At 41.7% G+C, this 466,680-nt stretch overlaps 1 protein-coding gene, 3 non-coding genes and 1 pseudogene across 5 annotated transcripts; 4 read left to right on the forward strand and 1 right to left on the reverse strand.

Moving 5' to 3' along the window:
• LOC108636603 overlaps window positions 1-383 on the reverse strand; it is a 2,392-nt pseudogene extending 2,009 nt beyond the window's left edge.
• Window positions 38,983-459,741, forward strand: C8H9orf3 (chromosome 8 C9orf3 homolog). 2 transcript variants are annotated; one of them, XM_018052467.1, is made up of 17 exons: window positions 38,983-39,083; window positions 111,462-112,368; window positions 126,214-126,380; window positions 153,595-153,748; window positions 161,004-161,249; window positions 295,970-296,159; window positions 300,205-300,311; window positions 326,351-326,453; window positions 327,096-327,203; window positions 343,066-343,109; window positions 351,048-351,108; window positions 382,019-382,081; window positions 382,497-382,571; window positions 435,003-435,119; window positions 453,462-453,548; window positions 455,244-455,388; window positions 458,588-459,741. In XM_018052467.1, the coding sequence occupies exons 2-16, from the start codon at window positions 111,593-111,595 to the stop codon at window positions 455,382-455,384; spliced, it is 2,439 nt and encodes an 812-aa protein (XP_017907956.1). In that variant the 5' UTR covers window positions 38,983-39,083; window positions 111,462-111,592; the 3' UTR covers window positions 455,385-455,388; window positions 458,588-459,741. The 2 variants fall into 2 exon arrangements, with proteins under 2 accessions (XP_017907956.1, XP_017907957.1); XM_018052468.1 differs by lacking the exons at window positions 300,205-300,311; window positions 326,351-326,453; window positions 327,096-327,203.
• Window positions 457,186-457,272, forward strand: MIR23B (microRNA 23b). Its single transcript, NR_129672.1, has one exon. It is a non-coding gene; the product is annotated as a microRNA 23b (primary transcript).
• Window positions 457,403-457,506, forward strand: MIR27B (microRNA 27b). Its single transcript, NR_129683.1, has one exon. It is a non-coding gene; the product is annotated as a microRNA 27b (primary transcript).
• On the forward strand, window positions 457,956-458,035 carry MIR24 (microRNA 24). Its single transcript, NR_129673.1, has one exon. It is a non-coding gene; the product is annotated as a microRNA 24 (primary transcript).

Here is a 466,680-nt window from a genome sequence, read left to right on the forward strand (position 1 = left end):
TCCCACCATCCCTTTTCAGTCTTGATGGCCCTTCCACTTTGGCTAACCTGACAGCCATTGTCCTTGTTTTATCAGGCTAGTGCCATCAGTATATAGGACCCAACTAGGGTCTGGACCCCTGTGTCCTTCTTTAAAACAAACCCCAGCTACCTTACCTCCTCCTTGCAGATCTGTGCCTTCTTCTTCGACCCCCAGTAACCTGCTTTCATCAGCAGCTGGAGCAGTGCTTCTGTCCCTTCCCAGCATTTTTCCTTGGTCTCGGCGGCCAGCAGCAGGTCATCCCCATATTGTAGGAGCCAACATCCATACTCTTCCGGATGGAACGAGTTCAGGTCAGAAGCCAAGGCTTCCCCAAAGATGGCTGGGGGGTTCTTAAATCTCATGGGGGAGTCCAGATGAGCTGTTGCTTGGTGCCCCCGACCGGATCTTCCCATTCAAGGGCAAAGGTGGGCTGTGACGCTGGGGCGAGGCATACTCAGAAGGCATCCTTGAGATCTAGGTGAGTATGAACTTTGGTCCTTGGCGGGAGGAGGCTAAGTAAGGTATAGGGGTTTGGAACAGTGGGGTGTAAAGTCACAGTAGCCTGGTTGACCAGCCTGCCTGTACAGGCCTATAGCCCTGTCTTCCTTCCTTTTTGACTGGCAGGATCAGCGTATTCCAAGCCGACTGGCAATCTACTAGAATGCCCACTTGTTTCAGTCTATTGATATGGGGCAGTATGCCGGCCCAGGCCTCTATCGGTAGTGGGTACTGGCGCTTTCTAACCGGGATGGTGCCTAGTATAAGTTCTATTATCACTGGGGCTTGATGTCTAGCCAGCCTGGGGGGGAGGGGGGTTTGTCTTTCACCCAGACCTCAGGGAATAACTGAGTTAGCTCTCCCTCATGCTCTTCTGGCCCACCTGGTTCTTCCTGCAGAGGCTCATGCAACCTCCACTCATCTTGGGGTGGTACTGAAAGAGAGAGCAAATAAGTTATAGTGTCCATCCAGAAGGTGGGCCTCTCCTCAGGGGAGAAAGTCACTTGTGCTCCTAGTTTGGAAAGCAAGTCTATTCCCAACAGGGGTACTGGGCACTCAGAAATGTAGAGGAATTCATAAATCACTTGGTGCCCCCCCATCTGACATTTTCTGGGCTGGCAAAACGATTTAATCATGTCTTCTCCCCATATCCCAGTTACAGCGGTAGTCTTTCCGGACAGTGGTGTCACAGGTTTTGTTACTACCAACAGTTCTGCTCCTGTATCCACCATGAAGTCAGTGTTTTGGTCCCCCACTTTTAAGGTTACCATGAGCTCTTGGGGACTTGATATCTCTGAGCCCCGGAAGCCCTATTTATTTTCCAAGTCAGCAAGCCCCACAACTGTGGGAGCTTCCTCTTCCTTCCTTGCCTTAGGGCATTCATTCTTCCAGGGGCCAAAAGCTTGGCACCAGCCACACTGGTTTGGCTGTAATGGGGCCCGAGGCCTCCGTTGGGACCGGTTAAAGGACTGTCCTGTCCCTGGGGCAGAGGAGGTTTTCCAGAAGGCCCGAGATAGACTTTCCCAGAGCAGCAGCTAGTATTGCAAATCTCGTGTCTATTCTCTTGCATTCCCTCCGGCTCTCTGGCAGAGCGCAGTCTCTGCTTAATTCCAATGTCTCCCTCGCCTTCTTGTCAGTACTCACCCGGAGAGGCGGGTATAGCTTGAGCGGTTCGGCTGGAGCCGGATCCTGGAAGTGGTGGCCAAAGGCTTCTGTCACCGGGATCGGAGCCTGCCGAGGTGGCGGCTCTACGACCTCAGGAAGAGCTGGCGGAGGAGCAGCAGCTGCTGCAGGACTTCACCTGGCCCTGGATCGGGCATCAAGGCAGCCTCCAGTCCTGGTGGAGCACTGAGGCAGGAGCGTCACTATCCAGTATGGGGGAGGGGTCAGGTCAACCCATCCAAATCCTATAGAATTTCCTTTTCTATCATCAGTCAATTTTTGTGCCATTAATGTTTTTCCCTTTCCCTTCTGGATACAGAACCTTGTCCAAGTAGGAGGGTCTTGAGCTCACCCGAGCCATGAGTCAATATATGGATATTGATCCAGGTGTCCCGGCTCTCCTACTGTATAGACTGCTTCCACTATTTTTAAGTTCATGGTGTTCTCTGGTGGCCATCCTAATCCCACAGAGGGCCATTTGACCTCACAGAGTATGTGGAGGCGGTTAGGCTTCATCTTCACCCCATAGTCTCCTCCTAATCCCTTCTTAAAATTTTTAATCATGCACTCCAATACAGCTGCCTTAGATTCACTTCCCCCCATCTTGCTTACCTTCTCGGACCTTCTTCTACTTTTCCTTTTCATTCTGTCTATGAGGTTCTCAGTACCCTATGTACTTCTGATATTTCCACTCAATGACACTTAAATTGCCATTCTGCATCCTTCTTAACTGGGGTGAGAAGAGCCTTACCTGCCAGATCCCAGAGGGAGAAGGCGGATCGGCGTGCCTTCACCTGCCAGTCAGCACAGCACGTGGTCCAAGACTGTTTCTCCCTTAAAGTCCATTCTCCCTTGGTGGGCTTGATCAGGTGCGGATGAAAACACAGATGGGTTAAATATACCGTGTCCCAGGCCATCTCTGGGGAAGCCAATTCATACTCACTTATGTATCCCCTTCCTTCTAGCCTAACAATTCCGAGGTGGTCAAGAATTTTACAGCAAATGGGACACCTCCTGGGGGAGTGCAGAATACGAGCCTACAAGGACCAGTTTCCTATCCTAAAAATCCCCTGGTGATCGCTGGCAATAATTTTCCCTGAGACGGTGTGGACACACCTCCTAAATGACCTTCACAAATTTCCTTCACACTCGTCGACCTGTGTACCAAGCAATCGCTGCTGCCTGCCTATTCCAGGCCCCTGTGGGTCCGTGCCCCTTCTAGTCCCTCCCAGGGGGGTGATCAGGCCCCCTCTTCCACCCTGCCTGGTGGGTTCCTCCTCACCTGAGCGCTCAGTTCCCTTGCTGCCTTTCACTATCTGCCAAAGCGAAGAAACCGGGCATTGAAAGGCTGAATTCTTCCAGAGGGGCGAGGCGCCTTCCCCCCTCTAGGAGATTCAAACCACAAAGCCTTGGGGTGGCCTCAAATGAGACCTGTCTCCTCAAAGTGAGGAGTTTCCCAGCCCATGCACCAAATGTTGTAGCCATGCATTCTGGGAAACAAACTCACTCAGAAGGACAATGCAGATAGTGGAGCGCAGGTTATTACAATGGCAGTCCCAAGGCAGAGTCTCCTCTCAGCCAAGGACCCCGACCAGCAGTTATGAAAACCTTTTATACCCCATGTGTACATGTCTGAACCCACCACTCCAAATTCCTTGAGACTTACATAAACTAAGGAAAATACAATCCCAATAACCCCATCATTCACGTGTTATGCGCTCATGTGCTCAAAGAGTCAAACAATTAGCCAATAATCAATAAACCCAAGGTTACACTCCAATTGATACAGAAGAATTTATGGCCTGTCTAGAGGAAGGGGTGATTAGGGTATGTTTTCTCTTAGACGATGAGTAACCTAGATACGATCTTCAAGGTTCCCCTGTCTGGAGGGGGGTCTTATCCTTCTGTTGTTGTTTTCACAGGCACTAAACACAGAGTTCAGAGTCCATTGGAAAGGTGGCTGAGCATGATCAGCATGAACAGGCCTAAGATGGAGTCCAGGCCCTGTGAATTCCTTCTTCAGTACCATGTCCACAAGGTGACACTGGCCTCAGGCAAGGCTTGCTTGGTCTAGCAGTTCCAATACGGACACCAGGGGCTGATTCTCTTCCATGTCAGTTTCATCCTCAGACACCATATTGACGGTCTTTCCCATCCCCTCCTTAAAGGCAGCTCTAGGCTCTCCACTTATGGCAGCAGAAATTCTGTGGCCCCTCCAGACCTCAGATCTCCGCCCATACCTTCCAGAGGAAGAATGAACATCTTTTCTGGTAGCATCTGTGGAAGAAAGAGGGCACTTGCTTTTCTCAGAGGTCTCAAATGTCTCTTCGTGTCTCGATAGACCTGATTATTAGCTTATCTGGGAACCAGTGGAGAAGTTGAGTAAGTAAATGGGAAATGTTGACTGGTTTAAGCCAAGCAGAGTTTAGGCCTAGAGTGCAAAATGGGGGTCAATGCCTCCCAAGACACAGCGCTGAGAAGGAAAAGAGATTTCCTGAAGGAATCACCAAGTAATGCTAAGAAGGGAGAATGGCCACTGGGTGGCCAAACAGTGACAAATGTCCACCAGAAGGAAAAACGCGATAAAAGAAAGGTTATATGATAGTCAAGACCAGTGAAATTGAAGAGGCATGAGCTAACTATCCAGGTATCTGCCTCACCTCCACCTGGCCCTATGTGCGCATACCTTGCTCCTTTTACTTCACTAAGTCTTAGAAAGGTGCCAGTCTTGCTCCACAGAGACCCAAGGGTGATTTCTCAAATGCAAATAATTCTTAAATTTTTATTTGGAAATAAAGGGATTCTGTTTTTAGAGATGCCAGCATTTTTCAGAAATCTCATCTGTAAGCACAATGACCAGCCAAGAGAAGGGCAGTAGGCATTCAGAATTCATGAGGAAAGTGTGGTCAGCCTTGAAAACTGCCTTTGTGTGTGTGTGTGTGTGTGTGTGCGTGTGTGTGTGTTGCTTTTTTAAAACTGTTGGGCTCAACCCTTTGGCCTTCACAAAAGCACATTCTGACATTGACTTCAATGGGGAGGAGGAAGCCACATTTTCAATAGAAGGGCCCTTTTTTGTCTGGCTCCAGTCACTGAGGGCCAGAACCCATTGTGAACTACAACAAAACTATCTGTGCACAAATGAGAAGCACACCCACCAGGCCTCACCAGCTGTTTTGCTTTCTTCAATGAAGTCACAACTGTCATTGCCACCACAGTTCAATGCCGCAGCGACAATAGTGAGGGCTTGGTGGTGTCTGTACTGCTCAAAGTTTCTGGAGCCTGAAGAAAGACACAGGCGTCCCCCACCTAGCTTCCTTCATCGAAGGCGCGTATTCTCCCCCGACTCCCACCCTTACTTCTCTGTCCCTGGGCCAGAGCCTTTACAAATGAATATAGCCTGGGATGGTGTGAAACCAGGCAAAGATGGGAGGAAACCCTTGAATAAGAACGGCTGGGTGGAAGAAGGACAGAGAATTCAAAAGGAGACATTTGACAGTGATTGGAAATGTGACCCTTGTAAAGTGCATCTGAGCTTGACATGATTCTCTAACCCTAAGAAGGATTCCTTTATGCTTGGAAGGCTTTTAATTCACACAAGTGGGTTGGGCCATAAGAACCCTTGATTGGGGAAGAAAATGCAAGTTCAAGTCAGAAATGAAAACAAAGAGCAAAGCAGAAGCCTTCCACTCCCAGTTTGTGTTTATTTGTGGTCCACGAAGAGCTGGATTGACAGGGATTAACTCTTATCCTCTCTGGCGGCAAACTGCTTGAAATGAGTAATGTTGATTTGCTGCTAACACTGAAGGTCTGGGTTTGAAAAAAAAATCACCTGCCTCACGCAAATGGCACACCCTTTGTAAATACAGCAGCCAACAAATAAAGATAACACTACAGGTCTGAAAAAATTTTAAACAAGTGGAGAGTGAAGAGAAACGGCAACCCACTCCATTACTCTTGCCTGGAAAATCCCGTGGACAGAGGAGCCTGGTAGGCTGCAGTCCCTGGCGTCGCTGGGAGTCGGACACAATGGACTGGCTTCGCTTTCACTTTTCACTTTCATGCATTGTAGAAGGAAATGGCAACCCACTCCAGTGTTCTTGCCTGCAGAATCCCAAGGACGGGGAAGCCTGGTGGGCTGCTGTCTATTGGGTCTCACAGAGTTGGACATGACTGAAGCGACTTAGCAGTAGCAACAGTGTCAAAGGTAGAGAGAGGCAGAGAACCGGAGGAAGCCAAGGGGACAGGGATGGGTGTGAGAGGTGATGGGATATTTTTCTCCATATGTAACTAGTACTTAGGGCAGAACAGAGCACTGACCATCTGTGCAGCTGAAATTTGCGTATCATTTATATTCAATCCTCCTTATACTGTACACACAGTTCCTTGGTAGTATTCACATTCCACACCCCAAGACTGAACCAACCTTGAATTGAATAATACTGTAAATAATAATAATAATAATCTGCATGTAAGTGAATCTATGCAATTCAAACCTGTGTTTTCCAAGTTTCAACAGTTTTACGGTTCTTCACATTCAAAGCCGGTGAGTGCTATGTCTGTTACTGATGGCATAAAGGAAGTGATCTTGGACTTCTTTTCTTTTCTTCTCACTCTTCCTCTCATTCCCTCTTCTAAAATGTTTCTTTGGCAAGTAGTTTTGTTAGGGGAAGCACACTGAAACTGCCCACCCTGGTCAGACACCATAGTAACCATTTACACGAGTTGTTTTACAACAGGAAGTTCCGGTAAGGAACACAGAACTAATAAGCCTCCACCAACAGGAAGAGTTCAGGAAAGGTCAAAAGGAGATAGCACTTGTCCAACTACCTCCCAGAATCCTTCTCTCTGGCATCCATCTTGGCTGAACAAGGCATCCACCACCAGGAAGGACTCTGAGTCAGAATGATTGGCTAAAGACAACCCAGAAACTAACCCCATCACCATAAAACCCGAGACTGCAAGCCATGTGACAGGGTTGTTCTCCTGGGTTCCCTTAACCTGCTGTTCTCCACCCGGGTGCACTTTCCCAATAAAATATCTTGCTTTGTCAGCACATGTGTCTCCTCAGACAATTCATTTCCAAGTGTTAGACAAGAGCCCAGTTTCGGGCCCTGGAAGGGGTCCCCCTTCCTGCAACAGTTTCTAAGGCCCCTGAAACACTAAATGTAAACAACTCTAACTCAATTGTTTGAAAGCTCATCAGACAAACAATACTGAGAATCCTGCATACTTTTGCCAAAAGAGGACAGTATGAACATACCTTTGCACCACAATAGTACCATCTTATATTGATTTTTTTTTTAATCAAGGTGCTCTGTGCATGTGATAGTAAGTCAAGCAGGCAGCTCCCAATGAAATCAGTTGTCTTCAGCTGTCTTCATCTCTCCTGACTTGCTCTATCATTTAAAACAATAAAATTTCTCTGTGGTTTCTATCTCATTGCTATCTTTTATGCCTGTTTCTCAATTTATTGACTTAACTCTGGTCTATTTACTAAATCTGGCAGGAAAGATGATGTCTTAGCTGGCTTTTGTTTATCCCATCTCTTCCACTTCTTCTAGTGCTCGAGAGTTAGATGATAATTATTAGCTCTTCTATGAGTAATCTTTGTTGTTATAAATAATATACTCAAATATTATTATAAAATGAATCATATACTTGAATCTCTAGTTTCTCTTCCAGCAACTCCCTCCATTATAAGATGAGGATGTTGCTTATTTGGGGCTTGTCTCTTCCTTTCTCCCCTTCTTCCTGCTCCCCACCTTCTGTTGATAAAACCCTTACCACTACATCATTGAGGTAATGTCTAATTCTTCAGTTCAGTTGCTGTCTTGTCCAGCTCTTTACAACCCCATTGACTGCAGCATGCCAGCCTTCCTTGTTCATCACCAACTCCCAGAGCCTGCTCAAACTGATGTCCATTGAGTCAGTGTGATGCCATCCAACCATCTCATCCTCTGTCATCCCCTTCTCCTCCTGCCTTCAATCCTTCCCAGCATCAGAGTCTTTTCCAATGAGTCAATTTTTTCACATCAGATGGCCAAGGTATTGAAGCTTCAGCTTCAGCATCAGTCCATTTGCTTTAGGATTGACTGGTTTGATCTCCTTGCAGTCCAAAGGACTGTCAAGAGTCTTCTCCAACACCACAGTTCAAAAGCATTAATTCTTAGGTGCTCAACTTTCATATGGTCCAACTCTCACATCCATACATGACTAAGGGAAAAATCATACCTTTGACTAGACAAACCTTTGTTGGCAAATTGATGTCCCTGCATTTTAATATGCTGCCTAGGTTGGTTAAGAAAAGCTGTCTAGCTTTTCTTCCAAGGAGCATCTTTTAACTTCATGGACACAGACATCATTTGCAGTGATTTTGGAGGCCCCGTCCCCACCTCAAAAAAAGTCTGTCACTGTTTTCATTATTTCTCCATCTATTTGCCATGAAGTGATGGGACCAGATTCCATAATCCTAATTTTTCGACTTTGAGTTTTAAGCCAGCTTTTTTTCACTCTCCTCTTTCACTTTCATTAAGAGGCTCTTTAGTTTCTCTTCTCTTTATGCTGTAAGGATGGTGTCATCTGCATATCTGAGGTTATTGATATTTCTCCCAGCAATCTTGATTCCAGCTTGTCCTTCATCCATTCTGGCATTTCGCAATATGTACTTTGCATATAAGTTAAGTAAACAGGGTAGCAATATACAGCTTTGACGTACTCCTTTCCCAGTTTTGAACCAGTTCTAACTATTGCTTCTTGACCTGCATACACATTTCTCAGGAGGCAGGTCAGGTGGTCTGGTATTCTCATCTCTGAAATGGCAACCCACTCCAGTATTCTTGCCTAGAGAATCCCATGGACGGAGAGGCTTAGTGGGCTCCAGTCCACGGGTTGCAAACAGACACGACTGAGTGACTTCACTTTCACTTTCACTTCAGAATTTTCCACAGTTTGTTGTGATCCACACAGTCAAAGGCTTTGGCATAGTCAATAATGCAGAAGTAGATGTTTTTCTGGAACTCTCTTGCCTTTTCTATGATCCAGCAGATGCTGGCAATTTGATCTCTGTTTTCTCTGCCTTTTCTAAATCCAACTTCCGAGAACCTGGAAGTTCTCGGTTCACGTACTATTGAAGCCTTTCTTGGAGGATTTCGAACACAACTTTGCTAGTGTGAGATGAGTGCAATTGTGCAAGAGTTTGAGCATTCTTTGGCATTGCCTTTCTTTGGGATTGGAATGAAAACTGACCTTTTCCAGTCCTGTGGCCACTGCTGAGTTTTCCAAATTTTCTGGCATATTGAATGCAGCACTTTAGCAGCAGCATCTTTTAGGATTTGAAATAGCTCAACTGGAATTCCATCACCATCCACTAGCTTTGTTCATAGTGATGCTTTCTAAGGCCCACTTGACTTGGCATTCCAGGATGTCTGGCTCTAGGTGAGTGATCACACAATCATGGTTATCTGGGTCATTGAGATCTTTTTTGTATAGTTCTTCTGTGTATTCTTGCCACCTCTTCTTAATGTCTTCTGCTTCTGTTAGGTCCATGCTGTTTCTGTCCTTTATTGTGTCCATCTTTGCATGAAATGTTCCCTTGGTATCTCTAATTTTCTTGAAGAGATCTCTAGTCTCTCCCATTCTATTGTTCTCCTTTATTTCTTTGCATTGATCACTGAGGAAGGCTTTCTTATCTCTCCTTGCTATTTTTTGGGAATCTGAATTCAGATGGGTATATCTTTCCTTTTCTCCTTTGCCTTTAGCCTCTTTTCTTTTCACAGCTATTTGTAAGGCCTCCTGAGACAATTATTTTGCCTTTTTTGCATTTCTTTTTCTTGGAGATGTCTAATCCTTAACCAAGTCTTTTGTGCTTTGTCTAATAAAACTAACTTTAAAAGAGGAAATTCAATATATACTGTTACTCGTGGTCACTGTCAAGGGGAGGCATTCCTCTCCTAATTCAACTGTATTATCAAGTAACAGCTCACAGAAAGCACCTATTTGAGAGACTTAACCATTGCAGAGGGGTTTTCGTGGTGGTGCTGTTTAGTTACTAAGTCATGTCCAACTCTTTGAGACCCCAAGGATTATAGCTTGTCCATGAGATTTCCCAGGCAAGAATACTGGAGTGGGCTGCCTTTTCCTTCTCCAGGGTGTCTCCCCGACCCAGGGACCAAAGCCACATCTCTTGCATTGGCAGGTGGGTTCTTTACCACTGAGCCACCTGGGAAGCCCACAGAGAGTTTTAGATAGCATCCTAGTCACTTCCCTTGCCTTAGAGGTTTAAGATATAACCTCTTTGAATTTTGCTGCTCCCATCATTGTATTGAACGTTTGCATAAATTAGCACCATCTCATCTGTGAAACAAGTTGTTTCTTAACAGCCTTTTTTGATGCAGAGTACAAAAGACTGAACTATAAATGTACAGAACTGTTTGGCAGTCAAACTTCCCATTTTGATTGTTAAGGTTTTAAAAGTGTATTAATCAATCTTTAACAGTGCCACTTAAGTGGTTTTCTAAATACATACAACTCAAACACACCTCTTTCCAGTAATGGAGATCTAAATGTGTCTAACATAAAAGAACAAATTTGCTTTTTGAAATAGAACCTTAAAATTTTTCCATTGCAACCAGACCTTTTTTGTTAATGGATAGAAAGTAATCCTCATGTATTACTTAAAGCTTAAAGTAAGTGCACTAATATAACTGTACTAAATTTTTTCTAAGTAGCTACCAAGATGACCAACTTTTCTGCTTTGCTTGGAAATTTTCCAGTTTTATCACTGAGAGTCCTATAACTGAGGAAAGCCCTCAGCCCTGGATAAATCTCAGATAGTTGATGACTTTACATATGCTAACAATGATGACAGTAATATCATTTGTGATCATAGTAGGCCAGGTGCTAAACTGAGTGATTTAGATAGCTCTAAATTTTAATCTTCAAATAATCACATAAAATAAATATTATTATCACCATTTTAGATATGGAAAAACTAGAGCTTGACAAATTTAAATAACCTCTCCAAATTCACATAGTGCTTCCCAGGTGGCTCAGTAGTAAAAAAATTCACCTGCCAACACAGGAGCCACAGGAGATGTGGGTTCAATCTCTGGGTTGGGAAGATGCCCTGGAGGAGGAAATGGCAACCCGCTCCAGTATTCTTGCCAGGGAAAATCCCATGGACAGAGGAGCCTGGCAGGCTACAATCCACAGGGTTGCAAAGAGTCTGACCCGACTGAAGCGACTGAGCAACAACACAGGTTCACATGCTCAATAAGTGGCTGAGCTCCGATTCAAAACCAGGTCATCTGACTTCACACTTGCTCCTGTATTAACACAAATTCCACTGCAGTTTGGATTTAGGTTGTCAGATAAAATACAAGACGGGCTTCCCTGGTAGCTCAGATGGTAAAGAATCTGCTACAGGTTGCAGAGTCAGACACAACTGAGTAACTAGCACTTTCACTTTCATAAGCGATGGGGCACCCAATCAGATTAAAATTTCTGATAAGCAAAAGAGTAATTTTGTAGTGTATGACCCAATTGCATGGGACATACTGATACTAAAAAAATTTTTTGTTGTTTATCTGAAATTCAAATTTAACTTGACAGCTTATATTTTAGTTGCTAAATCAGACAGTCCTAACTTGGAGCAATCACCTTTTCCAATAAAAATAAATCTTATTGATGTTTTATGTGATCCAATATTTTCTGAGCTGGTGAGAAACTCAGGTTTCAAATTAAAGGAAGTCAAATAAAAGAGACCAAAAATGCATATATGTGTTGCTTTGTTTGAGAAACCTGCGTGATCTCAATAGGTTTTTTCTGTGATAGCTTCATAATTGTGATAGATTTGACAATGAGAGTAAAATGAAAGTAAGGGATATTTATTTATTCATTTATTCATTCACTGTATATTGAGTGCATATTATGTTGCAGGCACTATTCCAGAAATCGGATTATATTCAAACCAAACAAAATCCCACCCCTCATATTTTGTTTTCTAGGAGAAAATGGGCACTGGATAAATAAACTAGCAAGTAATTTGGTTTCTGGTAGTGGCAAAAGCTATAAAAGAGAATATAGCAGGGTAAGGAGACAAAATGAAGCAAGATGTTATTTGAGATACGTATAGTAAAAGAAAGGTATTTCACAAGGAATAAAATCCTGAATGAAGGGAGCAGAGCCATGTGTATATCTGGGAGGAAGGATGCTAGACAGAGGGAGCAGCAAGGGCACAGGCCCAGGGGTGAGACCCAGCTGGGCATGTCAGAGACAGTACGAGGCTGGGAAGTAAAGCCTACAGTGGGAGACAGGGAGGCTGCGGAGGAAGAGGCAGGCTAGTCACTTAGGGCTGACTGGCCATAGCCAGGGCCTTGGATTTTATTCTAAGCATTAAGGATTTCCAGCAGGATGATAAATGACCAAATTTAAGCTCCAGAAGCTCACTCTAGGTGCCATGGAAACAGAGATATTGTTGCAAAAGTAGAAGGTAGAGATGCTAGTGGCATGAATTAAGATAGAAGCAGTAGAGAAGAAGAGAGTCACATTTAGGGTATATTTAGATTATGTAACCTAGGCAAATGTGAGACTTAAAATCACCACAGGTGACTCAAGTGCATCTCCAAGATAAAGAAGCACCATCACTTTAGATTATGATTAGCCATTTGGAATATTAGTTCAGTGCCTCTCTGTGTGGGTGCACCCAGGGGACTTAAAAAATACTGATGTGTCTGTTCCACCCTCAGAGATCCTAGGAGTGCAAGCCTGGAGAGCAAGATTCTAAACAATCTCTTTAGATGATTCTTATGGGCTTCCTGGGTGGCTTAGATGATAAAGAATTCTCCTGCAATGCAGGGGACCCAGGTTCTATCCCTGGATTGGGAAGATCCCCTGGAAAAGGAAATGTCTACCCACTCCAGTGTTCTTGCCTGGAGAATTCCATGAACAGAGGAGGCTGATGGGCTACAGTCCATGCAGTCACAAAGAGCCAGACACAACTGAGCAACTAACACTTTCTTTTCACTTTCATGTGCAGCTGAGTTGAACATTTCTGATCTAGAGAATAGTGGGAACCCTGAGTTGTGAGACAAACAACGTTTCAGGACAGACAGGAAAGGAACAAGGATAGATACAATGAGGTAGAAAAAGTCACTGACAATGCTTTGCTTTTAAAGCAAGTTCTATTAAAAACCCCCAAAGATACCAAACATCAACCATAAACATGTATGATTCCAAACACCTCTGATATTAGAGCGGTTGGAATAAGTGTCCTACGTGACTACCTACTCTGGGGTTGGCATGGTCTTCCCCTCTTTATGCCTCCCTCTCCATTGCCCTTAGAGAAGGTAGGCCCCTCCACTACCCCAACAGATGAAAGGTTATAAATCTAAGCCTGTTGTGGAATCCCATTCCTTTCTACCCCTCATTCATGGGAGGCAGAAAGGACTGGAAGGGTAGACATATTGCCAAGTCTGGCCAGTGAAATGGATGTGAAAGTTGCTCAGTCATTGCCAACTCTTTGCAACCCCATGGACTATATAGTCCATGGAGTTCTCCAGGCCAGAATACTGGAGTGGGTAGCCTTTCCCTTCTCCAGGGGATCTTCCCAACCCAGGGATTGAACCCAGGTCTCCCGCATTGCAGGCAGATTCTTTACCAGCTGAGCCACCAAGTAAGTGGGTAGCTGCTTATTGCTCCTGGGACAGATTTTGCCTCCTTATAAAAAGATAGAGCTTCCCAGGTGGTGCAGTGGTAAAAAATCTGCCCACCAACGCAGAAGATGCAAGAGACACAGGTTCAATCCCTGGGTTGGGAATATGCCCTAGAGGAGGGCATGCAATCCCCTCCAGTATTCTTGTGTGGAGAATCCCAAGGTCAGAGGATCCTGGTGGGTTATAGTCCATAGGGTCACAAAGAGTTGGACACGACTGAAGTGACTTAGCATGCACACACTGCTGCCTATCTCCAAAGCCTGCCATGGCCATGGAAATGACCTAACTTGAGAATGTCACCTCTTTCACCAATTTTTGCTTAGGCTGACTTACTTTCCAGGGGGACATAGAACTCCTGGAGATGGATATTAGGAGGTGACCAGACAGCAATTCTCCAGGGAAGTCATATGGCAAACATTCTCCTATGCTCTCAGGAGCAGCCCTGAAATCCCTTTGCCATTGTTGGGAAAACTCAAACAAAAATCAAAGTAGTAATCAATGTCACTTAGTGAATTAGTGATGGAGACAGGAACAGAATCCAGACTTTCTAACTTGGGGATCCCCTGCTTTTAAGTCTAAATGGTGCTTTTTATTTTAATCCAGCTGTGCTGAGTTAATAAGACTTTGACGAGATCCAGCCCTGTGTTTTGTAGAGTTAACATATTTGATATTTACCTCGACTATTTGTTGTCTGTTTAATAAGTTTTGTTTGTCTTCCCAGACGCACATTATTTGGCAGTGTATAATCAAATACAATTGTTTACACCATTTACAGTTTGCTTTCAAGTCTTGCCAAGAAAGGCTTGGTGTAAGCTAGCTGTCTGCAGCAGCCACACTAAGTTAAGCCTTTGAAAGGGTCTAATCGAGTCTATATAAATAAACAAAATGATATGGAAAATAACTCAGTATAAATTTACTGCACTGCTGGCCAGCTGGTAAATATGCAGACCTTCTCCCCTATGGAACAGATAGCATTAAATTTTATTCAGGACACTACAGTCCTTGTAATGATTACAGAGAGCTCTTTAAGTTTTAATTTAGAGCCCAATCCAAACCCCCTCCTCCCCGCCTACACACAATCCTTTCAGTGGCAATAAATTTCAATCATGTGGTTAGCAAAGCTTCACTCTGGCTTTTATTTTCAGAGAAAATGGTCAGTAAAGCAAATTTCATATCTGCTCATTAGAAGGCTAATGGGCAGGTCACAATAACAGGGTGGGGGGAGGGGAGACCCACAGATGGTTCAATCATCTTTTAAACTAATAAAGGAGATCAGCAAGAATTCACCCATGATATGCCTGGGCACATGAAAGAAACTAGCACATAAAGGGAGGCAGCATCTTTCTGAAAACATTCAGGGCAATTAAACATTTGCCCTCATAAAATAATGTAAAGCTTACCTCTTCCTCGTGGGGATGGAAGGGGTTCTGTGGCATGGTCTTCATGTATAATGCAGTATAACACAGGCATTTTAGGAATGACTGAGAATTAATATTGTTAATCACTCGGGTAAAAAGTGAATTTTACGTTCATCTCTTCAAGAAATGTCCATGCGAGTCAGGCACTGTGCTAGGTGTCACAGGCCAGGGCAGGAGATTTGTAAAGATGTGTAAAGACCCAGTCTTTGTTCTTAAAGAATGAATAATTTAGGAGATTTTGTCTTCTTTATGCCTTTCTTCCTGCTGATTCTTCCAGTGAAAAGCCAGCCTCTGCCACTTTGGAATAAGCACACACATCCTTTAGAACCCTTTTCAACAGCTAGTTCTGCCTTGTACCTTTATTTATCGCTAATTCCTTCTGCTTTGTATCACACGTGCTTGTATATAAACTTGCATGTTCCACAATGCCTCAAGGCAAACGTGTTGATCTTTGTGTCCTGTGCTTAGGGTAATAGGTATTCAATGGGTATCTGTTGGATCAAGGAGTGATTGAACAATAGTATATTTCTTTGAATATTAAAAAGACAATCTACTTTAATACCTGATCGGAGTGTTTGAATTTACCTCCTCTGAAGTGGTACCTGAATGGCATTTAAACGTGTCCACATTGTTTAATTAATACCAGAAAGGAGTGTGTTGGCTAAAATCCTATGAGATCATTTCTGTTTCATCTAGCAAATATTATTTAAAATGTCTTTTTCAGAATTTTTGTTGATTTAGGAGTGTGTTTGAGATGAGGGTATTGTGGTTATGTTTATAAGGGAGAGTCCTTGTATGTCAGAAATACGTATTGAAATATTTAGAGATGGAATTAGATGATGTCTGGAATTTGCTTCACAATAACTGATGCTGCTGCTGCTGCTGCTGCTAAGTCGCTTAAGTCGCTTCAGTCGTGTCCAACTCTGTGCAACCCCATAGACGGCAGCCCACCAGGCTCCCCCGTCCCTGGGATTCTCCAGGCAAGAACACTGGAGTGGGTTGCCATTTCCTTCTCCAATGCATGAAAGTGAAAAGTGAAAGCAAAGTCGCTCAGTCGTGTCCAACTCTTCGCGACCCCATGGACTGCAGCCCACCAGGCTACTCCGTCCATGGGATTTTCCAGGCAAGAGGACTGGAGTGGGTTGCCATTGCCTTCTCCGTCACGATAACTAGAGAGGGATAAAGAATAGGAATTGAAACAAACGGAGATCAGCCATGAGTGATCATTGCTGGGGTGAGGGATGCGTGGAGATTCCTTTTCTTTACTTCTGTATATATTTAAAATTTCTCATAGTAACTTCTGATTTTTTTTTTTACATTCACAGAAGAGGAGAATCCAGCACAACGTCACGACTAGATGTTAAATGTAAAACCATGGACCAAAGTTTCTCCTGCTTCGAATGCCCATAACACTGCACATTTCAGATGAAGTAAAGAGTAAGAGAAATGTACATTTCCTTCATTTCTAACCACTTTCTTTCTTAGCCCTCAGAAACCGTTATCCTTCCAGGGGCCAACATTCACTTTTAAGGACTGTGACTCAACCATTTCCTGTGACAAGTGCATGTGCTGTGTAAGTTTTGCAGTTGCATAGGGCTTCCCAGGTGGCTCAGGAGGAAAGAATCTACCTGCCAATGCAGGAGACACAGGTTTGATCCCTGAGTTGGGAAGATCCCCTGGAGGAGGAAATGGCAACTCACTCCAGTACTGTTGCCTGGAAAATCCCATGGACAGAGGAGCCTGGTGGGCTGCAGTCCATGAGGTCGTAAGAGTCGGACACGAGTGAACAGCTTCACTTTCAGTTTTCACTTCCATGCATTGGAGAAGGAAATGGCAACCCACTCCAGTGTTCTCCCTGGAGAATCCCAAGGACGGGGTCACCTGGCGGGTGGCCATCTATGGGGTCACACAGAGTCAGACACGACTGAAGTGACTTAGCAGCAGCACCAGCACCCCCAGAAATACGATGGAATCAACACTGGGCTGCCACAATGCAGGGTGAGCAAATGAAAAATATCCCACCTCCCACCCCCAGTGTGGTCCATTCTAGCAATTTTTATGAATCATGTGTCTCTTGGATAGAGTTGTTAGATAAAATGTAAGAAGCCAAGTGAAATTTGAATTTCAGATAAACAAGTAATACTTGAGGATAAGCATGTCTCAAACACTGCATGGGACATTTATTGATGTTCAGTTGCTCAGCTGTGTCTGAGTCTTTGCAACCCCAGGCTTTCCTTGTCCTCCACCATCTTTGAGCTTGCTCAAACTCATGTCCATTGAGTCAGTGACGCCATCCAACCATCTCATCCTCTGTTATCCCCTTCTCCTGCCTTCAATATTTCCCAGCATCAGAGTCTTTTCTAACGAGTCGACTCTTTGCATCAGGTGACCTAAGTATTGGAGCTTCAGCTTCAGCATCAGTCCTTCCAATGAATATTCAGGATTGATTTCCTTTATAATTGACTGGTTTGATCTCCTTGCAGTCCAAGGGCCTCTCACTAGTTTTCTCCACACAACAATTCAAAAGCATCAGTTATCATTTTATTTGCTAAACCTGGCAGCCTTATTCCTGGGTCTATGTGGTGCTTATAATTCCAATAGTTAGATTAGTTAATAATTAATTAAAGGCCTATTTTCCATGTTTAGTTGGTTTAAGTATCCTGAAAAGCCTTATTCAGCTCTGCCCTTCACTAGAACATTAAACTAAAAAAGGTCTAAGTTTATTCAAAAACATCAAACTCTGTAAAGAATACTTGTATTTTCAAATCTAATTTTCACTTTAAGCAAAGCAACACATATTTTATTTTATTTTATTTTAAAATAAAACAATACTAAAAGGCTGATGATGAAAAATGGCTGGCTTCTGCCACACCCTCTCCTGAACCATAGATCTATTCACTCTTTAAAACCAACAGTAGTTAGAGGCCACCAGCCCTGTAGCTAAGCTTCATATCATTAAAATAGCCTTATACGGTTATTTTTTGAGTTATCAATTTTTGGCATTATGTATTGAGCTTCTGTTGATACATACTTATTTTTTATCCACTATTCTCATTCTCTCTTTCTAGTTTTATTAGTACTTTTAGAGAAATCAATAATCAAATGCTTCCATCACTATGACCCATTGCCAAGGACTGAATGGCATCTCCCTCCTACCTGACAAATTGATATGTTAAAATCTTAATCCTCAGAGATATTATCACTGAGGGAAATGGGACTTTGGGGGAAGTAATTAGTTTTAGCTGAAGCCATGAGGGTGAGGTTCCCATCATGAGATTAATGCCCTTATAAGAGGAGAAAGAGAAACCACAGTTCTTCTTTCTATCTTCCCTGGTTCTTGGATTTGTCAGCCTTCAGAACTGTTGCTTAAAACCACCCAGTAACACCTGAGTGGATTAATATTAATACAATTATGGGTATACTCACTGCAGAGCCAAGTAATATATTATGATTGGAATTTCTTCTTTTAACTTTTTTTTTTTTTAAGAATCAAGAATTTTAGGACTTCCCTTGGTGGTGTAGTGGCCAAGACTCTGAGCTCCCGATGCAAGCCATCTAGGTTCAAACTCTGGTTGGGGAACTAGATACCACATGCTGCAGCTACCTCTTCACATGCTGCAACTAAAAATCCCACGTGCAGCTACTAAGACCTGGAGGAGCCAGATAAATAAATAACTATTTTAAAAAGAATTTCCTCTTTTTTTCACTTGCATATTCAAAGTGCAATTCAAAGCATGGCCCCACAGATCAACAGAATCAAGATCACTCAGGAATTTATTTAAAATGCTAGAACAATTGAATATCCACATGAGAAAAAAAAAAGAATTTCAATTCAGATCTCATACTCTTTACAAAAATTAACTTCCCAGGTATCATAGACCTAAATGTAAAACCTGAAATTATAAAGCTCCCAGAAGAAGACATATTGGAAAAAATCTTTGTAACCATGGGCCAAACAATGATTTCTTAGATACAACCTCAAAAGAATGATCCATAAAAGAAAACTTTGACAAATTAGGCTTTACTACAACTAAGAACTTACGCTGTAAGAAAAATACTTTAAAATAAAGAAAAGACAAGTCATATACTAGAGAAATATTTTTAATGCATATATATGATAAAGACTTACACACAGAATTTATGAAGGATTCTGAAAACTCAGTGATAAGAAAACAACCAAATAGAAAATGGGCAAAAGATTTGAACAGATACTTCACCAGTGAACATACACAGAGAGGAAATAAGCACACAAAAAGTGTGCAATGTCATTAGGGAAATGTAAATTAAAATCACAACATGATACCACTACCAATTTACTGAAATGGCTAAAATTAGAAAGACTGGCCATACCAAGTGTTGCCAAGGGTGTGGGGGAACTAGAGCTCTTATACATATGCACTTTTGGTGGCATTTAATATGGTATAAACCACTTTAGAAAACAGTTGAGCAATTCCTTAAAAAGTTAAACATATGATCCTGGCATTCCATTCCTAGGTATTTACCCAAGAGAAATAAAAAGCTTATGTCCACACAAAGACTTCCACAAAAATATTTGTAACAACTTTATCTTTAGTAACCAAAACTAGAAACAATCCAAATGTCTATCAACAGGTGAATAGATAAGCAGATTGTGGTATATCCATGCAGTGGGATTTTACTGAGCAGTGAAAACGGAATGAACTACTGATACACACTACAACATGGATGAATCTCAAAATAATTATGTGGTCAAAGAAGCCAGGCCAAGTGCATATGGCAGGATCCCACTTAGATGACATTGTAGAAAATGTACACTAAAACCTATAGTGACAGAAAAAGATCAGTGGTTGCCTAGGGAGAGTGAGGAGTGTGACCAAAAGATTACAAAGGATAAGAAAAAAATTTTCAGGGAAATATTATGATGTCACAAGTGGACGCAAGGTCAAAAATGTCGAATTTTCCACTTCAAATATGTGCAGTTTATTATATACCAATTATCCCTTGATGAAGCTGTTAAAAAATAGCAAGTGATAATTGTGATGTCATGTAGGTAGAGAGGAAAGGTGGAGGGGGGGTTGTTGCTTCTCAGGCAGCTTCACAAAGGAGGGGAGATTATTTTTGTGACTATTGGAAGTTTGAGGATATCGTCAAGAAAATACCAAAAGAAGTTCACGGTAAGGGTAAGGTAAGTTGAGGTATGTTACTTGCTAATCTTGGGGGTCTGCAACAATGTAAATATTGTGTTTTTCATCAAGATAGAGCTATCTGTGTTTTCAGTTAGAGGTGACAGTCCTACTGCCTATCCAAGCCCTGTTCCACTCCTCCTTTTCCTCTCTCTCTCTCTTTTTTTGGCCCCACCCTGCGGCATGTGGGATCTTAGCTCCCCACCCAGGGATTGAACACATACCCTCTGCCTTAGGAGGGCAAAGTCTGAACGACTGGACTCAGGGGAGGCCCCACTCCTCCTTTCATACTGATTTGCTGGGGCATATTGTCACCTACTTGGTTTTTCATCACCCAGGACAGCTTTATATTCTTCTTCAGTTGTTTCGAAATTTGAGCCATGATCAGTTTTAGTTTCTTTCTTGGAAATGTCAATCAGTTGAATATGATATCAATAGATAGTCTTTCCTTTCAATCCATCTATAGCTCAAGCATCCTCATGAATTGTCTCTGTCCCTACTTCTTGCCTCAAATGTTTAGGCATATTTAGGAGAGGTTAGATAGACTGATTTTCCAGGTGGCTGAGTGGTATGAATCTGCCCGCCAGTGCAGGAGACCCAGGTTTGATCCCTGGGTCAGGAAGATCCCCTGGAGAGGGAAATGGCAACCCACTTCAGTATTCTTGCCTGGAGAATACCCATGGACAGAAGAGTCTGGTGAGCTACAGTCCCTGGGATCACAAAGAGTTGGATACAACTGAACACACACGCTCAGCACACAGACTTGATTCCCAACCACTGAACCTGTGATTTTGTGTCTTTGTCTTACCCCTCCTTTTACTCAATGACTTTGTCATGACTTCAAGCCAGCTAGAGTATAATATGATCACAGAAGTCTCCCCATTATGATTGCAAGTAATCCAAGTGTGCACAGAACACTACATATTTCAGAGACTCTCTTACCATTGCTATTTGGGAGCAGTTTGAGTTGACAACCATTTTCCTCCACTTCCAGTTGCCTCCAAAAACCTGCCCCCATGTCCAGAGAATTCTAGTGAGTTGAACTCCTTGGCTTGCATGAGAACCCCTCAGAACCCTAGGACCTCAGCACATGAAGAATGGTGGCAATATGCTAGGACATTCTAGAGTTTTGTGTGTTCATCACAGAATTACACAAATTCTATTCTAATTAAAGCCATGGGCCTTGTTTCAACAAAGCTCAGAAACCAGTGGAAATCCAGGACTGGAATAGGCAGTGTCTTCAATCAACTGTGAAGTAAACTCTACTCCTTTCTGAAAACTGGCATGGCTAATGCCAAGCCATCTGGCATTTCCTCTTAGGATGGTTAGAAAAGAAAAATAGATTTGCAAATCTTATGAAAGTTTCATGTAGGATTCTATATTATGTCATTGGACTTATACTTTTAGAAAAGTCATGAAATGTATGCCACTTTTAAAGATTAGAGTTTGTGCCCTAAATAGAATTTGAGTCCTAAACTCCGTCCATGACTAGCTTGCCAATATACGGCCTTTTAAACAGAAAATGTGAACTAAAAGATGGTGCAATTATTTATGACTATAGCTAGAGATTTGGCAAGCTTTACTTCATATCTTGATAAATCATCCAAACACTGAACAGCATTTGTGTTCAACTGAGATAGAATCAGAATTAATAGGGTAATGTCACCCAAGAGTGTATATTATTAATTCTTAATGGCATGACATTACTTTCCCTGATGGAGACATTTAATATCCTGGAACCAGAGTGTAGAGCAATATATTAGAAAGTGAGTGCTATTGCTCTATCACACTCCCGTATAGAACCACCTACACACAAAACTGTCATCTTTCTCTTTGCATCATTTATTCATTCCCTCTTTAGAGTTGTCACCTTCTGCCCAAAGTAATGAACAAAATAGATGTCATAATGGTTCCTTTGTACCCTTTGGCACAGGGCCATGTACCCATTAAATGCTCATTAAATTGATCTCATAACAAGGGAATTGGGGCGAAATTCTCCAAACAAGATTGAGAGATGCAGTAGCCTGCATTGGTTAAAAGCTGTCTTAGTTTGGGTTCCCTGCAAAGCAGACCCTGGGACAAGGAGTTAATGTAAGTAACTTGTATAGAAGTTGATTCCAGGGAGCACTGAGGGAGAGTTAGGGAAAGGAGGGACACCAACAAAGGGTAAATTAAAGATCCAGTTACCTCTGTGAGCTGCTGGGGACTCTCTGTGATACTTGTGAAGCAGACCTCAGAAGGATTTGAGGGAGGACAAGGAAGCTCGGCATTTTTCCCCCAGCTCTTGTCCTCACTGACAGCCACTTCTAGGAGGTTAAATTTCTGTGCACAGGTCAACTGAATTTCCTGGCCAGAGAAGGCCCTCGTGCAGAGATATGCAAGAGGTCTGTGAGCATCTGAGGAAACTGTCTGCAGGGGACCATTGAAGTGGGCATGTGGGGGGCTATCTGCAGGTGTTCTCCCAGGTGGGCCGAGGGGATACATGGGGAGTGTGAACCACAACTGCTGCAAGAACTCTGGTCAGATTTGATTGCCATCCTCACTCTGAAATTGGCTAGCTGTTTGGTCTTGGACAAGGTAGCTAATCTCTCTTATCTTTGATCTCTTTGTCTTGGAGAATGATAATAATAGCACACATGTAGTGGCAGTTCCAGGTCTAGGGGTGCTAGGAAGGAGTGCTTAAGGACTGTCTAGAAGTTGCATTTCCACAGTAAGCATGCTGTTTTGTTTCGTTTTGTTTTTGTCTAGTAAGAATGCATGTTTATGTGGGGTGGTTGCTGGAGAATACAGGGTTGCTAAACTTCCCTCAAGCTAGCTCCATGAGGCGAGTGTTGTGCTTACCTTATAGCACAGGTGTAAGCATAAAATGCCTGTAAGGCAAATGTGATCACATTCAGTTCAGTGCAGTCACTCGGTGGTGTCCGACTCTTTGCGACCCTATGGACTGCAGCACGCCAGGCTTCCCTGTCCATCACCAACTCCTGGAGCCTATTCAAATTCATGTCCTTCGCATTGGTGATGCCATCTAACCATCTCATCCTCTGTCGTCCCCTTCTCCTCCTGCTTTCAATCTTTCCCAGCATCAGGGTCTTTTCCAGTGAGTTGGTTTTTCACATCAGGTAACCAAAGTATTGGAATTTCAGATTCAGCATCAGTCCTTCCAATGCATATTCAGGACTGATTTCCTTTAGGATTGACAGGTTGGATTTCCTTGCAGTCCAAGGGACTCTTAAGAGTCTTCTCCAACACCACAGTTCAAAAGCATCAATTCTTTGGCCCTCAGCTTTCTTTATACTCCAATTCTCACATTAATACATGACTACTAGATAAATAGCTTTGACTAGATGGATATTTGTTGGTAAAGTAATGTCTCTGCTTTTTAATGTGCTATCTAGGTTGGTCATACTACCAAGATGATTGCATTATTCCTCTGCTTAAAATTCTTCAATGGTTTTCCATTGCTCTCAGGAAAAAGACCAAAATCTCTTAATACAAGGTACAAGACCCCAGTCCTTCCCTGTCACTCAGAGCTGCCTTCCTACTTTGTTCCTCCACTCTTCTCTAGGTTCCTTGGATGTACTATATGTCTGTCTGCCACAGGATCTTTGCATATGCTGTTCCTTCTGGAATATTCCTCAGCCCTCACATCCACAGGCTAACCTGACCTTCTGTCCTTGAGATTCCCCCCCTTTAGGGTAAGACTCCCATGGTCTTATTGCTTGGGCCAGCTCTGCTTCCACGTCACTACTAAACCTATTCTCCCATCACCCATTATCCTCCCTAGCTGTCAGGGAGCTGATTTCCAATTGCCTTAAACTTATTTTCCAACACAAAAGCCATTCTTAGGCCAGGGAGGTAAAAGGCAGAACACAAAGACTTCTTGAGATGGGAAAAGACAACTCTTCCTTACTCACTCCTATAGCACCAGGAAAAAACCACAAATTAATATTTTGCGTAATTAATACATCAAAAGCCAGTTTTGAAAGGGCACTAAAAGCTGGTGCACTGGGACAGCCCTGAGGGATAGGATGGGGAGGGACATGGAAGGGGGGTTCAGGATGGGGGCATATGTACACCCACGGCTGATTCATGTCAATGTATGGCCAAAACCTCTACAAAGTAATTAGCCTCCAATTATAATAAATAAATTAATTGAAATGTTAAAGAAGCCAGTTTCATTTCTTATTCATTCATTATTAATGTAGTGTAGTGCTTGGAATTCCTCCTATATATGTTCTATCTTTGCAAAATATTCCTATACTTACCTTCAATGAAAAATTCCACAGTTCATTGATCATGAGCTTTTTCTGAGTACATTTCAATCAGTAAAACTATTTGCTAATAGCTATCAGTTTCTCTGCATAATGGAAACAAATACTGATGGGAAACAGGAGACATATTATGGCTGACATGTTAACTTTTTTCCTGTGGTCAAAAGAATCTCCCAAGAGCCTCTGCAGTGTGACTTCACTGTCAGCTTTCTGCTGAAACTCAGTGGGCAATAAGGAACTACATGATTTTAAAAAATATATACATAGGACTTCCCTGATGGTTCAGTGGTTAAGAATCCACCTGCCAATGCAGGGAACACAGGTTTGATCCCTGGTCTGGAAAGATCCCACATGCCGCAGAGAAACTGAGCCCCTGTACCGCAACTACTGAGCCAGTGCTCTAGAGCCCACAAGCCGTAACTACTGGAGCCCACATGCCCTGGAGCTCATGTTTTGCATCAAGAGAAGCCACCTCAGTGAGAAGACTACACACCACGAGAAGACTACACACCTCAATGAGAAGACCACACACCACAACGAGAAGTAGCCCCCGTTCACCACATCTAGAGAAATCCCATGCAGCAACAAAGACCCAGCACAGTCAAATAAATTAATTTAAAAGATATATATAAACACAGGTGATAAAAAATGTTGAGAAATGTTTGTGCTGTCCCACATGCGACGTTTTCATAGGGCTCCTTCTTCAGAAAAGGCTAAAGGTAGATTTAGAAAAAGAAAGAATTGCTATGATTCTTTTAACTGTTTCTATCTTTTCAGTTCTTAAGGATGGAAAAAAAAATGCTCTCTCTCAAATTGTGTCTTACTAGCTTAAAGGAGATTGAAGTTCATGAGAAAGAACATCAAAATAGCCCTGGCTGTATAATCTCCATGGATCTTCATGATGTAATTAATCACATCGGTTTTCTGGCAACAGTAGTAAAATAGTGCTCAGTGCAAGAAACTTTACTAAAACATTTTTGCTGTAGTCATTCTTCTTTACAACAAACATCACATCCAAGGAGTGTGCAGGCATTTAACTTTAGGATCTCATCCAGTAATCTGCAGATTTTAATTTTTTCCAAGGATGTAGAGGAAGGTAGGATGCAGCAATATCATTAAGCTGCCAAGATTTATCTTTATCCTCTCTGTAAGCCAGCATTCTCCTATTACCATACGATAGGACAACAATTACCCAGAGCCAGGTGTCTAGAAATTTTTGCATGATTAGCATAGGAATTTGCTTCATTTGCTGGGTCTGGCAATAAAATATCAGACTTGGGAATCATGCTTTCCCTACCCGCTTCCACAGGAGTATATTCAACATCCATGTTTATGTCATGTAACTTGCCCCCTGGCTGGAGGTGACTGGATTAGAGGAGGACAGTTCATGTAAAATGGTTTTAATCACATTCCTTCTCTCAGTAATTTGAAATTGGAATGAACAGATCAGGTATCTCTTAGGAAGAGGAGATATAAACTAAGATGTTGTGGGATAACCATCTTTGCCCTTGGTCTGGCTAGAGATTCAGAGGAAGTAGATCTAGGAAGAGAGAAAAAGTGAAGACGTGTTTGAGAACAAAAGAGAGAAGGAAGAAGAAAGAGTTCTGCAAGCTTCTCATGCTTCCTCTGACCCAGTTGCACTGCTGTCCTTAAGTTCTGTGAGTCACTACCATATTTTTATAATATATTTCCTTACATGATACTTAAAACCAGAGACCCAAGCATTGGGTTGATCCAACCAGAATACAAGCATTCAGCCAGTGGCAACATTTTGTTAGGAGATAAGAGATAAGTGTTTATCAATCCTTTTAAGGAAGTGTTTGTGTTTTAAGTGGGTTCTAAAATCAGAATCTTTAAGACATTGTTATTACTGGCAGGGATGAAATGAGAGACATACAGTGACTTTTGAAAAACCTCCAGTTAAGTTGAATCCCACAGATTTTTAGGAGTCTATCTCTCCAGGTTGGGAAAAATAGCAATTTTTGCTACTGTTTTTAAAATCATTGTTTTTTTTTTTTTTTTTTTTTTGTAGGCAAATGGACTGCCATTCTGGTTATTTCCAACACTGCCATTGGTGATCAGAGCAACTTGCTTCCATCTGCCTAAACAGGACTGGTGGGAGGAGCCCTCCTATGTGGTGACTGCCTGAGTTGCCAGGACCCAGTCCCTGTTAGGGGCTCACCAGAGAGAGCTTTGCTGGCGTCTTTCCAAAGTTATGCCATTGAGTTTTGTGTAGGTGAAGTATTACTTGCACTGTGTTGGCTCAGTGTCTGGCTGTAGGCAGAATATGCTTACCTCCAATCCCATTCATAAAGAATGTTTATCTTTTTATGCGTCTGTTTTCCGACCTCCCAAACACAAGGGCACAAAAATCACAGAAGAGTATTATCTTTCATTCAGCTATTCTTTCAATAAATAAATAGTGCTGAGTACCTTCCTGAGGCCAGTACTGCTAGGTGTTGAGACCTGCTGCCCATATTAGCCTGGGGTTGACAATCCACTTAGCATTCCCTCATTCTGTCAACTAGATGACCATCCTAGGGATACCCCAGACCAGCTCTTTTTGACCTCTTCTGTTCTACTTTGTCTTCAGCTTTCTTTGTTTTTCAGTATCCCACTCCCCTACCCAATTCCATACCCATTTCTTGATCTGTCTTTTCTTGCCTTACTGGCTTTGCTATTTGGAATCCATCTAGGACACGTGTCCAGGGCTCTGGTCTCTAACATAATAAACCATTCTTTTTTTCTTCTCCAGAGTAGCATGGGCTTGACGGCAGGGATATAATTTTTTCCTCTTTGTGTCCTCAGAGCTGAAAACTGTACATGACAGCACTCAGGATATATTACTGAAAGGAAAAAATGAATGTGGCTGTGACACAATCAATTAGCAGGAATATATCAATGCCAAGTCTCACATACTGCTTTTCCCTTGAATATGCTCCAAATTAGAGGAGAAAAGAAACCAGAGATGGGCTAGAGGGACTTAGAAGTCAGAGGCTCTGTGTCACCCATGCTGAACCACTTTAGTGTTTACTTTCACTGGAATTCTTTGTAAACTGTTGTCTCCTTCTCCAGGAAAAATGAAATTGCATCATGAATGCCACTCTCTCTCTTTCTAGGAGTCACCATATTTCATCCTTTTCAGCAACACTACCTTGATTCCCCCTGAGCCTCTTATTATTATTACTATTTTTTTTTTTTTTTTTTTTAGTAAAAAGAGTTTTATTTTCAGACTCAGTGTCTTGGAAGTGAGCTTGTCCCTTCAAGTCACAGACTCTTCTCTTTGTTTACTTCTGGCATCAGCCACTAATGCTCTTTGTAGGTGTATGGCCCAAACTTCTCTATATATAAAACCTACAGTAATCTCTTTGACTCATATTGACCAAGTTACTGAGATGACTTGCAGCTATGGCTGCCAGACCACTCATTATATTCAACTTTCATTTACCAACCATCCCACTCTAATATGATTTTTCTCCTGGAAACTTATAAATATTCCAAATCCTGCATTTATATTTTGACACATTCATTCCACCTGTCTCTCATCAACCCACAGTGAGTGTTAGAATTATTTTTTCTCACAGTTCCTGCCTTAGGAGATGATGACATGCAAATCCAAACTGAGTCTATCATGCACATTCCCTTTGGTGTAATGTGTGGGTGGACTATGGTGACAATAAATGGGCCAGAGGCATGGCAGACAGGCTTTATGCCAATTTTTTTATTCTTTTTTTTTTTTTTACTGCTTTCTTAAATTTATTCTTTTATTGAAGGATAATTGCTTTACAGAATTTTTTTGTTTTCTGTCAAACCTCAACATGAATCAGCCATAAGTATACATATATACCCTCCCTTTTGAAACTCCCTGCCATCTCCCTCCCCATCTCACCCCTCTAGGTTGATACAGAGCCCATGTTTGAGTTTCCTGAGCCATACAGCAAATTCCCACTGGCTATCTATTTTACATATGGTAATGTAAGTTTCCATGTTATTCTTTCCATACATGTCACCCTCACCTCCCCTCTCCCCATGTCCATAAGTCTGTTCTTGATGTCTGTTTCTCCACTGGTGCCCTGTAAATAAGTTCTTCAGTACCATTCTTCTAGATTCCATATATATGTGTTGCTGCTAAGTTGTTTCAGTCATGTCCAACTCTGTGCCGACCCCATGGACTGCAGCCTACCAGGTTCCTCCGTCCATAGGATTTTCCAGGCAAGTGTACTGGAGTGGGTTGCCATTGCCTTCTCCATTTATCTTTCTCTCTCTGACTCACTTCACTCTGTATAATATGCTCTAGGTTCATCCGCCTCAAGAGAACTGACTCAAATGTGTTTCTTTTTGTGGCTGAGTAATATTCCATTGTGTATAGGTACCACAAGTTCTTTATCCATTCGTCTGTCAATGGACATCCCCGTTGCTTCCATGCTCTAGCTATTGTAAATAGTGCTGCAATGAACAATGGGATATATGTATCGTTTTCCATTTTGCTTTCCTCAGTGTACATGCCTAGGAGTGGGATTGCTGGGTCATATGGTGGTGTATATTGTCACCCTGCTTATTTAACTTATATGCAGAGTACATCATGAGAAACGCTGGGCTGGAAGAAGCACAAGCTGGAATCAAGATTGCCGGAAGAAATATCAATAACCTCAGATATGCAGATGACACCACCCTTATGGAAGAAAGAGAAGAAGAACTCAAAAGCTTCTTGATGAAAGTGAAAGCGGAGAGTGAAAAAGTTGGCTTAAAGCTCAACATTCAGAAAACGAAGATCATGGCATCCGATCCCATCACTTCATGGAAAATAGATGGGGAAACTGTAGAAACAGTGTCAGACTTTATTTTTTTGGGCTCCAAAGTCACTGCAGATGGTGACTGCAGCCATGAAATTAAAAGACGCTTACTCCTTGGAAGAAAAGTTATGACCAACCTAGACAGCATATTAAAAAGCAGTGACATTACTTTGCCAACAAAAGTCCGTCTAGTCAAGGCTATGGTTTCTCCTGTGGTCATGTATAGATGGGAGAGTTGGACTATAAAGAAAGCTGAGCATCAAAGAATTGATGCTTTTGAACTGTGGTGTTGGAGAAGACTCTTGAGAGTCCCTTGGACTGCAAGGAGATCCAACCAGTCCACCCTAAAGGAGATCAGTCCTGAGTGTTCATTGGAAGGACTGATGTTGAAGCTGAAACTCCAATACTTTGGCCACCTGATGCAAAGAGCTGACTCATTTGAAAAGACCCTGATGTTGGGAAAGATTGAAGGCAGGAGGAGAAGGAGATGACAGAGGATGAGATGGTTTGATGGCATCACCCACTTAATGGACATGAGATTGGGTAAACTCTGGGAGTTGGTGATGGACAGGGAGGCCTGGCGTGCTGCAGTTCATGGGGTTACAAAGAGTCGGACACGACTGAGTGACTGAACTGAACTGAATGGTGGTTTTATTCCTAGTTTTTTAAAGAATTTCCATACCATCTTCCATAGTGGCTGTATCAATTTACATTCCCACCAATAGTGCAAGAGCATTCCCTTTTCTCCACACCATCCTGCATTTACTGTTTATGGACGTTTTGATGAGGACCATTCAGACTGGTGTGAGGTGATATCTCATTGTAGTTTTGATTTGCATTTCTCTAATAATGAGCGATGTTGAGCATCGTTTCATGTGTTTGTTAGCTACCTGTAAATCTTCTTTGGAGAAATGTCTGTTTAGGTCTTTTTCCCACTTTTAGATTGGGTTGTTTGTTTTTCTGGTGTTGAGTTGTATGAACTGCTTGTATATTTTCAAAATTAATCCTGTGTTGGTTGTTTCATTTGCTATTATTTTCTCCTACTCTGAGGGTTGTCTTTTCACCTTGCTTATAGTTTCCTCTGCTGTGCAAAAACTTGTAAGTTTGATCAGGTGCCACTTGTTTACTTTTATTTTTATTTCCATTACTCTAGAGGTGGGTCATAGAGGATCTTCCTTTGATTTATGTCATCAAGTGTTCTGCCTATGTTTTCCTCTAAGAGTTTTATAGTTTCTGGTCTTACATTTAGGTGTTTAATCTATTTTGAGTTTATCTTTGTGTATGGTATTAGGAAGTGTTCTAATTTCATCCTTTTACATGTAGCTGTTCAGTTTTCCCAGCACCATTTATTGAAGAGGCTGTCTTTGCCCCATTGTATAGTCTTGTCTCCTTTGTCAAAAATAAGGTACTCATAGGTGCATGGGTTTATCTCTGGGCTTTCTATCTTATTCCATTGGGCTATATTTCTGTTTCTGTGCCAGTACCATACTGTCTTGATGACTGTAGCTTTGTAGTATAATCTGAAGTCAGGAAGGTTGATTCCTCAGCTCCATTCTTCTTTCTTAAGACTCCTTTGGCTCTTTGGAGTCTTTTGTGTTTCCATATGAATTGTGAAATTTTTTGTTCTAGTTCTGTGAAAAACGCCATTGTTAATTTGATAGGGATCACATTGAATCTGTAGATTGCATTTGATAATATAATCATTTTCACAATATTGATTCTTCCTGCCCAGGAACGTGGAATATCTCTCCATCTGTTAATGTCATCTTTGATTTCTTTCATTAGTGTCATGATTTTCTGTGTCCAGTTCTTTTGTCTCCTTAGGTAAGTTTATTCCTAGATATTTAATTCTTTTCATTGTAATGGTGAATGGGATTGATTCCTTAATTTCTCTTTCTGATTTTTCATTGTTACTATATAGAAATGCAACTGATCTCTGTGCACTGATTTTGTATCCTGCAACTTTAATTAGCTCTAGTAATTTTCTGATACTATCTTCAGGGTTTCGTATGTACAGTATCATGTCATCTGCAAACACTGAGAGCTTTACTTCTTTTCCAATCTGGATTCCTTTTTATTTCTTTTTCTTCTCTGATTGCTGTAGCTAGGACTTCCAGAACTATGTTGAATAACAGTGGTTAAAGTGAACACTCTTGTGTTGTTCCTGATCTTAGGGGGAATGCTTTCAGTTTTTCACCATTGAAAATAATGTTTGCTGTAGGCTTATCATATATGGCCTTTACTATGTTGAGCTAGGTTCCTTCTATGCCCATTTTTTTGAAGAGTTTTAATCATAAATGGATGCTGAATTCAATTTCCTTATTCTTAAGGAAATCCTATTAAGAACTTGCAGGCTATATAACTATATTTTGTATCTAGGTGAAGTTGGAAAAGAAGACATTTGCAATAAAAAAAGCAAAATTATTTAGTGACATTCTCTAATATACAGATGAGAACAAAGCAAGCTCAGAAAAGCTGAATGAGTAGACAGTGACAGAATCAGGAATAATTATGGATTCTCCTTTAGTGAGTGGGGATTTAGTGGACTGCTAATGCCCAGAAATCCTGGGGTCTCTTGCAAAAAGGCACAACTTTTATCTGCTATTGAACACAAGGACCTATTTCCTTTCTGAACCCTTTACAGTTCAACCTGAAACAGTGAGAACTGAACACCAAACATTGGTGTTCAATTGGTATTAGAGCTATGCAAAAAGATAGTTTAAATCCCGTGTACAGTGGAACAAATCTTGTAGAAGGGTTTCTTTAGCACATTCAAAAGGGAAAGGTGATAGCAGCAAAAGAAGCAAGAACAACAGGAGTAACAGCGGAAGCATCAGCACTGAGTGCTACATTAGCACAAACACAAGGCTTTATGGAAAGAGTCATGAGAGAAACCTGTAACACACAAAAATGCTGATATTTTTTCTTTTAAGAGTTGTAAACAATAAAAATTAATTGCAAGCAGTAACAATAACAAAAACAACAAAACTCATACTAAAGACTAAAACCAGACGCAGAATTGTTTCCTAAGACACCAGAGGAAGTTATCGAGGGCTGGTCAGCAGCTCAGCAGTGTCAGCAATGACTCAAGCTCTCACACACTTTCTCCCTCTCCTTCCTCAATATGTCGACAGTCCATCCTTATGCTTACCACCTATGGTCAAGATGACTGCTGGGAACACTAAACATTTCTTCCCTTACGTGGGCATCACTAGTAACGAAGACAATTTTAAAAAATGCAGCTAGCTTTCCTTTTATGGCTATCTTTCTGTGTGTGTGTGCATGTGCAAGCATGCACACACATGTATGTGTTCTCTATCATGTCTGACTCTTTATGACTCCATGGACTGTAGCCCACCAGGCTCCTCTGTCCATGGAATTTTCCAGGCAGAGATACTGGAGTGGATTGCCATTTCCTACTCCAAGGGATCTTCCTGACTCAGGGATTGAACCTGTGTCCCTTGCATTTCCTGCACTGGTGGGCAGATTCTTTACCACTGCACCACCTGGGAAGACCTGTCTTTTTATAAGGAGGTAAAATCTGTCTCAGGAGCTCTTAGCAGCTACCTGTTCATCTCACAGGCCAGACTCAGCAAATACGCCCACTCTTAGCTGTAAGGGGGCTTCCCTGGTGGCTCAGAGGTTAAAGCGTCTGCCTGCAGTGCGGAAGACCCGGGTTCGATCCCGGGGTCAGAAAGATCCCCTGGAGAAGGAAATGGCAACCCACCTCAGTATTCTTGCCTGGAGAATCCCATGGACAGAGGAGCCTGGTAGGCTACAGTTCACGGGGTTGCAAAGAGTCGGACACGACTGAGCTACTTTACTTTAGCTGTAAGGAAAGTTGGGCCCATGAATGAGGGGCAGAAAGGAATGGGATTCCACGTTAGATTTATAATGTGGCTTAGATTTATAACTTTTCATCTGTTGGGGTGGTGGAGGGGCTTATCTTCTCTGAGGTTAATGGATTTTGTTCCACAAAATTAGGGTTCTGATAGTAAGGGAAAGGTGGGATATTATGTAGAATACAAGTAAAGCTATAAACATGAAGTACTTGCTTTAAGGAGGAACTGAATTTAGGAGTGCTGTCTTTAGACAGTGTCTCTTACAGGCCTTTTTTTCCTGATCTCCATGGTTTGGAGTTACTAAAGCAAGACTGCACTTCCTCTCAGAGACTTTCTGTTTTTGCTATTCGAGTCTGCATGAAGTTTGAAAATGCCTTAACTGTGTATTTTTCTTTTGAATCCTAGTCCTTACATCAGTTAGGTATGATGGGAGAAATAGACCCAAAATAAAGTGACTTTATAAAGAGAGTGGGGACTTCCCTGGCTGTCCAGTGGTTAAGAATCTGTGCTTCCACTGCAGGGGACATGGGTTTGAGCCTTGGTTGGGGAACTAAGATCTTGCACATTATATGTTGGGGCCAAAAACAAACAAATGATCCAACAATCCCATTCCTGGGCATATACCCAAACAAAATTGTAATATGAAAAGATATGTACTTGCACTCCTATATACATAGCTGTGCTACTTGCAACAGCCAAGACATAGAAGCAAACTAAATGTGCATTGACAGATGAATAGATAAAGAAGACGTGGTATATTATGGAGTATTACTCAGCCATAAAAAAGAATGAAATAATGCCGTTTGAGAAAACATGGATGGACCCAGAGATTATCATACTAAGTGAAGTCAAAAAGAGAAAGACAAATACCATGTGATATCACTTATATGTGAAATATAAAATATGACAAAATGAACATATCTGTGAAACAGAAACAGACTCACAAACATAGAGAACATGGGGGAATGGGTGGGTGGTGAATGTGGGTTGTGGGAGGGAAGGATTAGGAGTTTGGAATTAGCAGATGCAAACTAGTATATATAGGATGGATAAACCATATGGTCTGACTGTATGGCACAGGGAACTATATTCAATACTGCATAATAAACCATAATGGACAAAATATGAAAAATACTATATATAGAATATACATATTCTACATATAGAAGATATATATATATATATATACACACATATATATACGTCAATGCATGCGTGCACGCTCAGTCGCTTTGGTCGTGTCTGACTCTTTGTGACCCTATGGACTGTAGCCCATAAGGCTCTTTTTGTCCTGGATTCTCCAGGCAAGAATATCGAGTGGGTTGCCATGGCCTCTTCCAGGGGATCTTTCAGACCCGGGGATTGAACCAGTGTCTCCTGTGTGTTCTACATTGCAGGCAGATTATTTACCACTGAGCCGCTGGGGAAGCCATATATATGTCAATATATATTTTAATCGCTTTGTACAGCAGAAATTAACACAACATTGTAAATCAACTATACTTAATAAAACTTAAAAGAGAGATAGTGGGTTATTTCTCTTGCTACAAGTGCAGTGATAGGTAGTTCAGAGCTGGTACAATAGTTGTGGCCACAAGCCCTCAGGGATACAGACTCTTTCTGTCTTCTTGCTTCCCCACAAGGCTCTGAAGGTTAAATTTATAGCCCAAGATGGCTACTCTAGGAGTTGCAAACACCTCTGTATTCCAGTCAACAGAAAGGAGGATAGGAAGACAAACTTCTATTCTCTCTGTTTCATAAGGGAGTGCTATATACTTACTCTTACTGTCAGTTAACTAGCCTTTATTCACAAGGCCAGTCTAGCTGTAAGGGAGGCTGGACAATACTGTCTTTATTCAGAATGGTCATGCGTCCAGCTAAGATAGAATATTCTCTTATCTAAAATGTAAGAAATTCTATTTCTGTGAGGAATAGAGACTGGATATTAAGGAACAGTCAGCAGTCTCTGTCTTCCCTTCCTCTATTGTATTTAGTTCATGTGAGGCAAGCCAGAAATTCTTTTAAAATTAAATCCAATTCACTCAATCGCAGTGGGAATATGAGCTGATAGCATAAGAGGGAAAAATAGTCATGGTAAAATCACTCAGTCGTGTCCGACTCTTTGCGACCCCATGGACAGTAGTCTGCACCAGGCTCCTCCATCCAGGGATTTTCCAGGCAAGAGTACTGGAGTGGGTTGCCATTTCCTTCTCCAGGGAATCTTCCCAACCCCGGGACTGAAGCCAGGTCTCCCGCATTGATACACAGACGCTTTACCATCTGAGCTACCAGGGAAGTCCATAATGACAAACATACCTGAAACTAGGCTATATGCACTCCAATTATGCAGACCTTACAAAAATATAACTGTTTCTGGCATGAATGAATACTCATAAATATGAGTTTTAGAACTGAAAGACTAAAGATTATTAGTAGCCATTGGATGAATACAAGATGTTAACTCTGTCACCTTAATTCTGTGAAGCATTGATGTTCATCAAAAATATTTTCTGGAAAACTATTTTTTAAATGAATCATGGCAGCATTATAAATAAAAGTTCCTGAACACCCTTGGATCCAATCAAAATACTTTTGTGAGAAATTCATGAGAAAATTTTTGATAGACTTTTGAGTTTTAGCTTTAAGAAGTAATATGAAAGTAAGGTAAGCCAAAGTGGGGCTGAGGTAGACTTTCCCTTCAGTTTGCTGGGCTGAATATTTTACATTTACTATTTGATGGGGTCTTTTCTATCTAAATATAAATACTAAAGAAATCAACCCTGAGTATTCAATGGAAGGACTGTTGCTGAGGCTGAAGTTCAAATACTTTGGCCACCTCTTGGGAACAGCCAACACACTGGAAAAGACCCTGATGCTGAGAAAGATTGAAGGCAAAAGAATAAGGGGGCAGCATAGGATGAGATGTTTAGAAATCATCACTGACTCAATGGACATGAATTTGAGCAAACTCTGGGAGATAGCAAAGGACAGGGAAACCTGGTGTGCTGCAGTCCACGGGGTCACAAAGAGTCAGACATGACTTAGTACAACAACGTTAGAAATTCTTAGCTGTATTTTTCAACTATCTGAACAAGTCAAAAATATGAGTCATTTTTTACCTTTCTTTTCCATATAGCCTTATATAATCAATCTTCAAGTTATCAAATCTACCTCCAAATTATTCCATAAATTAGTCTATTTCTTTCCATCATTTCTCATCTGATTATTTCAAAATCAACTGTTCTCTCTGCATCCTTTCTTGCCTCCAAACCGTTTATTGTTACACACAGGCAGGATAATCTTATAAAACCAGACCCTGTCACTTGCATGTTTAAAACTCTTCACTGACTTCCCACTATATTTAAAATAAAATCCACATCTCCTGAAAAACAAGGCTCCACAAGATCAGCACTCTCCTTGCCTTGATAATCTCATCTTCTATTCTTTCCCTGGGCTTCCCGGGTGGCTCAGATGGTAACAAATCGCCAGCAATGCGGGATCAGTTTAGTTCAGTTCAGTTCCTTCGCTCAGTCATGTCCGACTCTTTGCGACCCCATGAATCGCAGCACGCCAGGCCTCCCTGTCCATCACCAACTCCCAGAGTTCATTCAGACTCACGTCCATTGAGTCTGTGATGCCATCCAGCCATCTCATCCTCTGTCGTCCCCTTCTCCTCCTGCCCTCAATCCCTCCCAGCATCAGAGTCTTTTCCAATGAGTCAACTCTTCGCATCAGGTGGCCAAAGTCCTGGAGTTTCAGCTTTAGCATCATTCCTTCCAAAGGACACCCAGGGCTGATCGTCTTTAGAATGGACTGGTTGGATCTCCTTGCAGTCCAAGGGACTCTCAAGAGTCTTCTCCAACACCACAGTTCAAAAGCATCAATTCTTCTGTGCTCAGCTTTCTTCACAGTCCAACTCTCACATCCATACATGACCACTGGAAAAACCATAGCCTTGACTAGACGGACCTTAGTCGGCAAAGTATGTCTCTGCTTTTGAATATGCTATCTAGGTTGGTCATAACTTTTCTTCCAAGGAGTAAGCGTCTTTTAATTTCATGGCTGTAATCATCATCTGCAGTGAGTTTGGAGCCCAGAAAAATAAAGTCTAACACTGTTTCCACTGTTTCCCCATCTATTTCCCACCAAGTGATGGGACCGGATGCCATGATCTTCGTTTTCTGAATGTTGAGCTTTAAGCCAACTTTTTCACTCTCCTCTTTCACTTTCATCAAGAGGCTTTTTAGTTCCTCTTCACTTTCTGCCATAAGGGTGGTGTCATCTGCATATCTGAGGTTATTGAGATTTCTCCTGGCAATCTTGATTCCAGCTTGTGCTTCTTCCAGACCAGCGTTTCTCATGGTGTACGCTGCATAGAAGTTAAATAAGCAGGGTGACAATATACAGCCTTGATGTACTCCTTTCCCTATTTGGAAGCAGTCTGTTGTTCCATGTCCAGTTCTAACTGTTGCTTCGAGACCTGCATATAGGTTTCTCAAGAGGCCAGTCAGGTGGTCTGGTATTCCCATCTCTTTCAGAATTTTCCACAGTGTATTGTGATCCACACAGTCAAAGGCTTTGGCATAGTCAATAAAGCAGAAATAGATGTTTTTCTGGAACTCTCTTGCTTTTTCGATGATCCAGCAGATGTTGGCAATTTGATCTCTGGTTCCTCTGCCTTTTCTAAAACCAGCTTGAACATCTTGAAGTTCACGGTTCACGTATTGCTGGAGCCTGGCTTGGAGAATTTTGAGCATTACTTTACTAGAGTGTGAGATGAGTGCAATGGATACCTGGGTTCAGTCCCTGGGTTAGGATGATCCCCTGGAGAAGGGCATGGCAATCCATTCCAATACCGTTGCCTGTAGAATCCCCATGGACTGTAGCCTGCCAGGTTCCTCTGCCCATGGGCGTTGCAAAGGGTCGGACACGACTGAGCAACTAAGCACAGCACAGCACAGCATACTCGTCCCCTGTCCTATTTTCTCACTTAAGGACAGCACTACATTCTGTCCTCTACCCATAGTTTTCCATCCTTTTCTTGTTTGTTCTTACTCCAGATCTTCACTGAGCTGGCCTTTTCCCTTCTCGGTTTAAGGAGCCTCTTTATCCGGCCCTTCTTTACATTTCTCCTATAGTTTTTGGGTATTTCACATAAATTGTTTGGTTTTTCAGTCAAAATAAAAGTTACATTTACACTATGTTGCTGCTGCTAACCCAAAAACTATAGGAGGGATGTAAAGAAGGGCCGGATAAAGAGGCTCCTTAAATGGAGAAGGGAAAAAGCCAGCTCCGTGAAGATCTGTCAAAATAAAAGTTACACTTACACTATGCTGCTGCTGCTAAGTCGCTTCAGTCGTGCCCGACTCTGTGCGACCCCACAGACGGCAGCCCACCAGGCTCCCCCGTCCCTGGGATTCTCCAGGCAAGAACACTGGAGTGGGTTGCCATTTCCTTCTCCATGGGATCTTCCCGACCCAGGGATCGAACCCAAGTCTCCCACATTGCAGCCAGACACTTTAACCTCTGAGCCACCTATAGTCTATTAATGTGCAATAGTATTATGTCAAAAATATATATCTTAATCAAAATAATTAATGCTAAAAAATGCTAACCATTATCTGACTATGGTAGAGTTGCCCAGTGACCTAAAGCAAAGTGCAATAAAATGAGGTATGCCTAAAATATCTTTGCGGCGTTATTCAATGTTCACTTTCTTAATTAGAAAGTAATCTCCATGAGGCTAGGCATTCTGTCTGTTTTGTCACTGCCGTATCCCCGATTCTGTAACAGTGCTTGGCTGGAACACAGGCGGACTTTAATTAATTGCGGTGAGTGAGTATACAAACAAAGGTTATACACAGAAGAGGAAGAGCAAAATAAGGAATAAAAAGTCCATGCCTGTATTTCAATAACATTTTTTTTTTTTTTTGAAGTGCCTATAAGATTTTGCAAGAGTAGTTGGGTGAGAGCAACCGCACACAACCCAAACGAAGCCTTTCTCGCCTTTTTCTCGCCTTTCAATGCCCTAGGCAGCATCGCGCCTGCGCAGACTCTACTGCCCCACCCCTCTAATCAAGGGGGACGGGGCTAGATGGACTTCTGCTTGGGCGCGCGAAGATGACATCACTCGGCGCGTGCCCGGGTAGCCCGTGGTAGCACCCAGTGTGAGGAAGTGGAGACCCGCGGGCAGGCGGCTGAGACAGGTAACCTGTTCGCTCCCTGTTGGGTCCCTGCCTTCATCTCCAACGGCACCGGGATGGCGGCGGGGCCGGCAGCGTCTCGTTTTGAAGGCGGCTGAGAGCCCGCCTCTGCCCTCATCTTTCTTAATCAGTGGGGTGCCCATTCCGTCTGTCCTCCCAGAATCCGGAGGCTGAACCCGTTTTGGGGACTGGCCTGAGCTTGCCACTTCTCTCCGCCTCCGCTCTCGGCGTGGCGATGGGCTCCGACGACCCTCTCTCCGGTGGCACAGACGCTTCCTCAGGCTGCAGCTGCCACCGCCTTCCTCAGTTGTCTCCAGGCCCACCTCATCCGCTTCTCTCCACTCCTGCCCTCTATATAGGGCTTATCTCCAATCTTATTTACGGAGACAGAACGGCTTCCGATTCTGTTCATTTCCTCTTGCAGCGACACCCAGCCATCTCCCCTCGGATCCTTACAGAGAGCACCAAGTTTTGAGTTTTTGTATTCCTTTAGAGCATTCGTTAACTGTCAGTAAGGAGTTTTATTCATTAAAGCATGTATAATATTTGTTGGGTAAGGGGGTGGTGCAGTACTGTGAAAATTTAGTGCAGCAATAAATGATCTACATGGCATCCAATCAACTGTCGAGATAGATGAAACAGCATTTCATTAAAATGCTCCTGTCCCTGTTTTTTGTTTGTTTGTTTGTTTGTTTGTTTTCAAGCAAAGATGACAATTAGCCTCACAAAGGTAGCTGTCAAAATAAATAAGCAACAGTACCTAACTGGAAATGTTTAGACTGCCCCAAAATAATAGAATTTCGTATTTTTGATACTGGAATACAGGCTATTACAAAACCAACCAGAGTTCACGTGGGAGGAGAAACAGGAGTCCGACTTTTTTTTTTTTTTTTTGTCTCATCGATGGTTTGTTTTTGTATTTTCTTGTACTTTTAGTATGTCTAAATTTTTTGAATAGGGCATATGGTACTTACTGTCTTTCTGAGATGCCTATGATGACTTGGTAATTGGTAAGATTAGTTTCATATTATTTGGGGAACAGGTAGAAAAAGGTTAGAGAATAATAGTAGTAGCTCATTATTGATCATCTGCTATGCATGTGTTTTTTCCTGAGCCTCACACAAGAACCTTGTGAGTTAGGAATTAGTATCCTCAACTTATAGAAATGGAAGCTTTGGTCCAGTTATGTGAAAATAACTTGCCAAAAATTAACAGTAACTATACTGGTGGAGACAAGCTTGAAGTTCAGGTCTATGTATGACTTGAAAGCCTGTACTTGAAAAAATTATAATTGTACTAAGATAAAATTCTAGGCTTTTTACAATAATAATGCATAATTCTGTGAGTTTATTCACTCATCTATCCAAATGATTTGACATTTTCTAATATCTTTGGTATTAAGTTCTCATATACCTAGAATCAAAACCCCTGAAAAGTTTATTTATGATCCCCTTACACACACACACACACACACACACACACACACACACACACACTTTTCTTTAAGAATGAGGTAATTGGCAGATAAGATTGCTGAGGACCTTTCTGTTTGGAACTCTTGCAGAATAAGTAATTTTGGACAGTTGAAATGTTTACCCCTTAGAAATGAAAATCGTATTGACTGTTTTGGATGGAAAATTTTTTAATGCACTAAATAATTCTTTGCCTTCTTAAACAGTAAGTATGCTGAACATATTTTAACTTTGCCTGATGTCTCAGAGCAGTCATTATGAATTTCATTTATTGTTATGTTGTGATTTGGTGATTTTTGTTATATTTGACCCCTCAAACTGCTTTGCATTGTGAGTTTTCCTGTACTTTTTGTAGTCCATTCCTTAGGATCAGCAAGAAATTGTAAATCATAGCAGTTAAAGATAAGGCCGCAGAAACTATACTCCCAGGATTCCAGTCCTCGCCGTGTCTCTTACTAGTGGACAGTGAGCCCAGACAAGATAGTTGACCTCTTCATTTGTAAAATAGAAATAGTAAGAATACTTGTCTGAGATTGTTGTTAGGGTAATATGAGTTAGTAGTACATATAAAGCGGAGAAGGCAATGGCAACCCACTCCAGTACTCTTGCCTGGAAAATCCCATGGATGGAGGAGCCTAGTGGGCTTCAGTCCATGGGGTCGCTAAGAGTTGGATACAACTGAGCGACTTCACTTTCACTTTTCACTTTTATGCATTGGAGAAGGAAATGGCAACCCACTCCAGTGTTCTTGCCTGGAGAGTCCCAGGGACGGGGGAGCCTGGTGGGCTGCTGTCCATGGGGTCACACAGAGTCGGACACAACTGAAGTGACTTAGCAGTAGCAGCAGTAGCATTACATATAAAGAGGTTATAGGACACCAGGCATACTGTAAGAGCCATAAAAATGTTTGCTAATATTATTATTAGTCTGATTTTGGCCTTTGATTCTTTGAATATTATAGTTCTCTGAAAAACTTTTTTTTTTTAATTGCCTGCCTTTTTTTTAAAATTTTTACTTTACTTTTCTTTACAATACTGTATTGGTTTTGCCATACATTGACATGAATCCACCACGGGTGTATACAAGCTCCCAATCCTGAATCCGCCTCCCACCTCCACCCCATATCATCTCTCTGGATCATCCCCATGCACCAGCCCCAAGCATCCTGTATCCTGTACCGAACATAGACTGGCACTTGGTTTCTTACATGATAGTATACATGTTTCAATGCTATTCTCCCAAATCATCCCACCCTCTCCCTCTCCCTCAGAGTCCAAAAGTCCATCTATACATCTGTGTCTCTTTTGCTGTCTCGCATACAGGGTCATCATTACCATCTTTCTAAATTCTGTATATATGTGTCAGTATGCTGTATTGGTGTTTTCCTTTCTGGCTTACTTCACTCTGTATAATTGGCTCCAGTTTCATCCATCTCATTAGAACTCATTCAAATGTATTCTTTTTAATGGCTGAGTAATACTCCATTGTGTATATGTACCACAGCTTTCTTATCCATTCATCTGCTGATGGACATCCAGGTTGTTTCCATGTCCTGGCTATTATAAACAGTGCTGCAATGAACATTGGGATACATGTGTCTCTTTCAATTCTGGTTTCCTCTGTGTGTATGCCCAGCAGTGGGATTGCTGGGTCATAAGGCAGCTCTATTTGCAATTTTTTAAGGAATCTCCACACTGTTTTCCATAGTGGCTGTACTAGTTTGCATTCCCACGATTTATAGTGTTGTGTTAGTTTTAAGTGTACAGCGAAGGGATTCAGTTATTACATATATATATATATATGTATATATATATATATATTCTGTTTCAGATTATTTTCCATTATAGATTATTACAAAACATTGAATATAGTTCCCTGTCCTTGTTTATTTGTTTTATAGGTAGTACTGTGTGTTTGTTAATCTCAAACTCCTAACTTATCCATCCCCTCATTTTCCTCTTTGGTAACCATAAATTTGTTTTCTGTGTCTGTGAGTCTGTTTCTGTTTTGTGAATAAGTTTATTTGTATTGTATTTTTAGTTTCCACAAATGATTTTATATGGCATAGTTTTTCTCTGTCTGACCTATTTCATTTAGTATGATAATCCCTAGGACCATCCATATTGCTGCAAATGGCATGATTTCATTCTTTTGTATGACTGAGGAATATTCCATTGTGTGATTATATGTATATATATGCATGTACACACATACCATATCTTCTTTATCCATTCATCTGTTGATGAACCATTAGGTTGCTTTCGTATCTTGGATATTGTAAGTGATGCTGCTGTGAGCATCGGGGTTCTGTGTGTATCTTTTTAAATTAGAGTTTTTGCCCAGGAGTGGGATTGCAGGATCATATGGTAATTCTATTTTAAGTTTTTAAGGAACCTCCATACTGTTCTCCATAGTGGCTGCACCAATTTATATTCCCACAACAATGGAGGAGGGTTCCTTTTTCTCTATACCCTTTCCAGCATTTATTATTTGTAGATATTTTAAAGATGGCTATTTTGACTGGCGTGAGGTGGTACCTTATTATAGTTTTGATTTGCATTTCTCTATGAAACTTGTTATTCTTTTGTTGTTGTTCAGTTGCTCAATCGTGTCCAACTCTTTGTGACCCCGTGGACCATAGCATGTAGTCCTTCACTATCTGCCTGAATTTGCTCAAACTCATGTCCATTGAGTCAATGATGCCATCCAACCATTTCATCCTGTCTCCACCTTCTCCTTTTGCCCTCCATCTTTCCCAGCATCAGGGTCTTTTCCAATGAGAAATACTATTCTTTGAATAGTATTTATTTTTTATTTTTCCAAACTTTAAGCTTTTTCTTTTAGATTGGGGTATAGCCAGTTATAGAGAAGGCATTGGCGACCCACTCCAGTTCTCTTGCCTGGAAAATCCCATAGACAGAGGAATCTGGTAGGCTGCAGTCCATGTGGTCAGGAAGAGTCAGACACGACTGAGCGACTTCACTTTCTCTTTTCCCTTTCATGCATTGGAGAAGGAAATGGCAGCCCACTCCAGTGTTCTTGCCTGGAGAATCCCAGGGACAGGGGAGTCTGGTGGGCTGCCATCTATGGGGTCGCACAGAGTCGGACATGACTGCAGCGACTTAGCAGCAGCAGCAGCAGCAGCAGCAGCAGCACAGCCAGTTAACAATGTTGTAGTTTCAGGTGAACAGTGAAGGGACTCAACCATACATATACATGTATCCATTCTCCCCCAAACCTCCTTCCCATCCAGTCCAGGCTGGTACATAACATTCCATGTGCTATATAATATGTCCTTGTTGATTATCCATTTTGAATATAGTGGTGTGAATATGACTTACCCAAACTCCCTATCTCTTCCCCATAACAACCATAAGTTCGTTTTCTAAGTCTGTGAGTCTTTTTCTGTTTTGTAAGTTCATTTGTATCATTTCTATTTAAATTCGATATATAAGGGATGCCATACCATATTTCTCCTTCTCTGACTTCCTTCACTCAGTCTGACACTCCCTAGGTCCACCAATGTTGCTGCAGATAGCATTATTTCATTCTTTCTAATGGCTGAGTAATATTCCATTGTACATAGGTACCATGCCTTCTTTATCTGTTCTGTCAATGGGCATTTAGTCTGCTTTCATCTCTTGGCTGTTGTAAACAGTGCTGCAATGAAGATTGGGGTGCATGTATCCTTTAAAATAACGGAGCTTTAATTTCTGTTTGAAATTAAAATATTTGGGAAATATTTCATGGCCGGAGGAACCTCGTAGTCTGTAGTCCATGGGGTCACAAAGAGTCAGACACAACTGAGCGACTTCACTTTCACTTTGAGTGTTTTAAATTATAGTTTAATTTAAATAGTTTCTACTCTTGATCAGTTGATTTACACTTCCATTTATGGTGTTCTGCACAGGTATACTATTGCATTCATGTTATCATGCTTCTTTTTGAATGAGTGCATCCTTATAAAACCACCATTATGTATTGGTCTCATATAAGGTATCTCCTCAGTATAAGGTATCTCTTTCCTTCTTGTACCTTTCAAGGAGCTATAAAAAAAACTGATTGTATCAACAAGGTGAAATAATGTTCCTTAAAAAATTTGCAAGGTATGTACCCGTTATCAGATGTGTGCCTTCAACCAAGACCAGCTAAGAGTTGATATTGCCTCCTTTGATGTCCATAGTTAGGAACTTGAACATAAATTATCCATCCTTTATTTTAATACTTTAAGGCTGCTAATCATCTTAAAACTTCTTGTTGAAAATATAGGCTATATTAACATGAAATTTTTTAGTATACAGTTCATTGGCATTAAGCACATACAGAGTGTTGTTTAATTATCGTCACTATCTATTTTCAGAAATTTTTATCTTCCCAAACAAAAATTCTGTACCCGTTAAACAACAGCTCCTCATCCCCCTCACTTCCTACACCACCCTGCCCAGCTCCTGTTATTCTACTTTCTGTCTCTATGAATTTGCCTATTCTAGGTTCCTTGCACAGGTGGAACCATACACCATTTTTCCTTTTGTGTCTGGATCGGTTCATTTGGCATGTTTGTAAGGTTTATCCAAGTTATAGCATATATCAGAATTTCATTCCATTTATAGTGGAATAATATTCCGTTGTATTACCTACCACATGCTGTACTTTTGATGCATATTGAATTTTGCTTCTTTAAAAATTTTTAAATTTTTCAATCTTTTATTTTATTTTTAACTTATTTAAACTGGAAAAAAAAAAGTTCACCAGTTTCTCTCATCTCCCACCTTGGTTACTGATTGATTCCACATGTAAGAGATCAGACAGTATTTTTTTCTGTCTGACTTATTTCACCTAGCATAATGCCCTCATGGGTCATCCACACTGTCACAAAGGGCAGGATTTTGTTCTTTCTTATGACTGAATTATATTCCATTGTGTGTATATACCACAGTTTCTTTATCTGTTTACCCACTGATGGAAATTTAGGGTGTTTCCTTATCTTGGTTATTGTAAATAATGCTGCAGTGAACATGAGGGTACATACTCCCAGGTGGCATTAGTGGTAAAGAACCCACCTCCCAATACAGGAGACATAAGAGACTTGGGTTCAGTCCCTGGGTTGGGAAGATCCTCTGCAGGAGGGCTTGGCAACTCACTTCAATATTCCTGCCTGGAAAATCCCATGGACAGAGGAGCCTGACGAGCTACAGTCCATAGAGTCACAAAGAGTTGGACATGGCTGAAGCAACTTAGCATGTATCTTTTTGAGTTAGTGTTTTTGTTTGTTTGGATAAATACCCAGAAGTGGAATAGCTGGATCTTATTGTAGTTTTATTATTTTTAATTTTTTGAGTAATCTCTATTCTGTTTCCCATAGTGGCTGGACCAGTTCTCACTAATAGTGCACAGGGGTTCCCTTTTCTGTACATCCTTGTCCATACTTGCTATTTTCATCCTTTTTGAAAATAGGCATTCTGATAGGTATGAGATGATATCTCAATGTGGTTTTGATTGGCATTTCCCTGATAATTAGTGATATCAGTTCAGTTCAGTTGCTCAGTCGTGTCCAACTCTTTGCAACCCCATGAATCACAGCACGACAGGCCTCCCTATCCATCACCAACTCCCGGAGTTCACTCAAACTCACGTCCATCGAGTCTTTGATGCCATCCAGCCATCTCATCCTCTGTCGTCCCCTTTTCCTCCTGCCCCCAATCCCTCCCAGCATCAGAGTCTTTTCCAGTGAGTCAACTCTTCGCATCAGGTGGCCAAAGTCCTGGAATTTCAGCTTTAGCATCAGTCCTTCCAAAGAAACCAGGGCTGATCTCCTTTAGAATGGACTGGTTGGATCTCCTTGCAGTCCAAGGGACTCTCAAGAGTCTTCTCCAACATCACAGTTCAAAAGCATCAATTCTTCGGTGCTCAGCTTTCATCACAGTCCAACTCTCACATCCATACATGACCACTGGAAAAACCATAGCCTTGACTAGACGGACCTTTGTTGACAAAGTAATGTCTCTGCTTTTGAATATGCTGTCTAGGTTGGTCATAACTTTCCTTCTAAGGAGTAAGCGTCTTTTAATTTCATGGCTACAGTCACCATCTGCAGTGATTTTGGAGCCCCCAAAATAAAGTCTGACACTGTTTCCACTGTTATCCCATCTATTTCCCATGAAGTGATGGGACCAGATGCCATGATCTTTGTTTTCTGAATGTTGAGCTTCAAGCTAACTTTTTCACTCTCCTCTTTCACTTTCATCAAGAGGCTTTTTAGTTCCTCTTCACTTTCTGCCATAAGGATGGTGTCATCTGCATATCTGAGGTTATTGATATTTCTCCCGGCAATCTTGATTCTAGCTTGTGCTTCTTCCAGACCAGCATTTCTCATGATGTACTCTGCATATAAATTAAATAAACAGGGTGGCAGTATACAGCCTTGATGTATTCCTTTTCCTATTTTCAAGCACCTGATAATTAGTGATATCAAGTACCAGTTGGCTCTTTGTACATCTTCTTTAGACAAATGGCTATTCAGATGCTCATCCATTTTTCACCTGGATTTTGTTGTTACTGAGTTGTATAAATCCTTTATTTATTTTGGATATCAGCCCTTTATCAGATATGTGATTTGCAATTATCTTCTCCCATTCAGAAGGTTGCCTTTTCATTTTGTTGATGGTTTCCTCACTTTGCAGAAACTTAGTTTCATGTGCTCCAGATTGTTTGCTTTTGCTTCTGTTGCTTTTGCTTTTGATGTCAGATGCAAAAACTCATGACGAAGACTGATGTCAAGGAGCTTTGTTCGTTCATTCATTTATTCATGTTAGTTGCTCAGTTGTGTCTGACTCTTTGTGACCCCATAGACTGTAGCCCGCCAGGCTCCTCTATCCATGGGATTCTCTAAGCAAGAATACTGGAATGGGTTGCCATGCCCTTCTTCAGGGGATCTTCCCGACCCAGGAATTGAACCTGTGTCTCCCACACTGCATGCAGTTTCTTTACCTTCTGAGCCTCTAGGGAGCCCCTGTCAAGGAGCTTATCACCTATATATTCTTTAGGAGTTTTATGACTTCAGATCTTACATTCAAATCTCTAATCTGTCTTGAGTTGATTTTGTATGTGATGTAAAATAGTGGTCCAGTTTCATTCTTTTGTATGTGGTTGTCCAATTTTCCCAACACCATTTGTTGAAGAAATTTTCTTTGCCTCATTGTATATTCTTGGCTCCTCTGTCTTCCATCCAAGTCCTGACCAGGCCTGACCCTACTTAGCTTCTGAGATCAGATGCGATCTGGAGTATTCAGGCTGGTATGGCCACAGAAGCCTTTGTCATAAACTAATTAACCATACATGCATGGGTTTATTTTTAGGTTCTCTGTTGTGTTCAGTTGATTATGTGTCTGTTTTGTGTGTGTGTGTGTGTGTGTGTGTGTGTGTGTGTGTGAATTATGCCTCTTTATACCTCTCATTTCCTGTGGTATGAACTTAACACTTGATGATTTGATTTGATTGTGAGTTCCTCATAGATCAAGGTTGGAGATATCAACTGAAATAACATGGTTATTGAACTTTGAACAAAATACTTGGTGACGGTGTTAAACTGGAGCTTGAGTGTACATTATGTTGTTGTTGTTCAGTCGGTTCAGTCACCAAGTCGTGTCCTACTTTCTGTGACCCCGTGAACTGCAGCACTCCAGGCTTCCCTGTCCTTCTCTTTCTCCTACAGTTTGCTCAAACTCATGAGTAGGTGATGCCATCCAACCATCTCACCCTCTGTCTTCCCTTTCTCCTCCTGCCTTCAGTCTTTCCCAGCATCAGGGTCTTTTCCAGTGAGTTGGTTCTTTGCATCAGGTGGCCAGAGTATCAGAGTTTCAGCTTCAGCATCAGTCTTTCCAATGAATATTCAGGGTTGATTTCCTTTAGGATTGACTGGTTTGATCTTGCAGTCCAAGGGACTCTCAAGAGCCTTCTATAAGAATATACATTGTAGTGTTGTTTTTCTTCTCACCCAATATTTAGTCAAAAATAGTAAGGAAAATAATAATGATAACTTGCTTAGTATTTCTATAGTGTTTATAGTATGCCAGGCATTGTGTCAAGCACTTTACCTATGAAGTAGGTACTATCATTGTTCTGTTTTGCCAAAGAAGAAACTGAGGCACAGAGAAATTAAATGAATTGTTAAAATTGCAAGGCTGTTAGGTGGTGAAGTTTGCTGTAAAGTTGATCTGTCCTAAATTTTGAGCTGACCAACCATTAAGTCTTTATCAACTTTGCAGTGTAAATTGTTTTGCCTCCCACACTGTTTCTCTATCCTCATCTTTTATATAATCTTTAAAATGGAACATTACTTTTGAGCTTAGTAGGAAACGGAAGAGCAACTGAACCCAAACTGTCAACTGTCAAAAGGATAACAGGTGCTTCTCATTTGAATGGGGTGATAGCATTTTAATGAAATTTAGACTGGATTTTCACAGCTTAGTTCGTAGTATCTTTTTCTAAGAGCCTTGTCTTTGAAAAGCAGATCCTAAAACTTTTTATGATCTCATATTGCATATATGTTGTGTTGGTGTTTGACTTTAGATATTGTACAATTCCCACGCTGCTGTGCTCTGGGTAAAGAGAGCTTTTTATTCATAATGTTGTTATTGACTGTCACAATGGTTTATAGTGCATTCATTTTATTGCTAACTCATTACTCTATGTTGCTTGATTCCTGAAGAAATTATTTTGAGATAGTGTTTTTCTGTATATAGTCAGTTCCATTATACTTTTTTTCTTGGCTTTTGCTTACATTCTATTTCTTTGACCCTTGGAATTGAAGGTTTTGGGGTTTTTTTAACCTTTAATTTAATCAGGATATGCTCGACATATTTTGGCATCAAAGAGGACAATCAGCCTGTTTCTTTTGGCACCAGTAATATCTTGCGTATGTAGCAAGTATGGTGCATATTTGGAGGTAGGAACTGTCTGAGTACTGTCTGGTAGAAACAGAATTGTAGAATGAATTCTCAGGGCACAGAGGTCCTTAGATATATCTTTTTTACCTCTTTATTCAGCAGTTGGGAATCTGAAGCCTGAGATGATTGAATGATTTGCCTATATTTATACAGTAATAGAGCTTTCCCAGTGGCTCGGTGATAAAGAACCTATCTGCAATGCAGGAGACGCAGTTTTGATCCTTGGGTTGGGAAGATCCCCTGGAGGAGGGCATGGCAACCCACTCTAATATTCTTGCCTAGAGAATTTGCATGGACAGAGGAATCTGGTGGCTACAGTCCATAGGGATGCAAAGAATCAGACATGACTGAAGCTACTTAGCGCACACACATGCATACAGTGTTAGATTCCATTTTTTAAACTTTTTTTTCCCTAATGTATCAGTGTTCTGTGTTCTTTTGAGTCATACCGCATTGTATTTGTGTAATATTCTTACTTGTAAAAGAAAGAAAAGTGAAAGAAAGTGGAAGTTGCTCAGTCGTGTGCGACTGTTTGCAACCTCATTGACTGTACAGTCCATGGAATTCTGCAGGCCAGATTACTGGAGTAGATAGCCATTCCCTTCTCCAGGGGATTTTCCCAACCCAGAGATCGAACCCAGGTCTCCCACATTGCAGGTGGATTCCTTACCAGCTGAGCCAAGGCACTCCCCAGCATTTTACTCGTATACCCTTAATTATGATTTTTCTTTTAATGTCTGGGTGAGAGATAATGACCTGAATTGGACCAGCTGCAGAGAATGAACTAACATGGTGGAACCAAGAGATACTTAGATTAAATTGATAGAACTTTGCAAGTGTGTAGGTGAGAATAAGAAATCTAGGGTGATCTCTAGGATTCTAGTGTGGGTAACCGAGTAGATGGTGATGTCATTCACTAAGGAAACTGAGAAGAAATCAGGGCTGGCTATATGATTTGAAGTTACTAGAGCGTGCATTGCACAAATAAGAAAGATGGAAGCTAGAACTACAGGACACACCAACATCTAGGAGGTGGGAAAAGGAAAGACCACAGAGGAGAGAATGGTATTGCAAACACCAAAACGGGAGAACATTTTAAGGAGGGTGTGGTAATTTGTGTTAATGCTCCAAAATTAAGGGCTGAAAGAACCCGCTGAAATTGATACGGGAAGTCATTTGTCTCCACTGTGGAGTTTGGTGGCATAGTAGGAATGTGAGCAGGGAGCAGTGGGCTGAAAGGGAGATAGAATAATAGGGACAGGACTGAAGCCAGTTCTTTTAAGGAATTCGGCTGTGAGAAGAGAGAGATATGGAAGAAAAAGTGTTTGTTTATTTGTACTTTCCCCCCCCTAAGAAAGGATAGAAACAATCCCTTATTTCTCAAGTGAAAGGGCTGGGAAAGAGGATGGAGTTGAAGTAGATGATTTAGGGAGTTAGGTAATTGTAGTAGAGTCAAGGAGGAGGCCAGCATGATATGGCATCCAGTGTTTGCTGGAACAGAATGGATACTTCTTCAATTTTCCTAAGAGAATGAGGAGAAGGATGGGGACAGATGTAAATAATTCCCTCATAGGATGGGGAAGAAATATGTGGAAGTTCTTGTCTGTTGTTGTTCAGTTGCTCAGTCATGTCCAACTGTTTGTGACCCAGTGGACTGCAGCATGCCAGGTTTCCCCCTCCTTCACTGTCTCCCAGAGCTCCCTTAGACTAGTGTCTGTTGAGTTGGTGATGCCATCCAACTATCCCATCCTCTGTCACCCCCTTCTTTTCCTGCCCTCAATCTTTCCCAGCAGCAGGGTCTTTTCCAGTGAGTCGGCTCTTCACATCAGGTGGCCAAAGTATTGGAGCTTCAGCATCAGTCCTTCCAATGAATATTCAGGGTTGATCTCCTTTAGGATTGAGTGGTTTGTTCGAGAGTCTCAGGAGTCTTGAGGGTTTCTCAAGAGTCTTCTCTAGCACCACAGTTCGAAAGGCTCTGTTCTTCAGCACTCAGCCTTCTTTAGTGTCCAGCTGTCACATCCGTACATGCCTACTGGAAAAACAATAGCTTTGACTATATGGAACTTTGTTGACAAAGTGACGCCTCCATTTTTTAGTACTCTGTCTAGGTTTGTCGTAGCTTTTCTTCCAAGGAGCAAGCATCTTTTTATTTTGTGGCCGTAGTCACCATCTGCAGTGATTTTGGAGCCCAAGAAAATAAAGTCTGTCACTATTTCCATTTTTTCCCCATCTATTTGCCATGAAGTGATGGGACCAGATGCCATGATCTTAGTTTTTTGAATGTTGAGTTTTAAGCCAGCGTTTTCATTCTCCTCTTTCACTTTCAGTGAGAGTCTCTTTAGTTCCTCTTCACTTTTCTGCTGTAAGGGTGGTATCATCTGCTTATCTGAGGTTATTAATATTTCTCGTGGCAATCTTAATTCCAGCTTGAGCTTCATCTAGCCCGACATTTCGCATGATGTACTCTGCACAGAAGTTAAATAAGCAGGGTGACAGTATACAGCCTTGACATACTTCTTTCCCAATTTGGAACCAGTCCATTGTTCTATGTCCAGTTCCAACTGGTGCTTCTTGACCAGCATACAGGTTCTTTAGGAAGCAGGTAAGGTGATCTGGTATTCCTATCTCTTTAAGAATATTCTGCAGGTTGGTGATCCATACAGAGGCTTTAGTGTAGTCAACGAAGGAGAAGTAGATGTTTTTTCTGAAATTCCCTTGCTTTTTCTATGATTCAGTGGATGTTGGCAGTTTGATCTCTGGTTCCTCTGCCCTTTCTAAATCCAGTTTGTACATCTGGAAGTTCTTGGTTCAGGTACTGTTGAAGCCTAGCTTTTGAGCATTACCTTGCTACTATGTGAAATGAGTGCAGTTGTGTGGTAGTTTGACCATTCTTTGGCACTTCCTTCTTTGGGATTGGAATGAAAACTGACTTTTTGTAGTCCTGTGGCCACTGCTGAGTTTTCCAAATTCGCTGACATATCTAGTGCAGCACTTTAACAGCAGCATCTTTTAGGATTTGTAATAGCTCAGCTGGAATTCTATCACCTCCACTAACTTTGTTTGTAGGAATGCTTCCTAAGGCCCGCTTGACTTCACACTGTAGGATGTCTGGCTCTAGGTGAGTGATCACACCATTTTGATTATCTGGGTCATTAAGATATTTTTTGTATAGTTTTTCTGTGTGTTCTTGCCACCTCTTCTTAATATCTTCTGCTTCTGTTAGGTCCATACTGTTTCTGTCCTTTATTGTGCCCATCTTTGCATGAAATGTTCCCTTGGTATCTCTAATTTTCTTGCAAAGATCTCTTGTCTTCCTCATTCTATTGTTTTTCTCTATTTCTTTGCACTAATCACTGAGGAAGGCGTAAGTATCTCTCCTTGCTATTCTTTGGAACTCTGCATTCAGATGGGTGTATCTTTCCTTTCCTCCTTTGTTTTTCGTTTTTCTTAGTGATACAACTGAAGTTGCTGATATTGAGTGTTTGATTTGGAGGAGAATGAGAGATTAATGGGACAGAGTTTAAAATAGTCATAGAAGGAAAAAAGTGACTGAAGAGGTAACTAGGGAGAGATAAGAAGGACTGCCTGCCTGCTAATGCTGAGCATTTTGCTGAGGTTTAATCTCAATACATAGTGTCAGCTACTTTTATGATTATGTAACATGTTTGTTTGTTTTGCTTTTGTTGAGCTCAGTGCACCAAGTTTAGAAGTAGAAAATTTTGAGGATTTAATTGGTTGAAGATTATGTTTTTATAAAACAAGTGTGTCAGAAGGATGAAAGGGCAAGAGAATTGAGGTTAACATGTTCTTAGAGTGATTGAGGAATGGGCCAGTTATCTAAAGAGGACCATAGAGCAGAGATTCTCAACTTTAGAAACATAATTTTCTGTTGTAGGGGCTGTCTTGTGCATTGTGGGATGGTCAGCATCCCTGACATCTACTTACTAGATGCCAGTAACAGCCTCCTCCAGTTGTGACAACTAAAAGTGTCTCCAAACATTGTCAATTGCCCTCTGAGGGGCAAAATCACTTCCAATTGGAACCACTACCTTACAGTCAGAGGAGCAGATGGATTGGAAATAATCAGAAGGCTGAGGGACTGACTTTGCCGACAAAGGTCTGTCTAGTCAAAGCTCTGTTTTTTTCCAGTAGTCATGTATGGATGTGAGAGTTGGACCATAAAAAAAGCTGCCCACTGAAGAATTGATGCTTTTGAACTGTGGTGTTGAAGACTCTGGAGAGTCCCTTGGATTGCAAGGAGATCAAACCAGCCCATCCTAAAGGAAATCAGTCCTGAACATTCATTGGAAGGACTGATGCTGAAGCTGAAGCTCTGGCCTCCTGATGCAAAGAACTGACTCACTGGAAAAGACCTTGATGCTGGGAAAGATTGAAAGCAGGAAGAAAAGGGGATGACAGAGGTTGGATGGCATCACTGACTTGATGGACATGAGTTTGAGCAGGCTTCGAGAGTTGGTGACGGACAGGGAGGCCTGGTGTGCTGCAGTCCATGGTGTCGCAGAGAGTTGGGCACGACTGAGTGACTGAACTGAACTTAACTGAGGGACTGAGGTCTCAATGCAATAAGTAAAAGAATTGGCAAGTAAGCTAGATAAAGAGTAGGGAGATAGGAGGTCGTGTTTTGAGATAAAATTATGGAAATTACATATTTCAGAGATAGAGCTATTCCAAATAATAAAAATTTCAAGAATGGACTATTGGTTTGCTGAGCGCAGTGAAGGTGAAGATTGTTGGCACTGAGTAGGTAATTTTGGGAGAGAGAACGTAGTCAGAGCAGGTTGAAAAAGCAGCTGTAAGACAGCCTGAGAGTTTCTGAAGTAAGATCAGAATTAAGATTTTCTAGATGTTTGTTTTACTCTATCCAATAAGTGTTACTCAAGTCTTTTTCTAACATTGTCAGTTTTCTGACCTTGTACCTCCATGCTGCAGTGCTTTAAAAAGTCATTGAGGGGGACATTTCCTTGGTGGTCCAGTGGTTTAGAATCCACCTGCCAACGTGGGGGACACGGATTCTATCCCTTGTCTGAGAACTAAGATCCCACATGCCAAGGGGCAACTAAGCCCCTGTGCCACAGCTACTGAAGCTCACCGTGCCCTAGAGCCTGCACTCTGAAACAAGAAGCCACTGCAATGAGAGGCCTGCATACCACAAACTAGAGAGTAGCTCCCACTCCCCACGAGTAGAAAAAGCTCATAGGCAGCATTGAAGACCCTGTGTGATGCAACCAAGATCCAGCACAGCCATAATAAATAAATAAATAAGTCATGGCCGCCTGATGCAAAGAGCTGACTCGTTTGAAAAGACCCTGATGCTGGGAAAGATTGGGGGCAGGAGGAGAAGGGAATGATGGAGGATGAGATGGTTGGATGGCATCACCGACACAATGGACATGGGTTTGGGTGGACTCCAGGAGTTGATGATGGACAGGGAGGCCTGGCATGCTGCGGTTGGTTTATGGGATCGCAAAGGGTCAGACACTGCTGAGTGACTGAACTGAACTGAACTAAACTGATGGTGTACTTCCCTGACAGTCCAGTGGTTAAGACATCACTTTCCAATGCAAAGGGTGTGGGTTTAATTCCTGGCCAGGGAGCTAAGATCCCCACATGGCTCGTGGTAAAAAAAAAAATAAAACGGAAACAGTATTGTAACAAATTCAATAAAGACTTTAAAAATGATCCATATAAAAATAATATTTAAAAATAAATAAAATAAAAACTCATGGAATTCATCCAGCTTATTTACTTTTGCAGTGTTTTCCTGATCTGATTTTGTGATCAGTTACCTATAAGTATACCACTTTTCAAAAAGCCCTTGGTTCTGTGCTATGTGACTGAATTTCAGGACATTTCTTTTGTGTTTGAACATCTCAGTCTTTGTCTGAAGTAACGTCAACTTATTCTTAAATCTTGCAACCTCTGAGGTGTTCCCTTTCTTCTCCCACTTGCTCTTTGTTGTTTCCTGCTTATTTAGAACATATAATTATGTATGTACAATGTTGATTGAGAGGTAATTACAGTGGTCTCAGTAAGCAAAATAGTAATTATTAGTAATTTTCTAATAGAATATGCCTTCAAATATGCTTTTTTTCTGTTTGATAAATCCAGACTTCAGTGGAATTTGTATTTTTGCCTCATCTTAATGAGCTTATCCTACATTACTCATCAAGAATGAGTACTAACACCTGTTTGGTTACAAAGCATTAAAAATATACATATTATCAGTGGATATAAGTAGACAGGCTTTCTTATTGTAAGTGTTGTCACTGCAGAATAAGAAGTAAGTAGGTGATATTAAAAGCCTTGACCTTTTGATTGGAATATTTAGTCCATTTACATTTCAAGTATTTTTTTTTTAGTAAAGTATAGTTAATTTGCAATGCTGTGTTCATTTCAAGTATACAGCAAAGTGATTCTTTTTATGACTAGTATTATATATATATATATATATATACACACACACACACACACACCTGCATATATACCACACTTTCTTTATCTATTTATCTATCAATGGACATTTATGCTACTTCCACGTCTTGACTGTTGTAAATAGTGCTACTATGAGCCTTGGGGTCCACATATCTTTTCAGATTAGAGTTTTCTTGGAATATATGCCCAGGAATGGGATTGCTGGATCAAATGGTAGGTCTATTTTTAATTTTTAAGGAACCTCCATACTCTCCATAGTGGCTGTACATTTTACATTTCCTCCAGCAGTGTAAGAGAGTTCTCTTTTCTCCACACTCTGTAGCTTTTATTATTTTTAGACTTGTTAAAATGATGGCCATTCTGACTAATGTGAGATGATACCTCATTGTAGTTTTATTAATTTGCATTATTTTCTAAATACATCCAAAGCCATTCCATCTTTTCATGCTGGCGCTGCCCTCGACTGTGGCATCATCTGGTAATGGTCTTTCGTATTTTCTGGCAGATAAATGGCCCTATTTACAGGTCTTTCTGCCTCATTATTTTTTGTATTGGGTGTTTTGATCATTTACAACTGTCATATAGGCTGTTCCAGTATATATTTTTGGAACATTAATCCCTTGTTTGGGCATTACCTGGTGTGGCCTCAGATGTGGTAAAGAATCTGCCGTGTGATAATGGCGCGGAAAGGACCGGCCAGGGTTCCAGTCCCCTGGGTTGGGAAGATCCCCTGGAAAACGAAATAGCAACCCACTCCAGTATTCTTGCCTGGAAAATCTCATGGATGGAGGAGCCTGGTGGGCTACAGTCCACAGGGTTACAAAGAGTCAGACACGATTTCACTTCAATCCCTTTTTGGTAGCATTATTTGCAAATATTTCTCCCCAATTTGTAAGTTATCTTTTTGGTATGTTTATAGTTTCCTTTGCAATGTAAAAGCTTTTTAGTTTTATTAGGGCCCATTTGTTTATTTTGTTTTTATTTCCATTATGCTAGGAGATGGACCCAAAAATTATTGCTGGAATTTGTCAAAGAATGCTCTACCTGTGTTTTCCTCTAAGATTTTATAGTATCTGGTTTTATATTCAGGTCTTTAATCCATTTTGAGTATGGTGCTGAAGAATGTTCTGATTTCATTCTTTTTCATGAACCTGCCCTGTCTCCTTAGCATCACTTATTGAAGAGACTATCTTTTCTCAAATTATATTCTTGTGTCTTTTGTTGTAGATTAATTGACCATGTGTGTGAGTTTATTTCTGGGATTTCTATCCTGTTCCATTGGCCTATGTGTCTGTTTCTGTGCTGATATCATTCTGATTTGATTACTGTAGCTTTGTAGTATAATCTGAAGTGTGATTCCTCCAGCTCTGTTCTCTTTTCTCAAGATTGTTTTGGCTATTCAGGGTCTTTTGTGTTTGTTCTTGTTCTGTGAAAAATGCCTTCGTAATTTAACAAGGATTGCATTAAACCTGTAAATTGCCTTGGATAGTATGGTCATTTTAACAGTATTGATTATTCCAATCCAAGAACATGGTATATCTTTCCATGTTTGTGTCATCTTCAGTTTCTTTCCTCACCATCTATAGTTTTCAGAGTACAAGTTTTTTGCCTCCTAGGGTAGATTTATTTCTAGGTATCTTATTCTTTTTGATGCAGTAGTAAATAGGATTATTTACTTAGTTTCTCTTTCTGATAGTTGTTAGTATATAGAAATATAACAGATTTCTGTACGTTAATTTTATATCCTGCAACTTTACCAAATTCATAGATGATCTCTAGTAGTTTTCTGGTGGTATCTTTAGGATTTTCTTTTTTTTAATTTATTTTTAATTTTTTTAATGTAAATTTATTTAATTGAAGGCTAATTACTTTAAACATTGTATTGGTTTTGCCATACATAACATGAATCTGCCACGGGTGTACATGTGTTCCCCATCCTGAACCCCCTGCCCACCTCCCTCCCCATGGATTTTCTGTGAATGGTATCATGTCATCTGCAAGCAGTGACAATTTTACTTCTTCTTTTTCAATTTGAATTCCTTTTATTTCTTTTTCTTTTCCAATTGCTGTGGCTAGGACTTTTAATACTATGTTGAATAAAAGTGGGGAGAGTGGGCATCCTGTCTTGTTCCTGATCTTAGATGAAATGCTTTCAGCTTTTCACTGTTGAATATCATGTTATCTGTGGGCTTATCATATATGGCATTTATTATGTTGAAATATATTCTCTCTGTGCCCAACTTTCTGAAGAGTTTTTATTATAAATGATATTTGATCTTATCAAAAGCTTTTTCTGCATCTATTGAGATGATTATATGGTTTTTTACTTTTCAATTTGTTAAAATGGTATTATGTTGATTAATTTTCAAATATTAAAAAAATCCTTGCATCTGAGATCCCACTTGATTCCACTTGGTCATAGTGTATGATCTTTTTAATGTATTTATTGTTGGAGTCAGTTTGCTAGTATTTTGTTGAGGGGTTTTGATAATTGAACAGTTACTGACAGATATGTACTTATTGGTATTTTGTTAATTATTTTCTTTTTGCTTTTGTAGTTTTGTTCTTATTGTTCCTTTCTTCTGTTTCTGTCTTCTTTTGTGATTTTATGACTGTTATTAGTGTTTCGTTTGGATTCCTGTTCCTTTTTTGTGTATATATTCATTAGAGGTTTTTGGTGTGTGATTATGAGGTTCATATATAACAACACATATATCTATGTCTATGTCTTTATCTTTATCTATATATATATATATATTTGTTGATGATCTCTTAAATTTAAATGCATTTTAACCATCCTACATTTTTGCTCATTCCCCCGACCAAGTTTAATGTTTTTGATGTTACATTTTTATGTTTTTTTGTTCCTTATATTACTTAACTACTTACTGTGGATATAGGTGATTTTACTACTTTTGTCTTTTAACCTTCCTACTAGCTTTATATGTAGTCTATTTACTACTTTTGCTGTATGTTTCCCTTTACTCATGAGATTTTCCCTTTTATAATTTATGATCATATCTCTAGTTGTGGCCTTTTCTTTTCCACTTGGAAAAGACCCTGTAACGTTTCTTGTAAATCTACTTTAGTGGTACTGAACTCTTCCAGCTTTTTTGTATCTGTAAAACTCTCTCTCCTTCAAATCTGAATGATTACCTTGCTGGGTAGAGTATTCTTGGTTTTAGTTTTTTCCCTTTCATCACTTTGAATGTACCTTGCCACTCCCTTCTGGTCTATAAAAGTTTCTTCTGAAAAGTCAGCTGATAGTCGTATAGGAACTTCCTTGTACATAAGTAGTTGCTTTTTTTATTGCTGCTTTTAAAATTCTCTTTAATTTTTGCCGTTGTATGTATAATGGACTTCTTTGGGTTTATCTGGTTTAAGATGCTCATCTGTTTCCTTCCATAGGTTAGGGAAGTTTTCAGCTATTACTTCTTCAAATAAGTTCTCTGCTGATTTCTCTCTTTTTCTTCTGGAACCCTTACAATATGAATGTTAGTATGCTTGCCATTTTCCCAGTGGTCTGTTAAACTGTCCTCATTTGTAAAATTCTTTTTTCTGTTCAGCATGGTTGATTTTCACTGCTCTGTCTTCTAGTTTGCTAATCCATTTCTCTGTATCATCTAATCTGTTGTTGATTCCCAATGTATTCTTTATTTCAGTTGTTGTATTCTTCAGCTTTGTTTGGTTCTTCCTTATATTTTCTAACTCTGTTGAAATTCTCACAGTGTTCACCCATTCTTCTCCTGACTTCACTGAGCACCTTTATGATCATTACCTTGAACTCATTTTGGGTAGATTGCTTATCTCCACTTTTTTTCCTCAGGTTCTGTCTTATTTCTTTACTTGGAACACATATTACTTTGTCACCTTATTTTGCCCAATTCTGTTGTTTATGTCTATGTATTAGATAGTTCAGTTATGTCTCCTGATCTTGGGGAAGTGGCCTTAGTGTAGGAGACATCCTGTGGGATCCAGCAATGCGCTCCCCTCTGGTCACCAGAGCTGTGTGCTCTAGGGGTGCCCCTATGTGAGCTGTGCATGCCCTTCTCTTGCGGTGAGGCAGACTGCTATGGGCAGGGTGGTAGGCACATCTACCGCCTGTGGTGGCTGCAGGTCTACTGGAGGCTGAGTAGGCTTCTGGTGTGGTTGGCTGCTCAGAGGTTGCGGGGGTGGTGTGAGTCTGTTGCTGACCTTCTAGAGAGCAGGACCCGGTCACTATGTGGCTATCCACATGGCAGGGGGATGTGATATAAATTATTTTTCATGGAAGCTGATCTATTTGATATATTGGGTTGCCCAAAAAGTCCATTCAAGTTTACCTGTAAGCACTCATGGAAAACCCTGAATGAACTTTTTGGTCAACCCAAAGTATAAAAATCACTTTCTAGCAAGGCTATTCCTCTTAAATCCTCTGCTGATCATTAACAATATTTTATGACCTTATTTCTATACTTAAGTATGGGAATTTCTAAGATTAATTACCTCAGTAATAATCATTGACTTTCTTAGTGGTCCAATGATTAAGAATCTGCCTGCCAATGCATGGGACATGGGTTCAATCTCTGCTCTGGAAAGATCCTGCATGCCCATTTGCCACAGCTACTGAAGCCTACATGTGCTAGGGCCCTTTGAGCCACAGCTACTGAGCCTGTACGTCACAGCTACTGAGGCTGTGTGCCACAACTACTGAGGCCCATGTGCCTAGAGCCTGTGCTCCGCAACAGGAGAAGCCCGTGTACCACAATGCAGAGTCGCCCCTGCTCACTGCAGCGAGAGAAAAGCCTGCACGCAGCAACAAGACCCAGCAAAAAAACAGAAAAAGAATGGGAACCAGTTGTTCTTCCTATCATATGGGTCTCATTTGTTTTGGTGCTTAGGATCTAGTACCTCAAAGGAAAAATGGGTTGTTTTCTCCAAACCATGACAATGGATGTTATGCTAAATACGACAGCATGCCAGAAGACAACAGTTTGTCAAAGAAGGTGGTGGTAAAAAGCAGCAGCATTACATCCATCATTGCTCTCTAGTGGCAGATTACATTAAACCATTTGTGTGCTCAGTTTGCACCCATATTCAGTACTTGGAAAAATCTAAGACACTTCATTGGTTAAACTGGAGCAACTAGATCCCCGAGGACTTAGACTCGTATTTATAGGAAATCTCTGATTCAGAGCATTGCCTTAACCTCTTTTCTTAGTAAAGCAAGTGTTTTGGGTTTTGGAAATGCCATGGTTATAATATATGTTGTATTTAGTCATTTTCTTACAGGGATTAAGGAAATCATATACTTTTTTGTCATACATAGTTAATTATTAATGTTGTGCAGTATTTGCAATATTTAACTAGCTTAGGGCCAACACTTTAAAAGTATCTTTCCCTATTGGTGTATTTGTTCTCCAGGTTTACTTTTTTCTTAAGCATGTATCATCAGCATCTCAAAGAAAAATAAACTATTTAGCCTTACATGTAAAACTTCCTAATTAATTTTAAGATGATCCCTAAGCTGTTAAAATTGAAAAAATAAATAGGCTCCTGAAGACCTTCTAAAGATATTTAAGCTATATCAGTGCTTACCTTGCTCCCAAATGCTTTTCATTTTCTAGGAGGTTACCAAAATATCTTTTCTTGGGAAAGATATACATATGTAACTCACCACTTAGACCTAATGCTGGGAATACATTTTAAATCTTGATGAGATGAATTTGAAAGCCTTAGAGAGAATGAGGCACCCCACCCACTTGTACTATATAAGAAAGACCAGCATTCTTAAGAAAGACCAGCATGTAAATACTGAGATCTGAATGTTCAGATTTCTAGACAATTTTTTGAGTTTATACTTGATTGATTGTGCCTCCAGATGCTGTACTTTTTCCTGAGTTTGTCTGTACAGTTATAGTCCTGTGACAGTCATCAGATAAATCACTAAATGGAGGGAGCCTGTCTTGATTTCCAGCTAAAGGAAGTGTAGTTCCCCTAAGACAGGAACAGATGCACCTCTTGTCCTTTCTACAGCTTTTCCTAAAAGTGCAGTTTTGGGGTAGGAAATAGGGTCAGACAGGCCAGGGATTGGGGGAGGAATGGGAAGGGTGTTTTATCGCTGGAGCTGCCAAGAAAGGACAAGCTTATTGCTCATACTACAAATTTTGAATGATGGGAACTTCCTGAAGATACTGAGCAGCAAGAGTCCCACACAAGAAGGCCTGTGACTGGTGTTTAGAGCATTTGCCAGATGGAGTGGTTTTTAAAAAAAATTTTTTTTTTTTTTTTAGTATCATTGAACTCAATGAAGGAGACCAGAGTTAGGTTAAGCCAGTGATTCTCCAGTCTGGTCTTTGGACCAGCAGTATCAGTGTTACCTGGAACTTGTAAATATAAATGGTAGTCTGTGTTTTAACAAGATCTTCAGATGCTTTTAAATGTATGTCAAGTTTGAAAACCACTGGCCCAGGAAATTCAAAGTGGTTGAGAACCATTTTGCCTAATTGTGGTGGCCAAGTCACAATGTTGAGAAAGAATGAGTGAAGATGTAACTAAGTGTTGGAGCATCCTTTAATCTTTATGTAAGTATGACATTTATTTCAGACTGAGAGACAGATATCTTCACTATAGATAATGGAATAACAAATAACACTTGTATTATAGGTAGAGAATACTTCCTGTTCATGGCTGCAATTCACACTAAATCTAAATTCTGCTGACTGTAATAGAAGAAAACTGTTCACTTTGCCTTATTTTCCATTTCAATATTTTTTTCTGAGTCCTTTTAAATATATACTTTATATATGCAGTGACTTGTGAGAATCCTGTTTTTGTGGTTTCATGATGGCAAGAGTTGGTTCAAATAGCTTAAGTATTTCAGAAGTATTAGGGTACATAAGAATTACCTGGCCGTCTTGTTTAAAATGTGGATTACTGGCCGCTATCCCTGGAGATTTTTATTTAATAAGTCTGACATAGTGTCTAGGAATCTGGTTTTTTTTAGATTGAAGTAGTAGTTGATTTACAGTGTTGTGTTAGTTTCTGGTATATAGCAAAGTGACTCTGTTCAAATATATATATATATAAATTTTCATATTCTTTTCCATTATGGTTTATTACAGGATATTGAATATAGTTCCCTGTTCTATACAGTAGTACCTTGTTGTTTATCTGCTTTATATATAGTAGTTTGTAACTGCTAATGCCAAACTCCTAATTTATCCTTCCCTCCCTTCCTTTCCCCTTTGGTAACCATAAGTTTGTGTTCTGTGTCTGTGAGTCTTTTTCTGTTTCGTAAACAAGTTCCTTTGTGTCATATTTCAGAAGAACGTGTATTTTTAACAAGCACTACTCGCACCAGCCTGTACCTCCCCATTTGATTCTGGTGCATGTGATCCTCAGATCACACTCTGAGAAACACTGTGACAGATCTCTGAGAAGAACTGCAGTTTATCTGGCTATAAAACAAGTGTTCTCGTGAGTTTCTGAGGATATTTACAGACGTGAGTCAGAATTGCTAGTAATGAAGGTACCTGAATGTGTAATGCTCACTGGAATTTGATGCTTGGGATGAAATTCTTTGAGAAATCATAAGTAATCTTCCTCGGTCAAAATGCTCCCAAAGACCACTTTGACAGTGTAATATTATAACACAAAATCAATCAGACTTTCTATATTCTCTGAATGATCTTTAGGAAGCCTATCTTTACAGGTATGGGGCTACATATCAAAGCTTCACACAGTCAAAGAATATATTAGCTTGAGAAAATATGAGGCAAGTATATCTTTCCAGTCTCCAGGCCATGTGCTCAAAGTCTAAATGGCATCAAGGGTGTTAAAAAATAATATGTCAGTGAGTCTACTGGCCTGAACTCTCAGGTCACTGTCAGGGTCAGGAGTAAATAGATTTATATTTTTCTTGCATTGAATTATTTTTAAAAGTTGTTATATCTAGGTTTCAGGAAAATGATCAATGAGTAAAAAATGGAGCAGGAAGCTTTTTTTTTTTTTCCTGTTCTCTTTGGAGAGAGCCTTCAGTTACTGTCTTTCTGTATACCTCACTATTCCAGGGGCTTCCCCTGTGATTCAGCTGGTAACAAATCCACCTGCAATGCAGGAGACATGGGTTTGATCCCTTAGTTGGGAAGATCCCCTGGAGAAGGGAAAGGCTACCCACTCCAGTATTCTGGCCTGGAGAATTCCATGGACTCTATAGTCCATGTAGTTGCAAAGAATTGGACACGACTGAGCAACTTTCACTTCACTTCACTATTCCAGAATTCAGTTAGGGCTTCTTGAATGAATGAGAGTGAAGACAGTGGCATGTTCTTGATTCACCTATTTAGGATGGATAACTGTCAACAGAGTTCCTCCCTCTGCAATGGGAAAAGGGAATAAAAAGAAAATGATAAATACTTCTAGTGTCTTCAGTGTGAGTGTTTTTGAGGAGAGGTGACATCCCTCTGTCAGAAATGGGAATAAGCTCCTCTTTGGAATCTGTTTCAAGCCACCAATGGTACTAATATTTCAAAATGAAATGTAACTTATTTTCTTTAGTCAAGAGGAACAAGTGTACCAGAGCCCAGCCTCCTCTCTGCCCTAGAGTCACTACTTTAATTGTGGGCCCCTTAGTAACCTCTTGAGGGGAGAAGAAAATGGCAACCCACTCCAGTATTCTTGCCTGGAGAATCCCAGGGACAGAGGAGCCTGGTGGGCTGCCATCTGTGGGGTCGCACAGAGTCGGACACCGCTGAAGCAACTTAGAAGCAGCAGCAGCTGTAACCTCTAGGACTGCTGTCGACAGGAAAGAAGCAGGTTCAGGAAAAAGCCCCATCTGATTATCAGACAGTCGTCCTTCTGCCCAATTCAGCTCTGTTTGGCAAGCTGAATGTGGCAGCAGTGCTAATATCACAGTGCGCCCAAGAACTCGTAGAGAAGGCCTGGCATCCCTGTTCTTTCAGCTGCTTCCCTCATGGGGGCCTACTGCCCACCATTTCCTGTACATTCTGCCCCCCATCCCTGCCACACCCCAGCACTCTTCTCAGTGCTAGCCCTGTTGCTCCCACTGACCGTGTGCCTTACTTAATAAAAAAGAAACATCCTATAAGTGGTTTTCTGAACATCTAATTTCCCTGTCACTTTTTAAAGTATAGGTATGTTACCAGGCAAAGCTGTTAGTTTTTTTTTTTTTTTCCAACCAGTGTTTTCTTGAATTGTATGCAAGATGATTTAAAATGGTACAAGAATAGGCATAGTTGGAATTTTAGTATATGGTGGAAAGCCTATGATTTCATGGTTATTAGAGAAGGTGAATCAATGGTGAAATGGATTGAAGGAACATATTTAATAAATACAGTTGGAGTATTGTTGATGTTCAGTCACTCAGTCATGTCTGACTCTTTGCGACCCCATGGACCACAGCGTGCCAGGCTTCCCTGTCCTTTGCTGTCTCCTGGAGCTTGCTCAAACTCATGTCCATTGAGTCAGTGATGCCATCGAACCATCTTGTCCTCTGTCATCCCCTTCTCCTCCTGCCTTCGATCTTTCCCAGCATCAGGGTCTGTGTGGGTTGGTATGAGGATGGCAAAAATACTCAAGATGACTAGGTGACTAAAGCTTGGGAATTACTGTTTTAAGCAAATACTCAGGGCTAATATTTTTTGAAATTGTCTTCAAAATAAGTTCCGAGATTGAAATACTATGCCATGTTGAAAGGAGACATGTACTTAGCATGGCATAATTCTTTAATTGTAAATTCCTGTTGAAATCAATGTGTATCTTTTAAAAATAGTCCCTTTAGGGCTTCGCTTGTGGCTCAGTTGTAAAGAATTAGCCTGCCAATTGTGAGAAATGGAGAAACGGGTTCGATCCCTGATCCAGGAAGATCCCACATGCAGCAGAACAACTAAGCCTGTGTACCACAGCTACTGAGCCTGTGGTCTAGAGCCCAGGTGCTAAAACTAATGAAGCCCAGGTGCCCTGGAGCCCTTGCTCCACAACAGGAGAAGCCGCTGCAATGAGAAGCCTGCACGCCACAACTAGAGAGTAGCCCCTGCTTGCCACAACTGGAGAAAAGCCTGCACAGCAATGAGGACCCAGCACAGCCAAAAATAGATAGAATTATTAAAATAAATAAAAACAGTCCCTTTAAAATATCAAGCTTATAATAATCCTTGCTATTATCATTTATGTTTTTATTGAGCCTTTTAATCTAGATTATATAAGATTTTTTATCTTCTGTAGGACACTTAACCCATTCCAGTGTTCTTGCCTGGAGAATCCCAGGGACAGGGGAGCCTGGTGGGCTACCATCTATGGGGTCGCACAGAGTAGGACATGACTGAAATGACTTAGCAGTAGCAGCAGCAGGACACTTAAGAGAAAACCACCATAAAACTTTGTTTAAATAGTTTGCCCCCCTCTTTTTAAATAATAGCTTTATTTATAAGTCACATACCATAAAATTTACCCTTTAAAAGTATATAATTCAGTGGTTTTTAGTATATTCACAGAGTTCTGTAGCCCTCACCACTGTTTAGCAAACTAAAAGATCCTAAAAAGGATTTTGCCATTACTCCAAAAAGATCCTCTTTATCCATTAGTAATCGGTCCCCGTTTTGCCTTTACCCAGCCCCTGGCAACCACTATTCTACTTTCTGTCTCAGTGGTTATGCCTGTTCCTGACAGTTTGTATAAATGGAATCATATAATATATGGGATACATGGCCTTTTGTGTCTGCCTTTCACTTAGCATAGGTTTTTCAAGCTTCATCTCTTTTTGGTATGTATCAGTGTGTTATTCCTTTTTATGGCTGAAGTATTCCACTGTATGGCTATACCACATTTTGTTTTCCATTCATCACTTAATTGGCATTTGGATTGTTTTGCTGCTTTTCTTTCAACAGTATTAAAAATACCTGGGGTTTTTGAGATAGTCACTGGATGACTCTACAGGTGTGTTCTAGAGGGGATTCATGCCATGAGTGGGAACTGGATATCTTGCTCCTGTGACCATGAATTCAAGGCGTCTGTATCTGTAATCTCTTTATGGTAATAAATATATTCTTCCATGAGCTTGAGCAGTGAATTTCCCTCCATAGCAGAACATTCGTTATTAAAAAACTACTTTCACATTATTTAGGGCTTCCCTGGCAGCTCAGATGGTAAAGCGTCTGCCTGCAATGCAGGAGGCCTGGGTTTGATCCCTGGGTTGGGAAGATCCCCTGGAGAAGGAAATGGCAACCCACTCCAGTATCCTTGCCTGGAAAATCCAATGGACAGAGGAGCCCTGTGGGCTACAGCCCATGGGGTCGCAGACAGTTGAACATGACTGAGTGACTTCAAAAAAAAAATTCGCATTATTTCTTTAAGGCCAAAATTTCAAAAATAGCTTCTGTTAAAAACAGTGCTTTTCAACATTTCTGGAAGAGGAAATCTTGCTTTAAAAACTGATATTTTTCCTCTGTATTTTCTTATCCAATTTCTTTAGTTTTACCCTACTGAACCCTGTAACCCAGTTCTATTAATCTAGGTCCTATTTCCAGTACATGAATATTTATGGACGTAATAAATTATATTACTTCTCCTAATAGAGTTTTGAAAGTTTTGTTAATTTTTATCATGGCGTAACAAAAATTCCTGGGTGGTCTGATATTGCTTTCATCATTAAATGTTAGACATTAAGCCAATTCTTTTTATTTTTAAAGGGTATATTGTTGAATTATATCCACAAAAGTGTTCAATAGTTATTTATCTTGGGCCTGTGGTATGCAAAGCTCTTGGTAGAATAATACCCCTTACTTTTGCATCTGGTTTAGTTATATGTTGGGGCTTCCCTGATGGTAAAAATCTGCCTGCAAGGCAGGAGACACAGGCGATAAGGGTTCAGTCCCGGGGTTGGGAACATCCCCTGGAGGAGGAAAATGACAACCTACTCCAATATTCTTGCCTGAAAAATACCAAGGACAGAGAAATGTGGTGGGCTACAGTCCAAAGGGTTGCTAAATCAGACACAACTGAGTAGTAAGGATGCATTCTTGCATAGTCATACCTTATTTCAACTGTTGTCCTCAATACTCAGTGCATTGAAGACAGTGAGAGACCTCCAGTGTGACCCGAGATGATTATGAGGGTTTTAGAAACTGTCCTGCGAGAATCAGGTGAAAGAGCTGATGTCCCATTTTTGAAGAGAATATTCAGGCAGTGATGTGACCATCCTCCAGTCATTCGGAGCTTGTCTGTAGAAGTCTTGTTCTTTTGGAGAGTGACGGGGAGAAATTTGATTGAAAGAAGCATATGTCAGTAAGGCTGGAACTCCTCACAGCCTAAAAGTAGACCTAAATCATGAGTTTATGTTCTAATTTTCCATCCTTATTTACATTTCTGCTGTCTCCTAATCCCTAGATTATCTAGTCCGGTGTCTCATGGTAAGAATGGTTTTTGGATGAAGAAGTGAAGTGAAGTCACTCAGTCGTGTCCAACTCTTTGCAACCCCATGGACTGTAGCCTACTGGCTCCTCCATCCATGGGATTTTCCAGGCAAGAATACTGGAGTGGGTTGCCATTTCCTTCTCCAGGGGAACTTCCCAACCCAGGGATCGAACCTGGGTCTCCCGCATTGTAGGCAGACGCTTTACCATCTGAGCCACAAGGTATATAGAATGTTATATTATTGAATCATCATTAATACATTATTTTAGCTTTAATAAATAAAATATAAGTATGTAAAGTATTATTTGGTATTATGCAATTTTATATAGTTAACTTTTTTTAGGTCAGGACTAAAATATACCTTTCAGTCAGTGTGTATGTTTAAGATTTTATCACTCCGTAAAATATGGAGCCTATAACATAATATAAATTGCAGGACCTGCAACACAGTATAAATTGCCTTACCAATAAGCGATAGAGAATAGAGTGTGGTGATGTTTGTAAGTGGTAGGAAGAAGGTTAATGGTGAACAGCCATAGGAATATAAGAATAACTTTTGACCTGTTACAGTGTTGCCTTTCTCTTTAGTCTTAAGGGTTTAGGCTCTGATTCACTTCCTGTACTTTAAATGGGCATTTTTGATCCAGAGTTGGACTGTGCTTCAGGCAAAGTGTAGTTTTAAGAGTCTGTGATCTGAAGTCAGACCATATAAATCTAAATTTCAGCTCTGCCATCTAATAACTGTGAACTTAGGGAAGTATCTTTAGCTATTTGAGCCTTAATTACTCATCTTTAGAATGGAGATGAAAAACTTACTTCATCACATAGGGAGGAATAAATGTGATCATGTACTTACTGTGCCTAGACTTCTCATAGCAAGCAGTTAGATGCAGTTGCTAGTTGTTGTTAATACTACTTTGCAGAGGTCAGGTGCCTTCTCAAAGATTTCTGAGAGGCAGCAGTCCAGAGGAGTTCTAACTGACTCACTTCCTAAAGGTGAAAGACTCTGGTCTGCCTGATTTCTGTAAGTCGCTCTAGATTCATTTTGCTAGCTTGGGACCAATACATTCTAGGGAAGTTTTTTGGTGAATGGGATTCTCCTGGCCTGCAGTAGTCTAGATCTATTCCTGCCTTGTAGGAGAAAAAAGTGCCTTTGTCTCAGGGGAGATATAGAAAAGAGCAAGAAATTTTTAAAAAATTAAAAAGATTTTTAATTGATGGGGGTAGGGGGCAAAGTGGACTACATCTAAATCTTCATGGGTGCTTAGCATGCCAAGTCTCTTCAGTCATGTCTGACTCTTTGCAACCCTGTGGACCATAGCCTGCAAGGCTCCTCTGTCCATGGGATTCTCCAGGCATGAATACTGGAGTAGGTTACCATGTCCTCCTCCAGGGAATCTTCCCGTCCCAGGGAATCTTCCCGACCCAGGGAATCTTCCCGTCCCAGGGAATCTTCCTGACCCAGGGATCGAACCCTGTTTCTCCTACATTGGCAGGTGAGTTCTTACCACTAGTGCCACCTCGAAAGCCCTCATGAGTATCATAAAACTATTCAAAGTTGTATGATTGAGATATCCATTCGACAAGTGTCTATTAAGCATTTATGCATACCACTTAGTTTTGTCTAGGAGAGATTATGTTAGAAAATGTTGGGTTTCATTACTAAGACTGCTTTTCAAATCCATATTGGAATTTCTTTGTTATGCTGTTTTCCTGGTGGCGGGTTGCAGGGGCTCATCCTGGTTTTCTCTCTTCTCTGAACTGCCTGCACCCACTCTTCAACCTTTCTTTGTTGTCCCTATGGTTGTCTTCAGACTCTTTTAACATTAGGGATTTTCTTGCTAGTCCTTATGGAAAAAATAGAAAAAGACTAACATGTATAGGACTGTTTAAAGATTTGGAGGTTTTTACAATTGAAATTACCAATTTGGTTCTAAGATAGTAACTGCTAAAATTGAAATTGGAAGATAAGATGGGCTTCTTTCCTCTTGCTAAGCAGGAAGCCCCCCAAACCAATTCTGTTCCATGTACCACACCTCTCTCTCCTCTGTGCCCACTGAAAAGCCATCTTTCCAGCACCAGAGGAGATAGAATTCCCCCTGGTCTCAAGTGTACAGTTTGTATTTCCAAGGAACTCTAGATATGATGATACTCCATTTTAAAAAATACCTGGGATTTTGTTTTAATCAAGTATTATAAGATGACAGACATGTAGACACACTGCCTTTGAAACAAGAGTTTATTATTTTCAGTTCCAAGAGAAGGGAGTCGGCCATGCAAGGCCCCAGCTGGAGGCACAGAGGCTGATCAGGAGGCAGGAGGAGTGAGAGGAAAGCAGGAGCATGAGCCTTTATTGTGGTTTCTGGGGGAAAGGCAAGTGGGGCAGGGTCCTCAGACTTAGGATCGGCTAGTTTGAATTATTTCAGAGGGTTCTGAGCTGCAAGGCTTGTTTCTAGTTGTCTGGTATCTTACCTTAACTGAGTTAGACTGGGAGGAATATTGACTTGATGTGTGAGTTAGATAAAAGAGGTGGTTGAGGGTGTGGACTCTGGATTGGTTGGTTTGCATATTAGCTAGCCCTGGAAGGGGTTGTCTCTCTAGGATCAGTGAGCCCTCAAGACCTCAAAGTATTACAAAATACAGGGGAAAAAAAAAAAAAAGACTAGCACATACTCTTTCCAGTAGAACTGTGCTTATCATAGAGTGATTCTTTTGGGGACATTTTCTTATTGAATGATAACAAAGAATGGTAAAGTGGCTCCCTGTATCGCCAGGGTTTACAGTCTAGCTTAGTGGATAAAGCCTGCACACATGAACTGTGACTAGTCACGCAAGGCATAACTTTCTGTGCTAGAAAGATCTGCGCAGTGTAATGGAAGTTCAGTGAAAGGGGCGATCAGAATGTCCTAAAACACTATAGGGCAGTGGTTAAGAGAACAGTCTTGGAGTCAGAATGCTGGGTTCATCTGGCTTCATCATTTATCAGTCATATAACCTTGAAAGTGAAAGTGAAGTGGCTCAGTTGTGTCCGACTCTTTGCAACCTCATGGACTGTAGCCTACCAGGCTCTTCCGTCTGTGCGATTTTCCTTAAACACGTTGTTTCAGTTCAGTTCAGTTGCTCCGCAGTGTCCGACTCTTCGTGACCCAATAAATCGCAGCACGCCAGGCCTCCCTGTCCATCACAACTCCCAGAGTTCACTCAGACTCACGTCCATCGAGTCAGTGATGCCATCCAGCCATCTCTTCCTCTGTCGTCCCCTTCTCCTCCTGCCCCCCATCCCTCCCAGCATCAGAGTCTTTTCCAATGAGTCAACTCTTCACATGAGGGGGCCAAAGTCCTGGAATTTCAGCTTTAGCATCATTCCTTCCAAAGAAATCCCAGGGCTGATCTCCTTCAGAATGGACTGGTTGGATCTCCTTGCAGTCCAAGGGACACTCAAAAGTCTTCTCCAACACCACAGTTCAAAAGCATCAATTCTTCGGCGCTCAGCCTTCTTCACAGTCCAACTCTCACATCCATACATGACCACAGGAAAAACCATAGCCTTGACTAGATGGACCTTTGTTGGCAAAGTAATGTCTCTGCTTTTGAATATGCTATAACTTTTCTTCCAAGGAGTAAGCGTCTTTTAATTTCATGGCTGCAGCCACCATCTGCAGTGATTTTGGAGCCCCAAAAAAGAAAGTCTGACACTGTTTCCCCATCTAATTCCCACGAAGTGATGGGACTGGATGCCATGATCTTCTCCCTGTGTTTTAGTTTCCTCATCTATAAAATGAGTTTAATGATGCCCGCTTCATAGTCTTTGTAAGACATTGAAAGTACTAACTTTAGAACAAAACCTATCACTTGGTAAGTATTCAGTTAATGTTGGCTGATATTAGGGCTGTGGAGGAAGTTTAGTGGAGTAGATAGAATTGATCTTTAAGTAGAAGAGAGAGGAATTATTCCTTTGTTTGGGTAGGAGAAGGTATGGGGTGGTGGCTGGAACTGAGTCTGGCAGATTCAGGTAAAAGAGGTTGGTTTGGTTGGATAAGTTTGAAAAAATAGGTTGATGAAAGCTTTGATCCTAAGGAGTCTGTGTTTTTGTTTCGTTTCCTTTACACCATAGAAATTCATTTGAGGCATGCTGTTTTACTTATTTTTTTAAAAGCAGGGGCATGACATTAAATGAGTGCTTCAGGGACCTTCATCTTGGTGGTGTGGTTTTGGAGAGTTAGCAAGAGAAACTGTGAGTTAGCAATAGAAACAAACAACTTTAAAATCTTTGTGCTTTTTTGTTTCTTGCTCCTGCTGATGTCCATCACAGCTCAACTCAAGGCTCGTAGCACAGTCATTCAGAGATAGAACAGCTAATATCTCATATTTTGTTTGCCTTAAAAGAGGGAAAAGAACACTCTGGAGGGTCGCATCCCAGCAATTAAATACTAGGCCTGGAAACAACACTCACACTTCCATTTACAACCACTGGGTACAACTAGTCATATGGTAGTAACCAGCCACAAGGGTTCCAGAAATTGTAGTATTCTCTATTTGAGAGGAGGGCCCAAGGAGGTAAAACTGGAAATATTTGTATATAGCAGTAATGACTCTTCGCCATACATGACTCCTCATTTAGAAGGCTGTCATATGATAGTTCAAGTAAGTGGTCTTAGCTTTTAAATTAGGATTGTTGCAGTCAATGTGGAGAAGTCAGATTGGAGAAAGAATTAAAATTTAAAAATTGGTAATTGATTTTATAGAATTACAAAGGAAAGAGGAGTCAGGAAGAGGAAAAACTTTTAGATGCAGTAGAAGGTGATGCTGCTGTAACAGAAACATGGAAGGTGGTATATGTTAAGTAAGCTGCAGGATGATCAGTGGTTGTCCTGCAGGCCTCTGGAGCTGTATACTTGAAGTATACTCCACCAACCAGTCCCTACCCACAAGCTAATTGGTCTGCAAGCAGATAAGTACAGAAACACAGAGTAATCATTGTAGTAATTGTTGGACTTTGTCAGTGGCTCAGCGATGAAGAATCTGCCTGCAATGCAGGAGATGTAGGAGACTTGGGTTCAACTCCTGGATTGGGAAGATCCCCTGTAAGAGGGCTTGGCAACCCACTCCAGTATTCTTGCCTGGAGAATCCCATGGACAGAGGAGCCTTACAGTCCGTAAGTTCACAGAGTCAGATACAACTGAAGCAACTGAGCACGCATACATAGTAATTCTTGTAGTGCTATGGTTTGTTCTGATTATGTTAATCCAATAATTTTAAAGCAAGGGCTTGTATTTTGTATATCTTTTTAATTTTGTTGTGATTTGATTTTATTATGTTTACTGAGGTATTGACCTGTAACAGGGAAATAATGCATAGCCCTACACTCCAGATAGTTTGGGAAACATTGCTTTGGAGTTCAGTTTCAGTTTCAGTTCAGTAGCTCAGTCATGTCCGACTCATTGCGAACCCATGAATCACAGCACACCAGGCCTCCCTGTCCATCACCAACTCCCGGAGTTCACCCAACTCACGTCCATCGAGTCAGTGATGCCATCCAGCCATCTCATCCTCTGTCATCCCCTTTTCCTCCTGCCCCCAATCCCTCCCAGGATCAGAGTCTTTTCCAGTGAGTCAACTCTGCATGAGGTGGCCAAAGTACTGGAGTTTCAGCTTTAGCATCATCTCCTCCAAAGAAATCCCAGGGCTGGTCTCCTTCAGAATGGACTGGTTGGATCTCCTTGCAGTCCAAGAGACTCTCAAGAGTCTTCTCCAACACCACAGTTCAAAAGCATCAATTCTTCAGCACTCAGCCTTCTTCATAGTCCAACTCTCACATCCATACATGACCACAGGAAAAACCATAGCCTTAACTAGATGGACCTTTGTTGGCAAAGTAATGTCTCTGCTTTTGAATATGCTGTCTAGGTTGGTCATAACTTTTCTTCCAAGGAGTAAGCGTCTTTTAATTTCATGGCTGCAGTCATCATCTGCAGTGATTTTGGAGCCCCCAAAAATAAAGTCTGACACTGTTTCCACTGTTTCTCCCATCTATTTGCCATGAAGTGATGGGACCAGATGCCATGATCTTCTTTTTCTGAATGTTGAGCTTTAAGCCAACTTTTCACTCTCCTCTTTCACTTTCATCAAGAGGCTTTTGAGTTCCTCTTCACTTTCTGCCATAAGGGTGGTGTCATCTGCATATCTGAGGTTATTGATATTTCTCCCGGCAATCTTGATTCCAGCTTGTGCTTCTTCCAGCCCAGCGTTTCTCATGATGTACACTGCATATAGGTTAAATAAGCAAGATGACAATATACAGCCTTGACGTACTCCTTTTCCTATTTGGAACCAGTCTGTTGTTCCATGTTCAGTTCTAACTGTTGCTTCCTGACCTGCATACGGGTTTCTCAAGAGGCAGATCAGGTGGTCTGGTGTTCCCATCTCTTTCAGAATTTTCCACAGTTTCTTGTGATCCACACAGTCAAAGGCTTTGGCATAGTCAATAAAGCAGAAATAGATGTTTTGTGGAACTCTCTTGCTTTTTGATTATCCAGTGGGTGTTGGCAATTTGATATCTGGTTCCTCTGCCTTTTCTAAAACCAGCTTGAACATCTGGAAGTTCATGGTTCACGTATTGCTGAAGCCTGGCTTGGAGAATTTTGAGCATTACTTTACTAGCATGTGAGATGAGTGCAATTGTGCGGTAGTTTGAGCATTCTTTGACATTGCCTTTCTTTGGGACTGGAATGAGAACTGACCTTTTCCAGGTGATCGGAATTCGAAGGCTGTTGATAAGGTACTGAGTCCTTTCCATAGAATGATTAGTTGAGTATCTGAGATGTGAGCAAAAGGAAGACTCCAGAATGGAAGAAGGCCCAGGACTGAGCCTTGGGGAACACCCAGTGTTTTGTGGGCGGAGTTATAAGAGGAAATGTAGACAGTACAAAGTCTTAGGAATCATTGGAGAGTGGTAGTATCAAATGCCACGGAGAGTCAAGGAAAATCAGAACTGAGGTCAAGCTAGATTTGTTAAGATGTAAGTCATTGGAGGGCTTCCCTGGTGGCTCAGAGAAAGAATCTGCCTACAATGCAGTAGCCACAGGTGACATGGATTCAGTCCCTGAGTCAGGAAGATCTCCTGGAGGAGGGCACAGCAACCCACTCCAGTATGCTTACCTGGAGAATCCCATGGACAGAGGAGCCTGGCAGGCTACAGTCCATAGGGTTGCAAAGAGTCAGACACGACTGAAGCAACTTAACCTGGCACAGCACAAGTCATTGTGAGTGTTTAAAACTAAACTTAGTGAAGTGGTTTGGTCAAATGCCAGATTTCAACAGTAATAAGAAATGTGTGATCATACAATTGATGAGGTATAAACTATCAGTTGAAAAAGTTTGATGGCAAAGCAGAAGCAAAGACGAGAATGGTAGTTACTGGGCCAAGAAAGGGAAAGCACATTTTTGTTATTCTTGTTTTGTTTTGTTTTCAGCAGGAAAACCTGAGCAACTGTAGAGGCTCCTGTCAGCCAGAGGTGTGAAAGTTGATGTGGGAAGGAGGAAGGAGGTGGCAGTGGTCTGTGGCCAGGAGTAGGAGTGGAGAGCAGAGGCCGTGGGGGTGGACCTGGGAGTAGCGATGAGGGCGGGCTGAAGAGGAGCGGTGCAGAGGCTAGACAGCTGCTGGCAGGCAGCACACTGAGGGTGGCCACGGAGCAAGCATGGGAATGGAATTTGCAAGTCTCAGCAGACTGGAACAGAGGAAAATACACGGTGGGGCATTACTGTGGTCAAGCAGTGACGTAGTGGAGGTGGTCACAGTTAAGAAAGCAGGGACTCATGAAATGGCTCAAAATTGTGACTCTGGGTTCAGCCTAGGAAATTCAACTTCTTACTGTAATCAATTCCTATTGACTCAGTAAATAGGAGTATTAAGTGATAATGTAATGGGAGGAAGAATAAAGTTGGGCTACTTAATCCCCAGTAATGATTAAAAGCAGAATAAAAAAATGCTACAAAATGGGTTTAGGATAAAATCATTTAATTATAGCTAATATTTAGAAACAGTCATTATTCATCTGAAATATGAAAAAATGTTAAGTATACTAAACATTGCAAAATTTGAAAAATGCCTAAAAATTTCTGCCTGTCAGACTAATCTGTTACTGATGTCTCGTTTTCATTGAATTCTCTCTTCTTTTAAGTGTTAGAGTGGGACAGAAGCTGGGCAGAGATGCAATGTCTGTTGTTTGTACCCACTTCTCCCTTCCCTGACCAGATCATTCTCCCTTCACAGTCTTGAATGCAGCCCTCAGGAAGCCCCCCACCTTGGCTGTTTTCTGTGATGGGCCTCTGTCTTGTTTTCCAAATGGCCTGGTTAGTCTGGAGGATTGCTCAGCAGTAGAGGCCATGTACACAGTGATGAAGGACACTCTGGCGTCCAGCTGCATGAGTTCACATGTTGGTAATCTTGGACACTTAACCTGTCTGAGGATAATTTCCTCGTCTTCAAAAGCAGATATTAAGAGTAAAAAGAGAGTAGGAGAGTGGCAGATACATGGTAAGAATTCAGTAAATATCCATCATTTCTTCTAAACAGACACTCTCTCTAATAGACGTTTTCACTCCTTTCACTAGTTTCCAGTTTTTCATAAGTGCACTGTAAAAAAACCGACAAATCCAGATTATTTGCCCCTGGATAGTGGAAAGTTGCCTGGATATCTAGAGTTTTGTTCCCTGAACAAGATGACAAAGGCCAAGGGAAGATGAAAGAATAATGGATTATAGGAGGACATGGACAAACTTGATAAGAGAGGTGTACCTACAACAGGCTGCCCTGACTGATTGATTCTTTGTTGTGTTCCATTGACATATCTTTAATACTTTTGACACAGAAAGGTTGTTTTCTAATTTTAAGATTTAGGTGTTTCATTTTAAATCTTTAATTGTTGGTAGTCCCAAAACAGTTGTCAGTGTTGGTGAAGACATATCTCCTTAGGAAGAATCAGATAGGAAGTTCAGAAGTTAAGTAACATTTCTACCATACTCACTGGCCAGCCTCCATGGGCAAGTGTGACTCTTTTGTAAAAGGAGTAGAAGAGTGAAGTCTTCCTTTCTCTATAACTGTAATGAGTTCTCCCAGGAATCTTTTTCCAATCATTCTGCTATAATTTAGTCTAAGTGGCACTTTTTTAGAAAACTGAAACAAGCTGTACTTTGCAAGCAAGTAGCATTCAAAGGGATAATTCTTTCCTCTTTGAAAATGGAGTGAAATCACTTCCAAATATGATCTTTGCAACCCAATGCCTGCTGATAATGTGAGCATAAACACATTAAGCACCAAAGAGGAATGGCATCTGGATGCTAAGATGTGATCAGAACAGCCAGAATAAACACAAGCTGCCATGAGGGAAGCTGAATTCCATCATACCACATCATATTGAAGCATAATTCAATGTAGTCATATACTGATGTGAGTAAAGTCAGTTTTTGTTTTCAGGGTTCACATTTTAGACCTCTCTCTTCCTCACCCCTTGGCTGGTTTGTTATATAAATCAAGCCACTGCTGACAGTGATTTGCTTTCTTTATCCAGGAAAGGGTCTTTGCCTCTGATTCTGACTTGGCTTCACTGCATTGATCTTCATCACAAACACTTCTTATAATTCCCGCAACAACCTTAACTCTAGTTTTTGAGGTTGTTTCTTTGTGTGTGTGTGTGTGTGTGTGTGTGTATGCTTATCACAATAGGGTCTTTCATTACATGATCACAGATTATATGCAGTCACTCTTGTATGCTTCATAAAAGCATTAAGTTTAAAGAAAAGATACTATTAAAACTTAAGACCAGAGAGCACAGTTTATCTTATTTATAGTTTGGCTTAAAGATTGGTATTTCAGTTAATATCATACCACATGTGGTAATCCTGCAAAGTGCTGCATATTTTTATTTATAGTTAAGGGAATAAAGCAAAATCCCCTTTTCATTATGTTATCTTTCATTATTTACTCAGTGATAAATGACGTTGCCTCGTGTTTTGCAATGAAATGAGTTTTGCAGTGAAAGACCCCATTGTAGCATGTATTCATATGGGGCAGTGGGGTAGGCAGGTTGTTAAGAGTTATGGTTTCAGAGGGAATTTAAACTCTGAATATCCTGGTACTTGTTCAGTTAAAACATATAGGTTAATGTTTTTTCTAACACTGCATTTTTACTTTAAAAGAAAAAAAGTAATGAACAAAGGGGCAAAATTTAAAATTTAAATGCTGGAAACCAGGTAAAATGACTGAAGGCACGTCAGCATATCCCAAACACAAAGATTAAAATTGTACCAGGGAGAACAAGATGGCGGAGGAGTAGGTGGACATGGAGTACATCTCTCTCCATGGATAGATCAAGAATACACCTTCAGACACAGAAGTGCATGCAGAACACCAGCTGAGAGTGGACAGGAATACCTGACCAGTGGAAAAGAATACATAGAACCATGCAAAACTCAGTAGGATGGAGGAACTAGGGGGAAAAAACAAAGAGTGTTATAGGACTGGACCTGCCTTTGGAGGGTGGGGGAACTGAAGCAGGGGTCTGATCCGCACATCAGGGTAATTGAGTCAGAGGAGAAACATTTAAGGCTGAGAGTGAAACAGCTGACCCGTGGCAGCCTAAATGGCATGAGAATCAGACAGTCCATGCCAAAGCCACACATATGCGGGCAGAAATGTGGGTCTCCTGGAAGGGGCGGTGGCTGGGAGCTGGAGTTTAGGGATTGTGGAGCAATCCCAGTGCGAGGGCTGCTGTTGACTGCGAGAGACGGATGGAGGGAATGTGAGGGAGGAGATCGTGGTGGGAAATGCCTGTGGAGGAAAGCCCGGCAGCCATGAAAGCAAGGTGATACTGCTGAGTCACGGGTAGGGGTGAAGCCATCACCATAGCCTCTTTCTCCACACGCAAGCTGAGCAATAGAGAGGCTGGCCCATCCAACGCCTGACGCACTGAACTACAGAATAGGACCCCACCGAGGGTGCTCCTTCAGTGACTGATGCATGAACTACAGAGTAGGACTCCACCAGGGTGCCCCTTTAAGTGCCTGATGTGCCATCGACCAAGTAAGACCCCAGGCAAGGGATCCCTCCAAGTGTGTGAACAGGTAGAGCTACAGAGAAAGACTAGCCAAAGAGGCCTTCTGATCACCAGCTGCAAGAGGCTCAAAAAAAGACTGATAGGGCCATAACTCCTTTTGGTAGAGGCAGTTTGTGCCTCTGCACACTTGGCGTCGCCAGGGTCCCTGCAACCCAAGCAGCTGTGCCATGTTCACGCTCAACCCTCACTGGGCCAGAACTGCTGTAGGCAAAGAACAGTCTTACATCTACGCACGCAGGGGTCGCTTCAGTCATGTCCAACTCTTTGTGACCCTGTGGACTGTGGCCTGCCAGGCTTCTCTGTCAGATGGGCTTCTCCAGGCAAGAATATTGGAGTGTATTTGCCAATACTGGTTGCCATACCCTTCTAGAGCATTATATTTTCTGCTCCTCTAGCCACCAACTCCCCTGAGTACCTGGTGCTGCCAGAACCCCTGAGACCCAAGCAGCTGCACTATCTCCACACCTGGCCCTCACTGGGGCAGACCCAAGTCCTCCAGGGCAGCCTCAGGAGCAAACCCCAGTGGATGACCCACATGCAGAGATGGAAATAAAACCACAATTGAAACCCAGGGGCAGTGTGGCTAAGGAAGAAGACCCAAAACCTTCCCACCATCTATATAAGCTGCAGATTAAATCCACACAATCCACTAGGCAGACTCTGTGTATGGAATATATAAAAGGACCTTGAGAGCTCCCACAAAACAAAATGCACTAGTTGTGATAGCTGTAGGCATTGGAGGCAAGAACACACAGGAGTAGGGCCAGATTAGAATCTGAGATGCCCCCATAGCAGGTGCAGAGACCAAGCACAGTGTCGAAGGGCACCCTAGAGAGGTGAGGTGGACTGTGACTCCCAGTGAGGAAAAGGACTCTGACAGCAGTAACTCAAGAAAAACATTTATCATTCTTATGTTTTGACTTGTTCTGTACATTCTTTTGGATTTTTTTCTTTTTTTTAATTCTTTTTTTTCTCCTTCTGTTGTAGTTGTCAATTTTATTGGCACTATGAAATCTAATTAAGCTTTTGAGCTTTTTTTTTTCATTCACACTTTTCATTGTTGTTATAAACTTCTGCCTCTATGTTGGGCTTTTGCAGTACTGTGGAGTTCTTTTTTTTTTTTCCTCTCTCGTTTTTTAATTTTAATTTTTTGAAATTTATTATTTTTTCTACATTTATTCCTTTGTTTACTTTTCCCACTGTTCTTTTCCCTTTACAGTTAATCTTTAATGTATATAAATCTTCCTTATTTACCTCTATTTAACTTTGCATATGTATTTTTCCTTTCTTTTCCTCTCAACATATTTGTTAGTTTTGGTTTCATTGCTTTCTTCCCCACTTGGCACCTTGCTTTACTTTTGTTTTCCAGTTTGTGCTTTTGTTAGTTTTGTTCTTAACTGGTAGATATAATTTTTGGTTTCCTTTGTTTGCTGAGTCAATCTATTGTACTTACTTTTTGTTGGACTGTTTTGATTTTGCTTATGAGTATATATGTATATGTGTATATTCCACTATTTTAATTATTATTTGCTTGATTTTATAACTTCCATTTCTGTGGGGTTCATTTTTGGTTTCTCGTTTTGGGGTATTTGTTTTAATCTCACTTAATGCCATAAGAGGAGAAGGCAATGGCAACCCACTCCAATACTCTTGCCTGGAAAATCCCATGGATGGAGGAGCCTGGTAGGCTGCAGTTCATGGGGTCACGCAGTCGGACACCACTGAGCGACTTCATTTTCACTTTTCACTTTCATGCATTGGAGAAGGAAATGGCAACCCACTCCAGTGTTCTTGCCTGGAGAATCCCAGGGACGGGGGAGCCTAGTGGGCTGCCGTCTATGGGGTCGCACAGAGTCAGACACGACTGAAGCGACTTAGCAGTAGCAGCAGCAATGCCATAAGAAACCACTTACGGAATCTTCGTTCCTGATCAGGGATTAAACTCTGAGCCTTTGGAGTGGGAGCACTGACTCCAAGACCCTAGACTACAAGAGAACTAAGCCTAGGGAGTATCAAATAGCGAGAACTCACACAATGGAAACCACTTGAATACAAAACCTGGCATCACCCAACCACCAGTAGCGCCCTGTGCAGGATGCCTCATCTAAACAACAAACAAAACAAAAATACAAACCCAATCATCAGCAGACAAGATTACCACCTCACTCAGCCTTGCCCATCAGAGGAAAAACAACAAAAAAACTCAGTACAAATCTCACTGTATATGAAGCTTACACAAACCAAGGGACCAACCATAGGGCAGAAACCAAAAGGAAGAAAGAATTCAACATTGAAGCCTGGGAAAAGGAGACCTCAAACAATTAAAAAAATAATAATGAAAAGCAGAGAAATACTACACAAATGAAGGAACAAGCTAGAAACACAGACGTCCAAATAAATGAAGAGGAAATAGGCAAACTACCTGAAAAAGAGTTCAGAATAATGATAGTAAAAATGATCAAAAACCTTGAAAACAGAATGGAGAAAATGCAAGAATCAATTAACTAAGACCTAGAAGAATTAAAGAATAAATTTAGAGACAAACAACCCAATTACTGAAATTAAAAATACTCTGGAAGGAATCAATACCAGAATATTTGAAGCAGAAGAACGAATCAGTGAGCTGGAAGATAAAATGGTGGAAATAACTTCTGAAGAGCAGAATAACATAAAAAGAATGAAAAGAACTGAGGATAGTCTCACAGACCTCTGGGACAATATCAAATGCACCAACATTTGAATTATAAGGGTCCCAGAAGAAGAAGACAAAAGGAAAGGGTATGAGAAAATTTTTAAAGAGAGTATAGTTGAAAATTTCCCCAACATGGAAAACAAAATAGTCAATCAAGTTCAAGAGGCACAGAGTCCCATACAGGATAAAGCCAAGGAGAAACACGCCAAGACACATACTAATCAAATAACAAAGACTAAGCACAAATTAAAAAAATATTAAAAGCAGCAAGAGAGAAGCAACAAGTAACATATAAGGGAAACCTCATACAATTAACAGCAGAAACTGCAGGCCAGAAGGGAATGGCACGATATATTTAAAGTACTGAAAGGGAAAACTCTACACCAAGGTTACTGTACCCAGCAAGGATCTCATTCAAAACTGGTGGAGAAATAAAAAGCTTTTCAGACAAGCAAAAGTTTAAAAACTGTACCAGAGATGATGGTGATCTTTTGATTGGCTGGTTCAGCTGTTTAAAAATTGCTTCAACTCTAAAAGTTTATTAACTTTAAGAACTAGTGATTTCTATTAAATTGAGGAGACACAAAAATAAAGAGCTGAAAGACAAGTTCTGAGGGAGTGGATAGTTTAATAGCTGCTCAAACCTTTGCGTGGAAAACCAGTTCCATGTGATGCCCATTTATCCAATATTCATAAGAATTTATATTTGATTAAGGAAAGAGCTAGATATTTTGGAGAAAAGGTTACTCTTTTAGAATATATTTGTTTTGAAATAAAATTTTTGAAAAGACAAATGAGGGGAATTTTGAATAAAATAGAAATTAATTCAAGCTCCACTCATTCAGAATTCTAGATAATTTAACCAGAAATGGGCTGCCATTTTGCAAAGTATAAAAATAAGGACTTCCTAACAAATTACAAGATTTTAGAACTAATGTGGTTGAGGCAAATGTGCTTTGCCTCCAATTCATTGAGCACTTGAAAGCTATAACTGTTGTTTTCTGGGCCTCCATTGTTTCTGATAAGTCAAGTGACATTCTGATGGGAGGCCAGCTATCATTTGTGTTATTGTCCCCCTGAATGTCATATTAGTTTGGTCTGGCCTCTTTGAATTTTTTTATTTTTTTGTTCTCAGCAGTTCAACTATAATATGCTTAGGTGTGGTTTTCTTTGCATTTATCCTGTTTTAGATATATATCTCACGTCTTCTTTATCTGTTTATTCATCAGTGGACACTTAGATTGTTTCTTTATCTTGGCTAACATATATAAGGGTGCAGTGAATGGGGGGGCATTGCATATATATTTTCAAATTAGTGTTTTTGTTTTCCTTGCATAAGTACCCAGAATTGGAATACCTGGATCATATGGTAGTTCTAAATTTTTTTAGAAACTCCATACTGTTTTTCATAGTGCTAGTACTGATTTACATTCCCACTAACAGTGTAGGAAAGATCCTACTTCTCCACAACCTCTTCAGAAACGCTTGTTATTCCTTGTTATTTTGATAATAGTTATTCTGACAGGTGTAAGACCATACTTCACTGTGGTTTTGATTTGGATTTGCTTGAACTGGTGATGTTGAACATGTTTCCATCTCCTTTTTGGCCATCTACCTATCTTTTTTTGAAAAACATCTACAGATGCCCTGTCCAATTTTTAATCACCATTTTGGTTGTTATTGAGTTAGATGAGTTCTTTATATATTTGGAATGTTAGCCCTTTGTTGGGTATATGATTTACAAACAAGTTCTACCATACAGTAGGTTGCCTTTTTGTTTTACTGGTGGTTTCCTTTCCTCCGCAGGAATTTTTAGTGTGTTGTAGTCCCATTTGTTTATTTTTGCTTTGGATTCAAATTTTTAAAAAAATTTCAAAGAGTGATGCCAGGGAGCTTACCACCTATGTTTTCTTTTAAGAGTTCTGTGCTTTCTCAACTTACATTCAAGTCTTTAATCTGTTTTAATTTTTTGTATATGGTGTAAGGTAGTGGTCGTTTCTTTCTTTGGCATGTGACTGTCCAGTTTTCCTATACCATTTATGGAAAATATTTTCAGGGCTTTTGTGTTATATGTATGTTGTATATTTCTAGCTCCTTTGTCATAAATTAGCATACGTGTGGGTTTTTTTCTGGACTATTTATTCTCTTCCATTGATCTATGTTTCTGTTTTTCTGCCTGTATTATACTGTTTTGATTGCTATACCTTTGTAGTATTGTTTGAAATCAGGAAGTATGGTACTTCCAGCTTTGTTATTTTTTTCTCAAGATCACTTTAGCTCTTCATGGTCTTTTGTAATTCCATAAATTTTAGAATTGTATGTTCTCAGTTTAGTTCAGTCGCTCAGTCATGTCCAACTCTTTGCGACCCCATGAACTGCAGCACACCAGGCCTCCCTGTCCATCACCAACTCCTGGAGCTTACTCAAACTCATGTCCATTGAGTCAGTGATGCCATCCAACTATCTCATCCTCTGTTGTCCCCTTCTCCTCCTGCCTTCAAACTTTCCCAGCATCAGGGTCTTTTCAAATGAGTCAGCTCTTCACATCAGGTGGCCAAAGAATTGGAGTTTCAGCTTCATCATCAGTCCTTCCAATGAACATTCAGGACTGATCTCCTTTAGAATGGACTGGTTGGATCTCCTTGCAGTCCAAGGGACTCTCAAGAGTCTTCTCCAACACCACAGTTCAAAAGCATCAATTCTTTGGCGCTCAGCTTTCTTTATAGTCCAACTCTCACATCCATACATGACTACTGGAAAAACCATAGCCTTGCTGGCAAAATAATATCTCTGTTTTTTAACATGCTGTCTAAGTTGGTCATAACTTTTCTTCCAAGGAGTAAGCATCTTTTAATTTTAGGGCTGCAGTCACCATCGGCAGTGATTTTAGAGCCCCCCAAAATAAAGTCTGACACTGTTTCCACTGTTTTCCCATCTATTTGCCATGAAGTGATGGGACTGGATGCCATGATCTTCGTTTTCTGAATGTTGAACTTTAAGGCAACTTTTTCACTCTCCTCTTTCACTTTCATCAAGAGGCTCTTTAGTTCCTCTTCACTTTCTGCCATAAGGGTGGTGTCATCTGCATATCTGAGGTTATTGATATTTCTCCCGGCAATCTTGATTCCAGCTTGTGCTTCTTCCAGCCCAGCGTTTCTCATGATGTACTCTGCATAGAAGTTAAATAATCAGGGTGACAATATACAGCCTTGACGTCCTCCTTTTCCTATTTGGAACCAGTCTGTTGTTCCATGTCCAGTTCTAACTGTTGCTTCCTGCCCTGCATACAGATTTCTCAACAGGCAGGTCAGGGGTCTGGTCTTTCCATCTCTTTCAGAATTTTCCACAGTTTCTTGTGATCCACACAGTCAAAGGCTTTGGCATAGTCAATAAAGCAGAAATAGGTGATTTTCTGGAACTCTCTTGCTTTTTTGATGATCCAGTGGATATTAGCAATTTGATCTCTGGTTCCTCTGCCTTTTCTAAAACCAAAAAGTGCAATTTTGATAGGGGTTGCATTGAATTCTTAGATTGTTTTGGGAGGTATGGGTACTTTAGCAAAAGTATTTCAATTCTTGAGTATGGAATATCTTTCCATTTTTTTATGACTTCTGTTTCTTTAATCAGAGTCTTATAGTTCATAATGTTTAGGTTTTTCATCTCCTTGGTCAAATTTATTCCATTTTTTTCTTTTTGATGCAGTTATAAGTGGAATTGTATTCTTCTCTTTCTGATAGTTTGTTTTTACTGTATAGAAAGGCCACACATTTCTGTATATTAATTTTGTATCCTGCAACTTTATTGAGTTCATTTGTACTTCCGAAAATTTTTTGGTGGAGTCTTTTGAGTTTTTTCTATATGGAGTATGTCATCTGCAAATAGTGACAGTTTTACATCTTATGTGGATGTCTTTTTTTTTTTCCCTTGCCTAATTGCTAGGGCTAATACTAAGTTGAATAAAAGTTGCAAAAGTAGGCATCTGTATGTTGTTGCCAATCTTAGAGAAACAGCTTTCAGGTTTTCATTGTTAAGTATGATGTTAACTGTGGGTTTGTCCTGTTGCTGGTGCTAAGTCACTTCAGTCGTGTCCGACTCTGTGTGACCCCATAGATGGAAGCCCACCAGGCTCCCCCATCCCTGGGATTTTCCAGGCAAGAACACTGGAGTGGGTTGCCATTTCCTTCTCCAATGCATGAAAGTGAAAAGTGAAAGGGAAGTCGCTCAGTCGTGTCTGACTCTTAGCGATCCCGTGGACTGCAGCCTACCAGGCTCCTCCATCCATAAGATTTTCCAGGCAAGAGTACTGGAGTGGGGTGCCATTGCCTTCTCCGGTGGGTTTGTCCTATATGACCTTTATTATGTTGAAGTATGTATCTTCTATCCCCATTTTGTTGAGAGTTTTTAATCCTAAGTGAATGCTCAATTTTGTCATGATTTTCTGCGTTTATTAGGATGAGTGTATGATTTTTATCTTTAATTTTGTTAATTGATATATCCCTTTGATTTGCTATGTTGAATCATCCTTGAATCTCTGGAATAAATCCCACTTGATGATAGTGTAATGTCTTTTTAAGGTATTGTTGGAGTTAGGTTGTTAATATTTTTTGAGGATTTTTGCATCTATGTTTATTGGGGATATTAGCCTGTAATTTTCTTTTCTTTTCCTTGTGTCCTTGTCTGGCTGTGGTATCAGGGTAATGCTGGCCTCATAAAATGAATTTGGAAGTGTTCCCTCCTCTTCAGTTTTCTGGAACAACTTTGAGAAAGATATGATTAAATCTTCTTTGAATGTTTGGTAGAATTCACCATTGAAGCCATCTGGTTCTGGACTGTGTGTTGGGAGATTTTTGTTTACTGCTTCAGTTGCCTTAACAGTAATTGGTCTATTCAGGTTTTTAATTTCTTCATGATTCAGTGTTGGAAGACTGTATGTTTCTAAGAATTTATATATATATTTTATGTTGTCCAGTTTGTTGGTATATAATTGTTTATATCAAGTCTCTTATGATCCTATGTATTTCTGTGGTATCAGTTGTAACTTCTCCTCTTTCATTTCTGATTTTATTTATATGAACTTTCTTTTTTTCTTGGTGAATCTAGCTAAAGTTTGTAAATTTTATCTTTGCTGAGTTTTCCTTTTAGTTTAGTTATTACAATATTTATGTTCTAATTATAATTCTAATAGCTGCTTTCAGGTCCTTGTCTGCTAATTTTAATATTTTGGTCCACTCAAGTCAGTGTTCCTTGATTGCTTTTTCTTTGAATTTGGGTCATATTTTCTGGTTTCTTTGTCTTTGTATGCCTGATAATTTTGAATTTCAACTTGGACATTGTGGTGATATTTCCTAGAAACTCTGGATTTCTTAAATATATTAAATGTTTTATTTTAGCACAGTTAACCTGGCTGAACTTAGACTTCTGACTTTATTTTCCCTGCAATAGGCAGCAGTAGAAATCTGTTTAGTTCAGTTCATTTAGCATAAGGGGAATGTTTGGTTTGCCCCAAACATAGGGTCATTTAGAAAATTGAGCAGTTTATATGTAGAATATGAGGCTCTCATCTTTCCTGAAGTTTTCTTTCTTTATTTTCAAGCTGCTGAGTCATTTCTGAACTCTGTCCTCTGATCTTAAACCAGTGAGACTGTGGAGTTCAGTTTGAATTTTAGTTGCTCTGCCTAGCACCAAGTAGGGCCTACTGCCTGATGGAAAACTGTGAAACAGGAAACTCAGTGCCATTCTCTCCTCCCAGGTGTCAGTTCCCTACAGTTCCTGTCAGCTTTTTGCTTATTCCCGTGGTGTTGTGTTGTTCAGTTGCTCAGTCATGTACAACTGTTTGCAACACACACCAGGCTTCCCTGCCCTTTACTGTCTCCCGGAGCTTACTCAAACTCATCTTCATTGAGTTGGTGCTGCCATCCAACCATCTCATCCTCTCCTGTCCCCTTCTCTTCCTGCCTTCAATCTTTCCCAGCATCAAGGTCTTTTCCAATGAGTCGGCTCTTCACGTCAGGTGGCCAAAGTATTGGAGCTTCAGCTTCAGCATCAGTCCTTCCAATGAATATTCAGGGTTGATTTCCTTTAGGATTGGCTGGTTTGATCTCCTTACTGTCCAAGGAACTCTCAAGAGTCTTCTCCAGCACCATCAATTTTTCAGCACTTTACCTTCTTTATTGTTGAACACACACATCCATACATGAATACTGGAAAAACCATAGGTCTGACTGTATGGACCTTTGTCCATAAAGTGATGTCTTTACTTTTTAGTACTCTTTCTACATTTGTCATAGCTTTCCTTCCAAGGAGCAAGCGTCTTTTGATTTCATGACTGCAGTCTCCATCCGCAGTGATTTTAGAGCCCAAGAAAGCAAAGTCTGTCACTATTTCCATTTTTTCCCCCATCTATTTGCCATAAAGTGATGGAACTAGATGCCATGATCTTAGTTTTTTGAATGTTGAGTTTTAAGCCAGCCTTTTCACTCTCCTCTTTCACCCTCATCAAAAGGCTCTTTATTTCCTCTTTGCTTTCTGCCATTAGGGTGGTGTCATCTGCATATGTGAGGTTGTTGTTATTTCTCCTGGCAATCTTAATTCCAGCTTGTGCTTTATCCAGTCCAGCATTTCTCATGATGGACTCTGCATATAAGTTAAATAAGCAGGATGACCATATACAGCCTTTACCATATACTCCTTTCCCAATTTTGAACCAGTCCATTGTTTCATGTCCAGTTCTAACTGTTGCTTCTTGTCCTGCATACAGGTTTCTCAGGAGGCAGGTAAGGTGGTCTGGTATTCCTATCTCTTTAAGAATTTTCCACAGTTCATTGTGATCCACATAGTCTAAGGCTTTAGCATAGTCAATGAAACAGAAGTAGATGTTTTTTTCGAATTACGTTGCATTTTCTGTGATTCTATGGATGTTGGCAATTTGATCTCTGGTTCCTCTGCCTTTTCTAAATCCAGCTTGTACATCTGGACGTTCTCAGTTCACGTGCTATTGAAGCCTACCTTGAAGGATTTTGAGCATTACTCTGCTAGCATGTGAAATGAATGTAATTGTTCGGTAGTTTGAACATGCTTTGGCATTGTCGTTCTTTGGGATTGGAATGAAAACTGACGTTTTTCGGTCCTGTGGCCAGTGCTGAGTTTTCCAAATTTGCTGACATATTGAATGCAACACTTTAACAGCATCATTATTTAGGATTGTAAATAGCTCAGCTGAAATTCCATCATTTCTACTACCTTTGTTTGTAAGAATGCTTCCTAAGGCCTGCTTGACTTCCCACTCCAGAATGTCTGGCTCTAGGTGAGTGACCACACCATCGTGGTTATTACAGCCTTTTCTTGTATAGTTCTTCTGTGTATTCTTGCCACCTCTTCTTAATGTCTTCTGCTTCTGTTAGGTCCATGCTGTTTCTGTCCTTTATTGTGTCCATCTTTGCAAGAAATGTTCCCTTGGTATCTCTAATTTTCTTGAAGAGATCTCTGGTCTTTCCCATTCTATTGTCTTCCTCTGTTTCTTTGCATTCATCAATTAAGAAGGCTTTCTTATCTCTCCTTGCTGCTATGCTTTGAAACTCTGCATTCAGATGGATATATCTTTCCTTTTCTCCTTTGCCTTTCACTTCTCTTCTTTGCTTAGCTATTTGTAATGCTTCCTCAGGCAACGATTTTACCTTGTTGCATTTCTTTTTCTTGGGAATGGTTTTGGTCACTACTTCCTGCACAGTGTTACAAACTTCTATCCATATTTCTTCAGTCACTCTCTATCAGATCTAATCCCTTGAATCTGTTTGTTACGTCCACTGTATAATCATATGGGATTTGATTTAGGTCATACCTGAATGGCCTAGTGGTTTTCTTTACTTCAATTTAATTCTGAATTTTGTAATAAGGAACTCCTGGTCTGAGCTACAGTCAGCTCCCAGTCTTGTTTTTGCTGACTGTGTAGAGCTTCGCCATCTCTGGCTGCAAAGAATATACTCAGTCTGATTTTGGTATTGACCATCTGGTGTAGAGTCATCTCTTGTGATGTTGGAAGAGGGTGTTTGGTATGACCAGTACATTCTCTTGGCAAACTCTGTTAGCCTTTGCCCTGCTTCATTTTGTACTCCAAGGCCAAACTTACCTGTTATTCCAGGTATCTCTTGACTTCCTGCTTTTGCATTCCAGTCCTCTATGATGAAAAGGACATCTTTTCTTGGTGTTACTTCTAGAAGGTCTTATATGTCTTCACAGAACCATTCAACTTCATCTTCTCCGGTGTTAGTGGTTGGGACAGAAACTTGGATTACTGTGATGCTGAATGGTTTACCTTGGAAATGAACCAAAATTGTTCTGTCGTTTTTGAGATCACACCCAAGTACTGCATTTTGGACTGTTTTGTTGACTATGAGGGCTACTCCATTTCTTCAAAGAGATTCTTGCCCACTGTAGTAGATATAATGGTCCTCGGAATTAAATTCACCCATTCTGGTCCATTTTAGTTCACTGATTCCAAAAATGTCAATGTTCATATTGCCATCTCCTGTTTGAACACTTCCAATTTACCTTGATTCATTCCAGGTTCCTATGCAACATTGTTCTTTACAGCATTAGACTTTACTTTCACCTCCATACGCATTCAGAACTGGGTGTTGTTTCCACTTTGACTCAGCCTTTTCATTTTTTCTGGAGCTATTTCTCCAGTCTTCTCCAGTAGCATATTGGACATCTACTGACCTGGGAGGTTCATCTTTCAGTGTCATTTCTTTTTACCTTTTCATACTGTTCATGGGGTTCTCAATGCAAGAACACAAGTGGTTTGCCATTGCCTTCTCCAGGGGACCACCTGTTGTCAGAACTCTCCCTCATGACCCATCCATCTTGGGTGGCCCCTGTGGCATGGCTCATTGTTTCACTGAGTTACACAAGTCTATGATCCTATAATCAGTTTGGTTAGCTTTCTGTGATTGTGGTTTCCAAACTGTCTGCCCTCTGATGGATGTGGATAAGAGGCTTGTGCAAGTTTCCTAATGGGAGGGACTGGCTGTGTGGAAAGCTGGGCCTTGCTCTGGTGGGCAGGGCCATGCTGAGTAAATCTTTTATCCAGTTACCTGCCGATGGGTGGGCCTGTGCTCCCTCCATGTAGTTTGGCCTGAGACGGCCCATCCTGGAGTCTGCAGTCTCTTTGTTTGGCCTAATGGTGACCTCCTCCAGGAGGACTTATGACAACATGTTGCACCTCCTAGGAATGCTACTGCCAATGCCCTGACCCCGTGGCAGGCCGCTGTCGACCCATGCCTCCACCAGAGACTCCCAAACACTCTGAGCCAAAGTCTGGCTCAGTCTCTTATGGGGTCACTGCTCCTTTCTCCTGGGTCCTGGTGCACACAAGATTTTGTTTGTGCCCTCCAAGAGTCTCTGTTTCCCCAGTCCTGTGGAAATTCGGTAATCAAATCCCACTGACCTTCAAAGTCAGATTCCCTGGGGATTCCCAGTCACATGTGCCTTTAGATTTTTGTTGTTGTTGTCTAGAGCTTCTAAGTGCTTTGAATGGGAGGACTGGTCTGATATAAGCTACTCCACTATTATCAAAAGTGGCATTCCCCTTCATTTGGGAGGAAGAATAATTAAATAATCACACAAACAGATATAAAGCTAAAATTTCTTTGTGCTGTGAAGAAGTGCACAGTGCCATCAGATTTAATAATAGGGGAATTTGACTTAATCAGTGAGATAAGGAAAGATGTAGGAAAAATGAGAGAATTACTTAGACAAAGAAAATATTGAAGATGATTCCACATATTTGTTGAATGAATACATTTATAATCCAGATTTCTCTGTATCTTGGCTACTTCTTTGCACATATTCTTTTAAAAAAATTTATTGGAATATAGTCGATTTACAATGTTGTGTTATTTTCATATGTACAGCAAAGGAAATCAGTTATGTTTATATATATATATCTACTTTTCTTTAATTTTTAAAAAATTTATTTTATTTCTTAAAGTCTTTATTGAATTTGTTACAATATTGCTTCTGTTTTGTGTTTTGGTTTTTGACCCCAAGGCTTGTGGGATCTTAACTCCCTGATCAGGGATCCAACTCATCCTTTGCATTGAAAAGTGAAGTCTTAACTGCTAGATCACCAGGAAAGTGCCTATGCACTGTTTTTTAAGATTTTTTTCTTTTCCCCATATAGACCATTACAGAGTATTGAGTAGAGTTCCCTGTCTTTGTACATATTTTTATCCTTTCAATCTTTAATCATCTCTCCAGGCTTCTGTGATGATTAATGGGTATCTGTAATTTGGTGGTTTTAGTATTATTCAGTGAACCATGTCCTTCATGAAAACTTCTTGAGACAAAGGACTTGTGGGTATGGCTTATTTAAGTGGTATAGCTGGGTCCATGGCCTTCTGGTTCATATGATTCACTGAGTTAAAAGGAAGTCTTCCTCTCAATACCAGGTGTTTAGATATTCTAGGTAAAAATAATAACATACACAGGTATACACAGACACATACAAATGAAAATTCAAAACCAAGAAAGTTATCTTCAGTTCAGTTCAGTTCAGTTCAGTCGCTCAGTCATGTCCAACTCTTTGCGACCCCATGAATCGCAGCACGTCAGGCCTCCCTGTCCATCACCAACTCCCGGAGTTCACTCAAACTCACGTCCATCGAGTCAGTGATGCCATCCAGCTATCTCATCCTCTGTCGTCCCCTTCTCCTCCTGCCTCCAATCCCTTCCAGCATCAGAGCCTTTTCCAGTGAGTCAGCTCTTTGCATGAGATGGCCAAAGTACTGGAGTTTCAGCTTCAGCATCATTCCTTCCAAAGAAATCCCAGGGCTGATCTCCTTCAGAATGGACTGGTTGGATCTCCTTGTAGTCCAAGGGACTCTCAAGAGTCTTCTCCAACACTGCAGTTCAAAAGCATCAATTCTTCAGCGCTCAGCCTTCTTCACAGTCCAACTCTCACATCCAGACATGACCACTGGAAAAACCATAGCCTTGACTAGACGGACCTTAGTCGGCAAAGTAATGTCTCTGCTTTTGAATATGCTGTCTAGATTGGTCATAACTTTTCTTCCAAGGAGTAAGCATCTTTTAATTTCATGGCTACAGTCACCATCTGCAGTGATTTTGGAGCCCAAAAAAGTAAAGTCTGACACTGTTTCTACTGTTTCCCCATCTATTTCCCATGAAGTGATGGGACCAGATGCCGTGATCTTCGTTTTCTGAATGTTGAGCTTTAAGCCAACTTTTTCACTCTCCTCTTTCACTTTCATCAAGAGGCTTTTGAGTTCCTCTTCATTTTCTGCCATAAGGGTGGTGTCATCTGCATATCTGAGGTTATTGATATTTTTCCCGGCAATCTTGATTCCAGCTTATGCTTCTTTCAGCCCAGCATTTCTCATGATGTACTCTGCATAGAAGTTAAATAAGCAGGGTGACAATATATAGCCTTGACGTACTCCTTTTCCTATTGGGAACCAGTCTGTTGTTCCATGTCCAGTTCTAACTGTTGCTTCTTGACCTGCATACAGATTTCTCAAGAGGCAGGTCAGGTGGTCTGGTATTCCCATCTCTTGAAGAATTTTCCACAGTTTATTGTGATCCACACAATCAAAGGCTTTGGCATAGTCAATAAAGCAGAAATAGATGTTTTTCTGGAACTCTCTTGCTTTTTTGTTATCTTAGTTGACCAAAATGGAGAGAAAATGTAAAGTCAGTATGATGAATAGATGAATAGGAGCCTAACCTAAGAGACTCTTCCAGGAGAATAGATATAGGCCTTAATAGCTAGCTGGGTGTGTGTGGGGGGGATGTCCACCAAGGAAGGGATACCCAGCCATGGACTCAGTATATGTGGAGAACTAAAACTGAATTATTTGCCTAAAGCCAGAAGCCACGATAGGGAGATCCTTATATTTGGTGGAGAAAGAAAGTTCGGTTACACTATTCCAAAAGAAAGGCAAAGAAATCTGCTGTCTACTTCCCATATATGGGAAGAATTCCTGAGTCCTCCAACTAAAGGAGCACACTGTATCTATCTTGTGCAAGCCAAGTAAAAATAAATCCAAATTTAGATATATTGAAGGAAACTGTAGAGACCCAAAGATAATTAAAGGATATAAAAGCTTCTAGGGAGGAAAAACAGACACATATCAAGAAATGGAGATTAATTACAAACTTCTTATCAGAAAAAAGATGTCAGAATATAGTAGAGTAATATAGTTAAAGTGCTAAGTGAAAATAACTGTCAACCTGAAATTCTACACTTAAATGATCATATAATAGTGAGGATATGTTGAAGACATTTTCCAACACACAAGTGTTGAAAGAGTTTACTACTCCCAGACTTGTCCTGAAAGAATTACTAAAGGTATACTTAAGTAAAAAGGAAATTGTGGCAAATTTTATTTTCTAAAAGGGGTCATAATAGGATCTACCATTTTACTTGCTCTTCTCCAGTGTGACCGAACCACTCCCCACATCAAGAGATGGAGCTGAATTCCCACTTCTTGACTGTGGACTGGCCATATGACACTTTTTCAAAACAGATAGCATGTGGTGGAATAATACCACATTGACTTTTGAGGCTAGATGAGAAAATTCATTCACCTTTCAACTGGTTCTTTGGGACATTTGCTCTGGAGGCTGCCAGCTGCCATGTAAGTTTTCTGACTATTCTGAGATTTTCATATTCAAGAGATATTTTGTAACCACTCTGATCATCAGACCTCCCAGACAAGCCTATTCTCCACTGAGTGCCATAGTCAAATTCATAAGATTCATAAAAATGGCCTGAGTAATATATATGGTGTATAGTAAATATATTTTATATTTATAAAGAATATAATAAAATGGTTGCTATTTGAAGCATAAAACTTTGGGTTAGTTTGTCATGTAGCAGTAGTAACTGGAGTAAAATTGAACCCTGAAAGAGTAGTGAAATGTAGGAATCCATCATGGCAAGGAAACTTGTGAACAAAGAAGTATTGACTTTTTCCTAAGTTGGATGAGGCTTAAAAACAATGTCATAGTAAGATATTAGGAACTATAATATGGAAGCTGAAATAGAGTAGGGAAAATGAAGGACTCAGGATAAGACTTTCTAGCGTCCTTTTATTTTTCAGAGATTGACTTCACGTAGTCATATTCAACAAGAGAAACTGTTAGTCAATCAGTCGTGTCTGACTATTTGCCACCCTATGGACTGTAGCCCGCCAGGATCCTCTGTCCATGGGATTCTCCAGGCAAGAATACTGGAGTGGGCTGCCATTCCCTTCTCCAGGGGATCTTCCCAACCCAGGGATCAAACCTGGGTCTCCTGCATTGCATGCAGATTCTTTACATATTCAAGAAGAGAAATAGATTGTATAAGCTATGAAACAGTAGAGGGAAAAAGAGAATTCGGAAAAATTCAACAAGTAGAAAAGTAAAAGCTAAGAAATAAAGTCATGCTAAATAGAAAACACAAAATAAGTTGGTTGAGATTACTGCTGTTATATCATGATAAATGTAAACTTAATTTCAGTTGTCAAAAATGACTGTGTATTTTATTTTATTTTTTTTTTTTTAATTTTTTTTTTTTAAATTTTAAAATCTTAAATTCTTACATGCGTTCCCAAACATGACTGTGTATTTTAAAAAATACAGCCCAACGTTGCTTAAAAAAGATACTCATGGCAAAACAACTCAGAGTAGTAAAAAATAAAAGTATATAGAAGATATATCAGTGTGTCAGGAAAAAAGAATTTTTTAATGCAGGTGCGGCAGTATTGATATTAGGTAAAATAAAATTTTAGGTGCTTTGCCCAGGAAACACGCATGTGTGTACCAGGAGTCATGTCCAAGGATGTTCACTGCAACACTGTAATAATAAAAAATTTAAAAGAACTTAACCATCTATCAGTATGGAAATGTATGGATACATTGTGGAATATTCATAATAGGAACGGCAAACAGCAATTAACTAAGCCAGATTTATTTCCATTTGCATGGCTATAGTTCACAACTATTGAGTGAAAAAAGTAAGTTGTGAAATAATATGTTAGCATGACATTTCTAACATAATACATTTGCACTTCTAGTTCAGTTCAGTTGCTCAGTTGTGTCTGACTCTTTGCAACTCCTTTCCCTATTTGGAAATAGTCTGTTCCATGTACAGTTCTAACTGTTGCTTCTTGACCTGCATACAGATTTCTTAGGAGGTTGGTCAGGTAGTCTGGTATTCCCATCTCTTGAATTTTCCATGGTTTGTTGCGATCCACAGAGTCAAAGGCTTTGGCATAGTCAACAAAGCAGAAGTAGGTGTTTTTCTGGAACTCTTGCTTTTTCGATGATCCAGCGGATACTGGCAATTTGATCTCTGGTTCCTCTGCCTTTTCTAAATCCAGCTTGAACATCTAGAAGTTCACGGTTCATGTACTGCTGAAGCCTGGCTTGGAGAATTTTGAGTATTACTTTGCTAGCCTGTGAAATGAATGCAATTGTGTGGTAGTTTGAGCATTCTTTGGCATTACCTTTCTTTGGGAGTGGAATGAAAACTGAACTTTTCAAGTCCTGTGGCCTGCTGAGTTTTCCAAATTTGCTGGCATATTGGGTACAGGACTTTCACAGCATCATCTTTTAGGATTTGAAATAGCTCCACTGGAATTCCATCACTTTCACTAGCTTTGTTCATAGTGAAACTTCCTAAGGCCACCTTGGCTTTGCATTCCAGGATGTCTGGCTCTAGGTGAGTGATCACACCACCATGATTATCTGGGTTGTGAAGATCTTTTTTGTTTAATTCTTCTTTGTATCCTTGTCACCTCTTCTTAATATCTTCTGCTTCTGTTAGGTCCATACCATTTGCCCTTTATTTTGCCCATCTTTGCATGAAATGTTCCCTTGGTATCTCTAGTTTTCTTGAAGAGATCTCTAGTCTTTTCCATTCTATTGTTTTCCTCTATTTCTTTGCATTGATTGCTGAGAAAGGCTTTCTTATCGCTCCTTGCTATTCTTTGGAACTCTGCATTCAAATGGGTATATCTTTCCTTTTCTCCTTTGCCTTTTGCTTCTCTTCTTTTCATAGCTATTTGTAAGCCCTCCTCAGACAACCATTTTGCCTTTTTGCATTTCTTTTTCTTGAGGATGGTCTTGATCACTGCCTCCTGTATAATGTCACGAACCTCCATCAATAATACTTCACTCTATCAGATCTAATCCCTTGAATCTATTTGTCACTTCCACTGTATAATCATAAGGGATTTGATGTAGGTCATACCTGAATGGTCTAGTGGTTTTCCCTACTTTCTTCAATCTAAGTCTGAATTTGGCAATAAGGAATTCATGATCTGAGCCACAGTCAGTTCCTGGTCTTTTTTTGCTGACTGTATAGAGCTTCTCCATCTTTGGCTGCAAAGAGTATAATCAATCTGATTTGAGTATTGACCATTTGGTGATGTCTGTGTGTAGAGTCTTCTGTTGTGTTGTTGGAAGACAGTGTTTGCTATGACCAGTGCATTCTCTTGGCAAAACTCTGTTAGCCTTTGACCTGCTTCATTTTGTATGCCAAGGCCAAATTTGCCTGTTATTCCAGGTATCTCTTGACTTCCTACTTTTGCATTCCAGTCCCCTATAATGTACTTCCGTACTTCATAAGTAATGAATTATACTTCATATAATATATTTCATAAATAATGAATCTTGTACTTCTCAGATTCCTTCTATTTCTAAAATTAGCAAATTTCACATCAATAAGCCGTGTTCCTATGACTATATGCATTTGACTGTCTGAGGAACCATCCCCAGAAATAGTATAGGTCAGTAACTTAATTCCTGACTGTCATTAAGAATAGTCACTGTATCCTAAAGAAAGAACACACTTGCAGTAGAAGAAAACTGACTTCCTCTGAACAAGTAATCTGTAGAATTAAGTATTTTGTAACCATTCCCAGTATGCCCAATGCTAGATAGTAAGCACATATGTAAAAATCTCTCCTTTTCCCCTGAGTTGCCTACAAGAAAAGAAGTATGGCAGAAAGAAGTACAGATATATCCTGAGGAGAGATGAGAGCTATCTGGAAGATGATGTTTGAGCAATAACTTTCTTCTAGAATGTATGCAAACCAGAATTCATTTTCTGTAAATAACTAGACCTTGAATGCCCTCAGATGTCAAATTCCACAGATATTTGTTGAGAACCTACTATATCCATGGTATTTTACTTAGCATGGTCATGAACTCAGAGATCAGGAGTCCCAAATTCTTTATAGACCTTTGGAGGATGGCTGGAGGATGGAGGTCACTATAAAACGAGGCAGGGAAGTCAAGGGCCATCAGAGTGATACAGAGGGCTTTGCAGCTTGAGAAGAGAATGAGGATTTGGAGCGTTCCAGAATGGAGTCTGTTTCACACATCTGTAAATGTGCTCATTTCTGTTTTGGTGATTAAGGGTGATAAGACAGTTTCTTTGTTGTGCCATAGCTCTATTTATTAGTATTTAATCCTCTCTCATTTACTCCCCACCACCCCACCTTTCTTAAGAAAAATATTGCTGTACAGTAAATCTTTCAAAGCCTCTAATGGTGTTGCTGAGACAATCATTTAAGCATTTAAAACACACACCACATAGTACATTTATTTTAGAAGCAGCAGTGGTTAGCCACTGGAAACTAACCACTGGGTTTGATAAAGGGGGGAATTTTATATGTTATGGCTTATGACAGAGAGTGGAAAAATGCTTTAGTGAGATGGACTGGCATTTAAAATTGAAACACAATAATAGCAAAAAGTGCTGAAGTCAAAGAACTGCTTAGAAATATGGTTACTATTTGCTGAGAGAGGCCTTTTGAGGTGGCCAGATACATGCGTTTGCAACCACAGTCAGTTCAGTTCTTCCCTAAATGTGGAACTGTGACCCTGATTGATGCCAGTGAGAGTTATTTACTTGCAGAGAAATATTTAGATGATTCATAAATCCAAGGCAAGTAAGAAATAAGTGTAATAGCAACAGGGTTTTAGTAGACTTATACATTATATGTAACTTAGGCTGGGAACCATGCAAAGGTAATGGTGATCTTTTGAGTCTTTGGGGTTTGCTTAAAAATTCTCCTTTTTTCCCCCAAAGCTATTATATTTTGTATTGATTCTAGTCCACAAAACTGAGAGAAAATAAGTTTTTTAAAAAGGTAGAGTGGGGGTATGGAAGAGAATCTTAGCATTTGATTTATGACTTGTACAATGTAAAGGAAATGGTCATGAGAGCTGGAGGATGAGAATTTCAAGAAAAAGTATCAGCAAGTGAAAAAGAATCAGAAATTGACCTTGGGCAAATTGCTTTACTCTCTGGACGTCATTGTCTTCATTTGTAAAACTAGAGTGTTAGAAGAGAACCTTAAGGAATTTTTCAGCTTGAGAATTCCATGAAGTAGACTAGTTAAAATGGACAGCAGGACCAGATGTGGTTTTTGCTTGCTTATTTTCTTTCCAGTTTCATTGAGATTTAATTGACACATAACATTATACTACTTTAAGGTGTATAACATAATGCTTTGATATATGTGTATGTTGCATTGCTTTGTTTTAAAAAATGGTGGCCTTGGAGGTGTTTGAAAAATTGGTAATAGGATGGAGGCATCAGTTCAGTCACTCAATAGTGTCCAACTCTTTGCAACCCCAAGAATTGCAGCACGCCAGGCCTCCCTGTATATCACCAACTCCCAGAGTTTACCCAAACTGATGTCCATCCAGTTGCTGATGCCATCCAGCCATCTCATCCTCTGTCATCCCCTTCTCCTCCTGCCCCCAATCCCTCCCAGCATCAGGGTCTTTTCCAATGAGTCAACTCTTCGCATGAGGTGGCCAAAGTATTGGAGTTTCAGCTTCAGCATCAGTCCTTCCAATGAACACCCAGGACTGATCTCTTTTAGGATGGACTGGTTGGATCTCCTTGCAGTCCAAGGGACTCTCAAGTGTTTTCTCCAACACTGCAGTTCAAATGCCTCAATTCTTTGGCACTCAGCTTTCTTCACAGTCCAACTCTCACATCCATACATGACCACTGGAAAAACCATAGCCTTGACTAAACAGACCTTTGTTGGAAAAGTAATCTCTCTGCTTTTGAATATGCTATCTAGATTGGTCATAACTTTCCTTCCAAGGAGTAACCATCTTTTAATTTCATGGCTACAATCACCATCTGCAGTGATTTTGGAGCCCAAAAAATAAAGTCTGACACTGTTTCCACTGTTTCCCCATCTATTTCCCATGAAGTGATGGGACCAGATGCCATGATCTTCGTTTTCTGAATGTTGAACTTTAAGCCAACTTTTTCACTCTCCTCTTTCACTTTTATCAAGAGGCTTTTGAGTTCCTCTTCATTTTCTGCCATAAGGATGGTGTCATCTGCATATCTGAGGTTATTGATATTTCTCCCAGGAATCTTGATTCCAGCTTGTGCTTCTTCCAGCCCAGCGTTTCTCATGATGTACTCTGCATAGAAGTTAAATAAGCAGGGTGACAATATACAGCCTTGACGCACTCCTTTTCCTATTTGGAACCAGTCTGTTGTTCCATGTCCAGTTCTAACTGTTGCTTCCTGACCTGCATATAGGTTTCTCAAGAGGCCAGTCAGGTGGTCTGGTATTCCCATCTCTTGAAGAATTTTCCACAGTTTATTGTGATCCACACAGTCAAAGGCTTTGGCATAGTCAATAAAGCAGAAATAGATGTTTTTTTGGAACTCTCTTGCTTTTTCAGTAATCCAGCGGATATTGGCAATTTGATCTCTGGTTCCTCTCCCTTTTCTAAGATCAGCTTAAACATCTGGAAGTTCACGGTTCACATATTGCTGAGGCCTGGCTTGGAGAATTTTGAGCATTACTTTACTAGCGTGTGAGATGAGTGCAATTGTGCGATACTTTGAGCATTCTTTGGCATTGCCTTTCTTTGGGATTGGAATGAAAACTGACCTTTTCCAGTCCTGTGGCCACTGGTGAGTTTTCCAAATTTGCTGGCATATTGAGTGCAGCACTTTCACAGCATCATCTTTCAGGATTTGAAATAGCTCCACTGGAATTCCATCACCTCCACTAGCTTTGTTCGTAGTGATGCTTTCTAAGGCCCACTTGACTTCACATTCCATGATGTCTGGCTCTAGGTGAGTGATCACACCATCGTGATTATCATGATGGAGGCATGGAGAGGGACAAATATCGGCAAGAGAAAAATGTCAAATGAAACAACATTCCAAATTAGTGAAACAGGATAGTGTTGGGAAAAATACTTCTTTTCTATTTCTGAGGTTTCCTTTCTTGTGGAGGGAGCTTAATCACTGTAACATTCCTGGTCATTTTACTTCTCCTTTAAGGTAGGTGGAGTCACTTATTCTGGTAAATTTTGAAAGAAGAAACTAGGTATGCTCTGCTCAGTCCAGTTCCTCTTTTTTGCTTTTGGGCAGCAGCCCTGACTACAGAGGACTGTTTTTCTTAAGTCTCCAGGCCCTGAGTCTTACCTGTTGAGGATACCTGCTCTCTTGGGAGCTTTGACCTGATCCTTCATTGCCTGTGACCAATCTAACTTGAGGATTTGGTTTTTAGGTACCTTTGACTTCCACACCAAGTCGTATCATTCAGTTTAGTTTTCATCAATAATGTGATATTTTGGTCTCCCTTTGCCATACCCTATCTTATTTCTCAGTATGTTCAGAATTTGGATTGGCAAGAAGAGTTCTGTTTATTTCTCTCTCTCAGGCTCCAAAAACTAGAATGCAGGGGCAAAGAACTGGCTTTAGTGAAAAGGGATTATTATGTTTTCTCTGAATTTAGAGAAGGCAATATATTTCCTCTGAATGAGGAAGAGGGCACTAATTATAGAGAACTGGAAATCCTTGAGGTATAATGGAGTTTCAGGGATTCAAAATCATCACAGTTAGGTAGGGGAACAAATTAATCAACCGAGAATGAGTCATCAGGCATGGATTTGGAAACTTAAAAGAAGAAAAGGTTCAGAATTGCCTGTCTATGGAGTATACTTAAGAATCCACTGAAAGATGTTTACAGATGGGGGCCAAGATGATGGAGTAGAAAGACCCTGAGCTCACTTCCTCTCATGACCACATCAAGATTACAGTCATCACTGGAAAAGATCAGACCCTATCAGAGAAGATCTTCTATAACTTAAGATATAAAGAAGGACCCACAATGAGATGGGTAGGAGGAGCAGAGTCATAATATAATCAACTCCTATAACCACAAACTGGAGAATGAATTGAGTGCAGAGGATCTTCCACAGGAGTGAGTATTCTGAGACCCACATTGGGCTCTCCAGTTTGGGGTTCCTGCACCAGGAAGGCAAGCCTCCAGAGCATTTGGCATTGAGGACCAGTGGGACTTAATTTCAGGAGTCCCAAAGGACTAGTGGGAAACAGACTTCACTCTTAAAGTATTTACTGCACAAAATCTCATATGCTGTCAGACCCAATGGAAAAGCAGTAATTTGATAGAAGCCTGGACCAGATGTACCCATGTCTTTGGAGGTCTCTTGGAGAGGCAAGGGTAGCTGCAGCTGACCCTGGGGACATAGACATTGGTGGCACTCATACTGGGGAGCTGCTACTGTGTGGATACTGGTGCTGGTAGGCAACATTGTGGAACCCTCACTCTAGCTCATTAGCTGCAAGGCCTGGCTCCACCCAACAGTTTGTAGGCACCTATGCTGGAACATCTCAGGTGAAGCAATGAACTGGTTTGGAATACAGGCCCACATCTCAGCAGATGGACTTCCTGAAGACTTCCTGAGCCCACAGCCACCTCTGGATGTGCCTCTAGGCATTGTCCTGCCCACCAGAGGCCAGGACCCAGCTCCACCCACCAGATACAAATCACCAGATACAAGAAAACTATGATCTCACAGCCTATGGACCCAGCCTGCCTAGAGCAGGCCAGACTCTGCCCTGAAACCAGCTGGGTCCTGTCCCTGCTTATTGGCACATGAACACAAGCTTTGGAACATCTCAGACACCATACCCACTGTGTCAAGAACTAGCCATTCCTCACCAGTGATCTGACACCAGCTCTGGAATCCCTGGGCCATGTAGGCAGACTTCAGGACCCAGCTCTATGAGCCAATAGTCCAACACTAATCCTAGGACCTGGCTTCATCCATCAGTAGGGAATCAACAGCCCTGGAATCTTCTGAATCCTGACTCTGCACTATCTCCACAGTCCCCTGGGGTTCTGCAGTCAGTCATTTTGTGACCATGCCCAGCCAACCATGTGCCAGAAGCCTCCACACAAGCACAGGACCTGGCAACCAAGTGGATTAGGGCCAACAAAGACTACCAGACCGCCTACATAGCCTACCACAACAGAAGGACCCACACAGCCCTCATGGGGCAACCCCTAGAACATACAGCTTGGATGATGAGAGGAGGATGCACTACTGGGACACAGGACTGCTCCTACAGAAGGCCACTTGTTTTGGGGTCAAGAAACATAATTAACCTTATAAGTAAAAATATAGACAGCAACTTAGGTAAAATGAGGCATTAGAGAAACATATTCCAGACAAAGGAATAAGATAAAACTCAAGAAAAACTTAGTGAAGTCTCCAGATTGGTAATCTAACCAAGAAAGAGTTCAAAGTAATCATCACAAGTATGATCAAAGAATTTGAAAGAAGAATGGATTTACAAAGTGAGAAGTTAGAAGTGTTTAACAAAGAGAAAAATAAAGAACAACCAAACAGGGAAAAAGAATACAATAAGTGAAATGAAAAATATGCTAGAAGGAGTCAACAGTAGACTAAATGATACACAGGCTGGGATCAGCAAGATGGAAGACAGAGTAGAGGAAATCTCTGATATTGAGCAGATAAAAGAAAAAGAAGAAATGAAGATAGTTAAAGAGACCTCTGAGATCAAGTGTGCTAATATTTGTATTATAGGGGTTTCAGAAGGAAAAAGGCTGAGAACATATTTGAATACGTAACAGCTGAAGGGGAACAGCCATCAGGAAGCTGAGAGAGTTCTGTATAGGAGTAACCCAAAGGGAAACACACTAAGACACATTGTAACTAAACTGACAAAATTTAAGCATAGAGAATATTAAAAGTAGCAAGTGAAAAGCAACAAATAATACACAAGGGAACTTCCATAAGGCTGTCAGCTGTAGAAATGCTGCAGGCCAGAAGAGAATGACAGGATATATTTAAAGTGATGAAAGGGAAAAACCTACAACCAAGAATACTCTGCCCAGAAAGACTCTCATTCAGATTTTATGGAGAAATCAAAACGTTAACAGGCAAGCATCCTTTAAAAGGATTCAGCACCACCAAATCAGCTTTACAACAAATGTTAAAGGAACTTCTCCAGATGAGAAAAAAAAGGCCACAACTAGAAACAAGTAAAATTACAAAATGAAAAACTCATCAATAAAGGCAAACATACAATAAAGGTAGGAAATCATCCACACACAAAGCTACTAGGAAAGTTAAAAGACAAAACTAGTAAAATCATCTATATCTACAATAAGCAGTTAAGGAAGCACAAAACAATTAGATTTAAAATATGATATTAAAAAATGGGCTTTCCTGATGGCTTAAATGGTAAAGAATCTAGCTGCAATGCAGGTGACCTGGATTTGATCCCTGGATTGGGAAGATCCACTGGAGAAGGGAATGGCTATTCATTCTAGTGTTCTTGTCTTGAGAATCCTCTCGACAGAGGAGCCTGGTGGGCTACTGTTCATGTGGTCATAAAGAGTCAGACACGACTGAGCAACTAAGCACAATGATAATCAAAAGTAGTGATCATGAGGGGAGAAGAATACAAATGTTGGATTATTAAAATGCATTTGAACTTAAGAGATCAGCAACTTGAAACAATTATATATATATATGTTGCTGAACAACCAGTGGCTCATTGAAGAAATAAAAGAAAATTTAAAAAAGAATAACCTAGAGACAAATGAGAATGAAGACATGAGTATCCAAAACCTATAGGACATAACAAAAGCAGTTCTCAGGCGGCATTGTACAATGATACAAGCTTACCTCAGGAAATAGTAAAATCTCAAATAAACAACCTATCCTTATAACAGATGTAAACTTTAGTATATAGAATGGATGAACAACAAAGACCTACTGTATAGCACTATATTCAATATCGTTCAGAAGAAATATGTTCAATATCCTATGGTAAACCATAAAGAAAAGAATATAAAAGTGTGTGTGTTGAATCACTCTGCTGTGTTGTACAAGGTAACACAACATTGTAGATCAGTTATACTTCAGGAAAGAAAACAGAAAGGAAAAAATAAAATGTAGATGAATGATATCTCAATGAACCTGGGAAAAATTATATCATAACTTATAGAGAAAACAAAGCAAAATAAAACCCTAACCGTACACCTAAAGGAACTAGGGAAAGAAGAACAAATAAAACCCAAAGGTAGTGAAGGAAAGAAATGAAGATGAGAGCAGAAATAAATGAAATAGAAGCTAAAACAATTGAAAAGATCAATGAAACTAGAAGCTAGTTCTTTGAAAAGACAAACAAAATTGATAAACTAGACCCATCAAGAAAAAGAGAGGGCCCAAATTAATAAAACCAGAAATGAAAAAGAAGTTACAACTGACACCAGAGAAATATAAAAGATCATGAGACTACTGTGACCTTCTCTTTGCCAATAACCTGAATAAACTGGAAGAAATGGACAAATTCTTAGAAATATACAGTCTCCGCAGACTGAACCAGAAGAAACAGAAAATTTGAATCAACTAATTCCAGGTAATGAAATTGAATAAGAAATTTTAAAACTTCTGACAAAGAAAGGTCTAGGACCAAATGGCTTCACAGGTGAATTCTACCAAATATTTAGAGAGGAGTTAACACCTATCCTTCTCAAAATATTGTGGAGGAAAGAACACTTCCAAATTCATCCTGTGAAACCAGCATTGCCTTGATACCAGATAAAGATATCACACACCCAAATACTTAGCAGGTAAGGAAAGGTGAAAGTGAAAGTCTCTCAGTCATGTCTGACTCTTGTGACTCCATTGACTATAGCCTACCAGGCTCCTCTGTCCAAGGAATTCTCCAGGCTAGAATAGTGGAGTGGGTAGCCATTCCCTTCTCCAGGGTATCTTCTCAACCCAGGGATTGAACCTAGGTCCTCTGCATTGCAGGTGGATTCTTTACCATCTGAGCCACCAGGGAAGCCCAAGAATACTGGAGTGGGTAGCCTATCCCTTCTCCAGCAGATCTTCCCAACCCAGGAATCGAATTGGAGTCTCCTGCATTGCAGGCAGATTCTTTACCAGCTGAATTACCAGGTAAGGAATCCACCTGCAATGCAGGAGTCACAGAAGACGTGCTTTCGATCCCTGGGTCAGGAAGATCCCGTTCTAGCATTCTCTTGCCTAAGAAATCCCGTGGAGAGAGGAGCCTGGCAGACTATAGTCCATGGGATCTCAAAAGAGTCATATAGGACTGAGTGACTAAGCATGCACACACACAAAAAGATAATTACAATCCCATGGACAGAGGAGCCTGGAAGGCTGCAGTCCATGGGGTCGCTAGGAGTCGGACAGGACTGAGCGGCTTCACTTTCACTTTTCACTTTCATGCATTGGAGAAGGAAATGGCAACCCACTCCAGTGTTCTTGCCTGGAGAATCCCAGGGATGGGGGAGCCTGGTGGGCTGCCGTCTGTGGGGTCGCACAGAGTCAGACATGACTGAAGCAACTTAGCAACAGACTGATATCACTGAGGAACATAGATGCAGAGATCCTCAGCAAAATATTTGCAAACCAAATACAGCAATACTTTAAAAGGATCATACACCCTGATCAAATGGGATTTACCCCAAGGATGCAAGGATTTTTCAATATCCACAAATCAATCAGTGTAATACACCACATCAACAAATTGAAAAAATGTAAACTGTCACTGTTTGCAGGTTACATGATACTATTCCTAGAAAATCCTATGCTGAAAGAAATTGAAGATGACACAAGCAGATGTTTGTGGATTGGAAGAATCAATATTGTTAAAATGACATACTATCCAAGGCAATCTACAGGTTTAATGCAATCCTCATCAAAATACCAATGGTATTTTTCACAGAACAAAAAATTTTTACATTTGTATGGTAACACAAAAGATCCCAAAAAGCCAAAGCAATCTTGAGAAAGAAGAACAGAGATGGAGGAACCATACTCTCTGACTTCAGACTATACTACAAAGCTGCAGTAATCAAAACAGTGGTATTGGCCCAAAAGCAAAATATAGACCAATGAAACAGGATAGAAGGCCCAGAACTAAAGCAATGCACTTATATTCAATTAGTCAATGACAAAAGAGGCAAGAATATGCAAGGGAGAAAAGACAGTCTCTTCAATAAATTGTGCTGGGAAAACTGGACATTTACATGTTAAAGAATGAAATTAGAACCTTCTCTAACACTATTCAAAAAAATAAAATGGATTAAAGACCTAAATGTAAGACCTAAAATCATAAAACTGCTAGAAGAAATAACATGGCAGAACACCCTTTGACATAAATCATGGCAATATTTTTTTGGCTCTATCTCCCAAACAAAGGAAATAAAAGCAAAAATAAATATATGGGACCTAATTTAACTTAAAATCTTTTAAATAGCAAAGTAAGCCATCAACAAAATGAAAAGACAACCTACTGAATGGGAGAAAACTTTTGCAAATGATGTGACCAATAAAGCATTAATATTCAAAATATATAAACAGTTCATATGGTTCAACATAAAAAGCAAGCAACATGATTATAAGAGAAGATGCTTAACATCCTTCATCATCATCAGGGAAATGCAAATCAAAACCACAATGAAAGACCACCTCACACCTAACAGAATGGCTGTCATCAAAAAGAACACAAATAGCATTGGCTGGAATGTGAAGAAAAGGAAACTCTTGCCCAGTGTTGGTGGGAGTATAAATTGTAGCCACTGTGGAAAACTATATGTAAGTTTCTCAAAATTCTGAAAATAGAACCATAGCAATTCCACTTCTGGGTATATATCCAAAAAGACAACTTATTTGAAAAGATACACGCACCTCAGTGTTCTTATTAACATTGCTTACACTTGCCAAGATATGGAAGCCACGTAAATGTCCATCAACAGACGAATAGATGTGGTGTGTGTGTATGTATATACCTATATCTATCTATCTATATGAAAAGACAGTCTACTGAATGGGAGAAAATGTGGTGTGTATATGTGTACACAATGGAGTACTATGAAGCAATAGAAAAGAATAAAAATTTTGCCATCTGTAGCAACATGGATGAACTTTGAGGGTATAATTCTAGGTGAAATGTCAGACAGAGAAAGACAAATACTGTGAGAGATCACTTTTATGTAGAATCTGGAAAAATCAACAAGCTAGTAAATATAACAACAAAAAAAGCAGACTCATTGATATAGAGAACAAATTGGTGCTTGAGGGTGGGGAGAGGGAAATGGAAGGGGCACATAAGGGTAAAGGAGTAAGAGGTACAAACTATTTTGTATAAAATAATCTGCAAGGATATATTGTACAATGTAAGGAATATAGCCAATATTTTATAATAACTATAAATGGAGTATAACCTCTAGAAATTGTGTCACTGTGTTATACACCTATAGCTTATATATAATATTTTTAATCAAATACACTTCAATTAAAAAAAAATCTCATAAAGAGGACCGAAAGATTTCCAGTTAGGTTGACAGATAAAGTGACGTTAACAGTCCTGGATGGGCAAGGCTCTAAGGTAGCCTAGGGATAGCCACCAGGGACAAAAGTGGTGAAAACCACTCTACACAACATATTTTATTGTTAAATTATATTAACTTTCACATTAGGAACCTATTAAGGTTAGATAATAAATGGTTTTATCTATATTATTACAAATGCTAATGTATTTTTCAAATTTCATAGTTTAGACAGCCACCAAGTTAACCCTTTTCTTAGTTGATTCAGAGTTTTCCTTATGTGTGTATTTTTTAATTAAACAAAAAACAATGTTTTAATAGCCCAATCAACAAAATAGTACATTATAGCAACTCCAAAATCCAGCAGGGTCAAGTTTTAACAATCTATTGTTTCTAATTACATAAATATAGCCAGTAGCTTTACTGAAGTTTGTTATAAATAATATGACAATTTCAGTTCTCACACCGAAAGGGAAATACCCTAGCTTATTTCCTTTGCCCATTGACTATTCTAGGACTAAAGTGTGTGCCGTGTGTGTGTGCTAAGTCACTTCAGTTGTGTCTGACTCTTTGTGACCCTATGGACTGTAGCCTGCCAGGCTCCTCTGTCCATGGGATTCTCCAGGCAAGAATACTGGAGTGGGTTGCCATGCCCTCTCCAGGGGATCTTCCAAACCCTCCTCCAGGGATCAAACTGTTTCTTCTCCAGCTCCTGCATTGCAGATGGGTTCTTTACCACTAGCAGCACCTACAGGTTCTTTACCACTAGCAGCACCTGGGAAGCCCAAAGTGCATGCCAGCTTCTCCATAAAGTGATTTCAGACTATTCTTTTACATCCCTGATTACTCTCAGTTCTTATCATTCTAAAAGTCAAAATATATATTAACACTCACAGTTTGGTGCGGGGGAAGGAGGAAGAGAAGGGAGCAGGAAGGGTTTCAGGAGGCAATTGCACTTTAACTATATGGAGGGAGAATCGAATTTGGCAGGTGGATATGGAAGGTGGGAGCCAGGAGCACTCCAGGTATGACATAGTAGTCCAAAAAGCATGGAGGTAAGGTGTCAGGTCATCTTTAGGGAGCAGTGGATTGAGCAGGCCTTTTTTTTTTTTTTTTTTGCCACACCGTTGAGTCCTGTGGAATCTTAGTTACCTGACCAAGGACCGAACTGGAGGCCCCTGCAGTGGAAGCTTGGAATCTTAACCACTGGGCCACCAGAGAAGTCCTGAGTGTGCCCTTTGACTAGAGGACAAGGATTTGAAGGGAGTGTGGTCTCCGTGACAAGGAAAACCAGACTGTACAAGTCTGCTGGAAGCCAGATCCTTTTAAGGCTAGGTGAGATTTTGATGAGGAACTAGCCTGTAGGGAGGTAGAAAATGAAAATTCAATAGGTTTAATTGTTGGAATAAGATTCTAGAAGGAAAGGAAATAAGAATCTAGGAGATTGCCAGATAAAGTTAGAAGGAAAGTGAGGAGGACTTAAACGATAAAAAGGGAGGGCTCAATTTTGCTTGAAAAGTCAAACAAGTAATGTTGTTTTGTAGTTGATGAAAGAATACCTCTTGGTATTTAGAAATACAAAAGTGATTTTAAATAAATCTGCTTTGTCAGAGTTTTCATTTCCTTTCCTCTACCTTTTTTTTTTTTTCATTTCTTGGTTAAAAAAATATGTTGAAAGAAATTAGGTACACAACAGGGACTGAAATAATTTCAAATAATTTTTCTTTTAGTTGGATTGCTGTTATAAAATAAGACTACATTTTGATTCAGAACTTTTACGAAGAACTTGGGTATTTTATTACAACATCTGTTTCTACATTTTAATTTCTCTCCTTCCTTTTATGGGTATTTGCATGCTTTTTTTTTCCCAATGAGAAGACCTTTTTGTTTGCCACAAGAAGGCTATTATCCAGAATGTTAATGGGTTTTCAGCTATTAAGATGTAATGATATACCTTGAGTATTTAACTATAAATTTGAAAAATCTCTGTGAACAATCTCAAAGGAATACTTCGAATGCACTCCTGGTAAATTGGCTCATTTTCCTGTAATTTACTGGAAGTGCTGATATGAGAATAGTCCTAATGTGAAAAGTACATTAATCCCTGGAGTTACATTGTATGTATTAAATTATTATTCTCAAAGAATAAAACGTATGAGGCCATTTAGCCTTCATTCACATCTGTTACTTAGAATCACAGTAAAAAAACAATCACTTTTCTTCTGATGCACAAAATTAAAAATACATTTAATACATGTAATATCTTTTAAAACAAGAGGTACAGTGATGCTCAGTTATATTTTTGCCCAACAATCGTTCTTTTCCAAGACAAGGACTTCTACAATAGTTAGGAACACAATTCTTCTCGTTTTGTGGAGGCCTCTTTTATTCCACTGATAACTGAAATATTTTTAGAAATCCATAATGTAGTTTGATGTCAGTCAAAAAGATTAGTCTGCCTTGTAGCCATGAGCTTCTACTACACTGTGGAAGTATTTAAGGAGGTAATCAACTTGCAGAAGCAGCAGTTGCAGGAGCAAAGGATCTTACTTGGGATTTTGTCTAATTGTGTTTTCCTTCTTTACCAGGGACTGAAAGCTGTGGAAGCCCAATTTGTGACATCAGGTGTCTTTTGGAAAGCAGCCATTTATGACTCGAAGACTGGGACTGATAGGAAGCCCCTTCTGAGATTTTCCCGAAGTTCTGGAACAGTACTACCATGGACGTAAAGCTGGATCCCTCTCGAGATGACCTGCCTCTCATGGCCAACACCAGCCACATACTTGTGAAACACTATGTACTGGATTTAGATGTGGATTTTGAAAGTCAAATCATTGAAGGCACCATAGTGCTTTTCTTCGAGTCTGGAAACAGATTCAAGAAACGGAGTAGTTCCACCGAGGTAGCCTGCCTATCAGAGTCAAACAAAGCCTGCAAATTTAGGATGCCTGAACCCTGCCAGATTCCTGTGACAAATACAAAGACCTTCTCATCTAAAATAGGATATAATGATTTTGTAATCTGTGGTAAAGGTGAAAAAGATACTTCTGGTAAAGATGGTAACCATGACAACCAGGAACAGGCTTCTGGGATTTCTAGCTCAAAGTACTGCTGTGACACAGGGAATCATGGGAGTGAGGAGTTTTTGCTAGTGTTGGACTGCTGTGATTTATCTGTGTTAAAGGTTGAGGAGGTGGATGTTGCTGCTGTGCCAGGTATTGAAAAATTTACAAGGTCTCCCAAGCTCAGGAATCAGATTGTACATGAACTCGTGGCTCTGCCTGCAGATCGTTGGAGGGAGCAGTTAGACTATTATGCTCTCTGCAGCCAGGCTCCTGGCTGTGGGGAACTCCTATTTGACACTGACACTTGGAGCTTACAGATCAGGAAGACAGGGGCTCAGACAGCTACTGACTTTCCTCATGCCATAAGGATACGATACAGAACCAAACCCCAGGGGCGATCAGTTACATGGACCTCAGACCAGAGTGGCAGGTAGGTTATCTGGGTACTCCGCAGTTCCCTGGTCTTTAATCTTACACACTGGGAGATGAACCTTTGCAAAGATGCTCCTCTTTATTCTGTGGCATTACCCATCTAACCTTCAATCCTTCGACCCTCAGGGAAACAGGTAAACTCCCAGGCATGCTGAACTCTTAATAGGATTACTTCCCTGAAGATGAAAAAGATTACTTTATTAAGCCCCTGTATTTCTGAGTTAGGAGACTGAAAGCCAGATTTAATGGTTAAATCTCAAGCCTAGCTCTCTATTGAGATCTCTGCTAGCAACTTCCAGTACTGTAGATGGAAGCAATATGTGTTTTTGAGCAAATACTTTCCAAAGTTCCTTCATATTCCCCCAAGGGAATAAATAGCTGCTGTGTTGGGTTGGTGTGAATCCTGGCAAAGTGCTTCCAAATAAAGCCAACTCTGCTTTGTGACTTTCTTACTGTATCCATCTCTTGGCAGCTATGCCTCCGTGGACTTTGTCAGTGATTATATAATGTGAACCCTCAAAGCACTGGGAAGATCTGTTTCTGAGGAGTGTGACAGTCAGTCCTGCTGAGTTGACACTTGTTTCTTTGGCTGTGATTCTGGGTATTTGACACCAAGGGGACTCCTGATTTTTTGTGTGGAGAGGAAGAATTGATGAAACATCAGTGTTTGGGGGAGTGTATAGGCATTTCTTCTCTTCCTCCAGCAGTTTAGGGTTTTTAGAATTTGAGAATTTTCAAGTCAAACTTTAATGATTCCTCATTATTTTATCTATTTATTTGTGCTAAGGTACTGTGAATCAATACAGTAATTATTGCAGGGATTAGTTGAAAGAACGTTCCTCTCTGTGAGCTTGTCTTTAGTGCCTTCTTTTATAGCAGAGGACTCCCTTAATGAAGGCAGTAGTCTAGATAAATTGCTTACATCTCTCCCCTAACTCACCCCCCTCAAAAAAACCTTTCAGATTATATATTTTAAAGCATCACCTTGAGTTTGAGCTCTCATTATCCTGCTCCTTGCCTCCAGTCTTACCTCCTGCTCTGGTCTCCCTCCCTGCTCAAAATGAGTTCACTTCCTGTCTTATTTCTGCTAGAGTCTGAGGCAGCCTTTGGGATAGTGCAGGGTAGTGCAAATTTATATCAGTAGAAAAGCATAGTGATTTGTTTATAGAATAACTTACTGAATATTCTTGGAAGTCTGTGAAGAAAAGAAATAGATGTTCTTATTATATCTTTAAATTTTTTGGAAATTATTAAAGATGAGCTTTTAATAAGATTTAACAATATACTGTCTCTGAATATTTAACTAGGAAATTCTAGTTTTCATACTGCCAGATATTTCATTTTTGAATTAGAGTAACAGGGAAGAAGAAACTATTAACAGTATTTGGAAGAAATACTCATTCATGGTCTCAAACATAACTTTCTTCTCAGTGTTTGCTACAGAGACTAGTGAGTTACATTACATATGAAGTGTTGAGTAGGAATGAGTTGTTGATAAATGCTGGTTTCCTTAAAGAAACTCTCAAAAGGTCCTTGGGCACATTTTGCTCCTGAAAGGTTGACTTGAATTTACTCTTGATGCCTCCTTTTCTGAATATTCAATAAATACATGATCCAGCAGAAGTTTAAACTGTATCCTTGGAAGTCTGTGATTATATGTTAGTAAATAAATTACATTTATGGAGTCTTACAGAGATAATAAATTTGTTTTTTAAACCTTAAAAGATTTTTCCTCCCTTCTTTTTTCTTTTTTGGGGGGAATTTTATTACAGTCACAATGAATCTTCCATGAACAGTCACTAAATTCTCCCACATGTTTAAGAATAAATCTAGGTATATACTCGTAACTGTTTGGATACTGTAAGGACTTAAAATACCCAAGGATTCCAGGTTGCTAGACAGAAATAATTTCTTGTTAGTAATCACCAGGGTTTCAAATTAAAGTAGTGGTTAAATTTTTACCATTGAGTAGCAGAATACTATCAGCATGCCTACTATAAATTTTTAGTCTGGATGAGAAACTTTTTATTCCCATTTTACAAGTAGGAATATTCCATAAAGTTACTGAAAGATCCTAGAAAAGTCCATGTCTTAATTGTGTAAAGGAGGTGTGTTTCTTACTTTTAATTTTTACCATGTCCCTTATTGTAAGCAAAGATTTCAATACATTTTTAAAAAATGAATTATATTAGCTTTCAAAAATTTTCCATTTTTAAGCAGATACTAGACAGAAATTTAAGAAAAACTCTAACCTTGTACCTGTCCTTTCAAGTTCCAGCAGTGGCTTTTCCCCTTCCCACTCTCATTCCACACCTTGTTGAGAACTTTCAATGGCTTAGTCATTTTGGACTCTATGACCCCATGGACTGCAGCATGCCAGGCTTCCCTGTCCTTCACTATCTTCTGGAGTTTGTTCAAACTCATGTCCATTGAATTGGTAATGCCATCTAACCACTTCATCCTCTATTGTGCCGTTTTCCTCCTGCCTTCAATCTTTCAGAGTATCAGAGTCTTTTCCAAGGAGGCAGCTCCTCACATCAGGCGGCCAAAGTATTGGAGCTTCAGCATCAGTTCTTCCATGCATATTCAGGGTTGATTTCCTTTAGGATTGACTGGTTTGTTGAGAATAAAATTTGTTATTTTGTTTGATAATATGTAAATAAATAATCACTTAGGAGGTCAGAGGATCCCAGGAGGAAATTATAAAATGTGACGGAACAATCTAGCTATATTAAAAATGTATGAAACAATCTCATTGAAGAGAGTAGAGGGGAAAATGTGCTGACCTAAGTAACTTTAGAAATGAGTTGAATCTGTAAGTCTGAAAGCAAAAGGAACTGTACATAATTACTGCACTATAGTTGATAGAGTTGTTTCCCCTGGGAATACAGGTTAACAATTCTGGTACCACTCTACATGTATACTGGAATTGAGTAATTTAGTAAATGGATGCAGATGATGGGAGCCAGGTTTCTCACTGTTGAAGTGGGAGATTACAGATGAGCAAGGGGAAGAGGATAGAATGATTCATGTGGAAATGGATTAGAATGGGAGACATCACTATGAACTCACATTTAGCATAATACAGATACAGATGGTTGCATATAGAAATAATTATAGATATGAGGTGTTTGCAAGTGTTAGCATACACACATGTATTTCCTTGTTTCTCAGCTGAGTGGGTTTAGAAGCAGTGAGTACTCCCTAGTGCCCAGATCTTGGTTTCTAATATCATGCTCCAGTGAAGGAACCAGAGTTCTTGGAGAAATGGCTGGGGCTAGAGCAGGAAACATACAAGATGAAGCTTTTGCATCTATTGTGCCAGAAAATAAGGAAATGCTCTAACAACAGCAATAAGAATCTGGAATTGCATGAGTGTATTAAAGTCCAAGGACTCATCTGAAAGAACTCCTAGTGACCAAAACTGAGCAACAAAGTAAAATAGTTTTAGATGATAACCCAAAGTTTAAAATAAATATTCATGAGTCCATACTAATATAAAAAAGTGATTAACTTAAATAAGCAAATGGGGAGAATGGCCAAATCCATGGTACAGAAGTCCAAGTTATATAGAAACTCTGCCCTCAAGAAGGTAGAGCATAATTCCTCCCTCCTTAAGTAAGGACTATTCATAATGACTTCCTTCCAGTATGGAAAGGAGGAGAAAGTAAATTTTCATTAGTGAAACCTGACAAACATGACCTCAGCAAGGAGATCAAAGCTGACATCAACACTGATGAGTCGCGTTGATAGTATGTGACGAAAATACCATCTTTGATCTTCCTCCTCAAAACCCATAGCCCCTATCTAACCAAGAGAAAATATCAGATAAATCAGACTTTTAACAAAATACCTGACCAGTACTCCTCAAAACTCTCAAAGCCAACATAAATAAAGTCTTCAGAAACTGTCACAATCAATAGAAGCCTAAAGAGACATGATAATTTAAATTAATGTAGTATTCTAGAATAGAAAAGGTGTATAAAGGATTTTTTTTAAGAGAAAACTAAGGAAATCTGAGTAAAATCTGAACTTTAGTTAATAATAATGTGTCAACTGTGACAAATGTACTAATGTAAGTTGTAGGGAAAACTGAGTATGGAATGTATGGGAAGCCTATGTTTTATCTTTGTACTTTTAAAAACAAATCTAGGGACTTCCTGATGCTCCAGTAGTTTAGAGTCTGCCTTCCAATGCAGGGGATGCTCAGGGAACTAAGATCCCACATGCCATGGGACAACTAAGCCAGCACACCCCCAACAAAACATCTCAGAAGCTGCAACTAAGATCTGAAGCAGCCAAAAATAAATAAATATTTAAAAATAAATCTAAAACTGATTTAAAAACATCATCAAAAATAAATTTGAAATTTGAAAAAATAATCCTCTTTCCACCCTGAAATTCCCCTTTCCTAAGAGCTGTCACCCCATTTTTTATCAAGTAACAATGTTTTCTAGATGGGAACTGAAAATATATTTGCCGCTGTAAAAGAGTATTTCTTTTCAATCATTGTCAATAACTTACTCTCCCTCATTGTTATTCTAATTCTAAGATGAAATAGCTGGAAATATAAAAACTACATTTTCCTACTTTCTTTCAACCATTGTGGAGTTCTGGCTTCTCTTGAATCTACTTGCTCTTTCTTGCCTCTATCATTCAGATACTAGATTTTAAATGACCTTTAAAAATGACTGATAAAACAGACATCTACATAACAATATGATACATGCTTCTTGGAAAAAGTACTTACTTTTGTATAGCGTATGAGTATGTGTGCCCTTTAAAAATATTTAGATGCGAACTGGAGCCATTATTCTTGCTAAGCTAGATAAGAAGAAGACAATATCTTTTTGATTCTAGAGCCTCAGCATACTTTAGAAAAAAAATCTTAAAAAATGGAAACCTTTATTCAAAGTTTATGTGTTTCCTGCATTTTTTTCATATCAGTGAATAAAATGTTATTTAAAATCAAAGCATTCTTTCTGGTAACTCATTCCTTTTCCCCTTTGGATCACTGTGATAGTTGTGGAACCAGCCAAGTGGTCTAGGAGGTCTTGCTTAAGCTGATGACATCACTGAATGAGTTGAATGGAGGGGAAATCCAGTTAAGTATAGAAAATTTATTTTAGAAGCAACAATTATTTGGTCATTGTTAAAAATATCTGACTAGGAAAATTCACTTTCAGTTTTCACTTTCATGCATTGGAGAAGGAAATGGCAACCCACTCCAGTGTTCTTGCCTAGAGAATCCCAGGGACGGGGAGCCTGGTGGGCTGCCGTCTATGGGGTCACACAGAGTCAGACATGACTGAAGCGACTTAGCAGCAGCAGCAGGAAAATACATTATAACTTAAAGTGATATTAAAATTAAAAATTTTCTAAATCACTATGATGTTGCTTTGTTTTAGATAAAGCCAGAATGATATTGGCAAAATACTAAGGAGAGAATGATTTTTTAAAATTATATTTATTGTTCAGGTATTGGACCAAAGAAGATGTAGACCTTTGGAATATTTTTAGTTTAACATCAAAATCAGGTGTTAACACATGCCCCTCTCACACACACATACAATAAAATAGTTTCATTTTTTGTATCTCACTATAAAGTTTTAAAATGAAAAGAATGAACAGAAGATATTTTAGAAGCAATTTCAGGTCTAAAGAGAACATTTCTGTAATTAATACCTTTTTTTCTCCCCTATTTGCTTCAAGAAACCAATATAAAAGGCATGAAAACTGAAGGGAAAATACACATTAATTCAATAATATCATTGTATAACTACAACAACAACCAAACAACAACAACAAGACATGAATAACCAAACATCAACAGAAAATAACAAATAAAAATGACCTATAACCAAAAGTGTGGAGAATTGAAAAGAATCTAGAAGGTGAGATCCAAGAGACCTGAGTACTCAAAAGGTGGGCTGCCAACTAGCTGTGTGACTTCAGAGAAGTCATTTTACATCTCTGGAGCTTAATTTCCTCATGTGTAATATGAGAAAATTCCATGAGAGGATCTCCAAATGTTTTCCATACATAAAATCCTGTACTCAAGGGGCTTCCAGATGAGAAGCACTGTCTTTGCCTTTACAAACAGCTTGCTAGTTTTGCACCCAAAACATCTCTGTTGAAGAAGAGGTGAGTTTCTGACTCAAAGCCACTTTTAGTCCAGTCCATTTTGACTATACCAGAATCTATCCAAGTCAAAGCAGTATTCTCGTTGGACTCGTCATATATGTTCATTATGATTGGTGAGTCCTGGTTTTGGTGATCACACCGTGAAGAAGAATGATAATAGAGAAGGGATGTGTGTGTGTGTGTGTGTGTGTGTGTGTGTGTGTGTGAGAGAGAGAGAGAGAGAGAGAGTGTGTGTGTGTGTGTGTGTGTGTGTAGAGATGAGAGAGAGGTGAGGGGGCAGTTCTGGGTGACACTTGATGTTTTAGTAGTCTGGCTCTTGGTTTTTATGTCACAGAAAGCAAGAGGGTTGCTTACCTACAACAGAAACTGTAACTTAGGTTTAACAAGAACATGGAGGCATAAAAAAAGGTCAGGTGCAGGAAGGAGAACAGAAGAAAAGGAATCAGAGGAGTCCTGAAGACTTTGTAACTGGGAAGTTACAAAGAATCTGAAATATTCTGAAATATGAAATATTTGAAAATCTGAAATATGACAGAATCTAAACCACCAACCTGTCATATCTGTGGCCTCCTGGCCTCCAGTGACCAGATCAGTACCTCAGTGCAGAAAAACATCATATCAAGCCACACCCACAGCGATAGCGGGCTCATCACCTCCTACTGTCTGTTGAAGCCACCCTCTCCCCAATTGTTCATCTGTGATAACCAAGTCTCTGAAAATGGGTGATTTTTATGGAAAGTAGTATTTTTAAACTAAAAATAACCCCCTTTCACTCCAACTGCAAAAAGAAAAAATGAAGAAAATATATGGGTTGAGCCTATTCCCTACAAGTAAAGATGGCTTCCCCTCAAAAGAGATAAGCAAATATATTTCGTTGACATCAGAGTCTATTTCCATTTGGGCTGCTATAATAAAATACTGCAGAGAGAATGGTTTATAAATAACAGAACTTAATTTATCACAGTTCTGCAGGCTAAAAGTCTGAGATTAGGGTGCCAGCGTGGTCAGGTCCCGGTGAAGGCCCTCTTTTGTGTTGCAGACTGACAACTTCTGGCTGTGGCCTTACCTGGTAGAAGGGGCCAGGAAGCTCTGTCTAGCCTCTTTTTTTTTTTTAATTTTATTTATTTTTTTATTTTTTAAATTTTAAAATCTTTAATTCTTACATGCATTCCCAAACATGAACCCCCCTCCCACCTCCCTCCCCATAACATCTCTCTGGGTCATCCCCATGCACCAGCTCCAAGCATGCTGTATCCTGCATCAGACATAGACTGGCGATTCAATTCTTACATGATAGTATACATGTTAGAATGTCATTCTCCCAAATCATCCCACTCTCTCCCTCCCTCTGAGTCCAAAAGTCCATTATACACATCTGTGTCTCTTTCCCTGTCTTGCATACAGGGTCGTCATTGCCATCTTCCTAAATTCCATATATATGTGTTAGTATACTGTATTGGTGTTTTTCTTTCTGGCTTACTTCACTCTGTATAATCGGCTCCAGTTTCATCCATCTCATCAGAACTGATTCAAATGAATTCTTTTTTACGGCTGAGTAATACTCCATTGTGTATATGTACCACAGCTTTCTTATCCATTCATCTGCTGATGGACATCTAGGTTGTTTCCATGTCCTAGCTATTATAAACAGTGCTGCGATGAACATTGGGGTACATGTGTCTCTTTCAATTCTGGTTTCCTCGGTGTGTATGCCCAGAAGTGGGATTGCTGGGTCATAAGGTAGTTCTATTTGCAATTTTTTAAGGAATCTCCACACTGTTCTCCATAGTGGCTGTACTAGTTTGCATTCCCACCAACAGTGTAGGAGGGTTCCCTTTTCTCCACACCCTCTCCAGCATTTATTGCTTGCAGATTTTTGGATCGCAGCCATTCTGACTGGTGTGAAGTGGTACCTCATTGTGGTTTTGATTTGCATTTCTCTAATAATGAGTGATGTTGAGCATCTTTTCATGTGTTTGTTAGCCATCCATATGTCTTCTTTGGAGAAATGTCTATTTAGTTCTTTGGCCCATTTTTTGATTGGGTCGTTTATTTTTCTGGAATTGAGCTGCAGAAGTTGTTTGTATATTTTTGAGATTAGTTGTTTGTCAGTTGTTTCATTTGCTATTATTTTCTCCCATTCAGAAGGCTGTCTTTTCACCTTGCTTACATTTTCCTCTGTTGTGCAGAAGCTTTTAATTTTAATTAGATCCCATTTGTTTATTTTTGCTTTCATTTCCAGAATTCTGGGAGGTGGATCTTTTATAAAGACATCAATCTCATTCATGAGGGCTCCACCCTCATGACCTGAGCACCTCCCAACGACCCCACCTCCTAATACCAACACTTTGGACATTAAGATTTCAACATATGTGTTTGGACAGACACATTCAGACCAGCAGCATAGTGTATCTCATCTTCATTTGACTGCTCTGAGAATACACAAACATGTAACTGAAATAATTGTTATTCTGACAGGTTCTTACTTTAGTTCTCTAATGGCAACAAGCCAATGCCTAGCTGTCACCCTCTATCTTACCCTGTTTTCTTTCTCATTTTCAGTTGCTTTCTCCCATTCTCGCAACTCCTGTGCAGTTAATCTGAGCTCCCCAAGGGGTCTTCCATGTGGATGGGTATCCCAGGGCATGTGGGATGAGCCCTGGTAGGAGAGTTTTCCTTTTCATGTTGGAAGGAATTGTTCAGTTGGGAAATAACGATGTTTATAAATGTCAGAGAATTGCAGGCCTGTGCCTAAACATCTATCCCATAAGCATTTTAGCAACATGGCCAAGGTGCAAGGCTGTGCGTGTTGAATAAACACAGCTGCATATATTTCAGTGATCACACATCCAGATAACTGCAGAGCATGTTTATAAATGCACATAGATTTTCATCCCCTCCTGGGACACAATGGGTAGGGAAGAGGGAGGGTGGGGAGTATGTGTGTGTGACAAGAGTCATTACAGAGTATGATTTCCAGACTCCATGAAGACCTCCTGTCCACCCATTCTCTACTTCCTGTCAGATGCCCAAAATTCCACCGCTAGACTTTTATGCGGGGGTTAAAGCTTCATCCCTCTTAAAATGTAGTTACTTGACTTTAGATTGCTTTGGACATCTGCACCTTGATGTGCGACATGCATAGGCATACCAGCTTGTGAACGCTCAAAAAGCCATCTGTTATAAAGTCACTGGCACTTGGTGTGGATGTGTTGGGGAGGGAAGAGTGAGCTGAGAAAAAGAAGAAAAGACCAAGAAGGAAGTAGACTAGGAGCGTGGAGAGAATGTACATTTTCAAGAAATCTTGCCTAGGATTGTTTTCCTGTTTATTTTTTAAATTTATTTCTGTTTCTTTTTGCCGCACTAGGTCTTCGTTGTTGCATGCTGGTTTTTTCTAGTTGGGGTGTGCGGGCTTTTCATTGTAGTGGCTTGGGTCACACCGGCCACCCCGATACAGTGTGGGAGGGGCCTCCACAGGGGTGTGAATACCTGGGGCAGGAGTCACTGGGGTCCATCTTGAGAGCTGGCTGCCTCAGGGAGGCCCTCCCTTTCTTCTTCTTCTGCAGTGAATTGCAGAGTCTTTCTGATCCGTCCTCTGCACTGTTTCCTCACATGTGCACGTGTGCACGCTAAGCCGCTTCAGTCATGTCCGACTCTTTGTGACTGTAGCCCCCAGGCTCCTCTGTCCGTGGGATTCTTCAGGCAAGAATACTGGAGTGAGTTGCCATGCCCTCCTCCACGGGATCTTCCCAACCTAGGGATCGAACCTGCGTCTCTTATGTCTCCTGCATTGGCAGGCATATTCTTTACCACTGGCGCCACCTGGGAAGCCCCTTCGCATGTGACCTCATCTCAAATCTGATAGTTTCTTCTGGAAAGTGGTTTGGAGGCTGTGGAGGAAGGCTTAGGGACCGCATACCTAAGGGCACAGGTGGAATTCATAACAATATGCCAGCAGAGCCTCCAGCCCAAACTTACAGGGAGAAGAAAAGCACACATCCTGGCAAGTCAGTCTTTTGGGGAGAATTTGCTCCACGTGCAGACAAGGGAAGAGCTGTAGCACCAGAGTCACCCAGGGAAGTGAGGTGCTGAGTGTAAGAACAAGAGAGCACAGCTGAAGCACAGATCCTTTCCCGAAGTACCCTAAGTCTTGAAACCACAATATGGGGTCAGTTCCCCCTTCCTCTCCCCAGATAAAGTCTTAGGCGATTTCTAGACAAGGGTCTCCACTTCCCTGTGAGCATCACAAATAGCTTATCTCCACAAGTCTGCTTAGATTGGAAGTGGATTCCAAGAGCTCATGAGCTGACAGACATCGTGGGGTCCGTTCTGCTTTAGTAAGAAAGGAAGCCTTGATTCTCAGTGTCTGTCACTGTCAGAGGGAGAGTTATGCCTGCCATTCGGCCAGGGGCAACATACTCTGTTTCCACTGAGGATGCTTTTCTTCTTGGGATCCTTCTCTATGATGGACTTTTTTGGGGAAAAAAACAGGTGGAATTTTCAGAACTAGGCATGACTTGACCCCACCTACCTGAGCTATTTGAGCTGCTACAGCGTCCCCCACCAGGCACCCACAGCCAGCAGCCCCAGCTAGGAGGAGGTAGTTTTAAGGGGACTTCATCATTAGGTCCTCAACTGCCTGAAGTTAACTCAGGCTCAGTCAATTAACCAGGGATCCAAGAGCAGCAGGGTGGGAGCTCAGTACTCCATGAAATCGATGGGAGACCCTGGGCCTTCCATGAAAATTTGCCTTTGTTCTTGGATGTGTGATTCTGGGACACAACCATGGGTTTTTGGTCCAGAACAGACAACTGAAGTCACATACCTGCTCCCTATCCCCATTTTGCATGTGACTCAGAGAGGTCAGGGATTTTTCCATAGCCATTTAATGAGCTGGTAACCCAGCCAGCAAAGAGTTGGACACGACTGAGTGACTGAAATGAACTGAACTGAACTGAACCCAGCCAGGACTAGTCTTCTGAATGTTTAGTCTTCTTTCTCTGCCTCATATTGAATCTGTGAGTAATCATGGCTTAAAGCTCAACATTCAGAAAATGAAGATCATAGCATCTGATCCCATCACTTCATGGGAAATAGATGGGGAAACAGTGGAAACAGTGTCAGACTTTATTTTGGGGGGCTCCAAAATCACTGCAGATGGTGACTGCAGCCATGAAATTAAAAGACGCTTACTCCTTGGAAGAAAAGTTATGACCAACCTAGATAGCATATTCAAAAGCAGAGACATTACTTTGCCGACTAAGGTCCATCTAGTCAAGGCTATGGTTTTTCCAGTAGTCATGTATGGATGTGAGAGTCGGACTGTGAAGAAAGCTGAGCACTGAAGAATTGATGCTTTTGAACTGTGGTGTTGGAGAAGACTCTTGAGAGTCCCTTGGACTGCAAGGAGATCCAACCAGTCCATTCTGAAGGAGACCAGCCCTGGGATTTCTTTGGAGGGAATGATGCTGAAGCTGAAACTCCAGTACTTTGGCTACCTCATGCGAAAAGTTGACTCCTTGGAAAAGACTCTGATGCTGGGAGGGACTGGGGGCAGGAGGAGAAGGGGACGACAGAGAATGAGATGGCTGGATGGCATCACTGACTCAGTGGACGTGAGTCTGAGTGATGGATGTGAGTTGGTGATGGACAGGGAGGCCTGGTGTGCTGCAATTCATGGGGTCGCAAAGAGTCAGACATGACTGAGCGACTGAACTGAACTGAATCATGGCATATACACTTCTAGAAGATAGACTACCTGTTTGCTCTAAGGTCCATTTTCTGCTCTTATTATCTTCTCCCAATGACAAGGAACCTCATTTCCCAGGCTCCCTTGTTTTCTGACTTCCTGTCAGGTTTGGCCAATGCAGGGCATTGATGGAACACTTGAGAGCAGGAGTTAGCAAGCAATAAACAATGTCCTGGGCTCCTCTGATGGCTTGGATGGTAAAGAATCTGCCTGCAAAGCAGGAGACCTAGGTTTGATCCCTGGGTTGGGAATCTATCCACTTTAGTATTCTTGCCTGGAGACTGAAAGATTCACACACACACACACACACACACACACACACACACACACACACACACACTATTTCCTCTCCTCTTTCTGCTTATTTTGGTGTCTCTAGCAATGACTGGGAGAAGGCAATGGCAGCCCAATCCCATGGATGGAGGAGCCTGGAAGGCTACAGTCCATGGGGTCACTAAGAGTTGGACACAACTGAGTGTCTTCACTTTCACTTTCATGCATTGGAGAAGGAAATGGCAACCCACTCCAGTGTCCTTGCCCAGAGAATCCCAGGGACGGGGGAGCCTGGTGGGCTGCTGTCTATGGGGTCGCACAGAGTCGGACATGACTGAAGCGACTTAGCAGCAGAAGCAGCAATGCCTGAGTCTCCCTGGTCCCTGCACCCATTGGACATTCTCTGCTGCGAATCTGGCTTCTGTCAAATGACTCCTATTGCTGTGAGCCCAGAGCACTCAGTAAGAGCAGCTCCTCCAACCCATGGAGTCACAGCTCCTTACCACTGTGGCTAATCTCTGGGTTGCATCACTGTCTGCTGTTTGGCTTCTCGGTACTTCTATTACTTCTAGGACCAATCCCCTAAATTAAATTACCTCTGTTTATTAAGACCTACACTGGTTTGTGTTTTCCTTTCTGGACCCTGACTGATGGAGTAGGATCATCATCCTGTGTGTTCTTGCTCACTGTAAGAATACAATAAATCTTCAGTCATAATAGTGTTAACTATTCTAAAAAGGAAAACCAGTTTATGCAAGAGAGGTAGCACTCCACTTTTTCCATTTACTCCATAAATAAAGCTGATTAAAACTATATCATATTTGCCATAACTCTTGAAAAACAAAAAGTGGAAACATTTTGCTAAGACATCTTGCCAAGGGTCAGTCCGTGCCTTCTAATCAGTGATGTTAAAAGAATATATTTCTTTGATCTCAGAGATTTTTTTCCATTTCTCTTTGTGACTTATCACGGAAGGGATTATTCTTGGTGTGTGTAGGTTTGTATTTTTTAATTGTAGCAGAATGGGCCCCAATGTCATGCCATTGGTTTCTTATACTGGCTTTGGTAACAACTCTGCCCTTGGCCTTCCCATCACAAGCCTGCTTGTTGTGACCTACAGTCCTGTTTATATGCCAACCCCTGTTCTTGGCCTCCGCACAAGGATTCCCACAAGGGTTCCATTTGAGATGGTGGTTTCCAAGATTGGGGGTATCTGCCCGCCAGCACTGCATTTGAGACCACCAGCTTGTTTTTCCAAGTATTAATATCTCAGTATCACTAAACATATTTTCTTTTCCAGAATATTTTCCAAAAGTTTTGTAAGAATGTCTCTAAAACTTTTTTGTTTTGAAGGCCTAAGGGCTTAAGGAGAAGGGCAAGGTAATGTAAATTTTAACTTGGCAGACTAGTATTTAAAACTTTATCCAAAAAATATTTTTCCGCTTAGAAAAATAAAAACGTCTTTACATATTTAAGTAATTCATTTGGGAGAAATAACCACTCAGCTATTCACATAGTCCTTGGCAGATGTCAGTTCAAGATGCTTTGAAACCAATCAACTACAAGTCTCAGATAGTTTCTCTTTGAAAGCTCAACTTAACATTTGCGACCATGGTGGTAAGGAAAGTCACAACTCATTTTAAAGATTCTCCGCCTTTGTTTCTTTTTCTTCTGCAGGCCATGTGTTTATACTGTGGGATCTCCCATAAACAACAGGGCCCTTTTTCCATGCCAGGAGCCACCCGTTGCCATGTCAACATGGCAGGCTACAGTTCGAGCAGCTGCATCCTTGGTTGTTTTAATGAGCGGGGAGAATTCTGCGAAGCCAACACAGCTTCGGGAAGGTACTGTACATGTGTTCCGTGCTTCTTTATGTATTGCACACATGTTGGACCCAGGAACCCAATACACAGGGTTTTTCTCAGCTTTAAAAGAGCTCCTTTATTAGCTGGGTTGGACTGAACATGATATAAAACATCCTGTCAGAGAAAACACCAGGGGATGGGGAAGGGCACTTGGGAGCCTGTGCATGCCACATGGGGCTCTTCATGCCAGAGTTATCAATTCTTAGATTATTAAAGGCAGTTCCCTTCCCTGGTGGCTCAGACGGTAAAGCATCTGCCTACAGTGCGGGAGACCTGGGTTCAATATCTGGGTCGGGAAGATCTCCTAGAGAAGGAAATGGTAACCCACTCCAGTATTCTTGCCTGGAAAATCCCATGGATGGAGGAAGCTGGTTAGGCTACAGCCCATGGGGTCACAAAGAGTTAGACATTACTGGGATGCTGAGGAGGATCGTTCACCTGATGGTTTGTAGACCATAAGTGGGTGGTCTTGGTTGAAGACTTTCTGGACATGCAAGTGTGTCATGGGAACACCATTACAGTTGAGTTGTTTGTGTTTTGGTCATGGAGCCTGTGCAGGGTTATTCATAATGCTGAGCAATAGTTCCCCTGTTGGCTGCCCGCTGGAGTTGTCCTGGTATTGCTCTACTCTTATTCTATTGGGCCATGAAGTTTTGAGTCAAAGGTGTGTAAGAAAGATGGAAGGCAGGTACTAATGCATCATCAAGGTTTTCTCTGTGAATTTCCTACTTGTTGTAGTAATTGACACTTTCAGTTGAGATCTGGAGCTTGTTGATGCCAGGTGAAGTTTTTGTGATTGTAATATTTCTTCATCTAAATATGGTGTCTTCTTCCACCATTTATTATAGAAACTTCAAAATTTACAAAAAGTAAAAGTAATAAAGTGAAAGAGGAGGGAGAAAAAGTTGTCTTAAGGCTCAACATTCAGAAAACAAAGATCATGGCATCTGGTCCCATCACTTCATGGGAAACAGATGGGGAAACAGTGGAAACAGTGTCAGACTTAATTTTTTGGGCTCCAAAATCACTGTAGATGGTGATTGAAGCCATGAAATTAAGAGACGCTTACTCCTTAGAAGGAAAGTTATGACCAACCTAGATAGCATATTGAAAAGCAGAGACGTTACTTTGCTAACAAAGGTCCGTCTAGTCAAGGCTATGGTTTTTCCGGTAGTCATGTATGGATGTGGGAGTTGGACTGTGAAGAAAGCTGAGCGCCAAAGAATTGTTGGTTTTGAACTGTGGTGTTGGAGAAGACTCTTGAGAGTCCCTTGGACTGCAAGGAGATCCAACCAGTCCGTTCTAAAGGCGATCAGTCCTGGGTGTTCATTGGAAGGAATGATGCTAAAGCTGAAACTTCAATACTTTGGCCACCTGATGCGAAGAGTTGACTCATTGGAAAAGACTCTGATGCTGGGAAGGATTGGGGGCAGGAGGAGAAGAGGATGACAGAGGATGAGATGGCTGGATGGCATCACTGACTCAATGGTTGTGGGTTTGGGTGAACTCAGGGTGTTGGTGATGGACAGGGAGGCCTGGCGTGCTGCAATTCATGGGGTCGCAAAGAGTTGGACACAACTGAGGGGCTGAACTGAACTAAACTGAACTGAAAAGTAATAAAATTAATTTTAAAGAAAATGATCGCTAATATTTTATAGCATTTCCCTCTGGTATTTAAAATCTATGTATATATTATATATTGTCATTTAAAAATTGCCAGCAGAGCATATAGCAGTTTTCACTTACAGTGTATCTTGTATGTCTTTCCAGACATTAAGTATTTTTGAAATTAATGATTTTAATGTCTGCATAATATTTTATGAGCCTATCAGATTTTATTACATTTCCATATTACAGACAATTGTATTGTTTCCAAGGTTTTTTCTTATTATAAATAAAGTCACATTTAATTTCTGAGGAGATAGTTTGTATAAACTTAGGATTATCGAGTCAAAAGTTTTGAACCTGTTGAAGGCTGTTGGTACTTATCTCAAGTTGTTTTTCAGAAAGGTTGTGACACTTTACATATCCATCAGCAGTTATGAAGTCCCCCTCATCCTTGGAGTTTCACGCATCTTATAGGCAAGAGGTTTCTTTTTAATTTGGATTACTTTGATTATCAGTGAGCTTTCATATGTCCTTAGCTGTTTCCATTTCCTATCTGTTAATTTCCTTTGCCCATTTGTATATTGAGATGTTAGTGAGGTTTCCAAAAGTTTGTTTGATTTGATCTTTAAAAAATAAAGTTACTGGGGCTTCCTGGTTAGTGACCACATGGAGACATGAGGAGAATGGTAGCCCTGGAGAGGGCATGGAAGTTCCACTCTCTTTCTCACATACCTTGCCCTGTGCAGTTTTCCACCTGGCTGTTCCTGAGTTGACTGTCCACTGGTCATCAAACCCAGCAGACAAGTGCACAGGTCTGTTTTTCTTCAGGTCTTCATTTCATTATGGAGGCTCTCATGTTACATAAAACTTCTGTTACGTAAATCTGTAATCTGTTCTCCCATTCAAAAAAAAATAAAACGAAATAGAGGGATAATCTCTTGTATTTGTGTATTTTTCTCAATTTTTGGATGCTTTTTAATTTTATAGAATATTTCTGACCTATACGATATTTTAATTCTCACATAGTCAGATATGTCAGGCTTCTCTTGGCAAGGCTTTCTTGGCTCTAAGATTCACCTGTTTTATTCTAATATTTTTATCTAACTTTAATTTATTTTTTAGTAACTTCACTCTGGAATCTGTTTGTAGTTTAATCTGGTCACTGTTGTGAAATAAGGACTGCTGTTTAGTCACTAACTTATGTCTGACTCGTTGTGATCCCAGGGACTGTAGCCCTTTCTGTCCTTTATTATGCCCACCTTTGCATGAAATGTTCCCTTGGTATCTCTAATTTTCCTGAAGAGATCTCTAGTCTTTCCCATTCTATTGTTTTCCTCTATTTCTTTGCATTGATCACTGAGAAAGGCTTATCTCTCCTTGCTGTTCTTTGGAACTCTGCATTCAAATGGATATGGCTTTCCTTTTCTCCTTTGTCTTTCACTTCTCTTCTTTTCACAGCTATTTGTAAGACTTCCTCAGACAACCATTTTGCCTTTTTGCATTTCTTTCTCTTGGGGATGGTCTTGATCACTGCCTCCTGTACAGTGTCATGAACCTCCCTCTACAGTTCTTCAGGCTTTTTCTATCAGATCTAATTCCTTGAATCTATTTGTCACTTCCCACTGTATAATCCTAAGGGATTTGATTTAGGTCATATCTGAATGGTCTCAACAGATAACAATTTTCAACAAAATGTGGAGAATTCTTAAAGAGATGAGAATAACAGACCACCTGATCTGCTTCTTGAGAAATCTGTATGCAGGTCAGGAAGCAACAGTTAGAACTGGACAAGGAACAACAGACTGGTTCCAAAGAGGGAAAGGAGTATGTCAAGGCTGTATGTTGTCACCCTGCTTATTGAACTTGTATGTAGAATACATCATGAGAAACACTGGACTGGGTGACACACAAGCTGGAATCAAGATTGCCAGGATAAATATCAATAACCTCAGATATGCAAATGACACCACCCTTATGGCAATAAGCGAAGAAGAACTAAAGAGCGCCTTGATGAAAGTGAAAGAGGAGAGTGAAAAAGTTGGCTTAAAGCTCAACATTCAGAAAACGAAGATCATGGCATCCGGTCCCATCACTTCATGGCAAATAGATGGGGAAACAATGGAAACAGTGTCAGACTTTATTTTGGGGGGCTCCAAAATCACTGCAGATGGTGACTGTAGCCATGAAATTAAAAGACGCTTTCTCCTTGCAAGAAAAGCTATGACCAACCTAGACAGCATATTAAAAAGCAGAGACATTATTTTGCCAACAAAGATCCGTCTAGTCAAGGCTATGGTTTTTCCAGTGGTCATGTATGGATGTGAGAGTTGGACTATAAAGAAAGCTGAGAACTGAAGAATTGATGCTTTTGAACTGTGGTGTTGGAGAAGACTCTTGAGAATCCCTTGGACAGCAAGGAGATCCAACCAGTCCATCCTAAAGGAGATCAGCCCTGAGTGTTCATTGGAAGGACTGATGTTGAAGCTGAAACTCCAATACTTTGGCTACCTGATGCGAAGAGCTGATGCATTGGAAAGGACCCTGATGCTGGGAAAGATTGAGGGCAGGAGGAGAAGGGGACGACAGAGGATGAGATGGTTGGATGGCATCACTGACTCAATGGACGTGAGTTTGAGCAAACTCCAGGCATTGGTGAGGGACAGGGAGGCCTGGCGTGCTGCAGTCCATGGCGTCACAATGAGTCAGACATGACTGAGCGACTGAACTGAACTGAACTGAACTGAATAGTCTAGTGGTTTTCCCTACTTTCTTCAATTTAAGTCTGAATTTGGCAATAAGGAGTTCATGATCTGAGCCACAGTCAGCTCCTGGTCTTATTTCTGCTGACTGTATAGAGCTTTTCCATCTTTGGCTGTGAAGAATGTAACCAATCTGATTTCAGTGTTGACCATCTGGTAACGTCCATGTGTAGAGTCTTCCCTGTGCTGTTGGAAGAGGGTGTTTGCTATGACCAGTGCATTCTCTTGGCAAAACTCTATTCACCTTTGCCCTGCTTCATTCTGTACTCCAAGGCCAAATTTGCCTGTTACTCTAGGTATTTCTTGACTTCCTACTTTTGCATTCCAGTCCATTATAATGAGAAGGACATCTTTTTGGGGTGTTAGTTCTAAAAGGTCTTGTAGGTCTTCATAGACCGTTCAACTTCAGCTTTTTCAGCATTACTGGTCAGTGCATAGACTTGGATTACTGTGATATTGAATGGTTTGCCCTGGAAATTAACAGAGATCATTCTGTCATTTTTGAGACTGCATCCAAATACTGGATTTCAAACCCTTTTGTTGACTATGATGACTACTTCATTTCTTCTAAGGGATTATTGCCACAGTAGTAGATATAATGGTCATCTGAGTTGAATTCACCTATTCCAGTCCATTTTAGTTTGCTGATTCCTAAAATGTCAATGTTCACTCTTGCCATCCCCCATTTGGCTACTTCCAATTTGCCTTAATTCATGGACCTAACATTCCAGGTTTCTATGCAATATTGCTCTTTACAGCATTGGACTTTACTTCCATCACCAGTTACATCCACAAATATGCGTTGTTTTGCTTTGGCTCCGTCTCTTCATTCTTTCTGGAGTTATTTCTCCACTGATCTCCAGTAGCATATTGGGCACCTACCGACCTGGGGAGTTCATCTTTCAGGGTCCTGTCTCTTTTTGCCTTTTCATACTGTTCATGGGGTTCTCAAGGCAAGAATACTGAAGTGGTTTGCCATTCCCTTCTCCAGTGGACCATGTTTTGTCAGAACTCTCCACCATGACCCATTTGTCTTGGATGGCCCTAGACAGAATGGCTCATAGTTTCACTGAGTTAGACAAGGCTGTGGTCCATTTGATCAGATAAAGGACAGAAATGGTATGGACCTAACAGAAGCAGAAGTTATTAAGAAAAGGTGGCAAGAATACACAGAAGAACTGTACAAAAAAGATCTTCATGACCCAGGTAATCACAAAGGTGTGATCACTCACCTAGAGCCAGACATCCTGGAATGTGAAGTCAAGTGGGCCTTAGGAAACATCACTATGAACAAAGCTAGTGGAGATGATGGAATTCCAGTTGAGCCATTTCAAATCCTGAAAGATGCTGCTGCTAAAGTGCTGCACTCAATATGCCAGCAAATTTGGAAAACTCAGCAGTGGCCACAGGACTGGAAAAAGTCAGTTTTCATTCCAATCCCAAAGAAAGGTAATGCCAAAGAATGCTCATACTACTGTACAATTACACTCATCTCACATGCTAGTAAAGTAATGCTCAAAATTCTCCAAGCCAGGCTTCAACAGTACATGAACTGTGAACTTCCAGATGTTCAAGGTGGTTTTAGAAAAGGCAAAGGAACCAGAGATCAAATTGCCAACATTCCTTGGCTCGTAGAGACAGTGAGTGAATTCCAGAAAAACATCTACTTCTGCTTTATTGACTATGCCAAGACAGTGTGGATCAGAACAAACTGTGGAAAATTTTGAAAGAGATGGGAATACCAGACCACCTGACCTGCCTCCTGAGAAATCTATATGCAGGTCAGGAAGCAACAGTTAGAACTGGACATGAAACAACAGACTAGTTCCAAATAGGGAAAGGAGTATGTCAAAGCTGTATATTGTCACCCTGCTTATTTAACTTATATGCAGAGTATATACATCTTGAGAAATGCTGGACTGGATGAAGCACAAGCTGGAATCAAGATTGCTGGGAGAAATATCAATAACCTCAGATATGCAAGTGACACCAGCCTTATGGCAGAAAGAGAAAATGAACTAAAGAGCTTCGTGATAAAAGTGAAAGAGTAGAGTGAAAAAGTTGGCTTAAAACTCAACATTCAGAAAACTAAGATCATGGCATCTATTCCCATCACTTCATGGCAAATAGATGGGGAAACAATGGAAACAGTGACAGACTTTATTTTGGGGGGCTGCAAAATCACTGCAGATGGTGACTGTAGCCATGAAATTAAAAGACGCTTTCTCCTTGCAAGAAAAGCTATGACCAACCTAGACAGCATATTAAAAAGCAGAGACATTACTTTGCCAACAAAGGTCTGTCTAGTCAAAGCTATGGTTTTTCCAGTAGTCATGTATGGATGTGAGAGTTGGACTATAAAGAAAGCTGAGTGCTGAAGAATTGATGCTTTTGAACTGTGGTGTTGGAGAAGACTCTTAAGAATCCCTTGGACAGCAAGGAGATCCAACCAGTCCATCCTAAAGGAAATCAGTCCTGAATATTCAATGGAAGGACTGATGCTGAAGCGGAAACTCTAATACTTTGGCCATGTGATATGAAGAACTGACTCATTTGAAAAGACCCTGATGCTGGATAAGATTGACGCAGAAGGGGATGACAGAGAGTGAGATAGTTGGATGGTATCACCGACTCAATGGACAGGAGTTTGAGTAAATTCTTGGAGTTGGTGATGGACAGGGAAACCTGGGGTGCTGCAGTCCATGGGATCACAAAGAGCTGTACATGAATGAATGACTGAACTGAACTGAGCTGAAGTGGACTGTAGCCCACCTGGCTCCTCTGTCCATGGAATTCTCCAGGCAAGAATCCTGGAGTGGGTTGCTATTTCCTTCTCCAGAAATAAGGACTAAACATTTTTATTTTCAAATATAAAACCAGCATCAAGATCATTTAATGAATCTTTTCTGATTTGTGATGTCTTCTTCATCATAAATTAGATTTACACATGTAACAAAGTATTCAATGAATGTTTACTTTATTCTCAAAGTCAAAATTAAACAAATTATACATCTAAAAATTTAATTAAAAAAAATAAGTCATATTTACATGGGTCATTTACAAATAAACAAAGGATAAAAAAAAATTTTATGATGTCTTCTTTTTACTCCTAATTCCCAACTATCCAGTAACCCTTCCTCAAGGCAACCAAGGTCACCAGCTTCCTTTATACAATATATTTTTTCCTCTTTTGTTGCACAAAACATAACATGCTGTACACATTTTTGTGTAATGATCCCTCTTTTAGAATAACCTGTTCTTATAGACAGTTTCATATCTGACCATAAAGAGCTTCCTCATTAATTTTAATACTATAGAGTGTTCCATAAGTGGATGTTCACAATTTAGTTAAGCAAAATCTCTTGACTTTATTCTATATTATATAAGGAATTTAATGATCATCTCTGGGTTGGGAAGATCCCCTGTAGAAGGAATTGGCTACCCACTCTGTTATTTTTACCTGGAGACGTCCATGGACAGAGGAGCCAGGTAGGCTACAGTCCATGGGTTCGCAGAGGTGGACATGACTGAGTGACTAACACTTTTCACTTACTTCTATCAATTTCCCTTGCCCACAGTCTCCAGTTTTAATTAATATAATTTGGAATTGAGACTCATATTATCTATATATTTTGTTTTTATTTTAAATCTTCTCAAGGAGTTATAATCACTGTTGTACATTTTTATCCAGTTTCAAATTATATTTGCAGTAAGTATTCAGACTTTCTTTACTCTTGATCTAAGTTTGACTCATCTCTAAGTCAACTGGGAAATGGCTATAGTATTTTTTTCCCCCAGAATGATGGCTATTGGTATGTTTTCTGATCCAGACAGTTGTACTCATTTTGCACGCTAGTAAGGTTATGCTCAAAATCCTTCAAGTTCGGCTTCAACAGTACATGAACTGAGAACTTCCAGATGTAGAAGCTAGATTTAGAAAATGCAGAGAAACTAGAGATCAAATTGCCAACATCTATTGGCTCATAGAGATAGCAAGTGAATTCCAGAAAAACATCTACTTCTGTTTCATTTACTATACTAAAGCCTTTGACTGTGTGGGTCACAACAAACTGTGGAAAATTCTTAAAGAGATGGTAATGCCAGACCACATTACCTGTCCAAGAAACCTGTATGCAGGTCAAGAAGCAATAGTTAGAACCAGACATGGAGCAATGGACTGGTTCCAATTGGGAAAGGAGTACGTCAAGACTATATATTGTCACCTTGCTTATCTAATTTATATGCAGAGTACATCATGAGAAATGCCAGCGTGGATGAATCACAAGCTGGAATCAAGATTGCAGGGAGAAATATCAAGAACCTCAGATATGCAGGTGATACCACTTAATAGCAGAAAGTGAAAAGAAACTAAAGAGCCTCGTGATGAGGGTACAAGAAGAGAGTGGAAGAGCTGGCTTAAAACTCAACATTCAAAAACTAAGATCATGACATCTGTCCCATCACTTCATGGCAAATAGAAGGGGGAAAAGTGGAGGCAGTAACAGATTTTTTTATCTTGGGTTCCAAGAACACAAAATCAGTCACTGTGGATGGTGAATGAAACCATGAAGTTAAAGCTATTTGCTCTTTGGAAGGAAAGCTATGACAAACCTAGATAGTGTATTAAAAAACAAAGACATCACTTTACTGGCAAAGGTCCATATAGTCAAAGCTATGGTTTTTAGAGTAGTCATGTATAGACATGAGAATTGGACCATAAAGAAGGCTGAGCCCTGAAGAATTCATGCTTTTGAACTGTGCTGGAGAAGACTTTTGAGATTCCCCTGGACAGCAAGAAGATCAAACCAGTCAATCCTAAAGGAAATCAACCTAGAGTATTCATTGGAAGAACTGATGCTGAAGCGGCCACCTGATGCAAAGAGCCAACTCATCAGAAAAGACCCTCATGCTGGAAAAGACTGAAGGCAAAGGGAGAAGAGGGTGGCAAAGGATGAGGTAGTTAGATAGTATCACCAGCTCAATGGACATGAATTTGAGCAAACTCCATGAGATAGTGAAGGACAGGGAAGACTGGCATGCTGCAGTCCATGGGGTCACAAAGAGTTGGATACAACTTAGAGACTGACCAACAACAAATGTATTTAATCAGCACCCCTATGAAGATACGGAACATTTCCATTTCCTAGAAATCCCCTTGTGCCTTTGCCATCCCTACTTGAGTGATTCCTCCCTAACCCCACTCTAGTCAACCACTGATCTTATCTCCATGCCTATAAATTAGTTTTACCTCTCCTAAAATCTGTATGCAGGTCAGGAATCAACAGTTAGAACCGGACATGGAAAAACAGACTGGTTCCAAATAGGAAAAGGAGTGCGTCAAGGCTGTATATTGTCACCCTGCTTATTTAACTTCTATGCAGAGTACATCACGAGAAACGCTGGGCTGGAAGAAACACAAGCTGGAATCAAGATTGCCGGGAGAAATATCAATAACCTCAGATATGCAGATGACACCACCTTTATGGCAGAAAGTGAAGAGGAGCTAAAGAGCCTCTTGATGAAAGTGAAAGAGGAGAATGAAAAAGTTGGCTTAAAGCTCAACATTCAGAAAACGAAGATCATGGCATCTGATCCCATCACTTCATGAGAAATAGATGGGAGAAACAGTGTCAGACTTTATTTTTGGGGGCTTCAAAATCACTGTAGATGGTGACTGCAGCCATGAAATTAAAAGACGCTTACTCCTTGGAAGAAAAGTTATGACCAACCTAGATAGCGTATTCAAAAGCAGAGACATTACTTTGCCAACTAAGGTCCGTCTAGTCAAGGCTATGGTTTTTCCAGTGGTCATGTATGGATGTGAGAGTTGAACTGTGAAGAAGGCTGAGCGCCGAAGAATTGTTGCTTTTGAACTGTGGTGTTGGAGAAGACTCTTGAGAGTCCCTTGGACTACAAGGAGATCCAACCAGTCCATTCTGAAGGAGATCAGCCCTGGGATTTCTTTGCAAGGAATGATGCTAAAGCTGAAACTCCAGTACTTTGGCCACCTCATGTGAAGAGTTGACTCTGGAAAAGACTCTGATGCTGGGAGGGATTGGGGGCAGGAGGAGAAGGGGACGACAGAGGATGAGATGGCTGAATGGCATCACTGACTCGATGGACGTTGAGTTTGAGTGAACTCCGGGAGTTGGTGATGGACAGGAAGGCCTGGCGTGCTGCGATTCATGGGGTCGCAAAGAGTCGGACATGACTGAGCAACTGAATTGAGCTGAAACATTCTTGTAAATTGAGTCATTCATGTGTACTCTTTTGTGTCTGGCTTCTTTCACTTGACATGAGTGTGAGACAGACCCACATTGTTGTGAGTATCAATAGTTATTCTTTTTTAAAAATTGATGAGTAATAATCCATTGTATGAGTAAACTAGTTTGTTTATCCACTCACCTGTTAATGGACATTTGAATTTGTCGTGTACATTATGAAAAGTATTCTGTGAATATTTCTGTGTAAGTCTTTTTGTGGACAAAGGTTTTAATTTCTCATGGGTAAATACCTAAGAGTGGAATTGCTGGATCATATAAGTGTATTTTAACTTTGTATCTGACAAACTATTTCCAAGTAATTCAGTTATTTTTTATTCCACCAGCAGTTTATGAGAGTCCAATAGCTGTGTATCTTTGCATACACTGCATATTGTCAGTCCCTTTAATTTTAGCTCTAAACTGGGGTGAAATACTATCTTGTGGTTTTAGTTTGCATTACTCTGATAACTAATAATGGTGAGCAACTTTCATGCAATTCTTGTATATGCCTTTAAAAAGTGTCTCTTCCAAGTCATTTTGTTTTTTTGTTAGATTATGAGAATTTATAACTTTACATATTTGATATTCTTTATATATTTGATATTCTAGCCTCTAGATATGTGTCACAAGTATATTCTCCTAGACCGTATGGTTTGCCTTTTCATTTTTTATTTACACTTTATACCACTGATTTTCCATAGAGACATTTTATTCTTTAGTAATTCCATTATAGATTATTACTGTAATAATCTTTGCAGTTCTTCCTTAAGCTTTTTTTGGTTACTTTGTTGTCTTTTGATCTCAGTCTGTTGTACTGTTTGAGCTAGTTGTCTTCTCACAGCTTTTTTTTTTTTTTTTTTTTTTCAGTTTTATCAGTTTGTTGCTACCAGCCCATCTCCTTCCACCCTCATGCACACGTGCTCAATCATGTAACCCCATGGACTGCAGCCCGCCAGGCTCCTCTGTCCATGGACTTTTCCAGGCAAGAATACTGGAGTGGATAGCCAGTTCCTTCTCCAGGTTTCTCATGGCTTTTTATCTTTTTTCGTAAAAGTTATATCTTCATGTATCTAAATGGGATGCCAGTATTCCAAACTTGTTTCCCTTCCAGTAGTAAATTCATTTCTGAGGCATGTTCTTCTTCTGAGTCCTTAGAACAATATTTACTTTTACCTTTATTCTGCAATATTTTTGCCCCATCATGCTCTTGGTTTTCCTCTCTAGGGTGTTTCAACAGACAGGATAAAGTCTGTGGATTTCCCTTAGCTCCATTCACTGTCCACTTCTGTGCTACCTGAAATCGCCTCGCTGTTTAACAGATGACAGATTAGTTATGCACACAGCCCCTCTTGTGAATTGTCTAGTGAGGTTCTTTGGGACTTACACAGCATCTTTTTTTTTAACCCTCCCTGCTTGTTTCCCTGACTTGCTAAATTGCTTGAGTAAATTCACCATTGTACACAGGTCTCCAGCGGGCATCGATACCTGGGCTCCTCCAGCCTCCATTTCTGGCTTACTTGTGATGATGACTAACTGCACTTCCTAAGATGCGATGTTGGGAGTTGCATCTTCCAACTCCCACCTCAACAAGCCTACATACTTTCTCCTTCATGATTGGGCCCTTGGAGTTCAGATGTAAAAGCTGTGTTTGGCAGTTTTTCTCAAATTTGAGCATTATTTTACTTTTCAGAGGGGAAAAATTCTCCTGATTCACCAGAGTTGACTTAAGTTATTTGTATTAGAATAATATTTTTAAAACTATAAATGTAAGCTTGTAACTCTTATATATCTGTCATGTCAAAATAAAATATAAATTAAATGCAGACCAAACTATTAAATCAATAAAATTCAAATGAACAACTTCAATTTAAGGTAAAGATTTTTATTTTGCTGAAATGAAAATGCTCCTTACGATATGTATGTGGTGCTGACAGCTCCGGGAAGGTCCTTTTGAGGTTGTTGTTCCTGTTCTGCCCTAAGCCATGTGATGATCTTCTCCACCACTTTTCTTCCACATGCTGTAAAGCTTTTGCTTACACAGCATGCTCTGATGTCATTTACCTTTACCCACCAAAAGCATCATTCTTACATTCTTTTCTCATTATCACTCAGTAATTAAAGCAGTGCTACATGTCTGTGTGAAATCATATACACTACTGCAGATGTGAACTTTGAAATTGTTTGGCAGGACCCCTTTGTATCTGGATAATCCAGCCCACTGTCCAGATCCCGCCTACTGCCTGTTTTTGTAAATAAAGTTTTATTGGAATACAGCCATTGTCTATGGCTGCTTTGGTGCTGTAATCAGTATCGGTATCAGTTCAGTCGCTCAGTCGTGTCTGACTCTTGGTGACTCCCTGAACCGTGGCACGCCAGGCCTCCCTGTTGATCACCAACTCCCAGAGTTTACCCAAACTCATGTTCATTGAGTCGGTGATGTCATCTAACCATCTGATCCTCTGCCGTCCCCTTCTCCTCCTGCCTTCAATCTTTCCCAACATCAGGGTCTTTTCAAATTAGTCAGTTCCTCGCATCAGGTGGCCAAAATATTGGAGTTTCAGCTTCAACATCAGTCTTTCCAATGAACACCCAGGACTGATTTCCTTTAGGATGGACTGGTTGGATCTCCTTGCACTCCAAGGGACTCTCAAGAGTCTTCTCCAACACCACAGTTCAAAAGCATCAATTCTTTGGTGCTCAGCTTTCTTTACAGTCCAACTCTCACATCTGTACATGACTACTGGTAAAACCATAGCCTTGACTAGACGGACCTTTCTTTACAAAGTAATATCTCTGCTTTTTAATATGCTGTCTCAGTTCAGTTCAGTTCAGTCACTCAGTCGTGTCCGACTCTGCAACCCCATGAATCGCAGCACGCCAGGCCTCCCTGTCCATCACCAACTTCTGGAGTTTACTCAAACTCATGTCCATCGAGTCGGTGATGCTGTCCAACCATCTCATCCTCTGTCATCCCCTTCTCCTGCCCCCAATCCCTCCCAGCATCAGAGTCTTTTCCAAGGAGTCAACTCTTCGCATGAGGTGGCCAAAGTATTGGAGTTTCAGCTTTAGCATCAGTCCTTCCAATGAACACCCAGGACTGATCGCCTTTAGAATGGACTGGTTGGATCTCCTTGCAGTCCAAGGGACTCTCAAGAGTCTTCTCCAACACCACAGTTCAAAAGCATCAATTCTTCGGCGCTCAGCCTTCTTCACAGTCCAACTCTCACATCCATACATGACCACAGGAAAAACCATAGCCCTGACTAGATGGACCTTTGTTGGCAAAGTAATGTCTCTGCTTTTTAACATGCTATCTAGGTTGGTCATAACTTTCCTTCCAAGGAGTAAGTGTCTTTTAATTTCATGGCTGTAGTCATCATCTGCAGTGATTTTGGAGCCCCCCCAAAATAAAGTCTGACACTGCTTCCCCTGTTTCCCCATCTATTTTCCCTGAAGTGATAGGACCAGATGCCATGATCTTCGTTGTCTGAATGTTGAGCTTTAAGTCAACTTTTTCGCTCTCCTCTTTCACTTTTATCAAGAGGCTCTTTAGCTACTCTTCACTTTCTGCCATAAGGATGGTGTCATCTGCATATCTGAGGTTATTGATATTTCTCCCAGCAATCTTGATTCCAGCTTGTGCTTCTTCCAGCCCACCATTTCTCATGATGTACTCTGCATATAAGTTAAATAAGCAGGGTGAAAATATACAGCCTTGACATACTCCTTTTCCTATTTGGAACCAGTCTGTTTTTCCATGTCCGGTTCTAACTGTTGCTTCCTGACCTGCATACAGGTTTCTCAAGGGGCAGGTCAGGTGGTCTGGTATTCCCATCTCTTTCAGAATCTTCCACAGTTTATTGTGATCCACACAGTCAAAGGCTTTGGCATAGTCAATAAAGCATAAATAGATATTTTTCTGGAACTCTCTTGCTTTTTCGATGATCCAGCAGATGTTGGCAATTTGATCTGTGGTTCCTGTGCCTTTTTAAAACGAGGTTGAACATCTGGAAGTTCATGGTTCACATATTGCTGAAGCCTGGCTTGGAGAATTTTGAGCATTACAGGGCCTACACAGCCTAAAATATTTACTAACTAGCCCTTTACAGAAAAAAAGTCTTCTGACCCTTTCAATATCTATTTGAAGGTTATCATCAAAAATTAAAACAAGAGTTGACTTTTAACATTTTCTATGAAAATGTTAAATACCACCAAGAATATATCTGTGGATATCTTTTTTTTTTTTTCAGAATTACTAATCAGGGCATGGTTATAATAAAGTAGATGCTAATTGGGTTTTGCTTATATACAACTTACACCTTATGTGATACCTCAGAGTAGACTTTCCCAGTTCACACTGAGGGAGGATTTAAGAAAGAACTTTCTGCATCATACTGTGTGCCTCGCGCAGCCCAGCAGCTGGGGTTTATCAGAGGACAGCCAGGCAAGTGCAGTCACAACACCCTCTGCCCCAAATGGCTGTTCTGAGGATGGAATAATATCTCCAAATGTGTCTGTACTCCTTGGAGAAAAAGGGTGTGTGGACACAAGATGCTGTTACTTCCTTTCCAAGTCATGTTTTCTAGATTGGTGCATTGGTCTCCTAGGACCTCCACTCTGTTGTGCACAATGCCCTTTAAAACAATGAGCTATCCTTGAAAACATGAGCAGCAAAACTCAACCCGCAAGTCACAGTTTCCATCACAGCAACACATCAACCTGATTAGTACATTTGCCAGGCGTCAGCTGATTTCCCGAAAGAAGCAAAGCACCTGGGAGCAGCACAGTGTAATGAGGCTGATAACAGCGCCCGAACTGATAACAACGCTAGGCAGGGGACGGAAATCAGATGAGGGACCTCTGTGTTCTTACTGCGTGGGGGAAATCATTCCTCCTGGCTATTTTAAAGAAGAAGACTAATGGTTTAGATGGTAGCGTGATGACTGTTATAAGAATTTTAGTAGCTGAGAAGTCACTATCCTTTTTCTCAACAAGGCTAAGTCAAAACCATAGATTTAGTTTGACTCGTTTGGCTCCTTTATTATATAACTTGCTCAGCATAATGTCATTTGGGCAGACAGAAATGTTTACCTGTGTATTATTGTCAGCCTGCATTCCCTGCCAAAATGTAGCTAAACAACTAAGCTCAGAGACCCCCCCCAATGCCCAGTACAGTGTTTTGTATATAACAGGTACTCAGTACCTATTTGTTGAATAAATGTGTTCTCTGTAATCAGACAGGTTCATGGAAGAAGCATTCAAAATCACTATTGATAGTAACAAAAATTATTTCAGGGTCATTCCTTTAGTTTTGCCTCTGATTGAAGTTTATACCTTTTCCCCAGGTTCAGTATTTAAAAGGAAAAAAAAAAATGGTAGTAGTACATTCTAATTTCCTCCTGCTTGGTAATTTTGTTGTTGTTAATTTAATTTTGTTTAACTTTTGCAGGGTCTGCTTCCTAGGAAATTAAAAAAAAAAAAACTCCAGTTATATTTTTCATGGGAAGCCACAAATAAATGAATAAGACTGACTAACTGAAACTTCTTCCAATTGTAGGAGAAAAAGCATATGAACAAGTGAAAGATGTTTTTTTAAAAAAAAAAAACTATATGTACCCTCGCTTAAGATCTGATTTCATTTTTCTGTGCAAAAGTAGGAGACTGTAGACATTACTTCATCCTGGGCAAAATGCTGCTCTCTGGCGTGCCCGATAGACCAGCTCCCTGACATTCTCTCTTGATTTTGTGTGGGAAATTCCAGGGGAAAGCCAAGACTTCAGGGTCCGGACCCGCCCCGCCATGTGCCATTGAAAACCAACTTTTCTTTCCTTTTGATGGCTCAAAATGAGCAATACTGCTATTTAGGCTGCTCCCACAGTATGAGACCAAGAATTACATATGAGGAAATGGTGAACTAAAAGACATTTAGAAATGGTTATGATTAAGTGTTTTCACAAAGAGAGAATGCGAAGTAGAGAGAGCTGCTTGTTTCTCGAACTGAGGAAACTTTATTCTGGGCCAGCATGCATCCGTGTGTTTCAAGGGGTCGGAGTACAGAGTGAACACATCTCTCCCCTTTAGAAAGCTGCTGCTGACTGAGGACTGTGTTCTGCGGTCACATCCCCCATGAGGTCCCACATAACACCCTGCACTTCCTAAACGTCAAGCTCATTCTTTTGTTTGTGACTTGCTTTTTGACTAGTTCTTGCTTGCCCTGCTAGTATTGCACTTACCGTATTTGACAGACAGGGAAGTCATCGTGATTTCTTTTGGATAATCATCATTCCAACAGGCCTGTGTCTTGTTGCTGTGAATTTTTGTCTTAGGCTTGCCATTCATGAATTTTCTCATGTAAGTACTAAAGCACACTCGTGACCCTCTGGCACAGAATGATTTTGTGACCAGTTTGCCCATCCACCTTGTATTTAAGTTTAAGGAGAACTAGGTTATCCACACAGGTCAGCGTGCGGGTGAGACCTAGCATAACAAGCCTCTGAAACGTATTCCTTTAGGTAGTCCATTAGCCACGAGGGAAAACCTCAGAACCAGTGGCGGTGCTTGCGTTCTGGGTTCAGTAGGTGTCGCTCTTCTACCTGGTTCACGGGAATGATCTTGAAGGTCATTCTCTCCTGGATCTCCTGTGCCACAGGCGGTACCATGTTGCCAGGAAAGGAAACCTGAAGCCTTGCCGGGTGGCATCAGTGCCTGAGAAGCGGGTGGCATGATCTGGCGTGTGGCCTTGGTCAGGCAGTGCTGGTTGCATACCAGCCCAGGGCGTCTTACTGTCTCCTTTGTTCTGGTGCCAGTTCCCGCCCTTGAGCAAGAGCGGAAAAGGACTAACGAAAGACAGTCACGCCATGGGTATTCAGGAGGGTGGCACTAGCTCATAAAACCAGAACGGGTAGACTCAGCATCTCAAGAGTAGTGAGAGGAAAACAAGCTGGGGTTTGCCGAAAGCCTCCAGAGAAAGAAGCCAAAAGAGGAAGCACAACCAAAACTGGGAGCTTTACCTACTCTGTTATGTATCCATTGTATTTATTATAGTAAATATATAAAAATATGTAATAGAAACTTTAAATATAGTGTATCTATGTATACTTATAAGTTCACACTCGTATATTATGTGTTCCTATACATACCATCAAGCGTTTTAAATTTGTAATACAAAGGAGTGACACATAGAGTCGTTCCAGCAGGAAGTTCTGAAATTAAGAATAGTGGGTAAAGAAACAGGCTGGAGGTAGGAAAGAAGCACGCGCTACAGAAGAATTGAGTAAAGAAATATGGCATGTAAATAAAAGCATGTATCAATTTGATGTTTCCAAATGCTTCATGCTGTTTGTCTAACTTAAAGTGGAAAAGTTTAAAACATAAAGGAAAAGCTTTTAATAGGGAGAATTTAAGTGCCTGTTTTAATTTTCAGTGAAACGATAGCTCTTTAAGAACAAGTAATTTGGTGAATGCATAACTCTGCAAACATAAATCATCAGCCTTTGCCTCTGTGGAAGCAGAGTGTTTGTGTGTGGTGTGGCTGTGGCTTTAGTGTTTGTTGAGTGAGTATATCCAGGACTCCTAAGAATAGTACACTGATGTTCCATAGATTTTGTATTTTATTTACTATTAGTAGGCATGATTGATGTGTAGAAATAACTACAGTATCTTGATTTTTTTTCCTGAATTTTTTTTCTTTTTGTAAGGACAGTTTCTTCAAATAATTAGCAAAGTATTTTACAGGTTTAGCGTAAAAAAGTTCTCTCTCCTCCTGTGAACGAAATACTCCAGCATGTTCTTCCTTTTTTCCTCCCCACTTTTCTTACCCTAAAAGAATCTTCAAAACCATTCATAGGACAGGTTTTTAGAATAGTATATGAAGGAAATAATTGAGGTAATTTCCAGTTATAATTTTCAAAGCTTACAATTTGAAAAATTACCCATCTCAAATTCTTATCATAAGAAAGTCGTCTTTAAGGAAAATTTCAGTCCTGAATTGAAGATGAAAATGTTTACTTGTATCTTGTGGCTGCTGCTAGCACAATTCTAAGAACAGTATCTGATATATCTGGCTTACTAGTGAGACAGTTAAAGGATAAGGATTTTAGATGGCATAGCGGCTTGCAAGAACTTTTCGAGGAGGCCCAGGAGGGAGGTGTGCCGGGTGGCTGCTCAAGCCTGCACAGTTAGCGTGCACCACTTCCTCTGGGCTCCTTCCTATGGGCCCCCTCCCTGGGCGTCTTACTAATGAATCCCGTCCTGGCCGTGAAATCATCCAGTGGTGTGATGGGCTTCTGGCCTCTGCAGAGGAAAAACTCTGGGTGAATTCAAGTACAGCATGTTCTCTTTGTTTTGCAGCTGGTGTAGTGAGAGAGTCTAGGGCAAGTGGATTGAATCAAAAAGGAAAATGAAGGCATTCACTGTCTATTTCATCGAGGATGGCTCATTTCAAGTAAACACCATTTAAATAGTCTCCAAATGGCCCATTCTATATGAAGTCATACAGGATGCCCCCTTTGGGCTGTCATTCTCCTTTAAATGGATCGCTTTGTGTGCAGTGTTTTAATGCCATTCAACCTTAAACCCCGTCTGTGGGCCTCATCAGGCCACAGGCTTCAGTGCACATGTGGCAGCCATACCTTCGACATTCGTGGTCTCTGCCGCCAGAAAGTCAGCCCAAGCAACAGGGGGAGGCAGCTGTAAAGACGACAGCAGTTAACATTTTTTCAGCACTTACTATGCACCAGTTACTATGCCTAGAGATTTCTCTGTGTGTTACCTAACTTAATCCTCACGTAATGCTGTGAGGTACAGACTATGATTATTCCTTTGTTACAGATGAGGAAACTGATGCATGGAGAGATTAAGCAACGTGCCCAAACTGGTGTGGATCAGAGAATTGAAACTTTGCAATCAGATTCCAGAGCTAGAACTCAGTCTGTGGACATTTTTAAGAGAAATAAACTCTTGTCAATTCTCTTTCCAAGGCAGGCTTATCCCAAACAATAGATAATCCAGAAATTATTTCTCTTTGTCTTTGGAATGCATGCTCTGCTTTCTGGAGCAGTATTCCCCTTGTTATTTGCATTTTTTTTTTCTTTGCAGTATGGTTTGAAAGTGAGGTCAGGTATTTCCCCAGCAGCTACCTCCCCGTGGCAGTGGGTGGTCGTCATGCAAGACTGGACTCAGTGGAATAATCCATGAGCAGACAACCCAGGAGACAGTTTTCTACCAAATGAGGCTCCAAGACCTGCCCTCATAGTAATGAGCTAGTGAGAGCCTCCCCCTGAACCCTACTGAAGCATTCTGTTGTCACAGCACCAGCTCCAGATTTCCTCAGGGTTGTGCAAGAAGCCCATGATTGGACCTTTGGGAAGATTCTGAGAAGAGTCCAACTAGGATCTTTTTGAGAAGTGGGTTCCTGGCCAGTTCTTATGTGGCCCAGACTAGTTATCTGCCCCTGTTTGATGGTATCTTGGTAGCCTAGAAAACTTTTTTGCTTTAAAAGCCTGAAATGTAAAACAGTTTCTTCCATATGAACTCCACTAAGTAGAGGAATCTAAAAATAATAATAATAACAAGTTTTGAGGTCTGTATAGGAGACAGTCATCTTGAACATTTAAAATATGGGTTTGGGAGATGTTTCCAACACATTTCCCCCTCGAGTCCTTTTCTTTCTGTTACTTAACTTCCCAGAAGACTGTGGAGAGACCATGCTAGACCGAAAACACTTTCACTGGACTTGACTTAGGTCCTGTTATCAATTTCACTACCTCGCTCCCAAACCCTAGCTCATCTTAAGGTTTCTGACTTTTTTAAACTGCTAATCTCATTCCAGCCGTCTGCCACCCCCCTTTGTGGCCTCCTGTGCCCTCCCGACATCACCGAGAGGGTACAGACATCCTCCTGAAGATGCTGGGACGTGATGCAACTGGGCAGTCTGTATGGATTCTCCATGGCCCTTTGCAGGCGTCTCACAGATACGCTCCCTCCGTTAGCAGTGTTCTCTCTGAAAGCAGCTTCAGTTTCTGCTGTTTCCACGTCTCATCTTGTCCATGTACTAAATGGACGGTACAGGAACCAGAAGGACAGCAAAAAAGCAGTTGAAAAGTTCCATGCGGAACATAGGGAGAAAGCCTATTGTGTATAGTATTTCATTCTTGCCCCTCGAGGCTTCATTGAGATATAATTGACATGTAACATTATGTAAGTTTAAGATGATCCATGTGATGGTTTGATATATGTATATATTGCAAAATGATGATTATATAAGGTCGTATGGTTATATAGTGTGTGTACGTGTGGTGAGGACTTTTAAGATTTACTCTCTGAAGCAATTTTCAGATGTACAATATTGTTAACGATGGTCACCATGCTGTACCTTACATCCTCAGAGCTTACTTATAACTAGAGGCTTGCACCCTTTGAGCACCTTCACCCTTTCTCCCTCCTACCTGTCCTCTGCCCACTACCACTAGCAGCCTTCTATTTCTACTTCTATTAATTTTTTTTTCTGTTAGATTCCACATGTAAGAGAGATCATACAGTATTTCTCTTTTCCTGTCTGACTTATTTCACTTAGCATAATGCCGTCAAGGTATATCCATGTTGTTGCAAATGGCAGGATTTTTTTTTTTTAATGAATGAATAATATTCTGTATGTGTGTGTGTGTATCACATTTTCTCTATCCATGTATCTACCATTTGGGGCTTAGGTTGTTTCCCTATCTTGGCTATTGGCTATTCTGAATAATTCTGTAATGAACATGGGGTGCAGATATCTTTGAGACAGTGATTTCATTTCCTCCAGGTATATACCCAGAGGTAACATTGCTGGATCATGAGGAATTCTATTTTTTTAAAAAGTTTTTAGGAACCTCCATAATGTTTTCGATAGTGGCCACACCATTTTATATTCGCCTCAACATTGCACAAGGGTTCCTTTTTCTCCCCATCTTCGCCAGCACTTATCTCTTGGCTTTGTGGAAACAGTTATTCTAATAGGGGAGGTGATGCCTCACTGTGGTTTTGATTTGCATTTACCTGATGATTGCTGATGCTGAGCACCTTTCTGTCTACTTCTTGGCCGTTTGAGTTACTTCTTTGGAAAAATGTCTATTTAGGTCTTTTACCCATTTTAAAAGTAGGGGTTAGATGCCTTCTTGCTATTGTGTCGCATGAGTTCCTTGCGTAGTTTAGATATTAACTCCTTATCAGATGTGTGGTTTACAAATACTTTCTCTCATTCAGTAGATTTCCCTTTCATTCCACTGCTGATTTCTTTTGCTATGTAGAATATTTTTAGCTTGATGTAGTTCCCCCTATTTCTTTTTGCTTTTGGTCTTATATCAAAAAATCATTACCAATGTTTTTTTCTTAAAGGATTTCTTAGTAGAATAATGCCTACTCCTTATTGTGAAATTGCCTCTTCTGAGTTATATTTTTTCATTTTAATAGTATCTCAGAACCAAAAATGTTGTTCTTTTTCTGATAAGATTCTCTTTTAATTGACCAATTGTGTTATTAAAAGAAATTTTTTTAATACACGTATTTAAAGAGTCAAATAGTTCAGTTGGGCTTATTATACTCCCTTTCCAAAATAGCAGTCCTCAGTACTTCCAGCATATTTTTCTGACTTCAAAAAGTATCTTCTTTTTTATTTGATTATTTGATACATATGTTCATAATATTCAGTAAGATGCTGACTGTTCAGCGTTGGTTTTCACACTGTGGCAGATAAGGATTTGGTACTCTCCTGCAGGCTCTACCCTCTCCATCACACACATGCCTCCTTCCCAAAACTTTATCTTCACAATATAATTAATATCATAACTTTGATTAGATCAATGTTCATCACATATTGTTATATCTATGTTTGTTAGTGCAACTTTGATTATTTTATTATTTCTGTATTACATGCTAGTTTTTCATGAATTAATAATAGCCTTATTATCTGTTCTCTTTTGCTTAGTTTTCTACATTATTTGCCAACCCCAAGATTCTTTAAAAAGTTGTTTAAATCTTTACAGATGCTCAGATACATCAGATTTTCTCTCAGTTCCGTCTTCCTGAAGCAGTCTCTCCTGGGGCCATATACTCTGCCCTGCAGGGCACGTTATACTCTCTACTGGGTGCACAGCTGGTTCCTGGGAATGCCTTTCTCCATTATTCTACAGGTTCCCTTTGTGTCTCTCGTATGTTGGATCATCTATGCTCCTCTTACTGGTTTACTACCTCCTTCTGAAGCATAATTTACGTGCTCTTGTAGATTCCAGAAAACAGAATGTGTGGGAGGCAATTTTTTAAAAAAAAACTTTACGTGTCTGAAAATGTCCCTATTGTAAGTGATTTTTGTTTTCTCTCTCTTTGGGGAAGCTTGTAAGATCTTGCCTTTATCCTCAGGGTTCTAAATTTCATAATGATGTATCATAATGTAGGTGGACTTGTACCAGGTGTTCTGGATATTGTGTGCCCTTTCAGTCTGAAAACTCATGGTCCCTGAAATTAGGGGAAATTTTCTCAAAGTTTTTAACTGACAGTTTTCTTCCTTCTATTTTCTCTGATGTCTTTTTCTGGAGCTTCTGTTACTTGGATATTAGATTGTCTCTTTTATTTCTGAGGAGATTTCAGCTTTACATTCCATCTCACTCCTATTATTGGGTTTTTCTTTCCTTCTCTCATGTTTTTTCAATTCTCTACTGCAATAAATTCTCTGAACTTTCATTATGTATCTGTTTGGTGTGTTTTGAAGTTCTTTCTTAGCATGTTCACTGTCCTCCAAGTTGCTTGCTTCTTTTTGGTTTTATCTCTCTGTTTTGCATTAGGGGCTTTCTAAAGATGCTTGAAGGTCCTTGATTTGTCTGTAGGCATTTGGGGGTAGGGGACTAAAATGTGATTGGAGCACTGAGTGAGTGCATAGGCCTTGTCATCTGTAAGTTTCATCATAGACAAATCATAGGAAACCTCCAATTTCAGTATCCTTGGTTGTCTCTCTTGGGCTTGTCAGGTTTCTTCATTTTCCTGCCTGGAGGTAAAAACTTGGTTGTCAAATAAGGGGAAATGACTGGTGGTAATGGTCAAGAATCTGCCTGCCAAAGCAGGAAATGCAAGAGACACAGGTTCGATCCCTGAGTCAGCAAGATCCTCTGGAGTAGGAAATTGCAACCCACTCCAGTATTCTTGCCTGGAAAATTCCATGGACAGAGGAGCTTGGTGGGCTACAGTCCATGGGGCTGCAGAGAGTAAGACGCGACTGAGTTACTAAGCACAGCACACACCTAAGGCTGGTGGTCTCAGCATCTGATATACATTTGTTCATTTAATCCCATTCATTTGCTTCAACTATGCCATTCTACCTTCAGAGACCCTCTCTTTTATTCTCTGGAAAGTAAACCTCCAGTTATTTGCTAGTATGTATTGGCGGGGGGTGGGGGGTGGGGAGACAGGTGGCCCAGGTGTGAGGAGCAAGGGTGGCCACCCAGGGATCTGAGCCCTTCTGAGTCATCAGACCCATCCTGCTTAGTTTAGCATCTCTACTCACAGCCTTTTGGGAGGATCTGGGGGATAAAATGAGGTGAATCTTGTCTTTCTCCCAGCTGACTTAGGATTCAGAGCTGCCATGTCATTTTCCTCTTTTACCACCTGCATTCTGCCTTCCAGTATTTTGTGGGTAATTGTCTCCTATTTTATTCTCCTTATTCTTTTTGGTTTATGCCTTAAAAAAAAAAATCCTTTTACTGTCCTTTAATTGGATTTTAGGAGAAAGCAACCTAGTTCCACTACCCATTTTTTAAATAAGGATTATATGTTTTTATGCTATCGAGTTGTGTGAGTTCCTTATATATTTTGGATATTAACTCTTTATCAGATATGTATTCAATCTTCCATTTTTACTTGCAAGCCTCACTGTTGCTGTTTATTTACTGAACCTCTCCGCCGACCAAGGAGCTGAAGTTTTTGAAAGAAAGGTTCAACAGCCCATGTTCAACAACACTCCAAAATAGGTTTCAGAGATAGAATGACCAGACCACAGCCCTGTGATCCAGAGAGGATTGTTATTCGAAATTTCTCTTTTAAACCTAGGATATTCAAAATCTAGGATATTTCACTCTTTTCCCATACCTTCTTTCCTCTTCTCATATCTCCTCCTCCCCACCCGCCAACTTATGCCAGCTCTCATTGTGTTGTCCAGTCCAAATTGAAGTTCTTCAGTGGAGCAACTGTGGGGGAGGCGTCAGGTTGCAGAGAATGAGGCAGGTATGGGAAAGCAGGAGAATTAGGGATGAAGACTCAGAGCAGCATGTCATGTCGGATCCATGTCAGGCTTTGGTCACGCCTGCTGGGACTGTCTCTACCTTCCTCTTAGTGGCCTGGGATCACGGCAGCCATTCTTTTTTACAGCTGTGGTTTTTCTTCAAGCCCAGGAGAAGCTATGCATATCATCAGATTGTCTCCAGCATCACTGGATTTGGTTCTCTTTAAAGAGGAGCCTGCCTGCAGCTTCTTAGTCAGCTGTGGAGAAAGTGATCTCAAGAGTAGCCACTCTTTGCAGAACCAGTATCAAACTTACAAGCAAGTTTGAGACAATGGCTGCCTCTGTAAAGGGTTTCCAGCAGCATGCCCTTCTGTATTCCTTCTTAAGGTATCTCCTCTATTGATTTCCAAACTTGATAGCATATCTTGTTTATTCAAACTTGAGATATGTTCATTTTGTCCTAAGTTGAAGTTTTTGTTTCCTATTTAAAATTTTGATTTTTATCAGAAATGTACTTCTTTCTATCTAAACTGTCAGTTTCAGAGGGTAATAAATAATGACCCCTCCAATCTTCCAAAGTTCAGATTCAGTTCAGTTCAATTCAGTCGCTCAGTTGTGTCCGACTCTTTGTGACCCCATAAAGCTCAGCACACCAGGCCTCCCTGTCCATCACCAACTCTCAGAGTTCACCCAAACTCTTGTGCATCGAGTCGGTGATGCCATCCAGCCATCTCATCCTCTGTCGTCCCCTTCTCCTCTTGCCCCCAATCCCTCCCAGCATCAGGGTCTTTTCCAGTGAGTCAGTTCTTCGCATGAGGTGGCCAAAGTATTGGAGTTTCAGCCTCAGCATCAGCCCTTCTAATGAGCACCCAGAACTGGTCTCCCTTAGGATGGACTGGTTGGATCTCCTTGCAGTCCAAGAGTCTTCTCCAACACCACAGTTAAAAAACATCAATTCTTTGGCGCTCAGCTTTCTTCACAGTCCAACTCTCACATCCATACATGACCACTGGAAAAACCATAGCCTTGACTAGACAGACCTTTGTTGGCAAAGTAATATCAGATTAGTTGAGATTTTAAAAATCCAAGTACATGGAGAGCAAAATCCAACTTTTATTACTGATTTTTACTGATAAAGCACTTTGAAAAATGTCATTAAAAGTCTGCTGGTCAATGTAGGCCTGTTAATATTTCGACTCTGAATTTGACTTTATCCACCAATTGACCAAACTGGATGACAACAGGCCATTCTATGAGTGTTTAACCCTCAGCAACTTAAAATAAGAAAGAGAAGATTAGCTCCTCAGAAGGAGTTAGCAAGGGGCCGAAAGAGAGGTTGGGAGTGTTACTATAGCGGTGGCTCCCACTATGGAAACATGAAGAGTGAAGCGCTGTGTTCCATAATGTGAGATTCCCTAAAGATAACCCCACTAATTTATAACACATGCTCAGGAAAAAAACACTACGTTAAGTCAGGTTGAATGAGATTTTTTGAGATTTCAGTAACATTAAAATCATTTCCTCATCTTACAAGAAAAAAAGAAGCATAATGTTATAAGTTATCAATCATTGTTCCTTTGGTAAGAACCTTCTCTATGGTTTGGACTAAGTGGAGGGGGTACACTTTTGGCTGTGGTAGGGATCTCCAGCTACAAATTCCAACCCTGTTACAAACTAGCTGGGAGTCCTTGGCTCGCCTGAACCTCCCAAGCTCTGTTTTTCTTGTGCTTCATGAGGAAAGGGGACTACCCCAATATATTAACAGATAAAAAGGATGAGAGACAAGACCTGAACTTCCATAAATAAGTAGTTTCAGGGTTGGTGCTAAAACCGATATACTTTCCTGCCTAGTCTTTCTTTTTCTTTTTTGCTATATCCATTTTAGAGTGACCTGAATTGAATTTAGACAAAGTAGTTTGGAAGCACAGAAATGGTCATTTATTCATTCATTCAACATAGCATCTTCTTTTTTATGCCAAGTACTGTGCTGGCAATATGGATAAGATATGTTCTTAACTCCTTAGTAGCATACAACCTCTGTCCTTATGTGTTTGTAGCTATTAGTGACCGCCTCAACCCTTTATTTATAGCCTCACTAGAAGGGCTTCAAACTGATCCATGGAAGAGATCCAAATCTTCTTGGCTATGCTGAATCTATCATCTCTCTATTGCTGAGACCTAGAATAATGCCCCACCTCCAAGAATTAGCTCATCTCAACTTAGCACACAAGCTCTTCAAGTGCCTAAAGAGAAAAAATACAGAGTAAAGTCCAGGACCATGCATTGGCCTCATTATGTTTTTCTCTTTCTCTTTGTAGGCTACTCAAGTTGGCATTACTATGTCACCATGCCAATGCCAGCTTCCACCTTCACGATTGCAGTGGGATCCTGGACAGAAATGAAGCCGGAGATCTGCTCATCAAATGATCTGGCAACAGAGAGATCCTTCTCACCTTCTGAAGCTGACTTCAGGTTTGTACTTGGGAACTTGCTGAAAAACAAACACTTGAGGGACCAGTATGATGCATTTATTCCAAGCACTGGGAATGTGAGTCATTCCTGCTGAGAAACTAAACCAAAATATGATTAATCAAAGCAGGAAAAACCCTACTGGGAGCAAAAGAGAGTTGAGAGGCAGAAATGTGGGCATAGTGTTTATGCAGAAAGAAAGAGATATATATATGAGATCCTCTGGATAGTCAGGTGAAATATTTTTATGTGTTTCATTAAGTCAACAGAATCGTCAGATTCAATACTTTATCTCCTTCTACGTCTAACTTTGGTTTTCGGTACTTATTTTTTCAAAAGCACAACTGAATGGAAAGAAATCTGATGGATTACTTTGTGGGCCACTTCTCTGTTTTGATTCCTTGCCTGTTATCAGCCATGCGCTTGTGGGGGCTGCCCTCCCTCAGTGGGGAGAGTCAGCCTCCTTGGAGCTCAGGACACAAGGAAGCTGTCAGAAGGCTATGAGAGGTTATGAGAATCTTGCTAGGTCAGGGCTCTGTTAATTTCAGTAGCAATTTCTTCTTTTTCAGGATGGATCAGAGAAAATCAAAGCTTTTAAAAATTAGTGTGGGCCTTTGGATATTCACTTGTAGCCTCCTCCCTGGGCTTTCAGCTATATCTAGTTTTCAGAGCCAAAAGGAAGGAGAATGCACATAAGAGGCACAGAAGTGTGCTTGCTCGTTGTACATTGTTGCATCATGCTTTGTTCCAGGGTGACCTTGACACCCACCTCAGTTTAATCTTTTTTTCCTATTGACACGAATTCACTAAGTCAGTACCTTTCAGCAAAGAGCAATGATACAGATGCTCATTTCATCCTTGAAAACCAACTAAGATATGCTCTTAGTGAAATTCCTCTTGTTTGGGTTTTATTTTGCTATGTTACTTTCATTCTTACCACAGGGACAGTAGTAGTTGGTACCCTTAGGAGATAAAGCCACTGAGGCCTCTATTAACATAGGCATGTCTTATTGTCCACATTTGCTTTTTTGGAGGAAGGGAAGAAATTTCTACTTCCTGCTCAGTAACTTGTCTGTCAGGACTGTCTGTCCTGAGGATCCTAGATTGTTTATTGGGTTTTATGTATGTACTCTTGAGGGAAGAACATTGTGAATGGAAATGACATGTCTTATTCTCACATGGGAACATTTAATCGCCTGTGCTGCCCTCTGGTCCTCTCTTCCTCTGTTACTGAGATCACAGAGTAGGCCTTACTCTGCAGTTTCATGAAGCCCAGATTTCTGAGCGAGGAGGACAGGTGCCCTGGAGAATTACTTGGATTTACAGCACACTTGGTATGACTGACAAATAACCTTTTTTTCCATTAAGCACTGAAACATCGGGGTTATTTGTTACTGCAGCATATCTTAGCCTATCCTGAACTGATACAGAAGCTACTGGGTGTTGCAGTCAGAGAAGGTCTTGATCTAAATGTCATCTCAGTTAGTCCTGAGGATAAGCCTGTTAGATTGATAGGCTTTATTATCTCCTTTCTTCACATAAAGATACAGAAGCTTCAGACAGCAACTTCATGTCCATATCCCTATTGAGTTACAACACATGGATTCACATCTCAGCTTGACCCCCTAGAGAGGTGATTCAGAGCCTTGCCTGGGGACTTTTAAAGGCTACATGTAACATCCACACCTCACCTGGAGTCTGATCTACCTTCCCACTGTTATTGATTGGAATCTGTCATGTTAGAACAGAAAACAGAAGTTGAAAGCATTGCCTTTGAAGCTGAAGGAGCCATTTCTATTGGTTATGTCTCTTTGGGCAGGCCATACGTCCCTTCTCTGTAGAAGAAAGTCTTTGTTCAGGGTTCTCAGATTCTTTGTGGTGAAGAAGCGCTGTGCTCTTCATCTACACCCTCAGGGCTCATTGACTCTTAGGGGAGGTGTGCATCAGGAAATGTGTGCCTTAGGAAACAAGGAGAAAGCAAAGATAGAACTTTGTTACTTTGTCCTTCTAGCCATATTCCCAGAGACACACAGGAGGAGAGTGGGCAGCGGTCATTGCAGAAGTAGCTGCAATGGCTTTTCACTCTTCTTGCATCTATAGTTGTGATGGGAGCAGGATATGGACAGACCAAGTGGAGATTCTGGAAAGAGGTGATATCTGAAATTCCTCCTGGGGTTTAGGGGAAGGGGTAATTTTGATTCCTCTTTTGTCGTCCTGTGTTTAGAACCAATTGAGAAACAGACAGAAGGAAAGCAAAATAAAGCTTTTATTGTTGACAGAAGCTGGACTGAGGGGGTGCTCGGGTGCATAGTCTCAGTGGACATTCTAATACTTCATTTCCAAATTGGACAAATTTACGCACCCACCCAGTTACCCACCCAGGTGGACCTCTGCCAGCCTCCACAAGACAGATGCACACAGATTGCCTAACAGCCAAAAAGTAACCACTCTGTGGGCAAGCAGATGGAAAAAGAGAAAGCCCAAAGAGGCACGCCAACCCCATCAGCTGTGGAGAGAGGTCAGGGTTGCCACTCTGGGGAAGCACGTCCTTGTATGGAAACACAGGCCCGTGGAATGGAGTCCCTCCCACACTCCCTCTGTGTCCGACATGCTATGACTAAGTTTTCCCTCCATTTATCACTGTGCCTGTCCATCAGAAATGTACTGCTGATAAAATAATAGCTTTCATTTGCTTAATCCTTCCCTGGCTGTGTGCTCCATGTGTGCTGTCTTTAGTCATCAAAGGGTGGCTTTGTGTTTTTATCCATTAAATCTTTGGCTCCATGCTAAGTTTGCCAGCAAAGGTGCTCTAAAGTGCCAACTACAGTGGTGTTTTTGGTTATATTCACATCTGGTCCCCTTGCCTCCCTCAGCATCTCTGCCCCGCCCCCCGCCCCACCCTACCCTTTCTATTTCAAACCTTCCCAAGACCACCAGTTCAACTCATGTAAATGTAACTTTTACAGGGGCTTTATACACCATAGGCTTGCATTTGCCTGAAGTTTCATCTGTGTCTCAGAAACTTAGCCAAAGTATTGGTCACTGAACTTTTGATCACTGTTCATGTGGCCTAAATTATGTGAGGAATGTTCCCTCTTCCAGCTCCAGCTCCATGCATGCTCTAGCCCATTCTAGGTGAGCAAATGCGTTAGTTAAAAGGCACTTAGGTAAACTTCTGAAAATTTATCAATTTTATTTGGCTGAAGTATAACCTTCTCCAGCCCAGGGGAATTTTTGTTATGTTTAACCTCTCAAGGCCTTTGTTAAAATATTGTCTTCACTTGGGGGCCATTCAGTTTAAGCACAACATGGAAACTTGAATAAAGTCCAGAGGACTCAACAAAAATGATTAAACGCAAGGAAGGCAGGCAACACGAAGAAGAAAAGGCATTGAGGTTGTTCATCCTAGAGAAGGGACAACTTGGTACAGGAAGAGGTCTTCTTTAGAGCTGCAAAGGTGATGAAAATTCCCTTGTGGATGTTAGAGGATAAACCCTGTTTCTATCTCTCTGAGAGTCTAGAAAAGAAGGAATTACATATATATATATAGGGTTTTCCTAGTAGCTCAGACGGTAAAGAATCTGCCTGCAATGCAGGAGATCTGGGTTCGATTCCTGGGTCAGGAAGATCTCCTGGAGAAGGAAATGGCAACCTCTCCAGTATCCTTGCCTGAAAAATTCCATGGACAGAGGAGCCTGGCGGGCTACACTTCATGGGGTCACAAAAGAGTCAGACACGACTGAGCAGCTCACACACACACACACACATATAATATGTATAATATATAATATATTTATAATATGTACATTATAAACATATATAAGTCATAGGAAAAATGCCAGTTTCCATTACATCCTTCACTGTGAGCAAAACTTTTCATATCTTCCTGGCTTGGTTTGATTTCTCCAGCCCTTGCTCTCTCAAGATATTCCGGCTTTCTGTCTCTTACTGTACACATCTCAGTTTTCTCTGCAGTGCACTAAATACCCTGAGAAAAAGCATCCAGCTTCCAAACACTCCTACATCGCAGTTTACATTAACATCACTGTCGACAATTCACTGGGGGCTGGTGGTGGCATTTTGAACACTTGTGATTTTTATGGTAAGCGAGCATCTAAGCTGTTTGCTAAAATATGTTAATAAATTGTGTAACCTATGTCACTGTAACTTTCAGAATTAAAAATTTTTTTTTCTCCCAAGAAAACTGTAAGCTCCTCAAAGGTAGGGTTGGAAATTTATTCATGTGTGTACATAGCAGCATCCTTTGAGGTGCCTTGAATAGAGCAAAGATACTGGAAATATTTACTAAGTTGTCAGGTTGAACTGAGAAAGGGGCTTGTGAGCAGTAAAGGATATGCTTTCCAGGGGAGACTTTTCTAGCAATCCCTTTGAACCTGTGGCAGGAAAACATTTGTGTCAAGTGGTTCTAGTACAGCACCTTCTTGAAATAAGAGATTGGGCTAAAGAAGAGCTTCCTGACAGTTTTCGCCTTTGTGATTATGAGTAAAACATGGTCATTCTTACTCTTTGGAAAGACCTCTTATAAAATAACTTTAGCCTAGCAATTGTGTGAGAGGGAACCAGTGATTAGCTTCCCATCATTTACCAGTCTAACATATATTTCACCAGTTCTTCCCGCTCCTGGCAACATTAATGGGCACTAGTACTATCAATACAAGGAAGAGTAGGAAGCCCGAGAACCACAGACCAACTGAACTCAGCTTTGAGAAAAATCCAGGATCCTAATTTACTCAAGAAGAATCATGAAGTATGTGAAGCAGGAGGGTCAGCAGAGAGGAGCTTATGATGACTCAGTGTGATGAAAAGAGTAGTTCTTACCCTTCAGGATGTTGTGTGCATTAGTTGGGATAATGCATATAAACTGTTCAGAACAGTGCTTGGCACCTAGTGAATGTTCAGTAGCAGCTGCAGTAGGACTTATTATTGCTTATTATTCTTACTTAGTATTATAGATTATTTATTAACTAACCATCAGGCATTATTAATAATATGTACTATTAAAATATTTACTCTGATACAAGTCTGGACACAATGAACTGGTATTTGCAAATGCTTGATTTGTTGGTGATATTGAGAATGTATTGGAGCAGGCACATACACAGAGACTAATAACTGAAGGTTAGTGTGAAAGGAAGATATGGCATCTTGGGTTAATATTGCTTCTGTGGGAGACTATTCATGACCTTATAAAAGTACAATATTACTTCACCATTTCAGGAACGTGGCTGATGCGTGAAAGGGGCTCCTTTGGTGGGTTGTCATGGAATTGCAGTGCCAGAAGAAATCTTAGAAACTGTTTTCGATATTCTGTTTGCTTTTAATTAAAGCATAATTAACATACAACAAAGTGCACAGATTCTACGTGTTTGGCCTGATGAGCTTTTGACGATTGTATGTGCCCTAAACCAGACAGAGAACTTCTATCAACCCCGAGTTCCCTCACATCCCCTTCCAATCAACTCCTCCCCTCCCCCAGCAGCCACTTGTGTGAGAGAGTGTTAGAGATTAGGAAAAAGAGGCCCCAGACACTGAGCTGCCTGACTCAGGTCAGTTAGCCAGCCTGAGACCAGCCTCTGAAGCCTCGGTCTCCTGAGCCGCCCCCGCCCCTCAGCAGGAACACATGTGTGGCTCCCCTGATGCCGTTTCCATTTTTATTGGGAGTCTTATGGTCTCACTTAGTTTGATTATAGCTAGATTGCCTTAAAGTCCTGCACATTCTCTCAGGCTTTGATTATGAAAAACAGTGGTAATTCACACAACTGGAATGACCTTCATTACCTTGGCTAGTGTCATTCCTGTCCAGAGAAAATTTAACTCACCCCTTTTATCTTTTTAACAAAGTAGCTTTTTGGGGTGTACCTTTGGCTACCCCAGACTATTCTCTAACTGTTGATTGAATTGATGTACCGACACTGTATTTGTTATTAGGTGGACAATTGCAGCCTTTTCAGTTAGATGTTTGCCAGAAGGCATTTCTACTCACTCTCTCTGTAACGCAAGGTTATTAATCCAGAGACTTTGACTAATGTTCAATGACAGTAATGAAGTTCTTCCTGTCACTTTATCCTCTCAGAAGTTTTTATGGGTCTCCACCCACTTCTCTTACCCTAACCTGTGGTAAAATGTCATTGGTGCAGGAAGCTGTGTTCTGTGTCCCAGGCTGGCGGAAGGTGAGGCTTATCTCCACGGCGATGTGGATCTTCTTGGGTAATGCTAGCCTCGGATTGGTGAACGGCACTTTAAGCACGTGGAAAGGCGTTATTGGTGTAGTCTTCATATTGGGATGTGCCAGCATTTTAAGGTGTTTCAATATTCATTGTGAAGAAGTACCTATAGTTAGAATTATAATTTGCAGTTTCAAATTAGAGGGACTTCCCATTCTGTTTGAAGAAAGGCTGTGTTAGCAGGTGAAAAGATAGTTTCCTTTGATGTTGGGTCTTTGGGTAGATATGTTCTCTTGAGGCCTCTGAGTCAGGTTCTAGGAATTCTTTTCCGGCTCCACCTTTGCTGCAGTGGTCAGATGGTGTGGGCTGGGCTCTGATCTGTTTCCTTAAAAGGTTGATTCAGTTAAATTTGTATTGAAAGTGGATTGGGGAAATTGTTGTATCAAAGTGCTCCTGTATTCCTTAACAGCAAAACTTGTGAGGGCCTTCATAAAGAACAGTTATTGTAGGTTACTTTTCAGTGAAATGGATTATATTCTTTTGAAAAGCTTGAAACGGCGTTGTGATTTGTTTCACAGGGTCCATCACCGAGTCTACATCTTTTATTCTAGGACTTTTCAGAGTATGTGGGATCTTTAACCTGGTTGCACTGTTCCCTCCTTTCTAAGCTGCAAATTATTCTGAACGGGAGAAGATTTTTCCCATAGTGACATTTGACAAGCATGTTTCTAAGGATAGGAATTGCTTTTTTATTTTACTAGGGGATTGTTTTGTTGTTTTGAATCTTAGAGATTCTCCCTGTTTATTCTAAAACAAGATTTTACTACTTCCACTTAGCTTAGATTGCAGATAATCAATTCAGCACTTTGATAAGTGTTTTGATCTGTAATTTTTTCACCACTCTGTAGAAATAAACAAGACAAGAACTCAAATGAACTGTTTTGCTTAAGAGTCCATTAGAACCACTGTCTCCTGGAAGTTGTCTATGTCTGTGTAAGTACCTCATCTCCATGGAAAGAGGAATAAACCTAATTTACCATAAAATGTATCTATTTATCTCGTGTTGCTCCCAGGTATGTTGGTGTTTGTGGTCACATGGAATACCCCTGCCGCTTCCAGAATGCTTCTGCCACCACCCAGAAGATCATTCCTCATCGGGTCTTTGCTCCAGCGTGCCTGAAGAGGGTCTGCCAGGAGACCCTTCTGCCGCTAATCCCTCCTTGCCTCTCTGCAGCACACTCTGTCCTGGGAACACACCCATTCTCCAGGCTGGATATTCTCATTGTCCCTGCCAACTTTTCAAGTCTAGGGATGGCCAGGTATGTTATTCTGTTGTGGTGCCTGGAGAACATGCTTCGGAATTTTTTTTTTTTCTTCTAAATTTTGGCCCGAGTGGCATGCAGGATCTTAGTTCTCAGACCAGGGATTGAACCCACACCCCCCGCAGTGGAAGCACAGTCTTAACTGCTGGACCACCAGGGAGATTCCTGGAAATTCTTTGACTATTTCTTGCTTTCTCTGAGCTGTCAGAGCAGTCATTTGATAGATTGGAAGGGCCATCTCATTGCTGCCTTGAGGGACAGTGTGTGTACACTCCACCATGCATGAGCCTTTGCATGTCATGGGCTCAATTCCGTTGCCTTGAAAATAACAACTCACATTGTTGCTGTGATTGAGAACACATTGTGCTCCCAGAGTGGCGTATGTTGGATCGTGGCTAATCAGTGGCTAGTTAGCTTAGGCGGTAAGAGCGTAATGCTAATGAGCCCAAGGTCATAGCTCTAGGCAGAGTCAACACAACTTGGTTCTAGGGCACAGGCTGCCGCATAATCCTGTCCAGCTGTCTCATCCATTCTCACCACTGGTCACAAGGGCAACGACTTGAGAGCCCCTGTGTCAGAGAGACTGTGGATGGATCAGTGTAAATCTATCACCACTGCTAGAAAAACAGCTCAGAGCAGATGGCTTACTAGGGGAGGTTCAGGGGGGTCACTTGTCTTGCTACTATTTTTTAATATAATAAATATACTGTATTATCCTTATTGTCATCCCAATTTAGTTCATATGGAAAATCAAGACCTGCAAGTTGAACCTTTCCCTGTGTGTAATTTATGCCTAAAATCCATTCATTAATGCTGTTGTTCATTCAGTCATAGGGAGCTGTGTTTCACTCAGCATTTTACTTGGTTATGTACTCAGGCTTTTCTTGGTTATATTTCTGTTTGAAAATCTTAATCATTAACAAGCGAATATGCTTGACTAAGGATGGGAAAAATAAGCTCATCAAAACATGTGACTTTAAGTTTTTCCCTATTAGTCAAGGAAATTCCTGCTGCCAATTAATTTCCATGCTTTTGAACAGCTGTCATTTGTGGTGTTTTCCCTGAAAGCTGCACACATTCTTAGTAAAACCCATGAGTAGAGAAGTACTGACCAGAGCATTTGCCTTTGATCTGTGCTACACACGTACACTTTTAAAAAGCTAGCTGGCTAGTCTTAATCCTTGAGGAGGTCTGAGAAGGTCATTTAGACTGATTTTTATCCTGTATTCATGAAGATAATGGGAATGTAAAAACTAGGATAATTATGTATATTTGGTTATGTGCCTCATGTAATTGTCTCAGCTGTCTATATATAGAATTTGTCTTAACAAGGGGGCTTCCTTGGTCCCTTTGAAGAGTCTGCTGGACTTAATTTGAGTGGAATTATTGGCAAAGGAAGGGTTGTTCATTAAATGTTTCTTATTTGTACACAGTTTTGAGGGACTGCATTTATTTGGAAGTTTTTAGCACTTTATGAGAGTTGCAGTTTTTCAGGGCATGTTTGCTAACAGTTCCAAGTTCTGACCTGAGGGAACTAGAGGCCAAGTAGTTTTCATACAGAGAAACTTATTTTCTACAACCCCTTCCTGACATCAGTCTGCCAAAACCAGAATTTGTTGACCTGTAGGCCAATCTATAAAGCTTTTCTTTTTAAGTTTGCCTGCCCAGGCAGGTAGGCTGTGTGTTTGCTGCTTTTTGCAGTATTAAATTGATTTAAACATGCTTAAATCTGTTTCTGTAAAGTAATAAGCCTAAGTATCCTATGGCCAAATGGTACTGGGTACAAATGTCAAAAGCTGTGATGGTGATAATAACTGAGTAGGAACAAGACTGCTTTTATGCTCAAAAACAGGAGAACCGTACATTTAAAAACTTGTGGTTGGTTGTCAAATATCATTTTTTTCCTTCTTTTTAGACTGTGGAAATAGTCTGCCCTGGTCTAGATGTTTTCCTGGGCTTAGTTACCACTCCCTGTATTTGAACAGTGGAGGGGGGATTGTGGTGTCTTACACTGCCGGTTGGGGGTGGGGAGACACTGTTTTTCCTAACTCTGACCTAAATTGATTCCACTTGCTTGGCTTGACTCTCTTGGGATCCCAACACCTTGAGCCACATGTGACTGAGTAGGGTTTATGACTCAGCTGGCTCCTGGGGCCCCATTGCCTTATTTATGGTCAAGGCTTTGCTTGGGGCTGTGTAAAACAAACTGGAACAAAAATGACAGTCTTGCAGGTCAATTCTGTACCCTAAATAGGAGTAGAGAAATCTCAAGTCTAGTAGGAGCCATTCAAAAAGACATCTCCACTGAAATTTGCCATTGTTCTATTAGTTGTAATACACTGGAGATAAAAGGAATTTCTTGGTAAATTAAATGGTTCTTTCCTGAGTCCACATTTTATAAACATGTATGCAAGATCATAAATTCCATACCTCTGGACTTCTTTAGTGACTTGGTCTTAATCTTAATGAATAACATTTTATACTAATTTCGTATTCTTTTTTGCTGGATGACTTTAAACAGTCCCATATGAACTAAAATGAATAAATTATTAATAGCCATTTTAAAGACTGTTTAAAACTTTTGGATGATACCCATAATGATTTCACTGTATTTTATATATTACATATCATAAATTGCATGAATAAATTTTCCTCTCTGAGTCTGTTTTTGAGCCTGATTTTGGTATTTCAGTATGGATAAAAAAACACATTTGTATAATTTAAATGTACAACAATGACAAGTCAGTTTATAAGGAAGTAAATAATACACAACATTTGAGAATTTGGAGTGCTTTTCAAACATAGCAGTAAAACTAGAACATTTATCAGTACTGCACTTCGTGATTTTTATTACTGTTTAATATAATAGGACCTGTAACATAGTAACTCCTCCCCCTTTTCTGAATCACTGTTCCAGAGGAGATACTCCGGTTTTGAGAAAAATGACTAGTTTGCCTTTAAGACACTATTGACAGTCTTATTCCCATTCTTTGCTCGTTTAGGCAGTGTGGGCTTGCTGTTTTTGTTTCATTTTACTTTTGCTTTCCTATGAAGGCTGAATCTGCCATATAAGGAGCCCTGGAGTGCACCTTTCTTGGGTTGAGTAATATGGTGTCTACGTGAAGATAAGAATGCATTGTAAATGAGTCTCTAATGTACAGAACAACTCTCTTCTTGTTGGTATAATTAGCATTCTGCCATTTTCATTGTGCCTTGTGTTTTTTCAAATGTCTCAGCTGGGTATTGACTCGTAAGCCTAATTTCCTAGGAATTGAGAAACACATGAAAGGAACTCGTCATCCTGCTTACACTCTTTGCTATAATAATAATAATGTTAATGGAATAATATCCTGGAATCAGATTTATGACAGTTGCCTCAAAATTAACACCTCTGTCTTACCTCTGTGTATGTTTGTAATAAATGCTTAGCTTCACCGTTTGTCTTTCAGCAGTTCACAATTACATGTCACAGGTTGTAATTAGGTTGGCAGAACTACCTTGCTGACATCCAAATACGTTCTTTTTTTTTCCCCTCCTCTGTTTGGTTTTGAAGGATCTTCTGCTTATCATTTCAGAGTGGTTTTGTGTTTAGAGCATCACATGAAAGAGCCATCTCCTAGAGGCTGTACTTCCCCACTCCACCACTCACATGCAGACCATTCACCCCCGGTTTCTCTTGAAATATTGAAGAAAAAAAAAGGAAGCAGAGTGATTGATGATAGGTGACAAATTCTGCTTTGACCTTTTCCCCACTGGTTCTGTACCAGATAGTCTTGTTCATGACTTTATTTGCTTGTTTATTCATTTATTCATTCTTAAAGTTCTATGAAGCACATACTGTGTGCCAGGGAGGATTTAAGATGCTGAGTCTACCGGCATGAAAAAGGTTGATGAGATCTCCATCATCATGGGAGTTGCATTCTAGTCAGGGGAGAAAATAGTATGCATAAAAACAAATAATTAAGATGTGTACTGTGCAAGAGGAAGGGGACATATGTATACCTCTGGCTGATTCGTGTTGATGTTTGGCAGAAACAAACACAATTCTGTAAAGTGATTATCCTTCAATTAAAAAACAAATACATTAAAAAGATTTTTTTTAAGTTGAAAGAAATTGAAGACAATACAAATAAATGAAAACACATTTTTTTTAAGTTGTGTATTATGAAGAAAATAAATCCAAGTACGTGATAGAATAACTGGGAACCAGAAGCATTGTTAGAGTGAGGAGGCAGAAGCTTCTTTAAAGAGGAAAACTGAAGAATGCTAAGGAGCCAGCCGTGTGATAATCTGGTGGAAAAGCAACTCAGACTGAGGAAGGTTCAAGTCCGAAGGCCCCATGCTGGGACGTTGTAGTGGGCTGGAGGAGCAGAAAGAAGGCCAGTGTGGCTAGCATGGCTTCCCTTAGACATACTTTGGGCCCCAGGAAATGCCAGAGTCCGGAAGGGCTTCGGTCACCTGAGCCACCTGCAACCCACGTGAGGAAAGTGAGGAAGAGCCACTAAGAAAGGGCAGAGCTTGAGCAGAGATCGCTGGTTCCAGGCAGTCCTGTATACAGGGAGAGAGTTACCAGGGAGGCCACATCTTTTCTGGGGACCAGTGGTGCTATGGTGGCTCATGACCAACCGCTTGGAACCAGACTTGGTTTAGTACCTGCTGTTCTTGAGCAGAATTCTCTGCAGAGAAGGCATCAGAGCACTCGGAGCCCAGACTGGCAACTCGCCCCAGCGGCTGCTTGCTGATTCCTTGCAAGCTCTATTTTGATGAAACAGGTTACAGGGAGGGAGGCACTATTTATATGTTTTCTCAGCCTAATTTTTAAGGTTTTCAAAGACTGGACAAAAATAGGACTGATAAGTAAAGAGCACAGAGAAATAATGATCAATTACTGAAATATCCTCAGTGCACTTCACAGTAGAGAAAAATGATAAAGCCCCCTATTACACGTGGCTTATTCTTAAAAGATTTGATTGCGCAATAAAAGGCTTCTGAATGCTTGTACTAGTTCCTGACTGTTGCATACCCAATTTTCTTAAGTACCTCAATTTGCGAATAAACGGTGTGCACATACATGCCCAAGAATGAATGTAACCAGCTCTCCCTCCACCCCCTCCTCCTGGGGTTAGACAGGGTGTTGTCCTGTTTATTCTTATCTCCCAGCCAATGTGTAATAGAAGAAGCAAAACATAACGTGCTGGTACAAAGGGCCTGTTGTTTTCAGCCTTCTAATTGTGGTCCTTTCTATTGGGGAAGGAAGCAGTCATAAATTTTTGTCATTATCTTAAGTAGCAAGGTTTCACAGTTTGGGGAATTTTTCTTTACTTGTTCTTTGTTAGCTTCCAGTTGAATTTTTGAATCCCCTAAACTAAAAACTGCCATACTTTTAAACGACTCTCTGATAAATTTCAGGGACTTGTGACCCTTGATTTCAAGGCCAGGATGCAACTGAAGTGATTCTTTCCATGGGGAACCAGATTTCAAGCCCTAAATTAGCGTACCTTTTGGCTCACCAAGGTTTCCAGCTCATCTGCTCTCTCTGATATGCTGTGGATTTCGGGGTCTATGTGTGGGTTTTAATTCTTTGTTATTGTCATCATTTGTTTCCCAGACTTTAATAAATTCTTAAACTTCTTTCTACATGGATTGTTTTAAAAAATATTTTGAAGGAGCACTTCTTTCCCCCATTTCCCTGTATAACTCTTCTGCTTTTATAAACAAGTGGGTGTGAATGATAGAAAGCAGCTCATACCTTCCTTTCTTCCTATAAAGTTTTAATCCTTTGTTTACTGGCACCCCTGCCGTTCACTGGAGCAATGAACAGAGTGTATCGTGGGTAGCAAGGTCCACAGGTCTACACAAGGGGGGCTCAGTCCCCCTCAAATGCTTTCCCTTCGTCGCTTTCTTTATTTCTCCACTTTGTTTTCTATTTCTACTTTTCTTCTTCCTTTTTTCTGTTTTTAATTAATTTATTTTTAAGTGGAGGATAATTGCTTTACAGTGTTGTGTTGGTTTCTGCTGTACAACACGAAGCAGCCATACACGTGTATACACATGTCCCCTGGGAGGTGGGATGAGATTCTATTTTTCCTCTTGAGAAAATTGTTTGACTTTATTTCACTCCTACCTTACGGAGAAGGGCTTTCCCCTTCTAATGCGTTCTGTTTCTTTCATTTTTCTTTCTTGAAATAGAAATGGGTATTCATAAGACATTGTTCTTCTGGGACTCTGGAAGCCCTTGACTGTGATTATCTGGTTAGTTTTGACGTAATCAGTTTGTAGTGAAAGAGGCAGGAGGGAGAAGGTGTACGTACGCTCCATTCTTTACAGCGCAGGTACAGGACCGTATATGATGTCCTCTAGTCACTTAGAGCTGGAAAATCAGAGACAGAGGTAACAGGGCCTTACCCTGGGATGGCTCTCAGAGCCTGGGGCTCAGACTGAGGCAAGACTCATCAGTAACCCCCTCTCTCTCTCTCTCTCTCTCTCTCTATATATATATATATATATATGTATATATATATATATATACTTATAAATATAGATATTTGCTTCAAGGTCCCCCTATAGAATCACAGTGTCTTGGAGTCTACTTGAAAATCAGCATTCACTATGGGCTTGTTTTGAGGCAGCCTTAGAATCTGGGTACAAGGCAAATTCCTGGATCACGTGCGTGTGTTGGGGCCAGATTCTCTCTAGAGAGAAACAATAGGCAGAGCGAGCTCACAGCTTTTGGCTTAGCCAGAATCTTCTTCTTGCCATCAAACAGCTGTGCTGCTTGTCAGATCCAGAAGCAGCATTTTATCATCATTATGCCACGATTCCTCACCCTCTGAAAGATTATGCTTAAGTGTTTTGTTTTCTTTGAACTGTCCTCCACACGCATAGACTGACAGTCTTACCTCTGAGAGCACCGCGGGGGTCATCCTTCAAGAGAAGTTGTCAGGCCTTTGAAAGGCCTTCCTGAAGCAATCACCCCTCTACCTACATTTGTAATCTTTTCTCTCTATTGATGTCATCATAGGCCCCTAATCTCTTCCAGCCCTTGAGCCTGAAATGGCCAGTCAAGCCCAGCTTTTCCATTTTTCCATTGCAAAGAAAAGGCTCGTACTTTTTTTTTCCCCTCCCTTTGGTTATTTCTCTACAGAAGCATCATTACTGAATAGAACATACACTCCTTGGGTGAAAAAGAAGCATGGGATTGAATGTGCAAAGTTGTCTGAGTTGGAATATTCCCAGTCTTGTGTGTTCTCGCTCCTGAAGCCACTCCATGGGGTGGGCACACGCTCCCAGTCTCTGGACTGTGTTGGGCATGTGCTTTGGCATGGAGTGGTGTATGTGTTTCTCTTAAGGCTACACTCCTTTGGAGGAAAGCACCAACTTGGGAAACAGTTCTCAAGCAAAGCGCAGTATATGAAGAGTCCTGCTCAAAGGAACATTGCCTATGTCATACTACAGCCATTGTGCAGCTGGAACCCACCATGTCCAAGCCCTGTAGGCCTGTTTGCATAAAGCAGGTGAGAGATTTCCTTGTCACTTTACTCCCCATTAAAATGTAATTGGAAGAATATCCCAGCTACTTTTTCTTCAAAAGAAGCAGTAACTTTAAAAGGCCAAAGATGTGAGGAAGCTCACCTTTAAAAATGCATTACTTTAAAAAAAAAAAAACTGATTACTTTGTGGGATTTGTGAGTACATTGCAAAAATCCACCCTGATTTAACCCCAGAGTGGAGCTCGAAGTAGCTTGAAGTAGAAATGTTTTATTTCTTGGTTAACTAACTGTGCTATTTATAGAGGTGACTCCTCAGAAAGTCTAGACATTGTTCCGGAAAGACGGAATACCAAATCTGCCCTTCATGTTCCCAGTCAGTGTGCTGAAAATGACCACTTTCCCTCTTTACCATCAAATGGAAACGTTGGAATTCCATTTCAAGATAGTGTGAGTGATACTTGGGCTCCCCGGCCAAAACTTAGGTTGGCCAAGGAGCTGGGGGTGCTCTTGTGAGCCTGGAGACCCACTACCAGGCCTTTGTTTCTTAGAGGCCAGCCTGCTGAGATATGGGGACTGTGGTTGGCAGACCCTCGTGTTCGAGTTGGGCTTCCCTGGTAGCTCAGCTGGTAAAGAATCCGCCTGCAATGCAGGAGACCCCGCTTCAATTCCTGGGTCAGGAAGATCCCCTGGAGAAGGGATAGGCTACCCACTCCAGTATTCCTGGGCTTCCCTGGTGGCTCAGACGGTAAAGAATTGGTCTGCAGTGTGGGAAACAAGGGTTCCATTACTGGGTTGAGAAGATCCCCTGGAGGAGGGCATGGCAAACTGTTCCAGTATTGTTGCCTGGAGAATCCCCATGGACAGAGGGCTATAGTCCATGGGGTCGCAAAGAGTCAGACACCACTGAGCAACTAAGCGTGGCACAGCACAGTTTTCAAGTTAGTCTCTTCTGAGAGCCCAAGCACCTACTCCCAGAGTGAGTCAGCTGCAGTTTCTGGCTTTTATCAGCCATGTGCGATTTCTGAACATCTTACTGAAAGCTGGCAGTTGGAAAGGGATGGATGGGCAAAGCCAAGGATTCATTCAGCAGACTCATGTCAATGGACAGGTGTGATGAATGCTGATGATTCTCTGGCTCCAGTAAATATGAAATCTTTAGCCTAAATCAGGATTTTCTACCTAGGTTCCAAGAAGACTAGTTTTGTGGAATGTTAATAATGTGGGAAAAGGAACTGTGGGTTAATTAGTTTAGGAAATGAGTGGATTAAACAAAGTAAAAAGGGAGTCTTTACTGGAGGGCTTCTGAGAAAGCCTTTAATATCTTTATTATCCTGATTTAATATCCTGGCATGTATATGCCTCTCAAAGACCAGGCCAGAATATACAATATTCCTCCAACACCTTGCTAAGGGATCCCCCTTTACAGTGCACATTTCATCGGGCTGTTTCAGGTCTCAGGGAAACCACCTTCTCAAAACACACTTTAGAAAGTGATTCCTGCAGAAGAAATATCTTGGAGCCCATGACACGACTGGCTGTGGAGTCCAACCTTCATGTGGCCAGTGGCAGCTGAGGCCTTGCTTTAGGGCAGTGAAGAAGACGGGCTCAACATTTAATGCTGGGAGTCCCACACCTTTCTGATCATGCATTGATTTTTGAACAATAACCCCTTTCATATATTTATATTTATTTATAAGTCATATACATTTAGTACAGTGTTACTATATTAGGTTGGAGAAGGAAATGGCAACCCACTCCAGTATTCTTGCCTGGAAAATCCCATGGACAGAGGAACCTGGTAGGCTGCAGTCCATGGGGTTGCAAAGAGTCAGATACAACTGAGCAACTTCACACATACACACACTATATTAAGTATACTGTAAAATATATATATTATATATATGTATATTGGATATACTATAAAACATGACTTAGTGACAGGACAACAACTATAAAATACATTCAAAAATGGAAGCTTAAGAGGATGAGGATAAAACATTGATGAAAGGAGGTTCTGACATTTCTTCCTGCACACCACGGGGTTGGCTAGTGTCCTAGGATCTCTGCAGCTGCCTGGGCCCCATCACAGAAACTCTGAGTCAGTGGGTTTGGGGTACTATCTTGGTATCTGGAATGTTAACATGTCTGCCCAGGTGATTCGACTGCAGGTGTTATTTTTGGGGAGCTCTGGACAGGTAAGTATCTCTTGGGAATCTTTCACAGACTCTCCACCCTGCTGTCGTCTCTCACGTGAGCATGTTAGACTGAAGAAAGAGGATGGTGGGGACATTCCTTGGTGGTGCCCCCTGCTTGTTCGTTACTCATAAGGAAGGTGTGTTCCCCAGGAGTTGAGCCCAGTGTCAGGCCAGAATCCCCAGCAAGTGACTGGGCCTCCCTAGCCTAGTTCTCTTCTCTGGAAAAGTAAGGGGCTGATTTAGAATTGCCTGCAGAGGGGCTTAGAGCCTTAACCTTCTTTGATTTGATTAGGTTTGAGTTTTATTTTGAACAGGAGTGGGGGTGACTCAATTTCATTCAGTAATTTACATACATGTATATTTTCTTTTTGATATAAGAGCTAGTTAGATCATAATCCTGCAATTTTCTTGTACTTGGCCACCTGGGCAGCTGTAGGCGTTTAAATGTTAGGCCTGCAAGCAGGAGGTTCAGAAGGGGCCTCTCTTACCTCTAGTTAATTGCAAAATAAACAGATCTCAAGGGCAGGGGCCCCTTCCTTTCATAATAGCCACCTCTGCTCTGTGCACTGTCAATGCAAAACAGCATTTCCAAACATTGCATCAGGAGTGTGCTCCGTAGAAGAAGGCCTGCTGCCTTCAGCCTGGCAATTTACCGCTCAGGCCCCTCAAAGTTAGCAGCTAACTTGTCCCCTCCCACCCACCCAGCCTTGTTTTTAGCCTCCAGATATCTCCATTTGCAAGCTAATAAGTTGCACATACATATGTTTGAACAGTTGTCAGGCTTGTCTGCTGCTCAAACTGTGCTTTGGTTTAAAACAAACAACAACAGAGAACCCAGAGGTGGGGGATGGATGAAGACATTTCAGTTTAACCTGCAGGTGGTGTTGTTTTGACCTTGACAGTCAGCTTTAAACGACCTGTCAAGCACCTTTGTGTGCTTCTGGGCACACCCACCTGGAAGATATTATATCCCTTCAGCTTTATGCGCCCCAGCAGGCAGGCACCAGGTCCCTGGATTTTGTTTTCATCGGTGGAAGGTTAATGCATGCATGGCAGGACTTTACTGAGAGGGGCCCAGCTACAAATGCTGTTTTCATTTAATTCTGATTTCTCTTCTTCCCTGGCCTAACCCTCCCCGCCCCAGGCTCTCCCCCCAAACCCCTCCAGATTCCCTCCACCCCCAGTCTGTCTTCCCTGTTCTTTCAACCTCCCTGCTTGGCTTCAAACCATTTCTTCTTGGCTTTGATATCTCCTTGCAGAGCTGCAAGCAATCAGGAGATTATGGACCCCAGAGCTCAGCAAGGCACATTGCCTGGTAGGGGGGCTCAGGCCCCGGTCCCCAGGCCACCACAGGAAATGGGACCCAGAAAACCTGCCAGTCTCCAGACCCTGTGCCCCTGTGCCTGCTCTGGTAACCAGATCCCCAGGGTTGGGGTGGGGGCAGGCAAAGTACTTTCTCAGATCAAGTGGTATCTGGGGAGACAGACCTCTTTGGGAACAATTCTGACCTTTCCTGTGTGGTCAAGGGTCATCTCTGCGGCATCTATTTGAATTTTGTCTTTTTTAAACTTTGAGTTTTTCCTGGGCCTTCTGAGGCCCTACATAATGGTGTCTGGAAGTTGGGATGAGGAGAGTGAATGGACAGATGAAGGAATCCAGTTGGATTCAGCCTCATGCCTACCAGTGCTTAATAGTTTCAGGCAATTGGAGGATACAGATGCTGGCTCTTTTTGCAGGGAATCCCTCTTCCTTGGCTTCCATGTCGAAGGCCCAGTGTTGTTGAAGGTAACCATTACTATATTTCTAAAGGTAGAGATGAGAGGGAGGGTGTTTGTTCTCAAGAACAAATGTACATATTACTATCCTGTAATACTTTCTCCAGTGTCTGGAAGGAAATAGGCCCACATCTAGATATTTACCTTTCCAAGGCTGCCTGCACCAGCCATGTGGTCTGCCGTTCGGTGAGCTCCCAGAGGTGCCTCTGCTGGTCCTCTAGACACCCCCCTTAGATGAGACTCAGAATCTGAGAGGAAGATCAGTGCTAATCACCCATTCTCCTCCGACCTCGGGAACGCTTCTAGGCCAAGGCAGTACCACCCTCCAGGGATGCACACCCTGTACCCCTCACAGTCCCTGCCCTAGGGGCCCCTCTGTGTTGGGATCTTGTTATTTAACTTTTGGCACAAGCCATTCCCTGGGATTTCCCAGTTGGAATGTAGAGTCGGGTGAGAAGCATCTGATGTGAGGGCAATTGGACTAAGCTTCCAATCACCAGGGAAACTGGGTCTCAGAGAAAGTAAGAGAAGCAGAAATACAAGAGAGAACTGGTGTTCACTTGTGTGACCTGCCCTTCCCATGGGTCTATGATCGTTTCTTGGCCTAAGGTTGTTGAGCTGTGTTTCTGACATTTACAGCCCAGAACCCAGACTAATTTACAAGGGCTACTTCTTTTTTGCCTCTACAAACAAAAGCCTTTTTAGACCTTAGGATTAGAAGGAGTCAGTGGATTTGAGCAGCTCTGGATCCTGTCCCCTCAAGCCTTCATTCTTTAATGAGTCACCTGACTCTAGAAGTTGTAGAGTGTCTCCATATATGCGTGTCTGTGAGGATCAAATGAGAGGCTATATATACAGGTATGGGCTTCCCAGGTGGCACTAGTGGTAAAGAACCCACCTGCTAAGGCAGGCAATATCAGAAACGTGGGTTCAGTCCTTGTGTTGGGAAGATCCACTGGAGGAGGGCATGGCAACCCACTCCAGAATTCTTGCCTGGAGAATCCCATGGACAGAGGAGCTTGGTGGGCTACAGTCCATAGGGTCACAAAGAGCTGCGACTGAAGCCACTTAGCACGCACACACACATATACATACAACATCTATTAACATATATATATATATATATATACACATTCTCTCATTTGATCCTCCAAAACAAGCTCTCAGTCTCCTTCCACGGCCCAGCTGTCACAAGTTCCCCACAGCTTACTTTTGTGGCAGCTCTGCCCAGCCTGTCTAAGACCTGGGAGCCCTGTTACTGACGAGGCCTCTTTGCCCAGCCCCTCCCATGATTCGCCCACTTTCTGCTCAGCTGAGTAGTTTATCCTGTGGGGTGATAAGTCCCAGCAGGTGCTGACAGCCAGGATCAGGACCTGGACTTCTGTGTCTCTCTGAGGCGTAGGGCAAGTGGAGCCTAATGATGGGTTGTATGCTTGAGCTGAGTGACAAAAAACCGCTGGCCCACGCAGGGGTTGTAAGCTAAGCCAAGGCAAGTCCTGGGTGACTAAGCGCATCTACTGCTGTGCTGCTGTTACTGCATGCTTCTTCAGAGTCCATGTTTGTCCTTCCAACCCTTGGGACGCCGTTTGAGATGATGGAAAGAGAGCTCTGACTTTGCAGTCAGAAGACCAGGTGCCAGCGCAACTGTGCTGTTGACTGCTGTGAAACCCAGCCCAGCACTTTGTTTGTGAAATCTCTGCTCACCTCCAGGACTCTTGGGCACATTAGATAAGATCATGTGTCAAATGCCCTCGGCCCTTGTTTCAGTCGGCTTGGAGAAATGTGGTAGTTTTCTAGGTCAAAAAACATCTAAGATTTAGTGCTTATTAGTGTGAAGCACAAGCTTTAAGGTCCCTACCAACTCAGAATGTCCAAGATTCTCTGAAATAATAGCTGCAGGGAGAAGAAAAAATAGGTGTGATAAGTTGCCATGGTAGTATGAAAACATGAAAAGTTTGTTTCAAAGAGTTCCTGAGTCCAGATTACTCAGACTGTACTACAAGTGGAATTTCTCATTTCACCGAAGGAGAATTTTAGAGTAGCTCCTTGTTAGGTCTTCCTTCAAGGATGTAGCTTGGACTTTAGTAGTTTATGTATTAACTTTCCTTCCCCTCAAAAGGAAATTGAAAAAGGCAGCAGAACACCTGGTCATTCTGGTTTAGGTCAAATGCATTTCTTAGATCCATTTCCATATCTAATAATAAACTGAAAGAAATCCTGATATTTTGGAGGTTTGGGATCCCACCTGGGCTCAACTGTCTAAGCTCCTCTGGGGCTTTGGTCCACTGATTGGACTCAACCAGTGTTTTGACCTTGACAGTCAAAGACTGAACATAAGGACTGAACCCAAGTTTCTTATATCTCCTGCCTTATAGCAGGTGGGTTCTTTACCCCTAGTGCCAGCTGGGAACTAATGAAAGGACCTAATCCATCACATTTGGATCATAGGTGGAGTCCAGTCCACTCCTGAAGCAGTTTCTCTGGTCTGTTCTCAGTATCAGAGGCATTATCTGACCTGTGCTTGAAAGGACCATGTGATGGAAACTTCAAAAAGAATGCTGTGTTGCCATATCTGCTGCTTCTGAATGGAGCCAGAGGCCCAGAGTCAGAAATAAGGCCAGGATGGAGGCGCAAGCAGCAGCAGGTAGGGGGTGACCTGCACTGCTCTCCTTTGAATACCAGCCCCGCCCTACAGCCTTCCAAGGTCCCTGTCCCAGAAGCACACACAGCATTCTGTAAATAGTACTGCCTGGTTGATTGAGATAATCCTGTAGACCAGAATGAGAATGGCTCACAACACTTCTCCAAAAGAATCAACCCAAGAAAGCCTTTAAATAATAAATTTCCCTAGTAAAATTGTTTTCTATTTTTGTTCCCCTCCTCTCTTCCCATCTGCCCATCCCCCTCATTAATTGTTGTTATTTAGTCACTAAATTGTATCCAACTCTTTTGCCACCTGACTGTAGCCCACCAGGCTCCTCTGCTCATGGAATTCTCCAGGCAAGAATACTGGAGTGGGTAGCCACTTCCTTCTCCAGGGGATCGTCCAGACCTAGGGATCGAACCTGTGTCTCCTGCTTGGCAGATGGATTTTTTACCACTAAGCCACCTGGGAAGCCTAATATCACTTATATGATAAGCAGAATCTAAAAAATGATACAAATGAACTTATTTATGTATATACCGGCATTGGCTTTTTGTATAAGCCCCCATGTCTTGTTAAAAAATAAAATTCAAAAAAGTAATTGAAGATCTAATTGGCTTCATTCAGTGATTCATGAATCGGACAGCAAGCAGAAAGGTACTCTGGGAAGCTTTACAAAATGGAAGGTTTTTAAAGGCAGAAAGTGGGTGAACAGGGAAATCAAAAATAAGAGAAAGGGTTGTTTCAGGTGAAGTCGCCTTCCTTTGGAGGAAAGGCATCTCTGTCATGAAGATGACCTCACTGATGTTGATTAGGAAACTCCAGCCTTGGTTGAAAATTCTCCCCGTGGAAGAGGCTGAAACTGCAATTGTGCTACTTAGGTTCTGATTTGCTGCTGTAGGATTTAAGCACAAGTGACAACATTTTGGGTCAGTTGTTTCTTTTTAGGGAGGTCTCTTCATGCAGATACAGTAATAAATAGCCAATAAAACTCTACAGATTATTATCCCTCCTTCTTCTTTTATACAAAGGAAGGCAGAGCACACACCGTGCTTATACTGTGCTTTTATTACTTCACATGATAGCCTGGATTTCTGTCTATTATTAGGCTTTAGAGGGTTTTCTCATTCTTTTTTTATTTAACTGCATGGTATTCTACTCTATGGAGGCTCTCCGTTTATTTTTCCAGACTAGGGGTCTTTGAGCTTCTCCCAGTATTTTGCTGTTGTAAACAATGCTGCATGGAGCATTCGGTGCATTTTGAAGTCAGTAAATTGCACAGATTCTGCTATTCTGCTGCTATTCCTGCCATCTTGTGGGAAGTAGAGATGGGCCTGCATCTTATTTATCCCCCACTAATGCTGTAAGGACATGGCAACCCACTCCAGTGTTCTTGCCTGGAGAATCCCAGGGATGGGGGAGCCTGGTGGGCTGCCGTCTATGGGGTCGCACAGGGTTGGACACGACTGAAGCGACTTAGCAGCAGCAGCAGCAGCAGTGCTATAACTGTAGGTTAAAACATGTAACATTTTTGTGAGATTTCACAAAAAGGAATATCAGCACTTTTGTGTGGCTCACTAAAGCAGGGATGGAAATAAGACTAATAAACCAAATGTATCATTATGAAGCTGTTGCTTATTTAGACCCAAGTCTTCATCTAATAATGGAGAAGGAAATGGCAACCCACTCCAGTATTCTTGTCCAGGAAACCCTATGGACAGAGGAGCCTGGTAGTGTACAGGCCCTGGGGTTGCAAAAGAGTGGGACACGGCTTAGCAATAAACAACAACAACCTCATCTAATAAACCAAGTGGAAACACTGATGATCCCTTTTTCAGTAGTTTTGTAATGGTCTTATTCCTCAGATTTCATTAATTTTAATGACTGTAAAGTTGTGTCCATCCTATTCTCAGTAACTTTGGAAGTTTCAGGAACTTTTTTTAAGAAACTGAATCCACATATTTAGGAAACTTTTTTTTTTTTTAAGAAAGTAAACCCACATATTTTATATTTCTAAATAGCATTAAGAAGTGCCATTTATTTTTCTAGGTTAGAGAACTGGACATTATTTATATAATTTGAGCCCTTGGTGCTTTTTATTTGGGTTGCACCCTGGCGTTGAGTGAGCCATGCTAGCTGGTGTGGGGACCTGCCGCTGGGCTTCTAAGAGCAGAGCCTTTACTCCAGAGGTAGGCCAGTGAGAGGCTGCACTAAGCTCAGACCAGCAACCAGCCTAATGAAATAATGCCTTTGTGTAGGTTTCAAGTCAGAAAATTTGAAGGAGGAAAAGGGAAAATATTCTTTAACCACATAGAAAAAAATGAAGGGGAAGGCGGATGCTATCTCTTTTTTAAATAGGAGGATGTCGAGGAGACAGAGATTTTTAATGGGTTTAATCTTCAGACTTAGGCAGAAGGCCAAGCATGATCTGAATACAGAAAACACAGAATGAAATGCCAGGAAGGGAAGTGGAAAGTAGTGGGTTATGGAAACAACCAAATGTGTCCGAATTTCCAGGCTCTTCAAGGAATTGGTTGAATAGTGGCAGCGTTGCTGAAACAGTTTTTAAGCTCATTTGAACATCCATACACCACCCCCACATAATTCTAGAGCATATCACTCAAAACTCAATTTGAAATAGTAGGCAGGGCTTAGCCTGCTACTCTATTATGGTTTGATGTTGGCCAGAATAATCTGATTTCTTCGGTAACATCAATGGGAGGCAAGCAATGGACATGATTTATCTCAGCCTTAATAAGGCATGACACTAAAGAACAAATTTGGAAAATGTTTACCAGCACGGCAGTATTTTTTTTTAAATCTCTAAAGGGCAACCACTTTAGCAGATACCAAATTAATATAAGCTGTAGGCCACTGCACTATGTGTGTGCAAACACACACCACACGCATTCAGCCTGTTGACCTCTCTGGTGGTTATTTCCTATAGACACACACACAGAATATAGTGATCACCACACTGGTTTGGCAGGACAGTCATCACTTAGTGGGAATAGACAAAGAGAACCGTTAACAGAAGGGCTCCAAGGTTCAGAAAGTGTACAGATCGGAGATGCTGGTCATCTGTGTCACTTCCTCCACCCGGCAGGACCCTGAACCCCTTTAGAGATTTGGTCATCTTGTTAGAAGCTAAAAAGCAGCAACTGGAGGGTCATTCTTCTTATATTTTGAAATGGATGCCTCATCTGATGAGTAGATTTGTGCTTGTCTGGTCTCTAAGGCCAAAGGAAATGACTCCTCATAAAAAGAAAATTGTGGAGGAAGTTCTTTTTTATAGCTAACCCTTGCTCCGCTTGCTGCAATAGCACATCTTCTCTCACAGGTTAAATCCAGCAGTGGAAGAGCTGGTCACCCCCTCCTGAATCAGGGGATGCTTTATTGCTTGTTTTGCTTTGTTCCTAATCCTTCCAGCTTTTGCTTTTCTGAGCTAGATAATCCCAACAGTTTTGAGTTCCTTTTTATGTTTCTATTTTCCTTTTCTTTAAGCATCTCAGTTGCTTTCTTCTGGATCACTTTCTAGTTCTCTTTATTACTCAGAAGTTGAAGAGTCCAAAACCAGACACAGGAAGCTGCAACAGTGTCTCCACGGTGAACACAGGGTCCATTTATGGAGCTCTTAACCCTAGGTCCAGCATTGTCCTAAGGACATTTCATGTGTTGTCCTGTTGAAGCCTTTACAGCCTCTACAGGGTAGAGGTTATTATTACTGGCATTTTGTAGATGAAGAAACGGAGAAACGAGTAGTTCTCTGTCTTTCCCATCACCCAAGTGACAGTCAAAATTCAACCCCAGCCTCTGCCTGGAGAGCCTATAGCCTGAACCGCTTTTCCCTGGTGCCATGATTTCACTCACCCGCCCCAGAATCTTATATTTAACTCTGAAAACTGTGCTGACTCTCTTTCCATTTATATCGTTATAGCTCCCTTTACTACTTTATTAACACATGGTTAGTCATTCCTTACTTCAGGCTGGTCAGCATGTGTTCCTGGAAATTCATTTTCTTTAACCACGTTTCCAAGTTCTTTGATTCTCTTTGGATTCCAATTCAGTCCTTCAAGAGGCTGTTAACTCCTCTAAGCTTGATTTCCTGAAAGACCTAATGAGGTCTCTTAACTGGCATGCCTTTTAGCAAGTCTTGAGTGTCCTGTGCCCTTCCTGATGTCATTCCCCACGCTACGCTGGCCATCCTCTGGGGTTTCCATGGCAAACTGAATGAAATGATGTGTAGAGTGAGCGGCAATGTTGGCTACCTATTCAAAGTTGTAGGATCCACCAGAATTTCACATTAACTTCAGAACTAGGGAAATCTAACTTGGATTTTGTTTCAAGGACAGGGTTATCAAATACTCATTGCTCTTACTGAGAATCTGGGGCACTGCCAACAGGCCAGTTTGTGGAAGCCATGCCTTCATAATGAAAAAACACTGTCTATGAAAAATATTCACCCAATGCTGAATTTTATCACAACCAGCAATACCAGGCATGTAGATTCCATTCAGCTACTATTTATAAAGTAGGGGAAAGAATGCATATTATAGGGGTAGCAGTGATGATGAAATCAACTTTACTTTTTGCCAAAGATGTCTGGTGTGATTTTCCCAGTGTATGGACATCAGCTTAAACAGGGGAGAGTAAGACAGGAATCACCATTAGAGTAATACCCAAAATGAAAATTAAAATGAAAAATATTCTCTCATAACACAGTTTTTAGGAATAACAACAACCACCACCATCAGTGTTTCAGAATCTCCTCAAGCCCCTTAAAAGAGGATCTCAAGAGTCTTTGGTCTTTAGCATTTCTTCTGTCCTTTTCTGGTTTCTTGCCCAAAGATGTTAAAATCAGCCAAGGATGGTCTTCTGTGAATCCCTTGCAGTCATACCCATCATCACAAATGTAGCTTGCTCTCTGCTGTATTTACGAGCTCAGAGGTACTTGGAAACACTGTTGGGAATAGTTCCTAAATTTCAGGTAGAACCAGAAAATAAACAATGTCATTTCTACCTCTGTGATTTTGCTCTTTCAATCAATGGTCAAATTCAGCTCAAAACAGGATCTTGAGTACAGAAGTTTTTGTTTTTTTCTTTTCTGATGACTGCGTAGCGCACGCAATTAGTCTGTAAACCATGGGAATGTATTCCTGAGTGAATTTGCAAAAGGGTGTGGAACCAAGAGCTGAAGGTCCAGCAAGAAAATGGTTCCTTATTTACAACACAAGGGAGTGAAACTCCTGAGGCTCAAATTCCATGTCTCCTCCAGGGAATTATGGATGTATTCATTTACCTTGATGGAGGAAAAGGATGACTGAAAATTAAATAGAGAAAACAACTCTTCTTTTCATTTCTTTTTCCTCTTTCAGTTTTGCTCTCTAGTTTTTGTAATACTGTTCTCAAGTCTTGAAAATACAACTGCTTCCCATTTGGTAAGCAATTTTTTTTCCCTTTCCATTTGGCAACAGCATTTTCCTGTGTTTTCAATGGCACCAAAATTAACATGGCTGTTTTTATTTAACAGGAACAACTTCAAGTTTTATGTTACACGCCCAGCCAAAGAATCTTAGATTTTGCCCTGGTGTTTCCCAATATGTTAGCATGGCTTTGAAAACAGGGCTCTTTAACTGCTGTTACAAAGACAGACGGGAGAGCATGGCAGATTGGGGAGAGAGGAGTGAGCGAATGGAGGAGATGAGGGAAACTGGCCTCCCCCAAGTTACTATTTTTAAAGTGTGCTTGCCTACTGAATAGCTCAATTTACAAATCCTACTGGATATCATTTTGACCTTCCCTACTTTTCTTTCCTGTTGAAAGCGTGATGGATGCGTTGGTGGGAGACAAACCATTTGTTCTATAGTTTTTTCCATGTGCTTGCTCCCTTATGAACACCAGATCCTCCACTCCCCTCAGTAGGGGATACCCACACTGTCAAAGGCGTCCTGCGGGAGATATCCAAGCCCAGATTTCTTACGAGGTGGGATCTGGATCCCAATTAGAACACTCCAGGAAACACACATCTTGATTTGTTAAACAAATAGTCTTAGGTGAGCCTTGGCTGGGACACTCACTTATTTTAAATAAGTGAAGTAAACATAACGTGCAGGGGAGCACTTTCTTATGTAGCCTGTAACTCTGAAGCCCAGTTTTAAGGTTTTAAGTTAGAACATGCAGAGCTCTTTTTTCCCTTGGCTTGGGTTCTAGAGAATGTTGTTTCCTCATTTAGTAATTGGAGAGTTAATGGGGTTCTTTGTGATGCTACTGTAGGAGAGAGACTGTGTTTTATTCAATTCTGGGACTGTAATTAAAGTGGCGCCCATCGGCATAGTTAGAGTTAAGATCGCTTCAGTTTTTCCAATATAAACTCATATTCAGGAGTTTAATAACCAGCTATAAAAATTTGCTTCTAGCTACAGACCTGGCATATTCAGTGTCAGCCTAGGAATAACCTTTACTTTTAAAAAAAATCTTTTAAAAAGTATAATTAAAAAAATCAGTTTAGTTGTTTATAATATTAAGTTATAAGGATGCAAGGAAATAAAAATAGCTTCTTTTTTAAGCAAAAACTTGTGACCTATTTTTAAAATGTGGACAGAGTTGTAATGTATTTTTTATATCTTCAAAGGAAAATACAGCAAAATCTCTGTAAAATTTGTTTTAAAAGGAGATTGTTTCAGTTTTCCTTATGATGACAGGCAAGGCATTTTTATTCCCCCAAGACATGAGCCTCCCATAGGACTACTGGCAAAGCTGTTTTGTCAGTGGGCTTCAAGTTCAATATTCCTGTTGAGCTCTTCCTGACAAATGGAAATATGGCCAGCCCTTCCAGTTAGAAGGCCATGGCTACTCACTTACTCCACTCCCCCCTAACCTTCTGGGCTCTGCGTGTTGGAACACAGTGAGTAGCCCAGGCACAGAGCCAAGTTAGAGACCCCCTTGGGGGCCTGGGGAGCCTTCCCCCAGTCCTTGCTCTGTGTCACACAAGGGTGGGGAAGGGGAGGAAGGAGTGTGCCTCTGCAGGAGTCTCTCCAATTCAGTGGCATTTGTTGTAGCAAGTGACTTTAGGTGGGGCCGTTTGTGTACATGCTGAGAGTTGGATGTAGCACAGTTTGTCCAGGTGATTCGAAGTTTCTCTAAAAAGAACCACCTTTAAAGCATCCTGCTTGACAGGTTCACCTTTACCCAGTCTTTTTCTGGTCGCCAGGGCCTTGATTGGTGGCATGTGATGATAGTGATGGTAGTAGTAGTTGTGGTGGGGGGAAGAAGGAAAGGTCGTATTGGTCATGATGATGGTGCTGATAATGTTACTAGTGGACATGAGATAGCCATGATAGTAGTCAGTGGCAATACCAGCAGTGGAAATGCAGAAGTAACAGTGGTGATAGGATACAGATGGTGGTAGCGTCAGCACCGGGGGCCGCAGACTTCTGCCTGCAGAAGCCATTCTTCACCTTACAGATGCAGAGGCTTAGGGGGTCTGCTTGTCGTCCCTTCTCCACACACAGTGTGCCCAGCGGAGCTCACAGCTAGCCTTTGGTAGATCTTGCCTTCCACTGAACAGTGAGGTTGGTTTGTGGGAGAGATGAGTACATGCCCATTTTCAGAGGCAGGTCTCCATTTTCCAGTCAGAGAACAGTCCATCTTCTTTGTATGGTTTCCAGGTTAGGCTCGAGGAACGCAGTGACCTGAAGCCCAGGAACCAGAGTCATCAGAAGAGAATGGGACATATCTAGTAATTCTACCAAAATTGAACTGCTGCTGTGTCCTAGGAACCCTGCTCTGTGTTTATATTCATAATTATCTATAAATTCTTTCAACTGCTCTGTGGAGTAGGTTTTTATTATTTTGGTTTTACATATTTAGGAAAGTGAGGCTTGACTCGCAGGTAGCAAAATTAAGATTTGAAAACCACGATCTATGTGACTCCTACTTCTTCCTTCTTTGCAGCCACCAGAGAGCTATTTCAGCCCTCATAAGGCTTTCTAGAATGTTTCTTGTCTTTGCTTAGGTAAGAGTATGAGGAGAAATTCATAAGAGAATATTCTATATTTGGTTTTCTTCTCTAACTTAGCATGAGGGCAAAGAATGCTTTTTCTCCCTACATATTTCATTACACTCATCGTGTACTCAGATGACCCTTTTACAATTCATATGGGAACTGTTTGGAAGCTCTTCCCACATGTTTTCAAGACTGGAACTGTGGTGTGATCTTTTCCTGACCTGGCTGGTCTTTGGCCAAATAGGACATTGAGCAAGCCAGAAACCAGGCCCCAACAGAAAAAAGCAAATAGAGATAAATATTTATCCTCGTCCCAGTGGGATCCCTAGGTTTTCAGGATCAAAGGCCTACTTTGTGTGTGTCTGTTCGTGAGCCTTGGATAAGTATACAGAAGTAGGCAACTGGCAGGGTAGTAAAGACTCTGTGGTACCCAGGCTCTTTAACCCTCAAATAAATTCCCTGGGGACATTAGAGGGGGAAAAGCAAAACAAAACAAAACAAAAAGCCAGAATCTCATTTATAAAAAGAAAAATTTAAATTGGATTCCCTAGGCACAGAATAAGAAATAGATGGAGAAACACAGTGGGAACAAAAAGAAAAGAAAAAAGATGAGAAGTGAAAAAGAAAAGACCAGAGAGAGATGGCAAAAAAAGAGAGAGGGATGCAGAGCAAAAGTTCTAGAGTTGGTACAGGGGAATATTTCTATAGGAAGCATGGAGGCAGATGCTATAATAGATGTGTTTTCTTCCAATTCTGTGAGTTGTCATCTCAATTTCTTGATAGTGTTCTTTGAAGCACGAAAGCTTTTCTTTTTGATAAAAATTCAGTTTATCTTTTTCTTTGCTTGCTTGTTATTTTGGTGTCATATCCAAGAATCCATGAAGATTTATACCTATATTTTCTTAGAAGAGTTTTATAATTTTAGCTCTTTCCTTTAAGTCTTTGATCTATTTTGAGTGGTATGATCTGAAAATTTCATCCTTTTGCATGTGAATATCTACTTGTCCCATATTTTTATTCCTTAATTCAGCAAATATGTATGATGTACACATTGTGTGCTAGGCGTTGTGTTGGATGCCAGGGATAGAAATGTGAGCAAAACAGTGGTATCAGAATGTCTCAGAACCTGGGGATTAAAAAAAGCAATTCAAGAAACTTGGGAAGTAAGGTAGACTTTTAGAGGATTTAGAGGATTTTGACTCTTGAGCAGAGATTTTTACAGTATAATACAAAGAAACCTGCATTAAAATTACCTGGACTTTTTGTTAGGAAAGCAAACAGATTGACTATATATATATATATATATATATATATATATGTGTGTGTGTGTGTGTGTATATATATATATATATAAATCATTCTTACATAACTCAAGTGTAAGAATCACTGCTTTATAAATTGAAAGCTAGCTAGGCCTGGTTATTATTTCCTATTAGATTATTATAAAAATCTGAATATCATTGATTTATATTTTTCAACATGAAAGAAGTCAGGCTTTTCTGACTTATTTTAAGATCCAAAGTAGTGAGGCCATTGTCCAACCCACATACCAGACTGCAGTTGTGGAAGTCATTCTTCCAAGAGCCTATTGATGAAGAAATATTTTAGATGGGAAATATGATATATCTCTGGAAAAAGAAGTAAAAAATGATTCCCCATTCCTGAATTGGATGCACTTCACGAAACAAGCTATATCCACAATGCCAGGGCATTTGGCAGAGTATTCCTGAGCAGCTGGCTGCAGCTGCTCTTTCTACCAAATTCTTCTCTCTTCCATAAGCACACACACAAAACATCTGTGTGAATACCCCTTACTCACCCTGGCTGCTTGGCAAGTGCTGGCTGGCCCCAAGAAGAATCTTCTCTCACACCTAGATTTCCTTTGCTGTTCATTCCCTGAATGGAGAAAGAACAAAATGCCTTGATGCTAACTCTCTCTTGGTGTTTGGGGCATTTGGTGGTTTGGATACTAGCTGACTTCATGACTGCAGGTGGCACAAGGGAGCTCTGTAAAGGAGAAACACAATGACACGTTCACAGGTGTTTCTTTACTTGGTCTGCACAATCTTAAGGGTTCATGTGTGTGAAAGAGCAGTGTCAGGAAAATGACGGCATGAGCCACATCAAGTGTTTGACTTTTAAAATGGGAAGTGAACTACTCCCAGCATATGAACAGACTGACTATAAGACTGCTTTTGTACATTCTCTAAGGAACTGAAAGGGGAAAGATGATGATCCTTTGAAATGTTACACTGAGTCCCAGAAGAAAATATGAATGAATTTCTTTTTTAACCTGAAAGTTAAAAAAAAAATCCTGGCTTCAAAATCCAGAACCAATAAAATGAAAGATTAATAAATTAGACATGAAAACAAAATATATTTGCATGTAAAGAAAAAAATAAAAGCCAATAATTCATTGGAAAAAAAAAACCTGCAGTTTAAGCCGCAAATAAATAATGAGCTTCTAAAAACAGAATAGAAAAACACCCCACAACCATATAGAAAAATGAGCTAGAGATATAAGCAAAGAGTTCTCAGAAAAGAAATGTAAATATCTCTGAAACCTAGAAAAAGATGCCCAACTTTGCTCATCATAGGAGAAATGAAAACTAAAACTTCTGAGTTATCTTACCTATCAGACTAGCAAAGCTCCAAGAATTTGACAACATACTCTGTTGGTGGAACACAGGGAAACAGGCCATCTAGTTTGCTGGTAGAAATACAAAACAGTTTAACTTCCATAGAGGGGAATTTACAGTTATCTAGCAAAATTAGATAGGTGTTTGATTTAGCAGTCCAGTTTCCAGGAAATTATATTAAAGAGACACTGGCAAAAAAATATGAAAATACCTATGTATATGGTTATTTATTGGCACAGCAAAAGACTGAAAACAACCCAAATGCCAGTCAATTTGGGCCTATTTAAAGAAACTATGATACATACACACAGTGGAGCATTATACAGGTGTATAAAGAAATGAAGATTACTTCTAAAGCCATCTTTAGGTATACATTAGGTGGAAAGAACAAGATGTAGAAAATGTATATGCGTGGTATGTTAAATATCAATTGCATTGCATGCTGCATGCTCAGTTGCTTCAGTTGTGTCTGACTCTCTGCAACTCCATGAACTGTAGCCTGCCAGGCTCCTCTGTCCATGGCAAGAATACTGGAGTGGGTTGCCATGTGCTCCTCCAGGGGATCTTCCTGACGAGGGCTTGAACCCGCATCTTTTATGTCTCCTGCATTGGCAGGCAGGTTCTTTACCACTAGTGCTACCTGGGAAGCCCAATCAATTCCACTGGTATTTAACAAAAACAAGGAAAATATAAATGATTCTTCAGTGGCTCAATTGGTAAAGAATCCGCCTGCAACAGAGATCACCTGCAATGCAGGAGATGTGGGTTCAGTCCCTGAGTCAGGAAGATTCCCTGGAAAGAAAATGGCAACCTACTCCAGTATTGCCTGAAAAAATCCCACGGACAAAGGAGCCTGGCAAGCAACAGTCCATGGTGTCGCAAGAGTTGGACATAATCTAGCAACTAAACCACCACCAAGATAGAAGGAAGGTAACAAGGTGGCAAAGACAAGTATAGATAGACTTCTGCTGACTATACTTGCTTTGTGCATTTGACTTTGAAACTAAGTAAATATTATATGTAATTATAAAACTAGTTATTTCAAGCCATCTCTAAAGATTAAAAGCAAATGAAACGAACTTGTCTGTATTTTGGAGCTGGTAGCATAGCTGCACAGAATAACTATTCCAAGTGACTTTAAAGTATGGTGATTTGATCTGTACCAGTAATACTCCTGGTGGGATGACTCTGGTCTATCTAGCATGATTTTTAGCGATGATATTGTTATTTTGAAACTGTTGCCTATTGTAGGGTAAAGCAAATGAATAATTATGTTGGTATCTTTGACAACTGAGATTTAAGGCATGGGAGAAAGAATTCCAGATGTAAAATTGATGAGGTGAGGTGAAAACTTAATAGTCGTGAATGTGAATTGAAAGTGTGTGTCTGAACTCATCATGAGAAAAAATAATTTCTCATCTCTGTCTTCTGAAAGGCTGAGGAATAGTATCTAGCTCAGTAGCAGTGAACATCCCAAGAACATAGTGTGTGGAGTCTAAGACCCTTTCCTTGCTAAAAGGAACTAAGACTCTTTATAGACATGGTTATTTCCAAATTTGGGGCAGACAGTGTATAACTTCCGGCAGCAATGTATAACTGGAGTTTCTTGTCTTACCACAAAGCAAAGAAACTTGAGAGACAACTAGAGCCATTGCCGAAAGACTTAGGAACCAAATTGAAGAAGTTCTTACTGGGACAGTTTGAGCATCAGTAGGGTAATAAACGACGGAGAAGGCAGTGGCACCCCACTCCAGTACTCTTGCCTGGAAAAATCCCATGGATGGAGGAACCTGGAAGGTTCATGGGGTCGCTGAGGGTTGGACACGACGTCACTTTCACTTTCACTTTTCACTTTCATGTGTTGGAGAAGGAAATGGCAACCCACTCCAGTGTTCTTGCCTGGAGAATCCCAGGGACGGGGGAGCCTGGTGGGCTGCCGTCTATGGGGTCGCACAGAGTCGGACACGGCTGAAGTGACTTAGTAGTAGTAGTAGTAGGGTAATAAACTGCAGTGGTTTAAAACACAGCAAACACGTTTAAACCCCTGAGTTCACAATAATAAAAATAAATTCACATAATTGGTTGCCTTTTAAGGATGCTGGAGAATTAACTCACTATTTTTAAAAGAAATAAATAAAGGAAAAGAATCAGGCATTTATCCTGTCTTTCTTGCAAACACTGCATCTCAGCATAATCAAATTGTTGAGAAAGTGAGTTTCTCTTTATAAAAGAATTTCAGCTAATAAATTAAGAAGTAATGGTTTCCTTTGCTCTGCAAAAGCTTTTAAGTTTAATTAGGTCCCATTTGTTTATTTTTACTTTTATTGCTTTTGCCTCAGGAAACAGATCCAAAAAAAATATTGCTATAATTTATGTCAAAGAGTGTTCTATGTTCTCTTCTAGGAGTTTTATGGTTTCAGGTCTTACATTTAGGTCTTTAATCTATTTTCAGTTTATTTTTGTATATGGTGTGAGGAAATGTTCTAATCTCATTGTCTACGTCAACAAAACAACAAAGCAACTGACAGAATGGGAGATAATATCTCTAAATGATATCACTGACAAGGGGTTAATATCCAAAATATATAAACAGCTCATACAGCTCAATATAAAAAAAATCAAACAACTCAGTCAAAAAATAGGCAGAAGACCTGAACAGACATTTTTCCAAAGAGTATATATAGATGACTAAAAGACACATGAAGAGCTGTTCAACATCGCTAATCATTAGAAAAATGCAAATCAAAACCACAATGAGATATCGCTTCACACCTGTCAGAGTGACTACCATCAAAAAGTCAACAAATAACAAATGTTGGCAAGGTTTTGGAGAAAAGGGAACTCCTGTGTATACTGTTGGTGGGAATGTAAGCTGGCGCAGCCACTGTGGAAACCAGTGTGGAGGTTCCTCAGAAAACTAAGCATAGAACTACTATGTGATCCAGCAGTTCTGCTGCTGGATATGTATCTGGGAAAAGTGAAAATACTAATTCAAAAAGATACACTTGCTATTCTAAGCAACATTATTTACATTGTTTACAATACAATCTATTCATCAATAGATGAATGGATAAAGAACATGCAATGTGGCCTAATGTGGATGGATTTGGAGAATATTATGCTTAGTGAAATAGGTCAGACAGAGAAAGACAAATACTGTACATATCACCTATATGTAGAGTCTGAAGAAGTTGAAGTGAAGTGAAGTCGCTCAGTCGTGTCCGACTCTTTGTTACCCCGTGGAGTATAGCCCACCAGGCTCCTCTGTCCATGGGATTTTCCAGGCAAGAGTACTGGAGTGGGTTGCCATTTCCTTCTCCAGGGGATCTTCCCAACCCACAGATCGAACCCAGGTCTCCCACATTGCAGGCAGATGCTTTAACCTCTGAGCCACCTGTATATAGCAAAACAAACTATGAAATGGTTACCAGTGGGGAGAGGGAAGGGGGAAGAGGCACATTAAAGGTACGGGATTAAGAGATACAAGCTGCCATATACAAAATAGGAAAGCATCAAAGATGTATTGTGTAGCACAAGGAATTATAGCCATTATCTTGTAATAACTTTTAATGGAGTATACTGAATCACTATGCTGAATACCTGAAACTCTATGATATTGTAAATCAACTATACTTCAATAAAAAACTAAGATTTTTAAAATATTATAATAATAAACTAAAATAATAAAAACAGTAAACACATACACAAAAAATAGATCAAGCCAGAGGTGTTATGACAGTATTTGGTAAGCTTTAAAATGTTTGTCACCTGATTTATGCAAAAGCAGGCTTCCCTGGTGGCTCAGACAGTAAAGACTCTGCCTGCAATGTAGGAGACCTGGGCCTGATTCCTGGGTCAGGAAGATCCGTAGAGAAGGGAATGAGTGCCCACTCTAGTATTCTTGCCTGGAGAATCTCACAGACAGAGGAGCCTGGTGGGCTACAGTCCAAGGAGTTGCAAAGAGTCGGACATGACTGAGCAACTAACACTTTTATGCAAAAGCATAAAATATACCCTTCAGTATTTTAGTCAACAAACAATAATAATAGAATGTGACATTACTGTTTTTGCAGTGCCTAGTTAATTATGGATCTAGGTACTGATTGTTTGTGCCTTTTCATAGTGATATTTAACACACTTCCATTAAATATTCTTCCCCAGGTAAAACCAGTCTGACTTTGATCCAGCCTCTAACTCTTATCACCAATTTACAGGAAATACAGATGACAGAGTAACAAATTAAATGATACTATGGGAGTATAGTGAGCAAAGTCTAGGTAATCTTAAGCTCTGTAAGACAAACAGCCTGGTTTATTCAACAACTAAATTACAAGGAGAGAGAGAGAGAAAGACAGAAGAGGAACCTGAAAGAAATTTAGAGAAACACCAACCAATTCCACTATATGGGCCTTATTTGGATCACAATTTGGACAAGCCAGCGATAAACAAACATTTATGAGATTATCATGGAAATTTGACAACTGACTGAATAGTTAATGTTAAGGAATTATTATAGTATTGAAGGCATAATATTGGTATCATTTTGTTTAAGAGTCCTTTTAGGGTTACATACTTAGATATTTGAGGGATACAAGGTGTACATTCATGAAACAGTGATAGCATGATACAGTGAACAGTATAAGAAAGTATATTGAATCATTTTTGTGTGTTTACTTGATTCTTTCCTCACTGATCTCTGAGTCTCTGGGCAATGATCCTTTGTTTTCACTTCTATATCCCCAGTGCCTACCTACTGAATCACATTTAAGGATGAAAGTGTCTGATATCTGTGTGTATTGTAAATATCATAAGAACCGTAGGCAGTGGAAGAGATCTTTGTTGCATACAGTTATCAAGGAATGCAGAAGGATAGGAAATGTTTTGAGGGTAGTAGAGAGAGCATCCAAGGCTGAAAAGGAAAAATGAATGGGTGATAGAGCAGCAATGATAATGGTATATTCAGGAAATGGGCGTGGATGTTGAGGCAGGTCTAGCTGAACCAGAAAGTTGCTGGATTTAAACACTTTGATGTCAGAATGGGAAATTTATGCTTGATAAGGTGAGCGCCTTCACTTTCACTTTTCACTTTCATGCATTGGAGAAGGAAATGGCAACCCACTCCAGTGTTCTTGCCTGGAGAATCCCAGGGACGGGGGAGCCTGGTGGGCTGCCATCTATGAGGTCGCACAGAGTTGGACATGACTGAAGCGACTTAGCAGCAGCAGCAGCAGCAGCAAGGTGGGCAGTGTGGAGTCATTATAGATTCTTGAGAAAGGAAGAGGCACAATAAAGTCTAGAATCTAGAATCTGACCCATATGGCCAATTCATTTTCAACAGAAATGCCAGATTAGTTCATGGGTGAAAAGACAGTCTTTTCAACAAATAGTTCTAAAATAGCTAGATAGCCATATTAGAAATGAATATTGATACTTACCTTATACAGCACACAAAAACTTACTCAAAATGGATCATAAACCTAAAGTAAAAGGTAACATAAACCTCCCACTAAAAAGTGTAAGAGAAAATCTTCATGATCTTAGCGTAGGAAAAGATTTCTTAGTATACAATACACATGAATCATAAAAGAGAAACATGATAAATTGGACTTAATCAGAATTTTAAATTTCTGCAAATTGGAAGACATAGTTAAGAAATTGAAAAGGCAAGCAGACAGACTGGGAAAAAATATTCACAATATATGTATCTGAAAAGGTACTTTTATCCATAATAAATAACTTATAATTTAATAATAGGAAGAAAATCTAACAAATGATTGATGGAAGATTTTTTAGAATTACTGTGTTGTATACCTGAAACTAATATTGTAAATCAACTATACTTTAATTATTAAAAATATTTTTAACAGACACTTTGGAAAAGTAGGTATATAAATGGTTAACAAATTCTTGGAATGGTGCCCCACATCATTGGTCATCAAAGAAATACAAAATGAGCCTCACTGACTCCTAAATTGACCTCTACACATTAGAATGGCTAAAATTAAAAAGACTGACAGTAGCAAGTGTTGACAAGGATGTGGAGCAACTAAATAACCCAGACATTTCTAGTGGGAACGTAAAATGGTACAAACGCTTTGGAAAAGCTTTTCAGCTCATAAGTTAAACATTCACTTACCAAATGACTTAACAATTCCACTTTTAGATAGTTCCCCAAGAGAAGTGAAAACTAAATTACAGTTGTATGTATGTCCACACACAAACTTATACACCGATGTTAATTGCCATTTAAACTAGAAACAACCAAATGTCCACCATTAGGTTAATGCATAAATAATTATCACGTATCCATACTATCCATATAATTGAATTCTACTCAACATTGCCGGCAACTTTGGAAATATTGTGGGTTTGGTTCCAGACCACTGCAATAAAAGCAAATAGCACAATAAAGCAAGTCACACTAATTTTTTGGTGTCCAAATACATAAAAAAGTTATGTTTAAACTATACTGTACTCTATTAAGTGTACAATATCATTATATCTTAAAAATAATGTATATACCTTAATTAAAAATTCTTTATTGCTAAAAAAGTGCTATATGTGGGAGTTGCCACAAACTTTCAATTTATAAAAACTACAATACCTGTAAAATGCAATAAAGTGAAGCGCAATTAAATGAGACATGCCTGTTAAAAGAAGTGACACAGCCAGCAACATGGTTGAATCTCAAAAGCATTATGCTAAAATAAGCCAGATAAGAAAGAATGAGTGGTATAACTCCATTCATATGAAACTATAGAAAAGATAAATCTTTATCGACAGCAGATTAGATTAGCTGGGATGGGATATAAGTGGCAAGAAGGAAACTATTCTACATCTTGCCTTCATCACTATTGTAGTGATTACTTGGGTATACATATTTGTTAAGATGAATCAAAATATACCCTTTAAGCTAGTGCATTTTATTATATGTAAGTAAAAGTGAGCAAAGTAGATCAGATGGACAAGAGTCCAACTAGGGGAGTGCCACCACAGGGTATACAGGAGAGGTTTTCTTCCCCTACAATATATACTTTAAGAGCTTCCCTGGTGGCTCAGATGGTAAAGAACCTGCCTGTCAGTGCATGAGATGCTGGGTCAGGAAGATTCCCTTATGTAGAGAATGGCAGCCCACTCTGGTATTCTTGCCTGGAGAATCCTATGAACAGAGGAGTCTGGCAGGCCATAGTTCATGGGGAAACAAAGAGATGGACTCCCTTGGTCTGTTCCTTCCTGTACCCGATCAGTGTTTTCCTTGATTACATGCATTACTAGGAACAACTGTGGCACTGGGGAGAATTTGGAGATTGATGGGAGAGGGTATGGAAAATTTCCTATCATCAAATAAGCCTTTTTATCTCCTTTAAAGTAAGGCTAACTTACTGTCATGTCCCTAACTTGGTTTCCTACATTTCCCAGTGACTTGAATTAGAGGTGCAAGACCTCTCTAAGAAATATATTGAGACTCCTGTTCATGTTAAAATTTTGTTCTATTTCTTTCTCCTTAACTCAGACAAGAGAAAAGACTTTCACACAGAGTTCATAGGCAACTGCTCGAAATTATTTTCTTTTTGCTTCAGTCAGAACAGTATCTGTAAAATTCCAAAGAGTAGACGACTAGAGAGAGGAGAGGGCCAAAGCAATTCTTTATTTATGGTTAGTCCCAGTGTCTCTTCCAGGCAATGAGTTCAAAGACTCCTTTGATCAACTGATTGATGTTTCAGTAGGCTTTTCCTGGATTCTTCTACCATTCTTTGTCTCTCTCTTTCCCCCTAGAAAATCAGTCAGTCCCAGAGCAGGGGATCTTGAGGTCAGAGATGTAGTGGTGCAGGGAGTGGGTGTGGACCTGGGTATGTTTACTGGAGAAAGAGGCTTGACGAGATTATTTGCATTTGGTTACCTTTTTCTCTGCTAGTTTGTGTGTGTGTGCGTACGTGTGTGTGCATGTGCACATAGGCACACACACCTTTTTCAAGAAAACGTAATAATCACATAACTTAAAACGTACACAGAACTCCTGTAATCACTCACGTACAGGTCTTTGTGTGAACATAAGTTTTCATTTCTCTGTGGTAAACATCTAAGAGAAGATTGCTGGGTCATATGGTTAGTGTCTGTTTAACTTTATAGGAAAACATCCCGTTTTGGGAAGTAGCTTTCCACAATTACATTTTAATCAGTGATGAACAAGACACCCCTTGCTCTTTACACTGGTCAACATTTGTATTGTCTGTTATTCACATTTTAATCATTCTGTTGACATGTTATGGTTTCTCATTGCAATTCCCTATAGTTCATTATGTTGAACACCTTTTCATATGTTTATTTTCTTTGGTGTGGTATCTGTTCAGATATTTTGTGTATTATTAATTGGGTTGTTTGTTTTCTTATCGGTGAAGTTTGAAAGTTTATTATTTATTTTGGATACCAGTCCTTTGTCAGATACTGTGATTTGCAAATATTTTCCTCCCAGTCTGTACTTTGTGTCTTTATTTCCTTAACAGTGTCTTTCATAGAACAAGTGATTTTAATTTTGATGGAGTCCAGTTTATCAGTCTTTTCTCCTATGGGTTTTATTTTTGGTATCATGTATAAGAATTGCTTGTCTAATTACAGGTCATAGAGGTTGTCTATGTTTTTTTTAATTATAACTGTATGCTTTTGTTGTTGTTGTTGTTGTTGTTCAGTTGCTCAGTTGTGTCTGACTCTTTGTGACCCTGTGGACTGCAACATGCCAGGCTTCCCTGTCCTTCCCTATCTCTCAGAGTTTGCTCAAGCTCATGTCCATTGAGCTGATGATAGCATCCAACCATCTCATCCTGTCACCCACTCCTCCCTTCAGTTTTGACCAGCACAGAGTCTGTTCCACTGAGTCAGCTCTTCACATCAGGTGGCCAAAGTGCTGGAGCCTCAGCTTTGGTCTACAATTAATTTGAGATGATTTTTTGATAAGATATGTAGTTAGGTCAATGTTCATTTTTTTTGTCTTTGTATATCCAGTGGTGTTTTAACCTCACTTATTGAAATATTACTCTTTCTCCATTAAATTGCCTTTGTAAAAAAAAAATTGTGACCATTTTTGTATGGGTTTATTTCTGGACTTTCTAGTATTTTCCATTGCTCTCTCTGTCTCACTCTTCTCCAGTAGTGGACCTGTCTTGATTACCGAAGATTTATAATAATTATTAAAATTAGGTAGTCTAATTTCTCCAGCTTTCCTCTTTTAAAAAAGTGTTTTAGCTCTTCTAGTTCTTTTGTCCTTTCATATAAATTTTATAATTAACTGGTATAGCAACTAAAAAATTTTGCTGAGATTTCCATTATAGTAATATTTCATTACTTAATACTTTCATTAAGTCTAGAGATAAATTTGGAAAGAGTTGTTTTTTACTGAATCCTTACTTTGAGTCTTCCAATCCATGAATATAGTATGTTTCTCCATTTGTTTAGGTCTTTGATTTCTTTCATCAGTGTTTTGTAGTTTACAGTATAAAGACCATATGCATGTCTTATTAGATCAAAATCTATTTTACCTTTCGAAGTTACTATAACTGGTATTATTTTTAAATTTTGGTTTCCACTATTCATAGCTAGTATGTAGCCATATGACTCGTTTTTGTGGGTCAGCTTTTCCTGTTGTGATCTTATGTCTCACTTCTTAGTTCCAGAAGTCAACAAATGGAATAGCTTTATTTCCTCTTTTCTAAACTGTATGACTTTTCTTTCTTTTTCTTGCCTTGTTGCACTCTTAGGACTTCCAATATGATGTTGAATGGAAGTGGAAAAAGTGTATATCCTTGCCTCGTTCCTAATCTTGAGGGAAAGCATTCACTCTTTCACCATGACATACTACGTTGTGCTCAGTTGCTTCAGTCGCGCAAGAATATTGGAGTGGGTTACCACGCTCTCCTTCAGGGAATCGTCCCTACCCAGGGACTGAACCAGAGCCTGCTGCATTGCAGGCAGGTTCTTCACTGCTGAGCCACCAGGGAAGTCCTATATAATGCTACCTGTGCTATGCTGTGCTTACCTGCTCAGTTGTGTCTGACTCTTTGCGACCCCATGGAACGAAGCCCACCAAGCGCCTCTGTCCATGAGGGTTCTCCAGGCAAGAATACTGGAGTGAATTGCCGTGCCTTCCTGCAGGGGATCTCCCCATTCCAGAGATCAAACCTACATCTCAGGTTCTTTACCACTAGTGCCACCTGGGAAGCCCTAATATAAACATTTAATAGTATAAATTTCTCTCTAGCACTGTTTTAACTGTATTCCACACATCTTGATATATATATTTTTTTCATTTTTGCTTTCCTTAATATTTTCTGATTCCCTTTGAGACTCTCTCTTTGGCCAGTGGGTTATTTAGAATTATGTTGTTTAATTTCCAATTGTTTACAGATTCTCCTATTAGCTTTCTATTATTGATTTTCAGTTGATTCTACTATTGTCAGAGATGACATCTTTTGTGATATCAATTCTTTCTTTAAGGTTTTTACTTTCATCAGATAATGTTATATTTACTTTCAATTGTTAAGCATATTTTAAAGAATTCAATAAGAGAAAATTAGTCTATTATATCTACATAGATATTTACCCTTTCTCTTGCTTTTTCTTCATTCCTGATATTTCAGGTTTTTTTTTTTCTGGTTTTGTTTTCCTTGTATTTGAAGAACTTCCTTTAGCAATTATATGCTGACAAATTATCTTACTTTACCTTCATTTGAGAGTGTCATTTCACTTTCATTATTAAAGCATATTTTGAAACAGAATTCTGGGTAGATCTTTTCTTTTGACACTTTAAAAATGTCACTTTCTTCTGGCCTCCATAGTTTCTGATGAAAATAACATAGTCACTCAAATCATTGTCCTGGTTATAAATGATTTCACTGGATGCTTTCAAGAGTTTTTCTTTGTCTTTAGTTATCAGCAGTTTGATAATTATTTGTCTCAGTTGATTTCTGTTTTGTTTAAGCTTTGCTCTTCTTTTTGAATCTGTAGCCGTATGTCTTCTGCTAAATTTGTTGAGTTGTCAGACATATCTTCAAATATTTTTTCTGTACCAAAGTTTTTCTCTTCTGTACTTTTTAGAAAATTTGAAGTATAGTTGATTTGCCTTTTCATACTGTTCATGGGATTCTCAAGATGTGAAGTGCTGGGCAGGAGGAATCATAAGCTAGAATCAAGATTGTCCAGAGAAATATCAACAACCTCAGATATGCAGATGATACCACTCTAATGGCAGAAAGTGAACAGGAACAAAAGAGCCTCTTGAGGAAGGTGAAAGGGGAAAGTGAAAAAGGTGACTTAAAACTCAGCATTAAAAAACTAAGATCATAGCCTCAGGTTCCATCATTTCATGGCAAATAGAAGAGAGGAAAATGGAAAAGTGGAAGATTTTAGTTTCTTGGGCTTCAAAATCACTGCAGATGGTGAGTGCAGCCATGAAATTAAAAGATCCTTGTTCCTTGGAAGAAAAGCTATGACAAACATAGACAGTGTATTAAAAAGCAGAGATATCACTTTGCTGACAAAGGTCTGTATAGTCAAAGCTATGGTTTTTCCAGTAATCATGTACAGATGTGAAAGTTGGACCTTAAAGAAGGCTGAGCACTGAAGAACTGATGCTTTTGAACTTTGGTGCTAGGGAAGACTCTTGAGAGTCCCTTGTACAGCAAGATCAAACCAGTCAGTCCTAAAGGAAATCAACTCTGAATATCCATTGGAAGGACTGATGCTGAAGCTGAAGCTCCAATACTTTGGCCACCTGATGCAAAGAGCTGACTCACTGGAAAAGACCCTGATGCTGGGAAAGACTGAGGGCAGGAGAAGAAGAGGGGAACAGAGAATGATATAATTGGATGGCATCATTGACTCAGTGGACATGAATTTGAGAACACTCTGGGAGACAGTCTGATAGCCAGAGTGCCTGATGAACTATGGATGGAGGTTCCTGACATTGTATAGGAGACACGGATCAAGACCATCCCCAAGAAAAAGAAATGCAAAAAGAGCAAAATGGCTGTCTGAGGAGGCCTTACAAATAGCTTGAAAAGAAGAGAAGTGAAAAGCAAAGGAGAAAAGGAAAGATATAAGCATCTGAGTGCAGAGTTCCAAAGAATAGCAAGGAGAGATCAGTGATCAGTGCAAAGAAATAGAGGAAAACAATAGAACAGGAAAGACTAGAGATCTCTTCAAGAAAATTAGAGATACCAAGGGAACATTTCATGCAAAGATGGGCTCAATAAAGGACAGAAATGGTATGAACCTAATAGAAGCAGAAGATGCTAAGAAGAGGCGGCAAGAATACACAGAAGAACTGTACAAAAAAGATCTTCCTGACCCAGATAATCACAATGGTGTAATCACTCACCTAGAGCCAGACATCCTGGAATGTGAAGTAAAGTGGGCCTTAGAAAGCATCACTACGAACAAAGCAACTGGAGGTGATGGAATTCCAGTTGAGCTATTTCAAATCATAAAAGATGATGCTGTGAAAGTGCTGCACTCAATATGCCAGCAAATTTGGAAAACTCAGCAGTGGCCACAGGACCAGAAAAGGTCAGTTTTCATTCCAATCCCTAAGAAAGGCAATGCCAAAAAATGCTCAAACTACCGCACAATTGCCCTCATCTCACATGCTAGTAAAGTAATGCTCAAAATTCTCCAAGCCAGGCTTCAACAATATGTGAACCATGAACTTTCAGATGTTCCAGCTGGTTTTAGAAAAGGCAGAGGAACCAGAGATCAAATTGCCAACATTTGCTGGATCATCGAAAACGCAAAGGAGTTCCAGAAAAACATCTATTTCTGCTTTATTGACTATGCCAAAGCCTTTGACTATGTGGATCACAATAAACTGGAAATTCTGAAAGAGATGGGCATACTAGACCACCTGACCTACCTCTTGAGAAACCTGTATACAGATCAGGAAGCAACAGTTAGAACCGGACATGGAAAAACAGACTGGTTCCAAATAGGAAAAGGAGTACATCAAGGCTGTATATTTTCACCATGCTTATTTAACTTATATGCAGAGTACAAAATGAGAAACGCTGGGTTAGAGGAACCACAGCTGGAATCAAGATTGCTGGGAGAAATATCAATAACCTCAGATATGCAGATGACACCACCCTTATGGCAGAAAGTGAAGAGGAACTAAAAAGCCTCTTGATGAAAGTGAAAGAGGAGAGTCAAAAAGTTGGCTTAAAGCTCAACATTCAGAAAACGAAGATCATGGCATCTGGTCCCATCACTTCATGGGAAATAGATGGGGAAACAGTGGAAGCAGTGGCTGACTTTGTTTTTCTGGGCTCCAAAATCACTGCAGATGGTGATTGCAGCCATGAAATTAAAACACGCTTACTCCTTAGAAGGAAAGTTACGACCAACCTAGACAGCATATTAAAAAGCAGAGACATTACTTTGTCAACAAAGCTCCATCTAGTCAAGGCTATGGTTTTTCCAGTGGTCATGTATGAATGTGAGAGTTGGACTATAAAGAAAGCCTAGGGGTGAAGAATTGATGCTTTTGAACTGTGGTGTTGGAGAAGACTCTTGAGAGTCCCTTGGACTGCAAGGAGATCCCACCAGTCCATCCTAAAGGAGATCAGTCCTGGGAGTTCATTGGAAGGACTAATGTTGAAGCTGATACTCCAGTACTTTGGCCAGCTGATGGGAAGAGCTGATTCATTTGAAAAGACTCTGATGTTGCAAAAGATTGATGGCAGGAGAAGAAGGGGACGACAGAGAATGAGATGGTTGGATGGCATCACCGACTCAATGGACATGAGTTTGGGTAAACTCTGGGAGTTGATGATGGATGGGGAGGGCTGGCATGCTGTGGTTCATGGGGTCGCAAAGAGTCATACATGACTGAGTGACCGAACTGAACTAAACTGGGGGACAGTAAAGCATAGGAAAATCTGGAATGCTGCAATCCATGGAGTCACAAAGAGTTAGACATGACAGTGACTGATCAACAGCAGCATAGTTGATTTACAATTTTATATTAGTCTCAGGTGTGCACAGCAACCCATTCCAATATTCTTGCCTGTAGAATCCCATGGATAGAGAAGCCTGGCAGGCTGCAGTCCATAGGTTCACAAAGAGTTGGACACGACCAAAGTGATCTAGCATGGATGCACGTACAGCATAGGGATTCAGAGTTTTTTTAAGATTATATTCCATTATAAGGTTATTACAAGGTATTGAATATGATTCCTTATGCTATACAATAAATTCTTGTTGCTTATCTATTTTATGTATCATGGTTTGTATCTGTTACTTCCATATTCCTAATTTGTCATTTGATTTCTATGTCTGTGGGTGTTTCTCTTTTGTATGTAGATTCATTTGTATTATTTTTTAGGTTCCACACATAAATGGCATCATATAGCATTTGTTTTTCTCTGACTTATTTCAATAAGCAGAATATTCTTTAGATCCACCAATGTTGCTGAAAGTAGCAATATTTCATTCATTTTTATGGCTGAGTAATATTCCTCTCTGGAACTTTAATAAAAGCAAATATTAGTCCTTTTAGCAGCTGCAAGTCCCTGAGGCTTTAAGCATTAAAAGAAATTTTTCTCTCTGTTATTCAGCTTCTGAATAATATTCAGAATAGTATAGTATTCTATCACTATATCTTAAAGTTTACTAATTCCTGTGTCACTTCTAATCTACTATGGAGCCTAATCAATGAAGTGAATTTTAAAAATATTATTATATTTTTCAGTTTTACAACTTTCATTTGGTTCTGCTTATACCTTCTATTTCTTTCTTTTTTAAAATTGATATATAGTTGACATGTAACGTTGTATTAGTTTCAGATATACAACATAATAATTAGATATCTGCATATATTATGAAATGATCACCATGATAAGTCCCATTAACATCCATCATCACACATAGTTAAATTCTTTTTCTTGTGATGAGAACTTTCAAGATCTCTCTTAGCAACTTTCAAATGTACAATACAGTGTTTTTAACTATAGTGACCATGCTGAATGTTGCATCCTGCTAGTGTAATGTTAGTTGCTGAGTCATGTCTGACTCTGCAACCCAGGGACTGTAGCCCACCGGGCTCCCCTGTCCATGGAATTCTTCAGGCAATAATACTGGAGTGGGTTGCCATTCCTTTTCTGTAAGGGATCTTCCCAAACCAGGGATTGAAACCAGGTCTCCCACATTACAGGCAGATTCTTTACCATCTGAGCCACCAGGGAAGCCCAGAACATTACATTACATCCTAGGATTTATTTATTTTATAACTGTAAGTTTGTACCTTTTGACCTTCACTCCTCACTTCTGGCAACTTCCCATTTATTCTCTGTATTTTTTTTTAAGATTCCATATATAAGTGAGATCATAAGTTGTTTGTCATTTTGTCTTTCTCTGTCTGACCTTAGCATAAAGGATTTCTTTCTTTTATGGCTGAATAATATTCCATCATGATGTATGTGAGTGTGTGTGTGTATCACATTTTCTTTATTCATTCATTCATTCATTGACACTTAGACTGTTTCCATAATTTAGCTGTGCTAAATAATGCTACGTATGACTTCTGTCTCTATGCTGAGACTTTCCTTTTTTCTATTCGTTTCAAGTGTGTTCATCCTTACTTCACTGAACATTTTTACAATAACTACTTTAAAGTTTTTGTCAGGTGGTTTCAGCATCTTTGTCATTACCGCATTGTCATCTGTTGACTTCTTCCCATGTGACTGAGATTTTCTTGATTCTTCATATGCAAAGTAATTTTAGATTGTATCCTGGACATTCTGCATATTGTGAGATTTGGTGTCTTGTTTAAATCTAGGGATTAGGTTAATTTCTTTTTTTAGAGCAGGTACAATTGGGTTTAGGCAGGAAGTTCTGACCAGCCCTCTGTAGGTTATGGTTTCAATGTCTGTTCTGTTGTAGAAGTCTTTGCAGTATTGCTTGGATCTGTCCCTCGTATACTACCCAGTGGGTGCTGGGAGATGGTCTTTCTCTTAGTGCAGCTCTCAATGTCTTTGGTATGCCTTTTAAGATCAGATCCCTACATGCACAGCCTGGGGGTAAACTCAGGAGTTTATAAACAACGTTGTTGGTCCCTGAGCCCCCCTCTCTGCATTCTCCTTGGTATTTTCGATACCTGGTTCTCCTTTTTTTGGTGCTTTGGCCAGAAATCTGGGGCTTTGGTTGACCCCCTTTGACACACTGCCCACAACTCTGCCCCTGTCCAGGGCCAAGCAGCAAGAATATTGATATAGAAAAAAAAAAAAGCAATGAGTGTTTTCCCCTAGCCTCTCAGGATCACAGTACTCCAAAAGTAAAGGGAGGTTCCCACCCTCAGTTTTAGGTGCTTTCCACCCCGAAGTCTCTACTTCCCGTCACCACAGTCACTCAGGATTGCCTTGGGGTAAAATGTGCGCAAAGAGAAGAAAGAAAAGAAGAGGAAGCAGGGGATTTCTTTCCATGTCTCTCCCCTTCTTGCCTCTCTCTTAGCTTTAGGTGTTCTTCCCCTCCATCTGGTTCCTCCTTTGAATTAGAGGATTTGTCCTGGAGCTCTATCTGTCCTTGCCGTGGTGCTTTTCATTGGTTTTCAGATTGCTTCTGAGGAATGCTGCAGAAAAAACAGGAATTTCACCACTGGTTCAATAGTATTTTAAATTCTAGTCTTCATGTATAAATCTCCTGCTACAATTTATTTTTCAGAGTCTTCTGGTAGTTGCTGCATGCATTCTGTCAGTGTTTAAGATTTGCATTCATTGGGAGAGAGAGGGTGAAGTGGGCTTATTTCATCACGCTTGAAAACAGAACTCCCCTGGACCTTTATTCTTTTAATTAACATTTGTTTACCCTTCATGAACCGAGAATTTTCCTTCAAGGACTCTATGGTCGTCTTCATTTTTTCTTATTGTCTGCATGATAGTGACACTAATAAGAGCGGATTGAAATTGATTATCGTAGTGGTAGTTTAGAAAATAAAAACTTATTAATCCGTTTTTATTTATGAAAACTGAATAAAATTCAAAATATTTTCATACTATAACTGGAATGTTTATCTTACATGGAAGTAATAATACTTAAGGAGAAGCAAACATAGAAGAAAATGTTGAAGTCTTCAAAAATCCCATGCTTACCCTCCAAAGCCTTATTCATGTGGCAATAAACTTACTGTATTGTTTGAAGGCTGTGCGATGCCAAGTCTGGTGGTTTTTCGGTTTCTGTCAGCAGATGGGGTTGACTGTCACCTCTGCTTTATTTAATGTGGCCTTTGTGTGGTGCAACAAGTGTGGGGGCACGGTGCCAGGGAAGCAGTGTCCCCAACCCTGTGACATCATGTCTCTTCAGAGAGGCCAGAGGCCAGGGCACTCCTCCTCAGGCCAGCTCCGGGAGCTCCAGAGAACAACCTGAGTGTAGTGGAGGCCCCACTGCCACACCTGGCCGAGTGAACAGGCACGAACAGCCAGCTCTTTAACAGCTGGCTTCCTCCCTCCCCGCTTCCCCTCCCTCTTCTCTCCTGGTTAGTGGGACATCCATTCAGTGACTTAAGACACAAACCTAAAGTCAGCCTGAACTCTTGCTGACCTCACGTTCGCTGCGTCTATCAGTCACCAAGCGCTGCCTGTTTTTCCCCCAAAGTATCTTCGGAATGGGCCCTCTCCTCTCCCTTCTGCAGGTGCTTCCTGATGAGAGCCCCTGACATGTCACTGGAGCTTTGCAGGAAGTCTTCTCTCCAGTGCTCATGCCTCTGGCCTGTCTCCCCTCAAGCCCTTTCTCTACACCACTGTCAGAATCATCCAACCTGCCTGAAAAGCAACTAGAATTGGCTGCTTATCCCCTTAGCATCTTACACTAGGCCCTTTGCTGCCTGCCTCTGCCCATGTCTCAACATAGCACTCAACAGAAACAATGATCTCCCCTGTCCAGATTCCATCACACTCCAAGGGTTTTGTGCCTCTGCACCCTTTTACATCTTTTTCCTTAGCTTAACTTGCCCTCCCTGTTTCTCCACTCCCCTCCCTTGCTGCCTGGTGAGCTTCTACTTATCCCAGAAAACACATTTCAGGACTTTCATCCTCAGGGATCCATCTTTGATCCCCCCAAGTAAGTTCATTCTAGCTTTCTTCTTTCTCATCATTATCCGTGTGTTTTTCTTGTTACAGTATTTTTAATCTATTGTGATGGTGTGTGTCCATGCCTCCTTCTCTTAGCCTCAGTTTTCAAGGAGCTCATGGTCTCCTGTGTCTGATTCACACTTGTGTCCTCAGTGCCTAGCACAGTCTGGCATTTAGAAGAAACTCAAGCAGTGAATGAATGTCTAGCTTGTATTTCCATCATTCCTGCTCTTTCAGCCTACTGGGTAGGTTGGGCACCAGGCAGAGAATGTCCATGAGCCTTTGAAACCAAGCTTTTAATGGAAATTAAAGACAAAATCCATTCAATTTGACCAGGACTCTCTTTTTGTCTTATCTAGTATTACTGCAGTAATTATGGTTCTTGAACACTGTATTACTCTTCAGAAAGGAATGATCATATTGTATCACCGTTTTTTTCTCTTATAACCTGAACTATACTATTTGCACTTGGCTTTTTGTTTCCCTCCAATATACCTTCCTGTCTTTTTATATATCTCTAAGTGTTTTTTCTTTCAATTATTGCTGTCTGATTGTTGAGCCCTATGCTATGGAAAAGATTTATGCTATGAAGATAATTTTTCGATAGACCTAGATACAGTTAGTACTTCATCTCACTATATTTGGGCTATTTATTTTCCTCCATGGAGTTGCTCAGTCATACCTAGCATATTATTTAAAACTGAAAACAGTCAATAGACTTTCTGCCAGAAACCCTTAGCACGAAAGATGAAAGATAAATCCATAGTCTGTGCCCTGGAAGAACTCAGGGTCTCAGGAGGCAGATGGACCTACTGTGAGGGCTGTCTATGGAGCCCAAGCAGGCCAGGAAGGGGCTACCTATGGGAGTGGAGTTCAGTGAGAAGTGTTTTAGGCCAGGGTGTAAGTTACCTGAGCCAGTCAATATGGCAATAAAAAGGTGTCCCTTTCAGGGAAAAAATAAAAATAAAAGCCCAAGAATTTAATCATTCACTCAGTCTGTCAATTAACAAGTATTTATTGAACACTTGCTATATGCCAAGTATTGTTCCAGGGACTCGGAACCGACAAAGTCCATTCCATCAAAGAGCTGAAGTCCTGTTGCAGAAGACATAATAAACAAACAAACTAAGATGTGCTGTGTAGTCAGGTATTGAAAGTGCTCTGTAGGATAAAGCAGGCTGAAGGAACTGAGAGTGAGGAGGTTTGCTATTTTTTTGGCAGATTCAGTACTTAAATGCAGTACTTGGATGCAATCTCAAAAATAACAGAATGATCTCTGTTCTGTTCTGGTTTCCAAGACAAACCGTTCAATATCATGGTAATCTAGGTCTATGCACTGACCGGTGATGCTGAAGAGGCTGAAGTTGAACTGTTCTATGAAGAATGACAAGACCTTTTAGAACTAACACCCCCAAAAGATGTCCTTTTCATTATAGGGGACTGGAATGCAAAACTAGGAAGTCAAGAAACACCTGGAATAACAGGCAAATTTGGCCTTGGAGTACAGAATGAAGCAGGGCAAAGGCTAATAGAGTTTTGTCAAAAGAATGCACTGGTCACAGCAAACACCCTCTTCCAACAACACAAGAGAAGACTCTACACATGGACATCACCAGATGGTCAATACCAAAATCAGATTGGTTACATTCTTCGCAGCCAAAGATAGAGAAGCTCTATAGTCAGCAAAAACAAGACTGGGAGCTAACTGTGGCTCAGATCATAAACTGCTTATTGCCAAATTCAGACTTAAATTGAAGAAAGTAGGGAAAACCACTAGACCATTGAGGTATAACCTAAATCAAATCCCTTACAATTATACAGTAGAAGTAAGGAATAGATTTAAGGGACTAGATGTGATAGACAAAGGGCCTGATGAACTGTAGACGGAGGTTCATTATATTGTACAGGAGACAGGGATCAAGACCATCCCCAAGAAAAAGAAATGCCAAAAAGCCAAATGGCTGTGTGAGGAGGCCTTACAAATAGCTTGAAAAGAAGAGAAGTGAAAAGCAAAGGAGAAAAGGAAAGATATACCCATTTGAATACAAAGTTCCCAAGAATAGCAAGGAGAGATAAGAAAGCCTTCCTCAGTGATCAGTGCAAAGAAATAAAGGAAAAGAATAGGATGAGAAAGACTACCTGCCTCCTGAGAAACCTATATGCAGGTTAGGAAGCAACAGTAGGAACAGGACATGGAACAACAGACTGGTTCCAAATAGGAAAAGGAGTGTATCAAGGCTATATATTGCCACCCTGCTTATTTAACTTATATGCAGAGTACATCATGAGAAATGGTGGGCTGGAAGAAGCACAAGCTGGAATCAAGATTGCCAGGAGAAATATCAATAACCTCAGATATGGAGATGACACCACCCATTTAGCAGAAAGCAAAGAAGAACTAAAGAGCCTCTTGGTGAAAGTGAAAGAGGAGAGTGAAAAAGTTGGCTTAAAGCTCAACATTCAGAAAACTAAGATCATCTAGTCCCATTACTTCATGGCAAATAGATGGGGAAATGGTGGAAACAGTGGCAGACTTTATTTTTAGGCTCCCAAATCACTGCAGTTGGTGACTGCAGCCATGAAATTAAAAGACGCTTACTCCTTGGAAGAAAGTTATGACCAACCTAGACAGCATATTAAAAAGCAGAGACATTACTTTGCCAACAAAGGTCTGTCTAGTTGAGGCTATGGTTTTCCCAGTGGTCATGTATGGATGTGAGAGTTGGAGTATAAGGAAAGCTGAGCACCCAAGAACTGATGCTTTTGAACTGTGGTGTTGGAGAAGACTCTGGAGAGTCCCTCGGACTGCAAGGAGTTCCAACCAGTCCATCCTAATGGAGATCAGTCCTGAGTGTTCATTGGAAGGACTGATGTTGAAGCTGAAACTCCATTACTCTGGCCACCTGATGTGAAGAACTGACTCACTTGAAAAAACTCTGATGCTGGGAAAGATTGAAGGTGGGAGGAAAATGGGATGACAGAGTATGAGATGGTTGGCGGCATCACCAACTCAATGGACATGAGTTTGTGTGAACTCCAGGACTTGGTGATGGACAGGGAGGCCTGGTGTGCTGCAGTCCATGGGGTCACAAAGAGTTGGACATGACTCGACAGAGGATTAGATGGCTGGATGGCATCACCAACTCGATGGACATGAGTTTGAGTGAACTCCTGGAGATGGTCATGGACAGGGAGGCCTGGCGTGCTGCGATTCATGGGGTTGCATAGAGTCGGACACGACTGAGCGACTGAACTGAACTGAGCGACTGAACTGAACTGATGACAAATTCAGATGAAACTTTCTGAATATGTGATATTTGATCACAGACCTGAACAAAGCAAGGCAGAAGGCCAGGTGAGACAGAGTCCCTGAGGTAAGAATTTGCTTAGCATGTTGAAAGACAGCCAGGCAGCTGGTGTTGAATGAACATGGGAGAGAGCGATGGTGCATTGGAGAAGTTACAGAGGACAGTTTTCTAGGGCCTTCTCGGTCTTTTGTTCTGAGTGATATGGTGGGGGGGGGGGTACCATCTTTAGGTTTTATGTAGTAAGTAATATGATTTGATTTATACCTTGAAAATGTGATTCTGGATAGATGCTTGTTATTTGTGTTTGGGAGATAGGGACAGGTAAGAGCAAAAGCAGGTATCCAATTGGAAAGCTAATAGAGAAATCTGTGAGAGATAACAGTAGTTTGGACTAGGATGGTAACAGTAGATGAGGTGAGAAGTGTTCAAATTTGGGATATTTTGAAGATCAAGTTAATGAAATTTTAGAGTGAATTGTATGTACGATGTAAGAGAAAGAGGAAACAGGGACAACTTCAAGGTTTAGGGTCTGAAAAAAAAACCAGTGGTGTTATTTTTATTGAAATGGAAATAGCAGGAAAAGAATAAGGTTGTTAGGGAAAATCAGGATTGGTTTTAAATTTGTTGAGTTTGAAATGTCTAAGTGGAAATGTAGCTGGAATTCAAAGGGAAGCTCATAGCTGGAGATATGAATTTGGAGGGGTTCTTCAGGATTCAGATGGTATTTAAAGTCATGGGACTGAAAAGCACATTGTGGAAGGAGATAGAGACGATAAGAGGGATGAGAACTGAGACATGATAGCCAAGTGTGTCAGCCACTGGGCGTGAAATATACACGCCCTGAGAATGGACTATGGGATGTGGTCCAGTGGAGGTCACTGGTAACCTTAAAGAGAACAATGCTGATAGCATTGTGAGAAGGAAGCCTAATTGGCAAGAGCTGGAATCAAGATTGCCAGGAGAAATATCAGTAACCTCAGACATGCAGATGACACCACCCTTATGGCAGAAAGGGAAGAGGAACTCAAAAGCCTCTTGATGAAAGTGAAAGAGGAGAGTGAAAAAGTTGGCTTAAAGCTCAACATTCAGAAAACTAAGATCACGGCATCTGCTCCCATCACTTCATGGCAAATAGATGGGGAAACAGTGGAAACAGTGGCTGACTTTATTTTATTTTATTTTTTGTGTGTGCTCCAAAATCACTGCAGATGGTGATTGCAGCCATGAAATTAAAAGATGATTACTCCTTGGAAGGAAAGTTATGACCAACCTAGACAGCATATTCCAGAGAAGGCAATGGCACCCCACTCCAGTACTCTTGCCTGGAAAATCCCATGGATGGAGGAGCCTGGTAGGCTGCAGTCCATGGGGTCACTAGGAGTCAGACACAACTGAGTGACTTCACTTTCATTCACTTTCATGCATTGGAGAAGGAAATGGCAACCCACTCCAGTGTTCTTGCCTGAAGAATCTCAGGGACAGGGGAGCCTGGTGGGCTGCTGTCTATGAGGTCTCACAGAGTCGAACATGACTGACCGACTTAGCAGCAGCAGCAGCAGACATTATTCAAAAGCAGAGACATTACTTTGCCAACAAAGGTCCGTCTAGTCAAGGCTATGGTTTTCCCAGTGGTCATGTATGGATGTGAGAGTCGGACTATGAAGAAAGCTGAGTGCCGAAGAATTGATGCTTTTGAACTGTGGTGTTGGAGAAGACTCCTGAGAGTCCCTTGGACTGCAAGGAGATCCAACTGGTCCATTCTAAAGGAGATCAGTCCTGGGTGTTCATTGGAAGGACTGATGCTAAAACTGAAACTCCAATACTTTGCCCACCTCATCCAAAGAGCTGACTCATTGGAAAAGACTCTGATGCTGGGAGGGATTGAGGGCAGGAGGAGAAGGGGACAACAGGATGAGATGGCTGGATGACTCGATGGACATGAGTTTGAGTGAACTCCGGGAGTTGGTGATGGACAGGAAAGCCTGGCGTGCTGTGATTCATGGGGTCACAAAGAGTCGGACACGACTGAGTGGCTGAACTGGACTGAACTGAACTGAGGGAGAGAACTGGGAGGGAGTTGGAAAGTAAGTTGAGATATCTAGTGAGAGGCTCTTTGAAGGAGTCCTGTAAAGAAAGCAGAGGAATAGGGAAGTTTATGGTTAAAGATGTGAAGTCAAGAGGGGATGTTTTAAGGACAGACTTTATCAGAACATGTTGGTAGACTGATGCGGTGTGAGTAAAGAGGAAGAAATTAATGAGAAAGGAGAGAATGAGAAGACAGGTGATGTTGGCAGCAACTATATGCATCATTGTGGTGAGAAGGAAGGGGGCTCTATAATAAGAGTAGTGAGTCTTTGAGGGGCACAAAAAAGGTTAACTCTGTCTCATGAGAAGGCATGTGTGGAGTGGGCACTGGTAGGATGGTACAAGAGTTCCATGTTGATTGCTTCTGTTTCCCACAAAAGTCGCAGTCAGAGGCCATTGCCATCAACCAGGTGACATCTCTCTTTGATTCTTTGTGCTGTTGATTTCTTGTTAACACCTACCTTTTTGAAATTGAATAGAGTCTTATAGAAGATTGAAGAAAATGAAATTCATTCAAGAAGTAATGAAGCAGAACTATGTTATTAGCTGCAGGCGAGCAGCTGATTTCCTTAATAGGTTGAATCATTCACGGAGTGGGACATTGGGGCCTTCGTGTGCGGTAAAAGAGGAAACAGATATGAGTGGGAGAAAATTTGAGTTATGTTGGAACCAAAACAATCTCATTAGTTACTCTTAATATCCTTAGACGTTCTGTAGGGACAGTTGATATCCTTTAACAGATGAAGAATGAGAGCCCAGGGCATTTCTGTAACTGCCTGTAGCACCCAGCAAAATAATGATAGATTCAGAATTTAAATGATGTCCTTGAATTTTCAGTGCTTTACTTGGTTCCTGAACTGAAGAAAAGTGGTAAATCTTGACTAGGAACCACCTGCAGGATTGGGGACATGTGACTCAGTCTTTAATGTTCAAGCCCTAACTGCTTCACATAATTTCTACCACTTAAAGTGGAAATTATTTGGCTGCTGGCTCCAGGGGGAATGTAATACTGTAATTAGTCACTGAGTTCCCCTTTTAAGGCCCTTTGTGGAAGAGAGCATCTAAGCAGCATATATTTGGTTAATGAGGGTTAATGAGTAAAACGTGGAACCTGACTCCCTGATGGCTGGAACTGCTGTGCTTCCTCCCTTTTATTAATGTGTCACCAAGTAAATTACAGTGGGACACACACATGTTATTGTGGTAAGCATAAGCACAGAATGTAAGATGCATCCTGATTTCAGCAGTGTTAAAATAGGGGTAGCGATCATAGGAACGGGAGAAAACATATCTTAGAACTAGAAGTTTGGCCTCTCCAATTTTCATTTGACGTTATGATGTGAAAACACTTATACTTTGAAGATAAAGTTATGTTTAGCTTGAGGTTAGCTTTAATAATGTTTTACTGATAAGCCTGACTTCATAAATTAGTTTTAGGTTTAAATGAGATAATGCATGTAAGACATTTACAGCAGTCTGTAGCACACAGTAAGTAAAGGCTTGATAAATATTCATTATAAATAATAATTATTATTATTATATTTCTCTTAATATATTTTCCAAGGAGCAATGGATTATTGAAGTATTTCCAACTGTAATTAATTTTAGTCAGTAACAACTTTATACTAGTAATAAGAAGAAAGTGAAAGTTGCTCAGTCTTGTCTGACTCTTTGTGACCCCACGGACTGTAGCCTGCCAAACTCCTCTGTCCATGGAATTCTCCAGGCAAGAATACTGGAGTGGGTAGCCATTTCCTTCTCCAGGGGATCTTCCCCAGCCAGGGTCTCCTGAATTGCAGGCAGATTCTTTACCGTCTAAGCCACCAGGGAAGCCCAATAAGAAGAAATGGCCCTTTTAATTACGTTATTAATATGTGAAAAACAAAATGAACTTATTGAATGCCTAATTGGGCATGTCTCTGCTTGTTAGCTATTATAGCCTATTACAGAGGCTGTGGAGATGGCCAGTAACATGTATTAAGCCTTAATGTGTGCTAGAGTCTATTGTAAGCACTATGGATTTAATCCTCCCGGCAATGCTCTGAGTTAGGAACTCTAATTATTCGTTTTTTCAGAAAGAAGAAAACTGAAGCCCAGAGAACTAGATAGCAGTTGGTTCAGTGGAATATGAGCTCACTGCCTGTGGCTCCAGAGTGTGCACGTCCTTGACCATTACACTGTACAGCCTGTTTCTAATATGATGGAAACCTGAACCAACCTGCTGGTTGCCTGCCTAAAACCTTGTCCCACTTTCTTTCTTGCTGGAAAATCTTTGATTTTTTGGGATTGTTTACATCTCCCTAAGTGTCTCAGAGAAGGTGAATCCTGTCCACATTTCCATGAGTCAGTCTGGTTCATCTAAATCAAACTTGGCGTCCCTTTTCCCCTTCCCAAGAATCTGGCTAAGCAAGACAATGTTTGACAAGATTCTGGTTGAGGAAATCTGAGGATTTCCAAGGGCTTCTGAGAAAGGTTTCTTCACTGAGAGAAATAGACACGCAGGAAAAGTCACCTCTCTTCTTTCCCTGATCTTATCACATCTGGATGTGATGTCTAACATTGTGGCAGCCAGTTTTCCACCAGCCTACAGAGGAAGCTGACACCCATCCTAGGCGGAGCACGGAGAATTTTAGGGCAGTGAAACTTTCACTACTCCGTATGATACTATACTGGTGGGTACACATCACTATGTGTAAACTCATAAAACATACAACTTTATTGAGCATTCTGTGAGTTTGGACAAAATATAGTGAGTGAACTTTGATGTAAACTATGGACTCTGGGAGGTAAGGATGTAAGGAAGTTGGGTAGGTTCATCAATTGGAACAAAGGTATCCCTGTGGTGTGGGGGATGCTGATAGTGGGGAAGGCTATGTGTGGGGGCAGGGCATATATGGGAAATCTACTTTCTGCTCAGTGTTACTCTGAACCTAAAATTGCTTAAAAATTATATTCTTTTAAAAAGTAGAAAAAATTTGCTATTAAAAAAAGCAAAGTAAACTCACAGGAAAATACAAGATAAAAATGTACCTATGGTTGTGACAACTAAGAATATTAACAAGAAAAACAGATTGAAACTGTACTAACTGATCAAAATCATCTAAGAGAAAAATTATGTATCAGTGGGTGTCAGTAATAAAAATTTTAATAAAAATATTTGAAAGGGTAAATGTATGTTTCTGAGAAAACATCTGTTGCCCCATTCTCTTTGAGCCTGATGACCCTCAAGATCCCATTAGTATAATTTCCTCTGAGGAGCCTTCCCCAGTATCGTAGACTGTTGACTCACTGCTCCCTCCTTTGTGTCCTATAGAGGACTTAATCTTTCTGTTATAGCACTTAATGTCACTGAGATTTAAAGATTAGTTTTTCATGTTTGTCTCTGCTCTTGAGTAGAAAAAAATTCCTTGTTGAGAATAGCTGTCAGGAAGCCCAGATCCAAGCTCAATCATGGTACCTAGATTAACCCAGATGTGGTGGTCATCGAAAGATATTGCAGTCCTAGAGTACTGATTCTCTATCTTGGCTGATTTTTAGCATTCCTGGTTCCATCCCCAGAGGTGATGATTTATTTAATGTGGGGTGCAGCCTGGCTGTTGGCATTTTAAAGGCCTCAGTGGATTCCAGAGTTTAGTCAGTTGAGACTGTTGTCCTGAAGGACATAGCCAGAGGGAAAGATGTTGAAGGCTATTTTGAGAACTGTGATAAGAATAGATGTAAAGGGGATCCAGAATTGGATCCAGGGAATTCAGCAGGGAACTTGTCACAGTAGCCCTGATAAGAGAGAATGATCTCAACAGGTGGGTAGGATCAGTGGGCACAATAATTGAAGGTCTACTGTGGGAGATGGCTTATGGGAATAATTCTCATCTGGATTACTTGTTAGCATCACTGGGGAGGCTTTTTAAAAACATAAGCATTTGAACCCCATCCAGAGATTCTGATTAAATTGATCTGCTGTGGCATCTAGGCAATGGTTCATTTTAATTTTGTTAACGTTCTCCAAGTGATTCTAATGAGACTGAGAACTACTGTCTTTATAAGAATAGCAGTAGCATTTGACCCTACTTTAATATTAGAAATTGAACAGAGATTATCCCAAGCTTCCTGACTTGTGATGTTAAGGAGAAATTTGCATAGACCAATTGTGATGGGAGGGCTGGCTAGAAGTTGGACATGGGGTAAGGAATGAAAGGAGAAGATAAATACTACTTCATGAGATTAAGTTTGAGTTGACAATGGAGTCTGAAATCCATGACAGTTATTTGAGTGTTGCACAAACCTAAGTCGACCTGGAAAGCTGAGAGCAATTACTCAGTGTGGCCCAGATGGATTCCCTCCTATCCCAGCCCATTCTGACAAGTGGACTATGGGTGCTCTGACAGTTTCGGAGAATAGATCAGTAAAGTCATTTTGTTCACACACGTTTCATAAGTTAGAAATAACATTGTCATTTTCACAGTATTCTCATTCTTAATAACCTTTATACTCTTAAAGACTGTGTGTGTTAGAAAAGACTATCAAGCACCTTGTCTTGGCTATTTATTGGTCAGCTAAGTGAAGTTCATCTCAGCTGACATATTTTGACGTCATCTGCCATTTTTGTTCACATAAATTTTCATTTTTTACAGTCATTATATCCAATTTTTAAAAAGGCTCAGTGGTAAAGAACAAAGGTAGAATGCAATGAGTCAGGTAAACACTAGCGCTCGTAATAATGTTAACTGTAGATATTGAACAGGATACCAGTACAGAGGCAGAATATGTGTTTGTAAGCTGAGGAGACAGATGATTACTTGAGTAGCGTGATTTAACATAAGCAGCCAGAAAAGGAAGAAAAAATAATGGTGACTATCTGAAATTACATTTTATTGAACTGGTAGTCCATTCAACACCATTTCACGTTGCCCTTTCCTTGAATAGTGCCTTGATGTCATTGAAGCTTTTCTGTCATTTTGCGCAAAACAGAGGTAAATCTATTAAGTTTTTCCAAAACATATCCAAAATTGTGATTCTTCAAAATGAAATTTGTGAATTCTAAAATGAAATCAGAGAAGTCAAAAGGGCTAGGATAATACTAGACCTATACTCCACATAGAGGAAATCAGGCCCAAATTGCACTGTGTTGGAAATCTCATCAAGATTGTCTCCAGAGTTAATGACAAGTATGATTCTCAGAGAAAGCAGAATAGGGTACTTGGCAAAATGCTTTTATCTAGTGGCTATTGCATAATATTCATGATACAAGTATGGAAAAGCAGTTACTGTTATACAATAGTACATGCTACGAGGTCTTTTTCTTTATATTTGAGGAAAACCAGTGACATGCAGATTATGAATCAACTCTTTATCTATGTGCAGTACTCATATGAAAGAGGATTGCTTGAGGAGTTTCTGTTCAGTGAAAACCCTTGTCATAGGGAAGAATGTTTTGTTTGTTTTGGTCGGTGATTATATTGTGAGCCATGAAATAGAATGAAAAGGTATGTTGGAATCAGTAGTGACAGGTAAGGAAGGAGAAGGGACATTGCCACATGAATAAAAGAAATTACACTAGAATGTGAATAACAGCATTATTTCATTCTCAGAGAACAGTGGGTGATCTGCACGGTGACTCTTAATCCTGATTGTAGTTGAAAGGAGTAATGAAAAGTGTGTCAATTTATCACAATATGAAGAAAATGAGCAGCAAATAGCTTAGTGTAGGTGAAGGTGCCTCACAAAAGATTTTAGAATGTGGAATGAGTTAAAAGCTTATCTTTGTGATGCTGTTTAGTGTCTGTAAAAGCCATTTCTATTATTTAGGTCGCTTTTTCAAGTGAAATGCTATTTTGGACCTGAACATGAAGATATTTAATGTTTATGAGCAATCTTGTTATCTTGTGAGTCTTTGAGGACAGAGATCCAGTCTTGTCTCTTACTGTATCCCTATGCCTAGCTATGTCTGTAGTAGCTCAGTAGATACTTGCTGAATGAATGGATCTTCAGTCATTAGTGAAAGAACTGAGGCTATAGTATGAAAAAGTGAAAGTGAAAGTCGCTCAGTCATGTCCGACTCTTTGTGACCCCATGGACTGTAGTCCATGGAATTTTGCAACCACATGGACTGTAGTCCATGGAATTCTCCAGGCCAGAATACTGGAATATGGGTAGTCTTTCCCTTCTCTAGGGGATCTTCCCAACCCAGGGATCAAACCCATGTCTACCACACGCAAATGCTGCAACATGCTTGCCACATGCAACCAAAAGGTAGATTAGGCATCTTGTTGCTTTAATCCTGATGGAATATTCAGTCCAGTCTTCTAGCTCTTGAATATAATGTGCCTGTCAGTTTATGTTTACTAGCACTGAAAGAAGTCCTTGGTAAGAAATCATCCCATAATTTCTAGGACTACACTTCATGTGAACATCCAAATATGTATGACAGAGCCTCCAAACACTTGTGGCCCTTTCAGACAGTCTCTCCATGTGAGCATTTTAATTTAGTAGAAACAAAAAATAAGTAAAGAAACTACATAGAAGGTAGCTCAAACTATTTGTCACGATATATGTAATAACAAAATAACATCATTATAGACATAATGTCAGACATACATTGCTGCTGCTGCTAAGTCACTTCAGTCGTGTCCGACTCTGTGCGACCCCATTGATGGCAGCCCACCAGGCTCCCCCGTCCCTGGGATTCTCCAGGCAAGAACACTGGAGTGGGTTGCCATGTCCTTCTCCAATGCATGAAAGTGAAAAGTGAAAGCGAAGTTGCTCAGTTGTGTCTAACTCTTAGCGACCCCAAGGACTGCAGCCTACCAGGCTCCTCCATCCATGGGATTTTCCAGGCAAGAGTACTAGAGTGGGTTGCCATTGCCTTCTCCCAGACATACATTAACTAAGACTACAAACTACATCATCCCTTTCACTGATATGAACATATTTAAAATAATGATTTTTAAACTTTTTATTTATTTATTTTTGGCTGCAATGGGGGCTGTGTGTTCAGTTCAGTTCAGTCGCGTCCGACTCTTTGTGACTCCATGAACTGCAGCATGCCAGGCCTCCTTGTCCATCACCAACTCCCAGAGTTTACTCAAACTCATGTCCATTGAGTCGGTGATGCCATCCAACCATCTCATCCTCTGTTGTCCCCTTCTCCTGCCTTCAATCTTTAGCATCAGGGTCTTTTCAAATGAGTTAGTTCTTCACATCAGGTGGCCAGAGTATTGGAGTTTCAGCTTCAGCATCAGTCCTTCCAATGAATATTCAGGACTGATTTCCTTTAGGATAGACTGTTTGGATCTCCTTGCAGTCCAAGGGACTCTCCAGAGTCTTCTCCAACACCATAGTTCAAAAGCATCAATTCTTTGGCTCTGGGGGCTGTGTGAGGGCTTTCTCTAGTTGCGACAAGTAGGGGCTACTCTTCATTGCATTGTGCTGGCTTCTCTTGCTATGGAGCGCAGGCCCTAGAGAGCACAGGTCTCAGTAGTCGCAGCCTGTGGTCTCTAGGGTGTGGGCTCAGTAGCTGTGCAGGGGCTTAGTTGCTGAGAGGCATGCGGAATCTTCCTGGACCAGGAACTGAACCTGTGTCCCCTGCTTTGGCAGGTGGATTCTTAACCATTGAACCAGTAGGGAAGTCCCAAATAATGATTTTTTTAGTATCATGTTTTAGTTTATCCTTCATTGTGAGGAATCTTATTTTTAATTTGCCTAAAACTAGTGGTTGGTGTGTGGATCAGATTCCCACTGGGCTTGATAGATGATGGTCTGCTGCTGCTGCTGCTAAGTCGCTTCAGTAGTGTCCGACTCTGTGTGACCCTCGAGATAGACAAAATATATTTGCAAATTATTCTTATAAAACTCCATTATACAAAGTCACAGGTGTCCTCTTCTTGGAGTCTGGAGTGAGACTCAAAGAATATATGATGAAGGAGAGGTGCACTGCTGTCATCAGATGGCCATGAGTCACCACTGAGGAAGCATGAGTAGAACTCAGAAAAGGGACATCTACAGGGTTCATGGCTTCAAGTCACTCACATCCTAAGTTGTGTCTATCACAAGTCAAGAAGCCAGCCCTCGCTGGGCAGGCCAGCACCTCTGGGCTGGGGGCACAGCAACAGAGAGGTTAGAGCCCCTGAGTGTGATGGCTGGGCACACACCACATCTGTGCGTGTGCCTCAGGCCCCATGCCCATGGACCAACGTGCACTGGCCCTCACTCAGCAAAGGTGCAGCCACATGGCAGACTGCAGTCTTCAGTGTGGCTGGTGATGACTCAGCTGTGAAACCAGAATAGTCTCAATCTCAAAACAGATTATTTGATCAACTAGCTATCTACCACCAAGGAGATTAAGGGGAGGCAAAGGGTATAGGAGGAGCAAGAAGATGATAGGGGTGCTATGTCTATTTGAAGTTCCTATTAAAAAGAACTGGTAAAAAGCAATCAGCTTGAAATAGCTCATTGTATCAATAGAATAGGCTGACAGTACTTAACACTTAATTTGCCTTTAAGAAATAGTAGGCAATTTGTCATTATTTAAGCTAGAGACAAATCTCTATCACTTATTCTGAAATAAGTGAGGAGAGGCAGAGCACACAGAGTGCTGGAGGAGGGCCCACCTGACCTGAGTATGCATCCCAGCTTGGCCTCCTGACAGCTACTTCTCCCTGGGAGAGCCCGTGTCCACTTCAGTTTCTCATCTGTACAACGGGGCAGCTGAGCTAAGTGATCTCCAAAATCCTTTCCTACTCCCTATATATTATGATAAGTGAAATATTTTTAATAGTTTTAACTGATTCCCAGTTATGTCCTGGACTGTCTGAGAAGCACATTTGCTCGGGAAATTTTCTTCCATTAAAATATCTTCACCTTCCTGCCTTGCCTCTGTCAAAATTGGGCAGCATTGAGTTACCTCACTGAATTCCCTCAACCACATTTTCTCCCTCTCCCTCATCATCTAGAGTTCTCTTTATGCTCTCTTACACAGCTCTTATGATAGTCATTTCTTCAAGCAGATTTTAACTGCTGTAAAATTCACCTCACGTATGTTCATCTTAAACTGCAGAGCCATATTGACAACAGCTTTGAAAATTTCCGATTTCCCTTAGCAGGATTAATTTCCAATGACTTAATATCCTTTTCCCATCTGGAGGCACTGAATGAAATAATAGCAAGATGGCTGCTCTAGCAAGAGAGCTATTATCCCTGTCCTCCAAGTGGGAATATTCAGTTCAGTCCAGTTGCTCAGTCGTGTCTGACTCTGCGACCCCATGGACTGTAGCATGCCAGGCCTCCCTGTCCATCACCAACTCCCAGAACCTACTCAAACTCATATCCATTGCATCAGTGACTCCATCTAACCATCTCATCCTCTGTCGTCCCCTTCTCCTTCCACCTTCCATCTTTCCCACATCAGGGTCTTTTCCAATGAGTCAATTCTTTGCATCAGGTGGCCAAAGTATTAGAATTTATGTTTCAGTATCAGTCCTTCCAAGAATATTCAGGGCTGATTTCCTTTAGGATGGACTGGTTGTATCTCCTTGCAGTCCAAGGGACTCTCAAGAGTCTTCTCCAACACCGCAGTTCAAAAGCATCAATTCTTTGGCACTCAGATTTCTTCACAGTCCAACTCCCACATCCATACATGGCTATTGGAAAAACCACAGCTTTGACTAGACAGATCTTTGCTGGCAAAGTAATATTTCTGCTTTTTAATATACTGTCTAGGTTGATCAAAGCTTTTCTTCCAAGGAGCAAGCATATTTTAATTTCATGATGGCAGTCACCATCTGCAGTGATTTTCGAGCCCCCCAAAAATAAAGTCTGTCACTGTTTCCACTATTTCCCCATCTATTTGCCGTGAAGTGATGGGACTGGATGCCATGATCTTAGTTTTCTGAATGTTGAGTTTTAAGCCAACTTTTTCACTCTCCTCTTTCATTTTCATCAAGAGGCTCTTTAGTTTTTCTTCACTTTCTGCCATAAGGGTGGTGTCTGTGTATCACAAGTTACTGATATTTTTCCTGGCAGTCTTGAGTCCAGCTTGTGCTTCATCCAGCCCAGCATTTGGCATGATGTACACAGCATATAAGTGGGAATATTACAAGTATGTTAAAATGTATTTATTCACAGTACACATCATCTCATAAATAGTATTTGACTTCTAATGAGTTAAAATAAGTCATTGAAAATGTATATTTCTCAGCATCTTGTCTTACAAAATTATAGATTGCCTTGAACCAGGGCATATATGCTATCAGTTTGCCAAACTCATACCTTTAATATATGGGGCAAAAACTATGACCCCTAGGTAGGCTGAAAGATAGATTTGAAAGTACAAGCCCTTTAAATGTCAAGGAATATGATCCTTTAGGTATTTGAAGGTGGTGGTTTATCTATTATAAATAATTTAGTGTATTGTATAAGTGAAAACATAAGATCACTGTGGGTCCGGAAACACTTTGGAGGCAATACTAAGCATTGTTTACTTTGGGTTGGACATAAGTCCTGAGCTTTGTGGCATTTTTATCCTTGGTGGTCAGTTGTTTCTCTTGTTTTCTCTTTCCTTATCGCTAATTCTTGACTTTGGGAATATGGAGTAGAGACGATGCTGAGAATGGAGGTGCCACGTTTATCCGTGGCTGAATAATCTATGGCGCAATTCAGATGGGGAACATAGGGAAAGAGTAGAACTTCCTCCAGTATAAACCACTATTTTGTAGCAGAATAATGTGATGGACTCTGTATTAGCTGTATTAGGTTCCTATAGCTGCTATAACAAATTACCACAAACTTGTTGGTTTAAAACAATAGAAATTGATCCTCTCTCAGTTCTGGAGGCCAAAAGTCTGAAACCAGAATGACTGGGCTGAAACCAAGGTGTTGGCAGAGCCGCACTGCCTCCTCAAGCTGTAGGAGACAGTCTGTTCCTTGCCTCTTTACTCTCTGTTGGTGGCCAATATTTTTTGACTTGTGGTTGCGTCACTCCAGTATTCAAGACCAGTGTCTTCAAATACCTTTCTGTTCTGTTCTCATATCCCCCATTTCTTCTATGTGTCAAATCTCCCTCAGCCTTTCTCTTTTTGAACACTTGTGATTGCATGTAGGGCTGGCCTGGATAATCCGGGATAATAATCTCCCCACCTCAAGATTCCTAACTTAATCCCCTCTAAAGACCTTCTCCCTTTTTCCCTTATTTATTGATTGCTATATGAGGTGACATTCACAGGTTTCAGGAATTAGGATATAGATACCTTTTGTGTGCTCAGATGTGTCTGACTATTTGTGACCCCGTGGACTGTAGCCCACCAGACTCCTCTGTCCATGGGATTTTCCAGGGAAGAATAGTAAGAGTGGGTTGCCATTTCCTTCTCCAGAGGATCTTTCTGACCCAGGGATCAAAGCAGGGTCTCCTGTGTCTCTTATATTGGCAGATGGATTCTTTACTATTGAACCACCTGGGAAGCCATAACTATCTTTTGGGGGGGTAATTTTTCAGCACATTATCACAGTTTCCATTTGCTCCAAATGAATTCACTAAATATCATGGCTCCTATATTTTCCATATCTCCTATACCTTCTTCTTGTCCTGATATAATCTAATAAGTGTTAAGAGCATAAATATATTAATTCAAACTAATTAATTTATTTAGGACCTGCTATGTGGCTGCCACTAAATTCTGTGACTACAGTAGTGAACAAACAGATACAGTCCCTGTCCTCATGGGGTTTATAGTCTTGCTGGGGAATTGGATATTAAACAAATACTCTGAAAAATATAATATTACAAACTGGTAAATGCTATTCGGAAGAAGTGGCTCCTGACAAGCTCTTAGGGAAGGTTCCTCTGAGGAAGTAGTGTTTCAGCTGAGATCTGAAAGATGGTATGAAGTAAGCCAGGCTAGGAGTAGAAGGAAGAGGACCTCATGCAGAGGATAACCTGTAGTTAGAAGGAATGTGCAGCTCTGGAGGACCTGCAAGAAGTGTTGGTAGGACCTAGGGAGTTGTGGTGGATTGGGGTGAGATGAGATTGGAGATGTCACAGATTAGGCAGGGCCTTCTAGAAATCTGAGCTTCACCTTAAGTGTATAAGGAAGACGGTGAGTTTAGCACAGTGACAGAGTGGGAATAGGAGTGGGCATGGCATGATCTGGTTTGTGTTTTCACAGAATTACCCTGGATTCTGGTTGGAGAATGAATTGACAGTGATGGGAGCGGTGGCAGTGGAATATGAGAGCAGAGGTTTGGCCAGAGGCCGGGTAAGAGGCAAAGGTGGCTTGGACCAGTGTGGAGATGGTGATTGTGGGAGAAATTGGAGAGATTCAAGATGTGCTTTAGAGAAATGGCAAAACTTGCAAGTTTTATGTGGGGGAGTTGTGAGAGAGGGAGGTGTCAAGGATTTGAATCCCAAGTTCCTGGCATAAGCAGCGAAATGGATGGGGGTGCCGCTGAAGGTGGGAGGACAGGAAGAGCACTTTTGGAGAAAAGATCCTGAGTTCAAGTTTGTACGTGTTAACTTTTGAGATGTCCCTTGGCACAGTGCCTGGCACAGAGCACACCACAAATAGTTACTTCTATTTCAGTCAGTTATTTCAAAATTATGACTGGCCTTTGAGTCAATAGACTTCGGTTCTAGCTGTGACTAGGCCACTTCTCATACATAAACCTATCTGGGCTTCGGCGTCCTCATCTATAAGTGGGAGTCTATCAAACTTGATGCATTTTGTGCTCCCTTTCAGCTTTAATCTGCCTGCAGTGCCATGAAATTCTTCGGTCTTGAGCACCTGGAACGCTGCTCTGGCCAGCTGGATCCTCTTCAGAGAGGCTGATGCACTAGAACTCTGCGTATGGGTGGCAGTTTCTGGTGGAAGCTGACGCAGAGGGAGGCCTGGCCAAGGCAAACTGTGGCTAGTGAGGAGGCCTCGTGACGAAGGGGAAGGATGTGGTTTGAGGAGAGCGGCAGCTGCTGCTGTCACCAAATGAGCCTGAAATTCACCGCACTTTGGAGGATACTGCAACCCGGGATGGCTGTCCATTAACTGGCGAATTAATGTGATTTGGGGGCATATGGAAAAATGGTGATGGGCAGAAAAGAAGATGAGGAGAGAAAATCATACTTGCTGTGCACGCTTCTGTTGTGAGTTAGAGTCATTGTTGGAACCAGAGTGGGTGTCAGGGATAGATCATCTCCAGTCCAACTCCCTTCATTTGCAGAGAAAGAAGCCAAGGTCACCAGCAGTTTTCACTGTGACAGAGACGAACCAACACTCAAGCCTCCTCACAGCTGGTCTGGGCTTTCTTGCTCTACTAGGCTGCCAGTGTTGATTCTTGGGAGCAATTTTAGGCCCAATTTTGGAAAAGGGTCAGGTTTGGTTTCATTTACCTTAGACCAGATCCCAGAGAGGTTACTTACTCCTCCCAAAACTCCAGATAGAAAAACACTTCGTGTGACTTGTTGCACTTTGGGCCCTCTCCTCAGTCAGCACTTTGTTAGTCACTAGTAACGCCAGCTGGGCCTTGAGTCCACAGGGATCCTCCATTTTACTCACCTCATCTGGGCTACCCAGTGGTCACAACAAGTACTGACTCTTCCGAAACATATTCTGCAACTGAAGGCTGTGCCCAGGTCTTTCATTAGATTGGACAGTGCCCTTTCCTCCAAAGGTATTAGTTGATTTTTTTTTTTTTTTAAAGAATCTCAACTGTGGCTTTGTTTATGAAGAGTAGCTGAAAGGGAACTTTATGAGGAAAGTTGCTGCTTCATCCTGTGATTGTGGTTAGCTTGTGAGTAATTGAATTCCCTGGCCTCTTCTTTGGAAGCGATGACTGGTCAGCCTGTGGCTTTATTGTTATTTCACCAACATAGGAGGCAGATCACGCTACCACTACTTAACAGTTTAATTTAAAATGCCCCATTGGAGGTTGTAGGCAGGATTTCGTATGTGCCTGCTGCATAGCAGGAAGCACATTGCTCTAGAAGTCACCACTGGGCTGAGGTCTGATCAGGATCTCTACAGAAAAGCAAGGACCTGGGGTTGAGGCACTACTGAGTCAGCTCTGGGGACTCAGAAGCAGGGTGTTGTATGCAAGGCAGGGAGAATCTGTAGCACAGATTCATCTCCTAAATATGGGGTGAATTGTGAGGTAAGCCATCCTTTACGAGGATTCTCTTCAAGGCTGAGAGACCACATTCTGAGAAAAGGGAGGGCCCTTTTTCCAGAGGCCACACATCTGGTTGACCTCCTTCCAGTCTCCTTGAACATGCTGTGCTCATTACTGAACCAGTGGTTTCCCTGCTGTTGGTTCCCACCCTGGGGACACCCAGCCCATTACCATTGCCTCTCCAGATTCTGCCCCTCCTTCAAGGCTCACCTCAAGGGATAGTCCTGCCTGGAACCTTCCCCAAGAATCCCAGTCCTCATGGCCCTTTGGTTTCTGAAATCCTTCCGAGATGGCCATCTTACTTCAGTTTCACTGTTTGTTCTTTGCCTCTGTGTGCTGTTTCCTCTAGGCGGGTGTGTTAGGAATGGGCGGATTGGCAGTTCATGCATGTTTTTTTCTGTTGGCTAAATCACTAACTTCTTAAGGATGAAAGCCTGGTCTTGAATTTCTTTATATTCTCTTTTAGTGTCAGGTTTAATTCTGAAGACAATATGTGCTCACAAATACTGCCAGCCATTCTTACCTTTGGATGAGAAAGGCCAAGCGTACTATACCATTTTATGTGAGGAACTTGAACACCCATGCATTTTGGAATTGGCCAGCATCCTAGAACCAGTGGTCCATGGATACTGAGGAGTGACTGTACTTGCCTACTCACTGGAAAGAGTTCTCAATATGTTTATAAAATGATAGATTTTTAAAAGGCATATGTAAAGCCTACCTGTGCCTGTTTTTTAAACTATTTTCAAAATCATATCACTATCCAATTTTGCTATGTGTAACAGAAAGCTCATAATAATAATGACTTAATTAAGGTAGAAGAAGAGTTGGACCACAAAGAAGACTGAGCTGAAGAATTGATGCTTTTGAATTGTGGTGCTGGAGAAGACTCTTGAGAGTCCCTTGGATTACAGGGAAATCAAATCAGTCAGTCCTAAAGGGGATCAGTCCTGAGTGTTTATTGGAAAGACTGATGTTGAAGCTGAAACTCCAGTATTTTGGCCACCTGATTCCAAGAACCAACTCCTTTTAAAAGATCCTGATGCTGGGAAAGATTGAAGATGGGAGGAAAAGTGGACGACAGAGGATGAAATGGTTGGATGGCATCACTAACTCAACGGACATCAGTTTGAGCAAATTCTGGGAGATAATGGAGGACAAGGATGCCTGGCATGCTACAGTCATTGGGGTCACAAAGAGTTGGACACAACTTAGCAACTGAACAACTGCAGTTAAGGTAGACATTTATTTCTTCTCCATGTTAAAAAAAAAAAAAAGGCAGAAGTAGAGTCCAGGGTGGAGTGGGACTCCACAGGGCAAGAACCCAACATTCTCTCTTGCTGCTGTCAACTCCTAGACTCTCAAGGTCAACTCATAGTCCATAATGGTTGTTTGAGTTCCAGCCATTACATCACATCTTAGGCAGCAGGAAGGAGACAGAGGGGAAGAAGAGGAGGCAAAGGAACCCCTCACACAGTCTGTCTCTCAAGGAGCTTTCCAAGAAGCTGTGGTTGAATGTTTTTGTTTATATCTTATTAGGTCACATCTAGTACACCTAGGAGAAGGCAATGGCACCCCACTCCAGTACTCTTGCCTGGAAAATCCCATGGACGGAGGAGCCTGGTGGGCTGCCGTCTATGGGGTCTCACAGAGTCGGACATGACTGAAGCAACTTAGCAGCAGCAGCAGCAGCAGTAACCTATCTGAGTTGGGCCATAAAAAAGGCTGAAAGATTGAAGGCAGGAGGAGAAGGGAATGACAGAGGATGAGATGGTTGGGTGGCATCACCAACTCAATGGATATGAGTCTGAGCAAACTCTGGGAGATGGTGAAGGACAGGGAAGCTTGGTGTGCTGCAGTCCATGGGGTCACAAAGAGTCAGGCATGACTGAGTGACTGAACAACAACACCTAGCTGCAAGGGAGGCTGGAGAATGTAGGCTTTGTTCATGGATGGAGGGCATGTATTCAGTGGAAACTTAGGGATACTAAGAAAGAAGAGGGAAAACAGAGACTCTAATACATAGGATCAATTGGATAAAGTGAGGTACACTGAAATAACTGAGTCTTTTTAGCTTTATCTCATCAAGGCTTTCATGAATTTTTTAGTGAGCCATGCTCTGCATCTATTATATGCCTGACACTAAGTGGTAGAGAGAACAAGACAGATGTCTTTACTCTCAGAAGGCTTGCAATTCAAGTGAGGGAGACAACAATAAGCAGGAGAATAAATATCTGAACAAGATACCATGAGATAATAGTGAGCACTAAAACAAAAATAAAATCACTCGCCTTGGTTAGTTTCAAAACCTATCTATCTATTGGATATGCTTAGAGTTGTTTATTACATGAATGAAACATTCAGTCTTCTTCAAATCTATTTTGATTTCTCTTTTGAGTTGTGCCTGTAAATCTATCTATATGAGCTTTTTAGGGGGAGAAATGCATTAAAAATTGCTTTGTTGGACCACTTATAAGAGGATTTATTTAGACTGGAAAGTTTTAAGCTGACATTTCTAAAATGTTTATATCTGGAGTATGTTTATATTAATTAAGGTTTTATTTATATAATACAAATGCACATTTTCAGGAGCCATTTATTTAAACATGTAAAGGCCATTAAGAAAAGTGTTGTCAGTAAAGAAGAGATATCTAATGGTAGGTGTTTAATAAAGCTGCATAATTTATAAAATACTTAGAAAAATGTTAATGTGTTATACTCTTGTTCCCCAGGGAGGAATTTTTGTTTTCCTACATTTCACTCACAATGGTATGATTCTTTTTTTTTTTTTTAATTTTATAATATGTTGTCATTAGAGTCAGATATGTCTTTGCATAGGTTTTTTTGTTTGTTTGTTTTTTTGACTGAGCAAAACAAAGAGCCATCAGTGACACTTATATTGCTTTGATTTGATGTCTTTTGTAGCAGTCCAGGTTGATTTCTGGAATCCTGTAGTAAAATCACTTAGGGATAAAGAGATATTTTATGACTCTTTCATTAACCCGTGTTTGACTTTCTAGTTTACAATATTAATTTTCAGCTATTTTGATCCACAGCCTATCATTTCTTAGTTAGGGTAAAGATCACAATCTGGACAAGAAAGAGAAAATCCATATTGTTTAGACTATTTTTAAATAAGAAGCCCTGGAGAACAGTTCTTGATTTTACATGTAGAAACGTTAATCAATGGTAATAAACTGTGCATTGACGACATGTTTAAAACAAACCAGAACTTAGGAAAAAACAGGAAATTTGACCAAACAACTCTTCCTAGGAACAGGTTTTATGTGTCTTTGTTAAGATCATCACAGCTTGTTTTAATTTTTTTTCAACTTCCTTTCCAAAATTTGATGTTATATTTCTTTGCAGTTTTATATACAGCTTTCATTTAATAAGCACTGTTCATGTCAAACTGGATTTCTGTAATAGAGGAATTGCAAATAAAAGGAACCTATAATGAAATTGTAATGCTACATATTAGTCCACAGGCAAAATGGTGTTACAATCTGTTAATTAATGAGTCTTTTGGGGCTTCCCTCATAGCTTAGTTGGTAAAGAATCCGCCTGCAATGCAGGAGACCCCAGTTTGATTCCTGGGTCAGGAAGATCCACTGGAGAAGGGATAGGCTATCCACTCCAGTATTCTTGGGATTCCCTGGTGGCTCAGCTGGTAAAGAATCCACGTGTAATGGGGAAGACCTGGGTTCAATCCCTGGGTTGGGAAGATCCCCTGGAGAAGGGAAAGGCTGCCCACTTCAGTATTCGAGTCTGGAGAATTCCATGGACTGTGTAGTCCATGGGGTTGCAAAGAGTTGGACACGACTGAGAGACTTTCACCTCACTTCACTTCACTTGCCAGAATAGTTCTCGTATAGCCTTTAAGTCCATCTCTTAATTGGTAACATTATCTGGCATTTTGTAGACAGTGAAGACCTTTTGCTTACCATTCTTACTTAGGCTTATTCTTATATTCTTAATTTTAAACTTGACCCTTTGTTGCCATCTTCATGCTAGAAACCATTCCCATTTAATCTGGGACAGCTGCATTTGTTTAGATACTATATGCTTAAGTTCTCACAGAAATCTGACCTAAAACGGACAGATGTTTGAACTCCTATGTAAAAATCTATTCTAAACATTCTGGGCTACTGCTAGACAGGAATGCCAAACATTTCCAACCACAAATTATACTTGATAATAACCACCTTGATAGCAGAAAGCAGCAGATCCCCAGTTCCATTACATGATCCGGAGGAAGATAACAGGTCTTTGGCATTTTCACTTAGATTTGCCATATTTACAGATGATTAAGGCCAGTGCAAATTGCATCATTGTGAAAATCAGAAAGTATTAAGTCATATACAGAAATTCTCTGAGCACAGAAATCTGTCCTCTCTTCTCCATATAACTGGACTGTAGCAGAAAATTGTTAACTGTGAAGCAGAAGCAAGCCAAAAACCAGGCAGGCTGAGTACACAAAAAGCCATATGGTTCAAGGAAATGGACACGCGTTTCCTTTTAAAGTTTCTGAAATCAACATATTCCTGAAGAACCATTTAAATGAGCTTGCCAGCATGTTTTATTTTCTGCAATGTGGGGCATGCTGGTTATGAAATGGGAACCCTGAAATGTGATACATCCATCTTAACCAGCTCAGGGTTTTATTCAATTCTTCAAGCCTTAATCCTATTAACTTTCTTGCACAAAGGAAATGCAGGGCTCCTCTCTGATGACTCTGCTTAGCCCTCATGGCATTTGTAAACCAAGTCTTGAATTTTACAAATGAAGCTTATTGGTGGATGAAAAATGTAACAAGCATCAGTGAAGCCACTTTTCAAAAAAAAATATTTCAGATTGTTGACTTTAAAACTATGTATATATATATAAAAAAACAGTCCTTAGAAGAGATTAATGATGACAATCAGTTTTTAGAATTTGAGGATTTTTTAAAAGCAGCTCACTTGAATAGGCAGATTTTTGGTGTGAAGCACATCAAATAAATATCTGGCATTTTAAAACCAAACCTTTGGTTTTACAAATAAAGTTCACTGGTTGATTAAAAATATAAGCAACATCAATGTAACCACTGTTCAAAAAAGATTTTGTAAGACTGTTTATGTAAGGGGTTTTGAAGGGTTTGATGATTCACAATCAGTTTATATAATGTGAAGATTTTTTTAAAACAACTTTACTTAAATAAGTCAAAATTTTAATATGAAATGCATTAAGCTTATTTCTGGCTATATGTCCTTTGGACATAGATCTAAGCCAGCAAAATACCAAGACCTAATTATGCTGCTGATGGAAGTTAATCTCATTGTAGTGAACATGAGCTAATAACGCATTAGTCCATATTATATTATATACTTTTCAGTCTGTGGTCTGCTGTTTTGATTAAATTTAGTATCTACCATTTAGATTTGAAACAGCAAAATCTTCCTATTACTACCTATCAAGTTTATAAAGCCTTTCCTTTCTCTAAGATTTTGAACTAGATCACCATTACTTATACAACTTTATCCAATGTAAGATTTTATCTGTAATGTGAAATCAGAGAGGATATATGCGTCCATCCATTTCTGTTCAATAATACTTGCTACTTCCAGGTGGTGAGCTGTCATTAGCACAGCCTGCCTATGCTGCGGTGGCCGGGAATGTCCAGTCATTCCAGTTTACATAACAGTTTCACTGGGGTGTTTGCTTTCAGAGGTCACTTCAGTGTCAACCTCAACAGTCCGCACACAAGTCTTCCTGTTCCACGCCAGTGGCAAAGTAAAAGAATATATTTTATCCAAGGCATCCTCCCTACTTTCTTTTCTTAGTCTAAATTCTTTGACTTTACTTTAAAAGAGTAACGAAATTCACCTCATATTCTGAAGAATGGGTTTATTCTTCTGTCTGGTTTCCTATTCTGACTCTTTTCCTGCCTTGGAAGGCATCTGGTCTTTTAGCCAGGACAGCTGACTGCTCCTCTTCCCATCGTCTTCTCCTGAAGTAAATAATAGCACTAGGTCAGCACCCCTTATCGTCCTTACCAGAGTTCTCTCAACTCTGATAGGATCTGTTCAGACTCAAAACATCAAGGAACCTTCTCTTGATGAAAGAACCTTGCTTCTTATGTACTAGTACATTGACTTCCCTGTAGCCAGGTAATTTAAGCCAGTTACCTTTCATTTCAACCATGTCAAAGTATCAAATAAAGCTATAACATCAGACCAGCCGGGAAAATGAGAGGCTGGACAGTAACATGTTTATAATATAAATCCTTCCAGTTTTCTCAACCCTTGCACCATGGCTGCTTTACATTTTGACAGTCAGAACACCCTAGAGATTTGCCTACAGACAATGGCCACCAAACTAAAGATTTGTTGGTTATTTATTAAGGAAAATTGCAAAGCTCAAATACATGAGGCCACTTCTGGGTAAAACAGTGGATCCAAACCAGTCATTCCCACGATCCATTAGCATTAATTATTACAATAACCAGGATAGCCAGGCCTTGGGTCACTCATTTCCCAGGAAAGCAGTTTAGAGGATGCAGATGACTACTGCTTCTTTCCAGACCCAAATACCCTAGATGTACCCTGGGTCACCAGTGCAGGCAGGACACTTTGCCAGGGCTAAGAATATCTGTGGGTCCCCTTGATCTTGAGGATCAGTTTTCTGACCTTGGAGAAAATCTGTTTCAAAACATTGATTTTTTTAGTTGTTATAGCTATATATCACATGTCTCTTAAGCTTTTGAGCCGTTTGACCAATGTTTGTGAAATGCTTTAAGTAGGATAAGTGAAGGTAAAACCAGTTCCTAACTGGAATTTGAAGAGGAGCCCCAGGGAGTTACTGACAGCCCAGAATCGTGTTGAGTGTGCACTGCTGAGCATACTCACACACACACAGACACACACAGAGACTGCTGTCTCTCTTTTTCTTTCCCACAAAAGTGTTCAAGATATTTCAGTAAAAATTATAACCATATCTGTTCAGTTCAGTTCAGTCACTCAGTCGTGTCCAACTCTTTGCAACCGCACGAACCACAGCACACCAGGCCTCCCTGTCCATCACCAACTCCCGGAGTCCACCCAAACCCATGTCCATCGAGTTGGTGATGCCATCCAACCATCTCATCCTCTGTCGTCCCCTTCTGTTCCTGCCATCAATCTTTCCCAGAATCAGGGTCTTTTCAAATAAGTCAGCTCTTCGCATCAGGTGGCCAAAGTATCGGAGTTTCAGCTTCAACATCAGTTGTTCCAATGAACACCCAGGACTGCTCTCCTTTAGGATGGACTGGTTGGATCTCCTTGCAGTCCAAGGGACTCTCAAGAGTCTTCTCTAACACCGCAGTTCAAAAGCATCAATTCTTCGGCGCTCAGCTTTCTTCACAGTCCAACTCTCACATCCATACATGACTACTGGAAAAACCATAGCCTTGACTAGATGGACCTTTGTTGGAAAAGTAATGTCTCTGCTTTTGAATATGCTTTCTAGGTTGGTCATAACTTTCCTTCCAAGGAGTAAGCATCTTTTAATTTCATGGCTGCAATCACCATCTGCAGTGATTTTGGAGCCCAAAAAAATAAAGTCTGACACTGTTTCCACTGTTTCCCCATCTTTCCCATGGGGTGATGGGACCAGATGCCATGATCTTCGTTTTCTGAATGTTGAGCTTTCAGCCAACTTTTTCACTCTCCTCTTTCACTTTCATCAAGAGGCTTTTTAGTTCCTCTTCACTTTCTGCCATAAGGGTGGTGTCATCTGCATATCTGAAGTTATTGATATTTCTCCCAGCAATCTTGATTCCAGCTTGTGCTTCCTCCAGCCCAGCATTTCTCATGATGTACTCTGCATATAAGTTAAATAAGCAGGGTGACAATATACAGCCTTGACGTCCTCCTTTTCCTATTTGGAACCAGTCTGTTGTTCCATGTCCAGTTCTAACTGTTGCTTCCTGACCTGCATATATTCCACTTAGAGTTCCTCATTCTCTTCAAAATGGCAGACTTATTTTTCTTTCTTTCAAAGCATGGGTTCAAAACTTGTGCTTCCTAAAATGCTGTTCAGGAGATGCAGCTCAGTAAGATACTATCAATTAATTAAACACTCATTTCAGACAATTAGAAGCAATGGTTCTTTTGGGAAAGAACTTGGACTGGCTATGTTATAGGTGGGGCTTTGTGCAAAATTAAATGTGGGACCTCTTATGCAAAGGCAGAAAAAAGGTAGTAATATAGAGAAGTTTTTCCCTTTTTCCTCAATCTCTCTCTCAACTTCTCATAGTGTGTTATATTTGCTTTCCTGGTGGCTCAGATGCTAAAGAATTTGACTGCAGTGCAGGAGACCTAGGTTGAATCCCTGGGTTGGGAAGATTCCCTAGAAACAGAATGGCTACCCATTCTAGTATTCTTGCCTGGAGAATTCCTTGGACAAAGGAGCCTAGCAGGCTACTATCCGTGGGGTCACAAAGAGTCAGATTTGTCATTTATTATTTTTAAGTAAGGAAAAAATTTTTAAATTTAGTTATTTGCATGAATTTTACAACTCATCTCTATATTATCAGTCAATTTTGAATGCAAATGTAAGAATGTTTAACTCATAAGCAGAGTCATTGAAATGAGACAGTTCTTTATAGCTTGTACTCACATGTATTCTTTTTTCCTTACCAGCGCATTGGAAAGACTGCACAAACGAACTCTCAGTTTTTATTTTACTTCTTGATACATGTACTGTCTACTTTTGTCTTACTGATGAGTAAAGAAAAACTAAAAAGAAATGAACTATAGGTTGCCCTATCTTTCCTTTTCCTCCATGCCTTTTTGCATTATAAGTGGTTGGCTAATACAGAGAAATAGCAGGAATAAGAAATGATGTGATAGGGTTTTTTGGTTGCAAGTGTTTCTTAGAACAGTATTACTTTCTTTCTGCATTTGAAGACGATTCCGGTTCAAATGGAAAGGAGAGCCTCTCAGGCTATCAACAGTCCCACTTACTCAACCTTAGATATAACACAGCTTCCTTCCACTCACTTTGAGTCTCACTGGACCTCCCACACATTGTGGGTCCACCAGAAGTCTTTGTTCATGGGCACTGTAACTGCTATATGTGGGTGGCATGGCAAGGAGCAGTAGCAGATACGCATTATGCTCGCAGCTCCTCTGCTTATGCACGCACTCCATTATTCCATTGGTCTTCACTTACATGACACAGTTTCAAAGAACATTATTGAGAATTTCAAGAATTTTAAACCAAGCACAAGAAACACTTGTGTGCTACACAGGTCACATGCTCATGAAGTACTCCTGAGTACTCCTGTACCTTAGCTGACCTCCTATGTAGACTAAGATTCTAAATGGTGTAGGGTTTCAAGCTTCACCTGCCTCATCCAGTTTTTCTTGCTGGGAAGGTCTTGAGAGCAGAAATGAGCCAGAGGCTGAGGCTTCTCCCCTAATCCAGACTGCCCTTGCTCTGTCTTCCAGCCCTATCAAAGAGTTGTGTCAAAGGGGCCCTTATACCTTTTAACTCAGCTTGCTCTTACCTAACCCTCCTCTAATCTCTACCCACTCAGCCCTGTGAACTGGAAATAAGGGTTACTAGGATCCATTTTGAGACTTACCTGGTAGCTCAGCTGGTAAAGAATCTGCCTGCAATGCAGGAGACCCCAGTTCGATTCCTGGGTCTGGAAGATCCCCTGGAGAAGGGATAGACTACCTACTCTAGTATTCATGGGCTTCCCTGGTGGCTCAGATGGTAAAGAATCTGCCTACAATGTGGGAGACCTGGGTTTGATCCCTGGGTTGGGAATATCCCCTGAAGGAGGGCATGGCAACCCACTCCAGTATTCTTACTGGAGAATCCCCCTGGACAGAGGAGCTTGGCAGGCCATAGTCCATGGAGTCACAAAGAGTTGGACATGACTGAGCAACTAAGCACAGCACAGGGTCCATTTTATTATTACTAACAGCTCACCAGTATTATCAAACAGACTTGACTTCTCTCTCACAGGTCAACAATTTTGAGCCATAGGGCGGTTTTTATTTTTAATGTAAAATATCACAGAAAAATAAAGAGATTTAGAGAATTACATTTATTTGAGTACCCATCATCCAAATCAGACCTAAAACGTTACACACACAATGAAAGCTCCCTGTGTTACCATTCCCAACTTCATTCCTCTTCCTACCCCTCCCTCCAGCAGCTACTGTTATTTTTTATTCTCCTGCATATCTTAATTTTTTTTACTTCATACGTGTGTACTCTTAAAACATGCCTTTAGTATTGCTTGTTCTTTTTTAAAACCTGCTGTGAACAGTATCATTCAGTGCACATCCAGCAGCTTGTTTTTCACTCTCAACTATTTGTTTTTGAAATTTGTCCATGTTGTTATGGCAGTAGCCTTGGTGTCCAGTTTAATTTTATGTCCAAAGTTCCAAGTTTGTAATCTTGTAGAGAGTTGTTTGTTGTTAATGAATGCCCTATTTCTAGCTTGGGTTGGTTTTATCTAGTGATTAGCCTTTGAAGCTTTATTTAACTAAAAACTTGTTTGGAGGCTTGAGTCATCAACCCTTATCTGTTACACTGGGTTTCCAGTCAGCCATTGTCTGGGCAAAATATGTGTTGGAAAAGTTTACTAGTGTCTCTTGGCAGTCATTTGCTGTGGGATGGCACAGCCATGTAGAATGAAGTGGGTAATTTTTTTTTTTTTTTTTTGGTTACACTCTTTACCTTCAAATTAGATTGAATTAGGATAAAGGAAAGCATGTAGAGATGTAGAATCCAAGCCAGATAAGGCTTATCTTACCCAGAAGCAGAATGAATGATTACGCATCTACAGAAATGTCATTTGAAGACAGCCTATCTCCTGTGAATATCTCTCCACAAATTATTGTTTTATATAATCGTTGCCCAATCCCATTATATGCATTATATGCATTGCTTCTGAGAGTCACTCTTTGACATGAGTGACATAATCAAATTTATTTCTCTAAAAGAAAAGATGGGGAAATGTAAGGGTACTTGGCAGTTGGGCAGGGGAAGGGATTAAGACCATGACTTTTTTTTTTTTAAGGGAGAAGGCATGGCCAAAGCATTTTTTTTTTTTTAAGGGTAAGAGTACAGAGAATTAATAAGAATCACTTCCATTTCTAGAATACAAATCACGTGCTGAACACATGCCAAGTGCTTTACGTATATTCAAATACTATTCAGTCCTCACAACAACCCTGAAAAACAGACGTTGCTTTTATCACTTTGTAGATGAGAAAAATTCAAAGACATTAAGACAGTTCCCTCAAGGTCCCAGAATTGGTAATGAGAGGGCTGGAATTGGACTCTGACATGGCCACAGAGGCAGGGTCCTTTACATGATCCAGCAAACCAAGCTTGTTGATGCCACAGTTTCGCAGCAGCCCAGCCTTGCCTGAGACGAGAATCACCCCTGGTGCTGGGCACAGGGTGATGACTGGATGTATGCTGTGACTTTTGTGAATAGGGAATATATAAATTGGATGTGGGTCAGCTCAGTGGGGAAAGAAGTAGAATGTTAGTGGTTATGTGGTTTCTAAGGAAGAGCCAACAAAACTAAAAAGTCACTGTGATTTGGGTTTTTACAGACCCGCCTTTGGCCTCAGAGGATCCCTACCCTGCTTGAGGTTTGTCTGTGGCTGGCTGGCCTTCTGAAGGGTGGTTGCCTCTCTCTGCTCTGTTGGGCTAGGCCAGAGTCCATTGCTTCGGCAGTTAAGTAGTGTCCTTTTGCAATGCACAAGGTTGGTCACTCCCCTTTCTCTCCATCTGTTTCTCAACCTTCTCTCTCTACCCTCTGAAACATGGGTGTAACTCCCAATTCCATTCTCCATAAAGGTCGGTACCCTGGAGTGCATTCTGATGCCCCACCCTGATACCATATTTTTGAGCCTGTGTCAGCAACCTTCCTCCTCACTCTCATTATAGTTGTTTCATGTGACCTTGATTCATCTTGCTATCTTTAGCTTTGCTCTCTTAACCATAGGCACAGGTAATGCCTCGACTCAAGTGATCACTCTATCTTCAGGCCTTGGCTGCTTTTCAGCCTTTCTGTTTTAAGTATGTCCTTTATTTATCATCAACCCAGGAACCTCTTGGGGTTGATGGCATAATTTTCAGACTTCCTGACATCTGAATTCAGCACATACACACCCTTCTTAATACTGGCTGATTTTAATCTTCTCAGCCACAATAAATCTGACACATACCTCCCGCCAGTGGCGTGCTTGCCTTGATATTTTGATCCATTTTCCTTTACCACAGAGATGGCTTGATTTAAGAAAATAGCTCTGGCATGTGCTGTTTTTACTAACATTCAAGTGTCAAATTGGCATTCCAGTACACTTGGATTTCTGCAACCTTTTATTAACCTTATCATACCAGACTTAAAAGCATTTTACCTATCTGATATTTGCTTGCACTAAAGATCAGTTGAGTTTCTTCCTTGCCTTGTATCTTATAAAGTAATAAGAAATATGACAAGTTGAAGATTTTTCATACTAGGTTTTTTATTTTCCAACAAAATATCTATAGGAAGTAAATGGTTCTGGTGATGATAAAAGTAGTACCTAGAATTTCCATTCTTCTTTTTTTTTCTTCTCTGGTTTTCATCTGAATGACATTCTCCAGGTAGGTCTCATGTTTAAAATAGATTTATGGCAGGGTAAATAATCACACTTCCTGATAAAAATCTAAATGAGGGTACTAATAATTCTTTAGTCTTATTTTTGTTTTGCTTATTTGGTTTTAAAAAGTCATCTATCCAACTCCTTATTTGTCTGAGGAGGAAGCTAAGGCCAAGAAAGGTTGACCTATTCATGATGATTTATGGCAGAAGTAGTCTCAAACCCATGGCTCATACTCAGAACCTGTAGGAGAAATTTTGAAAACTTACTTGCACATACTGTTGAGTCACTAACTAATGAAGGGGCTTCCCTGGTGGCTCAGAGAGTAAAGAATCTGCCTACAATGCAGGAGACCCAGGTTTGATCCCTGGGTCAAATTACCCACTCCAGTAATCTTGCCTGAAGACTCCCATGGACAGAGGAACCTGGTGGGCTACAGTCCATAGGGTAGCAAAGAGTTGGATTCAACTGAGCAACTAACACTTTCACTTCCAACTGACAAATAAATAGAAATGCCTTTTAAAGGGGAAAGTTCTGTATTCCATTAGGTTAGCTTTTTATAACCCATGTGTTTCCATATTCTTGAGTAAAGGAGCTTAAATATCTAAAACTCATTTATACTCAAATCCTGTTATCCCCAAATGAAACTCTAGCTTATCTCCATGAGATATGCCCACCATTCTATTCAATCAGTAACTATTTGTTCAGTTTATATGGTATGCTTTTTAAGACTTAGATACAATATTCCATGTCCTTGAGTAGGTGTCTACTTAATTGGAAAGGAAAGACATGAGAGATTACTGATTGGGTGGTACCAATCATTGGTTCCACAGAACTTTAAGGAAAATAAAAATCACTGGAAGTTGGAGCAGTTCAGAGAGCCTTCCAGAGAGGTTTCTCCCTTACAAAAGGGTTAAGGTTTTTTAGAGGGCGGTTAAGTATTATGATGACTTCCCTGGTAGCTCAGATGGTAAAGCATCTGACTGCAATGCAGGAGACCCAGGTTCGATCCCTGGGTTGGGAAGATCCTCTGGAGAAGGAAATGGCAACCCATTCCAGAACTCTTGCCTGGAAAATCCCATGGACGGAGGATCATGGTAGGCTACAGTCCATGGGGTCACAAAGAGTCGAACACGACTGAGCGACTTCACTTTCACTTTCTAAGTATTATGGCAGGAGGCTCTGTCAAAGAGGTACCCAGAGGCTGTGAGAGGCAATGAGAATAGGAACTATATCCAGAGGCAGTGAGTTATAGCACAGATAAATAGAGTAGGAGAGCAGAAGTATCAGATGCTGCAAAGAAAAACCGACATGAAAAGGGTGGGAAAAAGGAACTGGGGGGAAATTGGGGAGGGAAAAAAGATGAAAATGAATCACCTAATTTATGGGTGGGAATGCTGGCTGATGGTTTCCAAGGGCACTATTTCTGGTCCAATTATCTGTCAAAAAATGCTTTGGCTCAGTGGCCAAAGGAAACTTAGGAGAAAACTCCCTGCTAAAATACTTGAATACTTTCCCCAAACCTCTACTTTATTTCTTAATTTGAAAGAATATAAAAGAAGGTGTTACAGCTTTTGACCAAGAATATAATTTTAAAGTTCTGATTCTAATTTTTTGGAATTAACATATGTGGGGTGTGGTCTTTAGCTCATCACTTTGGGAAACACCTGACATCTTTGGAGCCAAAGTACAACTTAATAAATAACAGTTGCCTGGTTGATTAGGAGATAGCTCTGCAAAGGAACTCGGACTTGGACCAAGTTGGAAGAAGAAACAAAAAACTGCAGTGCATTTCACTTTTCTCTTCCTCTGTATCTGATTTGTACACAAGAATTCATCAACCTAGAGAATCCTAGCTGTTACCTGTGGACCATAAAGAAAAAAATCTATTTTCTTTATTCTATTCATTATACTCACATATTTCATACATATTTATCGACTTAATAAAAAGGAGAAAATGCTTAGTATTGTTTTTCAAAGAGCTTCTTTAAACCAGTAATATCTTATTCTCTGTTTCATCAGCATGCTATAAAAAGATTTAGGTAGTACATGATATATTCCCAACATAATTCAGTCTAATCACAGCCACTGTGCTCAGTAAAGTGATAAGATTATAAGTCCTACTCTCAGTGGAGGATGAAGAAACTATGAGTAGTTGATTGAGTACAGTCCTTCTTGTGTACAGCCTGGATGTGGAATGCTGCTTCTCTTTTAAAAAAAAAAGTAGGCATGGGTATGTAAAGAATACAAGAGAATTATATTTTGTGATCCTGGAGAAGTGTGGTTTCTCTTTAAACCTGAATAGAAAAAAAAGTGAAAAATAGTTATTAGAAATTTTCCTGCTATAGTTAATTAAAGATCATATAAAAAGTTTTAAACTTTATTAATGCAGTTCTCCAATATTACCATCCAGGCGGTACCTTGAGCATCCTCAAAGGCATTGCTTTTTTTAATTCCAGAAAAGTCTTGATGATTTAATATTCTTCTGCAAGAATATCCTACTTTTGATGGTTTTAACTTTTTTTAATTGATTACAAACAGCAAACAAAAGAACATTCTTTTTGGAAAAAAAATAACCACAGAAAACTGAGTTATTTTTATAATAATAGTACTTCATACAGATCTGTGGTCTTTCATCCAAGAACTTTCAAGGACTTTTCAAATGTTGACTCATAAATCCATGACACACTTAGAAGAGGGGCAGTAATTCTCCCTCTGTCTGATTTCAAAGAAATCACTGTGTCCTAAGGTCCAAAGACATGTGGACTCTCTTTTTTTTCATTTTTTACTTCTTCCTCCTTCTTTTCTTTTTCTTTGTTAAAGGCCAGAAGAAATATGGCTTGGTCCCAACCCACTAGAAACTCAGTGTGATGACGAAGGAGTCATGGAAAAGCTCTTCAAATTCCCAATAACACATGCTACAACTTAAAAACCAGAGACAGAAATCTTTACATATTTTGAAGGGTCCAGAAAGGCATTCAGAAGACTCTGAGCTCTAAATTATTCCAAGATATAGACACAGACTTGCTTTGCTGAATTGACATTTTAATCAGTATTTTTTAAAAAATTTTAACAGGACAACTATGTTATTTATAGTATTTCTGCCAATGGTGGATTTATTCCTTTTACCCAGGTATGGAAAGAGGATCAAGGTGGATCTTGGCTGAAGAATTAAATAAATATTTCCCAGACCCAAGGTAGGAAAATAGGCTACCAGTAATTAGAAGTTTTATGAAGTATCCATTAAGATTTTATTGATAAATAGTCTCAAATTTTAGTCTTTATTAGACAATAAATAGACTTATTTCCTTTGATAGGTACAGTTCAGTGGCCTATCTAGATACCCTTCAAGTGGTTAAAGTGGAGAGCTATGTTGGAGGATATTATTCAACTCAGAAATCATATTTTTTCACTTGCATATTTTTTAATTACTCCATTTCCAGTTCAAGAATGGTGTGAGAATATTGTTTATGAGTACGGATCATTACATATGAGAATAAGAAGGTTATAGCAGTAAAATACTTATAAGTATCAGAAAAGTATATTTCTTTCATCTATCTAAAATAGTGTGAGTTGATAGCAGTAGATATTAGTTAAAATGTTAAATATGAGTTAAGGGTTCAAACAGAGATCAGAGGAATTTTATGTGACATACTAAAGACCGTTGCTGGAGAAGATTCTTGAGAGTCCCTTGGACTGCAAAGAGATCAAACCAATCAATACTAAAGGAAATCAACCCTGAATATTCATTGGGAGGACTGATGCTGAAGCTACAGTACTTTGACCAACTTGTGCGAAGAGCTGACTCATTAGAAAAAAACACTGATGCTGAGAAAGATTGAAGGCAAAGGAGAAGGAGGTGGCAGAGCAAAAGATGATTAGATAGCATGACTGACTCAATGGACATGGATCTGAAGGAATAGTGAAGGACAGGGAAGCCTGGTGTACTATAGTCCATGGAGTCGCAAAGAATTGGACACAATTTAGCAGCTGAACAACAACAGAAGACCATATCTCCTTTAAGGATCACAGCCTTGTCATGGTGAAGGGGCTTGCATAACTCAGTGAAGCTATGAGTCATGCCAAGCAGGGCCACCCAAGGCAGCTTGATCATAGTCAAGAGTTCTGACGAATTGTGATCCACTGGAGAAGGAAATGGCAACCCATTCCATGGACAGTATGAAAAGGTGAAAAGATATGATACTGGAAGATGAGCTCCTAGGTTGGAACGTGTCCAGTATGCTACTGGAGAAGAGTGGAGAGCAATTACTAAAAGTTCCAGTAAGAATGAAGCAGCTGGTTCAAAGCAGAACCAATGCTCAGCTGTGGATGTGTCTGATGGTGAAAGTAAAGTCTGATGCTGTAAAGAACAATACTGCATAGGAATATGGAAAGTTAGGTCCATGAATCAAGGTAACATGGATGTGTTCAAGCAGGAGATGACAAGACAGAACATTGACATCTTAGGAATTAGTAAATTCAAAGGGACAGGAATGGGAAATTTAATTCAGACGACCATTGTATCTACTACTATGGACAAGAATCTCTTAGAAAACATGGAGTTGCTCTCATAGTCAACAGGAGTCCAAAATGCAGTTCTTGAGTGCAATCTCAAAACCAACAGAAAGATCTTGGTTCATTTCCAAAGCAAACCATTCATCATCATAGTAATCCAAGTCTATGTCCCAACCACTGATGCCAAAGAAGTTGAAGTTGACCATTTCTGTGAATACCAATAACACTTTCTAGAAATAACATTTATTTAAAAAATTTCCTTTTAAACATAGGAACTCAAGAGATACCTGAAGTAACAGGCAAGTTTGGCCTTGGATTACAAAATGAGCAGGGCAAAGGCTAACAGACTTGTCCAGAGAACACACTGGTCATAGCAAACACTCTCTTCTAACAACACAAGAGATGACTCTACACATGGACATCACCAGATGTTCAATACCAAAATCAGATTCGTCATGTTCTTTGCATTTGAAGATAGAGAAACTCTATACAGTCACCAAAAACAAAACCTGGATTTGGCTCAGATCATCATCTCCTTATTGCAAAATTCAGCGTTAAATTGCACTAGGCCATTCAGGTATGACATAAATCAAATCCCTTATGATTATATAGTAGAAATGACAAATAGATTTAAGATTTAGATCTATAGTGCCTGAAGAACTAAAGACAGAGGTTCCTAACATTGTACAAGAGGCGGTGATCAAAACCATCCCAAAGAAAAAGAAATGCAAGAAGGCAAAGTGGTTGTCTGAAGAGGCTTTCCAAATAGCAAAAGAAAGAAGAGAGCAAAAGGCAAAGGAGAAAGAAAAAGATAAACTCAGTGGAATGCAGAGTTCCAGAGAATAGCAAGGAGAGATGAGAAAGCTTTCTTAAAGGAACAGTGCAAAGAAATAGAGGAAAGCAACTGAATGGGAAGGACTAGAGATCTCTTCAAGAAAACTGGAGACATCAAGGGAATAACTCATGCAAGGATAAGCTAGATACAGGACAGAAACAATAAGAACTTAACAAAAGCAGAAGAGATTAAGAACAGGTAGCAAGAACACGCAGAAGAACTACAAAACCAATACAATATTGTAAAGTAAAAAATAAAAATAAAGATATTCAGTAACAGTTTTAAAAATAAAATAATTACTGTCAAAAAAAAATTTCTTAATGACTGGGATAAGCATGACAGTGTGGTCACTTACCTAGAGCTGAACATTCTGGAGCGTGAAGTCAAGTGGGTCTTAGGAAGCATCACTATGAACAAAGCTAGTGGAGGTGATGGAATTCCAGCTGAGTTATTTCAAATCCTAAAATTGTTGTTAAAGTGCTGCACTCAATATGTCAGCAAATTTGGAAAATTCAGCAGTGGCCACAGGACTGAAAAAGGTCAGTTTTCATTCCAGTTCCAAAGAAAGGCAATGCCAAAGAATGTTGAAACTACCATATTGTCGCACTTATTTCACATGCTAGCAAGATTACGCACAAAATCCTTCAAGCTAGGTTTCGACATAAATGAGGTGAGAACTTCCAGATGTACAAGCATTGTTTAGAAAAGGCAGAGAAACCAGAGGTCAAATTGCTAACAGCCACTGGATCATGAAGAAAGCAAGGGAGTTCCAGAAAAACATCTACTTCTGCTTCATTGACTACACTAAAGTCTTTGACTATGTGGATCACAGCAAGCTGTGGAAAATTCTTGAAAAGATGGGAGTACCAGACCACCTTACCTGCCTCCTGAGAAACCTCTGTGCAGGTCAACAAGCAACAGTTAGAACTGGACATGGAACCACAGACTGGTTCCAAACTGGGAAAGTAGTACAACGAGCCTGTATACTGTCAACTTCCATGCAGAGTACATCATGGGAAATGCTGGGCTAGATCAATCACAAGCTGAAATCAAGATTACTGGAAGGAATATCAACAACCTCAGATATGCAGGTGATACCACTCTAATGGCAGAAAGCAAAGAGGCACCAAAGAGCCTCTTGATGTGGATTAAAGAGGAGAGTGAAAAAGCTGGCTTGAAACTCAATATTAGAAAAACTAAGATCATGACATCTAGTCCCATCACTCCATGGCAAATAGAAGGGGAAAAAGGGAAAGCAGTGACAGATTTTATTTTCTTGGGCCCCAAGATCACTGCAGACAATGACTGCAGCCATGAAACTAAAAGATACTTGCTCCTTGGAAGGAAAGCTATGACAAACCTAGACAGTGTACTAAAAAGCAGAAACATCACTTTTCTCATAAAGGTCCATATAGTCAAAGCTATGTTTTTTTCCCAATAGCAATGTACAGAGGAGAGAGTTGGTCCATAAAGAAAGCTGAGCGCTGAAGAATTGATGCTTTTAAACTGTGGTGTTGGAGAACACTCTTGAGAGTCCCCTGGACTGCAAAATCAAACAAGTCAATCCTAAAGAAACTCAGCCCTGAATATTCATTGGAAGGACTGATGTTGAAGCTGAAACTCCAATACTTTGGTCACCTGATGTGAAGAGACGACTCCTTGGAAAAAACCTTGATGCTGGAAAAGATTGAAGGCAAAAGGAGAAGGTGGTGACAGAGGATGAGATGGTTAGATAGCATCACCAACTCAAGAGACATGAAATTAAGTAAATTCCTGGAGATAGTGGAGGACAGAGGAACCTGACATGCTGCTGTCCATGGGGACACAAAGAGCCAGACATGACTTACCAACTGAACAAAAACAAAAGACCACATGCAGAGGGTGAAGGAAGAGGCCCCATCAGTTCAGTTCAGTTCAGTTGCTCAGTCGTGTCCGACTGTTTGTGACCCCATGAATCGCAGCACGCCAGGCCTCCCTGTCCACCACCATCTCCTGGAGTTCACTCAGACTCACGTCCATCAAGTCCGTGATGAGATGCCATCCAGCCATCTCATCCTCAGTCGTCCCCTTCTCCTCCTGCCCCCAGTCCCTCCCAGCATCAGAGTCTTTTCCAATGAGTCAACTCTTCGCATGAGGTGGTCAAAGTACTGGAGCTTCAGCTTTAGCATCAGTCCTTCCAAAGAAATCCCAGGGTTGATCTCCTTCAGAATGAACTGGTTGGATCTCTTTGCAGTCCAAGGGACTCTCAAGAGTCTTTTCCAACACCACAGTTCAAAAGCATCAATTCTTTGGAACTCAGCCTTCTTCACCGTCCAACTCTCCCATCCATACATGACCACTGGAAAAACCATAGCCTTGATTAGACAGACCTTAGTCGGCAAAGTAATGTCTCTGCTCTTGAATATACTGTCTAGGTTGGTTATAACTTTTCTTCCAAGGAGTAAGCATCTTTTAATTTCATGGCTGCAGTCACCATCTGCAGTGATTTGGGAGCCCAAAAAAAATAAAGTCTGACACTGTTTCCACTGTTTCCCCATCTATTTCCCATGAAGTGGTGGGACCGGATGCCATGAATGATGATATTGTGGGGCCTGTATCCCAAATAGAACTTCTGAAAGCTGGAGCTCAGGGCTGACTTCTGGCTACTTCATCCCTCAGGACTACACTCCAAGATAGTCACTTCATGGAGTGGCCCCCACCTGGAATTCCATGAGGTTCATCCCTAGCTCATGCTCATCTGCTTTGGAAGGCGAGGAGGTGCCTGGATCTTCTCTGTGAGCCTCTGTCTTCATCAGCACCAAGTAAGCCAGAAGCCTTAGCAGTCTTTCTCTTCTGGTTACAGAGAGAGATGCAGAGAGGAAGAAACTGATGCTTTTTACTTCCTCCTTTGTCTCAAATTGCCTCCGAGTATTAGCAGGTGAAATTGGTACTGAAAGACAACTAAGGATGACTAAATGAGGTTTTGCAATCCAACCACAAGAAGGGGTTCTACTAGCTGAAAAATGAACTTATAAAGAATTGGGTATGGCAGCTCAACTCAACTGCTGGGAAAGCTGAAGACAAAATTCTGTGAACTACTAAGGACTTTCTGACTGAACCTGTTGTTGTTATTGTTGTTCAGTAATTAAGCTGTGTCTGACTCTTTGCAACCTCATGGACTGCAGAATGCCAGGCTTCTCTGTCCTCTACCATCTTCCAGAGTTTGCTCAGTTTCATGTCCATTGAGTTACTGATGCTATCCAAACATCTCATCTCCTGTCACCCTCTTCCCCTTTGCCTTCAATCTTTCCCAGAATCAGGTCTTTTCTAATGAGTTGGCTCTTCACATCAGGTAACCAAAGTATTGGAGCTTCAGCTTCAGCATCAGTCCTTCCAATGAATATTCAGGGTTGATTTTTCTTTAGGATTGACTGGTTTGGTCTCCTTGCTGTCCAAGGGACTCTCAGGTCTTCTCCAGCCCCACAATTTAAAGCATCAGTTCTTTGGCACTCAGCATTCTTTATGGTCCAACTCTCACACCTGTCCTGGAAAAACCATAGCTTTGGCTATACAAACCTTTATCGGCAAAGTGACGTCTCTGCTTTTTAGTACTCTAAGTTTGTCTTAGCTTACCTTCCAAGGAGCAAGCATCTTCTAATTTCATGACTACAGTCACCGTCTACAGTGATGGAACCTAAGAAAATAAAGTCTGCCACTGCTTTCCTTTTCCCCTTCTATTTGCCATGAAGTGATGGGACCAGATGCCATGATCCTAGGCTGTAAAGAATTAGAGTAATGGAAGAAGCATAGCACAGGGCATAGATACTGGTATGGGGACTGCAGGGTGCTAACCCCAACCCTGCCACTTGTTTGCTATGTGATCTTGGGGGAGTTGCTTGACATCACTGCATTTCAGTTTCCTCAGCTGAAAAGTGGAAACAATATTACTATGTCACCTATCCCACAGGATTTTTGAGATGAAATGAGTTAATGCATGGCTAGCTCTTAAATCAGAGACCAGAACCAAGGGGATGTTATATTAATGATGGCTGTGATGATGATTTTTTGATTATGATTGTGTACTAAAAAATGTAAAAATATTTTGTATTAGTTACCTGCTGACATTCAAATGATTAAAGGGGAAAAACATGCTGGAGTACACATAGGAAGTTTTAATGAGCTGGGCCTGGCCCTGCTCACTCCTACCCATATTCCGTTGGCTAGAATTCAGTCACATGGCCACACCTAACAGCAAAGGAAGCTAGAAAATACACCCTAACACCAGAAGGCCAGGAGCAAAAGGAGAATGGAGATTTTGCTAAGCAAAAGTTTCTGTCGCAATCCTAAAACCACGGAGAATCTCCTACATGTTCTCTCTTGTAGGAGATCAAGTGAGTAAACTATTAATACATGTGCAGTGATCCTACTTTTTGTTAACTGAACATTTTATATGTGGCCTGAAAACCTTTTTTTTCTGATTCGTGAAAGACTTTTATATCAAAAATCTTACAAAATCATATATATTGAATTAATGTGGTTGTATGTTTAAAGACTTTTATTTAATAGGGTATCATTGTATGGAATCAGGACAGTGCCAAGAGATGTGAAACACATTCTCTGTCCAGTAATAAACAACTGACCCATCGTTATAAAATCCATATTTACTCTCTTGACTCAACAGCCAGGGTCAGTGTCAGTGCAACTGAGGTTAGTGCACTTGAAACCCTAAAGTGCTAGTGAAAATTAAAACCACAAAGCTTTGGGGGAAATTGAGAGACCTGAATGGAACACAAGGGTCAGAGCAATGGAACATTGTCTGATGAAAAAGCCCCCCAAAGGAAAAGTAGAAGTAACCTGCATCTGACAGGTGGTAGACAATGGACTTTCCTTGGCACTTTTTAAAGTACACAAATAAAATAGAGCCAAGGGCCAGATGTACTTTTCTTGATGTGTAAACACTTCTGAGAAGATGGCCGCAAACTAAATTTGTAAAACTCCCATTGTAATGCTTTAGAAAAGATACCTATATATCTGAGCCATACAGAAAAGTTTTTTTTCTTTTCAAATTGTAAGAAATATATTACTTTAAGAGTTAAGAAAAGTAAAAAGAAGAGTGTATCATGCGAGACTTTTCTTAGCATAGGGGTTTAGGCTGATTGTTCTTTGTTCTTTAATATTGTTGAATTGTTATGGGTCAGTGGAGACAGTTTTACACAGGGTTTATGTAACATTTTAAATGAAGTTCATAAGTCTAAAATCCCAATAGCTGCAGTTATCTTTAAAATCTCTTAAGTACCCACAAATATACTGTATGTGGATTTGTTTATATAGATCTATTATGCAATATGAAAATGTAATATAGACTAGCATGCAATCAATGATGAAATGTACATCCAAGTTTTGTCTCATAGCACTACTTAAATTATTTAATCTGCTTTTTTATTATGAGTTGAACTTCAGCCTCTATAGAGAGAAGCTATGCTGTACATGTTTAAGTGAAATAAGCCCACTGAGAAATCCAATGTAAACACTGAAAGTTCCACTCAGTAGGCACTGAGGGAGTTTTATTGGCAACAGATTTGTCATGCTATAAGTTTTCTAATTATTAGGCCATTGTTTGCTTCAACTGACAATTGAAAATACGTCTGTTCACCAAATTTTCATCTTCCTAATAGTACATCTTAGAGACAGCATTATGTAAATTACATTAGTACACAGATAATTTAATGACAGGGAAAGAAGAATGAAAGTGAGCAAGAAAATCCATCATAACAGTTGAAGTGACGTGTCAGCCGATTAGGATTTTATTCACTTCTCCGTAAAATGAGACTTAAAACATTTTTGGCCATAGTGCTCATATAATATTAATCTATCATAGAATAAATTGAGACCATGCATGTGTTATATGTGCCTGTTTATTTTTTATTTCAAAGCAATTACAGAGTCCAGGAAGTTGCAAAGAAGTGTACGGGGAGGTGCCATTTACCCATTACCCAGCCTCCCCCAGTGTTAATATCTTGCTTAACTATAGTATGATGTCAAACCAGGAAATTGACATTGATAAAATCCACAGGGCTTATTCAGATTTCATCAGTTATACATGCATACATTTCTCTCTTTCTCTCTGTATCTGTGTGTATTCAGTTCAGTTCAGTCACTCAGTCGTGTCCAACTCTTTGTGACCCCATGAATTGCAGCACACCAGGCCTCCCTGTCCATCACCAACTCCCGGAGTTCACCCAAACTCATGTCCATTGAGTCAGTGATGCCATCCAGCCCTTCTCATCCTTTGTCGTCCCCTTCTCCTCCTGCCCCCAATCCCTCCCAGCATCACAGTCTTTTTCAATAACTCAACTCTTTGCATGAGGTGGCCAAAGTACTGGAGTTTCAGCTTTAGCATCATTCCTTCCAAAGAACACCCAGGACTGATCTCCTTTAGAATGGACTGGTTGGATCTCCTTGCAGTCCAAGGGACTCTCAAGAGTCTTCTCCAACACCACAGTTCAAAAGCATCAATTCTTCGGCACTCAGCTTTCTTCACAGTCCAACTCTCACATCCATACATGACTACTGGAAAAACCATAGCCATGACTAGATGGACCTTTGTTGGAAAAGTAATGTCTCTGCTTTTGAATATGCTATCTAGGTTGGTTGTAACTTTCCTTCCAAGGAGTAAGCATCTTTGAATTTCATGGCTGCAGTCACCATCTGCAGTGATTTGGGAGCCCAAAAAAATAAACTCTGACACTGTTTCCACTGTTTCCCCATCTATTTCCCATGAAGTGATGGGACCAGATGCCATGATCTTCATTTTCTGAATGTTGAGCTTTAAGCCAACTTTTTCACTCTCCTCTTTCACTTTCATTAAGAGGCTTTTTAGTTCCTCTTCACTTTCTGCCGTAAAGGTGGTGTCATCTGCATATCTGAGGTTATTGATATTTCTCCCGGCAATCCTGATTCCAGCTTGTGTTTCTTCCAGTCCAGCATTTCTCATGGTGTACTCTGCATATAAGTTAAATAAGCAGGGTGACAATATACAGCCTTGACGTACTCCCCTTTCCTATTTGGAATCAGTTTGTTGTTCCATATCCAGTTCTAACTGTTGCTTCCTGACCTGCATACAGATTTCTCAAGAGGCAGGTCAGGTGGTCTGGTATTCCCATCTCTTGAAGAATTTTCCACAGTTTATTGTGATCCACACAATCAAAGGCTTTGGCATAGTCAATAAAGCAGAAATAGATGTTTTTCTGGAACACTCTTGCTTTTTCCAGGATCCAGCAGATGTTGGCAATTTGATCTCTGGTTCCTCTGCCTTTTCTAAAACCAGCTTGAATATTTGGAAGTTCACGGTTCACATATTGCTGAAGCCTGGCTTGGAGAATTTTGAGCATTACTTTACTAGCGTGTGAGATGAGTGCAACTGTGCAGTAGTTTGAGCATTGTGTGTGTATAGCTATATATAATTTTATCATGTATTTATCACAGTATACCACATGTAACCACCATCACAATCAAGACACTTAAGTATAATATCAGCACAAGTCTCCCCCATACTACACCTTTTCAGTTTTATCTACCCTTTCCCCCATCCTTAACCTCTGGCAACCACTAATCTGTTCTCTTTTTCTATATTCATGTGATTTCACAAAACTATATAAATTGTGTTATACAATATATATATTTTGCAATTAGCTTTTTATTCTCAGTATAATTTCCTTTGGTTTTATCCAAGTTGTTGTGTGTATCATTAATTTATTCCTTTTTATGACTGAGTAAAATTCCATGGTTTGGATGTATCATAGTTTATTTAAGCAGTCCCCACTGAAGGACGTTTGGATAGTGTCTAGTATTTGGCTATTACCAATAAAGCTTTTGTGAACATTCATGTCAAGTTTCTGTATGAAAATAAATTTTCATTTCTCTGGATAAATGTATAAAGGTATGGCTGAATCAAATGGTAAGTCCATTCTTAGTTTTAAAAGGAACTGCTGAACTATAGGGTTGGCCAAAAAGTTTGTTTGGATTTTTCCATACAGTGTATGGCAAAACCCAAATGTATGAACTTCTTGGCCAACCCAATATTTCCCAGACAGGCAGTACCATTTTACAGTCTTGCCAGCAATATATAAGTGATCTAGGTTTCCCACATTGTCTCCAGCATTTAGTGTCATCACTTTTCTATTTTAGCCAGTCAGATAGGTACGCAGTGATATTACATTGTGATTTTAATTTGCATTCCTCTAATGCTTAATGATATCGTTTCATGTGCTTATTTGCCATCTGCATATCCTTTCCTATGAAATGTCTGAGCATGTCTTTTTTCCATTTTGTTCAGTTCAGTTGCTCAGTCGTGTCCAACTGTTTGCAACCCATGGACTGTGTCATGCCAGGCTTCCCTGTCTATCACACACTCCTGGAGCTTACTCAAACACATGTCCTCTGTCATGTTGGTGATCTCATTCAACCAGCTCATCCTCTGTTGCCCCCTTCAATCTTCAATCTCCCACTTTCAATCTTTCCCAGCATCAGGGTCTTTTCAAAAGAGTCAGTTCTTAGCATCAGGTGGCCAAAGTATTGGAGTTTCAGCTTCAGCATCAGTCCTTCCAACGAATATTCAGGACTGATTTCCTTTAGGATGGACTGGTTGGATCTCCTTGCAGTCCAAGGGACTCTCAAGAGTCTTCTCCAACACCACAGTTCAAAAGCATTGATTCTTCGGCACTCACCTTTCTTTATAGTCCAACTCTCACATCCATATATGACTACTGGAAAAACCATATCTTTGACTAGACGGACCTTTGTTGGCAAAGTAATGTCTCTGCTTTTTAATATGCTCTCTAGGTTGGTTATAGCTTTTCTTCCAAGGAGTATCTTTTAATTCATGGCTACAGTCACCATCTGCAGTGATTTTGGAGCCCTCCATAATAAAGTCTGTCACTGTTTCCATTGTTTCCCCATCTATTTGCCATGAAGTGATGGGTCTGGATGCCATGATTTTAGTTTTCTGAATGTTGAATTTTAAGCCAACTTTTTCACTCTCCTCTTTCATCAAGAGGATCTTTAGTTCTTCTTTGCTTTCTGCCATAAGATTGGTGTCATCTGCATATCTAAGATTATTGATATTTCTCCTGGCAATCTTGATTCCAGCTTGTGCCTCATCCAGCCTGGCATTTCACATGAGGTACTCTGCATATAAGTTAAATAAGCAGGGTGACAATATACAGCCTTGACATACTCCGTTCCCAATTTGGAACCAGTCTGTTGTTCCATGTCCGGTTCTAACTGTTGCTTCTTGACCTGCATACAGATTTCTCAGGAGGCAGGTAAGGTGGTCTGGTATTCCCATCTCTTGAAGAATTTTCCACAGTTTGTTGTGATTCACACAAAGGCTTTCAATACTTGAAAAATATTGTTCCACTTTTGACCTCCATATTTTCAGATGAAAAACCACTGTCATTTAGATGGATATCCCTTTATGGATAATATGACATTTCTTTCTGATAGTTCTCAAATTTTTTTCTTTTTCTCTGGTTTTCAGAAGTTAAACTGTGCTGGGTCTTGGTGCAGATTTCTTTGGGTTTTTCCTATATGGGATTTGCTCAACTTCTTGAAACTGTAGGTTTCAAATTTGCCAAATTTGGGGAGTTTTCAGTCATTATTTCTTTGAATACCTTTTCAGTTCCAGATTCTCCATCTTCTCCTAAGATTTTGATGATACAAATGTCAGACCTTCTGTTATTTTCTCACAGACCCTGAAGCTCTGCTTATTTTTTCCAATCTATTTTCTTGGTTTTGTTCAAACTGAGTCAAGTTTATTGGTCTGCCATCAAGTGGATTTATTCTCTTCTCTATTATCTCTACTCTACTTACCAAGTCCATCCAGTGATTTTCTACTTTAATGATTGTATTTTTCAGCTTTATAATTTCCATTTGGTTCTTTTTTTATAACTTCTTTTTCTTTACTCAATTTTTCTATTTTCTTGTTTATTTCAAGATAATTTTTAATTGCTTGTTTAAGCATTTTTTAGAGAACCTTTAAAAACCTTGTGAAACAATTCCTGTATCCTGATTCTTCCTGGAATTGGTTATTCTGAAGGAAAATTAATGATCCCAACCTCAAAACTTTTGAAGCCAGTGGTTAAATGATTGAATCAAAACTGCAATAAGAATAAGCCAGGTATACTGACTAGAGGTATACTGACTTGGCCTGACAAAGGAGAGAGCATACCTTTTCATGAGGTGAAAGTGAAAGTAACTTGGGTGCCCTGTAGTTTATGAAAGTGAAAGTGTTAGTCACTTAGTCATATCCGACTCTTTGCAACCCCATGTACTGTAATCTACCAGGTTCATCTGTCCATAGAATTCTCCAGGCAAGAACAGTGGAGCTGGTTGCCATTCCCTTCTCAGGAGGATCTTCCTGACTAGGAGTTGAACCTGGGTCTCCCACATTGCAGGCAGATTCTTTACCATCTGAGCCACTGGGGAAGCCCTTTCATGGGGTAAATATTATCTACTTTAGTCTTTTCTTTTACCCACAGCTGAGTATACAGTAAAATGAAAATGAAAGAAAGAAAGGTGAAGAAATAGGAAGGTGTGACCTAAAATCAAGAAAAGAATTAATAATTAAGGGACAGACTACTGAAAAATCAAGAAAAGAATTAATAATTAAGGAACAGACTACTGAAAACCCAGATGTTGGAATTAGCAGACAAGAACTTTAAACTGTGATAAATATGTTAAAGGATCTAACAGAAATGGTAGACAATAGATGGGGAGTATCAGGAGGAAAAAAGGAAACTCAGAAAGAATTGCATGGAAAGTCAGAAAAAAAGAAAAACTATTAAATGACACATTTACATAATGGGATAAAGAACAGAGTAGATCCAGAGAAGAAGGGATTAGTGAACTTAAAAACAAATCAATTCAATTTATCTGAAATAAAGTGAAGCACATTTATCTGAAATAAAAATAAATGAAGAGAAAAAAAGTTGAAAAAACTGAACAGAGCATCTTAGAACTATAACATGTTGTCGAATGTTCTGACGCACAAGTAGTTATGGTCCCAGGAAGAGATGAGAGAGAAGGCAGAAACAAAATATTTGTAGAGATAATGGCCAAGAATTGTACAAAATTTATCAAAGAAATCAACCCACAAATCTAACATGCTCAACAAACCCCAAGCTGGATGACAAATTTAAAACAAAATGACACCTAAGAATATCATGTCAAATGCTAAATATCTGTGATAAACAGAAAATTTTAAACTGCTGCCAAATTAAAAGTTCACATTACATTCAGAGAAGAGAATTAAAATGATGGCAGGCGACCTCAGAAATAATGGAAGCTGAATGCAGGGTGGAGAAGATCACTGCAGCAGAATATGGTATCCAGAAATTGACCCATACACTCGTGGTCAATTGGTTTTTCACAAGGATGTCAAGGGAAATCAGTGGAGGGAATGGAGCTGATAAACCTATGAAAGCAAGTGAACCTCAACCTTTTACTCCATAAGCAAAAATTAATTAGAGATGAATCATAGACATAGATGTGAAAGCTAGAACTGTAGCTCTTCTAATTCTCCCTTTTTTTTTTTTTTTTGGTTATGCTGTGCAGCTTGTGGGATCTTAGATCCCTGACCAGCTATTGAACCTGTGCCCTGGCAGGGAAAGCACTGAATCCTAACAATTGAGCCACCCGGGAACTCCCTGTAACTCTTCTAGAAGAAAATATAAAAATATTTTCAAGACTTTGGAGTACACTTGGATTTCTTAGCACATAAAAAGCAGCAACCATAAATTATAAAATTAATAAATTTTAAAGTTTTGAAAATTAAGTTAGTCATAGACAGAGACAAAATATTCACATTATAAAGGGCTTATGTTTCAAATACATAAAGAAGACAAATAAACCAACCTAAAATATGGTAAAAGACATGAGTAGCCACCTCATGCACATACCAAATAGATTTACAAATGGTCAATAGCAGAAAAAAAAGTATACAAAACCACCAGTCATCAGGAGAAAGCAAATATTCAAACCATCTGAGATAGCACTTATATATGTACAAGAATGTCTGATAGGTAAGATTGGCTAAAATAAAACATTTTGTTTTACCAAATATTAGCAAGTGTACGGAGCATCTGGAGCTGTCCTCTGTTGCTGGTGTAAGTGTAAAATGGTACAGCCACTTTGAAAAACTATTTTGTAGTTTCTTATAAGGTTAAAAATATACCCACCATGTGACCTAGAAATCTCACTCTGAAGAATTTATCTGAAAGAAACTATCCGCAAAAAGTCTTGTGCAAAACTATTTAGAGCAGTCTAATTCTTAATAGTCTCAAATTGGAAGCAACCCAAATGCCTACTAACAGAATAAATGAACTGTAGCATATTAGTATAAGCATTGTAGGCAGAGGCTTTACAGTCTGAGCCACCAAAGAAGTCCTAATGAAATATTACTCAGCAATAAAAAGAGATAAACTACTTTATGACACAGTAACATGGATGTCAAAAACATTGTGTTCAGTAAAAGAAGCCAGGTACAGAAGAATACATGCTACATGACTCCATTCAGATGAAATTCAAGAATATGTGAAAGCAATATGTGTTTTAGAACTCCAAAAAGTAGTTGTCTTTGGGGTGAGGATGGAATCGACAGAAATAAGGCATGAAGGAACTTTCTGGGGAATGGAAATGTTCTATCTCTTGATATCACACAAATAGTCTCGACTATTTGTGTTTATTCAGCTGTCAAAACACCTAAAGTTCTGTTCATTCTGTTGCGTGTAAAGAAAAAAAAGAAAGAAAGAAAGTGAAGTCACTCATTTGTGTCCAACTCTTTGTGACCCCATGGACTGTAGCCCACCAGGCTCCTCCGTCCATGGAATTTTCCAGGCAAGAATACTGGAGTGAGTTGCCATTTCTTTCTCCAGGGGATCTTTCCGACCCAGGAATCGAACCCAAGTCTCCCGCACTGTAGGCAGACGCTTTACCGTCTGAGCCACCAGGGAAGTCTCATTGCATATAAATTTTTAAAAGTGGTTTTTTTTTAATTGAATTAAAATTTACATGCAATTTTTTAAAAATTCAACTAAAAAAACCCAAAACCCTCACCAAGTATCTCCAGTGTCAGAGACACCTGGGTTCTAGGCCTCAGCTACGCTATTTACTAGCAGTGCTACCAATGAGCAAGATATTTAACCTCTCTGAGCCTTAGTTTTCTCATCTCAAAAGTAAGGATCAAAGTAATATCTACCCAAGAGGGATGGCTGAAGATCAGTATGGCTTAATACATATAAATCACTGAGCACAGTACCTGGCATGTAATAAGTATTCATTAAGTGTTTAGCCACTATTATTCTTGTCCTTTTTCCCTCTCCCCTCTTTTTTCCACTTGAAGAAACTGAGAATGGTTAACTAATTTGCCCAAGGATACTGGTAGTATATTTCAGAGGTGGAGAATGAATCCTTTTTCGCTCCAGAGCAGCTCTGAAGGCAATTCTGCTGCTGTTTCTAATGAATAAGTCCTATATCAGATTGTTTGGTAAGGACATGGAGAAACATGGTTGATTGGTTGATTGGTTAATTAATCCATCACAGAGACATGATAGGCAGTTAATCAATCTTGTAATATCAAACTACTGTAAGAAGATTAATCTGACTGTATTGTATAGGATGAGCTTCCCTGGTGGCTCAGTGGTAAAGAGTCTGCCTGCCAATTTAGGAGACTTGGGTTTCATCTCTGTGTTGAGAAGATACCCTGGAGAAGGAAAAGGCAACCCATTCCAGTATTCTTTCCTGGGAAATCCCATGGACAGGTAAGCCTTGTGGGCTACAGTCCACGGGGGCTCAAAAAGTCAGACACGACTGAGTGACTAAACAAACAACATTGCATAGTATAGACTGGATCATATAAAAACTAGTTAGTTATGAGGCAGTTAGAATGGTCCTGAAAGGGTGGAACAAGCCTCAGCAAGGGGGTAACAATAGGAACAGAAAAGAAAGAATGGATTCCAGATGATGGATAGGTAGATTTTAGATGGTTTGACAACCGATTGAATGTTGGAGTTCAGGAGAGGATGGGACCAAAAATGACTCTGAGGGTGATGGCAGGGCCATTGGTAGGAATGTCAGGGGAAGAAATTGGTTGTGGGTTTGGGGGGCAGGGGAGCCAAGATAAAAGTTTAAGTAGATTGAATGTGGCTCAGATTGTAAAGTGTCTGCCTACCATGCAGGAGACCTGGGTTCGATCCCTGGGTCAGGAAGATCCTCTGGAGAGGGAAATGGCAACCCACTCCAGTACTCTTGCCTGGAAAATCCCATGGACGGATGAGCGTAGTAGGCTACAGTCCATGGGGTCGCAGAGTCGGACACTTCACTTCACTGTACACCTAAAAGTACAGGGTCTGACAGATAGTTGGCTGTGAATAGCTGCTTGCGAGAGGTAGGCTTAAGACAGGCAGACTTGAGAGACACATGTTAGTTAATGTTTTCTGAGTAAGCAGAGCAAAAAAGAGGATGAGAGCTGATAGTGGCCACATTTAAAGCATGGAGGAGACAGAAGCCATGGAGCAGGGCAGTCGCTCTGTGTAGGACAGCAATGCTATTGTCACTCAGCCAACTGGACATATATTTTATGCCATTTTCCTAATGTGGTTGCCTCCCTTTCTTTGTAGAATCAGATATATGACAAAGCCTATTGCATTTCTTAAGCTCTGACTGGGCTTAGTGTGCCCTTATGGGGGCTGTGGCTCAGAAGTGAAATGACATAGCTAAGGTCACCAGACCTTGATGTGGTAGAATGTCAACCAAAGTATTTGTTTCTTTTTTATTATTGTTGTTGTTGATACAGTGGCATTTATTTGGGCACTCTTCTGAGTATATTGTAGGATAGAAAGGAATAATATTCTCAAGGAGTCTATAGTTTTACCAAGAAGACAGAAGATGCATAAAACAGCAGGATAAGAGTGCAAGGCTGTTTACATCACAGGCTAAAATGAGTCTAGCCAATGCTGGTCACAATGGTAGACTAAGGAAAAAGTCAATGAACTCAGCCTGATTCCATGGATGAGTAGGATCTTCAACCTTAAAAAAAAAAAAATGAGTATAAAATGAGCATATGAGAGTATAAACCAGGATTTTAACAACCTACATATCAAATCCTGTTTTAAATTTTTCATTGCTCATTTTACCATAGAGCCTATGAAATGAATGGCTTAGTAACCAATCAGTCTTGTGCTGGTGGAAGGAGAGACTGTCCAGAGGCAGTTTTCCTCAGAAAGATAAACTCACTGGATAGGCACCATTTGGTCATTCATTCATCAGCCATTTACTGAATAGTAATTATGTACCAAGCACAGTACCAGCTATTAGAGACACAAACATGAGTAATCTGTTACTCTTAAGAAAATAATCTTGCGGAAACAACTATGTATGGTTCTTAGAAAGGAAAATGTAAAGTGGGTAATTGCTTTTAAAAATATAGTTCATAGAACATTTATAGAAATTAATCATGTCTGAGGGCTTACTAAAAATGTCATTCTGTTCCTCAAAAGTGGAAATAAGACTGTGTCTGATCCCAATGCAATAAAATAATAAAGTTAAGAAATACTAAAAGAGAAATACCCCCTAAAATAAAACTCTTCTCTCTTAATCTTTGCATCAAAGAAGAAATTAAATCTAAACTGCAACATACCTAGAAAAAACATAAATGAAAACACCATATAGTTCAATCTATATGGTGACATAAAATTGTTTTTAATAAAAAGTTCATAGACCAACATCACTTCTTAAGAGGTTAGAAAACAACAATGAAATCAACCTAAGGAACACAGGAGAAATAGAGATCAAAGCAAACATGAGGTAATTAGAAAACATGAAAAAGAAAGCCAGAATTCATAATCCAAAAGTTGATGTTTTGCCAAAGCCAGTAGAACAGAGATAACTATGGGCTAGCTTAATTAAGAGGGGAGAGGGAAGAACTTGCTAATACAGAAGATTAGAAACAAAAAATGGCAAACAACAACAGATGCAGAGGAAATTAAATGAATCATAAATAGTCCTTTGTGAACTTTTCAGCAAATACTTTTGACAAGCTGAGTGAAATAAATGATTTTCTAAGAACATGTGAATCACTGAAAATTAATACCAGAAGAACTATTATTAAAAAAAAACAAATAAACAATACCCATGGAAGAATTGAAAAAGTTATTGAAGAGTTATCCCTGGAAAAACACCAGGCCCAGGAGGTTTTATAGGTCAATTTGTTCAACACTTCAACAAACAGGCAAATCCTAACCATAAAAATAGTTTCATAGAAGGTAAGGTTTTCAGGTTATATTTATGAAGCCAGCAAACTACTTATACCACAACCTGATGAATTAGAGTAATAACATACTACAAGCTACTCTTATTTGTGATATCAATGTAAAAATCACACAAAGATTATAAAAAATAATTCAGTAATATATAAGACATCAAAAGCGTGATAAACCCAAACCAAGTGAATTTTATATCAAAAGTATAAGAATGGTTCCATCTTTAAAAATATGTTAACATAGCTTATTATAGGTCAAAGATATCAAAGCTCAATAGTTGTAAAAAAAGAAAAAAGGCAGTTAACATAATTCAACAATATTCCTAACAAACACTTTTAAAGAAAATAGAACAAGATGAATATTTCTTTAACATTGTTTAAACTGGGTGTATGTGTGTATATTTGTAATTGAAAGCTGGTATTATATTTAATAGTGAAACGCAAGAACATTCTGTTTAAAGTGAAGATTAAAACAAGATAAGGTACCCACCATCACCATTTTTATGTAACATAATTTGGATTCTAGACCAGTGGTCAGTAAACTGCTATGGACCAAATGCCTGTTTTTGTAAATAAAATCGTATGGAACACAGGATTGCCCATTTACCTACATAATGTCTATGCCGGCTTTCATGCTACAGTTGCAGAATTGAGTAGATTTGGCAGAGGCTGTTTGTGATAAAGTTCATAATATTTACTGTCTGGCCCTTTATAGAAAAAAGTTGCCCATCTCTGTTCTAGACAGTACAAATAGAGAAGGCAAAGAATAAAAGATACAATTATTAAAAAGAGGAAGCAAAGTTATCATTAGTGGCAGAAGATACATCAGAAACCCAAGACAATCAATTGTATAAAAAACAGAAACAATAGGAGAATTCAACAAGATGGATGGTTGCAAAATAAATTTCTTTAAAAATAATAAAATTTCTGTTTTAGAGCCTCTTAATGAAGGTGAAAAAGAGAGTCAAAAAGCTGGCTTAAAACTCAACATTTAAAAAACTAACATCATGCCATCTAGCCCTATCACTTCATGGCAAATAGATGGGGAAACAATGGAAACAGTGACAGACTTTATTTGGGGGGCTCCAAAATCACTGCAGACGGTGACTGCAGCCATGAAATTAAAAGACACTTGCTCCTTGGAAGAAAATCTATGACAACTGTACACAGCATAGTAAAAAGCAGAGATTACTTTGCCAACAAAGGTCTGTATAGTCAATGCTATGGTTTTTCCAGTAGTCATTTATGGATGTGAGATTTGGACCATAAAGAAGGCTGAGTGCCAAAGAATTGATGCTTTTGAACTGTGGTGTTGGTGAAGACTCTTGAGAGTACACTGGACTGCAAGGAGATCCAAACAGTCCATCCTAAAGGAAATCAAACCTGAATATCCATTGGAAGGAGTAATGCTAAAGCTGAAACTCCAATACTTTGGCCATCTGATGTGAAGAGCTGACTCATTAGAAAAGACCTTGATGCTGAGAAAGATTGAAGGCGGGAGAAGGGGATGACAGAGGACAAGATGGTTGGATGGCATCACTAACTGTATGGACATGGGTTTGAGTAAGCTCTAGGATATGGTGAAGGACAGGGAAGCCTGATGTGCTGCAGTCCATGGAGTTGTAGAGTCGGACACGACTTAGCAACTAAACGATGATGACAAATTTATGAATAGTAGAAAAGGATAGTAAAAGAGCTCCCATTTAGAAAAAAACAGAAAAAATATTTCTTGGGTTAAACCTAATAAATATGTGTAGAAACAGGAAGAAAAACCTACACTTTCTGGAGAATTATAAGGGAAGAAAGATGATAGGCTTATAAAAATATGTCTATTACTTATTTTACCTTCAATTCAGTTCAGTTCATTCGCTCAGTCGTGTCCGACTCTTTACAACCCCATGAATTGCAGCACGCCAGGCCTCCCTGTCCATCACCAACTCCCAGATTCACTCAGACTCGCGTCCATCGAGTCAGTGATGCCATCCAGCCATCTCATCCTCTGTCATCCCCTTCTTCTCCTGCCCCCAATCCCTCCCAGCATCAAAGTCTTTTCTAATTAGTCAACTCTTCACATCAGGTGGCCAAAGTACTGGAGTTTCAGCTTTAGCATCATTCCTTCCAAAGAAATCCCAGGGCTGATCTCCTTCAGAATGGACTGGTTGGAACTCTCAAGAGTCTTCTCCAACACCACAGTTCAAAAGCATCAATCTTCGGCGTTCAGCCTTCTTCACAGTCCAACACTCACATCCATACATGACCACTGGAAAAACCATAGCCTTGACTAGACGGACCTTAGTCAGCAAAGTAATGTCTCTGCTTTTGAATATGCTATCTAGGTTGGTCATAACTTTTCTTCCAAGGAGTAAGCGTCTTTGAATTTCATGGCTGCAGTCACCATCTGCAGTGATTTGGGAGCCCAATAAAATAAAGTCTGACACTGTTTCCACTGTTTCCCCATCTATTTGCCATGAAGTGACAGGACCGGATGCCATGATCTTCGTTTTCTGAATGTTGAGCTTTAAGCCAACTTTTTCACTCTCCTCTTTCACTTTCATCAAGAGGCTTTTGAGTTCCTCTTCACTTTCTGCCATAAGGGTGGTGTCATCTGCATATCTGGGGTTATTGATATTTCTCCCAGCAATCTTGATTCCAGCTTGTGTTTCTTCCAGCCCAGCGTTTCTCATGATGTCCTCTGCATATAAGTTAAATAAGCAGGGTGACAATATACAGCCTTGACGTACTCCTTTTCCTATTGGGAACCAGTCTTTTGTTCCATGTCCAATTCTAACTGTTGCTTCCTGGCCTGCTTACAGATTTCTCAAGAGGAAGGTCAGGTGGTCTGATATTCCCATCTCTTTCAGAATTTTCCACATTTTATTGTGATCCACACAGTCAAAGGCTTTGGCCTAGTCAATAAAGCAGAAATAGATGTTTTTCTGGAACTCTCTTGCTTTTTCCATGATCCAACAGATGTTGGCAATTTGATCTCCTCTGCCTTTTCTAAAACCAGCTTGAACATCAGGAAGTTCACGGTTCACGTATTGCTGAAGCCTGGCTTGGAGAATTTTGAGCATTACTTTACTAGCATGTGAGATGAGTGCAACTGTGCAGTAGTTTGAGCATTTTTGGCATTGCCTTTCTTAGGGATTGGAATGAAAACTGACCTTTTCCAGTCCTGTGGCCACTGCTGAGTTTTCCAAATTTGCTGGCATATTGAGTGCAGCACTTTCACAGCATCATCTTTCAGGATTTGAAATAGCTCTACTGGAATTCCATCACCTCCACTAGCTTTGTTCATAGTGATGCTTTCTAAGGCCCACTTGACTTCACATTCCAGGATGTCTGGCTCTAGGTGAGTGATCACACCATCATGATTATCTGGGTCATGAAGATCTTTTTTGTGTAGTTCTTCTGTGTATTCTTGCCATCTCTTCTTAATATCTTCTGCTTTGTTAGGTCCAGACCATTTCTGTCCTTTATTAAGCCCATCTTTGCATGAAATGTTCCCTTGGTATCTCTAATTTTCTTGAAGAGATCTCTAGTCTTTCCCATTCTGTTCTTTTCCTCTATTTCTTTGCATTGATCACTGAAGAAGGCTTTCTTATCTCATCTTGCTAATCTTTGGAACTCTGCACTCAGATGCTTATATCTTTCCTTTTCTCCTTTGCTTTTCACTTCTCTTCTTTTCACAGCTATTTGTAAGGCTTCCCCAGACAGCCATTTTGCTTTTTTGCATTTCTTTTCCATGGGGATGGTCTTGATCCCTGTCTCCTGTACAGTGTCACGAACCTCATTCCATAGTTCATCAGGCACTCTGTCTATCCGATCTAGTCCCTTAAATCTATTTCTCACTTCCACTGGATAATCATAAGGGATTTGATTTAGGTCATACCTGAATGGTCTAGCGGTTTTCCCTGCTTTCTTCAATTTCAGTCTGAATTTGGCAATAAGCAGTTCATGATCTGAGCCACAGTCAGCTCCTGGTCTTGTTTTTGTTGACTGTATAGAGCTTCTCCATCTTTGGCTGCAGAGAATATAATCAATCTGATTTCGGTGTTGACCATCTGGCGCTGTCCATGTGTAGAGTCTTCTCTTCTGTTGTTGGTAGAGGGTGTTTGCTATGACCAGTGCATTTTCTTGGCAAGACTCTATTAGTCTTTGCCCTGCTTCATTCCGCATTCCAAGGCCAAATTTGCCTGTTACTCCAGGTGTTTCTTGAATTCCTACTTTTGCATTCCAGTCCCCTATAATGAAAAGGACATCTTTTTTGGATGTTAGTTCTAAAAGGTCTTGTAGGTCTTCATAGAACCGTTCAACTTCAGCTTCTTCAGCGTTACTGGTTGGGGCATAGACTTGGATTACTGTGATATTGAATGGTTTGCCTTGGAAACGACAACCTCAAATACTCTGTGAATTCAATGTGATGCCAATTAAAATGTCAGTAGGAAATAGGTAGAATTAATGGGAGAAGGGTGACTTAAAATGATACTAAATAATATAGATACAGATAGATACATATATGTATAGAGACAGTGACTGAACAACAGCCTAATGATGTGTATATATGAGGGGCTTTCCTCATAGCTCAGTTGGTAAAGAATCCGCCTGCAATGCAGGAGACCTGGGTTCAATCCTTGGGTTGGGAAGTAACCCTGGAGAAGAGAAAGGCTACCCACTCAGTATTCTGGCCTGGAGAATTCCATGGACTATATAGTCCATGGGGTCACCAAGAGTCAGACATAACTGAGCATCTTTCACTTCGCTTCATACAAGGGTTAGTAAACATATTAGCACATATGTTCTGTCCACTCAGAGGACCTGAAAGCAAAGAAACCCCAGCAGCAAAGATAACACCTGGTTTCAAGATCTTAGTTTCTAATCCATGTGCATGCTCAGTTGCTCAGTTGTGTCTGACACTTTGCAGCCCCATGAACTTTACAGCCCACCAGACCCCTCTGTTCATAGGATTTTTCAGGCAAGAATTCTGGAGTGGACTGCCATTTCCTCCTGCAGGGGACCTTCCCAAGCCAGGGTTTCCTGCATCTCCTGCATTGGCAGGCCGATTCTTTACCACTGAGCTACATAGGAAACCCTCTGTTTTCCAATAAAAGGAACCTGAATTCCTAGGGGAAATGGCCGATTCTAGGACTAGAGCAGGAATATACAATGTAAGCGTAAGATAACCACAATGCCAGAAAGTTAAGTCCTAAAAGCGACAAAACCCCCTGACAATGATGTGGATGTGTCAAAGGGATGCACAAGCCAACTGAAAGAGTTCCCAATGACCAAACCTGGAACCGTTTGAGCAATAAACTAATGTCATGATAGATTAGAGTTTCTACCAATATCAATAGTGATTGAATAAGTAAATAAATGGGCAAGAATAGACAACTCTCTTGTGCAGAATTCCAAATACTCTATGTGGAGACTCTTTCACTTAAGGAGAGCGATCGTAATGCCACACACCTTAAGTGTGGTCTGTGTGTGCTGACTTCCTTCTAAAGGGCACAACATGGAAGGGGAGTAAAAGTAACTTCACTGTGGAGACATGGCAGACATTACTAGACCTCAACCCCATGATCAAGGTCAACATCAACAGTAATAAGTCATGTTCATAGCTTGTCCTTTGATGTGATATGATGAGACTAGCCTTTTATGTCTATGGTCTTTCTCCCCTAAACCTGTAACCCTTGTCTAACTATGAGAAAAGTGTAACACAAACCCAAGTTGAAAGATGTTCTGTAAAATACCTGACTAGTGAAAGTCCTCAAAACTTTCCAAGTTCATAAAAAACAAGGAATGTCTTGAGAAACTGTCACAACAAAGAGGAAGCTAAGACATGAAGACTAAATGTAATGTGGTTCTGGAAAAGATCTTGGGTGAGGAAAGGGACCGTAGGTCGAAACTAAGGAAATTTGAATAAACTGTGGACCTCATAATGCTGTATTAATATTGGTTCATTATGTTACTAGTATGGTACATTTTGACAAATGTATCACATTAACATAAGATGTTGACAATAGCAGAAAGTGGATGCGAGGTATACTATCTTCACAACTCTTCCCTCAATCTATAACTATTCTAAAGTAAAAAATTTATTTAAACAAAGAATCAAAAGGTGAATGTAAAATATGTTTTATAGACTGACCTCAATAAATTTCCCAGATCACAAACATATAAACACATATTTTAGAAAAGTGAAAGAAAAGAAACAAAGATACCAAAGGTCATGCAAAGGTCATCCAAAAAAAGTAAACATGAGAATGAATGGGAAAAAATTAAGATCAATAAAGGGTTCTAGTTATATCAGTTATAAATGTTACAAAATATACTAGAATCATTTTTTACTGAGAAGGAACGAAACACTTGAAATGTGACAGAATGGAAAACAGAAATAGATTCAAATGCACTCAAGATTTTTTTATATGATAAAGGTAGTATTTCACATCAATGAGTAAAAATCCATTTATTAATGGATTGATTAATAAATGTTATTGAAATAGCTAATAAGCAATTTGGAAGTTTAGCTGTGTATCATATTTCTTTCACAGAAATCCAAATCAAACATTGAATATTTAAAACATCAAACCATAGTAGTAGGCAAACATGGGTATTTACGGTTTTAAAATGTGGGAAGCCTTTTACAGTCAGACAACAAAACCCCAAGCCATAAAGAGAAATAGTAATAAACATGTTCACATCAAAATTTTAAACTTCTTTATTGAAGAAATTCCACAAACAAGACCAAAAAAAAAAGAAAACCAACAACAAATGAAAGAGGGAAAATATTTACAACACATGCCAAATAAGGAGCTAAAATCCTTATTTTATAAAATATTTTATCCAAAAAAAAACTCCCCCTGCCAAAATGAAAATATAATATAACCCAAAAGTGGGCAAATGAACTTGGCATTCTCACTTATTCTTTTGTGGGGGGAGAACTTTTCTGAGGGCAACTTGGCAATATTTATCGAAGTCTGAAAAGCATATTCTCTTTAACTCGGCAGTTACACCACTGGGAACTTCACCAAAGCATAGGTGTGTAAATGGGCAAGAATGTTCACTTCGGCACTGTTGGTAAAAACAAGACTCTAGATTATCATACTAAGTGTCAAGAAAATCAGACAAAGACAAATGTCATATGGTACCACTTATATGTGGAATCTAAAAATAATGTAAATGAAATTATTTACAAAACAAACAGACTCACAGACATAGAAAACAATTTATAGTTACCAAAGTAAAATGGTGGGGAGGCGGGATAAATTAGGAATTTGGGAATAAAATGTATACATTATTATATATAAAATAGATAAACAACAAGAACCTACTGTATAGCACAGGGGACTGTACTCAATATTTTATAGTAACTTATATGGGAAAATAACCTGAAAAAAAAAATATAAACTGAATCACTTTGTTGTACACCTAAAACCCAGGCCAGAACACTGGAGTGGATATCCGTTCCCTTCTCCAGGGCATCTTCCCAACCCAGGGATCAAACCCAGGTCTCCCACATTGCAAGCGGATCCTTACCAAATGAGCCAACAGGAAAGCCCCCTAGGACTAACACAGCTTTGTAAATCAAACGTGTCCATCGTGCCAAGTCTCTTCAGCCGTGTCCAATTCTGTGCGACCCTGTGGGCTGTAGCCCACCAGGTTCCTGTCCATGGGATTCTCTAAGCAAGAACACTGGAGTGGGTTGCTGTTCCCTTTTCCAGAGGATCTTCCCGACCCAGGGATTGAACCCGTGTCTCTTACGTCTCCTGCATTGGCAGCCAGGTTCTTTACCACTAGTGCCACCTGGGAAGCCCAAATCAAATATACTTCAATAAAAACACTAAATAATTTTTAAAACACTCTAGATATCACCTATGTCCATTAGCAGGGCCAGGATAGATGCATTCTGCCTCACTATTCAGTGAATATTTTTATAAGGAATGAGATGGAATTACATGTGAGACAAGCTCCAAGATGTAGTTATCAAGTTAAGAAACAAGATGCAGGGTCCATCTTGTGTTTGCCTTATATACCTGGAAATATTTTCTGAAAGAATTCATAATAAACATTTAACAGTGATGCTGTTAGTCTGTGTCTCCTTTTTCTCCAGCAAATACATAGATCCAGTTGAACTTTTCGAAATACTGAACATAATTCATGTATTCCCATGAATTGAGCGAATTTGAAGGGATCAGAGAAACCTGGGTTAGGAATCAGTATTAAAATATGAAGGGCACTGGACAGGGAGTTAGGGCATGGATGGTGACCCTATCTACTGGCTGCCAACAGCTTGCTTGCTGTGGGACTTCAGCAAGTTCCTTACTCTTTTTGAGCCGAGTTTTCTTCTCTGTAAAATGAAATGATTGCTGGTGGCAAAAGACCCTTCTAGCAATCAAATTCTGTTTTTGAACATTGCACTCTGTAAACTTTCAATGCCACCAAAGCGATTGTGACGACCACCTTAGACACCTAAGGTAAACACCATTCTTCAGGTTGCATTCCCATGGTCCCAAACAAAATTATCCCCAGGTCCTGATGATGTGTTATTGAGAGCTGGTGGTTCTTCACCCCTCAGGGTGGTGCGTGCAGACCCGCTTTTTCTCACCTTGTCTAAGCCTTTCCTGTTCTTCCTGTCTTCCAGGAGATCCTCTTGCATTTTCATCCTCTTTTCCTTATTGCTCCTGCCTCACATTGTGTTAAGAAAGTCTTTTATGGTACTCATGTAAAAGATATCATGGGAAACAAGTTATCATCTCTGGAATACTAGTTCGTACTAATAACTTTGAAACAGTTTTCTCTGCATATCTGTATCTTAGTCAACTTTCAGGTTTCCCCCAGTTGAGGAGAGGCGGGAGTGTAGATAATTCAAATGTCATCTATGTTTGTCTTTAGACATGTTTTTTCTCCTTAGCTTTGAATTCTGGTTATGTCTGAGGTTCCAGGAACTGACTTGAAACAAAATCACGACTCTTTGCAGTGAGCGTACATCTGACTCATGAGTGAAGTGGCACATTTTCCAGATGCCCCATTTTTTTAGACCTTGTTCAAGTCTTTCCTCTAATAACTTCATGCTTTGATTAACCCACTTTCTCTCAGATTTTGACAAAACTGACCTTTCCTGTATTTCTCATATCAGAAGATAGCTACCAGTCTATTTCTAATGGATGCACAGTTGATAAATAACATGAAACATCACTTCAGTAAGTGGTTAGGTGAGAGTCATTATCAAAACAATTAAGTATTAATGGAATGTGGTACTCACTGTCAATAGACAGGAAGTCAAAATTTCATAATCTTCCCTGACTTATGTGGAGTTGATATATTTGTGGCACCTTCCATCTTTTACTGAGGAAGACAAAGAACAGAGTTCAGATTTGCTCAGATTACAAAAGAATCGATTGCCTTCTCCTCTGTGCCCCATGCCCCTCAATACACTCTGTCATTGTAGCAGTTTTAATAATCTAACCTAGTATTAAGCAATATACTATAGCACTGTGTGCTGTGCTTAGTCACTCCGCTGTGTCTGACCCTTTGCAACCCCATGGACTGTAGCCTACCAGGCTCCTCTGTCCATGGGGATTCTCCAGGCAAGAATGCTCGAGTGGGTTGCCATGCTTTCTTCCAGGGGATCTTCCCAACCAGGAAAGCCCTACTATAGTGCAGTCAATGTTTATCTTTAAAAATGAGATGTAACTGACATGCAACATTATATTAGTTTCAGGTGTACAACATAATGAACCTATATGTGTATTTAGTAAATTGTGAAATGATCAATGTAGTAAGTCTAATTAACATCTATCATCATACATAGTTATGCATTCTTTTCTTGTGTGGAGAACTTTTAAGATTTACTTTCATAGCAGCTTCGAAGTAGACAATACAGTATCATTAACTTTAGTCACCATCCAATATATTTCATCCCCAGGACTTATGTATTTTATAACTGGAAGTTTGTACCTTTGATCCCCTTCACCCATTTTTGCCTACCCACTACCCCCTGCCTCTGTCAGTGACCAATTTGTTCTTTGTATCTGTGAGTTTGGGGTTTTTTTAGAGACTGTATATAATTGAGATCATAAAATATTTGTCTTTGTCTGACTTAATTTCACTTAGCATGATGACCTCAAGGTCCATTCATGTTGTTGTAAATGACAGGATTTCTGTCTTATTAAGGCTGAGTAATATTCCATCGGGTATATATATGTGCATATATATGTACACATGTGTGTGTACATATATGTGTATATATGTACAGAGAACATATATATATATATGTGTGTGTATATATACACACCACATTTTCTTCATCCATCTATCACTTATTCCTGTGTCTTGGCTATTATAAATAATGCTGTAAGTGAACATGGGAATACAGATACCTTTTTCAGTTACTGTTTTCATTTCCTTGGGATAAATACCTAGAAGTGGAATTGCTAGAATTTTTAAGGAACCTGCATGCTTTTCATAGTGGATGTACCAATTTACATAATTTATGTAAATTACAAATTTACATTCCCTCTAACAGTGCACACTGTTTTCTTTTCCTTTTTTGTTTCTTTGCTACATTCTCACCAACGCTTGTTATTTCTTGTCTTCTTTATAACAACCATACTGACAGGTGTGAGGTGATATCCTGTGGTTTTGATTTGCATTTCCCTGATGATTAGTGTTGTTGAGCACCTTTTCATATACCTGTTGGCCATCTGTATGTTTTCCTTGGAAAAATGTCTAATCAGATACTGTACCCATGTTCAATCAGATTTTTTAAATCTTTCTTTTTTTTTTTTTTTTTGCTGTTGGGTTGTATGAGTATGTTATGTATTTTAGATATTAACCCCTTATCAGAAATATGATTTGTAAATATGTTTTCTTATTCAGTAGGTTTCTTTTCACTTTGTGAATGATTCCCCTGTTGTGCAGAAGCTTTTATAGTTTGATACAGTTCCACCTGTTTGTTTTTCCTTTTGTTGCCTTTGCTCTTGGTGTCAAATCCAGAAAATCATCACTGAGACTGATGTCAGAGAGCTTACTGCCTAAGTTTTCTTCTAGGAGCTTTATGCTTTCAGATCTTACACTCAAGTCTTTAATCCATTTTGAGTTAACTTTTGAGTGCAATGTGAGATAGTGGTCCAATTTTATTCTTTTGGATGTAGCTGTTTAGTTTCCTTAACAATATTTATTAAAGAGACCATCATTTCCCCATTGTATATTCTTGGTTCCTTTGTTGTAAATTAACTGACTATATATGCCAGGCTTTCTATTCTGTTTGTTTTTATGTCGGCACCATACTGTTTTGATTACTATAGCTTTGTGGCATAGGTTGAAATTAGGATGTGTGATACCTCCAGCTTTGATCTTCCTCTTGAAATTGCTTTGGCTATTTAGTGTCTTTTGTGTTTTCATACAAATTTTAGGACTGTTTGTTATATTTTTGTGGAAAATGCCATTGGAACTTTGGTGGGGATTACATTGAATCTGTAGATCACTTTGGGTAATGTGAATCTTTTAACAGTATTAATTCTTCCAATCCATGAGCATGAAATCTTTCCATTTATTTGTGTCTTTTTCAATATCAGTGTCTTATAGTTTTCCATGTAGAGATCTTTCATTTCCTTGATTAAATTTATTCCTATGTATTTTTTATGCAGTCATAAATGGGATTACTTTCTTAATTTCTCTTCCTGATAAGTCATTATTAGTATATGGAAATGCAGTGTTTTTTTGTATATTGATTTTGTGTTCTGAAAATTTACTGATTCATTTATTAGTTCTAACTCTTCATTTGTCAGAGTCTTTAGGGTCTGGGGGGGCACTTCCCTGGTGGCTCAGATGGTAAAGCATCTGCCTGCAATGCAGGAGACCCTGGTTTGATCCCTGGGTCGGGAAGATCCCCTGGAGAAGGAAATGGCAACTCATTCCAGTATTCTTGCCTGGAAAATCCTATGGACTGAGGAGCCTGGTAGACTACAGTCCATGGGGTCGCAAAGAGTTGGACACAACTGAGATTTCACTTTCACTTTAGGGTTTTTTTAAACATATAATATCATGTCATCTGCAAATAATGACAGTTTTTACTCCTTCTTTTCTAATTAGACCACATTTAATTCTTTTTCTTGCCTAATTGCTTCAGCTAAGAACTCCAATTCTGTGTTGAATAAAAGTGGTAATAATGGGTATCCTTGTCTTTTTCCTGATCTTAGAGGAAAAGTTTTCAGTAGAGTATGATATTAGCTCTGGGCTTGTCATATATGAACTTTATTATGTTGAGGGAATAGTGAATGTTTAAAATGCCAAGACAGGCCCTGAATTTATTCATCCTTAGCCCCCATCCATTTGGCCCAGTGTTCTACATATGGTTGATGTTCACCTGATGTTCAGTATGGGGTTTGTCTCCTGAATGTGGGATTAAACTTGAGTTATTAGGACTCTCCATTGCTTCTCAGTGTCCTGCATATCTTTTGCTATCCACAAGAGGAAAAAAAACAAAAGAAAAACTGGATTCTTCAGTTACTTTTACTTACAGTGCATATGTTTCTGAAACTTTAACATGCATTTGAATCAACTGAGGATCTTGTTAAAATGCAAATTCTGATTTGGCAGTTCTGAGATGGGGCCAAGAATCTTAATTTCTAATAAGTTAGCTCCCAGGAGATGCCCATGGCCCTGGTCCTAGACCACACTTTGAGTATCAAGAACTCAGAGTTGACTTATATGTGTTAAACTGAGTGTTTATGAAGAAGAGACATATTTTAGTTTCCCAGTGAATATGTCACTTAATATTTCTTACACACATATATATAGAACGAGGTGAAGAAGAGTTAATAGGTTTCAGTATGAATGATGTTCAGAAGGTGAGAAAGGAAAATGATGAAACTGGCTGGATCTTGCTTTGTGTGCTGTGTGGATCAGCAAACAGATCCAGAGTATGGGTAGAGTCAGCAGGGTCCACTGCTAAAATATGAGTTACTGTGAGGGTGAAACCCAGCATCTGCTTAATGTCTCCTCTAATAGCATACCTCCACTTAGGACTGGAAATGTAGGAATATATTGTATCTAAAAGAAATGATGAAGAATGGCATTTTAGACAGGCAGGTAGCAATATCCCAGTTGGGAATTTACCAAGATATCAGCAGTATGATTTATATGACTTATCTTCTACAAAGTTTTACCACAACTTTGGTATATTTTCTGGCCCTTAGTTTCCTAGAGTTTTCTTAGATAGGATTATATTTTGTGTGCATGGCCTTTAAAGAAGAAAATTGGAAGCTCATTTTCTATATTTCTGTGATAATTCTTTGCATTTCAGTTTCCTTGAAGTAGCTCTGCTTATTGTTTCTGTTTTAAAGGTTGCAACAAGGTAGCAGCAGCACCCCCTCTCCCAGCCCACTCCCCTCCATACAAGGGAAATAAAAGCACATGACTGTGCAGCAGTACACAGCAGATATCCTCTTCACTCTCTCTTTATGTCAACTGAAAGTTGAAGATACCTGGAAATCCCACGCTAGATACATGTTTTAAAATGTCGTAAAACACTTCTGATTGCCATTTGACCCATTTGACTGCACACCATAGCTACTCAACTTAACCTTCTTTTTGTCCAAAACGCTGCACCTTCAGTTGAACTATGTGCAAATCTAGCTGAATTAATGTCTCCAAAAGTAAAGGAAGTGAGATCAAATGATCTGAGGAAAGCCTGGCCAAGACATTCATGTATCAGAAATGTATGTGGCATTGGAAATCCTGATAGCTTCCCGCACAGTGTTTGTGATGCTCATTTTAGAGACAGGAAACTGGGAACCGGAGAGGTGGAGTGCTTGGCCTGAAGCCACACTTGAGCTCGTATTTGAACTCAAGTAAGTCTGGCCTCAAAGCCTGTGCCAGACCCACTAGGTCTCTGACAGTGTACTGTGAATCCTCTAGGGCAGGGGTCCCAGAGCCTGGACCACGGAGTGGTATCCGTCTGGGGCCTGTTTAGGAACTGGGCAGCACCGCAGGCGGTGGGCAGCCCACGAGCGAGTGAGCTTCGACCTGCCACTCCCCATCACTCCCATTACTGCCTGAGCCAACCCTACCCCCTAATCTGTGAACAACTGTCTTCCATGAAACTGGTCCTTGGTGCCAAAAATGTTGGGGACCACTGCTCTAGCATTCAGTTCCACTGGCAGCTTTTTTTTTAATCACAGGGAAACATTATTCAAGGCTTCTCTCTCTGACACTCAGGTAGAGCCTGTGCCTTAGCATCACCCACCCTCTTGTTTCCTTCAGGCTTTTAAAAAGTCTACAGTAATGTAGAATGTGATAATCTCATTCCACATTAAAATATCCTTTTTATCATGAGCAACAGCAAAAATCAGGAAGATCTTCTCATTATACATTTCCTGGTAAATGTATACCTTTAAGAATTTCATTTTGTGTGAGAAAGTCAGAATCTGATTAAGAGAGCAGTTTCCAAATGTTACATTTGGAGGCCACACAAAAAATGTTTCATTTTGTTCTGATTGGTATTGTTGGACTGAGTTTTAGTTTCTTTTCTCAGCTACCTGAAATCCATAGATTTGGGTTATACCATCACCATTTGTTAGAGATAGGTGTCTTCATAGAATTTCTAGTAGTTTGGGAGAAGTTGAATGTTCTAGAATCACAGCATGTATTTCTGCCACACTATTAGCATTCTAGCTAAGGGGAGTTTATTGTTCCAGTTTTTGTCATTATAATAGAGTCCTGTTTAATGTTGCATGATCCGTGGGTTGCCATAAATTTGGTACAAATTGGAGTGCTGATATAACATGAAATGAAGAGCCTTGTCTGAATGTTGCTTTTGTTTTGCATTTAACAAATTAGTATGTTGACATTTGTCACTGATGGATTTCATTATTTGCTGAAAGGGTTTTAGGGGGTTTGACAGCATGAATGGTTTGTCCTACAGACTTTTGAGAATTGATAAAAGCATCTTTGTTCTCTGTACAAAAGCACAACAGATATCTTATTGATGGACACACAAAAAGGGATGGCTTGTGTAGCTGCAACATAAAGTAAACCAAGAAAATAATTTTTGAGTTGCTCCTTATGCTTTTATGTGACTTCTTCCTCTCTTTCTTTTTTTCCTGATCAAAGAATGTGTTTCATTCATCTCAATAACATGCTCAAGAGCAATCACTGATCTTTTAAGAAATTTAAAATATTGGTTCCTTTATACTCCATTTGCATATTGCTTAAGAAAAGTAGTTTAAAACGTTATAAAAGCAGTTATTGTGTAAGGATTGCATTAAATAACTCTTCTGAATCCCCAGATAACAAAGGGGTAACATGGAGGAGTCAGAAATGAAGAGTTGCATATAGAAAAGGAAAAAAGATAAAGTTTGATTTAAAATTCTAGTTTAATAAAACAGTAAAAATACATGTTTTTCTGTCACTTCTTTTCTGTAGTATTTAGGAGAACAGCCTTGTCATCCAAACATACTATCCCTGTACATACCATTGAGCCTATTGGAAAGCTGTTCACCTTACACTTTTGCCTCAATGCTATTAAAACCTATTGTAAAATATACTCTCTCCTACTCTCTCTCTCTCTCTCTCTCTCTCTCTCTCTCTCTCTCTCTCTCTCTCTTTGAGTAAAAGCCATGATAGAAAGCTACAAACAATGAATGAAATTTATCAATGATCAGATAATAACACCCATCACTAACAACTGCCGACACTCAGACTAAAGCAGTCAGTGTGGAACCATCCATCACCCCTGTCATATCAGCTGGCAGTGGAGAGCACAGCCTTGTATGTGGGGGTAGGGGGCTACAAAGGCCGTTAGTGAGCAAAAGATAAACCAGGGTGGTAGGATCCAAATACAGCCCAAAGTTTTCTAGGTGAAAACACAGGAACTAAGAGAGGAAGAGAAGTGAATGACTCAAAAAAGTAGTAAAGAATCTCATTTTTTGCATGTCCCCCTGCCCATAGTTAGACTGTGGTCTCCAAGAGACCCCATCCTGTCCCTTCTGTTCATGGATGTATCCCAAGCACCCAGCACAGGGCCTGGCAGTTAGTAGGCTCTCAGTAAATATTTGCTGAATGAGTGACTGGTTCAGCATCACTGTCTGTCCTCTGATGGACTGTCTGCTCTGTCCTGTTTGTCCCATCTAGTCTTGGACCAAGAGCTTCTGTTCTTGGACTGAAATTACTTTGTGAATCAGGAACCAAAGCTGGTCCCACTGCGCTTGTGTTCAGAGTGGTGTTAGAAGAGCTGGGCTCGAATTCCTGCTCTGCCACATATAAGCTTGCTGTTTGAGTTCAGTCTTTTCCACATTCTGAGCTTCCATGGCCTCACCCGAAGGGGGAAAAATCCACAAGCATCACAAACCTGTCGAGATTCAGTTAAAAAGAGAAAGAAAAGATAGAAGTGAAAGGTTTTTAAAAATTATAAGTGTATTATTATTCACTGTATTAATTGAGGGATTTTTCTGCTAAGAGGTCACCAATGGAAGAGTTAATTTACAAAGGACAATAATAATAAGTAATATAATCAATGATATATGCATAACATAATAAGCAACTTAATGGCATTTTAATATCAGGGTTTATTGGTCTCTCAAGGCACAGGGAAGGCTGAAGCCTGCAGCCACGTGTGGAACATGTGGACAGCCCTGCTTTGTGACTTCCGCACGCTGCCTCTCAGTTGTCCCCCAGCAGTCACCTCAGGGTCCTTTCTGTGAGGAGAAAGCTGAAGGACTGAGAGATCCAATGGTTGGTCCCAGTGCCTTTGCAGTGGGGCTTTCCGCATTTGCAGGGTGCGGGTCCCCTGCAAAGTGCGCTCAACTCCGCACATCAGGTTGTTTTCCGGAAAGAAAAGTCTTAGAGGGAGGGGTCTGCCTGGGTGTGTGCCCTTTACACACACATACATCCTCTCCAGAGGCCCTAGGGGTCAGGACGAGTCTCCCTCAGCCACCCGTGAACTTGTACTGAAGCCACCCATCTGGAAACGAAAGACAAGGCAGTTCCTCCCCTGAGCAGATGAGAAGGATCGGACTGCTGGCTTTGTGATGGCAGCATGGTGTGGAGATCCAGGGGTCGAGGCTTGGTTTCCAGTCTGCCCTGAGCCTCAGTTTCCCTGTCTGCTGTCGGAAAGTAGAGGTTGTGTCAAATGACCATTGAGTGCCTAAGAGTCTTTGAAATCCAGGCTTCTTCCTTTCCAACTTATGGAAATTATTTTCCTCACTTTTCCTGAGAGGGGAAGTGTAAGACCCCGGGCTGTCTGTGACAACTGCCAAAGCGGCTGTTTTTTTAATGGAAAGTCAGCTTCCTTCTGAGGTTGCTTAACATAGCAGAAGGTTCTGGAGAACAGAGAAGCCCAATGTTTTCCTTTTGCTTCTTGACGTCATTTGCCTGTGGGTGGGTTCCTGTCCGCCGCCTCTCCAACCACACCAAATTTTATTGCACAGATTTAAAAAACACACCTCGGCGTGGCAGGCCACCTAAAGAAGCAATGGAGTCCAGAAGCCCCGCCGCTAAGCTGCGGCTGAGAGAGGTAGTTTCGGGCCAGCCTCGGACTATGCCAGGATCCCATCTTGAGAAGTAAATTAGCCATCCTCCCCCTCCCGGCCTCCAGCCAATAAAAGCGGCATGTTCGCTTTACACTATCTCATGGGGGATTTGAAGAATCAATTCTAAACACAGACTTGAAAGCACTTAGCAAGAGTACGTTGCGGGGGAGGGGAGACACTTCCATTTGCGGCGTGTTTATTGTCTGCCGGGTACTAGGGTGGGCACTTGACTTTCATTCCTTAACTGCGCTGTACAATGATCAGACACAAAACTGTCAAACATTTGGTTTTCAGGTCACTAAGAACCCAAAGCTTATCAAGAAGATGGCGGACAAGCAGAGGGAGAGAAGGGGAAACCAGACCTACTGTAGGCCCCTAGGGAGCTGAATGTCTCTAACATTCTTAACACCATCCACACACAGTTTAAAAATCCAATTATGTCCATTTGCAATGCACAAATAGGAGGCATTAGAAAGATATCCAGTCACACAAATATTTTGCCCTCTTGGTGCTTGCAAATGTCAGAGAGTTCAGCTGAGTGATGGCAAATCTAGCTACTGGTATATAGCAGAGATGTTCATCCTACTCCAATATTTTTCTTTCTGAGTTAAAAATTATTTTGCAACCCTCCTAGTATGTGTTTAGATGATTGGTCTTATAATGTGTGCTAGGTGGTGAATTCAGGAGACCTGAACTTGTCGCCAAAATAAGCGACATTGCCCATGACATTATGGAATAAAAACACGCTCTCGTCTTGGTCAGGCCCGCTCTGAGGCTTCCATCTCTTGGTACTGTGAGCAGTGTTCACGGTGAGGTGCATGTGTGGAAACCATGCCACATGAAAACTGTGACTCAGATCTGTTCTCAGAAGCACTGAGGTAATGGCTATTAATATTTTATTTCATACATTATAGTGTTTGCAGGAGCAAACACTGTAGTTAAGGTTACATGCATTGACGCTCCAGCATAGCCTGGTTTTTCTTTAGGCCAGGCTTTCATTTCACAGATGGGTTCAACCCAAAGGTGAATTTTCAGAGCCTTAAAAAAAAGGAAAGAAAAATTGAACACAATTAGGTAAATCATTATAGTTACACAACTATAAGAAATATGTCCCTGGTTATACTTAGAAAATAGTGGGAAATGTATTCTTTCTCTTGTTTGTTGTTATTCTCAAGTGAAACAGGTGAACAACAAACTGCCATGGTGCCCTATGGGGCTGAAACTTTCCTTAAAGGTAGTCCTTTGTCAGCAGAAGGACAGGCCAAATGTTGCCTGAGAAGACGGTTAGTAAGTAGCTGCCGGTACGGGGTGTCCTACCATCTCAGAAGCCTGTTGTGAAGGTGGCTGTCGCAGGTGCCACACACACGCTTCTGCCCTCGGTCGCCATGAGCTTCTAACCTTGAGTGACTCACCAGTTTCAGGCAAAAGATCTCCTTTAGTTCTGCTCTGACTGGGATTTTGTAAAACAGTTTTGAATTAACTGTCTGGCAGATTCAGGTCTGATATGACTCAGCTGTGGCACACGCGGCATGAATGAGCTGGCTCTCTGGGTCTTTGTTCTCCGCTGTGTAGGATGGGGAGGCGCCTTTTGGATTGAGTGTCCAGTCGTTCCTGAGCATGGCTCACACCTTCTCTGCCTTCTTCACCGTGTGCTCGTCTCTCACCAGCAGTGAGCCTGATTCTGCCTCGGCCTTTGAATCTGTGTGCCCCTGCCCCAGGTGCGCCCTTCTTCCCACCCCACCCCTAATTCCTTCTGGACTAATTCCTTCCCCTTGACTATGCTCCCTATACGCCCGCCTTTTCTCCTCATCTCCAGCCCTCTGTCAAAATGCACTCACTCTCTTTCCTGGAGCCTTCCTGGCAGTTGGAACTGAGGATGGTATACATGGTCACCTTAGGGGTGGTGGCTCTGAAGCAGTGTTCTTTCTCCAGTGGGCCCAGATTAAAATACTTACTCCTCTGGGGCCGACTGAGGCATCTGTGGAAGGCTGGCCAAATGAAATCACACTGTCTAACTGGAACTCCAGCTTTGCTGCAGTGATGTCCCAGCCTTGTTCACCCTGGGGTGCAGATGCAGAAGGGGGTCTTGAGTGGCCCTGTAGCCTGCGGCACATCAGCTGCAGACCCACGCAGATCCACTCAGCCTCCCTCAAGTCTTGCAGGCCACTGCTGCTCCAGTTTCCTCTTCTCCTGTGGACTTGAAGATGTACTTCGACCCTAAGGCACCTGGCTTGGGCAGTGACCAGGGACCAGCTGTTTCTGAGGACAGCACAGTGTCATTGCCAGGGACTGTCATCTATACTTTTCCACAGTGTGATGCAGCAATGTTTCTAATTCTTTTGTTTGAAAAGTATGGGAATTTCCTTAGATCTTGCCATTTCTGCAGAAAAGGGTCTTGAGTGAGGGAAGGGCAGTCTATAGGATGAGCCATGTGAAACTGCTCATTTAGGGAGGCTGAAAATGTCAAGTATCAGCAATTTCATACAGTTCATCCTAGACGCTGAAAAGATGAAGGAGGGCCAAGGCCTTGTCCTGATGTTATATTTGCCTAGAATATTATATTACAGAAGAACATCAGTCTTGTATATCAAAGAATATTATTGTAGATACTGTTGCTGCTACTACTTGAAGTCACTTTAGCAACAATTGATAGAGACAGAGGGAACACTAAGTCATCCCCTGGGAGCCATGAGCCGTGGCCCTGGCCCCCGGTCTCCTGCCTTTAAACTAGTTATTTAAAATTGCTCTCTTGCCACTCCCTTGGTTGTCTCGTTTGGGCCAATGTGGTTAGTTTCAGAGATAAGGGATGTTGGGTGATCAATTGCCTCAGGTGATATAGCTGCTGCAGTTTCATTTTCAGAATGTCATGGCAATGAAAGAGCCATTTGCTAACATAAGGGGCGGGATTCATTGCTGAGTGGTGTTCGCGTCCATGCTGTCACTGCCTCACCCTGATTTCTCAGAGCAGCCGCTGGCTCGGCGTCGTAGCTGAATGATGTCATTTCAGTATAACGTAATTTTCCAGCTGGCCAGGATGGAAAAGGGGTTTATTATTGTGTCGTGTTTTCCACCGTGTCTGAAAGAAAATGAAGCAGACGCGGATATATGACAGTATCAGTTCTGTTTTTACAGGTGTGTCTGAAGGATACAATGTACCTTTTACTTGCAATAGAAATGTGACTCTATGGCGAAAGCAAATTAAAATAAAAATACCCTTTTCCTCAAAAGATTTAAAATATATGTATAATTAGTGTTGGGAACTGGCCTGGAATACATTCATCTGGAAAGACGAGGGGCAGGAGGCCTAGTCTCCATCTCATTTCTGCCCCTACTGACAAGACTCTGGCTTAATCTTTGCCTTGATTCTCCAAGGAGAAAATGGAGATCTCTCAAGATATTTGTTTGTGTGTGTGTTTTTTTTAGCTTTTCAGTGAAGTACGATACGTGCAGAAAAGTGTACATCTTAAGTGTTGCTGCTGCTGCTGCTAAGTCACTTCAGTCGTGTCCGACTCTATGCGACCCCATAGATGGCAGCCCATCAGGCTTCCCTGTCCGTGGGATTCTCCAGGCAAGAACACTGGAGTGGGTTGCCATTTCCTTCTCCAGTGCATGAAAGTGAAAAGTGGAAGTGAAGTCACTCAGTCGTGTCCAGCTCTTAGCGACCCCATGGACTACAGCCCACTAGGCTCCTCCGTCCATGGGATTTTCTAGGCAAGAGTACTGGAGTGGGGTGCCACTGAATGTACCACTTACTAAAAGTTCACAAACTGAACACACCTCCGTAACAAGCACTGTGATCAACAAACAGAATATGACCAGTGCCCCAGAAGACCTCTGTGTCTTCCCCCCTCCAGTCACCTCCCACCTGACACACACAAGGACCAGCGTCCTGACTTCTAAGAGCATAGATATTTGCCAGTGAGACCCAGTCAGACTTCTGACTTAGAGAACTGTAAAAGGAGAAATTTGTGCTCTTTTAAGCCCCTAAGTTTGGGGTTATTTGTTACAGCAGCCATAGAAAGCTGACACAGTGATGGCAGATGGGAGAGTCCCAAGTCAAAGCCAGGGTTCTGTCTCCAAACCCTGAGTTCTCAAAAACCACCACCAGGTATAGTGTTGCCTTTAGCTTTAGTAGAGTTTTGGCCCTCTGTGGAGGATCAGAAGGTAAATAAAAGTCAAATTTTTGCCAGCATCAGGTGAAGTTGGGAAATAGGTGGAATGTGTCTTTGAAGTATGCAACTTGCCCACCCCACTATCCACGTGTTCAGAATGCCTCCTGTCTAGAAAAATGTGATATGGTATGTTACTAACACTTCAGTGTGGATTAATTTATTACATTATCCTCTCCCAAAGTATTTGCTAGAAAAGGAAATGACAACCCACTCCAGTATTCTTGCCTGAAAAATTCTATGGACAGAGGAGCCTGGCCAGCAACAGGCCATAGGGTCACCAAAGAATCAGACGTGACTTAGCGACTAAACAACAACAAAAGTATTTGCATTCTAAAAGACCCAAGGAATGACTCTCTAATATTGATGAGAAAGAGGGCTACACTGGGGTACTGCAGCTGACCCTGTGGGTTGGTGAACCCAGCACCCCGTAAGCAATCCCCTTCCTCCTGTCTACCTCTACCAGAGAATGAGAAAAAAAAAAAAATCTGCTTACCCATGCTGCCCTGTAACTTGGGTTACCAATGAGGGGAAATCTGCTGCGGGCTTTCTAGGAAATATTCTGATGAAAGGAATAGATGTTGCTGGTGCAGCTTCCCTCCTCTGCACCTCCCCCTCCCTTTTCCTTCTTTTGAACATGCAAGTGATGCCTGCAGCTGTGGTGGCCACCTTGTGACCACGAGGTGGCAAGCATGAAGATAAAAGTGAGCGTGGTAAGGGTGGCAGAGTGTGCTTGTGGTTTTTCAGTCGCTCAGTCATGTCCGATTCTTTGTGACCCCATGAATGGCAGCATGGCAGTCTTCCCTGTCCTTCATTATCTCCCAGAGTTTGCTCAAACTCAGGTCCGTTGAGTTGGTGATGCCATCTACTCATCTCATCCTCTGCAGCTCCCCCTTCCCCTTTGCCTTCAGTCCTTCCCAGCATCAGGGTCCTTTCCAATGGGTCAGCTTTCTGTACCAGGTGGCCAAAGTATTGGAGCTTCAGCTCGAGCAGCAGTCCTTCCAATGCATATTCAGGGTTGATTTCCTTTAGGAGTAATTGGTTTGATCACCTTGCTGTCCAAGGGACTCTCAAGAGTCTTCTCTAGCACCAGAGTTTGAAAGCATCAATTCTTTGGCTCTCAGCCTTCTTTATAGTCCAATTCTCACATCCATATGTGACCACTGGAAAAAAACATAGCTTTGACTATACAGACCTTTGTCAGCAAAGTGATGTCTCTGCTTTTTAATAAGATGTCTAGGTTTGTCATAGCTTTTCTTCCAAGGAGCAACATCTTTTAACTTCATGGCTGCAGTCACCATCTGCAGTGGTTTTGCAAGCCCAAGAAAATAAAGTCTGTCATCGTTGCCATTTTTTCCCCCTTCTATTTACCATGAAGTAATGGGATCAGATGCCATGATCCTTTTTTGAATGTTGAGTTTTAAGCCAGATTTTTTACTCTCCTCATCAAAAGTCTCTGTCTGACCACATTGCTGAGTCACGGAACCAACCCAGCAACCATGCTCCTCAAGGGTTCTTGTTACAGGGAAGGAGAAAACCTCTCCTTGTGTGTGCCAGCGCTAGTTGTCTTTTCTGTTACTTGCAACTGAATGCATCCCAAATGGGGACATGGGCACTAAGAATTATTTCAAAGGTGAAGAATTCCTATGATCCCCTCCCCCCAAACACATACTATCAGTAAAGTGAGCACCTCCAGGGGAACCGTCCCAGGAAAATGGGACTTAACTCTGGATAGCCAGGAAACCTGATACATTTGGAGAAGAAATGCAGTACTCGTAATTTTAAATGAAAAGGTTAGCAAAAAGCTTTTACTTGTTTATTTTTGTTTCTGGTAAGGTTTATTACCTTTTTAAGGGAAATTCTGTTAAGTTCAGTACCTCTGAGCATGACCATCTGTTTCATACTTTCTAGGACCACCCTGGAAAATATGAGGCATGTTGTCCCTTTATCTCCACGCGTATGCTGTGTTGGTCTATTTGTGGAGTCACAAAGTGAGATTCGGAAATATGGCTATTGTTCTTAAAAGCTCAGTTATTTATGAACCCCCAAGACCCAGATGATCCCCTATCCTTAATGGCACTTATTGCTGTGGATGAGTACTTTCAAAAATTCAGAGAGACGTTTACTTTGTAAGCAACCACTAAGAAGATCTCTGGCTGGATAAAGATAACTGAGCAGGCTAATCCTTTTAACAAAGGTGGTGATATATATTATGGCAGCTGAATGCTGCTTTACAGCCCTGGGAGAACAATCAGTGAATTCATTCATTTAATTCATGAATTTTCCTTCTATTTACACTTTAAACAAACATGCCAGTTGTTTGCTTAGCTAACAAGCTCTGCCTTCATTATAAGCCATTAGTGGCTGGCAATAATTGAAACTGTGTTTGGGTTTAAAAAGTACAATAAACCCAATTAATCCCACTCTTAGTAATATGGAATTTGTAGTGACTGACTTGAACTAGGCCGAAGTTTGTGTCTTTGCTCTCTTCACAAAGCCAGAGTTGCTAAACTGTCTTATAGCCACAAGCAAGTTTGATAGTAAATTTTTTTCATAAGAAAAACTAAACAACAGGTTAAATCCACATGTCCATAAGGAGTCAGGCAGCAAACATAAATAAGTGCATGGGCAGAGCATCCTTTAAGAAATACTTGATCTTCCCTACCTGCTTTTGATGGAGACATGGATAGAAGGAATATTTCACTTTTCTCTTAATCCTGTTATAAGAAAGAGATGAAGGGAAGCACATATAATCACATGATTATAAATGACAAGTGGAGTCAGCCAGTGGTGAGGAGATGGGGGAGTGGTGGGGAGCTGGCGAGCCCAAGTCCCCTTTGAAAGGGTCAGCTGCTGTTCAGCTGCAGTTACTACATAGGAATGTGAGTCAAGTGTAGTCACATCTTTCAAGTTTTAAATAAAATTAGAAAATCTGGATTTCTAGTGAAATCTTCCCATTTATAAATTTTGGCAATTGATTTTTTTTTTTAAGTTAAAAAGCAGCTGCCACAGTGTAGATTAGTGACTCTCAAAGTGTGGTCCATGGATCAGCAACATCAGTATCACTGGATACTTCATAAAAAAGGCAGATCTCAGGCCCCACCCAGGCCTGTGAGTCAGACTCTTTGAAGTTGTGGGTCCAGCGATGTTTTAGCAAGTCCTTCAGGTGGACTGCCAGGTTCAGCAATATTGCATGTGACACACATTACAAAGTTATCAGTAATTTATATGAAATTCAGATTTAACTGTGTGTCTGGTATTTATCTAGCAACTGTATCTTTAGGTGATTTTGAAACACATCTCACATGGATCAAGCAAAACATGCAAAAGAGCGCCAGGCTGCCTGTATCTGAATCAGCTTTGATACATACTAACTATGGGATCTTGGCAGAGCAGTCGTGCTCTATGACTCAGTTTACTTGCATGTAAAATGGGGATAATAATATCCCCTTCACAGGGTTATTGTTAGAATTAAATGAGTTAGTGAACGGAAAGTCCTTAGAATGGTGCCTGAGAAAGGTTAAGCAACATCTAGGAGTTTACCATCATCAGTCCTTTATTTTTCCTTTCCTTTTTCTCCCTTACCATCATTCCAACTGTCAGGGAATACCTGAATACAGCTTCCTTCAGTTCTCTTATCCTTGAACAAACTTTGATTTTGTGATAGAACTGATTCTACACCCTAGGCCCTCAGGTAGCCCTGGTGGTTGTTCTCACACAGAGTAACCTCTTGTTTGGAAGCTAGCTGAAAAATGGTGTGGCTGACTGTGTTCCAGTGACTGCTTCCAGGGCTCACCCTCTCAGCCTGCCTTCCGTGCTGCACCGAGGCCTGTATCTATAACCACCTGCCTTTTTGCTTCATGTGCCTTCACCAGCCCCCAGTATGCCAGTGAATCACATTTCTGACCACATCTTGCAGTTTCAGATGCCCAGATTGCCTGACTGGGCCGTGGATGCTTGTTCGCAGTTGTGAAAGTAAACTGATGCCCCCCTCCCGATTAAATTTCTGAGTACTCTTTGGGAAATCCCCACCATTTCTTTCTCTAGACTTGATTTGCAAACCCAGAGTGTTTGCACTGTATTTCAAAGGAAACTCATAACCACACTGCTCTTACTGAGGGTGGTGCAAGCTGCCTAAATGTGCCCCTGCATGAAGCAGATTTCCAAGCTTCCACACGGTCACAAATGACAGACTTGTACACACAGAGAAAACCAACTGGATGAGCTATTCGGGTTCTCAGCTGCACCATGTTATTGCTGTTCTGGGAATGAAGCACAATGCATTATTTTATTAAATAAAGATTTTCCCTGTATCACGGTAGAGGCTAATTTTATTAGCTCTCTTTATGGGAACAAACGTCATCACCTTGGCTGGGGAGGCCGGGAGTAGGGGGTAAGGGAGCGGAGAGAATCACATTTGGTCATCCACGTGCTCCAGTGGAGGCTGCCAACATGTTTTAATTGGTAATTACTTACCAGAAGAGTTCTCCAGATCCTGCAGAAAACGTACAGCTCTCAGTTCATAACTCACTTAGAGATGATTCAGAAGACATCTTTAGCTACAATAAATATCGTTGATATAGTTTGGGTATGGCTGTGCCCCTGGTGTCCAAAACACCAGAGTGTTTAATAACTTCAAGAAGAAGTGAATCCTTTGTTCTCTATGAGAATCCAGAGATTCTTTAGGCTGAACATGTACCTTAAGATTCAGAAACAGAGGAATTGTAAAATTCTATCATATACTGGTTTTTGTCTCTTGATTCTTTAGCTTTCAAAACTGAAATAGTCACTTGCAGCTTTATTTAGCTTTTTAGGTGAGCATGACTGCAAGATGCCAATCCCACCACCTTCTCAAGACAGAATAGCCCAAGTTAGGTGTAGTCAACTCCTAACATCAAGTGCTAATGCTGTCTCCACTTAGCATGCAGGGCTGAGGTCCAGAAAACCAGCACTAGGGACGATGTCTGCCCACAGAAGTGAAGCATCCACCACTCTGCTATGACTCTGCAGTCTTTGGCCAGAGGCGATCTTTGTTTTCAAGAGTCAGAGGTGGTCTCCATGTTTTGCTTTCAGTCAGTTCAGTTCAGTCACTCAGTTGTGTCCAACCCGTTGCAAGCCCATGAATCGCAGCACGCCAGGCCTCCCTGTCCATCACCAACGCCCAGAGTTCACTCAAACTCACGTCCATTGAGTCAGTGCTGCCATCCAGCCATCTCATCCGCTGTCGTCCCCTTCTCCTCCTGCCCCCAACCCCTCCCAGCATCAGAGTCTTTTCCAGTGAGTCAACTCTTCGCATCAGGTGGCCAAAGTATTGGAGTTTCAGCTTTAGCATCAGTCCTTCCAATGAATACCCAGGACTGATCTTTAGAATGGACTGGTTGGATCTCCTTGCAGTCCAAGGGACTCTCAAGAGTCTTCTCCAACACCACAGTTCAAAAGCAACAATTCTTTGGTGCTCAGCTTTCTTCACAGTCCAACTCTCACATCCATACATGACCACTGGAAAAACCATGGCCTTGACTAGATGGACCTTTGTTGGAAAAGTAATGTCTCTGCTTTTTAATATGCTGTCTAGGTTGGTCATAACTTTTCTTCCGAGGAGTAAGCGTCTTTTAATTTCATGGCTGTGATCACCATCTGCAGTGATTTTGGAGCCCCCAAAAATAAAGTCTGACACTGTTTCCACTGTTTCCCCATCTATTTCCCATGAAGTGATGGGACCAGATGCCATGATCTTCGTTTTCTGAATGTTGAGCTTTAAGCCAACTTTTTCACTCTCCTCTTTCACTTTCATCAAGAGGCTTTTGAGTTCCTCTTCACTTTCTTTCATAAGGGTGGTGTAATTTGCATATCTGAGGTTATTGATATTTCTCCTGGCAATCTTGATTCTAGCTTGTGCTTCTTCCAGCCCAGCGTTTCTCATGATGTACTCTGCATAGAAGTTAAATAAGCAGGGTGACAATATATAGCCTTGATGTACTCCATTTCCTATTTGGAACAGTCTGTTGTTCCATGTCCAGTTCTAACTGTTGCTTCCTGACCTGCATAGAGGTTTCTCAAGAGGCAGGTCAGGTGGTCTGGTATTCCCATGTCTTTCAGAATCTTCCACAGTTTATTGTGATCTGCACAGTCAAAGGCTTTGTCATTATCATGCTTTTATTATTTTCTCTGAGCAGTTGGCCAAGGCGAACCATCTCCCCAGAAGCACGCCTTCCCCACTCCTTGTGCTTCAGTAGGAATCCCCTCTCCTCCAAGCTGTTATCCACGGTCAGCTTTCAGGCCTTGCCCTGTCTTCCATGAGCAGCCATGCGAAACATGGTGGGATCCAGGGGTTACGCCTCCACGTGCAATGAAACCATGCACTTCTCCTGAGATAACCACTGTAAACCAGAGATGACAAACTTGTAGCTCCTGGCCATAGGTTGGTTAGCTCGGGCACAGCGTTATTTTTTAGATTTTGTCTACTTCTTCCTGTTGTTTTCTACTTTCCTCCTGTAGTTACCTGTTTCCCTATATTATTATTATTATTACTCCCCTAATCTCGTTATCTAGTTCCAAACAGGAAAAGGAGTATGTCAAGGCTGTGCATTGTCACCCTGCTTATTTAACTTATATGCAGAGTATATCATGAGAAATGCTGGACTGGAAGAAGCACAAGCTGGAATCAAGAGTGCCGGGAGAAATATCAATAACTTTAGATATGCAGATGACGCCATCCTTATGGCAGAAAGTGAAGAAGAACTAAAGAGCCTTTTGATGAAAGTGAAAGTAGAGAGTGAAAACTTGGCTTAAAGCTCAACATTCAGAAAACTAAGATCATGGCATCTGGTCCCATCACTTCATGGCAAATACATAGGGAAACAGTGCAAACAGTGGCTGACTTTGTTTTTGGGGGCTCCAAAATCACTGCAGATGATGATCACAGCCATGAAATTAAAAGACGCTTGCTCCTTGGAAGGAAAGTTATCACTAACCTAGACAGCATATTAAAAAGCAGAGACCTTACTTTGCCAACAAAGGTCCATCTAGTCAAGGCTATGATTTTTCCAGTAGTCATATATGGATGTGAGAGTTGGACTATAAAGAAAGCTGAGCGCCAAAGAATTGATGCTTTTGAACTATGGTGTTGGTGAAGACTCTTGAGAATCCCTGGGACTGCAAGGAGATCCAACCAGTCCATCCTAAAGGAGATCAGTCCTGTGTGTTCATTGGAAGGACTGATGTTGAAGCTGAAACTCCAATACTTTGGCCACCTGATGCGAAGAGCTGACTCATTGGAAAAGACCCTGATGTTGGGAAAGATTGAAGGCAGGAGGAGAAGGGGACGACAGAAGTTGAGATGGTTAGATGGCATCACCAACTCAATGGACATGAGTTTGGGTAAACTCCAGGAGTTGGGGATGGACAGGGAGGCCCGGCGTGCTGCGGTTTGTGGGGTTGCAAAGAGTGGGACACGACTGGGCGACTGAACTGAACTGAACTGAGTCTGGTTATCTGCTTCCTTCATCTTGCTCTCCACTTCCCATCTTGTTGTCTACTCCCTGCCTTTTGTTATCTGCTTTCCTCATTTTATCTCTTTCCCACCTCTCCTCATCTACTTCCCCATCTCCTTATCCACTTCTCTCGATTGTTGTCTGCTTCCTTACTCTTGTTATCAGCTTCCCCCATCGCATCTACTTCCCCCGTCTCTCTCTCCACTCTCTCATCTCCTTGTCTACTTCCTCCGGGTCATTGTCTACTTTCCCACTGTTATTCTACTCCCTCCATTGCATTATCCACCTCCCTCTTTTTGTCATCTTGGCTCCTGCTGTCCTTTGAGTTTGTGACCTGCTTTAAACCGTCTCTTCTTGAAAAAAAGAACAATCAGAAGATTTTCAGGGCAATGACACTATTTTGTACGATATCATAATGGTGGATATATGTCATGATGTTCATCCAAAATTCACAGCATGTGCCACAACAAGAGGGGACCCTAATGTAAACTACGGACCCTGGGTGGTGACACATCAAGAGAGCTGTCATTTCTAATAATCAAAGCACCTTCTGATGGGGGATGTTGATAGTGGGGGAGGCTGTGTGTGAGTGTAGAGGCAGGGGCATATGGGGAATTTCTGTTACTTTCTGCTCAGTTTCTCTGTGAACCTAAAACTTCTCTTTAAAAAAATAACATCTATTTAGGAAAAAGAAGTCAGGCCTAAACAAAAGTGGGTGGGAGGTAGAGGCTGGGGAGGGGCAGTAGGCAGAATGGCATGTTGTCCTGCCTGGGATCCTAAAACGGTACCCTAAGGACTGACCTCCCCCCCCCCCCACTCCAGTACTCTTGCCTGGAAAATCCATAGATGGAGGAGCCTGGTAGGCTGCAGTCCATGGGGTCACGAAGAGTCGGACACGACTGAGCGACTTCACTTTCACTTTTCACTTTCATGCATTGGAGAAGGAAACGGGGAAGCCTGGTGGGCTGCTGTCTATGGGGTCGCACAGAGTCAGACATGACTGAAGCGACTTAGCGGCAGCAAGGACTGACCCATGCGCCTTCGCACTTGCTTGTCTAAGCATCTCCTTGCAGTGGCCCACAAGGACCTGGCAGAGAATGAGGTTAGGAAGAAGGGTGTTGCACTCAGGAATTCAACCCTTGTCGGGCAGGGGGAGGAGGTGGCGGGGGCAGGCAGCAGCTGTGTTAGTGATGCTCCCCTCTCTTTTCCCCTCGCCTTTCCTTCCCTACCTTCCTTCTCACGAGGAAGAGGCTGAAGCTCTGTGATCACAAGGTCTGGTAACCTCCGGTCAGTTCTCACTGTGATATGAATTTAAGGAACAGAGAGAGGTGCAGGGCATGGCTGGTGGCTCCCCTTGGGTGAACACAGAAAATAAGAGTTCCAGGGAGGGTAGTGATCATTGCACCACTAGGCTTGAGATGGCACAGAGGAAGGGTGATCTTGAAATCATAGGTCTAAACCCAGTGACCCTGGGCAGAGTAAGTCCGAGCAGGGCTTCGGGGTCAAGAATGTGTGAGCAGAAATACCAGTTCCTCGACTTACCAGGTGTGTGATCTTGAGCTAGTCACTTTATCTCTCTGTGCCTCACTTTCCTCATTTCTAAAGTGGGGATGATAATAAAATCTGTCTCTTGAGGTCATGAGCTAGATTAAGTGAGATGATGTATATAAAATACAGTGCCTAGCACACTGCACATACTCAAGCACTTGAGTCTTTAGAAGAAGGATGTTTCTGGTAGAAGTCTCTGGCCCTGGGGATTCCACTCAGTCACTCTCTGCTATAGTCATGTTAGCAGTTTGAGCCAAAATTCGTTTCGATAAGTGACTACATGTTTTACTGCCTCTTTGCTATTTAGCATTTTTAAAGGAAAACACATACTAATTTAACCTTTTCTCTCAAACCTAAATCCTTGTATTGGTCAGATGCAGCAAGTTTTCTTCCAGTTTTTAGATCTGGTTTCCACCTCCGGCTACTGAAAGGGCCACATCCCCATGTCTCATAAGGCTCCAGTCTAAGTCCACACTATGTGTCCACAGTCGAATGTCTGATGGAGCAGAAGGAAGCAGTCCCAGAGCCAGACGGGAGCAGGGGCCCTCCAGATCCATCTGGGCCATCTCTTTCCTTTGGAGCAACACATATGTCCCCTACCTTAGACTGCATCTGGGAGTGGGACTGAGGGATTTCATTGTAGAGATGAAGGGGCCGGAACTGAGCATTTGGTTTGTAAATGTACTGGCTGAGATGCTGGCACATAACCACATCACACCTGACAGAGGAAGAGGAAGCATGTTCTGAATTTGTTGTTCAGTCGCTAAGTTGCGTCTGACTCTTTGCGACCCATGGACTGAGGTATGCCAGGCTCCTATATCCTCCACTGCTTTGCAGAGTTTGTTCAGATTCATGTCCATTGAGTTGGTGATGCTGTCTACTCACCTTATCCTCTGCCACCCCCTTCTCCTTGGCCTTCAGTCTTTCCAGGTATCTTTTCCAATGAGTCAGCTCTCTGCACAGGTGGCTGAAGTATTGGACCTTCAGCTTCAGCAGCAGTGCTTCCAGTGAATATTCAAGGTTGATTTCCTTTAGGATTGAATAGTTTAATCTCCTAGCTGTCCAAGGGACTCTCAAGACTCTTCTCCAGGACCAAGGAACTCAGTTCAGTTCAGTTGCTCAGTTATGTCCGACTCATTGTGACCCCGTGGACAGCAACATGCCAGGCTTCCCTGTCTGTCACCAACTCCTGGAGCTTGCTCAAACTCATGTCCATTGAGTCAGTGATGCCATCCAACTGAATTATCCTCTGTTGTCCCCTTCTCCTCTTGCCTTCAATCTTTCCCAGCATCAGGATCTTTTCTAATGGGTCAGTTCTTTGCATCAGATGGCCAAAGTATTGGAGTTTCAGCTTCAGCACCAGTCCTTCCAATGAATATTCAGGACTGATTTCCTTTAGGATGGACTGGCTGGATCTCCTTGCAGTCCAAGGGACTGTCAAGAGTCTTCTCCAACACTACAGTTCAAAAGTGTCAATTCTTAGGTGCTCAGCTTTCTTTATAGTTCAACTCTCACATCCATATATGACCACTGGAAAAACCATAGCCTTAACTAGATGGACCTTTGTTGGCAAAGTAACGTCTCTGCTTTTTAACATGCTCTCTAGGGTGGTCATAGCATTTCTTCCAAGGAGCAAGCGTCTTTTAACTTCATGGCTACAGTCACCATCTGCAGTGATTTTGGAGCCTCCCAAAATAAAGTCTCTCACTGTTTCCCCATCTATTTGCCATGAAGTGATGGGTCTGGATGCCATGATCTTAGTTTTTTGAATTCTGAGTTTTAAGCCAACTTTTTCACTCTCCTCTTTCACTTTCATCAAGGGGCTTTTTAGTTCTTCTTTGCTCTCTGCCATAAGGGTGGTGTCATCTGCATATCTGAGGTTATTGCTGTTTCTCCTGGCAATCTTGATTCCAGCTTGTGCTTCATCCAGCCTGGCATTTCACATGATATACTCTGCATATAAATTAAATAAGCAGGGTGACAATATATAGCCTTGACATACTCCTTTCCCAATTTGGAATCAGTCTGTTGTTTCAGGTCTGGTTCTAACTGTTGCTTCTTGACCTGCATACAGATTTCTTAGGAGGCAGGTAAGCGATCTGGTATTTCCATCTCTTGAAGAATTTTCCACAGTTTGTTGTGATCCACACAGTCAAAGGCTTTGGCATAGTCAATAAAAAGAAGTAGATGTTTTTCTGGAACTCTCTTGCTTTTCTGATGATCCAAGGGATGTTGGCAATTTGATCTCTGGTTCCTCTGCCCTGTCTAACTCCAGCTTGAACATCTGGAAGTTCACGGTTCACGTACTGTTGAAGCCTGGCTTGGAGAATTTTGAGCATTTCTTTACTAGCGTGTGAGATGAGTGCAATTGTGTGGTAGTTTGAGCATTCTTTGGCATTGCCTTTCTTTGGGATTGGAATGAAAACTGACCTTTCCAGTCCTATGGTCACTGCTGAGTTTTCCAAATTTGCTGGCATATTGAGTGCAGCACTTTCATGGCATCATCTTTTAGGATTTGAAACAGCTCAACTGGAATTCCATCACTTCCACTGGCTTTGTTCGTAGTGACGCTTCTTAAGGCCCATTTGACTTCACATTCCAGGATGCCTGGCTGTAGGTGAGTGATCACACCGTCGTGTTACCTAGGTCATGAACATCTTTTTTGTACAGTTCTGTGTATTCTTGCCACTTCTTCTTAATGCTTCTGTTAGGTCCATACCATTTCTGTCTTCTATTGTGCCCATCTTTGCATGAAATGTTACCAAGGGATGGGTAACTCCTATCTGTCCTCCCTTTCACATTGCCCCAAGCTACTTACTCTGAGTCTGTATGCATGCTCTGCTGCTGCGGATGCTGCTAAGTCGCTTCCGTCGTGTCCGACTCTGTGCGACCCCATAGACGGCAGCCCACCAGGCTCCCCCATCCCTGGGATTCTCCAGGCAAGAACACTGGAGTGGGTTGCCATTTCCTTCTCCAATGCATGCAAGTGAAAAGTGAAAGTGAAGTTGCTCAGTTGTGTCCCACTCTTAGCGGCCACACGGACTGCAGCCCAGCAGGCTCCTCCATCCATGGGATTTTCCAGACAAGAGTACTGGAGTGGGGTGCCACTGCCTTCTCTAGTACGCATGCTCAATCGTGTCCAACTCTTTGTGACCCCATGGACTGTGGCCCACCAGGCTCCTCAGTCCATCAAGTTTTCCAGGCAAGAATACTCCGGGGGAATCTTCCGAACCCAGGGATCGAACCCACATCTTCTGTGTCTCCTGCATTGGCAGTCAGATTCTTTACCACTGAGCCACCTGGGAAGCATTCCGAATCTTTAACCTTTCAGTTATCCTGATTATATTTGCAACTAAGTCATGCAAGCAAAAGTTGTTTTCACATAATCATGAGGTCCTTTTAGAGCTATCCAGTTTAATTCTGGAAGTACTCAGGGTTCCCCTCTTTCTTGATTTTTCTTTCCTGTCTGGAATGGAATGTAGGGCTCCACATGTTGAGACTGTGAGAAACTTTGGTGAGTATGCAAGCTTGGTGAGTATGTGTCTGTTTCCTGGACGCACTTCCCAAGGACCTGTATAAAAAGTGAATCTGCTCCCCCTAAGGCGTGTTGGATCTGCTCCGGGATAATGGGTGCCCTGGGGTTCTTCTTGTCCCTAACCAGAAGCTATTTCCTGTCCTCTGGGTCGGCCTGCAGCCTGCTCTGACCCGCCGGGCCGCGGTGCTGGGCTGGAGCCCCCAGTGCTGCACGTCTCCCTGAGCCGCAAGGTGGGCCACGCCGGTCACGTCTCCCTGGACAAAGCAGAAATAAATCACACACCAGCCCCTGCTTAAGATCTGATGAAATTCTCCATTTCCTCTCCAAATTGAATTCCTCCCGAAGGATTGGAGCGGCTCCTGAGAGTAATGAAGGCACTCCTTCCTCCTCTGCTAGAAGCGTGTTTTAAATTAGCGGACACAGCCTTCTAATCTGCGTCGGGAGGGAGCTTTTAGGAACAGTCTTGAGAAACTGTTTTCAGACCAGAAATGATATTTTTAAACTTGGGGGGGGGGGCGGGGAGCAGCAGACAGACAATACCACGTGGCCTTTGTCGGGAGGCAGCCCCGCTGGTGGTCTCCCGGGAAGGAAGGAGCACACGCGTCCTGCTGGGGCCCTGCCCGGCCCCCTGCCCTGCCCCGCCCCCCTGCCCTGCCCCGCCCCCTGCTCTGCCCCGCTGGCCCCAAGATCACTTGCAGTGAGAATTTATGACGGAGAATACAAATAAGAGGGATTGTGCTTTTTGAGAGTTGAAAATATTCCTTTCCCACCCATTTCTTATTTGGGAAAAATGATCAACTCTGTGATTTTGAAAAAAATATTTAAAAGAACCATTTTTAGGATGAAGATGTCACTGAAGTGATTATCTTCCATCCTCTGTAATGATGATGAATCAACAATTTGGCATTTGTAGAGGCAGTTGACACAGGCCCTTTCAAGGGGAAAAAAAAAAAAGAAAACCCGTTTTCAAATGGAGCTTGTCAGAGTGAAGACTGATGCCCGGCTGACTGACTAGGACCAAGAATACAATTTTGACAACTTGGGAAAATGTGAGGAGCCCAGGGGTGAAACTTATAAATCAAGTGAAAGGTTTGAGTAGAAAATTCTAAACATTCATTCTGTTTTGAAGGAGGGTGTGAAAGAGATTGTCTGTTGGTAGAGGGATATTTAATATTACTCCTTGAAGTGAGTTTGAGCATTATACTGTTCTTCATTCATTGTTGAAAAAAAGCTGTTTAAAAATTCTAGTTACCATGAAAAATCCTGACATTTAAGTTCAAAAGGAGAGGAGTAAATTCTCCTTAACTTGAAAAAAAATTGTACTGGTCCTTTTATGTCAGGATTTTGTTAACAACCCTTGAGAAAGATTACCAAAACCTCACTCTGCGTTTTAATTTAGTTTAAGAAAGAAGCCATTTTCTTTATAGGGAGGTATGATCCCTAGGTAAAACCCAACCTTAGACAGAAAACTCCGCTGCAGGAGAATTTGGGATCTGGTTCTCAAACTGGAAAATTGCTTTTCAGGGAGAAGGTCATGTTTTTCACTGATAATAGGGTCACTTGTATCAAGTGAAATGCACATCCTTCCAATCTAGAAGGAAGTTTAAGCTTCGGTTTTCTCAGAAGACAGTAGGAAACACATTTCTCCCTGGCTAGGAAGAGAGTATTGAGGACAGGGAATGGGAATTTAGGCACTAGTCCAGCAATGTCTGGATCTGTCCTAAGCCCAACCAAGGCCAGGGTGGTATCTCCAAAATACCGGGTCTGGTGGAGACAACGAAGACTGTTGAAGGGGAAAAATTACAGGACAGGAAAATGAAATGCCACCCCCACACAGCTGCTTTGTGCATTCCTTCAGCCCTCTCAGACTTTGATATTTGCATAAAAGGGCCTGGATCAACTTCCACACTGGGACAAAGCAGCCAGCAGGTCGCCGTGGACGGCGCAGGCTTTTCCTCATGAACAGTCTGCAATTTCACAGTCATCAGCGTGTGTACCGCTCCTGGGCCGAGGGGTCAGCTCAGCCACACCACGTCTGTAACTCTGCGTGCACCGTCTGGATCTCTGGCCAGCAGACCTTTCCAACGCAGGCTTGTCTTTGAGCCTGTTTACAAAGCCTGAAGTTACTTCTGTTTTGTTTTAGCCAAAAGGGTGAAGTGCTGCCAGCAGTATGTCTGGAATGTTATTTACTTGGTACATTTCTGTGGCTTTTCTTTGTAGCGCTGCACATGCCAGAGCAAGGGGTCATTTACTTGAAAATGCCAGGTTTCGCAGTTTGTCTTCTCCATGGGCGACTTTGTCAGGAAGAGGAAGTTTAGCTCCTGTGCCTCTTGGTTCCCTCCCACCCTCCTCCCTTCTCTCACCCTTCTCTCTTTTCCTTCCTGCGTTGCTTCCTGCCTTCCTTTTTTTCCCTCTGAGTTAGTGCTCTGAAATACTGTTGGCGCCTGCTGCATTGCACCCTTGTATCCTAAAGGTCCCAGCTACACTTTTATTTCCCAGAGTTTCTGGTGGACTCTGCTGAGATCCTGGCAGATGCTTTCTCATTTGCGTGCCTGCCCTGTTATTATTTCACATGAAAGCTGTCTGTTTTGGCACACATGACTGCCGCGATTTCAGTTGAGCTCCCTGAGCTGAATGGGTGATGTTGTGCAAGGGAAATACAGGTGGGGTTTTCTCTACTGGTGGCCGTGGGGGCGGAGGACAAATCTGCAAGCAGTTCTGGCTTGTGCAGAGCCCACATGATGGCAAATGCGTGGCTTTTAAAGGAAGGAACCAGTGTGTGCAGTTTCTTAATTTGGAAGGTTTCACAACTGCTTGTGTTCAATTGATGGAGGAGAGGTTTGTTTTTTTTTTTTTTTTCCAAAGCAAATTCTTCATTCATAAGACTGTAAACAAGTCCTGGATAAATGAGAAATACCAAGGCACAGGAGGTACTTCCTTTACCTCTTCTCTCGTCAGCCTCCCTTGCTGCCATTTCATCAATGCAGCTCTAATCATGGTGTTTGGAGTTTTAAAGCAAAGTATGGGAAATGAGATTAGATATTAATAAATCTCCCTGGCTGGTGCCAGCCCTAGGGCCATTTGCACACCTGAGTGAGTTAACTTCCTTCTCTCTCTCTGCCTATCATTGTGTCATGTGAATTATAAGCATCTGTAGATAGGAAAAGATACCTTTGAAAATCTCAGCCTTACAGAGATCTTCAGCCTTTATCAGAGTCTCTTGAAACCTCACCCATTCATGGCACCTGTGAGTTTGTTACCTCTGTAACCAGCCCTGGCCTGAAATAGAAAATGTTTGGTTCCATTCTTCTCGGCTTTTCCTGTCCTTCTGCGTGACTTCTCACTTTGTCTGTAAGCTACTCAGATTTTTGGCTGAAGGGTCTTCTTTGATCAGTGTCTTGACAGCATGGACTTCACGTTCCCACACCTGCTCTTCTTTTACAGTCCAGATTTCAGGGTAAATGCTTCCATCGCCTTGTAATTTCTTCAGTGTAAACCTCAGTGCAGGTTACTTATTACAGGTAATAGCCTTTTGATGACGGAGACAACTGCTTGGCAGAAACGGCAGCCTGAGCCGCTGCCAGGAACGCAAACTGCCACTTTATTTATTTCTAAAAGCATCTAAGCTGCGAGCCTATCGGTCGTGATCTAGCATGCACATGATAATAACAGGCTGGCAGGGCTGAGAAAGCTGCCCCAGGGGGTGGCCGTGACGACAGGCCCTGACAAGACTCTTGTGTGTTTTCTCTCCCATTATCCCCAGCCCACACATCGTCTTCCTCTCTCAGAGCACCTTGACTGGAATGAGCCAGCTCTGTGGGACCCGTCTCTGCCATGAAATTGCTCACGCCTGGTTTGGCCTGGCGATTGGGGCTCGAGACTGGACGGAGGAGTGGCTGAGTGAAGGGTTCGCAACTCACTTGGAAGATGTATTCTGGGCCAAGGCACAGCAGGTAAGTTTCAAGTGCACTAAGCATTTCAGTACCCAGAGTCAAGTTCAACTGAGTCTTTCGCTCATTCAACAGAAAGGTATTGAGTGCTCATTATGCACCTAGGCCCTTGTTCTGTTTGCTTTGTAAATGAGAAGGGAGACCTTGCTCCCCATGGGGTTCACTGGGGTTCGCGATCTAGAGATGACAGGGAGACCAGGTAGGTAAACAACAGCATCTGCAACTTGCAGGGATGAGTACTGTCAAGAAAATGAAGCCAGATAGAGAGGGGTGGAGGAAGTGCTGTTTTAGAAGGTGCTCATCGGAGAAGGTCTCTGATGAGGAGACGTTTGAGCAAAGACTTGCAGGACAGGTGGTGCTGCGGCATACTCAAGCACTCCTTTGTGGTTGTGGTTGTGTTGACATCGACCGTGTTCTGCTTTGTTAAGTGATGAGATGAAAGTTTAAATCCAGAGTCATGATTTTAGATGTCTGCTGCAAGTAATGAGGAATGAAGCAGCCGGTGTTGCAGATTAGGGAACGGGGAGGACTGTGGTACACCGGCCGCTTCCCCTCAGTTCTGACCAATTGCTGTCATGTTGAAAGGAGGGCTTGATAGAGCCTGGACTTCTAGTGTTTTGAAAGAAACTATGACTCTGGATTTTTATGTGAAATTTATCAGTGTGAAAAATATGCAGACCAAATACACACCGAGGCCAGACCTGCTCAACACACTCCTGGTTTACAACCTCTGCTTAAGAGTTCGCCACCAGCAATAAGGAAGCTATGGCAGCTAACCTGCTTCCTGCTTGCCTCCTGCTTGTTTTCCAGTTCCTAATATCTGGTCACATCTTTTCCCCTACCATCTCTGCATACTGGACGATTTGAATTCCGAAATTCACAAGTTTGTACGCATCTGCATGATTTTGTTCAAGTTCCTTCTGCCTGTTGAAATCCTGTATATCTTTCACTAGCCAGCACAAGGTCACCTTCCTTTGATAGCCCAGGCTCTTTATCTCATTCACAGTTTGGTAATGCTCTTCTAGAAACTTTGAGTTTCCACTGTAGTTGTACTTACCTCTTTTTTCTCACTTGTTTCTTCTTCCTGCTATCCTCATGAGTAGGCGATAACCTCTTTCACAGTGGCACAGCGTCCTGCTCATCCTCCCACCCCGCTTTCCCACCTTGGCTACTGAGCTAGCAGTGTGTATAGCCGTGTCCCCCTCCACGCAGAATCCTGTGAAGAGAGGTCACATGGCAGATTCTTGAGCAGAAAGGCTGGGTCTGAAGTAGGACCCGGGTTGGAACCCCAGCTTTGCTGCTTGCCAGCTTTGTGAGTGTCGGGGGGTTAAGTCACCTCTCTGAGGCTCAGTTTCCTCATTTATAAAATGCTTAACCTTGCAGAGTGGAAGGGGTGGTGTGTGAATGAGCTTATTAGCACCGTGCCTGACACACAGAGTGTGTGCGAGAAATACCAGTTGTCCTTCTTGTTCTCGTCATCTTTGTTTTTGCCACCACCTTGCATGGAGTAGGCATTCAGCAAGGATTCTCTCACCATCTCTCCCCTGAGGTGCTTCCACCTGAGACAATCAGATTTGTGCTATTCTGGTCATCATGAGTGTATGTCAGGTGTCTGATGACCATCTCTCTGCCCTTTATGTCCTGAATCCCCAAAAAGCACTCCCCCTTTATCCTTCCTCTTGCCTCTACCTCCTGGAATCTCTCTGCTTGGGTCCTGCCTCTAGCTGTTCTGCCCTTCATCTGTCGGTTCTGATAGAGGCACAAAGCTAGCCTGGCTGCATCTCACAGCTATAAACCTTCCATGTGTCCATTCTCTGCTAGATTCATAGAGATAAAAGGCTAAGTCCACAACGCTGCTTTGAAAAAGATCAGAGTCTAATTTTGAAGATAAGGAAAGCATACAGTGGAAGGAAGAAGAAAATAAGTTAGCAAAGAGAAGTAAACACTAATTAGTGTGGGAGTTCAAAGGTGAAAGAGGCTGGATATAAGAAAATCCAGAAAACCTTCTTGGAGGAGATGACTTCTTATGAGCCTCAAAGGGAAAATAGGGGTTAAAGTTTCTCTGTCCCTCCTTTACCCTTAACCTGGAGTAGGGAGCAGTCCACCTCATCATCCTTTAAGGTACGTGCAGTAAGTCTTCAGTATATGAAACTGCAGATACCCTCTGAAGCGAAGTGTCCATTCTGGAATCAGCACAAAGTTTGGAAACATTTCCAGGGTTCACCCCTTGCTCTGATCCCTTCCTTGAAGGTTGAATAAAACTGAGCTGCTGGTGGTCCCTGCCAAGCCTCCTCAGCCAGAGAAAAGTGCTCCTCGGGGCAGGAAAGGGTGGGTGGCCTCAGGGGACTCTCCCGGTCAACAAGTTACTTCATCCCTGAACAAGGCATGAGGGTGCAATGTTACTTTTCTGCCCAGGAGACTGTACTTTGCAGTGCCACACATAATCAAGTACCGCAAAGGGGAGTGGGGGATCTCTGAACTAGGAGATAGAAACCTCCACTCCTCTCAGTGGGATTCCATAGAGAGAAGTGAATTGAATTAGTGGCAAGTTGAGTCATTTAACTTGTCATCAACTTGGAGAAAGTCTAGACTTCTTCACAGGTGTCTTAGTCAGCTCAGGATGCCATAACAAAGGACCACAGACCAAGAGACTTAAACAGGCTGGGAAGTTCAAGATCAAGGTGCTGACAGGCTTGGTTTCTGATGAGGCCTCTCTTCCCTGGCTTGATAAGGGCCATCTTCTCATTATGTTGTTACATGGCCCAGAGAGAGAGTTTCAGTGTCTCTTCCTCTTCTTACAAAGACACCAACCCTATTGGGTTAGGGCCTTATCCTTTTGAACTCGTTTAACCTTAATTACCTCCTTAGAGGCCCCTATCTCCAAACACAGTCACACCGGTGACTAGGTCTTCAACATAGGGTTTCCTGCTGGGGGAACACAATTCAGTCCATAACAACAGGACACACAAATTTTGCTGATCATGTTCACCACTGCTAGCTACTTGGCACTTCTGTCCCTCCCTGAATGGCAGCCTGCTCCCTGGCCAACCTTAACCTTCCCCATTTTTAAAACATTTCACACTCTTTCCAGGCCCCATGAGCTTTGTACATGCTTCCCCTCTTCCTGAAATTTCTCCTCTCCTAGCTGACTCCTGCTTTCCCTGAGGGCCAGTTCAAACCCCATACCCTCCCCAGGAAAACCTTCTGAACACCCTGGTTGTCCTGGGAGCTCTGGGGTCCTTCTTCAGCCCCTACCATCCATCACTGGACTCCAATGGTTAGTATTCTCATCTGTCTCCCTCGACTCCTCAAGGTCATAGTTGTGTCCATTATGTCCCCAGGGCCTAGCAGAGAATCAGTAAATATCTGTTAGTTTCCAGGAATGCCTGTAGACACTGACGGTTCCCTCCCCAGTGGATGTCCTGCCTCCCACCCCACCCACCCCCCACTGTGGCATTTAAAGCCGAGGGGCCTTGTGAGCACACGGGTGACAGAAGCCAGTTCTGCCCAGTAGGGCAGGGGTGATGGCCTTCCCGCCCGAGAGGGAGTCTAGGCATTGGGCTCTTCCTGGTTATATGCAAACAGAGTCATCTGGGTTCCATTAGCTCCCCTGTAAACAGCCCTTAACAAAACTGGGGGCTGGGAAAAAATAGGAGGTAAATGGAGGGGACCTTTCCCACCCTGTGCGAAAAGACAAGGCAAGAAAGGGCTGGATGGAATCAGAGTGGAAACCAGCCCCTAGGGAGGTCTGCTCTCTCCAGGGCAGGACTAGGGGGGCGGGGCGGGGGTGGTGGAGGGGAAGGCTGTCGGATCAGAGGGCACCTCCCAAACAGGCAGCGCGGCAGGGCGGCCTGGTTCTTAGTCTGAGGACCTAAAAGACCTCTTTGGCCCTCGGACTTTCCCTATGGGGCACGAGGCGCAGTGGGGGCTGTCTGTGCCATCCCCCCCGAAACAAAGCCCGCCGCTCCACTGGGCGGCTCTGACTCTGCAGAGGACGGCAGTGACTGTGTTTTGTGCATGTGTGTTTGTGCGTCTGTGCTCCAAGCAGCTGGCCCCCCACGAGGCCCGGGAGCAGCAGAAGCTGAGGGCTTGCCTGCGCTGGCATCGCCTCCAGGATGAGGTGCAGAACTCCCCGGAGGAAATGCAGGTGTTGAGGTAAAGCCCCCATGATCCTGTCACCTTCCCATCCTCCCTATCACGCTCCTGCTTCCCTTCAAGGCACATCCAGGCCATCTCTTAAATCTGCTGGGTTTCCTTTTTAAATTAAATTGGGCTAGATTACTCATCCTCCCAGGGATGTGACTGTTAACATTTTAAGTCTTTCAGGGCGTGGGTTTGGATTTGCCTTCTGACATTTTCCTGGTGTCTGTGTTCAGGAAAAAAAACTAGCACAGGGCCATTTCCAGGATCAAATTCTTCATTTGAAGTTCTAATAGTCACTTCAGATGGTGACCGTGGACTTGGAGAAGGTGAGGGTCTGTTAGCCTGGCAGACAGTAACCCTTTAAAGCCAAAAGGAGAAAAGAAAAAAAAAAAAAGCCTTTAGGAAAATATTGATTCCTAAGTGTTTAGTAGTAACAGATGTTTGTGTCAATGGGGCCTTTTGTTCCAGCTGGGTCCCCGGCAGGAGGCCACTCCCGTGCTGGTGGGAGGATTCTACTCTTGGCTCCCTGGTTTTATTTTCAGAGGTGTCTTGCAACACTTGTAAGATTACTTCTTGCCATTTCACCTTTTTTTTTTTGGTTTCTCTCCTCTCCTTTTCTTCACTTCTCTAAATAGTTGTTTATCTGAAACCTTGAGCCTAGGCCCCAGGAGCACTGTGGTTACTATGGGAACAGAAGCTTTCCTCCTGCCCCCCTGTTGACTGGAGCCAAGCCTTTGGAATCTGCAGTCAGACAGGTGGGAAGGCGGCCATCCAGGAATCGCCCCTTATTTTAGATGGCAGCCCCCAGGGCCAGTCTACCGCCTGGGTAGAAAGAAGCCTGCCTGGACCAGTTCTGTTGCCATTTGTTTTTAAATAAAAACCCCCCTTCTGCAGTGACTGCACACTAAGGCCGAGGTCTGAGGGAAATGCCGAGCCCAACCTGACCCCAGCTAGGCTAGCCAGTGCTTTTGTGCAGCAGCGCTGGGTGTGGCCACTCTTCCCAGGGAGATGTCTTCCCTCGCACACTAACCGCAGGCGTCAGCTGACTCATCCATTGTTTAGGAGCCAGGAGCCTGCCCTCCCCACCCAGTGCCACTATGAGCATCCTTTCCCTCAGCTGCCAGAAGGGCGACACCCATGGCCACCGTGGATAGGGCCAGCGCTCTCTCAGAACTTTCACTTAGCAGGGACCCTCTTGTGTGCACAGCTTAGATACAGGCAGTGAGAAGCTGATGCGAAGGGAACCCGGAGATTTATAGTAGGGGGGGTGGGGAGTGCCTCTTGGAGGAGCACCAAGGCCTGCAGGCAGGAAAGGGCCTGGCATGCTGGGGTTGGGGAAGAAAGAGCGGTGGTGGTGCAGTTGGAAGGTCGGGAGAGGCGGGTGGGAGCTGGATCATCTGGCCTTGTCCTGAGTTGCTCCAGGGCGTTAAGGACAGAGGATCTGATCTGTCTGGTGTTTTGACACTGCTTCCCTGGCCGCTGTGTGGCATGGATTGCAGGCAGCAGACAAAAAGCAAGGAGGAGGGTTAGAAGTTGCAGTAGTCCACACTACCCCTGGCGGCGGGGTAGACGCAAGAAGCAGGCCTGTTTAAGACATGCTTTGGCAGTGGAACTGGCAGATCTTTTGTCTATTGAATATGGAGAAAAGGAAAATGAAAGTGTCTAGAATGACTTCTAGGCTTTTGACTTGAGCAGCTGGGTAGACAGATGGTGATGCCATTTGGTGAGATGGTAAAGACTTTGGGAGGAGCAGGCTTTGGAGGGAAGAATAAAGATTTCGGTCTTGCGTATTGTTAACTGTGATGTGCCAAATAGACATTCAGTATGGAGACTGCAGTGGGGTTTACAAGTCAGGAGCTCAGTGGAGAGCCTGAAACATTCACCCTTATGGATACTTACAATTCTGAGCCTGTTGAAATCACCAGGTAGGAAAAAAAAAAGTGAGAGAAGAGGTTGGGAGGAAGATGAGGAGTCAGCAGAGAAACTGGGAAAATCAATGCAGAGAAAAACCCAGAGGCCAGGAGTCATGGAAGCCAGGAGGGAAAATGAGTCAAGAAGGTGAAGTGGGGTGTCAGATGTTGCTGAGCGGTGTCGTAAAAGGGCTGGAGAGAAGTGACCTTTGTTTGGATCACATGAAAGATGTTGGTGACCTTGACATGCATGCATTTATTCATGAGTGTGGAGAAGGGAGTCAGATTGGAGTGGGTAGAGAGTGAATGGGAGGTCAGGAAGCAGAGACACTGAGTCTGGACTTTGTGAGAGGAGTTGTGCTGGGAGGGGAGCAAGGTGAGGGCCTGGGAGGTTTGTTTTAAGGCGGCTGATGCAGGAACAGACTGGTGTGTGAGCTGTGTAATTTCACCAATCCCGCCAAGACTCAAGGCTCTCAAGACTCAGTTTCCCCACTTTCCAAGTCTCTAAGTCCCTTCGATGCTTCCAGTTCTGAATGACCACAGACCATCTGAGTGGGTAAGGATATTATAACTAAAGTTAGTTGATGAAATGTGTTCCCAGCATCTAAACAGCCAGATGTCCACTGGGAAGTCAGTACACACATGCAGAGAGCCTTGTCTCGGGGCTTCATGGAACTTCTGACGTCCAAGAGCTTTTCCTTTGTGTGTGGAGCTGGGAGAAGGAATCCACTATTTTTAGACCCTTGTGCTAGAAGGCTTATTATGGCATTTGTTTTTCTTAGTATTCAGAAATTGTGTTTGCCTAAATTTAGGCTAACCATGAAATGAGTGCATTTGAAAGAGTGTTGCACATCAGTATGGAAAATATTGTTATCAGATGCACTTACAATGAAGAGGAAATGTTTCTGAACCTGCCCTGAATTGTATAGTCTCAGTTTAGTTTACTCCCATCCCTTAGAATTCTCCCTTAAATGGGCACAGAGAACCTAGAATGACAGAAAGTGAAAAGGAAAAACCAGGATTGTAAAAATTTATTCTCAGATTTTTGTTTTAATACAAAAATAAGACCTTGGAAAAGAAGTCTCATAAAATGATCATCAAAGATGCTATCTTTCCCCCCCTCTCTTTTAAGATACCCCATAGTCTTGAAATAATGGACCAAGAACAGTTTAGAAGTCTTAGTTTCACATTGCCAGATGCAGCGGAAACTTCAGCTTATCTTTGCAACAACTTTCAACATGGTTGACCACTCTTTCTAAAAACACTTTCTTCTCTTGGCTTCTGTGTCGCAGTCTCCTTGATTACCTTCTGCTTCGCTGCTGGTCCTTCCTCACCTCTCCTGCTGGCTATTTCACATCTTCACTTAGGTGACTCGTGGTTTTGAAAGACTGGTTAAGGTGTCCAACATCATATAACTGATTAAGAGCAGGGTGGGGGTTGAAATAATCCTTTTTTTCCTACTCTTATCTTCCTGCCTCTGAAGAACTCGATATAGCATTTAGTTGCAGTAAAAAAAAAAAAAAAAAAAGAAAGAAAGAAAGAAAGAAAACTCCAGGCATCTTGAACTGTGGAAGGACATGAAAGGTTGTGTTGAAAAAAGAATTCTTAGACCAAAGCATCTTTGTGTTTTTACACGTAAGAGTATATCTGATTATTTCAGTCAATGTAAGGAAACAGTGAATTCAATATTGTGTTGATGATATTAAGGGAGTATTAACAAAGTGAGAAGAGAAAAATTAAAATTCTGTTTGTCTCTGACTTGCTAATTTCAGTAATTTATAAGACCTGTTCCATTTGTACCTTCCATATTCCCAGTGTTGAATTACAGCTCTCATCAAATGTGTCTTAAATCGACCTAGTGGTAAGTTTTATTTGGTTACAGCAGTTCCTTGTGTTTTCCTATCTCTCTCAGCCCTCGCTGGCTGGGGAGCCTGTAACGTGTCTGCAGGCTCCTAAGGCATAGTTTCAAAAGGCTAGGGTCACATTACTACTGGCTCCATGCCTTTTCTCATTTGTTAATTATTAAAATGCCTTTCCCATAGACGAGACCCCAGTGGCTGTCTCCAGACCCTCCCTCACCTCTCCACCACCCCGGGCAGAACCGTTCACCCTGCAAAGCCTGATCTTACTGCCGTTCCACTCTCCCCTGCCTGGCAGCCATTGCTTTACTCTCTCCTGTCCCTTTCCCCAACCCCCGGCCTAAGAGCCCTCCCTTGTCCAGTGTAGCAGCCGTGACTCTTGACAAGCAAGGTGCCTTCTGAAAGGCTCCCATGCCTCTGGTCTCCAGGGTATAGCTGCATCCGGCCTCTTCCAAGTGCTTTCAGTTAGCATTTCATGACTGGCCAGCGGGATGGGAGAGCTCCGGTGGCAGGGTCAGAAGAAATCTCTGTTGGTTTTTATTGTTTGTGATTTATTATCACTTCCCCCCTTTACTGGATTCATTGTTAAAAGTCAAACTCGTGCTGAGAAAACCTTAAAATATATCACGCTGAAGAGGTGCTGACAAGCCCAGAGCCTGACGTGGCTCTTTCTAACTACTGCCTCCACAGTTGATACGGTTCTAGAGAAATGTGAGCTCTTTTCATATCTTCCTCGTGAATCCCTCGCTGCTCCCCCCCATTACAAAGACATCCCATAATAAGAGGAAACCCTTCAAGTCTGTAACTCTATGGCCAAAATGGAATGTTCCTGCCATGAGTCCTTTGAATTTGCACAGTACCTAAGCACAGTTTTCCATATTTCCCTTAAAAACCTATGTGTGAACCTTCTCTAGTATGCATGAAGTCTTCACCTTTAAGGTTTTTTTCAAAATTCTTATTTCTAATCCTTCAAGAACACAGCAATCTTTTCCCACCCACGTGTGGGAACGTGTCCATCCACAGCCACACAAGCCTTTCTCATGGAAAAACTCCAGCCCAGAGTGTCAGTCTTCACCACTGCTCCTCCACCCTGAGCCTGAACACTCCCCAGAATTCTTCTTTCAGTGGCCCTGCAGGCACAAATAAATCCCTTCGCTCCTCCTTGGGCAGCTCCCTTCTGTGTTGCCTTTGGTATCTATTCCAGACCTTCCCCTCCCTCCTTTTCTTCTCTTGCTCCTGCCCCAAAGAGAAGACTGAAGCCACCAGCCTTTGATTCTGTAAGCACATCAGCATCCATGTCTATCCTGACCTCTCAGATGTCTGAGTGCTAACCTGACAGTCTCAGTATAGCTAAAGAGAAATGTCCAGTTCCAGAAACAGAACTAGAAATGAATATGCCTTGATGCATATCACAGAGCTACATATATGAGTGAGCTTTAGACCCCCCTGTCTATAAGAGAGACACGAAGGAAGATTAGCATACTGAGGGAGGAAGAAGATCCCATCACTTTGGACATGAACTGGGGTCATAAGTCTAGGGAAAATTGTTCCTAAGGGCCCTGTGCCCTTATGATCACCAGATCCTATAAACATAGTTTACCTTATTAGGCTTAACTCATCAGGCTCCTCTCCTCTTAATCTTACCGTATTAGGCTCCTCTGCTTTGTTTGGTACTGTTAATAACTCTTTCCTTCTGGAAATTTCTGTTTCATGGCTGCCGCTCTTCTGGTTCTCCTTGGTCCTGTCTGCCTTCCCCCTTCCATCTCCTTCACAGTCTTCATCGTCCTGTACTTAGAGTTGGCCTTCCCTAGGGGACCCCTCCTGACTGCTCATCCTCCTGGAGTGGTTTCATTTAAACACTTTCTCTTAGTGGGGATTCCTCTGAAAGCACATGAAATTCTTGTCCAAGAGATTTGTTAGGAAGAAGTCTCAGAAGGGGAAAATGGAAGGGAGAATGGACTGCCAAGCCAGGTGCCATGATATCAAGTCAGGTTATACAGGAGTGCCCTGGAAGCAGTGTGGGTCCGCTTCAGAATGGTCCGCATCAGGGGCAAGGAGTGCAGAGAGTGAATGTTCCAGAGCCTGTCATCATTGCTGAGAGAGAAATACATTCCAGGTGCTTCTGGTTCTTGTGTTCACAGGCAAAAGAGGCTCAGGCGACCTGAGGGTCACATCTGACAAAGAGTCAAGAGAACATGCCGAGAGCTTATGTGAACACAAATGATGGAAGGGTCCCATGGGATATGAGTGGGGCATTAGCACAGCTGGCCACACCTCTCGTCTGTGCTGCAGGCTCCCAAACCTCCAGCTCTCTCTTAAAGATCAGATGTGAATGCTGAACTGTCCATATGACACCATCTCTCCCTGGTGGCTCAGATGGTAAAGAATCTGCCTGCAATCCTGGAGACCCAGGTTCGATCCCTGGGTTGGGAAGATCCCCTAGCGAAGGGAATGGTTACCGACTCTAATATTCTTGCCTGGAGAATCCCCATGGACAGAGGAGCTTGGTAGGCTACAGTCCATGGGATCACAAAGAGTTGGGCACAACTGAGCAGCTAACATCTTCATTTTTCTTCTTTCTTTCTCCCTGTAGCCCACCAGGCTCCTCTGTCCATAGCAGTTCTCCAGGCAAGAATACTAAATGCTGGGAGCTTGATAAATGCTGAAGAAGTGAATGTTGTAGACAACATGATCTCTGTCTGAGTTTCTTTGTATATTATACAGAGAGTTGAAATATTGTTCACAACAGAGTAGATAGACAAATTCTAGGCTGCATCCTCAGAATTCAAAGAGCTACGAGTTTAATATTTGTAAGCTTAGTTAGAACGGGCCATTCAGAAGATGAGGGGCTTGAGCTTGGAGGGTAAGAGAGAATTGCATTGACGCTGGTAAAACAGTGAGGGGAAAGGAGCTCAATGAGCAAAGCCTGGCAGGCACAGACAGTGAATTGGCTGTGGACATAGCCATTAAGTGAGAAATGGGTTTCCTGACTAGGAGAACCATTAAGAACCTCTGAGACTGAAGGTGGACCAGGCTGAGTAATGGAGTTCCTTTGATGCCAAATTCAAGAGTTTGCATGTGACTGTCTAGGCAGTGGGAAACTTTTTTCAGTTCCAAGAATGACATAGTGAAAATGGCATTCTGGGAAGATTACCCAGCCTTTGGGATAACGTACAATCAGAGAGAGAGTGTAGAGAGGCCAGATAGAATTAGATGGCTGTTTCAGAAACCCAGACCTGAGATTTGAAGAGCTTGGGACCCTCTTCTTAAACGGTCTAAGGCTTTGAATGAATCGCTCATTTGGGGTTTTTCAAAACTGATTGAAATGTCCATACAGCTTCAAGACGGCTTCTAATAAAAGGATGTAAAGCTGTCTCTGATCCTAGATAAGGACCGACCCGATAAAGGAACTGGTTGAATACGTGAGTTTTGTGAAGCTTGTTACGACTTGAACAAGGTGAAGGACTACAGTCCCAGTGCCTTCTTGGCCAAGACCTAGTCTACCCTGCCTCTTTTTAGAAAAAAATTGTCTGAGGATGCAGACCTAAACTCTCCAGAGCTCGTTAGTGCTCAGTTCTCAACCCAGGAGAAGTAGCATAGGGTTAAGTCAGCCTCGAAGCCAAACGCCTGGATTTAAGTCCAGTGGTGACTCCACTCCTTGCTGTGTGACCTTGAGAGAGGTTCGCAACCAAACTGATCTTAGCTCCTCACGGTAGAATGGGAATAGTAACACAACAGTTTCCACTTTATAGGTGAATTTGAGCAATAAATGTGATGAATACATGCAAATCATTTAGAATACATGTGTTAGACTAAATCACAGGAAATTGCCATTTTGATCCATCTGAAATGACTGACTATTGTGAATTTCCTGTGGTTCAATCTATAGTAAATACTTAACACATGTTAGATACTGTCATCTAGACCCTCTAGCACCAGATAAATGTTTGCTCAACAAGTGACAGAGGGCTCAAGGACGCAGCCCTGTGGCCAGCCTCACTCTCTCTTGGCTTATTCTGGTTTCTGTCTCCTCCTTCATGGCTGCCACCCTCCAGCTGGTGACCACGGAGGCACCCTGCTCCTGTCTCTTAACCAAGCAGAGCCTAGAAACACCTACCTTTCCTCTTCACAAACTTGCAATTGGCTAGAATGTTCCAAAGTTAATTTTGCTAAGAAATTAAGAGAATTTTTTTTTTTTTTTTTTAGTTAGTTAGTTATTAGCCACACCTCACACAGCATGTGGGTTCTTAGTTCCCAAACCAGGGATTGAACCTGAGCTCCCTGTAGTGGAAGCTCAGAGCTTCTACCACTGGACTGCCAGGGAATTCCCAAGAGAGCATTTTTTTTTTAAGTAAAAGAATGCCTGGTTACAAATAGAAAGGGTAAGATTAAAAGCAAGCACACCGCGCCGCCACCCTCCCTTCCCCCCCAAAAAATCTGAACGTTAAACAGCGATGCTCAAATGAACAGCCTGAGGAAAGAATTAACTTGGCAATGCTTCTAAGACTGCTGGGAACCTATTTCTGGTCTAATCTCTACATAAGGGCCACCCTGGTGTCCCCTCTGGCTCTGCTCTGTACAGCTTCCCCGGCCTCTATGCAGAATCTGACTACAGCCCTGAGAAGAAAAACGTTCTTTGGTGTATGGCCTTCAGGAGTTCTAACCCGAGCTCAGACCACTAGCACTGGCCTGTGAGGGTCTCGATATCTGTATCTTGGAACTCTTGCCCTCCACCCTCCATCACTCAGGCTCAAGGTCCCCTCCACCCCATTATCCCTGTCTGCTGTTTTTTGTTTCTGTTTTTTTGTTTGTTTGTTTTTAATTTGAATCACACACGCTGGGCAGCTAGCTGTATAGACTGCTTCTACCCTTTCGTGACAGGAGGTTGCTGTACCTGTGCCAGCATTTTCTGAAAATCTTGAGGGGCTCCCAGCCAACCAGAAACAGACCCTGCCCTTTCCTGTTTCAAAGGCCAGCTCCACCCCCTTGAGCTGCCCACTCAGTTCCTGAGGGTGGAGGGACACCCTCAGCTCACACTTCTTTTACCCAGCAAAGATGACAGACACATCCTGAATAGTTGACTCAAATAACCTTTCCTTCTTCATTTTTCAGACCATTCTCTGGTTACTCATCACTCAAGTATTTCTAAGGGAGGGGTAGAATTCTCTTTGATAGACCCATAATTACATATGTAATGTACCTGATGTTTCTTTTTTGCAATAGCATTTAGTAGACTACATTCTTTTTAAATATAGAAAAACATAAAGAAGAAATACAGTAGTTCATAAGCACTACTAGTTAACCATGTTTTAAAAAAAAAGAAAACTCAGTTTCAGTTTCAGTTCAGTCACTCAGTCGTGTCCAACTCTTTGCGACCCCATGAACCACAGCATGCCAAGGCCTCCCGTCCATCACCAACTCCCAAAGTCCATCCAAACCCATGTCCATTGAGTCGGTGATGCCATCCAACCATCTCATCCTCTGTCATCCCCTTCTCCTCCTGCCCCCAATCTTTCCCAGCATCAGGGTCTTTTCAGATGAATCAGCTCTTCACATCAGGTGGCCAGAGTATTGGAGTTTCAGCTTCAGCATCAGTCCTTCCAATGAACATTCAGGACTGATTTTCTTTAGGATGGACTGGTTGGATCTCCTTGCAGTCCAAGGAACCCTCAAGAGTCTTCTCCAACACCAGAATTCAAAAGTATCGATTCTTCTGCGCTCAGCTTTCTTTATAGTCCAACTCTCACACCCATACATGACCACTGGAAAAACCATAGCCTTGACTAGATGGACCTTTGTTAGAAAAGCATAAAATTCCATCCCTACCACTGTAGTCCTCACCCTGAGATAATCATATTGTCTTGTGAATCCTTTGGAAAATAAGCCTTATAAGCATATATGCATAATTTTTCTATATTGCAACCCTGTGGGGTACTGATTCATTATAACACTATTTGCTTATGAAATATTTTCCTAAAAAATAATTCCTAAATTACATAAACCACTCCATAATAGTTCACTCCTATTTTGCTCATCCTCTGAGGATATCTCATGCCCTCAGCCAATTCTAGCACTATCTGCATTACATTCTTGGGTAATGAATATTAATTTGCCATTCGGAAAAACTCTGAGCCAGTGCGTACTTTTGGCTGTAATCTCATGTAATCCTAAATTGACTCTCTTCTACAGATTATTTGTTTACTCCTCGTATGTCTCCCTCATGCTTTGTATTTAGTTTGTGTTTTGGCCAATTACTGATCAAGAATGACTGACAAAAGCTGTACAATTATTTGACTGAAACTGCTGCAAAGACACAAGAGAAAAATATCTTGGTGGTAGTTTAGTCACTAAGTCATGTCCGACTCTTGCAACACCATGGACTGTAGCCTGCCAGGCTCCTCTGTCCATGGGATTCTTTAGGCAAGAGTACTGGAGTGGGTTGCCATTTCCTTCTCCAGGGGATCTTCCTGACACAGGAATCAAACCTGGGTCTCCTGCATTGCAGGCAGATTCTTTACTGACTGAGCTACGAGGGTAGCCCAAAATATTAACAAATAGCAAAAAAAAAAAAAAAGAAAGAAAAATCTTACTACGTATTAAAACCCAATTTCATAGGGGCTCCTCCCCTTTTCAAGTCAATGGTTGAGGAGAGAAGGGATAAAAAAGAGGGATTGTATTTCTGTTAAACGTTGTACTGAAGGGTCTAGTCAAAGTAATTAGCTAAGAAAGTAAAATAAAAGACATTCACGTTGGAAAGGAAGAAGTGAAACTATCTTTTTGTGGATGACATAATCTATATGGAAAATTCTAAAGAATCCACCCCAAACACTGTTAAAACTAATAAACAAGTTCATTAAGATTGCAAGATACAAGAGCAGTATACAAAACATGATTATGCTTCTTTCTGTTTTAATTGAATATTGTGTTAGTTTCAGGTGTACAGAAAAGTGATTCAGTGATTATATATATGTATATATATATATATATATATATAGAGAGAGAGAGAGAGAGAGAGAGATGCTGTGCTCATGTGTGTGCTCAATCACGTCCAACTCTCTGCGATGCCATGGACGCTAGCCCACCAGGCTCCTCTGTCCATGGGATTTTCTAGGCAGGAATACTGGAGTGGGTTGCCATTTCCTTTCCCAGGAGATCTTCCTGACCCAGGGACTGAACTGGCATCTCTTGCATCTCCTGCACTGGCAGGCAGTTTCTTTACCACTAAGCCCAAGAAAGATAGATGTATTTTTCACATTATTTTCCGTTTAGGTTATTTATAAGATATTGACTATAATTCCCTGCGCTATACAGTAAATCCTATTGTTTATCTACTTTATATATGGTAAAGTTTATCTGTTAAGCCCAAATTCCCAGTTTATCTCTCTCCTTGACTTCCCCTCTGATAACCATAAGTTTGTTTTCTATGTCTATAAGTCTGTTTCTCTTTTATAAATAAGTTAATTTCTACTACTTTTTAGACTCCACATTACAAGTGATATCATATAATATTAGTCCTTCTCTGTCTGATTCACTTAGTATGTTAATTTCTAGGCCCATCCATGTTGCTGCAAAATGACAATCTTTGTTTTTTAGGGCTGAGTAGTGTTCCATTGTATATATGTATCACATCTTCTTTACCTATTCATTAAGACAGTTGTGTTTCTTTACACCAGCTATAATAATCTGAAAAGGAAATTAAAAGATGAATTCATTTATAACATCAAAAATGATAAAATACTTAGGAATTAGTTTAACAAAAGAAGTGCAAAACCTACTAAAAACTATAAAACTCTGTTGAAAGAAATTGAAGAACTGAATAAATGGAAAATTATCCTGTGTTCATGAATTGAAGACAGGGTTGTTAAGATGCAATCCTCCCAACACTGATCTACAGATTCAATATAATCCCTGCCAAACTTTCAGCTGTCTTTTTTTTTCTTTGTTGCAAAAATGGACAAGCTGATCCTAAAGTTCATATGGAAATTCCAGAGACCCAGAACAGCCAAAGCAATCTTAAAGAATGAAAGCAGAGTACTCATACATCTCAGTTTTAATACTTACTACCAAGTTACAGTGCGCTTCCAAGGTGGCTCAGTGGTAAAGAATCTGCCTGCCAAGCAGGAGATTCTGGTTTGATCCCTGGGTCAGGAAGATCCCCTGGAGAAGGAAATGGCAACCCACTCCAGTATTCTTGCCTGGAGAATCCCATGGACAGAGGAGCCTGGCAGGCTACAGTCCATGAGGTCATAAGTGTTGGACACGACAACAATAAACAACCAAGTTACAGGAATCAAGACAGCATGGTACTGGCATACGGGCAGACGTGTAGATCAATGGAACAAAATTGAGAATCTAGAAACAAACACTGCCATTCACGGCCACTTAGTTTTTTGTTTTTTTTTTTTTCTTTTGGTTGCACTGGGTCTTTGTTGCTGCGCCGGTGCTTTCCCTAGGGGCTACTCTTTGTCGTGGTGCCCAGGCTTCACAATGCGGTATTTTCCCTTGTGGAGCACAGGCTCTAGGCACACAGGCTTCAGTAGTTGCAACATGCGGGCTCAGCAGTTGAGCTTAACTGCTCCACGGCATGTGGAATCTTCTCGGACCAGGGATCTAACTTGCGTCTCCTGCATTGGCAGGTGGGTTCTTATCCACTGTACCTCTAGGGAAGTCCAGTCAGTTGGTTTCTGACAACGGTGCCAGAACTATTCATTGGGGGAAAGAATATTCTTTTCAACAAATGTGCATGGGACAGCTGGATATCCCCATGCAGAAAAATGAAATCAGACTCTCTGCTTCACATCACATACGAAAACAGACTCAACATAGATCAAAGACCTAAATGTAAGTTAAAGCTATTAAACTATTAGGGGAAAAAGCCGTAGGTATAAGTCTTCATGAGCTTGGATTAAGTAACAGTTTCTTAGATATGACACCTAAGGAGGGTCAAAAATCAAAGAAGGAAAGTATCAATAAATTGGACTTTATAAGTTTCAAACTTTTGTGTTTCAAAGAACTCCATCAAGAAAGTGAAAAGACAACCTACAGAATGATAGAAAGTATATTATAATATACTTTATATTATATATATAAGAGAAAGAAAATTATAATTCTGAGGGACTTGTATCTAGGATATGTAAAGAACTCTTACAACTCAATAAAAAGACAAATAACTCAATTTAAAAATAATTAAAGGATCTGAATAGACATTTCTCCAAAGGAGATATACAATGGCCAAGAAGCACGTACAATGCTTGACATTATTAGTCATTAGAGAAATGCAAATCAAAGCCTCAGTGAAATATTACTTTATACTTACTAGAATGTGCTAAATCGCTTTGGTTGTGTCCAACTGTTTGTGACCCCAGGCTCCTCTGTCCCTGGGATTCTCTATGCAAAATACTGAGTGGGCTGCCGTGTCCTCCTCCAGGGGATCTTCCTGACACGGGGCTCAAACCCAAGTGTCTTACGTCTTTTGCATTGGCAGGAGGGTTCTTTACCACTAGGCCACCTGGAAAGATAAGCAAAAAGGACAATGAGGATTTGGAAAAATTAGAACCCTCATACACTGTTGGCAGGAATATAAAACAATACGGCTCCTTTGGAAAGCAGTCCAGCAGATCCTCAGAAGTTTAAACATAGAGTTACCATACAAACCAGAGATTTCACTTTGAAGTTTACATGTAAAATGAAAACATAAGTTCATACAAAAACATGTACAGGAATGTTCATAGTAGCATTATTCTTAATAACCAAAAAGTGGAAGCAACCCCTGTCCATCAACAGATGAACTGGTAAATAAAATGTGTTATATTCATACAGTGGAATATTCATTAGCCATAAGAAGGAACTGAAGCACGGGCCCCTGCTACATGAGTGGATGAATCTTGAAGACACCATGCTAACTGCAAGAAGCTAGACATAAAAGGAAATGTTGTACGATTCCATTGATCTGAAACATCCAGAATAGGCAAATCTATAGAGATAAGAGAGCTTCCCCGATGACTCAGCAATAAAGAAACTGCCTGCAATGCAGGAAACTCAGGAAACACGGGCTCAATTCCTGCGTCAGGAAGATCCCTTGGAGGAGAGCATGGCAACCCACTCCAGTATTCTTGCCTGGAGAATCCCTGGTCAGAGGAGCCTGGCAAGCTATAGTCCATAGGATCACAAAAAGTCAAACATGACTAAAGCGACTGAGCATGCGTGCACATTGAGATGAGAAGTGGACTCATGGTTTTCAGGGTCTGAGGGAGAAAGAGAAAATGGAAAGTGACTGCTTATGGGGTTTCTTTTGGGCGTCATGCAAATGTTCTGGAATTCGATACTGGTGTTTGCACAACCTTGTAAGTATACTAAAAACCACCGAACTACACATTTTTAAAAAGGTGAATTTTATGATATACAAGTTGCATCTTTTCTCAATTGTTTAAAAAAGAGAGAGACTGATAGAAATCACTGGATATTGTATAACATCACTGTAGCCTTAGTAGGGTTGACCAGCAGTTTTCCAAAGGAGAGACAGAAGGAGAACTTAACACAGGAGGCAGCTGCTGTCCTCAGGGCTGTGGATGCAAACAGAGGAGCCGCTCCCAGTGCTGGATGCCAGGAAGACGTCGCCATGGTGTCTGTGGTATAACACCCCACGCAGAGATGATTCACTTCCAAGGAAGCATCCATCAAGTATAAGTATATACACACCAGTGCGTGTGTTAATTTTTTCCACCCTGGGTAATCCTGATGATTGTGCTGTTATTGACACACGAAAGTCTTTTTTTTTCTTTAACTGCTCCAAAATATTCCAGGTTATGGATATTCCATGACTGACTAACCATTTGTTTGAACATGTTGATAATTTCTAGTTTTTTGCTTTTACAAACCATACTGTGTGGACTAGTCTTACCTTACACTTACCATTAGTACACAGCATATTATATGTAAGGCCTCAACAGAGTGTTGAGTACAGAGCTGCTTTCCCAACTACTCGTCCTGTTTTACATCCAGGTGTGTGTTGGGCTTCAAACTCCGGCGACCCCTCCATCCCCTGCCACTTCTAGTCCCCAGCGTGGTGCCATTCTCCACCCAGGAGGGAAAAGTCCTTCTCTGTTCCCACAGACCATCTGCTCCTCTTTGAGTCATAAGAGGAGACGATCCTTCCCATCATTTCAGCATATGGCTCCACGCATGCTGTTAGTGTTCAAAGCGTGCTTCTAACCTCCCCTTGTCAAATGAAGTCATACGTGTTTCATTTGCCTCTTTCTGAGATAAAGTCATGGAGTTTTTGTTTGGTTTTGACATTACCCAAAAAAAAAAAAGTTTTCCATAGCAGACTGACAGCCTGTGCTCTGTGATGATCACCTTGACCCTGGACAGTGAGAGGCCCCTTTTATCCTGGCTTATGAGGATACTAGTTCAGGTACATCGCGTTCACCTCTCAAAGACAACACTGTACAAAAAGTTAACAATTGCTTGGATACGATGCTCCTTAGCTAAGCCGAGCCCTGAATATGTGTGGTTGAATAAAATTCAGTTATGGTTCGTCTAATTCATTTAGGGTTTTTTTGTTTGTTTGTTTTACATCAAAATCACCCTTTGTGGATTTAGTGAGGCTAAGGTGAATAGCGATTGATCTTCCCTCATAGCTCAGTGGATAAAGAATATGCCTAAAAGGCAAGAGAGCAGGGTTCTATTCCTGGGTTGGGAAGATCCCCTGGAGAGGAAAATGGCAACCCACTCCAGTATTCTTGCCTGGAGAATCCCATGGACAGAGGAGCCTGGCAGGCTACAGTCCATGGGGTCACAAGAGTTGGACATGAGTTAATAACTAAACCACCACCACCAACAAGGCTGCCTGGCAAACCTACTAACTCCATTGTACTGGAGGAATGATGTTTTACTTCTAAATGCTGCAGCTTAAATATACTTGGCAATCCACTCCAGTAGTATTGCCTGGAAAATCCCATGGACAGAGGAGCCAGGTAGGCTACAGTCCATGGGGTCGCAAAGAGTCGGACACGACTGAGCAACTTCACTTTCGTTTTCAAATATACTCTGGGCTCTCTCACCTCATAAAATCGTGGACTGTTAGGTCAGAAAGGACCTTAAAAGTGCTTTTGCCTAACCTTCTATCTCCCTGACAGCCATCCAGCTTCTATCTGAGTATTCTGAGGGTTCTGCGGAAACTGCCTGTCTTGGAACAGCCTTCCTTAGCTTAGGCTGGAGCCTGCCTGCATATAGAGTCTGTCCTCTTAGCCTTCATCTCCAGAGTTGCACAGGATTTGCCCCTTCTCCCCGAAACAATCCATGTATCTGTAGACTGTGGTCTTTCCTTTTCTCGTCCCCAGGTCGCAGGGTTGGGAGGACACTTCCCTCCCTGAGTGAAGTTCTTTGCTGTTCTCTTTGTTGACCATGGCCTTCTCCAGTGGACTCCTGAACTGAACACAGCGCTCTATTTGAGGTCACACCTGTGAAGAGTGCGCTGGCACTGGCGCTATTGTTGCTTCCCTTCATCGGGATATGGAGAAGGAAATGGCACCCCACTCCAGTATTCTTGCCCGGAGAATCCCATGGATGGGGAGGCCTGGTAGGTTGCAGTCCACGGGGTCGCAAAGAGTCGGACACGACTGAGCGACTTCACCACCTTTACCGCCTTCATCTGGATAACTCAGAAAAGAAAGGACAGCTATTAATAGAGTTAGTTGAAGACACTCACATGTAGACCATTTCTGTTGTTGTTCAGTCACCAAGTTGTGTCCGACTCTTCGTGACCCCATGGACTGCAGCACGCCAGGCTTCCCTGTCCCTCACCATCTCCCAGGGTTTGCCCAAGTTCATGTCCATTGAATCAGTGATACCATCCAACCATCTCATCCTCTGTCACTCTCTTCTCCTGCCTTCAATCTTTCCCAGCATTAGGGTCTTTTCCAGTGAGTCAGCTCTTCGCATCAGGTGGCCAAAGTATTGAACATATTCCGTTTTTAAACCTGGTATTATATATACACCTTCTCAGGAACGTCTTACCATTCCAATTCCTATGCATTTTTTTCCCTTTCATTACATTTTTTCTTTCCTTTCAGTTACATTCATTGAGTGCTTCCGATGTGCTAAACACTATTCTAAGCACTTGACATACACTTATTTAATCCTCAAAATGGCTCTAGGTACCAGTACCGTCTTCCTCCCCATTTAATGAATGAGGAAACAGTATGCATCTAGCGACTGACCACCTTTCTACCTCTACAAAGTGGCGGAGCCAGGATGAAAGCAGAGGCAAGTCTGGCTCCAGAGTCCGCTCTCCCTGCTGTCTGCCCCTATCCCCAGCAGGACTCCCTGTTAATTCTCATTGCTTCTATTGATCTCACCTACTATTTGTTTATTGTTTTGGAAAGCCACATCATCACCTCTTGCTGCCTGTTGAGTTTACAGGCAATTTAATATACCAAATCTTTTTCATAGTTAAATACTTTTAAAAGCTTCTTTGTCCTTCTTGATTGTTGTTTTTATTAATTTCAGATCCTCATTCCAGCCTGTGGTTTCTGTTTTTGACTGTAGATGCTATCAGTCAACCAGTTAGACTGCCATACTCAACTTATTTGCAAATTTATTAAGCCAGTAAGTCATCATTCCTTGGAAGGACTCCCTCCCGGTTATAGCAAGTAATTAATCAACAGCATTGAGGTTCTGTTTTTTTAACCTTCTGCAAAGCTATGAAATGTGCTCACCACTACCTCCATCCTGCCAGCTGCCTTAGAGAAGTCAGGATGCTGATACCCACAGTGAATTTCTGGAAGTCACCCTCAAGATCCCATGCTACCTCCTTGCAGCCCATCATTTTCTAACTGCTCACAAGCTATCTGTTCGATACACGATCATAGACTTTGCTTCCCCTCCTCTTATTCCGTCTTCCTTTGCAAAATCAGAATGACGTTTGTATAGCTCCATCAGTCCCCTTCCCACTGTCTCCATGATTTGATGATTCCAGAGGCCTGTGATTGCAGGTGGAAGCTTTCTGAGCTGTGGCATGCCCCTCACCTGGCCTGGAGTCAGAACTTCTGTAAATAGTGAAGTCACCCTGTCCACTGATACCAAGAATCAGTTCTCAAATATGAAACATTAGTTCCCACATAACAGTGCTTGTTCTACCATGTATAGCTTGAAAATTATTCCCCTGGGCAGAAAGGTTGAAGCAAAGTGGGAGTCAAGCAGTTCTGTTCATCCTGTCACCTCTTAACACTTGGTTTTCTTTAGGCTCTGAACATTGCTGCAAAAGCCCTTTTTATTGTCCCGGGCATCCTCCCTTAGCACAAACTCATTTGGAAAGTCTACCTCTCTGGCAATGAATTTCCAGCTTCCCAGCTCTTGTAGACAGCTTCCTCCAGCAACCCCCTTTCCTCTTTTGTACAGGCCCTCTTACAACACCCCCTTATCCTCGGCACACTTTGCTCGTTTGCTTCTTTGTCTCCTTTGAAAACAGTACAAATTACCTCTTGGTGTGCTGAATATGATGATAGACTGCACAAACTAATTGTATTAATCCATTCTTTTTTTTTTTTTTTTTCTTTTTTGGGGATTTTATTCTTAGAAAGGAATTTCTGATTTATGGCCATTCAAAATTCAAGGACTATTTTGGTTTTTTATTAATGCTCATTACTTCCTGCTTTTCTAAGTTTTTTCTTTCATTTCCCTGCCCTGCTTATCAAATTTGTGGATTTTTTTGTGTTTTCCACAGTTCTGCTAACTACAGAGTCTTTTCTCATTGCCCTCGTCAGCAGCTGACCTCTCTTGCTCTGTGTACCAACCACTGGCTTCTTTCACCCTCAGGGGACAGAATATACCTTCTTCACTTTCCTGTGGCTCCCTGGAGAGGTGCCTCTTTCTGTCTTAAATCATTTTATCAATTGCCTTTTTCAACACTGGCATGATAGCCTGCTGTGTCTGCTATAGGATAATGGTCCCTGATGGGAAAAAACCTTCATGCTGGGTAGCTGTTAAATCCACTGTGAGAAACACACAGATAATCAAACTTTGGCCAAACACCAGAAGCTTCGACATGATACAACTTCATTAGTTAAAGGTGTGCACAAACTTTTGTCCTGTCCTCTTTGCTAACACTGTCCAAAGGCAAGGCAGTGGCGAGCGTTCATTATGCAGCACATTTTATAGATGGAAAAATTGTTGCAGAAACAATGAGAGGACCATACAATTCCTATACTTTCAATCATTCTGCCACCATTTTCACCCAGAATTTTACTAATCTCTTCACAGAGTGGTATAGACTGTAGGGGGCTGTGGGGGTCAGGGAGTGTCAGGAACATGCCCAGACCTAGCTTACTAGAATTTTAAGCAATACCTGAATTTTTTTTTTTTTTTTCATTTTGTTTTCTGATGATGATACAGCAAGGAGCGGGCTTACAGATCAGCCACAGGAGGATTTACACTCCAAATCAGGAGTATCTGAGCAGGTGGCACTAGTGGTAAAGAACCTGCCTGCCACTGCAGGAGACGTAAGCAATGCAAGTTCGATCCTTGGATCGGGAAGATCCCCTGAAGAAGGAAATGGCACCCTGCTCCAGTATTCTTGCCTGGAGAATCCCATGGACAGAGGAGCCTGGTGGGCTACAGTCCACACGGTTGCAAAGAGTCAGACACAACTGAGCAACTAACACTAACTAACACAAAGAGAAAGCATGGGACTACATTTATGTGCCTCATCAGTTTTTAAAAATTTTTTATTTACAAATAATTTTAGATATGCAAATAGCTACTAAAATAACAGAGTTCCTGTGTATCCTTTCCCCTGCTTCCCCCAATAATAGCATTGTACACATGTGACCATAGGGTGATGTCTTTCTAATATCTTTGCCTGTCAGAGGAAGGCTTAGCTGGCACACCTGACCCCAATCAGTATTCACTATGATGAGACTGTGCACGTGTGCTAAGTCACTTCAGTCGTGTCAACTCTTTGTGACCCTATGGACTGTAGCCCACTAGGCTCCTCTGTCCATGGGGTTCTCCAGGGAAGAATACTGGAGAGGGTTGCTGTGCCCTCCTCCAAGGGATCTTCCTGACCCAGAGATCGAACCCACGCCTCCTACAGCTCCTGCACTGCAGGCAGATTCTTTACTGCTGAGCCACCTTAGCTTTGTCTATATTGTGCTTGGGCTTCCCAGGTGACGATTGTGGTAAAGAACCCACCTGCCAATGCTGGAGACGTAAGAGGCATGAGTTCCATCCCTAGGTCGGGAAGATCCCCTGGAGGAGGTCATGGCAACCCACGCCAGTATTCTTGCCTGGAGAATCCAATGGACAGAGAAGCCTGGCAGGCTACAGTCCATAGGGTTGCAAAGAGTTGGACACGACTGAAGGGACAGCATGCACACACGCATACTGTGCTTACGAAATTCCAACAGGCACTCTGGCTAAGTGCTTTTAGACACTGCAACAGCCACAGTCACTGTCACTGCCCCCTTTTTACAGATGAAAACTGGGCTCAAGTGAGTCATGGTGTTGCCTGACTCACTCAAGATTACATGGCATGTAAGTGGCAGAGTCAAGATTCTTAATCAGTGTGTTAGCTGCTTCCCTGGGAGATGTCATGTGTGTATTCGAGGCTCAGAATTCTCCAGGGGTCTTCACAAAGGTGGTCTTTAACGTCCTCCACTACTTCAGAGTGAGTGATGCCCTGCCACCAGACTGTCAGACACCTGTGGGGCAGCTGCCACTGATAGAGCTGGGATGTTGGGATGCTGATCAACCCCTTTCTGTCTCATTTCTGGGAGGCTTTGTCCCTGGCTGAAGCACCACAGTAGCAGGTTTACAGATGAAGCTGTGTTGTGGCTCTCACTTTCATGCCAAGGAGTACAAGACGGAGAGTGCTGGCAGACAGCCCATCCGGGCTGTGGCAGAGCAGTAGGTATTGAGACCTCAAGCTGACATGCTTGAGCACCTTTCGGAGGCCTTTTCTCAAATCCCACCATTGGCAGTCGTCCTGCAGAATTGGTTCTTTCTTCAGGAGATTTGATTCCAAATCCAATCATGTATCAAATATCACCGCCATCTGACAGATTTTTAAATGTCCATTTTGCTTCTGAGAGTGAGTGGAAAAGGAAGGAGGTGGGCAGGGAAAGGTCATGCCAATCTCAGTTGTTACATTTGGTGCCAGGTACAACAGAAACCAAGGGCATTTAAGCTCAAACGACCTTGGTAACTTGATCTCTCACATTCCATGTATTGCAGCCAAGGAAATAAACACTGGTGTAAAATGTTGAAGAGATGCTTAACACTTTTATGTTACAAAGTGCTTTTACATTATCTGAGCCTCATCACACTCTTTACAGGTGAGAAAATTGAGCTTCAGGGAGAGGAAACATGTTGTCAAAGATTCTCCACTGAGTATTCAGCACAGTTGAGGTGGGGGCCTCAGAAAGCAGCAAAGACTTCGGGGTTCCACGGACCTGAGTTCCAGCCTCACTTCTGCCACCTCTAGCTTTGTGGTTGTCTCCAGGCTTCACTTTCCCCCGCTTTTAAATGGGCATTGTCACAGTACCTACCCCCTTAGGTTTTTGTGAGGGTACAAGTACATGATACATATAAAGCTTGGCAGAGTACCTAGCCCAAGGAGATAACAGGAATGGCAGCTATTAGTATTAGTTCAATTCTCCATCCATTAGGAATGAATCTGGCTTCAACTAATAGAGTAGTCAAGCAATGTTGACTTAAAAACAAATGGGAGTTACTTTCTCTCACAGTAAGTGTGGAGGCAGGTAGTCTTGGAAGAGTGTTTACCTTCTTTCATTCATCCTTGTCTCCACAGCATGTTGATTCGCTGCCTCATGGTTGCAAAGTGGCAGCTGCAGTTCCATCCACCATGTTCGGGGGATATTTCCCCTTTAGTAAAGAAAGCAACAGCTTTCCCAAAACCTCACTACCAACCACAGCAGACATCTATTTTTTTCCTGAACTATGTCTTCTGATTCTCGGTAACTGCAAGAACACTTGGAAAGTGAGTGTTTAACTTCTCAGACTTAATTGTACAAGTGGCAGTGAAGAAGATAGATGAGAAGAGGAGCAGATTAGGCCAACTGTATTTGCCACAGTTCTTGCTGCCTCTTACAATGTCATTAAAATTTTTTTCATTTAACTAGTCCTTAGGTGTAGAGAGCTTCAGTTCAGTCAGTTTAGTCGCTGAGTCGTGTCCGACTCTTTGCGACCCCATGAATCGCAGCACGCCAGGCCTCCCTGTCCATCACCAACTCCTGGAGTTCACTCAGACTCATGTCCATCGAGTCAGTGATACCATCCAGCCATCTCATCCTCTGTCGTTCCCTTCTCCTCCTGCCCCCAATCCCTCCCAGCATCAGAGTCTTTTCCAGTGAGTCAGCTCTTCGCATGAGGTGGCCAAAGTACTAGAGTTTCAGCTTTAGCATCAGTCCTTCCAAAGAAATCCCAGGGCTGATCTCCTTCAGAATGGACTGGTTGGATCTCCTTGCAGTCCAAGAGACTCTCAAGAGTCTTCTCCAACACCACAGCTCAAAAGCAACAATTCTTCAGCACTCAGCCTTCTTCACAGTCCAAGTCTCACATCCATACATGACCACTGGAAAAACCATAGCCTTGACTAGATGGACCTTAGTTGGCAAAGTAATGTCTCTGCTTTTGAATATGCTATCTAGGTTGGTCATAACTTTTCTTCCAAGGAGTAAGCATCTTTTAATTTCCTGGCTGCAGTCACCATCTGCAGTGATTTTGGAGCCCCCCAAAAATAAAGTCTGACACTGTTTCCACTGTTTCCCCGTCTATTTCCCATGAAGTGATGGAACCGGATGCCATGATCTTCGTTTTCTGAATGTTGAGCTTTAGGCCAACTTTTTCACTCTCCACTTTCACTTTCATCAAGAGGCTTTTTAGCTCCTCTTCACTTTCTGCCATAAGGGTGGTGTCATCTGCATATCTGAGGTTATTGATATTTCTCCCGGCAATCTTGATTCTTAGTCAACCCTAATCATGTGTTCATGGCACATGAACAGCAAAGCCCCTTTTCTGGACTAAGTCCATTTTATTTTCACAAAATGTGTACTATTTCATGTGCATCTATTTTTTTCTTAACTTTTTTTTATTGAAATACATATACACTAGAGAGCACAGATATTTCTAGATGGCTCAATAGATTTTTGCTATTTATCTTCATTAAAGCACCACTCAGATTAGCATAGAATATTCCCACCATCCCAGAAACTTTTCTCTATTTTCCCTACTCTGTTTATACTCCCTCCCAAAGGTAACCTTTATTCTGATCTGTATCCTTATAGATCTGTTTTACATGTTCTTTGACTTCTCTTAACTGGAGTTGTACAATTGTATGTAGCCTGTAGAATCTCACGGACAGAGGAGCCTGGCAGGCTACAGTCCATAGTGTCTGGACACGACTGAAGCGTGACATAGCATGCACACACATGTAGTCTTTTTGGGTGTGACAGTTCATTCACCTGTGAGACTCACCTGTTACTGTAGGTAGTGGTAGTTCATTTGTTTCCTGCTCTCTCTCTCTCCTTTGTCTCCCTGAACAGACTGGGAGTAAGTGGTATCATGAGAACCACAACAGCACAGACATGGAAGTCATCCCTTTTCTACTCGGGGAGTATCCTCTCCTCATAAAACCACCCACTTTGATTTCTCACAAAGCTCGCCCGGGCACTGCTGTCTCCAGCACTGTGTCTACTTTAAGAGGAATCTCTTGGGGACTTGTATATTTGCCTTGGATGCTCTCAGCATAAAAGCATTTTCTTGAACACTTGGAGAGGGTGGAAGAGGAGAGGAAAAGAACAATGCTTCCTAAAAGGACGTTTTTAGTCAAAGGAAAAAAGTGCCAACTAAAGTAATCATTTGAAACTTAAGCCTGGAAGCCAGCCTTTGGAGCAGAGATTTAGGTTGGTCTTCCAGTGTTCTCCCCTTCTAACAGTCTCCATTCAGGGCTCAAGGGCAAAAGAAACAACTCTGTCTGTCGTGGGGCTGGGAAAACTGGTCTGAATTCAGGCTGACTCCGAGAAGTCTTCCTTCCCCCCAAGGCTCTGGCTGGTGGGCTTTCCTATCAAAGCCAGCATGGCTTTCTTTATAAAATAAACATTCAACTCCAGGACAAACTTGAGAGCAGGAATAAAGTTAATGCTTTTCAGTGGAGTCTTAAATGAAGATGAAAGGGACTAAATAGTTATTCCTGCAAGTATGGTCATGTCTAGGAATCAAGTAGAAAAATTCAAATTATGCACATTCACGCTAGTGGCTGGTCATCATCATCTCTCTTTAGGTATCTGCTGGTTCTGAGCCTGTGTCTGCTTGGATAATGAATTAGAATATTCAGCAGAGACTTAATCATGGATTCTTTCCTTGGCAGCTAGAGCACACTGTGAAGGGACTAGTTTGGCAAGTTGGGTCATCTTCAGGCACTGCTGTTCAGGTCCAACACACTTCCATGTTTGTGTCCGTGGGCACAGAGGATTAAGGGGATGATCCATTGAAATCTACTGCCTCTAACATCTGATGACCAACCTTGAATTCAGCAAGACTTACTGCTCATGACTTTAGAAAGTTTTATCAAGTTACTGAATAATTTATGTATCCCTTGCCCTCACGAAGGGCTTTTCATATATTATTTCAATTATTCCCCACAGGTCCTGGGTAGATAGGTAAAGTTGTTCCCAGTTTTGCAAATCAATAAATTGAGGGTTAGAGAGATTTAAGTTAACCTGCTAGTAAGTAACAGGTAGTAAGTAGTAGGTTTGAGAGTCAACACTAAGTCTTTCAGATTCCAAAGACTGTATACTTTGTAAGATCAACTACCTTTTAAAATAACCCCTCCATATATATATACAGTGAAATACTACTCAGCTATAAAAGATGAAATAATGCCATTTGCAGCAACATGGATGCAACTAGAGATTATTATACTAAGTGAGGTAAGTCAGAAAGAAAGACAAATACCATATAATATTACTAATATGCAGAATCTCAAGTGTGACACAAATGAAGTTATCTATGAAACAGAAACAGACTCACAGATAGAGAGAACAGACTTGTGGTTGCCAAGGAGAGTAGGGAGGGAAGAACTGGGAGGTTGGGGTTAGTAGGTGCAAACTATTATCTGTAGAATGGATAAACAACAAGGTGCTATTGTATAGCATAGGGAACTATATTCAATATCCTGTAATAAACCATAGTGGAAAATAATATGAAAAAAATATATATATGTGTATAACTGAATCACTTTGCTGTATAGCAGACATTAACACACATTATAAGTCAACTCAATGTCAATAAAATACATTTTAAAACAACAAAAAATAAATATATAACTAAAAGTTAAAATAACCTCTTGCCTTTCTGATGTGCCAGCCCTCTTGTCAGCCCTTGCCTTCCCCTCACCCCAGCACATGCTCTTCAGAGTTTGTCCAGTAAGTGACTAGTTGTCGAACAGCTAAAAGCTGTAAATGCTCTGTCACTTACTTTGAATTTAGTTGTTGAATTGTCTCTGTAACACAATTATATTTTATTAGGGAAATTTTAAAAAATATTTAAAACCATAGAGCTTAATGGAAAACGCTCTGATGGATAATAAGAAGACTGGTTTGGATCCTTAATGTCACCATGAATCAAAACAAGCTGTGAGAGCTTGGATACAGACTTAATTTCTGTGTGCCCATTTCCCTCATTTGTGAAATGAGGAGGTTAAAGTATGTGATTACTAATGTCTCTCTCTGTTCTAAAAACATGGGCCTCTATGCCTCTTCTTATTTTGTTCTTGTGATTCTAAAATGGCTTCAGAGTACAAATATTTCTCAAAGGAGCCTTAATTACTAAATGCAAATCAAGAGAAGTGGATAACATTGGGGCTTTCAGAATTTTTTGGAATATATAAGTTCTTTACTCTTCCAAGCAAAGCTACATTTTCCACTGCATTTCCCAGTCCAACATTCCCACCAAAAGAAAAGTGTATAGTTTCTTAAATAATTCATATTGGAACTTAGATTCCTTGAGGGTCTGGCAAGCTTTAATCTTGGATAAGGTGATGTAAAATATTGCCAATAGCCAACCTCAGGTTGCCAACCCAAAATATAAGTCCCTCCTTGTTCAGTATATGAATTTATAACGTAAACCATTTAAAATTCTACTGGCACTGTTGAATAGAATTGACACTGTTAGGCAACTCTGTAAAGAAGAAATAAGGCAATATTGTGGTCCAAGTAGTTAAGAATATGCTATACTTAAAGAAAATTTTACTGCATCATTTCAGACCCAATAAAGAAAAAACTGGCCATGTGAGTGACTCAGGATCGTCTGTCATCAGACATGGGCTTAATCCGGAGAAGGTCTTCATGCAGGTTCATTACTTAAAGGTAAGCCTCTCCGAGTGACAGAAGCCAGGTATTATGGTGCAGGACTTTTTAGATTTTACATGTGAACAGTGAAGGTTAGTAACATGGTTGGGGCAAAACAAATATATGGTCAACATTGTAAATGACGTTTGATTGAGCAGATTCTAATCGTCCAACAGTTAAAGCATTTCACACCCAGCATGAAGCATGAATCAAAGGAAGGGGAACTTTTCCCTTCCCTGTGCCTCCCTTCTCCCTGCTTCATGTCAGCTTTGAAGAGCAGAATCTTAAAATTGCTGTCAGGTTCCCACTAGAAGACAAGAGTGATTTTTTTTTAAAGTATTTTAATTTGTAAAATCCTTTTCTGATAGCTGAAGGAGAGAGGAGCTGGGCCCCTTTCCCCTATTGGTCCCTAATGGACATCCAGGTTTCATGTAAGCTAAGGGCAAATGAGACAGTGACAAATGGGTTGAAACAGAGTAGTTAATCCTTAAGCTCCAAACCCAGCCCTACTAGTAACAATGCAAAGGGCTGCCTGGGACAGGTCAGTCCAAACTTTCTAGGTGAGCATAAGGTGCTGGTGGGTAAGTTAGAGTTGATTTTGTAAGTATTTTTCTGATGAACCCATGATGGGCATCTTTTTTCCTCCTTCCTTTCTTCTAGGGCTATTTCCTTCTCCAGTTCCTTGCCAAAACACTTGGAGAGGACACCTATTTTTCATTTTTAAGGAAGTTTGTGCACACTTTCCATGGGCAGCTGATTCTTTCTCAGGTAATTAGTGAGTCCTCTTGAGTCCATGATATACAGCTGGAGAGGGTGTGGCATGTGGTAACTAGATTGTGTATTAAAAAGTAGGGAAAAGATTTACGTTTCAGTGCAATAGGAAAAATAGGAAGTTAATGAAGTGGACACAGAAGTGTTTCTGGGAGGGTCATCACCCTGTCTTTTAGGACAGGCTGTAATCCAGAACTGTCCTATGTGCACAGGGCTGTGGGTAGTTGCACCTGAAGTAAAAACCAAAAACAAAGCGATTTCCACTCTCTCCTCCACCATGAGCTTTGCAAGGTGGGCTCCTTCTCGTCCTCTGTCTCAGCTTCAACACCACAATCCCAGAGTCCCTCTTGTGGAGCAGAAATGCGTCCACCCTTTTCTTCTCTACCCTCTGCCCTTTTCATTGTCTTCATTGCCATCACCATTCTTCATAATTATGTTTTCCTTTCCAGGTTCTTTTGTTTCTTTTCTCTCCCTTCCATTCTGTGTGTAAGCTCGATAAGGCCAGGCTGTGCTCTTCATTTCACCGGTCCTTAGTATATGATTCACACACAGTATGTGCGCCATATGTATTTGATAAATAGATTAAAAACAAGATACACTGAAATATTCAGACAGCCTAGCCTGTCAGAGAGAGCCAGGTGTTTAGCCAGGTGTTAAGCTGAGCTGCACGTAGCGAGAAAGTTATCAAAGAGGCAGAGGCGCTGAAAACAGCCCTCATAGCTGGTGGAGAATAAAGGTTGCAGTCTCAGCCCAGATTGTGTTTGTGTGTGTGTGTTTGTGTGTGTGACAGTTGTGCTCATATATAGTTTTGAAGTCAAATTGTGCACAATGTTAGGTGCAAAGGGTGTGCATGTAGAATCCAAACACACATGCAAGGAATAGCCTGAGTGCAACACAACTAGATAGCTGTTCCGTGTCTCCACACTCTTCTTATTCTTTGGTTGAGATAAAGGGGGCAAATTTCTAAACATGTATTAGGAAGGGGAGCTTGAAAACTGGCTCAGGAGTCTTGTATGGTTGGGGGCCTGACCAACCCAAACCTCTTCTCACCGAGAGACTGCCGAGTTGAAGGAGTGCGTTAGGTTTGCCGTGACCATTCTCGTAAGAGCTTTCCATGGGACACTCAGTGCTCCCTCTACCAAACTTTCCATTTTACTTTTGCTTAACTCTTTTGAATTATAGCTTTATTGTTTTCTCATAACAGTGTTATTGAGATACAATTCACATACCATAAAATTCACCCTTTTAAAGTGTACCAGTCAGTCAGTGGTTTTTAGTATATTCATAATATTGTGCAACCATTGCTGTTGTCTAATTCCAGAACAGTTTATCACCCCAAAAGAAACCCCACACCTATTAGCAGTCACTGCCCAATTTCCACCTCCCCCTCAGTTGTACACAACCAATCACCCACTTTCTGGCTCTATGGATTTGCCTATTCTGGACATTCCATATAAATGGAGTCATATAATATATGGCCTTGTGTGACTGGCTTCTTTCATTTAACATATTTTCAAAGTTCATGCTGTAGCACGTATCAGTACTTCATTTCTCTTTTTTAATTTTACTTTCTAACCTCTTAAATTGTGATGAAATATACATAAGAAAATTATCATTTAAACCATTCTTAAGTGTATAGTTAATGCCTTAAGTACATTCACATTTTTGTCAACTATCACCACCATGTACCTCCAGAACATTTTAATCTTCCCCAAATGAAACTTGTATCCGTTAAACAGTAACTCCACATTCTTCCCTCCCCTCAGCCTCTAGCAACCACCATCCTATTTTCTGTCTCTGAGTTTGACTATTATAGACACCTCATGCAAATGGAATAATATAATATTTGTCCTTTTGTATCTGGATTATTTGAGTTAACAAAATGCCTTCCAGTTTCATCCATGTTGTATAGCATGTATCAGAATTTTCTTCGTATTTGTTTTTATTTATTTAGATCGTATCACATAGCTTGTGGGATCTTAGCTCTCCAACCACAGACTGAACCTGAGCCCTTGGCAGTAAAAGCACAGAGTCCTCACCATTGGATCGCCAGGGAATTAATTCCCTTAATTCTTTTTTAAGAATCAATATTTCCATAGTATACTTATACTATATTTGGTTTATCCTCTCATCCATTAATTACTCCTCTTAGCTCTTGTGAATAATGTTGCTATGAATATTAGTGTACAAATATCTGTTCAAGTCCCTGCTTTCAATTCTTTTGAATATATACCTAGAACTGGAATTGCTACATTATATACTGATTTAATTTTTTTAATAACTGCCATACTGTTTTTCCACAAGGGCTACATTATTTTGCATTCTCACCAGCAATGCACAAGGGTTCCAATTTCTCCACATCCTTACCAACACTTGTCATTTTATTTTTTGATAATAGCCATCATAGTGGATGTGAATGGTATTTCACTGTGGTTTTAACTTGCATTTTTCTGGTAACTATGTTGAGGATTTTTTCATGGACTTATGGGACATTTGTATATCTTTTTTTGAGAAATGTCTGTGTATATGCTAAATTGCTTCAGTCGTGTCCGACTCTTTGCGACCCTATGCACTATAGCCCACCAGGCTCTTCTATCTATGGGATTCTCCAGGCAAGAATACTGCAGTGGATTGCTATGCCCTCCTCCCAGGGATCTTCCCCATCCAGGGGCTGAACCTGTGGATCTTATGTCTCCTGCATTTGCAGGCAGGTTCTTTACCCACTGGCACCACCTGGGAAGTCCTAGGAGAAATATCTATTGAGATCCTTTTCTGATTTTTTATTTGGGTTGTCTCTTATTATTGAGTTGTAAGAGTATACCTTCTAGATTCAAGTTCCTTATCAGATACATGACTTAAAAATATTTTCTTGCCTAATTAAAAAGTTGCTTGTATGTTTGTTCTAAGAGCTTAGTCATTTTAGTTCTTACAGTTAGGTCTCCTACCCATTTTGAGTTAATTTTGTATATGGTGTAAGGTAGATGGCTCAGCTTCATTGTTTTTTGTGTGAATATCCAGTTGTCTCACTTCCGCTTTTGTCAAAAAGACTAGTCTTACCCTCCATTGAATTGTCTTGGCATCCTTGTTGAAAATCAGTTGACCGTAAAGGTAAGAGTTTATTTCTGGTCTCAGTTCTAAATTCTATTGATCTCTATTTCTGTCCTTCTGCCAGTCCCACAGTAAGTTTGGAAATTATTGCTCTTTCAACTGACACATACTCATTATAAAAAATTTAATAAACAATACAGAAAAATACAATAATATAAATATCATTCAAAATCTCACTGTCCATAAATACTTATAATTAATAGTAGGTGAATATCATTCTAGAAGTTGCGTTTCTTTTATCCATTTCTATCTTTCTATATATGTTGTGTGTGTGTGTGTGTATGTGTGTGCTTAGTTGCTCAGTAGGGCCTGATTCTTTGCAACCCCATCAACTATAGCCCACCAGGCTCCTCTGTCCATGGAGTTTTTCCAGGCAAGAATACTGGAGTGGGTTGCCATTTCCTACATGCCTGATCATACATACATTTATAGATAGATGTATTTAGAAATAGTTTTATAAAAATAGACTATGTGCTTTTAATGAAAAAATGTTTTAAATTTTATTTTATTTGAATTTAACACATGAAAAAGAAACTAAGCTGAATATAAAAGACTTTCTTGAGCTTAAGATAAATATAAGAGAGATCATTTCCTAAAAGATTCTTCTACAGTTAAGAAACACAATTACAAAAAATCTTTAAGAGGTTGAGATTGTTAGTTTTTTCCTTTTTAGATATATATCTTAATTTTAGAAAGTGTCAATTTATTCTCATCTATTAACATTAATATAAAAGATGAGGAAACCAGTAGTTATGTTGCAACTACTTTTTCCCTGGTTCTAGATTTTTCTTGATTAATATTTTTACATAGTTCATGTTTATATCATTAATAGTGTGTGATGTTACTGTAATTTTCACAGTTGTATAGTCCTAGTTCTGTATTTAAAGGATTTCATTATTCAATAATAGTCATTTTACTCTGCTTCTATATTCATGAATGCTTTCTTTAGATTCAGCACTTTGTTGGCTAAATTTTGGTGTTAAATTAAAGTTCAAGTTGCTTGAGAATGTTTGCCTGTTGCCTTTACATTTGAATTACAAACTGGCTGGGTATAATATTCTTGGGTCATATTTTCATCTCCTCAGAACATTGTGGCTATTGCTCAACTGCCTTCTGGCATTAAATACTGCTGTTGAAACTTTTAAAGTCAGTCTGTTTTCCCCTCTTTATACCATTCAGATGACAGAAGAATTCTTTACCTTTGATGTTTATTAATTTAATCCAAAGTGACTTGGTGTTCATGAGTCTGCATCAGTTTTATTTTGTTTTGTTTTCCTGGAAAACGCTGCATCTTTAGACTCAACATCTATTCTTCCTTGTTTCAGTAAATTGTCTTAATTGTATCTTTGAACACATTCATTTTTTTTCCCTTACAGTATGCTGAATTTCAAGGTCACTGGTTATTTTTGTCATATCATCATTGTCCTCCAGACATGTCATTTTCTAGTTATTTGCTTTTGTCTGTTTGTTCTTCACAGAATATGTTTATCTCAAGCAGTATTATTTTTATTATTAATGTTATTAACAGTATTATTATTTTTCTTTAATGGCAATTCTTTTTCTTGATGTTTCCATTTTATTAATGCTCCTATGGTGGTATTATTTTGGTCCCTAATTTATTCCCTTTGCTTTGAAATCTCTTCCTCTCATTTTATTGTTTTGTCATCTTGTCTTTGAGTTTTCATTTTATTGAATTTATGTTCTTTTTCAGTTCAGTTGCTTAGTCGTGTCCAGCTCTTTGTGACCCCATGGACTGCAGCACACCAGGCTTCCCTGTCCATCACCAACTCCTGGAGTTTACCCAAACTCACGTCCATTGAGTCAGTGATGCCATCCAACCATCTCATCCTCTGTTGTCCCCTTCTCCTCCCGCTTCAATCTTTCCCAGCATCAGGGTCTTTTCACCTAACCTTCCAGGTTCTAATGCAATATTGTTCTTCACAGCATCGGACCTTGCTTCCATCACCAGTCACATCCACAACTGGGTGTTGTTTTTGCTTTGGCTCTGTCTCTTCATTCTTTCTGGAGTTATTTCTCTACTGATCTCCAGCAGCATATTGGGTACTTACGAGCCTGGGGAGTTCATCTCTCAGTGTCCTATCTTTTTGCCTTTTCACACTGTTCATGGGGTTCTCAAGGCAAGAATACTGAAGTAATTTGCCATTCCCTTCTCCAGTGGACGACATTTTGTCAGAACTCTCCACCAAGACCCATCTGTCTTGGGTGGCCCTATATGGCATGGCTTATAGTTTCATCACGTTAGACAAGGCTGTGGTCCATGTGACTAGATTGGCTAGTTGTCTGTGATTGTAGTTTCTCTGTCTGTCCTCTGATGCCCTCCCTCAGTGCCCACCGTCTTACTGGGGTTTCTCTGACCTTGGACCTGGGGTATCTCCTCAAGGCTGGTCCAGTGAAGCGCAGCTGCCACTCCTGACCTTGGAGCTGGGATAGCGCCTCTCGGCCCCTCTAGCTCCACGCCATGTTATTGTTATTTTCTTTTAATTTATATTTTAGTGTAAAGCATTTGTGGAGAATTATCTTCTGTGCCTTGGATTATGTTTTCTTCAAGACTGGATTCTTTGTCTTTTACATTATGCTTATTTCTAGCTCTCTCTTTATGTGGGTTTTTGCTGTATTGGTTTGCATAGCTGCCATACTTTTTTCTTGCTCATTCTCAGCATGAGTTGCACTGTCCTGACCCTGTATTTATTCTCATATGTATTGGAACATTATCTTCGATTTCTTTTGCAATTTCTCTTAGACATGTTTTTCTTCCCCTCTGAGCTCTAGTTTGAAGCTTGGATATTGGAGAGGTGGAGGAGAAGAGTTCCACTGGAGCTGTGTATAGCCTTTGTTGTAAGAATTTGGCTCCACCAACTCTTGACATTTTGTTAAAGTTTTCCCATCCAAGATTCTCTTCACCTAATTTGGGTGCTGCTTTTTCCATTGCAGGTATTCTCCCAATTAATATTGTTCTTCCAATTCAGCTTGGAACCCTAGAACCTATACAGTTCATAAGAGTATCATCCTCAGTTATTTATTTCCCAGGTTTTGCTCATCTCAACTGAGCAAACATTTTCAGCCCCTCTACAGACAAAAAGAGAGGAAAAATAAAAATATTCCTGTGTTTTTTCCAAATGTGTGGGTATTTGTGAGAACTTGTGGGGTTTGGGCAATTCACCAGTACCACTACAGCTAAGCATGATGGAGGGGGTGGTGTAGAGGGAGGGTTGGAGGCTGTCTTGGAATGTTATGTTTCTTTCTTTAGTTTTATTCTTTGAAGTTTATGCCACAGGCTGTATTCTTTCCTTGTTTGGTTGCTGCTAGTGACATTTTTGCTAACTTTTTGAAAATGGATTGTGTTTTGTTTATATTGCTAGTTAGTTTTTGATGAGGAAGTTTCTATACAAAGAAGATCTTCAAATTCTTCTTTTTCCAATTGACTTTTGAATCCTTTCATTTCTGAACACCTCATCTACCCAGTATTTCAGAATTATCATCTTTCTACCTCTCAACTAAAATTGCTCTCTTGAGCAATGACTGATTCCTGACCGTTCCATTTCTTTTCAGCATTTATCCTGCCATCACTGTCCTTATTTCAATATTTTGGTTATTTGTATTGTCCCTCCTACTGTCCCCTCCTTATGACCATAGTGATTATTCATAAAACCTCTGACAGAAATTCCTAGTTCTATGTAAATATCAAGCCAGAGTCAGTTTATCCAGGAGAAGCTACATGCGTCTGCTTTTTGTTGAAAACTTTCACCGGTACTATAAAATAATTACCAAATTAGCCATGTGCCAAAATTGGTGTCATTTAAAAAAATTTTTTAATGCTTAATTCAGTGTTTTTAGGTGATAACCAAAATAAGCTATCTAGGGCTGACCTGGTTAGAATATAGATTATTAGGAGAATAAGAAATTAAAAAAAAAACAACTTCCCAAGGAATACATTTTTTGACTAGATTATTGGCTTGCAACAGTTGTCAAGGATCTAGATAAAATTTCACCCCAACTCACTGTCCAATTAGCAGGAATGTTGTTATTTTTGTGTCTTTGGCTTTAATATTTTCAGGCATACTCTAGTGGTAAGAAACTAGGGCCCTAGTATTTGTTGCTAACTGACTTTGTCAGTGACCCTAGATCAAATCAGTGCCTTAAGTCCTGTTAATGATCCTAGAATCAGTCTTGAAGGAAAACCCTCCTTGTCCAAGTGATATTTGTAAGTTGCTTTTATAAAAATGCCAACATGCTGAAGTTAAGAGTGAAGACAGATGAAAGAATTGAAAAGGGATTTCTGTGTGTTGATTTTATATCCTGCAACTTTACTATATTCATTGATTAGCTCTAGTAATTTTCTGGTGGAGTCTTTAGGGTTTTCCATGTAGAGGATCATGTCATCTGCAAACAGTGAGAGTTTTACTTCTTCTTTTCCAATTTGGATTCCTTTTATTTCTTTTTCTGCTCTAATTGCTGTGGCCAAAACTTCCAGAACTATGTTGAATAGTAGCGGTGAAAGTGGACACCCTTGTCTTGTTCCTGACTTTAGCGGAAATGCTTTCAATTTTTCACCATTGAGGATAATGTTTGCTGTGGGTTTGTCATAGATAGCTTTTATTATGTTGAGGTATGTTCCTTCTATTCCTGCTTTCTGGAGAGTTTTTATCATAAATGGATGTTGAATTTTGTCAAAGGCCTTCTCTGCATCTATTGAGATAATCATATGGTTTTTATTTTTCAATTTGTTAATGTGGTGAATTACATTGATTGATTTGCGGATATTGAAGAATCCTTGCATCCCTGGGATAAAGCCCACTTGGTCATGGTGTATGATCTTTTTAATGTGTTGTTGGATTCTGATTGTTAGAATTTTGTTGAGGATTTTTGCATCTATGTTCATCAGTGATATTGGCCTGTAGTTTTCTTTTTTTGTGACATCTTTGTCAGGTTTTGGTATTAGGGTGATGGTGGCCTCATAGAATGAGTTTGGAAGTTTACCTTCCTCTGCAATTTTCTGGAAGAGTTTGAGGAGGATAGGTGTTAGCTCTTCTCGAAATTTTTGGTAGAATTCAGCTGTGAAGCCGTCTGGACCTGGGCTTTTGTTTACTGGAAGATTTCTGATTACCGTTTCAATTTCCGTGCTTGTGATGGGTCTGTTAAGATTTTCTATTTCTTCCTGGTTCAGTTTTGGAAAATTGTACTTTTCTAAGAATTTGTCCATTTCTTCCACGTTGTCCATTTTATTGGCATACAATTGCTGATAGTAGTCTCTTATGATCCTTTGTATTTCTGTGTTGTCTGTTGTGATCTCTCCATTTTCATTTCTAATTTTATTGATTTGATTTTTCTCTCTTTGCTTCTTGATGAGTCTGGCTAATGGTTTGTCAATTTTATTTATCCTTTCAAAGAACCAGCTTTTGGCTTTGTTGATTTTTGCTATGGTCTCTTTTGTTTCTTTTGCATTTATTTCTGCCCTAATTTTTAAGATTTCTTTCCTTCTACTAACTCTGGGGTTCTCCAACTCTTCCTTTTCTAGTTGCTTTAGTTGTAGAGTTAGGCACAGAAATCCCTTGCATTCCTATACACGAATAATGAGAAAGTAGAAAAAGAAATTAAGGAAACAATTCCATTCACCATTGCAACGAAAAGAATAAAATACTTAGGAATATATCTACCTAAAGAAACTAAAGACCTATATATAGAAAACTATAAAACACTGATGAAAGAAATCAAAGAGGACACTAATAGATGGAGAAATACACCATGTTCATGGATCGGAAGAATCAATATAGTGAAAATGAGTATACTACCCAAAGCAATTTACAAATTCAATGCAATCCCTATCAAGCTACCAGCCACATTTTTCACAGAACTAGAACAAATAATTTCAAGAATTGTATGGAAATACAAAAAACCTTGAATAGCCAAAGCAATCTTGAGAAAGAAGAATGGAACTGGAGGAATCAACTTGCCTGACTTCAGGCTCTACTACAAAGCCACAGTCATCATAGACAGTATGGTACTGGCACAAAGACAGACATATAGATCAATGGAACAAAATAGAAAGCCCAGAGATAAATCCACACACATATGGAACACCTTATCTTTGACAAAGGAGGCAAGAATATACAATGGAGTAAAGACAATCTCTTTAACAAGTGGTGCTGGGAAAACTGGTCAACCACTTGTAAAAGAATGAAACTAGATCACTTTCTAACACCCCCCACAAAAATAAACTCAAAATGGATTAAAGATCTAAATGTAAGACCAGAAACTATAAAACTCCTAGAGGAGAACATAGGCAAAACACTCTCAGACATAAATCACAGCAGGATCCTCTATGATCCACCTCCCAGAATTCTGGAAATAAAAGCAAAAATAAACAAATGGGATCTAATTAAAATTAAAAGCTTCTGCACAACAAAGGAAAATATAAGCAAGGTGAAAAGACAGCCTTCTGAATGGGAGAAAATAATAGCAAATGAAGCAACTGACAAACAACTAATCTCAAAAATATACAAGCAACTTATGCAGCTCAATTCCAGAAAAATAAACGACCCAATCAAAAAATGGGCCAAAGAACTAAATAGACATTTCTCCAAAGAAGACATACGGATGGCTAACAAACACATGAAAAGATGCTCAACATCACTCATTATTAGAGAAATGCAAATCAAAACCACAATGAGGTACCACTTCACACCAGTCAGAATGGCTGTGATCCAAAAATCTGCAAGCAATAAATGCTGGAGAGGGTATGGAGAAAAGGGAACCCTCCTACACTGTTGGTGGGAATGCAAACTAGTACAGCCACTATGGAGAACAATGTGGAGATTCCTTAAAAAATTGCAAATAGAACTACCTTATGACCCAGCAATCCCACTTCTGGGCATACACACCGAGGAAACCAGAATTGAAAGAGACACATGTACCCCAATGTTCATCGCAGCACTGTTTATAATAGCTAGGACATGGAAACAACCTAGATGTCCATCAGCAGATGAATGGATAAGAAAGCAGTGGTACATATACACAATGGAGTATTACTCAGCCGTAAAAAAGAATTCATTTGAATCAGTTCTGATGAGATGGATGAAACTGGAGCCGATTATACAGAGTGAAGTAAGCCAGAAAGAAAAACACCAATACAGTATACTAACACATATATATGGAATTTAGGAAGATGGCAATGACGACCCTGTATGCAAGACAGGGAAAGAGACACAGATGTGTATAATGGACTTTTAGACTCAGAGGGAGGGAGAGGGTGGGATGATTTGGGAGAATGACATTCTAACATGTATACTATCATGTAAGAATTGAATCGCCAGTCTATGTCTGATGCAGGATACAGCATGCTTGGAGCTGGTGCATGGGGATGACCCAGAGAGATGTTATGGGGAGGGAGGTGGGAGGGGGGTTCATGTTTGGGAACGCATGTAAGAATTAAAGATTTTAAAATTTAAAAAATAAAAAAATAAATAAAATTTAAAAAAAAAAGAAAGAATTGGAAAGAAGTGGTAAGGGAAGGAATACTCAAAAGAGACATCTTTCTTTTTAAACATTCTGTTGTGGAAAATGGGGAAAGGCTTCTATGATTAGTCCACTCTGGGTGTATATGCCAATTTCTGAATGGAACCAGGAAAACTAATACTTTGTAGTTAAGATTATGTGCCAGTTCAGTTGCTCAGTCACATCCAACTCTTTGCAACCCCATGAACTGCAGCACACCAGGCTTCCCTGTCCATCACCAACTTACGGAGCTTGCTCAAACTCATGTCCATGAGATTATGTGTATTAACAGAATAAGAAGGACCAGTTGAGTTGATTCTACTGGTGGTACAAAGACTACCCTGGTGAGACCAAGTGTCTTCTTGGATTGGATGGAACACAGGACAGAAGAATGTTTAGCACTGCAGACAAACATTCCCTGGAGATACAGACTTCGTGTCTTAGGGATGCTTGAGGTATTGAGCTTTCATGATTCAGTGTGATCCAGACATTGCTTTGCCAACAAAGGTCCATCTAGTCAAGGCTATGGTTTTTCCAGTAGTCATGTGTGGATGTGAGAGTTGGACTATAAAGAAGGCTGAGTGCTGAAGAATTGATGCTTTTGAACTGGGGTGATGGAGAAGACTCTTGAGAGTCCCTTGGACTGCAAGGAGAGCCAACCAGTCCATCCTAAAGGAAATCAGTCCTGAATATTCATTGGAAGGACTGATATTGAAGCTGAAACTCCAATACTTTGGCCACCTTATGCGAAGAGCTGATTCATTTGAAAAGACCCTGATGCTGGGAAAGATTGAAGGCAGGAGGAGAAGGGGATGACAGAAGATGAGATGGTTGGATGGCATCACCGACTCAATGGATGTGAGTTTGAGTGAACTCCGGGAGTTGGTGATGGACAGGGAGGCCTGGCGTGCTGCAGTCCATGTGGTCGCAAAGAGTCAGACATGACTGAGTAACGGAACTGAACTGAACTGTGATCCCTTAGACCTGTCCTCCTTGGGACTGATGGGCAGCCTTCAGCTCGCTGTGTGGCCTGCAGCTCTCAGCTCTGAGCAAGAAGAGGCAGATGGCCACCTGCTAAGAAGTGGGACAGTTTCCTTTTTTAAAAAGTAAAGCAGGGCTTCTTGGGGACCTCCTACACTTTTATTGTATTCAAGAAAATCTGAAACATTGTGTTCTGCAATTTTGTAAAGAAAGATCCAATTGTAATAGGAAAATGCAAAAGGGCAGAATTAAGGTTAACTCTGGATTTCCTGCTTCTCATGCAATTAAATTTTCCCCCTTGTCATTGAGTTAATGTAATTTTCCCCCCACTTAATTGAGCATAAATTACTGGACAAATATAGGATAAATTGATATGGACTATAAGGAGATAATACAGTAAAATTAGTAAGAAATTATAATTACAGTACTTGCATTTTTAAGAAGCAAGAATTCTGTCATTAAGCCAATGAAATATCTGCAAAATAATCTAATAATATATCAGATTATGAAAAATTAATTTCTGATTCAACTTTTTTACAAAATAATTATTAATATAATAAAATCATGACTTTAAGAACCTCAATCAAAAATATTTCTTTGCTTTCTAAATATTGCTTTTGTTTCCTTTGATACTTTTTTCTCAATATACCCACTGCAGTATATACTATACTGCATTCTATTTGGGATTGTCTCCTTCCGTCTTTTACTGATCAATTTTTTTTCATTGAAGTATAGTTGATGCAACAGACTGCTTCCAAATAGGAAAAGGAGTAAGTCAAGGCTGTATATTGTCACCCTGCTTATTTAAATTATGCAGAGTACATCATGAGAAACGCTGGACTGGAAAAAACACAAGCTGGAATCAAGATTGCTGGGAGAAATATCATAACCTCAGATATGCAGATGACACCACCCTTATGGCAGAAAGTGAAGAGGAACTCAAAAGCCTCTTGATGAAAGTGAAAGAGGAGAGTCAAAAAGTTGGCTTAAAGCTCAACATACAGAAAACGAAGATCATGGCATCTGGTCCCATCACTTCATGGGAAATAGATGGGGAAACAGTAGAAACAGTGTCAGACTTTATTTTTTTGGGCTCCAAAATCACTGCAGATGGTGACTGCAGCCAGGAAATTAAAAGACGCTTACTCCTTGGAAGAAAAGTTATGACAAACCTAGACAGCAAAAGCAGAGACATTACTTTACTGACTAAGGTCCGTCAAGTCAAGGCTATGGTTTTTCCAGTAGTCATGTATGGATGTGAGAGTTGGACTGTGAAGAAGGCTGAGCACCAAAGAATTGATGCGTTTGAACTGTGGTGTTGGAGAAGACTCTTGAGAGTCCCTTGGACTGCAAGGAGATCCAACCAGTCCATTCTGAAGATCAGCCCTGGGATTTCTTTGGAAGGAATGATGCTAAAGCTGAAACTCCAGTACTTTGGCCACCTCACACAAAGAGTTGACTCATTGGAGAAGACTCTGATGCTGGGAGGGATTGGGGGCAGGAGAAGGGGACGACAGAGGATGAGATGGCTGGATGGCATCACTGACTCGATGGACGTGAGTCTGAGTGAACTCCGGGAGTTGGTGATGGACAGGGAGGCCTGGCGTTCTGTGATTCATGGGGTCGCAAAGAGTTGGATACGACTGAGTGACTGAACTGAACTGATAGTTGATGTAGAACATTATGTTAGTTTCTAGTGTACTGCAAAGTGTTTCATACATTCTTTTTCAAACTATCTTCCATTATAATATACTACAAGATATTGAATATAGTTCCCTGCACTGTATAGTAGGACCTTGTTGTTTATTTTATATGTAGTGTTGTGTAATATAATAATGTGTATCTGCTAATCCTAAACTCCTAATTATTCCTCCCCCCTTCCCCTTTGGTAACCATAAATTTGTTTTCTATGTCTGTGAGTCTCTTTCAGTTTTGTAAATAAGTCCATTTGTCTCATTTTTTAAGGTTCCATATATAAGTGATGTCGTATGTTTATCTTTGTCTGACTTACTTCACTTAGTATAACAATCTCTAGGTTCATTCATGTTGCTGAAAATGGCATTATTTCATTCCTTTTTTCTGGCTGTGTAATATTCCATTGTGTGCATATATGTGTGTGTGTGTGTGTGTGTGTCTGTGTCTGTGTCTGTGTCTGTGTTATCTATCATATCTTCTTCATCTATTCATCTGTTGATGCTCACTTAGGTTGCTTTTGGTTACTGTAAACAGTGCTATTATGAACATTAGGGTACTTAGACTGATATATGTTAATATTAGTTTTGTTGTATTTGTGTTATGTACTTTGGGTGAAGCAGCAATAGGCAAGTAGAGTCTTAGAAGGAGAACAGAGGTTGCAAGAAATAAATCTTTCACCAGTGCTCTTAATAGGGAAATTCTGTCTCTGGAAGAAATGGACCTAATCACCCATAAACACATAGGAAGGGACAGCCAACTCCGCCAGTGTAGTGCTGGCTATGCTCAGTGCCATGATCGAGAAAGAACGCCTTGTCATACAAATTGCTTGCAGATTTCTAGTCCCATGTAATTCCATCTGTTTGTAATACAATGGTCTGCGCTGCTGCTTGCATCTCACACTCTGAGTTACATGGACCTCATCAGAGCCCTGTGCTGACCCTGGGTCTGCAGACTAGGTTGTGGTAGGGGCGTCCATCTGAAGGGATGCTCATTTATTAATGGTAGTGTCATATTTTATCATCTGGGCTTACACATGTGCCCTCTTTAAGGACCAATTTAAAAGGTGATTTCCAATTTATTAAAAGAAAACCTTTAAGTTCAGGTCTTACTTATCACTCAATATTAAGTCCCTAGAAAGTTAAATATTGTCCTTGTGTGTTTCATGTTCTGTATTTACCCAAAATGTATCTTATCAAACCTTCAGGTGAGGAGGGGTTGACACTAGGCTTACCCATTTAGCATGTAAAAATGTACAACCCCCATGTAAATTAAAACTTCAGAATAAGAACAAAGAACTTTTTCACGTAAGTATGCCCTCAATTTACCTGGGTATCCTGTGTTTTATCTCACAACCACAGTTTAGACCAAATCAAGATTCCAGGATAAGATGGACTGAAAAGATTGGTCACTATACACAAGATGCAGATCAAATAGAAATGTGATTTTGAATATTCATATGCAGATGTTTTTAGGTCTTCTTATATTATGGGTGTGTTTTAAAAGAATCCTTATCTTTTGGAGGTATTTACTGAAACATTGATTGGTGAAATTATGTTAACGTTTGAGATTTACTTCTAAATAATGCAGGAGGCAAGTGAGTGGATGGCGCACACTGGCTATGGGACACTGGGTATGTGAAGGTTAATTACGCTTTGCTACTTTTGAATGTGTCTAAAATTTTCCATTTTCCATAGTAAAGGATAAAACAGGTATGTGTGTAAGTCATGCCCTAAGACTTAAAAAAAAAAGTCTATTCTTGAAACATCTTAAATATCAAACAATTGAGGACTTGTGCCGTGGCACCAGAAGAGGCTGCAGATGGAGGCAGGAACCCGTGAGCTATTTTTGGGATTGTGACATCTTTGTTCCTCCAGTGGGGTATTAATTGTCTTGGTTTTTATCTTTATTATCCATAGAGCAATGCAAAAAAGCCATTAGTTACTAGCCTCTCAGAGTTGCGATTATTCAGTATATAACAGGACCTCTCGTGGCTCAGTGGTAAAGAACCTGCCTACTAGTGCAGGAGACACAGGAGGCACGGGTTCAATCCCTGGATTGGGAAGATCCCCAAGAAAAGGAAATGCAACCCACTCCAGTATTCTTGCCTGGAGAATCCCATGGATAGAGGAGCCTGGCGGGCTACAGTCCACGGGGGTGCAAAAGAGTCAGAGATGATTGAGCAACAGACCCACAGCAGGATCTCTAGGGAAAGCTGATGAAGAGGAGAACACGGTTAAGTTCGAGGGACAGTGCCAGGTGCTATGGCTAGCCTTTTGAAAATAGTTAAACATGGAATGAAATAAACTGTTGGGTTAGGTCAGAATAACAAACATTACTTTTTCTCAATTTGTTTGTGGTTTTTACAAAAATAAATCTCTATACTGATTGGACTGATGCCCTGGTAAATTAATAAACTGAGTATGTAGCCTAATATTTCAGTGTCAGCCTACCTTCCCTAGCAGGTGAGCTGTCAGCAGTTGGGAATGCTCAGTCTCCGGCATGACTCCAGGCAGGGTTATTTATTGACGGACATCTTTAATGATTTGCTTTTTTCTTCTTCCAGGATTTCCTTCAAATGCTCTTGGAGAACATCCCAGAAGAAAAAAGGTGAGGACCAATTTAGGAATTAAGGGCCCAGTTTTATTTTGAATGTTAAAAATGATCCTGCCATTGTTTGGCAAATTGCAGCCTAGAAGTTTAATCTTCCTCTGTTCATAGAGGAGGGACCTAGCCCAGCCAGCAGGAGTCCTGGGATGATCAACTGGACCTAGAAATATTGGGAGTGTGGATTCTAGGAGCCAGCATGAACAGCTGGAGACACTCTGTGGCCTCAGCTGCCACGAAAAAGAATGGAGGAGAGACAAGTTCTAAAAGTTAGGGTGACTTGTTTTGGAATGTCTGAAATGTTTCAGATTTGCCATCCTTTTATTTTTAAAGTGAACATGCAAGGTTTGCTTCGTGTAAAAATCACATCGGATATGTCCATTATTGCTAAGGTCAAGAACAACAGGTTACTTGCAAGAATTTTTCTTTTCTTCTATACTTGCCCTGAAATAACCTTTCAGGTCCTCTAATAGAATGGAGCAATTTCCTTAGGAACTAATACAGAAAAAGGAAAAGGAAAATTAATAGAAATGGTATATTACCTCCTTAGGCTGTTACCCAGGTCTGTTTCTGAGTAATGACTATACATTCTTTCAGGAGAACTTCTCAGGGCACAAATAGAGCAATTTTCATGGAGGTAACAAGGTGCATTTTTCATTTTGGAGGTCTTTCTTTACATCCCCTTCCTAATAAGGTTATGGAGTTCATTTGGATGGCCCAAGCCCTCTAGCTCCAAGAACACCTTGGGCTCCCCAAAGCCCACCTAGATTTTATCATTGTGAATATTTTTTATGACCCCACAAAGTAACTTTTGTTGTGACTGTGGATGTTATGAGCAGCATCTCCATTGAACAGTGCCCACTGACCACCAACCTTCACCCTTCGAGAGGATGCCTTGCCCAGTTAGGATCACATTTTGACTAGCAGACTTAAGCTTTTTAAAAAAATTTTCCTTAAGAGTTGAGACTTCATTGCTACAATAAATGTATTTCAGCAAGTATACTAGAATATATTTTGAAACTCAAACATTGTCTTTCCTGCCAGCTAATCTCAGAATCTAATCCAGCTTTTAAAGCAGACTGTTCATCCTTGTACCTATGCAGCACATTGTACCAATTTTATCCAGCTCTCTGCAGGCCCCACGCCTACCCGTGGAGCCTCTAATCTTTGACTGCATCTCAAGCTGATCCTCAGACACATCTGTTAGGCATGTGAGCTGTGCTGAACAAGACAAAATTTTTCAGGTTAGACCAGCCAGTTAAGGTCCTAGGGCCAGCCCGCCTGTGTCATACTGCCTTTCTCTTATTCTCTTGCTTCGATTAATTTTAACATTCTCTATTGAGTACCTCCTTCACCAGGTTTTAGGCTGGACACTAAAATAAAAAATTAATTCTATGCTTAGCCTTCAGGGAGCTCCTAGTCAGCTACTAAAAATGTACATAGAACAGGTCAAGACTCAGGGTAGGGAGTTATTCGGTGAACTTCAGCATGGAGATAGGGCTCAGCAGTCTATGCTCAAGCTTTCAAGCCAGAGGTCTACTGAAGGCTTCAGGTAGGGGAGTACCATCAGGAAGGTGGGTGGGGGACAGCGTGGGAGATAGATGGGATGGAGAGAACTAGATATCAGGAGACCAACCAGAGACAGAAACAGCAGTTCACTGAAGATCCAGAGCTGGGACCATGGGTGGATGATGGCAGTGGGCTTTGAACGTATCTCAGGAATACCTCCAGGAGTGCCGCAGTTAAGTTGGTTGATTGGCTGAGCTGAAAGGAGGAGTCTTGCGTGATCTGACCTTTCTCTGTCTGCCGCTCGGTTACACGCTGAGTATAGACGTCCTGGTGATCCAGGCAGCAGGTGTTTGGTCTCAGGAATCAGTATGGGACAAAGGGAGGGAAGGTTGAGTGTTTGAAGGTGGAAGAGAGGAGATGAGAAACCGTGTTTTCAACATCTTCAGTGAGTGGTTTCTGTCCAGATGCTGATGAGACCGAGAGAAGCAGCAGCTAGGAGTGCTTATCCAGCGTGCCTTCCCCACCTGATGGTTCAGCAGTATCAACAGCTGCCAGTTCTTTCTTTGCTCAATTATTATGTTTGTGTGCCCATATTCATGTGTTTGTTTTAATTCAGTACTCTTCCTCCCCCTTGAAGTTAGGGAGTGCTTGTTTGTAAATGTAACCTCAGCCATCTTCATTATCTACCCAAGCACAGATGACTTGCTCTGATCAAGAAAAGAAGTAACCATGTATAAAGCGTTGAGGCATACACTGTTTGTATCCCCACGTAGGAAGGGAACTCGAAAACATAAATTACTGACATTTAAAAACCCATACAGAACGTAAGTTGCATTTCAGAACAAGAACATTTTCCGCTTCAGACCATGAACGTGGAAGCCCCCAAAGCCTGAGTCCATCAAGAACTGTGCTGCCCGTGTTCTCTGCACCTTCTTTCTGTTCCCGACACACAGGCCTTGTGCTTTCCTGTTGGCGCGCAGATAGAAGGTGATCTTTAGAATCTCAAGGGGCCGAAGACAGAGCCAAGAGTGATAAAGACCTTTCTCCTGATCAGCACTGAGTTGATAGGCACAAGCAGCAGATACGGCTAATAGTCAGCACCCTATCCTTGTCATTCCACCCCCAGAAGCCAACTGACCGAGCAATGTGGTACACATAGGACATACAATGCTCTTTCACACACACTAGGTCTTGTTTCTGTGGACTGTAATATTAAGAAGTATCACTGGTCACTTTCCTGACCTTAAACACAACTTATTTTTCTAACCAGCATCATGCAGGATGGCCAGCCCATTCCCTCCCTTGTGGCGTTAACTACATGTGACTACGTTCAGAGCTCACAGGGTCTGGAGACCCACTCCTAAAACTCAGAGCTGCCTTTCAGGACACAAGTGTACAGCATGGGAGGTCTCTGGCCAGAGGGTGAGACAGCCGGCTATTCCGGATACCCAGGAGGCCTCAGTAATGAGGCAGAAGCACCGCTCCCAGTACAGAGACGGAGGGCATGCAGGCGTGGGTCTGTGTACTTTTAGCTGTCTGTATAAAATCAATTTCCATAGTGAGCAGACATGCAGAAGAGTAATTTCCTGTAAGTCCTGGGTCCCAGAGAAATGGAAATGCTTCTGCTTGTCTGTTGTGATTATTTAAGCTCCATGATCTCAGAGGGGAAAAACTCACCATTGGCCTTGACTCTCTGAGTGTCTTGATTTGAAAAAGTCAGCTTTCAGCTTTACCATCGCTACATATCCAAGTCCAGAACTGAAACTTCATCTGTACTATCATCTCAGTAATTATGATCAAAACAGGAAAAATTATGTACATTAAAAAAAATAAAACATAGAGCCCCTTTGATTCCTGAAAATTCAGCATTTTCAGACCATCTCCCATAATTTCCTTGGGAGTTAAGGCCACTTCTACTACTTCCATAATGTTTACATTTATTTTTCGTGGATGGAGTTAATGCTTTGATCTTCCTCTCAGAATTTAGCATCTTATTATACATAAGAAATCTGTAAGTGGGCATCCGTGCAGTTTGTTGTCTGCACTGAGACCGGGAGTCTAGAAACCTAGGTCTTTTCTCTAGCTCTTTCCTTTAGCCTGGGCTGACTTTGAACAGTTTTCTTATGCTGCAGTTTCTCCATCTGCTAAAAAGCCACACGACAATTGACACCCACTTCATGAGGATATTATGAGGAATGAAGTGATAATGGTTATAAGGTGTTTTGAACCTTTCCAGGGGTAAGTGATCTGGAAACACAGGTTCTCTTCATTCACAGGAGAGTGTCTTTTGCTCCTGGATGCAGCCGAACAATGAACTCTCCTGTCCTCACGCTCCTGCCCCTCCCAAGGGTCCCCCTATCTCTTCTGAACTGTAATTGGGGGCAGACAAACAGAGCAGCCACAGCAGCAGCCAGGTCACCTTCAGCAGGAGAGATATGAGCAAGAAGTCAGCATTGGCGGAAGCCAGCACAGGCCTTCTCCTCTTGCAGGCTTGTCTGCACCGTAAATCATGAACAATATATTGTGAAGCCTGAATTCCACACAGGAAGAAAAGTGAGAGCTTTGCAGCCAGACAACAGAACGTTGAGTCCCAGCACTTTGAGCACCATCTAGGAGGCCCTGAGCAACCCTTAGCCTCTTGGACCTCTATTGGCTCATCTCTAACATGGGGATAATAGTATTAGTCTTGTCAGAACCCTGTCAGAACCCTATACCTGATAGGCATCCATTGAATGTTTGCCACATAGATAAGCTTTAGCCTGTTCTCCGTCTTTGCTGGTGAAGGTGTGGTCCTCAGTCAGTAACGCTCCAGGACTCAACTCCCCAGGCCCGGCCCTCCGCCACGCCATCCCCCGACTGTGCCAGCCCTAAAGAAGTGTCTTTCAGCTAAAAGTCTCCAAAGGAAATTTATGTCCCTGTCCTCTTACTCCTCCATGGGGATGCACAACAGCTGTTCACCATCTTTTGTAAAACCGCTTGAAAATGGCCCTGTAGTCACTCCCAGACTTCTCTTCTTCAGGATATTTAATCCCAGTTCCCTTGACCTCCCTTGTGGATCTAATGTGCTTACCCCTTTGATCATCACTACTGCTGTCTTCTAAATCCTTTCTAAATTCTTCATTTTAAGTTGTGGCAGGTTTAAGAATGCCCATTTTCCTAGAATCTACAACATAGTGCAGCTCAGTTCCGAGTGCAGCCGCCTTCCCGGGTACCTCTTGAAGGATGGGTAACCAGACCTTTTGTCCCTCCTTGGCTGGAAAGGAAGAAGATGAATGGGCTACTTAGAGAGAAGCACCAATGAAGGATAGACGAGGATAAAAACAGACCCTTGCTTCTAAATTGGGTCAAACAGTTGAGAGCGCCAGCAGGGCCTCCATAGCTGCTCAAGCCCCAGGCAGGAGCTCTACACACCAGATGAACTGCCCCCTGGGTGCCAGACCAGGTGGAAACTGTTTGCATATGTTCCAAACAAGAACAAACCTTCTTCTGAACATCATCCTCAATGGAAGTTACCAAATCTGTCTTACCTTCCAGCCTGGCACATGTCACTAGAAAGTAAAACAACCTCAAGTCCCCTTGGGCGCTTCTCTAAGTGGCCCCTTGACACCACTTTCCTCCTCCTGGCATATCAATTATGCCAGGTGAGGGCATTTCCAGAGCCTCTTTCTATGGCCAAACGAATAAATCAAATCCAAGAAGTATAATCACCTTAGTGTGCTGAGAGATCATCCCATCTCTTCTGGGTATCCCACCCCCACTCCAAGTGTGCTCACGTGTGCACACGTGTGCACACACCCACACACACAGGCATCTGAGGGCACGTGTGCAAGCACGCACATGAACACACACTTCCATACTCTCACAGCCTACAGATGAGACTTGGCCATGGGCACTGAGATGACAACAAAGAAACAGTGGGGAAGAGCCCAGGAATGGTGGCTCCTGGCCTTTCATACAAGGCACAGCCAGTAATGTCACTGACCTGGGAACTGGACAGACAGCCTAGGAGGGTGGTCACCTTCCCCTTATTCACTTCTGGTCTCTTCCCTGTCTGGTCATCCCACAGATGAGCATCATCTCAAAAATGAATCCAAACTAGTTTTTCTCCCCTCTGTGTATTTTCTCTTTGTTGAAATAGCAACAGTTGCCCCCTTCAACCACCTTTGCTTTTGCCCTGCGTAAGGAAGACCTCCCCAGGTCCTATCACTTCATGGCAAATGGATGGGAAATGTGTCAGATTTCATTTTCTTGGGCTCCAAAATCAATGAGGATGGTGACCGCAGTTATGAAATTAAAAGACGCTTGCTCCTTAGACGAAGAGCTATGACAAACCTAGACAATGTACTAAAAAGCAGAGCCATTACTTTGCCAACAAAGGTCCATCTAGTCAAGGCTATGGCTTTTCCAGTAGTCATGTACAGATGTGAAAGCTGGACCATAAAGAAAGTTGAGTGCCGAAGAATTGATGCTTTCAAACTGTGGTGCTGGAGAAGGCTCTTGAGAGTCCCTTGGACAGCAAGGAAATCAAACCAGTCAATCCTAAAGGAAATCAACCCTGAATATTCATTGGAAGGACTGATGCTGAAGTTGAAGCTCCAATTGCCCCCTGATCTGAAAAGACCCTGATGCTGGGAAAGATTGCGATCAAGAGGAGAAAGAAGTGACAGAGGATGAGATGGTTGGATGACATCACTGACTCAATGGACATGAGTTTGAGCAAACTCTGGGAGATAGTGAAGAACAGGGAAGCCTGGCATGCTACAGTTCATGGGGTTTCAAAGGGTCAGACACAATTTGGCAACTGAACAACAAGGGAAAACCAAGACACACTAGTGACTTGCTTCTCAGTGAAGAAGAAAAGGAAGGACAAGATCAGTCAACCCTGTCTTCCCTAAGCCACCTAGGCCCACTTTTCCCTCCCTCCTCACTATGTCCAGCCTACAGCAGAATGGTACAGGTGTGAGGGGAGCACTTGGCCTTCAGCATCTTTACTGATGCAGACAGCACTGTATCTTTCCACAACCTCTTTACAATTCCAAAGGAGGGAGGAGGGAATATTTCATATGTGTAATGGAGTATATAATACATAAAATTTTAAAAGATACAGACCCTAATGACTTGGGAATATCTTACTGGGCAAGGTGATTATTAACTTAAAAAGGAATAATTTTTATTGAGTCAATGATGAAATGTGTTTTGATTCATTCAAATAAAAAGTATCTCTGGGGATATGCAGGGTTAAGAGAAGTGAGTAAAACAGACACCGACCCTGGTCTCAGAGAGCTTTGATCTAGTGAGGGGACATTTACAAGTCAAGTAACAAAATAAATTGCAGTCTCAGACTGTGACAGAATGCTGTGTTACAGAAGACAAGGCCCGTGTGGGTGTGACGTACGCGGCCTGGAAAAGGATTCCAGAAAGGCCTTTGTGGCTGGAGAGGTTGGACATGAGCAGGAGTTATCTTGAAGCCAGGGAGGAATTGCTTAAACTTCAATAAGACAGGAAGACATGACCTAAAGTTTGTGGACCCTAAACATATTGTGCCTTTAAAGGAGTATTTAAATCAGCAGGCATGAGACCAAAAGATTTCAGCTGACTTTGGATCAAACAAGCAATCATAACATTTCAAATAAAGCGGAATGAAGACCTGCTTGAAAACAAGCAGCAGAAGCCGCGTGTGCTTCATGGCTCTGAGCCTCCTTGGGTTCCGATGATGAATTGTATCATTTTTGCTTGCTGTCATCCATCGTCACCGTGAAGTTGGCATTTCATTTTGATGCACTCAGTGCTGTGAGGTTCAGTTTTCACGTTACTCCAGCTCTCTCCAGGAAGCAGTCACGCCTGACATGTCCCATGAACATGCCCTCTCCTCCCTGCATAGGCACTCCCAACGAAGACTCCCTCTCAAGGCATCAAGGACCTCCTGTGGGGCCCCTTTGATTCTTAGATCTCATCATGTGCACTCCTGTGGACTAGAGAGACGCTCTACTGAATGTGACCGCGCCCCCCTCCTCACTTTAACCTGAGACATCACTGCACTTTCTCCAGATTTCTCTGAAAGGACAATGCCCCGATAGTTAGAACCATTCTGTGTATTAATAATAAGTGCACTGTAACTTTTAAAAACTTATTGATTTATTTATTTTTGGCTGTGCTGGGTCTTCAGTGCTGCGCTCAGGCTTTCTCTATACTTGCGATGAAGGCGGACTGCTCTTTGTTTTGGAGCACGGGCTTCAGTTGTTGCAGCGCACAGGCTCAGTAGTTGCGGTGTGTGGGCTTAGTGGCTCCGCAGCGTGTGGAATCTTCCCAGACCAGAGATTGAACCCATGTCCCTTGCTTTGGCAGGTGGATTTCTGTCCACTGTGCCACCAGGGAAGTCCACTCTGTAACTTTTTAATCCTTTTCTTTTTCGTTGTTGTTTTATTTTTAAAGGCCGGAGCTGTCTGTTGGAAACATCTTCCGAGACTGGCTGGAGAGTTCTGGAATTCCACAGGTGAGCTTCAGATAACCACCTCACCAGACTCTGTGGAGAACTGTAAGGCTTATCGCTTAGTATATCAATCATGACAGTGTTTTGTTTTGTTTTGTTTTTCAATATCCTTATACAAGTAAGCAGGCTTCCCTGATAGCTCAGTTGGTAAAGAATCCGCCTGCAATGCACGAGACCCCAGTTCAATTCCTGAGTCTGGAAGATCCCTGGAGGAGGGATAGGCTACCCATCCCAATATTCATGGACTTCCCTGGTGACTCAGATGGTAAAGAATCTGCCTGCAATGCGAGAGACCTGGGTTTGATTCCTGGGTTGGAAAGAACCCCTGGAGGAGGGCTGGGCAACCCACTCCTGTGTTCTTGCCTGGAGAATCCCCATGGACTGAGGGGCCTGGTGAGCTACAGTCCTTGGGGTTGCCAAAGAGTCAGACCTGACTGAGGGACTAAACGCACGTAAAAGTAACCAGCTCACTGAGCTGCAGTGTCCCTAAGTCAGGAGGATGATGTCTCCCACACTGTTCAGCCTGCCATGGTGGAGTGTGCCTTGGGCCTCTGCCCCTAGTGACTGTGGTGCGAGAGGGGGACATTCTGGTTTACTCTGAACTGAGTGTTCAGTGAGGTCCTCCAAAGTGTGATGCGCTGTGGGTAGCATCACCAGGCAGCGGTCCAGCGCCGCCAGCGTCCCAAGCTCTGCTCTGCGGATGCAGCCGGACGAGTGAGCTGGCCTGCCTGTCACTCTCCTCTGACCCGGCATACCCGTAGTTTCCCCCTCACTGGCCCATGCAGCTGCCCTCGGCTCTCTCCTCTACTTCCGCATCTCTGCCTCCAGCTGCTCTTTTCATCTGAAGGAGCCGTTCAGACTTATTTCTCTGTCTTGGGGACCAGGACCTACTTCTCCTTCAGGTTTATTTCTCTGCTCCCCCTTTCAGCCCATAGTGATTCTGAGGGAGACATTCCCAGGCGGCCCTCACTGTGTGGCAGTCACCTGGCCTAGAGCCTCCTACCCCCTGCTCTCTCCCCCGGTCTTGTGCTTCCCAAAGCCTCAAGGGCCGCCCCCGAGCTAGAGCCTGGGCCCTGCCTGGAAGCGCCTGGTCAAAGGACCCGGTGGGCCTGGAACTCTTCCAACCCCCAGAGCAGCTGCAGACCCATCACAGTGGGCCTGAGTGTCTGGGAGTGGACCCCACAGTGGGGAGAAAGTCTGCCTGAGGCGCAAGCAAGCAGCCCTGTTAGCCTGCTTTTTTCTGGTTTCATGACTGGTTATATGAGCTTCCCCTTGGGAGTGTCTGAATGTCAATGAATGTCTGTGAACCATGAAATTAAGGAACAGGAGGGGCTGTTCTCCATTACCTTTCCATCCCTCTCCTCTCGTCTTTGTCCTGTTCTGCCACACATGGGGCAGGGTCTGCCACCAGCCACCAGGAGCTCGTTCCTAAGGAAGGACGCACTGCCTTCAGTTCAGGAATGCGCGTCACCTGTTAAAACTTATTTGTTTGGCCCAGTCCTTCTGGGAGCCAAAAAGAATAAAATGCTGTGTCCTAAACACGCAGAACAAAGTGAGTGGTTAGGGCGCACCTGGTCCTGGGAAGCAGTGCTTTCAACTCGTGTATGTTACATATAATGAGTTCCTGTGATTTCTAAGACGGCAGCTTCCAAACCAGGCCACTAGCTAAGTACAAAAATCCCGGGGAACAAAGTTAAGGTTTGTCTGATCCCAAATAGCCACACCCTGCTCTTCTTGTTTTCGAAGAGGGTGAGGGGTGGGTATCCCCCCACTGAAGCCGGCTGCCTGGAGTTCCCAGGTGGGTCTGTTGCAAGGCTCCCAGACATTCTTAGGGGGGCCTGGAAGCTGGAAAAAGTTGGGAGCTCAAAGAGCAAAATCCTGCATTTCCTGGCCCAGAACAACAAGGCGGCTGTGTTGAGCAGTTAGCCCCAAGGGAAGAGGAAAGAAAGAGTCCTTAATCGAGTGCCCAGAAGCAGGCGCATCCGACTTGCGCCATCACACTGGGGCTGACCTGCTCACTCCCAGGAGGTTCTGTAATTTCCCTTGAAGAAGAAGAGGCTTTGCCACCGGCTTTTGCTTTTCATTAAAAGGGGGAGGGGTCTGTGGAAGGGAAAGATTTGCCTCTGAGCAGTACATTTTTTCCAAAGGTCTAGTTGCATTAGTGACAGCTTATAGCATAGACAAGAATCTCCGCTGTAAACTGACGAAACCTGCTGTCAAAACATAGCCAGGTGCAATGAGGCCAACCCGGCTATAAATTGTCTTTAAGACCCAACTGGTATTTCCTTGGGTGCTTAACTGTTCAGTAAAAACAACAGCGTCAGACAGAAAAGACCCTGATTTAGTGCACATCTTTACATTGGTGAATGATCAGATGGCATCTTTTCATCTCTTCACCCATTTTCTGCCATTATTTATGTGGCTAATGGTGATTTACCTGCTCACAGCCCTTTCTGCGCTCCTTGAGGGTTCCCTCTCGTTTCCACTTCAGTGAGACTCTGCGCCCTCTTGTTGCAGGAGCCTCACAGTGAATGGGACACCTTGTTCTTTGTCCCTATCATTATCATATAAAGTTACTGGTGTGTTTGGCCTGGAATGACAACCAGAGCATTGAAATCATTCCAATGCTCTTTGTTCTCATTAAAAATTTCTGTCTACCAGCAACTGAAGTCATTCATGACAAAAGAGTCACATTCTACTGGTGAAGTTTTCATTCCACAGGTTATAGAGGCTTTTTGTCTTCTCTAAGGAATGTTTGCCTTGGGGTTGGCCTCCATTTTCCTTTTTGGCCACATTGAATGGAAATCATTTTTTTAATGTGTGGAAATAGCTTCAGCAGCTATAAAAGTAAGTGTGAGCCCCCCAAAAGTAAAGGAAATTAGATACAAATCTGTTTGAAGAAACACCCAACCCTAACCTATGGCTTTGCTAACAGACTTAAAATTGATTTTACCATTGATATTACAGATAATTTCCTTTATGATGTTTTCTGATTATAAAATATTACATACTGAAATATAAAAAAGTTTGTAATAAGAAAATTAAAATGGCCCAGAGATAATTCATTGTCATTTGTTGATTTCAATTATTTGTTTTCTCTTTTTTTTTCTTCTTTTTTTCTTTCTTCAATTATTTTTTATTGCACCATGTGGCATGTGGGATCTTAGTTCCCTGACCAGGGACTGAACCACCTACCGTTGAAGTGTAGCATCTTAACTACTGGCCCAACAGGGAAGTCCCCGGAGTTAATTTTTTGACAGAAACCCTTTTAGTTGTTTTTTTGGTCTCCCTTTTCAAAAATAAAAATAATACGTTCTCTGAAGCAAGTTCAAGCAAAACCAAAGTAAAATAACATAAAAGCCCTTGCCCCTTTCAGTCTTACTCTGAAGAGATAATATATGCCTGGTATGTGTCCTTCTATACATTTTCTGTGCTATACATTATGTAAGTGCATATCCTTTCTTAAAAACATTGGACTTCTATTAGCTAAACTTAAAAGTTTTCATTTGAAAATACATCTTAAGCAATTTCCCACATCCCTTGAAATAATTCAACAGCAGTAATTTTTAACAGCTGCATAAATTTCTAAAAAGTGGTACCATAATTTAATTTATCAGACACTCCCAACTGTTGGAATAGTATACAGTACTTCTAAGAAAGTTGCCCATTCTGCTAATTTGACAATTCTATAAATAGATTTTGATTTCTTTTCATGTCTGCCCAAAGGTCTCCTCCCACCCACTAGAACATATGTACATATTCCAATCTTTTTAAAAACATTTATATCAAATATAATAGAAATAACTTCTCTCCCTCCAGCCCTTCTTCTGTACTTCTTTATTTTAGTTGTCATAGAACTCTCTGACCCCTCCTTTTCTTTGATTTCCTGCCCACATTTCCTGATATCCTTATATATATACTTATTAAATTTATAATTTTATTTACTTTCCTAGCATCTTCCTCACTTTTTCATTATATTTTGCTTGGACTAGTGCAGTAACTAACTGTTCTTTTCACCACCAACTTGTCCCCCTTTCCATCCACCATCCACATCAATGTTATGTGAATCTTCCCCCAAACACAGTTTACATCCCTCCTCACCAGAAACCTTTTTCCCCATTTAGAAAAAACTCTTTGGCCTGCCATTTGAAGCTGTAAACTGCCCCAAGTTACCATTTTAAATTTTATTTTCTACCACTCCTAGGCATATGCTGGATCATAATTATTAGTCTCCAAATAATTATGAGCTGAATTTTAATTTAATCTAAATTTAAATTGAAAATCTAATAATACAGTCATGGTTTGGACCAATTTAGGTTTGTAAATGAATCCACTTGGACCAATTTAGGTTTGTAAATGAATCCAGTTTTTCAATTGTCAATTCTATGAAATCTACTTCAGACCAAGCATTTCTGATTAAAACAGCATCCAATTGAGACAGACTGTGAAAACACATCAGATTTAGAAGACTTAGTATGAAAAAGTGAAGATAAAATATCTCATTAAAAGTTTTCAATATTTTTAGGTATTGAAATAATTATATTTTGGATACTTTGTAAAATAAAATACATTATTAAAATTAATTTTAGCTGCTACAACTTACTTTTTAGTTGTGGCAAATAGAACATCTTAATATATGGCTACTTCGAGTCTTAGTTGCAGTGCACAGGCTTCTCTCTAGTTTTGGCTTTTGAGCTCAGTTGCCCCAACGCATGTGGGATCTTAGTTTCCCGACCAATGATTGAACCCATGTCCTCTGAATTGAAAGGCAGATTCTTAACCACTGAACACCAGGGAAATCCCCAGCAATGAGAACATTTTAAATGACAAATGTGACTTGCACATATTCACGCTGAATGGTTATGCTTTAAAGCTGTTAGGTGAATTAAAATGTGAGTGCATAATCCCTTAAAATCCACCACTGATGTACTTGAAATCATCTGCAGTTTTGTCAGCTGTACGGCTAAGGCTGGAGCTAGTCGGTCCATAGACGCCCTTCAGTCTGGTCTGAAACCACGAATGGTTATCATTCATGGCTGAGTGCTGCTCTCCCCACAGTTGCTCATAAGGGAATGAATGAATTACCATCCTCTCTTCAGTGCTTAGTTTCAACTCCCAGGTGACCCATTTTCCAAGGCACCAACAAGTAGCACAATAACGCCAGTGAACCCCACAGCCCTTCTATGGCTCAGGCTGTTCTTTAGGGAAAAGTGCTTAACAGCCTTAAATGGCAAAGTCACAGGCAGCAGTGGCAATGATGGGGATAGAGAGGATGGGTAATGGCCAACCATATAAAGTCTCCTAGAAACAGAAGCAGGCAGGACTCAAGCTCCCAGGATTTAGAACATCAGTGTATTGTGTCATCTTGGAAAATGCCTCTCCTTTCCAAACAAACACCTGCAAGTTGCCAGAGGCCACACAAGCAAATGATGGAAAACAGAAGTCTTATAGGAGAAAATCTTTCAGTCACAAAATTGGGGAAACTTGATAAGACATGATGCAGGAGACTCCATGCCATTGGAGCCACGATGTGCTTTTAGCACAAAGCAAGCCAGGTGGTTTATTAGGGGAATAACACATAGGCTTCGTTTAGCACAGATTATGTACTATTATCAACATAATTTAAAGACCTATTAGGGTACTTAATCTTAGTGGTATCTATAAAAAATTCTACATGTAATGGTCATTAAAAAAAACCAGATTGGTTATTTTGCAAATTCCAGATAAATTATATTTTTCAAATTATATGTGCTTTGCATGTGCAAATGTTGGTTCTTTTGTGCAACCATGATCACATTATGGTCTTTTTATACCAACAATAGCAGTTGCCCTAATGTGGTGTGTGTTTTGAGCTCCTAGTGATTTTACTGTCATTCTTGTCCAGCGGTTAGGTTCACAATTTCTAAGTGACTAAATGCAGATGGTGATTACAGCCATGAAATTAAAAGACCCTTACTCCTTGGAAGGAAAGTTATGACCAACCTAGACAGCATATGGCACCTCACTCCAGTACTCTTGCCTGGAAAATCCATGGACAGAGGAGCCAGGTAGGCTGTAGTCCATGGGGACGTTAAGAGTCGGACATGACTGAGCGACTTCACTTTCACTTTTTACTTTCATGCATTGGAGAAGGAAATGGCAACCCACTCCAGTACTCTTGCCTGGAGAATCCCAGGGACAGGGTAGCCTGGTGGGCTGCCGTCTATGCAGTCGCACAGAGTCAGACACAACTGAAGCAACTTAGCAGTAGCAGCAGCAGACAGCATATTAAAAAGCAAAAACATTACTTTGTCAACAAAGGTCCTTCTAGTCAAGGCTATGGTTTTTCCAGTAGTCTTGTATGAATGTGAGAGTTGGACTATAAAGACAGCTAAGTGCCAAACAACTGATGCTTTTGAACTGTGGTGTTGGAGAAGACTCTTGAGAGTCCCTTGGACTGCAAGGAGATCCAACCAGTCCATCCTAAAGGAAATCAGTCCTGGGTGTTCATTGGAAGGACTGATGTTGAAGCTGGAACTCCAATATTTTGGCCACATGATGCAAAGAGCTGACTCCTTTGAAAAGACCCTGATGCTAGGAAAGATTGAAGGCAGGAGGAGAAGGGGACGACAGAGGATGAGATTGTTAGATGGCATCACTGACTCAATGGACGTGAGTTTGGGTAAACTCTGGGAGTTGGTGATGGACAGGGAGGCCTGGAGTGCTGCAGTTCATGGGGTTGCAAAGAGTCAGACACAACTGAGCGACTGAACTGAACTGAAATGTCTTATCAGGTATCCTTGGAGATACTTCCTCTGGCCTCACTGGGGCAAGACCTGCATTGTTGATGAGTCACCACTGTTTCACTTACTGTTCATCAAAGCTATGGCTCTTCTTCCCACAACTCCTATATGATGCTTGGCAGTCATAGGAGACGAGGAGAGATTTTATTAAAATGTGTCCATTTTTAGGCTATTTTCTTTATTTCTGGCATCTCTGGCATCATGCTCATGTTAATTAGTTCAGGCTGCCATAACAAAATACCAGATGAGGCAGCTTAAACAACAGACATTTAGAGGCTGAAAGTCCAAGATCAAGGTATGGGAAAGTTTGGTTTCTCCTGAGGCCTTTCTCCTTGGCTTGCCCATGGCCACCTTCTTGCTGTGTCCTCAGTGGTCTTTCTTCTGTGTGTGTAGAGATCTCTATCTTAATCTCCTGTTCTTATAAAGACATCAGTCAGATTGGATGAGGTCCCACCCGTGCAATTTCATTTTACCTTAATCACCTCTTTTTGGCTCCTATCTCCAACATAGTCACATTCTGTGGACCTAGGGGCTAGGACTTCAATATGTGAGTTGGGAGGGGGGTACAAATTTAGCCTGTAATAATGCTGTTTCCCAATATTTCTCTGATTAGTTCTACATTTCTTGTGAATCCCTTCAAAGTGGCCGATAAAAATCACTCAAGTCAAACTTACCGTATTTTATTCCCTTATAAATGAATATGCTTTGGGCATAATTATTTGGTCCCAAATGATTTTAGTATCCTGTCCACAAAACTTTCAAGTCTCTGATGAAACAAGAGAGAAAGAAATGTAGGAAGGAAGGAAAGATCCGTCCTCCCAGAGAGAAGTAGGAAACTAAAGGTCTGTCTCAGGCATTGTGTATTACTGCAGGCATCTGATTTGACACTCTCCAAATGACATTTGAAAAGACCGTGATGCTGGGAAAGATTGAAGGTGGGAGGAGAAGGGGACGACAGAGAATAAGATGGTTGGATGGCATACCAACTCAATGGACATGAGTTTGAGTAAGCTCTGGGAATTGGTGATAGACAGGGAAGCCTGATGTGCTGCAATCCATGGGGTCGCAGAGTTGGACACAAGTGAGCAACTGAACTGAACTGAAAATGTATTGACCTCTTCACAACGTAGGGCACCGGGAAGAAGCAGGAGACATTTTCCTTTGGTGCCCCAAATGAAAGCTCCCCAGCCTTCCTTCTTTTCACTCCCTTTCAAAACCTGATTTCCAGAAAGAATTTGACTCTCATTCACAGTAATCTAAGACTAGACACAGAGTGAATACTAGGGATTAAAAGTGTTTCCTTTCCCTTGAAAATTTCCTTTGTAACTGTATCAGACCTTAGGCTTCGATAGAACTGTCAAGCATCCCAGACCAGATGCATGAGATTTGCCAGAGGAAGCTTTTTCCAGGATCTGAAATCACCCCTCCAGCTAAGTGCCTTCCTTCCCGCCCCTTCCCTTCTTTCTAGGAATATAGCCTGTATATCTGTCCTTCGTGAGGGATTGTGCAAGACTCAAAGATGAGAGAAACGCAGGCTTTACCCTCAGAATGCTTAATAGTTCAGTAGGGAAAATAGATACACAAATAACTAATCTACGGGAAACAGCAATAAGTGGTGTAAAACTAGCTCACTTTTATTTATTTAGTTTTTGAAATTTATTGATTTAGGTAGTTTTGGCTGTGCTGTGTCTTCGTTGCTGTACATGGACTTTCTCTAGTTGTGGCAAGAGGGGACTGCCCTTCATTGTGGTATTTGAGCCTCTTATTGCCGTGGCTTCTCTTCTTACAGAGCACAGGCTCTAGCGCCATGGGCTCAGTGGTTGAAGCTTGTGGGATCTAGAGCTCCGGCTCTAGTTGCAACTTGCAGGCTCTAGAGCTCGGGCTCAGTAGTTGTGGCCCACTGGCTTAGTTGCTCTGCGCCCTATGGAATCTTCCTGGACTGGGGATATGACCGATGTCCCCTGCATTGGCAGGTGGATTCTTATCCACTGCAGCAGCAGTGAGTGAGTGAGTGATAGTCGCTCAGTCGTGTCCGATTCTTTGCAACACCATGATCTGTAGCCTGCCAGGCTCCTCTGTCCACGGAATTCTCCAGGCAAGAATACTGGAGTGAGTTGCCATTTCCTTTTCCAGGGGATCTTCCTGACCCAGGGATTGAGCACAGGTCTCCAGCATTGCAGGCAAATCCTTAACCATCTGAGTCACTGGAGAAGCCTACTGTTAAGAGACATTTCTAAGTATAAAGACAGGTCAACGTAAAAAGTATCAGCAGATACATGCTTCACCAGGGAAGTCCCTACCTCACTTTTAGAGTTGGGAAGAAAGAGGTCATTTTGCATTTGTGGAAGCAGAAAGGACTGAGTTACCATTTAAAGTCAACCTTGAAGAACAGGTAAGGGAGAAGTCATTTTAGGCAAGGGGTGTGACATGTTCAGTGTCTGGTGGTGAAAACTAAATATGCATGTTTGAGCAGCAGGATGCAGAGTCAGATCTCAGTGATGGGGGCAGTGGCAGTGTTCAGTAGCTAGCTTGTCACAGCATGAGTGAGGCTCAGTGGGTAATGCCCCAGAACAAGGGGAATGGAGGCAACTTCCCCAGTGTGAGGGGTGGAGGAAAGGCCCCCTGTCCCCTCCAACCCCCCCTCCTCAGGTCAGCCTCACTCTCAGCTCCCTTGTCCTGGCCTCAGCCTCTGCTGCACTCTAATCAAGGCCATAGGCATGTCCAGCTCTTTGCAATCCTGTGGGCTGTAGCCCACCAGCCTCCTCTGTCCATGGGCTTCTCCAGGCAAGAATACTGGAGTGGGTTGTCACCGTTCCACCCCCCAAAATAGATAGGTGAATGCAATTTATCGTGATGAAATGTATCTGGTGAATCCGTATTGACCACCATTTGCAGCAGTGATCTTTCCCGCTCCGTTTTCCTTGTTAGGAAGGAGTTTTATTGTTGCCTGCTTTGCTTGGAGAACAGGATCTGAGAAGCAGATTGATTGTAAGGCAGGACACAACTAGATTGCACAGGGTTGAATGTGAGAAGGAAAAGTTCACCCAAGATTTACCAGAGGCTTGTAGACAGAGTGCTTAGTGACTGAGTGGCAGTAAGATATCTGGGCCGGTGGGCCAGCAGCCTTGCTAGAAAGAAAACTCCCTGGATGAAGAGCCAAGCCCTTCCCCTCCATGCAGGTACTCGGGACTCATGGAGTGAAAGGAATAGAGACACTTTTGCTCCTTGGTTTTCAACTTTTGAACTTTCATGTCCAGAAGCTATTCATTTACATGGATTTTTTTTCAATGTTCTTTATTTATTTTTGGCTGCACTGGTTCTTTGTTGCTGCACTGGGCTCTCTGTAGTTGCGCTGTGTGCGTTTCCTGTTGCGGTGGTTTCTCTTGCTGCAGAGCATAGGCTCTAGGCCTCCGAAGTTGCAACACATGGGCTCTAGAGTACACAAGCTCAGTAGTTGTGGTGCATGGGCTTGGTTGCTCCATGACATGATAGATCTTAGTTCCCTCACCAGGGATCAAACCTGTATTCCCTGCATTGGCAGGTGGATTCTTAACCACTGAACCACCAGGGAAGTTCCCACATGGATACTTTTAAAAAGCATCATTAAATACCTTGAGGGCCAGTAGTGTCTTCCCAGAAAACACATCTGTAGGTTGCCCTTAAAGAAATAAGTGGGAAGGGATGTGAAACAAGCACCAGTTCATGCAGCGCCGATGATGTGCACAAATCCTGCTAAGTGACACGGGAGAACACTGAGAAAATTGACTGGGACCAAAGCTGGCATCCTTCAGGATCTCAGACTGGATGTATATTTTTAAAGCAAACGCAGAGGAAAGTATATGATAATGGCTTTCTTGGGTGAATAAAAAACATTTGAGAACTTTTTTTTTTTCTTTAAAAAGAATAGCAATTCTAAACTGGCCCAGATGGACAGAGACATGTTTAGGAGTGACAATGTGGAGAGAAATCCTGTATTTGCTTAGTGGACTAAGGATAAACCTACTGTTCAGCCTTTTGAACTGAAAGGAAGAGGAAGCAGGAGCCACTGGCTCTGGAAAGTGTGTTTGGCTAAGTTCAGTTGATGGAGACAGTTGGTAGTGGCCCATGCACACACAGATTTTAATAAAGAGATAAGGTTGGGTATCTTCTAGAAGCATAGCTTTGCAGGCTTGGGTTGGAGGCCCTCACTCGGTCCTGTTATACTGAGACTTGGTTTGGGAATAATCCAGGAAGTTATTTAAAACTACAGGTCCCAGACTCAGGCAACACCCACTAAATGAGGATCACCATAAGGTCTGGGACCAACTGATAGAAATCATAACTATGTCATCATCTGGAATATATTCTATGAAAATAGTTCCTCTTTGCTGAGTACAGTCTGAACTCTTAGAGTCCCTCACTTTTATATTTGGCTTTGGGGTTTAGTTTGTTCAACCAACATGCCCAGCCTTGTGCTGGGCCATGAGCATACAAAGGTGAAAGGGCACAGCACCTGCCCACAAGCCCATGGTCTATGGGGACATCTGCAAACCAGCCATTGTTCAAGGCATGCTCAGTGGGCCTCTACTGTGAGTTTGAGGCCTATGAACCAGAGGTTCATGACATTGTACAGGAGGCAGTGATCAAGACCATCCCCGAGAAAAAAGAAATGCAAAAAGGCAAAATGGTTGTCTGAGGAGGCCTTCCAAATAGCCATGAAAAGAAGAGAAGTGAAAGGCAAAGGAGAAAAGGAAAGATATACCCATTTGAATGCAGAGTTGCAAAGAATACCACGGAGAGATAAGAAAGCCTTCCTCAGTGATCAATGCAAAGAAATAGAGGAAAACAATAGAATGGAAAAGGCTAGAGATCTCTTCAAGAAAATTAAAGATACCAAGGGAACTTTTCATGCAAAGATGGGCTTGATAAAGGACAGAAATGGTATGGACCTAACAGAAGCAGAAGATATTAAGAAGACATAGCAAGAATACACAGAAGAACTATGCAAAAAAGATCTTCATGACCCAGATAATCACGATGGTGTGATCACTCACCTAGAGCCAGACATCCTGGAATGTGAAGTCAAGTGGGCCTTAGGAAGCATCACTATGAACAAAGCTAGTGGAGGTGGTGGAATTCCAGCTGAGCTATTTCAATCCTAAAAGATGATACTGTGAAAATGCTGCTCTCAATATGCCAGCAAATTTGGAAAACTCAGCAGTGGCCAAGGACTAGAAGACATCAGTTTTCATTCCAATCACAAAGAAAGGCAATACCAAAGGATGTTCAGACTACCACACAATTACAGTCATCTCACACGCTAGCAAAGTAATGCTCAAAATTCTCCAAGCCAGGCTTCAACAATATGTGAACCATGAACTTCCAGATGTTCAAGCTGGATTTAGAAAAGGCAGAAGAACCAGAGATAAAATTGCCACCATCCTTTGGATCATAGCAAGAGAGTTCCAGAAAAACATCTACTTCTGCTTTATTGACTACTCCAAAGCCTTTGACTGTGTGGATCACAATAAACTGTGGAAAATTCTTTAAGAGATAGGAATACCAGACCATCTGACCTGCCTCCTGAGAAATCTGTATGCAGATCAAGAAGCAACAGAACTGGGCATGAAACAACAGACTGTTTCCAAATCAGGAAAGGAGTACATCAAGGCTGTATATTGTCACACTGCTTATTTAATTTATTTGCAAAGTTCAGTTCAGTTCAGTTCAGTTGCTCAGTCCAATTCTTTGTGAACCAAGGAACCACAGCATGCCAGGCCTCCCTGTCCATCACCAACTCCCAGAGTTTACCCAAACTCATGTCCATTGAGTCGGTGATGCCATCTAACCATCTCATCCTCTGTCGTCCCCTTCTCCTCCTGCCTTCAATCTTTCCCAGCATCAGGGTCTTTTCCAATGAGTCAGCTCTTCGCATCAGGTGGCCAAAATGTTGGAGTTTCAACTTCAACATCAGTCTTTCCAATGAATACCCAGGACTGATTTCCTTTAGGATGGACTGGTTGGATCTCCTTGCAGTCCAAGGGACTCTCAAGAATCTTCTCCAACACCACAGTTTAAAAGCATCAATTCTTCGGCGCTCAGCTTTCTTTATAGTCCAACACTCATATATACATGACTACTGGAAAAACCATAGCTTTGACTAGATGGACCTTTGTTGACAAAGTAATGTCTCTGCTTTTTAATATGCTGTCTAGGTTAGTGATAATTTTCCTTCCAAGGAGCAAGCGTCTTTTAATTTCATGGCTGCAGTCACCATCTGCAGTGATGTTGGAGCCTAAAAAAATAAAGTCTGACACTGTTTCCACTGTTTCCCCATCTATTTCCCATGAAGTGATGGGACCAGATGCCATGATCTTCATTTTCTGAATGTTGAGCTTCAAGCCAACTTTTTCACTCTCCTCTTTTACTTTCATCAAGAGGGCTCTTTAGTTCCTCTTCACTTTCTGCCATAAGGGTGGTATCATCTGCATATCTGAGGTTGCTGATATTTCTCCCAGCAATCTTGATTCCAGCTTGTGCTTCTCCCAGCCCAGCATTGCTCATGATGTACTCTGCATAGAAGTTAAATAAGCTGTGACAATATACAGCCTTGACGTACTCCGTTTCCTATTTGGAACCAGTCTGTTGTTCCATGTCCAGTTCTACCTGTTGCTTCCTGACCTGCCTACAGATTTCTCAAGAGGCAGGTCAGGTGGTCTGGTATTCCCATTTCTTTCAGAATTTTCCACAGTTTATTGTGATCCACACAATCAAAGGCTTTGGCATAGTCAATAAAGCAGAAATAGATGTTTTTCTGGAACTCTCTTGCTTTTTCAATGATCCAGTGAATGTTGGCAATTTGATCTGTGGTTCCTCTGCCTTGTCTAAAACCAGCTTGATCATCTGGAAGTTCACAGTTCACGTATTGCTGAAGCCTGGCTTGGAGAATTCTGAGCATTACTTTACTAGCATGTGAGATGAGTACAATTGTGATGTAGTTTGCGCATTCTTTGCCATGCCTTTCTTTGGGATTGGAATGAGTACATCATGAGAAGTGCTGGACTGGATGAAACACAATCTGGACTCAAGATTGCCAGGCAAAATATCAATAACCTCAAATATGCAGATTCAGTTCAGTTCAGTTCACTTCAGTTCAGTCGCTCAGTCGTGTCTGACTCTTGGTGACCCCATGAATCACAGCACACCAGGCCTCCCTGTCCATCACCAACTCCCAGAGTTCACTCAGATTAATTACACCACCCTTATGGCAAAAAGCGAAGAACTAAAGAGCCCCGTGATGAAAGTGAAAGAGGAGAGTGAAAAAGTTGGCTTAAAACTCAACATTCAGAAAAATGAGGTCATGGCATCTGGTCCCATCGCTTCATGGCAAATAGGTGGGGAAACAGTTGACAGACTTCATTTTTCTGGGCTCCAAAATCACTGAAGATGGTGACTGCAGCCATGAAATTAAAAGATGCTTGCTCCTTGGACAAAAAGTTATCACCAACCTAGCAGCATATTAAAAACCAGAGACGTTACTTTGCCAACAAAGGTCCATGTAGTCAAAGTTATGGTTTTTCCACTAGTCATGTATAGATGTGAGAGTTGGTCTATAAAGAAAGCTGAGTGCTAAAGAATTGATGCTTTTAAACTGTGGTGTTAGAGAAAATTCTTGAGAGTCCCTTGGACTGCAAGGAGATCCAACCAGTCAATCCTAAAAGAAATCAGTCCTGAATATTCATTGGAAGGACTGATGCTGAAGCTGAACCTCCAGTACTTTGGCCACCAGATGCGAAGAACTAAATCATTGGAAAAGACCCTGATGCTGGGAAAGATTGAAGGCAGGAGGAGAAGGGGATGACAGGATGAGATGGTTGGCATCACCAAGTCAATGGACATGAGTTTGAGTAACCTCCAGGAGTTGGTGATGGACAGAGAGACCTGTCTTGCTGCGGTCCATGGGGTCACAAAGAGTTGGACACGACTGAGCAACTGAACTGAACTGAACTGACCTGGGGAACTGGAGAGGTTGACTTCTGTACTTTCGAATTTCAGCCAGAATGCCAAGTCCATTAGAAGACAACTTGCTTGGAGACTAGAGACTCGGCTGTCCTGCCCCCATCCCCCACCCCCTCTTGGTCACAAGTTTCCAGCTTATTGTGCAGGAGAGTCCACGTGATTGTCCTTAAGGTGCAGTGCCTAGTGAGTCATGGTTGAACATACAGCCAGTACCTGATCTTCATTTTCATACATATTGCACACCCATAGAGAGATTCACTTATGTAAGGACACTGTAGCTCTTGTAAGGAGTGATTCTGTTTAACAGAATTTCTTTGAGCAGTGCTTTATCTGTTTCATATAGAGAGATCTTTAGAACAAAGGAACAAGTACACTCCAAGAATTATGACAAAGATACCAGCTTTGGATTACAAACCTCTGTCAGTAGAAAAACATCCAGTTCTACCTTTTAAGAGGAACTGCTCTCATGCTCTCTTCTATTAGGCTGAAGACATACTCTGGTAGGATCTCATCAAAGGCACATTATTCTGTGTTTGCATCGTGCCCTTCCCACACCCGGGGAAAGCCATGAGACCTAGCCTTGCAGTGTGTTGTGTGCATGAGTGCACACACATGCAGGCTTATGGCTCTCTGACATCACACAGCATCATTGCATAGACTGATGCTCAGATCTGCATCCCAGGCCTGTGGGCGGCGGCTCCTACTGTGGCCATTCACAGCGCTCACTGGACTTCCACCCTCGTCTGCTGCCTGCTGGAATTTCTGCTGACAAGAAAAGCTATTAGGAACACTTGACTGCTTTTAGAACAGGGGGCTTTTTTCTTCTCTTTTGTGGAGAACCATTATGTTGTATAAAATAGGTGCGTATTTAATGTCTGTATGGTATATATCTATGGGGTATCGCCTCTATTGCTTCATGGCTAAATTTTAGGTTTTTCTGGTGTTGCACAAACTTCAGTCTGTTTTAGAATCCTAGGTAGGAGTGAGTCTTGGAGAAGAGCTCATCTTTGCACCCATGGGACAGCTGTACCCCAGGGGATGCATACTGATGTGCCCAAACTCAAAGCCCTAGTTAAGGGCAGAGCCAAGGCTTCAATCTAAAACCCTCAGTCCTCAGTCTACCCAATTAAGGCATTTTGCATTTTTAGCAGGACTGCTTTTAATCCAAATTAACTTAGTCCCAATCTTGCCTTAGGCCTATAAAGCGATAATAAATGAATACAGCAGAAAGCCTAAACAAAGATGATTTTTAATTTAATTAATGACTGTTCTTTTCCCGGAATATGTTTATTTCTATTATTTAAAGGGCCAAAAAAAATGTACTTTGTGTGTACAGGAATGTGAAAGCCCTCACAATCCAGGGCTTTTCATAAATATTGTCACAGGTATACACAACCCTCTTCCATTTAGATGTTTCTAAATGGGAACCCTGTGTGTCTGATGGAATAGTTTGCATAGAAAATATGAGGATGGAACTTCTCTGGTGATCCAGTGGTGAAGAATCTGCCTTGCAGTGCAGGGGATATGGGTTCAGTCCTTGGTCAGGGAACTAAGATCCCGCATGCTGCAGGGCAAATAAGCCCGCACACTGTAATTACTGAGCCTGTGTGCTGCCACTAAGACCCAACTCAGCCAAATAAATATTTTAAAAAGGAAGGAAGAAAGTATGGGCTTTATTACACTGAAAAGTGTAATAAAGACTGTGAATGGATGTGAGTGTCGTAGAGATTAGTTTAGGTCTTTGTCTTTTGAGAGATGCAACTATTCCTCTCATGAGATGAAAACTAAATTAGATTATAAATACCAGGTCATCAAAACAACAAATGAGAAAAAGCAATTGGCTGAACCAAAAAGTGTTTTTATGTAGCTTCCAAAGCATTTAAGGGCCGAGTCCTGGGCGAGTCCTGTGTCCGGTTATTTGCATTCACAAGCAAACACCAACCAGAGTCCCTGGCTTTTGCCCTCCTCTGTCACCTCTGCTGACCCAGAGAAGGAGAATGCCAGGGGCACAGCCCTGTGGCGGCCAATCAGCAAGTGTAACACAGGTCAGGGTAACAGTCAGTGATTGTCAAATTGTCCAAATCCAAATGTGTGTTTAAAGAAGGGCAGCGTTCACGTCACACATATCTCTGAATGGCAGTTGTCCATGATTTATTGGTGTTCGGTAACGAGTGTGTCCAGCTCATTCAGCAGAAGACCCCATCCTTCCAGGTCAATCCTCCGCCTCCGGCCTTTACAAACTCAGTATTTTCTGCTTCTGATCCTGACTAGTTATAACTGCTACCATCACACTCTTGAGTCGGATTCAGACAATTTGATGCATAAAATGCCAGGCTGCATTATTCTGAGGGTAGTGAACAAGAGTGGAGGCTGGATAGAGGAGGGGAGTCAAGTGTGTTATATACAATGTGCTGTTTTGACGGAGCATGCAGCAGTGAAGTTTTGTTCTGCTATGTCCTATGTTGGATGAAGGAGGGATCTGATACGTTAGGTTCAGCTTTGGAGAGAGCCCTGTACCCCTAAGCTGTGTGGCCGTGGGCAAGCTACTTGCCTTCTCTGAGTCCTCACTGCTTCTTTGAGGAAAGAGGGGTAACAGCCCTAGGTGAAGGTCCCAGCTTCTTTGAGCCTCCTGTCACCATATACTTTGCTGAGGCTTCAGCTCTTGTCACCTCTTGAAAGGAGGAAGTTGGAATTTACTTTTCCTCCAAGTGTCTTCCTTTCCTCTCCAGGAATCTGCTGAACTGTCCTCAGACTGAAAACTTGCTCTTAGTTTGGAGTGATATAAGGAAAGTTTTCATATGTTTCATCCTGAGTGGTGTTTTACAAATGTACACGATCCAAAAAAAAAACAAAAAAGTTTGTGCCCTGCTTTTCTCTTCCGCTGGAAAATTGCCAAAATCTTTCAGATTATTGAGAGAAATTAAGTAATAGTCAATCTGCCAGAACATTTATGCTGGTTGATCATTGAAGGATAGGCATTTGCTTCTATTAATAATTAAAATCAAGTATTCACAGGTATTAACCTGTTTGACCTTCAGGAGATGAAACCAATTTTGGTATGGTTGTTAATGTCTTAAAATTCCTGCATATCAATAAAAACTGCAGTGAGCTTTACCTTGGACCATGGCAACTATTTCTAGGATACATTTTGAGACATAAATACTGGTATACGTTCATTGTCCAAATGATCTTGGGAAAAATCATCCAGTGAGTTCTAAGTTGCTTTTTGAAAGAGGGGAAAACACTGGGGGCAAGTGCTCCAGAAGGCGCACTTCATTTTTATGCTGCTTTTATAGTTAAACCATTAGAGTATTTGCCACTTTAAAAATAAAAACAGAGCCAGTAATGAAATATTTATGAGAAATTGCTACAGTGATTGCTGCATAGTTTCTAGTGGAATGTTGCCGTGTTTCTTATATTGAGAAAATAGAACCTATTCAGTGTTGAGGTAAAACAAGAAATGATCAAAGCCAGATGCTTTCCTAAAATTATATTTTCAGTGCATTTATGTGTCTGTTTCAAACTGTGCTATATGCTAAAAATATTTTCCTTTGTAGGCCGAGGGAAATTTCAAACCACATCGAGGGCATCATAGATCAGATGGTTTTTCTTAAAAGCGTTAAGGGCATCCTGGTTGTTATTAGCCCCGGCTTTATAAGATGACATTATTTATGCCGCAAAGAGTCACAAATTCAGTTCTTAATTTTAGCAACTTTATTGGCATGAAAATGCATGGGAGGTAGTTCAGAATCAAGACATCAGAATGGGGGACAGAGACTTCAGGGCAGCAAGTGACAATGGGGCCAGCCTGGAGAGAGTCCTTTCAACCCTGCTGCCCACTACCCTGCAGAGAAGTCGCTCCCTAGGTCCAGCGGCCCCTTCGGCCTCTGTTTCAAGGACTCCATCTCCTCTTCCCTCTGTGCTTGCTCCCTCTCCCCTCAACTGTGCATGCTGAAGCTTCATATCCCATGTGGCCAGCCATAGACACATTCTCTTTAAGACTCTTCTTGGTTGTATTTATTACAAAGTTGCCTCCTGAGTTCTCACTGGTTCTCTCCTCCTCAAATTGTATTTCTTTGTTACTGCATTGATTTTGTAATTGAGAGATGTCTTCCTGGTTTTGGCATACTTTTAGTGAATTAAACTGTAAATGGGTAAATCAAAGAATATATAGGTTGTATAACTCTCTGTGAGAGTGAAAGTCACTTAGTCGTATCCGACTCTGTGACCTCATGGACTGTAGCCCGTCAGGCTCCTCTGTTCATGGAATTCTCCAGGCCAGAGTACTGGAGTGGGTAGCTATTCCCTTCTCCAGGGAATCTTCCCAACCCAGAGATTGAACCGAAGTCTCCTGCATTGCAGGCAGATTCTTTACTGTCTGAGCCCCCTGTAGAACTGTATTTTTTATTTAATGCTTCTTCCCTCCCCACAGAACACTGGGGTATATTATTTTATGTATTAGAATATCCAGAATGAAAAAAAGGGCTATCATTTTATTGAGTCAGTGCATTTTATTGAGTACGATGCTCAGTGTCTTATACATAGAATATACAATTGCTGTATGCTTCTTCTAGTCACAGCTCTCTCACCTGATGTCAGCCTTATTGACATCATTATTACATGCATGTTATGGATGAGGAAAAGGAAATCTGTCTAACTTAAAAGCCCAAGTTCTTAATTATCACATTATTGTTGGTTTTAAATGTATGTATCTGCTACTAGGATTTTGAGATGTTTTCGCATCTAGCACCTGGTCAGGCTGGTATCTTCAGAGAAGAATGTAGAAATATCAAATTTCATTTTATGGTCTTCCTGTAACAACCGTGGGCTTATTGTTTTAAGTGAGGTGGGGTCAGAAACAGAATGATCTCCTTTAGAATCAGGCCTACGAGGAAGAGAACTTGCTCCATTGAGTCCACCAGTCCTTAGGGAAGGGACAGGCACTAGTTTGTGGTGGCTGAGATGGGTCATATCTCCCAGGCTGTGTCCAGTGGCATCGTGTCTGGTGGTGGTCGAATGAGGCTTTTTATTAGGCGGTCACAACTCGGTTACTTTGAGATCTCTGAAAAGTTGTGTGCTTAGTCGCTTAGTCACTAGTCATGTCCGATTCTTTGTGACCCCGTGGACTGCAGCCCACCAGGCTCCTCTGCCCATGGGGATTCTCCAGGCAAGAATACTGGAGTGGGTAGCCTTTCCCTCCTCCAGGGGATCTTCCCAATCCAGGGATCAAACCCAGGTCTCCTGCATTGCAGGCGGATTCTTGACTGTGAGCCACCACTTAGGTTCTGAGGAGAAAGAGGAAAGGAATTAGCGTTAGCTGGTCTATTTCTTGACTTCACCGTCTCATTGTGTTCTCAACACAGCTCTGCAAGGCAGATGGCATTATCTCTGCTTTATAGGGGTTGTATGCCATAGAGATGGCAGGAATGGATGCACCCATTGGAGGAGTCTAAATTCTCAACTGTGTACTTCCCGTTACACATGGCTTTGTACAGAAATACTTAAGCCACATTCACAAGCCAGCACCAAAAAATAGCAACAGCATATTTGGTTGTATATTAGCATGATCCAGTGCCCGTGAACCTGAGAGCAAGGCAGTGAAATAAGAAGTGCTCAAATAGAAGGCAAAGCTAAAATAGACCATAGTATTTAAACTATAAACTGAAAAAAAAAATAAACTGTAAATTGAAATCCATTATAAAAAACAATCAAATGACCACAAGATTGTTAGGTTTAAGAGATTCTAACATACCCAATATTAATATGAATATAAATGTGCAGGGTGGATTTTTAAATTCTGTGTATTAGGAGATGTTTATGATGAGTCTAATAAAGCTCCAATGTTCTTTGTGGTTCTTTTCCATCTCATACTACTGGGCACAAAAGCTGTGTTGTGTGCAGAATGGCTGGGTTTATCCCTACTAGAAAGAATTTATGTTTCGTATCTAAAGAACAATGCGAGTTTGCTGCTTGGCTGATCAATGCTGGATCAAGTTCACATTCCCCGGCTCCTACTCTGCCACCTACACATGCAGGGGGTGGAAGCAGAGCAAAGGGAGGGAGAGAGAGAGAAAGACAGAGAGAGATGTGAGCTCGGGCTTTCCTAATATGGACACAGCTGGGCCTATGTAGCATTAAATATTGATTTAATCCACCGCTGGAGGAAACATCCTTTAAAAAGTAAAGAGATTAGCAGCCAATTAATTCTGGCCCCTCCCATTATTTTTCCGGAACATCTCTTAGATGGATCTAAATGTTTGGTGAACAAACATTGTGGAAAATAGCTTTTTCTCATGTATTATTTACATTTGGGACAGGCCCCCCACCTCCTAAATTGTGATGGATTTTACTCTCCCGTGTGTGTGTGTGTGTGTGTGTGTGTGTGTGTGTGTGTGTGTGTGTGTGCCTACTTCTTAATAAAGGCAGATGATTTAGGCCCATTCCTGTCATTTGCAAATTGTGATTTCATTGGGTTCCTTTGGGAGGCCGGATGATAGGCAACCCAGTGTGAGTGCCAAGATTTTTAAAAATAGAAATATTGGCAAAAGAAAAATAGACATGCCAAGGGCCACAGACTCTAAGGAGCATGGGTACTCCATGCACATGCACTTACAGATACCACACCCATTCCATTTTAGGAAGTAACCAAAGGGACCTAGACATGAGTGTTTGCTTTTCAAACTAGTGAAGTATTAACATATATGTTTGTGTTTTAAATGAGTAACTGGTATCATGGGAATTCCCTGGCCCTCCAATGGTTAGGACTTGGCACTTTCACTGCTGGAGCCTGGGTTCAATCCATGGTTGAGGAACTGTAAGGTCTGTAAGATCCTGTAAACCACGTGGCAGAGCCTAAATAAATAATAACCAATAAAGCATTTTTTCAGAATAGTTTTCCTGTAATATCAATGTAGTATGTCTTTTCTAAACAAGGAAGTCCATTTGGCTAAAGCGTGGTGCCCAAGGCTCAAGGAAGTCTACCTGGGTTGCTTCCTGTGTGAAATAGTTTTTGCACACAGCAAAGGGTCCCTTCCATTGGTCTTTTCCACTATCCTCAAATCCTATGCAACAATCTTCCAAATACTTATACATTTCAAGGGAATGGGTGGCAGCCATCAACATGATCAGAACATTGTTCACAGGGGATGCATGGGAAATATACCACCTCATGTGTACAGAATTCGAGGTCAGCCCTGAAATTAGGGTCCCTGAAGATAAGGACGTATGCTGTTTTCAGTCAGGATCCAGAATCATATGAGGAACCTGGAAAAAATTAAAATGTCAAATATCCACCCATTTTCGCCTTTCTTGGGGTACCGTTGAGATCTTCTACTTCTTTTTAATTCTTGTTTGTACTATGTGTGTGCGTGTGTGCATGCGCACGCGTGTGCTTAACTAATCTTGCCCCGACGTTTACCCCGAAGAGTAAGCTACAGGAAATGCTACCCTGGGTCAGCCAGACAGCCCATCCTGTCCAGCTATGTGTTTGCCATCTGCCCAAAGGGACTTATTGTAATAGAACACAATAGTTGGCTATCCTCTGTGGCATTGACCTTGAAATTTAATGTCTCCCAAACACCTGGAATTTCTTCATAGTAACTTATTAGAGATGGGTCATCATTAAAATGATCCAAACCAGTGGCTCTCAACATAGGTTACACATTGGAATCCCGGTGAGGGAGGGGGCCCTGTGTGCCTGGGGCCCACTTTCACAGCGGTCTGGAGTACCTCCTGGGCATTAGGCTTTGTAAACTGTCCTGGTGATTCTAATGAGCAGTGAGGAGTTGGTAACCATTGATCTGATACCACCCCTACATAATTTTATATTTCACCTGTGAAACTCTTTAAGATTATTGTGTCCAAGAATGTTCAGTTTAGTTCAGCTCAGTCCAGTCGCTCAGTCGTGTCCGACTCTTTGTGACCCTAGGGACTGGAGCATGCCAGGCCTCCCTGTCCATCACTAACTCCCGGAATTTACCCAAACTCATGTCCATTGAATCGATGGTGCCCTCCAACCATCTCATCCTCTGTTGTCCCCTTCTCCTTCCACCTTCAATCTTTCCCAGCATTGGGGTCTTTGCAAGTGAGTCAGCTCTTCAAATCAGGTGGCCAAAGTACTGGAGTTTCTGTTTGAGCATACAGTGAACACCCAAGACTGATTTCCTTTAGGAAGGACTGGTTGGCTCTCCTTGCGGTCAAAGGGACTCTCAAGAGTCTTCTGCAACACCATAGCTCAAAAGCATCAGTTCTTCAGCTCTCAGCTTTCTTTATAGTCCAACTCTCACATTCATACATGACCACTGGAAAAACCATAGCCTTGACTAGACGGACCTTTGTTGGCAAAGTAATGTCTCTGCTTTTTAATATGCTGTCTAGGTTGGTCATAACTCTCCTTCCTAGGAGTAATCGTCTTTTAATGTCATGGCTATAGTCACCATCTGCAGTGATTTTGGAGCCCCCAAAATAAAGTCTGACACTGTTTCCACTGTTTCCCCGTCTATTTGCCATGAAGTAATGGGACCAGATGCCATGATCTTAGTTTTCTGAATGTTGAGCTTTAAGCCAACTTTTTCACTCTCCTTTCACTTTCATCAAGAGGCTCTTTAGTTCTTTGCTTTCTGCCATAAGGGTGGTATCATCTACATATCTAAGGTTATTGATATTTCTCCCGGCAATCTTGATTCCAGCTTCATCTAGCCCAGCATTTCTCATGATGTACTCTGCATCTAAGTTAAATAAGCAGGGTGACAATATACAGCCTTGACATACTCCTTTTCCTATTTGGAACCAGTCTGTTGTTCTATGTCCAGTTCTGTTGCTTCTTGACCTGCATACAGATTTCTCAGGAGGCAAGTCAGGTGGTCTGGTATTCCCATCTCTTGAAGAGTTTTCCACAGTTTATTGTGATCCTCACAGCCGTGAATGTTAAGCACCTATAGAGAATTGCAGTCATACACATATACCGAGGGCAATATACTAATATCTATTTTCTATCAAGTCTGTTCTCTAGACCTTTATGGAATAGGATTGTATTTTACAGGCTGTGTTTTAATCTATATGTTTAATTTGTGGTTTATTCTCTAATAAACAGATATCTTCCCTTGTGGCTCAGCTGGTAAAGAATCTGCCTGCAATGTGGGAGACCTGAGTTCAGTCCTTGGGTTGGGAAGATCCCGGGGAGGAAGGCTTGGCAACCCACTCCAGTATTTTTGCTGGAGAATCCCCATGGACAGAAGAACCTGGCAGGCTGCAGTCCATGGGGTCGCAAAGAGTTAGACACAACTGAGCGACTAAGCACACATACGTAAGCGTATATCTTAAAATCAGGCAAGATGTTCCCTGAGGTCTCCTGCTGGCATAGAAAGAACACTACATTTCCATCCAGGAGATCTAAGGCCACACAATGTGAGATACTAAAGGCATTATACTTCCTGAAGACTCATTCTCTTCATCCTGAAGATGGGACAGTGTGAGAAACAGACAGAACAGTCTGTATGTGGGAAGCGCTTTGTAAACTTAATCCTGTACAAAATTGACTGCTCTGGTTCTTTCTACCAGTTCTGAGGTTCCGTGGTCTCTGGTACATGTAATACTTCAGCACTTTTTTTTTGTCTTCAGGTCACTTTCCCCCAGCTTTTAGTGATGTTGTGTTGCTTCTTACTTCCAGTAGTCTAGACTTTGATAAGCAACAACTGCCTCCTCTGGTAAGCACATTGCACTTGTCATTTGATCTTAACTCTATGAGAAGGAGGCCTAAAGAGGTCATAGAGCTAATATGTGGCAGAGTCTGGATTCAAACCCAGACAGGCTGTCTGGGCATTTTTGCCATGTCGCCTTACTGCCTGGTCATACTAGTCTCCTGAGAACAGGGTGGAGTCTTATTCATCTTTGTATTCACAAAGTCCAGTGTTATGTTTTGCAGTAGGCAAACTCAGTATGTTTGTTAAATGAATAACCGGTCTATATGTTCCTCTGGTTTTGATATCAATCAAAAGTGATAAAATACTTGGTTGGTTAACATTTTTATATCAGTCCTCTGTGATGTTTGTATAGTATATTTGTTTTGGGGCTTTATTTTTTAACAGTTTTTTTGCTCAATTTTTATAAGAAGAGTTAATCATATGTCCTTACCTTCTATACTTAATTCACTGCTAAGTGTTGTTAATGGAGCAAAATATTAGAACCATAAAATTTTTTTCAGACCCCTCTTTCTCCCTCCAAAAAAGAAAGTGAAAGAAAGAAAAATAAACCCCCAATATTTTATTTATTTATATTCCTTCTTGTCCAAAACAGAAGTAAGCAAACTCTTGGAAAGCAAAATACAAAATGATAAAAGTAAGTTAGAGTAAGAAAACTGAAGCAACATGAAAATAATGTTAAGAAAATAATATGGGGCCAGAAATTATATTAGCATACAATATATATCCCCTGAAGTTCCTATGGCTGCCTTAAAGTTGGGTCACAGAGCTTTCTAGAAGAAGGAAAAGGGATAAATTTGCAGTATTCATGAGGTAAACCAAACATTTGCCTAAGTCCAACTATTCCTGTTGTTGATACTACGGAGAAGTTTTTCCTGTGGGTCCTCACAGAAAATTTCTATTTAATGTAATAAACAGCCCTCTAAAACCATTCTTACAGTAAACACTGTGATGGATTTTATGGGCTGTTTTTTATAATGGATCTCAATAAAGGTTGATGGCTTCTTCCCAGAACATAGTGCAGTAAGAGGAATTTCCCACAGCACCAGGATAATGCATCCCATGCCAGCTGTGTGGTGGTCTGCCTTCACCTCAGAAAATCTCAGACCATCCTGGGTCAGAGTTTGAGTTTCAGCCAGCTCTGTGAACCTCCTGATCATTGGTTTGGGAGGGGCTGTGCGCCCTGGTGTATGTTTCTTTGGGGAGCCAATCAGTTCAGTTCAGTTCAGTCGCTCAGTCGTGTCCGACTCTTTGTGCCCCCATGAATCGCAGCACGCCAGGCCTCCCTGTCCATCACCAACTCCCAGAGTTCACTCAGACTCACGTCCATCGAGTCAGTGATGCCATCCAGCCATCTCATCCTCTGTCATCCCCTTCTCCACCTGCCCCCAATCCCTCCCAGCATCAGAGTCTTTTCCAATGAGTCAACTCTTCGCATGAGGTGGCCAAAGTACTGGAGTTTCAGCTTTAGCATCATTCCTCCAAAGAAATCCCAGGGCTGATCTCCTTCAGAATGGATTGGTTTTGGGGAGCCAATAGTTTATAGCTAATGCTTCATTCAGAGAGGATCAAGAAATGGAAGAACTGAGTGTGCTTCCTCAGACAAGCTCATAGAAACTTCTGAGCAACAGTGAATTCAGGAATATGGTTACTAACAGAAAGAGATTCTGCTAGCCAGGTCACTGCAAAGCACTTTTAGGATAGCTCTCCTTTTTTGAAAACTATGCTTTATAAGGACTTCCACTGAGAAGTTCATTTGGCAGTCCTCTTTAGAAAGAAATTAGGCATTCGTTCTAATACAGGGACAAAACAGGCAATAATACGAATTATAATTTTTCTAAAGTCAAGCAGTCAAATTTTAAAAAAAGGTATCATAAAGGAATGTTACATTTTAAAATGATAGAGCAAAATTTAAAGACATAAACATAGGATAACTTAGTCCCTAATCCTTGCTTGTCATTATTTGCAACTTAAACTAACCTTGATTTTATTTCCAGATGTGTAGTCTCTTACCTTTTAATTTACCCTGAGCATATGTTGACTGTAGGGTCCTTCTGTAGCCAGCAAAATCTTCTGGACCTTTCTCCCTTGTTTGGTACTAAAAGACCCTTTGACTTCTAGTGGATGGGAGTGTAGTGTAGTGCCCATGGGAGTGTAATCTGCAGTCTGAAGCTATTTGGTTTAATTAAAGGGCTCCCCTGGTTTGCCCTCTCCGCCTTCTGCTTGCCTAGGAGGGCATGCTGCTCCTCCTTCGTCTGGACTGCACCTCATCGCAAGGCAGTTATGAAACTGGTTATCACCATCATTTTCCATGGAAAGGAATCATTTCCTCTCAACTAAAAAGAAAAGGGATTCCTTCCGAAAGTAATCCCCAGCCACTAGGTTAACTAAATGCTTTTATTTTAAAGCAATGGCATTTTTCTCTGCTTCTGAAATTTTCTTCAGCTATTATAAACTGCTTTGACAAGAAAGTTTCAGAAAACAAGTTTTTTTGAAAACTTGCATCTCTACTAGACAAATAATCTTTAAACATGTAATTCAAACAGAAAACATTTGTTTTTAAAAGATAGCTTTAAAGTACTTTCACCACATTTTCAAAGATAATTATTAGAGCATTCATCCTCAACTACAAGAATTTAAATTTTTAAAAAATAGTCTTCAAGTTTCTCCACATCCTACCTTCCCTAGGACCTGCTCATGAAGCACGGTAGGTTTAGGTGGACAAAAGAAGAAATGTGTTGAGGTTATATTAAACATGATCAACAAGAATTAATATTTTTCCAGTGTCATGAAATATGTCATTCAAGATTAAATTCAGTTCCTACCACCATTTTGGAATACAACTTTAGTGATTAATATATGAGGGAATCTGAAACTTTTATTTCCCATTTGTAATTTTTTTAAAGCATCATTTTAGAAATACCCTGGCAGGGTTATTGATGTCCCATGGTGTCTCCTTTTTAAAAATGCACAATTCTGTTTTCTTTACAAAATAAGATATTTTAGTAGAGAAACAAAAAGGACTTAATTAGAAAGACCTTCATCTTAAGATTCTCCCCAATGAAATTTCATATGCCATTTATTCCTACATTGGACATTGAAATCCAATCAGGGAAACAGACATTTGATAAATTAGTAAAAATTGTTATAGTAGAACTGTAGTAGAACTTCCTTGACAGACCTGGGTTTGATCCCTGGGTTGAGAATATCCCCTGGAGGAGGGAAAGGCTACCCACTCTAGTATTCTGGCCTGGAGAATTTCCATTCTCTTAATACATTTATTGAGCATCTATCTACTATGTGCCAGGCAGGATTTTTAGTGACTGGATAAAGATCAGTAAGAGAAGAGACAGATCTCTTTCTTCCTGGATGTTGAAATCCAATCAGGGAAACAGACATTCAATAAATTAATAAAAATTATTATAATAGAACTATACTGTACAGGAGTGAATTCTAATGTAAACTACAGTAATGTTAGTCGTTCAGTCATGTCCGACTCTTTGTGACCCCATGAACTGTAGCCCACCAGGCTCCTCTGTCCATGGGATTCTCCAGGCAAGAGTACTGGAGTGGATTGCCATTCCCTGGACTTTACTTAATAATGTATCAAATATTGGTTCATTAACTGTTACAAATTCTCTCGCTGATGCAAGATACTAATAATAAAGGAAACTGTGAGTTATGTTTGCATACAGGAACTTTGTGATATCTGCACAAATCTTTCTGATTTTCCTAAAAAATAAAGTCTCTTAATAAAAGATTTTAAATATCCATAAAAGATAATTACTTTAAAGGAAATAAATAGGATCTATTAGAAACATAGCAGGATGACATAATTTGGATTGGGGAGTAAGGAAAGACCTTTCTGGAGAAGCATTGCTTAAGCCTAGAACTGGAGAATAAGTAGAAGCCAGCCAGGCAAAGAAGGTACCATTTGAACTACCTTTGTAAATATCATTCTGGTTTCTTTGCTGAGGATGGATTGGGTTTGGGGGGCAAGAGGACAAAGAAGGAGTCAAGCGAGTAGGCACTTAGAATGCATCACAGGTGTGGCTACCCACTCAAAGTCCTAGAAGAGCCGAGTAACAGTAGGATGCTTGTTTTTGCTCAGCTTGTGCAAGAAACTGTTAGGTTCTCTGTGAACTGGGTGCTAGGAAGTTTAAAGGAGACTGTCAATGGCAGCAAGCGGGGGTTCCCAGGTCTCAGTTCCTAAGATCTTTCCAGTGGCTCAGTGGGATTTTTAGAATGAGGAATGATCAGTGTGTGTGTGTGTGTGTGTGTGTGTGTGTGTGTGTGTGTGTGTGTGTGTGTGTGTGTGTATTTGAGACCACAACCAGATGAAAATTATAAGGAGAGAAGGCTTTTAATTACTAACTACCCAGCTGTAACAGCAAATTTTTATAGAAGTATGTATAAGGTTTAATTTGCAATAGTTACCTTTCCTCCTGCTGCTGAATTGTTGGAATTTACTTTGGCTTTGTTTCTTCTAAGACTGCATATTTTTTAATTGTTGCTAAATCAACCAAGAGGACACTTAAGAAAGGTCCATTTAGGCATGGCACTGTACATCAATATTGAACTGCTGGTATCAGAGTTTTTAGGGACAGTGAATTCCCAAGGAAAAAACTTCTACTGGGTAGATGGAAATGTCCGTCGGTGATAGATTTCTATTGATTATGGAACTGTTTTTAGTAGCATGAACGCTTAAATAGTTCAAAGTTTTATTTCTATTTTAAATTAAGCAGCTCTACAATTACATAATCCACTTTATCATTTGTAATGTTTACCTGCCTATGTATGTGCATTTGAGACTTGCAAGCTATGTTATTTTTATGGATTTCTTTTAGAGTACAAACATTGTATGTGATGGTTGTACATCATGTATAAAAAGATTCGATAACACTTTGAAAAATCTTTAGCAAATGAGCATGCATTTCATAGCACTTAGCCAATAATGGTTAATATGTCGATTTAACGCTCTGTAGGCTTTTCTTTTTTTAATTCCGGGAAACACAAACACAAGTCAAGAATCTCCCATTTGAGCAGAACTGTTGTTTGTTTTAGGAAACAAATGCATCATCAATGTAATTTTAAGTAGTTCAGTTATGAATATGGGATGAAGGGATAAAATGAAGTTTTCTACTCTGATGTCTCCATTAAGTAGCTCCCCTTTGTGTAAAATACTCCATGGCAAAGTTGCTTCTATTTAAAGTAGTGAGTTTGATCTTGGCTTTGATCTAAAGCTTTTGATCTTGAAAGAAGGATGGAGTAGCAATAAAGAGAGAGCAAGAGAGATTTTCTTTAGAGAAATGCGATAAAGTTAAAGGAATGGTCAAGATCAGCAAACGCGAGTGCGACCCGACTCTTCTCCCCAAGCACTCACCGCCCCCACCCCCCCCGCCCCCCGCCACCCAGGCTGGCTCAGCTGCTGAGGATGGAAAGAAAGCCTTTTGGAGGGTAGGCGGAAAAAAATGAGGGTATCGTACACTTTTCTAAACCAAGTGGAAACTTTACCCCTATTTTTGAAAAAGTATTGTCCCCTTCTTAAATTCTACTAGTCGCTTTGGCGGGGGGAGGGGGGCCGAAAGCCGGGCGAGAGCACCGCCGGCCGCGCTCAACAAGAGCGCATCAGCTCCCGCGACCCGCGGGCGGAGCTCGGAGTTTGCCTTTCACGCGCTCGCGGCTTCTCCCCCAGGAGGTCACCTGCCTCCTCCCCGGAGTCCGGAGGGGGCACTGAAAAACGTCCACTTAATGGCGTCTAATTCTTTCCCAGGGGAAACTCCATTAGGAAAGTTCCTCTCCCTCCGCGAAGGCCATCTGAACACTTGGGTTTCTGACTCGCAGAGCGAGTTCAGGCTGGCGGCGGCGGTGAGGGCGCTTCTCCCGCTAAGCCCTTTCGCCGGCCGGCGGGTAGCACTTCTGCTCCCACCGCGGCCGAGAAGCCCTTTCGCGGGTACCCCAGGTCCCGCATGGGTGGGACTGGAAAGGTAAGCGCGCGCGCCGGGGTCGACCAGCGCCAGGGAGGGCGCGGGCCCGCGCGCGGAGAAGAAAGATGTTTGCGAAGAGAACAATAAAATAGCCGGCACGCCGGCGGGGATGGGGGCGGAGGCGACCTGCGGGGAGGGTGGCGCGGCCGCCTATACCTTTAAGGCAGGCCCCGCCCCCGCCCAGCCCCCGCCCGCCGCCCGCGCCGCCGCCCGGGCCCCGCGCCGCCCGCCGCCCGCCCTGCGCCTTAGGTGTTGCGGGCCTCCAGCGCCCGCCGCTTTCCGCTGGGGCGGCGGGGCGACGGCTCTGAGCGCGGGCTCCGGCGCCCGGCTCTCACCTTCACCTACTGCGGGCGAGGTAGGGGGTCAGCGCGCCGAGTTGGTGGGGCGCGGGGGAGGGAGGCTGGGGCGGCTCCCGGGATAAACTTGACTCTGTCCCCTTCCCCCGCAGCCGCTGCAGAGGGAGCGCCAGGCCCTGGCGGAGTGCGGGCTCGCGCAGCAAGTGAGCGCCGAGGTGAGTGCGGGCGACGCGGTCCACGCGCTCCCCTCCCTGCCTCCCCGGGCCGTGGGTCCCGCGTTGCATCCCTGGCACGGAGCCCGGGATCGGCGGCGGCGGCGGCGCGCGACAACGGTGGGTAAGATGGCCCTCGTCCGGGGGCTCTTGCGCACACCGGTGCGGGGGCGGCCAAGCGGGCTACTGACGGAGGGAGCGGCCGGAGCGAAGGTCACGGCCTCGGCTCGCCGCAGACCCGAGGGCCCGCAGCGTTGAGGCGGCCTCTGGATGCCCTAAAGGTGCCGGTGGCTCCCCCAGGTGAAGCCGAGGAAGGCTGCGTCGTGAGGCCGTCGATCGTTTCTTTTCTCACGCTGAGGGGCGGCCCTGGGGACCTGTTGTCCTATGTTTAAAATGCCCTGTGGTTTTTGAACTTCAGGTCGCGAAATGGGTCCGAGTGAACCGGAGACCCCGAAAACGGAAACGAAAGGACAGAGAAGAAGTGTTTGAGAAGGTAGGGGTCCCCGAAAGAGAGCACTGGATGGAGTTCTTGATCAGTCTCCCCATCTGCCCCCCTCCCCCCAATACTTGGTCACAACAATAGGGTAGCATTTTTTTTTTTTTTTACGTTTTAATTAAATTTGCAGTAAACCTTAGATTTACCTAGGTATAGTTCTGTAGAAATACTGATTGATAATCCTATTGATTATCAACGTACTTTGTTCTCAGGAAGTGAAAACGACCCAGGATGCAGATTTCTTTCATGCTCTTTAAATAGAGCATCAGGACAAAAAGCCAGTTCCATTATATTATTACATTAGACCAGTAACATTTATTATGGTATGTGGTATTATTATGATATAATATCTATAACAACCAGGGAGTGTTCTGAATAAATGACCCACAGTATAAGGTTTCTCTGTTTGATCCTGAGAGAGACCACTCACACTCATTAATTTAGACTATAGAGTACTCTCAAAAATGGAGAGAGAAGATGAAAGTAGTGTATTACTTTTGAAACAGTGGAGGGATTTTGTTTACTTAAAGCAAATGAGAAATTTGTTTTTCTATATTTAGAATTTCAGTATGCTACTTTGCAGAAGTTTGGACTACCTGTTTTCTCCTGAAATTGTATTAAGTTAAAACTTGATTTGTCATTGTAGTAAATATTGTGAAATAAGGTAAGTATTTGTTATTTCCTGAGTGCTTTTGTTGAAAACTCTTAAAAATGAATGTTTTTACAAACATTGCAGCAGGTAGGATTTTTGTTGCTTTGGCTTTAATTATTTTACTGTTTTTTGATTCTTGAAAGCACCAAGGGATTAAAATAGCAGTGTGTTGTTTTTCTGCTGCTTAGAATGTATGATGAATCATTTCTGACTCTGAAGCCAAATTCTTGCTGATAGCATTGCTGCCAACTTCTGTGATGTGTTGCCTTAGTATGGGCATTGCAGCGTCCGAGAATGTGCACAAAGCACATCATAATGAAGGTGATACCAAAGTTTCAGAGTGCATTTAAGGATACCGAGGGCAGCTTCTGAGAGAATTACAAAAAGAACTGGCCTAGGAGTTCGGTCATTTGTAAGGAGACATTCAGTGTGTGAAAAGCCCTTCCCTTTTTAAACAAAGAGTCGTACATGTCACTTCAGTTAAACAGTAATAGAAAAAGTGGTCATTTTGAACTGGCTTGAGTTTTCTGGCTGTACCTTAGCATGCTATGGTAGGTTGTGTTGGTTTAACTTTTCATGGTCTAGGTGTTTTTAAAAATGTTTGTGAGGTGATGGATGAATGAGATCATAAAATGTCCAAAGAAGGAAAAAGAATTACAAATTGGCTCGTTTAGTGGTTAAAAAAATATTTTTTAGCTATTATTTTTTTAAACCCAAAGTAAGATTATCCAAGCACACAGTGTTTCATGCATAAAAGAAGGGGTAACCCTTTGTGGATTACCAGGTAATCACTACCAGAATCTGAATTTGAAGTAACCATGTATGTGACACCCACTGTGTTACCCATCTGTGACCTGACCACTGCCCTCTGAGAATGAGGCTAGGGACTGAGGAGTTTGCCTTCCAAGAACACTGGAGTTCTTCACTGAGCATTTCTCCTTGAGAGAGGCTATTGTGTTGGAGCTTATGGGGATAACGTGCTTCTGACTTTTCTTAGAAATTGTGGGCAGTAGTTTTGAGGAGGACATGAAAATGAAGTGGGTTGAGACTGTCATGCCGAGCTTCCTTTCAGGGAATGAAGCTTAAAGCTGACTAGCTTTGAGGGTGGAGGTGGGGGGAGGGGGGCAAGAAGGGGGATGGTTTAAGAATTGTGTAAGAGAGTATTAATTATCAATGTCTCCAGTTTTTCCTTCTGGTTCTGCACAGCAGCTCAGCCCTTTGCCCACTGTTTTGCCTCTGCTCTGTCTTAGAGTTTGGAGCTCACTGAGGCAAAGCATGTGATATTTTCAAGGACAGGGAGAAAGGGGATGCGATTAGCCACCAAGGGCGTTAGAACAAGTTCTGAAAGACACAGAAGCTGTACAGCAGCTGGTAGCCGAGGTGTGTCCTCTGATTGCCTGAGTGTCTATTCCAAAATATGGATCAAATTCTGTGTTATTGAATATTCAAACCTAAGTCTTATGTTAACCTTTTGCTGGGATTTGAACCTGTTATTCATTGGAATCTAGGTTGTTAGTTTAACATGGAGTTGAGCTACGTTTTTTTAAATGTTCACCATGCCACAGGTAGAAGCATATTCGTCAATTTTTCTTTTTTCATGCATTTACTGTTTTCCTATAACGTTAGAATTTTTCTCCTTTTATTTATTTTATGTAACTGTAAAGTAAGAAAGTTTAGTTGTTTCTGTAGGTTGGACATTTAAAATCTAGCTGTCGCTTTTATTTGCCTACTTTGTCTTGGCCCCTTTCTCTCCCTCCTGCTGCCCTTTCCTCCATCCCCTAGGTCTCTGTTTGCATCTTCAGGCCTCAGGCAGGATTCAGCCCCAGGCATGAACTGGGGGATGACTGGTCTGTATTTAACTATGCTAGGTCATAGCATTTTTCCTCTGATTTTTAGTGACTGGGGGAAAGCCGTCTTCTGACCTGCCTGAGGAAGGAAAACAAAAAGCAGTGGTGCAAGGCCAGGGTCTTAAAAATGGGCATTTGGCTGGAGTTACACATTAAAGAATGTAATTTTATAGGAATAATTGTTTCCCCTCCTTAAAATCTTGAAAGTGCTAAGTGGTGGGCATAACCTGGTATAGCTTGAAATACTAGTTGAGGTTTTCAGTGAACTTAGAAGGAGAAGCAAAACAAACTTGTCCTGTGCCCAACTGTGGGTTAAAATAACGAATAAGGAAATAAAGTAAGCTGATTGAGCGAGAGGTACCCCCGCAAAAGTGCTTTCAGATGCTCTCCTGGCTGGCGCTGCTGTGTCTCCTCGATCCTACCCACCCACCAGGTAGCTCTGCTGTCTTTCTGTTCCACCTAACAGGTTTTCACTTCTTGTCTTTCTGAAAATGAGGCTTTTTTTGGTCTGCATTTTCTCCTATGTTCTCTGACATTTGTTTCCATTTTATTTTATCTTTAGGTTTTAGCTCTCTTTTCCACTGGTGTCACTTAATTTCTTTACTTTTTTGTTTATTTGTTTTCTTAATTTTCAGTTTAAAAACTCACCTCTTTTGCTTTTAGTCTCAGGTGTTTTTCTCCTTACCTTCTGATATTCTTCCTTTTTCACTATTTCGAGTTCCTTTTATTTAGCTTGAATAATTTATGCAACAGAAAGGCGAGGGGACGGGAACAACTATACAAAGAACAATTAGGATGAATGGATAAGCCTGCTCTGCAAAGGACTGGTTAAACAATGGTGATACCAACAGTGAATTGTACAGTGTATTGTACAGTGTATATTTTTAAAAATAATGTTAATAGATTTTACTAAGTGACTATTGGTTTTGAAAGAACACACATTTTTTCCTGCTTTTATCTTTAACTGATTCAAAGATAAATGCCAATTATCCATTGTATTCAAAGATTAAGGAGTAATATAACATTCTTATAAATATATATGTGTAAAATAATACAATGTTTTTGATACTTCTTTTATCAGTATTTCAGGGATTAGGATATACTGTAGAATAATAATTTATGAAATCATATATTTGAAGAAAATACCTGAATGGTGTTAATGATTTATTTTTTAAGAGAAGGAAAATTCCAGTTTTCATATTTGAAGGAAGCATGCTTCCTACTTTATGCACATCTGATAACAGAGAGAACAAATTTTAAGATACTCATTTCTGGTTATGATGTCAGAAGTATTCACCGGCATACTTTCAAAACATTGGAAATTCGACAATACTAAGCTTTGCTGTTATTATTAACAAGCACTCTTTCCTGTGAGTTTGTTTCCAAGTAAGAGTCTTGGTGAGGGTGAGATTGGTCTCTGTTATGAGTAGTTAGAAGAAACACCAGGTACAAATGGTTTCCAACAAAAGCACCCTGTAAGGTTACCTTAATTATTCTTTGCTGCTAGAACCTGAAAAATAATACCCTTGAGCATAAATTGTTTAAATTTTAGTGAAATTTTTCCTTGAAATATCGAGTGAAACATGAAAGTCTAGGAAGGTGGTTGTGAAAATGGATTTATGATATTCAGTGGCCATTTTAGTAGGAGCCAAAATGATAAAGTCAATTTTCTGAGTCTTTCAGAGAAAAATACTGGACCTATTTTGTTTGTGATACTAAATTCCGGACCATTTTCACTCTGCTTTTGTTTCACTTGTCCTTTCCACACGCTTGATTCTGAAGTCCTTGATAGACTTGATAATAATTCACAGAACATTTTTTAAATCCAACTTGATTTAGGCATTTTGCCACTTTTATTGGTCCTTTTAAAATTTTACACATTCTAGGAGAATGTTTTTATTACAATTCTGATACTGAAATATTCAAGATGATAAAGGTAGGTACAAATTTTAAACTAATAAAATCCTTTACTGCTGTTTGTCTTTTGTGACCAAGATCTGTTTTCTATTTGGTTTATGATTTCTGGAAAATAGTATTTAAGACTAATAAAAATTATCTGGTTCTTTCTTGGATCTGTAACAGCAGATGGCAACTGTGTTAGGCTTGACTCTGGAGCTCTTAGGATACAGAGCTTGGCAGAATGGTGCCAGATGAATTTAGGGAGTGCTGAACTGAAGGGTCTTCTTTTCTTTATAGGAACTACTCAGATTTAGCAAAATGGTAGGTGCGGCAGCCAGTCTTACGTAATTGAGGCAGTCTTCGTGCTGAGTGGTTTCCCAGACATTGGTGCCCTTTTCTTTTTTCAAAAATGCTCTTGCCCTGTGAGAATTCATAACCAGTCTACATATATATAGCTGTAATCTCTTACAATAGCTTCATTGATACTTGATCTCGTAGAAAAGCTTTATGGATTCGAATGAGTCACAGCTCTGGAGGCACCAGCCGCCCTCCCTCACGCCCTCCCTATCAGTGAGTGCCTTTGTGTCCTGCGTTGTTCTGATTGTGCCTTTGGATGACAACTTACTTGAGTGATGGGGGGAGGCAGAATAATTTATTAAAAATAATTACAAAGAAACCAAACAAGGGTAATTACGACGCTGTGAATATGCAATTTGTTATATTGCTGAAATATTTCAAACTCAGTCTTTTTTGTGGGTCTCCCTTTTTTCTCTGTAAATCCCTAGAAATCCCTACATAGTTTACAAAATTTTCTGTACCTAGGTCTCAGATGAGACCTAGTTTCACAGGATCTTAGTTGTTTTTCTTTTTACCCCTTGGCTGGATCAAGATAGAATTGCCGATAAAATGTGTTTTTGATAGCCTCACGAAGGAATTCTGACCTGTATAATTTTGTATCATTACATTTTCATCTGTTTCATAGATTTTTTTTTTAAATACTCTGCAGTTCTTTAAAAAAAAAAAGTGAGAATTCCGAGTGTACTGAAATTCCTTCCCATTTTCAGCTGACATGATAGGAAAAATTTAAAGTATTGTTATCCATTTACCCTCGCGCACTTATTCACATATTTTAAAAAGAACCTTTGAATGGAACTATTAATATAATAATAGCTGACACTTGTCATGTGTCAAGCACTCTTTTAAGTGCTTTACATGTATCAGCTCATGTAAATGTACCATTAAAGTAGTGTCACAAAATAGCAATATGATATGAGGACGTTGTAGACTGTGTCAAGCACTTTGTGAAGGTAGATGAATTATAAACAAGTTGAATAATTGCTATAGAAGAGAATGCTTTGGGCAAGATTTTAAAATTGTTTTTAACCCAGGCTATTGACAGTCCTAGACCACCAACATTTAAAGCGTACGTTTCAAAGTTAAGAAAATCTCAACCAGCATGTATTTTGAAAACACTTGAAAGTGTGCAGATAATTACACTGGTGTTGATTTTAGCAGATTCGATGCCAGCAGCCATCAACTCTTATATGCCGTGAGAGATGAAAGCCATTTTAATATAAAACATAAGAGTTTGGGTAGAAAAGGAAGGCGGGCAGGGAAAAATTTCGTGACTTTGAGTTTTATAGGAAGCATTAGTTACATTCCTGTGACAGAATGCTTTACTTGGCAATCATTCCTCATATTAGGCATTTTAGTGAACTGCTGTTTGTGCCTGGTATCATATGGCACTAATAAGATGCATTATTTTAGTAGCACCTACTGGTGTCAGTGTAGTTTAGGGCCTGTCATTGTCTCCATTAATCTTCTATTTTAGGAGGTCGACACAAGCATGTGTCTTTAAGTCTAGCCAACATATATTTCATTTATGTTTTTGGGTCTCTACAGAAAGGAAAAATGACCCTCAAGCATTGTGTTTTCAGTGCTTAGAAAAGGACCTAATTATATACACCCTCGGCAAATATTTGTTGAATCAACTAGATGCATGAATCTCACTAGTGGTGCTTTTATATAAAGTCTTACCTGGCTTCTGCATTAAGAAATTTTAATGACAGAATTTTTCACTAAAGCGCATTTGGTGGAGCTTTACTATCAGTCGTGGGTCATCTTTTTCATCTTTTCCATAAAAAGCTCAAAGCCAGGAAGACTGACACTGACTCCAGCTCCGCCTCCTACTTGTGTGCTCCGTAAGCTTGTTGCTTGAGTTTTGCTTTTATCTGAAAATCTTTGTATTTTGGCCAGGTAAGCCAATTTGTATTAATTATAAAATTAATATGTTCTGTTTTATGGTACATTTTTTTCTTTTGTCCTTTTTTTGGTATGTAGGAAGGCTTGTGTTTTTGTTCTAATGGTTACTTTCACATGATAACACATTTTTGCCTCTTGTTCACTTTTGTTTGCTCATGTGTATTGATTTTTTTTGCAATATTTAATATCTAAAATTAGATATTAACCTTTTCTCACCTCTCTCCTCTTTGTCTTCCATCCTGTGACTTGAAGTGTTTTATCTTTCAATTTCCAGATAAATACCTGTAACAGTCAACAAACTAATGTATTTTTCATATAATTTCCCCATCCCCTTTATCCTTTATGATAGCTGTACTATACCTACAATGTCAGAGCATGTAGCCATTACATATTATTACTGTATCCTTTATAAAATCACTTAGCTTTAGTTCTGCAAGTAAGTCTATATTTAATGCTCATCATCTACCCTTATATTGATCTTTAGTCTTTTGGTGTTTTGAAGCTAGTTCTGTAGTGGATTTCTCAGGAAGAGCTTGAGGCAGCAGTATTTCCTGAGCTCTTGTATGTTTATAAGTTATACGCTTTGTACATGAAGGTCAGTTCAACTAAACATAAAATCCTTGGCTCATATTTTCTTTAAGTATCTTGAATATGTCCCTCCATTGTCTTGCATAAAGTCTGACACTAGCATCATTTCTTTTCATCAGAGTGACCTGCTTTTTCTCCTGGATGCCTAGATACTTTTTTTTAATTCCAAAAATTTTTGTTCAGTATATCTCATTGTGGGTCCATTTTCCCAACTGTCACTCGCTTTTGAGCTTTACTTTCTTGATCTGTAAGATGAGAATAATGACAACTGTTTTTGCTTGCTCAGAGAGTAGATTTGAAGACTAAATAAGATACTGTATGTAAAATGCTTTAAATTTATTTTACTTCTTACTGTTTAAAGCCCCTTGTCAGGAACTTTAAAATTTTACAGTATTTCATATTATAGTCAGTTGGATGTCAGTTGGCTTTATATTTGTGAGAAATCTAAGTGGATACTCCAAAGCCTACTTTGTGTACATGGCAATAAATGAGCTCACTCTGATCCACTAGGGCAGAACCACTGGCCTAAAAGCACTGTTACTTTTTGCGAACACCTCTTTTGAAATTCCATCTCCTTCGTAATCCTTTCATATGTTAGTTTCCCACAAAAAACTCTGGATTTAATTTTTAATGAATTAATTTTAATTAATTTTTTATTTTTCATTTATATGTGCATAAAACAACACAGAGGGGAAAAAGGACTATTCTTCAGAGAGCTGAAACCCTTAAATGAATCTAATCAGTCAGCATATTTTCTTAGATTTGTTGTATATAAGGCCTTGTATAAGACGCTGCTGGAAAATACCAAGGAAATAGGAGATGTCATTTCTGGCCATGGGAGATAAAACACACAACATATCAAAGATCACTTACAAAATAGCATGTGATAAATCCAAACCAGTGTAGCACAAACCAAGGACATGAGTATGTATATTTTGCATTTTACCTGAGGCTACCCTGGACTAAGGGTTTCCATTCCTGGGCCTTGTTTTGATAAAGCAACCCTTTACACATGCAGGCTGGAAGTTATGGTGGGAAATTGGGTAATTGAATTAACTGAATCCATTTTAATGCTTTTACCTGATTTGTAAGCACAGATAGGGGTTTGATTGACATACATGTAAATAGTGTTAGTGTCTTTATTTGAATATGTGATTTTAAAAAATAAATGCATCCATGTTCTAGAAGTAAGGCTGGAACCCATCATAGAAATTCTGCTGATACTTATGAATCAGAATGATTTGGAAACTCAAGGCTAGAAATGCAATACTGTCTCTGATTCTGTGTAATGCATTCCTTATTAAATTCTATATTTACTTAAACAGTTTATTTACTAACTAACTTCGCTGCATATCCACAACATGCAAAACCCTTAGTAAGGAGTAGGGAGCACAGAGGAATGGGAAACAGTCCTCAGAGATTTTACTGTTAAGATGTAAAAAACTGGAAAGAAAGCAGAATTGAATCAACCTCATTTCAGAGGTAACATCAGGTATATATACAGAGTGATTTGGATCTCACAAGGAAAGGAAGTTGTATCACTTTGGGTTATTTGCATTATCCACAAGCCTTGTCCAGGCTAGTGAAGCGATACAGTTGGTTCCAGTTCATTCAGCTCTTGATGCACTGTAGAGTTGAAGATGTCATAATTTCTGTTCCCAAAATTCAGGTTGTTTTCATGAGAACCTACTGAAACTGTGAAGTTGGTCATGTTGACCCTTGAACAACTTGGAGGGTAATCCAGGAAAAACTTACAGTGAGTCCCCATATCCGAGGTTCCTCCACACCCCTGGATTCAGCTACTTATGGGTCATGTAGTCCGTAGTATTCACTAATGAAAGATATCCCCATGTAAGTGGGCCACATGCAGTTGAAGCTCTTGTTCAAGGAGAAGCTGTACTTCTCTTTGGCTTGCTAATGTCAAGTCAAAGCGCTGCAGCAAACTTAGGCTGCCTCTGAACTTGAGGATGTAAGTTTTTCATTCTTTAACTTGTGTCTTTCAGTTTTGGATTTTTTTCCTTCCTGTGTGGTTTCAAGGTGAAATGAGAATATTACAGGTGGGGACTTGGAGAGGTCTTCAGAGTTTCCCCCTCTTGTTGGTTTTTGGATGTTGTGTTATTTTACCCAGAAAGTATCCCATGTGTTTTCAGCACTGCAGATGACTTTTTTTTTTTTTTAACAGTATTTGTAAAGACAGTTATATACTCCTTTTATTTATTTACTTTTCCCCTTTTATTTTTTGATGATGAAAAATAAACTTGTCAGGTGGGCCACAAAAATGGCATGAAGTATATATCCAAATCATTGATTGTTTTATGTATCCTATAAATTAAACAAGCATTGGTTTTTTGGAGTATTAAAATCTAAATCATACATCTGTGAAGATTCAGATGTTGTGTATATGAAAGCAATTAAACTGTTGTCCTAATTAATGCCAATGAAACTATGTAAAATGGGGAAAATGGTCTCAGAAGATAGGTCTTGATTTTTCTGACATATTCACTGAAAAGGCAACAGCAGTCAGTTTATGTGGTTTCATGTATAACTGAAAGTAGTAAGGCTCATTCTGTTAATTTTCTGGGGCAGTTTTTGTTTGGTGTCCAAGAAAAAATTCGTGATATTCGTGAATAGCATGAGATGTTCAAGTAGAACAACAGAAAGAATCCAGAAGAGAAACAGAACCTACTGCTGGACTATGTTCATATACGGATTGCTTCCTGATGTTTTCTCCTTAACTGTCACACATATAAGCTTTAGCTTTAAGTGTCGAAAGATGCCCTTTTATGTTTATTCTTGACATTAAAGGTAAAAGATGCTGAGTGCTCTCATAGACAACAGAAGATGGCGATTCTGATTCTCTCTCTCAACAACTTTATTGAATTATATATTGTATATATTATATATGCCAGGAAACTCACTCATATGCACTGGTACAGCCCCCACTACCTTAAGTTTTAGAACGGGTTTCTGTCACCAAAAAGTTCCCTGTGTCCATTCATGGTCAGTCGCTATTGGTAACCCTGTGCAGCTACAAGTCTGCTTTCTGTCTTTATACCTTTGCCTTTTCTAAAAATGTGATATAAATGGAATCATGTGCACTTGAGTCTTTTGGATCTGGCTTCTTTTATTTATCATAATGTCTTGAGGACCAGTGTTGGTCCTCAGGAGCCAGTTTCTCTGCCTGCTCATCAGCACTTGATATCATCAGATTTCTTTTTTTTTTATGTTAGCCATTCTTACTGGTGTTAAGCCATGTTTTTTAATATGTTAAGGCTTTTGTTTCTTGTGAGGATCTGTAAGTGTCCAAATAATCCTAATAAGGTTTTGTCCTCCATTTTGCAGATCCGAAGGCGGTAGTGCATTCACTGGAAACTCTGAGTGTCTCACCCAGGATCCCCAAATGAGTCACTGAGCCCAGAGTCCTCGTGCGTCAGTTGTAGTGACCTACTTTTGTTCCCACTCCATCTCCCCGTGACTCTGGTCCTCTTTGTCCGCGTAGCCTTGTTAGCTGTTGCTTTCTTTTGATTCTTGTAGAATAATCCATTCTTATGTCTCTGGGATTTTGACTGATAAAATCCAGTTGTTCTCTGCAGAGGGGTGCAGGTGTCTTGGAGAGGTAACTCTCTTCCCTGCCGTGTGCAGACCTTGGGTGGCCTCAGACCTTGAGTGGCTTGGGTCTGGCTCCCACGGTGGCCCCCTTTGACTGCACCACCACCTCGCATCCTGTTAAAGGGAGATAGGTGTCTTGCCAGAGTCTTTTGGGAGTTAAGTGAGGTGTCTTATCTAAAACAGCTGGCATTTACTAAGTACTTAGTATGTTTTAGAGCACCTCTTCAAATAAGATGGTGAAAGACTGACTACCTAATGGTATGTGGATAGACACCATTCATTTGGGTTTTTTCCCTTCTCCACAATAATGAGACAGGAAAACATTCTTAAATTTATTTACAGACCAAAAAAAAAAAGCCATACACCCCTAAACAGCCTTGATTTCTTCCTTTAATTGTTCTTCGGTTTGCAGCAAATATAGGCATAATAGGCATACAAGTCTGTTACATTTTGTCTTTATCTTTTGACTTTGTTCAAGAAGACCAATCCTGTTTCTCAGCACTCATCTACTGTTTCATTTGCATCTCTCCAGATTGTCCACTATAGTGGAATAAATTGTCATTGTTCTTGTTCCAAACAGGAAGCTCTCAAAGTGCTCTTCAGGCTGTTGATAAGATTTCTACTCTAGCAAAGCTCCGTTTTAAATGAGTCTGTAATCATTTTTTGTGCTCAAGTCATCGCTTTTGTTTCTTCTCCTGAAACTGTTTTGATTTGACGTTCCTTTGAAGGCTGGTGGAGCTTATACAAATACCAGCCAATGAATGACACTTGGTATTGGGCACACCTCCTCCTCTGTTGTCATTTGCAGTGATTTCTGGTCTAAGGAGAGAACTGTTACCTTTCACTAGGCAGGGTTGCAGTGTTTATTTCATGACAGAAAGTGAATTTTAGTACAGGTGGTTGTCTTGAAATATTCTCTAAAATGGTTCTTGGTCATGTTGAGTTTCTAACATAGTTTAGAACATTGGTTTTGTCACTGGAAATCTCATCTTTGTGTGGTATCAGAAGAACTAAGAAGTTGAGGTAACTTCAGAAACTGAAATCACCACCAACAAGGAGCTGTCTTAAATAACTGGAAAAATTATAAATCGAGCACCTGGAGGAATGCGCTAGTGACTATAACGTTATGAAAGCTACTTGAAGTCCTTGACACTTGAGTGTGCCAGGCCGCAAGAGTGCACGGAGGTTGGGAGAGCATCCGGTGGAGAGCTCGACAGCTCACGCTTCACTTCAGCACTTTATGTGCGATGCGGTACGGGACTGGAATAGTTAGGCTGGGGGAGGGCCTTTGGGCCTCTCTAACTCCAACCCTTGTTTTCCACGTGAGAACTTGGAGGTCCGCAGTACTGACCTGGGACCAGCCCCAGCTCTGACAGCTCCTGAAATGGGCTTGTGGAGAGGGGGAGCAGCTTTGGGTTCTGGCCAAGGAGGAACTTGCACAGCTGATTTCTTGTGTCATGGAGCAGCGATACCTGAGCAGGGTGGAAAGGATGCCATGGGAGACTCTGGCTGCCCCTCCAAGGCCACTCCCTATGGCCTGGAAACTTGTCCAGAGTGGGGTCTTTGCATGGAGCACCCTCGAGTGCTGGCTTGCTTAGGTGTGGACTGGGTCCGATTTTGAAAGCTCACGCCTTCCAAAGAGTAGGCAAGACTCTGGTGAGACAGTTAGGTGTCTGCAAGGGTTGGTGTGAAATTTTGCTTTTCATATTAAGTTAGTAAACTTTACAAGGTGTAGATCATTTGAGGTTTTTGTGATATTTGTCATGGACCAAGCAACTATGACATGAAAATCACAGTTTTTGCTGTGTGTTATTAAACAACAAATTAAATATATTATTGCTGTTTTTAATCCAACACAGTGTGGCCCAATAAGAAGGCATTATATTTTGGAAGGCAGTAAAGTTACTCTCACAAATGCCTTTTCTTCAGCCTGTGCACATATTTTTTAATGTATACATTATAATTTTTTTCTAAATGTAAGACTGCTTTCCATGTTTAAGTATATTCATCCCTTGATGCTTAACAGATTTAAAGTGAAGTTTTTCTGTAGTTTTCTGACTTGGCTATTTGCCTATGGGCCAGATGACACCAGTTCTACCCCCAAAACAGTAGTATCAATAAATGCTGAACTTGGGTTATGAAAGGTTTAGCTCCCCAGAACTCTCTACTATTGGCAGGACAAAGGGAATGGGAATATTATGGTTTAGGGAAGGAACTGGCTGTGTGTTCTCTGCAACACAACTGGCAGGTAGTTTCCCAGATGGACAGGTGAACAGAAAAGGCAGGTACTGAGCCGTTTGTTCCATTTGTGTTGAAGGCGCCCTTCCCAACAAAATGAAAGGTGCTGGAGAGAATGCGCTGGTTGATACTCCTGTATTGCTAACACCTGGTGTACTTGGAGTCTTTATTAAACGTTAAGTCACTGGCATGGTTAACAGTAGCATTACCTAATCTTAGAGCACTGGGTTATCGTAAGACAGATCTAAATGACGCTGAACTATCTTCCGACAGAGGATCACTGATGTACTACTGTGCATGTATGGCTTGGGTGCCCGTGCGTGTGAACACACACAGTTTGCCCATTTCACTGGCCTTTGACCTCTGAGCAGGGGAGGTTTGGGCCGAGGCCTGATCTGTGGCCGCTATCTCCCGTCTTGGAGGAAGGCTGCAGCCGCTATTTCCAGAGCTGGCGCTGTTTGCGTCTGCGTCTGACTCTGACTCATGCTTCCCTGGAACTGCCCTGTGCATAATGCAGAGTCATTGTCATCGTGAGCTGTCCTCGGGAGAGGCTCAGTGGAGAAAGTGAAGGTGGAGCAAACCTGTCTCCAGAACAGAAGGTGAAACATACTTTTCTGCTTAGTTTTGCTCAACTTCACATTGGGTTTTTGGGGACCTGCTGTAATCCAGTGGAGTTCCAGATAAAAGAAGAGAGGAAATCTGACTTGTTGCTACGAGACTCCTTGCTCTGGTGTTCAGATTCTTGACTAGGAGGAGAAGCGAATAAAACACCAGAAGTGCTTGTTATAGCTTATGAACACGTATTCATAGTTTCTCGGTTTTTAATTTTTTTATATCAGACCTGTTTTGCAATCATACACTGTTACAGAGAAGAGAGAGGGCTGTGTTATAAATATATGTGACCTTCAGTATTCTTGTTACTTGTCTTTAAAGTAATCTTCCAATAATCTTGGAGGGTGAGACACATTATTTAAATGAAGGTTAAAAAGAAAGATGTATTTCTGTGGTACTCGTGGTGGGAATTTTTCTGTGAAAAATTGTTAACGGCATATTTAAAAGTAACTTCCTTTTTTAAAAAGACAACTCATTATAGTAAATCTTAATATCAGAAATAATTCAAAATTAAAATAAGTAAACAATAAAATACTGTTTTGACAATAGTTCAGTTTTAACAATAGCTCAGTAGAGAAGAGTTCAGTTGTCAAGAACATTTACTTCCCAGGCAGTTTCCCGACTCTAGTTTTCTTGGCAAGAGAAATGTTAATCTGTTGTGAACAGACACTTTTTTTCTTCTTTTCCCGGAACATGTGTGGTTTCCATTAACTTCTCTCTCCACAGAACTTTGGAGATGGCCGCAGCTAATGCCTTGTGGGTCATCTGCACTCTTAGAAGTAAATTGAAATCGTAACGTACATTTCCTCCCCACTAGAGTCCTTCATGGTATTGAAATGCCATATTCACCTCTTACTAGCTTTTTTATCTTGAATAAACTAGCCCGTGTAAGCTTCAGTTTCCTCATCTGTAAAATAGTTACCGCAAAGCACTTACTAAAGAGCTGGCACTGTGTCGCTGCTCACCAGCAGTAGTTATTAATGTTATTGGTGATGGTCTTTTTCAGGGCATAAAGGGCTTTTTCTTACCAGGGCATAAAGTCATTTGTTATTGGTGGTGTATTAATGAGAACAGAAGGAACCCTGAGAACCAGTAAGCTAGACCAAGGAATGTAACCATGGGAGAATGGCCATAAGGGTGTGAGTTTTGAACATTAGGCTGGTGTCTGTAGGACCAGCTGAAGTGTCCCCAGAGTTAAGACCAAGGAGGCAGCCTCATCACCGCCTTGACAGGTCCCAGTCATGCCTCGAGGTGCACCTGTCTCCCAAGCTGACACAGGAATCTGCTTTCTGGGGCCACTGCCTCAGGGGAACGCTGCCTCGCATTTTGTTGGAAGTTTCCACTGGGATCCTCCAAAGAGAATTTTAGCTGACGTCATCAGAGCTGTGTTATTGATTTGGCTTCAGGTCTTAATTAAAGTGATCTTAATTTGCAAAAAGTGTGGCCATCAAGAAATACAGTACTTGTTGGTGTGCTGAGCATCCAAGAAGCTTTTGAAAACAAGTGTTGCGATAACCCCATACACATATCCTATAGCTACAGAAGTCTGAGTTTGCAGTAATATGATTCTTATGTCGAACTGACTCGGAGTAGTAAGTTTCCCCAGGTACTGACTTACTAATAGAAACCCACCCAGACGCAGAAGAAATGGGCCCAGTGTTTGTCTCAACTATGAGTAGTGGGTTGTGCCTGATTTTAAGAAGGCTTCTCAGAATGTCCTTGCTCATGTAAACCCAGGATCAATATTTTGGGGGAAGAAATCTTTAGAGATAAGCCGTAACAGTACTTGATAATCAGATCTCATTTTCAAGTAGTTAAAAGGGTCATTGGACAAAACTTATGGACTGACTTTGGCTTTTTAATTGTTAACAATTTAAACTCCACATGCCCTCTAAATTATGAGCATGCTTAAATTTTTTATGGGAAGGAAAGTACTTTTTTTTTTAATGTAGGGTAATTTTCATGTCAGATGTTATACTAGCCAGTTTGCTCCATCAGATTATGAAGGTTGCCACTTTTATTCACCTAATCCCTCCTTTTCCCTTGTGAAGTGTATTTTAAATAGAGATTAAGGAATGAGGAGAGAAAGTGGGATGGGACGAAGGGAATGAGTCATGAGAACACACTGCTGGTCATTTTTGTTAGTCCTTGGCATTCTTGGAATATTCTTACCTCTGTTGACAGAGAGCAGTCAGGGTGCAGTTCAGCTGCAGGCTCAGAAGCAGTCAGGGTGGTGTGGGCCCCTCAGGAGGCCGCTGGAACATTCTCCCCATTTCCTCCCAGGCAGAGCAGTGAGAGCCACTGGAGGGATTTCACAGGCCAAGGGGGCACCTCTCAGCTGAGAGCCACAGCAGTGTGAGGTGGTGTTTTTCTGTACTCCAAGCCCAAGCACTGGGTCTGCCAGTAGGTCTGTTGATCACTGTGTCTCTGAGCAGAGGGAGAACAGTTTTATTGCTTTCTTCCCAGAGTAGAGGAAATGCTTAAGAGCAGTGGGACAGCAGGGGACAAATATAGTATTTCCCTTTTCCTGCCTGAATATTCTTTTCCACAACATTTCATTTTCATAAGATCCTATCCACTTCAACTAAAAATAATTCCACACCGTTTGTATCAGATTGGCCCTCTTAACCATTTATGTTTTGTTTCTTTTTTTTCTCTCCCCTATTCAGAAACTTCTGTACAGGGATATATATGATGGTCCTAAAATGCATGTCTTCTGGACATGGTGCATGCTCTGAAGCTGCCAGCTGGGACCTTCTGTGAGTAGATGGCAGGGGCAGTCTTGTTGGCCTGGCTGTGGGTGGTCAGGAAACTCCAGAGACTCTGATTAGCTTATCCTCACACTTATTTCTTTCATGACCCTTTTTCCAGCAGGGGCTGTTCCTTACGCTTGTCACCCTGACCCTTGCAATCTTGCGTCTATGAGCCGCGTCAGCCCATGGCACTGAGACTTAGCCCCAGAGCCCGTTCTGGTTCTGTAGTAGCAGTGCCAGATGCCACCTAGTCCCTTGTCCTGTTGCAGAGACGGTCCGTCATGAGTCTGCAAAGCAGAGCTAGTGCGTTTGTTTAGTAGCTGCTTGGCGAAAGTTGCCTCTCTCGAGAGATGGGAGTGCAGGCGTCGTAGGCTGACTTGGGCTGTTGTGCAGAGTGTGCCTGATTCACCAGATGACGTTCTTCTGATTGTGTAAAATTATTAAGTTGATACCGATTTTTAACAAAACCTAAGTTTGAGGTAAGTGGCTTGTGTTAGATTTTAATACATGAACGTAAGATTTTAATACATAAGAATTTCTGTAGTTTCTCATTTCTTAATTGCTTTGGATGTCTATTATCATGCATAGCCTGGTGCCTGGCCTGGCTTTGCCCATTACAAAGGTCTTGCTTGTGTTCGTAGGGGGCTGGACTCTGTTCCCAGGCCCCAGCACTGCCCCCGCCGGCAGCGCCCAGTAATAAGTAAGCTACTCGTGGTTACTGGCTAATAGGGCCATGACCCGGTTTGAACTACATAATAAGGAAAGAGCAGATTTATTTGCTCCTCTTGCATGACTCCCTCCCCTCATGCTCCTTTATTATCTTTAAGAGGAAATTGAATAGCAAAATTCTGCATTCTCATAATGTTAATAGCCTGATGTCATCTTTTCCACTCTGGAGTCAAGAAAATAAGAGAGACTACCAAAACACAGATTTAACACTTTGTAGCTGTCCAGGGCTTCAACTGTAGACTCTCTGTGTGTATATATGTGTTGTTAACTGCTTGTGTAGGGTGTAATATACATACCATATAATTCAATGTACAGTTCACTGGTTTTTAGAAAATTTCCCAAGTTGTGCAGTCAGCACCAGAATCCAGTTTTAGAAAATTTCCATCATCTCAGGAAGATTCCTGGTGGCAATTAGCAGTCACTCCTATTTCCCCCCATCTCCCAAGCACTGGGCAACCAGTAATCTACTTCCTGTTTTTAATACTATAAGTTTGCCTTTTCTGGATTTCATATCAGTGGAATAACACAGTATATGGTTCCATGTATTTGCCCCCTTTCACTTAATGTGTTTGACGGTGCATCCACATTGTGGCATGTGTCAGTAGTTTGTCCCTTTTTATTCCTAACATCACTTCATGGGAAATAGATGGGGAATAGTGTCAGACTCTTTTTTGGGGCTCCAAAATCACTGCAGATGGTGATTGCAGCCATGACATTAAAAGATGCTTACTCCTTGGAAGAAAAGTTATGACCAACCTAGATAGCATAGTCAAAAGCAGAGATGTTACTTTGCCAACTAAGGTCCGTCTAGTCAAGGCTATGGTTTTTCCTGTGGTCATGTATGGATGTGAGAGTTGGACTGTGAAGAAAGCTGAGCACCGAAGAATTGATGCTTTTGAACTGTGGTGTTGGAGAAGATTCCTGAGAGTCCCTTGGACTGCAAGGAGATCCAACCAGTCCATTCTGAAGGAGATCAGCCCTGGGTGTTCTTTGGAAGGACTGATGCTAAAGCTGAAACTCCAGTACTTTGGCCACCTCATGCAAAGAGTTGACTCATTGGAAAAGACTCCGATGCTGGAAGGGATTGGGGGCAGGAGGAAAAGGGGACAACAGAAGATGAGATGGCTGGATGACATCACCGACTCGATAGATGTGAGTTTGAGTAACTCCAGGAGATGGTGATGGACAGGGAGGCCTGGCGTGGCGCCATTCATGGGGTCGCAAAGAGTCGGACACGACTGAGCGACTGAACTGAACTGAACTGACTGAGTATTCTGTTATGTGGATATACCACATTTTTGTATGTCTATTCACAGGAGATGGACCTTGGGGTTGTTTCTGGTTTGGGGCTATCTTTATCCCTAGTTGCTCAGTTGGTAAAAGAATCTGCCTGCAATGCAGGAGACCTGGGTTCAATCCCCAGGTTGGGAAGATACCCTGGAAAAGGAAATGACAACCCACTCCAGTACTCTTGCCTGGAGAGTTCCATGGACAGAGGAACCTGGCAGGCTACAGTCCATGGGATTGCAGAGTCAGACACAACTGTGCAACTAACTTTCAAACTTGCAGCTTAAAGACTCACAGAAGTTTTTGTGTGGATATGTGTGAAGTTTTTTTATTATGTTTTGAGTGGTGGTTGGGTTTTTTTTTTTTTTTGGTGGCTATATGCTTTTAGTCCTCTTGGATAGTTACCTAAAAGTCATACAGTAAATTTACGTTTAACTTTTTACGAACCTGCCAGATTGTTTTCCCAAATGTTACACCCTATTACATTCCTACCAGTGATGTATGAGGCTTCTGTTTTTTCCACATCCGTAATCACAGACCATATTTAAGGAATAACCTTAATCTTTGACTATTTTTAAAATATTCTTCTGCACAGAGGAAAGCTAGGAACAATTTTCAGGTTTTTGCAGTTTTTCAAATATCTTTAATACGTGTTAACTAAAATTACAATCCTTGCACTCGATTCTCTCTAAGGTCTAGATTCTGCCAGCAGGCTTGGCTGTTATAGTTTGTCAACTTTCCATTTTGGTTTTTTTTTCTTATAAACTTGATATAAAATTAGATTAGTTTACTTTTAGGAGGGATTTTATATTTGTACATTTCTTTTTTTAGTTTCTCTTATTATTCAAACCAAAGGTTGTAAGTTTATATTTCTGATTATAAACATTGTTTTAATATAGAGTAGACACATGTATATATAGAATCATGTTTTATGGTGCTTTAAATAATTAAATGGTAAAGTTTCTAGCTTACAGAATTAGGTAGCTTTTAAGGTTTCGTTATTAAAAACGCAACTAAAGGATGTTTGTATAAATCTGGGCTATTTCCAGAGACCTCACAAAAATTGTCAGGAAGAATCTGTCATATCACTTGACATAGCAGGGATTACTATACACTTTCAAGGCCAAGTGTTGAAAGTTGCTCATTATTTTGTTTATCCTAGGTTCTGCAGGTATGTTTTATTCTGGCAGTGAGCTTATCAAATAAACTTATTTTCTAAATAAGTCATATAATCAGTCATGACCGAGCATTCTGGTAAAACAGCTCTTGCATCACGAGTGAAGTTCATGACCGCTGTGATGGTGTGAGCAGAAGCAGGAGTCTCAGAACGCTTGTTACAGGCCCATCTGTCCTTTGTGATGATCCAAAATGGGTTTTAGCACCGACCAGGTTAAATGTAATACTCTTAGGGAGGGCAGGCACCTTACCTCACGAGAGGAAAAGACCAGAGGCACCCAAGTGACAGAAGCCTGTGGGAGGGAGATGGTGGCAGAGATGCTTTTCTTGTGATCTGGGAGCCCAAGAGACAGCCTCAGCTGAATATGAATTGCATGAATTAGTCTGGCTTCCGTAGGTGCTTTATCATTGTGGGCGCAGTTTGGTGAAGGGGAATGGTTCTCACAGGGCAGAATCACCCCCATGGGGGTGCTGTGGGGGTTAAAGGGACTGGGGGTACTCCTGGCCTTCAGTGGGTTCAGTCCAGGAACCTTGAGTGTACGATGCACAGCAGTTTCCAGCGTGGCAAGGAGTTACACTGCCTCCCACACAGTCTCCAGGTGTGTGCTGGAGAGTTACACAGGTGAAAAATCTGTGTCTAATATTTAAGCTTTAAGCTCTTTTATATATACAGCTTTAATGTTTACTAAATTATCTAGGAATGCAAGTGCCAGGTAAACCTAGGAAGATGGTATTTTGTTGAATTTTCCCAAGAGTTGTTTGCCATTTCAAAAAATCTTGTCATCAGTGGGAATGCTTTTGTATCCGAGTAACTACACCACACACCTGCTTAGTTTTAATAGCGCTGTGTTTATGGGGACTCCTTAGGCCTCTGAGTTCTTCACTGTGTCGTACAGGGTACTGAGGCTTGGAAATACCGAAATCTGAATCAATGCATTCTGAAAAACTTTCCTGTTAATTCTCCTTTGTGTCAGAGATGAGGCATTCTGTTAAGGTCTCCCCATATGTGTTATGTGAGTTATGATATCGCAGAATTTCATTTCAGGATAGTTTTAAAAGTGAGGCATTGTTTCTGATACCGTGGGAGCCATGGGCTCCAAGTTACGAAAGGCTCTTGGTCCACATTACCAAAATATTAAATGTTTGCGTGTGTGTGGAGGGAAGGGGCAGAGGTGACGGGGCAGCAGCAGCAGCTCTCAGGCAGTGCCTGTGGAGCAGAGCGTCCTGGTAAGGGGGAGGTGCTTGCGTGTCTTTGGCCTGTGCTCATTTCTGTAAACTGATTCTCTAATGGGCCCTGTGGTATTCCCTAGGATGCAGCCTTCTGTACTTGCTGCCTTCCCCAATGCAGAATCATCCCTGTCACTGTGTCCTCTAAGTGGGGAAGCAGTGATATCAAGAGGCCAACCACATACTTCTGGGAAGAGATGTGGTTGGGAGGTGTGGAGCAGAGATGAGAGTGAAGAATGAAGCTGTCAGGCTTCATGATAACATGACTGAATTCCTTTGGGGTGTTGCACAGACTCAGACCTCAGATTCGTTTTACCAGTCTCAATTTTCCCAGCCTTTGCCATTTAGCAGGTGTGTTTGTCTGACAGGAGCTGAGCCCCATCGCTACCCCCCCACCCCAGAGCCACGCCTTCCCAGGCTGCGTTTTCTCAGCACCGCGGTTGGTCGGCGCGCTCAGGCGCAGGTGCCTTTCTCCCTGCGTCTGCATTTCTCCCGCCTGAGCTCCCAGTGCCCTCCTGAGCTTGTGGGCACCTACCCACCCTCCGTTCACTGCTCCGGCAACTTGGTGTCGCGCCATTCACTCCTTCACCGTAGGGTTTGCGAGACCTAGCATTTTACTGGCTGTTTTAGCACTGATCAGTTTGTAAATTTTTCTAATAATCTTCTACTCTTCCTTGTATCTGTTATTGATATCTTGGATGTTTCAGTGATTATAAACACCTTCTCCAGGAGCTTATCAGGGAACACGGTAAAGAGGAAAAAAGTGAATTCAGCCATATCATGGGAGCTATTGAGAAAGGTTTACTCAGGGGCAGGAGGTTGGAATTAACTTTAATTTGGTTTTATTAGTGATAACCGAGCCCCTGTTAACATGAAAAGCTGAGTTTCCCCTAACCCTTCGCATACGCCTCAGAGAGTCCCTTGGTGAAGTCTGGGTGACACCACAGGATGGCGTGGATCACAGCATGCCCAGCAGGGCTGATTCGGTGGCCTTCGTGCTCCACCAGTTCATGTTGCTGAGACTTTGGAAATCTGGACTGAATGCCATGTTGACTGTTGCAGCCATGGTATGTTCCAGTTTCTGGCCAGGATAACTCAGTTTTGTTTTCTGGTGTGGCACCTTTCCTGTTTTTCTATTTCAGCTAGGTATATTCAGGCCTGGCCTTCCAGTTTCAAACAAACCATGAGTCAAGGAAAAACAATTTTTTTTTCTCATTATAAAAGTGATACTGTCTATTAGAGAAAATACAGGAAATCTAAGAAGGTGTAAAGAAGAAAATTGAAAACTACTGGTAATCCAGTTATCCAGAGAGCTACTTACTCTTAATATTTTGGTATTTGTCCTTTAAATCTTTTGGTGGAAATAAATATTGAAAAAGAATAAGAGCATGCTTTTTATTTGTCACTTCTACTCTGTGACTTCCAAGGTGGTTCATTCAGATTATTGTTTTTTTAAAAAAAAATTCAGTGATTTTTTTTTTTTTTAATTCAGTGATTCAGCTGTGTCTTTGGAAAGATCTTTTGCTTGTCATAAAAGATGGCTTGATTGATGAGTACTGGAATCAACATTTAACTGCAGCCATAGTCCTGGCTTTCTCTAGGACTTGTATACCTTAACTAAATCCATTTGGAAACAATCCCCAGTGTCCTGGAGTAAACTTTTAGAAATGCAGACTAATCTGATACCACTGTCTCCTGAATGGATGGTTGGACTGGGTGATGAGGGCCTGGGGATGACTCCTTTTACCTTTGACTTTCTGTGTGTGACAGTCAATGTTAAGTGGCAGCAGAGTGCTGTTTTTCCTCCTCTTCTCTCAGTGTGAATCAAACTGACATCCGTTTCAAGATCGGAGGGTATGCTGCTAGCTTGCCTCGTGACTTGCGTGTTGAGCTTGTAGTCACAATAGAGAAATTACGGAAGATGAGCCTCTCTGTTCAGCAATTAACTGTGAGGCCATTTCTGTTCTACTTTAAGAGTTACGGTGAAATTGATACTCTCGACTTATTCCTAAGGAATATGCAGTTACACAATGGTCTGCTTTCTGGCTTTTATTAAAATGCAAATAGTCTTCTTTTTTTTAACGCAAATAGTCTTAACTTCAAAGTAGCATAATTGAATCCTGAAAGGGGTTATTACTGTGATGTTTTGCTACTTTGGGTATTTTGTTTTATCTTCTGGCCTGGCTGGCTTTTCTGACCCATCTTGCTCTCTGCATCAGTGAGGACCCCTCCTGGTGAGGTGTGGTTCCAGGCCGGTGGGGAGTCTGGTGTTTGCAGGGCCCAGTTGGTCTCTGCAGTGTGCAGGCACACACAAGCGAAGTGGTAGCACACACAAGTACATGTCAGATGCACGTTTGTGTGGGTGAGGAGCGTTCATTATTTTGGCGATACATTTCCCTTCATTTACCTGTGTTTACTTGAATGAAGTGGAGTCAGTGCTCCTCTCTGTATTTGTTCTTCTGCATCTGCTCTTCTTAGTTTAAGAAGATGTCGTGAGGGTGCTTTCCCTCACAACGTCCAGTAACAGAGCATGTTGGCCGTGCTCCTTGTGTTCCCAGACAACCAGAACGTGGTGTCAGGTGGGTCTTCATCTGAACGTGAGGAGGAGATAAGTTCCTCAGAGCAGCTTTCTGGAAAAGCTTATACCTGATTGACACCTCTCCATTTAGGGAACACAGCCCTGTGCGGGTGCCCTGGTGGTGGCCGATGGGCAGAGCTTGAGGTCTGAACTGGGTGCTCCTGAAGATGAAAAGGGACCTTTGGGGTTTACTCCCATGAGGCACCAGAAAGCTGCTGAACCTCAACTCTGTATCCTCTTTCAGCCCAAATTTCAGAGGGTGGGAGAATTAATAAACTCCCTCAGCTCTCACTGGATCATGTCATTTTAGGTTCGCTTTTCAAAATGTAACCTCAGTTCAGGCAGGTGAACGCTCTCTGCTCCTGTCTTTCAGCATGTTCCCATGTATCTGGAGGGTTCTCAGCATTTGTCAGCTGTGTGCCACAGCCGAGGGGCTTGGATGTTGCAGACCCCACCCCTTCTTTTGATTACACGTGTTTCTGCTAAAGACCTCTTCCTCCAGTGTTTACAGGGGGACATGAGTAAGTTTATTGCACTTTGTGGTTTCTCTCATCCTGCTGTATTAAGCATAACATGGAAAGGGACCTGATCAGAAGGCACGTGTTCCAGCATCTCACACTAATGCGAGGGGGCCGGAAAGCCTCTGGTATGATTCGGAGTAGGTCTGAAGATATGCTTTGTCTCATGTGTCCGAGAAGACACTGCGGGCCCTGACTCACCGAGGCCAGCTTCTGGTGGCGTGCCCTCCTTTTCGGTCACCCCTCGGAGCTGTGGTTACACCTCCTGGCCCTCTCGGAGTACTACGGCTGGCCGGGTGTTGTGCAGGTGGACGGGAGCCATTCTGGGCCTCGTGGTCTGTTTGACCTCACGTGGCCAATCAGGAGGCCTGTCCTTCAGGACCAGAGAGGACTTTGCCTCTGGGGAGATGAGGCAGGCATTACGAGGCACTTTAAAACATGCCTCTCAGACTTGTTTGATATAAGTAAGTTTTGTTGTTCAAAGGTGCTTGCATTGACACAGATTGAGAGGTGTTTTTCTCTGTCTTTGGGGGAGCGGTGAAAGGCAGCAATGTTCACCTTCGCCTCAGGCGTCCAGTGGGACCGGTCAGAGGTCCGCTGGGTAGGGTATGTGTGTGCTCCTGTGTGTAATGGGGAGAAGGGTTTTCTAACATTGGGCCATGTGCTTGAACACTAGAGTTCATTTTAGAATGGCTATTTTTGCTATTTGGGGGACACCCATATAACGTCCCAGGAGATTGGAAAGTGCAGCTGGAGGCACACCTGACTTGGTTGACTTCAGCCAACCCAGATAGCTGAGAATAGCCCCATGACTGGGTGCTACTAACCTCTGAGGCAGTTCTCTATGCCTGGGTCATGGACACTGGTGGTTGGCACAGTTGAGGTGCCAGCTTGGTGCGTCCTCATTTCGCCTCTTCTTTTGCTACCTTTGTTCTTCATTCTGGTACTGGTCTCTCCTCCCAGCTGCCAGTTCTGGTGCCAAGTGCCCAGCATGTGTCTCCATTCTCATCTTTGGTCCCTGCAACAGCTCACACAGTGACTCCTTCCCTCTTTCAGAACCTCTTTGTCTAGTTTTACTCTCCTTCCGACCTTGTTACTTTGGCTTTTCTTTCTTCCATAGGTGCTATGGTGAGCCGTGAGAATTGATGGGTTTACATGTGTGGTCCTCTCCCCATTTGTCAGTGACTCTTCATGTTAAATGAGATTCACTGAAGGTACAATTCTGTGACTCACAGTGCCCCTCTTGGAAATAAAACGTTAGGTTAATAATATGATAATATAGTTAATAATAAATTTAATCTAGTTAATATGCCTTTCACCAAAAATACCACATCAGGAATTTCTGACATTTAGAAACATGAGCTTTACATTGAATCTTTGGTGAGAGTCAGCAAATCACATGGAGAAGGCAATGGCACCCTACTCCAGCACTCTTGCCTGGAAAATCCCATGGACAGAGGAGCCTGGTGGGCTGCAGTCCGTGGGGTCGCTGAGAGTTGGACATGACTGAGCGACTTTCATGTGTTGGAGAAGGAAATGGCAACCCACTCCGGTATTCTCTCCTGGAGAATCCCAGGGACGGGGGAGCCTGGTGGGCTGCCATCTATGGGGTCGCATAGAGTCGGACACAACTGAAGCAACTTAGTAGCAGCATCAACAAATCACAGTACTGTTTTTTTGTTTTTATTTTGTGACATTTCAGAAATACTATCATGTAGGCAGAAGTTAAATGCCAGAAATTTCATGTGTGAGCAATTAAATGTTGTATACTGTAAATAGAAATTTATAATATTAAATTACATTATGTGCTTAATCAAATGGAGGCTTTAAAATTTTTGTATGTTGTTCTCTGCCCCTGTTTTGCTGTCAGCTGTGTTAGTGCAGGGAAACTATAAAAAATGAGAGAATTGCTTTCTAAATGACATGTTAAGGCCATGTCCCCACTTTGTCTTCTATTAGAAGTTTGGTCTGGAGTCCTGCAGGGTATGTTTGAAAGCTATATTTTTCAGATACATGTGAAATGTAATCAGTATTCTGATTTCATGCTAAAAGCCAAGAAGTATGCAGCAATTATTTTAACTTTATTCTTAACTCTACTTTTGAATAGTAGCTTAGCTATCTTCATAAGGGGGATCTTTGACAAAGAAAAATGTGTCAGGTACCCACTAAAAACATACTTTATGCCCTCATTTTCTCCTTTCTTACTATATAGGTGTATTTGATGAAATAACATCAGGATATCCAAGGGAAAAGCTGGTAAATGCAAATTACCAGCAGACACAGACATAAGAGAATCTGAGACCATGCTCCTTATAACTTGGACATTGTAATTGGGGCACACATGGGATAAGGCTTGAGGTTGAAACACTTTTAAAATAAAAACCTGGTCTTGAAAGTCTCTTGCTGTTGTTTAGTCCCTAAGTCATGTCTGGTGTCTGACTCTGCGACCCCATGAACCGCAGCCCACCAGGAACCCTCCGTCCATGGGATTTCCCAGTCAGGAATACTGGAGTGGGTTGCCATTTCCTTCTCCAGGGGATCTTCCTGACCCAGGGATCAAACCCAGGTCTCTTGCTTGCAGGCAGATTCTTGCCACTAAGCTGCCAGGGAAGCCCACTTGAAAGTCTTTGTTTTTTGTTGTTTGTTTAGTTGCTCAGTCATGTCCCACTTTTTTGCAACCCCATGAACTGTAACCCACCGTCCATGGGATTTCCTATGTGGATATTAATTTTGTCCTTAAGCCACATTGAATCAGTTTTTATGAGCCAAAGGCTAAAGGTGCTTGTTTGGAAGATGTAAATATCCTCATGTTTTTAATGGAGAAAGGTTGGAACAATAATGCTTTCAATTCTGATCAGCTGACCATCTTTGATTTGACAAGAACCACACTGGAATAAAGGATATACTGTTTCAGTGATGTAATATGAACCTCTAGAAAGAGGAGCTTGACGGGCAGGCCTTGCTGCCATTCTCTTTCATGACTGGGTTGGATTGAGTGATACTATTTGGTTTTAGTGTTATCAACCTGGGATTGAAGTGGAAAGACATCCTATACACATAGCATTTCATTTAATAGTTTGGAAAACATTTTTAACAATAACCACATACCGCTTTTCTCCTAAAACTGTGGACATTAACTGTTGGCATATTTGAAAAGTCTGCTCCTGTTCTGCGTCCCCTAGGAGCGGTCAGTGCCCAGAGTCAGCCGTGTGACTGAGGTTGAGGAACAGTCAGAACATCTTGAATTATCTAAGCAGTGGTGAAACCCTAAGAAGTCTCCTTTATATTGGTGATTTGCTCTTCTCTGTACGAATTCCTTTGACACCAGATTCAGAGAATGGGTTTTAAAGAAGTTGCTCGTGGCCCAGCTTGTCTGTCAGTAAAAGCAGGTGCCCACCCCCCTCGATTTGTGCTCTCAGTGCGCCTCCGCCCTGTGCTTTCATACGCTTCACCTAGGACATGAGCGTGGACTCCTAGACCCCTAGGAGACGCTCCTGTTGTAACTCGGGTCACACTGAGTTTTCTTGAATACAGAGGATTATACAAATACTTGTGTTTTAAATCTCCCTATATTTTTGCCACCTAGTGACTGAGATGTCTTTACAAATTCTTGCTGTGTTTAAGAGTTCCTTTATGCGGGTGTACACATATGATCCTGTGTGAGCACCTCTCTGAGCCTAAGGTTGAGCCCAGTTGCCATCTTCCAGTGACCTTGATTGCTTTTTCAAGATCTTACCACTGATTTCTCAGCTTTTTGTTGTTTGGTCGCTAAGTTGTGTCCAACTCTTTCGTGACCTGGTGGACTGCGTGTCAGGCAACTCTGGCCATGGGGTTTCCCAGGCAAGAACACTGGACTAAATTACCATTTCCTTCTCCAGGGGATCTTTCTGACTCAGAGATCGAACCCAAGTCTCCTGCATTGGCAGGTGGATTCCTTACCCCTGAGCCACTCAGGGACACTTTTTAAAAAATTAGCTATTTGAAAATATGAAAGTAAAATCTTTTTATTTTATTTTTGAAGTTATAATTTATAAAGATAGAATTTGTCTGGTAGGTCCTACTTTCTTTTAATCTTTGCCTATGGAAACAAAATTCTAAATTTTAAATAAATTCCTAGGAGTAGTACTTTTAAAATGACAAAATCATAATGGAAGGTGGGGGAACGTCTTTCATCCTTTATAAAGGTATTTAATCTTTTTTTGAAAAGCTTTCCTTACTCCTTAATTATCTTAAATGTTGGCCATAAAACAAAATACGTATTTTCTTTCTCTTAAAAAAGAAAAGTGTGGCATTGCGTCCCTTTCAGCAGATGTCAGAATGGCAGGGAATTTTTTTTCAGTGTGGGGAAAACATCACAGTCTGTTCCACGTGTCACCAGGCATGATGAAACTGAGAGGGAGGAAAGCTGTTGCCACGAGTCCCACGTCTGACCTCGAGGTTTTAGGCTTGCAATCAGCCGAGTGGGGCTGTGGGTTTTGGAGCCCTGTGATCTTGTTCTTCCAGCCTGACCACAAGCTTGTCCTTGCATCAATGCCTCAAGTGTCTTCTCTTGCCTGTTCAACTCTTAGGGGATCAGATGCTAACTGTGATTTGGCAAGATGTACCTTCTCAATGTGCCACTTGTAGAGAGTGGTAGCATCTGTTAGATGTTTCATTTTCAGCAGATAATGCTTTTTTTTAGTTTGAACATCGCAGAAGTATGATGTGTCTTGAGTGGGCATGAAAACTGTAGGGGAACCCATAGAGGCTTTTGAAGTGTTTTACCAAAAAGACCTCAGAGCACTGATGGTAGTTTGGTTTGGGTAGAGGTAACTGTTTCGTGGCGTTTTAGGAATAACATTTTTTGCTCAGCTTTTAGCCTGTATTGTGACTTTTAAAAGAGAGGGAAATTTTTTTTAACAACCTCTAACTGTTTTAAGAATTGTTTATTTTAACCAGAAGTCTTCCTTTGGTTATTTTACCCAGAAAGCTGATTAGAGTTCACTAATAGAAAATGATTGTACAAATAACCATGAAAAATATTTTTGTCCTTGGCACCTGAAGTCATTGTCAGAGTATTGCCTCATTTGGTTATAAAGTGTGTGCAGGGTTTTATTGTTTGAGATGATACTAAAAAACAAAACATAGTGTCTCAGCACCAAAACCTGATGAACTCACGCGTTTTCCAAGGAGTTTAACTTGCATTTTCCCCTTGAGGTAGCCACGTTTCTCTTCCACCCTTAATTTCATGGAGTAAGTAAAGCATAACCTTTGTTCTGGACACAGTTTCTTCTAGGAGAATGCTAGAGAACTGAATAAAGAATGTTTCAGGAATAGTTACGAAACTAAAAAGAAAACTCCATGAGCTTTGTTCACGCCTCTTCACCTGCTCTCTGTAGGCTTTTAAACACTCCTGGAGAAGGGACGCGATTAGTCCTGAAAACTATGGCAACATTATAAGTGAGTTATTTAAATTGTGTAGCCTGTTACCTGGCAGGTCAAGCTAAGAAATTCCTAAGGGCCAGTGTCTGGTTCACTCTCAGATAAGGTGATCCTGGCCACCTTTCTGACTGAGCCCCCATTTACACAGTGTGACCGTGAAGTGTGGTGACGGTGGGAATGGTGGCATCGCAGACAGGTACCAAGTACATGGTGCTCCTTGGATGGACGTTTTTCAGTGTGGGAGATGCTTCTAGGGTGAGAAACCTTCCATCTATTTATCCATCCATTTGTCCACCCATGCTCCATGCAAAGCAAGTTCTTTACCACTTAAATCTCATTCTCCCCAATCTGAAGCTACACACACTGTCCTGACAGTGGAGGACGATGTATAGGAGGAAGGACACACGTTTCTTGAAGATAAAGTGCCTTCAAGCAGAGCAGAAAGACATGCTGATTTCTCTCCAGTTTTGTACAAAGCAATGGTATAACTAAACCGAACTCTCTGGAAAACTAGATATCATTAACCTGGAATGACAGGCTAGATGGGAATGAGCCCAGCCTAGAGTGTGGTTGGGGAAACATGCCGTTTCCAGCAGCTTCATTTAGTGTGCATCAGGCTGTGAATTCTTCTGTGCTTTGGTTTCTAGGCAACTTACACAAATTTTAAATCTGAATATAAAACACATATACTCTTCCTCCAGAAAGCAAATAAAATTATAGACAGCTTAATGATATAACCTCTGTTGGCCACAACACTCTGTAACTACAGCAGATAAATCCAGGCAACTGACAATTCAAGAGATTCTGGTAGTTAAACCTAGGAAATGAAGACAAAGCAGCTGTAAATAACTCCGTTTGTTGTGAAATGCTCTTTTTTTTTTCAGTCCAAGCAAATCATGGGTATTCTACTTTTGAGGTCCCCTGAAAGAGAATTTCTTTTCCTGTACTTTTTAATTAGCCCTGTATTAAAATCCTTAGAAGTTATGGATCTTGTTAGAGCCAGCAGAGTGCTCAGTGCTTAAAGGGGTACTGGATGAATATTGGCTTCATTGCTGTCTCCCAGTCATTTTTTCCTGTAGAAGCTCTTTGGATTCAAATATTTAAGTATCCAGTTCTGAATGGACAGGTGCTTGTCAGTGCCTCGCCTGCCATGAGAGGGGAGATGATGGGAGCAGTCCCATTGTCCAGGTGGTTTAATACTGCTATTGGATATTTGACCTTGAAGATAACCTTGGTTAGCTTATAGAAGAGGTGGATTTAATGTGGTTGCCTGTAAATTTAGCAGTCTAAGTGATCTTGTTAAATTAGGCACTGTTTAGATTCACATGGAGAAGTGACCAGCTCTGGGTCTGAAAACAAGGGTTATTGTGGATCTGCTGGGTGGACAGAAGTCAGTCAGATGGAACACCTATGGGTTTGTGTTCAGTGCCTTTAAACATGTAATAGTGTGATGGCAGGGAGGGTGAGGAGGGGATCAGGCAGGCCACTTGATATGCTTCTGGAGTCTGCATGTTGAACGTTGTGGATCAATTGAGACAGGTCCAAATAAAAATAATACTGAGGGGATAAAAAATAATAAGCCCTTTGAGATAGGATTTTAAAAACTGGATTTGTTCTGTATAGTAATAGCACTGTTCAGATCTCTGGGGACAAGCCTGCACCAGAGTTCTAACCTCTGTACCTGCAGACAAGCGATTCAGTGCCTCTGGGCTTGGAACTCTCCTGTAAAGGGGAAGCCAGACATCCTGCCATCTTTGCCTTTATTCCTGTGCTCAGAGGAGGTGGTCACAAGGTGTTCTTTACTTTCATAGCACAAAAATTAAGTGACTGTAATTACATTGGCAGGTTTAAGAATGATATTTTTATGAATAATAAGTCAATAATATACTGTGCTACTAATAGAAACAAGTCCATGTATTTTTACATGGTTACCTTCAATGCTAATTTTTCATGGCTTCACCAAAAATGAGACCACAGTTTTAAGCAAGTCCTCTCTTACCAGCGAAACACAGCATTTTACTTAAGAAATACTTCTCTCAAAAGCTTTAGGGCAAGCTGTACAAACAGAAACAACTTATGAGTTTGCTAATTTGTTTATCCCTGCTATGGGCATCATGGTTGTTTATATATATAAACATTTATATACTTATTCATTTCTTAAGTTACTGGTTTTAAGAAATCTTTAAATAGCCACAGACGTTATTTATTGTCAAGAACAATGATTTGTGATGGCAGATTAAATAAGATTGTTGACATTTTTTAATTCAAATTTTGTAAAAACAGTTTTCAGGATGTTAATTTTTTTTATAGTTACTGCATGATTGATAATTTCCTTTTCCCACAGAACTAAAGCATGTTAAAGATGCTATTTTAATTTAATTCTGGGATTATAATAAGAATAGCATTAGGAGCATGTAAGAGGAACTAGAAGAGGAGAGTATGGGACTTCAGTAAGGGATCGAGGAGCACGGTGTCAGGCGACTTTGAACTGACAGCTTCACCAGTGGGCTCTGCTTCCCCAAGCCCCTTCCTACAGGCTTGCCATCTACATTGATAGGAGTGTATGAAATCAAACGGCCATTACTTTCCTGTCCTTCGTAAAAATTTAATGCCCAGCCTCTTTAGTCTGCATTTTATCCCCCCCCCCCCCTTTAGAATATAGCTGCCAGAAATAGTTTTCCGAGAACTAGAGACTGAACAGGGCTGTATATCATGATGTGCAATTCTGCCACTAAAATTGACAATTAAATACAAAGACAAGTTTAGCTTCTAGCCTTAGACCATTGTAAGCCACATGATGAGCACCTTTTTCTAAAGGAGAAAGGTGAGAAGCGCAGGCCCAGCAGTGTTTCGTCTGGGGTTACTTCGCATTGCCTGAAGCACCACATTTTCCAGTCCTGCCCCAGATCCCGTCTCCATTCCTGAGATTAAAGGGAAGAGCAGAGGTGTATTCCTCCCCCCCCTCCCTTCACTGGTCTCTGACCACATGCTCTAAGAGACGCCTGTTGGTGCCGCAGACTTTCTTGTCCTCTCCCTCCTGCATGTTCGTGGAGATGGGGCCGTCTGTGCACCACTGAACCACTCTCAGCTCAGCCTCCTCTTGAAGGGGTGCGGTAACTTAATTTTGAATGATCCCATCTTCTCTCATGCCATTTCATTTCCATAGGCAGTAATGCCAGGTGAGAGTAAAAGATAAAAAACACATCCTGGTGAGGAATGATGGAGGAAATGGCTTTTCTAATGTAAGACATAATAAAGAATTGTACTTCATTCTTCAGTGAAGAGTTTACCTGGAAAGATACGGCTGTTTAATGATTTTCCTTTGGAAAAGGTAACAGTGTGAACTTTGGAAAACATCCTAGTCAGGCAGTTCCCCGACAAAGTCTCTCCACAATGGAAAAAAGAATACCGGTGTTGATCTTGAGAATGTGTGGGTTGTTCCAGCCTCTTTCCCTTTCCTTTTGCTACTTACACACTTTGTCAGGCTCTTCAAACCAAAAGGTCCTCTGCCATTCAGGACCTTACCAGGTTTAACCTATGTGAATGAAACACTTAGGGGCAAAGGAAGACCCTGATAGCAGCAGTAACATGCCCCCTGAACAGTGTAGGAAATGGCCTCATGAAAAGATTGATTCATTCTACAGAAACAGAAAATAAGGGAAAACTATTCATAAATAAGACTGACTTTTAAACCAGTTATGTAATAATATAAAATCTGAGATAGCCAGATTGTAATTGCAGTTCTGTGTATTCAGAGTCCATGTGTATGGTATTTGTGTGTCTGTTTTTGGGGGAAGGGAGAATGACACTTTAAAAATTAGGGTAAACTGGCCTGTGATCTCACCATATGTGTTGAATTGAACACAACTCTTCTGCATTTAATGAAGACTTTAGCCTTTAGGGGTAAATAAAACATCCCTAAACAGAGATGGCCTGAATATTTTTTACTGGCTGTAATAATTGAAGCCATGAAAAAGGTGGTGGGGTTATGTTACTCATTAACTTGAATCGCTCCTAGATTTGATCAAGACGTGGTTGCTTATGGCGCTTTGTTTCATGTTTGTCCTTTGTTTCATTGACATGCTCTGCCCTGGCCTCCTTGGCACTATAAAAGCAGCCAGGCAGTTAGGAACCAGGCCCCAAAGGGCTTTTAGACCTCCTATCCAGCTTTCTTCTTTCTCATCCCACCCCAATGACCCCACAAACTTTACAGCCACTAGAAATGAGCCTGAAATCCCCCCCATAAAGATGTGTACTTGGGCAGAGGTGAGAGGAGGAACTTGGAAGAAATTGTCTCCCTTAGAAGATTAGAGTTCAGGTATAGCTGAGGGATTTTAAAGATTGCTTTTGTTTTCCTCACATGTTGAGCCAAACATTAAAAAGCAGTGAGGTTGATTATTAGAGGAACTCAGAACCCAGATGTATTAGTTTTCTATTTCTGCTGTAACAAATTACCACAAATCCAGTGACTTAACACAGATTTATTGTCTTACAGTATCTGGAGGTCAGACATCCAAATCAGTTTCACTTGGTTAACATCAGGCTGTCATCAGGCCTTTATTTCTTTCTGGAGGCGCTAGGAAAAAATTCATTTCCTTGACTTTTCAGCTTTTTGAGTCCCTGCATTCCTCCGCTTTCAAAACTAGCAAGGTTAGGCAGAGTCTGTCGCATGCTGCCATCTCTCTGATTGTCTCTTTCCTCCCTCCCTTCCTCATGTACAAGGACCTTGTGTAGTATTGGGCCCTCCTGGACCATCCAGGATCATTCCCCATCTTTAGGTCAATTGATTAACAATGTTAATTTCCCTTTGCCATGTAACCTAATATAGTCACAGGTTCTAGGGATTGGTAGGTGGCTGCTACCCTGATTGGCTTCCCAGGTGGCTCAGTGGTAAAGACTCCGCCTGCTAACACAGAAGACATGAATTCGATCCCTGCGTCAGGACGGATATCCGCTGGAGAAGGAAATGGCAACCTGCTCCAGTATTCTTGCCTGGAGAGACGCATTGACAGAGGAGCCTGGCTGGCCATAGTCCATAGGTTCACAAAAGAGTAGGACACAACTGAGCGTGCGCACACACGCACTTGCACACACAGTGTCCCACTTCCTATACCAGAGAACGTTGATAATTAAAGGGTGAGTGAATTGGGGCACTCAGAAGGCTGGGTAGAAGGCAAATACAGGGTGTGGTGATAGAAATGGTTTTTAAAGCTTCTTTTACAGTTTCGTAGGAAAAACACAGAGACAGACACAGACACCACACACACACACTTCCCTGGTGGCACACACACCACACACACACCACACACACACACACACACACACTTCCCTGGTGGCTCAGACGATAAAGAATCTGCCTACCATTGCAGGAGACCCTGGTTTGATCCCAGGGTCAGGAAGATCTCCTAGGAAAGGGAATGGCTACTTCCTCTGTATTCTTGCAGGAGAATTCTCATGGACAGAGGGACCTGGCAGGCTACAGTTCAGGGGGTCGCAAAGAGTCGGACTAAAAGACTAACACTTTCATATACTTGTACACACACATATATGCCATAACACAATGGAAAAAAGTCATTTATATTTTTAGCTTGTCAGGTTTTATTTTACTACTATATCCACTGCTAAATATAAAAAGAAATTGTAAGTGTGACATCCAAATAATTTATAATTTTAGATTGGGGGGAATTGGCATTTCAGAGGTTAAAGCGTCTGCCTCCAATGTGGGAGACCCCGGTTTGATCCCTGGGTCGGGAAGATCCCCTGGAGAAGGAAATGGTAACCCACTCCAGTATTCTTGCCTGGAGAATCCCATGGAAAGAGGAGCCTGGCGGGCTACAGTCCATGGGGTTGCAAAGAGTCAGACACCACTGAGTGACTTCACTTCACTTCACTTCTATTCAAAAGAGTGATCCAAGTATTATAGTTTCATTAACTCAGTTAATCATGTTTGTGAACGTTTTTGTGCTATAATTTGTTTTTATTAACATAGCTTCAAAGGAAAACCTCCAATAAAAATGATACTCTATTTTTAACACTATAAACATCCTGTTTGGTGTGCACATCTGTTAAAATTTTATGTAGTTTTAACCATTCTGTATGTTAGGTGGCTAGGGCCGCCTTGGTGGCTCAAAGGTAAAGAATCTGCCTGCAATGCAGGAGACCTTTACCGTCATCTCTCCTAAAATTTTGGAAAGTGCGTTCTTTCTCCCCCTCACTCCCACCCCAAGGCCATGGCAAAGTCAACTGAGATAATAGATGTGTGAAGTTCCCAGGGAGAAAAGCGCCATCTGTATTTGCATAAAGCAAGAGCTTCTCTGGTTAATCTGTCAACAGCTTCCTAGTAGAAAATGTCCCTGAAAATAGATATACCATTTACCTGTAAAGGCTTTCTTTTCCTCTGAAATTAATGGTGTAAGATTTTTTTTAAGTTATTATCTTAAGTTTTTTGATTTTAACAAATTTTCTTCATTTAGTTGCTAAAAATTAGTGTTAATGGGCTCAAGGTTGAAACTTTGATCCTGCTACAAGACAGGTTACATTAATTCAGAATTGACTGTGGTGGGTCCTGGGGGGTGGGGAGATTGGAAGAAGACACCCCAGGCCTGCAAGGAGCTCAGAAATTTGAGCATCTGCACAGCAGCACTCTAATGCTTGTGTTATGTGGCCTAATAGAACTGCCTACATGGGATGAATCAGAGGACAAAACCCAAAAAGCACAAATTGTTTCTGGGAGGCTTCTTGAAAAAGGTAGCCCTAGGAAAGTGATTCACATAGTGAGCACAAGAGAATTCCAGGCAGGGGGATGTAGGTTCACATTGGGATCAGAACTGGAAATGAGCATATTGAACAACACACATTTGGTCACACATGTCATAGTTTTAGTCAGAGGACAGAGAGATGGGAAGTCGGGGCTCAGAGTTGTGCAAATTAGTGAAACTCCTCCAGCCTGGCCGTGGTGGGCAAAGTGGGTGTAATAATCCAAGTCCTTAAAAGAGTGCAGGCCTGATGAAGAGGGTTGGGGGAGACCATGGAAATCTCCAGGGAGGAGAGAGGAGCATCGTGGGCAACTGGTTCTGGCTGCGTTCTTCACCCTCTGCTACTTGTCTGCACACTTGGTCTTTTAAGGAGCTTTGGGGAGAACGGTGGGCCATTGTAGATTCACTCCCTAGAGCCAGCGGAGAGGGTCTTTATAAAGACGGAGAGGGCGCCAGGGGTGGTGTTTCCTGATTTCCTGACCCTTTGCTGACACCCTTGAGAGCGGGGTGTTTTTAGTGGATGGGAGAAGGAAAGTCGCAGAACTTGCGCCCAAGGGCACTAGGTGAGTAGCCCGGCGGGCTTAGACCCGGGTTGTAGATGACTCGCGGGAAGGTGCTCCTAGTGCCGGCTGTTGAGGCGTTCGGAGGAAAGGACGGTTATTCAGGGATAGTTTCATTGCCTGCAGCAGGCAGGGCCGGCGTACGGACCGCGCAGTGCGGTGCGGAGAGCCGGCCACAGCTCTGGAGAGAGGGGGCGGGGTAGGACCAGGTTGCCTCTTCGCGGTTGCCCCCGGCAACCCCACCCCTTCCCCGCCCCCGCCCCCCGCCCCACTACTGTCTCACCCTGGCAGTGCCTTCCGCGCGCGGTGGGCTGATGCTCAGGCCACGAGGCCGCCCTGGACAGTGTCACGGGTGGCGGACTTAAGCCGGATCCTCACAGCCAGTGTCGGGTGAGTGTCCAGAGTAGCGAGGAAGAACCCCTTGCGTGGTTGAACCGTTCCTGGAGTCGGGCTTTGGGGCTGGAGTCACATGAGATTCCCTAAACCGCCCTCCCCACCCATACACCCCCCCCTCCGCCCCCAAACATACACCATTTCTTCCCTGCTGAGACTTGCTGTCCCTTCCCGGTGGACGCTGGTGGCTCTGTCCTCTGGCGAAAAGCTCAGGGCTTCTGTCCGTAGTGAGGGATCCCGCGCACTCACCGGAACCTCGGCTCTGGAACCAAGAGAGTTCCACGGTTGCTGCACCACAGCCGCAGCTCCACTGAGACCAGGATACTTGGGTTTTAGTTTCTTTCATTAATAATCCATTGTCCTCATGCTTCTAATTTGGATCATTCCTTGCTTTGAGAGAGGAACAGACTCCGAGGACAGATGTCAGTCTTCGTAATTAAACTTAGATTAAGTTAGTTGAGAGCAGCGGGAAGCAAGAAGTGCAAGGATTTAGGGCAAGTCCAGCCGGTCAGCCGGCCCCGCCGAATTGGAAGTGGCATTTGGGGACTTGCCTTGGAAAGGAGTCACCCACCTCCGTGCTGAAGGGCATTGGGAGGCGGGTGTGAGGCACAGGTGGCTCCAGCAGTGCTGGCCGGCAAACGACTGTGCTCTGCTTAGGAAAGGGGGGAAAATGTTTCCCAGATAGGGTTTCCTTCAAAAAATAATAATTTCATGGGATAGGGCTATTGATTTGGCTTGCAGAGGGGGAAATGGTATTTATGAAAAGAGCTTGAACAAATAGTATTGGAATCAGTGAGTACTGAAATCTGATGATGGTGAGAACTCTTGTCTTAGGTGGAGATACTCTGAGGACAGCGTGTGGTATGTGATTTTTATCTTATCTCTTGCTCTCTACCTTTTGAACTTAAAGCACAATTGCAGACCAACAGCTTAATCAGCTACGGCTTTTTCCTTTTAAAGGTAAATTCTGAAATAAATTTGGGTCATGGTGCTTGCCTGTTAGATGTTTACTTTTGCAAGAACATTTTGGTGTATTTTGTAACTTTTTTTTTATTCTTGTCTTACTGAAGAATATTTGTTAATTATCTGAAGGTGGCTATCATGCATTTTCCAAACTGAAAAAATTCATTTGAAAAATTGACTAATTTTAATGTGATACATTTGAAAATATGCCTCAAACTTACTAATGTTCCTAACATTTAAAGAGTGGTGTCCTGTGTTGCACACAAGATAGATTTAGCTAAGAAAACTTTTAAAGCATTTAAAGATTTAGATCTTGACTTGGTGGGGAATTTTGGAAAAGATAAATTTTGGGGAATATAAGCTCTTTCCTGAAGGAGCTTTCTTGTGTCCTCAGTTGCTCGTTGTGTTTATTTTATCTGCACAAGTGTTTGGTAATCCTTTTAAAGTTTTTATTTCTCAGGCACCTGGTTTTCTTGGTTTAAGTATTTAGGAATGTCCTGTTACTTTCAGGGCTTTAAAGTTTTAGGTGAGATAGACACATTAACATTTGAAAGTGTCTGCATTTGGTTTTGTTTCGTATTTGAAATTGTTTGCATTTGGTTTTGTTTTTTATTTTCCACTTGTTTTAACTTGAAGTCAGTTGCTTTTGTTATTAAAAGAGATTAACTTTCAAGGTGGTTACTGCAGTGAAACTTTATAGAGTTGTGTTCAGATACCTGCCATTAATATTTAGAGAGGCAAATTTAGCTGCTAAACAAACATAGCATTTTGTAACAAAATAAAGTACTAAATTAATTTTCCATAGTGTGGCAATTAAGATTTCTTCATTTAAAAATGGAGAAATTTTAGAACATACCTAGTAAATGCATGGAGTGGGACTGAAAACCATAGTTACCTGAAATTTTGAAAAAATGAAAATGTTTTTGAAGTATATATCTAGGGGAAGACATGGGTCATACGACCTATTTTATGCAATGTTTTTGAGGCAGTAGTTTTTATTAGTTTTCTATAGTCTTTCACATTAACTTAATTTCTAGATTGTTCAGTAATTCTAAAATGAATGCAGATTGCTTTAAAGATCAAACCAGAACTGGAAAAGGAAGTAGAGAAAGGCTTTTCTGGAGTGTTTTTTGTTTGTTTTTGATTTTTCTAAGCACATGTTTTATGGGTATAATTTTCCTCTTCCTGAAATATCCCCTGTACATCTCAAACTGGACTGAAGAGATTAATACTCAGAACTGTGAATGGACCATCAATTTCTGGGGACTATCAATTTCTGAGGAAGATAGGCCTAATCATTCCACCAGGACTGATTAAGCATTATGCAGATTTTTTACTAGAAAGATGTCCTGGGTAGTTCTCCCTTTTATTCACATAATCTGTAAACTGAAAAGAAAACAACCCTCCCATATCTTTGTACATCTTTCACCTGTCTACCAGGTGATCCAGGAACATCTGTGAATGTTCTTCTGCAGGAGAGACTAAACTCACAAGTTCAATATTCATTTTTCGGAAATGGTATTTTTTCTTTTCTTTTTATTTTTGTCTTTGTTGTAACAGGAGGGCATGGTCTGGTACTTTTCCATAGACACGCTAATATCCTTGTAAAGTGGCATGTACACTAGAGGCTAAGCTTTTTTTTTAAAGTGCAGTGAGCAATGAGAGAAAGTCTTCGCATTCTATAAATTAGAAGAAAAATTGCCACAGCTATGATTGTCTTTGTTCTCAAAGCCATTTGAATTGCAGGCTGTGTTGGGACTGGTTCTTACATTGTTTAACTGCTGAGACTAAAACTTCTAATTAGAGTAATTACTGGGTGGGAGCTGACTGGCGGGGCGGGGTGGGGGCCAGGGGTGTGGCTGGGAAGGGGCGCCGCACGGTGGGAACCCGGCTCGGCTGGCCCGCGGGGCGGGGCGGGCGCGGCGGCGGCCTCTCCGGGGATTGGCCCGGGAGGCGGAGGCGGCGCGCGCCGGCCGCTGCCGATATCAGCCGACGCCCGAGACGGATCCGGGCGGACTCTGGGCTCCGGCCTGCGCCCCGACGGGAGCCTCAGTAAGTAAGTTTTCCTCCTTCCAGGTCGGGCCCGGGGCCGTCAGCTGGTGTTCGTTAGGAGAATTAAGGTGGTTTCTTCCCCGTCTTCCAAATCCCTTCTCATTTTCCTCCCCTTAACCTCAGTCTTTCCACCAAATGAGTTTCAGCAAGAAAGAAAGCCAAGTTTGGTTCACTCGTGATCGTTCTGCTTCATAAATCTGTCCTTATTTGCTCACAGCTAACAGCCCATTCTGTGGAGGTTGCATTCCCACTACCACGGTGGTATCATTTGATGTGAATGGGAGTTCTAGTTGCCTTCAAAAATGCTATCTGGTGCTTCTGACGGGCTCTTGCCTTTGTTTTCACACCGTTGTGCTTGTAAACATTTTGAACTTTGAGTGCATTCGAGGACATGGGCGTTGGTATTGTAATTTTTTCTGTGTATTTTATTTACGAAACCTTCAAGGAAAACAGATCGGTTAAACAAATACATTCTGAAGTGCTGCTTACTTAAAGGAAAAGTGTAACAAATTACTGCTCAGACTGGAACCTTCTTTAGAAGTGTTGTGCAGGTCAACTTTAGTCTCTAGAGCTCTGTCCTCTTTGCTGTTTGTTAAGGGATGTGTGCCAACAGAGTAAGGGTTCGGGTCTTTACTCTCAATTCCTAGAAAACATTCTTAGTTGGAAACGTAGCTCAAGTTTTAAACTTTGACTCTTTAGAAAACTTTGTTAGAATTGCCTTAGAGGGAGCAGCCTGTTCATGTTTTGTCTCAAAGGTAACTACTGCTTGTAAAGTTCTGAGATGAGATCCTACATTGTGAAATCAGCAGGAAGATGGTTTTCAGTCTGTGAAGTTTCATTTAGTAAATTTAAAAATGTGTGGTCACCTTTTGTTTTGGTGGAGGTCTGTGATCACTGGTTTTTCAAGTTGATTTGTTATGAGTAAGTCAGCTTCACCCTGGAATACAATGTGTAGATTATAATTGGTATGTTGTAACTTCCATAAAAGCACAGTTGCAGAAATTCTGTTAAAATGTAGAGAGTAAAATATTTTTTAAGTTTCTTTTTAGTTTTAACTGTATAAGAAAAAACCTTTTAAAAACTACACAAAGAAAATAGTTTCATTTCCTCTCTTTTTTTTAAACATAAATTCAGAAATTTATAAAGCAGATGAGCTTGGATACTCAGAAGAGGGAAGGTTTGTCTTTTTTGTAGACTTAACTGTTTTTCATTAAAATTGAATAAACAACTCAAAAACTTAGAAATGTCGTAACATTTCTTGTAATTTCCAAAAGTTCTGTGCTATTCAAATGTGTTATGCTTATAAAATACTACTAAATTTTTCTTATATGAGCACGTTATACATACATAAAGTCAGATAAAAAAAGAATACCAAAACTTGAGTACAATTTGTATGAAGTTGCTTCAGGAGTCTCAGAAGAATAACTTGCAATGCTTGAGATTTTATTAGTTTACTTGCTACTAGTAAACGTACATTATGTTTACTCATCTTCATGGCAACCAGAAAATATGAAAAGGTGTTGGTAGGTCTCAGACCTGCTAGGATTTTAGGTTCGTGGTTAATAAGTGGTTAATAAGTATGTGTCTGTTCTGCATCTTTGAAGACTTACTTCTGTTGATTGCCTTTGATGTATTTGAGTTCACGTGAGAGCATTTTTCTGTGGCAGCAAACAAGGCCGAATTTCAGAGTTCCTGCTCCTGTAACCAGCTTCAGGCTGGTCTGGACCATGAGTCCAAGTTGGAGCTCACAGTAGACGTAAGATTATCTGAATAATCTTTTATATATATAATACATAAATCTATATGTGTGTCTGTATATAATGTCTGAATTCTGATAACAGTAAGAACATTTTTATAATACTGTTTCCGTCTGCTTGTTGGGAATGGTTCTCATCACGATAGGAAGTACATTAATTTATGAATTATTCAGTCCTTTGTACATAGCGTGCAACTTTGGGTAAACAAGGCTGGCATCACTCATGTGTGTTCAGTTTATGGTTCTGGTTCCTATTCACCTGTTTGTTTCACCGTCTCACATGATGTGCCCATACGACAGCCGTTTCTCTCTCACACAGAATGCTGACCCATTAAGAGCTTTTATTCCCTTCACATGCATTGAGGTTGAGGTGGAAGGGAGAGAAGGAAGCGTTAAAAATGAAGGAAGCATTTCTTGAAAGTGTGTGAAACTTCTCTGCCTTTTTCCTGAAGCTCTTTAAGTCCATTGTTTTTTTTCAATAATGTGAATTTCTGTGTCTGAGTGACCCTTAAGAAGTTAATTCTTTGCTCTGTTCCTCAATAAAACTTTTCAAAGTTAATCCAGGATATAAAATGTCTGGACTAGAATCCGAAAGTGTATGGAATTGGAGTGAAATCTGACTCCTGGGCTTTATATGTGATAAATCATTCTGTGAGAGAAAACTGAGACATTGGATAGTAAATTGTACAATACTCTCACCACATTTTTATTAAGTAAAAACAACTTGATTCCTTTATTTTGACAGCAGTAATTTTTGTATTTGGACTCTTCACCCTCTTCCACCTCATACCCCCATTTCTCTTTAGTTGTGGTTGGTTGTACATATCGTTAAGAATAAGTTTCTTTGTCGACTTTATGGCAGAAACCACAACAGATTGTCAACGTGCGACTAATGTTTATGTTTAGTTTGAGTTTGGTAGAAAGTATAAGAAGAATATTAGAAATTAAAATCTTAACGAAAGTGATAACTCATGTTGTTTTGACTATGCACCTATGAAGAAGAAAGGACAGGAACTAGGAGTAATAGAATGTTAGTATTTTCCACCAGAATAAATACCCAAGAGTGAAATTTGTTTGTGAATTTATGTTATCTGCTTAAAAATTTGAGTGTATGTGTGTGTCTGTTCTTCAGTCGTTCGTCTTAAGCTGAGCGCCAGAGTATGAGTTGATTTCTCCCTCCTCTTTTTCTGGCCTTTCCTCACCTTGCAACTCTTGATAGTGTTTTTGTGGCTTACTTTTTTATAGATGTTAACTTTGATAATTTTTTAAAACATAATCTGTAATAACAAGTTTTAACGAGACTGGAAAGCGAAAGGACAGGTCTTTGTGAGAGATGCTGCTGTTGGATCCTTGGCTTCGTGCGAGATGGGTTATATGCAGTGCAGTCTAGCTTATTCATTAGTTGTTTAAAAACACTGCAGAACCATCATTTGGTTGATTGCTTCCAACTACAGTTCAGTAGGCATTTCGGTTATTTTACCATTAACTTTTAAAGTAAAAACCTGTCATTAATACAAGTTTCCAAAACTTTTTAAAATTTTTATATTTTTTATATTTAAGTTGTGTATTTTGGGGACTTGTTTTGGCTTAGAACTGAGCATCACTTGTGGCTTGAATTTTCATCTGTCGATGTGTAAATTTTCTTTCAGTAGAGTTTTAACTTAAATCACTGAACTGTTGCTTGACAGCTGTTCTTGGAGTCATTTTTTTGTATTACTCCGTCTTTCCACGTTGGACGTTAAGTCCTTTATTTAAATTTGATAAGAGTATCTGGCATGAAGTAGGTGACACATGATATGAGCAAGATAGGGTTCCACCCCTTAAGGAGTTGCCTTAAAAAGGTACATTCTTTTTATAGAGGTTAAAATATGGTTTTGTTAGAACTCAGCTTTACTTGTATAAACTAAAAAGAGAAGGATCCTATTTTTATCCATTAAATTTTAAAGAACTTAATTTCAGTAAATCCTGTTTTTTTTCCCGTCCCACTTGCTAATCACCTGTAAGTAATGGAGGAAACCACTGTTTTCAGACTGACTATCCCTAATCCTTAGGAATATTGTTTAGTCTCTTAAGTCATGTCCAACTCTTTGCAACTTCATGGACTGTCACCCGCCAAACTCTTCTGTCATGCCATTTCCCAAGCAAGAATACTGAAGTGGGTTGCCGATTACTTCTCCAGGGGATCTTCCTGACTTGGGAATCAAACCTAGGTCTCCTGCATTGGCAGAAGGATGGATTTTTTTTTTTTTTTTTTTTTTACCACTGAGCCACCTGGGAAAGCCTCTGTTTGTGCATATGAACACCTTAATTTTGTGTACATTATAGACCGCTTTTTACCAGGAACGTAGGGCTATACAGAATAAACTCAACTGAATGTTAAAAGAATCTAATGTTGATGCAGTTATTTTCTAGAAGTACTAAATTTGTAACAGATTATCTATCCCTCACAGATTATCTGATTTTGACATATTGGGAGTGATAGCAGAAGTTAAAGAAAGGAAGAAATTCTGGGTTTGAGTGAAATTACAGTTACTGATTTTCCCTTGGGAAAAAACTCTGGAAATATTTGATGGTTCATTTGTATTACAAATGACGACATAAAAATCTGAGCATGTGACCAGTGCCGTGCTTTATGTGTATTTTCAGAGCATTTGGAAAATTTTAAATTCTTTCTATATTTCCTTGTTTTTTCCCTGTTTATTCTTTATGCCTTATAAATCCTTGTGTTGAGGACTGACTTTGAATAGATTGCAGCAAGGGAAGTGCTCTATAATTCTTTCAGTATTTGAGCATTCCTTGCACACAACTTACGTCTTAGATTTAATGGTAGTATTCATCTCTGCTTAGAGAAGTATTGACATCAACACTTTCGAGATCTATGTTGCTTTCAGATATTGTTGTTATGACTAAGAATCTAAGAGACTGTGATAGATTTCTTGGTGCACACTCCTGCTAGGGGATCTCCTTTTAACTAACTGCTTTGCAGAAGACCTTGGTTTCCAGGTCTCTAGCTCAGTACTTTGCTAGAGCATATGCTTTAATCATTTATGCATTTCAGTGCTGAGATAGCAGTATTAAATTTCTTTATAAAGTGGATCTTCTCTCTTTTAAGTAAAGTACTAGGAAATTTTTAACATGATTTAAGAAAAATAGTTCAGTTTGATCTAGAGGCAGGAAAAAAAAAAGACCAGGCAGCTCATGTAGGATACTAGGGAAGAAGTTGATGTCAAGAGTTTATTTCTTTTTGTGTATCTTTAGAAGGTTATTCACAGAAATCGGCCATAATCTACGTTCTCTTCCTAACTTATCACCCACTTAATAACATTTCTTTCCATTTTAGGATTCTACAGAAACAGTTACATCTCATTCTTTTTAGTAGCTGCTTAATATTCTGTTGTGTGATGGTTATATACCATAGCCATGATTTTGACACACAGATTTTTACTGTCAGTTCTCACAATAAAGGTCTTTTCATATGGTGGGCTTTTGAAAGTCATAAATTAGTTGGTATGCAAACAATTTTGAATTAGAAAATATCACTTTATAAATTAGGAATTCAGATTCATAAAACCTATACTCTTACTTAAGATAAATGTATACTCTTTTGGAAGATGAATTATTAAATACAGTATTAACTTAGATAAGAGCATTAATTCTAAAGAAAGGAAGCAGATTTCTATTGAAAAAACAAACTAAAAACCTGTGAATTCCAGAAGTTAGAAGTATCTGAGTGTTTCGAGTGTTCCAAATTCTTTAGAACGCTTAAGCCCTACATGGAGCAGGAGTGTTGTCCTGACAGGATGAATGGACTGAATCCTTTAGGAATTTATAGTTTCTTCTTCATGACCAATAGTTTTCTTAAGAAGCATAAAATGCAGATCAGGAATGGTATCCCTTTGGCCCCTTTGGTTATTGGTCTGGCAAGTTTCTGAATAGGGAAAGCAGACAAAGATACCAAGCATCTCTTGTAAAATATTTTGGAATTTTCAGTTTGAGTGTTTACAAAGATTTATTTTCCAAACTGTTATGACATAAACCATTAGTGTACATGATTATAAGAACTGACAAGAGGATTGCATTTTATGTAGTTTAAATAATATGCTTTGTTTCAAATTGCATACAGTTTGGCTAATAATATTTTTACAAAAGTTAGGAAAGTGTTAGCGCATGAAAATTTGACCTTTGTAATCTGACATGAGTGAGATTTGAGAATGATTTATGCCAATGAATTATTTCAGATAATCTTTGCTAATATTGGTGTGTATTTTGATCACCGTGGTGTCACTTTTGGAAGCACCAAAACAAAACCATGGCTCAAAAGCTTGGTAATCTTTTTCAGCTGCAGCTGTTAGACTTGTTTTTCCCAAAATACAGTATATACTTTGTGTGTGTGTGAAATGGGTTATATAAATATGCTTTAGTTTTCCTAAAATTTGTCTGTAGACATACTGTATATAAAGATGTTTGATAATCAGAAATACTGATTATGTTGGATAAATATGTCTCTTCATTGATTCCTTTATTTTGAAGAAAATAATTTTCATTTTTAATTATTTTATTTGGTGACTTTCATTGGTTGGCAAATCAAATTTCTGTCCCCAAAATAATATGAACCAGAGACTTCTACTCTTAAATTTGGCAGTTCTGTAAAATGTATTCTTTTTCTTCAACATGGAGAGGATGGTTTTTCTTTCGAAAGTTTTGTTTTCAGGAGCAGTTTAGATCAACTGGGTTTTTCTGCTATACAAGTTGTAATTTTAGACTAAATGTTTTCATTTTATCATGATATTCTTATTGACAACAGATCTTGGCCAGACACTTGCCTATGTATATTTTATTAAATAGTTCATTTTTCTCGCTTAAAAATGTTTATCATTAAGAAAATGACAGATGAAAGATCGGTGATGTGAGGGCCACAGCCCTGGCCAGTGTTTGGAGCAGACAGAGTCAGCTTCAACAGAGTTCTGATACTCTGGATTTTGTGTTTCTTTTTGGATTGTGAGGAAGAACTCTTCTTTTGAGGAACCTCGTAGATTTTATCTTCATTGTACACCATTTTCAAAAATCACTGTATGAAAATTTATACAGTTTAGAGATTTTTACATATTTTATTTTAGTTTGAAACGGCATCTGAAAGATAACTTGATATATTTAAGTTCTGTCTTGTGTCCTTTAGTCCGAGTTCTTTGTTGCTCTTAATAGAAAGAGTATATGAATGAGAACAATTTGCTGTAACACCTGTGGACCTTGGGGGCACCTGAGAGTGTGTAGTAGGGCGGGTATGTTTTCTGAGAAGAGTAAGAAGTTTGTAAGACTTTGGGGGACATCTTACTTAAAAGATCTTTTACATCTGTGGGATTACCTTTTTAATCCAAGGGGCAAAGGACAACTGCTGTCTCTTTTGTGCCTCTATGCCAGAAAACGTGTGACTTTGAAAGGTCAGCCGCCCTGATTCTGGTTTGGACCCTGCTTGTGTTGAATTTGAGCCAGCGTACCGGAGAATTTGAGATTTTCCTCCCTCCCCCATTTCTTCTGTTTTTGTTCAGTGTAAACAGTTCCTGCCGTAGTAACATAGACAAATATAGCAGAGAATGCTTTTCTGGAAGAAGAATGCTCCCTAAGCATTTTTTAACCATTTTTGGGAAGAATTGATCTTTCTGTGTATTTCAGACAAACTGAAAGAGAGGGAGGCTGTTGCTGTAAAGTGAAGTGACATCATACGTATTGCCCCCATTGATCCGCTTTTAGTCTCCAGCCAGGATAAAAGGAAATGGCATCAGGGAGGAAGCATGCTTCATTTAGGCACAGATCCCAGAGTGATAATGGGGTAATAATAGAACTCATGCCACTGTCATTCGGAGGCTGCATTAGTCCCAGGCTCACTCCCCGTCTGGAAGCCTCTCTGAGACTTCCTTCGTGTGCGGCTGCAGCTCACCAGCTGGGCTTCGAGGGGAGGTGCCCGCCTTTGCTTTTGGAGGGGTGCAGCCGTTGACATGGACATTTCCGTGCCCCGGGTTTCTTGTGTTGGTCCCGCCTGTGGAAGGTCAGTAGTGAGATGCATTTGGGAACATTATCTGATCGAGGCTAGCTGGCCCTTTCAGAGTCCTACTTATGGAAGAAGTGGTGGAGGGGCCTCGGTCGTGTGGGTGGTCTTCAGGGAGCCAGGAGTGAGTGATGCTCCCGTGACAGCAGTAAGAAGCTGCGAGGCTTCGGAAAGAGACAGGGTTTGTTTTCTTTGTGCTCCTTGTAGACTTGGAGGGTGGCTTTGGAAAATCCATATTTTCTTTCCAAGAGCCTGCGTAGAAACCCTTTAGAACTGTTCAGACTTGCGCGGCTTGCCTCAACCCTTAGGTTGACTGGGAAAAAATTACAAGGTAGACTTTTCTTCTCTCCTTGTGCATTTCTGGGTAATTAGCAGTCATGGAATCCTCCATGTTTAGAGCAAGAATACAGACTTCTAAAATTCTTAACAAATCTCATTGTATTGACTTGACCTTCTTTGGTGTTTTGTTTCCTGTGTTCGAGTTAAGTCTGCCAGTGTTGTAAAGTTCTCTATTTCAAGTACCCACATGACTTTGGCACCCCATACCTACTTTGTCTGAGTTTCTGAGGCAGATGCATTTTAAAAATACCAAGCTGGTTTCCATATGGAAAAAATAATAACCCCGTCATGAGTTCCTTGTTTGTGCAAAGGAAAGAACTTTCTATTCCTATCACTGTTGAACTGTGGGTATGAGTGCTACTAGACCCTCGGAAATAAAGGCAGGTCCTTTCTGTCATGTTAGAAGGGGCTGCTTTCTCAGGAGATAGTACGCTGAGCAAGCGCTTTATTTTTCTTAATCACTCCATGGTGTGACTAAAGCCGTGTCTGTCTCCACCCCGCTCTGTAGTGCTGTATTAAACACAGTTGGCCTAGAAGTCATGTGAAATTTAATTTGATTTCTACGTGGGTGGGAGTGGAGTGACCCACACAGCATTTCCCAGTGCTGCTGTGCCAGCTGCCAGGGCGGGTGGCGCCCAGCACTGTGTCTGCGCTCGATTGCTCATGTATAATATCTCAGTTGCTTTGCAAACATTTTAGTTTATTACTTAGTGCTTCTTTTTCATTATAGGGTGGTTTTATAGGGAGTAAATGTTTATTTTACAAAGAGAAATGTGCTGTATTAAAGTGAGCGACTTACCACATTTTTGCTTTAATATCCTCTTTTCAATCTTTAATCTTATGTGAAAATTATGTAATGTTTACTCACTCATTTGTGAGTGAAGGATACTGAATTAGTTTTGTTTTCTGTGTACTGAAATAGCATTTGATCACTGATTTGAAATACACCCCCCCCATTAGAAGAGTTACAGTTGAAAGCCAGATGGCTACAAGTTGTTTACTGAAAGTCATTTGCACAAGTCCATTCTGAAGAATGCTACACATTATGGAGGAATGTTCTCGTTCTCTGTGTTGGTCCTTGGTGCCTCTGCTTGCCTCTGAACAAGCCGGTTCTTGCATCAGTCATGGGATGCCTTAGTGAAGGAGGAGGGAGAGCTGGTGGGGTGTGTGCATGCCTGCTCTTTACCTTTCTCCGATTAAAGTAAATTAAACTTAACAAATAACCGCCCAGGCTTGACTCCCCTCCCTTCCCTCTTGGCTGCCCATCTTAAGTCAGGGGGCTTAGTCTTAAGTATTTTTCCATGGTGTAAAATTAGGAGAGGACAGAAACTTGCAGAGATCCTCTTGATTCTGTTTCTCTGTGCAGGTATATATGAACTTTTTGTTTATAAGGAAACTGCAAGAGAGGTAAAAGTGTGAATCCAGATATTTTGATAGGATCACATATTAGTAACTCTGACTTTGAAGTGGAGTTGATTGGTTAAATCCAGTTAGGGTAAGTTGAAGACCAAACTGGTCATCTTAGCCAGGGTTTTTTTTCCTCCCTGGGTCTCTCTAGTCTAAACCAAATCCTCAACTGACAATAGGCCTCTTTGTAAGCTCAGGCATATAATAGGGAGATGCTTTTCTTTCTACTCCTTCCTTCTCTGTAATTCCACAAATTGGCTGGGCTTGTTCCTGCTGTGTTTAGTTAGTGACTGAGGCCCCCCACCCCCAGGTGATGGGTGTTCTGTGCTGTGTCAGGCTGGGCCTTTCCCTAGAAGCTGTCTTCTTGCGTAGCTGTGGCTACCCTGAATTGGCTGCCTGTGGAAGCACTGCTGATCAATTTTGAGAGTGCTCATGGGGCTGCAGGACTGGCCAGCCGTTCTGACCCGATCTGGGGACATCCCCCACCCTGCGCCTGTACAGGCAGGTGGGCTGCTGCTGGACAGGCACCAGCCAGGCCACTGCAGTTGGTGGGGTGGGTGGGGGGAGTTGGGGGTGGAGGCACGTGGAGCACGTTTTGGAAAGGGATGTAGCCATGGGATGGGGACTGACCATTTTGAGGAGAAAGAATAGACTCGGTGAGAAGGGTTCAAGTGCAGGAGGGCAGTCGGGGAGTGGCCTTAGCGGGGAATGAGGGTTACAATCAGGCCTGGGGCTGAAGGTTTAGCCTCCACCAGAGGAAAGCCCCTCTTGGAACGTAGGGAAGGAAGATCCAGAGAGGGAGACTGCAGGGAAATGGATGGGAAAGAGCATGAGGGAACCTGGGGTGCCGGGGCACGCACGGAGTCTCAGCTCTGCTTCCTGGTCAGGAGTGCCAGAGGCTGGGTGAGATGCCTCCCTCTGCCCGGGGCCACGAGGGCCCGCTGGCCAAGTGCTCATCATGTGAATGGTGTACAAGGGTATGGTATGGATGCTCCACAGCAGCTGTGGTTCTAGACTTGGTCTGTTTTATAAAACAGATTTAATAACAAGATATTTAAAGTAGCCTCCTGTGTCTGAAACTGTAGAAAATGAAAACTGGCTTTTTGGTCCTGGTCATTATGTTGTAAATGATATCTTTAAAGCATCTTACAAACACAATAGTTTTATTGGAAGGAAATTAAGTGTTCTCCTGTATAACCTCACAGGGTCAGTGCTGAGTTGTAACCATGTTTTTGCTGAAGCACCTTTCAGTCTGTCAGCCTGAGAGAGGATCCACCCTTGACTCTTTAGCGGATGGAGTGATGTTATGAAATGAAAATAGCCAAGAATCAAGTGTTGTGCCTTTGTGTCCGTCTGTCTAGAGGGAAGTGGGGGTTTTATTAGACCTTAGGAAAGTGAGATGAGAAAATAATGGGAAGTGCTGTCTTTGTGGAATTCCATGGTAAATGTCATGTATGCGGTCTCTACTGGGATTTCCTACAAGCATGGTTTGGAAAAGTGTGTATGTGAATGGAGGCAGGAGGCAGAGGCGGAGTGCACACTTGGGGGCTGAAAGGTAAAGAGAGGATGGGGGAGAAACCAATAATTCTAAAAATTTCTTTTAGAGAACAAAGTAGAGATTAAAATCCAGGTGTTCTTGCGACTATTCTATTGCTATAGTATTGACTTTCAGAACTGTAAATTTGGGTTAGTTGACAAGGATTGTCTGGGCATAGGTAGGAATGGAGAAAATCTCAATGTCGAGAATAGTGGAATTCATAGTAATTCTTTTAAAACCTTCATTTTAGAATAAATATTTTTTGGTTCCTACCAGATGCATCTTAAATTGATTTCTTTTTTTCTTTTGTCAGTAGTTTGAGTTCTGTTCTGTGCTAGAGGCTGGTCTAGGAACTGGTAGAGTGAGTAAGACAGATATGTTAAGTTCTTGGATTTCACAAGTATTGTTTCTTCACAGATTAGTTTGTGTTATTTTTGAGCTATTAATATATAAAAACATCTTCCTCTTTTTGCCTTTAAATGGTAATGCCATTTTTACTTACCCTGTATGAAACTCAGGAATGTGAGTGACCTTGTGTAGTTGGGGTGGGTGAGTGTATGTATGTATATAATCACACATAACAACCTTTTTTCTGATGGAATAGTAAACGTACAGTTTTTATAATTGGTTATGAGACATGGCTCTAGTTTTATTGCATGCTCTTTATTTCTTGGTGTACATTTGCAAGATTTATGTTTTAAAGAAGGAAATAAGAAAGTTGCTTCTTATTTCTGTTAAACTTTCGTGTGTTTACCTAAAATCAGATGGTTTCTTAAGTATTTGTCTAGGCTAAATGACATTTTTTGGCATATGCATCCTGTAAAGAAAAAGATCTAATAAAACCATGGCAATGTTTTAAGATAAGCATCGTTTTTATCATTCACGGTGTATATGTACATTGTCATCACATTGTACATCTAAAAAAAAATTCATGGTGTACAACCTAAAAAACAGATAAACACAGTTTTGATCTGCCCTTAAATATAGAACTTTCATGAAAAACCCAAGGAAAGTAAGACTTCATCAGGCGCCGGAATGCCATGTCTTTGGAGAAGCAGTGTAAACCTTGAGGTTTTACCAGAGTCAGGTCTCCAGTCTTGCCATGTTTCAGACAGTCACTGCAAGTGCCCATGTTACCCTGGTTTGGCTGGCTTTGGTCTGAACGTTTGGGCTTAATATCTTGTAAGCTGAATGGCATCTTCACAGGCTGTGTGGTTTTGTCCTCAGCTTCTTCCAGACCAACTGGTCTTGCTTCTGGAGCATCTCTTGGAGCAGAAGACTGTGACTCCACGAACTCTGCAAAGCCTTGAGAGGACGTACCACCTCTCGGAGCAGGATGCTGAGGTAAGAAGAACACCCTCAGGGTTTAAACTGTGGGCCCTCACTGCTGGTGAAGGTTGATGGCCCAATTGTGTCCCAAACTGTTGAAACTGCTTCCCTGGTTGTGCGTGCTCCAGTAGGGGCCTCTGACCCTGGTCATTACCACGGCGTTTTTAAGTCCTGAGTTTTCCCCCCTTTCCTCTTAAATTGTTAAGACAGACGTAAGTCTCCTAAAGGAATGAGCGGATGAACGGAAGGTTTCTGAATTATGAACTTGGGTGCATCGTCGTGTGCATGACGGTGGCGCCGTCCTGTTGCATATTAAGGAAACTTGGCTCAGACGCGCCAGAGCTTCTTGGTTGCGTTCAGTTAGAACAGGAAGGGAGCCATGTGTAAAGGAAATGAAAACTAAATCTTAACAGCCGTGGTTTGAAAAGCAAAATTGGATGCTTGTGGGAAAGCAATATGATGTGGTCCTTAATATCTTTTAGCTTATTATGAAGAATGCAGTGTGAATCCTAAGATGAGGTCCAGGGTTTTTTTTTTAATACATAAAATAATAAATAATGTATTTAGTCATCTTAAGTAAAAACACACACAGAAAAATTCTCTTATATAAAACTCTTAAAAAGCAAACATATTTGATTTCTGTTCATTTGAGGATAAATGAACGTTTGAAAGCTGCACAGTCCAGTATGGTGGCCATTAGCCCATGTAGCTGTTGGGCACTTGGCCTGTGGCTGTTGTGCTGAAATATGTGGGTTCTGAAGTCATAGTATAAAGAGAAGCAGAATGTCTCAGTAATTTCTCCTTATCGATTACAGTGTCAGAATGATATTTTGGACATGTTGGGTTAAATATATTATTAAAATTATTTTCACAATTATGGAGTAAGTCAAGAAAAGCCTGCTCATTATTAGATTAAAAGCTAAGATTGGCGTTTGTTGTACATTTAAAAACCCTCACATAAATTCAGGAGTTAATTGAAAAACTCCAGAGGAAACATATGTAGCTTTTTACCCATCTCAGCACAGATCAAACATGCAACTGTTGCTGTTTATTTCAGCTCTTATATTTTTGTTTATAGGAGATTCCAAATGCCAGCCTGTTATTTTTAATTAGTGTTTAAAAGAGCTTTCTATTTATAGGCATGAGGTTATGCTTTAATCAGGACTGAATACCGCTGAAATGCCAGGCCCCAGTGACGGGCAGTGGGCAGACGAAGGCGGGAGGATCAAAGCAGGTGCCAGGCACCTGTCACTCCTCACCAGAAGCTGGGAAGTGGGAGATCCTGTTTTCCCCCATTCCTCTTGGCATAAACATAAAGCACATTGTGTCTCTAACTTACAGATCCACTTTGTTGCTATAGGTAACTTCTCAAACCTTTGAGAAACATAACCAGTTTTATTTTGGCTGCTTGTTTTGTGTTTCAGACTGCACTGTGATGTCCAAAGCCAGAGCAGTCTCTTCAGGCTTGGCTCTTTGGTGTTGAGAGACTGGGGTCTGGGGGAGGCTTTGGTTGGTTTAAGTAACTGGCCTGGTCCATGCATTTCACAGATCCTCACTCTGCCAGGCACTAGGGATATAGCAGTGGCGAGGGTTCATCCTCAGCAGGCTGGGATTCTTTGGAAAAACAGCTCACGAGTAAATGAACAGGATAGTTTCATATAAGAGCGTCAAAGGAGGTTACAAGTGAAAGTGAGCTCAGTGTCTCTAGACAGACTTCAGGAAAGGCCACAAGAAAAGGTGACTTTCAAGCCAGGACCTAAGGGCAAGAAGGAGTTGGCCGCACAGAGCCAGGGGCTCCAGGAGTGATTTCCATTCAGAGCTGGCAGCGTGACGTGTGCCAGGAGAGGGCTCAGCAGACTTCCTGTAAAGGAGCAGATTTTAATATTTCAGGCCATGCTGTTAACAGCTGCCTTAGTATGTCAGCAAACAGAAGTGCCTGTGTTTCAGTAAAGTTGTTTATGGACCCTGAAACTTGAATTTCATATAGTTACCACATCTCAAGATAATTCTTTTTGTTAGGTGTTCCTTTTTAAAGCTATTCTAAAACATCCACAGCACTCTTAGATGTGGGCTGGTTTGGCCTGCCCCATCCTGAGTTTGTTGACCCCTGCCCTGGGGCCAGTAGGATTGAGGTCAGGGGTGGATAGGGCCCGGATTAGGGCCTTAGGGCCCTGAGGCCTAACATACCGCTGCCTTGCCCCCTTCCCAGGCCCTCTGAGGCCCTGGCATCTGGTCAGTTACACTGACAGCATGTTTCACGGTGAGGTTTCCTTGAAACATCACTCAGAACAAGGAAAGCAATAAGATATTGGCCAACCAGAGTGTTTTCTAGAAACTTCATTAGTTTAAGTGTGATTTACTGTGACACTGATTAGCAGGAATTTTGTTGACTAACCATCTGCCTTTATTTTAAGTGACAGGACATTTCATGGGAGAAAGAATTATTTGCTGGAAAAATGAGGAATCTGACTTTATTCTTGGTGCTTCTCCTTGACCAAACATATAGTTCCCTTTCGGTTATTATCAGGACTTTTAAATATGTAATACATAGTGGTCATTCAAAGCGTGGCTGAGATGCTGGACTGTGGCAGGTTGTGTGTGGAGCATCCTTATGGAAAATGGCTCCAAAGGTAACTTCCTGGCAAGGAACCGTGTGAGTTATGGAGCTGACGCTCTTGTTCAGGGTGCTGCCACAGGCCCTGGAACCATGATGCTGAGTTAGGTGTCTGTGCAGAAGACTTCAGCCCAGGACGGCCGGGGTGGGGTTGGGGGGGTGTCTGGCATAGAAGCAGGGAGTGCTCGTGACAGCAGGGGTTTTCCTCACTTTTCCAGGAGGTAGATAAAGCGCATCCCCACCACTCCTCGGACCAGCATTTCTCCTAAAAGCATAGATGTGAGGTCAGTCTTTGAGAAGGTGAGCGTGCTCTGGCCATAGCTCCTTTAATCCCCTGATTTCCCAACGCTGCGAAACTCTCTCCTTGGTGGAGCAGCGTGTTCTTGCTGGACCAGACGTCTGGACTGTGCGAGAAGCCTGTGCACCAGGCCCTCCGTTCAGTAGGTGCTGTATCTTCTCGGCTGTCACGCCCACTTGTCCTTCCCTCCCACCTTCTTTGTGCGGGTGGGCTGGTGCTGTCTCCCTGGGAAGTTTATTTTAATGACTGTCCTGGCGTAGCTCAGTATTTGTATTAGTTGTGTTGCTTCTGTGTTTCGGTTGTGTTCACAGAATGTCCAGTCTTGGTCAGGATTTCTGGGTGTGGCAGCCAGGCTGATGCTGTTTGCCAGCTGTTTGCTTGTCGAGGGCACACGTTTCCACGTTAACGTGCGTCTTGTCCTCTGTGTGCTGCGTCACGTGGTGTGAGTACACAGGTCTGCCCTGCAGGGAGGGACACGTGTGTTCAGCATCTTAAAAGGAAACGTGCATGAGGGCACATGTAATAAGCTGGGCACGGTGACATGTGTCATCTTGGCCCATTCTCCGCCTTGCCTCAACACTCTTGTTGCTGCCATCTGAAAACTGGGGCATTGTTGGGGGAATGTTTGCATTCCTTAGCCTAGAAAGTAGTACTAGCTACAGGAGTAGTTACCATATTTTACCTCCTCAATCAAAGAAACCTCTAGCCATATGCTGGGCTGCTTTAAACTAGGTCAGAAAATGAACTGAAAGGGAAACTTAGTTCATAGAAATGCATTGTCTATAGTTTCTGAGCATATTGGTTCAAACAAAGAACCCATAAAGGTTTTCATTTTTATTTTATTTTTTTAACAAAAATCAAGGTTTTGTGGCTTTAAATGATTTTATTTTTGGCTGTGTGGGTCTTGGTTGCTGCGGGGGGTTTCGCTAGTTGCAGCTAGCGGGCGCTGCTCTCCAGCTGTGGCGTGCGGGCTTCTCTCTGCGGTGGCTTCTCATTGTGGGGCACGGACTCCAGGGTGCACAGGCTTCAGCAGTTGCAGCTCCCATGCTCTAGAGCACAGGCTCAATAGTTTGTGGCACACAGGCTTATGGTTCTGTGGGCTCTTCTCAGATCAGGGAGCAAATCCAGTCTCCTGCATTGGCAGGTGGATTCTTTACCACTGAGCCACCAGGGAAGCCCCATAAAGGTTTTAAAATATACAACTGATTCTTGAAACAAAAGGTATTTTCTGAGATCCCTTTTAAAATCATTTCCTGCCTGCTTTAGCAGGTCTGCTCAGCTGTGGAAATAGCCTTTCCATGTTAACAAGATGAGGCTCCATGCGCCTTGGCTCTGTGTGACCTTTGTCCCCAAGAACCCCAGAGCTGACCTTGAAGCAACTTTATTTCCATAGACTACAGTTCCGCACTTCAAAACTGGGGCACCCCTCGGGTGAGAAAATTCAGAAACAGCCACTCACTGTTTGATCTGGCTTGGATGGGAGTGGTGGGGTGTTAGAAAGTTCCCCCAGGTACCATGCTCAGCTCTGATGTATCATTTAGTAGGCTGAGCCAGAAAATTAATTTTCTGGGAGAGGTCATTATCAGCACCAGGTCTTCCCATCATTGTATTTGGGGAAGCACTGTTGGTTGAAAGGAAAAGGCCCCCTGGGTTAGGTTGTGGTGGGAAGGAGTGAGCACTGTTTCTCCATCTGCCCCTGGCCCTAACCTGTGTTCAGTGGGGCTGCTTTCCCAGATACATCTTAGCAACAAGCTGGATGTGGTCAAAGGTCCCCAAATGGCTGGAGGCCACCTGCAAATCGCCCACCCTCCTGGGCCCCAATTTCCTAATCTGCACAGCAGTACCTGCACTAGTCTGCTGGCTGTCAGCCTTTTTGACCACAACTAACTGGCAAAAAAGGGCTTCACAGAAATACTTTAATGTGTGCCATTATTTCCTGTTTCATTTTCTTTAAACATGTGCATTGTGGTGCACAAATTGATCCTATGACCCACTAACTTCAATACTTTGGCCTCCTGATGCGAAGAGCCAGCTCTTTGGAAAAGACTCTGATGCTGGGAAGGCGTAAGAAGAGGGCGGCAGGGGATGAGATGGTTAGATCGCATCACTGATTCAATGGACATGAGTTTGAGCAAACTCTGGGAAATAATGGAGGACAGGGTTGCCTGGTGCGCTGCAGTCTGTGGGGTCACAAAGAATCGGACAGGACTGAGCGCCTGAACAGCAACAAATGAGTCGCCGCCCATAGTTAAGAAAATGAGAGACAAGACTTCTCAGTCTTCACCAGCTTTCCTGCCTCCTCCCTGCAGACTTGTGACCAAGGTTCCTGAGCCTCCGTCTCCTTAGGATTACAGTGGAGCCACAAATCCCTTCTTCGTGGGATTGTTAACAACATGAGAGGTTTTGAAGTCATGTAAGATTCACATTCTCTTGTGAAATGGTCAAGTTTTGTTGTTTCACTCAAAAGTGAAGTTGCTCAATTGTGTCCGACTCTTTGCGATCCCATGGACTGTAGTCTACCAGGCTTCTCTGTCCGTGGGATTTTCCAGGCAAGAGTACTGTCATTTCCTTCTCCAGGGGATCTTCCTGACCCAGGGATCTAACCCAGGTCTCCTGCATTGCAGGCAGACACTTTACCCTCTGAACCACCAGGGAAGCCCCTTGTTTAGCTCAAGCCACCTTTATATTGTCTCTCTAATCTGTCAGGACTGGACATGAGAAAGAGAAAGAAGTAGAATCTACCCTGCTGTTAGCCCCCAAGCAGCATCTGGTCACGGAGTCCTTAACTTGGAGGCTTGTTGGCTTTTTCTGTGGTGGAGTGCTTAGTCACTCAGTCGTGTCCGACACTCTTTGCAACCCCATGGATTGTAGCCTGCCAGGCTCCTCTGTCCATGGAGGAGGCAGGAATTCTCCAGGCAGGAATATAGGAATGGGTTGCCATGCCCTCCTCCAGGGGATCTTCCCAACCCAGGGATCGAACCCAGGTCTCTCACATTGCAGATAGATTCTTTACCATCTCAGCCACCAGGGATGCCTAAGAATACTGGAGTGGGTAGCCTATCCCTTCTCCAGGGGAACTTTCCAACCCAGGAATTGAACCATGATCTCCTGCATTGCAGATGGATTCTTTACCAGCTGAGCTATCTGGGACTGGTGGAGGGGGTTACTCTAAACCACAGTTTCTCAGCCTTAGCATTACAGGTACGTTGGAGTGGATAATCCTCTGCTGGGGGATGTCCTGTGCATTATAAAATGTGTCACGTCTCCAGCCCTTTTTCCTGACATGCCAGTGGCAGTTCTCTTCCCTTCCTGTCCCACCCCTGTTTTGGAAATCAGAAATGTCTCCAGGAGTTGCCAGATATCAGCTGGGGGATACAGTCATCCTGGTTAAAGAACCATTGCTCTAAAGCAGCTGACCACAAAAGGCAGTTTTTTCATCTCATCCAGCAAAGTGCCTGACGATTACAACACAGAGTGGAATAGCTTGAAGTTGGTTAACTACGTTTAGGGGCTGCCCTGAGCCAACTGTATTCTCTCAAGGCTCCAAAGAATGTAACCTTGGAGGAGGTGAAAGCAGAGACGTCTCACATGGAAGAAAAAGGAGGAATTGCAAACTAGTGTAGTAGCAAGTAAATGTGAAGAAGCAGGTTAGTGAGGGAGGGCAAACCTGCTTGACGACTAGTGCCCAGAAAAAGCCAACCCAGCATCTGTCTGTCTACATTTTGCTCTTGAAAAGGACACTTTCAAGGTGGATTGCAAACAGAAAAACATCCAACCCTGTAGGCCTTTGTGCCACCACTGCCTTTCCTCTGGGGAAAGAGCCCTTGAAAACCATGTAAACTGGCCACCTCCCTTTGCAGGGAGGGCGTGGATGTTAATACTTCATCAGTAGGAGAACTCATTGTTTATTTTAAAATACTACAGCCTTTAAAGTCTACAGGTGGAAGGTATGATTGAAGGCCTACAAAAGTCTTGACAGCTCTGATGCCCATTTCTGAATTTCATTTGGACCAAAAGCATAGTTTCTATGAACTGAAAACATTCCATGATCAACAGATCTCTGGAGACGCATACTAAAAGGGCAGAGAATAAACCCCAGTCCAAGTTCGATGCCTGAAACCGGGCACTCAAAGCCGGTGCACTGGGATGACCCTGAGGGATTGGTTGGTGAGGGAGATGGGATGGAGGTTTAGGATGGGGGACATATGTATACCCATGGCTGATTCAATGTATGCAAAACCCACCACGATATTGTAAAGTAATTAGCCTCCAATTAAAATATTTTTTTAAAAAAGGTTAGGTGGGTATCATGTGTTTAAAATCTAAGCCTGATGAGTAGCTGTGACTGCTCATTCCCTTTATGCTAAAATACCTTCTGGTCACGGTGACCGGCTTCTACACAGTGTTTGGGGTCCATTCCCAACCATGCAGCTCAGCACTCCCCTTCTGCCCTGGTTGTTTTTCCATAGTATTCTGGCTCCAAAATAAAGAAAACATTGCTATTTTCTTCTCCTGACAGGAAGTTAAGAGGAAAGATTAGATGTGATCTCAGTGGGCTCTGTTGCCACTTCAGGGTGCTCAGCAGTTTATAGTTACTAAACTGCAGTGTGCGGAGTTTGGTGCCTCCTTCCCCTTTGGTCCACCTCGATGCGGAATCTAAGTACAAAAGCAGAGCCCAGCCTTGCTGACGTCAGCCCCATGATCGCGGCGGTATGTGAGGGCAGCCTGCCGGGCTGGCGCCACAGCCCTTGTAGGACCACAGGGCTGTGCAAGGTCACCGAGGCCCCGGGTCTGGGAGTAGTGCCAGAGCGCTGGCCCCAGCCCCCTTGGTGGCTGCCTCTTCCTTCCCTCCTTCCTTTTTGGAGTCTGTGCTGGGGGCCTCCCCAGGTCACTGCCCAGCAGTGTCAGGAGGCAACCATCATGGAACAGAGCCCCAGGAGGCAGGTTCTCAGAGCGAGCATATAAAAAGGAGACTGTTGTGGCGGGTCCGAATGGTGTGGTACAATCAGCCAAGTGGTTTTCTGGGGTCAGAGACAGAGGGCAGGTGGAATGAGCTTCCGGAAAGGCGGATTGACACCTGCCATAGCCAGTGTCTGGCCGTTCATCACAATTTCTTCCCAGGGACAAGGGGTCTGGCGCCTCGGCTCCTTGACACATCAGAGAGTCAAAGGCTGATGGATCTGAACTTTAAGATGTGAGCTAGAAGTACTGTGGCTTAATACTTTTTAAAATGCTAGAGCAGTGCTGGTGAGGGGCATAGCTGTCCTTTTGACACAGCATTGTGATTTGTGGGTTTGGAGAGCTGGGCAGGATATGGGTGATAAAAGGGACTGGGGCGATTTTCCTTAGTTACTTTAGACATAGCGAGATTTTTAAACCATGTGCCTTTTATAATGTGCGAATAAACAAAGCTCTTATGTAATTCTTTAGTTATATTTGTGTATTTTTTGTTGTTGTTGTATTTGGTTTAATGAGACATTTAATGTTTTAGAACATGTCTTCAAAGTCAGGTAGATATATCTAGATATTTCTTCCTTGGAATTTTCTTTCTTATTCAATTCAGTGTCCCTGGGATTTTTCCATGGAAACCTTGTAACTGATCAGGTCTCCGTTGCTGTATACAATGATAAAAGGATTTTTGAAATCTGATCTAACATGATAGAGAACTTTGATGTTTGTTTGTTTGTTTGTTTAGATTAGTATTCCTCTCCTATTCCTGAGGCCAGAGCCTGCATTTTATTTACCTTGAGTTGTTAACTGCACTTTGTGGCTAATGAGATATTGTTTAAAGAAAAAACGAGCCACTCCTGGCATAATCTGCCTAATTTTTCTTTCAGTTCAGTTCACTCAGTCGTGTCCGACTCTTTGTGACCCCGTGGACTGCAACATGCCAGGCCTCCCTGTTCATCACCAACTCCCAAAGCTTACTCAAACTCATGTCCATCGAGTGGGTGATGCCATCCAACCGTCTCATCCTTTGTTGTCCCCTTCTCCTCCCGCCTTCAATCTTTCCCGGCATCAGGGTCTTTTCAAATGAGTCAGTTCTTCACAACAGGTGACCCAAGTATTGGAGCTTCAGCATCAGTCCTTCCAATGAATATCCAGGACTGATTTCCTTTAGAATGGACTAGTTGGATCTCCTTACAGTCCAAGGGACTCTCAAGAGTCTTCTCCAACACCACAGTTCAAAAGCACAATTCTTCAGCACTGAGCTTTCTTTATAGTCCAACTCTCACATCCGTACATGACCGCTGGAAAAACCATAGCTTTGATTAGATGGACCTCTGTTAAATAAACAATTATAATCAGTCATAACATTTAGAATTTATCTATACATAAAAGAGGAAAAGGACATTTAAAGGAGGATATTTAGCTATAGGTTTAGCCAGACTATTATTTTAAAAGTTCCTGGTCGTTTAATTCATTGCCATTGCTTCTTCCACTGTAGTTAGCAACAGGCCCTGTTGTATAGATATTTGAAGGTTTAGGAGGCATTATCTACTCTTACTGTCTGTGTATGTTACCCACCCCCAAGTCTGTCCAGATGATCTAAGAGGCAGAGATGCACACATTTTCTGGGTTATAAATAGCATTGCCCTGATGCTCTTCTTTCCATAGCACCACAAACCCAGCTCCTGTTCCTTTTGTCTTTAGTGGTGTTAAGAGTAAAATCAGTGTGTGGGATTTTAATGGTGTTCCCAGGTTCTTCATACCTGTGTCATAGTTTATATACTTTTGCATTAGATTTCTGTAGTGAAATCCACACTCCAAAAAGCACAGTTTTCTGTGAGCGCTGCCGTTTTCTTTCACAGTTACAAACGGAGTTGTCATCCCGTGTAGCACGCCTTAAATGCCCTGGACCAGAGGGCTCACTGTTGCCACAGTGTCTTCCCAGATTGCTTTTCTTCCCTCTGGTGCCTTTCCCAAACACCTCCCTTTGCTCTCTAGTTCCATGGTACACCAAGATTTGAAAGTTGGATTTCTCTGCTTTCAAGCCGTGGAACCTTCAGGCTGCAGGTAGAATGCACTCTTCCTCAAGCTTGTGGGAGCCTCCTGAGTGTGGTCTCTGAGCCTGCCCTGCAGGGAGGTGGCGCCGCATCCTGCAGGATTCCCTGGCAGTTTATGCCTCTTACAGTTGAATGTTTGTGCTGATAACTGATAGCAGAGAGAAAGCAATTGTATTGAATTCACATTGTTTTTAAAAAGTGAAAGCACCTCCATGGATGTGGTATGAAGGCATTTTTGGTTTGTCAGGGTATGAAATTTTATAAATCAGTTTTATGGGGTGGCACTGAACATGATTTTTTGAGCTACTTGGTCTGCGTGTTGCTGTGCAGCTTTGAACCATGTGGAATTGTGTTCCATCGACCAACTGATCATGCCCGTCAGTGGGTAGAAGCAGATGCCCAGGCTGAGCACATAGGAAGTCCGCAGGCAGTGGGGAGAGCAGCCCAGAGCCAGGCCTGCCCCTGGGCTCCACTGTCAGACACCAGGTAGTTGCCTCAGGTACCATTTCCTGAACCAGCCTTCCCCAGCTTGACTCTTGGGTTGTTTTTAATAGCAAATATTTTGAGAAATATCTGCCATTTCTCAGATATTAATGAGGAAAGGAGGTGCAATGTGTAATTTCCTTATTATCAAATTCCACATTGGAATGTTTCCATTTAGTGTGCCGTTTTGATAGGGAGGAAGCTCCTTGATAGCTCAGTTAGTAAAGAATCTGCCTGCAATGCAGGAGACCGCAGTTTGATTCCTGGGTCGGGATGATTCACTGGAGAAGGGATAGGCTACCCACTCCAGTATTCTTAGGCTTCCCTTGTGGCTCAGCTGGTAAAGAGTCTGCCTGCAATGCGGGAGACCTGGGTTCAGTCCCTGGGTTGGGAAGATCCCCTGGAGAAGGGAAAGGCTACCCACTCCAGTATTCTGGCCTGGAAAATTCCATGGACTGCAGAGTCCATGGGGTCGAAAGAGTTGGACACGACTGAGTGGCTTTCACTTTGACTTTGATAGGGAGGGAAGGCTCACTACCATACTTTAGGGTGGACTCATCATGGGCTCCTGAGTTCTACATTTTAGAGCCAGCTTTCTTGAGTAGTATTGATGACATTAAATGAAACAATATATGCACAGGAGAAGGAAGAAAGGTTGGAACTTGCCTGAGAGACCATGTAAAACTTGATATTTGTCATGACCTTTGACCCTCATTGTCACACTCCATGTGCATGTCAAGTGTGATGATCCCCATAGCAGGTTTGGTAAAATCTGGTATTACTGGCTGTAACCACTTACCATAGAGCTGAGAGCTTTCGGGACTGACTCAGGCAAGGTTGGGAAAAAGAGCTGAGAGCCTGTGGTCTTAACTCGGAGCAGTGGGATGTACCAGCCTGGCTTTGTGGCAGCACACAGAGCAACTCTGCATTCCCTTTAGGTGAAACAGTGTTCAGATCATAGCCCTTTGAAAGTAAGGAGCTGTCAGGAGAGAGAGGAAAAGGGAAGTGTTGGGAATCAGTGTGACAGGCATACCCCAGACTGTGCCGCATGAGAAAGAGACATCCCAGACCATCACAGATGTGCCGGAACGGAATGCTGGGAAGGCTGTCTGTCCCGGAGCCGCTCTGGAAAGGTCTCCCCGTGCCCCTCGACTGCTAGTCATGCTTCCCTCAGCAGCAGTCAGCCCTCTTTAAAGTAATGATAAATCTAATTTAAGGACACAAATTGAAAAAGTAGATTTGTTTATTGCAGTGTTAGACTTATTAACTCACAAAAGCCATGAGCCTTGGTCTTTCTGTTTACAGATATAAAATGGAACTCAAAATGAGGTTTAATGTGCTGCCCAGATCATGTTCCCTAGACAGATTTTTTTTTTCCCCCTTCAACAGTAAATTTTAGAATCAAAAGGACTGAAAAAGAGGAATGTTTCCTGTCATAAATAGGTTGGGTGGCATTCTTCAAAGCATTTTACAGCTTCCAACCCGTGCATTATAATTTCAAAGTAGCTGAAAAGCAGTCTGTTTTTAAAATGGTACGTTCATTCAGAAACATTTATTAAGCAGATACTTATGTGCCAGGCATTGAGACAGGGCCTGGAGACTGCCCAGGAGGGCTCAGGCCCTAGCTCTCACCAAGCTTGTGTTTTATTGTTGGTAAAGACAAACTGCTGAGTAAGGAAACAGCAGTTTCAAAGAGCTGGAGAAGCTGTGAGACCCAGCTCTGGGAGAGTGACCCACGCGTGGGGAAGCAGGTGGGTTTATGAGTTCCAGGCCCAAGAGGTGAGTTAAGGGGTGTGGCCATACCAGTTTCAGGTTGTTGGCCACCTCGGGTGTGCTGAGTGAGGCCACAGCACTGTGGTCTGGTGTCACAGCAGGCGTCCTTGTTCTGGACCTGTGTCGACTTGTAGACCCTTGTAGCTTCTTGGTCAAAAGCTATTGACACACTTTGGGGCTTTCTAGAACACACTAGAAATGGATTTCCAGCATCGTCAGATGATTGAAAGATGAATGGAGCTGTAGTATATCAATAGGAGGGAGTGTCCTACAGTCGTCGTTACATCAAAGTATAAGGACCGCACTAAGCCAGTGACGCTGGCAGTGACACCTGAAGAATAAGGAAAAACGGAAAATGATACATCTGTGTTGTTTATATGTGCTAAGTTACCGGCTTATAATTCCTAATATTCAAAAATAAAGCAAGGGAAGCAGCCAGGTACAGGAGCCACAGATGCTTTTTCAAGCGTGGCTGTGAGATGCGCCAAAACAAACTGTAGCCCCGGGCTTGTGGTGACAGAAGATAGGCCGATTTTCTGCTTCTGACCTTGGCCGTGTAGTCAGTGGCGTCGTGGCTACCAGAACCAAGTTGAGCGGTGTTGGCCAAGCTGTTGGAACTGAGCTGTTCTGTCTCACCCCTCAGCATGTCTGCTCAGCCTCTGGTGCCATTCATTCTTCAGTCACAGTAACTCTTCTGTGTGAGACACAGGTTTTCAGACTCCATTCCAAGGAACCAGCCTCCCACCCCCACCCAAAGGAGCTGAGTGTTTAAGATGTTTTCTGCCTGACTGATTTAAACCACTTGAAGAACTCACTTGTATTTTGCCTCCTTGATCTGTCTATGTGTATTTATACTGGAGTTCCAAATTACATTATTATAAGGAGAATTATGTTTAAGGAATGTCTGAAAACTACTTTGGGAAATTAGTCCATTAGATAGTAAGTAGCCTGTAGGGGAGCATTCTCATAAGAATTTTTATTTCTTTGAAATGGCTTGTTAAAATTGAAGACCAAAAAAAAAGGTAAAAGGTATAAAAGAGCATTGAGAATTGTCAAGTGTTGATGAACACAGGGTCTAGGGCATGTAGTGGATTGCAGACAGAAGCATCTGCTCAGTGTGGGAGACCGGGGCTGGGCTGGTTCCGGGGATTATTCTGCCTAAAATTGGCATTTCCGCAGTGTCCAATTCCCCCACCCACCCACGCCTGGCACCTTGCGTTCACACTTGGCTATAGGCTGAGAGGTGCTCTGTTTCCCAGAGAAGCCAGAGCAGGTTTCTTGTGCAGAGGAGTTCAGCTCACAGAGGAAAGAAAAGCCCCACAGTCAAGAACACCCTAGATTTCCTGGCAGGACGGGCTGACACTGGCCAGAGCCGGCTCACAGAGGCCTCCTGGCTCTGTTCTGTGGCGTCATGCTGGTGGATTGGGGGCGGGGGCGGGTGTTAAACATTGACCAGCATGGGCGTCCTTTGCAGATCAGGGGTCAGCAGCCTTGAGCCTGCAGGTCCAGCCCACTGCTTGTTTTTGAAAATAAAAGTTTATCTGAAGATAGCGATGCCCTCTGATTTACATATTGTCTATGGCTACTCCTGTGATACAGGGCAAATGGACTGAGAGAGAAGCCATAGACGCTTACTGTGACCCTTGACAGAAAAAAATTGGCAACCCCTGTTCTAGAGTTTAATAGCAGTTAGTTCTGGATGCATTAAAACTTTTAGAGAGAGTTTGGGGAGAGGCGGGCAGGTGGGGAGTTATCTTTCAGTAGTTTTTCTTTCCTTTTCCAGGAGGGAGCCCCAGCGTGTCCTAATCAAGGCCATGGTTATATCACAGAGGTGCCCAATGGGTCATGGGACTTGTCCCTGAATCTGAGCCATGGTTTGACCGTACAGAGCAGGTGCCGGAAATCAGAGGAGCCAGCCAGAAGTTGTTCGGCTAGCCTCCTGGGTAGTGATAACGTCCTTGAAATGGTAGAAGTGCCATGCAGCTCAGGCTGGTGCTGGGGCCAGGCTGTCTTTGCAAACAGCTTGCAAAGTCCCCAGACGTCTGGCCCCTGGGTGTACTTGCCAGGGGTGGCCTGAGAAGTGCCTGCTGCCCCAGGCTTGAGAACCCTCCCTGCAGGCTTCCTCCCTCCCCTGGCCGCTCCAGCTGGTGTCCCACTGTCCCGAGTCCAGGCTCGTCTTCCTGCTGCTGCGTGGTTCCACCCCTCTCCCCACCCCACCTCCCGACCCCACTCCAGTCCTTCCCTCCTCACTGCCCACCTGACAGGCACCTTGCTCTTAAGGTTTCCAGCAGGTAACAAACTTTTCCTTGGAGCTGATACTCTCAGGTTTTTATGAATTCAGTAAATAGAACTTTTGAAGTAAAAACGAAAGCCGGAAACATGCTGCTCCTATGAAGAGGACAAGCAATGACTGGGAGAGTCGCTGTCCTAATGCTTGCTGCGGCGACCTGGGTGGGCTCCCACAGCGGCCCGCGAGCAGAGGCTGTTCTCTCCCCCGCCCTGGGAGACGCCTCTGTAGATCAGGACCCGAGGTCATGAAACCACTTCAGCAGGTCACCAACCAGAGAGAAGAACAACAGAAACTATCAGTAGTTGCTGTAGTGAGGGAAACTGTTAAGAAACAAACGTTTGTTTCTGTGTGTGTGTATACACATGTATGCATATCCTGTGCAGACAGTGATTTGGATCTCTGGCCCACATGTCTGCTCACGTCTCTCAGGGGGCTCGGGCCTGTTAGCACAGAAATGCTTCAGTGTGTTATGGGACTGGCAGCATGGCCCTGGACGGTGGGCACACTCCTGTCCTGGTGCTAGCTAGCAGGATTTGGGCTGAGCCAGCCACTGTCTGCACTGAAGACTCTGGAGCTCCTGGAATAGGGGTCCCCCAGCCCTGCTCTTCATCACCACGGGCAGTTCCACCTCTTCCCACTCCTGAAATATCCCTTTTCTGATTTTCTCAGGTTTCTTATTCTTTTTCCTGACCCGATTTCCCCCCTCCCTCACCCTTGCCTCTTTCCTTTGGTAGCCTTGACAGCATTGCTGGAATTCAGGCTAAGATGTTGGCTGGCTCAAGGCTTTCAGGTGATTCCTGGTGTGGGTTTGGAGTGACTTTATGAATCTGAATCACAGTTGAAAAAGTCATTAAAAGTTTTTTATCTCTTTTGAGACACTGTGGTATTATGTGAATATTTAAAGTGTAAGTATTGATCGGTTTTGGTGTATGTATCTACCCGTTGAGTGCCGATGCTGAATGAACAGTCCAGAAGCCACAGATACTGTGGCTGGGCCAGATGTGTCTACAGTGCTCACTTTTCATCTCACCCAGGAAAGACGAGGTGGCCGCTGCCCCCACTGATGAGTAAATTGATTAGGAAATCAAGAGCAGGTGTGCGGAGTGGATGGTTTCGTTCATAGAGCCCTGCCTCCGCTTGCGAATTCTCCACTGCTCCCCAGCGCTGAGAACTTCACTTTCCTGCATTATCAGCAGAGGAAGAAGCTGGGTACAAGTATGTGAGGACCTCTGTCAGGGATTTCTTTGAGCTTCACAGTGATCTGGAGAAGGGAAGATAGTCCATGAGTGCCCACTGTGGAAATGCTGCTGGGAGAAATGGAGACAAATGTCAGCCTGCTGCCACATTTTCAGGAAGACCCCCGTTCCAAGTGGTGACGTTTCCTTGCAAATTTTGGGTCCTTGGCTAAAAGATAGAGATTTTCTTTGTTTCTTGAAGAAATACAAAGAGGAGTAAAAACCCTGTCCACAAGAGAGAAATATTTGTTGGGCCCTCAGCCTCACACAGCATCTCTGTGATGTCTTTTAAACATCCTGTCATTGAAATTTTGCAATATATTTAATTCTGTTGTAATGAAAAGGCTTGTTGTTTTTCCTGCTCTTTGTAGGGTGGGGAAAGGGGTTGGTCTGTACTTCCTGGATGTCATGTTAGCTTTCAAGGGTCAGAAGACTAGATCTCTTAGTAATCTTGACAATACACTGATTTTTAACAGGAAGAGAAGTGGAAACGCTGACTTCATATTGGTTGTGGAGGCCTCTCTCACTCAGCCCAGCTCCTTAATCCTCTTCCAGTCATAGTGGACTTACCCTACTAAGAAATAAACCCTAATTTGTGTTTTGTTATTTCTTTATGTGTAAATAAGATAAAGGAGAGCAGAGAGTGGGGCGGGGTGGGGAAGTAAAGGCCAGTAATAAATACCTCCATTCTCAAAACGAGATCTAACAAAATATAACGTCCCCAACTTTTGGAATGATCGGCAACTGTCCTCATCAAAGGCTTGGTGCACAAGCCTGTCTTCAGCTCACGGTGGAGCTGACAGACTTCCCTTATGTTTGACTCTGCTAAGAGCTGGGACAGCTGTCCCCACGTGCAATTGTGAGAAGTAAGGCTCTTTTGCAAGGCCCCAGAGCAGGAGGTCCAGTGCCCTGGCTCTCACGCTGCATGGTGGCCCTCCCACGCTGCATGGTGGCCCTCCCACCAGGCCTTCTCCTTTCCCAGAGCTTATGAACAAAGAACATGGCATTTCCGGTGCTGTGTGGATACGACTCAGGTGGTACCTGAGGCATCTAGGTTTCATTGAGTTGGAAACCAGAGAAATGGACCAAGGGACCCTTTTGGTTCTGTCCTGTACTTGAACCAAAACACAAGAGCGGGATCTGATTGTTCTGGGAGCTTCTCTGATTGGCGCAGTCTGGGCTCTGGTCAGTGGTTCTTCTGCTTAGAATATCTTAGTTGCTACCCTTTCCGTTTATGCTGTCCCTTTCTGTTTTGCCATATAGGAAAGAACAGTTTGTTGAAGGTGGAAAGATTTCCAAGACCTGTCCAGCCCAACCTGCTTCCCCTTTGTTGTGATGATCCGAGGCTATTAGCTCATTTCCGTGCGCCTCCGAAATTCCTTTGTGGATGTAAAAAGTTCGTTGGCATCCTGTTCTTAGAAGTTCAAAGGGCCTGGTTGCCTGTAAACAGAGGGCACCACCGTGGGTCTCAGAGTGCACTGTAGCCTAGGGGAAGGATTCTTTCCAAAAAATGTTTCTTTGCTTCGTTCCTAATTGTTTGTGTGTAAATCTATTTATAGTAGATTAAAGGAGAGATCCGGCCATCAGTGCATAATGATATAATTTACAGGGGCACCAACCAAAATGTTGAAATGGCTTACATTTTACTATTGCCACAAATGGATTGCTATAAAAGGTCTTCCTCTTTCAAAGGCAGTAAAAACAAAGAGTGATGGAAGGAGGCTTTTTTATTTTTTAAATGCATGTGATCACTTCCGTGTATAGCTAATGTTGAACCAATAATGGAATATAAAACGGTGGACTGCTCACTGGGCGTAATTGAGAGGGCTTTAATGCAGTAGACAATGGCCCAGGACTGTATTTGGGTAGAGTCTCGACGTAAAGAGTGTGTCTGAAGTGGCCTAGAGAGGAAGGGGGGGAGGGGCAAGACTGCCTCTTATCAGCAGAGGCAGCCAGTGCTGGGATCAGACTCCCATACAGTCTGTAAGGTTTGGGGGAGGGCTTCCTGACGAATTCCTGCTGGTGAATCTTTTATCACGCATCTTCACTGAAAGGGACACACATGTAGCTTGTCTATTTTCCGTAGGTTGTGCAGCAAAACATGAAGCCGGAGCTGTCTACGTCAGGGTGGTCTGCTCTCCTCTCCCCTCCAGCAGATACCCCAAGCTCCTCAGAAGGCGCTCTCTGCCTCTTAGGAATGTGGAGAGCAGTGTCTTCTTCCTTTTACTGTGTGTATTGTTACAATCAGCAGCACTGAACCAAATCACTTATTGCAAGAAATCAAGTAGTTGTGGTTTATGAAGGAAACCTTCGTGGACAGCATCCTGCAGGGCAGAGCACCAGCCTCCCTGGCTGGGGGTGTGCGTTTAATTTCCCAATTACGTTTTGCATTTATCTACTGTATGGCAAAATTGTATTTTAAAACATCAGAACACCTAAGTGAAACATGTACTTTCTTCCCCTAAAGTTGACTGGCAGCCCTCTTAACAAAGAGTGTGGTTCCTTTCTTTGTAAAAGACATTAAAATGAAATTTTAAAGTCTCCACAGTGTTAACAGAGTAACTTCTTCTAATAGGAAAAGTTCTCCATCATTAAACTTACAGGGCCAAGAAAACCTACCAGTTTGTTGCTTATGGGATTTTCTCTCTTTTTTTAAGGTTCGCCATCGCTGGTGTGAACTCATTGTTAAGCACAAATACACAAAAGCGTACAGAGACGTGGAGAGGTTCCTTCAGGAGGATCAGGTAAGTTTCATTTTTCAGCAGATGGGGATTCTTTAAACGCGGTTCCTGACTATGCAGTATGCTTAACATGGGGGCCCAGTTTGTTGCCTTCTCTACTTAAAAAAGTGCTTCAGTACTTTGCAGCGATTTTGAAGAGTTGGTAGGAGCATACCTACCCAACTTTTGAGCTTTTTTCTTCTCGGTATCTCTTTAGAAGCTCCCCTGGTTTGATGGAGCTGTGGCCCACTGCCGTTAGCCAAATAAAGCATGGGCAGACCTCATTACATCTTTGAACCCCAGGTTCGTTAGGTTGGGATTGTGGCCCAGGGATGCGATGGTGCGTATCTGTGCCTTTGTATGTCTGGGGATGACAGCCCTGCCTGGCTGGGACAGTCTGGCCTGTGTCTGCACGTGCCATACCGGGGGGACCCCTGTGCTGAGCTGCCTTCCTGTGAGGACTTTCCTCACGGTTCACCAAGGAAAGCAGTCACCTTGCAAGGAGCCCATGAACCTGTTTGAAGATGATTTCTTTGCCACCTCTGCTGGGCTGCAGTGTGGGGGTCAGCATCTTGCCCCAGCTTGCTGGGCCATGGTGGTGCCTGTGGCATGGCTCTCATCGGCTGCGGCTCGCTCCCTTGGCATGGCCAGTGGGTGCCCCTGAGTGTGCTTTCTGCAGAGCGCTGCGGGCTGATAGAATGGAGCCATGTTTCTGCTGGGGTGGAGAGTTGGGGCAGTGCAAACAAAGGCTCTTTTGAGAGGACGGAGTACAGGGGCCAGCCAGCAAGTAAGGGCTCGTTATTCCCACAAAGAAAAAGACATGACTTTGTACCAGAAGAAATGTCACATTTGCACAGTGAAGCAAGAGGTGTTTGGAAACATGGAGGGACAAAATTTAAGAGCGACTTAAAGTCTGTTCTGAAAACCAGAACTGACTGCACTGTGTTTGGAACCATGATCTCTGCCAGTAAGGGTTGCCATCAGCTTTTTCAGAAAGAAATTTTTGAGCTCCTCACCACCAAGTTTTCGTTTCTGCACTGTCGTTGGAAGTTCTTGCTCCAGCAGAACATAGTCACAGCATAACTAAGCTTAGAACAAGAGAGAAGGCGGATCCAAAGAGATCTTTTTGGTCTTTCAGAACATAACCAACTGTTTTTAAAAACTGTAGGAAAAACACAGATGTGATGTTCGCAGCATTGTTTTCGAGACAGAAGAGCCAGTGTGTGCCCGTGGAAGGAGAGCTGGTGGGCTGGGCCGGACGGCAGGCATCTTCCAGGGTGGCCTGAGGTTCTCCCCACCCGTGTGACAGGAGGTCTTCATTTCCTAGCTGTGCTAGGAGGGAGGCAGGTCCGTGTCTGAGTCACACACACACAGCACTCAGGTCTCCTCGCAACTGCAGAGGTTCCCATAGGGTCAATCGTCATGAGAGCCTCCCTGTCCCTGTCCCCGTCACTTGGAGAAATGTTCCCTCTGTCCTCAGTTCAGCCACCAGGGTTGATGAAAGTGATAGCAGAGAATTCCTTGGGTGAGTTTCAGTAAAGAGAAGGGTATCGGAAACTGAAGTTGCCTGAAGCCCGCTGTTCAGCTGTTTGCGTTTTCTAGGGCCTTTGTAACTTCCAGCCTCGCACGTGTGTGTGAAGCAAACAGACTGTGCACTCGAGCGCATGGGGACACATGCTCCCTTTTCCTTACGCTCTCTGGCCTCTGTGCCTCCCACAGGCCATGGGCATCTACCTCTACGGGGAGCTGATGCTGAGTGAGGATCCACGGCAACAGCATCTCGCCCACAGGTGCTTTGAGCTGAGCAGGGAGCAGATGGACAGATCCTCAGCCGCGGTGGTGGCTGAGATGTTATTTTAAAGAGGTGATTCTCTCTCTCTCTCTCTCTCTCTCTCTCTCTCTCCCCTTTTTCCATTCTTCGGCTCTAGCCGAGATTCCTCCTAGGAGCCAAGTAAGTCAGTAAGCCAAATGGTGAGCCGAGAGCCCTGGCAGCTTTAGTCCTGGGCTCCCGCCCTGAGGGGTATGTGGCACCTCGTCTGGCCGAGCGGCCACGAAAGCCCGTGCCGTCCTTTCCCCAGCACCCTCGCAGAACAGCCCTTTCCCCAGCACTGTTTGGACTGCTTCGGGTTTTGTTATTCGGGGGAACAGGAGTCACAGGAGAACATCTTGAGTAGGTTAGAAGGTGAAGGCTAATGTGGGGGTGTGCTGCCGGGCTACCCCGCCTTCTGAGCTGCGAGGAGGCGTGTGGGAACTTGAGGTCCCTCGGGTTGTCCCCATCTTGCAGGAGAGGCTGGCAGGTCCTCCTGCCCTCCGCTGGGTGCCTCTCCATGCAGCGTGTCCGCAGTGGGCTTCCTCGTGTTGGAGCAGAGTCGGAATGGGAGTCCTAAATGATTTAACCTGCTTCCTCTGTTAATTGTGCTTGAAATTGACCTGTTAGATCTACATTCTAGTAGTCTTAATGTAATTTACGCATTCTAAATGTAATTTAGCAATGATTCACAGGTTTTATGTAAAACTGTGAAATTAAAAGTATTTTTTTTTCTTTATCATTATCATTTATCTTGACTCTCCGGGTTTCTTCAAGGTTTACATGATAACGGGGCATGCCTGATTTTGTGTCTTTTTTTTTTTTAAACTTCAGATTTCATTCTTCATGTTGTATAAATTTTCTATAATTTTAATGGATATTTAATATATTATGTAGATATTGTTGGACATTTAATTTGTTTCTAATGTTTTGCTCTTATAAAAAACTGTTTCTGTCTAATATGTTTAACTGACTTATTTATCTGAGAGAACTCTTACTACTGAAGAGGTTCTTCCAGGAGAGTTGAAGAGCTGTGTTGGCCAGGAAGGGAAGTACTGGGAATAGTTGCCCCGACCGTGCATCTCGTAGCGAAGCAGCTCTGTGCGGACTTCCCCACCGCTCCTGTTGGGCAGCTTCCGAGCCTATTCAGAGACAGCCGAGTTTGAAAAACAGAGCAGTTACACAGTTACGTGTTGCCAGCCTCACACAGTGATCAGTACAAATCATATTTCTCTTTAGGTTTGCCACTTCACAGAGAGTTTGTGTTTATTGAAGTGTGTGAAACTGCAGTGGGGCAGACTGTGCCTTTGATGTTCCCTGTGCTCCTGTGATGTTCCCTATGCAGCTGTGGTGATTCTTCATTGTGCTTTTTTGCCCCAAGCAGGCAGAGGAGTAGTCTGGTCAGGAGAGCACCCACACACACTCCTGGATGAACGCAGGGGCACATGCCCTCTGCCCCCTCCCTGCCTGCTCGGTGAAGGACCGTGATGGGGCTGCCCCCTGAGCTGCACCCTCCAGCAGCTGGGAATCCATCCCACCCCTTGAGGATCCCCACAGACATCCCCAGCACTTAGAACCTGTGCCCCAAGGGGTGATGGGCTGGGAGACTGAGCATGGCAGCCCCAGACCCGCTGGCTGGTGCATTTTTCATTTCATCTCCCAAACCTGCGCTGGCCTTTGTGTGGCCGTCTTTGGATCCTTTGATTTTTAAAAATGATACCCCTAAGATGCTGAGTAAACGACACCAAGCGGAAGGAAAACCCACTTGGTAGTGTAGCAGGCCTGGAGGTGGTGTCGTCGCCTTGTGTCTGAGGAAGCTGGTGCGTGCGATGTGGGCGGCACCGCCGCCCCCGAGTGCTCTGGCTGCTTGGGTTCCTGGCATGCTGATTTGTGACTTAAGATTAAAATCACATTGCCAGGGATTACCACGCAACCACGACCCTGACTGCTGCTCCCGAAGCCGTAGTTGCGCTCTCCGCAGTTCGGGGACAGATGCACCTCGTAGCTCCTCTCTGCAAGCAGAAGAAGCCGACAGCCTGGAAGATGCTCACCGGCCCTTTCCTTATGCCCCGCGACGACCTCTCTGACGAGGTGCAGAGCTTAGCTGATTGGTGAACAGTGACTGGTTTCCGCTTTGTTCACAGTGGCTAAGTTCTGCACCTGAAGAGAAGGTGAGATGGGGCCAGTTAAGGTGGAGCTGCTGGGGCAGAGGCCGCTGCTGAGCGGTCAGCTCGGGGCCAAGCAGGATTCTGGAGGATAAGGGCCCGCCTGGCCCCAAGGATGCACTTTGTCCTGTTATGAATGCAAACATTCCCAAAGTCTAAAGAAATATAAATCCACTAAGTAAGCATCTGTCTGAAAGTTCAAATGTATTGAAAGCTGCAAAGTTATTAATTTTAAAAATCTAAAAGCAAATGGATCATAGAAGTCAAGCAAGACTATGTCAGCGGTAGATGATGTGTGAGTAGAGCTGGGCGCTTTCAAAGGAGACGTCCTCTTGTGATTTCCGAGCACGGTGAACTCTCTCTTGTATTTGCAGTCCAGGTCTGTGTCTTCTGCAGCGCCAGTGGAACGAGGCCGAGCGAGCTCCCAGCCGAGGCGCTGCTTCTCCGGGCTGTCAGTTGGACCCGCCCTCCGGTGCCTACTGAGCTGATATCAGTTCTCATTTTACACACTGGCTCAGTTCAGCAGGAACAGGAGTCGAGCCCTAGAGCAAAGCCTTCCTGTTTGTAAGTGCCCAGAGGCCTGGGAGCTGAGACTGCAGCTGCGTGAGGACCGGCCTGAGCGCCCGCAGCACAGCTGACCGGCAGCGGTGGTGGCCCCTCTGTATGTGTCCTGTGTGTGGGTGTCGGTACAGTCAGAGTTCTGTTGATACAAGAGAAATGAGCTTCCACCCGAAAAGGCAGAATGCCATTAGCGCCATGCGTGTGACGTGGGCAGTACCCACCTCTGTCATGGTGTACTATGGCCAGAAAGCAGGCGGAATGACTGTGGGTCTGAAACAGGCCACCTCTCTAGTATCTGTCCTGTGAATGAAGCCCAAGTTACAGCCACGGCTTTCACAGCCGTGTGAGAGCGAAGCAAATGGCACATGGTGCAGCTGTAAAGCCCATTCTCGGGGCTGTGAGATGCGCCCTGGTCTCTCCCTGTTCTCCGTCCATGGTCCTCTTTCCAAAGCTGAGAGCAAAGGTTACTTGTTTACAAGAATTCCTCCGTTGTGACCTGGCAGTAAACTTTATTGCTGTTTCCTTTGCAGGAAAGATCACAGCGAGAATCTTTTTCATGCATCTGCTCGTAGCCCCGGTGGGCCCAGGCTTGCATGGACCCTGGACATCAAAGGAAGAGCGATGGGGCTGCTGAAGCCAGCAGTCAGTGGCCGCCTGCGCCTTGTGGGGTGACCTCCCCAAAGGGCCTCACCACAGAGCTGGTGTCAAGAGGCGCACCCTCATCAGCAGTCTCCATGGGGCCGTGTGACGCCTTCATGCCCATCCTGGATGAACCACCTCAAGATCCTGAATGTTAATTGAGTCTCCCCTTTGAGTTCAAGTCAGTTCTTCCATCCAAACACAGAAGGTCCCTGAGGCACATGGGAAAACCCACTGCACCTCCTCCATCCATCCCTCAGCGCGTGGATCTGCATTTTTGCATTCCCAGAAAGCCAGAGCTTGTCTGCCAGGCCCAAGGAGCTGCTGCTGCCTACCTCTGCAGAATTACATTGATTGATATGTCCGTTATTTAGATTTTCCAAAGTTTTAGTAACTTTTGGTAGGAGTGCAGGATAAGATTCTTTAAGATTTGTTGATAATGTAATAGATTCATGGTTTTTTTTTCTTCCTGTTTACTTCTGAATTTAATACTTTAAAAAAAAGAGAGAAAAGGGTGTAGTGTCCACATTCTTGTCTCCTTCGTTTCTCACCTCCATGGTTCCTCTAGTGTTCAAAGTGGTGCTGATATTCTGGGGGAGGGGGAGGCGTGTGCCTCCTGCGCAGGATAAAGGCACCATCGGGCACCATGGGAACCTGGGGTGATGGTGCTTCTCTTTCCCACAAATGTTTGAAGTTAAGAATAGAAACTAAGCTTCCCAGGATTGCCCAAAGGGAAGGGTGGCCTTAAAACACCCCAGAAGCCACACTGGTTGGCGCAGGCACGTGATGGATGGCGTGAGGCTCAGCTGAGTGGGAGTGGACCCACCCGCCTGCACCAGTGGCGCCTCGAGCCAGCCTGGGGGCGATGGGCAGCTCAACACAGCCCTTCATTAGAAGCTCCTGACCTTCAGAATTGTGTAACAGTGACTATCATTTTAGAAAGTTCCTGGGGGTGGGTCTTCGCTGTTAGGTATGCCTCGCATATGTTGCTTCTGTGTGCTTTGTTTACCATGTTGATGTAATAAAAACCTGATTTTTAAATATGGATAAGTGTCACAATGCTGTTATTTGTGAAAACGTGAATTGAATGACTCTCCCCCTGGTTGGTGTGTGTCGGCCCTCTGAGAGGCAAAGCAGCAAGCCTGGGGCACAGCCGGGTGTGGCTGCAGTCGACCAGTCAGCCTGGTGGTCTGGTCTTGTTTGCCGCATCTTTGTCGTCTTTAGAAACCACTGAGGCACAGCTGAGCTGCCACGCGAGTAGTTTTGCACCAGACAACGGGTCCCCTTGCCCTGTGGTCCACTGCCCTGTGCTGGTTCTGAGCACAGGTGCGGCCAGCAGGAGGGGCCCTCAGACCCGTGCCGAGTGCCAGCCTTGCCAGCCATGGCTGTGGGTAGTTTGCCTCTGCACCTGTGGGCACAGGCCTTTGGCTGTGGGGGGCCCTCCAGCCCCACTGGTGTTCCCGTCTTCTGAGCTCCTGGGGTGATTGTCCAAGTTCCCCCCACACCTCCTGAGAGCCCAGAGCCTGGCTGCGACTGCTGGGCTCCAGAGCGGCCACCAATCAGCAAGGAAACAGGTTGTGGAACTAACACTCTGCATTCTTACATGGTTCATGTTGTGAAAATAGTTCCCTGTGGTAATGGGCAGGTCCTAGGACTGAGGCTGCTTTATCAGCAGGACCCGAGCCCCTTGGGAGTGATGCAGGCGTGAGTGTTCACAGAGGACGTGGGAGTCCCAGGCACAGAAGGTGGTGGTCTCGGGGAGACATGGGTATGGAAATCTGATGCCCTTCCCGAATCCTCCTGTGGGCCAGGCCTGCACAGGGGGATCCCCGAGATCTCATAGTGACAGGTGGGATTTGAATGTGCGTCCACCTGGCTTCACCTTGAAGCTGAAGCTCTAATACTTTGGTCCCCTGATTTGAAAAGCCAACTCATTAGAAAGACGCTGATGCTGGGAAAGATAGAAGGCAGGAGGAGAAGAGGACAACAGAGGATGATATGGTTGGATAGCATCCTTGACTCAATGGACATGAGTTTGAGCAAACTCTGGGAGATAGTGAAGGACAGGGAAGCCTGGCATGCTGCAGCCCATGGGGTTGCCAAGAGTCGGACACAACTGAGCAACTAAACCACCACCCCCTGGCTCGGGGTTCTCCCCACAGTTCGTCTCAGGATGCAGATTGTCGCTTTGGTAATAAATCCTCAGGGACACCCGGTTTTGTCATTCAGTCAAGAGAAGACGTGAGGGCCCTGCCTTAGGAACCAAGTTTGCTGTCGGGATGGGCCTGGGTGGGGCCAGGTGAGCACTAAACTGGAATCTGCTACAGTTATGTTCCCGTGGGCAAGGCCCCAGGACTCGCCCGCAGGGGAGTCGCTCTTATTTAGCGGCAGTTTCTGATCTTTGCTACCCCAGGAACGGTATGTTTCCAGCATCGACGTTTCCAATCACGTTCCCAGGGTGAGCAGACAGGATGGAATGAGCTCTGCCCTCCAGCTGAGATGAGGAAACGAGCCGCTAGGAGCCTGCATGCTCACCAGTCAGGTGACACCTCCACCCAGAGGGGGACACCCAGCAAGAGGCTACGTCGATGCCCTTGTCTGGGGAAGCAAGGAAACCCTAGCCCCTTCTGCAGTTGGTGTAGGTCGGTTGTGGACTTCTCAGCAGTGGAGTCTGGACTGGACTGCTCGCCCTGTTAATGTTGCCCTCGGTCCAGAACCATGCTGAGATGACAGTTGGTTCAAGAGCTGGTTAAACCAGTGAGGAGAGGTGGTCTTATTCTCTGAGCAAGTTAAGTGGTTGATTGCCAAGTGACTGTCCTGAAATGGAGGTGCTCCCCCCCCACCCAGCACAGGATCCAAGCCCTTGGCTCAGCTTCCCACATGTTGACCTGTTCCTCGGGGCCCCACATGGGGGACTGCATCCTGGCCCAGGCCTGGCTGTCACCCCCTGGCTGGCCTGGAGAGCCCCTTGCCCTCCCTAGCCACCCACTTGGCCTCTCCACCACCACTGGGCCTGGACACAGGACTGGGGGCTCCAGTGGGACCCATGCAGAACCCAGAGGTGGGAGAGGAGACAGGGAAGAAGTCAAGAGAAGAGGTTCACGTCTCCCTTTTGGGCTCTATTTTAGTATTAAAAGAGTTTCAAAGCACTTATTTTGATTGGAATTTCACATCAAAACATGGCAATAATAGTCTCCATCCCAAACAAGGTACAGAAATGTCACATTAGGCAGAACCTGGTGCTCCAAGGGCAGTGACCAGAAATAGCAAACCTTGTCGCTAACCATAACCCATCGCTTTCAGTGGAGAGAAGACTTCTAAAAGGTTTCTGCAACTGGCCTGACCCCACAGGCACTCGGCAAAGCCCTAAGCAGTGCCGTCGAGGCAGCTAGGCCGCTCTGCAGGGCGGTCTGCTTGCACCGGATTGCCCCGGCTACAGCCGGCCTCAACAAGGGCAGCAGTAACCCTCTGGACAGCTGGAAGGCAGAAGGTGAGTGGCTCCTCACAAAGAACTGTTTTTCTTAGAGCCTTATGCTCCAGGCCAGCCACCTCATTCTATAGATGTAGCCAGCTGGGTGGGAGGTTGAGGCGTGTGAGAAGGAATCTGCCCAGAACTTCAGCAAAGCCAACCCACCATGCAAGGAGCATGGTGTCCCAGCAGCTCCTGCCAAACAGAACCCTGGGTGTCCCAAGCCTGCACCTTCCCTCGGGTGGAAAGCTCACCACACCCCATTCGCAAGAAGTTGGGGGTTGGGGGGAGGAATGCTTACTCTGGTACTTTGCCAGCAGGTAACACGTGTTAGCTGGTACCTTGCAGCAGCATCCTCTCCCCCAGAGCACCTTGGACTGGACCGCCTCGGGGTGCAGAGAGAGGTGAGTGGGGTGCCCTCTGTGCAGGGCCCAGCCGTGGCAAAGATGCCATACAAGGTGCTAGGACAGTGCTGAGCCCAAGCCTGACCACCTGGAGCCTCCTTGGCCCAAGACTGGGGCTGGAGATGCCTGGGGATTTAAAGGGCTGCCTGGACCTCCCAGGGCAGTGCCCAGAGGCCAAGCTCAATGAGGAGCACATTCAAGCCCCTAGGCCACTGTCCCGGGTACAATGACCTCGCCCTCCCTGGCTGGGCCCTGGGAGTTTACAAGGTGGAAGGGAGGAAAAGCTGGCTAAGGCTATTCATGGGTGAGGTTTTATAGATCTTTTCCCACTCTTTGGTGCTGTCTGGGAGATTGATCGGCTAATGAGGTATTTCTTTTCCAGTCCAATGACTGGAGGGTGTGAGAAAAAGAGGGAGGAGGCTATCAGCTAAGCCTAGGGGCGGAAGGAAGTTACCATAAAACTACAGATGTTCCCAGTGGTTCCCAGGACTAGTGTTCCGCCTGGACGATGGGTGGGCATCCAGGCACCCTAGCATGGGAGCATGAGAGCAGAACAGACCTGACCCTGGTGCAAGGATCAGCCAAAAAGCCTGCTCGTGGGGGTCGGGCCTGAGAAAGGCGGCTGGTTCCGGAACCCCATGCTTGTCTGTCTGTCTGCATGTGCGTGTTTGGGAATACGAGTCAGAGTGCAAAAATGCAGATAAAGACCTCTCTGACCGCATGTTTTCTTCCTCTCCAGACCACTCCCATAAAACTAAGCTGGTCCCTTCAAAGTGTCATTTGAGATAAAAGAAGTTCACGGGTTTGCTTTCTCAGCCCCAAGGACTGAATTGGGCCGAAGTGCTCCAGGGACTGTCCTCAGCCTCCAGTAGCACTGCCTAGGTCCCCGACCTTTTCTGGGCATCTGATGGGGTGGCCAGGGCTCCCTCATGGGATGCCCACCTTGGAGGGCAAAGCTCCGCCCTGCAGGGGAGCCTCGCACCACTTTCCAAACAGCTCCTCTGTGGCTTTGTCTGGGAAGCAGAAGGGATTGGGTCCACACCGTGGTTTCTGTTTGCTTAAGCCGCCTTTGTACTCCTGCCTGTAACTTCCTCCAGCCCAAGCCTTTGGTGACGGAGGAGCCTGGTAGGCTGCAGTCCATGGGGTCGCTGAGTCGGACACGGCTGAGCGACTTCACTTTCACTTTTCAGTTTCATGCATTGGAGAAGGAAATGGCAACCCACTCCAGTGTTCTTGCCTGGAGAATCCCAGGGACAGGGGAACCTGGTGGGCTGCCGTCTATGGGGTCGCACAGAGTTGGACACGACTGTAGCGACTTAGCAGCAGTAGCCGCCATTGCAGGCCCAGCACAGAAGGTGTTCTTGCCTGTGGGGTGGAGTGGAAGGTGCTGAAACTGCCTGCCTGACCATACTGCTTAGAGTCTCAAGTACAGAAATTTGTTTTCCAAGGTAATAGGCCACCCTTGTCACAAGAGGTCTGGCAGGACAAACCTTGGAAGTGGAAATGCGTTTCTTAAGACCGGCGAGGACACTCTTGGTTAGATTGGAAAGGCAGGAGTGATACCTCAGGTTTTCATGTTCTCACTGCAAGATTTACATCTCCTGGGACTTAAACATCAGTTCCGCCTAAGGAGGGAGGCTCAAGAAAATGTGAATTATGGGGATAAATCAGCAATTTAGATGGGAGCCAATTTTAGTGTTCGCCCATGGGGTGGTACAGGCACAAGGGTGTATTTATGTTGAGTTATAAAGCAAAGACATAACTTAAAGGAAAGGAATTGTAGTTTTATGATTTTTAGCTGCTTTAATAAATTAAGTGATTATGTCAAGGAAGAGAAAACTGCAGAAATTGTGGCTTCATTGCAGCTGGGGGCTGCGGAGACGTTTTGTAGAGCAGGAGACTGGTTTTTAGTGATCACAGAAGGCTGGGCAGATGGACAGATTGACATCAAGGAAGTTGATGTCACGGCCCACAAACTGCCCCAACTGGGGGGACCAAGGCCCCGGTCCTCAGGCCATCTTCCCTCTAGGTCAGGGTACCTCTTTTTAGAAAACTCTTTATTTGTAAATAAGCTGTGATGACACTGAGCTGGTGGGTGAGCAGGGGCACCAGAGCAGGAGTCTCCTCTGAGTTACAAGTGGGCATGGAGGCCTCCTTCCCTGTGCAGCATCATTTAACAGCGAGCCTCTCTGAGAACGATCGTTTCTTTACACATTGATGATTGGAAATTCTTTTTGCATACATCAGATGTGCAAACAAATATAAACAGTATGTAAACAAAGAGCAAGCGCGGTTCCACCTCTTGACCAGCTCCTCCTCCAAGGCCATCACTGTGAGCAGAGTGATGGCAGAGATGGAGCAGGCACTCCCGCAGCGCACGTGCAGACCCCCGGCTTATGCATGTGTGGAGCAGAGTGTCCCCGGATCTTTCCACGGCTGCAACATCTGAACATCACATGGCTGAGTCGTCTCCTTAGGTCTGTTTATTCAGATCCCAGCCCTGCTCGATGTCACCTGTGTAATCTTTTGGACTTTGGTTTCCTTATCTATAAGCTATGGACAATATTGTTAGGTGGTCGTGAGAATTACATGAATTAATTTACGTAAAGCCCTGATAACAGGGCCTGGCATCAACTGTAAAGTCATGTGCTACGCTCTGATGGTTGGTATTATTTAACCAGCCCTCTACCGAGGAAGCTGTGAGTTGTTTCCAGTGCCCTGAGCATTCTGCATATACACAGGCAGCAGTGCATCTGTGGGGTAATTTCTGGACTTGCTCACGGTGGGTCCACGCAACCTGAAGTGGGGGGAGGCAGCTCTGAAGAACTGGCTTTTTGTTACTAGATAAAAGGATATATAATTTAAATTTTTTTATTTAATGTTTTACTGCAGTAACGTGAAATTTATTATTTTAATCATTTTCAAATCTGCATTTCAGTGGCATTAGGGACATTCATGTCATTGTGGGCCCATCACCATCCATCCACCTCCAGAACTTTTTTATCACCCCAAAGTGAGACTCACCCATGAAACAATAACCTTCTATTCTGTCCCCACAGCCCATGGCCCCCACTGTTCTATTTTCTTTCTCTCCAAATTTGACTATTCTAGGTACCTCATCAGAGAAGGCAACGGCACCACACTCCAGTACTCTTGCCTGGAAAATCCCATGGACGGAGGAGCCTGGTGGGCTGCAGTCCATGGGGTCGCTAAGAGTCGGACACGACTGAGCGACTTCACTTTCACTTTTCACTTTCATGCATTGGAGAAGGAAATGGCAACCCACTCCAGTGTTCTTGCCTGGAGAATCCCAGGGACGGGGGAGCCTGGTGGGCTGCTGTCTATGGGGCCGCACAGAGTCGGACACGACTGAAGTGACTTAGCAGCAGCAGCAGGTACCTCATATGAGCGGAATAACTTTCCTTACAAGAAGCAAGCGTCTTTTAAGTTCATGGCTACAGCCACCGTCTGCAGTGATTTTAGAGCCCAAAGAGATAAAATCTGCCACTGTCTCCATTGCTTCCCCTTCTGTTTGTCATAAAGTGATGGAACGGGATGCCATGATTTTAGTTTTTTGAATGCTGAGTTTTAAGCCAGGTTTTCACTCTCCTCTTTCACTCTCATCAAGAGGCTCTTTAGTTCCTCTTTGCTTTCTGTCATTTGGATGATGTATCATCTGCATATCTGAGGTTGTTGATATTTCTTCTGGCAATCTTGATTCTAACTTGTGAGTCATCCAGCCCAGCATTTCACATGATGTACTCTGCATTGAAGTTAAATAAGCAGGGTGACAATATACAGCCTTGACGAAGTCCTTTCCCAGTTTTGAAGCAGTCCATTGTTTCATGTCTGGTTCTAGCTGTTGCTTCTTGTCCTGCATACAGGTTTCTCAGGAGACAGGCAAGGTGGTCTAGTACTCCCATCTCTCTCAGAATTTTCCACACTTTGTTGTGATCCACACAGTCAAAGGCTTTAGCACACAGTCAGTGAAGCAGAAGTAGATGTGGTTTTGGAATTCTCTTGCTTTTTCTTTGATCCAGCAGATCATAAATCCTTAGACTAATTCAACAAATATTTGTCAGGTACCCATGGTATACCTGACACTATTCTA

The sequence above is a fragment of the Capra hircus genome, chromosome 8 (genome assembly GCF_001704415.2).
Source record: "Capra hircus breed San Clemente chromosome 8, ASM170441v1, whole genome shotgun sequence".
Classification (NCBI taxonomy): domain Eukaryota; kingdom Metazoa; phylum Chordata; class Mammalia; order Artiodactyla; family Bovidae; genus Capra; species Capra hircus.

Bases quoted from the DNA above. Each gene is read 5' to 3' on its own strand.
- C8H9orf3 (XM_018052467.1), top strand. From the start codon at position 111,593: ATGGACGTAAAGCTGGATCCCTCTCGAGATGACCTGCCTCTCATGGCC. The intron at 153,749-161,003 runs GTTTGTACTTGG...TGTTGCTCCCAG, and splicing joins CCTTCTGAAGCTGACTTCAG to GTATGTTGGTGTTTGTGGTC. The intron at 382,082-382,496 runs GTGAGTGCGGGC...TTTGAACTTCAG, and splicing joins CGCAGCAAGTGAGCGCCGAG to GTCGCGAAATGGGTCCGAGT.